At 43.9% G+C, this 564,862-nt stretch overlaps 10 protein-coding genes and 1 long non-coding RNA gene across 51 annotated transcripts in view; 7 read left to right on the forward strand and 4 right to left on the reverse strand.

Moving 5' to 3' along the window:
- The window catches only part of ATP5PO (ATP synthase peripheral stalk subunit OSCP), an 8,479-nt gene extending 1,478 nt beyond the window's left edge, over positions 1 to 7,001 (forward strand). Inside the window, exons 3-7 of the mRNA XM_082723249.1 lie at positions 858 to 968; positions 3,250 to 3,379; positions 4,139 to 4,251; positions 6,444 to 6,530; positions 6,820 to 7,001. Of these exons, the coding sequence (XP_082579375.1) occupies positions 858 to 968; positions 3,250 to 3,379; positions 4,139 to 4,251; positions 6,444 to 6,530; positions 6,820 to 6,933 (555 nt within the window). The 3' untranslated portion in view covers positions 6,934 to 7,001. The remainder of the gene's footprint in view (positions 1 to 857; positions 969 to 3,249; positions 3,380 to 4,138; positions 4,252 to 6,443; positions 6,531 to 6,819) is intronic.
- A 4,899-nt stretch (positions 7,002 to 11,900) lies between these two features.
- Positions 11,901 to 234,917, reverse strand: ITSN1 (intersectin 1). 14 transcript variants are annotated; one of them, XM_082723499.1, is made up of 40 exons: positions 234,521 to 234,917; positions 164,919 to 164,978; positions 162,371 to 162,463; positions 160,862 to 160,925; positions 149,563 to 149,723; positions 141,545 to 141,724; positions 139,672 to 139,768; positions 136,616 to 136,716; positions 131,623 to 131,686; positions 128,372 to 128,509; positions 126,961 to 127,076; positions 120,573 to 120,835; positions 118,025 to 118,174; positions 117,461 to 117,601; positions 111,861 to 111,948; positions 111,585 to 111,724; positions 98,730 to 98,857; positions 95,524 to 95,753; positions 93,503 to 93,624; positions 91,829 to 91,843; positions 84,654 to 84,901; positions 82,291 to 82,450; positions 78,856 to 79,061; positions 77,997 to 78,079; positions 74,066 to 74,232; positions 70,732 to 70,777; positions 68,321 to 68,442; positions 65,700 to 65,817; positions 63,684 to 63,875; positions 45,515 to 45,636; positions 43,988 to 44,094; positions 38,314 to 38,497; positions 36,327 to 36,425; positions 31,363 to 31,530; positions 27,509 to 27,721; positions 26,477 to 26,598; positions 25,172 to 25,254; positions 24,775 to 24,858; positions 23,837 to 24,010; positions 11,901 to 22,065 (listed from the first exon to the last, which is right to left on the reverse strand). In XM_082723499.1, the coding sequence occupies exons 2-40, from the start codon at positions 164,944 to 164,946 to the stop codon at positions 21,917 to 21,919; spliced, it is 5,166 nt and encodes a 1,721-aa protein (XP_082579625.1). In that variant the 5' UTR covers positions 164,947 to 164,978; positions 234,521 to 234,917; the 3' UTR covers positions 11,901 to 21,916. The 14 variants fall into 14 exon arrangements, 12 of the variants coding, with proteins under 12 accessions (XP_082579625.1, XP_082579629.1, XP_082579630.1 ...); XM_082723503.1 differs by lacking the exon at positions 91,829 to 91,843; XM_082723504.1 differs by lacking the exons at positions 70,732 to 70,777; positions 74,066 to 74,232; positions 91,829 to 91,843.
- Positions 234,918 to 235,053: 136 nt separating this feature from the next.
- On the forward strand, positions 235,054 to 274,463 carry CRYZL1 (crystallin zeta like 1). Of its 6 annotated transcripts, none has more exons than XM_082723924.1 (13): positions 235,054 to 235,558; positions 244,340 to 244,411; positions 246,109 to 246,186; positions 249,091 to 249,163; positions 251,956 to 252,000; positions 253,617 to 253,685; positions 264,268 to 264,401; positions 266,010 to 266,121; positions 268,696 to 268,794; positions 270,138 to 270,259; positions 271,048 to 271,153; positions 273,253 to 273,302; positions 274,008 to 274,463. In XM_082723924.1, exons 1-12 carry the CDS (start codon positions 235,460 to 235,462, stop codon positions 273,300 to 273,302), a joined length of 1,059 nt encoding a protein of 352 aa, XP_082580050.1. In that variant the 5' UTR covers positions 235,054 to 235,459; the 3' UTR covers positions 274,008 to 274,463. The 6 variants fall into 6 exon arrangements, with proteins under 6 accessions (XP_082580050.1, XP_082580048.1, XP_082580053.1 ...); XM_082723922.1 differs by having other exon boundaries at positions 273,257 to 273,302; XM_082723923.1 differs by having other exon boundaries at positions 235,531 to 235,764; positions 273,257 to 273,302.
- Positions 274,464 to 274,592: 129 nt separating this feature from the next.
- Positions 274,593 to 295,457, forward strand: DONSON (DNA replication fork stabilization factor DONSON). 4 transcript variants are annotated; one of them, XR_014309805.1, is made up of 12 exons: positions 274,593 to 275,522; positions 276,213 to 276,293; positions 277,990 to 278,193; positions 279,113 to 279,291; positions 280,098 to 280,276; positions 280,923 to 281,001; positions 281,117 to 281,221; positions 281,682 to 281,880; positions 283,489 to 283,701; positions 284,731 to 284,876; positions 291,466 to 291,562; positions 295,130 to 295,457. XR_014309805.1 is itself a non-coding variant. In XM_082723842.1 (11 exons), exons 1-10 carry the CDS (start codon positions 275,211 to 275,213, stop codon positions 284,866 to 284,868), a joined length of 1,689 nt encoding a protein of 562 aa, XP_082579968.1. In that variant the 5' UTR covers positions 274,593 to 275,210; the 3' UTR covers positions 284,869 to 284,876; positions 295,130 to 295,457. The 4 variants fall into 4 exon arrangements, 2 of the variants coding, with proteins under 2 accessions (XP_082579968.1, XP_082579967.1); XM_082723842.1 differs by lacking the exon at positions 291,466 to 291,562; XM_082723841.1 differs by lacking the exon at positions 295,130 to 295,457 and having other exon boundaries at positions 291,466 to 293,555.
- SON (SON DNA and RNA binding protein) lies at positions 285,713 to 319,097 on the reverse strand. Of its 11 annotated transcripts, none has more exons than XM_082723275.1 (14): positions 318,814 to 318,961; positions 315,579 to 315,745; positions 311,825 to 313,632; positions 307,699 to 310,554; positions 305,887 to 306,047; positions 303,841 to 303,987; positions 303,483 to 303,671; positions 295,626 to 295,736; positions 294,381 to 294,497; positions 290,892 to 290,971; positions 290,081 to 290,228; positions 287,576 to 287,647; positions 287,359 to 287,474; positions 285,713 to 286,782 (listed from the first exon to the last, which is right to left on the reverse strand). In XM_082723275.1, the coding sequence occupies exons 1-4, from the start codon at positions 318,888 to 318,890 to the stop codon at positions 310,540 to 310,542; spliced, it is 2,067 nt and encodes a 688-aa protein (XP_082579401.1). In that variant the 5' UTR covers positions 318,891 to 318,961; the 3' UTR covers positions 285,713 to 286,782; positions 287,359 to 287,474; positions 287,576 to 287,647; positions 290,081 to 290,228; positions 290,892 to 290,971; positions 294,381 to 294,497; positions 295,626 to 295,736; positions 303,483 to 303,671; positions 303,841 to 303,987; positions 305,887 to 306,047; positions 307,699 to 310,539. The 11 variants fall into 11 exon arrangements, with proteins under 11 accessions (XP_082579401.1, XP_082579393.1, XP_082579396.1 ...); XM_082723267.1 differs by having other exon boundaries at positions 285,713 to 286,835; positions 318,814 to 318,945; XM_082723270.1 differs by having other exon boundaries at positions 307,699 to 313,632; positions 318,814 to 319,097.
- Positions 315,745 to 352,471, forward strand: GART (phosphoribosylglycinamide formyltransferase, phosphoribosylglycinamide synthetase, phosphoribosylaminoimidazole synthetase). Of its 4 annotated transcripts, XM_082723795.1 has the most exons (23): positions 319,100 to 319,970; positions 322,097 to 322,171; positions 322,629 to 322,814; positions 325,271 to 325,366; positions 325,846 to 326,020; positions 327,312 to 327,423; positions 328,375 to 328,443; positions 328,938 to 329,063; positions 331,251 to 331,338; positions 331,564 to 331,649; positions 331,835 to 332,003; positions 334,948 to 335,179; positions 337,696 to 337,790; positions 338,173 to 338,282; positions 339,496 to 339,694; positions 340,853 to 341,104; positions 341,343 to 341,495; positions 345,550 to 345,756; positions 346,816 to 346,953; positions 348,642 to 348,772; positions 349,036 to 349,177; positions 350,102 to 350,217; positions 350,314 to 352,471. In XM_082723795.1, exons 3-23 carry the CDS (start codon positions 322,670 to 322,672, stop codon positions 350,500 to 350,502), a joined length of 3,030 nt encoding a protein of 1,009 aa, XP_082579921.1. In that variant the 5' UTR covers positions 319,100 to 319,970; positions 322,097 to 322,171; positions 322,629 to 322,669; the 3' UTR covers positions 350,503 to 352,471. The 4 variants fall into 4 exon arrangements, with proteins under 4 accessions (XP_082579922.1, XP_082579921.1, XP_082579920.1 ...); XM_082723796.1 differs by lacking the exons at positions 319,100 to 319,970; positions 322,097 to 322,171 and adding an exon at positions 315,745 to 318,567; XM_082723794.1 differs by lacking the exon at positions 322,097 to 322,171 and having other exon boundaries at positions 319,796 to 319,970.
- An 11,895-nt stretch (positions 352,472 to 364,366) lies between these two features.
- DNAJC28 (DnaJ heat shock protein family (Hsp40) member C28) lies at positions 364,367 to 375,056 on the forward strand. 2 transcript variants are annotated; one of them, XM_082688553.1, is made up of 4 exons: positions 364,367 to 365,506; positions 367,976 to 368,522; positions 368,756 to 370,839; positions 371,761 to 375,056. In XM_082688553.1, the coding sequence occupies exon 4, from the start codon at positions 371,779 to 371,781 to the stop codon at positions 372,937 to 372,939; it is 1,161 nt and encodes a 386-aa protein (XP_082544679.1). In that variant the 5' UTR covers positions 364,367 to 365,506; positions 367,976 to 368,522; positions 368,756 to 370,839; positions 371,761 to 371,778; the 3' UTR covers positions 372,940 to 375,056. The 2 variants fall into 2 exon arrangements, with proteins under 2 accessions (XP_082544679.1, XP_082544680.1); XM_082688554.1 differs by lacking the exons at positions 364,367 to 365,506; positions 367,976 to 368,522; positions 368,756 to 370,839 and adding an exon at positions 370,885 to 370,992.
- A 16,168-nt stretch (positions 375,057 to 391,224) lies between these two features.
- TMEM50B (transmembrane protein 50B) lies at positions 391,225 to 427,751 on the forward strand. Of its 2 annotated transcripts, none has more exons than XM_082724087.1 (7): positions 391,225 to 391,417; positions 413,874 to 414,019; positions 416,502 to 416,614; positions 418,189 to 418,256; positions 418,845 to 418,937; positions 422,508 to 422,565; positions 426,250 to 427,751. In XM_082724087.1, the coding sequence occupies exons 2-7, from the start codon at positions 413,921 to 413,923 to the stop codon at positions 426,293 to 426,295; spliced, it is 477 nt and encodes a 158-aa protein (XP_082580213.1). In that variant the 5' UTR covers positions 391,225 to 391,417; positions 413,874 to 413,920; the 3' UTR covers positions 426,296 to 427,751. The 2 variants fall into 2 exon arrangements, with proteins under 2 accessions (XP_082580213.1, XP_082580214.1); XM_082724088.1 differs by lacking the exon at positions 391,225 to 391,417 and adding an exon at positions 391,613 to 392,001.
- Positions 427,752 to 435,634: 7,883 nt separating this feature from the next.
- IFNGR2 (interferon gamma receptor 2) lies at positions 435,635 to 468,496 on the reverse strand. 3 transcript variants are annotated; one of them, XM_082723976.1, is made up of 8 exons: positions 468,414 to 468,496; positions 464,049 to 464,374; positions 453,284 to 453,402; positions 447,657 to 447,859; positions 443,853 to 443,998; positions 439,518 to 439,677; positions 438,977 to 439,134; positions 435,635 to 436,313 (listed from the first exon to the last, which is right to left on the reverse strand). In XM_082723976.1, exons 3-8 carry the CDS (start codon positions 453,307 to 453,309, stop codon positions 436,152 to 436,154), a joined length of 855 nt encoding a protein of 284 aa, XP_082580102.1. In that variant the 5' UTR covers positions 453,310 to 453,402; positions 464,049 to 464,374; positions 468,414 to 468,496; the 3' UTR covers positions 435,635 to 436,151. The 3 variants fall into 3 exon arrangements, with proteins under 3 accessions (XP_082580102.1, XP_082580100.1, XP_082580101.1); XM_082723974.1 differs by lacking the exons at positions 464,049 to 464,374; positions 468,414 to 468,496 and adding an exon at positions 463,376 to 463,622 and having other exon boundaries at positions 453,270 to 453,402; XM_082723975.1 differs by lacking the exons at positions 464,049 to 464,374; positions 468,414 to 468,496 and adding an exon at positions 463,376 to 463,608.
- On the forward strand, positions 439,684 to 441,050 carry LOC309861345. The gene is made up of 2 exons (XR_014309888.1): positions 439,684 to 440,469; positions 440,714 to 441,050. It is a non-coding gene; the product is annotated as an uncharacterized lncRNA (long non-coding RNA).
- Positions 468,497 to 507,400: 38,904 nt separating the features above from the next.
- IFNAR1 (interferon alpha and beta receptor subunit 1) lies at positions 507,401 to 531,502 on the reverse strand. Of its 3 annotated transcripts, XR_014309813.1 has the most exons (12): positions 531,279 to 531,502; positions 526,988 to 527,111; positions 522,346 to 522,524; positions 520,278 to 520,435; positions 520,021 to 520,159; positions 517,862 to 517,976; positions 515,153 to 515,352; positions 514,891 to 515,048; positions 511,929 to 512,079; positions 510,893 to 511,038; positions 508,143 to 509,941; positions 507,401 to 508,033 (listed from the first exon to the last, which is right to left on the reverse strand). XR_014309813.1 is itself a non-coding variant. In XM_082723871.1 (11 exons), exons 1-11 carry the CDS (start codon positions 531,349 to 531,351, stop codon positions 509,702 to 509,704), a joined length of 1,683 nt encoding a protein of 560 aa, XP_082579997.1. In that variant the 5' UTR covers positions 531,352 to 531,472; the 3' UTR covers positions 507,401 to 509,701. The 3 variants fall into 3 exon arrangements, 1 of the variants encoding a protein (XP_082579997.1); XR_014309814.1 differs by lacking the exon at positions 526,988 to 527,111 and having other exon boundaries at positions 531,279 to 531,427; XM_082723871.1 differs by having other exon boundaries at positions 507,401 to 509,941; positions 531,279 to 531,472.
- Positions 531,503 to 564,862: the final 33,360 nt, after the last annotated feature.

The following is a 564,862-nucleotide window of genomic DNA, read 5'->3' on the forward strand; positions in this document are numbered from 1 at the left end:
TGTGTGCATGGGGGTAGAGAATGGAATAAGTTGAATGCCTGGTGTGTGACAGGCCCGTGCATTACCTTTGTGAGAAATTTCTTAAAACCCCATTACAGTGATGGAAAGTAACCAGTCTTCCCGTTTACAAAAAAGGGAATGGACTCTGGGAAAACCTGCCTAAGGTTACTCAGCTTGGTCTTAGAGCTGGACTGGAACTAGATCTTTCTCATTCAAGGCCTGAGCTTTCCCACTACAACCATATCGCACTGCCAGGCATATGTAGTCATATATTGATGATGGTGTGTGGGGAAAAGGCTACAGTGTCTTGTGAGAAATCGTTCAAGCTTGAGGCACTCAGTAAGTTGCTAAAGAGCTCTGTGAAACTGAGCATGGGTGAGGCGGCACTGTAGGGGGAATTTATAATGTTATTATGAAATATATAAAAATACCCTGGTGTATGTTTGATAAATACCTGTTTTCTTGGCTCTAATGTGCAAAACGGGCTTCTATCAGTGTTTAAAATCTCCAGTACTTGGAAGTGACCAGTTACTGAGTTCCAAGGAAGCATAAGCTCATCTCAGAATTAACGTAACTGATTTCTATAGTTAGAGCTGAAAAGGACACCGTGTTTCCTCAGCACCTTGTTTTAAGATGAAAAATACAGAAGCTCAAAGATTGAGTGACCCGGCCAAGGAGACAGCCCTGATTTTTTGAGAATTGCCCTTCAGAATAGCTCCTTGATGATCTGTTTAAACTGTTTTGTGCTTTAAGTGATGTCATTTTTTAATATACATATTTAATGCTCCTCTTGGTAATATGATGTTGTCTTAACTGGTTTTCTTTTACTCTTCCTCCCCTACCCCATCCTTTTAAAGCCACCTGTTCAGGTATATGGTATTGAAGGTCGCTATGCCACTGCTCTTTATTCAGCTGCATCAAAACAGAATAAACTGGAACAAGTAGAGAAAGAATTGTTGAGAGTAGCAGTAAGTAGCGTTTCTGTTCATTACTTACTAAGTTTCCATCGTGTGTTTTTTGCTTTAATTATCTGACCATGTATCCCTAATGAGGTATATCCTAAAAGACAATGGAGTACCCCAAAAAGGGGAGGGGGAACAGGTTTTCTGTAACCATGTTGGTAGTGAGAGTAGTGGGTCTTACTATTCTGAACCTATTGTATAATAGGTACAGGTAGAGCATATCAAGGATATTGTTATTAGGAACCAAGATTTGGGGCTAAGAGAAAAAATAGAAGTCCCCTTTGAAAATCTGTCTTTGTATTTCAGGTATTTCCAAAATAGTCTTTAGAAAGTGTATTATAACCTTCTTTACCAGGAATTTATTTTCTTTATGAAGCCTTTCCTCAGTTTCAATTTTCATTTTATTCCCAAAATGTGAGAGGAAAATGACCAGAGCTTGCCGAGCAGCAAAATTAGGAAAGGTGTATGGGCTCCGTAATGATAATAGAGAACTGACAAAGATCATGAAGCTTACAGGGGAAAGTTTATTTTTACGTTTTTTTTAAATAAAAGGAGTAATTAGTTGAATTAACAGAAGTCTACTCTGTAAATTAAAGAGGAGAATCTCTGCTGTGATTTGAACTCCGTTTTCTAGGTAACAAGTTCTGCCCATTTTGTCGCTTCCCCTTCTCTTTTCGCTTTGTAGTTGCCACCCCCAACAGTAAGTTCTAGATGAAAGAAGAAGAGTCTAATATATACTCTTTCCAAAAAAATTTTTGCTCTTTTTTGGTTTTATGTTTTAAGAAGTTCTTATATTCTTAATCTGCTTATTTTTAAAGATTTTTTTTTTTTTAATCTTAACTGTTTGGGAGAAAAAACCCTCACAGGCTAGTCATGTAGGATAATACTTAACATATTTTGTACATTTTTCATTTTAAGCTTTTTATCGGAACTTTTGTCCTCGGCAGACAACGATTTAGCTCTCTGTTCCTTTTTTGTCCAGTTATGTCCACAGGTAACGCTTGCTGTCTTAGTTGGTGTGATTACGGTCCACCCAGAGCCAGCAGCCTTACTGTTGGAGACGCTTGGGAGGAGGGTAGCAAGAGCAGGCAGGATCACACATGGGAATTGTTGGAGGCGGTAATGACTGCCCACTGCTTGCCGTTTACGCCCATCTTAAACCTGAACGGTGGTGGTCACGTTCATGAGCCTGACCTGGGCTGTGGTCATTAGAATGGGATTTGACTAAAACCTGGAAACCAGTTAAGGTGCAGAGACATAGAAAGGAGGCAGTTAACCTTAAGATGCTGTAAAACATTAGTGTTTCAGTACTGGCAGGAAAGGGTGGTGCTACGCAGATGCCGTGAGCTGCCCGCTGGGTGATGCAGCAGAAAAAGATGAGAAACGTGAAGGACTGCATTCCCCTAACACCAGAATGCTCTTTCATTTGTGTAACTCAGCAGTTTTTAGGGGGAAATATTGTTTCTGTGGAGTCACTCAAATTGTTTTAGCCTGACAAGCAGCCTAGGTTAGAACCAGAATTCCAGCCAGGAGCCTGGGAGAAGGGGCTACTGGAGGTATTTAACTGGAAGGTGTCCAAATGGAAACAGGCCATTGGTTCATTGAACTCTGGCCTGATACTGAGGGGAGCAAGGTGCCAGAAGCTACCCTGGGTCACTGAAAACAGACATTTATGAATTAACAAAATGGAGATGCATGGCGCAGGGGCGGTGGGGGAGGTGAGTCTCTGGTAGCTGCACTCCCACTGTGTGTCCGCTCTCCCTCCCAGCCGGACTGAGGCTGCTCTGGAAACACCAGAGGTCTCACGGGCTCTATAAAAGGCTGGACGGAGTCAGAATCAGTCTGAGACGGAGAGGCCCCCGGAAAGTGCATGACAAGGAGGCCTCCTTTGCCATCAGACCTCCTTTCTAGGTCTGCACCTGAGGTATTGGCATCACTGGCCTCCTCATAGTATGTGAAAATCTAGAGTCCTACCTGCATTAAATAACATTAGCATAGGCAGTCATTGACTCTTTTGGCTGCTTAGTTTCTTTTATCTCTCTTGAAAAGCAAACACAAATTTAAGAAACTTTATATAAAGTGTTTTTAAATTTTTTTCAAGAAATACCATTATATCCTGGGCAAAATCAAGGTATGGTATTCTCAAAGGCAAAGAAAATTACTTGACTGTAAACTTTTCTTCATATGTGCTTGAGTGCTCACTTCATTAACGAAATATGTGATTCATAATAAAGTATGTTGTGACAGCTAGAATCATTAATGCTGTAATATTTTTTGGTACTTTCAGCAAATCTTGAAGGAACCCAAAATGGCTGCTTCCATTATGAATCCCTACATCAAGCGTTCCGTGAAAGTGAAAAGCCTAAATGACATGAGCGCAAAAGAGAGATTCTCTCCTCTCACATCCAACCTGATCAGTAAGTATTAGATCTTTCCCACTGAAGCCCCTGAACATCTTGCTACCAGAAATGGGGTCCATGGACCAGGAGCCGTTAACATTGCCTGCCTTTTGGAAGTGGAAAATCTCAGGACTTAGCCATCCTGCTGAATGAGAATCTGCGCCTTAACTAGCTCCCCATGTGAATTAATTGTGCGTTAAAGCTTGAGGAGCACTGTCCAAAGCATATTAAGATGTAAGAAAGTAATTGCAGTCAGTACTTTTAACTTATGGCGGAGACCAGCGGGAATCATACCAAGAAAATGGCTTGGAGCCAGTGGTTGTGACTCTGTCCTTGAAGACATTTGCATTCGTTGGTGCATTTGGCTTGTTTTTTAAAGTCCCTTGGTCAACCAGAGTATGAGCTCCAAAGAAAGTGCGTTCATGTCATCATCTTTGAATATGGATCTATGTCAATTTGAGGTTAGACTCCAACCAGAAGTAAGAGAGTCACGTGGCAAGCTGTGAAGAAGGCAGCCGTTGCAGATCTGTGAGACTCCCTCCCCCCCCCCCATACCCATGCTACTAATTTAGATGTGAGTCAGTGCTGGTTCTTTTCAACACTGAGTATACTTTTTAAATAACGAGTTGCATCCTCTTAATTCACATTCTTAAAGGACGTCGAATATGGTATTTTAAGACTACAAATCTAAGCTTGTTTTTGAGGTGAATATAATATCTCATGAGTGATCTGTTTCGAGTGAGGTTCATCTTACAGAGACAACCTTCCCTTTCCCAGATTTGCTTGCGGAGAACGGTCGCTTGGACAACACCCCTGGAGTCATTTCTGCCTTTTCGACCATGATGAGCGTCCACCGTGGGGAAGTACCGTGCACAGTGACCACCGCATCTGTAAGTGGCAGCCTGGTGCCGCTAGATTTGCTTTGACATGTCATGAGTCACATTTTGCATAATGAACAGGAAAAAACGGGCTGAAATCCAGAAATTGGTAAAGGTGACTTGTCACTTAGGAGGTTGACTTCGGTTCTTATACAGTTTTGCTCTGGAAGGGCCAGTGTGTATCTTCTTCGTGCCTCCCTAACCAGTGACCACTCAGAAGGACCAGACTGGTTAAAAATGTATTGGGAAGTAGTGGTTATTTTCCTTTACTAGTTGGAGATATTTTGTAAATATCTTATTAAGTAGACTCTTGAAACTGGGGTGTCTAATTTTCTGTGATGGTGAATGGGAGCGTTGAGCACATAGGCCCTTTGATCTTGTTGTGTTGCTGAAATGGGCCGTAATGACAACATTTTTTTGAAATCTGCTGTATGCTTGGTACTTTATAACTTATTATTTTAATAGCAGAGTTCCATGTGAGGTAGAATTATCCTTATTTTATAGATGAGGAAACACAGGAAATTAAGCGGCTTGCCCAAGGTGACTAAACATGGAATCAGGATTTGAACATGGGCCTCTCTTGCAGAAGTACATGTTCCGTAAGCTACACTGCGTCCCCAGAATTAATTTTGTTGATGTCTTAAATACCTGTTTCCTTCCTACTGCAGTTCACTTGCTACAGGAAAGCAACCTGTGGGGCTTAATTATCAGCAGAGGATGGTAGATTGGCTTGGAATACACAACACCTGACCTTGTCTGGTATTTCTGGTGTTTACAAGATACTCTGACTCTCCAAAAGAGCGCAAAAAAGAGACATTTTAGCACGTAGTAACATTTGCACACTTGTAGCTCCGTAGTTGGTGCCACGGAAGCACATAACTGGCCGAGAATCAGCACAGCTCCGGCCTTCACCCCGGCGCACTGGGACCGCAGCAGCTCTCCCCAGCGCGAGCCCGGGCGAGGCTTCACCCGGCAGGTGGTCACACCGTCCCCGTGGCTAAGCCCTGGTGCAGGTCACTCAGAGATAAAAGGACGTGATTTCTTTAAAGGTGCATATTGTTGTAAAGTTTCTTAGAACCAACTGTTGATAATGCTTTTGAAGCTTTTGAAGCTAAAACTTATTGAGTAAATAGGTTTCCAGTGTTTGAAAACAAAAGGAAAAAATCACTTCTTGATTAATAATCAAGAGCTTCTCGCTGCCCTGAATCCTCTAGATTCCAGGAGATGGTGGGTGTAAAATGCCCGGCACCTAGTATGCGTCTCAGTGGAAGGTGTGCACATACTTCGAGGTTCTCCCACCTTGGAAGCTCAGTGAATAATGTTTTGATGAAACACCGATCGACTTGGGGCACCTGTGGGCCTCAGTCAGTTAAGCGTCCGACTCCTGATTTCAGCTCAGGTCATGATCTCAGGCTTGTCCAAGCCCCTGCTTCAGGTTCTAGCTCAGTGGGGAGTCTGCTTGTCTCTCTTCCTCTCCCCACCCCCCCCCACGCATGCACGCTCTCTCCTTCCCTCTCAAATAAATCTTAAAAAACAAAACACTGATAGATTGTTACAGCACCACCCCTCACAAGAGACATTGTTAGATCTGTGCAAAGAGAGAAGACTTTTCTGCTAGTTTTTGGACTCCCAGATGTCGGGGTGGGGAGCTCAGATTTGTGACAGGTGAGAGGCCTCTCCTTCAGCCTGACTCGCCCACATCTCACCAGGAGCAAGAGTGGGGTCAGGAGGGGCTGAACTGCTAGTGTTCGCTCTGTCAGAGGAGAGGCCAGAGCTGCCCCCCACCTTCCCTGGCCCTCCCCGAGGCTCCAAGAAGGTAGGGGTGTGCCTCTAGAGCTCCTGCTAACTGGGGCTTTGGGGTTCTAGGACCAGATTAAACTGCAGCTTTCCATCCGGGGAAATAGCTGCACAGAGAAGAGGCTGTGTCCTCAGGCACGTTCATGTCCGGGTTTTCCCCTGTGCCTGGGTCTGAGCAGCACTGCTAGTTCCTAGCTCTGCTAGTTGCTAGTTCCGGGCAGCAGAGACGGGGAGGGAGCTGTGCTCACAGGGCTCCGGCCACTCCCCGATGGCTCCCCGGCCACTCCACACGGGGATTCACCAGGCCGGTCTTGTGGGTATGTGCCAGTGAGATTTTCGGCCTTTTACTGTGGAAAGTTTCTGTTGTGCTTTATTTAAATTTAAAGAGTGGTTTTGTCCCTTTCTAGCCTTTAGATGAAGCCACTCTTACTGAATTAAAAACGGTCCTCAAGAGCTTCCTGAGTAAAGGCCAAGTCTTAAAATTGGAAGTTAAGGTAGGTTTCTAATTATGTCTGGTATGTCTCCTCAGGTTGTCTGACAGTTTAATGGCTATGGAAAGTGAAAAATAAATCTGATGATATACTCAGTTGCTTGTACTAGAAATTTTATATTTTCCACTTAAATGATTGCAGATTCCAGGCACAATTTGACTTCTGCTTTTCTCTAGATGTAATTGTAACACCCTGATTTATGCAGCATGTAGACCTTTCAAAAGCACTTTTCATCTTTCTGTTTGATCAATGAAATGTCAGTGCTTTTTCATGTTTCCAACCTGTGTTCTAGACTGATCCATCAATCATGGGTGGAATGATTGTCCGTATTGGAGAGAAATACGCTGATATGTCTGCAAAAACCAAGATTCAGAAGCTGAGCAGGGCCATGCGGGAGGTTTTCTGAAAGTGCTGATTTTCTGTCGGTGAAAATTCCTAAACTTGGAGCAACAGTAAAATGCTTCCTGAATAAAACATCGTGTTTTCTGTCTTTTTTGAAGTGGAAATACGGGAGCCTTATTTTTCTATCTTTATTTCAGAATCCCCCTAGTTGAAAGGTTAAAAGGCCCATTGTCTGGAGATTTTAGTTTGTGTAGATTATTCTTAGGAATATATGGAAGCTTGTATCATTACAAGAAACAGTTAAGGGGCATCTGGGTGGCTTAGTTAAGCGCCTGCCTTCGCCTCAGGTCATAATCTTACTGGGATCAAGCCCCACATCAGGTTCCTGGCTCAGTGGGGAGCCTGCTTCTCCGTCTCCCTCTGCCTCTGCCCCCTGCTTGTGCTCTGTCTCTCTCTCTCTCAAATGGATAAGATCTTAACCCAAAAAAAAAAAAAAAAAGTTGTCATTTATTGAGGCCTTTTATGCCAGGCACTATTAAGTTCGTAATGTATCTTATCTTACCTGGGTCCTTGGCCTCTGAGCCCAGAGCCAGGGGAGGGACTGACCCTGCAGGTGGAGTTAAGACACCAGCAAACCAGGCCACTTACTGTCCTGGAGTTTCTGTTGTCTGTGCCCATGCCCAGTCAGACACTGGAAGTGGTCCTCCGGGCCGGTCAAGACACGGGCACCATGTTCTCCATGCTTCTTACAGCTTCTGCCCGTCGTGGACCAACGCCTGTTGCTGTGTCCTGCATCCGTCCACCCAGTCCGGTGGATTGGGTCTGTAGAAGGTACTTTGGAGAGGGCCAGCCTGTGCTCATCTGATGGCTCTAATAAGTTTCTAAGTCCCGTGGGTCTTGTTTTGACCCCAAAGTGATTCATTGTAAGACGTATTGTTCTATTACCTGTAAAGGCATTGATGCTTTCTGTAAAGGCTTTCAGATTCTTGCCAAAAAGATGTCTTCATTCTAGAATCTACTAGAAGAATGCCATTAATCTGCTAATAGGCATTCGTTCCCTCAATCCCACTGGGGGCAGAGTGGGGGTGAGAGCTGGTTATTCAGCAAAAGAAGCCAGCAGAAAAGCAACCCCAGCCCCTGTGCATGTCCTCAACCAAGGAATGGCCAGGACGTTTGGCCCAGAGTAGGAAATTGGGATGTTCTCTCCCGCTGGAAGCCGCCATTACAGTGATGGCAGCCCCGGTTGCTGAAAAGCTCAGCCCGCTGGTGCTGCCAATTCTCAGAGGGCTTTCTAGCCAACCAGCAAGCCAGCACCGCAAATGTTAGTACAGTCCTGTTTCCACCAGCTGGGACCCAACACAAGGTGCTAAGACATGCTTCTCTGACGATGACAGTTAACCTGACCGGGCTGCCTGAAGGGATTCCTCCGAGAATGACCAGTTTCAGGTGAAGCCATCATCACACTGCGGATTAGAAGGATGTCCTGTGGGCCTAGAACCTTTACCTCGGACGGGCCAGGCACAGACCACCAGAAAGTCCATAAATAAGGGGCTAGTACACCATCTACAGTAAAGCTCAGGATGTAGACTTTAGCTGCTCTACACCCTGGGACGGTCGCCGGGTGGCTGGGAACATGTCCCGGGATCGCCCAGGGAGTGTGCGTGCAAGCCTGCTCTGCTGCTCCAACCTCGGGGACACCCCAGCTTCTCCAAGCCTCAGTCTCCTCCCCTGTAAATGGGAGCGACAACACCCACTTCCACAGTCGCTACAAGAGGGGAGCAAGATATCAAAGAATTTAGTCGAGGTCCTCGGAAATGTCAAGATGTCAGTAAACATGAATTACTGGCTCCACCATCTCCCACTTCCCGGGATCACCTGACCCCAAAGATCAATTGATGAGACAGCACTCACCTGACAGTCACATGACAGAGTCCGTCTGGTACTGCCTGTGAACATCTCAGGTCCTCAACGGCTTGCCCAGCACTCCTGGTTCCTAATAGAGCATTAGGATGACTCCTGCTCCATCGGTCCTCCAAGGAGGCCTTTCCCTAGTAAAATACCCTTAATCTGGCATATCTCTCCCCCCTTCCCCATATAGGATGCCACATTAGAGACCACTTCACATACCTACAATTTATAACAACCTTGTGATACAGACATCACCCTACTTTCAAATGAGGAAAGAGGTTGAGGGGCCCTGGGGTGTGCTCAGCATCACGTGCTTGACCGACTGGTGGATCAAGTCCCCAAGCGCAGGTCTTTCACCCTCCATTTTGTGCTGGTCCACCATGGCCCTGACCATGTGCTGGCACACGGCCTTCCATTGCTGAAGCCAACAGGCAAAGCGAATCTTAGTTGAGTCTCTGTGTCCCTTCCCACTTTGTCCCTAAGATGCTCCCGATTCACACCTTCACCCAGGTCAGATCTTCCCTACATTTTCCCTCCTGTTGGCCTTCTAGAAAAAAAAGTTCCCCAGACACCAGCTGTCTCAAGTGCCTGTTCTTGGTCACCCTCCAAGAGGGTTTGGACAGCAAACTGATTCCCTTCCTAGAGCTACCCCAGGTGGGGGGACGACTGTAGCTCGGAAGTCCTGCAGGCATGACGAAGCCTGGGGCCATTGTGCACCCCCATTGCTGGAACCAACATGCCCTCCAGCTGGAACAACACATCCCTCCTGGCAATCATGCTGGTCTGAAACTCTGGCCAGCCAACTGCATAATCACCTGATAACTGACAAAACACCTCGTTGGGGCCTTTTGGTACCTTCCCAGAAGCCAGGAGTACCCAGACTGCTGGTTGGCCCCAACATTTGGTGACCCAACTTTTAGCTGGGCATAGGGCCACCCAGCTAGGGACTCCATTTACTAGTGTCCCTTGTAGTGCCTGATCAAGGAATGAAGTTCCAGCAAACGAGCGAGGGGAAGAAATGATGTATGGATCTTCCTGGATTAACCTCAAGAGGAACCAGCATACAATCCTCTCAGGAGGTCCCCTTTCCATCTGGTTATATGCAGACGACAAGGTGGGAGCTGGAGCAACGGCACCCCAGAGTAGAGCCGATGATTTCAAGGGCGGGGCCACCCTACCTGCCCAGAACTTGGACCTCTGGGTCGTTAACAAGAGGGCAAAATAAACCTCTCTTGTTAAAGCCATGGGATGTTGGGTCTAAGTGCCAATACCTGAGTCTGTAGCCCAACCAGTACCCCAAGTTCCCTCAAAAGCCCTGTCTTTCTACATCACAGTTTGCCTCCTGACAACAGCCAGCCCCACAGGGCACTAGGCAAAGCACAACACATGGAAGTCACTGTAAAACCAGAAGCTTCTAAGACATGTGGCAGCTGATGGACAAAATATCTTTAGGAGAATGTTTTGCTGTAGCACTGCCCAAATCCTTCAGATCAAACCCAACAACGTTCCTGTTGGTTAAGCACACAGCAACAAGGGAAATGACAAAATGCTTCAAATACTGCCCTATGTGATCATCAGATCACCGGTGGGTCACTCTACCCACAGATCCATGTACATTTGTATTCAAGCAAGGGAATGATTACAAAGCAACTTAATGTGACTATTCGGGATTGTTTAAATAAATTACGGTACACTCAGACAATGAGATACTATGCAGTCCTTAAAAATCAAGTTGTGGAAGAATATATATATTCATAATGTAATACATAAATATATGTACACACACACACATATGACTTAAAAGAAAGCAATCAATAAAATAGTAGTGAAAAGATTTATATAAATTACATAATTGGGCTTTGCCTTGCATAAGGGAAGTGCTCAATGAATATTAGCTATTAAGTAGTATAAGAGCACCTTGGGACACCCGGGTGGCTCAGCTGGTTAGGCATCCAACTCTTGATCTCAGGGTTATGAGTTTGAGCCCTGTGTTGGGCTTGACACTGGGCACGGAGCCTACTTTAAAAACAAAAACAAAAAGAGCATCTAGCACACACACACACACACACACACACACACACACAGAGCAAGAAAATACAGGAATGGTGAGCATCAAAATGTTAACATTTATTTTCATGTGGAAGAATATCTCCATGAACTGATTTTCTTTCCTTTGTACTTTTCTGTTTTTGCTGAATTTTCAGCATTAACAAATATGTCTTCTATAATTAGCAAAAAATAAATATTCTAGAATAAACTATTTCCTTGATTATGCTGGCTCCTAAACTGGGTTAAATAGGTATTTATTCCTTCTGCCCTCTGAGCTATGCAAGAGGCACCTTATCAAGCTCAAAGAGAACTAGATATAGTTTGGAAAAGAAATGCATTATTTTTTTTGTTTATGATGAGATTTAATTTATTTTTTAAAACCTCAGGAAACCAAGGGAAGGGCATAGGATTTTTAGGTTTATGAAAAATGGAGCCTCCTGGTTTAAAAAGGGTGAAGACATGCTGTTTTAGTGTGCAAATTTTTTTTAATGTGCTCTAACAATGCAACTGGCATTCAAGCCAACCAGAGAGCTTAAAGGACTGATTCATATTCAGAGAAACCAGTGATGAAGTTGGGAAGAATTACCTTAAAACCAGATCAGAAGAAAATGTTATAAATCATTCCCTAAAATTCAGATAACAACAAAATTCAGTATTGGGTTTGCTAATGGTGCCCAGAGCTAAAACTCAAGGCCCTGAACACAGAGCTGTTGGTGTAGGAAACTTCACGGAAAGCCAGAGTAATACTCTGAATGCCTTCATAAGACAATCCTAGCTTTCTGCTCCCCTGTCCGCACCCCCGGTGTTTCTTCCCCCACACCTCACCGATTTCTCAAATTCTCAGAAGTACTCAGTACTGGGAAATCGAGTTCTACTTGGCACTAACATCTGTCTGAAGAAAGCATAGGAAGGCTCGTTGGTTTAGTTTGGTTTTAAGTTTGGCTTTCTTTCCACGACTACCTTATCCGTAGGAGAAAGAAGAGCACAGGAAGAGAAGCCATTTGCAGAGCTATCTACTTCCTGTCTGCTCAGAAAGGAGGTGGGACCGAAAGAACCCAAAATAATCCACCGTGACAGGGTTGGCTTTCTCACTTTATTCATGAACCATGTGAATTTAAACCATCCAGGTCAAAATGAACACAGAGCTGTTTTGAAGAGATTGTTCTTTTTAGGTTCAAGATACACAGGAATAGCAAACTGTACCGATGTCGCTACTGGTTTAAGGGAAAAAAATCAGTTACCATAGGCTGAGTCGGCAAAATTGAACATTGCATACACAATAAGGTGCCGAAGGGACACTCAAATAGCAGAAATAACCTCATCTTCTTTTCAACAAACGAAAAAAGCGACCTCGTGTTTTGGCCCTGCTTCATCAAACCTTAGACAGATACACATAATTCTACAATTTATGATAGAGTCTAATAATGTTTAGAACTCCATAGACATTACATATCAGACAATATAGTCTCCCTTCCATGGAAAGTTAAATAGTACCATTATTTGGCAACAGAAGTATATTACAGTCAACAGGACATCCATGGCGGGGTGGGGGGGACTGGTCTCACCTCCACCCCCACCCCTACCAGGGAAGGGTTGTGAGGGGAGCGACATGCCACCAGCACTATGACCCATTTGTCACTGGAAACACAAGGGACTCATTCAGACTGATACATTCTTTTCCAAACAGGTAAAGGCTAACCAGAGCGGCTTGTAAGCACTGCTGGGCAGGACCTTCATGCTCTGGCTTCTCCTGTCCCCCAAGTTTTCAAGACAACTAGGGCCCGAGAGGTACTGACTGACTGACTCGTTCCCACTCACAGCCCTATTGCTGCCCCAGCCAAGAGGGCGTGGTGCTGAGGAGGGTCAGCCCCCGTGCTGGGCAGAATGGACCAGAGCTCATCTGGTTCTGCTGGCTGGCCTGGGATTGGGCTCCTCAGGCCGAGCTTGAACAAGATCTCTGAATGGCTCCATCTTTGGGACCAGAGTCAGTTACATCCACATAGTTCCTCAAGGTGATTTGCAGTTTCCTTCTATGACTCCACAGATTCCAGAATCAGCACCCCCTGAAGTCCAGGAAATCCCGTGGACTCCAGTGTCCCCCAGTCTTCAGGCTTATCGATAAGGGACTCCAACCGTCGGCTAGCAGCATCAAGAAGCACACAGCTAACTGCTGAAAGACCTCTTGAAAACCCAAGCTCACACCCCCCCCACACAGCCCTACACTCTCCATGGCAGGGACCCAGACACAGGGCCCCATCTTCCCAGAAACTAGCTAATGTCTCCACTGCATCACTTCCGATCAGGGAAGTCCAGCCACCTCCAGAAATGACTACCGAATATGTCTCTCGGGGGTTTAGACATTGAGTTTCATGGGACCATGTACTCCCATCTTTCCACAGGGGGCCTGCAGGGACATTCCTGGTGGCCAGTCTGTCCCCTAGAATCAGCCTGGACTTCTGACCCTTTTCTGGGAAGATAAGGAAGGCCTCTTGCCCCTGGGATCTCCGTGAGGGACACAGGCACGTACGGAGGCTGCTGTGCACACTTCATTCTCCAACCCACCCAGCTATGCAACAGGTGGAGATGGTGAAGATGCCCCAGGAAATTTCACTGAAAACACGAACACCAAAGGGATATGTGCAATCTATCCAGAAAGAGAGCTGTAAAGGGTGATCTGGAAGCCAGGGGCAGGGCACCTCCCTTCATGTTCTGAACTCTCTAGAAGGGTGTTTGGTTCAGTCTTGAATACCTGACCAAACTTCCAGAACTTCTAGAAGCCTCTGTAGTACATGGATCTGATGGGAAACAGGCTCTCAGTCCTCTTGTCACTTCCTGATACAAAACCCTCCAGAATGTTACCTGCTCAAATCAGTTTTTAATGAAACACCAAGGTCCCATCTGAGGTCGTAGCTAAAGGATGCTTGTCATTTTTTCACACCACCCCTTTCACTTCCATTAATCATATTCTCTGTCCCCAAAAATGACTTCTTTGAATATCTAACATATGCAATTCATATTTTCTTTTGAATATAAGAAATTTAGTTGGGCTGAACCCAAGTAATCTGATTAAGCATTTTCTACTCCTGGAATAGGTTTTTATTTTTTTTTTTTTCTATAGTTCTATGCACTTAAATTAGATTCCTAAAATACTCTCATATACATACAGAAAAATAATCTCTCAATGACAAATCACATTTTACAATAACAAGTTAAATATTTCGACTACAGAATCTGTGTTAGTTTATGCAACATTGACCGGCATAGCCTCTTCCATACCATATGTACATTTAGTTAAGGACATTCCCAAAAACACACAGCAGAGATTTCAAGACAAACCTTTTTAGGAGCATAACTTTTTCATGTTATGTGGTGGAATTCTGCATTTTCCTTAGCCAGAAACTACCAAATGCAGAAAACCAGATGCCAAGAGCCGATTATCATACACAGGACATTTTGTTGTTGTTGTTGTAGATTTCTCACGTATATACATGTATTTACACATACGCTGACCACCTGTAGATGTGAGGGTACAAAGCTAATGTAGCTAAGGCAATACAACATGAGTTACATGCTTGCCAACTTCCCAATCTACGCAGAGTGGGGAGGAGGGGGCCAGGAGGTTTTGGACTTCAGCTAGCTGGGTTTCAGCTGACATCACCTGAAGTTGGCTTCACAGTTCAAAGACACTTGGACTATTGGCAATGTGTGTTTTAAACGCATGTGTACAAATAAATATCATTACCAAAGATCCTGCCAGCATATCTGCCTTCTGACACGTGACTATCTAGCAATAACGTTTTAAGGACGCTGATTGGTAAAATGCCCATCAACACGTTCGTTCGAGAAAAATGATGCCAGCACAATGCTAAGTCAATGCCTCTGGGAGATATTTTCCGAGCTTTCAGGAATGTGGAAGACTGCATTACGTGGCGAAACAAAGCTAGAATCTGCTATTTCCTTCAAAGCGAGGCAGTCACTTCCACAAGGATGAATTTGCAATGTCTGTGCAACTTTCTGTCAACATTTTTACTTAGCAAGCTTTCTAATCCCAGGACAGAACTGGGAAACAGAGAAGATTATTGCTCTGTGTGTGTAGAAATGAGACTGATTTGACAAGAACCAGCAGAACCACAAAGGTTTTGGAGGGTCGGACCCAGTGCAAGACAAAGAAACGAGAAGCTGCTTTGTGAAAGAAACTCACAGCAGGTGCATGGCGGGAGGATCGAGTCCAAGATCGTCCGCCTCAAGAAGTTTCTACAACTTGAGGCTGCTCACACAGTGGGTTTTCTCCTCTTTCCTGACCTCTCCAGGCTCCAAAACTATCCATGCGACCCAGCCGGGAAGCCCTGTCTGGAAGTTGCCCGGGACCCTGCAGCTCTCTCTCCAGGAGATGGCCTTGGACCAAGCAGCGTCCAGTCCCTGGGGAAGGGACATGAGCCCTTCCCCCTGGCCTCCCTGCTTCTCCTGACTCTCCCCTGGATGGTCCTTTGAAGGCAGAGGCTCGGAAAGCCTCTCTGTCCTACTAGAAAAGGGGAGAAAAGTCCTCAGTGGCCAACTGAAGATCAAAAGGAAGGATTTCATTTCAAATCAGTGGGTTAGAGGCTCTTAGGCCTCTGGGCACCTTGTGGCAGGCCCTCGCAGACGGGCCAAGAGATGGACAGGTGACTCCCTTTCTGGCCCTGGGGCGCAGCCGTCACCGAGGGGCTCGGGTCTTGTACCCTCTGATTAGCCTAGACCATCTGTGCTTCTGTGAAATAAAAGCAGACATTTTCAAAAGCACTGGCACCCAGCTCCCCACAACCTGCCAGGAGACTTTCCAAAGAAGACAGAAGACAAAGCCGCACCCGCTCCAAGACCAACTGAAGACCCAGCGGGCCCAGGGCCAGCTTCCTGGGGGTGTGATCTATGCCATCGCGGGGGACTGTGTGCTTAGAAGGGCCCACGCTTAGTTTAATTCTCTGCTGTCACCGCCTCCAAATTCGTCATAATTTTCAATAACGGGCTTCAGATTTTCATGTTGTATTTTTCATGGGGCCTGAATGCGCCGACGGACTGTCGGACCCATCTGTTCCCTTGTTCAATCCACGTATCTTCATTTCTCCTAGTGACACACACACACCCCACCTATGTATCGCGTGCACACCACACACACAGATCACACACAGCACACACATTCACACACCGTCTCACACACCACGCGCACACACAGAGCACACCTCACACACACACCACAGTCTCACACTCATGCTATCCTCTCACGTACCACACACTCATACACCAAACACACTCATACTCTCATACACCACACACTCCTACACACACTCACAACAAACCACACACCCTCTCACATACATACCATATACATTTACACACACCACACACTCACGCTCATACTCTCCTCTCGCAGACCACACACAGCCCTCTCACACACACACACACACCACACATCGTCACACACCACACACTCACACTACCGTACTGTCACACACTCACGCTCATACTCTCCTCACACACCACACACACCCCACAGACTCACACACATACCACATATACCACAGACCACACACACACACACACATCATACACCACAGACACTGCCGGCACGTATACCACACATTCACACACACTCATGCACTCACACACACACCCCGTACACACCCCGCACAGCGAGCTTCTGTGACCCCCACCAGTGCTCTGCGTCTGAATTTCAGGAAGTCTCCTGGAGAGACTGTTCTCCAGTCCCAGTAAAGACCTGACTTCTAGAACCTTCGTGGGAGAGGACGCCTCCTTGGGGGGACGGGGGGGGCGGGGGGCCTCCAACTGCCACCCGAGACCCCCGGGGAGCCGGGTCTCAGGGACTTTCACAAACCAGATGCGAAAGCTGAAGGCCTCCCCCCACCCCACGACCAGCCCCGGCACCACGGAGCGGCAAAGGGTCACCAGGTACCCCGGGGGCGCTGAGACCCCTGCCCACGCCTGCCACCAACTCTTGCCCTCTTCTCACCACCCTCGGTCTGGCCCCGGGATTTACTCGAGAGGCCGGTCCCGGAGCCACAGCCGGTGGAGCCAGAACCCGGGAGCCCCCCCCCACCCCCCCGCGCGCGACCCGCCGGTTTCCAGGAGGGAGATCGCCCCCTGGCGGCGACAGTGGGGAGAAGGGAAGCCGCGGGCTCCTCCCCCAGACGCCGCCGAGCCTCCCCACCTTCTCCGGTTCCCCGGATGACGCTCATCCCGAGGGCCCCCCTTCTTTTTAGATAGAGAAACAGGAGGAAGCAAGCCATTTGAGCATAAGAGGCGAAATGCAGAGAAACAGAGCTTTAGAAACTCAGCCACACAGGAATGTTATTTTTTTAAAGGATGAAAGTACAAAACCAGTGTTCCTAGGAGAAAAAAATCTCTACTCCTCCCACTGAGTAAAAAGAATCCCTGGTTACTGGTTAGTTCTCAGGAAAGAGCAGAGAAACGCTCCATTTTTTTTTTTTCAAGGTTGACCAAACGAGCCCACTTCTGAACAGTCTTACTTGGTGGGCTTTGAATACTAAAATAGTCACACTATTCAAATGACAGTAACACTAGAAGCTGGTATAGAAAGTAGAACGGAATCCTATTAAAAACAAACTCACAAAACCCCTGACATACAGTAGGGGCAGATTTGCCCTGAAATACAACAACCACACATGGGGTCCCCAAAAGTCAGAGTAAGAGGGTTCCTCTACATGGACGAACTGATCTGCCTGTCACTGATGCAATTATTTAGAGGCGGAGATGAATTTTTACAAGCACTGGGTGTCATTTAAATAACATAACATCAGATCCACAACTAGACCACAGATACCACAGAGACAAACCTCTCTACTCCACCTCCCAGTCCCCTAAGACAGAGGCCTGGAACAGCATGGGGACTTCCCGAATCCGAATAGTATGCTACTAGCATTGCTACTAAGAGATCACAACCCAGAGCTAAGACCTTCCAACGTGGGGGAATCTGGGTTTCAATCCTCCCGAGAGAGACCTGTTAAACGTTTCTAGCCTTCCCTTGGAGGAAGATTTCCATGCTTATCAGGAAGATATCCTAGCTCCTGCAGACATCAGGTGATGTACCTTAATTGAGCTCCATGACCTACAAACACATCCTGGATCTGACGCCATAAAAGGAAAGTTCTACCTTTCCTCTCACTCAAATAAACAGCCATTTTCCAAGTACAATCAACAGGCCAACTTGATTTACAGGATATGAAACAGCCCGCACAAGGCATGACTCAGGGCACTGCCAGGAGAGTGTTGGCTGCTGACCCAACTTCCCCGCAGGAAGAGGCATGTCAGCACCTCAGGGCAGGAAGAGAAGGTGGTGACACCTTCCAGGTGTGACTTTGACCGAATACCTCATAGGGTAGCTCCGACCACAGCGTCTGAGGGCTTCACTTCGTCACTGGCGTCTGGTACCACCAACTATGCTCTTCCCTAGTAGGAACTCGAGTTCCTATACTGGAAACAAAGAAGGAACATCCGGGATCCTCAGTTTCCCTCACCTCACCTTCCGGCCCAGGAGGCTCTAACTTAGAGAGCAGGCCCACCTGGAGTGAGCAGACCCTCGGCCAACCTCACATTCACCTCACGCTGGGAATGACCCTGCTTCCTCTAGACTGTGCCGGCATCCATTCCACAGTGCTCCTGTCTGCAGGAACGTTCATCTCCACCCTCGGAAAGAGAAAGCAGGCAACATAAAATAAAAGGCAAGAAAGCACGTGAAATAACATAAAAAAAAAAAAAACCCACTAGCAGTTTCCAGCAGAAATTCTTCAAGTTGTTAAGCACAGAAACAAATTTTCTTCTATGAATCAAAAGGTCCCCCCAGCTCAAAGAAACTATTTGGAGAAAAGATAGAGAAGGCTTTTTCTCCTACCAAGCGGTGTGGCAAACTCTAAAATAAACTCCCAAATCTCCAACCTTTCTGATAAAACCAGAAGCACCCCATCCATTCGGCCCTTGTTCTCCAACCCCACTGATTTCTAGAATGTTCCCACACTGTATGGTCAGTGGCTTATGAATGCACCAGCCAGCTCCCAGAGAGACAGCTCCCAGAAAGACTGCCTGGTCTTGGGTGGCAGACCCGCATTCACCCTTCCCCAGGGACTCCAGCCTTGTCCCTTGGCCCCAAGGGTCATCCCTGATGACCCTCGCCTAGAAGAGTCCCCTTTCCAGAGTCAGGCGAGCCTGGGGTCTGAATGGACAACCCTCCAGGCTCTCCTGGTTACAGCAGAACCTGGTTCCAAGACATGCTGCCGCCTGTCTGTCTGCCAGGAAACACAGTATCAGCCAGAGACACCCTGCCCCAGAGGGACTGGCTATGGTCTGTCCCTTCAAGAGAGCTAGTCTATGAAAAGCCCCAGTCCTCAGGCTCCTGAGCTCAGCACATAGCCTGTGAGCAGAAAAGCCCCTTGCTGGGCTAGAGGAGGTCAGTGCAGCTCAGAGAAGAAGGGAAGCTTGCAGGGCGTCTGGAGGCCTGGGAACAGGATGCCAGGATACAGTAGCCTACAGACACCCTGCGTTTGGAAGCACAGAGCTAGCAAACAGATCGCTTCTTGGAAAGAGACATCATCTCTAGGGAACAGAGCCCAGGTGGCCAAAAAGGCAGAAGTGAGGGATAGAGGTCAAAGAGACCCTGGGCGCTGCCTACTTGTCTCTGTCCCCCCACCAGTATGACTAAGGAGTCACAGCTGGATCTGAGGACCAGGTTAACTCATCCCTAGGTAGGTCTGGTCGCCGTCCAGATTACACCAGAGAGGACAAGGACACTAATCCATAATTACTACCCTGGAGGAACATCTCAGGGATGCTTAATAGAGTCACTTGGGAAAAAGAGTCACAGACTGTGTTTTCATGCTACATGAATTCCGATCATGGGATGCTGGGAGTGGGTGACCTTGCAGACCTAAAAGGGTTACAAGATGCTTGTCACTGTTCACGTCACATCCTACCTGCCTAAACAGCAATGACCGGCATGACACACGAAGACAGCCAATGAAGGAAAGGCCTCCCCAACCAGAAGGAAAGGGATGGGAATGGTTATCCAAAACTACCCCATTTTACCCATCACGTACATTTTGTCTCTACCATAGAACATGTCCTTCATAAATACACTGAACAAATTGAATTAGTTACAGAAATAGGAAAGCGTGAGTTGTGTGTCTACTTATAGATTTAATTTCACACAGTTTCTTAACAACGGTCAGAAAATATAAACTTAAAGTGGTCTAACTGTATTTTCTTCCGGGGAGTGGTAAACAAACCCATGCCTGAAGTTAAACTTGGTCTCTAACAGGGCTCAGTTGAAAGTTGCTAACTAAAGGGTGTGTCTGTTTGTTTTTAAAAAATACTTGTCTGTTGTTCTCGATACAAAATTCTACACTATCTTCAATAAATAAATAATAAAGTGTTTCTTAAAAGTATGAAATGTAAACTTTGTTGCCCTCTCTAACACACACACTATTAAAAATTGCTTGGAATATGACAGGGCTCTTATGGGAAATTACGACACTATGCATTCCATTCCCAGCAAAGTGGAGAGTCGGCCACTATGTTGACGCTACCCTTTATAAAGCACTTCTACGACCCTAGTTAAATTCTAAAAACCTACAGTCAAAGAGAACACCATCTAACACAGGAAAGCTAGACTCCAGTACCAAGAGAACATGCAAAGAACATTTCATGACCACGACACACTGGGATTAGGAGGACATTCACATGCGAACAAAATACGACCCACACTCTTCGTTAGCAAATCAAGCTATTATCTAGTTAACCAGCCTATCTCCTGGCATTGAAGGGGGAAAAAAATCAAAGAACTCAAACCAAACAGTTTGGCACATGGTCATACACTCCCGACTCTGGCAACAAGCACATGTATTTCCATTGCTGAGAGATTGGTTGTGTGTGGGAGAGGAGGGGAGAGAGTCTTGGGTCTTCCTCCCTTGATCTGTGAGGCTTGGGTGCTCCTCCAGCTTCTCCCCACACCACATAACAAAGTTCCTTCACCTTCCTCCACCCCACTTCCGGATTGTCACTTTTCTTCTTCGCGTCTTGGGGACATCTTTCTTGGGAACATAGCAAAGACGGCTGCTGGAATTCCCCATGACAACCAGGATTCAGCACACTCCCGCAAAAACAGGCTCAGAGCTGGTCAGCGGCGATTCCTCTTCTCATGAAACACCACAGGACCTCCAAGCCAAAGAGAACTTTCCAGCTGGGCTGGCAACCAGGACCCAGTGGCATCGTAAAGAAGCCTTTCAGAGGATCTGCGGTGATCTAATCCAGCAGAGTCGAACTTTGTAGATAACACGCCTCCTTAGCCATCTTCCAAACGTGCTGGAAATCAAAATGGAATCACCTGATAGTAGCTAGTGATAGTTTTCATTGACATCTATCAATAAAAGACCTGGAGGGGACTGGAATGGCTCTAACAGTGCACCTGCTAGAATCGTCCATGGACCAGCTTTTCAAAGAGCTAGCACGCTCTCTGATCAGGAGACCATCTCCCCGAGTGATCGTATTCAGGGCAGCATTTCAAACAAGGTCCCAGCGGGGAAACGAGACTCTGGGGCAGCCACAGGACCTTCATAATAATTTCTAAATACACAAAGGACCAGGCGTTCTAGATCAACGGGCCTATTCAGGGACCGGTGGAGATAAGAAATAGGAGCGTTACATGAGTTCTCCAAAAATACAGACATTGCATTTATAAATCTATTGTACAGTAACCAGACCCACACCTCAGGCCCAGGGATGGGCCCAACTCCCAACCGTATCTAGCTGGGGGCTCTGGGATTTCAAAGCTCCTAGAAGCCACGATGAGACCAGCAGTGAGGACAAAGGAAGACATTTTGTTTTTGTTTCATAAAATGGGAAATTGTTTGGGGGGTGGGGAAAGATTGTCAAGAATTATTCCTAGAAGTTTTGAGGGGCCTGTCTTCACTGTCCCTTTGCCCTGTGGCTGAATGTCAAACGGTGGTTTTAGGGAAGCCACACCATTTCCAGATTGCACCTGCCGCCGCGGGCTGGAAGTCGGCCAAGCACCATGCTGGGCCCACTCCCTATGGCTCATCAAACAACTGTAGGTCCAAGCGGACCACAATCTCTCCTGTGGGAACTTCGTGCAGCAGGAGACACTTTGTAACTGGGCCCTTGGAACCCTGGTCCTTCTTGATGTCGGCCACACGGATCTCTGTCCGACCCAAAAAATCTGCAAGGAGAAAAAAACACCGTGCTCAAAGAGAGAATTCCTTTACGTCAAGGCACAGAAGGCATTAGGAATTTCTCAGCGAACCGACACACTCTCCCCTCTTCCAAAGGAGAAGTAGGTCCATTTACAGGAATCCATGAACTACAATGACAGAGCATAATTTTTAAGTGGAGTACAAGAAAAAGAAAGAAAAAAAGGTCACCAGGGTGGGGACAAAGTTGAGCCTAGAAGTAGGTAAAAACAGAGACTATGCCTTTCCCCACACCTGGGCACCTCCAAAGGGCTATAAGCTTCCCAGGAGGCAATGCAACATTGGACGTCCTATCAGCAGGACAAAGATTGGAAAGTAGTATCTCTGTGGGTTCAGAAGGCACATTCGTGATGTCACATCCTTTTCAAAAACGTCAAGGATGGTGAGCAAGGGCTGGTCCTTCCTGTGCCCCTGCATGAGCCAGAGAGCAAATGGGAGGTGTGGGAAAGGAGGCTGCAGGCTGGGCGCTCTCGGCATCGCTTTTCGTCAAATACGGAGCATCAGTAGGAGAGCAGATGTGAGTATGTTTGAATACATTTGAAATGCTAGGCAATTACAGGATGGTGTGAAATGGTCCTCCAGACCATAATTTATTCCTCATTTATTCATTGAGGAATTCCTTATTGGAATATACTATGTATGCCCCGTACTGGAAACAGCCTTATTTCACGGTCCCATTTAAAATGTGGGAATCCCAGACGTCTGGGTGGCTCAGCCAGTTAAGTGTCTGCCTTCGGCTCGGGTCATGATCCCAGGGTCCTGGGATAGAGCCCCACACTGGGCTTCCTTCTCAGTGGGGAACATGCTTCTCCCTTCCCCTCTGCCCCTCCCCCTCACTTGTGTTCCCCCCACCCAAATGAATACATTTTAAAAAATCTTTAAAAAATAAAATAAAATGTGGGCATTGGGGGTGCCTGGCTGGCTCAGTGGAAAGAGCGTGTGACTCTTGATCTTGGAATCATGAGTTTGAGCCCCCTGTTGGGTAGAGAGATTGCTAAAAATTAAAAAATAAGCTTTAAAAAAATTTTTTAAAAGATGTGGGATTTTTTTTCCCCTGGGGGGACAGATACAGCTTTATTTTGTCCCTATGTTCATTTCATGGAAATAATCTCCAATGTAAGAACAACACTAGGATTTTCAATTTATGCCCTAGTGGAATGAACACGGTGTCGTGATACTTCACTATTTAAAACAACCGTAACAACATCCAGTCTCAAACCTTCACTTACCAGAATAAAAACTGACAGTGAAACACAGTAGGAGCCCAGACGTGAGAAATGGCGATTCCAACCCTTTGATTAACCAGACATGTCGCCCAAAGGGCACCGGCTGATCCTTACCACACCTGTTGTGAGCTAACGTTCTTCTGGCTCGACTAACCCCTTTTATCCATTGTCACTGTGGCTTTTGGAGAAGAACTCAAGGTCTGGGCTGAGACTTTGGGGTATAACCTTTGTTGTAGTCTCTAGCTTTGGAGAAACATGGGACCATAGTCTTTCTCTAGGGTGGCTGGACCACTCTGGACCACGCACGCTTCGTCTACTTTCTCTGAGATGCCGCAGCATCCGTGAAGACCCCTTTCTAGAAGAGGCTGAGTCTTGTCTTATGCCAACCTCATATATCTGGAGGGAAGCCCCAAAAATTCTGCGCACCAAGTTCCCAGCTAGAAAGCAATTTCCCCACAAAAGCTGAGTGACAGGGAAGGAAGGCGGACACCGCAGGGGGCCATTCTCTACTCACCGTCTGGAGAGAACTGGTCCCTCTCAAACACGGTGATACACAGGACTTCCTGCTCCAGGTCTTTGATGAAGAACTGGCAGTTGGAATTCCACTTGGGATTCAGAGTGTCCTGGATGGTCTTGGTGATGTGACACTGGGAGCCCATGGTCACCTCACAGTACGGGTTACTCTTTCCTAGAGTGGACAGAGTCTGCTGGACTCACACCTGGGTGCAGGCTCTCCTGGGCGTGGCAGGGCAGCCTCCTCGCCGCAGTGGGCAGCAGCTTCCCTCCGCGCCCCTCATTTTTATCCCCTCCCATTGCCACATGTGATAAATGACATAAAACGGAGAATCTGGGGCACCTGGGGGCTCAGTCAGTAAAGCATCCACCTTCAGCTCAGGTCATGATCCCGAGGTCCTGGGATCAAGCCCCTCGTTGGGCTCCCCGCTCAGTGGGGGGTCTGCTTCTCCCTCTGCCTCCCCCGCCCCACTCACTCTCTCACTCTCTCTCTCAAATAAATAAAATAATATCTTTTTTTTAATTTTTTTAAAATTTTTTTAAAAAATTTTAAAAATCTGAGTGAAAACTGCCACCATTCAGCATCACACTTAAACCATGATACTTAAATATTTCTAACACTTAAATCATTAGATGAACGGACTTTAAATCTAGGCCTTTCCAGTCTCCTTGCTAGAAGCTTAGGTTGCGTCACACCCAAGGTGAAAGGGCAACCGCTCAGATCTCTCCGAAAAGCAAAACGGTGGGAAGGATTAAATTGAGAAAAAAAAAAAAAAAAAAAGGAAAACCACCCTAGGTTTTCAACAAGTGTTAGAAAGACCAGTTCTGGAAGGAAATTTAGGGTCATGGAAATAGCTCGTTTGACGCCACGCTGGCCCGGGGGGCTTACAGGAAAGGCTTCGGCCACCCCCCGTGCTGGAGGGACTTCGGGGTCCTTACCGTGTGACCGACAGGGCTTCAGCTCAATGCCTTCAACAACATTCACCATCAGCCTTCCGATACCTGTGGCCCTTTGGGAGCGGACTGTGACGGCAGGAAGGGGAAGGTAAGAGGCTTCAGGGAGACACGCTCCCCACCCCTGTTTGCCCCAGGTCGGTTTCACGTAGCTGCCTCCCCCCATCTTCCCCTTACAGGCTGGCTTCCTGGCTCTCGGAATGTACGCTCCGCCCTCATCCTGCACCCCACCCTCCCTCTCCCCGACTTCCACCCTTTCTCAGGCGCCCCCCCCCCCCGCCCCCTCCAGACCCATCTTTCCAGCTCCGAGGACACCCTGGGCCCAACCTTCAGTGTCCCAGCTTGGCAGGAGGCGCGGGCCCTGCCGCTGAGCGATGCCTACCCAGGTACGCCTTCTCCCGTTTCTTTTTCTCAGTCTCTATATAGAGTTCTGAAGCAGCCTTGATTTTCTGCACCCAGGCCGTCCTTGGGAAGAAAAAAGACAGAAAAGTGCCAAACAGAACTCAGGAAAAAGCTTCCGGGGCTGTTCGAACTGAATCTCCAGGATCCTATCTGCTTTGTTCCTTTGCGCTTAACGACAAAGGATGGAAAAGAAAGTCCAGTTTTGTGTCAAACGGTGCTAATAATTATTCCTCCCTTAATGAGGAAGGGATGAGTAACATTTTTATTGATGTACTCGACCTGCCTTGGCTTTAGTGCCCTGGGAAGAGAGGTGCTGTCCCAGAGATGTTGGCATACACCTCCCCCTCCCTTATTGAAAAGCATCCCGGGGGGCGCCTGGGTGGCTCAGTGGGTTAAAGCCTCTGCCTTCTGCTCAGGTGATTGTCCCAGAGTCCTGGGATCGAGCCCCGCACCTGGCTCTCTGCTCAGCAGGGAGTCTGCTTCATCCTCTCTCTCTGCCTGTCTCTCTGCCTACTTGTGATTTCTATCAAATAAATAAATAAAATCTTAAAAAAAAAAAAAAAAAAAGAAAGAAAGAAAGAAAAGAAAAGCATCCTGCATTTGCCCACCCGAAGATGGCCAGAAGGGTCTCTCACAAAACCATCCAAAGGAAGGACAAAACCGTTTCCCAGAGAGGGAAGCACTTTACATGGAAAAGCAAACACACTCTGGGAGAAGCACTTGGGCATAACGCTTTCTCCTTCATTTTTCAAAGACCCATCTGCACCATAACTTTGGCCAATTTTCTTGCTTGGGACAAATGTTCTTTGGAATGTTGTTGGCCTTGTGTCAAGTTCACCCTCCAGAAAAGATCTATTTCATTTGGCTCTAGGGCCCAGTCTTGAATACGCAATTGAAGCAAAATACCCCCGTGCTCTGGGACCCAGAACATCTGCCCAAGTGAGCCAGCTGAGGTGGGGCTGATCCCCAGATTGCCTTCCTCTTGGCTTCTGGCAGCTGGGAAACCTTGGGAAACGTGAACTCAGAGAATGATGAAAATGTCTTTCAAAGAAATTCGCAAGCAAAATTAGTTTCAATTTGTTTTATTTTTGAAAAAATCCACGCCACGTGTTAAACTTTTGAGAGGCTCTAGAGACAAGGATTAAGATCTTCCTCCTGTCCCTCCAGACAGCAGTTACTACAAGTCAAGAAATGTTGGGACCTGCTGATTCATTAAATGTCCTACGTGCATCCTGCCCCCGGTGGGGCCCTGGGCACCCAGGACCTGGGAGGTAGCAGGTCTTACCTTTCATTTATGCTTTCGGCTCGGAGGGTATAGACGCGGTCGATGTGGGAAATGTGGAAGATGGGCTCATCTCCAGAAGGGTCCGTGGGCAGTTTTACTAGAACCTCATTCAGGAAAATAGGCTGAAAAGCAATACACCAGGCATTATACAACCAGACTGGGACTCTGTTTCAGTGAACGATGAGCGTGTGTGAGCTTACGTGCACGCGTTCCAGTAAATTAAACCGTGTTGTGTGTGCACGCGTGTATGCGTGTTCCAGTCAACTCTACTGGAATGATTTTGTATTAATATCAACCTCATGTATTACAAACCATATGTAGGTATTTTTGCCTCCTCCATTTTGCAGGGGTTTTTTTTTAGGTCCTTCAGAAGAAGACTTGACCGGTCTGTTTTGGCCCTAGCAAATTCTAATCAGCAAACAGTCTCCCTAACTTCACCACCAGCCAACTCCCTCCAAAGATTTTCCTACAAAGTTGCTAGTGAAGATCCCCATAGGTACGTTGTTCTTTTCCCCACAATCAGGCTAACTGCCGCTTCAGAGAAAATTCTCCTGTAAAAACACGCCCACGCAGACAAATTTAGGAAAACGGTACCCTGTGACACAAAGACACAGAAACACAGCTGTGTACATCAGAGCAGACCTAATAAACAGCAGAGGGACTTTCTCCACACGCTGACTGTTTGGATCGGCTTTTGCTGGAAAGGGTGAGGGGCACAGATGTTCCTTCCAAGCTACACGGAGAAGTTTGGAGGCGGGGCTGGGAATGACCTTGACTTGAGACCTGCCAGCCCAAGTGCCTTCACCTAGGGACCCACCGTGGTGGCCACTTGGAAGCTAATAGATATTTCATTGGTCGAGTTGAACATCATTCCTCTTCTGCGAGTGCTTGGTCACCCTAAATCCTGGCTCACCCCTTTGCCTTCGCCTCCGAGCTGCAGCCCCCAAACCCTGCTAAGACTCTGAGGCCTTTCAGGAACTTTCTACTGCCCCAAGCGGCAGCCCCGATGTTGCAACTGTGACTCGAACTTACTGTTTTGTACATTTTATACAGCAGGTGAGATTTGGGACTGAAGACCTTGTCGGAGCCGGAAGAGCCCAGGGGTTTTATGATCTGGGTCAGCAGGAGGAAGTCGTTGAAGAGGAAGCCGTACAGCTCCTTGTTGCTCTTGGCCTTGTAGAGCTTCCCGCTGTGCAGAAACTTGCGGGGCCCCAAGCAGTTGGTCACTGAGTTGAACACAAGTTGCTGAGAAAGGAGAAACAAAACCCAAAGAAGACACGATGAAGTGAGGCCTCCTTTTTTTTTTTTTTAATTTTTGTTTTTTCTGAGTCTGAAAGCCCGGACCCTGTCAGAATCTGAGGCTGGGCTCAGCAGGCTTGTGTCTGAGGTTCAAGTCCAGGACTGACTTGAAGAGGTCAGGCAGTGCCCTTTTTTTTTTTTTCCCTTGATTTATTTATTTGACAGAGAGAGATCACAAGTAGGCAGAGAGGCAGGCAGAGAGAGAGAGAGAGGGAAGCAGGCTCCCTGCTGAGCAGAGAGCCCGATGCAGGGCTCAATCCCAGGACTCTGAGATCATGAGCTGAGCCGAAGGCAGAGGCTTTAACCCACTGAGCCACTCAGGTTCCCCAGGCAGTGCCTTTCAGAGCCAAGGAGTCAGCATCAGTCAAAGACCCAATTCTGTGGATTCCAAGGGTCCAGATGAGCCTTGAGTATAATTCCTACTGCTTTCTCCCACGGGATCCACTAGGGTCTTGGGGTGATTGGGGCCCCTCTCCCTCTTATTGATTGGGAAATGGGAAGCAGGAAGAAAGTTCTGGGGCCTCTCCCACCTCGATAAGTATGGGCTGTGTTCCAGTCGAGGGCATGAACCTGCTCCAGGGACAACCCCACACAGGCTCCCACAGTCCTTGAGCTTCTGGAAAGCAGCAACTGCTTGCATGATTCTAGAGGACACCTCCTACTTTCCCAGGTGTGGCTAGAGTCCAGGCCCCAGCACGTGGGTGACTGTAAAACTTGGGGGTGCTGAGTGACGCCTCAAAGGCAAGCAAGCGGACACAGCGTCGGCGCGCATTGAATCTCGACCAACTCCCTCGTCCTGAAAATGGGAAGGGGACTCTTCCTGCTGCTTCCCGAATCTCGATGTTGGCTCCTCCGGCTGCGGAAAGCCGGCTCTATCATCCCACTGGACTCTCCCATCTCCTGTGAGCAGTTTTGCAAGGGGCAGAGGGAGACTGAGGCAGAAAAATGAGCCCATAAAGACTCCCTTTCTTGGTAGCCAGAGGAGAGACTGAGGGAGGGAAAGGCCACAGCTGTCCCAAGCAGCAATATGATCCCAGCAAGTGTCAGACCCTAACAGGCCCCACCTGCCCACCCGCGGGTCCCCGGGGGAGGCTCCCCCAGCAGTCTTCAAGGCCCATACTCCCTGGAGCTACGAACCCTGTAGACCTTCCCAAGGAGAGTACTTGTGCAGCGGAGACAAGGTTCACACCATGTGTCCCCCAAGAGATGTTGGTGGTCCCCCATCCCCTTCCATCGTGGGGCAAAAAATCAGCAGCACCTTTGTGACTAGAGACCTATAGACATAAGGAAGAGTGGCCGCCCCACTCCACTCTTGGGCCCAAGGAGGGAGGAGGGTCTCTGGGAGAGCCCAGAAGACTGAAGGTGACACCCCCATGGGAGCCTTCAGACGGTGTCCTTGCCCCTTTGGCACTCTGAACAGGAGTCTGGAGGTCCCCTTTGCTGGCCAAAGGAGAGTTTAAGCCATGTGGGGACAGACAACGGATCCAGAGAAGGCAGCCTGGGTCACACGAAGAGGACGTCATTAGTTCATCCTACTCCAAGAGCAGGGCCGCTGCGGGGCCAGGCTCACACTGCATATACGTGAATGGGGAACGGTCTTGACGTTTCTCCATCTGAGGCCAATAATGCCCAAGATGGTGTGTATTTGAAACTTAATCACGGGGACCAGTCCGGATCTGGGCCAGGAGACAGAAGCCGCCTGATGGCACCTTTGAGACTCGGGGAAGGACCCCTTTCCAGAGAGCACATGGCCACGTCCTGCTGCCCGGTTCAGAAAGCTGTCGAGGTGTGCCGCCTGCAGATCGAGTTACACTCCTCTGTGCTTGCTTCCCTGGCTTCCACTTGCCATAACCCCTTCTCATCTATTGCCCTACAGATGCCCAGCTCGGCTCCCGATGTGCCCTCCCCTGGGAGGCCCGCCCCCTCCATCCCTTCCTGGACAGACATCATCATCCTTCAACACGTAGCCATGTGCCTCCTTCCCCCATGCTTCCCTGAATCCCCACCGTGCCCCGGTGACTGTCCCTTCCTCCCGCTTGGTTCCCACAGCACCCTCCTTCTGCCTTCCCAATCCTATTTTCTGGTGAACCCTGGGTTAGCTCCCCTCCCCCACCTCCTCCAAAACTGTAGAATGGGGGAAGGCAGAGGTCACATCTTACTGATTCTCATTGTCCTGGGTGTTTAGTACTGAGCCATGGTCCTCCAGCAGGTGTTCTAGAAAGGTCCATTGGAGGGACCAACGGAGGAAAGCACAAGTGAGCCAACCAACCAATGAATGCCCCTGGATTGCGTATCAACACAGAATTCCAAAATGCATTTCCACGAGGCTGTTCCCACAGCTCTGTTTATCGCGCACCTAACGCTGGTGGGGCAGGTGAGGAGCCCGTGGTGGAGACTTCCTCGGCGAGTGACTGCCTTCAAAGTACTGGGAGAAGGAAGAAGCCACGGGGAGAGGGGACGAGGGGGACACATTCTGCCTGGGCATTCTGGTAAACCCTGGTGAATGGCGCGTGCATGTGCGTGTGTACGTGTTTGCGCCATGCAGCGGCAGAGAGAGAAAACAGAGAGAACCAATGAAACTGAAGGAAGCGTAAGTGACGAGAAAAGAATTAAATACAAGAAGAAAAACTTCTGTTTCTGGTGGACTACGTGCTCTGACACATCCAGTGAAAACTTTCAGAACTGAGTAAAAGATAAAAATGCACTTTTTAAATGCAAGCAAATTGATAAAAAAAAAAAAAAAAAGATATAAAAAGTCAATGTGTAGAGGCGCAAAACAGAATGAAAATGTGTACCCCGGAAGATAAGCAAACCCCAACGCCAGCTTCAGCCCTGAGAATCTCTCTTGAATCTGGTGACCTTGAGCTTCCACTTCAAAGGTCAGGGGGAGTGAGGGAACCCCGCTATGTATGGAGGGCCCACGTCAGCGGAGGGCTCTAACGGAGACCGACACAAAAAAACTCACTCCCGGAGGAAGAATAACAAGTAAACTCAAGCACAGAAGGGACGGACTAGAAGACGGGCTCCTTTCTGACCTTGGACTAAGTGGAATGAAAACAAACAAACAAACATACCTGAGAATTTGCAACCACAAGGCAGCCCTCGCCCAAATCCGCTAAGACCATTCACACAGCAGTGTGACCCCCAAACCCCTCTACATTTGATTTGGGGTCGCAGCGCTGGTAGCAGCCCTCTAGGGAGGCAAGACCGCAGAGGTCCCGCGGGGACAGCTCCAAGGAACCGTCCCTCCCGCAGGGACAGAGAAGCGGGCGTGCGCAGTGACAGAGGAGCGTCTCCGGAGCTGTGGGTAATTGGAAAGACCTGATTGGGAATATGGGGGGATGTGTTTAAAGTGTGTTAGCAGATGGATGAAAAGCGGGGCCCCCTGTGCAAGAGCAAGGCGCAGGAACGGAACTTCGGAAAACGGAAATAAAGAAGTCAGTGGACAGGTGGAGGGCGGATCAGAGGCCGGGGGAGAAAGAAGGCGCACGCGGTGGCCCGGAGGGGACAGCGCACGATCCTGCCAGCCCCCTCCTCCTCCAGGCTGGCCGCCAGGGCTCGGCTGGGGTTGGGGGGCGGGGCGCTACCTCAGACAGGCCTTCACACTGCACATGCGCCTGGATCCACTCCAGCCGGTCCGAGTTCTCCTTCTCCCGCACCCCTTCGTTCACCTGCGAGCACAGCTCTTCCGCTTTCTCCAGGGCGTGCTTCAAGTGGCTGTGGTCGGGATGGTTTTCGGGGGTGTTTTCCAGGATCTACGGAGGACACAAACAGCGGCCTCAGGCAGTGCAGGGGGGCCCAGCAGAGGCAGGGCGCGGCACCCACCTTTCTGGATGGGTGCCCACGGGGGGAGCTGCCGCTCTGAGCGCCCAGCTGCAGCCAAGACAGGAGCAAGACAGCCCCCCAGTTGTTGGCAGAGTCACCGGGCGGGGAGGCGGGGAGAGGAATGCTACATTATTTAGACTCGGGGTTTGAGGACAGCAGTGGCTGCAGCCGGGGTTATAATGCGCCCTCAGGGATTTTCCCCTAGAAAATGGCTCTTTTCCTAGGTCTGCTCAAGCTGCAGGCATCTGCACACCTCCGGAACCGCGCCCTAAGGTGTGCATCTGAGCACAGGTGCGGTTTTCTGTGTAGAACATGCCCAGCCAACGACTACACCTCCTGCACTAACATCTGGGCTCTGCCAGTAACCAGCCACGCATGGGCCAGTCTCCTAAATGTTCTGAGCCTCAATTTCCTTGTATGAGAAGGGGGGATGCCCCATAGCCCTTCCTTTATAAGGTCACCTGGAGGACTAAATGATTTGACAGAGAAAGATAGATTTGACTTCGCAAAGTCCCTGGCCTTAGAAGGTGCTCAGTGAATGAGAGCCATGACCATCAGATTCTCCAAGGACTCCGAGGACATTAAAAGCAGCAATGCAGAAAGGTTGTGAGCCAGTTTGGGAATGCACCAGAGGATGTGGAAGGTGTACCTGCCTAGGCCTTGACCACACACAAATAATTCAAATGGAGCTAACCTTGAATAATATCTCACCTCAAAGGTACCCTTTGGTTTAAAGTCCTAGGGAAGCACCTAAATCGAGAAAAATGCTTGTTCTGGTCCTGCCTCCACCAATCGGCAACAAAAGCCCCCCTCTCCCCACGCTCTACCCTCCCAGCCCTGGCTGTAGCTAAGATCCCTCTGGGAAGTCCTGATGCCTCATCCCCAACCACATCCCTGGGGGTGGGACTCTGGCATAGGAATATTCTAGAGCTCTCCAGATGATTCTAATGGGCAGCCAGGTCTAAAGACTACAGCTCTAGACTAGGCGCCCACACAGCTGGCTTGTGCAAATTCATTTGTTTTGGTTTTGGTTTGGTATTGCTTTTGTTTTTTTCTTCCAATTTATTTAAACTAAGAACAACAACAACAAAAATAGTTCACCCATGTACACCACCCTCTACCCCTGCTTCTGGCAACCACTAATCGGTTGTCTGTATCTATGAGCTTGGGGGTTTTCTTTAGTTAATTGTTTTTAAGATGCCGAATATAAGAAAGATCATATGGTATTTGTATTTGTGTCTGAGTTCTATCACTTAGCATGATGCCCTCAAGGTCTATCCATGTTGGCACAAATGGTAAGATTTCACTGTTTATTTTTTATGTCTGAAACATATATATGTGTGTGTATATATATATATATATATCACATATGTTGTATGTATATAATACATTATGGAATATTGTGATTGATATATATTATATATATATAATGAAAATTGTGATATACATATATATCACATTTTTATCCATCAGTGGACAGTCAGGTTGTTTCCATGTCTTGTCTACTGTAAATAATCCTGCAATGAACATGGGGGTGCATGTATCTTTTTGAATTAGTGTTCTTATTTTCTTCAGGTTAATACCAAGAAGAGGAATAGTAGATTCTTCAAGAATCTGTTTTCCGTACTGGCTGCACCAATTTCTATACCTACCAACAGTGGACAAGGAATCCTTTTTCTACGTCCTTACCAATGCTTGTTATTTCTAGTCTTTTTTTTTTTTTTTAAGATTTCATTTATTTATTTGAGAGAGAGAGAAATATCGAGAGAGAGCACGAGCGAGGCAGGGTGCAGAGGGAGAGGGAGAAACCGGTTCCCCGCTGAACACGGAGCCTGATGCTGGGCTCCATCCCAGGACCCTGGGACCATGATCTGAGCCAAAGGCAGATGCTCCAACAACTGAGCCACCCGGCCTCCCGTCTAGTCTTTTTTTTATAATAGTTATCCTAACAAGTGTGAGGTGATACTTCATTGTGGTTTTGATTTGCATTTCCCTGGTGATTAATTACAAAGAGCATCTTTTCATGTACCTCTAAGCACTGTGTTTTTAGAAAAGTTCCCGGTCATATCCTCTGCCCATTTTTAAACCAGATTTTTGGTTTTTTGCTATTGTATGAGTTGTATGAGTTCTTTATATATTGTGGATGTTATCCCCTTGTCCGATATATGATAGATACATAGACAAAGATAGGTGATCCATGTATATTTCAGTACTGACGTACCTGCGGTCTAAAATGCGTTTACCAAGCTTACACCATCATTTGCCTTTCATTGTTGTTCAGGATATTTTGTCACATAGAAAGTTTTAAGAAAAATGTTTACGCAAATAGTATACGGTCACATTCTTGATCTGCAAGATCCAAACAATACAGAAGTACATAGAGCAAATGTGAGAGTTCCCTTTCACTATCCTCCCCAGAGGTAACCATGCCAACAGGCCAAATGGCATCCCTTGAACTCCTTTTAGATGCTTTCCGTGTATTTAATAATAAATACATAGTTTTTCCTCTGTTTTACAGAATGAACTACACTGTAAGATTGCTCGTGGAGGTTTTTGGTTCTTTTTTTTTAACTGAAATGGCATTTTCTGGATGTCATTCCATGCTAATACATAGAAATCTCTCTGTCTTTTTTTAAAGATTTTATTTATTTATTTGACAGAGAAAGAGAGGGAGGGGGAGCAGCAGAGGGAGAGGGAGAAACAGGCTCGCTGCTGAGGGGGGAGCCTGACGTGGGGCTCGATCCCAGGACCCTGGGACCATGACCTGAGCCGAAGGCAGACACTTAACCGACTGAGCCACCTGGGCACCCCTGAAATCTGTTTTTTAAAATATTTTCAGGAGCACCTGAGTGACTCAGTGGGTTGGGCCTCTGCCTTGGGCACAGGTCATAATCTCAGGGTCCTGGGATGGAGCCCCGCATCAGGCTCTCCACTCGGCAGGAGGCCTGCTTCCCCCTATCTCTGCCTACTTGTGGTCTCTCTCTCTCTGTGTCCAATAAATAAATAAAATCTTTAAAAAATATATTTTCAGAGTACAGATCTACCACAATTTATTTGCTCTACTTAATATCTAGGTTGTTTCCAGGATTAAATTTTTTTTCAAGTTGCTCCAAGTCTAATCTTTTAAGTCTCTATTCTCACTGCCATGCTAAGAATTTCTCCACCTCAACATCATAAACAATATTTCATCTTAGTACTGCTGTGGTTTTTCACATGTATCTTATAACTGGCCACCTTTTAAGAATTCTCTTCTTGGTTCCACTGTTTTTCAGTTCATTTTCAGGTCCTTTAAAGGGCAGCAATCGTGTTTCTGCAAATAATGATAATTGCTTTTTCCCTTTTTAATATTTATGACTCACAATCCTTTCCTTCTTTTTGTCCCTCACCCTATTGGCTAGATCCAGAACATTTCCAGCTCCAATGTACAATTAAATATATTGGGGGGGGGGAGTATTGAGCCAATTAAATAGTAACGGTCAGATTGGAAGAGAGGAAGTGGTAGGTTGAAAGCCTGATTCAAAATGAATTATTTAATCCAGCCAAGGTGGCCACAGTGTACTTTGTGGTGCCAAGCTGGGGTTGAACAGAGGAGATGGCTTATGTAGTGGGAGATGGGTTACTATCAAGGGTCTGAGCAAATCAGTCAAGTAAAATATTGAGGATAATGAGAGGCAGGTTTCTCAGAAAAGGAGTTGTAAGTAAAGAAAGGGAGAGTCTAGAATCACCTCCGTAGTATGAGATTAGAACAGGAAGATCAGTGTGAACTCAAGGGTTTTAATACGCATTATCTGCATGGATTGATCTAGAAATATAAATGTAGGTGCGTATACTTACACAGATGGAAGTATGTGTGTATGAATTTAATATACATACACATATTTCCAGACTCTGCCACTGAGAGACCCAAAAGGCAGTAACACCCCAGCAGCAATGAGAACACCAGTGCCCAGACCTGAGTTTCTAAAGTCTCCACTAAAGGAAACCAGATCTAAACCCTCTCTCCACTGGGACCCCTGGGTGGCTCAGTAGGTTGGGTGACTGTCTTCGGCTGAGGTCATGATCCCAGGTGCTGGGATCGAGCCCCACGTTGGAACTCAGCAGGGAGCCTGTTTCTCCCTCTCTCTCTGCCTGCTACTCTGCCTGCTTGTGCGATCTCTCACTCTCTCTCTCTCTCTCTCTCTGTCAAATAAATAAATAAATAATTCTTAAAAATATTTAAAAAAAAAAAAAAGCTTCTCTCCAGGAGCTAGCGCCCTTGTGGTTATATATTCCCAGGCTCAGACGCTGTTTGGGTCGGCTCACTCATATTACAGATAGAAACACAGAAACCCCATGTTTTTTTTAATCTTTTGGTATTGGCTCCACAATGGCTTTCTGAAGAGAGGTGGTAGGCCTGACATTTCTTTCTCCTTCTTGCTGAGGAAAGTGAGGCATGAAGGCATTAGACCTCAAAAAAAGAAAAGATCCAAAGACCCGAGCTTCCATTTTCCAGCCTAGGAGGTAAGAGCGGCTTGGTCACACAGCTGAAGACTGTATATTATTAGCTCTTTTCTCAATAAACAGCTTTTTCTTTCTGAGTTACCAAGCAGATGCTTCCACATCCCCTCGGTGTAGGATTCTACACAACAAATACCAGGAGCGTTGGCGGTGATCTTGCCCATGACCCCGGATCCCTGAAATACTGAGAGAACATTCCTCTGCTTGAAAAGCCAAGAGGGATACTTACATTTTTAATGATCAGTGGGTATCTTGTTACCCGTTGCATAGGCTTCAGTATGAAACTAGAGAGTGGCATCCCTTTACACCGAGGGTCCATTGCCAGCCTCTGAAATGAGAGAGTTGTTTAAATGTGTTTGAGAAATCTGCCAAAGCCAGTCAGGGACATCCAGTCCTGGCCCACCACATTGTCTCATTTCTGTGGATGAGAACAGAAGAACCTGGCGTTGGAAGGGCCTGAGCTCTTTTCCCAATCCAGGATGATGGAGATTGGAGACCCACGCCCTCCCCGGGACACACGGTCCCCCCCCTTCCAGAGATGATCTTCTGGCTCTACAGAGAATATTTCTTCTGGATATCTGCCAGACCTTCTTAATAATCACAAGGATAAGAAGAGACACGAGGCTGTAGAGTTAGAATAAAAACTCTTACATCCCAGTGAGGCCAGAAGGGTTGAATCTCGTCATCCCGTTCAGACGGAGCCCGCACCTGCCAGTGGGAGCCCCAGGAAGGGGGGGACAGGGCGCTGGGACAGGAGCGGGGGAAGGACTCCAACCTCAAGTCTTGCGGGTTGTCCCCATGCTAGACCATCTGTCCCTTTTGTCAACTTGACTGGAGGAAAGAGTCCTTCTGTCCCCAAAGATGATCCCATCCGTAAGGCACAGGGATTATGTGGTGTCCCAGCTCTCAAAGGCGCTGTCCAGGTTTAATGCCTTAGAAACGGGCAGCTGCCATGACCAAGGCCCCAGGTCCCAGGACATGTCAGTGCTCGAACTTGCTCCAGCATGGACAGCATCATTCCAGGGACACCTCATACATGGCAAAGGCATGTCAAATGCCCCCACCCCACCCCATAGGGATGAGGCGGGGAGAGGTGATGAGGGAGAGGAAACAAGCCCCCTGCCCTGGTTGGTGTCAGCATTTCCCTCAAGTTCAAGTGCATCCAGGGATGAATTCATCCTGCTTGTGCCTCAGGGAGCACCAGCCCTTGGCTGAAAACCCAGGTAGCCCAGCATCTGCTCTGCAGTCTCTAGACCACCCTGGGCCTACTTCTTACCAGTATTTCTCCCCTTCAAATGACTTTAGAATGCCCCCATTCCTTGGCTAGCAAATCAAAGCATTTAGTGTTGAGAAACACCAGGAGAAAAGGAAAGAACAAGCCTGTGGGATGCTGCAGTCAAGGCGAGATGTCACAATGATGATTCTAACACGTGATTATTGGGGAGGAGGGAATGGCCTGCTCCCAGATGCACGAGGTACAAAGAGAAGCCTGCCGTTAGTGCTGGTCTAGTCACCAAAATGTAGCGGATGCTGAGCAGAAATTATTTGATTCTGTTCCTGTGTCTTTTTCTCTGGGAGACACAGAGGCTGTTTGAGTGGACCAGTGGGGCCCTCACGGACTCGCCCTGGCCAAGGCCAAGTCCAAGGGCCTGGGGCCTCCAGCAGCATGGTGCCCACATCCCCAGATGCCCCTTGAGGGACACGCGGCTCTTGAGGCCGCTGTGATCCCCTCCAAGCAGAGGTCTTGGCATCGCACACTCATGCCGCACACTCCCTAGAGCTCGAGGCCAACAGCAAGAACCAACTGGGAAAGGAACAAAGGGTCCCTCGGGATTCCTGGCCATTCCCTCTGCAGCCAAGAAGGGGGGCACGCTCAGACCAAATGGAAAGGGGGCACCCGAGATCCACCAGACCCACTGGGCCTGACATATGAGATGGAAAGTTTAAACCTGCGTCCAAATAACCCCACTAACACCCGGACCACAGACCCGAGTGTCCGGGGGCAGGCTGGCCCCTCCTCTCCAAGCCCTGCCCTTTGGTCAAAGCCCCACCGGCCAGCGCGTGGCGGGCCCCTAGTGCTCGGCCACGACCTCGGTCCCGTGGGCTGTTTTTAGCAAGAATAGGCTTGCAGGCTTGGATTCGCTGGTCACACATCCAGCTGCCCTATGTCAGCCCCTGGCGGGCGGCAAGGGCGTGGCTGAGCCCGGACTCCTTACTTTGACAAACTCCTTGAAGTCCGGGGCCTCGTCCGTCTTCTGCTGGATCAGGGCAGCCCCGTTGAGCTGACAGCTGCAGAACCGGATGTAAGGCTGCATGTGCGGCAGCTGGGCCGTCAGGATGTCGCCGATCATCTTCACGGGCATCTTCTCCCCTGACATCTTCTTGCGGACCCTCAGCGCTCTGCACAGGGGACACGGGAGGTGAGCCCCCTGCCTTCACGCTAGCTGGCAGTGACGGGGCACACTTCTAGGTTGTACAGACACAGAATGTGTGTGAGGGACACAAACCCAGGGCCGCTACAGGATCTACTGGGGGAGACAAGGACCAGAAAAGAAATACATCTGGTGCTCCAGAGAGGTGTCACCGGGGGCCCTTTCCTTCAGCATGATGGCTGTTTGCGGGTCCTTGGGAATGACAACTTCTCAAACACAGGTTTGCTGAATGAAGTCAGCATGAAAAATAATTCTTTCTTTCTTATGGAGAAATAGGAATTATTTATTTATTTAAATAAATTATTTAAATATTGAAATAGGAATTATTTATTTTAGAAATAAATATCATTTATTTTGCAGCTCAGACCGGATCCCTGTATCCATGTCTCACTTTATGGATTATCTGCGGCGTGAGCCCCAGGCTCGGACAGCCCCAGCACCGAGTCTGTTGCGGGCCAACGCCGCCCAAGGGAAGCTACCGTTACCCGTGGACGTGGAGGCTCATTTTCAGACTAAACAGAACATAATTAAGATGGTAAGTCAACCGCCACAGAAAAGTAATCCCATTCTGTTCACCAAAGCCAGGTATAAATGGTTGTCTGCACTATCTGTGCCATTCGCTGCTTCCTTGCTGTGGCTAATTTGAACTTGACTGGATTACAGAGTTCTAAAGAGAGAAGCCTATTTATATGATAATGGACCAATAAACCCAGTTCATCTCCTGGAAGCTAAGAAGACACTGAAGGTACTGAGAAGAGTTTGTTCCAGGATGCAGCTGCAGTCTGAGCATGGAGGGCTGTGAGAGCCGGGACTGTGCATCTCACCCTCCCACTCCCGTATATAAACTCCTGACATTGGCCTCTAGCAGGGCACATCACTGAGCTTCTACACTGCTTGGAGAGCAATGTGGTCTGCGGGCAGGACCACAACACAGGAGGCCTCCTCCAGGGATGGTAGATGGATAGATGGATGGATGGATGGATGGATGGATGGATGGATGGATAGATAGATGGACGGGTGGGTGGATGGATGGACGGACAGGTGGGTGGACAGGAGGATGGATGGATGGGTGGGTGGATGGATGAACGGGTGGATGGATGGATGGGTGGATGGACGGACGGGTGGGTGGGTGGATAGATGGATGGATGGATGGATGGATGGATGGATGGATGGACAGACAGATGGATGGACAGGTGGATGGATGGACGGGTGGATGGACGGATGGGTGGATGGATAGATGGATGGATGGATGAATGGATGGATGGATGGATGGATGGACAGATGGATTGACGGGTGGATGGATGGATAGATGGATGGATGGATGGATGAATGGATGGACAGGTGGATGGATGGATGGAAAGATGGATGGATGGGTGGGTGGGTGGATGGATGGGTGGATGGATGGACTGGTGGTGGGATGGGCGGGTGGATGGTTGGATGGATGGATGGGTGGATGGAAGGATGGGTGGATGGATGGGTGGAGCAGAATGGTATCATATACAATTTTAACATAAGGTTGGGAGGTTGTTACTATAAATTCCTTTGGCTGCTTTCACGGCCATGTTGGAGAAGCCCTGAGGCAAGGGTATGGTTCTATAAGAATTCCAAGGAAGTTCTGCAATATTAGCATTAGGCTTTGGAAACTTCAGAACACTTTACCTTCTTTCTCCTACATTTTTGGTTAAAGGAAAAATCCCTGGGCTGGGCAAACAAGTCAAGGAGAGAAATTTGAGGGACAGTAAGTTATGTGGTCTGAACAATTAGTAATTCCACCTCAAGCAGATACCCTTGTGGGGAGAGGCGCTGGTTAGCACCGGCTGCTTGGTGTGAGGGGTGGCAGCAGGATGCCCTCAGGATGGCCAGTCACCACTCAATGGGGAGGTTGGCATGGAATATCTCCCAACATGGAGAAATTTGCTCAAGGGTGATGTCACCCCCAATTTGGGGGGAACAGAGCCCTGCATAACCGTGTTATAAACTCGCTATGGATGGAAACAAGAAGAAATTCCATCTTTCTATCATTTTTGTATGAGGAGGAACAAAACAATCTTTCTCTAAGGGAATAAAATTACCACCCACTCTACACACACACTTTTCAAAAATCATGGAGGACACAAGGAAAAGAAGAAAGATCACACACAGATGGCCATTGTCTTGAAGAGGCTAAACCAGTACCTGAGTTCTGGAAGAACTCATCCAGAACACATTCAACCAGTCCAGCCAGGGGACAGGCCTATGGTCAGGCCCCAGCTATGGACCAGGCACCTGTCAGGTTCTGTGGTGGGTCCCCTTCTGGGATGTTCTGAACAGACAGGACTTACGAGGACTGGGTCCAAATGGGTTTGAAGGAAGATGTCACCAAGCTCAGGGGTCACGTGACTCAGTCACAGCAGCTCTGGCCTTTGGTGAGTTGGTTCATAATCTCATTTGAAGGTTTACTGGGCCAAGGCCTTGGACTGCCATGGTAATCAATCAGCTAATGAACATTTCAAAGAGTGCTCAGTTGTCTACAGGATGAATGAGTGCTCCCGACCCCCTGAAGCCCACCCGGCCAGACCTGGCAGGCATTAATACATCCTATAGTGTCCAACCCTTTTCCTGCATACATTGCTTATTCTCCCTCCTGGCTGTCGGCACACCGGAGGCACGTGGAAACTGAGACACTTGCCCAAACCCACACAGCTGAAACTGACAGAGGCCGTTCTCAAACCCAGGCAGTGTGACCCAGTAGCTTGAAGTCTATAAGCCCTGAGCCTGGGACAACAGGCCCAGGCCGAGACCGGCCTCTGTGCTCGAGATGCTTCCCGCAGGCCCTGTCCTTCCTCCAGAACCCACTCCTGCCATCTCGACTTCCCTCTGTCCCACGGCCCTCGGCTCCTCTCTCTGGCACCACTCCTGGCATCTGCCCCGCCTTTGCCTCCTGCCCCTTCCCCGCACCCCTCCCCTCCCCTTCCCCCTGCCCAAAGTTCCTTCCTGTCTCCCCACCCTGTCTCTACCCCTGAGATAGGTTTGTTACTCTTTATTTTTGTTTTCTGCTCAAAATGAAATTATGTCTATCTTAATTAAGTTAAAAAGAGGTCGAATACTTTAAGAAGAACTTTTTTTTTTTTCTTTTGAGAAGCCCCTTCGTTTTCCTCCAAGTAAGGAGGCAGGAAAGGATGTTGATTAAACACGAAAAACAGTTCCAGCACCTGGATTTGCACGGCCTACGTCTCATCTGTGTCCCTTCAGCTACGCTGAGGGTCCCGCACCCACTCTTAGTGTGGAAAGGCTCTAGATCTTTCTGCCCTATTCCGCTTCTCAAAAGCAAATTTCACAGCTCTCCACTCACCAGTAAGAGCGAATCATCCGTTCTAACCCCCAACCATAGCAGGAAGTCCCCTATGTCCCGTTAGCTCGCCTTCGTTTTATTTACGTCTTCTTTTTCTGCTTCCTAAGTCCCATATTCTCCCCACTCCCACCCCAAGTACAAGGAGTCACTGGCCCTTGGATCAGGAGTAACAGACAGGCAACCGCTCACAGGTGACTTTCCTGCCGTAAGTCCTGTTTCTCCAACAGAAATTCCTCTCTCGCCCTGCAAGGCGCCCTAAAATCTCCCTGTCGTTGGGGTGATTCCTTTGCATGAGGAAGTTAAGTTTATGCAACAAAGGAGTGTAGCAAAATGTCCCCTGACTGGTCTACAATATGGGTCCTCACCCTATAACCCTTTTCATTTTTCTGTATGTTTAAAAATCTTCATAATAACATATAGAGAAGAGAAAAAAAAGAAAAAGAAATCAGGTCCCCAAGAGGCTCCTGTTAAATATTTTATCTAGAATATCCAGACATTAGACAGTTCACCCAAACGAACTGATCAGGTCATCAGAGGACGGGGCCGGAGCACAGGGACACCACGCTGGAAGGCGGCTGTCCCAGTAGGGTTGACGTGACCGACAGCACGCCAGGACCGCGGCTGGCCTCCTAGTTTCTCAGAATGACACTGCGTGCTCCAGAAGGCTAACACCAGACTGCGACTTTACAGGTCCCGAAACAAGGGGTCCGAGAGTTCATCTGCCCACGGATACCACCCAGAACAAGTTAGAAGGTGCTGGAACCCTTCAGGTTCAGCATGCAGAGGTTCGGGCCTTAACCAGACCCCTTTGCCCCAGGTGATGCGACAGCCCTTCTCCAAGGCCAGGGGGCTGAAGCCAGCACTTATAGAGGCCAGGTGCGTGTCATCTAAAGATGCCCCAATAGTCACCCTATGCAGGAGGTACAGTTATCATCCCCATTTTACAGACGAGGACACCAAGGCCTGGGGAACATAAGTCACTCGCCCAAAGACACAGCCAGCAGGGCAAAGCGCAAGGCGTGAGCCCAACCATCTGTCCCACAGTTAGGTCCAGAAGTTTTCACAGCATGGTGCTCGAGGACAAAGGATGGAAATACTTTCTCAAAGCACCCCCGGTCATCATCTCTGAGTATTTGCTTTCCAGAACCCAGAGAAAGCAGACGTCCTATTTCTACCTTGCCTCTACCTCTCTCTCCATCCCCTAGCCGTGCCCGAACACACACTCAGGAGAGTGGAAACCTGAAATGACTCTCTAACAACCAGGGCTCACACTTAGGAAATCTGCCCTTCCTCGCTACAGGAGAGTAGAGCTCAGGGAGGGACGCCAGCTCCCTGGGGCTCCCCTGCACTCTTGGCCCGGCAGAGGGGGGCCCGTCCTCCCCGCCGGACCAGCGCAGACCTAGTCCACCATCTTAGCAAGTTGTGTTTCAAAGCGTGGATGGTTGCTGGGCCCAGATCTGGGGGGCTCTTTTTAGAGCTGGAGGGGGCCTTTGTGATGACATAATCCCATCGCCTCACTTGACAGCTGGGGACACGGAGGCTCAAAGAGGCAGGGCAGGGAGCTGGGCTCTGAACCCAGGTCTCCTGCCTCCCAGCCCTACAGCCGCCTTTGGAAACAGAAATGGGAATAAAACACCAAGGGCTCCAAGCAGGCTCCTGGGAGCGTGCACCTGACGAAACGCTGACCGTGGGCAGCAAATGCTCCAACCGCTTTCCATCCACAGAGCTGAGAACGTCCCAAGAGAACAACACGCGCCCCAGGGACCTGCAGTCTGCGGGGTGCCCGTGGGGAGCTGGCCCAGACCCTGGGGAGGGAGGGAACCAGGACCCGGAGGGGGGGCCCCATGCGCTCTGGAGACTCTAGACCCGCAGCGAAAGCAGGAACGTGGCGATGGACTCTGCAATGACAGATCGGGGTGGGGGGGATCCCCAGAAAGCATCGGGGCCACAAGGAGCCACGATGCTTGTGAGCAGAAATGAGCGGAAATGAGCGGAAGAGGCAGGAAACACACAGGGCAGCATGCACGGGGCCACGCGGACGAGGCCACACGGAGGTGCTAGTGTATGAGAGCCACGGGCGGGGGTCAGGGGGGTGCAAAGCAAGGCTGGGGTTAGGGGGAGGCTTACTTCAGTAGTTTGATATTACACATAATCAGCTCCTTCCAGTTAACAAAAACCATAGCACCCTCTTTCTCTGTCAGCAGCTCAGACTCCATCAGGGGTTTCTGAAAGATCTGCGGGTGCGGAAAACGAAGCGGGTCAGAGAGCAAACGGTTAGCGGACACCTCGCACACCAGGCTCCCAGCTCTGCTCCGCAGCAGCCGCCGGGCAGCGGGGCCTCCAGCGGGAGCCTGGCTGGGGGCTTGTAGCCTGGGCTGGGCTGGGATAGGGACCGGCTTCGGGGGACAGAGGGGCCTGTCCTGGCTCCAAGCCCTGTGGGGTTGGGCGAATCGGGGTAAATCACAGCTCTTCACCCAGTACCCCCCACCCCGTCCCGTGGGGAGCCCCCACCTCCCAAGAGGTCATTATCTACCACTGGAGGCAGGGTGAGCTCCTGAAGGTTGGAGATAGGACAGCCTCTGGTTGGCATAAACGCAGCCAGTCTCAGGCCGCTCCCTGGGAGCCCTATTCTTCATGCGTCCTTCAGTTGACCTTGAACCTGGCATATGCCAGACCACTGCATGGGAGTGCCGCATTGAAGGGCGACACTCGCATCCTAGACATCCGATCTAGGATCGTGTATTTAGGATGCTCAAGGGTCTTGAGGGACAGGCGCCTTATCTGAGTGGGCACCAGCACTTCCTGGGTGTGAGCGGCCGCCTCGAAGACCTGCCTTCTGTACTCATTCAACACGGGGCCACTGGGCAGTGACTTTCCCAGGCATAAATCTCCAAGGAGATGACTGCACAGCTGGTCGGTGCTGGGGAGGGGGGAGGGCAGGAGTTTCAAACCTATCACAGCACTTTTCCAGCTGTCGAGAGTGACCCTGACATCTAGCTTGGCAAACCCCCGTTTGCCAACACGGCCGCTTCCCGTGACTATGGACGAAAGCCTTCTGGAAAAGCAGGGATTCCCAACTCTGCATCTCCCCTTCCTTCCAGACTGAGTGGCCCAGGCCTTGCGACAGCTACCAGGGAGGAGAGAGAAAACGGGGTGTCATCCGGGACGGGGAGGGGCTGGGGGAAGGGAAGCATCTTCATCCTCAGCCGCAGACTTTCCTCAGGGACAACGTGAGCCACGAGGAATACCTTGTGACACTGGCCGGACTGGCGTCCAGCTTCAGATGCCAGCCCCGAGGGCCGGGAGACCGGGAGACCGTGCGACCGTGCGACCTGCTCAGTGGCATTGACTACGCCGCTTCTCTGAGTCGAGTCTAGATTCCCAGTCCCTGCCCATGTGTCTCCTCCCTCTTGGACTCAACTAGCCCTGGGCACCAGCCACGTGTGCCCCTCTACAGGGATGACTCAGAGGACCATGGCTGAGAGTCCAACCATCTTCTCTTGGGCATGAATCTTCCTTGTGATTTACCATTCAGACGCTCCCCACACATCAGAAAATGTCTCATGTTGAGAATCAGGTCTTCCTCCTTCACAGAGCCCCCCCTCCTCTCCAACCCTCCGTGCCCGTGCCCCCCGCCTCCCCCGGCACCATTACCTCCGTGACCAGCTGCAGGTCATTGACATAGTTCTCCTCTGTGACAATGAGTTCATGGATGTATCCTTGTCTCTTTCTCTCGGTTGGAGTCAACATATCCAAGAGGTGTAGGTCTGAACACCCTGGAAAACACAACCGTGGGGACATTTCAGTCCAAGTGTGGGGAGGCGCATACAGCTTCTCAGTGAAGAGCTCCGGGCCTTCATGCCTGCCGGCCCCTGCGGTCTCAGTCTAGCTGGGCAGTGGGAGGGGTTGAACTGTGTCCCCTGAAAGTACACATGCAAGTTCTAATCCTCGGTACCTGTGAACTTGACCTTATTGGGAATAGGGTTTCTGCAGATACAATCCAATTAAAATGAAGTCATACTCAGTTAGGGTGGGCTTAATAATCCAATAGGACTGCTGTCGTTATAAGAAGTATCCAGGGCGCCTGAGTGGCTCAGTCGGTTAAGCGTCTGGCTGTTGGTTTCAGCTCAGGTCGTGATCTCAGTGTGGTGAGATTGAGCCCTGCGTGGGGCTCCGCGCTCAGTGCAGAATCTGCATAAGATTATCTCTCCTTCTCTCTCTCCCCCTGCTTGCTCTCTTTCTCTCTAAAATAAAATAAAGAGGGGTGCCTGGGTAGCTCAGTGGGTTAAGGCCTTTGCCTTTGGCTTGGGTCATGGTCCCACAGTCCTGGGATCGAGCCCCGCATGGGGCTCTCTGCTCAGCAGGGAGCCTGCTTCCCCTCCTTTCTCTCTGCCTGCCTCTCTGTCTACTTGTGATCTCTGTCTGTCAAATAAATAAATAAGATCTTTAAAAATAAAGAAAAAAAGAAAGAAAATAAAGAAATAAAATCTTAAAAAAAAAAAAAGACATACAGAGACAGACAGAAGGCCATGTGGTGACACAGGCAAGGATTGGGGTGAAGCAGCTACAAGCCAGGGAATGCCGAGGTTGCCACCAGCCATCAGAAGCTACGAGAAACGAATGGGGGGGGGGATATTGCCCCTAAATCCTCCAGAGGAACATGGCTCTGCCGACACCTTGATTTTGCACTTATCTCCAAAACCGTGAGAGAAGAAATCTCCGCTGTTGTAAGCCACCCCGTTTGTGGTCCCATGTTACAGCAGTCCCAGCAAACTCATATAGGCGCCACGCTCGTGCTTCCTCCAAACCACGAAAATAAGGTCCAGAGAAGACCAGAGCAGCCATTGGCTGGTATGTCCTCAGGGCTCACACCATGCCAGGCATGGTCCAAGGCGCTGTACGTGGACAGCTGTGCTCAAGACGCACAGGGATACTGGAGTCATCCCCATTTTGTACACAGGGACACGGAGGCTTGGACAGGTTGACTGACCCAAGATCTCTCAGCCGGGTGGTGGCCAAGAGCCGAAGCTGACACTCTGAGACCAGAAACTGGGCTCTATCTACCCCAGACCGCTGCTGTTGGGTCCAAGCCGCAGGAGGACATTAGGTTATCGTGAGGTTGGATTTTGGAGGATGAAGGGGCTGTGCTGAGGCCCCTGGTGGGCGTGGGGACAGGCAGAGAGGTGCGGAGCACATTCAGACCACAACCCATAAGCTCAGAGCCAGGCTGCCGCCTTACGCCTCTAGGAGCTGAGCATCCAGCCTGCAGACAGACAGGGAAACCCCTCCGGCGGCAGGCGACTGGAGCATCTGTGGCCCCAGGTGCCCGAGGGCAGGGGCTCCGGTGACCTGACAGGTGGCACACACAGGAAGTGGTGCCTGCCCTTGCCTCTGCTCTCCTAGCTGGTCATTTCGGGGTTTATTTGCATGGAATGGTCTCAGGTTTTCCGCAGAAGCTGCCTCATGTCACGCGTCCTCCTACAGGCATGGCCCTCCCTGTTCCAGGCCAGTGGGGCGCCTCTCCTTTTTATGAGGGGTTCTTTATTTAATCACAAAAAATAAATAAATAAACAACAGATTTGTCGAAGGGACCGACAGGTGTCCTGGATCTTGGTGTCCCATTCACTCGCTGTTCTCATACCATCTCCCCACAAGGGGGCGCGGCGGAGCACCATGCGAAAGCGCGGCCTCCGCCGGTGCTTCTCAGGGTCCCCAGACCAGCAGACTCCAGCAGCACCAGGGAACTTGGAAGAAATCAAATTACCAGGCCCCTGCGGAATAGACGACTCGGAGTTGGGGGCAAGGAATCTGATGCAACAAGCTCTCCAGGTGACTTTTTTAGGCAAACTAAAACGAGTAGCTTGCTCTGGGCGGTCAGGGATTTCTGAGTTTCCGTCTCCCCCTGAGTACTTCGTTGGGCTCATGACCTAGTGGATATGCTGGAAGCTTCTGCAAAGAGAATGATCCCTCTGGGAAGAATGATATCACTGACTTCTTGGCGAATGTTGCACTGTGCCGGAGATTAACGCCACGTCGGGGTGCTTCCGCTGCTCAGTCTTGTCCCCTCCCCGGCCAAAGGCACTTTCTAGAATGCTGTAGCTTCTCCTCCTGGCACAGGATGATTCCAGGACGGGCAGGCAGATGGATGCTGGGAAAGCAGCAGGGATGAGCCATCCCTGCCCTCCCCGCCCATCCATCCAAGACCTCACCGAAGCCACGGCGGCGGCGGAGCCAAGCTGTCATTCCACAGGGCCACGCGTGAGCATAAACCACCGGGCAGGTCTGCAAATGAACCTGGAACCCGGACCCTCTGCTCAGCCTCCAGCCTGGCCCAGCTGTTCTTCGTGGCGTGGGGCACGGGCTGTGCTTTATTAGAACAGCGAACTCTCGGGAAGGAAGATTGCTCACGCTGGTCCCTTCAGCCAGCCTCCGCCCGGCCACCGTGTGACTTTTAGCTTCTGGGAGATAGCGTGATGCCGCCAGTTTCTTCAGCTTTCAGGAGGAAAGCCACCCGGGAAACACCCTTCAGTTCGGGAAGAAACATCTCGTGCCTTCCCTGTGCTCACCCAACCTTCCAGTTAGTGAGTCAAAGGGCCAGGGGTGAGGCCATCTCTAGTCACCGGGCAGAATGACAGGGACTTGGATGAACGCTCACGGAGCAGAGTCTCCCCTAGAATTTTCCGGACATTGTTTTCTGCAGGGATACTGGAATACTGTTTAGAGCTGCAGTTCTAAGACTCATCCCACAAACACTGTGCAAGGAGATTGCAAGGGTGCAAATAGGCTCGCAGCGGACCTCGGTAGGACCAGTCTTCGGAACGTGCCCTGAGGTCACGATTTCCCTTGGAGGATATCAAGGATGCTATAAACTCTGACCACAGAAAACCCACGTGTAGGACACATGCAACAGACACATTTCGTACCCAGTTCTACATGGTTCACAGGTCCTCTCGGAGCTTGTTCGGGGAATCTCATTCATGTGTTTCACAAATATTTCCTGAGCTTCCATCACGAGCCTGGCGCCAGCAGATAGGACCTGAGGACTCACGATGATAGAGGAGAAAGGCCGGCCGGCCAGAGCACACAGCTAAGAACCTTGGGTCCTCAGCTGGGGCCCGTACTCCTCCTCACAGGGGGCGGCTGAGAGTGGTATTGATGCCCCCTACAGGCCGCAGGTGGTACTGACTCCCACCAAGTTAAGGCTCCTAATGGGTTCACCCCCAGGCTGAGAATGCATTCTTGGGGATCATAAGGACCCGAGGTGATGGCTGGCAGTGGGTGGGGCTGGTAGGTGTCCTGCGTTATACAGGACAGAGAATTGTCTGCCCCGAGGTGAAAAACTGACACCCCTCCCCACCCCACCCCCCACACACCAAGAAACACTGACATTACGGGAAACTGACAACCGGACCAGGACTATGCTTGGAGCAAGCATGGTCCAAGGGACCAGCAGTGCATTTAGAAGGATGGAGGAATCCAAAACGAGGATCCAGGAAGAAACGTAACCAGAAACGGCTTGCTCTGGGTTTCGGGAGTTCTTCTGAGTCTTCCAAGTTCTACACGGTATGGCTTTGAAGCTCAGAGCCAAAGCAACAGCAAAAGGTCTAGGGGTTATTGAGGCCATCAGTCCAAGAATCCCAGGTGCTGGCGCTGGTGTGGGGTGCATTGGAGGTATGTTGCACGTGGGAAGGTTGGGGGGCGGGAGGAGGCTGCGTGGCTTCCTACTCCGGGTAGCTCCGGCCTTCTGGTCACCACCCAGCAGCCCCGCATCAGAGCTGATGGAGCCTGGAAATGCTGTGTGACTCTTGGCTGCTGGTTCCAACGAATTCCACCCCACGCCACCCACCTAGCAGCCTGCCTGAGGACAAGAGGAGGGCTCAGGTGGCCTCTCCAGGCCCCGGCATGCAAGGAAACGCCAAGATTTTGCGGGGAGATTCGTCTCAGCGTTGTAAGCCAACAATGTTGGCTTTGAATCGTCTTTTTAGCTACTGAACCGACCCATAGGATGCTGTTTTTAAAAATTCTTGCTGGTGGCTGCCAGACCAGGAGAACCCTTACAGACCTGAGGTAGGCACTTGGAACTCAAAAATATCCTTTCTTTGAAAATTTGATATTTAGAAAAACAAACGAGTTTAAAAACTCCGTTATTCAGAGCAGGGCACATGGAAAAGACATTTCAAATAAAAGAGTTTTCTTTAAGGGTGGAGGGATGTGGTCCTCCTCTCCTTTGGGAACTAGGATAAACATCGTTCACGGGCTCCCTTTCCCGGCGACAAATGAGAGGACAAAGTACAGCAGATAACTTTGCATGGACATCTCGGGGTGATGAAGGGATTCTTACAACTTACTGTAATCCACTCACAGCTGAAATAATACGGCAACTGACTCCACGCACTGAAAAATGATCCCCAACTAGAGCCCACATGAAATCCCTAATCTTTGTGCTGTCCCTTGTAATTTTGTGTAGTTAGTCACAATTACCAAATGGAGAGAGCCGTGATACCCCTTTGGAAGGACTGGAGTCTGGGGCACTGGAGAGAATATGGGAAAATGCCACCCAAAAGGGTCACCTTGTCCCCTCAATTGGACAATGTTCCTAGGAACAGCATAGTCTAATAAGTTGCTTTATTACAAAAGTAATACATAAACACGGGCTTCGTGTAAACAGTTCAAAGGATACAGACATACTCAGGTCCCCTCTCCGCACTCCCGACCATTCTACTTCCTTTCCCAACAAGGCCCGTAATTTTACAAAACCAAACCAGCCCCCACAGCAAGCTGGCCGCCAAGCAAAGCAAAGAAACAGGACTTGGTCCTGTTATGAACGGGCCAAGATATACTATAAGATGGTCAACAAATATTTAGTAAGTTCCTGTGAAGTCCAAGAGACACAGAAATGAGCAAGATAGTGTCCTTGTCCTCAAGGAAACTCATAGAGCGGATGGAGACTCGACTTGAACATGAAACTAACAGGCAACAGACCCGGGGCCTGTAGGCTGGGGGGATGGTGGCATCTGTAGGACTCGGAGGAGTGAGGAGCGTGGACGCTCCTCACTCCTCATCCCCAGGGAGGAAGGCTCCTGGCGGGGGGGGGGGGGGGGGGGGTTGGGTTCCGAATCAGGGAGGATGGGGCCACTATGTTGGGGGTGTTGGACCAGCATGCCGGGCAAATGCAGAGACACTGTAGAGTGGAAGTTCAAAAAGGTGGGAAGTGGGAAGGGGAGGAGGAGGAAAGGGGGTGGAGACAGGTGGGGAGTGGGAAGGGGAGAAGGCGGGAAGGATGTCACATCGCCGCGATCCCAGTGCCAGAGGGGCTGCAGCAGAAATCTGGGTGCCACTCGGCAATATGGAAACTCAGGCAGAGCTTTTTCATCTTTAAAGGAAAGGCTATTCCGATGTCTCTGGGGACATCCCGTCCCCAACTCTCTGGCTAAATGGCCCTGCCCCCCAGAACACACGTTCGAGCTGGAGCTCCCATCTCTCCCGAAGGCTTCTGCAGGCTTGGCCTGAATGTAGGACGTGGAGCCTCACAGGCCGGGGGTCTCCTGCCAAGGGAGCCCACACCCCCTCTCCCCCAAGGCTACACTGCAATTTTTTTTTTTTAAGATTTCATTTATTTATTTGACAGATCACAAATAGGCAGAGAGGCAGGCAGAGAGAGAGAGGAAGAAGCAGGCTTTCTGCCAAGCAGAGAGCCCGATGTGGAGCTCGATCCCAGGACCCTGGGATCATGACCTGAGCCGAAGGCAGAGGCTTAACCCACTGAGCCACCCAGGGGCCCCTACACTGCATTTTTTTCTGGGAAAATCAATCTCATTGTGCTGCCTTCAACCTCTGGGCTAGAACGGCACACGCACGTGGCTCGTCATATAGGAAAGGCCACGGCGGCTGTGCCATAAAGGAGGTCTTTCTGGTCAGAGCTCTCCGTCCTCCACCGGCAGCTGACGTCCGACCGCCCCCCACCTCAACCCCATTCTCTCAGCTGCGAACTTGTCCGTTCCTGCCGTGCATGTGCATGGGCCTGGGACCTGGTGACGAGTGAGGCGAGCAGGGTCCTTGTCCTCGGGGAGCATCGGTCTACTCGGGGCTCGGGCATCCCGTCCAGACGCTGGTTTTTGCACGGCTTCCTTGCAGGGGCACCCCTGTAAGCCCTGGAGACTTCAGAGTTGAAGTCCCTGAGCCTGGATTTTCTTGGGGATCTAGAGAAGCTATGGGGGGCATGGAGACCTGTGGGGGGGTGGGGCATGCACCCTGAGGGCACCAAAGCCCAGGCCGCCCTGTCTGGCCTGTTTTGGGGACCCACCAGCTCCCTCTGGGGGTTTCCACTCAGCCACACTCAGTAGAACCCTGGAGCTTCAAAAATAGCAACGTGGCTTCCAGATAAAGCGTTCTCCCAAGAAGGGGGCTCCGGTCCCCATGCGTTGCCAGGCAGTTTCGTGACAACAGAAAATTTGCAGAAATCAATTAACTCTCGTGGTTCAGTTCTGTCTTAATTTGCTGTATGTAAGAATATTGGTAACTTTGTAACAAAAGGCATCACCCTCATAGCTTTATGGCCGACGCGGGAATCCCTGGCATGGGGTCAGGTGCCCTATGATATGGGCTCCTTAGCTCATTCCTGGCCCTGGTTCTGTCACCAGACCTTTGTCATCCCTCCTTCCTGAGCTCCTGCTTTCTTTTGTTTGTTTAGTTATTTTATTGTTTGTTTGTTTGTTTGTTTTAAGAAGATTTTACTTTTAGTTCATCTCCACAGCCCCATCGAGGGCTCGAACTCCCAGCCCCGAGGTCAAGAGTCACACGCTCCACCCCTCCACCGACTGAGCCACGTGCCGCCACCCCGTAGCAGCTCAGGGATCCTTAGCAGTGGCCACAAACAAATCCTTTGGGTACACAAGGCAATTGGGGGCGTCAGAAGCACAGACACACCTTTATTGGAACGCGAGGCCGTCGTCTGGGCGAGAGGGCCCGGGGAGCACATTCCAGACGAGGAGGAATTTGGCTCGATCAGGCACAGTCAGGGTGGGAAGAAGGGGTGAGGCAGCCAAGCAGAGGGAGTGGGCAGAGAAGAGCAGGGGAAGAGTGGATGCCTGGGGCCCCGGGGGAGGGGGAGGGGGAGGGAGAAGCAGATGCGGGAGGAAGGGAAGTCACGCTGAACTCCCATGAGCCACGCGCTTCCAGGCACTGGACGTCCGGGAACTCACTGAGCCCTCACCCACGATCCCGCGTGCGGCGCGCTGCTTAGTCTCCCATTGAACAGAAGAGCAACTGAGGCACAGAGAAGATAGGTAACTTGCCAAAGCCTCGGTGAATCAATGGCAGAGGGAGTTCTACCCAGGAGCCGGTGCTCTGGGCCACTCTGCCTCCTGCCTTGCTGGGAACGTGACCTATTTGTCAGCCAGAGCTGCTGTAATCAAGTTTTGGGGCCTGGGAGGCTCAGCCGAGAGAAATGGAGTCTCATAGCTCCGGAGGCGGGAAAGTCCAAGATCAAGGTGCCCGCGGGGCTGGTTTCTTCTGAGGCCTCTCTCCTGTGCGGGCAGATGGCCATCGGCTCCTCACATGGCCTTTCCTCGGTGCACAGTCGTCCCCTGGTGACTCTGTGTCCAAATCTCCTCTCCTCGTCAAGGACAGAGTCAGATTGGCGTGGGGCCCACCCTAACAGCCTCACCCGAACTCAATGACCTCATAAAGGGTCCACCTCCACATACGTCATATTCTGGGGGGCTGGGGGTAAGGGGCTTCAACATTTCCATCGTGGGGGGGGGGGCGACGCGGTCAGCCCAGGTCGGGAGGTAGGGTCAAGGAGTCTGAACAGTAGAGCGAGATGGTCGTTGGTGGCGGAGCGGGGAGAGGCCTGGGCTGTGTTCCAGAAGCATCATCGTGGCCGCTGTTTGGAGGTGGGGTGCGGGCTGAGGGCCAGAAGTCCGGCTGCACGTGGGAATCACCTGAGCGGCTTTTATAAAGCCCAACGTCCCCACTGTACCCCAGACCAGTCAAATCCGCCTGGCCGGGGTGCGGCCTGGGCATCCTTAACACGCGAGGGTTCCAGATAGCTCCGACGTGCGGCCAAGAGTGAGGACCACTGCCTCAGAGGGACAGCTGCCCAGAAGCCAGGCCAGCTGGTGGGGAGAGGGAGCGATGTTTGGGAACTCGATCTGTCCAGGCTCCCGTAGCGGGAGTGTTGTCACAAGGACTGAACTGGTTCCAGACCTAGGCGGGTCGCTCAAGCTGCTCGTCCAAAGGGAAGTGATGGCCGTGACCTGGAAAGCTCTCCTCCCTTCCAGGGCCTGGAGCCTGGACAGCCTCTGACACCATGTTCCTGAAGGCCACGCTGCTACTCCCTGGTCCCCCACGCTCGGGCCAGAGCTTAGAAGGTCACTCTGCTCAGTGCCCCCGTTGTGTTGACAGGACAGCGGAGGCTGGAGAGGCACGGTGACTTCTGCTGGCAGGAATGCAACCTGCGCTCCTGCTGTCTTGGGACATGGAGACACGCAAGGAAAGCACCAGCTTCTCGAAGAGTGGGCCTAAGGGTGACCCCTCCCCAGTCCTCGCCCTGTGCACTCCCACCACGCCCGGTTGTGGGGGTGTGCCTGTCCTTGGGGCCCAGGGCTGTCAGGGGGCAGCCAGCAGCCAGGCTGGGGTCCAGGCAGCTGTGTCTCTTCTCCAAAGGACCCTGGGCTGACCAGTCCCGGGACCCAGCTCTGGAGGTCCAGACGGACAGGCGGGCTCCTCCTCCCCACGGGACTCTCTTGTCGAGGCTCTAAGAAGAGCCCGGTCCCCTGCAGTCTCTCCTAAGTTGGCAAACCGACCCCGTGGAACACAAGAGCCCACCTGAGCCCGAGACATTTCCTGCGCACTGTCAGCAACTGCACAGAGGAGCTCGGGTCCCTGCTTTCACGGAACTTCCATTCTAGTGGGGGAGACAGAAAACCAGACACATGCATGAATAAATCATACTTAGGGCGCTTCCAAGAACGAAGAATGACAATTCTTATGACTGAGAGGCCCACAGCCCAGCCTTGGGTCTTCTCGGGGAATTTATCTCGTAAGCCACGTGGCCTTCCCAAGCCTGGCTTGGCGCAGCATTCAAGGCCACACGCAGCCCAGGGACTGAAGGCTGATGGGTCCTCTCCTCACTGCCTAGCTGAGGAGGAAGGTGCGAGCCTGCGGGGCCAGGGGCCTGTCCGCCACGGCTCCTGAGTAGCCCCCGTGGGATCGGCACCCCGGTGGGGGGGCCTATGCATGTGTGCACGGCAGACACTGCCGTCCAGTTTGGAAGCTGTCGGGGGGACAGGGTGTCCCACAAATACTGACCCTACATGGGGAGCTACCATCCCTACTTATCAGTGCTGTTCCTGTGGAGATCTTCGCGGGGCACAGCCTGGCCCCCGGCGAACTCAGGGTCCCCTGCGGGAGGAGGGGGCAGCATCCGTGTGTCTGGGCATCGACCCCCACCCACTCTGCTTCACGCGTGGTGAGTAACCAGCGGTTCAGCAAAGCGCAGAGTGGTGATGAGTCAGTGGAACTGGGCTGGGCGGTGGGGGTGGGGGCCAGAGTGGGAGGACGGAGGTGGGGAAGAGGTGGCAGGCTGGGGCCCACCCATGGCTCTACGGTGACCAACGAGCCTGCAAGGCGGTGAGGAGGCAGCGGTGATGGAGGGGAGGTGTTGGTTGGGTCAGAAGAGACAGGCAGTGTGGGGGCCCAACAAAGGGGGGGGTCCACGGACCCGAGCCCACATGCCCCCGAGCCCTGGGGGGAGGAGGGGAGATGAGGCTCTGGGAGGTGGAGACTTGTGATCTCCCAGGCAGGGACTGGGGATGAACATGGGCATTTGCATCAAGTGGTCTGGAAGTCCAAGGAGACAGTCCTCAAGAAGACCACCTGGAACCCTGCCGGATGGCTGTTGGGGGCCATCACAGTTCCTCGAAGGTGGCCGAAAGAATGACAGATCAGGATGCTTAGCAACTGGCTCTGTAAGGGGCTCAGCCCGGGGCTTCACCTCGTTGAACATCAGCGTCACCTCCAGCAAGCTGGAGGCCCACGGTCCCTGCCCCTGCCCCCCATTTAGGTGCTAGAAACCTGGAAAGTGTTTGGACAAGAGCAGCTCAGAGGAGACACTGACCAGGCGAGGCTTCTGAGAGCGAGTGATGACAGCTACGCTCAAAGTTGAGCCACGGAGAAGGGAGCGGATCAGGAAGAGACTTGCGGCCCAATAAAAAGATTTGGGGCGCGAGCAACCAAGGACTGGGAGCCCCAGGGTGACTGCGAGCAGAGCAGTTCCATTAAAAATAGCAGTTCTATTAAAAATAGCTCTCGCCTACGGGGTGGAGAAGAGTCTGGAAGACAGGGACCCCGGACCAGGGACTGGTTAGAAGGCTAGCGGGCCTGACAGGAGGGCAGGAGGAACTCTGTTGTTCTCAGGGCCTTTGCACTTGCGATTCCTCAGGCTTAAGACACTTCTCTCCCTGACCTTTGCAGACCCCCACCCCCATCTCTCACCTCCCTCGAGAGGCCTTCCTGGGCCGTCCCATATGTGATTGTCCCAGCCCTCAGACCCACTCTGGTCCATGTCAGCCAGCACTAGCCAAAGTGACTGCTTATTTGTCTGCCGCTGGGTTCCTGCAAGCTCCATGAGAGCAGGAGTCTCTCATTTGCTTGTGGTTCCCTGAGTACAGCCCTGTCCCCTGTCTCCTTGGTCCTTGGCCTTGACCGTCAAGGAGTCGCCAGGAGGTGCGGGGGTGGGGGGGCTGGGTCCCTCCTGGTCTCCCGGATGCTGTTCCTGCCCTTGAGGCAGCAGGGGGGAGGGGCGGGGCAGGGGGGAGAGGGGGAGAGGACCGGCAGAGGGAGTGGGCTGAGGGTTCCCACCATGACGGAGACCGTGACAGTGGAGGGTCGTGGCGAGGACTCAGCCGCATGGGATCTCCCCACAGTGGCCTGGGAACGAAGTGACGCCCCCCAGAGGGGAGGGGCGTCCTGGCTTCGCCTTCGCTGCTGTGGCGGATTAGAGGGTTCGAGTCGTGCTGGAGGCCTGGCACACGGAGCAGGCGTGTCCCCAACAGAAAGCTCTGGATCCCGAGAGGCACCACAGGGCGTCTGTGACGGAGCAGGAGAGAGCTAATCTCCTTGTCTTCCAATGTGCTGGGCGCTTTGGGGTGGCACCCCCTCGGGACACATGTCCCTTATCCAAGCTGTATGGCTGCTTGAAAACAAAAACAAAAAAGAAGGAACTCCTGGTGTGTTTGGGGGCTGAATGTTCCAGTCTTTGCTGGCGAGAGAACACAGGCCCCGGAAGGCAGTGGTGAGAAAGCAAGCATCCAGCGACCCAAGTCATCTGTGTCGGCTTTGTCGGGGGGTTCGGCCTGGGCCTGCCAACACAGCCCACAGAGATGACATTCAGAAGCCTCGCACATTCCGTGTGCTCCGTTGGCCTCCCGGGTGGCCGGGTGAAACTGGGGCTGTTCTTCCCATTTGCTGCTAAGGCTGCTAAGGCCGCGTGCACAGCGCATTTAGGGACCGCGAGGAAGGGGTTCATAAAGCTGTAGCGGAAAAGGGCCTTGAGTGTGCACGAGTGAATGAGATGTCTGAAGGTTTTAAGGAAGCCATCCAGTCTTTTCTCTCTGAAATCCCTAATCTGCAAAAGCACATTTTCTGTAATGTCTCAAAATGCACACAACCCTCAGTCTTAAAAAATGCACACGACCCTCTCCCATCTGGGCTTATTGTGAGGAAGCAGGAAGCCAGGAAAATGGATTCCTTCGTGCTCGGGGACCAGGTGCAAATGCCTTTTCTTTCCAGTGAGAATGAGAAGGCTGCTATCTGGGCAGTGGGCATAGGGGGGCTTACTGCCTGTTTGGTGGCATTATTGTCCCTCCATGTGTAAATGAGGAGCCTGGAGCACAGAGAGGTTAAGTAACTTGCCCACAATCACCCCAGCAGTAAGGGGCAGAGCTGGGATTTGAACCCATGCTCTGAACCACTGCTCTGGATCCCTTCCTAGCATCTCTAAAAGCCCAGGATACAGCTCTGTCGAGCCCTCCACCCTGACTATCCGCCTAAAGAAAAAGAAGATATTCCGAAGTCTCAAGGGAAATGTTAAGAAATACCACACTGAGCTTGTAGATAAGCTGTCGGTGTATCTGGCGCCACGTTTTTCCGGCAGAGGCTGGGAGTGGAAGTGGAGACCCTAGGGCCACCGCTCGTGGGGAGGCACTAAGTGTGTCTGTGGCAAGCCATGTCTTCAGAAGACCCCGCAGTGGGGGTGAGAGGACTAGAAAGGTGGACGAGGCCGTGCACTGAGCAGGTGACACAAGGTGCTGGAACCTGGCACCCGCCCCCACTCCCCGCTGCGAGCGAACCACACACGGGAAGAGGAAGCTACTCTCCATCTTTCCACAGTGGCGGCTGGCTCTGAGGGGCTGTTGTTCTCACACGGTACAAGCCGGGGAGTCTGGGAGCTACTTTAGAGAACATCACTGTAGTTCCCGGAGCCTCGGCGAGTCCCCGCCATTCTCCAAGATCTGGACTTTATGGAACAATCCATGGGGAGCATCTCTGCACGCGTGCACACACACACACACACACACCCCTGTGGACAGATGCGAACAAGAACTTGGTAGTTCCTAGGACGTAGTGTGCTTAACCCCACGTTGCCCTGATACAGTCTTACAGCTGATTCTCACTTTTTACAAACAAAACCTTTACTTTTTTTGTGTGGATCAAGTCCTGTCATTTAAAAATGCTTGGGGGAGGGGCGCCTGGGTGGCTCAGTGGGTTAAAAATGCTTGGGGGAATGTTTAAAGAATCGAACTTTCTCCTGACAGATCATGAAATAGCTACACATCAGGAAACATTCTGGAAATCTGGTTTTTCAGGAGTGGAGTTTGCTTCAAGAAAGGCCCAAGAGAACTCTGGCTGGCTGTGTGTGTAACAGTCACAGAAAGTTACCATGAATTTTGATATTGGTCCCCTATTCCACCAGATCCAAAATACCAGACGTTTTGAAGAAGATGCTTTTTTTTCCCCCTCCCCCCTGTGCATTTTAGGACTGCTGGCAGTCCATGTAGTTTCCATAAAAATTCTCTTGGGTACTTTTGGAACTAAGAAGAATGAATAGGATTAACTTATAATTTTGCTAGAAGAAAAAAAAATGAATATTCACTCTCAGAAATCATTTTCAACTGGCCAGGAAGCAGGGCCGTGATGGGGTAGGCCCGCCCGCAGCCATGATCTGGGTGGGTGCCTCCGCCCACCCCACTTCGGGGGTAGACCTGGCCTGGACGAAGGTCACCACACACTGGCATCCCCCGTTCTTAGCCTCCTTCGTAGACCAGATGAGCAAGAGCCCCCAGGAGCAGCCTCCTTGCCAGGACACCGTTGCTTCTGGGAAGCTCACAGCTAAAGGGAAGGGAACTGCAGACACACCCCGGTGTCCTCTCTGAGGGTGACGTGGTACACTGCGAACGGAACCCCGGGGCTTCCTGCTCCTTCGACCATGGCTCAACCCGCTCATTCAAACAGCATTTCTGAGAACCTAAGCTACTGTATGCCAAGGCGATCGTACAGCATATTAAGCAACAGGGATGCTGTTTTATCGGTGAGAAACTGGAATATTGGCGATTTCATGTTTCAGTCTAATTAGAGGGTTTTCTTAAGCCGGCATTACCCGTTTGGTTTTTTTTCTTCAGATGGGTTCAAAGAAGGCGTAGAGAGCCTGGTCACCATCTGCTATCGGAGTCTGGACCTCCCCGATGCCCTTCCAGAAACGGAGCAGACAACAGTGCCCACCGGAGTGTCATATTTTTTTGACTTTATAAAGGAATGAATCCTTGCTTAGATCAGCTTCTCCCGGACACCCTTCAGTGCAGAGGCGGTCTGGGCTCTGGCCCACAGGCCCCCACTCTGTTCCTAGAGCTTCCTGGGCCCTGATCTGCAGTGTGGAGAGGCCGCTGGCCTTAGGAAGGCAACTCAGAACCACGAAAGGCAGGTGATTTCATCTGTACTCTTCTGTCCATATGCCACTGTACTGAAAGTCCGTTCACATGACAAATCCATACCAATTATGAAATTAAATGATTTAATGACCAGTTATTTTTAACAACTCAAAAACAATCTGACCTCTTTCAACTCCAGGGCCAAAGGAGATAGCCAGCATGACTTCGCTCATTTAAAGATGCTTTTCCTCTCTTTTATCCAACTTTTTTGTTAGCCAAATTCTCCAAGAACAGGACTAAAGTATTTTATACCAAATTGTACGGTTTGGGGAATAGCCAAGAAGAATAAGATCAAGTCTAAAATACAGAACCAGGACTCTGGGATTTTTTTTTTTATGTTACAGATAGAGGGCATGAACTTAATAAAGGATTACGTTTACTCAACAGCAGTTATCGGCACAAACTCCGCCGCCAGCAACAAGGAACCTGTTTGGGCCTTGACCGACCAGGTGAACTCTAACCGCAGGGGCCAGTAGGTGGGACCAGGGTTTCTCAACCTAGGTACTGGGGACATCTGGGGCCAGATAATTCTCTGGTGCCGGGGGGTCGGGGCCCCGTGCATCGCAGCACAGGTAACAGCATCCCCGGGCTGCATCCGCTAGAAGCCAGTAACCTCCCCCCTGGGTGAGATGCGCTGGGTGAGACCTGGGTGAGACGGACGCCTTCCAATCAAATGCAAACCGAATGGCTTGCGAGGGGCAGGCAGCCCAGAGGATCGGCACGGAGGGTACTGAGGACAGAGTGACGTGGTGTGCAGAGTATTACCCCCCTTGACAATGTGTCACTTCTGGCCAAACTCAAGGCTGGACTCAAACTCAAGGCTGGCCAAACATTGGCTTATGTGGTGAAGGGGTCCTAGGCAAGAGATGGGGCTCGCTGCCTCGAGTGCTCCACAAGCTGGGGGCGGGGGAGGGGGCAGGTTGGAGATGGAGAGACTCCTCCACCCACCTCTTGACCTTTGCGGGTCCTGACATCTGTGCCCAGGACAGCCACTTCCCTTCCCAGCTGCATCTGGCCCGTACGGATTTGGGTCTCAGCTTAAATATCACTTCCTCCTGGAAGGGTCCTCTGCCCCCTTCTCCCTGCTGCTGCAGCGCCCCCCCCCACCCCATCTGCTCTGGGTGTCCTGCTCAGGGGTGCCTTGTACCCTCTGACACGGATCACCTGACCACACAGACACCCGCCCCCCCAATATGTCTACACGGACTGCGGCAGTTTGGTTTCTGCTTGCTCTTCTTGTTAGAACACGAATTCCAAGAAGACACGGACCCTGTCTCCATGAGAACCCAGGGGACACCTTGCCCAAAGTATTTGCTGATGAAGGAAATCACTCTTCAACTGAACGGCTGAGGAGGGTAAGCGGAGCGTGTGGTCTTTGTTGCAAAGAAGTTTCGTCAACGTGTACACTGGTTTATTTCTGCAAAGGTGACCAGACTGGCGTGTGCGAGGCAGAAACGGATGGCGACCGCGGTCTGGAGGGTGTGAAAGTTCCCACCTCCACCCACACGTTCTGTTCGATATGTTCAACTGACCCAGATTACGATCCATCTTTTGGAAAAATGTTTTGTGCCCTGAGTCCCCTCACGTGCCTGTCAATGGATCAGTGACACACGCCAGGAGCCCAAGAAGACAGTTAGCCACTCCGCTGTGTGGCCGCTCAAGTCTTCAAAACCCGTCTTGTAAGGGGCAACCCTCTACTCCCTGATCGGGGAGGGCTGGGGAGCCAGGTGAGAAGGAGGGCCGTTCGGAGAAGACTCGGGGAGCAGCGGAACGGGGTCTGTATCTCAAAGCCCGAGTGTCCTGAGGGACACGCAGGCCGCTGGCCCCCCGCTGACATCTAGTCTGCCTGGTCCCCCAACACCACGGCCAGGTTCCAACACCAAAACACAGAGACATTTCCGTCTAACTTTTATATGAAGAATTTAATTATCTATACACGTCACTAAATTCCAAAGGGTGTATTACAGTTGTTAAAGCCGCAGGTTTATATATTTCTATATCTTACATTCATATCCACGAACATCCGGACGGGCGAGGGGACGAGGAGAAGCCTCCCCTGTCCCCCGTGCCCGGGACTGGGTAGGGCCTCACAACACACCTGCCAGCACAGGCACCTGCTCCCGAGGGAGATGTAAAAACAGAAGGTAACTGCAGGTTACGAAGGCATTAGTGGAAACTGGGAGACTGTGCTCGAGGCTTCTCCCGCCCGGGCTCCTGGGCTGTCAGCAATGGGCATTTTTATTGAGAGCTTCCAACTAGTGTTTAAAAAGGACACACATGGCTTCGGCTACAACATACTGGACACGTACACAGACCAGGAGCTCCATTTCATATTAAGCTGCGGAAATCCCACGGTCTAGTTAAAAAATGTAAACATTGGAAATTAATCGCAGGGAGGCTTCTATACATTCTTTCTTGTCAAGAAAATGACTTGTTCGAAATAGGTCATTCCGTGAAAAGGAACTGGAATAAAAACTTCACGTAACAGAGACCGAGAAGAGATTGTGGGTGTTGTGAGTCGTAACCAACCCAGTGGTGTCTCGTCTACTGCTTTGATGGTCTGAAAACACGCCAAGTTAAAAACCCAAAACAGAAAACACCAGCTCAACCAGATAAATCTGAGACCGAACTAAAACACAGGTGCTTTCTCCTGGGGCTACAGGGTCACCGTGCAAAATCCAATCAATGCAGTATGATTAGAGCATCGTACAAGGTAGTGGCTTTTGCCATGGAAAAGAACGGATTTCTTATGTACAACGATGTACTGTTACATGCTCGGCAAGATACATCTGATACACACAAACAAGCACAAAACACCTTCGGTTTAATTGGGGTCGTTCTACACGTCTTTAAAAACAGATATACTGAATTCCTTTGCACGTCTACAGCGCGGGCGGGGCGGGGGGGGACCCAAACTACACAATTTAGTTGGTAACACTGGACAAAATGAAAAAAAAAATAAAATACATCAAGTCTCAGATTTATGGACATTTGGAACATTTTTTTAATAGCACATGCAGCATTCCTTGATAGTGGGTCTTTTTGCAAAACCGAAATAGCAAAGGAGTAATTGATTGATTTTTTATTAAAAGGCTAAAATAGAGTTTTTTTAAAAAACACTTTTAAAACTACTGAAAGCACCTGTGCAAAGGTGGGGGGGGACATCAATTTGAGTCACTAGGAAAGCCACAAAAGGACCCACTACCCTGTGTATTTTTTGTAAGGTTCGCTTCTAGCTCTGTAAGTAATAGCTCGACACTGTCATCACATGCAACTAAGGTAAAAATGAGGTAAACTGCTCTGCAGTGAGTTCTTCTACTCAGAAGGCAGTAGGTGATCATGCTGGAAGTCACATGATCAAGGCTGCATCTCCCATCATCCCTCTGGGCAGTGATATGGGATAGTGGGTCTCTTTGAGGACTTTCAAGCCTGAGGGGGGGATGGACAACATATGATTCCTAGAAAAAGGAGGAAAACAACACATAAGCAAAACAAAACAATGAGCAAAATTCAAGCTAGGAAAATGAGTCAGGCATGTAAACAGCATGGTGCCAAAATGATTAAAGAAAAAAAAAAAAAGGAAAAAGTGGGGAGGGGAGGGAGGGGGCATGCTACAGAAGGAATGAAAATAAAACAAAACAATAAAACAAAAACAAAAAACAACCCCACAAGGTCAAGTCTCGCATTACAGAAGGTCTTCAAAGAGACTATCGTGAATGCAGCAATGGTCTGGCTTTCCGCTCTGCAAACAAAGCTCAGCCGGATCCGAGCAGTGCCGCACGGGTGACCGTGAGAGACCAGAGGGGAGAGGCGGCGCGGCGGCCAAGGGCACTTACATTGCTGGCTTGGGTCCGTGTCCGCGGTCAGCTTCACGTAGTTGGAGGGGAAGAGCCCCACCTGGCCGCTGACCTCCCCTCTCCACCAGTCGGGGTCGTCCTTGTTGAGGACGTTGATGATCTGGCCCTTGCTGAAGGCCAGCTCGTCGTCATTCTGGGCGCTGTAGTCATACACGCCGATGACCTGGCACACTGCGGGAGACAGGGCCAGGTGAGGGCCGCGGGGCGCGCACAAGAGGCGGCAGGCGCTCCCTGCACGCTCCCGCACCGCGAGGCCGTGCTCGGGATAGGACGCAATTCAGCGAGCGGCTCTGGTGGGCTTTTGCAAAGCGGGGGCGACTGGGGGAGGCGAGGGCATAAAAACCAAGGTGACGGGGGCGCCTGGGTGGCTCAGTGGATTAAGCCGCTGCCTTCGGCTCAGGTCATGATCTCAGGGTCCTGGGATCGAGTCCCATATCGGGCTCTCTGCTCAGCAGGGAGCCTGCTTCCTCCTCTCTCTCTGCCTGCCTCTCTGCCTACTTGTGATCTCTGTCTGTCAAATAAATAAATAAAATCTTTAAAAAAAAAAAAAAAACCAAGGTGACAGCAGAATTTCACACTAAGACTGTAGCTTGTGGGATACCTTCCTCTTTCTCATGCGTTCACGTCAGCAGAAAATCTACAAGGATGCCGGAATGCTCTCGGAACCGCTTCCGAGTGAGTGGAGGAACGCACCCCTGGAAAGCTGACTGCACAAGACAGCGGTATATGGGGGACCCAGTCACCCTGCTCTGCTTCCTTCTTTCTACCCTCCCCTTTTTCCCTACCAGCCGCCCCTTGTGCAGAAATCAAAATCTTACTGAGAAGTAAAACAATGTTTTCTTCTGCTATTATCTTTGTGGCTCAAAATTTCGTCTCAAGGAGGACATTGCCACGCTCAAGAAGGTTTTTCCCCTTCTCGCTTTCCCTCAAACCTGTGGGAGGTTAAACTGCTTTCGTTCCCTGGCCTGAGCACACTTTGGGTAAGTCTGGTGGTTAGGCTGGGCCTCTCATTAATCTTCCTCAACCAGGTTATCTGTGGGTTTAGGTTCTGCAAATTAACTGAATCATTTCAGCCAATTATTTCAGTGGGTTTCAACCAACCCAATGAAGGGGGTCCCGCCCAACTACCCCAAGGGAGACGGGGTCTGGCTGGCACTGCCCCCTCCACCCGCAGGAGGCCCACAGCGCAGCCGCGAGGCCCAGCCAGGGCTGGGAACAGTCCCGCTTTGCCAATCCCTGCGCTGGCAAAGTCTGCCAAGTTGTCATCGTATTTCACTGGGGATATATGGCACAGACGCCAACGAAAGTTACGCATTTTCCAGAGATGCCACCCAAGAGCTGGTGGCTTGAAGACCCGAGGGCAGATTCCTGCTTCCCTAACCTCGCCCATCTCAAAAATGACCAAAGCATCTAATTTGGTCTCCTCAGTCAGAAAATAGCCAACGGCCTCAGCCGCGGTGCCCTCTGTTCTCTGAGTCCTTTACGGGAGCGTGCACAACATCCTGTCCATTGAGCGAAGCCCCCTCTGTTCACAGGAAATGTCACGGGGGAGCTATTTTAGTCTTTGGCGAGTGACCCATTACAAGCAACAGACCCCCGTGGCCTCCAGCTCCGTCTCCTGACCTACTGAGACCCCGGCCATTTATTTTTAGGAGTCCCTTTTTGTCCCCTCAGCCCCTAGCCCAAATCCCGATTTCAACAGCTGGAAGGAAATCAAGAGAAAAGTCTGGCTGTAAGGCCACAGCATTCACAACTCCTTCAGAAGACAGTTCCAACAAGGGCTCTGTTGTGCCCAGGACAGCCAAGCTGCTTGGACACTCGGTCCTTTTGAAAAACATATTCCATATCCCATTAGTTGGGGATCGGTCCCGGCAAGTACAAGAAGTCTTTACAGCAGCTGTGAGAGCCGCTCTAAGACACTCCAGGAGGGAACCCAGCGGGAGGATAACGGGGACCCGCGGACCATCGTCCAAGGGGAGATCGCACGCTGCCTACCTGCCGGGAGCGCTGTCGGCTTCGGGGGCTCCGTTGGAGTGATTTTGCTCGTCCCAGGGCTTAGAAGTTTTACGTAATTAGCAGGGAACCAGCCTATCTGGCGCTTCTTCCCACGTGCCTAGTAAGGTAAGGACAGCGAAAGGCTTAAAAGGGTTGTCATCATTCAGGAGCCAGTCCGCTACGCAACAGAGCACATACACAAGGTTCACACAGAGCCGCAAACCATCTGGTGTGAACAGCAGCATCTCTGATTTCTGTATTACACAGTGAAAACACTGCAGCGAGAATTCAAAACGGGGTCGTCCTTGGCCTGCGGAACCTGGAATGTGTCTGCATGGGCGGGACCATGTGGGTCCCCGCTGGGTGTCATGGGGAATATCTAGCAGAGGGCACCCACTCAGGCGGCCCTGGCTCTCACATGTGACTTTCAGGGCACGCTGGGATGATGGCGGAAGCCAACATTACGTATGGATTTGAGGCTAACGGTGACGGTGACAATAATGAGACACTACCAATAGTAGCAGGCAATACTTCTTGGGTACTTTTGATAAAGTCGAGCCCTGCGCCGAGCACCCCTCGTGCGTTCACCTGCGCAATTCCAGAGGGAGAATACTAGGACTATTCCCGGTTCCCGGATGAAGGAAGTGAGGCCCAGAAAAGCCCAGTGACAGTTACAAGCCAGGCAGCGGTGAGCCAGCAGTCACACTCGCGCCTGCGCCCTTATGCACAGGGTGAGATGACACGCAGGCACTATAGACACAACACAGGGGGTCTGAACCTGTCCTGTTTTCAAACAGGGTGAGCCAAGACCTGCGACTCTATGAGGTCAAGGTCAGCTGGGAATGACGAGGAGCGCTACGAGCACCCGACTATGCCAGTGGGAACAGAGAACTCAAGATGATGCATAAAACGTGTGCGCGCGCACACACACACACATACACACAGTAGCTCTAGAAAAACAGTTGCCTTCAAGGACAGGGCTGGGAGGGAGACCGTCCCTATCCCCCTTTGCTTACTTTTGAATTTTAAACCCTGGGAATATATTCCCTATCTGCAAAATAAGGAAAGAAAACTTCCTCTACCTTAACTCTGCCCTCCTACCTGCCAAATCATGGAGAAGGATCCAGCCGGGTTACTTTTAGAACACAGATCAAGTTTCCCTTTCCTTGTGGTCTGACAGACTGCGTGCCCTTGGCTCAAGGACTGAGGCTTACAGTGAATCCGCCCACGACTGCAGCCTCTCATTTGCAAGCCCCCACAAGCTCCTCTACCCAGTGGGCCGCCATATGGCTGGCCACGACTCCGCCATGGCCCTATCGCTGCCCTCAAACAAGGGCAGAACCCGGAGCTCACTGGCAGTTTCTTCGTTTGTGCATCCACAATGAGAGAGCTCTTGGTGAAGGCACCAGAAGCCCTCCCGGGCCTGGCAATTCACCCATTTTCTTGGGGATTGCAAGAATTGTTCAAAACTGTCTTTTCAGCAAGGTGCTAGGAGGATGAGGACAGAATAAACACAAACCAAACAGTTACCACCTTCAAAACAGTGATGCACGCAAAACATGCACGCAGACGTAAGACAGCTGGGTGAGAAGCTAACAGTATCATCAATATTTAACACCATGAGTGGTGTGGGCATCGGGACCACCACAGCTCTGGGGAAGATGTCCCTTCTGGAAGAGGTGGGAGGCGGCCAGCTCCTGTGGTTTCCCATGCCTGGGGGTGCATGTTACTCTCAGGGAGGCCCCGAGCCTAGAGGAGGGCTTGTTGTCAAGCGAGAACGAATCATCCGATGAGAAGATGCTGTAGCGGAGAGGTCACCGAGGGCTGGGCAGACTAGCAAGTGCACGGCTGGGGCGGGAAGGGGGCGTCTGTGGGCATCTCGGGGGACGCCAGCACAGGAGGCCCGCCGCCCCCCCAGGTCAGATTCCCAAGGCCAGTGGGTGAGTGTGGTCAGCCCCACTGGGCAGGTGTTACGGCTGCCCACCAGGGCACTGCCCACGACTCGCCGAGTCTCCGGCTATACTCTAGATGGTGCTGGCCATTCCCGGCACTTCATTGTGTCACTGGCTGCCCATGTGCACAGAGAGGGGCTTCCCTCTTCAGCGCACCACAACAGCCATCTTCTCCTTGACCAAGGTCTGCCTCGACAAAATGGCGGACGGAAGACACCGACACACACACACACACACACACACACACACACACACAGGCACACCCCCCACCCAACCCATGCAGGAACGAAGCCTGTTGTGACACAGAAGCAGCTCTCGTGCCACACCTTACACTTAAGGTTGGCGAATGTGGCTTCTGTAAGGCCACAACACGTGAGGACGACTCTACAGGCGCCCCTGGCCATGACTTCTCACCCTGGGGATGCAGCAGGCAGGCCGATATGGACAAACCTTTCCGGGAATCCTTAGTTCTCCCCATTCTGCTACTGACTGGGTGCCTGACGCTTAGAAAACCAACACATGGACTCTGATGACAGGGCGCCTCCCCATATCCAAGCGCGGGACCAGGTGGCGGGGGTTCCGCTGGCCTTTGCAAGGACGCCCTCGCCCTTTGACATCTTACACACTCAATTGTGGACAGAATTTTCAACAAACGGAAAAGACACTAACTTGCAGCTCTCCTTCCCACCAACCGCCTGGGTTCTTTTTCCGGATCAGAATCAGCTGACCAGGGGCCAGAGTGAGCTGCTCAGGGCCGGTGGCCGTGTAGCAGGCGATCACCTGCGCGATTTCTGGAAAACAAGATCAAACATGGCGGCGCCGTGTCAGGGTCAGGAGAAGAAATTCTAGGAAGACACAGCCACCTCCCCAGTTCCCAGGTTCATGGGCTCAAGGCCAGTGCCCTGGGCTGGTTTTCTGCTCAATGACGGGGGCCACTTTGGCCCCCATTCCACAGCCTATAGTCCAGATGCTCCTCTCACGCGCTCAGCTGGTCTTTTGTCTCTGCTCTAGGACCTCCTCATCCTCCCTCAGAACACATTTACCAAACTTCTCTCTATGAAACCCGTTCTTGCCCAATTCTGACCCCTTCTGTCCGGGCCCCCCCACCCTTGCTGCCAAGGCCCTGAGGCCCACCATAGGACCTGGTTCCTCACCCTCCACACTGCAGGGCTGGCACCCAGCACACTCACCGCTAGGGAAGTGAATAAAGGGACTCCCACCCTCCAAGTAAGTAGAAAGATGAATTCTATTTTCTCCAGAAACTTTCAGGGGCCTGGCGCTAGCTGATCTAGATGTTGTGGCTTTAGGCTCTCAACCCCACCCACGTGACCATTTTCTCTGTGGCTCCCATTCTGAGGGGGATCCTTGAATATCAGGTGGGAATCATGTCAATGCACGTTTTCTTTCATTTTAGGTTAAAAAAAAAAAAAAAAAAGAATCGGGAGTTAAGAGAATTTTATGCAAAAATAGTTCAGCAGGGGGGAAAAAATGTAAACAGTTCTGTACTTTCCCTAAATGTTAAAAATCTCATGGGAAAAATTCCAGCAGCACCACAGACCAGGCTCTGAAAAGTACATTTCTACTGGCACAGGAGGTCGAGTACGAAAAAACAAAATGCTTCTCTGACTGAATTCTGGCATACCCGCAGTGACTGCTTTCGGAGCTTCTAGAAGCAATACGGAACAAACTGTTCTGGTCCTCCACGCTCTCTCCCCACCACAACAGATCTTGAAAGAAAGAAGGAATGAGGGAAAGCAAGCAAGCAAGAGGTAAAAAGGCCCCCCTATCCTCTGACGGTACCTCCTCCTGCTCCAGAAAGCACATGCACTAGGCAATCCCTTCTGACCCCGTTCTGCCATCAGCCGGCGGCCACTGGGCTGTCGGGGGCAGGCCCGGCCCTGCCAGATGCTTCGGGGAGGGGAAATCAGGGGCAGCAAGAAAGAGGCCAGCTCACACACACCTCGGCCCTGCTGAGAGCCTCTGCTGGGAAATCTGTGCTGGGGGTAAGAATTCTCCCCTCACCCGCCCTCACCCGCCAAGGACTAGCTCTAGATTCCAAGAGTTTCTGGTCTGGAGAGAGTCCAAGTGAGTGTCCTATTTGGCCTCAGACTTTCCTGCTCCTCAAAGAACCTGGCATGCACAGCCAGCAATCTGCCCCCAGCTTTCTTCTCTGTCTTTTGTGTCCCTTAGCAGCTTGCTGGTTTCAATACAAAGTTAAGCCCATCTGGACCCTTTGGAATGACAATTCAAAATGTAAAATCCTCACAGCTAAAACCGAGATGGGGACCCAAGTGTCCCAGCCTCTGGAGTCTGACTAAAATCCTGTGACAACCCAAGAACCCACTTTTCCTTGTCAGGTAAGGCCTTCTGGAGCTAAGCACCAGACCCAGAACCACCAGACTATCCCCCCCTCACCCCTGCCCAGAAGCCTGCCAAGGACGCCCCCATATACCATCTCCTACGGACACAAGAGCAAAAAGACGTGCCATGCAAACCGTATGATTTCACATCTGCGTCCTGTCCCTCGAGTTCATGGTACTATTTGTAGAACATGTGATTTTGGTTCAATTACCTACAGCACTGAATTAGGAGGGAGGTCTGTATTTCGTACCTTCAGTGTGAACCTGAGGAGAACCACCCCGCGGCTCCTACATTAACGGGACCTCTACTGTGCTCTTTGAATCCTGGCCACTGTTTCTGTCCTGGGACTGAACTGTGCTGTCAGGAGAGGAAGTGAGCTTCCTGGACCTCCCATGAGATGAGGCGCGGGTGGCTGCGCACGAACCTTAGAGCTCCACATGTTACAACCTGTCCCCACCTTGCCTGACTCGCTTCTTTGCGACCCATGAGAACACTCTGTCTAGCGACGTCCCCACTCCCCACATGTGAAGCAACAGCTAGAGTTCCCAACCACGTACATGTAGTGAATGGATTCTGAGAAGACAATAAACTCCAACCCCTCTTACGAAAGAGTCTATTGTCTTCCCTTGCAGGCTTCCGGCCCTCCCGAACCAAGATTGGGAGCAACTAGCAATTACATTCAAAACACTGAAAAATAAGCATCAGGGTTTGTAACTTACCAGGTTTTTTTCCTAAACTCCCTGTTTTCCCAGCAGTTCCAGAGCCCTTAAAACAGAGCAAAAGGTCTCATTTGCATACTGCAGAGTTTCGTTCATGCAACTTCAAACACGATCAGTGACAACACAAGCCCGCTTGAGCCCCCGGCGCCCCCCTGCTCATTCTGGGGAAACACAGCAGCACTGTATCAGATGCCATCAGATGGGTATCAGGAAAACAGGGGACAAAATTAAGTGCTTTAAACACACAGCTTTTACCCTCTTTGGAGAAAAGTGAACAAAGGATGCGGCACTGTAGGGTCCCAGAGGGCTCAGGTGCTGCCTGTGTGTAGACCACGTGCGTGCTGTCCCCGGGGTCAACTCCAACAGGGGGTGCCAGACCTACTGGTCTAGGTCCTGAACACTGGGCTCCTGCTTGTGTTCCGATGGGACTTAAACATTTCGCACATAAGAACTACACAGACTCTGACTGACATCCATGAGCCCAACACCCATATTCACTACATAAATGTTAATAGTCTGCTACACTTGCTTTAGAGCTTTTTTTTTTCTTTTTAAATAACGGAAACAGCATCGTGGCCATTCAAACATGCCTTCCCCATCCCATTCACCTCTTTACCCCCAGAGGCAACCACCGTCCTGCGTGTCCTTTCCACCCAAATCTTAGAGTGTATAAACCCTGAAATCCCTCTATCAGTGCTGGCTGCACATTCCACAGAAGCAGACCAGACCAGAGGTTTTTGTTTTGCTTTGTTTTGTTTTGTTTTTTTGGCAACTATTAATTGTTCCAAAAGTGCTCTGGGGTTGAATTCCTTTATGGATACTCATGGAATTTTAAACCAGCTTAATAAGCCAATAGGGACCTCGAGTCAGGACAGGGGCCAGACTGCAATCTGTCATTACTGAGGGCTTTATTCTGAATTGATTTTCATTCTTGAGTCCCTGTCTGGCAGTAAATTAAGTATTCCAATCAAGACAAAACAAAAAAAAAAAGCTTAATAAAGTAAATGACAGTTACTACAAGAATAAAAACATGCCATTTATCTAACTTATCACAGTCCCTTTATTTTGGTTACTGAAATTTAATAACCATTTACCAGGGAAAGTCAAAGTTACAATTTTTACTCTGATTACGATTTCTGTATTAATGAAATATTTAATACCAATCTCCCTTGCTATTTTTAGAGGCTGTGTATCAAAATGAAGGAATACTAATGAAACAAGACTCCAAAGGACCAGTTAACTTTCTCAGTACGGACTTAGAATACACCTCCTTTAGTCCATGAAAGGATCAAGGTATTTGGCAACACCCAGTAACAGGGTCCAAACAGCTTCGGTGCGGTCCCCGCTTTTCTTTAAGTGGGCTCTATGCCCAATGTGGGGCTTAAACTCAAGACCCTGAGATCAAGAGTCACATACTTGACCGACTCAGCCAGCCAGGCGCCCCAGTGTGCTCCCTTTTTGACACCACAGCCAGCACAGAAACTAAGACACACTCAGAGGGCCGGGTTTTGTCTTGAACCCCCTCAGGAATGCGGGAAAAAAGCTGCCTCAGCGTCTGTGTCCCGGCCTTTCTCCCAGAGAGCAGGGAAGCCAGGACAGGACAACCTCTCCCATGCCTAGAAGGGGCAATTCTTGTATCTGAGGCTGGGTCTGGTTTTAGCAGAAAATTTTCCTTAGACACTGAACTCTGCATCCAAGGAGAATCAAAGAGCTGACTTTTTAGACTTTTTTCTTCCTTGTGAAATAACGTAGCTAAGTATCTGTCCAAAATCTTTAACACTTATTGATTCTTCTGTGTCTTAAATTTTAAGACCATGGTTAAAAAGCATCTTATAACTCAGCTTACCTTTAAAAAATGTCAGGGTTTTTTTTTTAACTTATTAATTTCAGGTTTTTTTGTTTTTTTTTTTTAAATAGAAAACTACAGTTTATCAAAATACAATGTAAGTAATGGTTTTGGTCTTTTAATTGTTCCAAAAGGTAGTCACTTTGAGAATCTTCATGCCTAGTGGTAGAAATTGAGTTTAGTTTTAGTTTTTCCCCTGCACTTCTGAAATATCTTCTGTATGATATTTATTGGATCCGACTGGATTCTTGGAGAGAAGCCCAATTCTCCCCTCTCTGGGTCTGCCGAGGACAAATCGCCCGCTGTCCTACCAGAGAGAAGCACTTTCTACCAGGCTTCTGCCAAATTCTCTCAGGGTAAGCAATGCAAATCCCTCCTTGGGTGTCTTAGTAAGCTGCTCTGGAGACCACAGCAAGGGAAAACAAAACAAACCCAAAAAAACAAAAAACCCCAAGCAGCTAAAATGACACTCCCTGAAAAAACAAAACCTAAGCAAAATAGAAATTGCTCCTGGGCACCACAGGGAAGGCGAGAAGAAAAGGGGAAGCATGGGGCCCGGCTCCAGGCTCCCAAAGCAGCTGCAGGTACCAGGGCCTGGGGACCAGCCCAAGGTCCACCCTCGTACTGGCATGCTGATGAGAGGGGAGCCCTGTCCCTCTGGCTTACACCTAAGCCAGTGTTAGGAAAAAAAGAAAAAGAAAAAGGAAAAAAAAAAGCCAATTTTTGTTGGTTTATTTATGTGCAATTGATCTGTTAAATGACTACATTGATTTACCCTGAAATTCTCCACTAACGTGAAATGTGCCACTAAGGAACAGGCTCCCAATACTCCGGGAGCGGGGGGGCACCCCACCATTTCGTTAAACTTGCACCACCTCAAGACCACTTGGTACACAACTGGATTTTTAGAGCCGTGTCACAACAATGGGAGCCACTTCTGATTTATAAGGATAACAGCATTTAGAATAAAATTCAGGGCCCCGATCAGTGGGCCTGAGGTACTAAGGCTAGCCCAAAGTGTTATCGAGCTCTTAAACCTTACGTCTTTCTAACGTGTAGGCAAAAATATAAATTTTAGAAACTCTCTAGTGTCCCATGTTCTGGGACCCGTATCAGCACATGGGGAAATACTGCTGTGTGCCCTTCTACAGGAATCCCAGATCAGTGACCCCAAAGGCCTAATGAAACACATTCACTCCAAATCCTCCATCAGTCACATGCGGGGACAGAGACCAATGCTGAACAGGAACCCAGTGACTCAGCCCAGCCTCCACTCGGCCCCAGGGAGTTCTTCTGCTTGTGGGAAGCCACGGCTTACCCTGCCACACCAAATGACAAGTTCAAACAATGTCGGGTCACTCTGTGTTTGCTGTCAAGTTCCTGGAACTTAGCCAAACCCATCAAAGCGTTCCACCGACAAATGTAGTGGCTTCCCACAAAGAGAATCACCGCACAGAAAGGGAGAGGAAACAGTTAATGTGGGTTTACCTCTGAGTCCTTAAGCCTCACATAGTTAGAAGGGAAGACTCCGGACTTGTCGCCCACTGTTCCTGTCCACCAGTCACCATCTTTCTTGGTAACCAAAATCACATCCCCTTGCTGAAAGGTTAAATCGCCTTGCTCAGAACTCTCGTAAGTGTACATGGCAATAAATTCTGGTGGGGAGAAACATTGAGATACGGAGAGAGCTTGATTGTTTACAGAAAAAGCCAGACAGCTTTGCAAATGCAAGTTTATGAATAAGGAGATTCGATAAGATCCATTCAAGAGAAAGGCTTGTCACAGATAAAACAGAATTGCAGAACACCCTGGGCTCTGAATTCCCCAACTGCACATAAACATTCAGTCACTGCAGACAGAGGCACAATTCCTGTGAAGGCCCAGCCTCGGGAACCAAAAAGGCCAACTGCACGTCTACCAATACTGAGTGCCAGGAGTGAGCTATACTTTAATGTCATGATTTCCTTTTAAGTGTAAATGGTGTTTACATTTACCAAGTAGTCGTGCTGAGCACTGACTTGGACGCCCGGACACACGGGCTCTTCTACCCACATCAGATACCGTAATTTCCACTTGAAGGGTACCAAGTCACAATTGTGGAGAAGTTTTAGATACAATATAACCTTTCTGTAAATTAAATAAGACACACTGTTCATTATTCAAGTGCCCGAGTGAAAACTTCTGCCCTTTTGTGCCATATACACGGATGGCGGGGAGCTGTTAAAACACAAAAACAAAGGATACACACGATTTAGTTAAAAACGGGCATCCATTTGTCTTTCAGGGGCACAGACAGGAAGCAGGGGCTGATAAAAGTAACGTCTCCTCAATCCCAGAAAATAGCAAACCTTTCTGAACAAGTTGAAAAGCAGTCTCGTTTTCTTACATTTTATTATTCACTTCTTGAAGGATGAGAACTAATGTTTTTTGTGGTCTTGCATGGGAAGGGTGTGCATTCCAGAGGAACGTTTTCTTTTTAACCGCAAAGAGCTGACTTTACTAAGGCTCGGAAAGCAAATCGTATTCTCTGGAATATCACTACACTAGGGCGGGATGAAAGATTTACAGAAAGATGAGCCTGGGTTTCTTGCTTCTACTTTTTCTCCATTTTATCCTAGGCTTTTGGGTATTTTTTTTTAAGTAGTTTAAAAAAAAAAAAAATCACCATTTACCTAGTCAGCAAGTACATTTTTCTGATGCATGATGTCTGCTACTGGCTAAAACTTCAGAGGGAGCCCTTAAATTCAGAGCCTAATGTTAATTAATGGGCAGAAATTTAGTATGGAAGAATCCTTTTGGCTCATTTTAAGAGCCTCTGCAGGGGGTACTAATGAAAGCTAAAACAAACACAAAAAACCACAAAGCCCCCTAATGCAAGCGCTAATGTGGGCAGCTCTGCATCGTGGGAGAGCCCTCCAAGGCTGCTGCGTAAGTAAGCCATGGTGGCAGTGACTGCTGGGGAGTGCGGAGCCCGCAGCAGACCCAAGGTCATCCAAGTATGCAGGGAGAACAGAAGCTTCTGAGTCTTGAGTCCTCCGCGCGGCTCAGGCTCACCTCCAGCTACAACTGGAAAACGGATTTCCCACACACGGAAATCAAAGTCTGGCGGTCTTGATAAGGGCATTTTTCTTTCATTACTATCTTCCTTTCCCCGGTTTCTCCGTCCTCTGACCCCTTCCTTCTGTGCTGCTGTCACGTGACCCTTAGCTCGAGTGCGGCCAGCTCAGACAGGGTCCTCGGTGGATTGGCAGACGGAGGCTTCTCCCAGTGATTCCTGCGCTGCAAAGTCACTTTCTCAAAAACGGATCCAAATGTTGAAGCTACTTTCAAAATGCTTCAGGAACTTCAGAGGCCTGAACTCTGGCTGAACCTAGGACTGCAGCCTGCGATACCAAGGAGACTAGAAAGACCGTGGCTTTGCTCGCCCCAGCGTGCACACAGGCATCTTGCAGGACGGGGTGGGGACTCCGTGAGAACGGGGACATGGGAGGAGGCCCCGCGGTGGCCCTCCCTCTGACCTCCCTGCGGAGACATTTACCACAGGGCACTGGCCATTCCCAAACCTACAGATCTATTCAATCTGGTGTATGGTTGACTTGAAATGTGATTGCCTTTAATGCAGTATAATAAGGGACTCATTAATATACGTCGACAGCTTTCCTCTGAACGTCAACTGCCAGGTTCTCCCACGGCCCCCTGGAAGGCCAGCCATCTCCCTCCTAGTGTTTCCTAATATTGCTGAATCACCTGGCGGTGGGTGTAATCAACGTCAGCGGGATGACAATCTCTGTTACCCGACTTTAAACGTGTGTGGTTCACCTGTGACCTCTGCGAGGCCAAAGGACAAGGCCTCCATACGTGTTTCCAAACCAATCAGCATTCATCGGAACCGTTCCTAGACGAGAGGGCCCGCTGTGCCGAGTGGCTCGCCGTCAACAATCCCGGAAACGAAGTAAGAAGGCAAGAGCGTCAGCGGACACTCACGGACCTCTCTCCTAAATGCCTGGCACAGCGGAGCTCCTAATCCTCAGCAGTAGCTCTCTACCCGAAGGGGCGTTCACTATGCCCACCTTCCAGATAAGGAGGCGAAGGCAGGCTCACGAGTATGTGGCTGGCAGGAGAGAGCCGGGTATAAGCTTCGTTGGATAAAATAAAGTGAATCTGGGCAGAACCATAAAATTTGCTTTATATAAAACTGACCACACACGGTGTGTTTAAAAAGCTTTTTGGTGCCTCGTTCTGCTAACATTAGTGGATAAAACACTCATTCAGATGACTGATGAAGCACATATAAACGGAACTCTGCTAATGTTCGTTTCAGTGGGAACGGCAAAGATCCAAAAAAATGCTGGATTTGCTTGGCAGCGATGAGGTCTCTACGGCTGTATTTATAAACTACAGACATTTCTGCTTCCAGAATCCTTTTAGAAAAGTAACTGTGTTACCGTTGAGACTGAAGGGCCACTGCACCTTAATCCTTGCTGTTTCCCCCCGGAAACAACTGTTTTCATAATTCTTTCACAACGCATGCTTTCCAAGGAATGCAACAACTTCATGATGGCGAAGAAACTAAATCAAACACACTATCTGCAGAGAATTTATCTGAGGAAGCCACGAAAACTTTGGACACAACCGGGTGGACCTCTGTCAGCGAGGAGCGCTGACCCGACATCTGGTGGAAAGCCGGGCAGCTTCAGGCAGCGGTCTTCAGTTCGATGAGAACGGCCACACCGAATGAAGAGAAGACTGGAGATTTTTACCACTGGAGCCCGGATTATGTGGGTTTTGTTCATTTTAAACCCCACACCGTGCATGGGCACGGGTGATCCTCAGAATTATTTCATGAAAACAAAGCCCAGGAAATCAAGCCATTAATTATTTGTGCCGTAAATACTCAAAATGACATTTTTAGGCCTGATGTGGTTATTTACCAGGAACCGAAAAACTAAGCTTCTCTGTTTCCTTTGAGGTCAGGGAGACGGCAGAAGTCGCCGGGACAGCTTTACTCGACTGTGTCATTACAGTTTGACAACAAAACGCTGATGTACAGATCAGAGGAGAACTGGCTCTACGAGGGGAAGCAATGGCCACGATTCGGCCACAGAGATGCTCCCCAAAATGGATCCCTAGTGACGCTGATGGGCCTCTTTTAACGGTCAAAGGGCTCGTGACCAAATATCATGACAAGATTCAGCGTTTATGGTCAATGTATCTGTTTCTGTTTTGAAAGTCTCTGTTTTGAAGTACTCTGCTTCGGGAAAGATCTAACTTCTCATTTTACCTCAGAGTGGGACACATCGGACGTCAATCAATGTAGTCAACTGTAGAATGAAATCCCATCTCATTTCAAATGTTCACTGCTCATATTCCGTGATCCCCAGGACCCTCCTAAGGAGCATAATTTGACTCGAGTTCTCACCTTCTCCAGAAACAGCTGGCTTGGCTGCTGGCGATGCTACTCTCTTCAGACTAGCGGGACTTTCTGAAGAACCAGAATCCATGCTGGAAGAGGTGGGAAAAGAAGGTACTTTAATTTTTATCTTCAAAGAAATGAATACAAATGACACTGATTTTTTTTTTTTTTTAAGCTGCTTAATGTTTAAAACTCTGCCCCACCTACAGCGGAAAGAAGCCCGCTTCGCTCGGTGAAAACACAGAATGTGCAACAGATACCAGATTCTGAGCTCGCATTCTTGCTTCTCAGTACTTGCTATGTGGGGTGAGCAGCCAATGTACTGCTCTATTTGCAAGCATGGAGGACAGGTGCTTGTCCACAATTTTTGCCATTTTTCTCTCCTTGACGCTCATAATTTGTTTTGAGCACCTACGTGATCACAATAATTGAACTACTACTTTTATGTTAAAAGAGCCATGCTCTAAGGCTCCTAACAAAAGAGAGAATTCGTTTTTTCCGTTATTTCCCCAAATGTTTTGAGCCTCTAAGTCTTCATGTGTATCTGGTGTAGTACGTGGTACTACACACGAAGAGAGGCAGTCTGCAACGAATCCACAAGAATGTTCCAGGTCTCAGAGTAGAATCCCCTCTTATAGAAGTCACTGAAAAACAAGATATGCAGCCTTCCACAACTGAAGCAAAGAAAAGATCACTTATTTGTCGGAGGCTGCCTTCTGCAGGCACAGCCCCTAACTTCCGTAGTTAGAGGATCCGGAAGACAAAATTATCCTGCAACCCCAACTGTGACGCTTAACCAGTGCAAGCAATACTTTAATGCCTAACATAGTTTTCATCTAACAGAAGCAGATAAACACAAAAATACCTTGTAGATTTCCTTATGGGCCCTGAAATGAGTTTCACGTAAGACTTGGGGAACCAACCCTTCTGACCTTGAACTTCTCCAAACCACCACATGTCTTGCTGTTCCAGGACGGTGATGACATCATTTTTGTTAAAATTTAAGTGGTTGTCTTTTTTGGCTCTCCAAGGATACAGCGCTTGGGCCTGTAGTCCCTCCACCTTCTCGCCCTTGTGTGGAAACACATAAAGGACCTCTCGTTACTCTGCGATCAGTTACCAGCTCCGGTGACATCAGCCCTGGCACCAACGCCCCTTTCCAGCCAGCGCACATGGGCGCATACACAGCCACGAAGGGCCCTGCTTCAGTGTAGCATGGGGGCCGGATACGTCCCTGTGTCATGGGAATCACTTCTTTTCAAACCAAGAGGTGAAAACCTGCCAGCCTACATTGTCTGGCCATCTCGAACACCCCCTCTAACCAAGCCAGGAGGTCATAATATGTTTTGTGGCACCTGGCCCTGTGCCTCTTCTGTCTGGTTCCACTTTAACCCCCAAGTGGCCCAGGGCACCCCTCCCGCATTTCCAAAAGCATATGGACATTTGGTGGAAGACCAATATGGGAGCAGAAACGGTATGGAATCTCAAAGGATAAGGGACTGATACTGAGTTCAGGTGGACACGGAAAAATATGCCCCATGTTGGACTGTGCTCGTTTTAGCTCCTTTTTAGAGACACGGGGCGTAAATGCCTCATGATCCCCTGTGAACGTCTACATGCCAACGTGATTTACAAAGAGGAATGAAATGCGATCTCTGGCTCCCCAAAATAATTTAGGTTAAAAGACTTTATTAACCACAAAGCACCATAAAAAAGGACAGTATGATATTCTCAGCAAAGACTTCACAATTAATGCAGGAGAAAGAGATACACACAATCACCCACAGCACTTGGCAGAATGAAATCTACCACCAATAGGCTCCAACTGTTCACTGCGGGGACACAGAGCAAAGAGGAAGGAATTCTGCCTGAGGGCAACAGGGACAATGTCCCAGAGGAGGCGGCACTGGAGTCGGGCCTCGAAGGGCGAGGAAGACTGTGCGAGCTCGGGCTTCGGAAGAAGGGCACTCCAGGCCGAGGGCACAGCACCGGCAAAGGCCTCGAGGCAGCGCACTGCAAAGGGTCCAGGAAGAGGAGCACAATCTTGGGGTGCGTGGAGCCTAGTTTCATGGAGGGGTGTAGAAGGAGATGTGGCTGGAAAGGCAGGGTGAGCCATTCATTATCTTTTTAAAAACCGTAACATAAAACCATTATAATATCTTAAGATAATACTAAAAAACAAGTCAACTTTCCATCATGTGTGAAAATGGACAGAAACAAAGGATAATGGCCAAAGACAGCTCATTCAGAACCAACATGTACTTGCCTTAGAAGTCATTTTCCTAGCGATGCTCGATGGTGAGCACTGATGCAGATCAAACACCCCAGCGGCCATGGGGCCCACGGCTCCACCCCCATCTTCCTGGGACCTCACCCTCTTAAACCTGCAATGTCCCTCCTCTCTTCCATCCCGGCTCCACACTCTTTCAAATCCCAGAGTCTCTGCCTCCCATTTTCCCTCCTTGGGTTCCCAGGAGCTTCCCGTGGCCACAGCCCGCTGGCTTGAGGCTGTTTTGCGCTGTCCAATCCTCCAGCAGCTTCCATCCGCCCCTCTGCCACGCCACTCCCGACTGGCTGAGTCCTCACCGGCGCCTCATGAATCCTTCCCCGGAGATGCCATCCCTGTGCCTGCCTTGTCCACCTTTCTGCAGGGACACAAATAACCTAGCCCAGGGCCAGCCGGACACAGCCTGGCCTCAGGGTTGGAACCCCATGTGTGTCACTTACTGATTTCGTGACTTTGCACCACTGTTTCCTCTCCCTAGGCCTTGGTTTCCACACTGTAACAGAAACACTTCCTCTAAAAGGTTAAGGAAGTGGAGTGAATCTATCCACAGCTTTGCTGGGAGTAATAATGATCACAGTAGCAGCTTTTCTTTTCCCTGCTGTTTCTAACCCCAGGCTGTCAAGTGTGGCTGCAGAGAGCAGAGACAAAGTGCAGGGACGACCGGTCACACGTTCGGGTTAAATCCAGCCCCGGAGTCCCTCACTCCTCTTGGCTGATTCTGCACACTCTGCAGCCCTCAGGGTCCGCTCCCGAAAGCGCGGCCCACGGTCCCCTCTGAACTTTTTCTCCTTTACCTTCCTCCAGTCTCTCCTCACCCTCCGTCTCCCAGAAGACGAATGCTGTCTTTCTGCGCCCCGCACACGGTTCCCACCCTCCACCATGAAGTTCTCAGTGCCTGACTCGGTGGCCCCTTCTCCCCGGTGCCCTCCCTCTGCTCTGCTCCTGTGACTTCGGGGTCACAAACCTCTCCACTCGCTCTTTGCTTCCCCAGCCCTTCGCAATCGGTTTCTCTTATCCCTTCCCAAGTCACAGGTACGCTCTTCTTGCCACACTGACTGCTCTCTGCCCTGTCACCAACCCCCTTTCTGCAAACAGCAGAGCTGGGACAGAAGCAAAGGGAAGGAACCCCTCTGGGTGGGAGCTCCTCTTCCTCTCCCAGGTCGGAGGACACACAAACACACACACACACCCCTTCTGAAGATCTCACCCATGGCCTCAGAGCTGATCCACGTTCCCACTGCCTGTCAGATGGGCCCGCGTGGTGCCCCACGTTCACCTTAAACTGAACACATCTACAACCCGGATTCTCCTTCCCACTAGAAATCATTTTCTCTTGTGCCCCCATTTCTCTGAGGTCAAATCCTTGGCTCAATCCGTGACCGCTTTCCTTTCCTTTGGCTCCAAGAGGCCAAAGGACTCCGTCCTGCTTAATGGTCGCTGCTGCCCCAAGTCCTCTGCCTGTCCCACCCCAGGAAGCTGCTCCAGGTCAGACACTGTCCCCCACTCCCAACTGCCTGCCAGATGGGCATCTGCTCTGTTTGATTACCTGCAGACATTCCCTTCCTTTAACTTTACTATAGTACGTCAACCGCTGCTTTAGTATATGGAGTAGTAATATTCAGAACAACTACTTTATCCCGCTCACCTATAGTCAACCAATCTTTTCCGATATATACTCACTGGTCTCCCCAGATCGACTGGCCCAAGCTTTTCCTGAAACCCACTGTCCTACTTACTCTCCTCACAGTATCCGCCGGCTGATAGGCCAGCCCGCTCCTCTACCGAATAAAATCAAGATGCTGTTCAAACACCCCTTCCTGTCAACCTGTGCAGGAGATTACCCCTCTTGGGAACTCTCCAGACTCCCTTAACGCTATTGAGAAAACATGAACCAAATTCACACTGCCACCTGACCCGGATACGTAGAAATAACACTGTCCAGATGCACTGGCCGAATGTGCTGGTACTGGGTCCAGCAGGCCAGGACTTCACACTTCCGCCGACTGCCCTTACCTGGCCCAAAACAGGAGACGGAGACGAGCCAGTGGCCGTGGCTGGAGTAAATGCTGATCTCTGCCTTAGCTGGCCGGCACTTGGGACAGTGAGTGAGGGCTGGGCGGCCCACGCGTCCCAGTTGTCTGTCTCTGGCTTCTCGTTCGTGCTGGTGGGCCACCTGGAAGGAAACATAGGCCACCATGAGAAGCAAGTTCTTCCTACACGCCCGGTTCTCACCCACGGCAGACAGAGACCCACTGCATTTATGGGGCTTTCTAAATTCACAAACAAGACAGGGTGGAAAGAGGTTCCGACTCGGGGTTCAAGTCCGAGCTTCACGCCCTAGTGATGAGCCTCAGGCAAATGACAGCATCTCTCTGAATCTTCAGTCCCTCGTTGATAAAATGGGAACAATATTCTGCCACTTTGTCATTTGTAAAAACAACAGTACAGCCAGCAAAAAAGAAGTTAGACAGCACCGGTGAAAACAGGCCAGCTTGGCAGCTGGCACTTAATGCTCTCTGTCCCCTCCAACTCACAGCAAAATCCAGGTCACATGTCTGGCCACCAGGGTAATGACAACTGGGATCCTTATAGCTACCAGGCATGCTGGATCTCAGGGACGGCTTTAATATTGTGATTTGTATAATGTTAAATAAATATATCTGTGCGAGCGCAAATCCAAACACAATTTACTCTTCACGTCTTTGAGACACAAACACATTGGAAAATCAAAATAATTCCGTTGAGGGGTGCCAGGATGGCTCAGTCAGTTAAGGGTCCGACTCTTGATTTCGGCTCAGGTCATGGTCTCACAGCCATGGGATGGAGCCCCATGCTGGGCTCTGGGCTGGGGATGGAGCCTGCTTATGGAGCTGGGCTAGGGATGGAGCTCTGCCCCTTTCTGTCTGTCTGTCTCTATTAAAAACTAAAAAATAATTCCTTTGTGAGACTGCAGATCCTGATTCTGGGTTTGGAAAATAAGACACCCATAATAATAGCAGGAGAAGTACACACCACTCATGTATCGCAGGAGAGAGTCACAATGACTGGACCACAGCAAAATGAAATCTTAGAAAACAAAGTATTTGTCTTCTATGTTAGTCTTCATTTTAAAAAAGGGTCAGAACTTGGGGCGCCTGGGTGGCTCAGTGGGTTAAAGCCTCTGCCTTCAGCTCAGGTCATGATCCTAGGGTCCTGGGATTGAGCCCCACATGGGGCTCTCTGCTCAGCAGGGAGCCTGCTTCCTCCTCTCTCTCTCTCTCTGCCTGCCTCTCTGCCTACTTGTGATCTCTGTCAAATAAATAAAATCTTTAAAAAAATAACAATTAAAAAGGCAGACTACTTTTCAGCAGAGGCTAGATAGGGAGGACCTTTCTTAGCATCTGCAACCTTTTGTATGAGAATAAGAGTATGAAAAACTTGCTGTTCCTTCCATCATTCCCTCCACTTTCTCTGCCCGTGGTCACCACACTTTTCTCCCGTCTGAGCCGTCTGATCTTTCTCTAGCTTTATGTCTTGACTCCTGGCCTTCCATCTGTTTCTTTTCAAAGATGATTAGACTTAGAAAAAAAAAAAATTAAGTAAGCTACTTCTTACTCAAATCAATCCTGCTTGACTGCTTGTCTAAAACACTTTTACAGGATGCCTGGGTGGCTCAGTTGGTTACGCGTCTGCTTCCAGCTCGGGTCATGATCTCAGGGTCCTTGGATGGAGCCCTGCGTCAGGCTCCCTGCTCATGAGTCTGCTGTTTCTCCCTGCTGCTCTGCCTACTTGTGCTATCTCCCTGTCAATAAATAAAATATTTTTTAAAAAGAGTAAAAAATAAATATTATTCGACAACTGCACACATAGATGACGGTCCTCTATATGTAAGCGTGGACAGCAGTTTCCTCCATCATTTCAAACCTCTGCTTACACGCAGTTTCTAAGGCCATTTCCCAATGACCCAGGGCACCGCCCGACACGTGTGTACCAGCCCGATGACAGAGAACAGAGCAAAGCTTTGGAGGAAACAGCTTTCTATCCTGTTTAAAACCATGTGACAATTCAATTTCTGTTTCTAACCAGCAAAAAAAAAGCTGGTTACAGGCAGGAAATGACTCTGTGCTGACCACCCTGGGTGTCAGATTAGGAAATGGCATTTCTCCGTTCCTTCCCCCCGAAGGAGAGCTGCAGACCAGCTCCGAGCGTGGTGAGACGAGCGGCCTGATGTCGCGTGTGCCCGGACGGCTCACTGCGGGGCGCCGACCGCATCACACCCAGTCCACGAGCAGAGGGATCGGGGAACGGGGTGACGGAATAAGCCCGCTCCTCTGCGCAGAAGTAGAGCCCCAAACCGTGACAACAATGGAAAGAAGACTGAGCGAGCCTACACGTACGTGGAGCTGAAGTCAGCCCAGTTGTTGGGGGTCGTGGAGGGCTCCGGAGCGGTCACTGCCACAGGAGCTGGGGGCTCGCGCACGGCCAGCGCGGGGGTGGGGGCGGAGGTCGGGTCAGGCCCGGGTTTGACTGGAGCGGGAACCTCGTTTTCTGGGATTTTCTCTGCATAGTTTGCAGGGAACCATCCTGTCTTTCCTTTTAGTTCTCCTCCAAGCCAGCCCGGTTCTCCAGTTTGGCTCTCATCCACCTGCAGGAAAAGTCACAAAGTTTAACCGCCCTGAAGCTCAATCAGCCCCTGAACACACCAGGCGCTCTCCCGGGACCAGGGACCAAGCCCCAAGCCTCCCACCCCAGCGGACGGACACACCGCACGGATGCCTCCTCACCCTCTTATCCTCTCTATGTCTGGGAAAACAGTCTCTAAACATTAACTCTGAACAAACAGTATGTGCTGTGATGCAAGTTCTCCTTCTTTCTGCCTTTTTCTTTCTTTTTTTTAAAATGCCCTCCCCACTTTCCTAGCAATGGCAGTTATGATAAAGTGACTCAAGCCCTCAGGCACATAGTTGAAATTCTTAGTTACCCTGAATTGGAAAGTGATGTGACCGACTTCATCACCCGGCAGGTCATGGAATTATTAAGAAATAATTTGACTTGGGCTTATGATTTAAAGCTGAAGCCAAAGGGTGCCATCAACATTAACCGGTACTCTAAAAATCTCTTAATAACTAAGTGGTATCTGTTGAGTACAACGATGAGAAAGATGAAAACACCATCTTAGAGATCTTAGATTTCTTCCACGGGAAGAAAAGATGCTGTTAACCCACCTAAAAGCTCTTTAATTTCCTCATCATATATCTAATTTATTGAATACGAGTTTATTCATGGCAACAGCCAATTTTATTAAGATCCTGTGTTTTTCTTTTATATAAGTTTAATGTCATAAAAGTGCACGTGAGAATACAGAATTCTGCTGTTTAAAACTCTGACAGATGTTATTTTATCAAGTGCTTTTAATGTTTGCATTTTAATTCTAACCTAAAAGGATCCTTCCCAATCACCAGGATGGTTCTACCTATCTTTATGAGTTACCCCCACTATTTTATGAGCAACAGGAGAATGACTTTAGAGGAAAATTAGGCTCACTGTTAGAAAACTGTTTTCATTACTGTATCAAATAAAGGTCTATCAAAGATCTTATCTTATTTTTCTCCCTTATTATATACTGTCCGAGGAGGTAAAACATTGGATACTTCAAAAGACATTAATGTTGCTTTTGAGAAATCATAGAAATGAGTAGGCAGGATCTTAACAATGATTTTGGAAAAACAGAAAAAATACCAGTCTTCTAACTCATGCAAATACACAGGAAAAATAAATAAGTAAATAAAAAAAAATAAAGCCCCAAACTACAAAACCAAACATCTACCACCTGTATTCAGTGCAGAGTCGGTGCAACGTTTATTAGCATACTTGAATTTTAAACATGCTTGGGATGGGCCAGAAAAAGTCGAATTACATAGCTTACAACTTAGCTCTACAATTTACCTATAAAACTTCCAGTGAGCAGGAGATGCTGGCACTCTGTTCCACCTTAAGGAACCCTTACTGTCTGGGGTAAAAGCAATTTTTTAAAACTGAGCACGTTCCAAGGATTTCCCCAAGATAAAGAGCAATACTGCTTCGGAGGTTCTATTTTTGGCTTTACAGTTCTGATAGTCTTGCTAACGCTTACATCAGATGTGAACACATTAGCCACTTCTCATTCAAGTCCCCCGCACTGTTTTGTGCTACGTTTCTTTTTCAGGGCAGCCCCAACTGTTTCTCTAGATGAAGATTTGAGATGACATTTTTTTTCCCCCACTTGGATTTTATGTGAAAAGCAAATGGCTAAACGCCTTTCCTTCTTCATTTATATTTATTGGTGATATTATGACATACTTAAAACATCGCCACAGCTCTGCAATGGAAACAGCTGTTTCGAGGCCAGATTGTGCTGGGGAATCCCCCAACTCCTGGGCAGGTTCAACAATAGTCAAGCTCCCAACCCCCTCCACCTCTCGTTCTAAGACCAAGGTGCTGTCAGGCAGGAGTGAGTGAGGAAGGAACGAGAGCCTGACACAGGGACTTAGCCTCAGACGGCGAAGGGTAATGGTTAAGAGAAGAGCTCTGCTGTTAGATTACCCCAATTTCAACACTGGTTCTACCATTTATTAACCAGGTGACTATGGGCAACTATCTCTTGGTGTCTCAAGTTCATCTGTCACATGGAGATAGCAGTACCTGTATCATTATGGTGCCTATGAGAATTGTGAAATATTGAAAATGCTGCTTGGCATGTGAGAAGTGTTTAATGATAGAGTTTTAAAAGCCAGAATTCTCCCTTTGTCCCGCTCTCAGCCTGTACTGAAGCTCTCCTTTGGGCTTCGGTCCCATTCTAAGAGCCTAGTCTTTACCTTCACTGTAGGGAACCATCCCTGGTTTTCTGTACGGGGCACTCTCTGCTCTAGGAACTTGCCTGGAACCCCAGGCCCTCTCGGTTTGCCTTTTTGCCAGCAGCAACCCTTTAGGGGCTGGAGTTCAATCCTGGATCATGGCCCGTCTGGAACTGCTACTCATCTGTCCAAGCAGTAGGACCTTCTCAAAGGTCTGCTGCTTTACTCAATTATATTCTGTGTGTTACTGTCATTCCCTTGACACAAAAAGTCTTATCTGCTTCACAGGACTTTTAGGACCGACATCAGGAATTGGATGTGAAGTCCCATGGGCAGGTCTAGCTTATACCCCAAGTAGCTGATCACACCCAGCCCTGTTCTGTTCTGCATACTTAGGAAGCAGACATGGTGCCACATCAGCCTTTTATCTGTGCCAACAAGAGTTCCCCCATCCTTCAGGGTAACGATGAGATCAGTTTTTCCCTTTTAACCAAGGAAATACACCGGTCAACTTTGACAGAACAATAGTTTTAATTAGCCTAATTTGTTTTTAAAGGAATCCATCAATTTTAATGTATAACTTAATTTTAAGATTCAGAGGATATAAGAAAAATTCACTCTGAACATTAAATTAACTACTCAGAAAAAGCACAATGGTTCTCATATGAAAAGGATTAGTATTTCTTCCTGGATTTGGGAAACTCAACCCAAAATGCCAACCCAATGGTGGAAAAACAGTACATACGATTAGAACAGAGCAAGAGTTAGGCATACAGATTTTGCAACAGGGCTGGTTGTAATGTGGAGTTAAATGGACATCAAGTAGATACATCTACTGGGGGCTCTAAGTCAGGGCGATCGGAAATAGTAACATGACTGGTCTTAATACACTTTCTCTTAAGCTGCCCCACTGTAACACCTCAAAGCATTTGGGGTCATTCTAGTGGAACATCATCAAAAAGGGAAACACAACCCCAGATAACTGCGAACATATCTTGAATGTTACCGATCTATTCTACAAGATGTTAATATCCACTGTTTGCAGCAGGGGTTGGATTCAACAGTCAAATGCACACAGCTATGAGGTTCAAGTACATATGGCTGAAGCCCAATACTACTGTCTCTTTTCTCAACGTTTATATGCTTCGTGGCTGCAGATTCATCAGGCAGCATATTTCTGAAATCTCTGACCTTGTTGCAAAGTAGGGAAAGAGAAAGTCCCTCTCCCTTCGCAAGCAGGACACAGAAGGACAGCAAGGAGATGTAAACTGTGCCGACTCAGAGCAGCTGGTGGGGCTGCCTGGGATGTGCCGAGCAGCACGGGGAGCAGCAAATGGTTCCTGCATTTGCCAGCCTGGAAATACACAGTCTTCCCAAAACTTTCGGGTTAGAGTATTAAAATTGGGGGTACCTGGGTGGCTCAGTGAGTTAAAGCCTCTGTCTTTGGCTCAGGTCATGATCCCAGGGTCCTGGGATGGAGCCCCACAACAGGCTCTCTGCTCAGTGGGGAGCCTGCTCCTCTCTCTCTCTGCCTGCCTCTCTGCCTACTTGTGATCTCTTGTCAAATTGAAAAAAAAAAAAAAAAAAAAAAAAAAGGAATATTAAAATTGTTTTCTGAAGCTCTAATTTAGAGGTCATCAGATCTTTCTTCTGTAGGAACTACTTAACTCTGCCCTTGCAACACAAAAGCAGCTGAGGGTAATATGCAAATGAGCGGGTCCAGCTGTGTTCCAATAAAACTTTATTATGAAACAGGCAGGGGGCCGCATTTGGCCCACTCCTGGAATCGGGAGTGGAATCATCCCTCCAAACAGTGATGATACAATGGCCAATTGTTACTAAACAAGCCAACCTCAGATGTAAAGGTTATGGAAGTCGAAGGAAGGCAGGAAAGAAAAGATACTATTATTTTTAAAAATCTCCCTCAAGAGAAAACAAGGAAAAACAGTGAGTTTAATGTTACAGAAATAAGACCAAATTAAAAGATAATCTTCAGAATGAACTCGACTGGTTGATGGCTGACAACCACTAAAGAAGTATCCTTTTTGGGGATATTTCTAAGAGGGTATGTTTCAGAAATGACTGAGAATTAGTCTTGACAGGAAAAATGCATTAGATTAGAGTGGTGGTTCCCAAAAGTGACAGTCAGCCTAACAGAACCACCTGGAGGAGATTCTGAATCCTGTATACAGAGTAAAGTTCCCAGAGTCTCTGGCGGTGAGCTCTGGAATGCTTACTTCTAAGCTTCCTTACCAGTTCTAATGTCCTCCTCAGCCCTACACCACCCAGACCTGCTGAGTTATCATCAGCCTGTGCCCTTAAGACAAAGGTCAACAAAAGGGCAGTGAGCAAAGGCCTTCTAAATTTTTTTTTTTAAAGTAGGCTCTACACCCAACATGGGGCTTGAACTCATGACCCTGAGATCGAGAGTTGCATGTTCTCCCAACTGAGCCAGCCAAGAGCCCCTCTTCTAATTTCTAATGCTATTCCAATACATCACGGATGTCAAATTTGATCTATTTGCCCTCCAAGTACCAGGACCTCCGGATCAGAAGACAGGCCATCAGTGTTCACAGTATCTAAGTTCTAGCTGTCAAACTCAAGGTCAAATTAGGAAGATTCCATTAGGAAGTTCTTCCCTGAGCACATCAGTCCATTCTGATTCCTTTCCTCTTTCCTAGCAGAGCTAGCAAGCATTCACTGAGAACTTCATCAAATACTGGCTTTTTCCCAACTTTTCTATGAAGATTTTAAACATATGAATGGTAGACATCATCTTATATTTCTTTCTATTATAAACAATATTTAGAACAGGACGACAGACAAGATACCACTTTAGTTTTTTAGTCAACTGTGGAAAAAAATATTTTTGGAGAAAACTGGACTGACAGTTAAGATTTTTTAAAACCTCCCTCCAAGATTGCCGACATTAAAAAAGGAAAGGTTAGACTTCTGAAATCTAACAGGATAGTCAACTAATTTATAGTTTGAGAAATCAAAGAATCTGATGATTATGCCCACAAAAATAAGTTAAATACTGATTAGTCAAGCAAGAGATTGATAATAATGTTCTAATACGTATTTTCATGATCATGTTTCTTAACCTCAAACTTCAGGGAATAAAAAAATTGTTACTATCACATGTCAGTTTCCATGTTTTTATTTTGTGCTGATCCTTAACCTCACGAAGACAATACAGTTGGATGCCATCTGGGGTATAATGCTGCACTGTGCAGTAGAAGACACGGCTGCTGTCCCCTCAGCAAACCAGTAAATTATGTCTAGCTGTGTAATTTCATCCTTCATGACATATTTGGGACGTCTGAGATAAAGCAAACACCATTCCCGACCTGGGTACTCCTCCTCTATTATACTTGTCAAAGCTGGATTTATTTTCAGTGTTCCATTAAAAATTACAAATTACCCACTGCAGCGTCATCCTCTAAAAATTACAAATGTTAGTATGTTTGTAAATATGAAAATAATATAAAAGTACAAAAAATTAAACAGAAAGCCCCTTCTTTACCGCCAAGCAGTAGCCAATGTTCACAGTTTCAGGCTTGTATTTCAAGAATTGAACCACACACACACAGAAACATTCACATATATACACACACACAGATTTTTATTTAACCAAAATGCAATTATACTGTTCATATTCTTTTGTTTTTGTTGTTTTATTTACTGGCGAGCTTATCTGTATATGTAGATTATGTAATTTTTTTTCACATCTTAAATCTTCCTGCTTAGCTGTATCATAATTTATCTAAACCACTCTCTTACTTATATGGACCTATTCCTTTTTTGCTTTTACCAACAACACTGCAGTGAACATTTGTCTACCCATGTATTTGTGCATGTGCCGAAAAACCGTCTAGAGGAGGGAGAATAGCAGAATTTCTGGGTGAAGGGGAATGAGAATTTTAAATCTGAACGGGTATTACCAAACTGCTTTTCAAATAGCTTAGTCAACTCATACAACCATGCTGACAGCGTGTATTTCATCTAGTTTCCTGCACTCTCGACAGAGCTGGCTATTATGAAACCTCTAAACTTGCTCAGGTGGGAAATGAAAAATGCTATCTGCTTTTTCTTTTTTAACTTGCATTTCCTGATGCAATGAGGAAATGAGATAAAGACTTTCTGTGTATTTTTAAAATCAATATACTCTTCTTCATGTGTGAATATCTCTTCATATCCTTGGACAAGTTTTGTAAGTTTTGGGTTTCTTTCGTATTAATTTTTAGTCTTTATATAATGTGGATGTATTTTGCAATATGCAAGTTTTAATTTTTTTATATTGTCAAAACTGCCCATTTTTACCATTTATGGCTTCTGGTTTTAACTCAGAGAGGTATTTTGTTGCCAGGAAATTATTCCCATATTCTCCTTAAAAAAAAAAATTTTTTTTTAAAGAAATTTAACTTTTAAATTTAAACTACCTGGAACTTATTTTTGTCTGTAGCCTGAGATGGAGACTTAACCTTATAATTTGCCAAATACACAGCCTTCAGGTTAGTCCTCAAACAGAATCTAGTGAAGAGAAATTCAGTACACAAACTTTTATACCTCCTTTTTTTTTTGTAAAGCAAAACCTACTACACAAACTTAAAACATATTTGTACCACCACGACAACACCCAAAGATATGTGTACTTACACATTACATAGAATTAAAGTGATTTAAAAGAAGAAAACATTTAATAAGATGCAGACTTCCTGACAGTTACACAGACTTACCCATTCCCCTTTAACCTCCACCAGGAAAGCAAAGGTTTGAAAGCAAGGCAAAATATGTTTAATGAAATGTTAGCACATCTAAATTCTATTCATCTAGTCAAGCTGGTGGTTAGCCAACTTGAGGAAAAATATCCGTGTAATAAGACTATGTTTCCAAAATATAGCAACATTTTCTCATTAAAGTACAAATCATCTAGAGCACTTCCTTACTGTAACATCTGTAACACTTCCTGATCTCAAGAAGTGAGCGCCCTACTTTTCTGTACCTTGTGTTGTAACAAAATCCAGTTTCAAAAACCTAAGGCTCTTTTTTTGTTTTAGTGTAAAGAAACAACTTTGTAACGAGGCCCTCTCTGATGTCACATTGTCCTTTCATAAGGTTTACAGTCTTAGTATGGTATTTTTATATATTTTAACAATTCGTAGGCTTTATTTTATTTAATTAATTTTTTCCCCCCAATTCGTAGGCTTTAAAAGCTGCACCATTTCAAAGACAAGGCAGCACGAGTAAAGCTGCTTCGGACTAAGAAAACACAGCGTGGGAAAGAGTCAGGGCTGAACAAGATGCTTGCGACGCCGTCCATGTGCTCAGAGCGCCCTGCCCACGCCACAGAACCTAGCAGTAATTTCTGTAACAAGTGAGTGATGCTGCCACTCAGGCCTTCACACAAGTCCATGATAATTTGAGAAAAAAAAACTGTCAGAAATGAAGGGGAGATAGGACTAAGATCTCTGAAGACCAAACACACTGTTCTTTCTATATATTTTGGCTCAGGAAGGATCACAGGGTCCCCACTCAGAGGTCTGATGTATACATGCAAGATGAACGTGTGAGTAACAGTGCAATGACCTGGGCGTTACCCTTCAACTTCAAAGACACCTACTACTGGCACCACAAGCCCGTCTTTCTCCATCGGCATTCTTTTGCAATCTGGAACCATCCTCATCTTTAAACAAACAAAAAATGCCAACAGTAATGCAAAGTTTGATCGCTTTTGTGGCTCTTACTTCTGAGGCTATGAACCAGATGGAAGAACTATTGTTTTCTTGCAGAAAATAATTTAGGTCAACCACGTGGCTTTACTATTTCTCAAACTGGTACTATCGTCTCAGTTACAATCACACGATTCAATTTAACTATTAGTATAATTCAAGGAAATGAACTATGACAAAGCAAAATTCTGAACTCTTTCATGTGCTTATTTATGGGGTAAGACGGCAGATTAACGGTATGTGATTCATGACTCCTCACACAATTCGAAGATCTCACAATTAAAGGGGCAAAAAGATGCACTGATCTAAAGATACAAAAGTTCTCACTGGCAATTGTGAAGGTGATGATAAAGCATTTTGCATTTAGAACTATTTCTTAAAGACTATTCATAGTATTTAAGTAGGAATCTCAACTCTGAAATTATCAGACTTTTACAGATTTAAAAACACGCTAAGGCTGTGATAAGAACCCATTTTCTTTAACACCTCTATTCAAGTGATGCTAGGATACATTTCTACACATCATCTTTCGTTCTAATAGGAAAGGAAGATGGAGCCCATACTTCAAGAACCCTGGATTTCACACTCGGCGACAACTTCACGCTGTCAAATAAAGTGCAAGAGGAGAACAGATGCTAATCATCAACAGAAAAATCACACTCTGACTGGAGTCTTTCTTACCATTACTATGTCTCCAGGCTGGATCGTGATCTCATCGTGACTTCTGGATTCGAAGGGATAGAGTGCTCGGTAATACACCACCTTTACGTTCTCCTGTGCAGAAATGGTAAGTGGGCCTTTTTCTATTTACAAAACAGTGGGGAGAAGGGAACAAAAATAAAGCATTACACGGAACACGTATGCATGACAACAAGCCAAACAGCCGACCCTGCTATTGACCTTAGCATCTGAACCCTTTCCGTCTATTCAAGGAATTTCTGAAGCACAGACTTCGTGCCAAAGGAGAGCCAAATCTGAAGTTGGCAGCTCAAATCCGTCAGAATTCACTGGCTGCCGCTCCCTGGACAGAGGCCGTCCCAGTGCTGAACGCAGTGAGGCTGTCTTGGGTCCTGGCTGAGGCTCTGGAAGGGCACATCTGGGAAGCATCAGGACCCTTCTCCCCTACCCAGGGCGCCGAGTACAATGCAGCGGTTAGAATGAGAGAAAATGAAGCAGCCAAGAAGAAAACTCCTCTGGCAGGAAGCAAAGCCCAACTTTCCACATTAGAAGACTTGGAAATGTTGATTATCTTTGGCCGCTAAAGCAATCACATAAAATGTTAAGTGCTGACTTTGCCAACAATGGTTATTATCGATCAATTCCAGGGAAGTAAGCCCTCCTCCACATCTCCCAGGGCTGGGGAAACAAGCCCAATGACAGACCTTATGTGAAAACAGTTTAGATCTTAAGTAAAATTATTAGAAAAAGGCATGCAAGCATAAGACAGTGTGACTTCTGATTCACTCAATAGTACCTAATCACAGCCCTCTGAACTGTTTTGCCCTAGAAATGGAGATGTTTAGCCACACATCTATTTTCTCTGAAAAGCAGTGAGGGGAAGGTGTTATTTTCATGCAGTCCGGAACTAGAAGAGGCGCCACATTTCCCACTGACCACGGGAAGAAGAAATCCTCATTTTATATACTAGGAGGAAACATAAGGAATTTAAACGAATTGCCTAAGATCGAGGGCAGGTGGAATTATTTCTCACGTCCAAGAAAGTATTGAAACATAAATTGTTGGCCAGTCTTTCTCCGTGGACTGCAGGCATCTGGATGTGGGGTGCAACTCTGAACCCCACTCCCATCTCTGCCCCCGTAAACAGGAACAAATAAACCCTATGAACAGTGTGCTTCCTTTTCTTTTTGTACGCCAACACAAAGCATGCCCATAATGGAACAAATAAAATCGGTATCAAGTGCCACACAAAGGAAAAGGCGGTCACTTTCTTCAGCTGAGTGCTACCGCCAGAGCCGCGCGAGAATCTCAAACATACATACTAGGTTACACGTGATGTAAGAGATACTGGGGACACCTGGGTGGCTCAGTTGGTTAAGCCACTGCCTTTGGCTTGGGTCATGATCCCAGAATCCTGGGATCGAACCCGAGATCGGGCTCCCTGCCTCTCGGGGAGCCTGCTTCTCCCTCTCGCTCTGCCTGCCACTCCTCCTGCTTGTGCTCTTTCTCTCTGTGTCAAATAAATAAATAAAATCTTTTTAAAAAAATGAGAGAGAGAGATAGTCTCTAACCACTTTAAAGGCTTTCATTTATCATGACTGAAAGAGGCAACTTTTGATCGAAGAGGAAAAAAAAGTCCTAGTTTTCAAAAGGTCAGAAGCGTGGCTGCATGCAGCATCGGCTGACGACAGGGACAGTGGAAGGAAGGGGGAAAGGGGCCACTTCCCGTGCCCGGAACAGCTCCGTAATCCCCAGAGCAGAAGAGCGAACCAGAGAAGCACCAGGTTCTTTCCGACCCGGAATACGGGTTCCGGGATGGGGCTCGGGGAGGAAACTCGGGCCGCTTTGGTCGGCAAAGGCTCTGGATGCCGGCTTCAGAGGGACCAGAGGCGGGGCGCGCCAGGAGCCCTGGGCAAGTGACCCGCGCTGCGCCCGCCTCTGTGCAAGGAGCCCGGACCCGCCTGCGGAGCCGCGGCGCTCCCTCGCGACCCCAGCAGAGGGAGCGTCTCTGCGAGAATGGCTACCTGTGGAGGACCAGGGCGCCTGGACAGTGGGCTTGGCCGGCTCTGGGTGCGGGTGGAAGAGCCGGCTCGTCTTGTCTTGCGCGTCGGGCTTGCTTTTCTCCTCCCCGTCCTTCTTCTTGACACTCTCCTCCCTGCGCGGTTTCTCCTCCTCGTGGCTCTTCCGCGGCCGCGGGTGGTCGTCGTCCGGCTGCGCATGCTCCGTCCACGGCTTGTCCCGCTCTGGCGCTCGCCTGCGAACACAGCGCGCGGTTACGCCGGAAGCTCGCGCCGCGCCTGCGCTCGCCGTGGAAGAGGCTCCCGGGAGCGAGCGAGGCTCCCCGTGGAGCGGACACGGTGCCTCAGGCGGATCGCTCGGAACCCGTGAGACAGAGGCTCTCGGGCCTCGACCTCTGAGGGAGCTGAGGAAGTCACGGGACTCGGGAAAGCACAGGAAGGAGATTCCTGATGTATCTGACCAAGTGGCTGGAGACTGACAGCGACTTCTCGACGGGAACCCTGGTATGTCCCTGCGCAAAGCCCTCTCACACACACAACAAACGAAGGCGAGAGAGCGGCCCCCCGCGAACACACACGTAGCTCCCCAGAACTGAGGGCAGATGCAACAGATTCCATCGAACCCTTCAGGCAGTAGCCATCCCGTTACTCAGTCTCCGTCTCCGGCATTTTCCCGAACCGGAAAACTGTGTGTGTGTCCACCTGCGGGCGTGAAGGGACACGTGCAATGAACAGATCGTCTAGGCCCTGAGGTCTAAGACGACCTCGACCTGAAGCCCACAGGACAGGACCAGGGATGGGTTTTTTTCTCTCTCACTGCACAATCGGCTACAAAATCAGAAAACTCACATGCAAAAGGAAGCAATATCCTCATACAGCTCCCTGTACGAGCTCCATGAGCCTTCACACCTGGGGAGCAGGTCCTATTAACGTCCCCATTTTTACACGGGAGTAAAATGAGGCAGAGATGTGGAAACGCTTGTCCAAGGTCACACGGCCACACCTGCCTGGGGCTCAACCCCAGGCAGCTCGGTTCCAGGCTCTACACCCTGAACTGCTATCCTATGGCATGGCCAAGGCACAGAGGTCATCCGCTGGAATTAGGGAACTGCTAGAGGAACATAATATAAACAAGGAAAGCTTGTATTCCCCATTTAAAAAACATATTTAGGGGCGTCTGGGTGGCTCAATGGGTTAAAACCTATGCCTTCAGCTCAGGTCATGATCCCAGGGTCCTGGGATCGAGCCCCGCATCAGGCTCTCTGCTCAGCAGGAAGCCCGTTTCCCTTCCATCTCTCTCTGCCTGCCTCTCTGCCTACTTGCGATCTCTGTCTGGCAAATAAATAAAATCTTTAAAAAAATATATACATATATTTATTTCTACTATGTATGCATGTGAAAATTTTGTGCAGTAAAATTTTTAACTTAAATCTTTAACGTTTTACTTGCTTTCAAAGCATCTTTTTTGAGAAAGAACAAAAAAGTTTTTTGGAAGGGGTCCCCTGTCTATGTTATCAATCGTAACAACAACAAAGCAAACCAGAATTTGCTTAATATTTTCTATTAATAAAAGTCATCATGTATAGTGTCTAACCATGTAATTTCTGAAATTAATTTTTAGGTACTGTTTATATGACTGAAAGCAAGAAATTTGCCATTTTTTTATTTGGATATTTTGTGTGGGGATTTCTACTCCATAGAAATGTTAAAGGTCAGTGCAGCACAGAGTGAATAATCAAAGCGTTTATCCACTTTGAAGATAAGGAAAGGATGGAGTTAGGGGTAATCAGCACATCCAGGAAGTGAATCCTTGAACCATACCCCAAGAGAACTATAAAACAGTGTTCTAATCTGGCTGGAGACTCTACCCGCCTGCCCACTGGTGAACTGTGCAGTCCCACTTACATGCAGGTGTTTGACGGCACAGGGCTCTGAGTGTAGTTTCTCTTATAAGTTTACCATTTTCTCTCTCTAGCTCACCTCATTGCAAGAACACAGTATGTAACACAGATACAAAATATGTGTTAATCAACCATTTATTATTATCTGCAGGCTTCCTTCCAGTCAACAGTAGGGTGTTAGCAGTTAAGTTTTGGGAGAGTCAGAAGTTACACTCAGATTTCCAACTGAGCAGGGGGGTCTGTGCCCCAAACCCCCTTGTTCAAGGGACAACTATACTACACACGCCCACATGCGCATCCCCTCTAGGTAATTTAACTGCGCTCAGCCCACTAAAATCAATGACTTGCCTCATGTTCTGTTTTTTTTTTTTTTTTAATATACTAGGTATTTTTTTTTTAAGATTTTATCTTTCTGATAGAGAGAGCATGAGCACAAGCTGGGGGTGCACAGGCAAAGTGAGAAACAAGGTCCCCACTGAGCAGGGAGCCCGATGTGGGGCTCGATGCCATGACCCTGAGACTGTGATCTGAGCCAAAGGCAGATGCTTAACCGACTAAGCCCACCCAGGCGCCCCTGTATCTTCATCCTTTTATTCTATCTTCAATAACCAATTTTTACAATTTATGGTATATCACTGAAATATTTGGTCATTTTTATTTCCTGAGTCAAAAATTAATTGACCTTTAGAAAGCAAATATCCAGTAACAAAATCAGACACACCGAAAAGTTAATAAATGAATTTCCCCGATTCAGGACAGAAAGTTGCCAGTAAAAGTAACAAACCACAAACACAAATATTCAAACAAAAACAAACAAAAAAATGTGTCTGGATCCTAAGCAGAAGCAAATTTTCTCCTCTTATACTCAAGTTTAATTTGCAGCTGAAGAAAAGGAGAAAGAAGTCGGAGCGGCACACTGTGAGCCCTGCTGGAGAAAGCCTGTGTGGCGAGCACTCAGGGGCTTTGATTTCAAACCCGGCGCTTGGGACAGCAACTGTTATTAAAAGGCTGTGAACTGGAAACGTATTTTGGTCATTGGCATGCAAATGAGCATACCAAGTGTCCTAATTTCCTTGTATAGTTCTATTTATCTACATAGTAGTAGCTTAGGAGAGCTCTGGAAGCTAACCAAAAACTTCAGGGGGTACTTATATATGCAAAGATTTATATACACACGTATTTGTGCTTACGTACACACACACACACAACTGAAGGCTATTTCTGGTCAGTAGGTACTCGGAGAAGTCCTGCAAAGTATAGTAAATACTCAAAGTTTCCTGCCAGATCCACAATCCACAAGAAAAGACTCACCTTTGGGCTTCTTCTTTTTGTTTTTCTAATTCTATGATTTTTCGCTCTTGTTCTTTCTGTTTCAGACGTTCAGCCTCTATGGACTTCTGTTTCTGGAGCTGTTGCTTATTATGGATTTCTCTTAGTTCCTATAAACAATCAGGGAACAATTCACTTAATGACACCAGGTGACAGGCATTTCCACTGTTTATCAGCATGCAGCATTTTCATAGTGGGGAAGTCTAGCCATTTAGAAGACAAACACACAGATTTGAAAAATGTTAACTTGGAAAGCTGAAATCAGTCTACATTTTGACATGACTGATCTCCAAGAGCTGTTCCAAATTATGTTTTAGTGAGTCATAAAACATTACACCATTTTCCATTACATTCTTTGGAAGGAACTTGCTAGTGACGGGTATTAGAGAAGCTACGTTGTTCAAGTCTTGGCAACAGACATGGACTTAACCAGTTTTAAGGTATGGTGATGATCATCAATAAAACTCTGAGGTACTGCTGATAACGAACCAACACCAGCCTTTGCTGGCTTGGAAAACACACACCACCTCCATCAAAACCTCCCTTTCTTATGCTAGGCGACCTTAGACCAAATGGACATCTCTCTGCTCCACAACCCTGACTGTCCCCACCACATCACACCCTTCCAGAGCATCTTCTCTTGCTAAATCCAAGTATGAAGCTGTCGACTTCCTCTCCAAACTAACCCATCAGACGGGCTGAAAACAAATGCGGTAACATGACTGTCACCATGTTGGATTGGACCCAACTTCCTCATTTGGTATCATTCCCCAGGAAAAATGGAGATTTCCTTAGCAAACTACTGAAACAAAATGCATTTTATGATATTAAAGTACTCAAGTCAGAAGTTTAAACACCCTAAAGTGTGAAGAATAAAGAAATGCCTGTTGAGGGGGAACCCTCGATTCCATACAGGAACCCAATGGTCACTAGCAGATTCAGTCACCAAGACTCCTCTTGCTTGTGTCAACAATAAATCAGATGAGTCAGTATCCAGTACAGCCAAGGATGCATTTCCAGTTGACTTCCTCATCTGGGTAACTAAGGCTGGTCCCCCACGCCCTGGGGTCCCTTTGGTGAGATACAAGAACTAAAGTTAAGACCACCCTGTCTTCTTCATCTTGTTCACTAGTCAAGTCCAAATGGGCAGGTTTCCTCCTGCCTTGAAAACCTCCCTTTAGGTTCATTCAGAGATGGAACAAAGGCAGAGCACTGTCTAGAGAAGATCAGTGTTTTTATAGTGTTATAATGCACTCATTCCTAGAGAAAAGCCCTAAGGGTTAGGAAAACCTTCTGCTAGCTAAACGGTTCTCAGGATAAAGATTTTTTTAAAAATTTATTTATTTGACAGAGAGAGATCACAAGTAGGCAGAGAGGTAGGCAGAAGAGAGAGAAGCAGGCTCCCCGCCGAGCAGAGAGCCCGACGTGGTGCTCAATCTCAGGACCCCGAGATCATGACCTAGCCGAAGGCAGTGGCTATCCCACTGAGCCGCCCAGGAGCCCTGTTCTCAGGATAAAGAGCGAGCACATGGATGCATATTTTATAAACCAGAAGTGAGTTTGAGAGATCCTAAAAGGAAGCAGTGAGATATAAGAAAAAGTGTCTGGAGATCAGAAAGTTAGGGGGAGATCGTACTGAGGGGGAACAGGGGAATCACTGGAGGTCAGCAGGCCCTGGAAAGGCAGGGAAGGAAGGAAGGGACTTTGGTGGGGAACCAGCAGATAAGACTGGGACTATCTAGGCAGGATGCAGCAGAAAGAAACAACTCTGTTGGGTCCACAGTGGTGGACTGTGCCCTAGGCATGTGCCCTGGGCATGTGACTTGGATTTGATATTTTAGAGACAAAAGGGAAAAAGGGGCCACATCTGATTTTTAGAGTAATCTGTACTCTTGGCTCAGTTAATATATCTATGTGAAAAGGAAAACTGCAGAGGGGTGATATTAAATCAGTCTCTACAGGGGCGTCTGGGTGGCTCAGTGGGTTAGGCCTCTGCCTTTGGCTCAGGTCATGATCTCAGGGTCCTGGGATCGGGTCCTGCATTGGGCTCCCTGCTCAGCTGGGCGCCTGTTTCCCCTCTCTCTCTGCCTGCTGCTCTGCCTACTTGTGATCTCTCTCTGTCAAATAAATAAATAAAATCTTTAAAAAATCAATCAATCTATCTATCTGCCTATCTCTACAGTCCTAAAAGAGGGACCCAAAAGGTAGGTCCTGCAGAGACAGTGATGGCCTGCCCCATCATTAGCCCAGTGGCTGAGACCTTTTAAAAGGAAGGGGGAAAAGTGACTGAAATGTTTCCTTTTCTTTTTTTTTTTTTTTTTTTTTTTTTTTTTTTTTTTTTTTAAAGATTTTATTTATTTATTTGACAGAGTGAGATCACAAGCAGGCAGAGAGGCAGGCAGAGAGAGAGGAGGAAGCAGGCTCCCTGCTGAGCAGAGAGCCCGATGCGGGGCTCGATCCCAGGACTCTGAGATCATGACCTGAGCCGAAGGCAGCGGCTTAACCCACTGAGCCACCCAGGCGCCACCGAAATGTTTCCTTTTCTTACTTTAAAATTTCACCTTAAAAAAAATAATAAAAATTTAAAAAATAGAATTTCACCTTTGGTTGCATAAAATTCTTAAACAGGTTCAGAAAGAATAATTTACGACAACAGACAACAATCGAAAGTACTGAACTGGGAAAAAAAGAAACCTGGATTCTGATCTCAAGTCCCTGACATGGGCCAACAGCTGAATCAGAGTGGACGACCCCTGGGTTTTCTTTCTGCTTTAAGATCTGTTAAATTTTTCAACACTGTTGATTACATAAAAAAATTAGTCCTTATTTATTTCAGTGTCTCTTATATTCAGGGTTTTAGTCTTCTTATAGGAATAAACCAAAAAGGCATAACTAGTAAGCAAAATAACCAAGCTGAAATTAAATACAAAGGAGTAAGAAATGGCAGGGGAAGAGGAACCTTTGAGTTTGGTGTTCAGGAGTCTGATTATGTATTAAAAGAGAAAAGCTATTACTTTACCCAGGAAAAATGTATCTCTAGGCAGAGTGATATTCAAAATATTTAACAACAGCAACTGGAGTGAACCCTGCCCGTGATGTACCAATGCACCTAAGAAAAGTGGTTTTCCACTTTACCAAACAATTACAATGCATATTTCCTTCCTATACAGGCCTCTAGTGATTGAACATTAACTTACAGATCATTAATTACCAGATACAAAGTCAAGACAGGCAGCAGTAAAGCTAGGAATGTCTTAGGAGGCACAATAAAATAAAAAGCAATAGGAAGTGAATTTAAAGAAGCTACAGGAAGAAAATCATGTTATTAATAAGACAGTTTTTAAAACCAATTTTTAAATTTATCAAATATCCAAGAAGGAAGATATTTTGCAATTTTAAAACCGCATTTATTTTGGAGGTCAGCCTCACTGACAGGCAAGGCTGAACCCAACCCTGAACCGTTCACATGTATGTTGCAGCTTCAAATGCCTCCCAGGAACTGGAGTAAGCAGGGGCATAAAGTCACAGATGTCAGATAAGGTAACAGAAGGCCCTGGCATCTCATGATCTAGAGGTGAAGACGGCGAAGTCTTTCTATCATTCCCTTCAACCAATTCAAGTACTGCTGCGCACAGCCCTGCACAATCGAGATGCGGCCAAGAGGCAGGCACCCCAGGTCTCTCTCTCCTTGGACTTGGGAGCTTAAGACAAAGCAGAAAATTCACGATTCCGAAACTTGACAACTTTTTTCTAAAAGTTGAACTTCTAGGAGGGCAATCTACAGAATGAAGGAAGATTTCTGAGCATGACATGGGCCCTGTGGGATGCAGTCCCTTCATGTGGTGGACAAAGGGCTTTGTACAGCTCCGTCCTTCCCTTTCAACACTACTATTTAAGATACTCAAGTGCAGTCAGTTATTTAAAAGTGCCCTTTTTTTTTTTTTTTTTTTTAATTTGACACAGAGAGAGATCACAAGTAGGCGGAGAGAGGTTGGGGGGAAACAGCTCCCTGCCAAGCAGAGAGTCCCATTTGGGGCTTGATCCCAGGAACCTGGGATCATGACCTGAGTCGTAAGGCAGAGGCTTTAACCCACTGAGCCACCCAGGTGCCGCTAAGAGTGTGCCCTTTTAATGCCTTCAGGGAAACATTTCTAAGGTGACAAATAAATCTGTTATCATTAAGTTATCTATTTAGGAAACGACAAAACCACTGGGAGAAGCAGCCATGAAAAACCTCACGACGTGAATTTTAACACCTTTTCCTGGTGGTCAACCTCATCGAGGTAACCCTGCGCGTCCTATTAAGTCTTATCACAGTTATTTCTCTATTCTAATGAAGATAAAGACAGAAAAATAAGAAATTACTGAGAACCAAGATTCATGACCTCCCTTGTGGCTCTTCCTAAAGTTAGTTTTTTCTAAAATCAATAACCCTACAACAATCACACTTAATTGGTTGGATATTCATTGAGCAATTTTGATTTTTCTTCTCTGAGTTCTATTCAAGGATATGAGATGATTTACATAGGCACAGTGCGTGGTAATTTGATATTACCTCTTAAGAGAGCGTAATGCCTTTCTTAATCAAGAAGAAGTAATTAAACATGCATCAAAGAAGTTTCAGCTATGTGTTATAAATATGTAAGAAAAATAAAACTACAGAATGTGTAGTGTGTGTAAATTAAAGAGATAAGACCTTTATCACCAAGACTTTCTTCAGCAGGGTCTATGAACAAGCTTTGCCTCTGGGAACACTATGAGACAGCATGAAAACTGGGGTATACAGCCATTTTTCCTGCAGAGAAGGCTCAGAGCCTTTACTGGATTCTGAAGAGGGTCTTTGATCTAATTCAGATTAGGAACCACAATAGGAAGATAGCTGGCATATAAGATTCCATCATGTATTAGCAAAGATAAATGAAAATAAGCTTGCTTTTTTTAAAAAAAAACTTTCTTCCTTCAACTCAGGGGGGAAAAAAAAATCACTCATTTCCCCTAAAGAATTAAGATATTTGTACCATAAAACATCTTTGGACATCCTATGGCGTACAGCCAAAGTATTTCAAAAGCAATATGCTGGACAAATTGAATACTCCAGAAGATTCAACTCGTTCTTTGCCCTGAAAAACATGGCTTGCGTTCAAATTTCCTAATGACAGTTGTTTTATTGCTATGCAAGGGGTGCAGAATCCCTTGACTTAAAAACTCCATTAACCCTTTATTTGGACTCAGAAACACTAAAAAATAAGTGTATTATGTGAAGTGGTGTTACTGGGAATACAGAATAGTATCCAGCAGAACAATACGTATGGGATGCCTTTTCATAAACATTACTTTATATAAATGCTTGTGAAGAGAAAAAACATTAACTAGCAATAGTGACCTGGAAAGGCTAGTAGTTCATGGACATTTATTGCTCATTTGGTCATTAAATTATTTTGAAGGATTATTCTGCTTCTTACTTTTACTTCAGGCTGTCTCTTGGAAACGTGAGACCAAATAAACACATGTTAATTACTTGAAATTCATGAGCTCAACATTTTAGATCAAAATAAAGCTGTTTAGGACACATCTCTTATGCTTATAATAATCTTCATTCTGTTAATATGAAATGGACCTACGAAACTGATCTAGATGCCGGTATCAAAAATTTCAAGTGTTTGTTTTAGCTCAACCTAATACCTACAGAAGTCAAAAGCAGAAGTGCTTTTATATAAATATATATGTCACTTTATTTCTCACCCAGGGAGATTATATAGCACACAGTATCAGAATTTTTAAAAAGCTTTTTGAGTTTAAAAATATAGTTTTAAAATATCCCAAGGAAACGGTTATGAAACAGACTAAAAGCCATTAAAAAAAAAGCCAATCAACAAACCCAGTGAGGACAGGGAAAGTTGTACCAGCATGGAAAAATCTGAAAAGTAGCTATTGCAAAACATAGAAACTGTACCCAAATCAAAGTAAACTGAGGGTCCACTCATCACAAAATTATAAAATATATTTGTTCTTGATGCATTAAAATGGGCAGATTACAAAAAAATATATACTCATCAGTTAAATTCTGAGAGGGGTATATTAATGTTTAAAAACATTCTAGGGCGCCTGGGTGGCTCAGTGGGTTAAGCCACTGCCTTCGGCTCAGGTCATGATCTCAGAGTCCTGGGATCGAGTCCCGCATCGGGCTCTCTGCTCAGCGGAGAGCCTGCTTCCCTCTCTCTCTCTCTGCCTGCCTCTCCATCTACTTGTGATTTCTCTCTGTCAAAGAAATAAATAAAATCTTAAAACAAACAAACAAACACAAAAAAACACATTCTAAATCTGAAGTCATTATTCAACCAAACAGGAATTCCAGTTCCCCACGGAACGAATGGTAGTCAGTCTATTGTAAGTGCTATGTGACAGCCAGAGATGAATGCACTGGAGTGTGTGTGTGCGTGTGTGTGCATCTGCGTGCGTGCGAAGGGTGAGAAGACAGGTGGACAGAAGAGGGAGAAGAGCTAGAAAATCCTGCCCTCTCTGTACGTAGAGCTAATTAAGAATCTTCACCCATGTCTCCCAAGAGGCTTTGGTATCTACCCTGCTGTTACCAAGAAAACGGACTCTGTTTGTCCTGAAAATCTGAGTTTTCCCAAAATGTCTCAGTTTCATCTTATAAATCAATAACCCATTATTTTAAATACAGGTTATTCTAAACCATAAAACGGTCAAAGGCTCTGGCTAAACAAGAAAATTAAAAAAAATGTTTTTTCAAAAGATTGAATTCTGCATTTTTCCCTTCCCCAAATGACCTTTTGTTAAGCATTTTTTTCAAGACCTCAAAAGGAAAACCCACACCATAAAAGAAGCCAACCAACCAACCAAGCCTGTGGGTACAGCCCAGAGTCTGGTATATATAACACCTGTTAATTCTTTTGAGGCTCGGCCATGTTCTGATTTTTTTCTTTATTCAAGGAATCTGCATAAAGTTTCCACAATCACAAGTACATTGAATGAGAGAGTTTTATTACTTTCTGTGCTGGACAGGTCTTTTCATAAGGATCATACAGGTAAAAAGAAAATTTAAGCATGAACAAAAGCAGACAGCAAAGCATGAAACAGCCAAACGTCATTCTACTAACAGAAGAAAGCAATGTTGTTTTTTTATTTGAGTTTACGCTGATTTCTCTTGCTGTCTCTGTAACTCCTCTTTCTGGATCTTTTTCTTTCCTTCATTATTTCCCTTACTTGTACTTTTTTTTCCTGATTCTCATTCTATTCTGCAGTTTGTTCTCCAGCTCTTTTGTCTTCTTCCCTGGTTGCTAAACATTTTGCCCTTCACTGCCTTCCTCATGAATGAGGCTGCCGTGAAAGCAAGTGTCTGAAACCAAGAATATAAAAGCCTCAGTTAAACCCAAACCCCTTATTTACTATAACTGGCATTCTCATTTTAACATCAACTCAGTTCTTAGGAACAATTTTTCAGACAGGTATCATATGGGCAGAAGTTCTCTCTCTTAACAGTCTCTTGTGTCTAAGAAGCCTGGATTTCCCAAGTATATTTAAAAAATACAATGCGTAATTCTGAGTTGGTCTGAAATACTCAATTTTGCTAAGAAATAAAATAGTGTCCATTTTTAGAATAGTATTACTGACTATAATACTGTCTCCCATTTGATGGAAATATGCACACAGAACCAAATCATGGGTGAGTGCTGTCTTTCAAAATTTCACGGCCAAGTGGCCAATCCAATGACCTATTAAAATACTTGCTATGAAGACAAGACCACAGTTTATAGTACCTTATCTAGCCTGTAGTTCGGGGCTTCCACCACACACACGATTTGTCAAAAGGACACGATTTATACTCCACAATTTATGGTAACTAATCATTGACTTTGACAAAGAAGGCTTCGCGCCCATGGGAAACTCTCTTAGACACAGAGCACTCGACTGCGTGGGGGAAACGAGCACAGAGCTTCGGAGATAGTTCATCTCTCTTCATCTGAGAAGGAGGTGCATTGCCTGAGAAGGGCCTGGGCACCTTCAGAAAGGAGTTTAAGGGGATGACGCAGCCCAGGAGAAGGGCCAGGCCCGGCAATATGGCCTCCTCCATTGACACTGACTGGAAGAAAGAAATGCTCTAACGTAAACGTCATTCACATTAGGACTTGTTGCCCAGCACACAGTGACTAGACGGGAATCAACACCGACTCAAGCTTTTCAACATGAAACACACCGTCTTGCCTCTCTGAGTGCAGAGTCTCTCATGTGGCACACACTTAACGCCTTGAAAACTGTAAGCCGTACAATATGTTGCCACCCTGTATCATAGTTAAGATACGAAAATATGGAATATTAGGCTGTCCGTGTCAAAGAAAACTGTTACAAGTGACTATTAACATTGCCAAGGGCAAGGAGAAGTCAAGTGCTTCTATTTGAAAAGTCCCTGTTGGTAACATTATTTGACACTTGCTAGAACCACAATTTTATTACTATAGGTAAGGCACCGTATGTAAGAAAAATAATGACAGGAATATCTCTATGTGCCTAAGGCACACAGCTTCTTCAAAAAATATTAAGAGTTTTTGATTTTCATGTAAAATTAAGTAAAAGGAGAAGTTCATAGAAAATGTTTAAATTGATGTTTCTAGAAAATGAATGCGAGAACTAGTGATTTCTTAGTATGAGAAAATATTTGTTGCATACAGAGTACATTTTAAAAGCAGAATAAGTATGGTAAACAAATAGGATCCACTAAAGTAAAAGTTTAAGTATTATTTTTCATTAGCAATAATTACAAACAAAATCCATTATTCATGATTAAATCCCTGGTCAAATATTTCATCTGATCATCAGAAAGCTGAAATTTACTGTTCATATAAAAGGCAGGAGAAATACAAAGGATGCTAATCAGGGGATTTCTAGCACAAAAGAGTCAATATCTCAGTGTGCTACCATATCTTACCCTCTGCCCTCCCCACTGCTGCCACACCCCCCCAGCCCTTTCCTATGACCTTAAAAAAGCAGAGTCTATTTGCTACACTGGGATTCCTCTGCTTCTCTTCTCAAGTAATTCTTGGTTTGGGATGATAAATTAGAAAATGAAAGACAGTTGCATCTTGGGATTATTTATCAAATACATAAATATCACATCTATTAGGTAACTGTCTATAAAAATACACGGAAAAATAGCTTTGTCTGAAAGGAAAGAAGGAGCCCTCGATTTCTATGAGATCAGGAAGATGACTCTAGAGACCTTTTGTTTCGTATATCTGAATCTAGAGCTATTTAAAATCATAACTGTAATTGTAAACACGCTGTATGTTTTCAGTATGTTGCTACCTAGATGAAACATACACTGGCTAACCTGACTGCAAAAGTAATCTTTTTCCCCCTTGAATTAATGACTTGAGCATCTCCATCATTGGTTACCTGGTCTTGGGTGAGGAACCAGGAATGTAATTCTACCTCAAGTGAAGAGAAAGCAGAGACTCCTAAAAGAAGAATGAATCTGAACTTGGTAGAAAAGACTGAATCAGTTATGTTTTAAAGTGGGGTGGGGGGATAAAACATACCTACTCTCTAAACTCTTCTGTCTTTAAGAAACTAAATACAGGGCTCCTGGGTGGCTCAGTTGCCTAACTGACTGCCTCTGGCTCAGGTCGTGATCCTGGAGTCATGAGATCGAATCCCACATTAGGGGATAAATAAAATCTTTAAAAAAAAGAAGGAAAGAAAAGAAAAGAGGGGCACCTGGGTGGCTCAGTGGGTTAAAGCCTCTGCCTTCAGCTCAGGTCATGATCTCGGGGTCCTGGGATCGAGCCCCACATTAGACTCTCTGCTCAGGAGGGAGCCTGCTTCCCTTCCTCTCTCTCTGCCTGCCTCTCCGCCTACTTGTCATCTCTGTCAAATAAATTAATAAAATCTTAAAAAAAAAAACAAAACAAAACAAGAAGAAACTAAATACATTTAAGATATCCTGATCATGGTCTTATACCTCAGAATCTGGGCAAAACAAGAGTGCTTATGTGACCTTCTAAGTTAGGGATTGCACACGACTTCAAGTTTGCATCAAAAGAAGTGAGTAACTTATTGAAAGCAGTTGTCTACCAGAGAAATATGGAAATTGATTTTTTTTCACTGGAATCCTCATTTGGGGAGTCAGTCACTGAATATAGGTTTAACGCTCCGCTCAACTAAGTTTATATTCTGCATGCCATAAGGCACTCTCCAGTGTCTCCATACCAAGCTGCTTACGACTGAATAAAACTTTCTCTAGGAGAACAAGCTATGTGACTATAAAATAAAACTGTTAAGTCCTACATTTTCTTCTCTACTCTCCAGCTGGTTTCCTTCTGGGAGGGGAGGTTTCGGAGGTAGCGAGTCCACACTATCAGATAAGATGCGTGAGATGACTGGATGATCGCCAAAGTTTCACTCCCAGCAAGGCAGAAGTAATTTTTGCATCATTAGCGTGAATGCTGTGAAGACACTGCTAGACCCGAGAGGCACTGAGGAAATCCCAGGGGTTGGAATGCTGGCTTTCCTGGTCTGTCTCATCGTACAATGATGATAGCTACTAATGAACACGTGCTCTAAAGTCAGGGGGAAAATGATTCCTATTTTCCAACATCATCCAACATCATTTTCCAACATCCTTTTCCAACAAGGAAAAGGAGACTCAGGAGACTGTATCTAAAATCAGCCTCTAGGGTTGTCTCAATCACATTGTAAATCTTTTGATGCTTCAATTTAACTGTTTCTGTTTTGGTTTCTCCAGACAGGAGAGGAATACTAAAAAAAGTAATTGTAAGGCAATAAAATGTATTTGTTAAGGCCTCCAAATGAGTTGTTAAATAAAATAATAAAGCTACACTGGCTCATCCTTTTTCACACTCTACATTAAATTTGAAGTGAATAATGGAGAACAAAACAAAATAAAAATGGAAGACAGCACTGCTCTTATTTCAGAGTGAGTATATTTGGGGAAAGGAATAGAGTGGAAGGAAAGGCTGGGGCCAGCCTTTGTGTCAGCAGCTCTAAGTCAAGACAACATCGGTCAATGACACACAGCAAGAGGGACTGAAGCCACCTCAGCAGGTGTTCTCTTCGGCAAAGGCAATGGTGTTCCAATAGGCCAAAACACACCATAAACAGGCTAGGCATTTCGGGGGGGAAAAAAAAATTACCCACTGCAGCGTCATCCTCTAATACATGAACTTTGCTTTGGGAGTCATTTTGCAAGAAAAAGGAATCTTAAGAATAAGGCAGAAATCTGGACTACTGCCTAGGTTCAGAAGAGACCCAAATGTTTAACCGTTTGTGTCCCAAGAGACTATTAAAAAGCACTGTGATCATATTCTTTTTGCCTGCAGTAGTGACAAGTCACAGTGAGAATTCATGTGGGCATTTTTACTGTGTTTATTCTCAAGACAGAGAAGCTCTACTTTCCATACTTACTTATCTCATACCATCATATATGTGTAAGTGTGGAACGTACATATACCCCCCCCCACACACACAGATTCTGTGTAAGAATGAAAGCAAAGATAAACACTAAGAAGTTGGGTCAAATAATATGTCCCCTAAGAGCACTTGCCTGGCATTGTACAATGGAGAAAATTTCATTACCTTTTACTCTGGGGGGGGGGAGGCAGGAGAAGCAAAAATACCACAAACTCAAAGGTCTGAACAATTTGGCCTAGAATTTCAATTCAAAGGCCAACTAAATATCACAAATACGCTTTCTAATTTTTTCCTATTTTTAATAATAAAATAGTTTTCCTTTTTCCAGTGCCAAACGCAAAATTACCCAGAGTTAAGTATAAAATATTTTGAGATGGAAAACAAAACTGAGTGTTTGAAAAACAGTGGGAACTCCATTTCTTTTAAGAACAGATTGATAATGGGGCGGCTGGGTGGCTCAGTGGGTTAAGCCTCTGCCTTCGGCTCAGGTCATGATCTCAGGGTCCTGGGATCGAGCCCCGCATTGGGCTCTCTGCTCAGCAGGGAGCCTGCCTCCCCCCTCTCTGCCTACTTGTGATCTCTGTCAAATAAAAATAAATAAACTCTGGGGAAAAAAAAAAAAAAGAACATGGTTGATTAAAAACTCCAGTATCTACTTAAATCTATATTATATGTACTCATTGTTGGTAGGACAGTTAAGTGCTTGCATTCTGGTTTTGTTATAAGATAAGAGTTAATGGTTGTAAGATGATAAAGTTGCAAATTAAATCAAATCCAAAGAAGGCTGTCACAACCACTTCCACGTTCCTAAAAGGTCTGGCATTTTCCGGAATTTTACCATGTAAATGTGACAAAACCACATACCACTTTTGCCACAGAGACAAAAGCAATTACTCCATTCAACAGTAACACTCTAAAATGAGAGGTTATGAAATACAGATTTACCTTCAAGGACAATCTTGAAGGTAAGAAGTGGCAGAAAAATTCTTAGTTTTAAAAAAAAAAAGGAGAGAGAAAAAACCATCCCTTTTTAGCAGTCTTCAAGAATGCTAAAGACTCTTTTGGAGCCTTGCTTTTGGACTTGAACTTGATGGAGTTGTCAACAGACGAGGGGATGGAGACGTAGAAAAACATAATCCCGGTTAAAGACAGATGTCGTGTGGGGGCTACTCAGCTGTCATTTACAGATGCCAAATTCATCTCTATATGTTTAGGAGAAAGTGCATTTTGGATTGCATAACACTCATCTTTAAGTATGCAGGTTTGCCGGAAGGCTGACAAACCAGCATCATAAATTTTTCTCTCTGGAATCGAGTACCAACTCATCACCTTGCCAGTTAGAAAAATTAAAGGGTAGAACATATACGTAGGGACACAGAGAACAGTTACCTTCAGCTGATTATTGAAAATATCAATCTCCTGTAGTTTTGATCTTGTTTCTTTCTCAACTTCATCCAGTTGGTCTCGTAGCTGCTGGCGAGCAAGTTCTTTTACTTCTAACGCCCTTTTGAGTGTCAGAAGTGAATCTCCTATTTTGGAAGAACATTGCAAGATAAGAAAAGCAAACTGGCAATGAGGAAAATGGTTTTTAATGTTCTCATTTCACCGAAGGAGCATCACACCAGTAGAAAAGGAGAAGGCTGACTTTAAAAAGCAAAGACCTACTGTGCAAACTGTTTTGCTGAACTTGCTTGAGTTGGTCATTGAGTATCTGTTTCTCTGGAATAAGTCTTCCGAGCATTTGCTGAGCCTCCTAGGAGAGAAGGAGGAAAGCAACAATGAACTGACAGGGAAAACTACGTGGACATTCCACGTCCAGGCAGACAGGACCGTTTTCTCATCCCTCAAAGACTCTTCTAAATCTCATCCCAAATCCTACGTTAGAAACTGCCTTTAATCACCAGTCAGGGCAGTTCTTGCTTTTTTGCCAAGCAATTAACTATGTGCCAAATGCTTTTCACTGAAATAAAGTTAAGACAGTTAGAGCTCTCTTGAGATTTCTTAAATTTTTATTGACTTACTGCCTATTTAGAAGCTTTCAAAAATGTACTTTAAGTACAACTCAGCAGAGAAAACTGAAAGTATCGATCTCTTCCTTGCACTGGGATCCAATGTAAATGCAGTGACTGTTTGTGAACTGACAGAGTAGTCTGAATAGGAACTACTCTACTCTGAATATTGATACTTAGTAGGGCTGAATTAAGGTTCACCCATACAGCTGAAGACGGAAATAGAAAGAAGAGCTTTCTCATGGTAGAAGCTTGGCTGCCATATGTTTTCCACCATTGAGGATGGACCTAGAATTTTAAACAGGTACATAAAAGTCCTGAACCAACCATTTTTTACCTGATATAAGAAAAAAGTTAACCCACACTGTGAAAGGCTATTTGAAGTTTTCATTGATGACCTGTCAAGCACTGTATCTGCTTAAGTTCAGCTGAGATTATCCCATACAGTTCCTACACATTTCAGTAAAATAACATGCCTTTCCAGCACAGAAGAAAGAATACTTGACTTTCATTTTTACCTTGATGAAGAAAAAACAAAGTCTCACGAAAGAGGGACCCGTGATGAGCACTGGGCATCGTAAGTAAAGAATCACTATATTCTACAGCTGAAACTTCCTAAATGTTGTACATTACTAAATGGAATTTAAATAAAAACTTTAAAAAAAAATCTCTATGCACTGGTTTTTGGTTTGAGAAAATAAAAATGCCTTAATTGAAAATTTCCATCAGAGACCAAGAAGCAGTCTTTTTTGGAACAACCATCCTTAGCTACAGACTGGCTCGTAAGCAATAAATCTTTGTGTACCACAATTCTGAGTAGGAGATAGAGATAGCTCAACAGAGAGGATCTGGAAGCATCTTCTCTTATGAATAATCCACACTCGTTTCCCCCAATCTGGACAAAACAGAATACCCAATTCACACTGTTTCCCCCAAAAGGCCCAGCCAGCTGAGCTTCTCCTATTCTCCCCTCATTCATTCACATACTTAGGAAAGATCTCTCACCCAATCCCAAAGTTTCTTTCTTATACCAAGACAATGACACATCGAGATAAAACCTTGCTCAGACCACTGAGACTATTTAACTTATATAAATATCACTTTAAAATGTCAACCCAAGTTTCTAAAAGACGTCACAGACCAACAGGAAGGGCTACCTGACTCATCCGCGAGTAACAGTAAGGAAGGGAACCAGTATCTCATAGCCCATGATATACCTGGCCTTCTTCAAACCATGTATTATTTTTCACTTCACTACTTTTTCAGGAACCCTAATTTGTATTTTATTGTCAATAAGTGAACATACAACTGTCAATCATACATAATAAAAAAAAATGTGTTTGGTCACAGGGCATTCAGTGGGATAATAAATAAATACATGGCCTTCATTCCTAAATTTTCCAAGAGAATATTTTATGAAATCTTTCATAGTTAATGAAAGACATATTAAAAAAATTATCATATAGAACAATATCCTTTTAAAATGTACACGCACTTTTTAGTATGTTTGAACAATTTCTAGCAGTGAACATCTGATACTATTTATAGCATAAGTCATTATCTTAATATCTCAAATTGATTAGGACTTCAAAGTATAGGAAGCAATAACTGACAGAATTCGAAGGAAAAAGGAAAAATTTATAATGATAGGGTCTTCAATATCCTCTGGCAGCAGCTGGAAGAGGTCACAAAATCAGTAAGGACATAGAAAATACAAAAAACACCACGAATCAATTTGCTCTGATTGACGTTTATGAGGCACTCTGCCCAACTACAACAGAGTACAAGTGCACATAAAATATTCTTTACAAGTGCACATAAAATATTCACCAACACAATCATATGCTAAGCCATAAAATACATCTCAGTAAACTTAAAAAGATTAAAAAGAATTGAAATCAGAGTATGCTCACAGCTTATCACATAATAAATCAGAAATCAGCAAGATATCTGGAAAACAAACAAAATATTTGGAAACTAACTAGCATAATTCTAGATAATCCATCAAAGAAGAAATGACCAAGAAAATGATTTTGAACTGAATGGATACGAAAACACATTAAAAAGTTGGGTAATATGGCTATGACAATGCTTAGAAGGAAATATATACCTTAATAAAATGTTTGTATCAGAAATGTAAAAAGGGGGCGCCTGGGTGGCTCAGTGGGTTGAGCCGCTGCCTTCGCTCAGGTCATGATCTCAGGGTCCTGGGATCGAGTCCCGCATCGGGCTCTCTGCTCAGCAGGGAGCCTGCTTCCTCCTCTCTCTCTCTCTCTGCCTGCCTCTCTGCCTACTTGTGATCTCTCTCTGTCAAATAAATAAATAAAATCTTTAAAAAAAAAAAAAAAGAAATGTAAAAAGGTCCATATTCAATAATCTAAGCTTCCTTTTAATGAAGCTAGGAAAAAGCAAATTAAACCCAAAATAAGTAGATGGAAGGAAATAATAAAGAGTATGAATGAAACAGAAAACAGATATACCATAGAGAAAAATCAATACAACCAAAAGCTTATTTAAAAAATAAAATCAATGAGATCAATAAACTTCTAGGTAGATTGATGGAGAAGAGGAGGAGGGGAAAGAGGAGGAAAAGTTGAAGGGTGAAAGAAGATACAATTCCCATGATCAGGAATAAAAGAAGTAACATCACTACAGACACTACAGACTTGCAAAGAATTAACAGAATATTGTAAACAACTCTATACAAATACATTTGACAATTTAGATGAAAAGAAAAAATTCACTGGAAGATACAAATCATCAGACTCAAAAAGAAAATCTGAACACCCCTGTATCTATTAACTACATTTTGCTATTAAAATCCTACCAAAAAAAAAAACCTTCAGGCCCAGATGGCTTCACTGATGAATGAAAATTTAAAGAAAAAACACCATTTCAACACAAACATTTTTAGAAAATGGAGGAGGAAGGAATACTCTCCAACTATTTTCTTGTTTATTACCCTGATACCAAAACAGGATAAGGACATTACAAGAAAACTATAAACCAGTATCTTTCAAGAATTTTTTTTTTTAAAAGATTTTATTTATTTGTCAGAGAGAGTGAGCGAGAGCGAGCACAGGCAGACAGAGTGGAAGGCAGAGTCAGACGGAGAAGCAGGCTCCTTGCAGAGCAAGGAGCCCGATATGGGACTCGATCCCAGGACGCTGGGATCATGACCTGAGCCGAAGGCAGCTGCTTAACCAACTGAGCCACCCAGGCGTCCCTCTTTCAAGAATTTAAATTAAAAGATATTTAATAATAGCATACTGAATCAAGTAATTATTTTTTTAAATAGTAATACACCACGACCAAGTATGGCTTATCTCAGGAATGGAAGGTTGGCTTAACATTCAAATTTCAATCAACGGAAATCACCATATGAACAAAACAAAGAGAAAAAACAGGTAAATATCTCAGTAGATGCAGAAAAAGAAAATAATGACCCAATTCAACACCCATTCATGGTTTAAAAAACCTTCAGCAAAAAAGGAACAGGAGGAAAATCCCTAACTGGATAAAGGGCATCTAAAAAAAAATCTACAGCTCACATCATACTTAATGGTCAGAAATTGACTGGTTCCCCCTTAAAACCAAGCCTCTTACCACTTCTATTCACACGGTACTGAAGCACTCACACACTGCTAGGGAGAGTGTAAAATGGTACGACCACCCTGAAAACAGTCCGACAGTTCCCTATAGTGTTAACCATATATTTATATGACACATTAATGGCACTCCTAAAATTAAACCAAGAGAAAGAAAATGTATTTCCACATCAAGACTTGTAATTAAATACTCACTGTAGTCTTATACACAAAAGTCCCCAACTGGAAAGAACCTAAATGTCAATCAACAGGTGAACGGCTGAATAGGGAAAATACTATGCCGTGATAAAAAGGAACAAACTACTGATTTGCTCAGAAATATGGATGAATCTCCACAACATCAGGCTGAGAAAAATCACAAACTTCAAAAATGCTCAGCCACATGCAGGAACGTACCTACATGAATCTGACGGAAGCCAGGTGATAATATGGCGACATGGTGGTCACCACTGGATATATAATAAAATGAAAGTAGAACTGCGTATGGCATTCCATTACGTTCCCCACTATTGACCATCTGTCCGTCCCTGGTACTGCCCCTAGACTACTGAACTGCACCTCCTTATACTGTCACGATCCCAATAAAGCCAGTTGCATGAGCAAAACATAGGTCCTACATAATCCATCCCGCCAGCTGCAACCACAGTGGTCTCCTTGCTATGACCACATCCTGAACACAGGGTACGAGGTCACAACGCTCACGCTACTGTCTCCCCGCCCTCAGCTTGCTGTGCCAGACAGCCGCACCACTTAGCTCTTTCTCTTTCAAGTCTTTGCTCAGATGGGACCCTCACGGAGAAGCCTGTCCTCACCACCTAATACAAAAAATACTGTGCTGGATGAGGCACCTGGAGGGCTCAGTCTGCTGAGCATCCAAAACTCATGGTTTCAGCTCAAGTCATGATCTCAGGGTCATGAGATCGAGCCCCAAGTCAGGTGCCACACTAAGTGGGGAGTCTGCTTGAGATGAAATTCTTTCCCTCTGTTCCCACCCCTGAATGAATGAATGAATGAATAAGTGAGTGAAGACATAAATAAATCCTAAAAAAACACTGTCTAAAATACTACCTAAAAAAAAATACCTAAAAATACTTACCTAAAAAAATAAAGTAAAAAATACTGCCCTCAGGCTGTATTGTCTGGCTTAGTCAGTGGAGTGTGCAACTCTTGTTCTTAGGGTTATGAGTTCAAGGCCTATGTTGGGTGTCAAGATTACTTAAAAATAAAATCTTAAAAAAAAAAACAAACCTACTACCCTCCTCCTTCCCAGGGCTCTTTTCCTATTCACTCTCTGGAGCACTTTTCATACGCTAATAGAGAACACACTTGACTTCTTTTGGTACTGTCTGTCTGCCCTGCAAATAGAAGGTAAGCTCCAGGAAGGTGAGGTCCTCAACTCTCTTGTTCACTGCCCGACCCTCAGTGCCTCCGGGAGCCCCCGGCTGGTACACAGCAGGGCTCAGCAAATACTGTGTTGAGTTTCTTTCCTCAACAACCTACTTTTTAGACTCCTGTCTACCTCCATCTTCGCTTCCCAGCACCTAGTACACGGCAGATGCTGGATGCTTGCAGGAATGAATGAGTGAAACCAGAGAGGAAAGGCAGGGCTTGTAAACCCTAAAAGCATTTAATGGGTGTATTTTCTCACCTGTAATTGTTGCTGCAGGTGTGTGATTTCAGCAATTCTCAACTCTCTGGATTTGTTTGTACTCTCAATTTCTTGCCTTTGTGTGGTCAGTCGACACCGGATGTCTTGAAGTTTTCCTTCTAGTTGATGCTTTTTATCATTCTTTAACAAATGAAAAATAGTAATTATTCTTACCACTTTTAACGGTTCAGGGTTAACAGATGACCCTTGAACAACACAAGGCTGAACTACATGGGTCCACTTCAACTCGGATTTTTTTCAATAAGTAATAGTACAGTCCTGTAAATGTATGTTTGCTTCTTTATGAATGTATTAACATTTTCTTACCTCTAACTTATTTATTGTAAGAATACAGTATATGATACATGTAACATACGAAGTACATGTCAATTAACTGCTTATGTTATCAGTAAGGCTTCTGGTCCACAGTAGGCTACTAGCAGCTAGGTTTTAGAAGATTCAAAAATTATACAAACTGTTCTGACTGCATGGAATCTATGCCCATAAGCCCCGTGTCATTCACGGCTCAACTGTATTCCCAAAACATAATCAAACTTGACTCACTAGAGCTTCTAATTCAAATTCCAGAGTCTTTTTCTTGGCTTTCAGTACAACTATGTCCTCTTGCTCTTTGTTCCTTTGATTGAGTAGTTCTTGTCTTCGATTCCGTTCCCATTCAAGCTGTCGTTGCCTTTCAAGTTCTCGCTTTGCAGCCTGTGACATGTACCAACAGACAACTTAGTAGTTTTTTAGTCCTGACATGATACAATGCCTCTTAATAAATGTAACATCCAGGAAGTCTTTTCATTTAGGGATAAAATGTTACACATTGTAAAAACTTCTATTAAAAAAGAGCAAAACCAAATTTACACAAATACAGTATTCCTTCTGTAGCAAAAGGAGAATATTTAGAAAAGCTATTATAGTTAGATAAGGACAGGCAGGATTCACGCCATCATTGGAATTCGATTATTATGCCTTTAAGAATGTCTGAAGTAATAAAAAACTGTTCTTCCTCATCACTGACTCATAAAGAGAAGAAAAATGTCTTTAGTCTAGTAAAGTCACACTAAAACCCCTAGAATAAAAAACAAAAACAAAAAATAACCCCCAAAACAAAAACTTACTTTTATCAAATGAGAAATTACTCATCTCAAGTTTTAAAATGTATTGATACCCTATCCCCATAAGCGTCCATTTTCTTTTTACCATAGAAGCTTCCATAATTTCTGCGGCAATGACCGCTCTCTTTAAAGCGGACTCTGATGGCCGCTAGGTAAACATGTCCAGAGCACCTGGTACTCTTTTCTTCTTTTTTAGTAAAGGTTTTTTTTTTTTTTTTTTTTAAAAGAGACAGTGAGCAAGAGCAGGGGGAGGAGCAGAGGACAGAAGAGCAGACTCCCAGCCTCAGGGCTCAACCTTAGGACTCTAAGATCATTACCTGAGCCTAGGACAGATGCTTAACTGACTGAGCCACCCAGGTGCCCCCACCTGTCACTGTCACTGTTCATTGTTACTGCTTCTTCTTCTTTTTAAAGATTTTATTTATTTATTTATTATTTATTTATTATGCACAGAGATCTCAAGCAGGCAGAGAGGCAGGCAGAGAGAGAAGGGGAAGCAGGCTCCCCACTGAGGAATTGAGTCCAATTCCAGGCTCAATCCCAGGACCCTGAGATCATGACCTAAGCAGAAGGCAGAGGCTTTAACCCACTGAGCCACCAGGCGCCCCATTGTTTTTTGTTGTTTTTTTTTTTTTTTAAAGATTTTATTTATTTATTTGACAGAGAGAAATCACAAGTAGGCAGAGAGGCAGGCAGAGAGAGAGAGGGAAGCAGGCTCCCCGCTGAGCAGAGAGCCCGATGCAGGACTCGATCCCAGGACCCTGAGATCATGACCCGAGCCGAAGGCAGCGGCTTAACCCACTGAGCCACCCAGGCGTCCCAGGCGCCCCATTGTTACTGCTTCTTATCTACCTGTCCTCCAACCACCCTTTGGGCCTGAGGACACTAAAGTACTTTTCTACAACTACTCTGGGGACTATCGATGCCTGGCACATGGTAAACGACCATTAAGTAATTCTGAATAAATACACTGAAGTGTCTTAAAAATACAAAACAAAGCAAAACACTGAGAAAGGAAAAGTGGTCTACTTCTGGGCTATCCATTCTGGAAATTAAAATGGTATTAGTATCTGTGTGTGTCTCCTTGAATAAGGCTTACTGCTCTAAGTTATCTGAAGCAACAACAGGAGATGAAACCAAAGTATTGTGTTTTCATAAAGAAAAATCTCTCATATGTAAGACAGATTTCATTCACACAAAAGAATCATGACAGTGCTTCTGTAGCAATATTCTAAAACTGGAAATTCAGAGGAAAGATTGGTTTAGTCCCTATCCAGGTATGGCCCCAAATTTATGAGGTCTTCCATCAAATATACTGAAGATTTCCTACACATATATTTTTAAAGTGGGAAAAAAAGGGCACAGAATAATTAGTACGATCCCATTACAGAGGTTAAAAAAAAAATTGCACCAAACCCCCAACGATTTCCACCATATAACCTTTAATATTTCTACATACACATATAAATGTAGAGAAAGAAAGTCTGAGAAATTCTTAATCAACACCAGCAGTTATGAGACTAGATTATCCGAAGCTTGACGGTGAATGTTCTCAGCAACATCATTCGTATCAGTCAACAAAGCCGAAAACAAGTCGAACAGCCATCAGCTGATGAATGGATAAATATAATGCCGTCCATCTACGTGATGGAATATTATTCGGTCTTAAGAAGGAATAACCTACCGACTCCTGCTACAGCTTGGGACCCGAAAACATGCGCGGTGGAAACAAGACACAAAAGTCACACAGTGTGTGATTCCATGTCTGCGAAATGTCCATCAGGAGCAAACCCACAGAGACAGGAAGGAATTTCGGGGCTGCCGGGGGCCAGGAGGAGAGGGGGATGGGGAGTAACTGCCATATGGGAAAGAAATTTCTTTTTGGGATAAGGCAAATGCTCTGGATGGTATTAATTGATTACGTGACTAATTAAGGAAGAAGGGAAGCAAGAACACATGCGCTCATTGTAGTCTCCGTGGCGGCTCACCTCTCGTCTCTCGATTTCTTTCCTCCTCTCCTCCTCTCTCTGACGCTCTAGTTCCCGCTGCTTCTCCAGCTGCTTCTCCAGCTCCAGCTGCCGCTTGCGCTCCTGCTCCTGGCGCTCCCGCTCTTTGCGCTCCTGCTCCGCGCGCTCCAGCTGCGCCAGGCGCTCCTGCTCCTTGCGCTGCTGCTCCAAGAGCGCCTGTCTCCGCTTCTCCAGCTCCAGATTGCCACGTTCGAAATTCTCACGTTTCTTATCTTCGAAGGTTACTTGCAAACGAGAAACACGAAAACGTCCAGAAGTCACGATTTAAAACATACTGTTTTCAAAGGAAAATTCAGGCGCATCCGAGAGGTGTAGTGCAAAGGCCAACCAGAGCCCCCTGAACCTTCCGCCCTGCCTGTGCCTCCCGGAGGAGCCCTACAACAAGCTTTTGGTTTTTGTTTTTGACACCAGGAAACTTTTAAAACAAATAATTCAGTAAAACTGCAGGATACAGAAACTGGTTGCATTTCTAGACATTCATAACGAACTACTGGAAGGAGAAATTAAGAAACCAATCCCACTTACAGTGGTGTCACAAAGAATACCTAGGAATAAATTTACAGAAGATAGGGAAAGACCTGCATAATGGAAACTGTAAGATGCTGATGAAAGAAACTGAAGACATGATTAAACGGAAAAGTTTTCCATAGTCAGAACGGGACTGGAAGAATTAATATTGTTAAAATGTCCTCACTAACCAAAGCAAGCTATAAATTCAGTGCAGTTCCTATCAGTCCAATGGCACTTTTCACAGAACTAAAATAATTCTAAAATTTATATGGAACCGCAAATTGCCAAAGCAGTCTTGAGAGAAAGAAGAACAAACCTAGAGCTACCACACTCCCTGATTTCAAACTACACTGCAAAGCTATAGTAATCAAAACAGTATTATTGGCATAAAAGCAGATACAGATCAATGGGTCGGGAAAGACAGCCCAGAAACAAACCCATGCTTAAATGGTCAATTAATTTACAGCAAACAAAGCAAGGATGAATATACAGTGTGGAAAGAAAAGTCTTTTTCAATAAAGGGTGCTGACATCTACCACATGCCAAAGGATGACACTTTCTTCTCACACCAGACACAAAAATGAGCTCAAAACAGATTATAGATGTGAACGTTAGACCTAAACCATAAAACTCCTGGGAAGAAAACATAGGCATTGAACTCACTGACAATGCTCATGGAACACTGTTTTTTGGAATGGACTCCAAAGGCAGTAACAGTGAAAGTAAAAACAAACACACAGGGTTATGTCAAACTATAAAGCTTGTGCACAGCAAAGGAAACCGTCAACAAAATGAAAAGGCAACCTTTTGAACAGGAGAAGAAATCTGCAAATCACGTATCTGCAAGCAGGCTAATATCCAAAATAAATTTTTTTTTTTTAAAGATTTTATTTATTTATTTGACAGAGAGAAATCACAAGTAGTTGGAGAGGCAGGCAGAGAGAGAGAGAGGGAAGCAGGCTCCCTGCTGAGCAGAGAGCCCGATGCGGGACTCGATCCCAGGACCCTGAGATCATGACCTGAGCCGAAGGCAGCGGCTTAACCCACTGAGCCACCCAGGCGCCCCCAAAATAAATTTTTAAAAATTTTTTAAATTTTAAATTTTTAAATTTTTAAATTTGGGACGCCTGGGTGGCTCAGTTGGTTAAGCAGCTGCCTTCGGCTCAGGTCATGATCCCAGCGTCCTGGGATCGAGTCCCACATCGGGCTCCTAGCTCAGCCGGGAGCCTGCTTCTCCCTCTGCCTCTGCCTGCCATTCTGTCTGCCTGTGCTCGCTCTCTCCCTCTGATAAATAAATAAAATTAAATAAAAAAAAAAAAAAAAAAAAAAAGAAAATCCCCTTTAAAAAAAAAAAAAAACTAAACTGGCCGCTGTAATTGGCTTAATTAAGCCAATTAAAATTAAATTTTAATTTTAATTTAATAATTTTTAAAATTTTTAAAATTTAAAACCTCATATTAAGTCAATAAAAAACAATCTGATTTAAAAATAGGCAGAGGTTGGGGTGCCCGGCTGGCTCAGAGAATCACGCCATTCTAAGTCTACGGGTCATGAGTTTGAGCCCCACACAGAATGAGAGATTACTTAAATAAATTGTAAAAACAAACAAATAAGTGGGTGAGGATCTAAAAAGACAGTTCTGTAAAGAGGCCACACAGATGGCCAAGAGGCATGCGAAAAGATGCTCTTACTCATCATCAGGCAAATGCAAATCAAAACCACAATGAGATGTCATTTCACACCTACTGGAATGACTATCACCAAAAAGATTAAGAAATAACAAGTGATGGAGCAACTATGGAGGAAAGGGTACCCTCCCACAGTTAGGAATGTGAATTGGTGTAGCCCCCACAGAAGAACAGTGTAGAAGCCCCTCAAAAAACTAAACAAACAAACAAAAACTGCCATCAGACCCACCTACCACCTATTCTACTTCTGGATATTTACCTGAAGAAAATAAACCCATTAATTCGAAAAGATAACCAATATAGCACTGTTCACAGCAGACAAGAGATGGAATCAACCTAAGTGTGACTCGATGGCTGGCTGGATAAAGCAGAAGTGGTACGTACGTACATGCCTTATTACTCAGCCATCAGAAAGGACATCTTGGCCATTTGCGACAATACGGATGGACCTTGAGGGTATTACGCTAAGTAAAGTTTAAGTCTAACAGACAAAGACATATACCCCATGATTTCACTTATGTATGGAATCTAAAAAACAAAACTCAGATACAGAAATGAGTTTGCGTACGGGTGGAGAGGGTGAAGGCGGTCAACTGTATGGTGACAGATGGTGACGCTAGACTTAATTGTAGTGATCACTTTATAGTGTGTGCAATATTGAATTATGTTGTACACCTGAAACTACTATTATATACCAATTTTAGCTCAGTTTTAAAAAAATCCTGAATTATTTGCTAACATACTCTCTCCTCCCCCACTTAGAATCTTTCTAAAACAGCCACTCCGCATCACCACCAACCTCCTTCCCTCTACGCTTTCCCTTCGCCATCACCTTGATTGAGCAACTGACCCCCCTGCCCCTCCCTCCCCTCTCCTCTTAGTCAGTAACTGTGCTGATGTGTCTACTATTTTAACAAATAAGATGATTTCTGAAAGGAGAGGTAGGAGGGTGAGTATCCCGTGTTTCATAATGAAGATCTAACTGCGTCCTCATCAGTATGGGGGTCACATTCAGTAAATTTTTTCTAAACCAGGAAACTGAATAGTTTCCTTCTTTGAGAACACCAATTATGAATTTTAGCCTTACTTCCCAGCCAATCATTTTTTTCTCTGATCCTAGCTAGCATACTGTTTATAACCATTTTATTTTCCGTCTAAAGGAGGGAAAAAAAGTCCCGGGGCCCCTGGGTGACACAGTCCATTGAGCGTCTGATTCTTGATTTCGCCTCAGGTCATGATCTCAGGGTTATGGGGTCAAGACCTGTTCTCGGGCTCCGTGCTCAGCACGAGTCTCCTTGAGATTGTCTCTCTCTGCACCACTCACTGCACCCCCCAGCTCACGCATGCACCCCCACATGCAAGCACGTTCTCTCCCTCTCAAAATAAGTAAATAAATAAATAAAATATTAAAAAAAAAAATCCCAACCCCCATGTCCCTTATGTTTTCAGCAGTGTCTATTCAATTTCATGTTTCTCTCACATGCTCCTCCTTGGAACCAACCCCAGACAAGAGAAGCTCTAATCAACCTCCTGTGCCACACGCCATTCCCACTGTTCTCTATTTCAAGAACTGTCACTTCACCCGTTGTCTTAAGATCTGTAGCTGTGAGCATCCTTTCTTGGCTTCTCCCTACATTCTCAGCTTGGCCTTGACTGCTTTAGAAAGACCTTCTTCACATGTTACCGTCATGGAATAGAGATCAAACCCAGCAAGTGAATTCTGGTTTTCTTGTGCTTTTTGCTCCTTTAGTGGCCGCGGAAGAGGCAGCATCCGTCCCACCTTAAAACTCAAAACCCTCTCAAGTACAGAAAGGAATGACGTAATGATACATGCTACAGTGTGGATGGGTATCAGAAAGAAGAAGAAAGAAACAGCTCTACTTCTCTCTCCCCATGTACACACACCAAGGAAAAGGGATAGGAGGACATAAAAGGCGGCCGCCATCTGCAAGCCGGAAAGAGAGTCTCACCAGGAACCAAACTGGATGGCCCTTGATCTCAGACTTAATGGCCTCTAGAAGTGTGAGAAATCCATGTTGGCTACTGAAGCCACCCAGACTACTGTATTTTATTATGGCAGCCTAAACTAAGGCAATGAATTGCGTACGTTTTAATGATCCTGTTATGTGAATTTTACCTCAATTAAAAAATACCTCAAAGTCCCTACACATATCCGGCCCTATTTCTGCTCCGTAAAAGGCAAATAATACAAGGCCACAGAAAGAAGGAATGAACAAATGAAAATCTCTGCTGACATCACTTCCTGTTCAGAACTCTACACGAACGTCTACCACCAAGAGGAAAAGAAAATCACAAATTCAAAGGATACCTGTCCTTATCTGCCTTTGAGACTTCATTCCCATTCATTCCCACTATTATCTTCCCAAAATGTTATTCCTTTCCACTTGTAAGGACTCCATTCATCTCCAGTCTCAAAACAACTGTGAACTCCTCCATATAGATCTACTAAGATCTATTACGATCTATTAAGTAAACTCTGCTGTGCATCTGTAAATCTGTCCTTGGGGATTTACTGCACTTATATACTGCTTTGATGATTGTTTCTATGGATGCCCTACATCCTCAATCATATTATAACCTTCCAGAGGGTATGGACCACATTCTTAATATTTAAATTCTTCACTATACTCAACACATAGCTTTTCATAAAGAACATTTTCTTTAAAGCCTGTTTTTGAGAAAGAGAGAGAAAGAATGCAAGCAGTAGGATTTTATTTATTTAAGATGGAGAGAGAGGGGGCACAAGCAGGGGCTCGATCCCAGGACTCTGAGATCATGACCTGAGCTGAAGGCGGATTCTTTTTTTTTTGTTTTTAAGATTTTATTTATTTATTTGACAGACAGAGATCACAAGTAGGCAGAGAGAGAGAGAGAGGAAGGGAAGCAGGCTCCCTGACGAGCAGAGAGCCCAATGCGGGGCTCAATCCCAAGACCCTGAGATCATGACCTGAGCAAAAGGCAGAGGCTTAACCCACTGAGCCACCCAGGTGCCCTCAAAGACATTTTCAATAAGAAGTTTATCAGGGGCGCCTGGGTGGCTCAGTGGGTTAAGCCGCTGCCTCCGGCTCAGGTCATGATCTCAGGGTCCTGGGATCGAGCCCCACATCGGGCTCTCTGCTCGGTGGGGAGCCTGCTTCCCTCTCTCTCTCTCTCTCTCTGCCTGCCTCTCTGCCTACTTGTGATCTCTCTGTCAAATAAATGAACAAAAACTTAAAAAAATAAACAAATAAATAAGAAGTTTATCAGTAAACAAAAACTTAGTTGAAAGAGGAAACTGGAAGAACTAGTGTCCTGAGTAGGTCAATTAACCACTGAGCACTTTAAATGCAGCTACATAACACTGACAAAGTATTTAATATAAAGAGACTCCCATAATAAATTTCACTTGCTTCTTAGTATCAATTATCATTTCCTTATTAATAATTCATAGCCACCTTAGCACATTTTAATAGTGAGATAGGTTTATTATTATAAATGAGGGTTTTTAAAAATAGGTTCATATTAAATTTAAAATAGCTTTCTGTCATTAACGAGTTTCCAATTCTCTTATAACAATAGGAGAAAATAACAAGAAGCAGTTTCACATGCTATTTCTATCCTGCTCGTACTGAGCAAGCGCCATAAAGGTGTACCAATTTTGAGTGTTTTATAAATAACATTTATGAAATTTTTGTTTAGTGGTAAATAATCAGATTTTAATTTAAAAGTTAGAACAAGCGAGGGCGCCTGGATGGCTCAGTCGTTAAGCGTCTGCCTTCAGCTCAGGTCATGTGATTCCACGGTCCTGGGATCGAGCCCCCCATCAGGCTCCCCGCTCAGTGGGAAACCTGCTTCTCCCTCTCCCATTCCCCCTGCTTGTGTTCCCTCTCTCACTGAGTCTCTCTGTCAAATAAATAAATAAACTCTTAAAATAAATAAATAAATAAACGAACAAGGATGCATTAGCCAAGTACATCATGTTCTTATTTTCTCTACATATATTCAAATCCAAAAGCATATCAAGAGCGGCTGCTTTCTGACTAAGGTGACCTAAAGGAACACAGCAAGAATGTCAGAAGCTAAACATATTTTTACCTCCACTGTTGCCTCAGAGGTAGCACATCTCTAATATGATATAAAGACAGCCTTACCAGGTAATTTCTTTTCTAGTTGCTGCTGTTCATCTTCTAAAACTGGTTCCTCGGGTAACCTCTGATCCGCTGCCGTTGAGCTGATGACAGATACACCGCTGCCAGATCGAACTCGTCTGCAATGGTGTAAAAACAGAGAGAAATCAGAGTCATAGAAAGCAGTCCCAGTAGAACTGAGCAAATCATGGAAAAGAACTGTTGAGGAGTATGCCACATCACGGAGTAAATTTCACTTACAGTGAGGAAAAGGTAAAGATTTGGTCCTCCTCACTTACAAAGAGTTTTTAAAAAATGGCTATGTGAGGATCATCAGACCCTAGAGCATCCAGCTCGCTCAAATGTCTAGAGCCATCAGCAAAATCAGGGCAATTCCAGAGGACTGACCTGGTGAATCACCACCATGTGGTCTAGAACAGTGCCTGGGTCACAGTCAAGTGCTCACTGTGGATATCACTACCCTTTCATGGAACATTAGATCCACCAAGGGAAGACATAGTATACTTTACAGTCCCTAAAACAAATCATCTCGTTTACTGGTTCGTTCCACCTTAAACCATTACCTTCATCTTTTAAAGAAATCTACCTTTTCATTAATGCTTTCTTATTAGCCTCCAGTCTTGAGTCTCTTGGAGTGAGTGACCCGTGCAGCTGTGAGACTCTGCGGACAAAGTGTCCAGCTACGGTGTCTTCCGACAGCCAGATTTCTCGGCTCGCGTCATGCACGCGCTGACAGCCATGGCACCGTTTCTCTTACCTTTATGGGGATCTACCCCCACCCAGCACGGCATCAGGACAGAGATTCCTATTTGTCTTTCTTTCTCTATTCTGTGTGTTCAAGATTTCATACTTGTCTTTTAAGGTTAAAGCCATGAGCCGTCGTTGTCTGGGAGGGAGGCGTGTGTGGTGCACCAAGGCAGAGGGTATGAGTCCCGGCACATTCCTCCCAACTGGACTTTGCTCTACTCTCTTGACAACTCCGCTGAAGTTGTGTTTCGGACCAGGATAGTTTTCTTTAATTATCTTCCTGATTGTAATTTTCTACACCGCCCATATTTTGTTACTTAACCGATGTGTAGAATTCATAGGCAGAATCTCCCTGCCTTACTTTCTATGTATGGGTTAATACGGTTTCACTTTAACTGCTAAAATTTTTGGTAAACATTGACTAGATAGATTGGTACAAAAATCGACAACTTTTTGATGTTTTACTAATAGACTATAGGTACTTTAAAGAACAGAACACACCCAAGATTAACACAGGACCTAGATAAGAACATCTTCTTGAATTCATGGATATTTCATTTCCTTGCCAGGAATAAAAATGACTAAAAGAGACACAGCCAGCAAAAAGCCCCATCTGAAACTCACATACCAGATACACAATTTCTTGTAAGAGCCAAGTGTTCCTTACCTAAAGGAAGGTGGAATGTACTCCGGAGGCAGGACAGGTGGCAGTGGTTGGCCAGACATTGCCACATCGATGAGGTGCATGGCCAAAATGAACTCTTCTGCTGTGAGTTTTCCATCTTGATCAATGTCAGAAAGATTCCTATTCAACCAAAAGATAACCATATTCTAGTTTCATGAAAATGCATGTGTGTTACTATTCACAAGAGACTGAAATGTTCTGTTTCCTTATTCTGACTCTAGGCCAGTTAGTTGAGTCTCACTGGGCCTTGGTTTATAAAAATAGTACCTACTTCGTAGTACTGCTGCAAAGATAAAATGAGACAATCCAAATCGTTGGGATGGTGTCCAGCACTCAGCAAATGTTAACTATGATTATAATTATCCTCTTCTCAAGCCTTGCCAGCCCATTTAAAATGTATCATACTCACATTCTATGTGTCTTTAAACACTATGCTCGACAAACTAGTGGGTCAAGAGAGTAAACATCAAAGCTTCACAAGATGTGGTCTCTATTCACACTAAATTCTGCCCCTGTGGCAGGAAGGCAGCCACAGATACATAAATAAATGGGTATAAAACTTCATTTACAAACACAAGTGCAGGCCAACTTCTACTCCTTTAGATTAGCTGGCCAATGGCTGATCTAGACCTCCAAGGGCGGATCTTCAGAGCTTTCAGCCCAGAGTCAAGATGTTTGCTGCTCCTCAGTCACAAGATTCAATGACTACCATTCTTCATAATCAGCTTGCCCTAGTAGCTCGTAAGAGTAAACAGATTTTTCCAGCGGATCTAAGAACAGGATTTTACTTTAATCACTTCTGGGCGCCAAAAGAGGATGTAAGACAACCAAGATGTCCGCCAGCATGCCAACCGTTCAGATACGACACTGGGAGCCTGGCTTTGCTGATAACCTAAATCAAGAAATTCCTCTGAATCTGAAATTTCCTTGGGTGGCATAAGCCAGTTTTTGTTATAAGGTATAACAGCCGTGCAGTGACATTTGCCCTTTCTAGAGTACAGTTCCGCAAGTTTTGACTGATTCCGTTGTGTATCCCAATATACAGAACAGTTCCATCACCAGGCAAACTTCTGCATTTCTTAGCCCTTTGCCTTGCGCACAGACCCTGGCAACCGATGATCTCCTTTCTGTCCCTCGAGCTTTGGATTTCCAGATGCCGCACTCCTGCCTGCTCTTCATCTTCTCCTCCTTCCCGGCCCGCTACAGCCACTCCCCGGCAAATACAATTAGAAGGAAGGTGGGATTCCCCCTCCCCATTCTTGCCTAAATAATGGCTGTAAACACTTCATTAAAACATCTTTTTATTGTATAGAAAGGGAATATAATAACATTCTAGTAGGAGAAGACTCAAGTATTTTTTCCAAAGAGGGCAGCTTGTAAATGAGATACTTAAGCATTCCAATATACTCTAGCGTCATGAGAATACCTAATGAACTACCAATCAGCCTCTCAAGGTTACGTTTCAGAGGGTCCTAGGATTCTGGTACATACTCAGACTTAGAGAGATCTGGATGTGTCGTATTAACTAGTATTTATAATATAAATATTATAGATAAATATAACTTTATATTTATAAATATGTAACTGGTAATAATATTAACATATTATGTTTATTACCTGGTCTATTATTATTTTCTATTTCAAAGGAAGACCCCTTAATACAGAGCGGAAGGGACCAGGATGGGTGAAGGGGCTGATTTATGGAGCATCCGTATCAATGGACCCTATGGCAAAATCATGAACCTTGAATCACTTAAAGTAATCAAAGCCGGGCGCCTGGGTGGCTCAGTGGGTTAAGCCGCTGCCTTCGGCTCAGGTCATGATCTCAGGGTCCTGGGATCGAGTCCCGCATCGGGCTCTCTGCTCGGCAGCGAGTCTGCTTCCTCCTCTCTCTCTCTGCCTGCCTCTCTGCCTACTTGTGGTCTCTCTCTGTCAAATAAATAAATAAAATCTTTAAAAAAAAAAAAGTAATCAAAGCCTATTAAAAATCCTTACAAAATAGGGGCACCTGGGTGGCTCAGTCAGTTAAGCATCTCACTACTGATTTCAGCTTAGGTCATGATCTCAGGGTTGTAAGATCGAGCTGCACACTGGGCTCTGTGCTGCGTATGGAGCCTGCTTAAAATTTCCTCTCTCCCTCTGTCCCTCCCTCACCCTCCTTTCCTCCCTCTCCCTCTGAAAGAAAAAGAAGTCATTGCGAAATAGACATTTATGTGCCTTCTGATGAAAGTACACTGTAATATCTCTGATATAGTCTTGCCAAAAAAAAAAAAAAAAAATCAAACTTGAATCTGAGGAGTGGTTCTCACGAGTGGGATGATTTTGTCCCCCAAGGGGCATTTGTCAACACATGGAGACATCCCGGATTGTCGAAATGGGGGAGGGGGTCATGTTCCAGGCATCTAACAGGTGGAGGCCAAAGATGCTACTGAAGAGCCTGCAATACACGGAACAGCCCCTCACAACAATACAAGGGACGGCCCCCAAACAACAAAAAATTATCAGGCCCAAAGGGTCCGTCATGTTGAAGAGGAGAAAATCTGCTCTAGATCTGATTACCAATCTCCAGGAAACACAGGAATAAATGATGCCAACCACCAAAAGATAGACTAGAAGAAACTACAGGATAAACAGTCTAGGTTTTTCTTTTTCAGGGGGATTAGAGAAAAAGGGGGAGTTTACAGAACACTTAAAAGATGTGTCAACCAATTGAAGGAAAATACAGATTAATTTGAACAAGAATCTGATTTGAAAAAGTCAACAACAAAAAATTAGGAGCCAGTCTAACAAATCTTGTCAGTATCTGATTAACTTAATGATAAGAATTACTATTAAAAAGTTTTGGTGGACTACTGGTATCCTAGTCTTCTTGAAGAAAATCCCTATCTCTTTTGGAAATACAAGCTAAAATATCTGCAGATGAAAATGAAATATAATTACTAAGATCTGGCTTAAAATAATCAGGAACAAAGAGGGGGGAACCAGGACTGATCACAAGTTGAGACTTACTTTAAACTGTGTTATGAGTTCTAGAGAATTCATTAATCTCTCTGCTTCTGTATCTTTCAAAATCAAAAAGGGGGAAGAGTAAAAGAGGTAATAGTCACAGATGACAGGAAAATTAAGCATAATTCCTATACCCCCCCTATAAATATGGGTATTAATCTAAAGACCCATAAAACCATACCAATTTGAGCCACTTCATACGAACCAAGGAACTTTTCATTCCTTACCATATTGAAGCCAGCTGAGCCTGTGGCAAACTTGATTGCATAAGAATAGTTCTTGCTTGGGGACCTAAACAGAAACCGGGAAAAAATATAAAGATGAATCAGCAAATCATCACTGTCCAGGAAGCCCAATGTTGTGCACGTAAAGTACTATGCAATCTCATGCAATCACAGTGCTTTAAACGATATTTGCTAGTACCCAAGGGGCTTTTTCACAAGAAAATTTAAGCCCCAATGAAAAGAGGGGGAAAAAAAACCAAAAATGCACACCGCAAAATCCAGCATCGACTTGATAAAATTTCTGTTAAATGGATGTTTAATGAAAAAAGAGTATGTAAAAGATCAAAGTTTCAAAATGGAACCTGCCCTTTGATCCATATTATCATCTCTGTTTGTATCAGGCTTTTATTTACAAAACTGAAACTTATTGTCTCTAAACTCAGCATCTTTGTCTCCACAGGACCACTATCGGAGAAGACTGAGAATCTTATGGGGGAAGGACTTAAAGAGAGGACAATTCTTATAACTGTTTTGTTATAAACTTTAAAAAAAAAAGAAAAGAAAGGGGGTCTTGCTCAAGGCTGCACAAATGGCTAATATCACAATCATTTCTTATGTTAGCAATAAGTTGGAATTCCAACTCTGCTCTTCGAATCACCTCTCGTTTCTTAAAGCACTTGTAAATATCTTCACCTCTGGCATGAAACTGGGCTTAGATATCAGATAAAGTCTGCAGTGGGAAATTTTGAGTGTTGAAATAAACCAGTGCTGGAGGGAGACAAATATGTCTTCTATCCATCACTGACTCTCAAGCTGTGGCCCCAGGATGACTGACGGACGAAGGAATGGAGAGCCGTCACCATTTTGTTGGGAAGACTGCCAAGTATAAGTTGTTGCTTTTAGCTATTTCATTTTTCAAATGGCACCTCATCAAAAGAACATAAAAGTGGATGTGTTTTTGCAAAGCAAGCAGTAGCAGTTAGGGACCTCGGTGAATCACCCCCAATGTGTCAGCACAGGAAGTGTCCAAGAACTTGCCACAAGATTTGGGCAGGCAGTTTCCTCATTCGTTGGACCTAGTTTTCTCATTTCAGATGTCCCTTCCAGATTTATGAGTCTGTGCTCCATCAAATAAGGAACTATAACATGAAGCTTAAGAGAGTGGTCACATGTAAAAAATGCTCAATTAATGGCAATTAGTATTAGAGACAAAATTTAACCTTGATTGACATATAAAATATGGCGAGAAAAGCACACATAAACATATACATGTGTATTTTTACACGTGTACAGGTATACAGCTTAATTTTCCAAACTGAAAATGGTCAAGTAAATCATACCTAGACTATGAAACAGTACCCCAGAAACCCTAACCAGCTTCCTTTCTTTTTTTAGAGAAGGGGAGGTGCAGGGTAGAAGGGGCATGGGAGAGAGACAATCTTAGGCCCAGTGCGGAGCCAGTGCAGGGCTCTCTATCTCACCAGCTACACGAGCGGAGCCATGCAGGAACCCCAGCTCCAGCTCCCTTCTAATCATCCCCCCAACCAAGTGTAGCCCAACTTCTAAGAGCACTCGTTATGTCTGGCTTATTTGATTCCACATACTGTATGTAATTGTAGGACAAGAACCCTAAGTGCTGTGTGGTGTATCATTTTGTGAACACATAACAATCTATGTATCCATTCTGTTGATGGGCATTCAGATAGTTTTCAGTTTGAGGCTATTATGAAGAGCAAACCTTCTAGGTTTTGGCATACATATGTACACATTCCTGTTGGACGAGTGTGTGTGTGTGTGTGTGTGTGTGTGTATGTGTGTGCTTGCACGTGTGTTGGCGTCTGTGTACTGGGAGACTCTGAGAAGCAATTCTCTTTAATGTGAAAGCTCTAGAAGTTCCGTGGTACACTAGAATGAGGAAAGTACACTGATCATTTTGTTTAGTCGCTAATATTATACTTGGCATACTGGAACATTAAAGTAGAATTAGCAAAACTTTGGTGAATGCTTTGATACTTGTAACAATTCTCTCCACTTCAGAACTGCATACAAGGAACAGAGTGTTTGACCTACTACCAATAAACAATAAAAAACGTAATAATAAACAAAAAGACCTTGTCCTGGGCCTGGATGGGCAGCAGGAGACTTGGATTCCAGTCCCAAGTCTTCCGGCTCCCCAATGGTATATGACACTAACAAAGGTACTTTCACTCTCTCAGAGTTAAGGTCCTACTTCTGTAAGTACAGGGAACGATCTACAGCTATCTAGTAGACAGCCACGGCCCACAGGCCGTATCTGGTCCCTCATCTGTTTTTTTTTTTTTTTTTTTAATTTGTTTATTTGACAGACAGAGATCACAAGTAGGCAGAGAGGCAGGCAGAGAGAGAGAGGAGGAAGCAGGCTCCCTGCTGAGCAGAAAACCCAATGCAGGGCTCGATCCCAGGACCCCCGGGATCATGACCTGAGCCAAAGGCAGAGGCTTTAACCCACTGAGCCACCCAGGCGCCCCACCCCCCAATCTGTTTTGGTAAATGACGTTTTCCTGCCCATTCACTGGAGCGAGACCCTGGCTCCTTTTATACGACAATGGCACAGCTGAGTAGCTGTGGCAGACAAAATGTAAGCCTGATATGCTTATGGTTTTGTTCTCTATAATAGTTTGTTAACTACCACACTAGAAGACCCCGCTGTCTTCTGCAATTCTAATACTTGACTCCGTACGTCTTTAGACAAGGCTGTGAAACAACAGAAGAGATGGCCAGCACGGCCTCCGAGCCTAACAGAACAGCATAAAACTGAACTCTTGAACGGAGAACTATCCTGTGGAAGCCCACATCCGTAAAGGGATATCAGTTGGGGATACTGGCTTCTAGGGAAACATGGGGAGAAACAGAAATCCCCAGTTCATAAGTACGGCTTGTACTGTGGGCACCCAGGTTCGTGTGGGAAAGCAAGCACAGGAAAGACAGAAATGATTAGAGTTAATGCTTTATCTCAAACACCTAACACTTCAGCCTTTGTGATTAATATGTGAATAACTAAATAGCATATTCATTGTTTCAGAATGCAAGACTAATAAAATCCCTCTCTGAGAGAGGCTCACATGGAGAGGATTGTCAGAATTCCATAGCTGCATTACATTACATTATCTTGATTAAAGAACGGGCTCTGTTTTTTAAAATTGTCTCTCTTAATAGCATGTAACAGCAAACACATCGAGTTGAGAAGGAACGAAGGGGGACCCCCCCCACAACAGGTGTTTCAGCTAAACGAACCCAAGTAATCAGTGGAGTCAAATGTGCCACTGCTAGATTAGCGTCACTTCCCACAGCGGACGAGCTCGTATCACAAGCTCAGAGAGTTAAATACGCAGATAAACATGAACAAAATCTGCTCATTCAGGTATATATCAAATTTTACCGTCTACCTCACATATTAAAAGTTCTAAATATTAAGACCCTGCATCATTATCTCTGGGAAGAAGACACTGCATTTCATTCATAAAACGAAGGATCCTACCAAGAAAGAGGACTGCTGCATCGATGTCACATCGGAATATTCTTTTAATTAATTCACAGCAAACACCAACTATGCTTAGAAGAATTGTTCTCAGATTCACTGACAACATAGTTTTGGGTCTATACCAAGCACTAGTGTGAAACAGACCATGTAGAATTATACTTAAAAATGTACTACTGGGGGCGTCCGGGTGGCTCAGTGGGTTAAGCCTCTGTCTTTGGCTCAGGTCATGATCCCAGGATCCTGGGATCGAGCCACACATCAGACTCTCTGCTTGGTGGGGAGCCTGCTTCCCCCCTGTGTCTCTGCCTGCCTGCTTGTGATCTCTCTCTCTGTCAAATAAATAAATAAAATCTTAAAAACAAAACAAAACTGTACTACTGAATATTCCTTCAGTGCCTATATAATAAGCAGGACTGGTTTCCCACAGTATGCACAAAAATGACAGCTATGTTTTAACAGAGTGAGTGTGGCATTTAGAAAATTTGTGTATAATTACAAGTTGCCCCCCCTTGGATATAAATATATACTTACTTGAAAAGACTGTTGAGATCCTTCTATTAGGGGTAAGGCTCACGATTAGATGAGACCCTCCCAAATCTCACCCAACCCTGATATTTTTTAACAGATGAACTTTTCTTTTGGAAGTAAAAATTACAATTGTAAGTGATAGCACAAAAAAAAAAAGATAGTAAGACTCAGAAATTTAAAATATCTTGCTCCACTGCAGGAAAATCCACTCTTCCTTCTTCCTTCTGTATTTGTTAAAGGGCAATTACAATTCGTCCCTTCTCAATGTTCAGATCAGAGGTGTCTATTCTCCTTATTAAAATTACACTTTTTACAATTCTGGATTGTTTAGCAGCCCTCATTAGAAACACCTCTGGATAGTATCGTAAAATCCTTTCGAGTGATATAGATAACCAACTCTTTTTTTTTTTCTTTCCTTAAATCCACAGAGTTCATATAACCTAACTCTGACCTCTTGTACAAGAAATAAGATCTAAGTAAGTAAACTGACCTCCAAGCTAGATAGTGGCAGAGGCAGATTCAAAACTCCCTGACCAATTAACTTCAGCCTGCAAACTGCCTTAAACACGGGCTCTTTGAGCAGACAGGTTTAAGTTCATGTACAAAGCAGGACTTCAGAACCTGAACCAGTTTGTGCTTACAGCAGTGTTTCTGCGCTAGCACTCTGATTTGCATGCTAGTGGTGTCCACTGTGCAGCAGGACCCTGGGTGTATGTTCCATTTACCAAGAAGCACCCAGCTCAAAGCCTGAGGCACTGGAGAAGAAATTTAACTGTGGCGTTATCAGTAGACGAGAACTCACGACAAGAAGGACAATGAAAACCCTATTTCCGAAAAAAAGCAAATAGAGAAAGGCATTTGGAGACTACCTATAGTTTAACATCTGGAAGCAATCTGCATTTGGAATCAAAATCACATTTCACTAAATTCATTCTCATTTGTAAATACCTGTTAAGTGTCCACTCATAGTTTTGTCATGACTATTGAATAACTGTCTGTATTTCAGTCTGGACGACTGCGGGACAGCCCACTCTGCCGCGGGAGGGACACTGTGCGGAAAGAGGATGAACAATGAGGAACATATTGACATTCCTTAACACCAGTGAACTAAGAACTTCTCTAGAAAACAGCTTTACCATTTTATTCACTTTCTAATCACTACTTCTGGATTTTCTGTAATGAGTATTTCTGTATTTTAAGGTTAGAAACATTTCTCTCAAAATAGATATGCTTTTTTTTTCCCCCCAAAGAATCGAGGGTAAACACAGCAGACCAAGTGACAGCTCCAAGTTATTGATACCAGTCATAATTGAAAGGTTCTACAAAATACAGAAAAATCTCCTTGTCAATGAAGTGATACACTAGTGCCCAGGCTTTTCCAAACTTCTAGAACAGTTCTCTTTTGGCTTAAAAAGCAATGCTGATAGCAAACAGATTAACTTCCTCCAAAGGTATTCATTCCAGGCACGTGGGTGGCTCAGTGTTAAGGTTAAGCTGCTGTCTTAAGCTCAGATCGTGATCTCAGGGTCCTACGATCAAGCCCCACATAGGTTTCTCTGCTCAGCAGGGAGCCTGCTTTCCCCTCTCTCTCTGCCTGCCTCTCTGCCTACTTGTGATCTCTTTCTCTCTGTTAAATAAATAAAATCTTAAAAAAAATAAAAATATTCATTCTTTAATATTTATAACTTTCTATTGAGCAAAATACATTAACTTCGTAATGAAGGGGAACCATTTCATTCTGGGGAGTTTCGATTCCCACAAAGGGAGAGTGAACAGAGCATGCCCAGGGTCATGGCAAATCAGGGGCTAGTAATGGAAGGAGCTTTGCTTTCTGGCCTGCAATCCAGGGCTGACCTTTCCCTGCTGAGCCACGGAAACAACTACCAGCAGTCGGTGGGGTCTACACCTCCTTAGTGATCAGGTCTCAGGGTAGTTCCACACAACTATCACCTACGGCTTGCCAGAGCCTGGGTCTAAGCTGGACACTTTAAACACAACGGCTAAGCTCTCAGTAAAAGATGGCATTCCATTTCCAGGGCAGATTATAACTAATGTCCCATTTGCAATTTCCTTTGATTTCAACAAAAATATCTATTTCTCATATATAAAAAGCAAAATTTTAAAAAACTAAATCTCTTAGTCATCATTTATATATGTTATCTATGCACTCATATTTGTAATACACACTCCATAAAGCATAGTAAACAACTCCCAAACACTTGAAAAGTATCTAATTATATCCACTTTTTCAATTCTTACACATTTCTTAATAAAAAACACTTACCAAGATCGATTCTGCTGTGAGTAATTCCACAACACGTCTCTCATTTTAAACTAACTAATATTTTGCTGATTCCAACGCTTGCCTACTTGTCAAAAGCTAATTATCTCTCCCCTGCACCCCAGAAATACAGGGTGTTGCACACAGAAGCTGCCCCAGATTATACTTATCAAGTCCAAGTTTTCTGCTGAGACTTTCCTGAAAATTTAAATGCACTGAACTCCTCACTAACAGGTAACCAAAAACTAGATGCCACATTCTAAAAATCTGCTGGAAATTTAAATTATTAAAAAGGTGACTACCCGAAAAATCCCCAACAGCAGTTGTCTTAATAGCATTAATGTTTGCTGATACTGATTATTTATTCATTCTTGTGTCACAAATCAATTTTAAGGCAGATCTGAAAATCTCTCGTGGAAGAGACACAGAAAACCCCAAACTTCAGCACAGTAACAGAGAGAGACTAAGAAAGAAGGAATTCAGTGTTAGATACATCTCAGCTCTGCCTTGTGGTAACATGTAAACCATCAGTGAGGATTTTAACCTCTCGGGGTTTTCTTCCTCATTCACAATTCTGAGACAGTATCTAACTGCAGGTGGTAGTGGGGCCTGAGTGGGATTAATGAGGTGTTTAGCATACAGACACTCAATGATGTTCTGGAATCTTAGGAGTACAACCTTAACTGAGTGGAACACAAATACCAGTACACCACCATTAAACCAAGCTCCCAGAGCAAACTTCCATGGTTAGGAAATCATGCCTTAACATCAGAAAGAACTCAGTTCAACTCCTGGCTCTGCCACTTCAGAGTTGGGCTATTCTGGGCAAATGATTAATGTCTCTGGGCTTCCTCCTTATCTACAACATAGAAGAATGGAGTCAGCTTTTAGGGAAGACAGTGAGCATTTCGAGAGCTATAGTGTGCATAAATCAGCATTCGGCATGATGCTTTTCAGTGTATGCATTTCCTTTAAATCATTTTATAAAGGGTTATACATTGTTCAACTACGTTCTATACACTCTTCTCGTTAAAGTGGGAGAATGACTTGGATTACTTCGGAAAGATTTCGAAGGAGGACTAAAACAAGACAAGACGGAAACATCTTCATTTACGTCCCCTTTTAACTGCAATAGTTCTCAGATGGCTTACAGAGAGACTTCAACTTTTCATCCTAGTGCAACAGTATGCAAGGGGGGAATTAAGAGGTAAAAGGAAATAAAAATAAGAAAGATCACATGAAACCAAGATCGGTCAAAATATAAGCAGTAAGGTCATACCAGCTTTCCCAAAATTGGGCCACGTATTTGATTAGTAACGACCGTCCACTAATCTGAATTAATTCATTTCACAAAAGGTGGTTTAAAATAAGGTTTCAATAACAAACCACACAGATGCCATGAGATTATCTGAGATATATTTAAAAATAAGGCAAACGGTGGCTCTAATCTTCATCTAAAAAATTTTATATATAAACTCTTAAATGATTAATACAAAATAGTTATTTTCCCTCCTACCTGGAGTTCGATTTCAATATGTTTAAACATCAGTAAAACTGGTACCTATTTGTTTTCCTTGCTAAAAAAATAACACCCAAAGCTTTTCGAAGAAATGTCATGTTCTTTATCATCTCTGTAACATGTATGTGATAAAACCTGGTAACATTATCTAGAACTAATTACTGGCATCCTACAAAATAGAAGATATTAAACAAGCACACTTACCTAGCCACATCGAATGACTGTGCCTTCTGTAATTTAGTGTTTAACTGTGACCCGGGACCAGATCTACTAAAGGAAGAGCTCTTTGGCAATGTGGCTGCTGTAAAAATAAATAAATGCTGAAAATTTTAATCCTATGAAAAAAAGAAACATTTCTCTACTAATGAAAGAAAATGAGAATACACAGTCACCAAATATGAGGCAAAAATTATTCTTCCCTTATCAGCCAGGACTCCAAAAGAGTCATTCCCCCCTCACTCCCTGCCCCTTGGCAAAAAATTTTCCACATTTGCTCATTTCTGCTAAAAATCACCTTACTAAGTAGAACTGTTTACAATCCATGGATTTAACTCTCTGTTAAAGGTTTCCTATCACATTTTATGGGATCTATCCCAACAGCTTAAGAAACAGCAGCTTAAATACATAGGATATGCCATTTTCTTTACTTGTGCTAATGGAGTGGAAGTTCCAGATGAGCAGAGCCAAAATGTCAGAGTCTTGAAGTCCTGGCCTGACACCGTGGGGATGCTAGGGAGGGCCAGCTCTCATGTCTGATTCTAATTCAGCCCGGTTAGCCATGTCCCAGGGACAAACGCTGAGCCGCAGCCTCATCCTCCTCCGCCCACTAATCCAGCAACATGTACCACCAGCCACAAAAGAAGGGAGACAGAGCGTGTGGATTCACAGATACTATTGGAAAAGCAACTGCCCACAATTTTCTCAGCTGTCATTCTACCTGCAGACATGGTCACAAATGAGAAGGGAACTACGTGGGACAAGAAAATCTTAAAAACAATAACAAAAAACGGTGGCATATTTAGATTCTTTGGCTATTAAATCAAAGACAGATCCTGACAGATGTAATAAACCCACATAGCTGGGCAGAGAAATGATGACTCAAATACAATCATCACCCATAGCTAAAACCCAGGGCATCCTCACTACCGAATTAGGCAAACACAGCCAAAGTACTTTAAAAAAAAAAAAAAAACCTTCCCCCAGGGACACCTGGATGGCTTAGTTAGTTAAGCATGCGACTCTTGGTTTGGGTTCCGGTCATGATCTCAGGGTCATGGGACGGAGCCCCAAATCGGGCTCAACAGTCAGCACGGAATCTGCTTGTGCCTCTTGCTCTGCTCCTCCCCTGCTTTCTCTCAAACAAATAAATAAAATCTTTGAAAAAAATTCTTCCCCCACCGGATATGAGTTTACTAAGATTTGTAGACCACATCTATAGTTTATGCTTTCTTTTCACTAAAGGGAAAAGCCTTCCAGTTAAGTCTCAAAATGAAACTAGTTACACCAGGAACTTTCTAATCCTTTCCTTCAATGAAGCGAGAGGGTACTACTCCATCCTTAATGCATCTAGCCATTTAATCAATGTCCTTCTCCCTTCCACCTGATTCACTGTGCCGCTTCAAAGGAAAAAAAAAAAAAAAGGAATATACAATGTTCCTTCTTCTCCCCAAACATAATCCAACTCCTAAGGGAATGGGCTGTTTATCAGCAATTCCTAGCAGCTGGAGAAAAGTAGTAACTGACACATGGAAATAAAAAATGTTCAATTACTGCTCAAATCTCACTTGCTCCTGTCAAGCCCTGGAAAGGGAATTATGCTCTTAGATTTTAGCTGTCAAGTTCACCTTTGCCCATACAGTACCAGATCCGGCATTTCACTCTCCTGCACTTCTCTTTGGCCTCGCACAGCCCGCTTAATATGTTGGAAAAAATGAGATACCAAGTTTGAAGGAAGATAGTTTCCTCCGGAACAAAATGCCGCTCAAAGAGAATCAGAAAGTGAAGACAGAAGATTCAGCAAGACGGAAGAGTAAAACACACGTAAAAATTCAGCCTGTGGACTGAGCAGGTCACATACCAGGATGAGCAAATGCGGGCAGAGGCTGTATGACAGGGGGAGCCCCGTTGGCCAGGGGAGGCACTGCTGCTGTAGGAACAGAAGATACTAGAGGTGGAGACATTCCCACAACTGGAATGGATCCCATTGGCACTGGAGCGACAGCTGTGAGTGGCGGCATGCTGGCGATACCTCCTATTCCTAGGGAGGAAAAACCCCAACAAAATTCACACAGAATCCCTTGTCCACATTCAGTGACAATTAATCCAAGAGTATTCGAAGAAGCAAATCATTTTCCAGTTGTAATATAGCTCCATTTACAACAGAAACTCAGAAAAAAAAAAACTTATATATATATACATACATATAAAGTCAGATTAATCACTTTGGAGAATACCAAAAATTACGTCAAGGATCACATAGTAAGGGCACAAGACCCAACTTGAAGAGGGACCTACGGGCCAAGGTTGAGGATCAGTAAGAATCGTAACTAATAGAACAAAAAGAGAATTAAATTTATGAATTCATAATGATACATAAAAACAAACAAAATATTCTAATTGGCCATCATGGGTAATAAATTTATGCTGAAAACTGGTATTAATAAAGGAGGAAAAGAAAAAAAATAAAAGAGGAAAACAAATCAAACCTCTATCCTGCCTTTCCTTTACACACTGAACCTCAGAGAGACAAAACACTGGACACGGAAATTACTCTTTACAGAGCATTCTAACCAGAGTGAAGAAATCATAGAATTAAATAAATGCTTCCTTCCTTTTTTGTTTCTCTGTCTGAACTTCTGGTACTGTGACATAATAAGAAATATATATCTGGTCTTTGTCCACCCCCTCTCCAACGGGGTTCCTGATTCCTGTTCCTGGCAGAGCTCCTACAACCCTTGTGATTTCCTGACTGATAGGAACATCTTTTGTTACAACATTTGGTCTTTGCCCCTGGTTCCTGACACAGGAGCTTCTACGACCCCTGGAATTTCTGGAGTGATAAGAGTGTCTTTTTGTATTCGGATAAGAAGACTGGTGGCAGGGTCCCTAAACAGATACAGGCCAAGGGCTGGTCATCGGCAAGACCACAGCATGGTCAGTGGGACACAATGTTCAATCCCATGCCACCCCTCCCTACATCCATACAGACCTCAGGCTGCGAGCGTAGAGGGGCTAGAGACTGAGCTAATCAATGGCCAAGGAAGGATGTAGCAATCACATCTGTATAAGGAAGGCTCCGTAAAAACTCCTACTACAGGGTTTGGAGAACTTCCACGCTGGAAAACACAAGCACATGCTGAGAGGGTGGCCCACCCCAACTCCACGGGGACAGTAGATCTCACACTCAGGATCCTACCGGGCTTTGACCTTCTATACCTCTTCCTGTGCCTACACATTTGTATGTATCCTTCGTCATATCCTTTATAACGAACTGACAAACCTAAGTAAATACTTCCCTGAGTTTTGTGAGTTGTTCTAGCAAATTACAGAAAGAGGAAGCAAGGTGTGTGGGAGCCTCGGACTTTGTAGTCAAGTTGGAGAGAAGTAGGGGTACCCTGGGGACCCAGCGCTTGTGACTCAAGCATGAAGTGAGGGCAGCGTTGTGGGACTGGGCCTTTCCGTCCTCAGAATGTGACGCTAACTCCAGCAGTTACTGTCAGAATTGAGTTTAATTATAAGATAGTAAATTAGTGTCCAGAGAGTTGGAAAATTGGGTGGCCTGGTTCTTCTGGACACAAAATTCTTGGCTTAGTAGTTCCTTGATAATCCTAACTATGTCACCATTTCCTTCTGAGATAAAGCACTGCTGGAGAAAAAGTCTGAAGATATTCTAATTTTCTTTCCCTTGTAAGTCATGTGCTTCCTTTTTCTACATACCCAAATAATTTTTTGTCTTATTAGAATTTATCTTAGTGTTGGTTTCTCCAGGCTGATATTCTCAAGCACGTGAAATCCTCTTTCAAACACAGTTTCAAATCCTTTATGTCCAGGAAGTTGTCTTCAACTAGTCTTTGCCATTTGTTCTCGTCCCTTGCTTCGGTCTTCTTCTTTAGGGACTCCATCTCCCTTTATTTAATTTCCTTTGCCTTCAATACGGGTCACTTTTCCTCAACTCCTTATTATCTCTTGTTCAATCTGTTTTCATTCTTGAAAATCATCCTCTTCACCTTCGGTTTCTCTTGCGATAGTGTCTCTGGAGTGGCTTCTAGTTTGGTCTCCATTTCTGAAATGACTTTTTTCCCCCCTTTCTGCTTCTTTCCTGAGTTCTGTCGCCTTATTTCCACAGCTTTAAAATTCCGATTGTGTTGGTCTTCCACGACTTGTGTCATTTTCTTAGTATTTTTTAGCTTTGGAAATTGCAGGTTACTGGGGTGCCATCACTGTTCATGGGGCGTTAGTCGGCTCTTTATTCTCCTTTTTCTAATAATAACTTTGTGTGGGATCTGACCTTGCCTGATACTGCCCGTCACTCATTTTTATGTGCGCCTTGCTTCCTGGGATTTCCAGCCTCTGTTCTCCACCCCCACGTTGGTCTGGACCTTCTCCTCCTGTGGTGTCTGCGTCGCTGCCCTGCTCAACTGATTCCACCCCCAGTCATTTCTCCACAGTGTGGGGGGTTTGTCACAGGTAGAAGCTTTATTGGGCCAGCTTTTAAAAGTAGCTGCTATGAAGATCATCATCTTCTTGCCAACTGACAACCTTTACTAAATGAGTATTTTCTAAATATTTCTGAAGAAATAAATCTGCCAGAGGCTGTGTTTTGTAACCATCTCTCTTGACTGTGCTAAATCTTAATTCCTGGGCACCTGGGTGGCTTAGTGGGTTAAGCCTCTGCCTTCGGCTCAGGTCATGATCTCAGGGTCCTGGGATCGAGTCCCGCATCAGACTCCACTCTTCCCCCCCCCCCACCTACTTGTGATTTCTCTGTGTCAAATAAATAAAATGTTTAAAATCAATCAATCAATCAATCTTAATTCCTGATATTTTCCCACCTCTCTTCAACCATTGGGTTTTCCCTCTCTCTTTTAAAAATCCAGGGGCAGGGCGCCTGAGTGGCTCAGTGGGTTAAAGCCTCTGCCTTCGACTCAGGTCATGATCCCAGAGACTGGGATGGAGCCCCGCTTCAGGCTCTCTGCTCGGCAGGGAGCCTGCCTCTCTGCCTGCTTGTGATCTCTGTCAACTAAATGAATAAAACCTTTAGGAAAAACAAAAATTAAAAATAAAAATAAAAATCCAGGGGCACTTCCCATCCGGAACACACCAGCCTTGGGAAGGCTGACAGGCTCTTCCAGCGGTCTCTCTTCACAGTCAAACTCTCCCCTCTTCCAAGCCTCCAACTAGGCTTTTGTCTGTACCACTCCAAAGAAACCGCTTTTCAAGGTCATCTTGCCAAATCCAATCACTGTTCTGTCCCATTCTTCCTCATTCTCACAGAAGCAACTCAAATAATAGAACGCTCCCTCCTTGAAAATGTTCTTGGCCACTGGGCAACCCGCCTCCTCTTGCTTCTTCCCCTTTGACTACACCTTTAAACGTCACAGCACGCCGAGGCTTGGTCCCAGGTCTTCTGCCTGCTCTAACTACACATTCTAAGATATTTCATCCAGTCCCAGGGCTTTTAATGCCACGCATATTCCAATTCTCCCAGAGCTGATGGTCTCTCTTCTGAGATCCAGACCCATGGATTCACCTGCCTCCTTGGAAATCCACTAAATCTCTCAAACCTAATGAGACCAAAGCCTGATATACTTTTCCTCCAAAATACAGGATACAATGAGCCTAACCCTATTCTATCTTCCACAGATTATCACTACCCATACTGATTATCACTATCATCACCTCTTGCCCACAGCAAAAACCTTCCCCCCCCCCCCCCCGATTTCCCTGATGCTACTTTGGTTCCCCCAGCAACCCAGTCTTCAGATAACAGAAGATTATGTTTTCTAAATGTCTATCTATCTGTTTTCTAAATGTCTACTCTCCTACCTGGAAGTTCTCTGTAGCTTTCCACTGCCCCTAGAAAACAAGTCTGATTCCTTAGTGGTTTTATTAGGCCCTAAACCATCTGGCTCTTGCCCTCCCTCCTTGCCCATAAGGCCTACCAATACCTCAGCCAGTACTGCTTTGCTCTCGTTTTTGTTTCCTGAACATACCAACTTCATTTTTGCCTTAGGACCTTTGTTAATTGCTGTTCCATTTGCCTGGAAGGTTTCTCGCCTTGGTTCTCCACACTCTCCTGTCTAGGTCAGCTCAAAGTCATCTCTCCAAGGAGAATTCTGCCTGATCACTTTCTCCCATCAGTATCTCTATCATATTACCATTTTACAGAACTGATTGCCCTTATCTTGCCCTGAAGCCGTTCATCTACTTGCTTACTTTCCCCGACGTAAAAAGAAGCTTCACAGTAGCAGGAGCCATGATGTCCTGCTTACCAACCTGTTCCCAGTAACTAGGACACACAGTTGGGGTTTAAAAATAATGGTTTAGGGGCGCCTGGGTGGCTGAGTGCATTAAAGCCTCTGCCTTCGGCTCGGGTCATGACCCCGGGGTCCTGGGATCAAGCCCCGCATAGGGCTCTCTGCTTAGCAGGGAGCCTGTTTCCTCCTCTCTCTCTGTCTACCTCTCTGCCTACCTGTGATCTCTGTCAAATAAATAAATAAAATCTTTAAAATAAGTAAATAAATAAATAAATAAATAAATATAATGGTTTAATCTGCAGTGCCTGAGTGGCTCAGTTGGTCAGGAGCCAGACTCTTTTGACTCGGATTATGATCTCAGGGTTACTCCCCGTAAGAGACTCCACACAGGGCATGGGGCCTGGTTAAGATTCTCTCTTTCTCCCTTTGCCCCTCTACACTCTAAAAATAATAATAATAATAATAAAAATAATAATGATGGTTTAATCTAATAAAACCATGGGATCTGGCCAAAAAAAAAAAAAATTAAACAAAAGACAAATTCCCCCTGAAACAGTTGTTGAATATATAGTCAAAAAGGAATTATTCTCTGTGTAATATTCCTTCCTCCACTGAAAGAAAAAGATACCCGGCACACTCACAGAATTTCCTACAATACAACTCGCTACCCTTGGGCAAGTCACAGCACCACTCACTACAACCCCTTTTTCTCTCCGTAACAGAAGAGGTGAACAAAACAGTTGCTAAACCCACAGCTAGCCTTAATTCCATGTGTTAACCGTGCCTCAGCACCCCTGCAGACCATGAAGCGTGGACAGTGCCACACCATGCCACCCCTATGGTTTGGTGAGAATGAACGTGGGAAGAGAGAAGGTGGTAAGGAAACCAAGAGCCTTTGATAAACCGTGTCTGGAGAGGCTCCACCTCCCTTTTTAGGAATGTGGTCTTAAGCCAACTGTTCACCTTCCTGTGTCCTCGGTTCTCTCATTCATGTAACAGGGCTAATAATTTCTGCAGATTTTATAGTTACTGTTGTGACCAAATAAAATACAATACCTGCAGGTATAATATGTAAAAGGGCCAGGAAATGCCTGGCCACATAATTTTTACTATTAACTAGAAAGTAATCATCCTAGTAACAAATGATTTTCTTTTCGAATAGCCACATAAGTAGTGTAAAAAAAAAAAAAAATTATCCTGGGTTAAGCTGAGAGGTAGAACTAGAAATACTAGCAAAGGTCAGGTGTTTGAGCAAAGCTAAGCAAAAACCTGGTTAGGACACACGTACTTTTAACTTCTCTCATGTTCTGCCATTCCCTGGTGATTTGGAAATTATTGGAAAATAATTATTGGAAATAATTAAATTATTAATTATTAATTAACTTATTGGAAATAATTTACTGAGGATGCTGATGTGACGAAAAGGAGGGGGAAGAAAGGCAGTGGAGGAGCCCCGGGCAGGAGCTCAGGACTGGATGGCAGAATGGGGGCTCAGAAATTCCAGGCTCCGGGGGTACATGGCTGGCTCAGTGGGTTAAAGCCTCTGCTTTCAGCTCAGGTCATGATCCCAGCGTCGTGGGATCGAGCCCTGCATCGGGCTCTCTGTTCCGCGGAGAGCCTGCTTCCTCCTCTCTCTCTGCCTGCCTCTCTGCCTACTTGTGATCTCTGTCTGTCAAATAAATAAATAAAATCTTTAAAAAAAAAAAAAAAAGAAAGAAAGAAATTCCAGGCTCCCTTGGAGGAAGGGGCAGCTTACTTAAGTGACAGTGAACCCCTTGGGCAAGCGAGGCCGCAACCTCATGGAAATAAAGCAGCAGTGACTCTAGAGTTGAAAGTCCTGCTGTAGAATGGAATAAGAGAAGACATATTAAATGTTAGAGGGAGAATCACTGACCCCTGGGTTTGAGGGAAAAAGAGGAAATGGGATGCCTCAGGTTATTCGACTCTCTGCCCCCCTGAGGTATCTTCTTGCAGCACCGGAAGGGAAGCCAAAAGAAAACCAAATACCCTTTAGCCGTTTTAACCCACAGGTCCTGACCAAAGGTTGGCTACAAGGACCTTCAGGGAATTCAGAACCATCTGTCCTTCAATAAGCTGGCCAGCTAAGGGCTGAGGGCTGCGAACACACAATGGACAAAGCCAACCAGGGCTCTAGTCACGTGGAGAGGACAAGTCGTCCTCCACCTCCGCTCTTCCTAGCTTTTGCTCCTGTGTGATTTCCTGAGTTTCTCTTTTCTTCTCTTGGATCCCCGGATCCTTGCCTGACCCCAAACCTGCACCCTTCCCTTTATGACCACAAGTCTTGTGATTAAACATCACCAAAACAAAGGCAATGCACAGTTTGTTTTTAAGAGTAAATCTATTCAGTAAAACCACAGTTATGTCTTTATCTCAGCTTATCATTAATTATATCAGAGACAACCTGCACTGCTACGGTCTGCCCCCTTCCAAACCTACTTCACCGGATCACCTGTCATCCGGATCTATTAGGAGGAAGAAAGGGAAACTCTAGCCACAACTTCTGTGTTTTGTTAAAACTGTCTAAGAACTTTCTCATGAATCAGATATTAGATCTGATTACTGTAATCTTTAAAGTCTAGGGTGAGAGCAGAAGAAATCAGAACTCTTGGTGATCTTAGTCAATTAATTCCTGATTAGTTTTTAAGAAAAACACCTGGTTAAAAGGTATCTTTTCATGGAGCTGGGTTTTTAGCTGAGATACTGTTTATTTCGTCCTGCTTCTTTTGTTCCAAGGAAGACTTTAATGGGGCCAGTTTCTCAATACTATGAATTTAAAAATATATTGCTAGATACCATTATCCAAAGGAGCTGTTTGTGTGCTGGGGAAAATGAAGCCAAAAGGAAGCATGTGGCATTGTCAAGGGTCAAAGATGTCGTGAGGGCAATGAAAAGAAAATGCAGCGGTAGACCGCAAGTGTATGTGGTTTGCCCCAACAGGCTGAACCTTTGCTTTCGTTTTGTTTACGAGCACCTGTTAAAAAGAAAACCACAGGAACCAAATGGTGTCACTCAGACCAAGTCACCAAACCTGGGACTTAATATCAAACTAATGGCAGAGTCAACCTCTTCCAGCAACACGCGGCCTTAGGCAGTCAGTCATGAATTTTCGGACCAGGATCAGGACCAGTGAGGTCAGCTGTCCTATCCGCCCTCTTCATCGCCTGATAAGAAGCACCCCCCACACACCTATCCCTCCAGGGAAAATGATCTAGCCAGGTACAGTCCTTTCTTTTCTTTTGCTAACAGCTTTCTTGCCCCACCCTCCCTCCTGTAAAACCTTCCATTTCAGACAACCTCTCTGAGCTCCCCTCTAGTGGCTCCACAGGCGGCTACCCCTTCAAGAGCCGCTTAATAAAACCAATGACAACTTCAAATCTACTCAGGTGAACTTCTGTTCTTTAACACATGCTAGGGTTCCAATGTGAATATGGTCTTCTCCTCCAGCATTATCTGCCTGCACAGGACCAGGACCATCATTTTTCGGACCCAACTACCTCCTAGAATACCACAAGGCTACAAACAGAAAAGGGGAAAAAGAAGAAAAAGTATTTTTAGGGTCTACAATGAAATATAGGAACCAAGTCCATTTCAGACTTACCAAAGGCTGGTGTGCTAGAAATAGCAACGGGTTGCTGTTTCATGACAGGGGGAAGTGAGGAAGGGAGTTGATACCCTTGCAGCTTGAGTTTGATGAGTTTCATAGCTATGGAAAACTCGACTTGATCCATTCGTCCGTCATTGTTCATATCAGCTAGCGCCCTGCAAACCAACATCAAAGGCGAAGAATGACTCTGACCATAAAAGGGCCTTTCCTAAACCACCCTTCCTACCCACACCAGTCAGCTACCTTCATCCTGGGGCAAACAAAAGAGAAGAAATCCAAGCAGACCAAATGGAACCAAAACTTGTTGACCAAGCTACAGGGAGTAACCTGGGAATACTGGCAAGGCTTTGTATAAAAGTAAAATACTTTCTACTGTGTTATGCTTGACTTAAAGGAAACAGGAGGTAATTTTCAGTCTGAATGCCAGGATATGTACTTTGGATATCAAATGGGATTCTTTTTGAGATGGGGAAAATGTTCTAGAATTAGATAGTGGCCATGATTGCACAACTCTGTGAACACAGTAAAAACCAGTGAATTACACATTTAAAAGGGTGAATTTTGTAGTGTAAATTATGTCATAATAAAGATGTTAGGGGAAGGGGCACCTGGCTGGCTCAGGGTCATGAGTTCATACCCCACGTTTCCCCTAAAAAGATGTCCGGGGGGAAAATGTCAGAAAACAGAGTTTATTTCTACAGATACTCGTCTAGACAGCACCAACTCCTCTGTGGGGTTCTACCAACCTTCCCATGGAGACTATGCTACGATATAGTTCTACAACCTTTAAAGCTGCGAATATTAAATGAGCTTACAACATTTAAAAATGGCTCAGGGGGCGCCTGGGTTGCTCAGTCATGAACCGTCTACCTTTGGCTCAGGTCATGATCCCAGGATCCTGGGATCCAGGCCCACATTGGGCTCCCTACTCAGCGGGAAGCCTGCTTCTCCCTTGCCCACTCCCCATGCTTATGTTCCCTCTGTGTGTCTTTCTCTGTCAAATAAATAAATAAATTTTTTTATAAAATGGAACTCAGAAATGGTCAAGTGTAACTTGCAATGAGTGTTTTCCTCCCCAGGATTTCTTTTTTTTTTTTTTTTAATTTAATTTTAGTAGATTTGACAATGCTATGTTCAGTTTCGGTGCAATGTGCTTTAATGCATATTCTCTCAAATAAGCTTAATAAGCAAAAAAGGTTTTTGCAAGTGGGAACGACTTTCATGCAAACCACAACTGTGCATTTTGACAATTAACCTCTTTTTAAATTTTTAAAATTAACACATAATGTATTATTTGATTCGGGGGTACAGATCTGTGATCATCAGTCTTATACAACTGTACCCAGCAGTCACCACAGCACATACCCTCCCCAGTGTCTGCCACCAGCTTCTCCATTCCCCCCACCTCCGGCTCCCTTCCAGCAGACCTCAGTTTGTTTCCTAATATTAAGTCTCTTATGGTTTGTCTCCCTCTCTGGTTTCATCTTGTTTCAGTTTTCAACTCTTCTGCCTGAAAAATGTTCATCCCTTTGGGTACCTGGGTGGCTCAGTCAGGTAAGTGCGTGCCAGCCTTTGGCTCAGGTCTTGAGCTCAAGGACACACTGGGCTCCGGGCTCACCAGGAAGCCTGCTTCTCCCTCTCCTCCCTGTTCATGCTCTCTCGCTATCTGGATCTCTCGCTCTCTCAAATAAATACATAAAATCTTAAAAAAAAAAAAATCATTCAGATTTCATTTCTTTTAGTCTAGATAGTAAAAATGTTAAGAGGGCACCTGGGTGGCTCAGTGGGTTAAGCCTCTGCCTTCAGCTGGGGTCAGGATCTCAGGGTCCTGGGATCTGTCCAGCATTGGGCTCTGTTCACCAGGGAGCCTGCTTCCCCCACCCCATCCGCCTCTCTGTCTACTTGTGATCTCTCTTGCTCTCAAATAGATGAATAAAATCTTTCAAAAGAAAAAAATAAATAAATAAAAATAAAGATGTTAAGATGATTTATTTTTTAAAAAGCGATCTACTTTATTTGAAAAAACAAATTATAAGAACAGCTACTCCCAATTAAATTGCCACCACTAGCCATCTTTTAAATGATCCACATCTACGTAAGTGTCCAAAAAAGACAATTAAGTTTCACAGAAAATTATCCTATATTGCTGGAGTTAACTCGAGGAATGAAAACATAAAACACAATGAAAAGAATGATATACAGTAAAGATTAAAAATCTCTAAAAGCTCTTAAGAGTCAACACTCTTCTTTTGGGAAGTAAGAAAAAGGGATGCCGGGGTGGCTCAGTGGGTTAAGCCTCTGCCTTCGGCTCAGGTCACGATCTCAGGGTCCTGGGATCAAGCCCCGCATGGGGCTCCCTGCTCAGTGGGAAGCCTGCTTCTCCCTCTCCCTCTGCCTCAGCCTGGGGCTCCCCCTGATTGGGCTGTCAAATAAATGAATAAAATAAAAAAAAAAAAAAAAAGAAAGAAAGAGTCATCAAAGTGGGAGATGGGCTACAGAAGCCATGTTTATACCTCAGGTGGGAGCAGACCTCCGCTCTCCTGCAGTCTGTGAGCCCCTTCGGCAAACCCCACCAGTGGAGTCCGAATTCCACTCACCTACCGAGAGCCTGAGGGTCATTGTGCACATGGATCTTGGTCACCTGAATTCGTACATGAACTGATCACTCATACCCTTTGTTAATAAGTTTTCTGAGGGACTACGTGTCTTTTTCTTGTCAGTTTATAAGAGATTGCTGTTATGTGAGGTCTTTGCTGCCAAATTTATCTCTCAATTGTTTAGTTTTTAAAATTTATCATTGGTCTGTGCATAATATCGTTACTGTAAGAAATTCTGTTTTTATACCATATGATTTCACTTACACGTGGAATCCAAAAAACAAAATGAACAAACAAAATTAAACAGTAACAGACTCATAAATGTCAGGCACGGTTACACGCTTGAAACTAACATAATACAACTTTTATGAACTAATCCAGCCTCTTCTCATGGAACTAAGAAATATTTTTGCTATATATTAAAATGTTCACATGAAGTGACCTATTTCTGGATTAACAATTCCCAGTTCAATATGACAGTCATCTGATCAAACTCGCTCCATGGTACAGTCTGGTATCTGGGAAGCCTTTTCCTTTCTTGGGGTGTCTGGGTGGCTCAGTTGGTTAAGTGTCCGACTCTGGATTTTGGCTCAGATCACGATCTCAAGGTCGTGGGATGACGCGCCACGTTGGGCTCCCCACACAGCGCGGCATCTGCTTGTCCGACTCCCTCTGGTCCTCCCTCCACTAGCTCTCTACTCTCTCACTTGGTCTCTCCCAAATAAACAAATAAATAAATAAAATCTGAAAAAAGGATTTTGTTTGGCTATTCACAGATGTTTGTTTTCTTCCCTAGGAATTTTAAGATCATTGATCTATTCTACAAACAACCCGGGCGCCTGGGTGGCTCAGTGGGTTAAGCCGCTGCCTTCGGCTCAGGTCATGATCTCAGGGTCCTGGGATGGAGTCCCACATCGGGCTCTCTGCTTAGCAGGGAGCCTGCTTCCTCCTCTCTCTCTCTCTGCCTGCCTCTCTGCCTACTTGTGATCTCTCTCTGTCAAATAAATTAAAAAAAAAAAAAAATCCTTATTCTACAAACAACCCTACGGGGAACCAAGCTGCCACTGCATTAAAGAGCCCACCAAAGACAATAGCATGTCCATCTATTCAAGTTTATAAACATTTCCTTTAATAAGATTAGATCACTTTGGGAGTACCTGGGTGGGTAAGTCACTTAACTGTCAATTAAGCACCAGACTCTTGATTTTTGGCTCAGGTCACGATCTCAGGGTCATGGAATGGAGCCCAGTGTGGGACTCCCCACTTAGCAAGGAGCCTGCTTGAGATTTTCTCTCTCAATCTCCCTCTGTCCCTGCTCCTCCACACTCTCTCTGTCTCTTTTTTAAAATAAATGAGTAATAAATCTGTTTTTAAAAAGGATTGATCAGGGGCGCCTGGGTGGCTCAGTGGGTTAAGCCTCTGCCTTCGGTTCAGGTCATGATTTCAGGGTCCTGGGATGCATCGGCTCTCTGCTCAGTTTATAAGCTTTCCCCTCTCTCTCTGCCTGCTGCTCTACCTACTTGTGATCTCTCTCTCTCTCTGTCAAATAAATAAAATAAAATAAAAAGTCTTTAAAAAAAAATTAAAAAGGATTGATCACTTTTTTATGTAAGCAATTGCTTTTTGTAATTTTTTAAAAGATTTTATTGATTGATTTACTGAATGAGAGAGAGAACGCAAACAGGGAAGGGTCAGAGACAGGAGAGAGAGAATCTCAAGCAGGCTCTACACTGAGCCTGGAGTCCCATGCAGGGCTCGTTCCCAGAACCCTGAGATCATGAACCGATCCAAAACCAAGAGTCAGGCACTTATAACTGACTGAGCCCCCTAGGCGCCCCAGTTACTTTTCTTATTAAATGTGTTCTTAGGAGTTTTACCATGCCATCACTATTTTAAATGAACACTTGCCCGTTTCTGTATTACTTTTCTTTTTTTTTTTTTAGATTTTATTTATTTATTTGACAGAGAGAGAGAGATCACAAGTAGGCAGAGAGGCAGGCAGAGAGAGAGGAGGAAGCAGGCTCCCTGCTGAGCAGAGAGCCCAATGCGGGGCTTGATCCCAGGACCCTGAGACCATGACCTGAGCCGACGGCAGAGGTTTAACCCACTGAGCCACCCAGGTGCCCCCCGTTTCTGTATTTCGGTGCTTACTTCCAACACAGAAAAATTCTGATTTCAATAATCATTTATGCTATAATCAGCTATCTTACCAAACTTCTACAAGTATTATTTTTTTAACCTACAATCACTTAGGTTATAGCTAACTATACTATTGCATAACTAGCAAAGAAGAGTTAACTTTCGTTTCCAATATTTATACACTTCCTTTTTTTTGGTTGGTCTTACTGAGTGTAAGACATCATTGAATGTGTGAACATCCCCTAAGATCTGGGTTTCAGTAGTGGGTTGTAGTGTTTCACTGTTTAAATTTTGGTAGCGATCTTTAGAACCTGACATATTTAAAAAGTTTCCTTTCTACATTTTAGGTATGGGGTGTGTGTGTGTGTGTATTTTTTTTTTTTTAACATCAAATGCCTACTCAGCATCTGCTGATCGGATCACACTTCCTTTCATCTGTTGCTATAATACTGAGAGAATGCCTTAACTCTGCACCAAACTGGCACTCATGGCATAAACTCAAGTTGGTCATAATTTTAAATATATTGTGGAATTCTATTTGCTATCATTTTGTTTTGATTTTTGCATCTATATTCATAATTGAGACGGTCTCTGGCTGCCTTATTTTTGTAACTATCTTTCAGGTTTTATAAAAGAAGTTAAATAAGTAAAATGGGAGGATCAACCTTCCTTCTTTTGTTGAGGTTTTTCTAAAAAAGATACTCAGCGATATTAGATGGGTCTCAGGGAAAAGAAAAACTTGCCAACGATCAACATCAACATGCGTGCTTAAAAAAAAAAAAAAATCAAGCAGAGAGATTCTCACTCCCTATCCCCAACACCGCAGCCCCCCAAACACATTTTTCTAAAGAGAAACAAATATCCCATGTGGGATAACGACTAGTTGGAGAAGAGACCTGTACCCTAAGAGTTGAATTAGAAGAATGTCGGGTTTCTAAAAGCCTTCCACTGAATACCTCAGTGGAGAGGAGAGGAGACATGTAATTCTCAAGGTCCTGGTGCTTGACTTTAAGCCACCCACCAAAATCCCACATTTTTTTTTGAGAATCTTGTGTGATTTTTTCTTAAAACCTTTTCTCCTCAACTAACAGAATGTAAGTGTTGGGATTCACTGGTAGTGATAACTCAAAGGGCTTTATGCAAACACAGTAGTTATTTCTACAAAGCTCAGCTTTTTCCCCAACCCCTCTTCCCCAGTGAAAAAGCTGGAACTCTGGAAGACCTGAAATTCTATTTCTGGAGGTTTCTCTGCCCCCAAAAAACACCTCTGTTCTGCCTTCCACTTTCATCTCCCATCTACAGTACACTCATTTCTAATAATCCCCCTGAAAGATAAACTAAAAGCCTAGGAATCTGAAAATTAAATTTAAAAAACCTCCAAAGTGAAAAAATACATACGCAAAAAACAAGCTTAGGTCAAACAATAGCTGTTTATGACTCTTAAAAATGAACTAATCTTGGGGCGCCTGGGTGGCTCAGTGGTTAAGCCTCTGCCTTCGGCTCAGGTCATGATCTCAGTGTCCTGGGATCAAGACCCGCATCGGGCTCTCTGCTCAGTGGGGAGCCTGCTTCCCCCCTTCTCTCTGCCTGCCTCTCTGCCTACTTGTGATCTCGGTCTGTCAAATAAATAAATAAAATCTTAAAAAAAATGAATTAATCTGAAATACGCAGCACACATACGTAGCAACAGGCAGGGCTGAGATGAGAAGGGGACCACAGGTATGCTGATATCTTAAGGGAAAAACAAACCACGTATCCCTCTATGTACTGGAGGTAGGAAAAAGTGCTCCAACTCTAAATGAAGGGAAATCTGGCAACATCTACAGAACTACCCAGGCCTTTACTCTTGGACCTAGCAAATGCACTCATAGGAATTTACTCTGAAGATACACCAGCAATATAAAAATATTTATGCTTTAGTTCATTCACTGGTACATTATTAGAAATAACTGTAACACACACACACACACAAAGAGACTGGTGGGATATACTAAAGGTGTTATCTTCTACAATGAGTACTATGTAACTGTAGGATAAAAAAACCAAAAACAGAGAAAGGCATCTCTAGGGAATGATACCAGTGATTTCCAGAATGTGTTAAGTAAGAAAAGTGAGGAACAAAAGAACATTTAAAGGCGGTAACCTTAAAAATAAGAAGGAAGAGGAAATAATTAAAATATTATTACGGTATTATGAAGTTGCTGTTTTTTCCAGAAGGATGATAAGAAACTAATTCAGGGCACAGGGACAAAGTGCTGGCACGGGAAGGGACACCTCTCTCCGTGCTCCCATTTTGGTACAGTGTTGGCTTTTGGAACCTTGTTAATGTGTGCCGTACTCAGAAATAGAATTAAGTCCACAATTCACAAAAAAGGAGATCCCTAAAGCAAATAAAAAAGGGAAGCTTGTGGTAGGAGCAGGTGGGCAGAGGGAACTACTCTGCATGAGTGGTCAGGAAGTACTTCTCTGAAACCAGAAGGGTAATCAGCCAGCAAGGGGCATTACAGATTACTGGAGGAGGAAGTACCAAGTGCGATGCCCCAGAGGCAAGGAGGAACCTGGTGCATTTCAACAGAGAGAAGGTCAGTGAAACTGGGATACAGAAATGGAGGAAGAGAGAGGTACAAAATAAGAGAAGAGGAAAATAGACGAGGGTCAGCTCAGGTTGGGACTTGGAGCCTAGATAGAACTTTCGGGTTTTCTTCTCAACGGGGAGCTTATAATGGATTTACTTTTTCCAAAGAGAGTGTGGGCACTGTACGAAGAAGGAAATCTAAAGGGGGAAGTATGAGAAAGACTCCAGTAGACAGTAGCAATGGAGACAGAAAGAAATGGCCAGAATGGGGACAAAGTATGTAAATGGAACCAGAAGATGTGTTGATGGGCTGAAGGCGTACGGTGAGGAAAAGAGAGGCACCAAGCGTGGCTCCCAGCAGCTGGACAGATGCCTGATGCCATGCGCTGAGGATGGAGGGGATGAGGGATGGCGGCGAGGGAACAAGAGTCCAGGATGCCTTTTTGGGGAGGGGGATGAATTTGGTAAACTGATCTCGTTGAGGACTGAAGGTTCTTCTGCCATATGCACAGAAGTGTCCGAAGAAACTAGATGTTGTACAGCTGGTGGCCCTCACCCACGCCCCATCCTTAAACAGATCACCGAGCTATTCTCGTCTTTGCCTTTATGTCTCTGGATCCTGCCTTCTGTCTCAGGGCCCGTGCCCCGGTGGGCCTCCCTTCCCCTCATTTCTCTCCTTAGCAGCCTCTAATCTCCATCTCTGTGGCCCCCACTGCCTCTGATGCCAAAGCCTTCTTCATTCAGCCTCTTTTTATTTCCTGGACCCACAAGGCTCCTTCCTGTCCATCCCCCTCTGCTTTCTCTCTTCCTTCTGCACATTAGGCCAAGGTTGACCAACGTTAAGTATCCGAAGTTGCCAAAAGGATACAGGATATTTGCCAGTTTCCTTTCAGTTCCTTATTAGTAAGACAATTTCTAGGAAGTTATACCATCTTTGGCCACCGTTATGCTTTGGCATGATACCCACTGACTTGACTCCATCCTCTGGAAATTCAGGTCTTCCTGTGTTACTAACTAGAAAGCAGACTGGAAAGATAAGCAGCCCCAAAGAATCAGTAGGTTACAGTTTAAAAGTTCTCAAACTAGGGGAGCCTGGGTGGTGTAGCCACCCAGGTTAAGCTTCCAACATTTGATCTCTTCTCGGGTCTTGATCTCAGGGTCATGACTTCAAGCCCTGCATAGGAGCCCACTTAAAAAAAAGGAGAGACAAATCAATGTCCCAAACTAGCTACATGGAATACAGCATCTACCTGGAACAAAAATGTCCAGGGTGTGTAACACATGTATCACTCATGGATCCACACCGAGGAAAATAATGCCCAGAGAGAGATGATGACAATCCCTAACTCTCTATCCGGTACTTTCTTCTTCCCCACATGACTGACAAAGAGACTGCCCAAACCTTCAGACTCCAACCCAACCCTCCTTCTACCAAAAGGGTCACTGGCCTTCCCTGGGACCGCACCAGAAAAACTGTAACAGAACACAAGATGAGCACAGAGACAGGGAGTGAACACTATTTCACTGGATCAGCTGTTATTATTTATACATTTAAAAGCCTAACTCTGGGGGCGCCTGCGAGGCTCAGTGGGTTAAAGCCTCTGCCTTTGGCTCAGGTCGTGATCTCAGGGTCCTGGGATCAAGCCCCGCACCGAGCTCTCTGCTCAGCAGGGAGACTGCTTCCTCCTCTCTCTGAGTGCTTCTCTGCCTACCTGTGATCTCTGTCAAATAAATTAATAAAATCTAAAAAAAAAAAAAAAAAAAAAAAATTTTTAGAGGGAAAAAAAGTGAAATGTACTAGATGATACTTTATTTTTCCATTACACTTATTATCATGTGACACTTTTTATACTGCTCTTAACTATACCCTTTCACCAGACTGTAATTGCTAGGAAAGCATGGATTTTGTCTGTTCTGTTCACTGCTGCATCCCAAGCACCTTCAACAGTCACTGCCCCACAGAAGATATTCAATAAGTATTTTTCCACTGCTGAATGAATAAATGTTAAGTGAGATTTTCCAGAAGCAGATATGCATCATAAAACTGCTTCTCGAATGAATATTCATAAATTGGGAATATGACATAAAAGCAGAATTCAAGGGAAGATGTAATGCCTGCAAAAGGAAGGTGCTAGTGAGTGACCTTGACTGCTGGTGCGAAATACAATCATATACCAGAACGCAAAGCAAAAGAAAGCTTCTTAAAAGGAAAATAGATGTCACGTGTCCCTCGAATTTAACTCAGGCACTTAACTGCCAGGTCAGTGCCCCTGTTCTCGCTCCCCTGCCCCCCACCATCCCACCTCTTTATTTTAAAAGCAATTCCAAAAACCTGGGTTATGTGCCATTCCCAGCTCAAAGTAGATCAGAAGAGCGAGCGAGAAGGGCATCATGGAAGCAGCTAACTGGAAGAGACGGTCTGGCAGCCAATATGCTGACAACCGGGAAACGGAACATAAAGCAGACACCCAAAAAAGCACAGGAGTCTGGTATCATTTAGTTTCAATTCAAATTTATCTGTATACAAATATATCTATATTTCCCATGAGAGTTTTGCTATTCAGAACACAGTGAATGATTTTCATACTGATGACACTGGTAATCAAGCTTGGACCACATTCTGCAGACTCTGCTTTGAAGGCCACAAGGGATTAGTCAATCTTTATTAATTTCCATTATACTATTAAAAAAGGTCGATCATGGGGCGCCCGGGTGACTCAGTGGGTTAAGCCTCTGCCTTTGGCTCAGGTCATGATCTCAGGGTCCTATGATGGAGCCCCGCATCGGGCTCTCTGCTCAGTGGGGAGCCTGCTTCCCCCTCTCTCTGCCTGCCTCTCTGCCTACCTGTGATCTCTCTGTCAAATGAATAAATAAAATCTTAAAAAAATAAAAATAAAAGGTTGATCATTTCAGGGGACAGGCAATTATAATTTAATTATATAATAATTATATATAATTATCATTTAATTATATAATAATTATAATATAATTATATAAATAAATATAATAAATTGGACGATTTAGTTATGGGGACTCCCCAGTCCCTGATGATGACAGTGGTACCATTATGTTTTGTTTTGAGGGTCTATTACATACTGGGCCCCACACTACATCCCTTATCTACGGTTTTTTATATAGTCCTTTATATACTGATTTTTTCAACAATCTTATATTGGGAAAATATATCTGCCCATTTTCTAGATTAAAAAACAGAGGTCAGAGAGGATGAATACATGCTCAAATGACGAAGACCGAATGTCGTGCAGCTGGGATCAAACACAGGTGAGTGACTACAAATCCTGTCGTCTTTCTACTACACAGCCAGCCAGCCCTACAACACCAATAAAGCCTGGAAATGAACTATGTGAGGACTGCACGGTGCGAGGAAACCGGGACGTCTCACAACAGACCTCAGCATGGCATGACCAAAGTCATAACCCTAAAATCCAAAATATCTGCCTCTCTTTTTTATTGTCCCTTTTTGTCCTATACGTTCAAAGGACTGAATGCTAATTGGTGATAGTTAATCAAGGAATTCAACAGTATTTATTATGCACTGACCTTGTACAACACTGTCATAAATACAAGGTAAGGCTGTTTCACTACTGGCCCTCAAATATTTTCCTCACCTTGTGGTCATGAAAGATGGAGAACCATTGCACTATAGAGCAAGAAATGTTGGACAATCAGATGAATATGGACAAGGGCGATAAAGCTAAAACAAATTCATGAGAAAATATCAAAATGTCAATTTCTCCACTGGAAATTCAGTTTTTTGACAGCGCTATCCTGCAAATGTCATCACTTTTCCTTTTATTCTTTTAATGTTCCATAGGAAAAGATACTTTTCAGAAGTATTCTCTGGTAAAAAGTCGTAGAGTATGTCAGACTAGAGATTTATGTTTCCTTCGAGATCTAAAGAAGCCATATTACTGGAATATTTTATTTTACCTCCTTCTGCTTCTGTGACGTTCCAACTTACCATATCTGTGCTAAAACAGGTTGAGGTAACCCAGACTGAAAAAAAAAGTTTCTAGCTTGATCACCTGTAAATTAAATAGAAAAAGTTTCAGAAAAAACAGCTGACAGATATCTTCTTACAAGAAAATTGCAAGAATAGGAGGCTAATAGTTCTGCAAATATTGACTTAAATTATATGCTAAAAGCCACATGGTCAATCTATAAGCAAAAGCAGAATGAATCCATCAGATTGACGAGTTCACTACTTAAAACTTTAAAAATTCATCTCAAAAAAAGGGCCTAATAAGTGTAGGCATAGACTGTCCACTTTAATCGGCTATTAAGTAAGATGGGACAGCTACACATACAACAAAGCCCATCTACAGGAATCCTCAAGAAACCGATGACCCACTCTTCTCCTTTTCAAAGTACCCTGTGACTCCTATTATCTACACGTCAAACGGTTGGTGCTTCTGGAATACATTTATGGGGAAAAAGTAAAAATGACTACAAGAGTCATATCAACAATTAAGAATTAATAGTTTAGGGCGCCTGGGTGGCGCAGTTGGTTGGACGACTGCCTTCGGCTCAGGTCATGATCCTGGAGTCCCGGGATCGAGTCCCGCATCGGGCTCCCAGCTCCACGGGGAGTCTGCTTCTCCCTCTGACCTTCTCTACGCTCATGTTCTCTCTCACTGTCTCTCTCTCAAATAAATAAATAAAATCTTAAAAAAAAAAAAAAAGAATTAATAGTTTAAAGAGAACTGTGGCACACACACACACACACACACAAAGTCCCCAGGAAATCTAGATCCCATGTTTCCTAAAGCTATCTCCGAAAGAATAACCAAACAGAAAAGATAAGAGGAAACGCAGGGGCACCTGGGGGGCTCAGTCAGTTCAGCAACTGACTCTTGGTTTCAGCTGGGGTCATGATCTCAGGGTCCTGGATCAGCCCCCACGTCAGCCTCCGGGCTCAGCACAGAGTCTGCTTTTCCCACTCTCTCCTCCTCCCCCCTCCCTCCCTCCATCATGAGCACATGAATAAAGAAATAAGTAAATATTTAGGGGAAAAAAAAGAAAGAAAGAAAGAAAAAAAGAAAGAAAGAAAGAAAGAAAGAGCGAGCAAAGTACAAAAGGAACTTTAGGGATACAGCACTAAGAGAATTCTGTTATTGTTGTTGTTGTTTTTAAATATTCAGAATCTGTCCATTTATTTACATTTCCCATACCAGTTCAAGGCCAAAATTAAACAAGCATTTTACACTGCTTTACTATTTAAGAGAATATGGTTCACTGACCTTTACCAATTCCCATCAGTGATATGCTCAAAACAAGTGGCTTGACATCCACAAAGGGGTGCAAACAGGTTTGAATGCAGTAGAGAAAAAGCAACTGAAAAAATACAGGCCCAAGACAAAGGCAGATGTCCTCTGTGTCATATGTGCCCACCTTAGCTTTGCATAACACATTTTCCACAGATAGAAGCACTAATGATAAATAAAAATGTAAAAATATGGATTCCAATTACCAGTAATAAATCCAGATATTGGCTTTAAACTATGGAACTGTTGATCATGCTTCGCTCTTTCCTCTACAGTTATGGCCCAAATATCCAGGCTGCCTGGAATCCAAAGAAATGACAAATTAGTCAATGCAAAAAGAATACCAAAGTGCTCACATGCACTATTCCCCTCGTACTTCCAGATTCTTTCCCATTATGTTATCAATAATCTCGTTAATTGGGGCACCTGGGTGGCTCAGTGGGTTAAAGCCTGTGCTTTTGGCTCAGGTCATGATCCCAGGGTCCTAGGATCGAGCATCACATTGGGCTCTCTGCTCAGCAGGGAGCCTGCTTCCTCCTCTCTCTCTGCCTGCCTCTCTGCCTACTTGTGATCTCTGTCTGTCAAATAAATAAATAAAATCTTTAAAAATAGTAATAATAATAATCTCATTAATTAACATCTCTTTATCCTTGGAAGTTATGCATACAAGTTAGAAAATTAAAACAGGCCAAAATAAGAAAGATATTGGGACAAATTCTTTTTTTTTTTTTTATAAATCTTGTATTTTCAGGTGTTTTAAATGTCATGAGAACGTTACGCACAAAGCATAGTTTCATAATTCATATCGCAAATGATTCCATGAAAATCTTTTTGGAGTGACAAAAATATTGAAATACTGGATTGTAGTGATGATTACACAACTCTGTAAAAAGTTACGAAAAGTCACTGCATTGTACAGTTAAAATGGGTGAATTTCATGCTATGTAAACTATACTTCAATAAAGACGCGTTTGAAAACAGGTATCCTGGAAAAACACAAAGGCAAACTGAAGAGAACGGGATTTGGGTTCTCCTTCAGTTTCAGCTCTAAGACTGACCAGATGCCCCTTCACTTCTGAGATCCTCCTCGCTTTCGTCCTAGGTCTCCTCAGTGTCTTAAAAATAATTGTAGCTTTATACATAGATGGAAGACCGTCCAAAGTTCAGATGCTCCCAAAAGGTGAGAACAGGCAATACAGATGTTCATACAAAATACCAATGTGACTGGCACAAAAGCAAAATGTCTTAACGTCACCCCTCCCCTCTCTATGTCGTCTGGTCGGACAGTGACAGGAAAGGTAGGAGCCAGTCAGTTGCTGGAAACATAATTACTGGCCACTTCCTATGTGCCAGGCACTGTGTCAGGATCAGAGACACTGTAGTGACTGAAACAGACATGATCCCTTCACTCAAAGGCCTGTAATCCTGCAACTCCTCCTGCCTTGTTGAAATTGTCCCTAGAACGATGAACTGAAGCAAAAGCAAAAACACAACAAAACACAAACCTGCCCCGTAACTAAGAACAGGGACAAAAAAAGAGTTTAGAGGGTTCTGTACTGGAAATCCGCAGGGACCTCAACGGATGTGATCAGAGGGGTGGTGATTCGTGCCTCGCTCTCCTTATGACTAGTCAGACAGTTGCCAAAAGGAAGCCGTAATAGCAGCAACCTCTCTTTAAACAAAACAAAACAAAATAAAAACCGAGCCAGTAAGCAAAATATTTAACACTTTCATCATAATATTGGGAATATAACTTAAAAAAAAAAAACAAAACTCAAAACTCTACTTTATGCAGATTAATATGTTTTAAGCAAATAAAGTAAAACAAACAAAAATGTCCTGCTTCCTATTCAAGTTTTGGGAAAAGTACAGAATAAATGATCCAGTTACTTTGACGAATACAATTGTGAAGAGAGAACAGTGAAAGGCAGAAGGGGCACGTGAACTGAGAGCGATGTCTGGACCCTGATAGGAACCAACAAACCATAACAAAAAAAGGTCTGAAGACTGTCAGGGATAACACTGCCTTGATAAATGAGGATATTAACGAATTATCAAGAATTTTATAGGTATGACAATGGTATCATAATTATGTCTTTGAAAGCGTTCACATCATTGAGAAACACACGCTAAAATATTTGTGGATGATATGAGATGATGCCCGGGAGTTGCTTCCAAGGAATCCAGAAGAAACAATATTAAAAATAGGGTTCAGAGGGGTACCTGGCTGGCTCAGTGGGTTAAGCATCTGCCTTGGGCTCAGGTGGTGACCCTGGGGTGCTGGGATAGAGTCCTGAGTCCTGCTCAGTGGGGAGTCTGCTTCTCTCTGCCCCTCCATCCTGCTCTGCTTTCTCTCGTTATCGCTCTCTCAAATAAATAAATAAATTTTTAAAAAATATTTTATTTATTTGACAGACAGAGATCACAAGTAGGCAGAGAAGCAAGCAGAGAGAGAGGAAAGGAAGCAGGTACCCCACCGAGCAGAGAGTCCAACGTGGGGCTGGATCCCATGACCCTGAGATCATGATCTGAGCCAAAGGCAGAGGCTTTAACCCACTGAGCCACCCAGGCGCCCCTAAATAAATAAAATCTTAAAAAAAAAAAATAGGGTCTCAGGGCGCCTGGCTGGCTCAGCATGTGACTCTTGATCTCAGGGTCACTGGGCATGGTGCCTCTTTAAAAAAAAAAAAAATAGGGAAGAAAAAAGAAAAAGGTCTTGAATACATTAAAAGAGAAAAATGTTTGAAAACTTACCTCCAAAAGGTGTTGGAAACTGAGCCATGGTTCTGTCACTTTTACCTTGCTAATCGACGCCTGTAATTGAAATACAACATTTAAGTTTCTGAAAACCTCATTTCTTATATACTTATTAAACACACTAACACGCTGGCTTTAATGATCGGAACTGGCAGCAGTGCCAGCGCTGGGGGACAGCACTGCACATCAGAGTCACAACCAAGGGGTTCATTCATTCACTCTCTGCAGCTTCTTAGCGCCAGGTCCAAGGAGGGGCCCTGGGGAACGTGGATGTGAGACTCTCCTGAAACTAGGATTTCAGTCGGGGGAGTGACACCAGCAGCTCAGGACAGCCTGTTTCATCACTACCAGTGGGTTGTTACTCTTTAAATACATGCTTTCTCCCCATCTACACAACCCGCCCATCTGCTTGGTGGCCTCAACACTGGCTTCTTTAAATGAGCACGTAGTACACGCTGCACACTCATAGGAGCTTTATAGCTCTTTATCCCTTCATTGTCACAGCCCTATGACACAGGTGAGACGCACGGGTTACTTCCATGCCCTTATTACAAAGCAAGAAAATGAGAATCAGAGAGGTGAAGTGATTCGAGCAATACCACACATTTGGCGACAGAGCTGGATTTGAACAGGGCCAGCAGACCCCAGAGCCTGCATTCTACCCCTGAGAAACACAGCCAATTTTGCGAAAGCCTGTAAACAATGTCTACTGCACTAACTCCCGTCCAGAATACCAGACACAAGCCCAAGGCTCAAAAATCCCCACCAGGCATTCTTTGTTCAAGAACAGCCAATGTGAAACCTAACCCAGCATCTTCCCCAACAAAAATAATCCACAATAAGCACCATCCTTACACTTAACAACACGGCAGATGCCTACAGTTAAAGATGAGTACTAAATATTCATACACAAAACAATTTAAACACATTTAGATTTTTAAAATGACAGTCCCCTGCCCTAATACTCTTCAATTTTACATTCCAACCTGTCCATGGATTTTTTTCCCCCAACTGTTGTATTTTTATTTGACAGAGAGATTACAGGTAGGCAAAGAGGCAGGCAGAGAGGGGTCAGTAGGCTCCCTGCTGAGTAGAGTCCTAGGCGGGGCTCCATCCCAGGACCCTGAGATCATGACCTGAGCCAAAATCAAGAGTCACATGCTCAACTGACTGCACCACCGAAGTGCCCCAATAATTTTCCAGAAAATTTTAATGTGTTTCATCTCACTTAATCTTCATAATGCTCTTTAAACGGACAGATCACACCTGTTTTTTGCTGAATTTACAAAAGCAGTAAGCTCTCATTTTTTAAAACCACAGTAAGGCAAGGGGTACCTGGGTGGCTCAGGGGGTTAAGCCGCTGTCTTCAGCTCAGGTCATTATCCCAGGGTCCTGGGATCAAGCCCTGCATGGGGCTCTCCGCTCAGCAGGGAGCCTGCTTCCCTCTCTCTCTCTCTGCCTGCCTCTCTGCCTACTTGTGATCTCTCTCTGTCAAATAAATAAATAAAATCTTAAAAAAAAAAAAAAACATAGTAAGGCAAATAAAACAAGAAAACATTCTGTTCTGTTCTACTTTCCTTCTATACTATTTACTGCTAAATAAAGAAAAGATTGATTTATCGATCTTCTTGGTACCCAGGCACTTTACTACGTTTTCTTATTGGGTCTAAGTCTCTCAGATGAGTCTTTCTGGTTTTCTAGATCTACATTCTCTGGGAATGAAGAATTTAAGCTTATATTATGTGCCCAAACCAATAAAGCTAAGCTATTTAATAGCTGGGACTGCAGGAACTTTTATATTTTCCCTGTCATGCTGATGGTTTTGGCATTTCATAACCAATGAAATACGTTCTGAATAGTTATGTTTGCTGTTGTGTTTTGGTAAATACCTTTTAAGACATTTAGGCAGTTTCCTATTATTTTTATTTGACTTGAAATTTTCATTAGAAATGGCTGCTAAATTTGTTCAGAGGCTTTGAGTATTTAGTAAGATGATCATGTATTTCATTTTTAAGTTGCAGACTATAGTGACATAGTTCCTAATACAAATTATCCTAGAATGTATGTAATAAACCCAGCTCAGATACGCCTGTTATTCTTTTACTACATAACCACATCCAATTTGCTCATATTTTCTTCAGAATTTTTGCTTAGGGAAGTGTTCTGCATAATTCTACACAACAGAGAATTGAGAGAAAAGAGCAATAATCATGCCTCGGATAAACCTCATTGGCTACAATACTGCCACTGCGCAAAGCTTAGAATCGAGAGAAAATAGATGTATTTCTATCTTACTATGAATTTCCCCAATGATCTTTTAAAAAGGTATAATACATTTAACAGATCAAGAAATACATGTAAATGTAAAGATTTAACAGTTAAAAGGGCCCAAGAAAAAATAATTTTAAGGGTGTGTTTGAACTAACCTTCAAGGAACAAATAATTCCTTTTATTAAAACCATTCCGGGCGCCTGGGTGGCTCAGTGGGTTAAGCCGCTGCCTTCGGCTCCAGGTCATGATCTCAGGGTCCTGGGATCGAGTCCCACATCGGGCTCTCTGCTCAGCAGGGAGCCTGCTTCCTCCTCTCTCTCTCTGCCTGCCTCTCTGCCTACTTGTGATCTCTCTCTGTCAAATAAATAAATAAAATCTTTAAAAAAAAAAAAACCATTCCACAGAGAAAGATCAAATATTCCTCAATTCGGGTTAAGAAATTAGCATCATCAATACTAAACCGTAACTAGGAAAGCATAAACTATGGTCACTTTTCTGTAGATACAGTAATTATATACCTCACTTTAAATGTTTTACAGCTATTCTGAGAGTCACACAGTCTGGCAAAGCAGAACAACTCCTATGGTCCAAAGCACACTAATCATCAGCAGCTCCTTGCAAAGCATTTAAGAGTATTTGCTGTTCACCGTCCTTCCTAGAATTCAGGAAATAATTCCCCACCCTCTGTGAACCTCTTCCGCAAAAGCGTTCACCTGTTACGAGCAACGTTAGACAAAATTTGTCTTCTGACCCTTCTAACCTCCCTCTCTGCTTCCCCTTCATCTGACATCCATGAGTGACCAGGGGATGCACTGTAACCCAGCGTACGCCCCACACTTGTCAACTAACGCCCTTCTCTCTCTTTCCTCCCCTGTTCCTTAATTGTCACTGGTCTCAGCTGGATATTGGTAAGGAATGGACCTCATAGAAACTAAGCCACGGAGGTATGAAGATGAGGCACCTTCCAGACTTATTAACACAAAAGCCTAAATGCTGTTTGAAGGATAAGAATATTGGAATAGTCCGCCACACACTTCTTTTCACCACAGGGGCTTCAAATACCATCCACAAATAGATTCTGCTCAGTTCCTAGGGAACCCCAGACACAAGCAGTAACACACAGAAGCAGCAAATGGGCCAAACCTTGCAATCCCTCCTTCTTTTCAGTTCTACGCTGCACAGACAAATCATAGTGATAACATATTGGTTCAAGGTATTTTGTTCCTACTTTGAATATACTGGTTATATGTTATTACTATAATTTGAAAAAATAAAAGAATTTGTAAAACAAAAAAAAAAGAAAGAAAATATCACATATGCAAGATTTCTAAATGTAAAAAAAGCCTGAGTTCTAGTTTGGGTAAAATAGTTTATGGCCACTATAGGCCCTCTGTCCCACTCAAAAGTAAAAACCGGGCAAAAACTTTAAAAAGCGATTTTCTGAGGACAGTAAGAAAAGAAAAGTAGACAGATTTCAGAAGAGAGTCAAAAGCTCCCCCCATTTTTGTTCACTTTTCAGTAGCAGCTCTGGCCCAAGGGTGGGCCCAGATGTGGAGTGAGGCAGAAGAGCAAAGAGTAAAACTCGAAATCCAGTGTTGGGGAGCCTGGGTGGCTCAGTCGTTAAGTGTCTGCCCTCGGTCCAGGTCATCATCCCAGGGTCCAATACTGAGCCCTGCGAGCCCCCATCGGGCTCCTGCTCAGCAGGAAGCCTGCTTCTCCCTCTCCCACTCCCCCTGCTTGTATTCCCTCTCTCACGGTCTCTGTCTCTGTCAAATAAATAAATAAAATCTTAAAAACAAAAACAAAATCAAACCCAGTCTTTCTGGGCAAAGGGACTAATGAAAATGGCCTCTATGGGCAGGAGAGTGTAAGGATCACGTAATTCTATAAATGAACTCCCACAAGACTCAGGCTCACACCTGAGCTGCAGGACAAAACAAAAGCAACACAGCAAAGGTCTTGAAAACTGATCTCACAAAGGAACCTCTGTGTGCACACAGCACACAGAACTTGTAGTTTGAACCTAATCAGGATGAAGACCTGCTAAAACAAACACCAGCATTGTGCAGGGGATTAACGCAGCACACAGAACCAGACGTGAAATTCCCAGTATCCAGGATGTAATCCAAAATTACGTGACATACAAAGAACTAGGAAAACCTCACCAATTCTCAAAGAAAGGAACACCTGTCATCAACAGGTCCCAAATCCTAGATGATACAAACACTGAAATTACCATAAAGACTTTTTAGAGCAGTTATCATCCATATGTTCCAGGAGGTCAAGGTAAACACAAATGAAAGGACTGAAAATACACAAGATCTCAGTGGAGAAGAAAACACTAGTTTAAAAAGAATCATACGGGAATTTAAGAGAGAAACTTAGACCATCAAGCATGAAGGAAGAAGAACAGAAATGGTAAATATCTGTGTAAATATAAAATATAAAATTATATTTTTCCTATAATTCTCCTTAAGATATGTAGACTGTTGAAAGCAAATATTGTTAACACTGTCCAGTGGGGCTTTCAATATACACAAATATAATACCTATGACAACCTTTAATATAAAGGTCTGTGCCATAAGAGCAAAGGGACTTATAAGGTGCAAGCCTTCTGCATTTTATTTGAAGTAGTATAATATAACCTGTAAGCAGACTATGAAAGTTAGGTAAATATATTTAATCCCTGGAGCAACTACTTAGAAAAATAAAAATAAAAAACGAGTATAGTGAAAAAGTGAATAGAAAAATGAAAACAGAATGTTAAAAATTACTGAAATAATTTTTAAAAGGCAGGAAAAGAGAAAAATATACAGAGAGGAACAAACAAAACAAAAAAATGGCAGGTCTAATTCTAACATACCAATAATGACATTAAATTTTAATGGTCTAAATACTGAGGAAGATAATAGCTGAGGGGGAAAAAAAAGCAATGAAACCAAAATCTGGTTCCTTGGGGGAAAAAAATTTGTAAGCCCTAAGCGCCTGGGTGGCTCAGGTCATGATTTCAGGGTCCTGATACAGAGCTACACTTTGGGCTCCCTGCTCAGTGGGGAGTCTGCTTCTCCCTCTGCCCCCCACCTGTCTGTGCTCGCACTCTCTCATAAATAAATAAATAAATAAATAAATAAATAAATAAATAATTTCAGGATTTTCTTTATTCATTTGAGAGAGAGAGAGAGAGACAGAGAGAGGACAAGCAGGTGGAGAGGCAGAGGGAGAAAGTGCCAGACTCCCTGCTGAGCAGGGAGCCCCACATGGGGCTCAATCCCAGGATGTGGAGATCATGACCTGAGCAGAAGGCAAGCAGACGGTTAGCCATCTGAACTACCGAAGTTCCCCCAAATAAATAAAACCTTTAAAAAAAAAAAAAAAAAAGACAAGCCCGCCCTTTCTGAGATTGATTAAAAGAGAGAGAACACAAATCTGATCAGAATTACCATTAATCCTAAACATAATAATACGGTAAGAAATACTAAAAACAACTTTATGCCAACAAATTTGACAATGTGGATGAACAAACTTCTTGAAAAATAAAACTTACCAAAATTGATTCAAGGAGAAATAGAATATCCATGTATTCCTATGCTTATTAAGGGAACTGATTTTTATTTTATTTTTATTTTTTTAAAGATTTTATTTATTTATTTATTTGACAGACAGAGATCACACGTAGGCAGAAAGGCAGACAGAGAGAGAGAGGAGGAAGCAGGCTCCCTGCCTGGCAGAGAGCCCGATGCGGGGCTCGATCCTAGAACCCTGGGATCATGACCTGAGCCAAAGGCAGAGGCTTTAACCCAAGGAGCCACCCAAGCGCCCCAAGGAACTGATTTTAACAGAACCCTTCCCAAAAAAGAAAAGGGCATTCTCAGATGGTTTCACTGGTGAATTCTACCAAACATTCAAGGAAAAAAAATAATACAAAAGCTATGCAAACTTTTTCAAACAACAGAGAATCAGTGCCCAACTCTTGTTTTGAAGCCAGAATAATGCTAATAACCGACAGATATTGCCCCCCCCCCCAAATTAGAAGACATCCTAGGAAATACAGATGCCAAAATCTTTCAGAAGATACTAAAACTTTGGTCTATAGATTAGTAGGAAACTTCCTCAGATATAGGGCATCTATGAAAACCCACAGCTACACCGTAGTTAATGGTTTCAAGCTGAATTTCTCCCTTTAGAGCACCTGGGTAGCTTAGTCGGTTAAGGGTCTGCCTTTGGCTCAGGTCATGATCCCAGGGTCCTGGGATGGAGCCCCACGGTGGACTCCCTGCTCAGCGGAGAACATGCTTCTCCCTCTCCCTGTGCTGCTCTCCCTACTTGTGCACTTTCTCTCTTTGTCAAGTAAATAAATAAAATTTAAAAGAACAAAACAAAAAAACCACAATTTCTCTCCAAAAGATAGGAAAAAGGGCAGGAAAATCTGCTTTTACCACTCCTATTCAACATTGTTGTGGAGGTTCTGGCCATTGAAATAAGGTAAGAAAAACAGCAAAATAATAGCTAAAAGATTGGAAAAGAACAAAATGAAACTCACCCTACTTACAGAAAACTCCAAGGAATCCACTAAATATAATAAGTAAATTTATCAAATTCTGGTTTTGCAAAGTGATGTAGCAAAATTGCAAGCTAGAAGGTTAATAACATATTAAAATCAACTGAATCCTCATATACTGGAAACAACTGGACAGTGAAATTAGATAGACAATTCCATTTATAGCAGTGCCAAAAAATGTAGAAGCCCTAGGTATAAATTTAATAAAAGACATCCAGGGGTGCCTGGCTGGCTCAGTCTGTAAAGCTTGCAACTCTTGATCTCAGGGTCCTGAGTTCAAGCCCCACACTGGGCATAGAGCTTACTGAAAAAACAAAACAAACAAAAGAAAAGACATCCAAGGCCTCTACAGTGAACACTACAAAACACTGGAGGGGGGGGGCAGAAATTAAGGAAGACCTACATAAATGGAGAGATATACTAAGTTCATGGACTAGAAAATTCAGTATCATTAAAATTGCAATTCTCTCCAAATGGATCTGTATATTCAAGGCTATTCTAATCAAAACTGCAGCAGGCTTTTTAGAAGAAACTAAATAAGCTCATATTAAATTTACATGGAAATGCAAAGGACCTAGAATAGCCAGAGCAGTTTTTAAAAAGAACAAAATTGGAGGACTTACCCTACCTGGTTTCAAGATTCACTATGAAGCAACAGTAATCAAGACCTTTGGAACCGGTGTAAAGGGAAACTACCAGATCAATGGAGCAGAAAACAAGAGTTCAGAAATAGACTTACACATGCTTAGTGAATTCATTTTTAATAAAGTAGCAAAGGCAAATCACTGGAGGGAAAAAAGGGCTTTTCTAACAAATAGAAGTGGATCAACTGGATACCCATGTGGAAAAAAAGAAAAAGAAAAACAAAATGGGTCAAATTTTGAAATTTAAATTTGAACTAATTTAAAACCTTGTAGTTTAACATTAAAATTCTAAAAGATGAGAGAATACCTTCATGACCCTGAGCAGCTAAACAATAATTTCTTAGGACTCAAATAAGTGTGACTTATTTAACAAAAAAAAAAGGGGGGGGGTGTCATCGAAATGAAAAATTAGCTCTTCAAAAGTACCATTAAAAAGAGAAAAAGGCAAACTATAAAGCAGGAAAAATACATTTGCAACATAATCATCAGACAAAGAAACTATACTCAGAGTATACAAGGAACTCTTTTTTTTTTTTTTAAGATTTTATTTATTTATTTGACAGAGAGAGATCACAAGTAGACAGAGAGGCAGGCAGAGAGAGAGGAGGAAGCAGGCTCCCTGCTCAGCAGAGAGCCCGATGCAGGACTCGATCCCAGGACCTTGAGATCAGGACCTGAGCCACAGGCAGAGGCTTATTAACCCACTGAGCCACCCAGGAGCCCCTACAAGGAACTCTTACAACTTAAAAATAATAAGACATATTTGCCTATGGTTCACCATACCTTGCTTATCCTGAATTGCAATTCTGCTATTCCCAAATAAGCATATTTAAAAAAAAAAAAAAAAGTCAAACAACTGAGAGAGGAAATGGTCAAAAGACATGAACAGACACTTCGCAAATTAACTTACAGAAATGGCCAATAAACACATGGAAAGATGCTCAACATTATGAGCCATTAAGGAAATAAAACTGCAATGGTATTTCCACTGGGATGGCAAACAGGGAAAAGACTGACCATACCAAGGGCTAGCAAGGATTCTCATGCACTGCTGACAGAAATGTAAGATGCTACAACCTGATGGAAAAATATACTTTTCTTAAAAAGTTGTACAGTGGTGTCTGGGTGACTCGGTTGGTTAAATGTCTGACTCTTGATCTCACCTGGAGACTTGGTATCAGGACCATGAATTCAAGCCCGGTGTTAGGCTCCATGCTGCATGTGGAGCCTACTAAAGAAAGAAGCAAAAAGTTGGGATAGATCTCACTAAATCTAGCCACTAATACAAATATTTCTATATGAGCATTCATATCAGCTTTATTTTGAAGAGCCAGAACTAGAAACCTGAAAGTTAATCAACTGATGAATGAATGGGCAGTGACATATCTGTTGTACTACTTAGCAATAAAAAGGAACCAACCGGTACTACAAGCCCTAACATGCATGAATGTCCAAGTATCATGCTATGCAAAAAAAAAAAAAAAAGCAGCAGCAGCCAGGGGTGTGTGTGTCTGTGTGTATAAAATATGACTCCATTTTTGTAAAAATTCTAGAAAACATAAACTAATCTATAGTGCCAGACAACCTATCAGTACTTGTCAGGAGATGGGAGTAGAGGAAGGGACAGATTATAAAAGTACAAAGAGGCACAAGGAAACTTTGGGGAAAGGTGAGGGTTTCACAGGTATTTGCACATATCAAAACTGATCAAATAGCACACTTTAAAAATATGCAGTTTGGTGCAGTTTAATTATATCTTGATAAAGTTAAAAAAAAGTCACAAGTCACATGCACAAAAAAACCCTCAGAATAAATGTCAAGAGTTCTGCAATCCTAGCAGTTCCATACAAATTAGATTATCTGTGCTGAACTATCATGTGAGAGAAGAACTTTTTCCCAAAAATTCCCAACAAGTATTTTAATCATTAAAACAACAACAAAAAAGCAACTTTAAGCTCAATTAAAAAATTTAATTGAGGGGAGTCTGGGTGGCTCAGTCCGTTAAGCATCTGCCTTTGGCTCAGGTCATGATCCCAAGGTCCTGGGATCAAGCCCCACATTGGGCTCCCTGTTCTGTGGGGGGCCTGCTTCTCCCTCTCCCTCTTCCCCCTATTGTGTTCCCTCTCTTGCTGCCTCTCTGTTGAATACATAAATAAATAATAACAGTAATAAAAAAATAAAAAGTTAATTGAAGAGACAGAACAAATGAACAGTAGGCTTTTTTTTAAAAGATTTTATTTATTTATTTGACAGACAGAAATTACATTTTAGCAGAGAGACAGAGAGAGAGAGAGGAGGAAGCAGGCTCCCTGCTGAGCAGAGAGCCCAATGTGGGGCTGGATCCCAGGATCCTGAGACAATGACCTGAGAGAAAGGCAGAGGCTTTAACCCACTGAGCCACCCAGGCACCCCAACAATAAGGCTTCTGAGCAAGAATGTTTAATATAATTAAGTGGTGTATCTAAAATTGTGATTATGAATCCTTTATAACATATTTAGTAAGGATAGCAAGAAAATTTATTTTTAAAAAGTTGTTTGTTTGTTTGTTTAGAAGTGAGTGGGGTGGGGTATAATCTATGTTGAATGAAACAAAAATGCTTTACTAGAAAACAGAAAATACTCATCTTAATTTCATTATGTCCAGTTTTTGTAAAATTATATTATAAATAATATAGAAATATATAACAAAATAACGAATGCCCTTTACTAGATACACAAAGACTAGCGGGTTTTCCAAATACCTTTATGACCAAATAATAAATACATGTAACAGCCATATTGTGATTTTCAATTTCACTGAAGTGGGGATAAAAGTCTAGAAAGTATAGAATAAAAACCAGGTACTCTAAAAAAATGCCACCAGTTAAAAGCCGATCCATCTCTGTAAACACTGATCAAATTCTGCATATATCCTAATGCAGATTAAGTGGAAAAAAAAAAAAAAGGAACATCAAAATATCCTTAAGTATATAAACAAAATTTGAATACAATGTAACAGTAGATATGAAGCCTCACAAAAACAGCATTTGGTTTGTGTAAGGAAAATATATATAACCCTAGAGGCAAATTATAAAGGCTTTTCAGAAAAAAATTAAAACTGCATTCACTGCCATTAACTATAAAAATAAAGCTGAAACACAAATTTAGAATAATGTGAGAGATGTAAACTTCAGTCCCTTCATCTTTAAGTAATATCATTTGGCTAGCTAGATATTTTAAGACCTTTTCATTCAAATTTCCAGAGTAGAAATCCTCTCTCGATGTAGCTAAATTTTCAAATGTTAAGAAAAATGGGTAAAAAAACAAAAAAAGAAGGTTTTTTTTTCTGTCATAGCTGAGCATAAGCATATTGGTATTCTCACATTCTCCTCATTTATGATCAGATAATCATTCCTATTTAGATCTTACTTGAAAATAATCCTTTATACTTTTGAAAGACTTCCTCTCTTCAAAGTCTTACTCACTAACAACATAAAAGCTATACTGACCCAACACATAAACAGGCTTGTGTCAGTAATTTTTATCTCACTGAAGCATTTCGGGATTATCTTTAAAAAGCTCATTTCTGGGACGCCTGGGTGGCTCAGTTGGTTAAGCAGCTGCCTTCGGCTCAGGTCATGATCCCAGCGTCCTGGGATGGAGTCCCACATCGGGCTCCTTGCTCCGCAGGGAGCCTGCTTCTCCCTCTGACTCTGCCTTCCACTCTGTCTGCCTGTGCTCGCTCTCACTCTCTCTCTTACAAATAAATAAATAAAATCTTAAAAAAAAAAAAAAAAAAGCTCATTTCTAAATCCTCATCTCATTCAAATGATATCATGAAGCTCTACTCCCAGAATCAGAGAAAATGGTCTACACATCATGCCAAAATTAGGGAGTTGGCTTAGGTGAGGAATTATCAGCGTGATCCTTGATATTAAGAAGTTTACAGGGGCATCTGAGTAGCTCAGTCAGTTAAGCATCTGACTCTTGGTTTGTTGCTCAGGTCATGGTCTCAAGGTCATGGATGGACCCTCACCATCTTGGATCCAAGCTCCACCAGCTTGGAGTCTGCTTTGGATTCTTTCTCCCTCTCCTTCTGCCCCTCCTCACTAGCACTCTATCTAAAATAATTATATAAAATCTAAAAAAAAAAAAAGTAGTTTATAATTGGGGCACCTGGGTACTCAGTTGGTTGACCATCTGACTCTTGCTTTCGCCTCAGGTCATGATCCCGGGGTCCTGGGATGCAGCCCAGGGTTAGGCTCTGCACTCAGTGGGGAGTCTGCTTAAGGACTCTCTCTCCCTCTGCCCCTTACCCCACTCACACACGTGTACACTCTCTAATAAATAAATCTTTTTTTAAAAAAAAGTCTACAATTAACTCGTACAACTCAATAGCAAAGACACAAATAATTTTAAAAATTAAGCAATCTACAGATTCAATGCAACCCCCATCAAAATATCAATAGCTTACTTCACAGAAGTAGTACTTCACACAAGTAATACTAAAATTTGTATGGAACCGTGAGACCTCAAATAGCCAAAACAATCCTCCGAAAGAAGAAAACTGAAGGTATCACAAGCCCCGATTTCAAGAATACTACAAACTTGTAGTAATCAAAAAAGTATGGTACTGACAAAAAAAACAACAACAACAACAACAAAAAAACCAGACACATAGATCAACAGAACAAAATAGAGAACCCAGAAATAACCTCATGCTTCTATGGTCAATTAATCTACAACAAAGAAGGCAAGACTGGGGAAAAGACAGTCTCCTTAATAAATGGTGCTGAGAAAACTGGAAGAATGAAACTGGACCACTTTCTCACCCAATACCCAAAAATATACTCAAAAGGGATTAAAGACCTACATGTTAACATCTGAAACCACAGAACTCCTAGAAAAAAACGTAGGCAGTAATCTCTGTGGTGTCAGCCTTAGCAACATTTTTCTAGATGTGTCTTCTCAGGCAAGGGAAACAAAAGCAGAAATAAACTTGAGACTACACCAAAATAAAAAGCTTTTTTTCTTTAAATTTATTTTTTTTTTAGTTTAATAAACATATAATGTATTTTTATCCCCAGGGGTACAGGTCTGTGAATCACCAGGTTTACACACTTCACAGCACTCACCATAGCACATACCCTCCCCAATGTCCATAAAAATAAAAAGCTTTTGCACAGCAAAGGAAACCAACAAAAGGAACAGGCAAGCTGATGAATGGGAAAAGATATTAGCAAATGACATATCCAATAAGGGGTTAATACCCAAAATGAATTAAAAAGCTTATAGAAACCAACACCAGAAAAAAATCTGATTAAAAAATTGGACAGAGGGCCTGAACACAGTTTCCTAAAGATATTGAGATGGCCAACAGACACATGAAAAGATGTCTGACATTATGAATCATCAGAGAAATGCAAATCAGAAAAATGAGATAGAACTTTACAGCTAATGACTGGAATCAAAAAGACAACAAGTGCTTGTGAGCATGTGGATAAAAAGAAACCCCTCTGTACTGTTGGTTAGAATATAAATTGGTTCAGCTACTACAGAAAACTGTACGGAGGTGCCACAAAAAATTAAAAACAGAAATACCACATGATCTGGTATTCACTATTCTGAATTCCACTACTGGGTACTAACCCAGAGAAAATGAAAACACTAATTTCAAAAGATACACACACCCTTGTATTTATAGCAGCATTACAGCTGCCAAGATAAGGAAGCAACTCAAATGTCCATCCACAGGTAAATGGATAAAGAAGATGTAGGGTGTACACACACACACACACACACTCTCTCTCTCTCTCTCTCTCTCTCTCTCTGAAATATTACTCAGCCATGAAAAGGAATGAGATCCTGCCATTTGTGATAACATAGATGGACAATGAGGACATTATAGGTAAAAAAAAGTCAGACAAAGGAGGACAAATTCATATGACTTCCTCTGTATGTAGAATCTAAAAAACAAATGAACAAACAAACTCTTAAATACAGAGAGTAAATTGGTGGTTGCCAGAGGGAAGGTGGCAGTGGGGGGGAGGTGAAATAGATAAAGGTGATTTAAGAGTCACAAACTTCCAGTTACAAAATAAATATGTCATGAAGATGAAAAGTATAGCATAGGAACACAGTCAATAACACTGTAATAACATCGTGTGATAACAGATGGTCACGACACTGTGGGAAGCCAAGAGTAATGTACAGAGTTGCTGAATTAATATATTGAACACCTGAGACCAATATGCCATTGTATGTTAAAAACAACCAAAAAATGGGCAAAGGACCTGAATAGGCATTTTTCCACAGAAGATACATGTATGGCAAACGAACATATGAGAAGATGTTAACCTCACTAATCATCAGAGAAATGCAAAACAGAACCACGATGAGATAGGATAGCTATTCCTGAGCAGAGAACAGAGAACAAATGCCAGCAAGGATGTGGAGAAAAGGGAACCTTTGTGCACGATTGGGAAGAATGTGAATTGGTACCCATTATGGAAAACAGTATGGAGGCTCCTCAAAAAACTGAAAATATAGGAGCACCTGGGTGTCTCAGTTGTTGGGTGTCTGCCTTCGGCTCAGGTCATGATCCAAAGGTCCTGGGATCGAGCCCCACATCAAGCTCCACCATCGGGCTCCTTTCTCAGAGGGGAACCTGCTTCTCCCTCTCCCACTTCCCTTGCTTGTGCTCCCTCTCTCACTGTCAATTAAATAAATAAAATCTTTTAAAAAATGAAAAACATAACTAGTATTGTGATCCAGCAATCCCACTGCTGAGTACATATGCAGTGGGATATGTACTCAGGAATGAAATCAGTACCTCAAAGAGATGTATGAACTGCGTGTTTACTGCAGCTTTAGTCACAATAACCAAGATAAGGGAAACGATCCAAACACTGGTCAGTGGATAATTAATGAAAATGTGGTATATGTATATATGTACGTGTGTGTAAAATACACACACACTGCAAAATTATTCAGCCATTTAAAAAAGTGAGGAAATTGTGCTAATTGAAACATGGATGAACCTGGAGGACATTTTGCTAAGTGAAATAAGCCAGACACAGAGAGACAAATACCATATAATCTCACTTAGATGTGGAATCTAAAAAAGCCAACCTCCCAGGACCAGAAAGTAAGATGGTGCTTGCAAAGAGGGAACAAGAAGATACTTGTCAAAGGATAGGAACTTTCAGTTATCAAATGAGTTAAGTTCTGGGGATCTAATATATAGTATGGTGACTATATTTATTTAATAATAATGTATTTTACATGTGAAGTTTGCTGAGAGAATGATCTTAAGTGTTCTCAACACACAACACACACACACACACAGATCTGTGAGGTGTGGATGTGTTTAATTAGCTCAACTGTGTTAATCACTACACAATGTACATGCTTACTAAATCATCACATTTATACCCAAAAGATATATTACCTCAATAAAGTTGGGGGGGGAGTTTCCAATTAAATAGAGGATGGAAAATACACATCAAAAATCTTTGTCTGTGTGTGTCTATACGCATACAGAGAGAGATACAAGCAACACGTAATAGTTAACTAAAACTTTGTGAAATGCTTACCAGTACATCTGATCTGTACTAGCCAACTGCATTTTATGAACGGCTCTATGGGTTACAGAACACTGCTCTCCCATCTTACAGATGTAGAAACAAAGGCAACAGTTTCTACAATTATTGAATGGTAGAAGAGGAAGTCACTTGATCATAACCTCATTCTTTCAGGATTATGAACTTATTGGAACAACCATGAAGTAGTTATTAGCCCAGCAACCCAAATGGGGTGGAGGTGGGAGGTGGGGTGGAGGGGATCCTGTTCCAAGCAATAAAAGCGCTAGAAAACAGAATGGAGGCAGAAAGGGAAACCAACTGTTTGTTTTTTTAAAGCATCAGAGCAGACCACGGAGGAAACTGAATGGGAGAAATACATCTGACAGAATTTGGCCATGTAAGTCCGAGGAGCTTTTATTTCTTATGTAAAAAAGCAAAGCTTCGGGGCGCCTGGGTGGCTCAGTGGGTTAAGCCACTGCCTTTGGCTCAGGTCATGATCTCGGGGTCCTGGGATCGAGTCCGGCATCGGGCTCTCTGCTCAGCAGGGAGCCTGCTTCCCTCTCTCTCTCTCTCTGCCTGCCTCTCCATCTACTTGTGATTTCTCTCTGTCAATAAATAAATTTAAAAAAAAAAATCTTAAAAAAAAAAAAAAAGCAAAGCTTCCTGAAGTGTAAATATTTCTCACACAGAATCCCCAAGTTATATACAGAAATAAAAACAGAAAGTCCAGAACAGCAGCAACACAATGAAAGAAAGAAAGAAAGACCAAAAAAAAAAAAAAAAAAAAAGGAAGGGAAAGGGAAAACAAAAAATGAGCAAAGGCAGTGATTCTATCCATAGGATAGGATTTCAGTGGAGTTCTTAAAACAGAAGAGCAGGCACCTACTTAGGCCAAAGCAGAGAAGGACGTGCTGCTGCTTCTAAGGTGTGCCTGGCCTATTGCCTGGGAAGCAACAGGCAGGACGGTTGACCTAGGAGGGCACAAAGCTCAAGGGCACAGCGCGCACTGAGGCAGGGGGTAAAGCATCTGCACTTCTTACAGGCGAGAGGGGGACCACTGCGTACACAAATATGGCCTGTACTGTCCTACATCGTTAAGGGCCTCAATTTATATTTCCTTCTAGTCCTTTCCTATAAATATACAATTGTCCCCTTCTTTTCCCACTTTACATTATAATATAAGCCTTTCCCAAGTTATTTTAAAGCCTTTCATAAACATGTTGCTGGAATTAGACAGTAATCTTCAGAGGGAGGCAAACACTCCTATATTTACATATAAAAAATAGAAAAACAGACAGACTAAACACGGAGCAATCAAGAAGTAGGCAAAATTCGTTTTTTTAAAAGTTCAGATGAATGTTAGGATGTTTAAGCCAACAGCCAGAATATGTTTGAGCAGTCTTGAACCTTTCTTCATTTCAGCTTCAGAAAAGAGAGTGAATTATTGAAAGCTAAAGGAATAAGTACTGATCCTTAATTTCAGTATTTACATTAAAATCTCAAATGTTGACATATTTAAAGTAGAAAACCTCTATAAATGTGTATTTATAAAATAGGAAGACCATTTATAAAACAGTATTTATTAAATGTCATTTCACATGGAAAAGAAAATGATATTGAAAGAGGTTATTTGATTTCCAATGTTTTATTATCATAAAGGGAGATTATTCAGAAAATATGAAACGATTACATAAAAACAACAAAAAAAAGTACCAACAAGTACTAAATTTAGCAGTTTAAAAAAGGCTACATTTAACATGAGAAATGATTTTTAGAAATAAAATTTCTAAACTCCAAATTATTGGCATAATTTAAAATGCTATTTTATATTAAATAATTGAACTATCTGAAGCATCTTTAAATACAGGTATGTTATACAAATCTTTCAGATTTCCTGAAGGTTTGAAAATATTTTAAGCATTTTTTTTTTTAATATTCTAAGGTTTTTTTAAATTAAGGAGGGGAAGGGCATGAATGAAAACATGTATGGATGAAATGAGGCAATTAAAATAGACACTCGGGGCGCCTGGGTGGCTCAGTGGGTTAAAGCCTCTGCCTTCGGCTCAGGTCATGATCTCAGGGTCCTGGGATCGAGTCCCGCATCTGCTCTGCAGGGAGCCTGCTTCCTCCTCTCTCTCTCTCTCTGCCTGCCTCTCTGCCTACTTGTGATCTCCGTCTGTCAAATAAATAAATACAATCTTAAAAAAAAAAATAAATTAAATAAAATAAAATAGACACTAGTTCACAGAAACAGCAATTTTCACAATCATGTAATTCACATAATCAGCAAATTTCTAATCTACCAAAACAGGGCTAATTTAGGATTTAATAACCTAACAGCAAAAGGAGATTATGAACATACATTATCAGTTTTTCAATTACTGACCACTACCTCGCGAAAATCTTGTAATCCTCTTACATAAATAGGGAAAGGTTATAGGAGGGGTGAGGGAGGGACCAGGGAGTGGTGAGGCATAGGTGGGGAGGGGTGTGTGTGTCACAAACACTCCACTGACCCAGGTTACTGGATTCATAACCAAAAAACACCTGGCCTCAGTATTTTAAAGTGTATTCTTGGTAGAGAAGGTATTTTACATATTGGAACATTTTTTTTTAAAGATTTTTTATTTATTCATTTGACAGAGAGAGATCAGAGGTAGGTAGAGAGGCTGGCAGAGAGAGAGAGAGAGAGAGAGAGAGAGGGAAGCAGGCTCCCGCTGAGCAGAGAGCCCCATGTGGGACTCGATCTCATGACCTGAGCCGAAGGCAGCGGCCTAACCCACTGAGCCACCCAGGCGCCCCTATATTGGAACATTTTTAAGTTGACCTTAAATTTACAATACTCCAGCAGTCCCAAATCGTGGATAGCTCCATTTGTGTTGCCAGAGAAAAAAGGCAAGCAGGCTGGAAGCTATCAGGGGCTACAGAGGTAAGGAAACAAGAGACCTATTCTTTCTCATATTTAAAATTTTTGGCTTGTATTTTAACAGGTCTATTGTCTACATTCAGTTCAAGAAGTCCTTTCCCAATATTCCGGCTAATTTACTCGAAATAGATTTTCGTGGTACTAAGGTAATGAACTTTAAATTCATTTCTTATAAAGCATATATATTTTTTTAAACTTTTGTTTGAAAGCTTCTCAAAAGGGGACACCTGGCCGGCTCAGTCAGTGGGGCATCCTACTCTTGATCTCAAGATCACGAGTTCGAGCCCCAAGGTGGGTGTAGAGATTACTTTAAAAAAAAAATCAAAATGAATAAAAATTTTAAAAAGAACTTGCTCAAAAGGTTTAGTTTTAGGTTAAAGGGCTATAGTATGGAAAGGTACATAAGAGAAATTTGACGTCAAGGAAATATTGAAAAGGAAGGAAAAAATGTCAAAATGTAAGAAAAGAATAAAAAACTAACTATTTTAAACATCCTTAAAGGGTATAAAATATCCTCAGGAACATTAAAAAAAATACGTATCTCACACTCTACTCATACTATGATACTATCTAGTATTTGAGAGTTATGACAATCTGGTTTTAGGTATTTGTCCATGCACATTTACCCCTAATCTACAATAATACTTTTAATAAAAATTAAAAGGATTCACTAAAAACTACTGTCCCCACATCTCTTCCTTCCGGAGTTTTCAAATGATATCGAAAGAGGTTTCAAAATTTAGGAAAATTTTGGTTTAGAAAACCAAATTCAAAATTTAGGAAACCTTGAAGAAAAAAAAAGAAATCAAAGGAAATCTTTCTCGTATTAAAAAAAAACAACAACAACTCTGCAATGAATGGAAATCAAAAGAGCCTACACCCATGTTCTATAGGGAATCTTATAACAAATCCCACCCCTGTGAAAAGTGTTTGAGCACAAAGCAGAAGTCTCCCTGTAAGATTACACATAAAGGCAGGAGGTACACAAAGCCCTTTTGAAACACAGAGAAAAGGTACTGAAACCCAAGCAATAAATGGACAAAGGAACTGACAAATTCCAAACATATAGCCAACCTGATCAATGCCAAATTGTCATGTCTCAAGTTATGGGCCTCAAATGCGGCTTCTACGGGTGCTGCTGTTTCAAGCAGGGCAAGACGACCCTTAAGGGATGGACAGCAGGTTCACGAGGAAGATTTTAAGACTGTGCAGGAAGGGTAAAGAACCTGATAAAAAGGAGAACCTTATTACTAAGTTCAAAGAGACATTGTCAACAACATTCGGCCTGAAAAGCTTTAGTGAATATTCAAGCTGTTCTCTAAAAAGGGAATAGGCATTCATCCCAGATTTGTGTTGCTGGGGGAGGGGGTGGTGGCTGGGAACAGAGGTGAGAAGGGGACAGGTTAGGAGCAGTGGTGAGGAATTACTGTCAGGCCCAGCTGTCAGCACATTACTTGGCAACACCACTGGCATTTCAGACTATTTGTTCATTTATTCCTGCTTACTTTCCACAAAGAGAAATGCCCCAGCAGTAGCCTACAGAGCTTCGACAAACAGATCTGAACCCCTATTCTTCTAAATTCTCCTTACGTTAATATTGGCAATGGGAGAGAATTCATCCCAGAGTAATAAAACCAAGACCTAGCTACAGAGTTAAAAAACAAAGGGCAGGAGACAAAAAGACTTGAGAAAGGAATTTAAGAGAGAAGTGGAAATTGACCGACCCCTCTTTGACGTTTATTTCCACCTTTAGACCACCAACTAACTGAGGAGCAACCTCTGAAAAGTAAGTCATTAACCACAGTTTGTTTTTTTAAAGAAATTAGATTCAAGAGCACTACAGCTGCAGATAGAATAAACATTCATAAGGCTTCAATACAGTGAGTGGGGGACTTCATTTATTCCCAAAGGTTCTACTTTCAAGAGAATCATTAAGAAAAAAAAAACTATTTCAAGGTACTGAAAGCTGAAAAAGTAATTCCTGGAAGAATCACAGGAGGTAAAACTAAACAACAAACCATAATGTTAAGATTCACATTTCAGATCAAACTTTTATTCTAAATACAAAACACGGAATGACAAGATTATCAGCCAAATAAATGGGATTACGTGAATTTAACCTATCTTGAACTCACAGACTTTTCAGTACCCTCTCACGCAGAATAAGTGACCCCCCAAGAAGGAAATTTAACAGGTAATTATAAACAAACATTTATTTTGTCACATGAAAAAAAAACCCAATAATCCAGGTTAAATGCGGAGAACAAAATGTCATCTCCGTCATGTGGATGTATACGATCACTCAAAAAGAAATCTGAAGTTTCCCTCCAAATAAAAACTTTAGCTTCCACACATTACAAGGCACATGAACCCTTAAAAGCAAACATTAAAATAATTTCTCCATTATTACATTTTTCCACACTGCAGCACACCAACTGATATCACACTTGCCTTAAGTCAACACAGTGTACAGCCTCACTATTCTCACCTTTATCTCTAGGTAATGAAGTTGTACACACCCCTGAACACAGCCAACAACCAAGCCTTGGTATTACCAGTTCTGCCGTAACAGTGGACGGCTAAGCAGAGGAAAAGTTTTAGAGAGAGCCTTCAGCTTTAGGAAAAAAGTCAAGAAACCACCCAGAAAGCGCCAATGGTGCAAAATAACATTGCAACACTGAAAAGAGCAAGAAAGCAGGAAGGCCTCCTGCCAGATTTTTAAGCCTGCTTCAACAAAAATAGTGCACCAGCTGCATCTGGATAAATTAAATATGGGTTTATAAATCATAGTAAAAGAAGAAATGAAACATATGCATGCTGTGTTTAAAAAAAAAAAAAAAACAACCAACCAGGTGCTAGTATTTATAAACTGCTCTCATCTGAATGTATTCATCTACACTGAATCGGCTACATGCAAGCTTTGGTAATGAGAACGACTGAGGAGCTAGCAAACATTTCACATCTCTGACATCTGCACAGATGTAGTGCCACAATGGATGGCAGTTATCAATTAGACCCTCCAGTCCAACGCAACTAACTCCAGATGCCAGCAAGCAGAAAACTCAATGGAGCTGTGTTTTAATCCCTTTGAGTTTTTGCTAAGGACAGTTCAAGGGTTTGCCCATTTGGGAGATAAAGGAAATCTGCATAGGTCCATGTTGCTCATCTGATCCACACAGAGATGCTAGTAGCCTCCTCCTCGAGCTGAAGCTTCTCTACCAACGCGCGTATAGGATAGGCAAAGTCCAAGGGAAAAAGTCTTACCGCAACATCAATGAAAAGTCACTGAGTGTCATGAATGAGACCAAAGGACAATGCAATCATTAATAAAACCAACTGCGCCCTGCTAGGTGACCCAGGACTTTTACGCAGGATAGGATTTATCACCACTAGGAAGTTTTAAGACTAAAAAACCATTCAATAATATTAGCATTACTAAAACACTAAATAGACGGGAACTAACAGAAAACCAGACCCCTTTAGAAGGCAACAGCTCCAAGATTCAAATCTTTTATTTCACTTCAGTGACTGAGATACACTGAAATATATTTAAGCCTGAGGAAACTGAGAAAAGCTGAAAAGAATCGTGGTCATCATTTGCTAAAGATTTCACTAATTTCTTTAAGTAGAGCCAGCTGTACCACTGAAATACAGAAAGGACGTCTGGAAGTTTCTGTTAGAAAGAATCACAAATACAATGTGATCTGGAATAAAACTGCAAAAGAAGAAAATCCCGGATTTTCTCAGTTGCATGGTCCCTTTAAAAAGGTTCAACTTCTATTTATAATATGAAAAACTTTTTTATACTCAAAATGTGGATTACAGCTCATCCAGAATTCCAATTTAGGCACGTTTGCGCACTTAAAGTTGACTGTATTTCATTTTGGTGTTGTGAAATCCAGTAGAGCTATTAAGCTTTATAATTCCAAACAACATTCACAAGATTCTGAAAAGATAACTATTGTTACTGAAGGGAAGAAAAGTTAATTCATTCAATATGTACTTCACTGCCTAACATTCATCTAGATAAGGACATTATAAAACTATCCCTTTATTCCCTCTCTGACAAAGCTTTTCTTATTTTCTTGACATCCCAACTTTTAAATGCATCTTATATAGTTTTTGTCTAAGGGAATTTGAGCCAATTTACTTAAGGTCAACTCAGCTTGGAAACTCACCACAAAGAAATGAAAAAAAGCCTCAAAATAAGTGTATTATTGCAGATTTCCAACATTATTAACCATATAGCAAAGAGAGCCCTCTCTCATACTGCTGGTGGGAGGGTGAACTCTTCCAACCCCTTTGGAAAACAATGTGACAAGGTAAGTATCAAGAGGGGGGAAAAATGTTCTTACTCCTGTACCCAGTAATTCAATTTCTGGGAATCTGCACTAAGAAAATAATCCAAAATGCAAAGATATATGTCCAAAAAGTGTTCACTGTGACTTTATTTTGAACAGTTAAAAACTGAAACAATCTTAAATGTTTGACAGTATTGGAACATTATTAATAGTACAGGTAAATTTTTAAGATTTTATTTACTTGACAGAGAGAGATCACAAGTAGGCAGAGAGACAGGCAGAGAGAGGAAAGCAGGTTCCCTCCTGAGCAGAGAGTCTAATGCAGGGCTCCATTCCAGGACCCTGAGACCTGAGCCAAAGGCAGAGGCTTAACCCACTGAGCCACCCAGGTGTCCCGGTAAATTATGATGTCATAACAAATCTATACAATGAAATATATGACCACTAAAACAATTTAAATTGTGCATCAAAAAAAAAGTTTAGAACTTTATATACATTATTATGTCTACCATGTGGTTCTTTTTCAAAATGCTCTGATAGAAGAAATTATACTAAAAAATAAAAGTTGGATTAAAATTTGTAAACAGGAGGCCTGGGTGGCTGAAGCATCTGCCTTCAGCTGGGGTCATGATCTTGGGGTCCTGGGATCAAGCACCATGGAGTGCTTCTCCTTCTCCCTCTGCCCTGGCCCCTGCTCCTGTTCTCACTGGCTCTGTCACTAATGAGTAAATTTTTTAAAAATCTTAAAAAGAAAAAAAAACTTAAGTGAAATCACACAAAAATGGTCATGTTTCACTTAATAGCATTTCGAAGGCAGCTGATTCATAAAGCTTACAGGATAACTCACCCTTTTTTTTAATGAGCTTTGCAGAGAAATACTTGACTAATTAATGTTTTTAAAATCACCTTTTACGTTCAGAACATCTAAAGTCCTAATTTTTATATATTTTTCCTTTGAGGCTATATTTCAACAGGTAAGATCCAGAGATCTAACTGAAAATGTTACTCTGCTGAACAGAATAGAAAAGAGAAATGTATATGCTCACCCCATTTAGCTGAAATTCTAATAAAGCTGCTCACTCTTAAATGTCACTCTGTATTACGAGCTGAATATGTTGCTCCAATGGAAATCATGGGCTTCACAACAGCACTGGCAGCAGCGAGACCACAAGTCATTCTGAAATAAAAGCCAACTTCTATTGATCCTCACAATAGGTTAGCAAAAATCCACTGAGCTGTCACTAGGCAGGGCAGAGAGGCCAGAAGTTGATCAACAGTTTAAAGTCATCAGACAGAAAGCATCCAGTAAGCATCCAGCTCTGGTCCTTACTGCCTCTGGGCCTTGTTTTGAGTTCCTCTGGCTACTTCTGAGTTAGATTCTTTATCTGTAAAATGTCCATAGTTATAGTAGCTAACTGAAAAGGCTCATAATGACAAAGACTCTCTCCCTGACCACATTTTAATGGGGTTGCTCTAAGCCCTCCTTCTCTTGACTAGGCCTTGGCTTTGGCTCTTGTCTTCAGTCTGTTTAGCTCAATTTTAGCAAGAGCCCTGCTAAGCCAGTTTCAATGAGAATCCTGCTCCACCAATATTGGATCACACTCGATTCACAATCCAAGTTCCTCATCAACAACTTGGATGGGTGAGTTCTTGGTCTGTCTTTAGCCAGAATCCCCCCTTGATGTTTCTTCTTAATAATTTTCCTTCCACTGACCCCCCCACTCACTGGCTATAAGCCCCTACTTGTCCCTGTGTTCAGAGATGAACCCCATCTCTCTCCTCTATACAACAGTCTTCAATAACGTTTTCCTTACAATTTTAATAAGTGTCAGAATAGGGGCGCCTGGGTGGCTCAGTGGGTTAAGCCTTTGCCTTTGGGTTAGGTCATGATCCCAGGGTCCTGGGATGGAGCCCTACATCGGGCTCTCTGCTCAGCAGGGAGTCTGCTTCCCCCTCTCTCTCTGCCTGCCTCTCTGCCTACTTGTGATCTCTGTCAAATAAAAAAATAAAATCTTTAAAAAAAAAATTAAGTGTCAGAAAAATTTTTTTCTCTAACAATAACAAAGATTAAAGGAGCTTTAATGTAAGTAAAAGGCTTAAAACTGTACAGTATGTACTTTCGTTCAGTCACAACTATTAGTAAATATAGCACAATAGGGACACCTGGGTGGTTCAGTTGGTTAAGGGGTTGCCTTCGGCTGGGGTCACTATCCCAGTGCTCAGCAGGGAGCCTGCTTCTCCCTCTGCCTCTGCCTGTGCTCACTCTCTCTGACAAATAAATAAATAAAATCTTTAAAAAAATGTAGCACAATAACTACATATTTAAAAGTTTATTTAAGCTCCGCTTAAATAAAATGACTATTTATTACATGACAGTTACTGTGAGAAACATAAAAAAATTCAAGGACAGAAAGATACAGGTCCTGCCTCAGCTCAGATTTCGAGCAGGAACAGAGAGTAAATAAATAATTCTGGCACCGTGTGCTTCCTACTACAACGGACAGCAGGTCAGGGTACAAAGGCAGCAGAGAAGAGAAAATGATGAACGGAGCATGGTAGAAAGGTCACCAGGCAGCATATACGCTCTGGAGAACGGAGATACGTTTGCAGAAGAATCACTGCCTAGGTTGAGAGTGAACACTCAGGAAGGAAGCCATCCCAGGGACAAGGGTTAGGGGTAGTCCTAGGACTAGACCATGTGAACAAGAAGCTACATGAAGATTTCACAGGAATGCGTCAGGCCCGGATTTACCTTTTCCAATTTACTTTGCCCTCCTGAGGCGACAAAACTGTTGGATCTGGGGAGCAGGCAACTGAAGCCCAAACAGGCACACATTACAGAACTGGCAAGAGAAATGTAGACACTGCCCATCAACAAGTACAAAACTGAAAAAGGAAAATAATTGAGCCTAGACAGTGTATAGAAACACATCAAGCAAAGACATCCAAAATTAATATGTCAACATTAGGCAACCAATTATTGCACAACTACTACAGACTGGTAACTATTTACTAGTGAACTATTCTTACAAAAGAATTGAATTTACCTACCATTTGCAGATCTCTGCTCATGCTCCCTCTGTCTTCCCTTGCCCTGGCCAACTCTTCTGGCCATTCTAAAGTTGGGCCCCTATCTTATTTAGACCCTAGAATGGTTTCATAGAATCTCTGCTCATGTTTTTATTTTTTCTTTTTTTTTTTAAGATTTTATTTATTTATATGACATACAGAGATCACAAGTAGGCAGGGAGAGAAGGGGAAGCAGGATCCCCGCTGATCCCAGGACCCTGAGATCATGACCTGCACAGAAGGCAGAGGCTTAACCCACTGAGCCACCCAGGGGCCCCTCTGCCCTTGTTTCTTTTGCAGGCTTTTAGCTTAGAACTAGATGCATGTAAACTGCTTGTCTACTGCCTGTTTCTTTCTTTGTTTTTTTTTTTTAATATTTTTATTTATTTATTTGACAGATCACAAGTAGGCAGAGGGAGGCAGAGAGAGAGGAAGGGAAGCAGGCTCCCTGCTGAGCAGAGAGCTCCATGTGGGGCTCCATCCCAGGACCCTGGGATCATGACCTGAGCCAAAGGCAGAGGCTTTAACCCACTGAGCCACTCAGGCGCCCTACTGTCTGTTTCTTAAGTCTGTTACATGGTCTTGGCTTATATAAAATGCATACAAAGGATGTCCAGTGAATGAATGGGACTGAGAATGAATGAATGAAGTAAACACTGAGAACCCCATGTGATCACCCTTCTATCTTCAGGGATCACCTACACAGATTGGAAACTAAACAAGGAGTCTTTTCCCGCGGAGCTTCCTGCTAGAGTCTAAGTACTCCAAATGTTCAGGAACCAATTTCAGTTCTCCAAAGTAACAGATATCAAAGCAACCCCCCCCCCCCCACAAAACGCTAATTTTAAAAGCTGACTTCGACTCCAAATAATATTTCAAGGAATTCAACAGAAATGAATCACTACTTTCCTAAACTTCACAGGCTTATATTAGTCATGTCATTTTTAAGTCAGTAATCTGGAGTTCTGACAGAAATATGTTAAAATATAGTCCAACTAATGAAGCAGATGCTTAAACACATGTCTTTTTGAGGAAAAAAAAGTATGAATTGGAACACTGATGACTTGTTTTACATTAGTATCTTAACATAGGCAAGGTGGCTTTTTTTTTTAAGATAAACTAGGTAATCATATTCTAGAAATACGTTATTTTAGAGGCAAAAATAAAAATGCTTGGGGGCACCTGGGTGGCTCAGTGGGTTAAGCCACTGCCTTCGGCTCAGGTCATGATCTCAGGGTCCTGGGATCGAGTCCCGCATCGGGCTCTCTGCTCAGCAGGGAGCCTGCTTCCCTCTCTCTCTCTCTGCCTGCCTCTCCATCTACTTGTGATTTCTCTCTGTCAAATAAATAAATAAAATAAAATAAAAAAATGCTTAAGAGTTGTTCTTTATCAGCACACACCACAGATTCTTCTTAGAAACAGTCTTCATTTTTTTGGCCTTAAAATCAAACAAGTTCAGTTTAACATCAAAGGCTCCTTGTTTATTTACTCAGTACCAAAAGTAGGTTATCACTGTTTTTAAAGAACCTTTTTAAAAGCAAGGTGCTTGACGAAAGATATGCCAATTCACGTTGTATGAGATAATGAGGGCTACTGGAGAACATTTCATAATCCACTGACAACTGTCCCTATCTCCTTATCTGGAATGCCGTCCTGAGCAAGTCCTCTCATTTGTTCTCAAAAGTTAACTCATTTCCCAGTGGAACTCATACAAACCCTTTGAGATGGTCAACATAACAATGTAACAAAGGAGACCACCCTGTGAGAAAGACTCAGTCCTGCTCCCAAGACACCCCCACCCCCACACTTCAAGTTCTACAAATTAGAAACATCAAAACCTCAACACATCATGGGTTATCTCCTATTAAAAAAGGAAGCAGTGCCTATAGCCTTCCCAGTGAAGGCGGGAAATTGTTTAATTACTAAGGTTAACATTCTTTAAACTTAATTAAGTATAAGATTGATGAGGTATTGCTAAAAGAAAGTGAATATCCTGTAAAATATACATGAAACATGTCCAAATGGTGTTGAAAAATTAACCATATTGGCCACTGACAAACAAAACCACCCAAACCATTGCTAAAGAGAACAACTTCACCCATAAACACATAACAAGAGTCTGGGAAAACTGCAGAGTCTAGTGGTTGGCTCTAGGATCAGATCTGCTCACTGACTAGTTCTAGGACTCTCTAACTCATCCCCCCACATGGAGAATCTCATTCTGATTTTATTGGACCGTACTCATCTTCCCTGCAGTAGTTAACCAGCCAGATCATCCATCCTGAAATTGAAGATACAAAACAGAAAGAGGGAAATAAAACAAAATGTGATTTCAAGGCAGTCAGGCAACAGGCAAATGGTTTCAGACTTCCCAGTCCCAGAGAGCAAAACGTCACTGTAAACAGTAACTCTACCCTGAAAGTGGAGAGGCCAGAAAGACCGGCAGGTGAGCACTTAGCACAGTTCAATTGCCTTGCCATCAACTTAGCCATCTATCCAGACTCATCACTGTGTACTAAAAATAGGACACAAGAAGGCTTTTATAGCATCGCAGCTGCTAAGAACATTAAGGGAACAAATTTCAAAACATGTATCAGAACCCGTACCCCAGAAGACAAAAAGTAGTATATCTTTCTAGCGTCAAATCAAGAAAAATGAGATGTTAACAACACCTTGCTTTTATATAGCACCTATCTGTGAAGCAGCTCAAATATTTTCGCAAATTAAAAAAAAAAATCTAATTATAGTACTTCTAACAACATTTCTGCGAAATAGGTAAAATGTAAATATAATTACTTCTGTTTAGCTACTGAAGAAAAGTAGAGGCATATTTAATCATACTGCGATTTAGATTCCTGATCGCACTCTGTCCAGCACTTCCAGCAGTCCATGTGGCCAGGTCACCAAGCACTCTATAACTGTTAACAATGTAAAATCTAAAAATGAACCCCACAGTTACCTGTGTTCAAGAACTCAACTCTCAGAATCAAGTTAGAGCAAAACTGGCTTTAGTTTTAGAAGGAAATCAATTTCTTCTATTTAAAATCTGTTGAATCTACTTTTTTTTTAAAGGGTAAATTGAGAAACTATCATTATTATTATTAAAGCCACTTGACATTTTTCAGAAGTCACAGAAAGTTAAAGTTCTATTTTCAAACTAACCACTATAAACTGCAGCTTTATGCCCCATTCAAAGGACAAAAGGAATTCAGTTTAAAGTGTAAGGTCAACATATACGAAAAACACACTGGCCCAGGGAAACTAATAGGCTTAAAAACAAAGGATGAGTCAACCAATACTTACAGATCTCAGGTACGTGGAAAAAAAAAATTATTTTGCCTCAAAAAAGGAATTAAATTGTCCCACTATTTGGCAAGGACAAAAGATCACCTTTAAGTGTTTTATTCTTACTTTTTAAGAGCCATTATTATGAAGTAACTTTAAAAGCCAGTATATGATTACAACATTAAGGGGCACTTCCTTAATATACTGAATATACCTAACTCGTCTCAAAGCCAACTCTTGATGAAATAATTCTTTCTTCTCTTCAGTACTATTTAGATAAGGCACAGCCAAAACAGTGCGGGATAACTAAACCCGAACTTGCTACAGGAATTTCCAAACAGATAAGAACTCAAGAACTTTGCAAATACACCCCTATTTGAAAGACAAGAGAAACTTGAAGAAAGTATCCAGTGAAAATATGAGCTCCTTTCTTTAAAGGTAAACTCGTCAATGCAATGTCTGTCTTATAATTCTATTCAGCCCTTGGCGTCTGTGCTAAGGCCATGAGGGAAAATGGCTTCAACTGTCCCTATCAAAAGCAACTCGCTTTAATGAAATGGATGTCTAGAATTGGCTTCAAAATAATCTGGAGTGGGGCCTGGACGAACAGATGGAAAGAGACGGGCCAAGAGTTAACAGCACCCACAGCTGGGTCATGGATACGGTTCATGGGCTTTCTACTCTCCCCACATTTGTAGGTGCTGGACTTTTTCATAATAAAAGGTTCAACAGAGAAAGAGAAACAAGCTATTTTTTTAAGAAAATGTCTCTGAACCAGCCTATTTTTATAAACCAACAGCTCAGAAATTACTTACCTGAGAATTCAAAAGGAAAAGAATGTAACTAGCATGTAAAAAATTCTTTAGACTTATAAAACAACAATCAAAATGACCCTGTGGTTTTCTGCTCACACCGGAGTAAGAAGCAGACTTAAGACATCACCTGTCTCTAGGGTTAGGGTTAGGGTTACTAACGTTTATGTCACTGCAATTAAGCCTGATTTAAAATAATGCCCAGTTATTTTTTTTAATTCCATCCTAACAGACACGCTCTCTGAAATGTAATTAAAGGGACTTATGGGATACTCTAGAGAAATTGTTTCTACCCACAAATCCAGACTTTAAATAAAGCTTTAGCCAATTTTAAGCCATGCTTTTCATTCGTTTCTAAGCGCTCACCTTAGATCAAACTAAATAAAGCTGATTTTTAACACATTACCTATAGCTTAATAAACATTCCCATAAATCATGCTATTCCGTCTTTGGAAAACTTCATTCTTTTGGATCCCGCTAAGAAATACAACACAAAAGAGACCAAAGAGACCAAAGACTGTCCTTTATTCAACAGACTCGGTACTCAGACGAGTGCCATCAAGAACGCTTTCGTCTCCATAAATGATTGGAGGCACTTGACAATCAAGATTAATGTCTGACCTGTGAGTTGACCTTTACAAGAGACGCCTTTCTTAAAGGAGATACATGTCCGATTAGATAAGTAGCCACATGGAAACTCAAAGTGATTACTGACTCCCATTTCTGTACGAAGTTATCAGCGTGCTACCAACACAGAACGATTGCAAATCCTTTATAAGAACAGAGAAAAGTACAATCTCGGCGAGGAAACTAAGAAGAACTTGAAGGGCTCCCATTCTCTCGAGCAGATACTACATGGGGGCGCCTTCTCTCTTTGATCCAGGCAGCTTTACTTAGAAGCAGCTGCTTGAACACAAAACACGCACATTATTTAAGCTGTTGTCCTGCACACACCGCTAACCTATTTGGCAGAGTGAAGGTTTCTAAAATGGAGAGCGACCAGAAAAACTAAAATAGAAAAATTCAACCAAGCTCAGAAACCGGCCACTGAGCAATCTGAGTCTACACCTGGTATTTCAAAGTATTTGGAAATTACATGAAGTACCAGGAGTTAATTCCAAAGAGTTTCATGGGCTAATCTGTATCTTCTGCAGGGTAATTTTACAGCTCCGACCCGAGCTCTTTACAGACAGACACAAAAGGTACCCCTTCAGTAACAGGGGAAGAATGCATCTGTGCCTTAGAGGAGACAAACCAGTTCTCCGATCTATACTGAGACAACAAATACCTCAGCAAGGAGGATTTCCCGGCGCTGTGAAGGGCCAAATGGCTCAAGATTCAGTCCTGTTGCCAGAGCTCAGAGGGAAGATGATTAATGATTCAAAAGAACAAGGGATGGGGAACGTGTTCAATGGCTCGCCTACAAGAGTCAGTGGCTGCCTTAAAAAAATGCTTCAACTTTAGATAAAGCAGGCACTCAAGACAGAGGTTCAAGCAGGGGCTAAATTCTTGAATGACTCACATTTAACTTCTCCAGGGTATCGGTCACAAAAAGATGATAGGACTAAAACCAATTTATTATCAAGTTCTTGACTTCCAGGACATTCAAAAGACTGTGCAAACTCCCAAACGGGAACAAGTGATCTCTGAGCAACAAAAAAAAGAAAGGGCGGGGGGGGGGGGTAAGGGGGGAGGAAAAAAGCCTGATTCTCTCTAGGAGCTGACTGTCTAGTCTGAGAATCACCTCGTCCCTTAGTTTTCAGGCCTCCATCTTTCATCCTTCTTTTGCCTGTTTCCATTCTCGCTATGGTCAGAGAGGGCACGGAAATGGGAGGTAATGCTTGTGACTGAGTGGAGTCCAGACTTGAGGAAAGAGAATGAGAACAAGGAAAGTTACAATTCATCTTCTATTACTTCCCTGTGTCATCTATGGCCCTCGGAATTGTTGATTGACAAGTGAAGTAAGAGATACTGCAAAAAGGAGAAAAATAAGTGATCATAGTAAGACTACCAACATGGCACTGTTCAAAACTATATGGAGAAAAAAGAGGAAAAGGAATTATTGGACAGCATATAATAAACATGATCAGTAGTGGGCTCCTGAGTAGCCAGACAGAAGATAATCTTTGCCTTGCTTGTACTGAGTGCACATTTTTCAAAATTTCTAGAAAATTCATTTAAAAAATTTTTACAGCAAAAATGATCGTCCAGGGACACCTGGGTGGCTCAGTGGATTAAAGCCTCTGCCTTCGGCTTGGGTCGTGATCCCAGGATCCTGGGATCGAGTCCCACATGGGGCTCTCTGCTCAGCAGGGACCCTGCTTCCACTTCTCTCTCTGCCTGCCTCTCTGCCTACTTGTGATCTTTGTCTGTCAAATAAATAAAATCTTTAAAAAAAAAATTAAAAAAAATATCGTCCAAAAAGCATTTTTTCATTCAATAATACAAGGAGTTATTCATAGGAACTGCTCTGTACAATGGTCTCAAATGAAGCTATAGAAGGCACTACAATGAAAAGAATGACTTTCTTACTATTGTCAGAAGTCTTTGCCCACTCCCTCAATAAACATTTGTTAGGAAACTATCATGTGGGGCTCCTGGGGCGCTCAGTGGGTTAAAGCCTCTGTCTTTGGCTCAGGTCATGGTCCCAGGGTCCTGGGATTGAGCCCCACATCCGGCTCTCTGCTTAGCAGGGAGCCTGCTTCCTCCTCCTTTCTCTCTCTCTCTGCCAGCCTCTCTGCCCACTTGTGATCTCTCTCTGACAAAGAAATAAATAAAATCTTTAAAAAAAAAAAAAAAGAAGAAGAAGAAGAAGCTATCATGTACTAGAACCACTATCAGCTGAGGTCCCAAACATGGTAATAAAGATATTTCCTTGTCAGTTCTCATTGTCATAGGCTGCAAACCTTCCTGCCCCCCCTTCCAACTCTGAACACCCATCAAAGCAGGGAACCTTTCTGTAATGTCACTATATCCAAAAATATACTCCAACAGACAATATTTTTGTCAAAATACTGTTGCCCTTCCCATAACACATACCTCCCTACCTGCCCATCCCAGCAAGGTATTATACCTCTTGTCCACTCAGTCCATGTTCGGCCACGTGACTTGCTTTGGCCAGTGAAGTATGAGTTGCAATGACATGCGGCATTTTTGAGCAGAAGAAACCTTAGGAACCATGGGGAGGTTCTATCGTGCCTCTTTTCACTCTTTCATACTGGGTCCTGGAATGAAGCCCACACAAAGGGCATTAACGTGAAAAGGAAAGTTTTGTTGTTGTAGTTTATGGAGATCCAGGATTGTTTATAATTTAGCAAAAGCTGAACTAATTCCTATGCTCCTGACAAAACTTCTGATATATAGAAGAACACTACAGCCCAATGGGCAGGAGGTAGAAGAAAATAATCTTCTCCCTAGCTGTGCCCACTCCACAGTATATAACTTAATCTTGTAAGAGACAGATGATAATACTTCGGCCCCTAAAGGGAGCAGTCACTTGCCCACTGCTTCTTTTGTTTTGTTTCATTTTCTTCCCCGAAGTCCGGGCAAGCCAACCAGCTGCATTTCAAGCTGGTGGAGACCACCTCTCATTCAACCCTTAGCCATATCACCATCCCTTTCTTGAAAAAACCCTCAAAAAAAATGGCACCAATGAAAATACTCCACAGGACACAAGATAACAAGAAATGTCCAGAGTCATGAAATCTACCCCTTTCATTTGAAATAAATGAACTTCAAGAATCATTATGTTGTACACCTGAACATAATACAGCATTACATGTTAATTATACGTCACTTTTTTTTTTTAAGATTTTATTTCTTTATTTTTGAGAGACAGAGCAAGCGAGCCAGCGTGCACAGGCAGGAGGTATAGCAGGCAGAGGGAGAGGGAGAAGCAGACTCCCCACTGAGCAAAGAGCCCAATGTGGGACTGGATCCCAGGATCCGGGCATCACGACCTGAGCCAAAGGCAGGTGTTTCACCGACTGGGCCACCCAGGAATCCCTATATCTCACTTTTTAAAAAATTATCTATTAAGTTATTTTTTTAATTAGAAGATATCTGCTTTAGAAACAACAAAATGCGAAAGAATATCATACCTATTAAATAAGAGGCTGCTGTAAAGAAAGCAGGTCAAGCTAGCTAGAATGCACCCGAAGTTAGAGATTCAAGAATTAGTAAAGACCCACCAACAAAAAACATAAAAAGCAAGGAAGAGTCACTAAATTAATAAAGCACCATTTCAAGGAAAAAGTGATTTTCAAGGAAAATGTGATTAAGTCACATTTTCAAGGAAAATGTGATTAAAAAATAAAGAAATTTATTTTCATAAGCTATATAACCCACAATGAAAACGGGTGAAAACTTCATACTGCCCACGCTGTAGCATGAAAACACATAGAGCAAAAACAAAAGGCAATCTCCTGGTACTTACTGGTTAAAATGCAGAAAGTAATAAAACTTAAAAACACAACCTAATTAACGCAGTAGCCAAACTAACCTACTTGCACTGACATAGGACCAGCGTCACAAAAACCAACTTGTTTAGGGAGTAGCAACCTGGCGCACATCAGAATTGGTTGGGGGGCTGGGGTGCATGGAGTTCAAAAGGAAGCACAGAAGTCATAAACTCAAGTGTTTACAATTTAATGGGGAAAAAGAAAACACATAAAAATACTATGCACCTACATCTACATCTAGGGGAACATACATTTATATGCTAATACACCTGGAACGCAAATATTTACACAATAAAGCTACATACATGCTTTGGCTGGGTATTCAGGAAGCACTCTAAAAAGAGTAAACGTAAAAGGATGTAATCTTATAAACTCCCTAATTATAGGATAAAAATAATCTAGGGTATGCAACTCCGTAGGTAAAGAAAAAGCACTCTTGGGCAAGAAATGCTTAAAATCATATGCCGTTCTCAAGTGTGCCCCTTCAGGTTAAAAAGTCAGGAAGCATACAACAATATATTTAAGAAGCAGATGGAATACTCTGACAAATGTTCAACTAAAATCTTTTTAAATTTAAATCCAATTTAATTAACATATAGGGTATCATTAGCTTCAGAGGTGGAATTCAGTGATTCATCAGTTGCAGGTAACACCCCGTGCTCATCCCATCCCTCGCCCTCCTTAATCCCCCCTAATCTCCCACCCCCCCATTTTCCCATCCCTCTCCCTCCTCCCCCAACAACCCTCTCTCTTCCCTAGAGTTAAGTAAGAGACTCTTATGGTTTGTCTCCCTCTCTGAGTTGTCTTATTTTTCCTTCCCTTCCTCTATACTCGTCTGTTTCTTTATAATCTTTTAAGATTTTATTTATTTTTTTATTTGACAGACAGAGATCACAAGTAGGCAGAGAGAGAGGAGGAAGCAGGCTCCCTGCTGAGCAGAAAGCCCCATGTGGGGCTTGATCCCAGGACCCAGGGATCATGACCTAAGCTGAAGGCAGAGTTTTTAACCCACTGTGCCACCCAGGCGCCCCTGTTCATCTGTTTTTAAATTCCATGAAATCTTTTCTTTCCCATATATCCTTAAATTCCTACCTTCTAAGGAAATTATCTTCAAACTTTTGTTAACCCACAATATGTTCTGTAAACAAAGCCTCACACAAGCTCAAGATATAAAAGCTGAGCTGCTCTGACTAAGTGTGGGCTGGGTCACAGGAAGGGAGTTCCACAAATGGTTACCCAGTACCCAGGACCAGCACCACGAGTCAGGCACAGGCCTAAGGGTAGGGAATTTGAGAAGGGAACAAAACAGAGCCCATGCTGCTAGGGAGCTTATGTTCTAGAATGAGGGGACAGCTAATAAATAAGTAAACAAATAAATATGATCGTTTCACATACAGAGAACCAATCCACAGAAAACGAGGTAGGTCATGACTGGAGGTGGTATCTGGGGTTTCTTCATGAGCCTGAGTTATCAAAGGCCTCTCTAAGAAGACACCGAGGTATTTTCTGGGTGGCTCCGGAGAAGGTTCAGCCGATGCAAAGATCCAAAGAAAGAAAGAGCAGAAGCTGTTCAAGGAACAGAAGGAGGGCAGGTTAGCTGGTCAACAGTAAGTGAGGGCAGCACAGAACGGAAATTGGAGAGGCAGGAAAGGCAAGAGAGGCTAGACCACAAGGAACTCGTAAAGTGAGGTTTGGATTTTAAGTGTGGGAAGTCTTTGAAAGGTTTTAAGCAAGAGAAGAACATAATCTGATTTATGCTGGGGAAGTTACTGTGGGGTAGAGATTCCCGGGAAACTGCAATCAAGAAAACCAGCGAGGAGGTGACGACAGATACCAGGGGTCAGATGAGGAGGGGTCAGATTCGGGATATATTTTGGACAGAAAGCCTCCAGAATCTAACAATGAAGTAGACAGAAAGTGAGTGGAAGAGAGGGACAAAGGACAGCTGTGACACTTTCGGGCTGCCCACCTGCATGGCTAATGGCACCATTTACTAAGATGAGAAAGGTCTGGGATATACAGATCACGGTAGGGATAGTATTAAGAATTCTCTTTGGGGCGCCTGGGTGGCTCAGTGGGTTAAGCTGCTGCCTTCAGCTCAGGTCATGATCCCAGGGTCCTGGGATCGAGCCCCGCATCGGGCTCTCTGCTCAGCGGGGAGCCTGCTTCCCCCTCTCTCTCTGCCTGCTTGTGATCTCTCTCTGTCAAATAAATAAATAAAATCTTAAAAAAAAAAAAAAAAAAAAAAAAAAAGAATTCTCTTTGGGGCGCCTGACAGGCTCAGTTAGTGGAGTACGCGGCTACTGATCCTGGCATTGAAGGTTTGAGCCCCACGTTGGGTGTAGAGATGACCTAAAAATAAAATCTAAAAATCTAAAAATCTAAGAAAAAAAAAAAAAAAAAGAACCGTTTTGACCATGTTAATTTTGAATGGCCTATTATTAATAGCAACACAAGATCTGCTAGCAGGTGCCCAGCTGACCATCATAGTCTGTAGTTCCTGGGAGAAGTTGGAGCTATAAACGCCCACATACTTGCCCAGGTCTTCCCTGCTTTCCTACTTCTATATTCTCTCACTGCAAACCCCTTAACAGTCTTCTCTTCTCGGAATTCCCAGTGCTCTTCAGAGCAGTGTGAAAACTGAATGCTTATCTCCAAATTGCTACCTAAATTTGCCTATTTGCATACGTGACCAGATTAATTAAGTGCTAAGAAAGTGTATTACCTTGCAAAACAGTAAAAATGAAAGAAAGGAAAAAAAGTAAATTACGTTTGCTCACACTAGAGTATATTTATTTGCTCACACCAAAATAAATTACAGATGGCTTAAAGAGTCCAATGAAAAACACGAAACCAGGAAAGTGTACCAGGAGAAAATCAGGGTTAACATTTATAAAACCGTGGAGAGAATGTTCTTGTTTAACGTCATGGGGGAAAAAATCCTTAAAAATGGAAAATAATGATGGATGAGGGGGTTTAAACACTTCTACAAGTTTTACAAGCAATTTTAAAAGAAATTGGTCAAAAGTATTGAAGCACTTGACAGAAGGAGTTCTGTCAAATTAATAAAAAAAGATTAACCCCACAAGAAAATGTGACAAGGACAAGGGCAGAAATTCAAAAGAGAAGAAATATAAATGACCAATTAGCACAGGAAAAAAAGTGCTAAGCTTCTTATCGTCAAAAGAACAGAATTAAAGCAAGAAGATACTGTATTTCACCTACCAAGCTGGCAAATATTAAAATGACACTGAGTGTAGACTTGGAGCCTGGGAAGCAATTACTAAGCCCTTTCTGAAGATACCTTGGTAAAGTGTATCCAGAACCTTACATTATACATGTTCTTGGTCCCAACAATTCCACTTCAGGGAATTCATCCTAAGGGTGCGGAGTTTCAGGGGCTATTTGAAAAGATTTAGGTATAAATCATTCTTACCGGATTGGGATTCTCTGTACCTAAAAAAGGTTGCTTCAGGATTACATCTAATGACACAAAAAGATACTGCAGAAAAAATTTAGGTAATAAAAACCTATGATCAGGATAATATGTATCCAAAGGTATCTTCATGTCAAGCGATCTCTAATGATAAAATTGTAGGCAGTTAGGGGTGGTTGTGTCTGGAAAGATTAAGCATTCTTTGTGATCTTTTTCTTTTGTTACACTGAGCATATATTGTTAGATAATCAAAACTCTGAGGGGGGGAAAACAAAATCGAAAGTCCTAGGCATAAAACAGATACTAAATGGAAATTACCAAAAAATAAACAGACAATAAATAACAGAATATCTTCACACGATAAAATAATAATTGAAGAAAATTTCTCTTCTGGAAGAGAAAATTTTCTCTATTTATACAATTTCCATTGTGAATATGCCTTACATTGCTCTTATTTTTTTCTTATTTTTTAAAAGGTAAAACAAACTTTTAAAAATGAAGTCATTCCCAATCCTCTTTCGCTATCTTAACTATAACAACCATTACTACTACCACAGGGTATTGTTAAGGATTTATCACCATGTTTTCCTTCTCTTCTGTTTCAAAACTAGTTTTTCTTTATGATTCTAAAATCGTCAGGGAACACAAACACGCTGGGACCCATCACCTTCCTCCATATTCTCACTTTTAGTTGACCTAAAACACTTCAGCCCAGTGGTTCCCAAAGTCTGCTCCCTGACCTGCCTCATCAGGGTTTACAGCAAGCTAGATGGACATGCAAATTCTTGGCCCCAGCCCAGGTCTAGTGAATAAGAAACCTGTGGGCACTGGCACCTTGTTCTACCCTGTTTTTCAGGGTAGTTCAGATGCATCCTAAAGGCTGGGAACCACACTGTTCCTGCCTCTGTGTTTTGGGCCCTTCTGAATCAAAAAAACCTCTAAGAACAGTCAAATCATTTTTCTTTTCTTTTCTTTTTTTTTTAAGATTTTATTTATTCATTTGACAGAGAGAGAGATCACAAGTACACAGAGAGGCAGGCAGAGAGGTAGGCGGGGGGGGGGGGGGGGGGGGGGGGGAAGCAGGCTCCCCGCTGAGCAGAGATCATGACCTGAGCCAAAGGCAGAGGATTTAACCCATTGAGCCACCCAGGCACCCCCAGTCAAATCATTTTTCAAATTAAATCAATTCAGAATTCCAATAGTAACACATCAAAACATTCAAGGGGACTGAACTGTTGAATCTCGTATCTTAATGGCTGAAAACAAATTTTTGGAAAAAAAGATCCACAATGGAAGAAATCATACCTGTCAAGAGGTCCTAAAGGTACCACCGAGTCCTAAAGACATGGCTTCAAGGCTTCAACAGCCTCTGAGGTAAACACACCTGGCTTAAGGAACACACCGAATGCAAACTCATTTAATTACACGTGTCAAAGGCAGGGCTGCGTAATCAAACAATTACCCAAAATACAGAGTAATCACAACATTCAAGCCGTATCTAAACCTAAACACAACAATCAGGTGTGCCTAGAACTTCAGAAACATCTTTTTAAAAGATTTTATTTATTTATTTACAGAAAGAGTTCAAGCACACAAGCAGGTGGAGAGGCAGAGAGAGAGAAATAGAGAGCTCTGCTGAGCAGGGAGCCCAAAGCACGGCTCAATCACAGGAACCCCTGAATCATGACCCAAGCCGAAGGCAGACGCTTAACAACTGAGCCACCCAGGTGCCCCTGAAAAACATCTTTATCCCGAACTAATGAATGACCCCATTTGGGGCCAGATCTATTGTGGTCTGAGACAGTAATTAATATAGTCATCTTCCTGTGAAGGAGATATAAGCATAAGCATGACAGAAAACAAAGTTTACGCACAGTCAGACGGAGTAGCAAATTTCTGCCACATCTGTTAGTTGGATGGATTGATGAGCCAAATACTGAACTAACACTAGAGACAAAAAAGGGTGTGAATAAGACACCCATCCTGCCCTCCAGAGGCCTGCGGTCCACTCGAATCAGCAGGGACCAAACACTGGACAGGGATCTCCCTCTACCCTGGGGCAAGAACTTGATCTCTAATTCCTGTTGGAGACAAGAAAACTGGGAGTTTGAGAGGTAAGTCACTTTTCTAGGCCACCCAACCCCCTATGAACCCAAGCTCTATTGGAACCCCTCCAACCTTGTCCTAATATTAGCACCACTTTCAAGGTCAAAGGAGACAAGAGAATTGTTCGCACCTTACATGAGATTATGCTAATTTCACAATTAAATCAAGAATAAACATGATGTTATGATTTTAAAAGAGAAGTATGAATTAGGTAAAATCAAGGAGCATCAGCCAAGTAAAAAAAGTAGTTTCTAAATGATCCCATTTTTGAATGGGAAAAATTATCTATAGAACAATGAAAAAAGGAAAGACAAAAATGGAACAAAATAGTAATACTGGTTATATTAGGTGGTGAGATTACAGGCACTTTTTCTTCCTCTGAAATTCTTTTTTTAATATTAAGTTATTTTTTAAATCATGATCCAACATTAAAAAAAAATTTTTTAACCCAGCCAAGATTCCATTCATCAGTGGTTCTCAATAGGTGTGCACCACTCCGCAGCAGATGTTGGGAAATGTGTAGTATTTTTGGTTGCCACATTCACCTGAAGGCACCACTGGCATTTAAGCGCTCAGGGGCGCCTGGGTGGCTCAGTCAGGTGAGTGTCTGCCTTCGGCTCAGGTCATGATCCCAGGGTCCTGGGATGCAGTCCCACATCTGGCTCCCTGCTCAGGGGGGATCTGCTTCTAGCTCTCCCTCTGCCCTTCTCCCCTGCTTGTGCTTTCTCTCTCCCTCTATCTCTCAAGTAAATATATAAATTCTTTTTTTTTTTTTAAGATATTATTTATTTATTTGACAGACAGATCACAAGTAGGCAGAGAGGCAGGCAGGGAGAGAGGGGGAAGCAGGCTCCCTGCCACCCAGCTGTCCACATAAATAAATTCTTTTAAAAAAGGGGCGCCTGGGTGGCTCAGTGGGTTGAAGCCTCTGCTTTCAGCTCAGGTCATGATCCCAGAGTCCTGGGATCGAGCCCCGAGTCGGGCTCTCTGCTCCGCAGGGAGCCTGCTTCCTCCTCTCTCTCTGCCTGCCTCTCTGCCTGCTTGTGATCTCTGTCTGTCAAATAAATAAATAAGTAAAATCTTAAAAAAGAAAAAATAAAATAAGTAACAGGCTGCTCAGAACAGTGCCATACAACGAATCGTCCCGTGCAACTTACTGTCTCTAGACATTCCAGTGGGGGGGGGGGGGTCCATTTATAATGATCTGATCCTAGAACCAAATTCCATTTTACATATGAACACACAAGACTTTGTGTAAGGTTTTACCATCCGTTCAATTTGCTGAGAGTATAATTTAAGAGAACACTGTTTTGAGTTTTGCCAAACATTGTTCCCAATTCCAGCAAAGCCAGGTCATTAACCTTAATGCTTTTCCGCAAGTCTGACTCACCTCCCTCAGCGCACATTTGTAGCAAAGGTGTCTGCTGTCAGCATCCCACCCTCTGTGCTGGGGTGTAGTCCTGCCTGAGTGGCCTGAGCATAGACACATTCAAACAGCATAAGGTACTTTGATTTCTCATTATAAAACGGTTTGGGCAGGGGTGGCTGGGTGGCTTGGTCTGTTAAGGAGATTCTTGGTTTGGGCTTAGGTCATAACCTTGGGTCCTGCCATCTAACCCTGGGGTGGGGGTGGGAGGTGTCTGCACTCAGTGGGGAGTCAGGTGTCTGCACTCAGTGGGGAGTCTGCCTGCTTCAGACTCTCTTTCCCTCTCCCTCTGCTCTCCCCTCTGCTCACGCACAACCTCTCTCTAAATTAATATATTTTTTTTAAAAGGGCAATACACTGATGTTTTTGAAACTGTGCATATTTAATTTAATTTCATGAGAATAACAGAGGCATCAGAAGAAGGGAAGTGCTGGGTCTGACCAGGCTGAGCGTTTGCTGCGATGAGCCCATAGATGGACGCAGCGGATGAGAATCTGGGGGACTTCTATCAGGCCAGGCATGAAAGAGATCTGCAAAACCGCGAAAACAATTCCACTTTTCTCACGACGAGTCTTTGTTCTGAAGAAGAAAGATATTGCCACTAAAAATTGATGGTACCTTGGGGCGCCCCGGTGGCTCAGTGGGTTAATAAGCCTCTGCCTTCAGCTCAGGTCCTGATCCCAGGGTCAGGGATCACATGGAGCTCTCTGCTCAGCAGGGAGCCTGCTTCCCCCTCTCTCTCTGCCTGCTTCTCTGCCTACTTGTGATCTGTCTGTCAAATAAATAAAAAATCTAAAAGAAAAAAATTTGATGCTACTTTACCATGAGTTTATTCATTTTAAATGAATTCATGAATGGAAACTTAAAAAAATGCGTTAATTCTCAGGTTTAATTTTAATGTGGTATATATCAGTAACAGAAGCTACCTCAACAAAAGCTCCTTGGGGTTCCTCAGGTGTATGAAGGGGTCCTAAGAAGAAACAGCTTGAAAGGTACTGGCTCTAGTCAAAAAAGCTGTGGGGAGGAGGGCAAACTGGTAGGAGAGAGCGGGGTGGGGGTGGGGTGGGGGGTGGGGGGGTGTGGAATTGGGTGGAGCAAGTACTAAGCCAGATCAGTAGTGCCTGATTACAGGGGTTTAAGGAATTCAGGAGGAGGGATAAGCTTTTGACTCCAGCAGCTGAGTAACTAGGAAGCCACTCAGATTTTAATGCCATAAACATGTTATCTTGTGTAATAAAAAAAATTAAAAGGTAGAAAATAAATCCAAGAACATGAAAGCTTAAATGAAACTACTGGCCCAAACCACCCTTTTTTGGGCAGATACAATAATCATTAAAAACACCTCTCCTGTGGCGACTGGTGGCTCAGTCCTTAAAGCGTCTGCTTTCTTCAGTTCAGGTCATGAGCCCAAGGTGCTGGGATCGAGTTCTGCATGGGGCTCCCTGCTCAGCAGGGAGCCTGCTTCTTCCTCTCCCACTCCCCCTGCTTGTGTTCCCTGTCTCTCTGTGTCTCTCTGTCAAATAAACAAAATCTTAAAAAAGAAAAGAAAAGAAAAAAACAAACAAACAAAAAAACACCTTATTCACCCCCTGCTTCTCGTCTATACTAACAACCCAGACTGTTGGGACAGCATGAACACAACTGGCTCACACTGTGGCTCACACTCCGTGGCCAACAAGGATGGAAAAGGAACCTTGACAGGGAACATGGGCTCTCCTCCCTCCAATGCCAGCCCCCCGCCCCCCAGTCAGCATCTTAGGATTCCAGGCAGTATTATTTTTTAAGGATTCAACTTCAAAAACTTTAAATCAGAAGTGTTCCAAGAAGCAGGAAGGAGGGACCACCTACTGCCCCTTCCCCCATTTCTGGCTCTCTGGGCTCCACTGGGAGGCTCAGGGCCTGCCACCTGCAGAGCTATGCTTTCCCCCACCAGGGGTTCAAGACAGAAACACAGATATGCCTATACAGAGAAAAAAAAAAAAAAAAAAAAAAATCCTTTACTGGAAGTATGACTGGAAAGGAAAAGTCCTTGTAATGCCCAATTTGTAGCACTACTGGAGCCTCCCCTTCACACAAACTGTGTGGACCAGTCCCAGGCCCCATCCCTGCACTTGACTTGATCCCAGTAAGGATCTTGGTGCTAGAAAGGGATCCTGTAGTATTAAGACTGACAATGGGAGGTAGGAGAGCAGACACATCCTCTACTCCCAAGGCAGATTCTTTTTTTTTTTTCTTTTTTTTAAAGATTTTATTTATTTGACAGAGAGAAATCACAAGTAGGTAGAAAGGCAGGCACAGAGAGAGAGAAAGAAGCAGGCTCCCTGCTGAGGGGCTCGATCCCAGAACCCTGAGATCATGACCTGAAGGCAGAGGCTTAACCCACTGAGCCACCCAGGCGCCCCCAACGCAGATTCTTGTCCACACGCTCTCCTTCCTAGCGTGTGGCTAGAGGCCTGGCTTATTTTCTCCTGGCAAAGCACCTCACCTACCCTAGCCCAAGAGGACAAGCCTGTAGGGGCCCACACCAAGGCTGTTACCAGGAGAGGTACCTTGATTATTTGAATCCCAAAGACCCCTATCAGCACCTATTTGTTCCTATTTAGTTCTAAGTTCATTTAAAAAATTAATTAATTAACAGGGCACCTGGTTGGCTCAGTCATTAAGCCTCTGCCTTCGGCTCAAGTCATGACACCAGGGTCCTGGGACCCAGCCCCCCATCAGGCTCTCTGCTCAACAGGAAGCCTGCTTCTCCCTCTCCCACTCCCGCCTGCATATGTTCCCTCTCTCGCTGTCTCTATCAAATAAATAAATAAAATCTTTTAAAAAAAATTTTTTTAAGATTAAGAGAGAGACAGCAGGCATGCAACAGCAGGGGATGGGGCAGAGGGAGAGAGAGCAACAGACTCCCCACTGAGCAGGGAACCCCATGCGGGGATCAGTCAAGCCCAGGACCCCTGGGATCATGAGCTGAGCCAAAGGCAGACACTTAACCAACTGAGCCACCCAGGCGCCCCTAAGTTATTTTTTTTTAAAGGGGATCTTTTAATACCCTCCCCACTTCAATCTTTTTGCTCATTTCTTGTTGGTAGCAAAAACCCTCAGAGGAGTTCAAATGGAATAAGTGTTTGCCTCAAAGACAGAGACTGGGAGAAAACTAAGAATCTATTTGTTCCAAAGGGCTGCAGAAAAGGGAAGAGATGCTCTAAGAGGCCCTAGGCTGAACCAACCTCTAAGAAAGGAAATGTCCAACTAGAAAACTGGGACCAGAAGCACTCTGGGCATGAATGTGGCCCCCAGAGCTCCCCATCTCTCCTCCAACTACCTCTTTGCCAGAGCCCTTGCCTTAGGCACCAGACCCAGGACCCCTCCCAATTCTACTATCGCTATCATTCAAAATACAGCCGACCTGTCAACAACGGAGTTGGAACTGCGTGGTTCCCCTTATGTCTTATGGACTTTTTTCCACACAGTGTAATACAGTACCATAAATGTATTTATGATTTTCTCAGTAACATTTTATTTTCTCCGTTTTTTGTTTTTGTTTTTTAATTTTATTTATTTGACTAAGAGAGAAAAAGAGCTAGAGAGACAGCAAGAGAGGGAACACGAGTAGGGGAGTGGGAGAGGGAGAAACAGACTCCCCGTGAGCAGGGAGCCTGATCTGGGACTGGATCCTATGACCCTGGAATCATGACCTGAGCTGAAGGCAGTCGCTTAACTGAGCCACCCAGGCACCCCTCGCCCAGCTAACTTAAGAATACAGTATATAGTATCTATAACAGACAAAATCTGTTTTACTAGTCTGTTTATGTTAGCAGTAAGACTTCCAGTCAACAATAGGCTATTTCTAGTTACATTTTCGGGGAGTCAAAAATCATACATGGATTTTTCGACTGTGCAGGGACTGGTACTCCTAACCCCCTCATTGTTCATGTTGGGTCAGCTGTACTGCCGAGAGGTACAACTGTGAGCCTTCTAAATGGGAACTCTCTAGAAATATTCCCAGAGAGCTAGTACCATACACACACGGAGGCTGAGACAGCAGACAGCACGGTGATTAACAGTGCAGGCTCTATGGTGCCTGGGTGGTTCAGCCGGTTAAGCGACTGACTTCGGCTCAGGTCATGATGCCGGAGTCCCAGGATCGAGTCCCCTATCAGGCTCCCAGCTCCATGGGGAGTCTGCTTCTCCCTCTGACCTTCTCCCTCTCGTGCTCTCTCTCACTCTCTCTCTCTCCCTTAAATGGATAAATTTAAAAACAAAACAAAACCCACAAACAAACCAACCAGTGCAGACCCTAGCCAGACTGCATGGGTCCAAATACCAGATCTGCCATGTTCAGGTTACATGGGGAAACACCTAGAATACTGCCTGCACTCAGTAAACACTAGTTGTTGTTATACTTCGAATGCATCACAGATTATAAAAGTTTGAGGGAACCGAATATGATAAAGTTAATCACCATACGGAGCATCACTCCCATTGTAAAAGGCATTCAAATAAAAAAAACCATAAACTTGGAGCGCCTGGGTGGCTCAGTTGTTAAGTGACTGCCTTCGGTTCAGGTCATGATCCCAGGGTCCTGGGATCAAGCCCTGCATTGGGCTTCCTGCTCAGCAGGGAGTCTGCAAGCCTGTTTCTCCTTCTCCCACAATGCTTTGTGTTCCCTCTCTAGCTGTGTCTTCTATCAAATAAATAAAATCTTAAGGAAAAAAAACAACAACAACATAAACTTAACCAGCCACTGAGATCCTTTCTCTAAACTGAAGACTTACAGCGTCCCAAAAAGAACACCCTGGTTCCAAATCTAATAATCTCAGAGTAATAAAGACATAAAACCACGCCATAGTCCAGAAAGAAAAAAAAAAAAGCACTTGGCTGACTGTTTATTTTCTCTCTGTTTTCAAAAATGCCTAACACAGGCACTCCACACATTAGTTTTTTGCTATTAGCACTTAACATTTTCACTAAGACACTGGTTCTCTAAATTTCTGGCCTCCAGACTCTTTCGTACTCTTTAAAACTTGAAGATCCCAAAGAGCTTACCTTAGAAACTTTTAAGAAACAGACATATACGAGCCCATAACCCATTAGCCATCAAAGGGATGATGTCATAAATACAGTGTAGCCGCTGGAAAATTATGTTGTATAGTCACAGAGGAGGAGAATAAAAAGGAGGAGTTAACACCTAACTATCACCATGAAAAACCCGAACTTTGAAAGTGTCTCAAAGAGAGCCAGGAGCTCCACACCAGACTCTGAGAACCTCTGCACTAAGGAAAGAATGAGTATCAAAAGTCTCACGGCTTTCATCTTCTACCTCTTCTATAGATCTACACAAGAACAATGATGACACATTTCACTGAACTATGTATGACCTGAAAATAGTCCCATCCTAAAATTACAGAAAAATGGTGAAGGGGAGTATTTTGACAAAACCGCCACTAAGGTAAACTAAATGTTTTATCTAATTTCTTTCCATTTTTAAAATTATAAATAGGGGCACCTGGGTGGCTCAGTGGGTTAAAGTCTCTGCCATCGGCTCCGGTCATGATCCCAGGGTCCTGGGATCCAGCCCCGCATCCGGCTCTCTGCTCAAGGGGGAGCCTGCTTCCCTTCCTCCTCTCTCTCTCTGCCTGCCTCTCTGCCTACTTGTGATCTGTCAAATAAATAAAACCTTAAAAAAATAAAATTATAAATAGAGGGGTGCTTGACTGGCATGCAATTATGCCATCTCAGGGTGGTGAGTTCAAGCCCCCTGTTGGACATGGCTCTTACTTAAAAATAAATTAAAACAGTGAATACATATAACAAAAATTAGCATCTCAACCATTTGGAAGTGTATAATTCAGTGACATTTAGCACATTCCCCATTTAATACATTAATACCATCACCAACATCTAGTTCTGGAACATCGCCATCATCCCAAAAGAAAAACACATATTCTGCCCCCAGCAACCACCAATCTGCTTTCTGTCCCTGTATTTGCCTATTCTGAGAATTTCATCTAAACAAAATCATATAGTACATGGTCTTTCGTATCTTGATTCTTTCGCTTACCATGTTTTCAAAGTTCATCCATTTTGTTGAAGGGACCATTCATTCTTTCTTATGACCCAATAATACTCTGTTGCATGCATATACCACAATTTTTCCAGTGATAAAACAAAAGTGGATAGACATTTGGGAGTGTTTCCACCTTTCGGCTATTGTGAATGACGACGAACACTCATCTCCAAGTTCTTGTTTGACAGCTCTTTTCAATTCTCTGAGGTATATACTTAAGAATGGAATTGCCAGGCCATATGATAACTCTAAATTTAGCTTTTTGAGGAACTACAAAACCGTTTTCCGCTGCAGCAGCACCATTTTACATTCCCAGCAATCACATTTAAGGCTTCCAGTTTCTCCATATTCTTGCCAACACTTGTCAATTTCCATTTTGTTTTTCTTTTTTATGACAGCCATCCTAATGTGTGTGAGGTGGCATCTTGGTTTTGATTTTTTCCCCTAATAACTAAATGCACTGTTGGACATTTGTATGTCTTCTTTGGAGAAATGCCTATTCATGTCTTTTGCCCATTTAAAAAATTGTGTTGTCTCTTTCTGTTGGATTTTAAGAATTTTACATCTAATTATGTTTTGTAAGTGCGTGAAAGCACTTTAAACTGACCACGCATCTGGTCTTGCCTTCTCTACCAAGCTTTAAGACAAACACCAACCTTCCACATGACAAAAAGAGGGACTAAGAAATTTAAAAAGGTCACAGAATCAACTATGTAACACCTTCATTTTTATCTTAAATTATAAATCCAGGACCGGATCACAGATGATGATGACATCATGATTGGAAGGGACACCTGCTGGCTCAGCTGGTTAAGTCTCTGCCTTCAGCTCAGGTCATGATCCCAGGCTCCTGAGATCAGGCCCCACATTGGCTCCTGCTGAGTAGGGAGCCTGCTTCCCCCTCTCCCTGCCACACCCCCTGCTTGCCCACACTCTGTCAGATAAATAAAATCTTTAAGAAAAAATGATGATAATGGTTTTTCTTATAAAGTGCTTACTAATTAGCAAGGCACTGTGCTACATGCTTTCACATCCTCAAAGCAACCCTACAAGACAAGAAGTATAATTCACCCCATTGCACAGATGAGGAAACAGAGGCACAGAAAAGTGAAACCGCTGGCTTATGGTCACACAGTCAACAACTAAGCACTTTTGCTTCTTAATCCGTTTGCTGAACTGCAATCATGAACTAACAATAAATCCTGCCCAATTACCTAACCCAGGACTTTAAAAAAAAATGCTAGTAGCTACATTTTGGTATGTCACTTCCAAGTTCCACCACCCACTGTCTGGCACAAAATCTTTTAAGCTAAACTCTTGGTTCTAGAACTTGCCTTTTAATCAGGTTTAGGAATGTCACAAAGAAGTAAACCCAAAACCAGATAGGGGAATGTCATCCTATCATTCCAATTTAGATCTTTTCTAACATGTTTGACTGTGACAAAAGCCCATTCATGATATTGTGGCTTTACGTCTATTTCCTAGAGTGTCCAGAATGCATCTCGACCAGAATTTTAAGAGGTTAGTTACCAGCAAAGGCAGGGCCTAAAGGCTCATCTAATTCAAACCCATAATTTATAATATAATGTGTATCAGCTAATGGTTTCGTAAACTAAATCTCAAACCTGAGAAGAGCTCCAGAAGATAATGTGTTTTATAACAAAACCAGTATGAACCCAATTACAGGTATAACTGCCTGATTTATCCAGTATGGCTACAACTGTAGAGAGTTATGGGACTTCAGAATGTGAAAGAACTTTAGGCCCTATCTCACCAATCCTTGACAACTCCTGCTCCTTCTAGAATCAAAAGGCAAGCTAAAACTCTGAAATGTGCCTACGTGATAAAAATGCTCATTTATGGGGCACCCGGGTGGCTCAGTGGGTTAAGCCTCTGCCTTCGGCTCAGGTCATGGTCTCAGGGGCCTGGGATCGAGCCCCGCATCGGGCTCTCTGCTCAGCAGGGAGCCTGCTTCATCCTCTCTCTCTGCCTACTTGTGATCTCTGTCTGTCAAATTAAAAAAAAAAAAAAATGCTCATTTATGCCAAACTTCATTTCATAATGTTATAATACTCCTATCTATTTTTGCGGTAATTCAAGAATTTCCTATAGAAGTTTAGCTACCCAGTATGTCATTTGTAATGTTTCCATTACGACAAATGACAGCAAGTGTGAGGTTCTGTTTTATCATCCGTAACATAACCTTATTTACCCTTTATCTCAGAGAATTGCAGAAAACAAATTTTAGGTAGGACATGTCAGTCTCTCGCAAAATACATGAGACATGACAGGTACTCAGTAAACATTCCTGTGTTTGTGACAAGTCATGGGTGTGAGTCAGAGAATACCAAAAGCTATCCTAAAGGAAACTTTTCCTAAGCGCAACTCGGATTCCTTATCTAAAGGTCACTTATCTGATGAACTCCACCGTGTATAGCTGAGAATCTAGACGGTACAAGGAGAGCCTCCTGATGAGGACAACAGGCATGATCTGCAGTTATAAAGGGAATCCGAGGGCAACTGGGTGGCTCAGTCAGTAAGCATCTGCCTTCGGCCCCGTTGATGATACTAGGGTCCTGGGATGGAGCCCCCCATAGGGCTCTCTGCTCAGCGGGGAGCCCGTGTTCCTTCTCCCTCTGCCTGCAGCATCCCCTGCTTGTGTTCGTGCGCTCTATCAAATAAAATTAAAAAAAAAAAAAAATAGAGGAAATCTGTTCACTCCTCAGGCTAGACCTAATATCATTTCTGACGGCAGAAGGCTCTGTCGAGGTTCTCTCTATATAACCTACCACCTATTCGCTGAAAGGTTTCATTGAACTAGGGCTAGGAGGGTTCAACATGTAAAACATGAACACGAATACACTCAAGTCACAAAGGAAATGTAAAATGCTTGCATCTTATGATGGGATTGTGAAATTAAGAATTATATACCAGAGAGACCTAAAAAAGGATGCAAAGAGATACAGCCTAAAGTCTGGGGTGGGGTGCTCAAAGGGACAAGGGAAACGGCTAAAAGCTGGGGCAGAAGCTTCTACGTCAGTGAGACCCAGTATGGCCCAGAAGGTGATAAGCCAGAGGGCACAGCAACACGCTAGGCTGGGGGAAATGAAATGTGAAGAAAGGGAAGTGCATGTAACAAAAGGACCATCCCTGCAGGTGCACTGTGGCCAAAGTCCAGCTGGAAAAGATGAGCAAGACACTAGAAAGGTTAACAAGGACAGAACGTGGAGCCCCTGGGTGGTTCAGTGGGTTAGGCTCTGCCTTCGGCTCAGGTCACAATCTCGGGGTCCTGGGATTGAGCCCCACATCAGGCTCTCTGCTCAGTGGGGAGCCTGCTTCCCCCCCCTGCCTGCCTCTCTGCCTACTTGTCATCTGTCAAATTTAAAAAAAAAAAAATCTCTAAATAAAAAATTAATTTCTTAAAAAGAAAAAAAACCTAAGGACAGAGCATGAAGCACTCATCAGACTGGGAGCAAAGGTTTAGATTTTCTCCTATTAGGGAGCAATGCTCAGCGTGGACCCTGGATCCCTGGAGTTCCCAAGACCCTTTCAAAGGGACCCAATCCAGGCGTTATTTTCTCTTTTCACGGTGTTTTTATTTGTGGTGACAAAAGACAAGGCTGGGTAAGCCGCTGCCACAATGTCCTCGTGGTCATGCAGTCCTAGCTGCCACACACGTTTAAAAAAAAAAAGGCGGGGGAGGGGGGCGCCTGGGTGGCTCAGGTCATTGTCTCAGGGTCCTGGGATCGAGCCCCGCTTCGGGCTCTCTGCTCGGCAGGGAGCCTGCTTCCCTTCCTCTCTCTCTCTGCCTGCCTCTCTGCCTACTTGTGTTCTCTGTCAAATAAATAAATAAAATCTTAAAAAAAAAAAAGAAAAGAAAAGAAAAGAAAAATCAGTTTCATTTAGAATGTCCTTAAGAAGTCTTTAGAAATTATTACTTTATTAAATCTCAGCCCTTGAATACATGTGTTTAATACTTATGAGACTAAAAGGGAAGTAATCAGAAAGCACTTCTATGGGACACAGACCATGACCAACTCTCGAGAAAACACTCTTGTGCAAACTTGTGAGCTGAACTAGCCACGTTCTTCGTGGAACACAATTTTTACTTGGCAGAACAACAGAAAAACTATACTTCCTCGGGACTTAAATGTTTGGCAGATGATTTCTCAAAAATGGAGTGAGCCTACTGCTTTGAGAAAAACTGACAGTACCTGTTGCTAATGATAAAAGCTGAGCTTCTGGGAACTGGTAATGGGTATTGTTGAGTTCGAGTGCTTGCTGACATTTAGAGAATTTTTTCTTAGGATTTTTTTTCTCTTTTAAGGTTTTTGCCTTTTTCTTTTATTAATTTTATTAATTTTATTAATTTATTCAGTGATCCAAAATTCATTGTTTATGCACCGCACCCAGCGCTCCATGCCATATGCCCCCTCCTTCATACCTACCACGGGGCTCACCCAAACCCTCCCCTCCCTCCCCTCCCAAACCCTCAGTTTGTTTCTCAGAGTCCACAGTCTCTCATGGTTTGTCTCTTTCTTAAGATTTTTTTAAAATTTACTTATTTGACAGAGAGATACAGCCCGGAAAGGGAACACAAGCAGGAGGAGTGGGAGAGGGAGAAGTAGGCTCCCAGCTAAGCAGGGAGCCCGATGCGGGGTCCTGGGATCGAGCCCAGAGCCGAAGGCAGACACACCCAACAACTGAGCCACCCAGGCGCCCAAGAACTTTCTAATAAGATGGGTGCTGATATTTTTAAAGATTTTATTTATTTATTTATTTATTTGAGAGAGAGAAAACGAGTGGTGGGGAGAGGCAGAATGAAAAGAGAGAGAGAGGGACGCCTGGGTGGCTCAGTTGGTTGGACGACTGCCTTCGGCTCAGGTCATGATCCTGGAGTCCCGGGATCGAGTCCCGCATCGGACTCCCAGCTCCATGGGGAGTCTGCTTCTCTCTCTGACCTTCTCCTCATTCATGCTCTCTCTCAAGTAAATTAATAAAATCTTTAAAAAAAAAAAAAAAAAAAAAAAAAAAAAAGAAAAGAGAGAGAGAGAGAGAGAGAAAAGGTAACTCCCTGCTGAGGAGGAAGCCCCATCAAGGAGTGGTGGGGACTTGATCCCAGGACCTAGAGATTATGACCTGAGCCAAAGGCAGATAGCTGGTTAACCGACTGAGCCACCTAGGCGCCCCAAGATGGTTGCTGATATTAACAAATGGTATGTTGTGGTACTGTTTAATGAAACATATCAACATTTGAAAGATCTACATGACTCAGTGAACTAATATTTTCCAAATGACCAATCCATGATGTTACAAAATCACGAAGGAGTAAAAAACATCCATCCAAATTGCAAAATGAACTAACAGATTTTACCATAAGGCGGTATGAAAAGCTCACTGACGGAATTTCAGATTCTGCACTGCACCAACCCTAAAGAAACTACCCGTGTCAAATTTTGGTACAGTATCAAAGAATAACCACAATTTTCTGAAAATGCCATCAAAAGGCTCCTTGCTTTTCCAACTACATATCTGTATGAGGCCAGATTTCTTTCAACTACTTCAACCAAAACATTTCGCAACCAACTGACTGTAAAACAGATATGAGAAGCCAGCTGTCTTCTATTAGCCAGACATTCAAAGAGGTTTGCAAAAAATGTAAAACGGTGCACTCTTCTCACTAAATGTTTTTGTTTTGTGAAACGGTTTTCATAAGTCTGTTATTTATGTAGGCACATAATGGGTTTATTACAGATATTTTCAATAAATTAATAAAATACTTTGTAAATGACTCAGTTTTAATTTCTAACCAGGCAAATAGCGATGGATTAAAACACACACACACACACACACACACACACACACACAAAGAAAAGCTCCTTGAGGTCCTCGATAACTTGCCAGAGTATACAAGGGTCCTCATACCAAAGTTTGAAACCTGCCACCACAAGAGATGCACACACAGGGGAAGATTTTATTTCAACGCAGCAGAGGTACACATACACTCCTCTGGCAACGATGGGACGGTAACACGGAATGGAGCAGGCCTAGACCAAGCACTAAGAGCGAAGTGGTGACATGAAAAATAAGGAGATTCAGGGCTAAGACAATAGCAACAGACACAGAAGAAAAGAGGTGAATTCAAAAGATGTTTCAGAGGGGGCTCGGTGGGTTGGACGTCTGTCTTCAGCTCAGGTCCTAGTCCAGGGGTCCTGGGATTGAACCTCTCAGCGGGGAGCCGTGTGATCCTTTCTCCCTCTGCACCATGATCCCCAGCTCGTGCTCGCTGGCTCTCTCCCTACCCCTTAAATAAATAAATAAATAAATAAATAAATAAATATCTTTGTGGGGTGGGGGAGATGTTTCTGAGGCAGGAGAATTGACAGAATCTAGCAACCAATTTCAGAATCAGAAAACGTCCAGGCAGCTTGCTTGCATGGCTGACTTGCAACACATATCTGGCTTAGAGAGAGGTACTGACTCTACTCCACAGAGATCTAGATACTCTACAGAGTGACAGTCAGTTCTAACAACAGCTCTTAGACTCTGAGTGTCCTACAATTCAACTCTGACACATCTCCCTGGAGTTAGTACAGACCCCACAAGCAAAGGGCTCAGTTCCACCTCACACACCAGGCAGAAGCCTTGAGTAGCCCCCAAAACTACCAGGCAGCCTATAAATGTGGGGATTCCCACAACCACCACTCTTCCCAGGTTCAGGAACTCGTTGGAACTCCTCACCAAGCTCACGAAAGCACTATTCTTGTAATTAGTTTAATTATAAAGGCTCCAATTCTGGAACAAGTGAATTCAGGAGACTTACAGGTAGAGCACGCAGGAGGAGAGCTGTGGGCATCCGTGTCCGCTCTTCCTCTATGAACTCTGGTGCCCACTTGGTGTCGTTCTGAAATGCTGGTGAGGTTGGGGTCCGGAGCCGATGGCCAAGAAAGAATTCTGAGAAGTCTTTGTTGCCAAAAGGTGATTTTACTAAAGCCTGGGGACAGGACCCGTGGACAGAAAGAGCTGCTGCACCAGGGCTGTAAGGCGTGATGAATTATATACTCAGGAGTCGGGGGAGGTAAGGACTAGGGGAGGTGTCCAAAGGGGCTTTCTCAAGATATTGGAGGCCTTGCCATTGTCAAGATAAGGCTGTTTCTCCCTCTAACAAAGCATTAACATTAAGCAGGTTGGGAGTTTCCAGGAGGAATGTTACACTCTGCCTGCCTCAAGTATCCGTCAATGGGCTGCAGGTTATAAAGAAACTGAATTTTATTTACATTCCCTCTGCCTTTGTTTCCCACACCACTATGGAGGGAAGGGATCCAAGAAGTTGAGACCTTGGGTTTCTGGAAGTTGGGCTATTGATTAGAATGCTTTTTCTTGTCAGTCACTAAGACATTAGTAAACTGAGGGAGACTCCTATCTTGCAGGACTGTGACCTGTATTAGCTAACGATTTGTTTTTCCTTCCCTTAGTTTTAGGAAAGCCAGGAGGGCCTGAGAAGTGTCACAGGTATCCATCTCACTTGGGGAGGGGGGCAGTTTGTGGGGTGTCAGCCTGTGCTTTGTCCTCAACTTGTCTCTGCTCCCTCATCACCCCCATCCACACATCTAAATGTTCACCAAACTGGGGGCGCTAGGGTGGCTCAGTCGGTTAAGCGTCTGCCTTCGGCTCAGGTCACGATCCCGGGGTCCTGCGATCGAGCCCCACATCGGGCTCCCTGCTCAGCTCTCTCTCCCTCTCCTACTCTCCCTGTGTTCCCTCTCTCACTGTCTCTCTCTCTCTGTCAGATAAATAAAATCTTTAAAATACATAAATGAATGAATGAATAAAATAAATGTTCACCAAACCAGAAGATGTCCAAACCTCACCCTAGGATTTTAGGGGTTTCATCAGATATCCACAATTGATTAAATCACTGCCCACATGACCAGACTTACACTCCAGCCCCCATCCTTGTTGGGTGGGTGGGAGGAGCTAAAAGCCACGTCATTAGCATAAACTCAGGTAAGGTCTAAAGGGACCCATTTATTTTTTTTTTTAAACAGTTTTTCTTTTAACATTTTATTTATTTATTTGATAGAGATCACAGGTAGGCAGAGAAGCAGGCAGAGAGAGAGGGAGAAGCAGGCTCCCTGCTGAGCAGAGAGCCAAATGCGGGGCTCCATCCCAGGACTCAGGACATTCCGGAGGTTTCAAGAACTCTGTGTCAGTGGGGCGCATGGGTGGCTCAGTGGGTTAAAGCCTCTGCCTTCGGCTCAGGTCATGATCCCAGGGTCCTGGGATCGAGCCCCGCATCGGGCTCTCTGTTCAGCAAGGAACCTGCTTCCTCCTCTCTCTCTCTCTGCCTGCTTCTCTGCCTACTTGTGATCTCTGTCTGTCAAATAAATAAATAAATCTTTAAAAAAAAAAAAAAAAAGAACTCTGTGTCAGGAATCAGGCACAAAAATCAACTACACTTTTTCTTTTAATTACACTACAGAGTACCTGACATAGTTACTGATGTTTAGTAAGTACTCAAAAAATAACTGCTGTACATAAAGGGTTGGAACTCAGAAAAAAAGACAGAACTCCAGGTATACACAGAAAACAGGATTTATTTGTGGTAGCCAGAAGTCTAAGATTAGAGATGACTGTCCTGGAAGAGGGTAGAAATAACAGCTCTAGGGACAGAAATACAGCAAGGTAAGGAGCCCTCAAAGGAGAGCAAGAAGTCCTAGATAAAAGATAGAGGAAAATACACAGAGCATAAGGCAGGGAAAACCAAAGTAGAAGAGAGTTTCTTTTTTTTTTTTTTTTTTTTTAAAGATTTTATTTATTTATTTGACAGAGAGAGATCAGAAGCAGGCAGAGAGGCAGGCAGAGAGAGAGAGAAAGAAGCAGGCTCCCGGCCGAGCAGAGAGCCCGATGCGGGGCTCGATCCCAGGACCCTGGGATCATGACCTGAGCCGAAGGCAGCGGCTTAACCCACTGAGCCACCCAGGCGCCCCTAGAAGAGAGTTTCTAAAGAAGAAATGTGTCGGGGGGCACTCAGCAGGCTCTGTCAGGAAAGCATGTGACTCTTGATCTTGGGGTTGTGAGCTGGAGCCCATGTTGGGTGTGGAGATTATGTAAATAAGTAAAAACTTTAAAAAGAAAAAAGAGGAAGAGGTGTGTCAAAAGTCAGAGGATGGTCAAGAAATGAATGGCGGAGACTTGGGCACAGGATTCAGCAATGGCGGGGCAGAGGCAGAAGCGCACTAAGATGAGTCAAGGGAACGAAGACAAGACAGCAAACAGGAAACTACTCTTCCAGGAAACATGGCTGTCGCAGGACGGCACGAGACGCCAACAGGTAGCTGGAGTCTGACAGCATCAAAGAGAGGACCCTGAGCCCCACGTGAAGGATGGGGCAGAGGAAGCAGAGAACAAGGTTAATTCTGATGCGAGGTCTTGGACTGACAGCAAACCCTGTTGTACGCGCCCTTCAGGCCTGCCCAGCCTGGCCTCACCTTCTCCACTTTCCTCCTGGCGGCCACAGTGCTCCTTCACGGCGTGGGCCCTGCTCCCATGCTGGCTCCTCTGCCTGGGAAACAACTTTTTTTCCCTCCCCTGATTAACATCTGTCCCTAACCCAGACCCCAAGTACACGTCACATCTTCTCTGGACTTTGGACTGGCTGAGGTCCTCCTGAACGCTTTTTTTATAGCCTTTACAACAGCTGGAAATCATTTATTTACGCAGGGCGGGTTTTTTTTGGTTTGGGTTTTGGGTATGGATTGAGGGCAGGGAGCTGTCACCACTGTCCTGCTTGCTCCTACCTCAGCGCCTGGCACCCAGCAGTCAAGCAGGACGTAGCTAGGAAGGGAACACGCGCTCGAGAATGGCACAAAGACTCAGAGGAAACAGAAAAGAACAGCACCTAGAACCCGGGGAAGGGAAGGAGACACCCACCTCTTCCTTCTCCCTCTTATCGCAAGAAGCAAAGAGTAAGTGTGAGTCAGACGGATTTACAAGCGCCACTTGGGAAGTGGGCAGCAGGCCCAAACAGGAGGCAGATTTACTCTGGAAAGTGAAGGTTCAGATGCCTCGGGGGAAGCCTGAGGCGAATTTGGGGAGGAAGGGAGAGAAAGCTGAGAAAGGCTCCTTAGCAGGTCACAGCTAAGTGGGGAAGAAGTCCACAAGTTTGCACGCTTCTCTGCAGCCAACCGCTGGCAGCACTAACACGGGAAATAGGGCGCAGTTGGGATGGTCTAGCGATGGGGTCCGCAGGCTAGAAATGACAGAAGGACCACAGGACAAGGGAATCGCTGACGGGACACGCTCAGAGTTCCCAGGTGCACAGAGAAGGAAATGAAACCGGGAGGAAATGAACAACTTGAGAGAAAGGGAAGAAGGACCAGGAAGTAGTTTCTGGATGGAACTGTTGTAATCGGAGCATGTGAAATGAATTAGAACACAGAATCTTAAAACTACGTGCAACATATTTTTCAAGATATCATAAGCTCTTGCCATCTACTATAATCAGTCTCTTACTACAACAACAACAAATCTCAAAAACGGGCCCATCTCTTTCTGAAAAAGGTCAAGTTGCTATCTTTCCTGAAGTCTAATTAAAAAAAAAAAAAAAAAAGAAAAAAAAAAAGCAGATGACTGAATAAAGGATATCCCTTTCCAGCTCCAACTTTTCCACAGTTGATACATGTTTATCCAGCAGTTCCAGATGAGCACAAGTTTAAAAAGCCTCCAAGCATGAGCCAAGGCAGAGTGCTAACGAACACACCTTAGGAACTGAGAGAATCTGCAATTATAGAAGCAGCCGAACCGGTGACAATAATGGCCACAGTTCCAAATTTAATGTGATCTAACCAGATTCCAGACGAGTCTCCCAAACTTCATTCTATTCAGAGAAATCACAAAATAGTAAAATATATTTCGTTCTAAAATGAATGAGAAACGACACAAATTCTGTAGGCAATATATTGACCATTTAAATTCAAGCAGCAAACTTTATTGAAAAGCATGCTCATATATACTTTTGGTTGTTTTGATGACTTTGTATCATTTTATTAAGGGCTTTTATCAAAGGCTATCTTTTTTTTTCTTTCTTTCTTTTTTTTTTTTTTTATTTGACAGAGTGAGACACGGCGAGAGAGGGAACATAAGCAGACAGAGGGAGAGGGAGAAGCAGGCTCCCGCTGAGCACAGACCCCGATGCGGGGCTCATCCCAGGACCCTGGGATCATGGCCCGACCCGAAGTCAGTCGCTTAACGACTGAACCACCCAGGCGCCCCTTAAAGGCTATCATTTAAAAGAAGAGAAAGGGTCACCAGCAGCCCCCTTCCACGTGCCAACCGTTCATGATGAGTGTGTTGGGCATGTGTCTGCTTGCTCGGCACTCTCTTCTCCCAACTGATACCCTTTTCCCTCCTGTTAATTCCAGGTTAGGTACCAATCTCACCAACTTATACAAAAAGGCCTGGGCCAACCAATGAGAGCGCCGCCCTCCACCGCGGAGAGGACGGGTTCAGGCACGTGATCAAGCCAGGCCAATAGGAACCCCTGGACTTGACAGGTATGTGAGTCAACACATTCTCCTTTTTTTCTTAAGATAGTTTGCAAATAAAGAAGTTCAGACAAATATAGTTATAAAGGATTACCGTAACACTGAATTTTGTCTTCCTTCTACTCTTATCCTTTCCTTCTCTTCCCTTCACTTTTCTGTTTTCCCTCCCCACCCAATCCTTAGGATAATGGACTATGTAAACTAAGCATTAAGTTTTTTAGACATCACCATAAGGCAGAAAGCTAATCTAAGAGAGGAAGCCTAGTCCTGGGTAAATTAAGTTCTGATTCAATTTCTTGGTATTTAGATATTAAAGCTGAGTCTTGTTTCAGTGGCTTGACCAGAACACACCTAACAGACTTCAAATGCACCCCCTACCTGGACACACTCGATACTATATGTACACTGTGAGTATCTCTAGTATCATTTTTTTGCATGAGGCCACATTGTTACATGTATGTGAAGGGAAATAACACCATGAAATTCTAGGACATTTCTAAGTACATTCCAAATCTCTTCCTTCCCATTTTCCCCCACCTCGAGATCTGAACTGGTTTAAAAGAGGTAAAAGTTTAAAAAAAAAAAAAAAAGGAAAAAAAAATGAGGTAAAAGTGGAGCCACATCTGCAAAATGGCCTTCCCAATAAAAATCACGATTCCCAGAATTAAACTGTGTACTTCAGCAATCCTTAATTTTTAAGGTGGTTATTACATGGAAAAATAATGACCAAACTCAGAACTTCCCAACTACTGTACTTTCAAATGAGTCACAGGTGTGCTCAAGGTTCTGCTGCCCTCAGGTCTGAGGGATGATGGCTATGCTAATTACCAGGACTAATGTGCTACTAATTGTATAGGATATTTTAAAAAGCTTGAGAAGCACTGAATAAATGACCAGAAGACTCCTGGAACTAAGACTTCTAGCAAGGTGGCTGGTTACCAAGGAAATTTGTATAAGGTCAAGGCGCATTCAATAAATGTTCAAACTCATTGGTAGTAGCAAACAAATTCAAGTTAAGGGGCACCTGGGTGGCTCAGTCATTAAGCATCTGCCTTCTGCTCAGGTCATGATCCCAGGGTTCCTGGGACTGAGCCCCACATTGGCCTCCCTGCTCAGTGGGAAGCCTGCTTCTCCCTCTCCCTCTGCTTGTGTTCCCTCTCTCACTGTGTCTCTCTCTGTCAAATAATAAATAAAATCTTTTAAAAATTTCAAGTCAAAATAAATAAAACGAACATTTTTCTTATCAGTTTTACCCAGTCATGGTAAGGGAACACAAAATAGGTACACACCGCCAGGGGAACACACCGGAGGGCAGCGGCAGGCTATTGAGGCTTGGAATGGATTCCAACATATTAAGTGAAAAACACAGGCTATACAACGGTATGTACTGAGATCACATAAACTGGCAAGCCAACGAAGACTGAATTCAGCCCTTGGGTATGCTCTGTTTGAAACCCACTGCATTTATAAAAATTGTGGCCCACATAAAAATTGGGAGATTTCATATTAAATTCATATTTCTAGATTTCCAGCTTCTCTTGAAGAACTAGAAGGTACAGTAACACCAACGGGAATCCTCCCCGGGGCACAAACGAGGAGGCCCCATCCAGGGACCATCTTCAGTGCCCAGGTCCCTAGCATATCCTCGTGTCTCCCAGACAGAGAAGCTCACACCCAACCTGCTGAGAAATTTGAGCAGGTTGACCCTTCCCAGTGTATGAACAGTCTTTATCAGTGGATGGTGAAATTCTAGGTCCACTTTCTTCTTCCCTTATCTGTATTTTCAAAAGTTTCCTTCAATAAACACATATACGTGCTTATTGCTTTTGGAGTGAGAAAAAAAAAAAATGTTATTTTTTAAATTACCAAATCACAACTGCAATTTCACTTCATCTAATGAAACTGAAACAACTAAAGATAACAGATAATGACTGTGGTTTAAAAGTAATTGAACTAAGGAAATAATGTAAGGTTACAATTACGGCAGTATTTCCCTCCCTTTGATACTAATTAAAACACCAGCTTGGACAGACAATAGCAGCGTTTTACAAATTACATCTTCCTCAGAGTGAAGCTTCTATAGATACTCAGGTCATAAAACACCCATTTTAAGGATTCATTCCCCTATATTCAAAGTTTCTTTCACCCAGAAACATAAACACACAATCTTTATCAGAAATCTGTTAATCAATTAACTTAATGCTTAAAAAGTTAAATAATTCCTGATCTTTGTTTTACATTGTTTGATTTGGTTTGACCACTATTAACAGCAGTTTTACGAGAACTCCAAAAAGCTTCTACCAGTCACCATACATCTTACCCCATCTCTGAAACCTCCCCCTCACAGAGTATCTTCATGCTAAAGAAAAACTACCAGGCTAGGTAGAAATGCCAATGTCTGCAGAGAAAGTAGAGGCAATTCAACATTTCTCTCTTGCTCTCCTACAAGGCTCTCCCACTCCCATGACATCCAGAATGATTTTTTTTTTTTTTAGATTTTATTTATTTATTTGACAGACAGAGATCACAAGTAGGCAGAGAGGCAGGCAGAGAGAGAGGAATGGAAGCAGGCTCCCTGCCAAGCAGAGAGCCCAATGCGGGGCTCAATCCCAGGACCCTGAGACCATGACCTGAGCCGAAGGCAGAGGCTTAACCCACTGAGCCACCGAGGCGCCCCTCAGAGTGATCTTTTTAAACAAAAGCAAATCACGGGACTCCCCTGCTTAAAAATTACTTTAGCTTCCTACTTCCACTGACTGAAGAAAATTCTAACCAGCCCGTCTCCTTTATTCCTTACCTGTCTTTCCAGTGCTCACCGAAGTAGGTGACAATCAGGTCCTCAAATACCCATTTACTCAACAGGCCAACAAGCAACCGCTCAGTGCCCGCCCTGCACCAGGAGCTGCTCTAGGTCCTGGGGATAAGCAGTGAGCGACACAGCCAGAACTCCCTGCCCTCCTGAAGCTTACCTTCTAGTAACCTCTCTACCACCTTCACTACCTCCTCAATTTCTGTAATCATTTAAAGAATTTTTTTTTAACAGGGATATTGCATTCATTTTTTTATTTTTATTTTTATTTGACAGTCCGTGAGAGAAGGAACATAAGCGGGGGAGTGGGAGACGGAGAAGCAGGGTTGTCCCTGAACAGGGAGCCTGATGTGGGGCTTGATCTCGGGCCCCTGGGATCATGACCTGAGCTGAAGGTAGGCGCTTAATGACTGAGTCACCCAGGGGCCCCTTATTTAAAGAATTTTAAAGCAATCATAATGACTGTGTTGAAGATATCTGGAAATAAGCAATACTACCCATAATAATTTCATTTTCATTTACTGACTTTGTTTAATAGTAATTATTTATTGTAAGCGAAGCAGAGATGAGAAACAGAAGAGGGGGACCTTTACTCAGTGGAACCCGGTACATACCAGGAATGGCACTGATTTGTCAGTTTTTCAAGCTTTCTCTCATACTAGCTATAAAGCTCTACTAGCTTTTAGGTCAGCGACCAAAAGTTAATATTTCAATTCTGCCAGAATGGAGCAGTCGAGTTTAAATAATTCCAGACGCTGAAAGATAACTTGTTTTCAAAATCTATTATCTTAAGTTTGCAGCAGAAATGGATTTTTATAATACCTTGAATCCCAAATGAACAGACTCTCATTAGAGATAACGTACAGGAATGGTGTGTGTGTGTTTATACAACGGCTTATAATACAAAACACTGCCCTTGTTAGAACAATGTAACTGCTCAGGAAATCGGCCTCAGAGAAAAGTAATTAGCCCTACACACACGCACGCACACTAAGACGAGACAAGTGCATCCCACAGCAACTTGATTCCAATGCTTTTATCTTAAGAATCAGTGTCCTCCTTGGGGCACCTGGGTGGCTCAACTGAGCGTCCCATTTTTGGTTTCAGCTCAGGACATGGTCTCAGCGTTCCTGAGATGGAGACCCACGTGGGGCTCCCCGCCCAGCTCGGAGTCTTCTTGGGATTCTCTCTTCCTCTCCCTCTGCCCTCCCCCGCCCCTCTCAAATAAATAAAATCGTTAAGGAATCGGAGGCTGGTCGAAGCATGGCACCCAAAGCCACTCGGTGGCATTCATTTCCATGAGCGGTGTCCGTGGCTCGCACCACCAGTCACCAGGCGGACTTACAGGCAAGACACAAGGATGAGAAAGACCATCAAAGGCAGAGAAACCAGGCAAAATGCCCAGTCAAGCAAGAGGATCAAAAGCACTGCTCTCTTGCAGTAAGGAGAGGACTTTAATTTTCACCATCAAGGTTAAACAACAACTACTGACCAACCGCTAGACCTTGTTATTTGCACAGTCCTGTTCAGCTGAATCCAAAATCCTCCATCACACCCCTCAGTTCAACTCCTGGCTCTTCCACTCAACCAAGAATGAACGATACTCCCCCACAACCTTTGTGGAGCCCCAAACTATGCCAACAGTGAGAATGGGCTTTAGCTTCAAACTGAGCTGTGCAGTCCGACCTCAGCATAAGCTAACTCGGGCCAGAGAGCTTAAGCCCAAACAATTTTACCCGTGCTCTCTCTGGGCCCTAAGCTTGTAAGATAAGCGGCCGGATTATTCATTCTACTAGAAACAGGTCAAAAGAGCACTGATGAATTCAAATAGATTAACCTGTTTTAAACTCACCTTGTTAGAGGGCAACAAAATGTTAATGATATTCTACCATTACATTTATTAATAGAAGGTGTTTTTTTTTTCTTCTAACAATCTCCCAGTGGATCTGTGACATCTCTCTCCAGTGAAGGCTTCACATTCCTGCAGCAAACTTCCACAAGCTGCTTCAAATCTCAAAACTGGCCAGTGTGGGAATGTTTGAGCAGACTTCCAGCTGTCTCCCTGATCATACATCCACATGGAGTTCTTTCCAAGGCAAGGCCACGCATTACACATTATAAGTGAACCGTCTTTTCAAATTCCACTCGTCTTCTCTGGGACTCCAACCCTGCTTTTCATCGGGGGCACTGAAGGAAAACCACCTCACTGGAAAGGCTAACGAGCTGCTCTGAGAGATGAATGTTAGACAGTAGACAAGGCCTATTTGTGAGCTAACTTACACTACTCACTTCTCAATGAGAGGGACTCAAATCTATAAATTAACATACATCAGGGAACCTCTAGGTTATGCCAAAACTAAAATCAGAAATGTAAAAATACCCTAAGGCCTATAAATTGTGTCCGGGGAATGAGTGGTCCAGTGTTGTGGCTGAAAGTTTGGCCTCTGAAGTTACACAGGGTAGCCACTTGCTGGCTCTTGGAAGTTCCTTCACCGCTGGTACCTAAGTTTCCAAGGCATATTCATCTAAAAAAGGACAATTCGGGGCGCCTGGGTGGCTCAGTCAGTTAAGCATCTGCCTTTGGCTCAGGTCACGATCCCAGAATCCTGGCATCAAGCCAGCATCAGGCGCCCGGGAAGCCTGCTTCTCCCTCTCCCACTCCCCATGCTTGCGTTCTCTCTCTCACTGCCTCTCTCTCTGTCAAATAAATTTAAAAAAAAAATCAAATGATGTAAAGGGACTCGCTAAATGTTAGCTATCACTATTACTGGTGTACGGATTTTCTGAGTTTCCAGATCACATTCCTGAACGCGTCACATTCCCATTCCTTTCTTCTTCCTAAGAATAATAGTAATTCACTAGTTTGTCACTGGTTAAGTCATTCCAAAAAAAAAAAGAAAACAGAACTCTCAACCAGGACGATAGAGATATGAACTGCTACAACCCATCTAAATGGCAGTATGTATCACAAATCTCAAACGTATCATGTACTGTACCTTGATCCTACAAATCCACTTCTAGAAACTCATCCTACAGAAAAATCATTTCACAAGCATACACGGAGGTGTATATAGGAGAACAGTCACTGCAGAGTTGTAACAGTGAGGGGGAAAAGGAAACAAACTAATGTCTGACAAAAATTTTAATGGTTAAATTATCACACACATATAAAATGGAATCTTATTCATTTATTAAACTATTATAACTGACAATATAGATATGGATTCATTGTAACATGTGAGGCCAAAACCAAAAAGTTACAAAATGATCATGTATAGCAGAGCTCATACTTGTTACCAAAAATGGTAAATAAAAAGCTATATGCACAGAAAAAAAAAAGAGAGAGAGAAGTTTGGACAGGTATGTACTGAGGTAGTGGATTTATGAGAAATGTATAGTTTTTTACTTTTCTGTATCTCCACTTTTCCACCATGAAGATGCAATTCTTTCTTTATTTTTTTAATATCTTACTTATTTGAGAGAGAGACAGAGATAGTGGGAGAGAACACAAGAAGGCAGGAGAAGGAGAAGCAGGCTCCCCACTGGGCAGGTAACCCCAGATGGGACTGGATCCCAGGACCCTGAGATCATGACCTGACCCAAGGCAGACGCTTAACTGACTGAGCCACCCAGGAGCCCCCAAATGCAATTCTTTAAAATACAACGGATATGAACTGATAAATAGTTTGGTTCTGAAATACATAATTAAGCTAAAAGTAATGACAAGATTATTTTTATTTAGGAAAAAACCTCATATTTACATAATACTTGATAGTCTATTAGATACTTTTAATTTTTTATTAACATATAATGTATTATTTGTTTTAGGGATACAGGTCTGTGAATCATCAGTCTTACACAATTCACAGCACTCACCATAGCACATACCCTCCCCGATGTCCATCACCCAGCCACACCAATGCCTCCCACCCCCCTCCACTCCAGCAACCCTTAAGTTTGTTTTTTTTTTTCTTTTTTTTCTTCAGATTTTATTTGTTCATTTGTCAGAGAGAAAGCGCACAAGCAGGAGAAGTGGCAGGCAGAGGGAGAAGCAGGCTCCCCAATGACCAAGACCCTGGGATCATGACCTGAGCCAAAGGCAGACACCCAATGGACTGAGCCACCCATTCATCCCTGTGTCCTGACTATTAGATACTTTCAATAGTTACCCAATTAAAAGTTAGACATATTAAGTATCAAGACATTAGGGTGCCTGGGTGGCTCAGTGGGTTAAGGCCTCTGCCTTCGGCTCGGGTCATGATCCCAGCATCCTGCGATGGAGCCCCGCATCAGGCTCTCTGCTCAGCAGGGAGCCTGCTTCTTCCTCTCTCTGCCTGCCTCTCTGCCTGCCTCCCTGCCTCCCTCCCTGTGATCTCTCTCTCTGTCAAATAAATTTAAAAAAAAAAAAAAAAAAAAGTATCAAGACATTAGCAAGAGACTTCAAGTGATGGATTTCTACCATCAAGTGCAGCAGTACAAGAATTAAATGGGTTAGTTTTGGAATTTTATGTATTTTTATATAACTCAATTCCTTATCATCCTAATTACCACTTATTAAATGAACATATCTCAAGAACTTATGTAAGCACTCTGAAGTATTTAAACTTAACCTACTTAGTATTATTCCCATTCAGCTGAAAAGACTGAGACCCTGAAATGTTAGACTAGATCAGTCACAGACTATGGGGTCAAACCCAGTATCCTCTAGAAATTTTACTCCCAACTATTCAGCACCCTCAACTATGTAACAGAAACTGTTATTTACGGGGCCCTTCACTGGATTCTGAAAGAAAGGAATGAAGGCCATATTTTATTAGGAGGAAAAATGAAACTGGAAAACATGACAATTTTCCACATTTTTTGTAAACCAATTTTTACAGCATTATTTGGGCTTACCATAGCTTAAAAAATGGTATTTTGAAAATAGCGATAACACAGTAATTTACCATTACACTGTGACTTAAATTTACATTTTGAGTCTCTAAGCAGTATTTTTTTTTTAAAGATGCATGTACTTTTTTTTTTTTTTTTTTTAAGATTTATTTATTTATTTGACAGAGAGAGATCACAAGCAGGCAGAGAGGCAGGCAGGCAGAGAGAGAAGGAAGCAGGCTCCCGGCTGAGCAGAGAGCCTGATGCGGGGCTCGATCCCAGGACCCTGGGATCATGACCTGAGCCAAAGGCAGCGGCTTAATCCACTGAACCACCCAGGCGCCCCTCTAAGCAGTATTTTGATAGGAGCCTTCTCTCCAGCTTAATTGCCTTGAGCAAGCTATGCTTGGGAAAGATTCTCTCTTTTCAAAGCCAACCAAACTTACAGAAATGACTGGGCATAGTGTATGCAGCTCCTAATTTATAAAATTACTGACTAAGTAATAAGATTAATTTTACAAGAAATGGTTTTAAAATGTGGCCTCATTGCCATGTTATTCACTCATAAATATTTAATGGAGTTCCTCCAGGCACTCTTCTAGCACTGGAGATAGAACGATGACTCAAAATCCCTACTCTTCTTAAACCTTTATTTTATGTGCATTATGTACCTGAAGGTTGTAGTCCGTTTTTTATTAACAGGCTAAGGTATAAAACTTAGTCTGTTATTTAAAATATCTGCCATCCACTTCAGGAGATGATCTTAGGAGATGCTTAGCAAGAGGGAAGCAGAGCATCAACTGTTCGCCAACTTTACTATCTCAGGAGAACCTGGAGAAGTTGTTTAAAAAAAACCGGTTCCAGGGTGCCTGGGTGGCTCAGCTGGTTAAGCAACTGCTTTTGGCTGAGGTCCTGGTCTGGGAGTCCTGGGGTTGAGTCCCGCATCGGGCTCCCAGCTCTGCAAGGAGTCTGCTTCTCCCTCTGACCTTTTCCCATCCATCTCATGCTCTCTCTCTCTCTCTAGTAAATAAATCAAATCTTAAAAAAAAAAAAAACACAACTATTCCAGGGCCCCACCTCCAGGAGTCTGATTCTGAGGTTAGGAATGACCAAAAAACCCTCTATTTTTAACAAGAACTTCACTTCATGCTGATCTAAGTGATCTGAGGTCCAGACTTTGAGAAACCCACCAGTAAGTGGAGCCCTTCAGAAGATAAACGATCATTCAGAAGAGAATAGCTCCAGGGCAGTGGAACTTGAACTGAGTAACATAAACCCAACCCTCATGTAATTAGTTCTGTATAATTCACAAATCCAGCAAATTAAAAAGATGAGTAAGAATGGAGCCATTTACCAGCACCTCCTTTTTAATGTCTAATGGGAGATTTGAATTTGCTTCCATCTAGGCATTTGATGAAAAGATGAACTTAAGTCCTACCAACAGAAGAAATAAACATTAAGAAAAAGGAAATTTCTAGTCAACTGCAAAAAAAAAAAAAATGCTAAGCAGGACAAACATTTCACGGAACTAACTTGCTACCACTCATTTTATGCCCTATTTCACAATGCTTAGTATCTGAACAATCCACAGGGTTCCAAAGTACATCAAAAATTTGTTCATTTCCTCTCCTACTCAGGCAGAATAATAATAATAGAGTATTGTGAAGGTGTGACGGGGCCTCAGCAATTTCAACAGATACATTCTTAGATAAAGAAATGCCATTAAAAAAAAAAAAACTATCAGAAATGTTCCTTAGTGGAACTACTTCAGTTAGTTTTAAATAGTTTTAACGTGTCCCTCATTTACAATTTAGATTACTTAAAAGATCCTGGGTTCTTTACCAACCTCCTACTGAAAAAAAATTCCCTTCCATACTACAAATATGTGCATTTTTAGTTATAATAAGCAAACACCCATCAGTACAACATAACTGTGTCACGTAAACTAGAAAAATAATTTTAAAGAAAAACACAGCATTTTGATCTGAGAGAGAGAAAAATCCTAACCTTGGGGGAGGGTTTTAAGTTTCTGCACCTTAAATCATCTAAAAATAAAGGTACCCAGACAAATACATTCCTCCCATTTTAGAGGTTAAGAGTAGCACTTCACAAGTCATCTGGTCTGCTGGGTCCTGGCTCTAGTTCCTAACCTCAGATCCTGTCCACTACCTAATCCATGAGATCTCTGATCATCCGTTCAAAGGGATTAGTAACATTGCCTCTCGTTAACGGAATGGAGGCTGTTCCCGATGCATCTGTTTGTATGGTATTCGTTTTTTTTAATCTGTTCTTTTTACTGTACTTGCTTTTATTATTTGTACGTTTGATCCCAGAAACAGCAAGAGTAGGACGCCAGGAGATAAGCACAAAGAAACGCATCTGTCCGGAGTGCGCATATATTTAAAATTTCAGGCCGGTGCTGCCTTCAGAATAGCACTGATGATGGCAAAGTTCTAAAGGAAACTTTCATATTAAGAGGCTACCAAAAATCTCCATAGCCTCCCACTCAACAGAAAAAAGACGCCAATTTATTTCTTCAAAAGCAAAGCCTTCTTTAGTCTGAATCACAACAAAAGATGCCCACAGGAAATGTTATCTGCGAAGTTGTTTTCTGATCCCACGGCCAACAGAAGTAAAGGAAGGTGCGACCCATTCCTCGTCGGTTTCCTTTTCCTGGGGATTCTGATTATTGCCATTTCCTCGTCCAGCAAGCAGAGCCCGCAATTGTGCCCTGGGTCCACACCGCAAGACCGCGTCCGTGCGTCGAGGGAAGGAGCCGCGGCGGACCCCGGGGACGCGCTCCCACCGAAAGGAGAGCCGCTTTCGGCTAAATGCCATCAGAGTCCGCCCCGGCCGGACGACTCAGGGCCGAGCGGCATTGGCTGCCCTTCACTGACAGCGATTTTGCAGGCACGCGACAGAGAGAAAGAGAAGAGCCGGGGACTCGAGGCCCGAGGGAGAGGCGGGCGGCGCGATGCCGCTCCCCGCGAGCTCCGGGTCCCCGAGAGGCTGGCGGGGAGGCGAGGCTTGGCCAGCCCGCCACGCTCAGGCGGCCGAGGGCAGCGAGGTCAGCCCTGGAAGGGCCGACCGCCCCCACGCCCCCTGGGGAGGGAGGCGACCGCGCTCGGCCGGCCGGGGCTGCGGACGCCCATTCAGCCCGACGCCCGTCCACGGCCGCCACCCCCTCGGCCCGCCGCGGCGTCCCGGCCTCCCCGCGCCGGCCAGCCGGCCGCCCCGCCGCCACCCCCGGGAGGATGGGGAAGGACGAGGCGCAGGGGCCGCGGGGGCCGCGCCTCCGGGGCGCGCGGCAAAGGCTGAAGGGCGGCCCGCGGGACTCGCGCCGGCCCGAGGGACGGGCGCCCCGGGCGGCCATCGCGCCGACCCCCGCGCCGACCCCCGCCCCCGCCGCTTCCCCGTCCAGGCCGCCGCGGTCCAGCCCGCTCCTCACCTCATCTCCAGGCGGGTCCGCGCTGCAGCCCCAGGGACAAATCAGTGCAGCTCACTCGCCGCGGGGAGGGACGCAGGAGCCGCAGCCCCGCACACCATCCCCGCCCGCCTGCCCGCCGGCCCGTGCGTCCCGGAGCCCGCTCGGGATTCTCCCTCGCGAGCCGCCGTACTACGGAGCAACCAAGCTGCGCTCCCTCCCCTCTCCTCCGCTCTTCTCTACCTCCTTCGCTCCCTCCCTCGCTCCCTCGCTCCCACCTATCTCCTCATCTCCCTCCGCAGCCTCTCCCGCCCTCCTCCACCCCTCCATCTCCGCCCACTGATGGGTGGGAACGAACAGTCGGCCAATCGGGAGAAGAGGCCCGCACCTCCTCACCGCCCCCTACCGCTATGCCCGCCCACCGCAGCAGAGAGGGAGGGGGCAATTAAAAAAGATGGAAGAGGACGGAGTGACAGCCAAAGTAGCCAATCAGCAAGCGCAAAGGGTGTGGGCGGGGAGGACGGCCTTGTCTCCCCGCCCCCTTCCCAGAAGGCGTAACCAAAAGCTTCTGGTCTGGGATTTCCCTGACGGGGCTTATGGAGATTTTGTTTCACGATTTTGGTCCATTTGCCCGTTGTCGCGCGAGGCACTGGGTAGGAGGCACTCAACTAAATTAGTCACGAAAGGTCTTAAAGGAGAGAACAAGGTAGAGGCGAAAAAAAGGCGGTCACAGTCCAGACTAGGCGGTAGGGCAAACGGTCGGAACGAGGAAGGGTGTGGTCTTTAACAGAAATTTACATAAAACGGAATCTATCCGGGAGACTACAATTTCGTCCATTTACTGGTAGCCCCTGGCTCCACCCTTCTCCACCTGGCGGAGCATTCCGGGAGATGTAGTTCCGAGTTCGGTTGCTATGGCGTTCTCCACAGCCTCCGGTCCAGGAGTGACGAGCTACCTGGCCAATGGGAGCAGCGCCTGGGCAAGCGGGGGCGGGCCCTCTGCAAAAGGACTCCAAGGTGGCGGTGGCGAAGACGCAGGCCGTTGGGGCAGCTCAGAGGCAGGTGAGCCCCGGACCCGGGTTCTGTGTCTTGGGAAGCGGGGCTTTGGGCTTTGGACGCCTCGCGGAACCGTGCAGCCCTGGGGTGCATGGTGGTTGGCGTTGCACCCCAGCGCCAGACCGCGTCGGGCCCAGGCCTAGCTTAGCTGAGGCCGCTGAGGGGCGGGAAAGACTTGACTGACGATTTCCTGATCCTTGCAGGTTTGGATGGTAGGTTTTATCTCAGTTTGCATCTCCCTCTGCATTTATAGAAGCAAAAATCGAAGCTCCCTTCCACTGAACTCCCAGGTTGGATTCCTACCCCCACCCCCACCCCAGCTTTCTTTTTGTGCTAGAATTTGAGTTTCTTTTTCTTTTTCTCGTACTCCTCTGCCACCGCTTTTTCCTCCTTCGCTTTCCTTTATCGGTGAACCATACACAAAGCAAGGGTATTCCCGTTTACGTGATTATACGGTCGGGTTTGCCCACTTAAGAGAAACGGCGAAAAACTCCGGAGATAACGGCTCAGAATCATGTTGAAGTCAGATGTTGAATTGGTAGGTCTGGGCGGGGCCCGAGACTCTGCATTTCTCACCAGCTCCCCGGAGCGGCTCGTCCTCTTTCTGAGTAACCGGGTGTTCTGTCTGCATCAGCTCTGCTCAGTGCAGGTGTAATGCGAGGCACTTTCGTTTAAGCCAGTACATCCAATATTTATCATTTCAACCCATCATCAGATACCTTAAAATTGAAATATTATAAATTCTTGTATTTATTGATATTTTTTTTTTAAGTAAGCTCTACGTCCAATGAGGAACTTGAACACACAACCCCGAGATCAAGAGCAGCCTGCTTTAGACGGCATGAGCCAACCAGGCGCCCCAATTCCTTTTTTTTTTCCTTAGCGTCTTCGAAATCGAATGTGGGTTTTACCTTGACAAAAGGCCTCAGTTCTAAATACACAGAGTTCACAGGTTCCTTAGCCACCTGTGGACTAGTGGCCCTTGTTTTTGGACGGCGCAGGTCCAGATGATTGAGGTGCCCTGTGCAAGAAACTAAAAGGTGCGAAAGCTCAGAGGGTTGGTTGCATGTGACCAAACCCTTTGCTGCTCTGTGAGATGGGCCTGGGCACTACTTTAGAGAGGTTCTCTGCCCAGTTTGCAGAAATAAGAGCAAAAATAGCCAACCAGCACTTACTGAGCGGTGATTTTTGTGCCGGGTGTTGTACCGAGTGCTTTGCTTGTGTTTCATCTTTACAACCCTTGGAGGTAACTATTATATTTTGGAGATACGGAATCGAAGGCCTACAAGGTTAAAATTGAGTAGCTTAAAGCCATACAGCAATAAGTAGGATAGCCAGGATTCAGACTTGGGTCAATTTTGACTTCTAAATCCTGTCAACCGCTATAGTGTATGATTGTTATTTTTTAATCAGTAATTTCACTTCATTGATGTCTCTGGTCCAGTTTATGGCAGATGAAACGTTGAGAGGTGAAACAGCAGGTTTCCTCATAAAAGGTAAATTTGCCTATCAGTTGGAGTGACATATTTTGGTAGTATTATAAATATTTCATGCTGTATATATTTTTAAGTAAGCTTCAGCCCTACATAGGGCGTGATCAAGAGTTGCATGCTGTAGGGGCACCTGGGGAGCTCAGTTGGTTGAGTGTCTGACTTTTCATCTTGGCTCGGGTTGTGGTCTTGGAGTGCTGGGATGGAGCCCCGCATTGGGCTCTGCTCTCAGCACAGTCTGCTTGTGCCTCTCCCCACTGCTTGTGCTCTCTGTCTAACTCTAAAATAAATAAAGTCTTCACCAAAAAAATTGCATGCTCTACCAACTGAGCCACCATCTCCATGCTGTATTATAAATCTTTCTTTAAAAAAAAAAATTCTTTTTTGGAGGTGCCTGGGTGGCTCAGCAGGTTAAAGCCTCTGCCTTAGGCTCGGGTCATGGTCTCAGGGTCCTGGGATCGAGCCCCGCATTGGGCTCTCTGCTCGGCAGGGAGCCTGCTTCCTCCTCTCTTTCTGTCTGCCTCTCTGCCTACTTGTGATCTCTGTCAAATAAATAAATAATATCTTTAAAAAATAAAAAATTTTAAAATTTTAAAAAAATTCTTTTTTTAATTTATTTGAGAGAGAGAGAGCAAGCACGTAGGGAGAAGCAGAGGGAGAGGGACAAGCAGACTTTGCACTGAGCTCGAAGCCGGACTTGGCTCCATCTCACAACCCCAAGACCATGGCATGTGCTGAAACCAAGAGTTGGAGGCTTAATTAACTGAGTCACCCAGGTGCCCCTCCATGCTGTATTATAAGTAATAAAAAAAATTACTTCCCCAGTACTATATCCAGGCCAGTAATGTATCTTGATTCATTTGTGTACCTCCCTGAAGAAAGAGGAATGAGAAAGCTTAGAAATTCTTAAAATATTTCACTGTGCAGTCATAGGGTTTTGTTTGTGGTTGCATCTTTTTTTTTTAGTTATTCTTAAAAGTACTGTTTGCTTCTCTGAACTTTACATTGAATGTTTCAAAAACGACATTATGGTTTTTCTAGACCCACCAAACAGTACTATGCTGAGCTAAGGTGAGTTTTATGATTAGAAGAGAAAAATAGACATGTCTACACATGCTAAAATATGATATTTTATGAAATATTTTTCCTGTTTTTACATATTGTAGGAAATACACATCTTCTGAATTATTTTCTCTTCATTGTGGATTTACTAGTAAATATTTAATCAAAATTAAAATTCCTTTTTTGCTTCTGAAGCAAGAAATGGTTTCTTAAAGGCCCTATAGTGGATGGGAAAATTAAATAAGCATTTACAAACTACAGTCATTTTAGTTAAAAAATGATTGTTTACATCAATTGGAGAAGGGAGAGTGTGGTAGAGATTTAGGAAGGATTCCTCAATGGCTTATTTCCCTCATCACCACCTGCATTGTCCTGGTGTCACATCATTAAGGTAGCATAAAGGAGAAAAGGTCATAATCACATCATACCATTGCCATAATCAGAAGAGGCTGTACCTGTAATATGATCATGCTATCCCCCATCTTCTTCAGCTGCTGCTTGAATCCTGTTTATGAAGCCACTGTAAATGTTTATTCAGCCTCTGTTTAAATACTTCTAGTGATAGAAAGCATGCAACTTAATGAATTTTCCAAAGATTGAAGTTAGATACTTAAAATGTGAACATAGAAAGTTCTTGGGGCACCTCGGCAGCTCAGCTGGTTAAACATCCAACTCGATCCTGGCTCAGGTCATGATCTCTGATGGTCAGATCAAGCTGGGTGTCCAGATCTGTTAGACATAAAGCCTCCCTGGGATTCACTCTCTCCCGCTCCCTCTGCCCTTCACTCACCTACCAAAAGCAAGTTCTGAAAACACACATTATTAGCTAGAAAAGCTTTTCAGGGGTTTAGCCAGGTGTGAGCCCTGTCACCGTGTTCTGTTGCCATCTTGTCAGGAGTTTTATGCAACTAGTGCAGTTGTATGCAGCAAACAGCTGTGGACTGTTGTTTATGCAAAGTGTTCTTGGAGTATACGGATTTCTAGAGACTGTTGCCTACGCAATGCAGAGATGTCCTCCAATTATTACAACCATGCATTTGCCTCTCTCTTTAAGAAGCAGAGGGAGCTGGGGCGCCTGTGACTCAATGGGCTAAGACTCTGCCTTCAGCTCAGGTCATGATCCCAGGGATCCTGGGATCAAGCCCCACATCAGGCTCTCTGCTCAGCGGGGAGCCCACTTCCTCCTCTCTCTCTGCCTCCCTCTCTGCCTACTTGTGATCTCTGTCAAATAAATAAATAAAATCCTTTAAAAAAAATGTTACTATTGAATCCTGATGACAAATGGCCACAATATTGCAAAGTTGATATTGGGCAGTAATAGAAATGTGAGCATATAAGAGTTTGGGCTTCCAGGAATTAAGTTGTCCATAGGCGGATTGGATGAGGGAAGGATATTAAGCCACTCAGCCGTGTGTGGCCATAGCTGAGGGCAGACATTGCAGTGTTAGCACATCATTTGTGCTAACGCCCATCAAACCCAAACATGAACAAGTGAGCCCGGACATCATAAAGGAAAAGGAGACTTGAGTCAATAACTTGATACAGAGGAAGGAATTATGATAGCCTCTAAATTATCCTTGATGACAGAAGATTAGTACCAAAAAAATCTTGTCTTGGGAAAAGGTGACTCCAGTTTTTTGGGTTGTTGTTTTGTTTTGTTTTGTTTTGTTTTGTTTTGTTTTAATATTTTGTTTATTTTGTACCTCGGGACTCAGTCAACAAAGCATCTGCCTTTGGCTCAGGCCCTGATTTTAGGGTCCTGGGATCGAGTTCCATGTCAGACTTTCAGCTCAGTAGGGAGCCCTCTTCTCCCTGTGCCCCTCTTCCTTGCTCATTCTCTCTCTCTCTCTTTAATAAAAATCTTCTTTAAAAAAAGGAAAAAAGGATTTTATTTATTTATAAAGGAAGAGAGAGTGTGTGGGGAGGAGCCGAGGGAGAGAGACAAGCAGACTCCGAACAGCACAGAGCCAGATGTGGGGCTCAGTCCCACGACCCTGAATAATGACCGGAGCTGAAATCAAGAGTTGGTTGCCTGAGCCACCCAGGTGCCCCAGGATGACTCCAGTTTTGTGTCTGTTGAATTTGAGCTAGATCTGATACTCTCAGAACACTTGTGGTCTGACAGTGTAGATAAGGAATAGTCTGTAGTGGTTTTATTTACAATTATTAATACATGAGCTCCTTGAGAGATTAAGTGTAGCAGAAGAGCAAATGGAGTTCACGTTGCTGTTATAACGAAAAGGAAACCATTCAAAGTTTCTTCCCATTGGTTTTTTAGAAATCGCTTTAAGGGCGCCTAGGGTGGCTCAGTGGGTTGGGGCCTCTGCCTTTGGCTCAGATCATGATCTCAGGGTCCTGGGATTGAGCCCCGTATCAGGCTCTCTGCTCAGCGGGGAGCCTGCTCAGCGGGGAGCCTGCTTCCCGCTTTCTGCCTGCCTCTCTGCCTACTTGTGATCTCTCTCTCTGTCAAATAATTAAATAAAATCTTAAAAAAAAAATCTGATGTTAAAATATAAAATCTATTCTTTTTATAGGGCATATTAGCCTACAGTTTTGGGGTCTTTTTTTTTTTTTTTAAATTTTATTTATTTATTTGACAGAGAGACATAGCGAGAGAAGGAACACAAGTAGGGGGAGTAGGAGAGAGAGAAGCAGGCTTCCCACCAACCAGGGAGCCCAATTCAGGGCTTGATCCCAGAACCCTGGGATCATGATCTGAGCCGAAGGCAGACACTTAATGATTGAGCCACCCAGGTGGCCCTAGCCTATGTTTTTAAACAGGTTTATTTTCATTTAAGAGTTTTATGTAACACTTGTCACAAAGTTTACAGTAGAACATATAATTTTGAAATTTTACATGACATTGATTTTTAGAAATGGCATGATAAGCATTATCTTATTATATTTTAATTTATATTTTTATTTTATAAAATAATAAGCTGGATGACTCAGTTAAGTGTGTTGATCTCAGGGTTGTGGGATCAAGCCTGATGTTGCTGCTAAAGAGCTCTCTCTCTGCCCCTCTCCCCCACTCTCCGACTGTGGGGAAAAAAAAAAAGATATTGTTATTTTATTTTCTGTGTGCAAATATCTTTACATTCAATAAAAGTGATATTAAATAGTGGAGTAAGTGTTCCATTTAATCTAGACCAGTGCCTGAGAAACTATACTATCCATTCTACCATTTTCTTAGTGTTAAGAACTCAGTATTCCTTTTGGTGATCTGCAAAACAAGTAAATAACATGTTCTCAGTTTTCTTCTGGCCACTTTTCTGAAAACACTTTCCTTTCTTCACTTTGTAACTTTGAGGATAGATTTGTTCCCACATGGTTTTTTATTAGACCAGCTAAACTACTTTTTTCCCTACTAAACCGGCCAATTTTTTTTGTTAAGATTTTGTTTATTTACACGACAGAGAGAGATACAGTGAGAGAGAGAACACAAGCATCAGGAGAGGGAGAGGGAGAAGCAGGCTTCCCGCTAAGCAGGGAGCCCAATGCAAGTCTTGATCCCAAGACCCCAGAATCATGACCTGAGCCGAAGGCAGAGGCTTAACCCCACTGAGCCACCCAGGCACCTTAAGCAGGCCAGTTTTAATTTAGAGGAACCATTTAGGACAATCTGACTAAAAATGTTGACATTATCATGTATATAGTATTATCATGTATTATCGTGTATATAGTATACATTCTATAGTATATAGTATAATGTATATAGTATACGTCATCATATAAATAGTATTTGCCTATGGGGACCAGGGGACCCTGGGGATACAAACAAGCACTTATCTTCGAGAGTCTTTGAAATTGGGGTATATGCAGGAAGATGCCCTTGTGACCACCGATCTGGGAAACGTGCAAAACATGCCATATGTTTTAAGATGCGTTGCTCAGGGGCACCTGGTTGGCTCAGTCAAAGGAGCCTGCAACTCTTGATCTCCAGCTTGTGAGTTCAAGCCCCACATTCAGTATAGAGGTTACTAAAATAAGTAAATAATCTTTAAAGAAAAAAAAATGAGATAGGCAGAGAAGACAGTGGCTTCCAGAATTACAACAGGAGCTGCTTGGAAATCAAGGTATTGAGTATTGATGCAATTGTTTCATCTCTCAAAAAGGAACTACTAATAGCTCCAGACTGAGTAGGAGCAGTGATTTCTTTATTGAATAGTCGTAGAAATTGACTCTTCCAAGCAGTAGCTGGGAAAACCTGCTAGTTATTAAGTGAATAAAGCAGGGTTTTGTTTGTCGATATGTAATGAAATCTGGAAGCATGGAACAGATAGGATAGATTGAGTTTCGCTGGGGGTGATTTCAGAGAAGGAGTAAGACTTGGGTTGTGTTCACTTGGCAGAATCTGTAGAGTAAGTTTGGCACAATCTCAAGAGAGAGAGCACTGCCTGTTAAGTCCTGAGACAGGGATGACCCGGTGTTGGGATGACCAGATGGCGTGAGGTCACACGGACTAGCTCAGAAAGAGAATATGTGTTAGAAAAACAGGGGGAAAAAAGAAAAAAGAAAAACAGGGGAGTAAAGTAGATCAGAGACAATGAATATTCCTTTTAGACAGCCTTGAAAGTCAGGCAGAAGAGGTTGGATTTAAGGTTGTGGGGATGGGGCCCTTAGGTGGCTCAGTCAGTTAAGTCTCTGCCTTCAGCTCAGGTCATGATCCCAGGGTCCTGGGATGGAACCTTGCCTCCGGTCTGCTTCTCCCTCTGCTCCTTACCCTGCTTGTGGCTGCTCTCAAATAAATAAAGAAAATCTCTAAAAATAAAAATAAATAAAGTTGTAGGGAGGGGTGACTGCCTGACTCAAATTGGTAGAGCTGCAACTTTTGATCTCAGTGTTTTAAGTTCAAGCCCCACATTGGCTATGGAGATTACTTAGAACTATTAAAAAAAAAAAAATCCATGTATAAGTGGCCCTGTGCAGGTCAAACTTGTATTGTTCATGAGTCAACGATATTTTCAAAATTAAACAATTGTGGAATCCTTAGAGATGCTTCAAGAAGTTCACAGAATACAGGCTTAATACTTCCATTAAATGGTTTATAAACTGATACAGAAGAATTAGGGGTATGACTTTAGTGAGTATCTTGACAGTTTACTTTTTCTTTTTAATGGTCTTTTTTAAGATTTGAAAGCCCTGGGTTGCCTGGGTGGCTCAGTCTGGTAAGCATCAGACGCTTGATACCCGTTGAGGTTCTGATCTTAGGGTCTTGATTCTCAGGGTCCTGAGGTCCAGTCATGTAGGGCTTTACTCTTAATGGAGTATCTGCTTGAGATCCTCTCCCTCTGCCACCCCCACACCGTGTGTGTGCATGTCCCTAAGTGCTTGCTCTCTCGTACTCTTTTCCATATATATATATATATATACATATGTATGTATATAGCCCCAATAAATCTTTTTTTTAAAACCACTGAATTGTTGGGGCGCCTGGGTGGCTCAGTGGGTTAAGCCTCTGCCTTCGGCTCGGGTCGTGGTCTCAGGGTCCTGGGATCGAGCCCTGCATCGGGCTCTCTGCTCAGGGGGGAGCCTGCTTCCTCCTCTCTCTCTGCCTGCCTCTCTTCCTACTTGCGATCTCTCTCTCTCTCTCTGTAAAATAAATGAATAAAATATTTTAAAAAAACACTGAATTGTTCACTTTATATATATATTTATTTATTTATTTTTAAAGATTCTACCCATTTATTTGACAGAGAGAGACAGTGAGAGAGGGAATACAAGCAGGGGAAACAACAGAGGGAGAAGCAGGCCTCCCGCAGAACAGGGAGCCTGATGTGGGGCTTGATCCTGGGATACCGGGATCATGACCTGAGCCGGAGGCAGACACCCAACCACTGAACCACCCACGCACCCCTAAAGAAATCTTTTTTAAAAAAGTGTTGGGGGGGGGGACTTGAAAGCCCTGTAAATACCACCTTTGGTAATTAAAATTGAGATCTGTGGCTCTGGTAAAAAATTTTTAAGTATATCTAATAATTTTTATTGACTAGCAAAGTGAAATTCACCTTGGTTTGAAAGGTTGAACCCATTCTTGGTAAACATGTACTCAGAGAGTGTTGCATATTCTCTTGTTTGACCACTTTCAAGACTTACCTGAATTTTTGGTTTGAAAGCTACATTTAGAAATACATTTTATCCTTTAGCAGTATTATTTTTCAATTTTTGCTTTTATTTGGTCTGGGAAAACATTTTATTTCATGTTTTTATATATATACATATGAATTTTTTTTAGGTGACTATGAAAGGCTTATATTTTCAAAAGAGTTCTACAAATGAAGAAATAACATTTGTATTTCAAGAAAGGGTAAGAAAAATTATTTAATTATTAAAAGAAAAAGGTAGTTTATTTTCTCTATGTAATAGAGCCAATTTTAAATGACCTGTTATAAGTTATTTTGAGTGGAACTGAGTAAAAATTACTTAAATGAAACTTACAAACTCCTCTAATCTTATGTGAAATTGGTGCTCCGTATTATAATATAACTATATTTTTGGAAGAGTTGCTTCAAAAGAGTTTTTAGTTCCTCAAGATGGTGGTATAAAACAAATTAGGAAAACAGAATAATTGCAGAATTAACCCAACCTATTCAGAATACCACAATAGAGTGAGTATTCAGATTGTAGCCATATTTCAGAAAATATTTCTCCCGTGTTCTGAAATGAAAGAGGTGTAAGAGCATTGTTTTCCACACCAAATTCTGAGCTTTGCAAAATTACCTCATTCACTAAACTCGTAACTGTTTCTCACTCTTGCGCACTCTCAGAACATGTAATAGAATTTGCATATACTGGTGATTGTTTGAAAGGTCTGTGGCAAGCCAAAATCATTCCACTGTCAACTTAGGGCCCAAAACTAAGTGCTGTGTTTATTTCATGATAGTAATAAGAATTTCTGGATCATGAATACAATCCAGTCTTTCTGTTATCTTTTACTAACTCCAAAATTAGTCAGTCAGGAGTCAAAATCTCAGACAGCTTGTCTTCTACCACTGAATCAGGATCAAGGTCAAAATCTCAGACAGCTTGTCTTCTGCCACTGAGTCAGGATCAAGGTCTCAGAGGTTTAATTGGCGCTCAGGAAGAATCATACACAGGTTCATACCATCATCATAAAATCCACACATTAATCAATAATATTGAATATCTTCATAATATCATCAAATACTATCAAATCTGAAACTTAAAAAGAGATACTCCCAGAGTATTGTGTTCAAGCCAAATAAAACCGTGATCTCTTTGATAGGTTGTAGGGGGGCCTACAAAAGTAACTATTCATACCCAGCTTTTGATATCATTTTTGGCCATATCAGGAGCTATGGGGAATATTTGAATGATTGGTACCAGCATAGGGGTATTTGGCAGAAGGGATACTATATTTCATAAATCATACAGGCGGGTGACTTTGAATCCCTGAGTTGTGAATGATACTTTGCCTTTGAAGATATATCTGGCTGTGGAATAGTGGGGTAATTAAGATTCATTAGGTTTCTGTTTTGACCCCAAAATCCCATGGGGCATGCTGAAATGTCTAAGACAGATGTTAAATAAGAGATACACAGCTAACACCAGACAATTTCATTTATAGCATTAAGAAAATTCCAAAATCAGTGAAGGCTATGTGTCCTGCGTGTTAGGATATCCCTGTATGTGTGAAGATTTGATGCTTTGAGATTATTTAGATTGAAATAAAGTACAGTATTTGTTGCTCTCCTTTTTACCCTAAAAATGTATTGCCTATACATAGATCCACAGTTGGTATCTATACATTTTTAAAATAACTATGGCTTTTTAAACATTTCACCGCAAAATTCCCCTTCTTTTTTTTTTTCTTTTCTTTCTTTTTTTTTTTTTTTTTTTATCATATACTATGGGATAATTACTTGTGGCTTTATCAGTTAAGTTGGCTGTAGGATTTGGGGTCTGTTTAGTTTTGTTCAGTTAGCATGACAGTTTTCACAACAGAAAGGCATGTTCTCAAAGAAATGTATTATTTGGTTCTAGGAAAATCTTCCTGTTGTAGAGGATAACTATGTGAAACTTCAAGTTAAAGCTTGTGCTCTGAGCCAGATAAATACGAAGGTATGATGCTTTTACTCTGACCAAAAGTCAAATGAAAGTTTCCTGGCATATTTGGTATACAAATATATAACGATAAATGACTTCTGAGTGCCAAAAAATTAACATCCTTAGAAGACTAAAAGAGCTAGGGAAAAAAGGTAATGTCAGCTTGTTTGTTTCTGTATTAAATTATTATCTAGGGCCCCTGGGTGGTTCAGTTGTTAAGTGTCTGCCTTTGGCTCAGGTCATGATCCCAGAGTCCTGGGATCGAGCCCCACGTGGGGCTTCCTGCTCAGCGGGAAGCCTGCTTCTCCTTTTCCCATTCCCCCTTCTTGTATTCCCTCTCTCACTCTGTCTCTGTGTGTCAAATAAAGAAAATAGTTTAAAATTTAATTAATTAATTAATTAAAAATAAGTTATTCAATGAAGTCAGACAGTTTATATTATTATATGAAAATATTTTATAAACTCCTTTACATTGTGAGAATTTACAATGACTCAGGCTTATTAAGGAAGAAGTTACTTTTTTTTTTAAAGGCTTTATTTATTTATGTGAGAGAGAGAGCACAAGCAGGGACGGGTAGAAGGAGAGGGAGCAGCAGCCTCCCTACAGAACAGGGAGCCCGACATGGAGCTCGATCCCAGGACTCTGGGATCATGACCTGAGCCAAAGGCAGACGCTTAACTTACTGAGCCACCTAGGCACCCCAAGGAAGAAATTACTTTTATAAATAGCAAAAGTAAACCTAGAAACCTAATCAATGATTTATTCACTATTCTGTAGATATTTCTAGTTAATGTGTTTAGAAAGGGTTCGTATTCCTATTCTTCTCGTCATTTCTCTTGCTCATACTTAACACATCCCCAGCCTCATACCGCCCCACAGTAATCATCCATTATTTACAGGAAGTACAGGAAGTCTTCAGATAGTAAATAAAGTGCGGTTCAATGTGCCATGATAAATAAAGCAGGTCCATTTACTCAGTTTTATAAAGATTAATACTGTGGCTCTACTGGACCCCTAACTTACTGGGTTATAATGCCATCATAATTTCTAGGAATCTAAAAGCCTTCTGTGATAGTCACATTTAGCAGAATTACTGAACAAGGTCATAGATTTCCACTGGACAACAGGAGCATGACTTGAGAAGTGAATTAGTCAGATGCCTTGAAATCCTTTCACTGGAAGTGCTAGTACTCACTACTCCTTGTCTGCCAAGTTCTACATTCAGACCATCCAAGATAGTCGATGAAAAATTCATTGAAATCCCTAGTCTCAGAAAATTCTCTCCATGTCTAACAGAAAGAAATAGTAAATTAGAGTAAAATCAATTTAATGGAATATTGCCCAACTCTGAAACACAATGTTCATAAAAACTGTGTAGTAATGTAAGAAAATGCTTGTGGTAGATGAAGGGCACAGGATGCAATGGTTTTCTTTTGTTTTTTTAAGAGTGTATTTATTTGACAGCAGGAGAGCACAAGCAGGGGGAGGGGCAGACGGAGAGGGGGAAGCAGGCTCTATCCAGGACCCTGAGATGTAACCACAGGATACAGTTGTGACATGATTAAAGCTCTGTAAAAGTCTGCATGGAAGAAATATTGTAGAACACCCCATATTTCTATAAGCATGTCATAAGAACATCTTAGGAAAAGCATAAAGTTCCACATTGAAAAAGAGACTTTTCTGGCCATCAGGTATATACAGGTGATCAGAAATTTTTAAAATAAAGGAAATATACAAAAGAATTATTTCAGTTTATTCTTTTTGTGGTTCTTACAATCTTATACCTTTAAATATGCCTAGCATCTTTAGTATCATTATAAAAGTATATGTGGCAGGAACTTAAGCTATAGGTTTATGTGCAGTCTGCCACTTTAAAAGTCAAGTACCTGATTGGTTCAGAATCCAATAAAATAATTTTTTGAAAACTAATTTTTTAAAAATTAAAAAATAGTTTATCCTTTTAAAAAATAATAAATCCTTGGGGCTCCTGGGCTGCACAATTGACAGGTGTCCGACTCTTGGTTTCAGCTCAGGTTGTGATCTCAGGGTCATGAGATCGAGCCCCGTGTTGGGCTCCACGCCGGGCAGGGAGTCTGCTTGAGATTCTCTCCCTCACTCTCTGCCCCTCTCTCTCATACTCTCTCCCTAAAAAAAGGAAATAAATAAATCTTTAAAAAATAATTATCTACCCTTTTAAAAAAGAAACTCCAGTCTGAAATTGTTTGGCAGTTTCCCTTATGTTATCTCCATCACTTTTTCCTGCCTACCCCTTACCTAAGACTTGTGAGAAAGATGTGGAAATGGAGAACCTTTTCTTCTATTTGGCTACATCCCTTTTATTCAACAGTGTCCTCTCCAGACTCCCTTCGCCCCACCAGAAAGAAGTGACTGGTAAAAGTACTTAGTCAGGGGCGCCTGGGTGGCTCAGTGGGTTAAAGCCTCTGCCTTTGGCTCAGGTCGTGATCCCAGGGTCCTGGGATCAAGCCCCCTCATTGGGCTCTCTGCTCAGCAGGGAGCTTTCTCCTCTCTCTCTGCCTGCCTCTCTGCCTATTTGTGATTTCTGTCTGTCAAATAAATAAATAAACTCTTAAAAAAAAAAAAAGTACTTCGTCAACCAAGAAGAGTTTTGACTATTACTTCCCTTCTTACCTGACAAGTAAAAATGCTAAACATAGGATGTTAATGATAATTTGAATAATAATACCCATTTGTAAATTCTACAGATCAACTAATTACTCTGCAAACTCTTGGTTTCCTACTATAGAAACTGATTTTGTGAAGTTACTTGCTTTGTCTTAACTCCAAAAATTAAATCATACTTGCGTTTTTCTATGGTCTGATTTTTGCTCTTACTTTCCTTATGTATGAGAAGGGGCCAGGAGTTATTCTAACAGTAAGCGGTCTTTGTCATGATTTAGCTTCTGGCAGAAATGAAGATGGAGAAAGATTTCTTTCCTGTTGGGAGAGAAATTGCTGGAATTGTGTTAGACGGTAAGTTTATTATAGATGTAAATATCTGTACTTGTTTTCTAAGATGAAAGAATTAAATGGGAGCTAATTGATTTACCAGTACATAAAATTATATACACGTCCTCAGATGTGAAATTTAATTATACAGAAATATTTCTCTCTTTTAATTAAGAAGAAAAGTGGAACGTAATTGGTATTTTTAAAATTTTTATTTATGTATTTTATAATTAAAAAAACTTTAATTAGAGTTTAGTAAATATTTGGGGATTATATGTTTAAATCCATGAGTAATCGTATTCAGTGAAATAACCAATGTTATTCTTTTTATAATGTTTACAAACCATAAATTACTTGTGTAGGTTGGCTTTGGGCCAAAATTTATAATAATAGTAACTACATTCATATTCAATTTTTCAAGTCTGCCTAAAATTGAGCACTTAAAAGCAGACTGCTCATGCAAAAATGGGTTCTAGAGAGAAATAAGCAGTAAGATTTTACAGTTGCCTTAAATCAAAAAAGATTTTTTAAGTTTTATTTGGTGAATAAAGATAATAAGCATAAATAGTTAAAATAATTTTGTTTCTAAATACACCTACACTTCACGTTCGTTGCTTATAAGCAGTTCGTGATCAGTCAGTATGTTCGTCTTTCTGCAAATGTGAATGAATGAGAATGTGATGTGGGTCGGACCGAGTTTTACCTATGATTTTAATCTGTAATATATTTGACTCTTCCTTATTGTTTTCTTCAGATACAGCTAAATTATAATTTCATTTCCTCTTTCTTCTGCTCAGACTGTAGGAAAATAAAAAGAATTCTGATAGCTGGAACACCATCATTGTCATATCATTTAATTCATTCATTCATTTATTTACACCACATTTTATGAGCATTTGCTAAGTGCCTAGAATATTAAATGAGACCAAGTCCCTGCCCTCAAAAGAATTTACTCTCTGGGGGAAAGACAGATACATCCACATGAGCAGATGATTATGAGAGCTCAGAAGAGAGCTGGCCAGCCCAGCCAAAAGAAACAGGAAAGGCTTCTTGGGTACAGTAACCAGACACGAAGGAGGGGAATCAGACTCAGCGCACAGGTTAACATGAACAAAGACCAAGCAAGTAAGAACGTGATGTATTACAAGAATTACAGTCTGGTGTTGCCAGAGCAAAAGCAAAATTCTGGGCAGGAGTCAAGATACTTGACAGCAGAGAAAGTTTTTTGACGAGAAAATTCTCTTCAAAAATAGCAGAATGAAAGATAAAATATTTTAATGATATAAACAGGGATTCTTTACCTCCAAAATATGAGGCAGGAGGGTAGACAAGGGCCAGAGCCATCATGAGCCTCATACATCAGATTGGGTTTTAGGAAGATCATTGGTGTGGCCATATGAAGGGTACTTTTAAGGCGGTAGGCAAGAGGACTGGTCATGTTGTAGACTAACAGTCAAGAGGTGACAAAGTCCATAACCTAGATAGGGATGGCAGAGGTGTTGGAGAAATATTGAGGAAGGAGAGTCAGCAGGACTGAATAATTAACTAAAACAGGATAATAAAAGCAGGTTAAGGTATGAATCTGGTTAAGTATGAATTGATGCCAGTAATAGAGAAGGGAAGGGGATCTGATTTGGAGGAAGATGGTGAGTTTAGATGTATACTTGTTGAGTTCAAGGTCCATGAGTGACATCTCACTGGAGAGGTCTGCTAAGCAGTTGATTGAGTTTAAGCTCAAAGGTAGAGAGTTCTTGCTAGAAATGTGTATATTTGAGAGTTGTCTGCATGTCATTTGTGTTGAAATCAGAGTTGATGAGCTCACTCAGGAAGAGAGGAGAAATGGAGGAGGCCAGTCTTTGGGGGACAGCTGAAAGGAGTGTGAAGGAAGCCAGTGGAAAAGGATCAGAGTGATCCCAGGAAGACCGGAATCAGTAACTGAAGGGAAAGGGAAGAACATAACAGATCAGAATGCAAGAGTGCCGGGGGATGATGACACAGGAGGATCCAAAGAAAGCAAACCAAAAAGAGGGTTCAAAAGCAGGAATATCAAACTTAGAGTTGCTTGTGGAGTACCAAGAGATGAACTCTGGAACCATCCTGGCCATAGCCAGCCACAGAGGCCACGTCCAGATTCCTGGCTTCCATCTTCCTTCATCCCGTTACCGTAGTTCCATTGTCTGATAACTAGGAATAATAAAACCTACATCGTGGGTTACATGTGATGGAGATCACATGTGCTACTGCAAGTAGGCAGTCAACAATGTTTGGGTTTTTTCTTCCTTCTTGTTCTTATTTGAACAAAAATATTCTAAAGAATTGGCTGTTGGTAGAGGCTCTTTCTCTATGTGTGCAGAGAAAATGTAACCAAGAAATTGCTTGACACCAGTCTGAATATATTTCTGTAATCCCCCAATCAGAGTAATTCAGTGCATGACTCTTATCAGAAACTGCCATTGTATGTCTAAGGTTCTGTACCTAAAATAATGATTGGGCTCGTCACAGGAGGGGTGGAAAGTGGTATAATCATCATAAGAGCTGCGGAGTGGATTCTTTTCCTTTATTCCTTCATCCTTAGCTAAACGGACATCCTTCTCTGTGGTGTCAGCAGCCTCATGGCCCAGATTTTGTGGAGCATTGTGTGCAGAATCCAGATTTGAGGTGCCTTTACTATTGACCCTCAGAATGTTCTAGAAGTTCTTGGCCTTTTCTCTGAGTTAGTGAATTTTTTATAAACCCATGGATTTGTTGTAATCGTTTAGGAAGGTGGTATTTAAGGACCTCACAATACAAATTGTTAATTTTCTCCCCTCTTTAAGTTGGAAGCAAGGTGTCATTCTTTCAACCAGATGATGAAGTCGTTGGTGAGTTACGATTTATAATCCTGTTGCAAGTCCTCTGTTTACTGTCCTCTCTTCTTTTTCTAAGACAGCTATTCATGTTTATTGTGTTGTGTGCTTTGTATAGAAGGATACACGTATCCTGATGTTTTAATTTGTTCACAAATACCCACTGATGAAGAAAATTGGGAGTTTAATCTCAATAACAGAATATTTAAGACTTTCTAATATCTGACTATTGAACAATACTATAGATAGAAAAATGACCGTAGGTGTTACCATGGTTGGTGCAGCCCTTTCCTGACAGGACCCTAGTCTCTGACTAGACCGCAGACTCTGGAAAACACAGTGGCAGGTCACCTGCTTGAAGACCGCTGACTGACTCGGCTGTGTGGCAGTTTCACTCTCTATATGAAGCTTGTGTATCCCAGAGCTGCTCCCCCGCTACTCTCATAAAACCATAAGTTCAGGGGCGCCTGGGTGGCTCAGTGGGTTAAAGCCTCTGCCTTTGGCTCAGGTCATGATCCCAGGGTCCTGGGATGGAGCCCCACATCAGGCTCTCTGCTCAGCGGGGAGCCTGCTCCCCCCCCCACCCCCCACCTGCTTCTCTGCCTCCTTGTGATCTCTGTCTGTCAAATAAATAAAATCTTTAAAAAAAAAAAAAAAAGTTCACTGGAAACCCTTAGTTTATTGGTTATTTTAAAAATCCACCGTGAATACTATTCTGCAAATACATGTATTTATATGATTACATCCTAAACAGTCACACAAACATAAAATATGACCTTAGTTGTTGTCTTGAAAATTACCATTTCTGCATGGAAAATATTCATAGAAAGATACTCAGACTTAAAAAATATTTAACTTGATGGTATGCTTGAAGTTGTTAAGAACAGATTTATGGTAGGTTTTTACTAGCTTTTTGTAGTATTGCCTTTGACTCATGTATTTTATTTTTGAGAGTTTATTATTTCTGTCTTTTTAAAACTTTTTTATTCATCCTAGAAGTCAGTGACACTGTGTTACTCAAGACCAAAAATAAAATCAGACTGGCATAGAGGAAAATGGGATTTTATGTGAAGCATCTTATGGAACCATACTGTGGGAGGTAGCTGTGCATCAGAGACACTTTTATTTTATTTTATTTTTAAGATTTTTATTTATTTGTCAGAGAGCACAAGCGGGGGGGGCAGCAGGCAGAGGGAGAAGCAGGCTCCCCGCTGAACAGGGAGCCCCATGTGGGACTTGATCCCAAGACCCTGGAATCATGGCTTGAGCTGAAGGCAGATGCTTAACCGACTGAGCCACCCAAGCGTCCCACATCAGGGACAATTTTAACGAGGAATCCAGGTGCCCCAAAGACTCTGACTTGGCTCTGTACATCAGACCAGCACTCAAGAGGTGACAGAAGAGGGAGAAAAAGAAAGAAAGATAGTATAGGCGATACAGCGTTCATGACATAATGAACAGTCTACTTCCATTCCATAGTTCTGAAGGCTCTCCCTTCCCCACACTAGTTATTACTAGAATCTTCCTAAAAACTCCAATGAACAAAATGTAGACTAATACTTAGTAGAATCTCATTAGGAATGAATTCATTATGGGATTGTTTCCCTTAAGTTTCTCCTGTTAATTTCCAGGAATTCTGCCCCTGGATTCTGAAGACCCTGGACTTTGTGAAGTTGTTAGAGTGCACGAGCATTACTTGGGTACGTGCCAGTCTTTGCAGCTCATGTAAGTCTTGCATCAGTGATGTCTGGGGTGTTTAGTAACGTTGCAATGTTTTTGCATCTTCCCTGGTAATAAATAACTTGGCTGGTCATGTGACTACTGCTAGCTTATATTTATTATCCATAAAATTCATATTCAGAGCAAATAGCGCATAGACCTTTAAGTTTCACTTACACTGCAGTGGTAAGAGGTTTGAAAAGTGGTTTCTTCCTTGGCTGTGAAATCATATACCTGATCAGAATTTTTTTTTTCATTGAAGGATGGTTGGCACACAATGATACATTCATTTTAGGTGGAGAATTTTTTTTCTTTTTTTTTTTACTCTTTATTCTTGGTTATCAGTTGAAACTAAAAATATATAAAATCTACATAGTATTTGTAGAGTCTGAGACAGGAAAGAATCAAGAACTCTTGTCTTTGGTTTCTTTTTTTTTTTTTCCCTAAGATTATTGCCTTTGGTTTCTATTGCTAATATATTTTGACCAGTTGTTTAGTTTAACTGAAATAGTAATCTTTCCTATAGTAATTTTCTTCTTGAATATTTAAAATAAATATAAACACACACTCTTCAGGAAACCATAGGGAAAAGTTGCTGTATCTCCTTCGTAATCAGGGAAAGGCAAATTAAAACCACTTCAGGATACTGTTAAGCATGATTAACAAATTTTATAAAGTCTAACCATTCCAAATGTTGGCAAGGATGTGAAAAGCAATGGAACGTTTTATGCACCAGGAGTGTAAATTGATACAAATACTTTAGAAAACGGGGCACCTGGTTAGCTCAGTCAGTACAGCATCTGACTCTTGATCTCAGGGTTGTAAGTTCGAGCCCCACTTTGGGTGTAGAGATTACTTAAAAATAAGTAAATTTTAGGGACGCCTGGGTGGCTCAGTCGGTTAAGCCACTGCCTTCGGCTCAGGTCATGATCCCAGAGTCCTGGGATTGAGTCCCAAATCCGGCTCCTTGCTCAGAAAAGAGCCTGCTTCTCTCTCTGCCTCTACCTGCTTGTGCGCACGCTCTCTCTCCCTGACAGATAAATAAATAAATAAATAAAATCTTAAAAAAAAAAAAAAAAGGTAAAATTTAAAAATTCTTAACAACAACGAAAAGAAGATAATTTAGCATTATCTAAATAAAGGTAATGGTGTATGTACCCTAGACCTAATAATTCTACTAGTAGTTTTGTATCTCCCAGAAACTCGATGTGGATCAGTAGATAAGCCCAAGAGTTCCTAATACCAAGGTTTAGAACAGTGGAATAAAAATGGAAACAGCCTGAATAGATGTTCTTCACCAGGAAAATAAACAACTAAAGATACTCCTAGATTGTAATTCAACTTGGCAGTGAAAATCAATAAACAACAGGCAGACATACGAATATGGATGAATCTCATAAACTGTTGAGTAAAGAGAGCAAGTTGCAGAATACAGTACGATACCGCATATTTCTGTAAAGTTCAAGAACATAGAAAATTAAGCATGTCTTATTTAAGAAATAAACAGGGATGAAAAGTCAGGTGTAGCCTTACCTATGTGGGCAGAAGAAGAGGATATGATCAGAGTGGATCCCTGGGACTGTGGTGGAGCTTCTAATAAGCTGTTTCTTATGCTGGGATTTACATTATTCATTTCTTTCTTCCCTTTTTTTTTTTTTTTTTTTTTTTGTTCTTCATTTCCTATCAATAGGTCAGCATGTGCTGTGTTGTATTCTTGAACTATTTCATTACTATTTTCCCTGAGTTATTCGTTAAGTAGTATAATCCCTAATCAGACCTTGTGGTGACAGAAATCCAAATTGGATTCTAGATTATTAAAAATAGTTAATTTATACATCTGTGTCCATACAGTAATTTGAACTAGACTAACAAATATGTGGCATTTTATTTCTAAAATTGCAGACTATAAATAGTCTATATTTAACTTAATGACTGTCTAATATTCCCAAATAATACTATATTATTTTATTAAAATTTAATTTCAGGGGCATCTAGCTGGCTCAGTCGGTAGAGCATACAACTCTTGATCTTGGGGTAATGAGTTCAAGCCCCCTACTGGGGATACAGTTTACTTAAAGTTAATTGCAGAAGGCATTTTTCTGGAAATCTGAGGCCCATTATAATAAACCTAGAAATGGAGCCAAGTATGTGTCTTCCTTTGAATAATAAACCTCACTTTCAAATATGGTGCTGTCAAAGTCTCTGATCCATAGCTGTTTTGATATTATACAGTTTGAAAATTGAGGACCACGGCTGGCTTTTTTTTATAGGTAACTATACTAATTTTGACCCAGAATTTCCCTGAGCCTTATTTCACCGATTCTTTTGAGAACCTGGTAACTATGGAATCAAATGAAACCTCTCGTTTGGATTCCCAGGCATGAGGTTTGATCAATTCCCCTAAACTAAATTGTTACAGAAAGTTAACTCTTGAAAAGACAAACCAAAAAAGGCCCACTCTTTTTTTTTTCTTTCTTTTTTTTTTCTTTCAAGATTTGGCGTGATTTATACACATTTCCATCATGTCTTTACCAGTTGTTTTTTAATAATAGCTTCATTGAGATGTAATTTACATATCACAAAATTCACCTTTGTAAACCATACAATTCCATCATTTTTAGTATATTCACAAAGTTGATCAACCTTATCACTAATTTTAGAGCATTTCGTCACTCCAAGAGGGACCTCCATTCCCACCGGCAATTATTCTCCATTTTCCCTCCATAGTTCCTCAAAACCGTGAATATACTTTCTCTTTCTATTGATTTGCTCATTCTGGACATTTCATATACATTAATCTTGCAGTATGTGGTCTTTTGTAATTGTCTTAATTCACGTAGGTCAAGTTAATGCATTGTGTAACATCTATCTGTATTTCATTCCTTTCAGTGGTTGAGTAATACTCTATCGTACAAGCATACACATTTTGTTTATCCGTTCATCTATGATTAGATATCAATGTTGTTTCCACTTTTTTTGGCCATTATGAATAATGCTGATCTGAGCATTTGTGTACAAATTTTTGTGTGGATATATATTTTTATTTCTCTTGGGTATAAACCTAGGAATAGAATTATTAAGTCATGTAATAACTCTTCTTAACATTTTAAGAAACCAACAAACTGTTTTCAAAATGGCTCCAACATTTTACAGTTCAGCTAACAATGAATGAGGGTCCCAGTTGCTCCTCATCCTCACTACCACTTGTTATTTTCTGCCTTTTTAATTTTAAGCATCCTAGAAGTAATAACCTTTTGTGGTTTTGATTTTTATTTCCCTAATGACTAATGATGTTGAAAAATTTTCATACTCACTGGACATTTGTATATCTTCTTTGGAGAAATGTCTGTTCAGATCCTATGCCCAGTTTTTAAATTGGGGTTTTTTTTTTAATTGGTGAATTATAAGAGTTCCTTATATATTCTAGATAGAAGTTGCTTGTCAGGGGTGCCTAGTTGGCTCAGGGGGTTAAAGCCTCTGCCTTCAGCTCAGGTCATGATCCCAGGGTTCTGGGATCGAGCCCCACATCGGGGCTGCTTCCCTGCCTACTTGTGTGTTTTCTCTCTCTGTCAAATAAATAAATAAAATAAATCTTTTTTTTTAAAGATTTTATTTATTTATTTGACAGAGAGAGAGATCACAAGCAGACGGGGAGGGGGCAGGCTCCCTACTAAGCAGAGAGCCCGATGTGGGCCTCCACCCCAGGACCCCGAGATCATGACCTGAGCCGAAGGCAGAGAGCCTTAACCCACTGAGCCACCCAGGCGCCCCTTATGGTGTCCTTTATTTTTTATTTTTTTAAAGATTATTTATTTATTTATTTATCAGAGAGAGGGGGGTGGAGAGAGCTCGCGAGCACAGACAGACAGAATGGCAGGCAGAGGCAGAGGGAGAAGCCGGCTCCCCGCCGAGCAAGAGCCCAACGTGGGACTCGATCCCAGGACGCTGGGATCATGACCTGAGCCGAAGGCAGCCGCTTAACCAACTGAGCCACCCAGGCGTCCCTGGTGTCCTTTAAAGCACAGTCTTTAAAATAATAGGTGGACTCCAGGTTATTCATATTTTCTTTTGCCTGTTGTGCTTTAGTATTTCTAAGAATCCATTGCCTAAGCTTAGTTTACAAATATTTACACCTATGATTTCTTCTAAGAATTTTATAGATTTAACTGTTATATTTGCTTCTGTGATCTATTTTGAGTTAATTTTTATATATGGTATGAAATAAAGGCCCAACTTTGTTCTTTTTGTTGCATGTAAATATCTAGTGTCCCAGAACCATTTGTTGAAAAGACTTTGCTTAAAAAAAGAAAAGAAAAGAAAAGAAAAGAAAAGAAAAGACTCTTGCTACATCCACTGAATTGTCTTGACACTCTTGTTCAAAATCAATTGACCATAGATACATAGATTTATTTCTGGACTCATCCTATTCAGCTGATCTATGCATCTGTTCTTATGCCAGTCAAAATTGCCTTGATTACAGTAGCTCTGGAATAAGTTTTATTTTGGTCTTTTTAAAAATTTTAAATTCAATTATTAATATATGATCCATTATTAGATTCAGAGTAAGAGTTCAGTGATTCATCTGTCTTTTTTTTTTTTTTTTAGATTTTATTTATTTATTTGACAGATCACGAGTAGGCAGAGAGGCAGGCAGAGAGGAAGATGGGGAAGCAGGCTCCCTGCTGAACAGAGAGATCGATGCGGGGCTTGATCCTAGGACCCTGAGATCATGATCTGAGCTGAAGACAAAGGCCTTAACCCACTGAGCCACCTAGGTGCCCCTCATCAGTCTTTAAAAATACCCAGTTCCCATTACATTACATGCCCTCCTTAGTGTCCATCACTAAGTTACCCTGGGCCCCTTCCACTCCCTCCGAGCGACCCTCAATTTGCTTCCTGTGATTAAGAGTCTCTTATGGTTTGTCTCCCTCTCTGATTTCATCTTGTTTTATTTTTCCCTCCCTTCTCACATGATCCTATTTTGTTTCTTAGTTCCACATATGAGTGAAATCACATGATAATGGTCTTTCTCTGATTGACTTATTCGCTCAGCATAACATCCTCTAGTTCTGTCCACATCGTTGTAATGACAAGATTTCACTTTTTGATGGCCAAGTAGTATTCTATTTTATATATATAAATAAATTTTATATATATATATATATTTTATATATATCTTCCTTATCCATTCATCTGCCGATGGACTTTTTCCATAGTTTGACTATTGGGTTAAGCCTCTGCCTTCGGCTCAGGTCATGATCCCAGGGTCCTGGGATTGAGCCCCACATTGGGCTCTCTGCTCGGTGGGGAGCCTGCTTCCTCCTCTCTCTCTCTTTGTGCCTCTCTGTGCCTACCTCTCTGTGCCTGCCTCTCTGACTACTTGTGATCTCTGTCTGTCAAATAAATAAATAAAAATCTTTAAAAAAAAAAAAAAGCACAATGAGATACCATCTCACACCGATCAGAATGGCTAAAATTAACAAGTCAGGAAACGAGATATTGGCGAGAATGTAGAGAAAGGGGAACCCTCTTACACTATTGGTGGGAATGCTAGCTGGTGCAGCCACTCTGGAAAACAATATGGAGGTTCCTCAAAATGTTGAAAATAGGGGCACCTGGGTGGCTCAGCTGGCTATGCTTCTGCCTTTAGCTCAGATCATGATCTCAGTGTCCTGGGACTGAGCCCTGTATTGAGCTCCCTGCTCAGCACGAAACCTGCTTCTCCCTCTCCCTGTTTCTCTTCCCCCTGCCATTTGTGCTCTCTTTCTCTCTCTCAAATAAATAAATAAAATCTTAAAAAAAAAAAAAATAGAGCTACCCTAAAACCCAGCAAAAAAAGACCCATTCTTTTAGGTGTTGCTGAATACCCGAGATTTATAGATGGGGCTAGAAGGAAAAAAGCAATTCGGAACATCAGTTTCCTAATTATAAAGGTTAAACTAAGTCAAACCACACAAATGATTTTTTATTTTCCTGCAAATCAGGAGGACTGTAGTCCAAAAGTCCATTTACATATATAAAGAAAATAATTCCAGATATTCCTTGAGAAAAAAAAATACAGTACAATGTTTCTTTCAAAGAGGAACATTAAGAATGGCCACTTATTGGGGTGCCCCGGTAGCTCAGTGGGTTAAGCCTCTGCCTTCAGCTCAGGTCATGATCTCAGGGTCCTGGGATTGGGTTGTCCGCTCAGCAGGGAGCCTGCTTCCCACCCCCTACACCCCCAACCCAGCCTGCCTCTCTGCCTACTTGTATACTTGTGATCTCTGTCAAATAAATAAATAAAATCTTGTTTTAAAAAAAAAAAAAGACTGGGGCGCCTGGGTGGCTCAGTGGGTTAAAGCCTCTGCCTTCGGCTCAGGTCATGATCCCAGGGTCCTGGGATCGAGCCCCCCGTCGGGCCCTCTGCTCCTCGGGAAGCCTGCTTCCTCCCCTCTCTCTCTCTGCCTGCCTCTCTGCCTACTTGTGATTCCTCTTTCTCTGTCAAATAAATAAAATCTTTAAAAAAAAAAAAAAAGAATGGCCACTTATTGTGATGATTTGCCTATTTGCCTTTGGGCAAGACACTGGGCACAGTCAAACTAGGTAGCCTCTAAGCCCTGTTGCAGCCCCAACATTTCGTAAAAGAGGAAATAATTTTAGTATGTTCCCTGAAGATTTGCAGAAGGAAATACTCAGTTTAGCACAACTATATTTTAGTTTCTGTTAATTCTTTAGTGATTTTTTCAAATGAAAGTTGGGCACTCAGTCACCTTCAGATAAGTTTGTTCTTTTACCAAACCAAAGAATTAGGCTCCAGACAACTTCCCCAAAAAGGTCTTATTAATCCTGCTACAGTATATTAAAGATAAAGTTTAGAAGTTGAATAAATTATCTAGTTCTTTTGTGCTTTCAGTTCTTAAGCCATTTAGGTCAAACATAAAAGTAACTTTTTTCATTCAAAATTTCATACATTTTCAGCATTATTTTTTTTAACTTAAGGAAGAATGAATTGAAATTATAGTTCTTGGGTTTGATATGCTGTTGTTATGATCCCTGCCTGGCTCTTTTATTTATACTTCTAGTTTTTTACAACGTAATAAACACTTGTGGTCCACCTAACACAAAAGCAGCGATCTCAGCATTAAACCACATTAAACCGGGACGCCTGGGTGGCTCAGTTGCTTAAGCAGCTGCCTTTAGCTCAGATCATGATCCCAGGGTCCTGGGATTGAGTCCCACATCAGGCTCCTTGCTCGGCAGGGAGCCTGCTTCTCCCTCTGCCTCTGCCTGTGCTCACTCATTCTCTCTCTTTCTGTGTCTGACAAATAAATAAATAAAATCTTTAAAAAAAAAAAAACAACACATGTTACCATGCAATGTTAGAGGCTTTGCTCTCTGAATGTAGTTTTATGACTGTTATCTTTTTTTAAAGGACTACATGTTCAGTTCTTTGTTTCTGGTTTTTTTTTTTTTCTTTTTTTAAGATTTATTTATTTATTTTGGGGGGTGGGGCAGAGGGAAGGAGAACATCCTGAAGCAGACTCTGCTGAGCATGGAGCCTGATGCAAGGCTTGAGCTCAGGACCCCAAGATCACCACGTGGGTCCAAAGCAAGAGCTGACCGCTTCACCGACTGCTGCCCAGGCATCCGTACACGTTTGATTTCTTAATGAATACATAGGCAGTCTCATTTCTTAAAATGGAACATGTTCCCCGCAAACTATAAGTAAACTGTAGGTACCTTGAGTGTGCACGGCTAGAATTGATGTGCTTTCGAGTCAGCATTCACATTTATTAGCTGTGTGACGCCAGCCAGATTAATTACCCTGAGCCACATTTTATAATCAAGAAAATTGGGAGAATAGGTGTCTTAAAGAGTTTGATAAAGAATAATTACCATGTGTGAGTGGTATCTCCTGGTGCTCTATCTTCATGCCTTGCTTGTGTGAACACTTTCAGCATATACGCGTGGGTGCTCTCTCCCCGCTAGATGGCACTAGTTAGTTGATGTGTGCGGTGCTGATGGTCCTGGGCTGCTGTCTCCGCTTCAGCGGGAAAATACTTGAAAGCTGGCCAGGACTACAAAAGTGTTATAAAGTTGGTTTTAGGTAAAATGAGAAAGGATGGCTTTTACTGTGAAAATAATCACATTGGGTGTACAGAATAAAAACGTAAAAATTAAAGAATTAAATGTATTTAGGAATAGCTTAGGGCGCCTGGGTGGCTCAGTGGGTTAATAACTCTACCTTCGGCTCAGGTCAGGATCCCAGGGTCTGGGGATCGAGCCCCGTATCGGGCTCTCTGCTCAGAGGGGAGCCTGCTTCCCCTCCTCTCTCTCTCTCTCTACCCGCCTCTCTGCCTGCTTGTGATCTCTGTCTGTCATAAATAAATAAAATCTTAAAAAAAAAAAAAAAGGAATAGCTTAATGGTCAGATCATATAGAGAGCTCTTAAGTTATATTAGGAGTTTACATTTTGTTTCAAGTGCAGTGGAAAGCCATGGACGAGCCAACATCAAGGGTCAGACAATCCACTGAGACACCAGGCGCCCCGCCACTGAACTTTAAACAGAGAAGGGTTAGCATGTTGTGTATGTTGTTAAAGATAATTATGGGGGCACCTGGGTGACTCAGTTGATTAAGCATGCAACTCTTTTTTTTTTTTTAAAGATTTTATTTATTTGACAGTGAGAGACAGAGAGGGAACACAAGCAGGGGGAGAGGGAGAAGCAGGCCACCCAGGCACCCCAAGCGTGTGACTCTTAATCTCAACTCAGGTCTTCACGTCAGGGTGTTAAGTTCAAGCCCTTCATTGGGCTCCATACTGACCATGGCGCCTACTCAAAAAAAAAAAAAAAAAGGTCATTTTGACTCTTCTGTTTTCCAAAAAACACCATTAGGGAGATTGAAAAGAGAAGACATAAAGTTGAAAATAATATTTATGGGGCGCCTGGGTGGCTCAGTGGTTTGGGCTGCTGCCTTTGGCTCGGGTCATGATCTCAGGGTCCTGGGATCGAGCCCCGCATCGGGCTCCCTGCTCCGCAGGAAGCCTGCTTCCCTCTCTCTCTCTCTCTGCCTGCCTCTCTGCCTACTTGTGATCTCCGTGTTTCAAATAAATAAATAAAATTAAAAAAAAAATAATATTTATAACACATAAACAAGTAGTTCATCTAGAATATATTTTTAAATTCCTATAACTCAATCAGAAAAAGACAACATAACAGAAAAATTGATAAAACAGTTGGTCATTTCACAAAAGGAATTCCAGGTGGCCAGCAAACACAGAAAGGTGCCCAGTGTTAGCTGTCGTGAGGGAAAAGCAAGTTAAAATCACAATAAGAAACCATTACACACCCAAATGATTGGTAAGAATGTGTAATCGTGCCAAGGGTTGACAAGGATGTTCAGAGTAACCGGAGCGCTGTTACACAGCTATGGGAGAATGAATTCAGACCGCCACTTCCAGAGGATGTGGTCAAGTCGAAGGTTGTATATATGCGACCTGGGATTTCCATTCACTTGTACTATCCTAGAGAAAACCCATGTGACAGCATAACATCATCGTTTATAGGAGAGCATTCTTAGCAGCACTGTTTATAGCTGACACAAACTGAAAACACACATCCTCCTTGAACGGGGGGCACGCATCACCAAATGAAAGTGTTCTCACATCGTGGAATGCCACAAAACACCAGAAAAGGGGGTGCCTGGGTGGCTCAGTTGGTTAAGCGACTGCCTTTGGCTCAGGCCATGATCCTGGAGTCTGGTTCTTCCTTTGACCCTCCCCCTTCTCATGCTCTCTCTCTCAAATAAATAAATAAAATCTTAAATAAAACACACACCAGAAAAAGGAAAGCACTATAGCCACATTTACAAAAGTGGGTGTGTCTTCAGTGTTGAGGCAAAAAAGCACGATAGAAAATAGTGCCTGTGCTATGATTCCATTTAGTTAAAGTTCCAAAACAGGTCAAACTCCGTTACTTTTTTTTTTTTTTTTTTTAAGATTTTATTTATGTACTTGAGGGAGAAAAAGAGATCACAAGTAGGCAGACAGGCAGATGGAACAGGGGTGGGGGAGCAGTGGGGAGCCCAGTGCAGGGCTGGATCCCAGGACCCTGAGATCACGACCTGAACTGAAGGCAGAGGCTTAGCCCACCCATGCGTTGGTTAGGAAGGCATCCATGGGTCCTAAAGGATGGTGGTGAACAAGGACTGAAGTCAGCGTGTTGGCGACCTCTGGTGGCAGAGATGGGGCTGTGCGCTCTCTTGACCGGGATTGGGATTACTTGTATATTTGCTTTGTGTGTATCCACCCATCTGTACTGATGTTCCCTGTACTTTTCCGCGTGTGTTTCATTTCACAGTATAATGTTTAAAAATACACACACACCGGCTCCTATGCTGAGGATGCCTTATGTGTGGGTGAGAATGGAACTAGGGAAACCAAAATGTAGGCAAAAGGTAGCAGGTGTAGTAGCTTGGACCAGGGTCACCGAGGGAGGGGAGATGGCCAGAGAGACAGATCCAGGAGGCAGGACTAAGAGCACGTGCTAATGGGGCGTTTCCTCTCGTTCTTTGCGACAGTTCACAAACCAGAAAAAGTTACATGGACAGAAGCCGCTGGAACCATTCGGGATGGAGTACGAGCCTATACAGCTCTGCATTATCTGTCTCATCTCTCTCCTGGAAAATCAGTCCTGATCATGGATGGAGCAAGTGTAGGTGCTAATAGTTCTGCTAAGAAACAGATCAGAATCCACTAAACTTAGGAAATAGGCCACCCATTTGCTAATGTAATTCTTTTTTTTTTTTTTCTTTTTTCTTTTAACTTATCAGAGAGAGAGAGGAGCGAGAGCGAGCACAGGCAGACAGAATGGCAGGTAGAGGCAGAGGGAGAAGCAGGCTCCCTGCCGAGCAAGGAGCCCGATGTGGGACTCGATCCTAGGACGCTGGGATCTGACCTGGGCTGAAGGCAGCTGCTTAACCAACTGAGCCACCCAGGCGTCCCGCTAATGTAATTCTTTACCGATAGCTTGTGCACTGCCCATTTTGTTAAAACAGGCAGCCTTTATTAACGGCAGATAAGACTTCACTGTGTTCCGTTTCTTACTACTTTGAATCTGCTACTACACTAAAGAAGCAAACAAACCATGTTTTTCTGCCTGTTCCACGAAGCCTGAAGTAGCTCATGAAACCTTTGAAGTCATACCCCAAAACTCCCAACCAGTTTTGTGTTTCCCTCACACCGACACTTAACGTTGGTTAGATGTTGCATTTATAGACAAGTCACGTAGGATAAAAAAATGTGCTACTGTCAACACATTACACATATCAGCAAAAAAATTATTCAAGACCCTAGAAATAACATAAAAATAGATGACAGTCTAAAAATGTTAGAAAACTTGCGGTCCGTTTTTGTAGTTTCATTATCTGTCTGGCTGATGATGAAATGCTTTTACCCCCTGCTTTTCTGTGCAAAAAAAGGCAGAAGCGTCTTTGGCATTGGCTCCAGCCTGATGTCCAGCATCAGGATAGTAGTGTTTTCCTGAACTTACCATCAGGTCAGCAAAAGGATGGAGCTATTGAGAGTGTTTTGACCTTTTTTTTTTTTCTTAATATTTTTATTTTTTATTTTTAGAGATTTTATTTATTTAACAGACAGAGATCACAAGTAGGCAGAAAGGCAGACAGGGGCACGGGGGGGGGGGAAGCAGGCTCCCCGCTGAGCAGAGAGCCCAATGCGGGGCTCAATCCCAGGACCCTAGGATCATGACCTGAGCTGAAGGCAGAGGCTTTAACCCACTGAGCCACCCGGGCACCCCGAGTGCTTTGACCTTTAAAGAAAGATAGCTGGGCGCCTGGGTGGCTCAGTTGGTTGGACGACTGCCTTTAGCTCAGGTCATGATCCTGGTGTCCCGGGATCGAGTCCCACATCGGGCTCCCAGCTCCATGGGGAGTCTGCTTCTCCCTCTGACCTCCTCGCTCATGTTCTCTCTCACTGTCTCTCTCTCAAATAAATAAATAAAATCTTTAAAAAAATAAAATAAAATAAAGAGAGATAGCTGAGGCCAAGTTTCTGAGCACAGCCTTTACCTCGAAACTTTGTGCAGCAGTGGGACCGAGTGAGAGCATGTGGCACACACACCTTTTCTGCCATCCTCCTGAAGAAGAAAGTCAGTCAGATGTCCAACCTTGTCCATATTTTTTTTCCTCTTCTATCAGATAATATTGTAACTATTACACTTTATTAAATAGCTTCTAAAGCAAGTTAGATACAGCCTCTGCCTTAACATCTATAAACCCATTGGGTATTTTTGTCTCCACAGGCCCTTGGTATGATAGCTATTCAGTTAGCGCACCACAGAGGAGCCAAAGTGATTTCAACAGCAGGTAGCCTCGAAGACAAGCAGTGCCTCGAAAGACTTAGGCCTTCTCTAGGTGGGTAATCCTACTCAACACAGACTTGACAAGAGAAAATTTTTATGAGGTATCACTGTAAAGACTGTCCTCGTAAAACAAAGTACTCCCAAATGAAAGTCACTGTTAAAATGCACTTAGTCTCCATGCTAAGTCCAGGTTTACCTGAGTGATAGTTTTAATTTTCATTCTTTTTAAACCTACATCTCTCAGTGTTTTTCTTCTTTTTCACCCTATTGTTACCAACTTACCCAAGTCTGAATTAGCTGAACTTGGACAAAGTTTAGCAACACCTGATCCCTTTATGGTTTTATTCGTAAATCAGGATATGTTTCCGTCACTCTGTAGGTTTCTCACCCTCTTTTACTAAAAGTTATCTGTTTTCTAAAGTTATCTGTTTTCTGTGATATGCTGGGAAGGAAGATGATCCACTTGAACAGAAAACACGGGTCAGGTATAGTTTATGGTGAGGAGGATATGGTGGAGACTAGGGAGCTCTTGAAGAGATTGAAACTAAGGACTGAAATGTGAGACCTGGAACTATAAAAATCCTAGAAAAGAGGACAGGCAGTAATTTCCCCAACATTGGACATAGCAACTTTTTCCCTAACTGTGTCTCCTGAGGCAAGGGAAATAAAAGCAAAAATAAGGAGGTTCTTCAAAAAGTTGAAAATGGAACTATCCTATGAGTAATCATACTACTAGGTATTTACCCCCAAAATATAAAACAGTAATTCAAAGGGGTACATGCACCCCTTTTTAAATTGTAGCATTAATGGGCGCCTGGATGGCTCAGTGGGTTAAGCTGCTGCCTTCGGCTCGGGTCATGATCTCAGGGTCCTAGGATCGAGTCCCGCATCGGGCTCTGCTCAGCAGGGAGCCTGCTTCCCTCTCTCTCTCTCTCTGCCTGCCTCTCAATCTACTTGTGATTTCTCTCTGTCAAATAAATAAATAAATAAATCTTAAAAAAATTAAAAAAATAAATTGTAGCATTAATATTTACAATAACCAAGTGACAGAAGGAGCGCAAATGTTCATTGACTGATGAATGGATAAAGAAGATGTGGTATCTACATATACAATGGAATATTATTCAACCATAAAAAAGAATGAAATCTTGGCCATTTGCAACAACACAAATGGAGCTAGACAGTATAAGGCTAAGCAAAATGAGCTAATCAGGGAAAGAAATACATGATTTCACTCATGTCGAATTTAAGAAACAAAAACGCACAAAGAAAAAAAAAGACAAACCAAGAAACAGACTCTTAACTGTAGAGAACAAACTGATGGTCACCAGGGGGGAGGTGGGTAGGGAGATGGGGGAAGCAGGTGGTGGGGGTTGAGAAGACACTTACCTTGATGAGCCCTGAGTGAGGTATGGAACCCCTGAGTCACTGTATCACACACTTGAAACTAACAGAAAAGTATGTTCACTATACTGGAATTTTTTTTTTTTTTTTTAATAAAAAACGGCTCAACAAAAAATAAATAGATTGTGGGACGCCTGGGTGGCTCAGTTGGTTAAGCGGCTGCCTTCGGCTCAGGTCATGATCCCAGTGGGATTTGAACCCAGGCCTGTCCCACATTAAAGCCCGGGTTACTCCATTGTTACGTTATGCTTCTGGCAGAGATAACCAAGACTTGGAAGAAAGGTTAAGGCAGAGACTGGAGAAAGAAGAAAAAAAGGAAGAGACTGGAGATGGAATGAAGTGGTGGAAGAAAGCACTGAGCAGTGTTTTTGAAGGGAGAGGTTTCTTACTGGTTAACCCTGTCCTCCCCAGGCGCTTCAGTCCCCTTTCCCTGGCGGCCTCCTCACTCCCGCCCCGCCCCGCCCCCCACATCTTAGATCCCTCTTGGGGGCGCCAGTCGGAACCCCGCTGAGAGGATTTCTTTTACATGAAGGTGCTAAAAACTCCGGAAATAAATTATAAACATGTGTCTTCATTTGCCAGTTCAAATGCTAAGATTTTCATTTCATTTTTTCATTGCATTGGCTTGTTCTATTGAGATAATACTCTTAAAAATAGTTTGGTTTTCACTAACTGCTCAAAGTAATCATGTTTTTTTTTCCTTAACCTTCAAGGTTTTTCTTCATTTTGGGGGAGCAAGTGCGAAAGGGAGCAGGGGAATTTCTATGACTGAAAAAGGTTAAAACAGCCTCTAATAGAGAGGTACCATATCACACCAATACATTTTTTACATTTTAGCTTTAAACTCTCTTAACTCTAAACATACTTGAGGAATTGCTTAATCTCTTAGTTTATGCCTTAATATGTATGTATCTCTGTGGCTTATAGATTCCCTGTTCGGACTAGATATCTTTTAGTGATAGGGAACAGTGCTCTTTTTTTCAGTAGGCCAGCCTTGGAACGCCGCATCCACAAAATGTTTAGTATTTTTATCTGATTGAATATACCAGTCCCTGCCTTTAAATTGATCCTTACCACTATTGGGTAAGAAGAGAAAAAGTAAAATTTGGATCCAGTAACTGAACCACTCCATACAGATATTTATTTGCTTTTCTTTTTCTCGGATGATTGGTGTTGGTCACATAGAGAACAGTACAATTGCCTGACTTCCTGTCCTTTGCAGCCCGAGTCATCGATGTATCTAATGGAAAAGCCCACGTTGCTGAAAGCTGTTTAGAAGAAACAGGTGGCCTGGGAGTTGATATTGTCCTAGATGCTGGAGGTGGGTACGTTACTAGATCAGTAGTCTGTGTCATTTTTGTCGTGTGATGGGTGCATTTCACAAATCAAATAAAATATATATAAATAAAACCAGATAAGGATTATTAACATATTTTGTTAAATTGATGTCATGTTTTGTTTTTAACTTTTCTAGTTAAACTAGAGCTTCTTGAATCCTCCTGTAAACACGGTCTAGAAGAGAGAGTATGCTTACTTTAAAATACAGGCACTGGAGTTTATAAGAGTTTTGACAAATATGAACAAACATCTTCTCATTGGTTGCCAGACGATATATACTACTGTAGCTCTCGGCCAGAGGCGGAGTTCTGCTGTGTCTGGCTGCCCTCTGTTGGGTGGCTGACTTCTGCAATCTCTTTTTGGAAAAAGCACAGAATTTTGTTCCATTTTTACCTCCCTGAACCTTTTGTTATTTAAACAGTATCTATTTAACACCTAATCTGTACACACCTAGGTAGTGCCATTGCTTGGAAAGCTTGCAAAGAGATTCTCTTCATGCTTTGTTAAGATTTATGTTCTGTGATGGGAGTCAGAAATGCAGCTATGACCATCTTAATGTTTTTCTTTTTAACCAGTATTTTCAGGACTTGAAATTAACTCAGAAAAGCACTTCTCGGCCTTTTGGCTAAGATCAGCTGTGAATATTAACACAGAAAACTCTTTCAGTGGAAGTGAACGTGTACTTTCATTTTTCAATTTTTGCCAGATTACTTTTCAAATATACATTTCTTTCTTTTTTTTTTTTTTTAAGATTTTTACTTATTTAATTGACAGAGATCACAAGTAGGCAGAGAGGCAGAGGCAGGCTCCCCAGTGAGCAGAGAATCCAATGCAGGGCTCCACCCAGGACCCTGGGATCATAACCTAAGCCAAAGGCAGAGGCTTTAGCCCACTGAGCCACCCAGACGCCCCTCAGATATACATTTCAATAATTATGTCAGTGTATGACTTTCTTAAATCTATGAGTTCCTTAAGCAGAAGTCAGATTTTCCCAAAAAATTAAGCTATCAATGTTACGATTAAAGCTACCAGTCTTAGTTATGTGTTGTATTACCTTGCCTGGTTTTCAAATGAAAATAAACTTTTTGTCATTTATTATTTCACTTATAATTGATTCTAGAGTAAATTTTATGACCAGTTTTAAATCAAAAAGTATGTTTTAAGGTATCTGAATACATTGTGTGTTATTTTTTTCTAAGAAAAATTCTTCCTTGTTCCTACATTAAAAAGTAAAGAGGACTAGTTTGAAGAATTAATTTTTGCCAGATTACTATAAAATATATTTCTTGTCTCTCTCTCTTTTTTTTAAAACTATTCCCTTGTAAGTGAGATTATATAGTAAAGATGATGAACCAGCTGTAAAATTACAACTACTACCACATAAACATGACATCATCACACTTCTTGGTGTTGGAGGCCATTGGGTAACAACAGAAGAAAACCTGCAGGTATTATCAGAAACAATAAAGCATTACTATTACATTGAAAGGTTATAATTAACAAAGAATAATGCCTAAGTCTCTTGAGGCAAGATGTGAAGAAATTATAAATTCTGAATTATACCTGTTTCTAAAGAAATGTAACTTTCTTTTTTACTTTAGATACATGTTGGCCAAAATATAGAAGTAGTGCCTACTAGAGGAGTTCATTCAGCTTTTATTTAGTGGTTTGGAAGAAGTGACTTCTGAATTTTTTAGTAGTATTTCCGATAAGGTTTATTTTTTTAGTAACAAACATTGTTGACACATACTTAGCAAAATATTTCTATATAAAATTATGATAATTCCCCATTCACATTGGAATTTACTACAAACGTGTGTATACACATTGTCTCCCGAAGTTACATTTCTCAACAGTATTCAGATTTTATCATGGTTGATATGCCAATACCATAATCCTCGTATATCAACCTTCACTAATTTTCTAACATCCTCATGATGACAAGTGATAAGTAGCAGTCAGCAATCTCATTCTTACACACACGCATGCACTCATGCACACACATACACACGGAGCACACAGCACATACTCCTGCACACACTTACTGTTTCATCATTTTGGACAATGAATTAGAAAAGAAAATGTTACAGTTTACATATTGTTATTAAAGTTTATATAGTATTTATTTGTGATTTGGGTATTTAATCTGCATAGAAGTTTTTCTGGCTCAACATACTTATCTCTGTCTGCTATTAAACTCACAATCGTTGATCAGTCTTTGTGCTTTCTGTCCAAGTTGGATCCTCCGGATAGCCATTGCCTTTTCCTCAAGGGAGCAACGGTGGCTTTCCTTAATGATGAAGTTTGGAATTTGTCAAATGTGCAACAGGGAAAATATCTTTATATCCTTTTTATCTACTGACTTGCGTTTCTGGCTTGAAATCTACCATAAACTCTCATTAAGTTCTTCAAAAATGGTAATTGATAGTAATAACAGCTAACTTTCATTGAGTATGCCAAACGGTGTTTCAGGTGCTTTGTAAGTATTAATATATTTAAGCATTAAAAAACAGCCCTGTGAGGTGTCAGTACTATCATTATGCCTGTGTCACAGGTAAAGAAACTGAAGCATAGGAAAGTCACTGCATGTTCCAGGATGCAGCTAAAACGTGATGGGACAGGAATCACCCAGGCAGTCTTGCTGGTTTGTGAATGGTAGATAAACTACAGGATACATGTAAAATTCTGTTTCATTTTCAACTTGGCATTTCGGAAACTACACATCCCCTTGAAAGGCTCTAATCTATGCTCTGATGGTGCTGTTATGTAAGACGTTTCAGAATGCTTATCTGCACTAAAGAGTTTGTGGGATGTTTTAAGATGAACAATGCTGGGAAATCTTCATCAAATGAAGACGGTTTTGATTTTTTTTTTAATGGATTTCATTCCGAGAAAAATCTGGCAAATGAAGCCAAACCATTCCAGTTTTGGTGAAAGTAATGAAATCTTGTCTGGAGAATGTAAAAGCATTCCAAAAGAATGGTCCAAACCTCTTTAGAATTTAAGAGAAACTCTGGGTCAAACTTATGAAGACTTTTTTTTCTAAGATAACTGTTTTAAAGGCATTTGCACCTGCTAAAAATTGTAATACATTGGATAAAACATAAATTCTTATTATTTAATAGAGTATATCTGTATGAAGAAAGAAACTTGTAAGTCTTAAGTTTGTCTCCACTGAATATCATACTTTGCTTTCGTTAAATGTATGTAGTTTATATACACGTGATACTTATTAAGGCCCACCTTCTCTAAGAGCAGCGATGGAATTAATTCAGAGCTTTCAAATAGGAGTATTTCAGCACTATCCTGCATACATTGAGTTGTAAAAAATACATTTCAGAACCAGAACATCCCCTTAATGTACTGAATCTGTGATTTGAAAGTATTTCTGAATAAATATTTTTCTTTAAATTTGGAAAATAGACTTAATTTTTAACTTCCTAGAAGAATTCGTTAGATTTCAATTCTAAGCAACTTAATTGTCCACTAACGTAATTATCAAGAATCTCATAGGAGAACAGCATGTGTTAAGAGTACCACTAGATACAGTGCATTTTGGATCTTACATGTCAGGAGCCAGGCTAGCTCCTTTGCCTGCATTATTTAATTCCCTCCGTACAAACACACTCTTAGAGTTTCTGCTGGCATTTTCACTTAACAAGAGTAGAAAGAGAATTTGCAATACGGGGAGAATTCTTTAGGTCCTCTTTAAGAAAATCTTTAAAATGGCTGATGTTCAGACTTTCTAATTATATTTTCTAAAGACTTGAATTTTCAAGTCCCAAATCAGACTCTAGTCCTCACTGGTGCTAAATGCCCCGATCAGTTCCCGTGTGAGCCAGTTGCTTCTTGTGATTTAACAGCCTTCCTTCCAACGGTGTGATAGATGCCATATGTCATTCTCCACTACCAGCAATTTCACACTCAATCCTAAAACTGTCATCGCAATTAAACAACTCAATTTTTTTTTCTTAATTTTACACTTACTTTTTGAGTCTTGTAGTGACAAACTACAGTTTGTTAACTTTTCTGCACGCAAATTTTGAGCCACTGAGCAGCCTGTTTAGTAAGTAAACGTGCATCTAAGAGATATGAGTGCTAACATTGTTTCTAACTAGAAACACCATATATAGTGCTAAAAGGAAAACCTACCCGTCTGGGTTAACACTAGTGGTTACCTAGTACAAGGCATGAGGCTCGCTGCTTCTGCCACTTGTCCTAACTTAGAACTGTAGGCTCTATTTAATGTTTCCACTTCTCTCACATCAGTTCCCCATTTCCCTGTTTTCAAGGTAAACTTCGCAGCTTACAGAATTTCTACAAATTAAATTCTCCGTTTCTGAGAGCGCTGAACTTAAAATAGGTGACCTGCGTAACATCTTATTGACTGGGTTTGTTCAATCCTCTCTCTGTTACATTGCCACCTTAACAATCTTTCCAGCTACGTATCTTAAAAGATGTGATGGAGAAGTTATCAAGCGGAGTTTTTAGGTACGTATAGTAACCAAATCATTGTTTGTTTTTTCTATGCTCCAGGTAAGGCAAGCGTTTCCACTTGTTTCAGTTTCCACAGCATACCTCTTACCTCCATATTTTATTTTGTTTGGATAAGTAGCTGCTCTTTAATTATTTCTCAGAGTGTTCCTGGGATACATCAGTAAGCATTCGCGAAGATAGAAGTGGCTCATTGGTTCTCCTTATACTTTCCGCACCACACCACACAACCTTTGCTTTTCTCATCACCGTTACCGGAGTAATGTGAAATGACCCATAGCTTGAGAAGAGGGAAAATACAGTTTTGTTTTTTTTTATTTGGATCTGGGAGTAGATAAAGGAGGCATTTTTCCACATCAGAACTTACCCAGTTTTAACAGTGGAAATACTAACGGACAAGTTTACTTAAATGGACAAGATTATTTAAAATAATAGAATTGAGGCGCCCAGGTGGCTCTGCCGGTCCGGCATCTGACTTCAGCTCAGGTCATGATCTCCAGGTCCTGGGATAGAACCCCAGGCTCGCTCTCACTCCCTTTGCCCTTCCCACTGCTCCTGCACTCTCTCTCTCACATAAATTTTTTAAAAATCTTAAAAAAATAATAATAATAGAATTGAACTACAGCAAGTGTCAACTCTCATCCTGTTGTTTTACTCATCTTTCCCTTGACCTAACTGTATAATAATTTCATTCTTTCCCAGGCCTCAGTTGGATGAACCCATTCCACTGTATGAGGCGAAAGTTACCATGGAAGTTGTTCAGAAAAATCAAGCAAGAAAAAAGCAAGTTGTTCAATTTTAATTTTGTTCTTTCTCAGACCTCAGTTGGATAAACCCCCTCCAGTACTTGAAGCCAGAGTTTCCTTGGGAATTGCTCAGAAAAGTCAAGGAAGATAAAATCAGATTGTTCAGTTTTCCTTCTGTGAGTCAAGACGCTCAAAGTTATTTAAGGTTTTTGAGAAGTGTTTGGAAAAATTATTGTACGAATGGTCAAGACAGTTCCGTTAATTAATGTCTAAAGGGAATATGCTGAAATTCTTTTGTGCTTGTTTTGATACATTTTCCTCTGTTATAAAATTCTTTCCATGAAGAAAATTGCTTTCAGGAAAAACTATGCTACTCTATTGATAAAGTTGTTAGTCTTCTGGTATGTCAAAATAACGTTATTACTGTTGTACCAACTCCGTTCTCAATACCTTCCTTCCTTAACGAGCCTTTGCTGTCGTAATTGAATCATTTGAGTTTATTTTCAAGTCTCAAAGGATCTAGTCCATAGACACTTTAAAAATTTTTCAAGCACTCATTTATTTCAGGGTTTCCTCGGGATCAAACAGGACCAGCACCGTAACTTGCCGGCGGCAGCTGCAGCGTGTGCGGGGTGGAGGCGATTGGGGGCTGCTGTGGCCATGTGTGGCAGGGGCTAGGAGGCTGCACTTGCTGATTCCTGCCGGGGTTCTCTATTTTCTTCGGCCAGGGGCAGGGAGGCGCAGGGCGCTCTCGCCAGCTCTAGACGTCGCCGCTGCCCTCTGTAAACCTAAGAAGCTGCAGCTCAAGTGTGACGTCTCCTTTTCATCCAAGCGCCATGTTCTGGGCCCATTACATCTCTGCTGCAGGTTTAAATGGCGTGTCAGTTATTTCGGTGCCAGATAGGGGAGTGCCCGTCGGTGCCCCGGACCCGGGGCCTCTCGGCACCCGCGACCCAACTGCAGCCAAGGACCCATCCGGAGCACCGGGGAGCGGAGGGGACCAGACCCGACCAAGGCATGGGGGTGGAGCCTCGCGGGCGGCCGACGTCGCTCGCGCTCTGCCGCGCCTCGGGGGCGGGGCCACGTCGGGGGCGGGGCCGGCGCGCGCGGGAAGCGCCGGCGGGGAGGCCGGCCGGCCCCTCTGCGTGAGCCGCGCGTTATGGCCCTTTCGGTGCCTGGCTACTCGCCCAATTTCAAGAAGCCCCCCGAGACTTTGCGGCTCCGACGAAAACGGGTCCGGAGCCGCGGGGCGGCCGCCTCACCCGGGGAGCAGCCCGAGCCGGCGCCGCGCCGCGCCGCTCTGGCGGCCGGGCTGCTCCTCCGCCCCTTCCCGGCGGCGGCGGCGGGCAGAGGCGGCGGCGGCCCGGCCGCGACCCGCAGGAACCCGTTCGCCCGCCTGGACAACCGGCCGCCGGCCGCCGCGGAGCCCCCCGACGGGCAGCCCCGCGGCCCGCAGGAGGCGGAGGGCCCGGTGAGTGTGCCGGGCCTGGCCGGCGAGGGGCTCTCGTAGTGCGGGGATTCGCTGTGAAATCCGGGCAAGTTGTCGCGGTCGAGGGGAAATGGGCGCGGAGGGCGGCAGGCGCCGCGGTCGAGGGGCCCTGAGCCTTGGGAGAGGCCGCTCTGGAAGCTGGGCTTTGTGTGGAGCGCGCCCCGCGAGCGCTCCGGCCGCCCGCCCTGAGGGAAGCGCAGGGCCCTGGGGCGCGCCCCCCGCGGTCCTGCCGGGCTTGGGCCCCCTGGGGGTTAGAGGTCAGTGGGAAGACGGCTCGAAAAATCCCGGAGCGACTCCTCCAGGAGGGCCGCTGCTCAGTGGGAAGGTTACCGGAGACCCTCCCTTCTCCCGCGCTCGAAAATATCCTGGAGAAAGAGGAATGCTCGGGAGTCCTGGAGTCCGAATTTCCCAGCCCTTTTCTTACCCCAGAGCCTTTTGAAACTTTTGAGGTATCTACATCAATTATTAGGCGCACGTGTCCCCGGCCTCCCCCCCACCACCACGCCATTTTGACAGTAAAGTTCAGACTGAAACCCTGAGCTAGTGATTTGCATGTGAATTCCTGCACTTGCCTTTGCGGAGGAACTCGAGTGCCCGGTGAGGCTCTGTCCGTGTTCACGCGAACTCCAGCATCACTTAGGACTGAAAAGAACCCTTGTTTTCCCCCCTCAGTTTTTAGATTCTAATCAGGAAAATGATTTGCTGTGGGAAGAGAAGTTTCCTGAAAGAACAACCGTTGCCGAATTACTCCAGGTAATAGTTTGTAAATGTTATTAGAATGTATACTCTTACAATCTAAATCCATACCTCTCAGAAACATTTACTTGCAAGATCGCTTTGCCGGGAGTGCTGAGTGATCATCTGTGTCAGGGCTGTCAAGATGGTATCGGCACCGGCGTGGAGTTTATACGATGTAAAAATGGTGATTCTCGTGGTACCGACGCCAGGGTTGGTGTAGATACAGGTTCCCCTGTTCCAGCTGTTCTGACACTGTTTCTGTGTGACCGGTGACAGCTCCAGCTCATCAGTCCACGCTCTGCTGCTGTTTGAACTTTGTCCTTAACTGAATCTTCAGACTCGATCCCCAGATGACCTCCGCAGGTTGTGGCATGTCGCGGAACCTTGCTGACACCACCACAACACACGCTCGATCTCTTGATAAAATCCGCGGATTTTCCTGTTGTGATGGTTTAACAGATAGAGTTTGACCTAATAGGAGCAGGCGACAAGAGCGAAGACCCACTTTCCCTTTCACGGAAATAGATGGGGTCTTTTAGAAATAATTCCCCCAGGGTCCTGGGCTCCCTGCTCAGCGGGGAGCCTCCTTCTCCCTCTTATGCTCCCCCTGTTTGTGTGCTAACTCGCTCGCTCGCTCTCTCGCTGTCTCAAATAAATAAATAAAATTTTAAAAAAAGAAAAAAATAGTTCCCCCTTACCTGTTATTTTTATGTGATGTCACCTCAAAGAATCATTGTAAAGTGGTGAAAATTGCCTTGAAAAGACAGCAAAACAGTCTAGAAGGAAATTTTAAAATCAGGAAATGCTTTTTACATATGGCCTCTTAAGAGCCCTGCCTGAGTTCTTACTCTTCCCTGCAGGAGCTGCTTAGCCCTGGTTCCAGAGTTTTAGAGGCTTAAAAGGTACTTTTTAAAACACTGGAGGGGCCCTCCTATGGCTCAGTCCGTTATGTGTTTGACTCCTAATTTCGGTTCAGGTCATGATCTCAGGGTTGCAAGAGCCGGAGTTAGGCTCCCTGCCCAGTCTGCTGGAGGTTCTTTCCTTCTCCCTCTGCTCCTCCCCCACTGAAATAAAGAAATAAATCTTTTAAAAAATAATGAAACACTTGGAATCCGGTTTTTGCTTTGATAGCAAAATCAATAATAGATTTTGATTTCTTTTTTAATTATGATCATGGGAATAGTACATGCCTCTTGTAACTGAACTATGTAGAACTATATATAAACTGACAGGTAAAATGTGCCCCTCCACCAATACCACCCATAACAATAAATCCCCGCTTCTCAGAGAAAACCACTGTCCGAAACCACAGTTGAGTAACTCTTTCTAGAGTGTTTCATAGTATGTAGTGTGTTTTAAGTGTTACTTAACACAGTTTATAAAATTTTGACATTTCTGTGATCGTGCTGGTTGATCAAATCTGTAGATTAAAAGGGTTTTGGGGGGCGCCTGGGTGGCTCGGTGGGTTAAACCACTGCCTTCGGCTCAGGTCATGATCTCAGGGTCTTGGGATCGAGTCCCGCATCAGGTTCTCTGCTCAGCAGGGAGCCTGCTTCCTCCTTTCTCTCTCTCTCTGCCTGCCTCTCTGCCTACTTGTGATCTCTGTCAAATAAATAAATAAATAAATAAAAGGGGTTTTGGGGTGGGTGGGTTGGTTCGTTGGTTTGGTTTTGGTACTCCACTAATTTTTGTGTTCTCTGTTTTCTAAAAGACTCCGCAAGTATCATTCTCCGAATCTGATACTCCATCCTCAGAAAGTACCGAGTTACCTGTGGACTGGAGTATTAAAACTCGACTCCTTTTCACCTCTTCTCAACCCTTTACCTGGGCAGATCATTTGAAAGCCCAGGAAGAAGCTCAGGGTGTCATCCAACATTGTAGGGCAACAGAAGTTACTTTGCCTCAAAGTATACAGGTAATTCTGAGAAAACAGATAAGTGTTAAAGGAACAAATTAATTGTAAAACGTGCTTCTCTGCAAAATGGCACAGATACTTCCTTCTATTAAGTTCTTCTGACATTTAGAGACACAAAGACTTGGGAAATTTTGTATTTCCTAAATGGTGCTTTCATGCAGTTTTTTCTGTCAGATTCAGTAACTGCCCATTAAATTTAGGAACCTGTCCTGAGAATTAGTTAATGGGTTGGGTAGGAATTGTTTGAACTAAGCCATTCTTTTTTAAGGTCTTTTGAGCAAGATAATCTACGGGAAAGAAATGGAAAGCAATTGAGTAGGATTGCAAAGGCAGATTGGTTATTCCGCTGCTTTTCTGATATGGCATGTGTTCTTTTTTTTTCTGTATACTAGTTCTTGCTTCGGGGTTGATAGTGTGTTGTAAATACTGCAGTGGAGGTCATGAGTTCTAGAATGGTTTTGGAGAAATGGAATTGCTCGCCTCCCAAGCAGCTCATCAGCTCAAACGAGATGAAAAGGGATTACCTTAAAGAGGCCTTGGTACGGCTTTGTTAATAAAGAGATCTGGAGGATTTGGGGTTCGTGTTCCCCATTTGTACTGGCTGCTGTTGGAACAGTTGTGAGGGGAGCGCGGCGGAACGGAGTACCGCCTACTGCGGCATAAATCCCCACAGTCCTCCGTGGTAGCAGGCGGCAGGCAGTGCTGAGCCCCGCTGTATTTAAGTCTTCCTTCTGATACGTTTTAACAGTCAAGAAGCACAGGCAAGAATAAACCACCTTTTAGGCGCTGTAACCGCTATTAATACTTTCCCATAAGAAACAGTAAAGATTCTGAGAATTAGTGGCATATCGATGCTTTTTAATGAAATCGTCTACTTCTCATGTGCCCAAAGCTGTCCAATATCATCTCTGGATTTTAGGATCCCAAAGTCTCCACTGAGCTCCGTTGTGCCTTCCAGCAGAGTCTTATCTATTGGCTTCACCCTGCCTTTCCTTGGCTACCGCTGTTCCCTCGCATCGGAGCTGATAGAAAAATGGCTGGAAAGATAAGCCCTTGGGCAAATGATGAAACCTTGCAACACGTTCTAATGAGTGACTGGTAAGATATTTTTTTTGTCGTTTTTCAGGCAGTTTGTTTTGTTTTGTTTTTTAAAGATTTTATTTATTTATTTGAGAAGAGAGATCATAAGTAGGCAGAGAGGCAGGCAGGGAGAGAGGGGGAAGCAGTGCTCCCCGCTGAGCAGAGAACCTGATGCGGGACTCGATCCCAGGACCCTGAGACCATGACTCAAGCCGAAGGCAGAGGCTTAACCCACTGAGCCACCCAGGCACCCCGAGAGACTGGTGAGATTAAAAACTGGTGCATCCAAAAGTGAATTTTCATTTTACCAGTGTTCTCTCCTTATTTGTGATGTGGAAATGTGTAGTAGTAAAATGATCTCTGTGTCCTTTTGAATTATTTTTTCTAAGCTGTTAACGAATGTTTAAATTATTTTTTTTTAACTCTTATTCACTCTTCATGCAGTTGTGGAAGTATGTGTAAGTGTACCATAAGCATATACAGATGTTCTTTTATGTTATTCTCAGTGGCTGCTTCCTTTCTCATCAGCAGAAGCTGCTCAGAGAAAGATCAGCAACCAATTAGCAATTGTGTTTTATTTAAAGAAAAAACATTTAGTGATTAAGCAGTAAACACTATTGGTTAAAGTATTTAGAAGTCATCAGTGAGTCCCATGACCGATCTGAGTCCTGTAAAAGCCAAGTTATATATGTAGTGGCAAAAATTCGAACCATTTTCAGTAATGTATTATGTTTTCAATCACGTATCAAACCGAATGATATAAAACTGAATTTTAGATGCTAAGCTAAATACATTTTAAAAATCTAAATTTTGCTGCTTCATAGGTCTGTGAGCTTCACTTCTCTTTATAATCTGCTGAAGACAAAACTTTGTCCATATTTCTACGTTTGTACATACCAGTTTACCATCCTGTTCCGCGCAGCAGGATTAGCAGGAAATGATGTCATCACAGCTCTCATATCTCCTACAACTAGAGGCATAAGAGAAGCTATGAAAAATGAAGGTAAAACCATTGGCTTAAAATGAGAATACCACACTGTATCTTAATTACTTTCCTTAAAAGCTAAAATGTGAATTGTCTTTTTGCCAGTTGAATGGTCTTTTATCAATCTTACCTACAGAACCATCTTTATTTCTGATTTTTTTTCCCCAGCAGTGCTTTAAGCTGTCCCCAATGCATAGCTTTAAGTTAGTGGTATTCCCTTCTCTGATCTGACCACCACGTGTTAACCTGGGAAATTCCCATCTGAATATGTTCCTCTAGAAATTCCTTGATAGTACAAATTACCCACCCTCTTTTAGTAACAGTTTTGCAACTGGGTCAACCATTAATGATCATGGAATCTATTTAGTAGGTTCAGTCAGTACTTTACGAAACAGTACCTTACCACATGCAGTGAGAGTGTGTATTGTTTCCTGAACCTTTTATTTGAAAAGAGGGTGTGTGTGTGTGTGTGTGTGTGTGTGTGTGTGTGTGTGTATGTGCGTGTGTTGGGCTAGTGTCAAGAAAGCTTGAAAGCTAGTCCCTTAATAGATCAAGGGTAAAAGCTCAGATCTTTAGATTTCATACTCTGTAAAAGTAGGGCATACCTGTTAAGTTCTTTAAGATTATATTAAAGAAAACTCAGTTATATTCTTTTCTCACGTAGGTATTGAATTTTCTCTGCCGTTAATAAAAGAAAATGGCCATGAGAAGAAGGCACCTGGGACCAGCCTGGGACAGGGAGAGTATGTGATTAAAATCATCTTTTGTGTCACCTAAGGACTTACGGACTTGGTAGAGTTGTTTTGTAGAGGGAACCGTTTTATGAACTGGAAACTCTTAACTGTAACAATTTTCTAGGGAACAAGTAATCAGTGATGAGGATGAAGATGAGAGTTTTTCCTGGCTGGAAGAGATGGGTGTGCAAGATAAAATTAAAAAACCAGACGTGCTCTCTATCAAGCTGTATCCTTTGTTATGTTAATCGCAGTTGGTTTCCATTTAATTCCGTTAGTGAGCTACTTTTGTAATAGTGACGGACAGCTTTCTTTGACTATAATCTTAAATTACCTTAAGATCATATTTAAACTAATTTTCCAGCACGACACTAAATAACAAACTCCCTCAGTACCAGTAAACCATGAACAATTACTACTATTTTTTTAAAAAATGAAATTCCATGGAGAGCATGGTTGGTTTTGGGGGGTTTTTTTTGACTAGAGAAGAAATTACTTTTTGTGAGGTGTCCACTTCTAGCAAATTCACATGGCCAAAGAGAAATCATTTTGATTTAAACCACTGAGTTATAATGGCAGCAGTTTGGTGGCGAGAGCATTTCCAGTTCGGAACCTTGATTCAGAATCAAGGTTTTTTCCCCATTGGTTATGGAATTTAAATTTGCAAGTTCCTTGATGGTCCTCTTCAGATGTAAAGAGAAACATGAAGTGCAAATGGACCACAGACCGGAGTCCGTTGTGTTGGTGAAGGGAACAAATACCCTGACGCTGCTGAATTTTTTGATCAATTCTAAGAGTTTAATTGCCAGCTCAGGTCCACAGGCAGGACTTCCACCAACCCTCTTATCACCTGTAGCTTTCCGAGGTGCCACGATGCAAATGCTTAAGGTAATGAAAAGGGGGGGATAAATCACTGATCCTCATAAATTAGCCTTTTAAGAATAAATCAAAGTCTTCATTTTTAATAACTCCTGCCATTTTGTATGGTACAGATTGTGTCTTTGCTTTCCTCCCAGTGAAAAAAATCATTCATTTATAAAGATGTATCAAAGAAATGAGATCAAAATATGGTTATTACAGAAATGTTTTATTTGAATTAGATGAAAATCATTTTTTCTGACTGAATAAATATGATTGGCAACAAAAGCATTTTGCCATATGGAAAAGTTGCTCGATCTCATTTTGTCTCATTTCTTAACCAGTAAAGATCCTAGCCGAGGTTGTTAAATTATTAATCTCAAAACTTGAATCATGGATAAGTGAAAAGAACAGCTATATATCTACAGTACTGAAAAAAATTATGCTTGTAAATACAAAAGGTATAGTGAATGTTATTAGCAGTAGAATTTTTATTTACTTTTAAAAAATAGAATTTATTCTTCTATTTGCCCAGTATTCTGCATTGAAATTATGTTACTGAACTGGAATGGGAGTGAGGGGGAGTGGGAGGAGGTACTTGCTTCCAGTTAGGGAATAGAGGAAGTCGGGAATGAAAGTCACCGCATCGGGAGCATAGTCAGCGGTGCTGTGACAGCACTGTCTAGCGACAGGTGGGAGCTACACTTGAGAGCACAGCAGAATGGATACAGTTGTAGAATCACCATTGGACCCCTGAAACCTATGTTAACATTGTGTGTCAACTATATTTCCACTAAAAAAATTTTAAGATTTTATTTATTTATTCATGAGGGACAAATTGAGAGGGAGAAGCAGGCTTCCCACTGAGCAGGGAGTCTGATGTGGGACTTCTCCCAGAACCCCGGAATCGTGGCCTGAGCCAAAGGCAGATGCTTGACCATGTGAGCCACCCGGGTGCCCTCCATTAAAAAAAAATTTTATGGGGGAACCTGGGTGGCTCAGTGGTTAAACCTCTCTTAGCTCAGGTCTTGATCTCAGGGTCATTAAGTTTAAGCCCCAAACTGGGCTCCATGCTGGGTATGAATCCTACTTTGAAAAAAATTTTTTGAGGGCACCTGGGTGGCTCAGGTTGGTTAAGCCTCTGCCTTCAGCTCAGGTCATGATCTCAGGGTCCTGGGATCGAGCCCCACATTGGGCTCTCTGCTCAGCGGGGAGCCTGCTTCTCCCTCTCTCTCCCTCTGTGCTCTCTCTCAAATAAAAATCTTCCAAAAAATTTTTTCTTAATAAGACAAGTATATTACTAAGTCAGGATACCACATGAGAAGTTATATTCTTTAGAACATGCTTACACGGAGTCATAATTTGGAGGTGCGTTACAGATGGAGAATTAACATTTTTCCTCCTATAGCATTCTTTTGATGTCTTGTGAGCTACTTTATGCTACAGTCATATGTAGTAGCTGCCGTCACCGTACAGTGCTATTACAACACCATGGACTCTTGCCTCTGCTCTACCTTCTTCAGTCCATCATTGGTTAGTAGAGAGGAAAACCCACATGAAGTTATTGAACAAGTCTTTGGCTAGGGACAAAAGCTTGAGAGATGGTGACCGTCAATTTTTCTTTAAATTTTCTTGAAGGCACGAAGTGTCAATGTGAAGACACAAGCTCTTTCTGGATACAAAGACCAGTTTAGTTTGGAGATCACAGGTCCCGTCATGCCTCACTGTCTGCATTCTGTAACCATGCTACTCCAGTCTGCACAAAAGGGGTCATTTTCTGCTGGACTGTATACACATGAGCCAACTGCTGTATTTAATGCCTGCCCGTCAGTGAAGGAAGGACCGGGTAAGGTAAGGAGACTGCTGTAGGGACGCCTGCGGGGCTTATGGGTTAAGCAGCTCAGGTCATGAGCCCAAGGCCCTGTGATCGTGCCCCACATTGGCTCCTCGCTGGCCAGGGAGCTGGCCTCTCCCTCTGCCTCCTCTGCCTGCCGTTCCCCCTGCTTAATGTGCATGCTCCCTCCCTCTCTGAGAAATAAAATCTTAAGGACAAGAACATAGTAGACAGCTGTAAGCATTTCATCGTAGCTAGTTTCCTCAGATGGAAGAAGTGAGTTACTATAAGCCAAACTTGTGTCTTAGGGTGTTAAACTGCACTAATTGTAACTTTATCAATCCTAATTACTAAGATGAAGGGGTAAGTTTGGTTTTTTTGAGGTAGATGTTAGGAATTTAGATTGTACTCAACGTGACTGGAACTTCCCCAACACAAAGAAAAGGCAAGTTATGTGTTCATGGCCATCTCAGATCTGGAACTTTATAGTACCTGATTCTTTCATTATAAACAACTACAGATATTTAGTATTTGCCTGCAATTTTCGTCATAGTTTTTATTTACAGCTTATAATTAAGACCTTTAAAATTGCCTCATGCTTTTATCATTTGCCAGACTTCTAAGAGTAACCAAAATTATTTGTGGATGCTGGAAAACTTTTAGGGTTCATGTCTATTGATAATGAACTGCCTTTATCTATGAACAAATAAGTAAGGCAGGTGTTTTTCAAAGTTCCATGGAAATGACTAAAATCGGAGTGTGCAGGGGTGCCAGGCTGACTCAGCTGGTAGAGCATGCAACCCATACCACCAGTTTATTAACCTGTACTGTTCAGCGTTATCAATCCTAATTACTGAAAAGCCCCACACTGGGCACGGAGCCTACTTTAAAATCTAAAGGGGAACTAGCTGGTTTAGCCAGAAGAGCATGCAGCACTTGCCAGGGTCGTGAATTCGACCCCCACGTCGGGTGGAGTCCCAAGAGTGAAGTCTGAGTGTCCAAAGACTGATGTGCTTTCTAACTGACCTGAGTACAAATTTCCACAGGAGACCGTTCTTGAGGAGCTCGCTAACTGTGGGTTGCATCGTAAGACTCTGGACCAACTTAGTCGAACACCAATACTGGGAAAATCATCTTTACGACATGTGGAAATGAGTGACTACGTTTATAATTGGAGATCCTGAACATCAAAGTAAGCCTAAAAGGAATCTTTGAGGAAAAAAGCCTTCTAGCAAGGAAATTCAAGATTGTTATCCCTTTGGCTCTAAAGTTCATTTTGGAAGTTAAAGGAATAGAACGATCTTTAAAATATTCAAATGTTTATAAACATTAATCTTTTACTTTATTACATGAGTTAAACAGAGGATTAAGATTTTAAATCAGCATTTTTACTATTCTGATTAGCTCGTTCAGATATGAAGATAACCCCCAACTTCTTAGAAACATCAATAACTTGAGACTTCCAGACTTTCAACCTAATTTATAAACGGAGTAGAAAACTGATGTCATGAATGTCAGTTTTTCCTTGCAAATGGGAACTGAAGCTAAATTACTGTTATCTCCTGGCATTATGACTGATGGCATCAGGGCAAAACTATATTTGATAAATCACCTGCAATTATAGGCAGGTTCTTTTTATAAAGATAGAAAACAAATGTAGACCATACCTGTTGAGCTGATGATTGTTGATGTGTCTCTTAGTTGCTGCTTTCCTTCTGATTTATAATTATTCTCTTCTCAAAGATATTAAATTTGGTTTTTTAATGCATGTTAAGTCAGATAAGGTATTTTGTATTCCCCACAGAATAGTGTTAATAATTGTAATGTATGCTCAGCTGTCATGGTAAAGTAGTATTTATTGCTCCTGTAGGGGTGTGTGCATGCGTGTGTGTGTGTATGTGTGTGTGTGTAATTCAGATTTTCTTAAAAATAAAAGTACTTAGAAATCAAAAGCATTGGGTAAAGAAATAACAGTATTCAGTGAAGAAGTATGTGTTCACTTTATGATCCAGAAAATAAAACACCACATTTATTCCAGAGAAGTTTATATTTGGGCCTTAAGCTTTTGAAAATAAAGTTTAGAGACATAGCATTATGAATACCACTGTAATACACATGAAATATTCTATCAGACCCTAAAAATTAACATAAACTTAAAACTTTCTCATAGTCAACAAAATAGTGGCTGGGTGCCGATTTTATTAGGTAAGTTGGTTACAGCATTTTAATTATCATTTAACGTCTATCTAGGTGTAGCTGAAATTCAAAATGCACATCAAAGTAAAACTATATCACAACTCAATGCCATACTAAATGTACTTGGCCTCTGCAGTAGAATTCTAATCAGACTTCATTTTGACTCCCTTCTCATGGCCCAGGTGGCTTTGATGGGAATGCAGGACTTAGTGCAGATCATCACACAACATACCACTTTCTGTGTATAACCTCTACAAAATTTTAAGGGGAGATGGTGGCATTAGCCCTGTGGAACAGATCTTGCTTAATTACCTCAATAACACTGGCCCAGTATCTGTCCAGCAGAACCCATTGTGAACTAGTACAAGGTGCACAGCCCTTCACTGATTACAGGCAAGTGTTAACAGCAGCCTAGCCATAAGGAAGGGAGGTTACATCATAGTACAAAATACAGTATAAAAGCGTTATTTAACATTCCACACTGAAGATTACGGATGCCTTCAAACAATCGTTTGGATGTTAGCCACTTAAACAAATACATCACTAAGGTAAACAATATAAACATACCAAAACCCTGTATGGTTAAATACAATTTCCATGGTACAAAAATCAAAGCCTGGAGATGTTTGTACAGATTGCTTTTTACACAATGTCTTAAATTGCCAAATATTTACAACATTAAAGAGGAAATACATTTTGATGCAGAGTAAAATTATCTGAAATGATTAATATAAAACCTCAATCTATCTACGTGAGGCACTCCTGAAGCAAGTGGCATTAGCCATGAGGTCCTTTGGTACAAGGCCCATTGCTTGAAGAACCACAGTAGCTGCTGTGGCTTTAGCATGCTTCTTATTAGGGCTGGCAAAGCTGGGCTGGTAAGCGCTTCCATTTATCAATACCTATTCAAGAAAAACATACAATTGGGCTGGTAAGGGCTTCCATTTCTCAATACCTATTCAAGAAAAACATACAATAAGAACAGCATCAAACTTTAATATCTATTAGCTTTGTATTTTTTCACTAAATGCTAGAAAAATAATTTACCAAAATATAAAACCCACACTGTGTAAGTCAAATTAATTTCAACCCAGAAAAAGCAAATCATTTGGGAAAAGGGACTGCAAATTAAAAGCAGGTCTCCAAATGGGAAGGCGGGGTTGGGGGAGAGGTAGGGAATGGAGAAAAACCCTGATAAAACTATTAAAATTAATTCTCCATGTTCCATTAGAAAATGTCAACAAATGATTCACCAGATTTGCCCATCTTTTTCCCTCCATCATTTTTGAAAAATAGGGTATTAACAGGTCATGTTAAAGTATACTTATTTTAAAATCCCAAATCCCTATCACTTCTGCCCACACATACATCTTCACTCCCAACCCACAATGTATCAATCCTGTGACCATATAATGCCTCTCCCTCACCCTCTAGGCATCAAATTAATAAGGGTACATAATGCAGAAATTCATATTTACCCTAAAGAGAAAATGTTTGCGATGATCAGGGCCACTATCATGGACCAAGAGAAATTCTGGTGGTTGCCACCTTCTCTTATTACAGATTTCCATCAAAGCAGACACAGGATGTTTGCCTACAGAGGGGAAAAAAGCCATTAATTTTCACTCTCTGTGGTAACGAATTAGGAATTCAAGGTGGGGGATGGGACAAGAGGAAATTAAAATGTGCTCTCACCTGACAGATCTTTCATTGCAGCAGAGAAGTTTCCGGACCGCTTTTGTGCTCTTTCTCCTACTGCAACGAGACCTTTAAAATAAAAAGCCAATGTTCACTGAATAAAAACTCCAAAGCATCATTTTAAACTTATACAATGGTTCTAGGAACGTCAATCACAACCTATACCTTCCAATAAAATATTCAACTCCCACTACCCTTAATTTTTATGTAATTTGACTTGTTTCCCTATGTTTCAATATATAAACATATACATCATGTTCATATACCTTGATACTAGAAATTGGAAAAAAAAATCAAATGTTCAGAGAACACAGAAACTTAGAATATGAATTGTGCCATATTTAACATCTCCAGGACTGTTTCGTTCTAAGTTTAAAAAGTAGTGGCTATTTACTACAAGTGATTTCTAAAGGCTTCCAATGCCATTAAACAAAATGCCCAATTAAAGTTCCCCAAAAGGTGAGGATTTTAGGCCACACACCCTGAACAATTAAAAAAAGAGGGTGTCTCTAGATATGGGTCTGTATTTTTCCCAGCAAACAACCACTTTCTGACTTATCAAATGATATGAACAGAAGACAGTCTCACTGCATAATCTCCCTTTCCAATGGGATTTCACTGTATTACTAGCCAAAATCCATGCTTTCCTGGGAATTTTCAATCAGTTCCTCACTAATTTTGTCACTATGCTTCTCAAAACCCAACACTGTTAACACAATTCCAAAAAGGATGTTCCCTGTAGCTACATGACGCATTCACAGCTGTTCTCTTCCAACCAGTCACCTTCTAGGACACACAAAAAATGTGTTCAACTTGTATTAAGACAATGCCAATGTGGTATCAGTACAATGTCCTTTCCTAATTTGATCCAAATTTTGAACTGATGCCACAGCAAGGATGACTCTCATGCTATTTCCAGCCTATTTTGAGAATCATGATGATATATCCTACCAATTTCAAATTTAAAAAATGGCATCACAGTATTCACAGAATATCACCGTATTCTCTGGATGACAATATAGAAATTCTGATGCAAAACATTTTATAAGACACAATTTGGTCCGAGCTGGTTGGTTTCCAAATTCACGGACAGAGTAATTTAACTACATTAACTTCAACTTTACCTTTCTGTTTGCAAAGTTAAAGAAAATTAATTCCAGTTTTGAACTTCCCAGTTCTTAAAAATCAGGATTTATACGAGCTTTAAAATCACAAAGCTGACAGCTCAGCCCCATCTATGTAAGACGTTTTTCCAAAGGAAGGTATTATTTAAAAGGTACCAACTGGCTGTCATCAATGAGCACTAAGTACATATATACATATTTTTTTTATGTGAGGGCAGAGGAGGGAGAGAATCCCAAGCAGGCACCACACCTAGTGCAAAGCCTAATGCAGGGCTCGATCTCACAAACCTGAGCATTATGACCTGAGCTGAAACCAAGAGTCAGATGTTTAATGGAGTCAGATGTTTAATGGACTGAGACACCCAGCAGCCCCCCCCACCCGAGTGTATTTTTAATACTTAGCAACTGTGTGCAGGCTATGTAGACAAGATCTCCACCTGAGTAACAAAGTACTAGTAAAGACAAAAGTCCCAAGGTGCCCCAAGCACAAGGTAATACGAACAGCTGATGCTGCGGTCAGCAACTGTCTCCAGCCCCAGCCCAAGAAAACTCAACTAGAGCTTAAGAAAGGGACATGCCAAAAGGGTTTATATAAAATGAAGACAAAACAGCACTCTAATAGGAAATAAGGAGAATATGTGGGATAAAATATCTGAGAAAGGTAAAAACTACATCCTACCTAGAAACAAAGACAAGTATATGAAGTATATGTTCCCTGTCAAGAAAAAAGAAAAGGGGATACCATTTACTAAACTAAAATCTAGTTGAAATTTCAATTACACTGATTTATGCACACTTCCGTAATATTAAGCAACTAATATAAGACCACCTTTTAGCTCCAATCAGTGACTCCATCCGTATCCATAAAAGCTGCCACAAATGGGCAGAACTTTCATGTCATAACAGCCGTAAATATGCCCCACTTAAGTATCACGGACACCAAAATATAGGAAGGTTACTTTGGGAAAAAGAAAAAAAAATTTTTTTAAAGAGGCACCTGGATGGCTCTGTCGGTAGAGTGTAGGACTCAAGATCTCAGGGTTGTGAGTTCAAGCCCACACTGGGTATAGAGCTCAATTTAAAACAGGATGGGGCACCTGGGTGGCTCAGTGGGTTAAAGCCTCTGCCTTCGGCTCAGGTCATGACCCCAGGGTCCTGGGATCAGCCCCGCATCGGGCTCTCTGCTGAGCAGGAGCCTGCTTCCCTTTCCCTCTCTCCCCCACCTCTGTGCCTGCTTGTGATCTCTGTCAAATAAATAAATAAAACCTTAAAAAAAAAAAAAAAAAAGGAAAATTTAAAAAATAAAATAAAATAGGATGGTAATGAAACTCTAAATATTAAAGGAGGCATAATCAACATTCCCGAAACAATGTGTTACCTTTTCGGTCTGTCTTAAAATCAACTAGGATAGGCTCCTTATTTCCTTCTTTGTTTTTTCCTAATCCTTCTCCTTCTCTCCATCCCATTTTTCTCATCAAAACGGCTCCCATTCCTCCAGTTACCGGGGCTGCTCTTAAGAACTGATCCTATCCAAAGAAAGAAAGGTAAAATGTCCCCATTGCACAGTTAGAATTTGGCTATAAACTCAGTGTAACTTTAAAAAAAAATCTTATTTTTCTAGATCTGATATAGCAATTAAAATTTCTATAACTTATATACATACTGTAGTGTGGATGTTCTAATTACTTCACATTAACATAAGAGTATTTTCAAAGTCAAATAAGGCAGATAAATGGCAGTTTAAAACAGTGGCCCTCATGCCCCCCTCCAAAAAAAAAAAAAAAAAATTAGAACACTCCTGTTTTCGTCCACTATTTAGGTTCACTGGTATCTCTTCTTAGCTTGCAAAATAAAAAGAAGGCAATGTTAAAACAGTCAATAATATTAATTGTCCCAGGTGTACCTAGTTAATGAATAAAGCCCAGAAATCATTTAGAAATAGTTTGGACACTGAAGAAGCATACTGTTAACATCCCAAGTTTTCTTCCCCATTCTACCATAAAGCAAGTATAAATATTTTACTAAGAAAATCCCTATGAAGCAAAAAAGATAAGTCTCTGTATTTACACAGTAAGAAACGGACAGTCACATAAAATACCCTGTCATTACTACCAAACTGAAACTGAATTCTTTTAAAACCTAGCGTGATGTTAAAAGACTTGTAAAAAACTCCTTAAGCGTTTACATACCTAGGCCTCGGTGGCAGCAGTGTTGTGAATAGTAGGGCTGGCACTGACCGGGGCAAGAAGACAGCTACAAGGATTTGGCCCTGAAACAAGTTTCCATACAGAGGGGTGAAAGTTCACAGGTTATTCTGTGAACAGTCATCTCTCTTGTATCCAACCCACTGAACCATAATTTCCATCAAAGCAGCAAACCACTTAATGTCATAAGATGCACAACTATCTACATTAGCATGGTCAACAGTCGTTTTCACACATTGAGAAATAAACAGGCAATGCCTCTATTTTAAAGGACATCAGCAAACGAATTCTACTGTTGAGGTTTATGGCCATTTTTTAAAAATTTGTAACATCTCCAAATCCTGCTTTACTTCCCCTTGTTATTAAATTTTAGATTTACATTTTCTAGCAAATCTACAGCAAAAGTCATTAACTTATCAACAGAGGGAGTCAAAACTTTTGGTAGCTCTGGAAAGAGTATGCATAAATCGTTTCCTGTATTGATAAGTTAATACTAAATTTTTTATTATCTTGTTTTTACACACAGTAGTGAAACTGTATCGTCTTATTTTTTCCCCAGCTTTGTAAATTATATGCTGGGGAGCAGGCATGCCAATGACGTGTGACTAGACATTAAGTTCAACCAGGTGCTCTGATGGAAGGAGGCAGCTGTGGAGGTAAAAACATACCCCTGGTTCAGTTCCTTATTTGGTGCAGGCCATGCAGTGTTGATGTATAAAGAGAAAAGTTAGCTGATGCTTGGGTATCGACTGCCTTGTTGCTACACACCTAGAATGACTTTTACTTACTTCCAGGTTCATCCGCCCCTCTTTTCCAGGAAACACTCCTAAAAAAAAGGGCAACTGTGCAGAGTATAATGCAAATCCCCAAAAAACCCAGGCTTCCAACTCAGTTTCCATTCTCTACTATCTTCATGTTTCTTTACCCCAGTGTGTACACAGTTCACCAAAAAGCTGCTTAATCTAATGAAACTGTAAGAGCAAACAATACCCATCGGGTCTTGTTCAAACCACTCAATTCCAAAAAAGAAAGGTTCTTTTAAGTCAGTTACCAGTTAAAAATGTTTTACTGACAAACAGTAATAATGGTAAACTTTTCATTCTTTTTCATCTAAGAATATACTGTAACAAACTAAAAAGAATATGGAGAATGTTGTCATTCTGTGGAGTTTTTAACAAAAAAGAGGGTGCTGGGCAATAGCAAGGCAAGAAAACCTGTATGATCATTGAAAAAGTTTTCTAAATGCAATAAAGAGACATTTTGTGGTATTTGACAGTGAAGATGTTAAATTTTCAGCTAATGACTTCACATTTTTATAAATGTTCCCTCCTTTGTATCAGTAGCAAATGTTCTTCTGTAAACATATAAATGGTAGTTTTTCTGAAAGTACAGCCTTCTTATTTAGAAACTTCTCTGATGAACAAATCTCCTAATTTATCAAAATGACTTACATAACATTTAACATGATGTGAATTATTTAAAACCTGTCAACTGCCTAGAAGACTGGAAGTCCAAAAAAAATTAAGGGAAAGTCTGCGGGGAACCAATTTAATCCGTAAGAGATTCATTTTTTGCAGGTTATGTTAAAGTGATTTTTAGAACTATATAAGCATTATGGATCAAGTTCATTATCCAAACGAAGTCCAAAATTTTGCAATGGAATAGCATTCAGAAGTTTCTATCTAATAACGTACAAGACTATTTAATCTGTATGTGTCTAAATGCCCATATAAGCTTCAAGTTTAACTTCGTGAAATACTGAGCACTCAGCTTCAAGATTAAATAGTATGAAAGAATTAAAAGTATTCAAATAGGTGTATAACTGTAATTCTTCCCAATGAGATGTGAGCCATTTTCAAGTACTAAACAAATCACTACTTTTAAACACTGTAATACAGTTAAGTCCAAAATGAACTCAAAATTTAAAATATTTTGCTAGATTTTCATCTTTTTTCTAATACCGATCCCTAGTAAATTATAAACAAGTTGTAAATTTTCCATAAATTTGACCATATGCCCACCATACACCTATTATAATGTGCAACTATCTCCCCCCCATGACAGACAAACTGAGGGTATATGTTTTATATTAATTTGTTAATAAGAGGGTCATTAGAGATAATGCTATCAAAATTGAAGTATTATGAGATTAAAAGCTCTGAAGCAACCAAAATCTCCTTTTGCCGAAATTCAGTTCATTCCCTAGCAATCAGCCATTCTTCAATAGGTGCTAAGTCCCGTCACGCTATTAATTACCACCCTGAGAAGCAGTAATAAGAACTTGTCTTCTTATGACACTTGGAGACTGAAATTCCAATTACTTGCCCATGATCACAAAAGCAGTCAGGAGTACAGCAGGATAAAGAAACCTTCCCAATCCTTTAGACCACGCGGCCTCCCAGTTCAGCACTGCCATGCTGCCAGTACTCCTGAAACAAATTTCCCATCACCCATCCAACCAAACCACATCCCTTCACCAGAAGGCATTTAGAAAGCCCTTCATAACCACCTAAGACTCCCCCAACAATGAGGCAGCCGTAGGTGGAGTGCACAGGTCTCCTTGCAGGAATCTGAAACCAGGAGCACCTACATCTTCACAGCACGAGGCGTCCGTCCTCTCCCTTGTATTTAGGTCTTACTCTGTTTTTTTCATGAGATCAGTGGTTCTCAAATTGAGCCTGCGGATCACCAGAGGCCACCAGGGCCTAAATGGTGGTCCACAGAGAAGTATCCTCTGTCCCCTCCCACCCGCTTCACCACCCCTTCAGCACTGCCCACCCTCCCCCACACACACTCCAGCCCTCCTCCCCAGCCATCCAGTCCCATGGCAAAATCACCACATGCAGAGCTAATCCTGGGGCCTCCCAACCAACTTGCTGTAACCGGCCGCGGACAACCACTGGGATCGGGGACTGGAGATCACCAGAGGGATGAGGAGGAAGGGCCAAGAGTGCTTACAAGAGGGCACAGGCACTACAGAAGGGGAAAGGAGGACAGAGGAACAGAGAAGTGGAAAAACTGGGATGGTAAGAGGGCTCTTGGGGGCAGTGATCCACCAAAAATAAACCTGTAATAAAGTATCCCATGATGAGAAAAAATTTGAGAACCACTGCTTTGAAATCATTAGATTAGTAGTCCAACAGGAACTGTGGAACATTCTGCACAGCACCTAAGATACACCGTTAGCATTCAAAACAGTTTTAAAAAACCACCCCCCAAAATCCCAGTGGCAGCAATACAGAAATAAAACTTGAGGATATAAACTGAGCAGCTCTTAAGCCCCATTTATCCATCTGCCATTGTCTCACAAATCAGGTCCATCTTCAGTGTCCATCTTGAGTATGCACACAGCGCAAATTTACTCATGAATTTTGGTTAAAGTCACTGGCCTCTTTGTGCATTTTTAGTAACACATTTTCTAAAAAAATCTTAACTTTGTACTTGGCCACTTTCATATATGCGGATGTCATGTACCTTTTTAATCCAGGCTTGGGCACCAGTATTGGCCAACTGCTCTTGTGTCAGAACCTGCACTCCCGTACTTCCGGTAAACTGACCGGGAATGGAGTTCAGCTGAGCCCAGGCATCGATCTGAAGGAAAAACATATGCCTCAATGAATTAAGTAAAAGTACTTACCTAGTCAAAATCCCACTGATTTATTTCACTACATGAAACGGTTTAGGTCATTCTTGAAAAGGCTGACCTGAAACTTCCAACTTTTAAAACAGTATGCTGAATTTTTATACGTATTTAAATTTTTTCTTAAATGCTCCAAAGAAGCACTTTGGTAACATTCAGTGGGTCCCATTTGTAACAAGATCTGAGATGTATTTCTAACAACTAAAAAGCGTAACTGTAATGCTCGTCCTTCAAAGTATCACATGAATACATGAACAGTTTGTACAGCAAAGGATCCCCACCCTTTGCCTATGTACACATATAAACGTCATAACCACCGGAGTTTTTTAACTACCTTTTCTGTGGTATTAGAAATCCAGAATAAATTTGAGAGACATGTTTAAGGAGTAATAAATACAGGAAATTGTACAAACACATAAAACAGCTTTCTTTAAAAACTGAGCACTACGTTAATCACCAACATTTATTGTGCAGGTTAAAGAATCAGTTGTCGGTCCTTCAAAGTAGATTTACTGTACCCTGGTATTGTCAGGCAGTATTATTTTCTTATCTGTCTGAATGTGTATTTACTGTTTCTATACAGATCTACCAAAGGAATGCAGAAGACAAATGGAAAAGCTGTCTACTGTTAAAAGTACAGACCATGGACTCAGACTGCCTCATCACTTTTTTTTTAAATTCCAATGTAGTTAACATACAGCATCATACTTGCTTCAGGCTGACTAACCACTGTCAGTTTCCTCCGCTGAAACTGCAAGTCATAATAGTACCTACATTTCAAAGGACTACTATGGGCACAGAGCTACTTTTATACACCAGATAATGAACTCTTTAGGGCAGCGAATTTTTTCTACTGTATTCTCCTAAACAGTTCCTGCCACATAGTACACAATAAATATTTACTAAATGAATGATCATGCCCCAAATCACTTTCATTTTAAATAAACTAATAATGCCAAATTATTTATTTCCTTGGATTTTTAAGATAAGGACCTAGATTTCAACAGCATGCCACAGACTTTGCTTATGACACAACTATCTAATTAAATTCTCACTTAGACATCAGAACAACTACATACCCGTTCCTGAGCTCGATTTAACATGCTCATGGCTTCAAGGTCAAATGCATTCTCACTGAGTCTTTTCTGAGCAAGTGCCCGCTCACTCATTGCTGTTGAGATGTCCACAGGCTAAGAAAGAAAACATAGATAATTATCTCAAATTATGAGAGACCCCCTAAATTCTAAAAAATGCTCTTTAGCCGCTACATATCATAGAAAATAGTCTTAAAAATTAACAATCTTGCAAAGTACAGGAAAAAAATGCCAAAAAGGAAACTTGGAAAGTAGATGAGGATTTAAGAGAAGTTATAAAGTATCAGAGGCAGCAGCTGAACTCAACCCAAAATATGATTTCATATTTTCTACTTTATCAAATTACAATCATAGAAAACTGCAAAGAACTTAAAACTCTCTGGCCTTCACTAACGAGTCATTTACCAAAAAACTGAGAAATTTTGAACTATTTTCTAACTGCTAACTTTATATGCATTAGTTTTCATTTTACCTTACTTATTAGCATAATGTTCAGAAGCAATAAGCAAGGTTCCTGAACAAGCGAGCAGAAAACCACTATTGTTATCAGTGGTCTCCCCTTCACTCATCCACACAGCTTTTCATCTTCTTACGGATGCTCAGGGGTAATTTGGTCTTAAGAACTCCATTTCTTTGAAAAATATCTCAGTTCACATACATTAATGACCCAAATTAAAGTATTTCTGTGGGGGTACTGAACATGAATGGAAAACACTTGAAATGAGGTATATCTGAATGGACTTAGGTCTTCCTTTTCAAAGCTCATACCTTACCTGTAAAAACTTTGTGCTAAGCAGATTGATTTTATAGTTTAACTTTTTTAAATGTTTCATAATGTCCAGGAAAATTCTTAAAAGGGTAATCTTTAGAGCACATTCCCAATTTACCATATTTGTGGAAGGCTCAACCGTAAAAGAAAAATTAAGTATTTGATGTTCTTTATTCTAATGTTAAGAGCTCATACTGACTTATATCAACTCACCAATTTTTAGCACCCAAGAAAATTCATTTTCAGAAAATGTTTATTTGACATGGGAAGGTTTTCCCAAATTCATTTACAAAGAATGATTAATGGGTACTGCATGGATTTGACAAACATAAGAAGTCAGTAAGATACGTTAACGGCTAAGGATTTTTCCTTAAAAGCTAAATAAAGGCTATCTGTAACTTAACTGTGTACTGCATATGAAATACTTCTTCTAAATCAAAGACCTATATAGCAGAAAAGGAATATGTGACAATGAGAGACTAGTTCTATCTCATGCATTAAGAATTACTAATCTTTTTGGGCGCCTGGGTGGCTCAGTTGGTTAAGCGACTGCCTTCAGCTCAGGTCACAATCCTGGAGTCCTGGGGTCGAGTCCCGCATTGGGCTCCCTGTTTGGCAGAGAGTCTGTTTCTCCCTCTGACCCTCCCCCTTCTCATACTCTCTCCCTCTCAAATAAATAAATAAAATCTAAAAAAAAAAAAAAAAAAAGAATTACTAATCTTCCTTTTCCTACCTTCAGAATGAACCCTTTTCTTGCATCACTCTTAGTTATCTTGCTGAATCATAATACTCTGCTAGCAAAATAAAATTTTTTCACCCAGATTCTTCTGTATTACCTTCTTAAAAATGAAAAGTAAAACGAATCTAAACTCATTCTGTAATTATACTGTTTACAGATCACAGGAAAGAAGATCTTAAATTTCTCAGTCAATATAGTAATTATCCATACTAATTATGTCTGGGGCCTATAAAAAATATGTAGGCAAAATCACAAGTAAACACTAAAAGCTTTAGTATCTTCACTCTTTACTTCTACTCTAATTCTGATTAAATGCTGGTACTTTAAATGAGAACCCAGATATTTCGGGCTGAAATTTACATTCCTTTGGACTATCTTAGATGTTTCCTAAAACTGTTTGGCAGGATTATCGATGTAATTCGAAGGCCCACCAAATACACCCCAAATACTATTCATCAACGTTGCCTGAACTACTCTGTGTAGCAGTCTATAAACTTTTGATGTTTAGATATAGATGGGTTTTTATTCAAATAAGTCTAAGCTTATAGGAAGTAATGTGGAAAATCTATCTACCCACCACCCTAAGCCCTGATTCCCAATTTCCAACTATGAATTTAGCCTTAAATAGGCAGTTAAGATGGCTTTGAAAGCTCCCAACTTTTCCAGAATAAAATTTTTCCCAACTGGAAAGCAAATGAATACACCTATCTTTGAATTCCGCCATCTGGAAACATATCTTCATACTTTTTTCTTTTTAAGCTTTACTGAATAAGCAGATAACCTAAATGTCTCGTCGTTTATCCCCAGGATGAAACTTCTTTCAAATCTCAGTAATACTTTGTTATATTCACATCTCACGCTGGAAGAAATTTTAATATGACAACCTTGATGTTTAATATAAATTTGCTTTAGATAGAATTACAACTATTTTCTTCCTGAAGTAACATAATTTACTCAACAGGCTTACCAAGTGAGCTGCAAATTCATGTCAAAACCTTATTACCCAACAGTAATCTATTAGTTTTATATTCGTATTTTTAAATGTGAAGAAATATACTCAAAATAAAATAAACCAGGATTATCTTAACCGCTCAAGGATCCTCAAGAGTTTGAATCAAAAACCATGTTTCCGGTTTTCAAGGTAATTCAAAATATGCAACAATACACAAAAAGCCAAATATAATCCCCAAAGCATGAATACTCAAGGACTAGACCAAATGTTATGTATCAGTATTAAAATTCCCATACAGTATAGAGCTATTCTTTAGAACATTCTCTACAGTATAGAGCTATTCTTTAGAACATTCTCTACAGTATAGAGCTATTCTTTAGAACATTCTCTACAGTATAGAGCTATTCTTTAGAACATTCTCTACAATGACAGCAAGTGAGCACTTGAAATGTGTCTACTAGGGCACAATGACAGCAAGTGAGCACTTGAAATGTGTCTACTAGGGCAGGGGCGCCTGGGTGGCTCAGTGGGTTAAGCCGCTGCCTTCGGCTCAGGTCATGATCTCAGGGTCCTGGGATCGAGTCCCGCATTGGGCTCTCTGCTCAGCGGGGAGCCCGCTTCCCTCTCTCTCTCTGCCTGCCTCTCCATCTACTTGTGATTTCTCTCTGTCAAATAAATAAAATCTTTAAAAAAAAAAAAAAAAAAAAAAAAAAATGTGTCTTCTAGGGCAATAAATGAACTGATCTTTCAGTGGCCAGTGACTACATTGGACTATATGTTGTGCATATATGTGTGTACATAAACAGTATACAGTGGGTTATACTATATAGTGAACTTCAGAGCCTTAACCATCTTTTTAACGTTGCTCAGAAACAGGAATATGTCAAAGGTACCAAAATGATGCTTCTTAAAAAGCCCTTCTAGGGGTGCCTGGGTGGCTCAGTGAGTTAAGCCTCTGCCTTTGGCTCAGGTCTTGATCTCAGTGTCCTGGATCAAGCCCCACATGGGGCTTTCTGCTGAGCAGGGAGCCTGCTTCCCCTCTCCCCCCCAAACCCCCCCTTCTCTGCCTACTTGTGCTCTCTGTCAAATAAATAAGATCTTAAAAAAAATTTTTTTTAAAGCCCTTCTAAAAGCAAATGGGGAAATAATCTTAAATCTCATAGAGTAGTATTGTCAAGTTGTCATCAACAAGCCTTATTTGTTTCCCTTAATATACTGCAGATTTCAAGTTTAATTATGATACCATAATAATATTCTAAGTATTGTAACAGGGGAAATGTTTAATTTCCTTTAGGCTAGAACTTATTCTAAGAAGTAAAATCTATGTAAGAGTATACTGAATTATAATTCCAGTTCTCATATTAATAAAAACCTATCCAAGTTATTTTATCTCTGTATTACAGCAACACCACCAATTACTTCTTCCATAATCCACAAGTGTCAGGAATAATAAAATCCATAGTATAACATGCATTTCATAGCCCAAATTATTGTGTGCCTTCTGTTATCTTCCTCATTTTAAAAACCCTAAATCAAAAAGAAAAAAAAAAAAATACACACACACACACACACACACCTAAGTCAATTTACTTCTCCCTTTTGTCAACCCAACTACTTACATAAATAAAACTATTACCTTAGGTATTTCTTACGAAGTCAATGAAAGGATACAAAAGGGCTAAAAAGAAGTATTAGGAGGGGGTCAGTCAGATAAAGAAAAGAAAAGAAGCCCTGTAATATGGCAATTACAATCTATAAAGATAATTGCAGGTATCTTAAAAGACAGTATAAAAGGAACCTTTTAATTTTAAGCACATGAAACTAAGAAAATGCATCTGACCTATATGTAAAACAGGATTTTAAAATACTTAGTAAAAATTAACAAGTTACAGAGAAGAAGATGACAACTACAAAAAAGCCACACAAAATAGAGTATCTCAGTTGTCATGCATTGGGTTTTTAAACCACTAATTATAAATCTTTTTATTACATTATATAGAATTTTCTAGTGTAACTCTTCTACATTTAATCTAAGTAAACTACAATAAGAAAACAAACAGATAACCTATTAAATGGTTCCAAGAAATTCGGTGTTAATCACCGAGGAGAATCCAAGGAAAGAAGAATGCATGACAAGGCTGTATTTAACCATTCTAGCGCTGCCAGGACCCATGTGTTTAATTTTCAGTTAAAACTTACATCTTATTCCAAGAATTGAGCTTTCCTAAACTATAAATTTAGAACTTCTACACTTAAGAGAACTGTAGCTCCACTGGGATGTGAATTTTCAATAAAACAAACCAGGCACACTGTCTACCTCCCTCTGAACCTCTAAATATTTATGATTAATAGTAAACCCAAGGAAATTTTATGTCAAAGATTACATTTAAATCTTCTACCCAGTAAGTCTCTATCCTAATTACCAAGAATTAGTGCCCCCAAGGACGATTTTTTATGTATTAGTTTTCCAACATTTTTGATTTCACTGCTTTTGATTCAAATTCACACAAATAGGGTCAAAGTTCTGTAGTCACTCCTTACTGAGGATGCTGCTGGCTGGCTTCAGGGTAGGAAGACGATGCTATGGCAGTAAGGCACAGTCTGATGAGCTGATAATCCGTAAGATACGGATTTATGTTGATCCATCCACATCTATCCACTCACGCTTATGTCAAAGAGCACTCATGTGCAAGACAATTGGTGGGGTTAAGGATTACAGCAAAGCTAAGATCGAATCTGTGATCTTTGCTTAAATGTTTTAAGCTCAAAACTAAAAACACCACAAACTCCATTTACATTAAAATGAAAAAGATTGGTAAGTTAAAAAAAAAAAATACTACTCATTTAAAACATGACCATTTGAAAGAACTTTCCTTTTACTCTACAAAAAGGCTTTATTTCAACCCCTGACAGGGAATCAAAAGGGTCAATGCTCCCATAAATGACACCAACAGTATTCCACAAACACTGGTGTATAGAACATAATCTTACAAATGAATTTGCAAGCTATAGCTAAGTAACTGGAACTAAACATTTTATATTGTGACCATTTCCTCGAGGTGTTTACCATTACTGTTGTATAAAAGTAGAGATCTAAAAGGCAAAACAAAACCCTACTCCTTTTCCTCTTGTAAAACTTTTGGGATTGTTTCTGCTTAAAATTAAAGTTAACCTATATATTTTTTCAGTCTCATCTTCTAAGAAACTAGCTCAAAGAGTTCTGATATCAAAAGTTGTATATAACCTCCCACAGAAGAAATCCACTTTTTTAAGCCCTCTGAACTTTTTCTGCTGCTTTCATGAAAGACCGCTTAATATTAAATTTGAACACCCAACTTTTCCCCTCGGGATTTCTTTGGAATAATTCCCCCCATTTTTAAAATGTGACAACGAATTTTGAGGAGAGACATGGCTAAGGCACCTCACTATCAGTGTCAAGACTGAAAGTGGCAGAGTATTAAACTTCAAATATATATATATATAAAACATAGTCTTAATAAAAAAAAAACATTCATCAGGATTCACTAAGCATTTTTCCCATGTTCAACTAAGGTTAAAATAGTTATGATCATGTCTCAGGATAATTCCTTGGAATTTTTCAATATTTCTAGGGCTTCACTCAGCTTAAATTTTTTCTCACATAAATAATCTTCTTGTGTTTTTCCCAACTCTGTTAAATGATTCATCTCCGAGTTACCAAAAGCCTATGTATCAGAATTTCTAAATAAGTCTGTTTGGCCCTCATATCATGATTTATATTCAGCTACTACAAGATTTAAGTCAATTGCAAATGTCAGTTAACCTTTCCCTCTTGAGATGTGCAGGTAGCCTGATTTGGGGAATTAGCAACTGAACTACTGAACTGGCTTTACTAAAACATTGTCCAAACCAACTATGCCTTCCTCACTGGTGATAGTTTATCTTGCTTCAACTGCTGAATCCCATGTAAATATAAATCATCACTGGGGACTGTAAGTTGCATTAGCTAATTATCATGTCTGGCTTAATCATATAGAACTTGCTCTCTCTCAAAATGCCACAGGTCCAAAAAACAAAAACAAAAAACAAAAAACCACACCACAGTGAAAATGTCACCTGTGAATAGCCCAGGGCAAAAAATACACTATCAAAAGATTTCTGATTTGGGTTCTGTTCACTTTCTGATTTTACAAACAGGATTTATTTGTAATAATGGAGGTGTTTAGTGGAAAATGATATGGCCAATGAAGGGAACCCGAGTTGGAGAGAACGGGTCTCTTTGACCTATGTTATCCCAGAACTGCAAGAAAAGAAGTGGGGAAGAAGTCCCACATTGTAAGGGCATCGTATCTAGTCCAGTGCTTGGACAAACATCTGGATTTTGGAACCAAGGGCAAGAGGTGATAACTAGTCTATAGTATCATTCAAAAACTCCCACCCCCCCCTAGTAAGTCTCCACCCCCCCAGATCCCCCAAGCGTGATTTTGCACAACAAGTTAAATAAAAGTAAACTGTTTATTAAAAGATACAGCAAAGGTACAGATACAGAGATACATACAAAGATACAGATATATATATATATTTACATATATATACAGTCTTGCTGTTTTCATGTGCACTGTACTTAGCAGCACATTATTTAATCAGGCAGCATTTTAATGGGGTTGTTTTGACACGTGGCATTACTACTGCGTCATTCTGACAAGATACAACTATAGCCTCATGGAAATTTCAAGGTGTGAATTCCACTTCTCCAACTTTTAATAGTAGCAAAGGGGAAGGAGAAGGGAAATAGGAGTACCAAGGCTGAGCATTAGGTTAAACACAAGAATTCCAAAGGGCCAAGGTAACACAGGGAAGGGAAAATGATTTAAATTAAAGGCTATCTGACAACAACCCAGAGAAACCATTATTTAAGGGCAATGGACTATGTATCCAAGATGCTCACACATCAGCCTACAATGACCTTTTCCAATCCAGTTCTTGTGTTGAACCTGAGGATCTGCCTCTCTCTGCTCAATCCCTCCACCCAGGAGATTTGCTACCACCAAAATCTAGAGCTATAGAGCCTTGAAGCAAAACGGGAAGCTAAATAGTTGTACCTTGGGCTACCTTCCCATAAGTGCAAGGAGGGCCCAATGTTGGGTAGGGATGTGATAACACTGTTCTCTGCAATTCGATGCTTTTCACTTTGTGGCTTGGTTCCACAAAGTGAATTGCATCGAGTTACTGTCAAATGAGAAGCTGCGGGTTGTTTCATCTGTCGTCTAACCCGGCCCTGCCGTTTAACCCGGCCCTAAGAAGAGTGAAACAGAATCCAAATCAGATATAAGGTAACAATAAAATGGGAGATTCAGGTATTAAAAAACAAAAAACAAAAAACACAATATTCCTCTTACTTACCTCAGAGGGCAAATTGCTGCTGAAAACATTATCATCATCTTTGTTTTCTTCACCATTTTTCTCTACAGGAACCCATTCTCCATACACACTATCTGCTTCTTTTTTTCGATGTTGCGATCCAGACGACACAGGAAACTCTTTCGTTAACGTTACCTGGCTTTTTGGTGGAGTTGGCTTTGCCGCAGCAATCTAAAAAATAATGTATTTCCTTAATTAAAACTGAAAAGACTTTCAACATAATCGGAAAACAGTTTCGTTCATTTTTTCTCACAGTACATAATCCAAAAATTAAAACATTAAATTCGAGTTTTATTTAGTCTCTATGCTGTTTCATCAAGCCATAAACTCTAATACTCACATTCAGATTGAAAAAAATGGGTTTGGGTTCACTGAGTTTAAAGGGATGATGATAAAAAGGAGGTTCTTCTTCCTCTTCGTCTGAAACATGAGGTTTATTCACTATCACATCATCATCTTCTTTACTCTGTGCGATCTGTTTGCATTTCTTAAAAAAATAAAAACAAAAAATAAATCTTACACTTTATATGGAATAAAATGCAATTAAAAAATCAAAACCACATAAAATCAACTTTTAGCAATAAAACAAGATTAACAACAGGTTTTAGGTAAGTAACTTAACTTATTAGCTATTATTTAAACACACTCTAGCTGGTCAGTCAGTCAACAACATTTATTGAGCACCTACTATGTGCAGAGCACTGTACTGGGCACTGTCCAGGGAATACAAAAAAAAAAAAAAAAGTAGAAGACATGGTCCCTGCTCCCAAGGAGCTTACAATCTAGTTCAAGAAAGAGAATTACATACACGTGAAATAACTGAGGAACGCTTTTACAGAGCAACACAATTAACAAGTGCAAACTGATATAATACAAACTGAGTACATAAGTGCTGAAACAACAAAAGCTTAAGAGAAAACAGAATCAGGCAGAATTTGGTAATCAAGGGCTATTCCTTGAAGAATTCTAAGCCAGATTTTCATAGTTAAGAACAAGGATTGGCAGGAAAAGAAAAAGAGTCATCCTAGTTAGATGGTGATAAAAAGGTGAGAAACTTACTGGAAGAAAAAAAGGTCTGAAAATGAGGCTTAAAAACATAAGGGAAACACTAAGCGTTCACAAGGTTTTAGATAAGGAGCTGAGATTTGATGCGCAAATAGAAGCTTTCACTAAGTTCTTAAATTAAAAAAGTTGTAATTCATATTGCAATAAATCTAAGTTTGAAAACAAATTAAGGAACTATATGAAACCCCAAATGCATGGCAAAATAAAAAATGTGAAACTTCTCCAACTGGGTTAGATGTAATTGTCTCTCCATAAATGTTCAGTAAGTTGAGTCTCTAAAGGAACAAAACTCAAGAATGAAAAATAAGGCATGATGGAGAGGGTGTTAACTGATGAGGTCTGACACATAAAGCTAAGTCCATTCCTTCCCGAGAAGCTAAGGAACAGACTCCATTACCTGGCTTTATAAAAAGGTCAGAATAAATTTGGGTGGACTTGTCTATACAAGCAGAATTTGTCACATCCATCATCAATTGAAAATGTTACAATAGGATAAAAAGCTCAACTGGCCAAAAAACACAGAGTATATACCAAGCTTGTAAAGGGGAACAGAATATATTGACAGTGGCAGGCTGGCATAAGGCTAGCCAATAACAAGTTTCAATATATGAAACAGCGTGATATTTCTGGATCCTAGCAGCAATATTTCAGCGTCCTCCCAAAAAAAAATAAAAATAATATTAACAAAACAGCCAAAAAAAAAGCCTCAGTTGAAAAGATCAAATTCTTAAAAACAAAAGTAAGTGTGTTTAAAATATGTTACTGCCAAAACCCGAACCGCAGGAAGAACTGATAATGGCCGGCCATTATCACCAATGGCTGGTACCAAACAGCCAAAACCCGAAATGTTGATGCGTAAGAAGTTCCTTTCAGGCAATGGCCAGCTATTCTCATTAATTTCCAAGCTCCGGTGGCAAAAGATCATTTCTGAAGATTGTCTGTGTCTTTGCGTATATGCAGTATACTCGTGGCGATCAGTGAACACGTCGTGAATGGAAACGAAACTGTAGGCGAGCTTCTGCGTGTTGCTCACTCAACACCTCCTCCATTCAAACGAACCGTCCCACTCCTCAGTCAGTTTGGCTTCTAAAACTGGAAAGCAAAAGTAATGGGAAGTAACTTTTAGCTAGCGGAGCTTAGCCATCCCGGATAATGGCCTGCTAAACAGAGCTTCTGCCGCTGCCACATCTGTATTTCGGGTTTTGGCCACTCGGTGCCAGCCATTATCAGTTCAGCCCACAATTCGGGTTTTGGCACGCTCCAGAGTCAACATCACTGAAATAATCCATTTAAGAATGTAAACAAATTCTGTCTAGCTTACCTCAGTTAGTTCTTCTATAGTAGCTCCTCCTGACTTTTTAGCTACTTTCTCTTCTATTGTAGGTGGAGGTGCGGGCTTTAGGTTTGGCGGTAAAGGAACACCAGCCTTAGCACACATGGCAGCTGCATTAGCTTTGGCTATTTCAAGTAACTGAGCCTTATCTGGAAGAGGAAAATATAAGCAGTTTTCCTACAGGCTAATACACTTTGTATTATCTAAAGTCTGATATGGCAACAAAATTAAAAGCATCAATTTTCTGCCCTAATATACAGCTGTGATCAAATCACTCCTTGGCTGAGTTTTTAAGTAAATGACGCTAGTAAGTTGACATTTAGCTTCCCATTCAAATACTATACAAAATAGCTAAATTATACAATGGTCACTCTAACACACACACACACACACACACACACACACACACAGCATAGCCTTCTTTATTTTCCTATGATGCCCTTGAACTTTCCTTCTAATATCTGACATTTTAAATCACTCTTTAAGCCAAATACAAGTGCCAACTCTTCTAACAGGACTTAAGTCAGAATTTAACACTTCTCCAAAGTGCCTTATCTATACCAGTACTTACAGTAATCACCACAATCTGTTTTTTTTGGCAGGTTATGATTTAGTAAAAGAGACATATATGCATTTTATCCACGTCTCCTCTACCAACCTATAATCATTTCAAAGATGTCATTCTATGAATAAAAAAAGAACTCAACTTTTGTTGAACTGGATGCATTTTCCCTCACTGTTCTGTTAGGGCCTTCTTCTTTGGACTGACCTAGAAATGTCCAATCTACTAAGGTAATGATAAATTATCCAGTACTACTGCAGGTAGTAATACACTAGCCATCAAGTTTTAATCATCCCCACACACTTATTACATCAAGAGAAACAAGTGCACTTCACTTTTTAAAGCAGATTATTAAAATACAAGTCATTTTAGTAAATTTGACTTTGTTTGCTAGTATCACCCACCCAGATAAAAACTCCACACATGCAAAATTCCCTATTCACTTCCTTTCCGTTCTTTATCCCTTATACCAATCAGAATTACCTTCACACAGATTTAACAGCCCTGTGTTGCCATTTTCAAACATGTAACTTATTAAAAAAGAGATACTGTAATTTTAGGCCTATTTGTAAGAATCTATGTTGGAACAGATATAATAAAACAATTGAGCATATAAGCCTTGTCATTAACTAGACTTGTACTTTCTATCTTTATTTATGGAAGAGAGCTGAAGCAAACTAAAACTTTCAAGTATGAAAACACTTTGGTTCTACCACAGTCCAAAACAGGCCTTTTAAAAAAATTTAAAAAACAAACAAAAAACCTTTAATTATAAGTGTACTTATCCCTACACAATTTCCAAATACAAGCAAATCTAATTACCACTGACCCTTGAGTAATGAGAAGGGTTAAAGGCACTGGCTGACTCCTGTGTAGCTGAAAACTGCATGTAAATTTGACTACCCAAAAACTTAACTACTGATAATCTACTGGTGACTGGAAGCCTTACTGACAACATAAACAGATTAACACATATTTTGTATATGTATTACATGCTATGTGCTAAAGAAAAAAAAATTTTAAATCATAAGGAAAATACAATACTACCACCTCATTTATCAAAAATATCCACATGTAAGTAGACCCATCCAGTTCAAACCCATGTTCCCAGAGTCCACTAAAGAAACTTAAAGACAGAAATACTTACTGTCAACCAATCACCCTTTTCTGACTCTAAGATCAGAAAACAATTATTTAAGACATTCTCTATTACGATGCCATTAATTAAAATGACTTACTCAAATCTGTTAGGCGTTTAGGTGATCTGCCTCTTTCAGAAGACCTGGACCGTTTACGGCGGATGGGAGATCTGCTAAACCTTCTTCTCAATGGTGTTCGTGATCTCCTTAATCTCACTGGTGAGATACTAAAGCTTCGTCTCCTTACCACAGACCTCGATCTTCTCCGGCGACTAGGGGTGCGGCTCCGGCGGCTTGGGGTGCGGCTCCGGCGGCTTGGGGTACGGCTCCGGCGGCTAGGGGTGCGGCTCCTACGGCTAGGCGTGCGGCTCCGGCGGCTTGGGGTGCGGCTCCGACGGCTTGGGGAAATACTAAAGCTCCTCCGCCCCACAGATCTAGATCTTCTTCGACGACTTGGTGTGTGACTCCGACTCCGACGACTTGGGGTGCGACTGCGAGCTCTAACTGTTTTCCGGTTATCCCTGGAACTTGATCTTTTTCTTTTTCTTTCCCTGGACTTTGACCTGTGCTTTGGAGATCTTTTGCGCTTCTCTTTTGATACAGAGCGCCTTCCTCTGGACTTTGACCTTGACCTGCTGCTCCTCCTCCTGCGTCTCGAACGGGACCTTGAACGCGTTTGAGAGCGATGAGACTTGGACTTAGATGATCTCTTCCTTGCCCTAGAACGAGATTCGCTGGTACGCTTGCGTGATTTGTGTTCAGAAGACTTGGAACGCTTACTTCGAGATCTTAATGAAGAGTCCCTTTTCTTCTCCTTCTCACCTTTGTCCCGGTTTTTGTTTTTCTTGCTTTTCTCATGTGTGTCCTTAACTTTTACAAAAATTTCATAATCATCTTTTTCCTCTGAAGACGACTCTGAAGCTCTTTCTGGTATACTGATTACAACTGGACTGGCAGCAGATTTGTCACGTTCAACCTCACTTGGAAGTAAAGGTCCCTCGATGCCAGCTCTAAGGCTTGTAAGACGTTCCATGTCCTTAGGAAGTAATGGTCTTACTAAATCTGCTTCATTAATATCATCAATAGTGGCAGAAAATCCTGAATCTGACTGTATCTCTTTAGTAGGGAGAGGTACTTCTTTATCTTCTCCACTGCTTTCTTTAGGACTGAGAGCAACTGCTAATGTCTGATCACAGTCTTTTATAGATAATGGTCCTTCTGCATCCTTATTAATAAAGTTATTAGATGGTAAATCAAGATGAATGTCTTTAGCAGGCAAAGGTCCCTCTATGTCAGCTTCGCTACCACCACTTGGGCTAGTGGAAATGATCATGTCATGTTCAGTATCTTGAGCAGTTAAAGATACTTCAGCATCATAATTACTAACTGAACCAAGAGCAGATGCTATGGCAAATTCAATACCCTTACTCGTTCCCACTGCATCAGGTTCAAGAGCAAGAGGGCCAGCAGAAGACAGAGTTCCTCCATCAGCTTCACTAACACTAGAGCAGGTATCCAATACTGTGCATTGTTTAGTCTCACTGATCGACAGAATATTCCCTTCACCAATTTCACCAACAGCACCAGTACTGGCAGCAGACGCTGTATTATGTTCCATCTCTTGAGCAACGAAATGATTGTCTGTTTTAAGGTCTGTATCTGTACCATGTTCACTTTCATATGGGTCATTCTTCAGGTGTCCTTCAGCATGTGGCTCTTCATCTGAATGCATGGGAATCTCCTGCATGCCAATCTCTGGAGCTGTATTTTGATCACTAGATAGTAAATTCACTCCTTTTACAACACTAGACTCCAGTATCATTGGTGTAGACTCTAAAACCATCTCAGTTGGTATTACTTGGGTCTGCTCTGAGACAGTGACAGCAGGCTCTGAAATTATCACAGTGGGTTCTTGGACAGGAACAGATGGTTCTGAAACAACTGTATTAGACTGAGGGACTGACACTGCTGGTTCCAGCACAGGCACAGTAGGCTCCAGGGCAGAAACAACTGGCACAGGAGTGGTAACATGCTCAGATTCAGCCAAGGCCAGGGTCTCCGGGACACCCTCAGCAGGTGTGTCTGGAACAGCCACAGCTATTGGGTCAGAGACAACCACAGCTGTTGGGTCAGGGATAGCCACGGCTGGGGGCTCTAGGACAGCTGCTGCTGCTGGGGGCTCTGGAACAGTCCCTGTTGGTGGCTCTGGGACAGCCACAGCTGGGAGCTCTGAAACAGCCATGGCTGGCAGCTCTAGAGTGCTCTGTGATGCCTCTGGATTAGCTGCAGCTGGATCCAAGAGAGACAGAGACACCTCTGAGGCATGTCCTGAAGCTTTCATGGAATCAAAGGTTTCTGCTGTCTCACACATAACTGAAGACTCTGATGCTAATACAGTTGGTTCAGCTGACATTATGGTAGTTTCAGATACCATGTAAGTCACCGCTCTCTCTGGAACAACTTGATGTTCTTCTGCTACTACAGCAGACTCTACAGGTGTTGATGTAACTGAAGACTCTGGCTCTAATGCTGGGTCAGGAACAGTCACAGCGGCCTCTGACGCTAACGCTGAAGGATCTGATGCTGACACTGAATAATTAGCAGGTAATGCTGAAGGCTCGGAAATCTCACTTTGACTCACAGAAGGTTCAGACAGCGACACAGACTCTTCAGGAGGTAATGCGGGCACCTCAGTAGGCCAAGTATTTTCAGCTGTTAATGCTGACTGCTCAGTAGGTAATGCTGGACCCTCTGGTGGTTCCTCAGGAGGCAATGGTGGTGTCATTGGTGGCTCCTCAGGTGGCAATGGTGGCATTGTTGGAGGCTCTTCAGGAGGCAAAGGTGGCACCATATATGCCTCCGTATATGTATCAGTATAAGAATCGGTGTAAGAATCAGCTGCCATAGACATCATTGAACGATCAGCAGTGTAAGATGACATCATAGATCGGTCAGCTGCAGAGTACGATGACATCATAGACCGGTCAGCAGCAGAGTAGGACGACATCATAGACCGGTCGGCACTCATGGACATCATAGATCGGTCAGCCATTGGGGACATCATGGAGCGCTCGTAAGCTGACATCATAGAGCGTTCGTAAGCTGACATCATAGAGCGCTCAGCCATAGGGGACATCATAGAGCGCTCATAGGCTGACATCATAGAGCGCTCATAGGCTGACATCATAGAGCGCTCAGCCATAGGGGACATCATAGACCGCTCATAGGACATCATAGAGCGTTCATAAGATGACATCATGGAACGTTCTGCAGCATAGGACATCATCATAGAACGTCTAGATGCTAACATCAGGGGTCTTGGTGCTAACCTATATGGCCTGGGGGCTATTCTATAGGACCTGGGTGCTATCCTATAGGGTCTAGGAGACATCCTATACGGATCAGGAGTTAGTCTGTAGGGATCATGGCCTAATCTATAAGGGTCTTGCCCTAACCTGTAGGCATCATGGCCTAACCTGTAAGGGTCATGACCTAACCTATAAGGATCCTGAGCTAACCGGTAAGGATCCTGAGCTAACCTGTAGGGATCTGGAGATTTTGAACCCAACATTGCAGAATCTTGGGTACTAGATGCTAACATCTGGGCATCCATGGAACCAGATGCCAACATCTGGGCATCCATGGTGCCGGAGGCTAACATTTGAGAGTCCATAGTGCCTGATGCTAACATCTGAGAATCCATAGAGCTAGTAGCTAACATCTGGGAGTCCATGGTGCTGGTTGCTAACATCTGGGAATCCATGGTGCTGGTTGCTAACATCTGGGAGTCCATGGAGCTGGTTGCTAACATCTGAGAGTCCATGGAGCTGGTTGCTAACATCTGAGAGTCCATGGAACTGGTTGCTAACATCTGGGAGTCCATGGAGCTGGTTGCTAACATCTGAGAGTCCATGGAGCTGGTTGCTAACATCTGGGAGTCCATGGAGCTAGTTGCTAACATCTGGGAGTCCATGGAGCTAGTTGCTAACATCTGGGAGTCCATGGTGCTAGAGGCTAACATCTGGGAGTCCATGGTGTTGGATGCTAGCATCTGGGAGTCCATGGTGTTGGACGCTAGCATCTGGGAGTCCATGGTGTTGGACGCTAACATATGGGTCTCCATGGTGTTAGAAGCTAACATATGGGATTCCTGAGCCATCAAGGGATCCACTCCTACTGTTACAGAAGTCTCCCCCACTAATGTAGTAGGCAGCTCCTGTGCTACCGTATTATAGGATTCCAGCGCTGTCGTCGAGGGCACCTCCAGGGACTGCGACACGGTCATCGTTGACAGCTCCGTTGTCACCACAGACTGAACAGAGATCTCCAGCGCCACAGTTGCCACAGGCTGCCCAGGCAACTCTGGTGCCCCAGGCTGCCCTGGCAACTCCAGCACCCCCGTTGCCAGAGGCTGCCCCAAAAGCTCCAGTGCTCCAGCTGCCCCAGACTGCCCCGAGAACTCCAGTGCCCCAGTTGCCATGAGCTGCCCAGGCAACTCCAGTGCCCCAGTTGCCACAGGCTGCCCTGACAACTCCAGTGCCCTAGTTGCCGAAGGCAGCCCTGGCAACTCTGGCACCCCAGTCACCGAAGGCTGCCCTGGCAACTCCAGCGCTGTCGTTGCCACTGGCTGTCCTGGCAACTCCAGCACCATCGCTGCCTCAGGCTGCCCCAGCAACCCTGTTGCCGTTGTCACCTCAGGCTGCCCAGGATGTTCCACCGCTGTCATCCCCACAGGCTGCTCCAACTCTGACGTCGTCACAGGTTGTTCGGTCAACTCCATTGCTACTGTTACCGCAGGCTGCCCTGGCAACTCTACTGCTGCTGTCACCGCAGGCAGCCCTGGCAACTCCTGTGCCATCACAGGTGGCTCTGGTACCTCCTGTGGTGGCTCCAACCCCACGGATGGTGCTGGAAGCCCTGGTAATTCCTGCGACAACTGTGGCACTGATGTCGCAGAGGGCCCCGGCAACTCAGGCACTGCCGTCGCAGGGGGCCCTAGCAACTCAGGCACTGGGGTAGAAAGGGGGCCTGGCAACTCTGGCAAGGGGGTAGCAGAGGGCCCAGGTAACTCCAGCACTGGAGTCACAGGGGGCCCCTGCAACTCCGGCTTGGAGGTCGCAGGTGGCCCCGGCAACTCCATCACTGAGGCCACCGACGACTCCGGCTGCTCCAACGCTGTGGTCTTGGGGAGCTCCGGCAACTCCTGTGGTCTTGTCATGGATGAATCTGCAATCTCCGATGGTACTTCGACAGGCTGCTCTGGCAATCTGACCCCTTCAGTTGCTGAGGACTCTGGAAAATCCATTGTTGTTGATGTGCTTGGCTCAGGGTGCACCTCAGTAGGTGTCTCAGACAATAACACAAGGGTTTCTGAAGGCTCTAGCCCTTTTGCTACTGGAGGTTCTAACATGACCTTTGATTGCTCTGGAGGTGTGGTCTCCAAAGATTTCAGCATAGGCTTCATCTGATACTCCATTGACATTGTTACAGCTGGCTCAGGTGACTTTAGCATTACTGTTGTAGTAGGCACCGGTGCCGTTGTAAAGGAATCCAAAATCTTTGTCATGGATGATTCCAGCGTGACTGCCACAGACTGCTCTGACTGCACTGAAATTGTTGATGTTGATGCAACGGACAGTTCTGCAGTTTTTGTAGCTGGCTTCAGAGTTTCTATGGTGTGTGCCTCTGATACCTCCATTGATACCACAGGAGGTTCTAATACAACTGCAGGAGATTCACTGGTCTCAGAAAGGCCAAAAGCTCTTACAGGATGCTCCAGTGCCACCGCTGAAGGCTCAGAATCAAACTTCAAAAAGGAATCCGATTCTAAATCTATGTTCCCATCATGATGTGATTTCGCCTTTGATTCAGATTCTTCTGGCTGTCTTTTATACTTTTTTTCCTTTTCTTTCTTCTTTTTCTTCTTTTTATTTTTGTGCTTTTTATGCTTCTTTGACTTTTTGGTGGGAATTTCATCGGTAGGATCTGTTTGTACAGACACACATTTACTTTTTCTGGAGGCCTCCTTCAGGTCTGAAATTAAAGAAAATTAATTTTGTCAAACATTTCCCAAAGTAAGCTTAGCTAACTAATAAAGCTCATAAACAAAATTTACATCCCCACATTAAAACATTATAGTGTAAAGTTTCTTGTTAAATAAAGTTGCCAAATAAACTATCTTCTAAGAACCAATTATCTAAAGACTGAAATTTTTCCAAGTATTCCTTTCTACAACTACAAAGTCTGGGTTAAAATAAGTTCTCAGTTTATCACAAAAACTTCAAAGTCACATTAAAATGTGTTTTACTAAACCTATTCACAACTATTTTTTCCACCTCTCAAATTATAGCATGCTACTTTCAAACTACACTTAGGGAAAAATTTCCTATTATCAACTGTTTAAATTCCTTTAAAAATACTTATTATATAATTTTTAATGACTATTTAATAAGCCTATTTATACAAAAAGCAACATGGCACTGGCTCTGGAACAGACAGTCTGCTTTCAGATCCTGAATCAATTACCACTCAGTAGATGAATGAACTTGGTGAAATTACGGACACTGTTGTCTCCTAGAGTTAGAGGACAAAGTAAAGTTAAAACATACAAAGTACACGGAACAATGCCTGGCACATAGAAAGCCCTCAGCAAATGCTGGTGATTACTTTTACATACACAAAGGGCTAAACAACTAACGTAAAGCATCAACACGAAACTTGAATTTTATCTCATCGCACCCATGTTACATTCTAAATAAAAACAGCTTTTCCTTCAACACTCTTCTAAAATTACTGAAGTAATCTTAACGTCTTCACTTAAAAAAAAAAAAGTCAGTGCAGGAAAGAAATTCTTACACTCCTTTACATTTAACCCAAGAACACTGCATATCTGAAAGAAAAAAAAGCTTTTCTACTTTACAACTAGACTAATTTACTCTAATGCCAGTATCAAATTAGATAAATTTTACTGATCCCAGAAAAGCTGATCAGAAACACAGGCCACTAAGACTATGAAAAAAAAAAAAAGAATACATGACAAAATCCATTCCAAAGCAAAACAATTTTCTATTTCTTATTTATTATCCACCTAATGCTAGTCAGCTAAGTTACACTTAAAGAAAAAGCTGATACAGTCATAAATCTAAGTAGAGCTGAAATCTATGCTTTTTTTTTAACCATATCCTAGATCAAAAATAATAAAAATAAAAAATAAAAACCCATAACCACCCCATTTCCAAAACGGAAGACAGACTGTTCGGGTTTTTTTTAAAGATTTTATTTTTTTGACAGAGAGAGACACAGTGAGAGAGGAACAGAGCAGGGCAAGTGGGAGAGGGAGAAGCAGGCTTCCCACTGAGCAGCGAGCCCGATGCAGGATCGATCCCAGAACTCTGGGATCATGACCTAAGCCAAAGGCAGACACTTAACGACTGAGCCGCCCAGGCACCCCCAGAAGATAGTTATTTTTACGGGTGATCATAGATCTTTCATTTCTAAGCATCAATTATTTAAATAATTCCCGAAACACTAAATACCAAAGCAATGATTCCTCTCCATTCATTGCACTTTTAAGAGGAACAGATGCAAAAACAAGGCCATCTCTGAGCTTGGGCTTTAAAAATAAAACCTCCCAGGGTTTTAAAATTATCACAAATTTGGTCCAGCTCCTGTACCTTCCCCAAAATGGACATTTACACCATTGTTCTATGAAAACCCACATTCAAAATCCTGGTAGGGAGTCACTACAAAACTGAATCGAATCAAGTTATATTCCACCAACAAAGCAATCAAGTATCAATGCTCACGTTTCAGTACAACTGTATTTTCAGATAAGACGATAAAGTCGTCAGGAAATAAACTCAAACTTACTGAAGTTTTAGAACTACTGAAGATTTTTAAATACCCTGCAGTAAAAAAAAATAGTATTAGCTACTTAAAAATCTTTAAGTTTTTGAGACAGCTGATTATCTCCAGCTTACCTGGCTTATATCGTAGTTCTGTATCTAAGACCCCAGAAAGTACTTCCTCTATCTTCTGAACTATTTCTTCATTTGGGAGGCTCCTGGCAGAGGCAGCTGCATCACCTGCCTGGTTTCCTTCATTAGGTGTATTTGTTTCACCATTGAGCTGGCCTTCACTCCTTCCACTTGACAAGAAAAGTTATCAAGATTCATTATTACTTTTACCACACCATACAATGAATATTTATAACTCAGCTCATTAAAATAATCTGACATCGTTCATACATTTTACCATTTTTGTATTTCTTTCAGATGACACTCCCCACCAACCATCCTTCCTTCACTCTATCTACTTAAAGTAGGTACATTTTCATTTTACATACTTAATTTTCAGAACTACTGAAGTTAAAGGGAAAAAAAAAACTTTAAAACAGCTTTCTAAACCTTTAAAAAAAATAATAAAATAATACCAGAAATCTAAACTGATTTAGATTTGGGTTGCTTGCATATTTATCTCAGGGCAGAAAAACTATCACAATCAAAAATCACAAATCCAAAGAAAAATATACCACCTAATATACATGGTACAATACACCATTCTAACATTATGATAGAAGCTACAACCACAATAAAACCACATCTGTGCATGGAAAACAATCACCATAAACAGTATCAAGGAACAGTTACCACAAACATATTGAGTAAAAAAGGGTAAATTGTAGCCTCTGATCAATTTTAGACTGATCAAAATTACTGAAATACTGTATCAAGTTTAAAAAGAAAAATACATTCATACAATTTTTACCCACTGATCAAGAATCCTGGTATTTTTCTGGCATTAAAAAAACTCATGGGAAACAAGTGACATTTTATTTATGCCAAGAAATTATTATAGTAAATTAATATGCATTTCAACTCACAGGGCTAGAAAAATCTTGAAATGAGAAGCATGTCACTTACCTAGTCATTTTTACTACTTTTTGTCTAAGTAAAATTGTTTTTGAAAAATAATCTCAACACATTCAATTTAATTAAAATTAGCTAAGAAATCAAACAATTATGCTCCACTACCTGATAAAAGTCTGAATGGTCAAAAACCAAAAAAATTTCAGTAATTAACTGTTATTTGAGAACACTTGGTTTTTTAACATGACTCGCATAGTAATAATTAACATTTATTATTAATTAGCCACGGGTCTACATTTCTTAACTCATTTAATCCTAACACAACTCAGTGATTAGCACTAACATTCTGATTTTACAAATGAGGAAAATGACACACAGAGAAGAACCTAACTGAAGTTCACGCAACTATTATGAGGTGAAGCTGGCATTCAAAACCAGAGCTCCTACCCTTAACCACCACAGACAAAAAGACAGCTCTTTACTACTTAAATGTCAGCCTCCTTACCCAAACTGATACATGTAAAAACAGATGGGACAGTATGGCAAATATAGCTCACAAAATGACAAGCCAAATTTTGTTTTTAGATTGATAATGTATTACATACTATTTGACAAACTAAATATTCCTCTAAATTTACCTAGTTTCTGGAGCTCTTTTACACTTTTCATAAGCACTTACACATACACAATCACATTAGTAAAGCATGGATTTGATACTCAAGAGAATTACAACTTTAAAGTCTGTAAGAAAATAATCATCTTAAACCTATCAGATATTTATCTCAGTTACTGAAAAAGGAAAAAAATTTCAAACCAACTAAACAGCTAACAATACATTCCTACAATAGAATTCTATGAAGCCATAAAAAAGGTCCCAAGACAACTGAGAATGTGAAAAAGACAAACTGGTTCACAATCAGATGGAAAAAAAAAAAAAAAAACAAGATCACCCTTCACAAAATATGTGCATCTGTACACACAAGGAAAAAAATGAAAGAACATAAAGAACATTATTATGTGTCTCGTTTATTCTAAGCTTTTTACAATGAAACACTTGTTTCCCAAATACAAAAACAGATTTTTAGAAGATATAAAAAGACATTACAGCAAGCAAACACAATCATCGCCTGAAACTATTAAAGTTTTCAGAAAAATCATACTCCCTTTACCTCCAGACTTCTCTCATCATCTAAAAATCACTAATATATACAACAAAATTTAAAACAGCAATGAAACGAGTATGATTTCCTACTTAAACAATATACCCCGCAAAAATAGTGATTTTTAGCGGCACTACATACCATTCCCCCAATAACGCTATGTTAATTTCAGCGCTTCATTTAAAAATGCGTTTTCAAGTTCACGTATTGCTCTTCCTCTCGACTTTTAAAATATAACTAGCAAAAACATCTGAACCCGGAACAAATATTTAGGCTCTATAAAGCAAAAATACTCCAAGACAACCACGAACACAACATGACCAACACCATTTTCCTTTCTGAATAAACATCAATTTCTTTGGAAATCGCTTCCTGTTCAAATTTTGTGGAACCAAAGGTAAACTACGCAAAGTCTAAGAGCAACGGCAAAAGTTGCGTGCTGGTCAAGATGTCAATTGGGGCGGGAGCAGCCCAAAAAAAAAAAAAAAAAAAAAAAAAACCTAAACACAAAGCCTACTATCCACTTGCCAAATTGAGAAATTAATACTAATTCAAAGTCCCTTTCCATCCTCACCTCGAACATTTCGTCAAAGTACCTAACATTAATTTGTTAGCTGCCTTAACTTCAATTTCTAATCCATTAGAATGCTGCCTGGTAGAAGCCACTGGACACCAGGGCCCGAATAATCTAATTAAAGGATCCCGACCCCCAAAAGATCTGAAGCGTGCAATAATAAAGCGGATTTAAGATTACTCAAGAAACGGCCGTTAGAGACCCTTTCCGGTCATAGGCACCGGCCGGCGAAATCCGCGGAGGCGGAGAGGGGGAGGGGAAACGCGGCGGCGGCGGCGGAGCTGAGGAAGGAACTAGGCCCGTCCCTGGTGGACAACCAGGCCTACAAGTAGCTTAAAGGGAGGAGATTACCGAACGGGAAAGAAAAGTAAGCATCTTAACTCGGTTCTATTAGAGGGAGTCTGGGGTTACCTCAGAAAAAGCGAAGTTCCTCGCTGGAAAGGGAGGGAGCGGATGGGGGGGGGGAGGGCCCGGAAAATGGATCCCAGGCCCAGGCGGGGCTGTAGCGGGGCCTGAGGCGAGGAACGACGGCGTCTCTGAAGAAAGGTGCCGTGGAGAGATACACGGGGCCCTAGCGGTCCCTTGGGAGCAGAAAAGTCTGGGAAGCGTTTACCTGGAAAGCTCCTGTTGAATTTCCCGGAATTTACTGACCACGAAAGACCTAAAAATCTGCTCGATGTTGGTCGCCATGGCGTCCGCTCCGTTCTCTCAACTCCTCCTCGCTAGTCCTCCAGGCTCCCAGCATGCCTCGGGAGGAGGCGCAGCGGCCAATTCCGTCTCTCGGCGTCCTGATTGGCTTCTGTGGGAGCGTCCAGACTGGCACGCTCCGCCGCTGGACCAATCAGTGAGCACGGCCCAGTTCTCCTCCGCTGTTTCTGAGCGGCTAGGGTAGAGGTGCTGACGTTTGCGCCGCGCACGACTATGTCCGCCATGTTAGTGACTGACGCAGGCGCCATTACAGGAGAAGTCTCTCTTGAGGCGACTGTGTCAGCTTAAGTTGTCGGTCTCTCAACAGTGTTTTGGGAAGCTTAAGAGGCTTACTAAATGCTCAAGACTATAGAGCATGAGAAAAGGAAAAAAGGAAGGCTACGTGGCTTGATACGGGGCCTCCGCCGTTTCTGGGTGGCGCCAAGTTGTTTTGGCAGGGAGATGCATCCGGAAAAGCATTAATCAACGCCCGCCCTCACTGTGGTGGGAAAAAGAACACGTTTTTACCCCCATTTTTTTTTCCCCATGGCATCTCATTAACGCCCCCCCCCCCGCTTTTTGTAAGCACTAGGCCAGAGGTCTTAAGCGGCCTGCCGTCCAAAGCCTGGTGCATTTCTAGTCTCGTCGGGATACCAAGCGGGTCAGCTCTGACTCGTTACCAGCACCCAATTAGCTAATCGTGGGTTTAGCATTTTGGAGCTCCTCTTCCACAGAGCTCTGAAGGCTCCTGAGGAGGAAGAGAGACGTTACGTGGCGCCTAAAACTACAGCGATAAACGCGCAAGGTCCTGGTAGCTTTACTGTGGAGTACGCGGAGGCCGCGCACAGCAGCCAAACGCAATCGCACTTGATTACCTCGCTGCGGCCACCGCCGGCCGCGCGCTGACCAATGGGGTGGTGCAGCCGGCGGCGGGGCGGGGCGGGCGGGGAGAGGCGCGCGCCGGATTGCGCGGGGCCGACTTCCGGCGCGCGACGGGAGCCCGTGCTGTGAGCGCGCCGACAAGCGTGCGAGCGCGAGCGGTCGTACCGCCGGTGGAGGTGCAGAAGCCTTCTCCGATTTTAAGTAAAGTACATTTATGCTTTGATTTGGGGGTTTAGTGTCAGGAGTGGGATGAAACTGTAGAAACGCGTTTGGCTGTCGGAATTCTGGTCTTGTTTGTAAACGCCGTGGGTGGGGGTTGGCCATGTGCTTTTCACTTCTTTTAACTGAGGTTTACGTTGGATCTTCCACTTTCCCCGCCTTGTAAGATGTCGGGCCTGGTACCTTTATGACTTTTTTAGGTCGTAAGCCTAAATTGCATATTTTCTGTTTATGCACTCGGTCTGTAGCAGACTTAGTCCGCTTTTGTCATTGGTTTCTGCTTTGTGTTACTCGCCTGTGTTACTCACCGAGCCCTTCGCAGAGGCTCTACCTGGCTCTCATTCTCGTTTTAAAGTTCCCCAGTTAGATGGCTGAGGCCCGCGAAGGTTAAGTTCTTCATCGAATCCCCGCTAGTAAGGAAGGGGCAGTCTCACACCGAACCATAGCGCTTTGGAGGCCGGGCCCCCTAACCACCCTCGAGTGGATTCCTTCAGGCTGAGGCCAACGCTATTTCGGTGATCCGCCGTAGGAACTAGGACAATTTCCCTTTAGTGCTTCTCCTATTCAAACTAAGTGTATTTTTTCTCTAGATTTCAGAAAAAGTCTGCTTATTTCAGATATTTCAACACACGTGGCAAGTCTTTTCTGCTAAAATAGCTTTTGCCTCTCTGAGACAATAGTTCAGCAAAAAATTTTTTTCTTCCAAGTTTTCCGTGATCATAATCTCAATTGTTAAAAGAGCATCTGAATCACGATTGCACACAACGGGAATCCGTAAAGTAAAGAGGCCTTACTTTCTCTTAGATAGGTGACCTACAGCGAGTTATTTAACATGATTGGACCTAGTTTCTGCTCTGTAAAATGAGGTGGTGATAGTACCTACCTCGCAAAATTCTTAGATAAGTAAAGTAGTTCGTGAAAAGTATTTAGAACAGCATCTGGCACAAAGTAAGGACTCAAAAATTGTAAGTTTTTTGTATTATCATCTTAGATTTAAGTATAATCCTGGCATCACACAAGAAGTTACTGATTGATTTTCTGTTTTCAGTTTGCCTTCTACATAATGAAATGCCTTCTAGATATTAGTAAATTAGTGTGACAGGATATTCCTTTGGCTTTTCTTTTCCATTTAGTACTTATTCCTGCCCCTAATGTATGATTTTATATAAAAGTAAAAGATAGGGGCAGCTGGCTGGCTCAGTGGGTTAAGCTTCTGCCTTTGGCTCAGCTCATGATCTCAGGGCGCTGGGATCAAGTCCTGCATTGGGCTCTCTGCTCAGTGGGGAGCCTGCTTCTCTCTCTCTCTGCCTGCCTCTCTGCCTATTTGTGATCCATGTCTGTCAAATAAATAAAATCGTTTTAAAAAAAAAAAAAGTAAAAGATAGAATATAAAAACATTTACTACTGCTGAGTGTCAGAAATTTTATTAGCTGTTTATAAATGTCATTTCCAAAAAAATGTCATTTCAGTTAGCCCTTATGTAGCCTCTCAAGGCAAGATCTCCTATTTCCATCTTTTAAGATGTAAAGAAATTGAATTAGAGATCGGAAGAGCTTAGCCAAAGTCATACTGCTCACTTGAGTTAGGTGTTGCATCCATCCTGCTAAGAATCAAATGCCCTAGTCAAAGTAAGACCTGTTTCAAGTTTGATTTTGCCTTCTCTACCAACTTCCTAACATATTACACTGACTTCTTAAATCAGGAGTCAGCAAATTATGGCCATTGTGCCAGATCCTTCTTGACACCTATTTTTATACATTTCACCAAATAATTTTTACATTGTTAAATGGTTGGAAAAAAGGAAGAATGATATTTTTATGACATGTGAAGATTGTAAGATCCTCAAATTACAGTGTCCATAAATAAACATTCTCATGCTTATTCTTTATAAGCTTCTGGTAGCTTCTTATCACTTAGAGCAGAACAGGGACAACCTATGACCTACCTCCCACTGCCTAGTTGTGTAAGGTTTTACTGGACATTGCCATGTTAGTCCATTTCTGTATTGTCTGTTGCTGCTTTTGTGCCACAGTAGCAGAGTTGACTTGTTACTATAGAGAGTGTATGACTCTCAAAGGTTAAAATATTTACTATCTGGTCCTTTACAGGTCCCAGTCTAAATATTTCTTTCAACTTAGAACTTCGAAGTCTGTTATTTGTAGCATCACAAGACTTAAAAGCAGGTACTTGAAATTTGGGGTCTAAATTTGCAATGTTAGGATTCATGTTTAACGGAGGCTTGATGATTAGAAGTCTATAAAGGTGGAAAAGTGAAGCCTAAAGAATGATTACTCATAGGTTTTTGTTTTGTTTTGTTTTGTTTTTTTAAACCAGGTTACAAGCTAAGTCACCATTTCATTCCTTAACCTAACTGTAGGCCAGTCTTCCTCATTTTTAAAATACCTCCCTTTGGGCAGTGGAACATGCAACTCTTGATCTCAGGGTGATGAGTTCAGGACCCACATTGGATGTAGAGATTACATACGTGCAGACCTCCCTAATCTTTGTGAAGTATAGTCATCCTCAAATTATGAGTTCTAATTTTTCACGAATGAATCTTTGGAATATTTAAATATTTAGAAATCACAATTTCTAATGTATGTGCATTCTAAAATAACAACTCTGGTTTTCTTTCTACAGCTTTTATTTCCCTTTTGGATTCCTGCTTTGCAGAGAGAGCAATGGCAGCCCAAGTACTTGTAATTGGCAGCGGTGGAAGGGAACACACACTGGCCTGGAAACTTGCACAGTCTAATCATGTCAAACATGTGTTGGTTGCCCCAGGAAACGCAGGCACTTCCTCCTTGGAAAAGATTTCAAATACTGGTATTCACCTTTCAATGTAGGGAGTAATAGTTAATAATAGTCAATAGCTATGCAAATTCAAATGTTTTCCTTGACTTTAAAATTTATGTGGTAATTTAAATACTTGCCTTATGTTGTAAATTTTAGGTATCTTCTTGTTCAGAGTATGGCATTTCTTTATCTTAAATTAGTTTAAACCTTACAAAATATACCCATTGAAAAAGTCACAAGTGCCTAAGGTTAAAGGCAATTTGATACGTATTTTTAGAAATGAAAAGTTGAGCAGTGCTATTAAATGTAAGTTTTGGCGATTCTAAGTCCTTACTAGACCTCAGTCTTTATCTCTTTCACTGGTAAAAGTGAAAAAATGATCAGTTCTTATGCTACATTAAACTCTTCAGTGGCTTCCTGTGGTACTTAGAATAAAACTCAGACTCCAACTCCTTAACATTCCTTCCAAAGCCCTTTACAATCTGGCTTCTGCCTGACTTTCCAGCCTGATATTTTCTATCCTCTGTTTTCTTTTCACTGTGTTCTGTCCATGCAGTCCTATGAGTTTCCCAAACAGAGATGCCTAGAATTTGGTATTTGTTTGTTTCCACCCCTAACATGACTGGCTCCTCATCATTCAGGTCTTAGTTTATCAGTTATCTCCTCAAAGAGGTCTTTCCTAAAGTTTTTAAGTAAAGCATGCCCCCCAATTCATTGTTTCCAGTCATGAACTATTATATGTATTTACTTTTCTATTGCCTATCTCCTCTCTTCATTTCCTCTCTAGAACATAAGCTCTAGAATGTAAGCAAGGAACGCTTCTGTCTTGTTTTTGCATTGTGTACACCATGCCTATTACCCTATATGGCACTTAATATTTGTGGAGAAAACATAGATCCAACAAGCCCCAAAATTGGGAGAAAATAATTGCATGCATAGTACCAAAAATAATAAAGAAAAAGATAAATAAGATAGTATCTGCTTCCCTGGGATTTTAGCTTTGTAGGTGAGGTGTATTATATGTGTTTATTGAAGAATTGATACATCCTATCTAGATCTAGCTGATGTTATAAAGGCCAGCCCGTGGAAATCTCCCAAGATTGCCATGGGCCTGCTACCACTTGGAGCAACAGGTTAGGTGTGTCCTTTCTCTCTTGCCACTCTCTGTTGTACAGAGGTGGTTGGCTTTGGTCAGCCCAGTTGTGTTTGCAGGTACTAACCCAGAGTGCATGGTACTCCACCCTTAGCCTACTCAAGCAGCTCCTGTAGCTTGAGAACTCTGCCATTTCTGCACTTTCCCCAACACATCACAAATGTCACAGAGTAGTATACAACTTCAGCCAACTTCAGAATGGTGGTACAGATACAGCAAAGCAGGAAGGCGCCTGTAGAACCAATACAGTATATGGTTGGTCCTGCTGCTAGTTACTTCAAATTCCATCGAGAAAATATTCCTGGCTTGTCAGTCGAAGTAAGCTGTGTTACTTCATTCAGGGGGCACCTGGGTGAGCATCGAACTCTTGATTTCCACCCAGGTCATGATCTTGGTCATGAGATCAAGCCCTGCTTTGGGCTCTGCCAGTAGTTGACTTCTCTCCCTCTACCCTCTGTGTGCCCCCATCCCACCGTGCTCTCCCACACACTCTGAAATAAGTGTCTAAAAATAACTAAATAAGGGTGCCTGTATGGCTCAGTTGGTTAAGCAGCTGCCTTTGGCTCAGGTCATGATTCCAAGGTTCTGGGGTCGAGCCCCGCGTTGGGCTCCCTGCTCAGCAGAGAGCCTGCCTCTCTCCCTTTGCCTGCCGCTCTGCTTACTTGTGCTCTCTCTTTTATCTGTCAAATAGATAAATAAAACCTTTAAAAAAAGGTAAATAAATAAAATTGTCATTCAATTCTTAGCTTACCCATCTTTGCACAAAGACCCTTCAGCTCAACCAGATACAGTATCTCAGTTCATCTGATATTATCAGATTTCCCTAATTTGTTCACACTTGGTTTGGGGTTTTTTTGTTGGTTTTTGTTGTTGTTTTTGCTTGCATATTTATTACCAAACATTCCCATATAAGCATCCTAAGCATAGGGACTCTGTGTTAACATCTTAACCTAGTGACTAGCTCAGTATCTAGGACATGGTGGTTCTCAGTAAATCTTGAGTAAATGACATTAAAAGGCAGTTTCTGAGTATATTCTGTGGGACATTTTTTTTGTTTTTGATCAATGTGACATGAATACCATAGTCAATACCTCTTTGGGAAGCTTCCTGGTATTTTCATCTTAACTAGCTATAGTAATCAAAGACTGAGCCTCATTGGTTAGCCTAATGCATTAGGCTCTGAATTTCTCATGGTACAACTATCATCTGTACTCATAAAAGAAAAGCAATAGTTAATAAGCCTTTCAAAGTATAGTACTTATGTTTCAGCATGACTGTTAATTTAAAGAATGTTTGTATCAAGTGAGGTGGGGTATGTTTTTTTTATTCACAGCCATCTCGATCAATGACCACACAGCCCTTGCTCAGTTCTGCAAAGATGAGAAAATTGAATTCGTAGTTGTTGGACCAGAGGCACCTCTGGCTGCTGGTAAAGTTTGTTTTCTGTTTATTATTACAGTATATGCAAGCCAACAGGAACTTAGAGATCATCTAAGCCAATTCAATTTGGGGATGAGGATTTCTGCTATCATACAACATTGGAAAAAGAGCTTTCACCTTCTTGAAATTTATGGAGTCTCCATTTTTTCCGTGACACATCAATAATGTGATGAATGAAAGAGCAAATTTGCAACTGTGGAAAATATTTTAAATGTTTCTATTCTGCTCTGTTCTGGTATCCAGTTAATAGTCATATGTTTGACTCTAACAAATAACTTTTGCTGTGTTTGAATCACATGTTAGTAGTAACGTTTTTGTTCATAAGCAGTAGGCAACTTGAGAAACTTACTCTCTGCCACTACTTATCCGCCTTATGTCAATGTAGATTTAGTCTAATCCTGATTCTTCAGAGTCAGAAGGCTCTGCAGAGACCTTGGTTCACCTAAAGCTGCTCATTTCTGTCCATAGGAATTGTTGGTAACCTGACGTCTGCAGGAGTCCGATGCTTTGGTCCCACTGCAGAAGCAGCTCAGTTAGAGTCCAGCAAGAGATTCGCCAAAGAGTTTATGGACCGACATGGAATCCCAACTGCACGGTGGAGAGCTTTCACCAAACCTGAAGAAGCCTGCAGCTTTATAATGAGGTAGCTAAAAGATTGCCTGTGGGGGGCCATTGTTTTGTTAGGATATTTATTTATTTATTTATTTAAGATTTTATTTATTTACTTGACAGACCGAGATCACAAGTAGGCAGAGAGGTAGGCAGAGATAGAGGAGGAAGCAGGCTCCTCGCTGAGCAGAGAGCCTGATGTGGGGCTCCATCCCAGTACCCTGGGATCCTGACCTGAGCCGAAGGCAGAGGCTTTAACCACTGAGTGACCCAGGCGCCCCTTGTTAGGATATTTAAACACACAGGTCACTTTTGTGTCACAGGTTTATAGAATGATAATCATGGCAAAAAAACTCATGCTGTGTAGGTTGCCTTTCCTCCAACGTCAAAGTAAAATGGGACCCTGTGCATGTGTAGCTGTACAATCTTGTGGCCTTGCAGAAAGAAGATATTTTTAACATTACTGAGGAGGTTCTAGGGTAAAAGATACATTTGGTTTAGCAGTCCTGCACTCCTTATGGTCAAACTAATAAACACAGTGGCATCTTAAAACATGAAGGATGTTGATTCTTTCATAAATAATTAACTGGATTGAAGAATCATCACTTGGCTTTCTGCCATTGCCACTTAGATCTAAATCTTAAGACCAGACATTCTTGTTCTCTGTTGTATCAAAAATGTGAAACAATGAATGGTGGTAGACACATGCTTTTGCCCCTTTTTGGTTGACACCCCTTTTATCTGTTACCTTTTCCTTTTAGTTGAGTCAGTTTCATTCTTTATTCATTCTTCATCCTACAGGGTTTCTTAGACAATGAATGTTATTATTTCCTTGTAGCCAGATGCCTTGGGTAAGTAACAATTTTGTTACTTACTTTGGGTAAGTTTCTTTCTAGATCTCCAGTCCCACCCAACAGAAGAAATTACCAAGAACAGTTTTTTCTGTGTACTTTCAAAAATGACTTGTATTTTCATGCTTATGATGGTCTTATACAGTCACATCTTCTATTGGAATGAAGTATAATTCACTACTTTGCTCTTAAGGATCCTTCCATGCTTACGCTATACAACTGCTTTTGTCTTCCAAAGATGTTGCCTGTATGATCTCATGATAAGTGATAAAAGCAAAATTGTATGTACCATATAATCACAACTATAAAGGAATACATAGGGAAAAAATCCCAGGGGGAGAAGTGTATCAAAATGGTGTTGGTATAAGTAGTTCTTTTTTCCTGCTTTTTGGTGGTTGCTATAGCACATTTCAGCACTTGAGGCTTTTGAATTTAAGGATTTGTTGGATGTTGAAGATTACTCTGTCTTCACAGTGCAGACTTCCCTGCTTTGGTTGTGAAGGCCAGTGGTCTTGCAGCTGGAAAAGGAGTGATTGTTGCCAAGAGCAAGGAAGAGGCCTGCAGAGCTGTACAGGAGATCATGCAGGTAGGTTGTTCCTCTGGAAAAGTCACACTGTGCTGGGTACTCCTTAAGTTTATGAAATGTTCCTTAAGCTAAGAAGAATCTATCTAGCAAACATACGGGTAAGTTTTTTATAATACCATGTATTATAATACATCTCTAATAAAAGGGTCTTTAAAGATCTATATTGATGGCTAAATCACCATGCTGTTCTTTGGAAGTAAGTGCTAGCATGCTTTGCTGTCTGCTGCAGAAAAGTAGAAAATCCTCAGACTACAGAACATTCAAATTCTCAGCCATCCACGGAAGCAAAAAGTATTTGTCCTTGGTGTCCCAAGTCTAAGAAGGGAAGCAATGAATTAATAATACATTTCTTTTACTATCCCTCTTGATTATTGTTCTCCCTTATGGAAGTCTGTTTTCAAAGGCATGCTCTAGTATAAGGTTAGCAAACAAACATATCATAATTATAAGCGGACATGAGTGGTAAGGATGAATATATATTTTTTTCTTACATGATTGGAAACTAGAAAGCCAGATCCCCAGAAGAGTGTTAATGATTTGTTCATTTCATCTGTACCAGTGCTGGCTCTGCATTATTGCCACGTATCAAAATAGAAAACATTCATATGGGGCGCCTGGGTAGAGATTACTAAGCAAATAAATAAACTTTTAAATGAATAAAGTTTATTTATTTAAGTAATCTCTACACCTGTGGGGTTCAGACTCATGACCCCAAGATCAAGAGTCACATGTTCTTCCCAACTGAGCCAGCCAGGCACCACAGATAAATAAACCGGGGGAGAAAAAAAGGGAAACATTCATATGTTCCTTTGAGGCTCTCAGAAATGGAAAAGGAAATTACAATACTAGTGAATTAGTTCATAATACAAATGGTGAAAAATGACGATAGCTCATTGAGTAAATATTAAGAGCCTTTTTCTTTCTTTTTTTTTTTTTTTTTTTTGGTACAAGGATAAAGCTTATGGAGCAGCTGGAGAAACAATTGTCATTGAAGAATTTCTTGAAGGAGAAGAGGTGTCTGTATGTATATCCACCTTTTTGGCTTTTCTACAGTAGGAAAAGCTGTATTACCTGCTTTGTGAGCCCCAGAAAGACATGATTTATTTTGGTTGCTTCATCTGAAGGCAGAAACCCAACAGTTACAAAGGAATTTGTGTATGTTTAATGTTTTCGATGCAAGTGAAAAAAAAATTTATCCTCTTTTAATCCTGCCCTGTATATCAGTAGAGACTTGAATTTTTATCCCATATTATTTAAGAGGGGTAAGGTTACTTCACTTTGAGAGTAGCTTGACCTTTTTTTCTAACTGGCTCAAAAATTATAGATCCCTCAGAAATTGAGTATACAAGATGTTTTGATTTTTGCTATAGATAGCTTAGGCTTATTTATGTTTCAACTTCCTTTAAAAAAAATTTTTTCCCCCGGTAAGAGTTAAGGTTCATATGGTTCCCCTCATTAATTTTTTTTTTTACTTCTTGCCATTTAATAAGTGGACTGTTTTGTTTTTTCTACAGTGTCTGTGCTTCACTGATGGAAGGACCGTGGCCCCCATGCCCCCAGCACAAGACCATAAGCGATTGCTGGAGGGAGATCATGGCCCCAACACAGGGGGAATGGGAGCCTATTGTCCAGCACCTCAGGTACTTCCCAGAGGCTCAGCTTAAGTTCAGTAGTCATTGTTTAAGTCATCTCAAAGAGCTCTTGGATCATACTTCTCTGTTTTCTATACTTAATATTACTAATCAGCAGTTTGGATGTCCAGTTAAATGAAAACTATCTCTTCTACTGTCATTCTAAAACCTTTTCTAAAATCTGAAGAATTAAGTTGTGTATAGGTTGAACAGATCCTTTTAGTTCCTGCTCTCTACATTCTATATTTAGGGCATGAGAGCCAATTAAAGTCTAAAATTATTTTTTATTCACCTTTAGATATCCAAGGTCCAGCACATAAGTGCTCAATAAATGTGTGTGTGTGAAACAGAGATGAATTGAGAACCAAGTCAAACTATAATTAGTTTTTATGGTCTCTGTAATTCATGGTGGGTACATAAAGTATGTTTCCAAACAATTTCGGGACAGTTTTTATAAGAAATCTGCATTGGGTGTCTTATAAGTAGAACTAGTACTTCAGAAACTCACCCATTCTTTGCACTGAGGATAGTCAGTGGTTATTTATGCTGATAATATAGTGCCTTATACACATTTTTCTTAATTAAAAATATTAAAAACAGAATTTACTTTAAGCTATAAGTATTAAAATAGCTATTTGGGAAATGTGATTTTAGTTTAAGAACCATCTCTAGGGGTACCTGACTGCCTTAGACAGTGGGGAATGTGACTCTTGGTTTTGCGGTTTTGAGTTCAAGCCCCATGTTGGGTATAGAGATTACTTAAAAATAAAATCTTTGAAAAATAAGATATTTTTCAAAAAAGAATTATCTCTAAGTCTAATTTTTACAATTAAATTTATAAACTCAGGTTCTTTTTCGTTTGTTTTTTTAAAAGATTTTATTTTTTTATTTATTTGTCAGAGAGAGAGCACACACAGGCAGACAGAGGCAAAGGGAGAAGCAGGCTTCCTGCCGAGCAAGGAGCCTGATGTGGGACTCGATCCCAGGACACTGGGATCATGACCCGAGCCAAAGGCAGGCGCTTAACTGACTGAGCCACCTAGGCGTCCCATAAACTCAGATTCTTTTTTTTTTTTTTTTTAAAGATTTTATTTTATTCATTTGACAGAGAGAGATCACAAGTAGGTAGAGAGGCAGAGAGAGAGAGGAGGAAGGAAGCAGGCTCCCCGCTGAGCAGAGAGCCCGATGCGGGTCTCGATCCCAGGACCCTGAGATCATGACCTGAGCCGAAGGCAGCAGCTTAACCCACTGAGCCACCTAGACGCCCCTAAACTCAGATTCTTTATCGGCTTTTGAAATAGGCATAGAATATACCAGAAGGATACAAAAGGGTCTCAATGTGGTAGAGGAACTTTTTTATCATTTTTATTATTATTATGTTTGTTTGTTTTTAAGATTTTATTTTATTTATTTGACAGAGATCCCAAGTAGGCAGAGAAGCAGGCAGAGAGAGGGGAGGAAGCAGGCTCCCCCCCCCCCCGCACTCCCCCAGCAGAGAGCCTGATGCAGGACTTGATCCCAGGACCCTGATCATGACCTGAGCCAAAGGCAGAGGCTTTAACCCACTAAGCCACCCAGGCGCCCTATTATTATGTTTTAGAAAACTGTTTTTAGTGAGTTTTAAGTGTGTACATGTTTGAGAATCTCTAGATTCAGTAGAAAAGGTGATTTAACATTTAGTGCTAAAATGGCAGGGAACACGGATCAATAAATATGTAATCTAGCTTCTGCTTCTAATTTTTCTCAAAGGTCGTCTTTCCTATTTTGTAACAATGAGATTGACTACTTACTTGATAGAATCAATGTGAGGGTTTTTGTTTGTTTTTGTTTTTGTTTTTAATATTTTATTTATTTATTTGACAGACAGAGATCACAAGTCGGCAGAGAGGCAGGCAGAGAGAGGAGGAAGCAGGCTCCCCGCTGAGCAGAGAGCCTGATGCGGGGCTTGATCCCAGGACCCTGGGATCATGACCTGAGCCAAAGGCAGAGGCTTCAACCCACTGAGCCACCCAGGCGCCCCAATGTGAGGGTTTTAAAAGCTTATGAATTTAAAGTGCTCAGCCTATCTAAGGAAGTAAAATAATAATAGTTCTCACTGTCCCCTCTATTGTCCCATACAAAACTGCTTATAAGATGGTTTTTGTTTTTGTTTTTTTAAATACCCAGTTACATTTAAATGTTCCTGTATGTTCCCAGGTTTCTAAGGATTTGTTCCTGAAAATAAAAAATACCATTCTTCAGAGGACAGTGGACGGCATGCAGCAGGAGGGTACGCCATACACAGGTGAGCACACTGACGTCATGGTGGACGTTATTCTTAGAGTGACTTTACACCTTGATAAAACTTTCCCGGTTTCTCTTTTTTCACCTCTTTTTAATTGACCACTTTTGTAACTTTTGCCATGTTAGTACAGAACCTCAAGTATTAGTACCTTAAATTCTAATTTTCAGCCGCAGTGTATTCATTTTAGTTTGTTTTTGTTTTTGTTGCTGTTCCTTTCCCATGCAGGTGTTCTCTATGCTGGTATAATGCTGACCAAGGATGGCCCAAAAGTTCTGGAGTTCAATTGCCGTTTTGGTGATCCAGAGTGCCAAGTGGGTAATAGTTAAAGATAATACAAGTGTTATTTTGTAGATGTGTGGTTTTTAATCTCAGGATTTATCGGCCTTGAAATAATTACCTTTAAGGAATATATGCAAGTTCTGCTGGTACCTCAGTGAATACATCGTCTAGAGAGAACTAAAATTTCTCAGCTGCCATGTTGATTGTGTTTTTCCAGGTGATCCTCCCACTTCTTAAAAGTGATCTTTATGAAGTGATTCAGTCTACCTTGGATGGCCTGCTCTGTACATCTCTGCCTGTTTGGTTTGAAAACTGCGCTGCAGTAACTGTCGTGATGGCAAGTAAAGGCTATCCCGGAGATTACACCAAGGGTGTGGAGATAACAGGTGAATATCCGAGAACAAAAGGTGGAATTACTGAGTGACAAGTGACCAGCGTTAGGGTAGGCCTTCCTTCCAGGCTATGCTCTGCTCCTTTTAGGGGCCTGAGGCCATCAGAAACCTTTCAGGAGTTTTTTAACCATGTCGGATGAGGGTATGCAAATATCCAAAATTACGGTATTTGAAAAACTGCCATCCATGTCCCTTCCTGCACAAGGAAGACCTATATGGGCCTAGCCAAGTTTCCAGAGTACCACTCAGTGTGCCTGTCTCTCCTGTCCTCCAAGAGCCCTGATAATAGAGGGAACTCATGAGAATCAGCACATCATTAGTAGAAACTACATCAGATAAACTTCACAGAGGCATAATCGTAACTAGACATCCCACACCCACCTCCTTTTTGCAGCGTACCCCATAGTCACAGAATTAAAACAGTTTCAAAACTCTTCCGTTTCTCTTTATGGGAAGTGAGGCATCTCTTATTAAATGATATTAAATAAAGCAGTGTCTTAAAACGCCAAATAAGTTCTAGTGCCATAAGCCCAAAGGCAGACCTCCAAGATCCCTGGCAGGCTCTCGTTTGACCTTTCTCAGACCTAAACGGTGTCCTTGGTTCAAACACTCTAGTTCCTGCTTTGCCCAGACAAGAAGTTCATTGCCTTGTGAATCCCAGTCATGGTACCTGTGCAGTCAAGAATCAATTGCCTTTTTTTTTTTTTTTTTTTTTTTTTACTTTATTTTCTTAAGATTTTATTTTTTTATTTATTTGACAGAGAGAGAGATCACAAGTAGGCAGAGAGGCAGACAGAGAGAGGGGAAAGCAGGTTCCCTGCTGAGCAGAGAACCTGATGCGGGGCTTGATCCGAGGACCCTGAGATCATGACCTGAGCCCAAGGCAGAGGCTTAACCCACTGAGCCACCCAGGCGCCCCAATTGCCTTTTATTTTTATAAGATTTTTTTTCTTTACCTGAGAGAGTAAGTACATGTGTGCACACACACTCACATGCGAAGTGAGCAGGGAAAAGGAGAGAATCTCAAGCAAACTCCACACTGATCATGGAGCTGGATGCAGGTTTTAGTTTCATGGATCCTGAGACCATGACCTTAGCGGAAATCAAGAGTGGGATGCTCAACCAACTGAGCTACCTAGGCACTCCTGATTGCCTTTTATTTATTTATTTATTTTTTTAAAGATTTTATTTATTTATTTCACAGAGAGAGATCACAAGTAGGCAGAGAGGCAAGCAGAGAGAGAAGGGAGGGAGCCTGCTGAGCAGAGAGCCCGATGCGGGACTCGATCCCAGGATCCCGAGATCACGACCTGAGCTGAAGGCAGAGGCTTAACCCACTGAGCCACCCAGGCGCCCCTCCTGATTGCCTTTTAAAGGAACAAAGAGAAGGGATAGAACCAAGATCACTTACATTGATGAAATTTCCCAAAGATTGAAGTGACAAGTGTAATAGTCCTTTCTTTGGCAGCGGTATTAGGTATTCCAATACTGGTAGGTACATGGGTACCTATGACTAGTGCCCCTGTGCTATAAAAACATGTAGGGAATATCTTCGTTTACATATTAGCAACTGGGATGCTAAAAGAGAAGTGATAACTAAAAAAGATAAACAATATATGAGTGGGGTGTTGTTGGGATTTTTTTTTTTTTAATTTAGAAGTTCTCTTTGTATAAAACTGCCATGTTGGTCACTTGAGAATATAGAAAATATGGTCTAATAATATTTTAAGTGTAAAATTATACATGAGAGCTTAAGAATTCGAAAGCAAATTAAGTTAGGGATTTTAAGTTGGGCCTAAAACCAAATTTAAATCAGATTTGTCTTAAGATTTTGTAATTGTTATACTAGGAGAAAGATTAAGAATATGTTTTGCATTACAGTTACTCTGTTGGTTATTTAAAGAAGAAAGAACGAAAGCAATTTGTATGGCCATGATAAAAAGAAATTCCTTTACTCATAAGTAAAAGGTGATTAAGTATAGGTTTTATTCATTGATGTTTAAGGATTTTTTTTTCTTTTTTCCCTTTTAAGTTTTAATTCTTAACGTCCTGTCAGGAGAGAAAAGTGGTACAGCTGACCCTTGAGCAACATGGGTTTGAACTGCATGGGTGTACTTAACATACACGGGTTTTTGTAGAGTACAGTACTATAAATGTATTTTTTTCTTATGGCTTTGTTAATAACGTTTTGTCTAGTTTACTTTATTGTAAGAATATAGTATATAACATACAGAATGTTACATATTAGATATGTTACATATTATATACAGAGTATGCATTAATCGACTTTATATTATTGGTATGGCTTCTGTTCAGCAGCAGGCTCTTAGTAGTTAAGTTTTTGAGGAGTCAAAAGTTATATGTGGGTTTTGGACTATGAAGGGGGGTCAGCACCCCAACCCCAGCATTGTTTAAGCATCAGCTCTACATTTAAGTTTTTAAACTTTTTAGACTTAGATTATTTTTTTTTTTCCCTACCCCACTGAAACAATAGTTCTTTCATGAGGTTATAATACAGGTTAATGATAATACAGTTACCACCGTAGAGCAGAACAGACTGTTCTTGAGACAGTCTGTTTGCTATCTTGTTGCTTTATTCCTTCCTGATAGGATTCTTGTGAAGATTCATTTAAGTGAAATAAAAATCTTATTGAAAAAAATCTTCAGGCATCAGGGCCGCTCAGTCAGTCAGGCATCTGTCTTCAGCTCAGGTCATGATCCCAGGGTTCTGGGATTGAGCCCCACATTGGGCTCCCTGCTCAGTGGGGAATCTATTTCTCACTCAGCCTCTGCCTCCGCTCCTCCCCAACTTGTGCTCTCTCTCTCTCCCTCAATAAAATAAAATCTTAAAATAAACTTTAAAAAGAAGACTTAAGGAAATTATAAACCACTTCAGAAGCGTTGACTATTGTTATTATGTAAATGTGCTCTCTTATAGGGTTTCCTGCGGCTCAAGCTTTAGGACTGGAGGTGTTCCACGCAGGCACTGCCCTGAAAGATGGCAGAGTGGTGACTAACGGGGGTAGAGTCCTTACGGTAACAGCGATCCGGGAAAATCTCATCTTGGCCCTTGAAGAAGCCAAAAAAGGACTAGCTGCTATAAAATTTGAGGGAGCCATTTACAGGAAGGACATAGGCTATCGCGCCATAGCTTTTCTCCAGCAGCCCAGGTAAATTTCCTACCGAGATAGATCTAGCACAGCCTCATAACTGATGTAAATGGCTATATAGAAAATTCTTTTGACCTTATACTAAGCCATTCTGTAATCTTTTCTCTCTATGGAACTGCTCTAATTTTGACTTACATTTAGTCTGAGGCAAAACTAGTTAGAACGGTATTCACATGGGGGTGCCTGGGTGGCTTCAGTCTATTAACTATCTGCCTTAGGCCCAGGTTATGATCTCCAAGTCCTGGGATCGAGCCCCGTATCAGGTTTTTCTATTCAATAGGAAGTCTGCTTTTCTCTGTCTCTCTCCCCTGTGCCCCTCCCCACCACTCATCCTCTCTTTCCCTCTAATAAAATCTTTTAATAAAAAAAATTCAATTGAAGTGGGAGAAAAGCTTCATGGTAGGTCTTTGTGTCTGAAAAGTTCAGTAAAGGGGCGCCTGGGTGACTCAGTAGATTAAGCCTCTGCCTACGGCTCAGGTCATGATCTTAGGGTCATGGGATCGAGCCCCGCATCGGGCTCTCTGCTCAGCGGGGAGCCTGCTCCCCCCTCTCTGCCTGTCTCTCTGCCTACCTGTGATCCTTGTCTGTCAAATAAATAAATAAAATCTTTGAAAAAAAAAAAGTTCAGTAAAATCACAGTGATAATAAGGACTTTTTCACATTGTATATTTGAAATACATGTAATCATTTGTCAAGTATTCATCAATAAAGATGGGAAAAGGATTTTTATTCCTTGAGTTACATATTTTAATATTTCGGTTGTATTTTCATCTTAGTTCATGATTTTGTCAAAGATTTCAAGATGAAGAGGCACCTGGGTGGCTCAGTGGGTTAAGCCTCTGCCTTGGGCTCAGGTCATGATCTTAGGGTCCTGGGATCGAGCCCCACGTCAGGCTCTCTGCTGAGCAGGGAGCCTGCTTTCCCTTTTCTCTTTCTGGCTGCCCGTCTGCTTGTGATCTCTCTCTCTGTCAAATAAATAAAATCTTTAAAAAAAAAAAAAAATGAAAATATTGGCCATCTACCTTTGCTACTTAATTTGATTATACTGTAAATTTTGGCAGTCTCATTTTGTTAGTGTGTTTATATTTATTACTAAGATGTATTTTTACATTTTAAATGTAAAATGTAAAATTTTTACATTTTAAATGTATAATTTGTTAGTACATACAATTACTCCTTTGTAAAATCAATAAACTATTAATTGCAAATGTGGGTGATTTGATTTCTTAAGTATATATCATAGTTTCTGTTCATTGGGTTTGTGAGATAAATGTCTTAGAAAAAAATGTGAAATGTTTAGCAAGTTAATTAAACTTAATCCTGTTAATTGATAGACAAATATATTTAAAGTTTAAATACTAGAAATTGTTTAGGATTAAGAACATTAAAATACCACGCTTAAAGTTTTATTTTTATTTATTTTAAAATAACTGGATTCCATTGAAATGACCAATTGCAAAATTAAATTTGTAAAATTAAAGATGAAGAAAATGAGAGGCAACAATACCAGCTGCTACCTAAGAAAGTTTTTTTTTTAAATCAGCATAACTTTGTTTCCTTTCTGAACATGATCCCCAGACTACTAATTTCATTGGTATTAATTGCCAAAGCTCTCAACTCTTATTTGTACCCTGACCCCTTGTTTCTAATAAAATTTCACATATTTCTTCATGTATCATTACATCCCAATAGGCCAAAGTACTCATTTTTGTAAGACAAGGCTACTGAATTCCCAGGGCTGTTCATGAGTTTTAGATGCACTGCTTCAACATGTTGGCCCTATTTAGAAGGGAATAATGCACTGAGTATCATTATCTGGTTTTGTTTTTTCCAATGTGTTTTTACCTTGTTTCTTGCTGTCTTCAGCTATAAGGAAACTTACACAACTCTCTACTGCAGTAAGAGTCCAGTTTCATTATTTAGGGATTATTTTGTAGAGTGTGTATAATGCCAATTTTCACTTTTTTTACTCCATTTTGACATTGCTTCCTATACCAAAATTGAATAGAAAGTGTGGCAAAATATCAGTATATCAAGCTACCTGTGGGTACCTGAAGTACTTCTAGAAGAAATAAGTAAATAGAAGTAGTTCTCCACAGTGATGATACAATGGAGTCAACTGGGGCAGTTACTTAAACACATTCAATTTTCAGGGCCTACCCCTGACCAGTTAAAATTTACGGCTGGGGGGGCACCTGGGTGGCTCAGTGGGTTAAGCCACTGCCTTCGGCTCAGGTCATGATCTCAGGGTCCTGGGATCAAGCCCTGCATCGGGCTCTCTGCTCAGCAGGGAGCCTGCTTCCTCCTCTCTCTCTCTCTCTCTGCCTGCCTCTCTGCCTGCTTGTGATCTTTCTCTGTCAAATAAATAAATAAAAGCTTTAAAAAAAAAAAGAAAAAATTTACGGCTGGGGCCTGGCACAATGAGATACATGCAAGTCATCTTCTGTTTTAAATAATACCTTAAACTAATTTTCCCTGGTATTTAGGTGATGTGTTTGTTTCATTTAATTCTTTAGGGGCCTGACTTACAAGGAATCTGGGGTAGACATTGCAGCTGGAAATATGCTGGTCAAGAAAATTAAACCTTTAGCAAAAGCTACCTCCAGACCAGGTAAGTCAGAGCCTGTCCTTTGCTAGTTCGTTAACTGTGACAGGCATTGTGAATTGATTGGGGCTTTGTAGTTTACTGAGGAAAACATTCCAAGTTAATGCCAGGTTGCTAAGTCTTTCCCTGTTTAAGCCAAACCCATAGTCTTCTGCTTTCTTGTTTCTAATATTAAGGAAAGCATTTCTTATACATAATGTTAAATTCAAAAAGATAAATCTACCCCTTTTGTATATAATTACTTTTTTGGCCAATTCTTTGAGCATGTGGTACTCTTCCGTTCTCAGAAAAGGCATCTCTTATTGTAGCCATGCTTATGAAGAAATGGTTTGTATATCCATGTTTAGTCTATTACAGTGCAGCCGGTAATTAATTTCCTCCTCATTAGGCTGTGATGTTGATCTTGGAGGTTTTGCTGGTCTTTTTGATTTGAAAGCAGCTGGTTTCAAAGATCCTCTTCTGGCAAGTGGAACAGATGGTGTTGGAACTAAACTGAAGGTAAGCAGATACCTATGTGATTGATTAAAGGCCTTTTGTGAATGATAGAGAATTTACTGTATACCAAATACATATTTTTCCCCTCTTGATATATATGCGCTGGAGAGAACCATACCAAATAACCATAAAATATGGCTAAAATACGTACATTTTTAAACAGATTTTATTTATTTATTCAACAGAGAGATCACAAGTAGGCAGAGCAGCAGGCAGAGAGAGGGGGGAAGCAGGATCCCCGCTGAGCAGAGAGCCTGATGCAGGGCTCGATCCCAGGACCCTGAGATCATGACATGAGCTGAAAGCAGAGGCTTAACCCACTGAGCCCCCCAGGCTCAACCCTTTGAGCCACCCAGGCGCCCCAAATATGTACATAATTCTTACAACACAATGTTGTTGAAACTCTATCCAGATGGAAGTGTTATTGGAGGGGATTAAATGGGACACCTTTGGGGGTAGCTGGGTGGCTTAGTCTGTTAAGTGTTGGACTCTCAGGTCATGATCTCAGAGTGGGGGGATCCAGCCCTGCATCCAGCTCCATGCTCAGCAGGGAGTCTGCTTGAGATTCCCTGTGCCCCTCCCCCATCCCCAAACTCTCTCTCTCTCTTCCTCTCTAAATAAATTTTTTTTAAAAAGATGGGGAGAGGGACACCTGGGTGCCTCAGTGGGTTAAGCCACTGCCTTCGGCTGGGGTCATGATTCCAGGGTCCTGGGATCGAGTCCCACATGGGGCTCTCTGCTCGGCGGAGGACCTGCTTCCCTTCCTCTCTCTCTGCCTGCCTCTCTGCCTGCTTGTGATTTCTCTCTGTCAAATAAATTATAAATAATAAATAAATAAATAAAAGATGGGGAGATACTTTGGGGGCACCTATGTGGCTCAGTCCTTAAGCATCTGCGTCAGCTCAGGTCGTCATTCTGGAGTTCCCAGATCTGAGCCCCACATCAGGCTCCTTGCTCAGCAGGAAGTCTGCTCCTCCCTCTCCCTCTCCTCCACACCCCTGCCATGCATGCTCTCTCTCTCAAATAATAAAAACCTTTTTAAAATAATAATTTTAAATGGGATAGTTTGGGATCAAATAGCTTATCAGAATTTAATATTTTATCCTTAGGTGTTTGGAGCAGCTGGCCAAATAGCAATATTTATTAGCCTCCATCAATAAACTGACAAGGTATAATTGGGAGCATATCTTCTGTGTTGTGTGTTGTGCTTCTTTAGATTGCCCAGCAGTGTAACAAACATGATACCATTGGTCAAGATCTGGTTGCAATGTGTGTCAATGACATTCTGGCCCAAGGGGCAGAGCCCCTTTTCTTCCTCGATTACTTTTCCTGTGGAAAACTTGACCTTAATACAACTGAAGCTGTTGTCGCTGGAATCGCCAGAGCCTGTGGAAAAGCTGGATGTGCTCTCCTTGGTATGACCATCCGTTTTAATCACCTGTCCTTTTTACTATATTTTAGCCCTATGTATAAATGTGATTACTACTTATATAGCTAAGAAGAAAAACTACAGATTACATCATAAGACAAATAAAATATAAATAACATTACCGGATGAAAACTTAAATCTTGCCCTCAAGCTCCTCCTCAAGGGTTTGTCCCCCAGATTCCTACTCCTAAACTGTAAGCCAGGCCTTACCTTTTTCCCTGATCTTTGTTTACTATTTCCATTCCTGTCTTTCTCAAAGTCCTCATGCACAGACAACGTTAAGGGTTATTTCCTCCTTACTGGCCTACACCAGAACTAGATGATTCCTAACATTCTAAGTCTTAAGCATTATTTTCCAACAGAAGTAACACTAAGAATAAAATATACCTAAGATTTACAGAAATACTGCTTAACTATATGTGGGAGCAAAATGAATTGCAGGTTGCCCAAGCAATGAAACTACCTCTTTTATATTAACCATTCCCGTGGACACATCTGTCCCCAAAGCCAAAATTACCTTTTCAACCATCTTTTAGAACAGTTTGTAATTTGGAGACTGCCTACCTAGACCCTATCTTTACATATCATCACAAAAGTGAGCTATGCTGTACTTCTTAGGCCAGGGCATTTGGATGTAAGCAGCCCTGATTAAATCACTTCTCTAATAAGCCCATACCATCATCTGGAATACAGGATGATTATAAAGATCAAATATAAATAAAAGCATTTGTAAAATTAAACTGCTATAGAAATGACATTATATTCAACCAAGCATTCATTCTTTGACGATAATGCTATTCTGGGCTATACATTTCCTTCGTGGAAATGAGTACTGTTTCCCTTGGAATCATGCTCGGTCGAAAATTCTTTTAGGCAGCTAATAGAGGACTTTTTTTTTTTTTTAATATTTGCGGAACATAGCTATGTGTTTAATTGTTCATAATAAGAGTAGGGATGCCTGGCTGGCTCAATCAGAAAACTATGCACCTCTTGATCTTGGGTTCGTGAGTTCAAAGCCCCATGTTCGGTGTAGAAATTATATACAAACTTAAAAAAGGAAAAAAGAGTACCTGGTGTCAGTACTTCCCAGGTAGGTTTATAAATACTATGTGACTACTTCATTCTTGTTTCATCGTTCTGCCAGGAGGCGAAACTGCAGAAATGCCCGACATGTATCCTCCGGGAGAATATGACCTAGCTGGTTTTGCCGTTGGTGCCATGGAGCGGGATCAGAAACTCCCTCACCTGGAAAGAATCACTGAAGGGGATATTGTTATTGGAGTAGCTTCATCTGGTCTTCACAGCAATGGATTTAGCCTTGTAAGGAAAATTGTAGCAAAATCTTCCCTCCAGTACTCATCTCCAGCACCTGAAGGCTGTGGTGATCAGACCTTAGGTAAACACTCATATTTAAATTTTCCTTAGAAATATGTGAGCACCTCTTAATGGGTTAGTCTTTCATTAGTTAATTAGAATGGAATAAATTACATTGCCCTAGGAGTTCACTGTTCGGACCTTACCATAGAACTGGCGTATCTGTAGGGTCAAATCATTCTCTATATCAGAATTGTTATTGACATATGCTTTGGTTTTATGTTCATAGGCTAAGTTTATCTCTTCTCTCCAATACACAGGGGACTTACTTCTTACTCCAACCAGAATCTACAGCCATTCACTGCTACCTGTCTTACGTTCGGGACACGTCAAGGCCTTTGCTCATATTACTGGTGGAGGATTGCTAGAAAACATCCCCCGAGTCCTTCCTCAGAAGTTTGGGGTGGATTTAGGTAAGATTGCTGAAAGGAACTTTTGTTCAGAAAACCATTTGGAAGAAAAATGCATTGTGGAAGAAAACCCATGGTAGTTAGTACACATATAATTATATATGTGGGGAAGTAAAATTTTTTTTTAAGATTTTATTTATTTGACAGAGAGTGAAAGAAGGTACACAAGCAAGGGGATGGGGAGAGGGAAAAGCAGACTTCACACTGAGCAGGGAGCCCAAAGCAGGGCTTGATCCGAGGACTCTCGGATCATGATCCAAGCCAAAGACAGACATGTAATGACTAAGCCACACACGCGTCCCTATATGGAAAATTCTTAAATTATTGAGGTTTCTCAGCAAAAATAAAACTGGCCTTTTTTTAAGTTTTTTTTTTTTCCTCAGAAAAAATAAACCAAGCCTCTTTTTGCTTTATTTTTCATTTTTAAGGTGTAAGGTCCCCTCGTGTAATCGACTTACATAGATGAAGTGCTTTGGGGGATATGAGAGGTTGGTAGTCTCAGGCTCTATCAAGATAGAACCAAAATATGCCAGGAAGGGAAATGGTAGCCTGTGCAGGGGACAAGCAGGACCCAAACCAAGGCCATAGAGAAGGGAGAAAGATTTGAGAATCACTTACGTTTAGAAAGAAAAAGAAGTCCCAAGTTTCTAGTTAAGCAAGTAAATATAGACGGTAATATCCGTGATGCAGGAGGAAAAGTAGATTTGGAGTAGGAAGTGGCGATAGTGTTTTTTCCCCAAATATTTACTTATCTATTTATTTTTAAAGATTTATTTACTTATTTGGGAAAGAGAGTGCAGGGGGAGGGACAGAGGGAGAGAATCTCAAGCAGACTCCCCGCTGAACCCACAGCCTGACGTGAGGCTCCGTCCCGGGACCCTTAGATCATGACGTGAGCCAAAATCAAGAGTCAGATGCTTAAACCAGCTGAGCCACCGAGGCGCCCCTATTTATTTTAGAAGAGTGAGGGGAGTGCAGGTGTGTGCAAGGCCAGGGGCGGGGAGCACAAAGCGGGAGAGAATCTCAAGCAGACTCCGCACTGAATGCAGAGCGCAGCATGGGGCTTGATCTCAAAACCCTGAGATCAAGATCTGAGCTGGAATCAAGTCGGACGCTCAACCAGCTGAGCCACCAGGCGCCCTGGAATAGTGTTTTAAGTCTTCAGTGTATTTATTATGAGGTGTCTGGGAGCAGAAGTTGCTATCAGGCTGAGGTTAAGTTTGGTGCTCAGATGCGGATAGTAATAGTTATAGCCAAAAGAGTACGGGGACTCCACTGTTACTCCTCAGTGCTCTGTCTACTTTGAAGGTTGACAGAGGTAGAATTACTAGAAAAGAACAGTCAGAAGCAGGGAGTGAACCAAGTAAAAGTATGAACCCCACGGATTTGAATATGACAGTGGTCAGCGGCGTCAGGTGCGGCCACGGGATGTAGGATGCGAACTGGAAATAAACCAGTATGATTCAGTCAGCTCGGAAAGCATCTCAGTGAGTGCAGAGGCCGCCCACCACGTGATCATGGGGGTAGTGGGTGGCAGGGATAAATAGGGACAGTGAGCGGAGGCTGCTGATTCAAGAAACTTACTGGTAAAAGGGAAGGGGGAGATCATTACTTATACTCATAGCAAAGTGAGCAACAGGGTTTTCCATCCCTGTTTTTGTAGGGTAACAGAGGAACTGCCCCAGCTATCACGGTCAACTAACATACATTGCTTTAACGGACTAGAAGCTAAAGAAGTTCACATAAAGTAGCCCTTTTTCCCAGTGAGGTACGAAGGGGTTAGTGAGATGAGCAGACCCAGGAGTGAGGGCATGAGAAAAAGAGTAAATAATGAGATAGTCTAGTCAGAAAAAAGAATGAGACGAGAAGCACTGAACATGAAGGCGAAGGTGGTTGTGTGATTTTTCTCCCAAAGTATGAGTATGTAGAGCCTTGAAACATGAATTAAAAAAAAAAATGAGGGGCACCTGGGTGGCTCAGTGGGTTAAGCCTTACTACCCTCGGCTCAGGTCATGGTCTCAGGGTCCTGGGATCGAGCCCCGCATCAGGCTCTGTCAGCCTGCTTCCCCCTCTCTCTCTGCCTGCCTCTCTGCCTACTTGTGATCCTTCTCTCTTTCAAATAAATAAATAAAATCTTTTTTAAAAATATTTTTTTTTGAGCGGGTTGGTCCAGTCAGGCTGGAAGCAGCTGTGGGTGCCCATGAGTGGATTTGCTGAGCCAACAGTAGAGTCAGAGTACTTGAAGCTCAGAAAGAACCCGAAGAGTCAGAACTGATCATGACATACAGTCGATTTCACCATATTCCCAATAGCCGTGGTGGTTGAGTCACACAAATGTCTGTGTCCCAGTAAAAAAGAAAGGCCCTTACATCAGCCTCTGAGGTTTCTTCTAGGAATCCTACTCCACCAACAGACTTAGGTAAGGCATTTTCAACATTAAATTTGCAACTGGTTATGTTACTGCTGACATATGATCATTTTTAGAAACCAGGCTCGTAGCCTGTCAGGGTTTATTTGTTTGTTTGCTTATAAACAGATACTTTATTAATCATTTTGCTAAAATGAGATTATAGTTTGGCAATCTGCTATTTATTCTGCCATTTACTCTACCATCAATATCCAGCTGTCAGAGTAGCATCGTTTTTGAGACAGGTATTCCATTCTTTTTTTTTTTTTTTTTTAAGATTTTAATTATTTATTTGACAGACAGATCGCAAGTAGGCAGAGAGAGGAAGGGAAGCAGGCTCCCTGCTGAGCAGAGAGCCCGACGTGGGGCTCCATCCCAGGACCCTGAGATCATAACCTGAGCCGAAGGCAGAGGCTTTAACACACTGAACCACCCAGGCGCCCTGGGTATTCCATTTTTTTACGCATATACCACTATTTGGTTTTGTGTTGCTGTTGGCTTTAGACTGTTCATAGAAGAGTGAACATCACTGTAGCTAAATCTTTGGAGCTCAGCTTTTAAGAGTGGACATTTCCCAGCTGGTAGAAATGGAATTAAATCTGATAGAGGAGAAGGTTCATGAATATGTGATGCTCCCTAAAAATTGTATCAACTCCAGAGCATTAAAGAACTGATTATCCAGTGCACCTGACCGGGTCACAGAGTAGAGCATGCGACTCTTTATCTTGGGGTCTTGAGTTCATTCAAGCCCCACACTGAGGGAAGAGTCTACTTTAAAAAATAAATAAATAAAAATAAAGAACTGATTATCCAGCAGATCCACCAAATTAATAAGGGGAACTGATGGTTAATCCTATTTTTTAATAAAAAGCTACATCCATAATGGCTTCCCTTTCTTAGGAGCATCATAAATAAATATTTAATTTAGTAGAGTTTTGGCAAGTCTGATCCCATAACTGTAGATTCTAAACAACTATCCAAATTTAAATTGTATGTATGTTGTGTTTATGCCTTTACTTAAAAATTTTTGTCAGAGATTTTTGTTGTGTTATAACAGACCTAAATCTAAATTTTAAAGTAGATATGGAAAGGAACACCTGGGTGGCTCAATCAGTTAAGCATTCAACTCTTAATTTCAGCTCAGGTTATGATCTCAGGGTTCTAGGATCAAGCCTTGTGTTGAGCTCCACACTCAGCCGGAAGTCTGCTTGTCCCTCTGTGGCACCCATTCCCCCACCCGTAACCCCCACATGCGCATGTGCCCTGTACATTTCTTCTAAATCTGTAATGTAAGCCACCTAGTTTTTCATCACACTTAGGGTGCATTTTGGTCATCACTAAGACCCAGCTTTACATTTGCAAACCTTTACTGGAACTCAGTTCGTAACACAATCTATTAAGAGACTGCTAAGAATTTAGTTAATGCACCACAAAACCTAACTTAACTGTTAATACTGGCCAAGTGTGTCAGCAAAAATATTCTGGATGAGGTACAAATGGATCCCACCCAAAAACTCTGGAAGGCCAGTTTATAGTTCTACCCTACGTAAAAGAGCAGAGCTGCTTGTATTTCCACAGCTTTGTATATATGCCCACGTTATATTTTGTGTGTGACAATAGGCTAATCAGACAACTCTTCCCTGTTTTCAGATGCCCAGACCTGGAGGGTCCCCAGGATCTTCTCATGGTTACAGCAGGAAGGACACCTCTCTGAGGAAGAAATGGCCAGAACATTTAACTGTGGGATTGGGGCTGCCCTCGTGGTGTCAAAGGATCTGGCAGAGCAGATTCTGAGAGATATTAAGCAGCACAAGGAGGAAGCCTGGGTGATTGGCAAGGTGGTGGCATGTCCTGAAGGTAATCACTCCTTGATTCGTTGTTCTTGGGTATCTAACCAGAAGTACAACTCCGCCCCGCCTCCGAAGCTGTGTCCACCTTTTAGTCCGGCCATTGCTGGGGCAACTGCATTTACACAGCTGTAACCGGACCGCGCCCGAGCTGGTACCACCGCATTTCTCCTCACTTGGGCCGAAGGGCTCTGACTCCTCTGTGCAGTAGTCCCTGTGCGCAGCTGCACCCCACAGGAGAACCCTTAGCCAGCGGAGTGAGTAAATACCCACTTTAGGGACAGAAAAGGGAACAGTTCTGAAGCAGTCTTCATAGCTCTTTTGAGGCTCACGGTGGAATCAAGCCCCAGTTGCCCATGTGGTGACCAGTTTAATGACACACTCTTCTGTTGGCCCTCCGTATCACGTTTCCCAGAGCCTCCCTCTGGTTTCTTGGGATCCTTCCCAAAGGAGTCTTTCCACAGGCGAGACCTTGTCTCGGGCTCTACCTCGTCTCGGGCTCTACCTCGTGATTCAGTTCAGTTCAGGAAACTGTGAAGCGAGCGCCCTGACAAGTGTTGTGTATACTCAGGACTCTGTTAGAAGTACTAGAAATAAGGAGAGTGGCGGAAAACCCACTCAGATTAGCTAAGAGATGCCAGGCCTTGCCAATTATATCTGTGTATGCCTTTCATTTATTATGTAGGTTTCATTTCAAGCAGGTTCTCCAAGTAGGATGTCTTGAGTCCACATCCTTGAGCTCATATTGCAATAGGAAATAGAGGTCATCTGTCGCTCAGCATCTTCTGTCAAATCTTTGAATGGCCTCACTTGTGTCACATGCCTCCCCTGAGGCCAGGAAATAGTGGTATGCTGTGGCTTTTAGTTGAAGTAGGCAATTATAAATGTTCTCTTTCAGGAAGTTTTTATGAGTGAATAACATTAAGTAATACAAGTCTAGTCTTGTTAGTGTTTTCATAATTTATTTTCAAGATGAGGTATTCTCAAGTTTTCATAAAATACTTTTCTTTCCATTATTACTGTTAGTTCACAGTTCCATTCTTATTTATTGGGTGTGTTTGACATGAAGGTTCTCCTCGTGTGAAAGTCAAGAATTTGATAGAAACCATGCAAATAAATGGATCACTATCGGAAAATGGCACCATGAAAAATCATTTCTCTGTCCAATCAAAAAAGGCAAGAGTGGCTGTCTTAATATCTGGAACAGGTAAGATATGCCTTCCTCTTTACTGTGGGGCTGTAGAAATGCTCTTTCTGGGCCTTTGGGTTGCTCAGTTGGTTAAGTATCTGCCTTCAGTTAAGCCTGCCTTTGGCCCAGGTCATGATCCCAGGGGTCCTGGGCTTGAATCCCACATCGGGCTCCTTGCTTCTCCCTCTGTCCCTCCCCCTCCATGTTCTCACACGCAGGCGCTCTCTCAATAATTAATTAATTAATTTTAAAAAGAAATGCTCACTCCCCCCACCCCAAAAATCCTTCCGATTGTGAGGAAACTGTCAGTAGAGTGGGGCAGGGGATCATTAAGGACTGTTTTGTTATTCATTAAGGACTGTTTTGTTATTCTGTGTCCTCAGTCTTTCTACTTTTCTCGGGCTTTTGAGACATCTTAAAGGAAGAATAGAGGGTATAAGGAAGATGGTTGAAGAAAGAGAAACCAGAAGAAATGGAAAATCCAACTTTCTCGTTATTGCTTTCTAGATAAAAAGTCTTAAAACAGCTGAGGTGGTTTTTTTTATGGTAATAAGAATATGAAATTTATGGTTGACTCTTACGGATAGAGGGATAAAATAAATAATAAGAGTGTTGTATTCGCTCAGATGGAGATAGCATGTTTATTTTTCCCACTGTTGTACATAACATTGCTGTGAACATTTTGGTAAATATACACCACATTTCTAGGTGCATATCTCATTATTTCTTTAAGATACATTACTAGAAGTATAGTTGCTTTCCAAGTCCATTTTAAGGTTTCAATATACTTCAAGCCCAAATTAATGGTTTAAAAAAAAAGCTATTATAAGGTTCATAGTGGTTACTTCTTTTTTTTTCTTTTTTTAGTTTATTTATTTATTTATTTATTTGACAGAGAGAGAGAGAGAGGTCACAAGTAGGCAGAGAGGCAGGAAGAGGGGAAAGGGAAGCAGACTTCCCCCTCCCCCCCCAGGAGCGAGTCCAATGCGGGGCTCGATCCCAGGACCCTGAGACCATGACCTGAGTTGAAGGCAGATGTTTTACACACTGAGCCACCCAGGTGCCCCCATAGTGGCTACTTCTTAAAAGGGGTGATTTTTCAGGGCAGCTGGCTAACTCCGTCGATAGAGCATGTGGCTTTTGATCTCAGGGTTATAAGTTTAAGCCCTATGTTAGGCACAGATAGGATTGCTTAAAAAAATAAAATCTTAAAGAGGGTTGATTTTTCTTGCCTAATTAAGCAGCTAATTCCTCACCAGTCAGGTTTTTTTTTAAGATTTTATTTATTTATTTGACAGACAGAGATCACAGGTAGGGAGGGAGGGAGAAGCAGGCTCCCTGCTGAGCAGAGAGCCTGAAGCAGGACTCTATCCCAGGACCTTGGTATCATGACCTGAGCTAAAGGCAAAGGCTTAACCCACTGAGCCACTCAGGCGCCCCACCAGTCAGTTTTTAAATCATGTTACACTGTTTCTCTTACTATGCTTGATCATATTATTTGTAGGACCAATTATATATCCTAGAACCAGGAGTGCCTACATTTTCCTAAGCTATTAATCCATCAAGAGAAGGAATTTAAAAGCCTCACATATTTTGCCAGTCTTTTCTAAGATATTTATTTGGAAATCTTGACCATCTGCTATGCAAAATGGAACATATCTTTATTAAGACACTTAAACTTACTTGTGTGTTTTTCTCTCTTTCAGGATCAAACCTGCAAGCTCTCATAGACAGCACTAGGGAGCCAAGTAGCTGTGCGCACATAGTCGTCGTTATCTCCAACAAAGCCGCAGTGGCTGGCTTAGATAAAGCGGAGAGAGCTGGAATTCCCAGCAGAGTGAGTTACTCTGACAAGTGTCTTTCCTGAAGACTGTATTTAAACTCATAACCTGCCCCCTCTACCCCTAACATGACCTCTAACTGTAAGGGTAGCTTATTCTTTGGATTTCTGGATTGGGGTGTGTGCTGGGCTGCCTTTCTACTTCATTCTCCAGGATGTCTTTATGAGAAAGAGGGCAAGCATGGTCTATGTACAGGTTGAGTTTTAAATTGTTTTTGGTAATTCATTGAAAAAGTTGTGCTGATTTTTTTCTATTACAGGTAATTAATCATAAATTATATAAAAGTCGGGTAGAATTTGACACTGCAGTTGACCAAGTCCTTGAGGAGTACTCCACAGACATAGTCTGTCTTGCAGGATTCATGAGAATTTTATCTGGCCCCTTTGTCAGGAAATGGGATGGTAAGCAAAACCTGTGTGACACCACATTGAGATATCAGCTGAACGCACACTGCAGGGCCATTAGCCTCCCAAGCAACCCAATGGTGAAGTATTTACTAGGCTCTTTTAACACAGGTTGTAATTTAATTTCCTCAGCTCAGAGAACGACCCAGTGATCATTTTATCTTGTGCCTTTATCAGTTTTCTTTGGCCTGCTGTAATCAATCACTTTCTAACACAGGTTAGGTTACTCACATTACTAGCATTTCATCTTCTGAATGGATAATTCAGTAGAGACATTTTTGCTTGTGTAGACATGAAAGAAAATGATCCCGTCTCCCAACATGGAGAGTCCATCTACACTTCGTAGACCGTTGCCACACATGGCAAGGAAGGCATTGTTTCTGGAAAACGCACCTTGTGTTCTAGCCCTTTCCACTGAAGTTGTGACTGCGTCCTGCTGTTCTTTTTTGTGCCCCTGTTTGGACAACAGATGGATTCTCCAAAGAGTTCATGGTTTCTTCAGTGACTATGGTTAGAGTCCTTGTGAAAAGTGGCAATGCCGCTTTGTGATTAGAGGTCGAGCACATAAGACACCGTGCAGGACTCTCCGCTCTCTTTCTAACAGCACGTGCCAGCAGCAGGCCGCGTTTTCTTCACGAGCTCCATGAGCGAGAGTCGCCTCACTTCGTCCCGCTTCTAGTCACTGCAGGCGCCTACTCAGAGCGCCTCGTGTGTGTTCAGTTGTGCAAGGCAGGAGGTTGCTGCGCCCACGGCTCCTAGATGAAAACCCTTATTTCCCTTTCATTTCTGTCTTCTACAAACACCCATCCCAGAGAAACCCTGCTCCTCCTGACTTCCGACTCTAGACAGAAAAACATACATTCTTTGGTAGAGGACCTAGAATTTGTAAATTCTGACCGCTGTGTTTTCATTAATTTCTAGGGAAGATGCTCAACATCCACCCATCCTTGCTCCCGTCTTTTAAGGGTTCAAATGCCCACGAGCAAGCCCTAGAAGCTGGTGTCACAGTCACCGGCTGTACCGTGCACTTTGTAGCTGTGAGTATGTCTCTTTCTACCAAAGTATTATCTGTGTCTTTATGTAAATTGTGCTAGCTAGAAAGTAATGTTCAAAACTTCTTCTTCCTCCTCCAGGAAGATGTAGATGCTGGACAGATTATTTTACAAGAATCTGTTCCAGTGAAGAGAGGTGACACTGTTGCAACTCTGTCTGAAAGAGTGAAATTAGCAGAGCACAAAATATTCCCTGCAGCCCTCCAGCTGGTAGCCAGTGGAGCTGTACGGCTTGGAGAAAATGGCAAGATTTGTTGGGTCACAGAGTGAAGTCTCCCAACCCGGGAGTAGAGCCACTTCTGAAAGAAGTCTGGCTGTGTGCATGGTGACTTTTATCACGGACTCCGTGGAGAAGAACAAATACTGAAAAAGAGGTCTTCACTCTCACCCCTGGCCGTTTTTTTTTGTTTTTTTTTGTTTTTTTTTGTTTTTTAAGGAATAGAGATTCGTTAAAAACAAGACTGGTACAGCATAGCTAAGAGCTATGTGCCACCACCAGTGGTCTTTCCAGGTTTACCTGTTCTGGACCTTCTTGTTCATAACCAAGTTGCTCATTCAGAATTCTTTCGCTTTCAGCCAGACAAGATACCAGAACTCTTGGTCTTCTCCTTCTGAATGATACCACCTCCATTTTTTGTAGTTACATGTGCTCTGGTATTTGAAGGGTTAACCCACAAAACTCCCAAGTTACTGTCTCTCCCCTATATTATGTAATCTGTACTGGTTTGAATGGAAACGTCTCTAATTACCCTGATCATGATTTAATGTCACAGAATTTGTGTGTAGCTCCCATTTCTGAGGGATAGTATACTGTGTGCTTTGAAATATTATTAAACATCCCTCTAATTATTGGCAGTTTCTGTACTACTCTGATTGTAGCTTCACAGTTATTCTGTATGTTATCAACATCCTTACTTTTATAAATACTAGAAGGTTATAGGGAGAGTTTTGGTGGCATCCAGATTCAAATATAGGACTGAGGCATGTTACTCAGCCTCTCTGTCTCTGTGTCCCCAGCTACTGACACAGGCAAATGCTGTCATGGTGGCTTTGATCATTAAGTTAATACGTATGAAATGCCAAAAACCGGGCTTGGCACAGAGTAGGCCCTCAAAGGTCAGCATTTACTTCATAGCTCTTCCCAGTTATGAAAGCGCTTGTAACTCACTACTCTTTCAACAAATACATCTGAATATAAGATTGAGAATGGTAATAAACAGAATATTGGAGGCGTGCTAGGTGCTGCTTGGGAGCAGTGAGGGCTAATGGAAGGCACTGCTCCCAGACGAGTAAAGAGTAGAATGGCGCTGCATAGGTTTTCCACTCTGGCCATTTACTCTCAGTCTGGATATACAGTTCTGGAACTGGGAGGTGTAGGTTGACCTATTAGGCACATGTACATGACCTCAAGCTTGGTACCACATTTCCCCCGTAGCAGAGTGAACAAGGAATGACCATCCAGCCCCAAAGCAGCCAGCAATCCTTCCACTACTGGGCAGCCTTCAAAGCGATGTGGCCTAAGATCTGCCTGCCCAGCAGGAGTGCGCCTTACTCGCAGGATACATGGAGGCCCTGTTCGAATCCTCCCTTGGAGTTCAAACTCAAGTTTAAAGCAGTCATTTTATACAGAAGATACAAATTCTAGCCTTACAAAAGGAAAGAGTAGGCAAGTAAGAGGAGAGGCACCTTCCCCAATAGACTTTAATCACTGCCTCTGGTGCAAGTAGGTTTCCCCAGACCCAGGCAGCTGGCCAGTGATGTCGCTCTTACTCAGACTACAGTGGGCAAAGGCCATCAAATTGGAGGTTCAGGTGCATCATTTCACATAGCCCCTTTGCTGTAAAAACAACTGATTCATTTGTTCTGGAGAGTACACGCGACATTAAATACCTGTTATGTACATGCCAAACATTGTCCTGTGAAGTTTACAGAAAGTTAAAAGATAGAAAGGAAAATGGTATTGGTGGATAAAATCACAAACTTTAATAAAAGTAGAGGGGGTCCAACTGTTCCTCAGCATCGCTGGTGGTAAGAAGTGGAAGGATTCAAGTGTGAGTTCCAGAGCAAGTAAGCCAAACGTTCTAAAGAGGAGTGTGAAATTTCTAAGAGAAACTTCATGTTTCTAAACTTCATGTCTCTAAATGTTCCTTCTCAAATTTTTTACTTAATCCTTTTTAACTGCTATACAAACATAAAGTATAATATGGTATCTAGTCATAATAAAGTTTAATAACTGGTATAGCTGCTAGAGCCTCATTTTTTTTTTCCACCACATTTCTCTCGGCTACTCTCTTGTGCTAAGGGAACAGAATTCTCTTGTGCTAAGAGAGCAGAACCATAGCCAAAGCCTTGCCCCAGAAGGAGACAGTCAAGGACACTTTTCTGCCAGGCCATGTTGGGCTCTGCTGGCCCCACTTCCAGTGGTCACTCCATCCGCCCTGTCGCCACAACTGAAGCACTCTGACTGCCTGTGTTTCAGGGTCACTCATCCAGGCTTAAAGTCCCAGGTAGGAAGATCCAATTGGCCAAGTTTAGGTCACCCCACCCCTCCCACAGCCTCCTCAGCTCTCACAGCCAGGAGCCAAGGGAGAACAGAAATACAGCCTCATGCTGCTGGACAGCGTGAAACTGCCTCGCAGGACGGTGGCTGCCCTGGGCACACTGAGGGGATTACCTTGCACAGCAGCTCCCATGTGACACGGGCCCGACCCCACCGTTCAGGTGACCAGTGCAGCTGCAAGTAGTTCAGGAAGATTAATAAAACCCTAGTTGTTTTTTTTTTTTTTTTAAGTTCATGTTCCCGTTAACACTGACAGTTCCTCTAGGCCTATCTCCCCCTGAGCTGCCTTTTTACCAGTCACCTCTGTAATACATAAGTTTCTGCCTCCTCCACTACTGTTTAAGAGATGGGCTCTCATAGCCATGCTTTCACAAGCCCTGTCAGCCTTTTCTTTACCACAACATAGGCCATTTTCCTTTTTAGCTGGAGCCATATATATATATATATATTTTTTTTTTTTTTTTTAAGTTAATCTCTACATCCAACGTGGGGCTCAAAGTCACAACCCTGAGATCAAGAGACACACACTCTTCCAACTGAACCAGATGGGCACCCCTGGGGTGAATTGTGTAATTAACATTTTAAATTAATTCAGAAGTAGAACCAATCCAAATGTTCTTCAGCTAATGAATCGATGAAGATACGTGGTCTATCCAGACAATGGAGTGTTAGAATCATTAAAGGAAATGAAGGACTGATACGTACAACATGGAATCTTGAAACATGCTAAGTAAAAGAATCCAGTCACATACCACACGTTTATAATTCCATTGGTATGGAAGGTGCAGAACAGGCAAATCCCTACAGACACAGAATAGGTAAGTAGTTGCCCAGGGCAGTGGGGATAGATGTATTTTGAGGGTGTTGACTAAAGGGTATAGCGTTTCTATTAGGTACTGAGAATGTGCTAGAACTGATGGTGGAGATGGTCCCATGACTCCATGGACATATCTAAAGCCACTCAACTGTATATTTTAAATGGACTAACTGTGTGGCGTATGAATTATATCCCCATAAAACTGCTTCCCTAAACAAAGCTACAACTCCTAATGTCACTATAAAAACATTAATTCATAGTTGTGGGGTTTTGTTTTTGTTTTTTAAGATTTTTATTTATTTATTTGACAGAGAGAGAGATCACAAGTAGGCCAAGAGGCAGGGAGAGAGATAGGAGGAAGCAGGCTCTCTGAGCAGAGAGATTCAGGGCTCGATCCCAGGACCCTGGGATCATGACCTGAGCGGAAGGCAGAGCCTTAACCCACGGAGCCACCCAGGTGCCCCTTCAGTTGTGGTTTTTTAAAGATTTAACTTATTCGAGAGAGAGTGCGCTAGAGAGGGAGCACTAGCAGGGGAGGGGCAGAGGGGGGAGGAAGAAGCAGGCTCCCCGCTGAGCAGGTGATGAGGAAGCAGGAGGCTGGCTGAGGACAAAGCAAAGGCTGGCACCTGGCTCCCTCTCTCTGGCTCCTCGCCTCTTCTCGGTAGTATGTGTGACTTTCCTCAGGCACCCCTGGCTGCCCTAAAAGAAAAACAAATAGTTAGCTCGCAGAGATCACAACCCTGCAAGACAGGAGTTTCCCTTGGTTTACAAATGTCCTAGAGAATTACAACAAAGAAGTTACCTTATCAATAGCCCAATTTCCAGAGGCAAATAACTCAGCCCTACCATCACCCTCCCCTCCATAAACAAAAATGAGGCTGAGGTAGAAGGAAATGCAAAGTTAAATTTCTTCTAAACCCAAATCTCACTAACAAGGATGCTTGATAGCAGGAATGTGACATTCCACCAGGAAACTCCCAATTGTCTTCATGCTAGTGCCTCATTAAAAGGAAAAACGGCCTTGGCTTGATAGTAACCAGGCCTTCAATATCCTGACAGTCTTCTTTACTCTGATAGCCCTTCGGAACTCCTCCTTTGTCCTCACCTACCCAACTCCTGTGTATATAACCAGCCACTCCTCACATCCCCCAGGGCAGCAGCTCTGTCTGCCCACGGCTCCTGTCCCCATGCTTTAATAAGCCACCATTTTGCACCAAAGATGTCTCAAAAATTCTTTCTTGGTCATCGACTCCGGACCTCACCCCACCGAACGGCACCTAGGTTCTAGAACTCCATCACCGGGAGCCTGACAGAAGGCTCCGTCCCAGGACCCTGGGATGGTGACCTGAGTAGAAGGCAGATGCTTAACCACTGAGCCACCCCACCCAGGCGCCCCTAATTAATAGTTTTTTTCAATACATCAAGATCACATTTAATTTGATGTTGTAAAATATATCACACATTTGATATACTTCACATTCAGGGGGTACCTGGCTGGCTCAGTCAGTGGAGCATGTGACTCTTGATCTCGGGATCATGAGTTCAAGCCCCATGTTGGGTGTGGAGCCAACTTTAAAAAAATAAGTAAGAAAGAAAATACTTCACATTCAAAATATGAAGTCACTTAAATGAATATAGATATAACTTCCATGCTTTGTGTCAGAAATCATATTAAAATCTATATTGGGGCACCTGGGTGGCTCTGATGTGGGAAACAGAAGCAGGAGGAAAATTACTAAATTTCCTGATTTACTGACAAGCCCTTAAAACAGGCAGAGTGACTCTCCTGTAGGGACTCAACTACCCTCACCTTGAGGCTTTGCTAAGGGCAAAGGACAATCTTAGCCTGACCGACCCCCCTACCCCCAACCAGGATCCTATAAGTCTACTTTAACAATTCCTTTAGAAAACTTTACTCTCGACAAGCATTCCCAAGCATATGGCCCACTGATACACATCTAAAGGGTCTCTCAGGAAGGTTTTATTACTGGTAATGAATAACCTTTTCCCCAGATAATTGCTAGCCCCTCAAGGTCTAGAAACCTTGCTTCCAAAATTCCTTAGAGACTTACATCACCCCCTAATCCCCGCCCCAATTTACAAGTATATAATGGACCACTCCTCACATCCCCAGGGCAGCAGCTCTTCTTGCCCACGAGTTCTGTCCCTGTGCTTTAATAAGCCACCATTCTGCACCAAAGAGGTCTCAAGAATTCTTTCGTTCTCATCTGCCCAGACCTCACCCCACCGAACCTCACCTATGTTCTAGAACTTCATCAGCTCAGTTGTTAAGCATCTGCCTTCCACTCAGGTCAGGCTCCCTGCTGACCTGAGAAGGGAAGCCTGTTTCTCCCTCTCCCACACTCCCTGCTTGTGTTCCTTCTCTCTCTGTGTCTCTCTCTGTGAAATAAATAAAATATATTTTTTAAATTTTCATTTATTTATTTGACAGATCACAACTAGGCAGAGAGGCAGGCAGAGAGAGAGGAGGAAGCAGGCTCCCTGCTCAGCAGGGAGCCCGATGTGGGGCTCAATCCCAGGACCCTGAGATCATGACCTGAGCCGAAGGCAGAGGCTTAACCCACTGAGCCACCCAGGCGCCCCAAATAAATAAAATCTTAAAAAATTAAAGTAAAATAAAATCAAATCTGTTTGTCTGAACGGCAATCCTAATCCTCAATCCTCCATTTTTAACCTGGTAATTCTTAACCTGGTAATTCTCGCAGGTGACTTTAGTACAGATGCTAATTCCTCAGTCCCACCTGTATCCTAAGCATTGCCATAAAAGCATGAAAATTTCAGTATTTCCAATCAATTTAATTTTAAAAAAAATTCATGCATTGAAGTGTTCATGGGCACTCACAGTCAACCTGCATTTTAAATTTTTCTGCACCACGAAACTCCACAAACTCTTACAGGGGAAAAAAAATTGTTTTGTTATCACAGTATCACTCAATCCCTTGACTGCTTCAGTTAGGTGCAGAAACAAAATAAGATCTATTGCCAAAAAATCATTTTAAATTAAATATTCAGCTGACAGATCTAATCAGTCTCCCTTCATTTTTGTTGAAAGCCAAGTATTGAAAACCTTCCAGTTTAAAGGATTTATCTTGCTTTCTTAGCATCTGCAGCAAATCAGCCTTTTCAACTGCGCATTTGTTTGGTGCCCTAGTGTTCAGAGAACCCTAGTAAGATTCGGGATGTATGCAAGGCGTGCCTTTCTTTTGCAAAATGAGGGAATTTTGTTCGAGAGAGGTGGGATTGCTTTGAACCTTCAGGGAATCGAGCCTGACTGCTTGGATCACACTCCTAGCTCATTAGCTCAGAGACAGAGTTCAGGCACTGGGACTGAGTGGGTAGGCGAGTGTAGATGATTTAGGTCATCAGAGTGCACAAGTCACAGAGCTTCAGAGCCCTAGCATGCTTAGCAATCAAGTGAGAGAAAGGTCTTCAAAGGAACCTGAAAATGCACCAACAGTGTGGTGGCGGGCCCAGGACAAAGGGCTGCCACTGAAGCTGGGAGAAGGGGGTCTCAAGGAACAGGAAATAAGTTTCTGGCTCCTTTCTCCTCTTAGAGGCCAAGGTAGAAATAGCTCCTGCCACCCCATCACGCACCTTTCAGCAAGCCAGAAAAGCCCACATCTGACATCCATCCCCCTGCGCGGGAGGCTCTGGGGCCCCAGGCAGGCTCCCCAGAAAGCCCTGGAGAAGGAGAGAAGGAGGCAGTGTCACCAGAAGACAGATCTACACGTCCAGCCAGAGGAAACAGGACAGTAAAGCCTCCCCTTCCTTTTCAAGTTTTCCATCTGGCCGGCCACAGTTTGGGGAACACAAATTCCTCAAGTCCACTGAACAAACGTGTGAGGATCACACAACCCGGATATTTGTCTGCTCAGACTCCTGGAACAGAAGACCGCAGACAGGGGCTTATCCAGAAATTCTTCTCTCACCGTTCTGGAGGTTGGACGTTCAAGATCAAGGTTTCTGAGGTCACCTCCTCACTGCGTTCTCGCCTAGCCTTTCTGTTGCGCCCAGGCATTCCCCGGTGCCCCTGTGTGTGTCCAGACTTCCTCCTCTCCTAAGAACACCAGTTAGCTTGGATTAGGGGGCACCCCAATAGCCTTATAGTAACTTAATTGCTCCTTTAATTATTTCCTACATACTAAGGTACTGGGGGGTTAGAAGTTCAACATTCAAATTTGGGGAGGGGAAAAACAATGCAGCTCTTGAGATCTATTATCTCCTCCCCAAATTAGTGCCAGTTTTCAGGTGGCCCTTCTGGGACAGAGAGCCACGACTGCAGGGGGCATCTTCTGGCCACTAGAAGAGCCAGCCTGACTGCCATCCAGGCTTGACTGTTGGCAGAGATCATGCTGAATAAGGGAGCGTAAACGCTGTGGGAGTCCTCTGCAAATATTATTTTCTTCAAAAGAATGTTGGGATTTTTTCGGATCAATATATGCTGTTAGGTGAGAAGGCTAAAGGAAGGTGTGTAGGTGTACTGCGCTCCGATTTGTATATTAAAGGGAAATGGGAGTAACATGAACTTTTTGTTTTTGAGGTTTTTTGTTGTTGGTGGTGGTTTTTTTTTTTTTTAAAAGATTTTATTTATTTATTTGACAGACAGAGATCACAAGTAGGCAGAGAGGCAGGCAGAGAGAGAGAGAGAGAGAGAGAGGGAAGCAGGCTTCCCGCGGAGCAGAGGGCCTGATGCGGGGCTCGATCCCAGGACCCTGAGATCATGACCCGAGCTGAAGGCAGCAGCCCAAACCACTGAGCCACTCAGGTGCCCCGGTGGTTTTTGTTTTTTTGAAAGAGAAGCAGGGAGAGTTAGAGAGAGGGAGGGAGGGGGTGGGACAAGGGCGGAGGGAGGCTCTCGGGCAGTCTCTCCACTGAGCACGGAGTCCCACGTGGGGCTTGATATCCCAACCCCGAGATCTCGACCTGAGCCCAAATCAATAGTCAGATGCTTGGGGAACCTGGGTGGCTCAATGGATTCAAGGTTCTGCCTTTGGCTCGGGTCATGATCTCGGGGTCCTGGGATCGAGCCCCACATGGGGCTCTCTGCTTAGCGGGGAGCCTGCTTCCCTTCCTCTCTCCCTCTGCCTGCCTCTCTGCCTTCTTGTGATCTCTGTCAAATAAACAAAATCTTTAAAAAAAAAAAAAATCAGATGCTTAACCAAATGCACCACCCAGGCGTCCCAAGGGCATTCCCTTTTTTTTCTTTTTTTAAAGATTTTATTCATTTATTTGACAGAGAGCGTGAGTGAGCACGAGTTGGGGAAGGGGGCATAGGGAGAGGGAGAAGCAGACTCTGCACTGAGCAAGAACCCCAACATGGGGCTCGGTCCCAGGACCCTGGGATCATGACCCGAGCCCTGAAGACAGACCGCTAACCGACTGAGCTCCCAGGCGCCCTCCCAAGGGCATTCTCCGGCGTTGATTATCTCCACAAGGGTGCACAGCAGCTGCTACCCCTGCCTTAGCCAAGGAGGGGGGCAGGGATGAGAGAATTTTCAGGCATTATTGCTTTTTAAAACTACTATTCAGTTTGTTAAAGTTACACATTCAAAACTCAGCTTACAGATCTTGTTTTTTTCAAAGACTTTATTTATTTGACAGAGAGACATAGCAAGAGAGGGAACAGAGTGGGGGAGTAGGAGAGGGAGAAGCAGGCTTCCGCCAAGCAGGAAGCCTGATGCAGGACTTGATCCCAGGACCCTGGTATCATAACCTGAGCCGAAGACAGACACTTAATGACTGACTTAGCCACCCAGGCACCCCTATTTTTTTTTTATTTTTTTTTTTTAAGTAATCTCTGGGGCTTGAACTCAGGACCCCAAGAGCAAGAGCCGCCTGCTCCACCCCACTGACTGAGCCTGCCAGGCAACCCTATTTCTTAGTAAACATTAACCATTGCTGTGAAGGGGACTTTGGTTGAACACACTTGAGGCTGAATTTTAAGTTTGCAATGCTTGCTTTGCCTTCGCAATACTTTTATTATCTGACTGAAGAATTCTCTGAGAATTTTTTTCAAATAATTTTTTTTAAGATTTTATTTATTTGACAGACAGAGATCACAAGTAGGCAGAGAGGCAGGCAGAGAGAGAGGCGGGGGAAGCAGGCTCCCCGCTGAGCAGGGCGCCCGATGCAGGACTCGATCCCAGGACCCTGGGATCAGGACTTGAGTCGAAAGCAGAGGCTTAACCCACTGAGCCATCCAGGTGCCCCAAGAATTACTTTTATACCTTCAAAAATTTTAAGTTGATGGCTAAAATTCTATCAGATGTGTTGATAACATATAAATTGAGGAAGATTTCAATTTTTTAAAAAGATTTTATTTTTTTTTTTTTGAGAGAGAGTGTGCACTTGCACGAGAGAAAGGGAGCACGAGTTAGGTGAGGGGCAGAGAGAGAAGCAGGCCCCCCGCTGGGCAGGGAGCCCATGGGCGAGCTCCATCCCCCAACTCCGGGATCAGGACCTGAGCCAAAGGTAAATGCTTAACCCACTGGGCCACCCAGTCACCCCAGGAAGATTTCAATTTTATTATTATTATTATTATTTTTAATTTATTTATTTGAGAGACAGATCAGAAGTAGGCAGAGAGGCAGGCAGAGAGGCAGGCAGAGAGAGAGAGGAGGAAGCAGGCTCCCCACTGAGCAGAGAGCCCGATGCGGGGCTCGATCCCAGGACCCTGGGATCATGACCTGAGCCGAAAGCAGAGGCTTTAACCCACTGAGCCACCCAGGCGCCCCAAGATTTCAATTTTAAATCAAAGTCTAAATCACTTGGGTACACATTTTCAATGATAACTTATGACTGCCATAAGATTTTATTAGGTATGAATTTCTAAATATTAAACTTTATTAAATATTAAATATAAACAAAATGCCAACTGTACTGCCACTTCCTGAAGGCGCCCGGGAGAATGAGGCACAAACAAGTCACCTGCAAGAGAGTGGAAGCAGGGGACAACAGTAGAAAAGATTGTCGCAGGGTGCCTGGGTGGCTCAGAGGGTTAAAGCCTCTGCCTTCGGCTCAGGTCATGATCTCAGGGTCCTGGGATCGAGCCCCACATCGGGCTCCCTGCTGAGCAGGGAGCCTGCTTCCCCTCTCTCCCTCTGCCTGCCTCTCTACCTACTTGTGATCTCTGTCAAATAAATAAATAAAAATCTTAAAAAAAAAAAAAAAAAGGAAAAAGGAAAGACTGTCACCCCAAACAACTCCTCAGTCCCGTATTTATTAGATATAGACAGTAACCAACAAAGGAGCCGAAGAAGGCTATACATTAATCATATGTCTTGTAGATAAACAAGAAGGAAAGCAAAATATATCTGGTCAAGCAGCATCAAGTTTATCGTTGATCAAACACATTCAAAGGGCTCGTCTAATTAGCCACGGGTGTCTCCGGGGAAGGCAAGAACGGAAAAAAGCAGCAGGCGGCGTTCTGTCCTGAGCAAGCCCGCATCCGCAGCTACAAGGACGCACATCGTCCTCTGCCCCAGAGGCCTGTTGCCAGTGTATGTTTTTCTTAAGGCTGTATCTAAACATGCTTGGTAACTAGTAGAATTTCTCATGGGTTATATTTTAAGTAATACATTGTTCTGAGGGACAGTTACACTGCACTCCCAATTTCTTAACATAAAAATACACTTTGATTTTCCATTGAGATAGAATTCATACTATCAAATTCAACTGTTGAAATACAATTCAGTGATTTCTACAATAGTGACAAGGTTGTGCAACAATAACCACTACCTACTTCCAGAACATTTTCATTACTCCAAAAGGAGACCCTGGTCTACTAGCACTCACTCACTCATCGTTACTATCTGGCTTCTTCACGTAGCATGTTTCCAGGGGCCATCCATGTTGTAATGTGTCTCAGCACTTTATATTTTTTCATGATGTTGTAATAATCTGTTGTGTGCATATGGCACATTTATCCATTCTTCGGTTGATGGGCACATGGGTTGTATCTGCTTTTTGGCCATCATAAATAATGCTGCTATGAACAGTGAAATACATGTGGAAATAGATTTCCAGTTCCTTTCAGTATACACCCAGGAGGGGGAACTGCTGAGTCACGTGACAACTCCATGTTTTAACTTTTGGGCACTCGCAAACTGTTTTTTTCTTTCCTTTAATATTTTATTAATTTATTTATTTGACAGAGAGAGAGATCACAAGTAGGCAGAGAAGCAGGTGGGGGGGGCAGGCTCCCCCCTGAGCAGAGAGCCCGATGTGGGGCTTGATCCCAGGACCCTGAGATAGTGACCTGAACCCGAGGCAGAGGCTTAACCCACTGAGCCACCCAGGCGCCCCTCGCAAGCTGTTTTCTAAAGGAGTTGTTCCATTTTACCTTCTCACCAGCAGTATGTGAGGGTTTGGGATTTCTCCTAACACCTCCCATCACCTGTTATTCTTATTACTAAGCCACTGTGTCATCAAGGATTTAGAGTAACAGGTATTCCTGGATAGGTTGGAGTGCAAATTGACTCATCCTTTTCCAAATATAATTTAGCAAAATGTATTTACTCAGAAAATACACTGGCCACCTTTCCATGACTATACCTAGAGATCGGGTTCATTCTTTTTACAGGCTGCAGAGCGAGGGATGTTTCATAATTTACATTTCTGATCGCCTGCAGTTACTTGCTCCCTCCCCCTTTTTTAATTTTTTTAATTTTGTTTGCTATTATAGTGATTCAAGTGAAAATCTTGGACTCCTTCTAAGATTTTCAGAGGTAATCAAGATCCTAAAGTTTGTGTGACACGTTCTTATGCTGAGCATGGCCTTTTAAATGGCCAATTTATTTAAGATTTTATTTATTTATTTGACAGACAGACAGAGATCACAAGCAGGCAGAGAGGCAGCAGAGAGAGGAGGAAGCAGGCTCCCTGCTGAGCAGACAGCCCGATGTGGGACTCTATCCCAGAACTCTGGGATCATCACCTGAGCCAAAGGCAGAGGCTTAACTGACTGAGCCACCCAGGCGTCCCTAAATGGCCAATTTATTAAGAACATTCTGTCATTGCCACTTTGTGTATTTTTATTATGTTAATGGTTTGGAGAAAAAGATCTTTTTTTTTTTTAAGATTTTATTTATTTATTTGACAGAGAGAGATAGATCACAAGTAGGCAGAGAGGCAGACAGAGAGGGGGAAGCAGGCTCACCGCTGAGCAGAGAGCCAGACGTGGGGCTCGATCCCAGGACCCTGAGACCATGACCTGAGCTGAAGGCAGAGGCTTAACCCACTGAGCCACCCAGGCGCCCCAAGATCTTGTTTTTCTTACTAGCAGAATTTTAGGGCCTAGAGAAGAGAAAGAAATTGATTTGTATTTTTCTTTGATAAACCACTTGGCATCAGGAATGGGACAGATCTCAGCACATAAACACATGCTTGCAAGGTACCCAGTTGAAGATAAATGATCCTTGAAAGCCTGAGTGAAGTGGCAAACTTCCGTGCTTCTGTTTTCTGCACGAAGTGCTCAAACTCGAGTGCGTTTTCGAGAAGACAAGGCCGGGAGAAAGGAGATGAGAGGTATAAGGCACCTGACTGGGCCTGGGACAGGACAGATGGCTACTCGCAACTTTTAGGAAGTTCTGCTTGGTGGCTTTGAATGGAACCCTCCCTTCTGTGTCCTCTAAAACATCTTTAATGAAATAACCATTTTTAAGAAAGATTTTATTTATTTGAGAGCAAGAGAGAGAGCATAAGCAGGGGGGAGGGGCAGAGGGCCAGGGAGAAGCAGAGACCCGCCCAGCAGGGCCTAATCCCAGGACCCTGGGATCATGACCTGAGCCAAAGGCAGCTGCTTAATTGACTGAGCCACCCACGTGCCCCTGAAATGTCCATTTTTTCACTGATTACTTTATGAAATGAAGAGGAGGGCTCAGGCCTGCCAGAGGGCCAGACAACACAGGCACAGAGCTCCCAAGAGTGTTGCTGGGAAATGATTTCTTGTTCTTGGCACTTTTGTCAGCTGATTTGGACACAAATAATACATTTCAAAATCTAGTAAATGACTTAACAAAGGTCTGGTGCTACTAACTCCATTCTGAAATAAATTCCTTCCGGAACTGAGGATGTTATTTTAGAAAGCTATATGCCAAACCAATATGCAAATACTCTTTTAACACTTTCTTTCCCTTTTGCAGCATGTCTGCCCTCTGGGTTGGGAGGGATATAGGAAAAATCTTGCACTAACTCTGCAGATCAAATCTGCAGATTTAGACCGGCAGAAAAATCTGCCACTGGGGCACCTGGGTGACTCAGTCAATTGAGTTTCTGCCTTTGGCTCAGGTCATGATCACAGGGTCTTGGGATTGAGTTTCACATCAGGGTCTTAGGATCCACCAGTCCTGCCTGCATCGGGACTGCTTCTCCCTCTACATGCTGCTCCTCCTGCCTGTGCTCCCTCTCTGACAAATGAATAAATAAAATCTGAGAGAGAGAGAGAGAGGGAGGGAGGAAGGAAGGAAGGTCTGCCACAAGCTGTGTAGCTTTGGGCAACTGTGACCATCAAAAATGTTTCCCCCGGGGCACCTGGGTGGCTCAGTAGGTTAAAGCCTCTGCTTTGGGCCCGGGTCATGATTCCAGGGTCCTGGGATCGAGCCCCGCATCGGGCTCTCTGCTCAGCGGGAGCCTGCTTCCTCCTCTCTCTGCCTGCCTCTCTGCCTACTTGTAATCTCTGTCAAATAAATAAATAAATAAAATCTTAAAAAAAAAAAAAAGTTTCTCCCATTTTATTTTCTCTTAAGGGCTCCAGCTTCTCCACATCCGCATCACTTGTTATGTTGTTTTGTTCTGTCTGATAGCTGCTGTCCTAATGCGTGTGAGGTGCTAACTCACTGTGGGTTTGATTTCCTTTCACCAGGATCAGTGGTGCTGAGCTTCTCTGCGATTACTTGTGGCCCTTCGAATGCCTTCTTTGGAGAGATGTCTAGTCAAGTCCTTTTTGCCTATCTTTCATCTACTGATTTCTTAAAACAATTTTTATAGTTTTATATAGTTAGAATCATATATAGAGCCTTTTCAGATCAGTTTCTTTCACTCAGCAATATGCATTTAAAGTTCTTCCTTTTCTTTTCTTTTTTTTTAAGGCTTTATTTATTTATTTGACACAGACAGAGATCACAAGTAGGCAGAGAGGCAGGCAGAGAGAGAGGGGGAAGTAGGCTCCCTGCTGAGCTGAGAGCCCGAAGTAGGGCTTGATCCCAGAACCCTGAGACCATGACCTGAGTCGAAGGCAGAGGCTTTAACCCACTGAGCCACCTAGGTGCCCCTCTTCCTTGTCTTTTAGAGGCCTGACAGCTCAATTACTTTTTATCACTGAATGATATTTTATTGTATGTACAAACCACAGTTTCATTTGCTGAAGGACATCTTGGTTCCTTCCAATTTCTGGCAATTATGAATAAATTCTTTTTAAAAAGTTAAAAAGTGCCTAAGCAGAATAGTTGCAATACAAAAACCTTCCAAATCATCTCCCCAGATTTTCCGAATAACATTTCACTCCATCTGGTTTATTGTGTGTTCTTTCTCCCTTGCCCTGTACATGCATTTATTTCTAAGTCACTGGAGAGTAATTTGTAGACATCATATCCCTTTCTCCATAAATATTTCAACATGTATTTCCTAAGAACAAGGACAGAAACACTCACTCACTATGGACATCTCCCAGAGTAGGTAATTAAACCGCGCTGTCAAGGAAAGAACAGAAATTATGCGATTCTTTCATTTCATTTAATCTAAGAAATGCTATTTAATCAGGAAGGGCACCTTCAAAAGAAGTATGGGTAACAAACCAGATTTACATACTCATTTCCTGCGCTCTTCCATGGAGAACAGCTCGGACCAAATGATCCAGTATGACCTCACCAAAGCCCGAGGTGTCTCTGGAAGAGCCCTAAGATGAAAAGGACGTTCAGGACGCATTTCTAGAGAGTGGGCTTTTTCTGCGGAAGCAGCCTCACATCGCAAAGCTGTTTTGGAATTAGATTTGCCTTAAAACCTGTTCTTGCTATAACGCATCTTAGATTCTTTTCTTTCTTTCTTTCTTTTTTTTAAAGATTTTATTTATTTATTTGACAGAGATCACAAGTAGGCGGAGAGGCAGGCAGAGAGAGAGAGAGGAGAAAGCAGGTTGCCTGCTAAGCAGAGAGCCCGATGCGGGGCTTGATCCCAGGACCCTGGGATCATGACCTGAGCCGATGGCAGAGGCTTTAACCCACTGAGCCACTCAGGTGCCCCCTTAGATTATTTTCAAGCAAATAGTGTTAATATGACAGTTTTAATGTGTTTAGAGTTTTGTTGCTCAAATGTTTGACAAACTGGGACAACTGTTAAGCAGTGAAAGGAGGGAGGCACACCCTCCACATACTGGTCTTTTTTTTTTTTTTTTTTTAAAGATTTTATTTATTTATTTGACAGAGAGAAACCACAAGTAGGCAGAGAGGCAGGCAGAGAGAGAGAGAGGAGGAGGAAGTAGGCTCCCTGCTGAGCAGAGAGCCCAATGCGGGACTCGATCCCAGGACCCTGAGATCATGACCTGCGCCCCCATACTGGTCTTTTTAAATTTTTTTTTTTAAGATTTTATTTATTTATTTGATAGAGATCATAAGCAGGCAGAGAGAGAGAGCAGACTCCCTGCTCTCTGCCAAGCAGAGAACCCGATGCGGGACTCGATCCCAGGACCCTGAGATCATGACCTGAGCCAAAGGCAAAGGCTTAACCCACTGAGCCACCCAGGTGCCCTGGTCTTTTTTTTAAAAGAAAAGATTGTATTCATTTGAGAAAAAGAGAGAGACAGCACGAGCGGGGTGACAGGCTGAGCAGAAAGCCCAACGTGGGGCTTGATCCAGGTCCCTGGGATCATGACCTGAGCTGACAGCAAATGCCCAACTGACCGAGCCACCCAGGAGTCCCCATATACTGTTTTTTAACTTATCATAACATCTAGACGGACTATAGTTAACAATTCTGTGTTGTTTACTTGAATTTTGCTAGGGGAGGAATAGATCTTATGTGTTTTTACCAAAAAAAAAAAAAAAAAAAAAAAAAAGAGGGGTGCCTGGGTGGCTCAGTGGGTTAAAGCTTCTGCCTTCGGCTCAGGTCATGATCCTGGAGTCCTGGGATCGAGCCCCGCATCGGGCTCTCCGCTCAGAGATCTTTAAAAAAAAGAAAGAAAAGGAAGGGTAACCATGTGAGGTGATGGATACCGTTAATTAGCTTGATATTTCCCTTGATTGTGGTGATTATTTCACAATATATACACATATCAAATTATCAAATTGGACACCTTAAATATATTGAACACCTTAAATATACACAATTTTTGTCAATTAGACCTCAATAAAGCTGGAAACAAATTCTGCAGGGTGAGAAAAGCAGAGAGCAGCTGTGCTGTAAAGCAGTTTGAAACGAACGTGGTGAGTAAATGCAATCTGGGTTAGAAACAATTCAGATCTCGGCTCCCAGACTGATAGTGTGCATTTGTTGAGCCCCCCCCCCCCAGCGGCCTGCAATTAGAGGGAGGTATATACATTATTCACCAATTTCAAGGAATAGAAAGTGCTATAGGTCAGCAGCAGCAGTCAAATGCAAAACAATTCTGGCTCAAGTGACAATTCTAAATCACCACATTAATTCCATGCTAAAAATGAAAATCAAACGTCTGGCGCAGTGGAGAGGACAGTGCACCACTGGTAAAGTCCCACAGACCCTATGTGTGGCCCATACAGGAGGGTTTGGTAACTGGTTTACCTAGCTGGGAGGAGGGGAAAAGGAGTATATATCCAAATGAATGTGAATCTTCTCTTTCCCACGCTACCTTTCCCTACCACCCCCCTAGAGTTTAGAGTATTGTCGTGCAGATTAGCCACTGCTGCCTTTTTTTTTTTAAGATTTTATTTATTTATTTATTTGACAGACAGAGATAACAAATACACAGAGAGGCAGGCACAGAGAGGGGGGGAAGCAGACTCCCCACTGTGCAGAGCGCTTGATGGGGGGCTCAATCCCAGGACCCTGAGATCATGACCTGAGCCAAAGGCAGAGGCTTAACCCACTGAGCCACCCAGGCGCCCAACCACTGACTTCTTTCTTTGAAAGCTGATACTGTAGGGACACCGGGGTGGCTCAGTCCTCAAGTGTCTGCCTTCCACTAGGGTCTTGATCCCAGGGTTCTGGGATTGAGCCCCGAACTGAGCAGGGAGCCTGCTCTCTCTGACAAATAAATTAGAGCCTTAAAAAAAGAAAAAAGCTGACACTCTACATCAAACTTTTCTTTTTTTTTTTTTTTTTTTTAAGACTTTACTTATTTACTTGGGAGAGAGAGCATGAGTCGGGGCAGAGGGCAGGCAGAAGCACAGGGAGGCAGGCAGGGAACCTGACGTGGGGATCCACCCTGGATGGCAGGATCATGACCTGAGCTGAAGGCAGACTCTTAACTGACTGAGCCACCAAGACACCCCAGCATCACACTCCTTCTTCAGCAAACAGAAATGAATGAAGATGGCACCCAGAGGGGTGCCTGGCTGGCTGTCAATACAGCATGCAACTCTTCATCTCAGGGTCTTGAGTTCAAGCCCCACCCTGGGTGTGGAGCCTACTTAAAATAAAAACAGAAAAATGAAAAATAATTTTTAAAAAGATGGCACCCAGAAAGGAAAGCACATTCATGGTGGTTCTAGGAACTGTAGCTCTAGAAGTTACCATTTGCAAGCGTCATAGGACAATATGTGGTTTTAAGATGCAGACCGAACCACAAGTCAAGCTTCAGGAAGTGTAATTTTTTTGGTTACTATGGTAACTTATGGGCAATAAATCAGTTTCTTTGCAATTATCACAGAATAAGCAAATAAAAGAGAAGGAAAAAAGACATGGATTAAAACAGAGCCTTTGGGGGCGCCTGGGTGGCTCAGTGGTTTGGGCTGCTGCCTTTGGCTCGGGTCATGATCTCAGGGTCCTGGGATCGAGCCCCGCATCGGGCTCCCTGCTCCGCAGGAAGCCTGCTTCCCTCTCTCTCTCTCTCTGCCTGCCTCTCTGCCTACTTGTGATCTCCGTCTTTCAAATAAATAAATAAATAAAAAAATCTTAAAAAAACAACAACAACAAAAAAAAAAACAGAGCCTTTGGAGGACCTGGCTGGCTCAGTCGGTGGAACTCAAGATTCCTGATCTCAGGGTTGTGAGTTCAAGCCCTACGCTGGATGTAGTGATTATCTAAAAATAAAATCTTAAAAAGAAAAAAAAGGGGGGCACCTGGGTGTCTCAGTCGGTGAAGCACTGGCCTTCTGCTCAGGTCATGATCCCATAATCCTGGGAGATCAAGATCTGCATCGGGCCCTTTGTTCAGTGGGTAGCCTGCTTCTCCGTCTCCTTCGACCTGCTGCACTGCCTACTTGTGCTGTCAAATAAATAAATCTTTAAAAAAAAAAAAAAAAGGCACATATATAGAGGGAAAGAATGGTAAAGCAAATGTGGCAACTCTTGGTAGGTGAACCAATACAATACCCAGAAGCTGGCTACCTTCATATTTCTTATACATGAGAAAAGTAATTCCCCCAATCAGTTAGCTGGTTTGCATTTTGCAGCTGCAAGTGTTCCTACTGGATTAAGCAGCCAACTCCAATTCGCTTTCTACAAGTACACAATCATGCTATAAAACTGACACTTTTTGAGAGAAACTGACTGACAGTTCTAGTAACTTACAAAAGGCACTTAACTACATAGTGCTAAAGTGCAAACATCAAAATGAGATTTGTGATGAGTGCTTTCAAAACGCAAAGTGCTATAAATATATGAGTAGTTTTTAAAGCTGTGTTTATGCATTCTTTTCCACTTTAATGCTGTGTTTAAGATGCTGGCCAGAAAAGTTAGCTCTGTAGAAACACTACTTTGCTTCACACAGAACTCTACGTTGTTTGCTTATAAGGAAATCCCTCTGCATCCGTATTTAAGTCTTTCTCTGTGCAACTACATAGGAGGTAGCAACTTCTTGTTACATTGTCTCATTCAGAAGCTTAGAAAGGCCAGTACCTATTTCTGGCTCCTTTTAGGAAATACAGTCATAATAGAATACATTGCTTAATGCGCCAGGCATTTTGCAAAGTGGCTTACATATCTTGTGCAACTCTCACAAAAATTCAGTGCGTTTTATGCAATTATTATTTCATCGTACGTAAAATGAGGAAAATACACTTACAGGGCTGTTGTAAGGATTAAAAGGGATTATACATGAAGCACTTAGCACAGCAGCTGACAAAAAGTGCTAAATATACACTTACCATTTATTGGTACCCTTATTTTACTGGTAAACAGACACAGAGAGAAAAGCAGTTTTCTGCCTTTCTCTATTTTTTCTTTTTTAAAAAATCATCTCCCCGTTCAGGAGGGGGAAACAGGAAATCCCCTTGACAGTGGCTGAGCTCAAAAGCCAGGAGACCCCTGTTTTGATCTGGATCTCGACTGTCCTCAACCCCTACCTACCAACGCCTGGCTAGGCCAGCTGCCCAGTAAGTAGTTGCTGAATTAACGAAGACCAGGTTTCTCGCCCGGGTCAGCGAGACGCTTCTGGGTGGGGCAGAACGTTCAGGTCTGTGCTCGCGCCCCATCTGCAGACCCGGAAGAGGCTGTTTAGACCTGTTCGGGCAAACGACCTTGTCGACCCTTCCCAAAAGCACGTTACCGAGGGCCGTCGCCCCCGAACCACAGCGACTTCAAGGTTGCCAACCTACACTCACCACACCCTGCAATGGAGGATGCCCACCCCGGTTCCGGCCCCCGCCACATTTCGCTTCCCCCGCCTCCTCCCGGGAAGGCATAGGCACCTGGCGAAGGCCGCCGCGTGCCTCACTTTCCCCCGAACTACATCTCCCACAATCCCCATCGGCCGGACCCCCCCCCGCCCCCGCTGCTGGTGGGAGTGGGGGCGGGGCGGAGCCTTCCGAGCCGTCCCGCCTGTGTCCCCCAGGGTAGAGTTCATTTTAGGAGAGATTCCTGGGTTCCCTCTTAAAGTAGGACCTCTGTCCCGATTAGGTCCGACTCTGTCCTCTGTACCCACTGTGGTCCCCTCACGGTAAGACGACAGATGGTCTAGTCCAGCGGAGACACTCCCCCTGCGCAGGGAGACCGGCGGAGAGCGAAGGGCAAGACCGCGCACGCATGCGCAGAGGCGCAGCTTGGGGGCGGGAGCCGCTAAGCCCCTTCCCAAGGCTGTGAAGGTGAGTAGGGGGCGGAGCGGGGCGTGTCCCTCGGGACTGAGCACTGCCGGGTCTTGGCCACCGGGGCTCAGCCTCCACCATCCAAAACTATAAAGCTGTTGACCCCCAACTGTCCAGAAACTTGGAGTCCCCAGGAGCTCGGTTCTAGCGTTTGTACGTCAAAATCCCACTTCTTTTTTTTTTTTTTCCAAAATCCCACTTCTGATTAAACCACTTCTGGCATTTAATTGCCATTATCTAGTTGTAAGTTGTTCTCTTCTGCTAGACCATGAGTTTCAAGAAATAACAGCTAACGTGTCGGGAGGGCCCAGATTTCATCTCGGTTTTCTAGCATGTAGCAAACATCTCCTTGGTAAGGTAGGGAGCTTTGGGACACTTGATTTCTATTCAGTTTACTGTCAGGCTACGTACATACTTGCTCCTGTTCTCTGTTTCATGTGTGTAAGTTTCATGAGAAGACCCCTCGAGATGATGAAGACAGTTTTACACTAAAGATGCAGTGGCCGTGATGAAGTTGATAATTTGCTGGGGATACAGAGAATTAAGCAAAACCTTATTGTGCCCTAACCCTAACCATTTTCCTTACACTTTGCTCTGTGACTGGGTTATGTTGCTTTATCTTGGGGACCGACATTTTCTCTTAAAATGGGCAGACTGGATGAGATCTCTAAAAACCTGCAGCTCTGAAATTCTGTGGTTGCTTAGTGAGGAGTAGAATCCATATTATATCACAATATGTTAATACTAAGCATCATCAACTTCAATTTCTCTGCTAACATATGTGAAATATAGCTATAAACATTTGGCAGCAGCATTAGAAAAATACCGCCCCTTATCGTACCTGTAATTTCCTTATTGCTGAAAATATGAGATTGCTGATAATACAACTTCCTTCACTCTTTATTTGTTGTCCGTTTGTAGGCCATCACTGGGAAGATTATGAACATGACGTATGTGACAATGGCTCAAATCTTAAGGTCTCATCTGATAAATGTTCCAGTGATATCTAATAGACAGAAAATGCTCCCATATCTTGGTGTCATTAGACACAGAGCAGTGTCAACTCATATATCCAAAAAGAAGATGCGAGAATATTATAGGCTGCTAAATCTGGATGAAGGTTGCTCTGCGGATGATGTCAGGGAATCTTTTCATAAGCTTGCCAAGCAATACCATCCGGACAGTGGCTCTGATACTGCGGATTCGGCAACATTTGTAAGGATCGAAGAAGCTTATCGGAAGGTGCTTTCCCACGTGCTAGAACAAACAAATGCCCGACAGAATAAAGTTGAAGAAGCAGAGGAAGAAGAAGACAAATTCAAATACAAAACACCCCAACACCGGCATTATTTAAGTTTTGAAGGTATTGGTTTTGGAACTCCGAGTCAACGAGAGAAGCAGTATAGGCAGTTTCGAGCTGACCGTGCAACTGAGCAAGTCATGGAGTATCAGAAGCAGAAGCTACAAAGCCAGTATTTCGTGGACAGTTTAATTGTTAAAGATGTGAGGCAGAGTAAAGAACAAAAGATAACTCAGGCTATAGAGCGTTTAGTAGAGGATCTCATTCAGGAGTCAATGGCCAAAGGAGACTTTGATAACCTCAGTGGGAAGGGAAAACCTCTAAAAAAATTTTCTGGCTGTTCATATATTGATCCCATGACTCACAACCTGAACAGAATACTGATAGATAATGGATATCAACCAGAATGGATCCTAATGCAAAAGGAAATAAAGGATACCATTGATCAACTCAGAGAGGCAATCTTAGCATCCAGGAAAAAACTTGGGAACCCCATGACACCAACTGAACAGAAACAGTGGACCCAAGTTTGTGAGCAGTTTCAAGAAAACATCAGAAAACTAAACAAGCGAATTAATGATTTTAATTTGATTGTTCCCCTCCTGACCTGGCAAAAAGTCCATTTTGATGCACAGAAAGAAATTGCCAGAGCCCAAGAAGTATATGAGAGCCTTGTAAGAGCAGAAGAAGTCACAGATAAAAACCCAAACAACATTGATCGGGGAGAAAGGGAGAAAACACCTGAAGTCAAGACAGGTTTTTTTAACTGGATGAATGTGTGGAAATTTATTAAAACATGACCACTTAAATATTCACAGTACTGCCTCAAGCCATTTTCGGTTGTACTGATGTCACTCTTAGAAGCTGAGATATACTGTGGTAACACAAGTGATGAGAACTCTGAATCTCTGTACTTTTTTCAAAACTAATCACATCTCCAGGGATGCGTGAGGGAGAAAGCTGTAAGAAACCGAGCCTGAGACATGTTCGACCAGCTTTGCTCTGAGGACGTTGCAGGAAAAGAAGGGAACTACTAGGAAAAACAAACCCATTCTGGAGTATAGATGTCAGTCATGGGTGAAATGAATTAGGACAAGGACTCAGAAGGGGAGTCATATAAAGGGCATTCCAGAAAGTCTTGGTGCAGTTTTCAGCTCTAATAACTCAAAAGACAGTTGGCTGTTGCCATCTTCAAACATAGTTACTGCAGCAAACAACTATAACAAGCAAACCTTAAAAAGTATTATCAGAAGTCACAAAACTAAGGAATGGACTGTAGGCAAGCAAACTTACAAATGATGAATGTTTTTTTGCAAGCTTGCTACATACATACCCCTGAGTTATTAAAGCTTACAATTGTTCTAAGACTTTCAGGACATTCTTTATGCGGGTGGAAATGTTATGATCAGGAAATTAGCCTAATGGATTTATTGCACTCTTCTTTTTTTTATAAACCGTCTTTGTGGATACTGAATCAAAACAAAAAACCACGAAATACCCGAGTTGTACTTTTTCTTGCCTAACTTCATTATGTTAGCTGTACAAATCCATCAGCCAAGCTTGTTGAGATAGGTTTTCTAGAAGTAGATTCTAGTGGCCACTTTTAAAGAGTTTGGGTATATTTTCTGCATCTTTGGAGGTAAAAGAAAAAAAAAAACTCCTTGGGCTCAGTGGAAACTTGAGGTTTCATTTCTGGCTTCATCGCTAAGTCTACCTGAAGCCTTTCTGTGTCATGTTACAGATTCCCCAGGGGCTTTTTCCGTATGAAAATCTCGGTGTAGGGATCCAATTTCTGGTCTAAGGAACTCTTTCATGAATGAAAAGGTGTCTGAATTTTGCTCCAGTTTGCACTTTTGGCAAATGACTAGAGATTGACATTCGTGAGATTGTTGTGTTCCATCCACTTTCAAAAAAATCTGACTTTTTTACGTTTGTGTAATTGCGTTAGCCACAGAGTTGGGCTACTAGAAGAACACCAAGTGTTCAAAGGGAGATCTGTTTCCTTATTGAACTCCAAGTGCGGGCTTATGGATGTGGTTCAAAAGGGGTACTTGCCACTCTGATTTTGAAAGAACAAATTATTTTGTAAAGTGCGTGATGGTTCAGTAAAACTGCATCTTCCGAGGAAATGTCAGGGCCTTCTGCTTAGGTGATGGGGTAATTAATTGGTATTACATGTGATTATTTTACTGAATGAGTTATGTGCCTTCTCCAGTGATGTTATTACTCTAAACAGAATTGTGACCAGTAGGAAATGTAGCTACATAATAAGAAGTATAGTTATAAAACATTTTAAAAGACTAGGATTCTGTGAATCTTGTTAAGAATGGGAATTAGAGGGCACCTGAGTGGCTCAGTGGGTTAAAGCCTCTGCCTTAGGCTCAGGTCATGATCCCAGGGTCCTGGGATCGAGCCCCGAATCGGGCTTTCTGCTCAGCAGGGAGCCTGCTTCCTTCTCTCTCTCTGCTTGCCTCTCTGCCTGCTTATGATCTGTCAAATAAATAAATAAAATCTTAAAAAAAAATGGGAATTAGATGCATGACGCCAAGTTGCATTGCAGCAACATAACACAAAGGAAACCATTTTGGGGCGCCTGAGTGGTTTAGTCGTTGGGCATCTGCTTTTGGCACAGGTCATGATCCCAAGTTCCTGGGATCGGGCCCCGCGTCGGGCTCTCTGCTTGGTGGGGAGCCCGCTTCTCCCTCTCCCTCTGCCTGCCGCTCCCCCTGCTTGTGCTCTCTCTCCCCCAGTAAAATAAATGTCTATTAAAAACAAAGGAAACCACTTTCAATATTGGATGACAGAAAGGTAAAGTTATCAGAAAGCACTAGTAAATCCTGAATTTCAGCACACCACGCCTTATGTTTGTAAATGTTGTCTGTATTAATAAGGTTAATAAAGTTCATTTTAATGATTATCCAATGGTCTCTTGTTATATAAATAACCACTAAGAATAATAACCGTATTTTTGACTGACCACCTGTGTCGCTCTCGGCCCGCAAGAACGACCCGCAGACGAGGTGAGTGGCAAGCTTCTTTATTGATAATCACGCCGGGACCCTGGGTCAGTCTAAGACCCCCAGTATATATCCACCGAGTACAAACTATATCCAATAAGAGTACACCACGGCTAACATAACTACCAATCAGAAGGGCTACCTATGACATTATCTGTGTGCATGCGGCGCGCTCATGAGCACCTACGTGACTCCATAGGTTTCCATGGCTCCCCAGACCATGTGCCTCTCCCAGGACTCCTGGTATCCATCAAACGTCACCCGTGAAAGCACTCACATTCCTTAAGTTAATCTATAGTCTTTACTCCTAGGCTCCGCTTGGTACCTGACTCCTTGCATTCCTAGGGTCAATCGGTTACATCCCTCACTCCTCAGGCCTCGCTTAGTACGTGACTCCTTGTTTCTGCTGCATGGCTCCCCACACACCTGAATAAATGCTTTTTATCTTTTTGATTGATGACATAAAAGCTGTAAACAGATTGTTCTTGTGAAGAAGGCAAATTCACTCAGTGAAAAAACATTCACTAATTTAAGGAACTAAGTTTCAGGCCAGAGAAAAGATTTTGGCCGGTTGGTCAGTGTTTCTTGAATTGTGATCTGATGCTTCCTTTTCCTCTGAGGCAGACTTGACCTTTTACTGTCAGTGTTTCACCTTCTAACTTGGCCACTTTTTCAGATGTAGTGGTAATGTCTGAACAACTCCTGAACAGCCTTGCATCAAACACTGCCTGATTCCTAACCTTGAATTTCAGGGCTCCTTTCTTCAGACTCTAGGACCAGGACCCTGGCCCAACATCCTGAGCATACAGCCTCAAATCCCAGTGACTTTTGGCTCCCAGCCATGTGAAATGGTTTATGCCCTTGTTTTGTGTACCTGAGGCCGGTTTGGTACCTGAGGGCTCTTAATTTTCTAGAACAGTTGCAGTACTATTCCTTTTCTTCATGGAGCCACCTGGACAGAGCTCTGCACTTGGCATTGGGTAACCTCACAGAGATGGGAGTCATCTGTGACTGTACAATCAGGGCCTGCTGCTTCCTGATGCCCTTCCCTGCTGCTAGCTGCCTGGGACCACCATCACTGGGACCCAGCGACCATTTGGGACCTTCTCGGTACTTCGCAGGCACCCCTCACGCTGGTTTGCTGTTCCTAGAAGGGTTGCGTTTCCTCTTCAACGATGTTCTGTTCATTCAGCGTATATTTGTCGAAGTCCTGAAAGGGAAGCCACCATTCCACCATCCGGATGGTCAGAAATCACTGAGGGGGGACATATGGACCCCTCAGCCCCAAATGTAACCCCCAGTTACTCCTTTTCCTCACTCTTACTGCTGCCACCACCACCCTGGTCCCCAGGCAGGGGACACTGACCTCCCTCTCCTCCCCTGGCCTTCAGGCAGACCCACAAATGTGGCATAATACTTCTTGCCCAGCTGAGACCAGACTGCCCCATCAAACTACAGCTTCCTTCAAGGCTTGGGATGACATAGACAAGGGGAAAGCAGTCCTGGGGACAGAAGAGCCTGGCCTGTGGCCCTCCCCTGTTCATCTCTGAGCCCAGTCCTCAACCTGCTGTAGGGGCAGAACCCACCGTTCTCCCACCTCTGAGAGAACCCTCAGGTGCCCTCAGCATGCCTCCACTCCCCCAAGTCTAGATTTAGGAAACTAAGAACTACGGAATTTTCTTTCCTGCCGAGACCAGTTTCAGAGGTCTGGCTTCCTCTTTGAGGACCCACACCTTCCCTAGATGACTAATGTATGTCACTGTCCCCCAGCCCCGCTACCTCTGGTCCTACCTGAGAATCTCAACAGGACAGATTTATCAAATAAGTTTAACATTGTTATAAGAGAGACCTACTCCAAATAAAATCTTTTAAGCAAAAGGGGACGCCTAGATGGTTCAGGTCATGATCTCGAGGTCCTGGGATCCAACCAACCCGTGTTGGGTTCTGGGTTCAGAGGGGAGTCTGTTTGTCCCTCTCCTTCTGCTGCTCATGCTGTCTTTCTCTCTCTCAAGTAAATAAATAAAAACCTAAAAAAAAAAAGAGAGAGAGAGAGAGACATACTCAACAGTTGTGGCGCGGGTCCTTCCTGGTGTACTCTGAGAACCTTTAGCAAGGAGTCTATGGTCCAGTGTTGACTCAGCTTTATAATTTACAGCTGGACCTCTCTGCTTTCACCTCTGTGGGTGAACCTGGGTCCATAGCATTGTCCCCTCCACCTAGCTACAGTTTACACCATGAACTGCCCAGCTGAGCCCCAAAGCTTCTCAGTGAGATTTGCTTAAAGATGAACTTGACGGCTGCTCTACTTTTGGCTGCCTCCCCTCTTCCGAGGGACCTGTATTGATGGTGGTAGATGTCATTTGTCTAGCGGGGATGTGGTTCCTAACACAGGAAGCCAGATCTTCAAAGCTGCTCTTCACAGGAAAGAAGAGCCTTCCTTTCCTTAAACATGCCCCAAAATGGTCCCTTGACCCAGGCTCTGGCAAGACCTGTCCTTGGGGGACAGGGATCAGAATGAAGCATGGAAAGAACAAGGCTGGGTCTCTGGAGAATCCTCACTCAGCTGCGGCAGGAAGGCGGTGGCTCCCAGGTGCATAAAGTGGCATTAATGTCACCTGCAGGGGTGGCCAAGTCCCTGGCTTAGCAGCAGCTTCGGTCTTCTCCTCCCTAGGTCAGTTCTTCTGTGTCCTTTCAGGCACTGCTCCTAACAACCTCGAGCCACTTTCCGCCCTCCTGCAAGGGCCCGTGTCCTTTAACAAAACACTTTTCTGCTTAATCCTGCTGGGAGGGGAGGGGCTGCCATTTGCAGCTAAGCACTGGACACCTGGCAACAATACACCAGGTTGTGGAGTGGGGGAGTGGGGGACTGGGGCGGGGGCGTGGACTCTCACTAAACTCTCAGCTCTGCCATTTGGTATGAGATCTGGGCAAAATACCAAACCTCGATGACTTACGGATTACTCAGGGGTAAACGCTCAAAATGGTGACTTAGTGTGAGGATTCATTGAGATATTCTCTGTGAAGAACCCAGCTGGTGACTGCTATGGGGTGGGCACTGCACTCTAAGAATTAAATGATGCACGTTGTTGTGCTAATAAAATAATAAAAAAAAGGTTTTTAAATTTTTTTTTTATTTTTATGGTTTGTTTAAAAATTGTCCCATAGGGTGGCTCAGTGGGTTGAACGTCTAACTCTGGATTTCGGCTCAGGTCATGATCTCATGGGTTATGGGATCGAGTCCTGCAACAGGGCTCTAAGAGAATTTGAGAATTTCTCTCTCTCCCTCTCCTTCTGCCCCTACCCCTGTGTTCTTCCTCCTCTCCTCTCTCTCTCAAATAAATCAATAAAATCTCTTAAAAAGTGTTCCATAGCTCTTCTCGAGGGAATATTGATTTCAAAGCTGATCTTGCTAGTCGATTTCCTGAACTCACTGAAATTGTTCTCTGACATGCCTTCAGCTAGCAGGAGGCATTAAATGAAAGTGTAGAAGCCAGCCAAGAAAGACCACATATCGTACTTTTCCATTTATATGAAAGGTCCAGGATAGGCAAATCTCTAGAGACAGGAAGTAGAGCAGCGGTTGGCTAGGGCTGTGGTGTTTGAGAGGAAATGGGGAGTGACTGCTAATGTTTATGGGTTTCTTTTGGATGTGATAAAAGTGTTCTAAAATTGATGGTGGTGGGGCTCCTGGATGGCTCAGTGGGTTGGGCCTCTGCTTTAGCTCAGGTCGTGATCCCAGGGTCCTGGGATTGAGCCCCACATTGGGTTTTCTGCTCAGTGGGGAGCCTGCTTCCCCCTCTCTCTCTGCCTGCCTCTCTGCCTACTTGTGATCTCTCTGTCAAATAAATTAAAAAAAAAAAAGAAATGTTTAAACTTGATGATGGTAATCGTGGCACAACTCTGTGAACGTACTAAGAACCCCCAGACTATGTATTTTATTTTTTTTTTTTTTTAAGATCTTATTTATTTATTTGACAAAGAGAAATTACAAGTAGGCAGAGAGGCAGGCAGAGAGAGAGAAGAGGAAGCAGGCTCGCTGCTGAGCAGAGAGCCCGATGCGGAACTCGATCCCAGGACCCTGAGATCATGACCTGAGCCGAAGGCAGCGGCTTAACCCACTGAGCCACCCAGGCACCTCAGACTGTGCATTTTAAATGAGTGAATTTTATAGTATGTGAAAGCTGTTTTTTTTATTTTAAGATTTTATTTATTTATTTGACAGAGATCACAAGTAGGCAGAGAGGAAGGCAGAGAGAGAGGGGGAAGCAGGTTCCCTGCTGAGCAGAGAACCCGATGCGGGGCTTGATCCCAGGACCCTGAGATCATGACCTGAGCTGAAGGCAGAGGCTTTTTAACCCACTGAGCCACCCAGGCGCCCCCCGCTGTGTTGTTCTGTTGTTCTTACAACACATAGCTACTCTTACCAAACTGAGTGATGGCCTTACATAAACAGGAATCCACAAAGTGGAGAAAATAGACAAAAGCAAACATATTTGGTAAAAAATGATTGAAAGAACATGGTATTTAATTATATATAATTTAAAAAAAGATTTTATTTATTTGACAGAGAGGCAGAGAGAGCATGAGTGGGGTGAGGGGCAGAGACAGATGGAGTGGGAGAAGCAGACTCCTTGTTGAGCATGGAGCCCCCCTGGGGGCTTGATCCCAGGACCCTGGGATAATGATTTGAACTGAAGGCAGACGCTTAATCGACTGAGCGACGCAGGTGCTACACGTACAAAAACTTTCTATTCTAAAACTCAACATGGTTAAGCCGTAGGTACCCCCAAGTTCTTTATTTTGAAAAAATCTATTTTGAAAATTCACGTGTATATAGTAAGAGATTCAATCGATGCAAAAGGATAGACCATGAACGAATGAGCTCCCCACCGCTGCGCAGACCCAGACCTCCCAACCCTACTTCCCAGATCTAACCACCATCAACAACTTCTTGCACATGTATACTAGTTTTTTTTTTTTAAATAAATGACTACAAAATTAGTGGCTTAAAGAACTCAAATTTATTGTCTTACAGTTCTGGAGGTCAGAAATCCAAAGTGGATCTTACTGGTAGAAAATCAAGGTGGTGGTGAGGCTTCACTCCTTCCAGAGACTCTAGTGGAGAATCGGATTCCTTGCCTTTGCCAGCTTCTAGAGGCTTCTTGGTTTGTGGCCCCTTCCTCTATCTTCAAAGCCAGTGACAGCAGGTGAGTCCTCCCTGCTGTCAGGAACCCTCCTGCCTCCCTCTTCCACTTATGGGTTTACCTTGGTCCCACCTAGATCATCCAGCATAATCTCCCTAGTCTTTTTTTTTTTCTAAGATTTTATTTATTTATTTGACAAAGAGCAGGAGAGAGAGCAAGAGAGGGTACAAACAGGGGAAGCAGCAGAGGGAGAAGAAGCAGGCTCCCTGCCGACCAGGGAGCCCAATGTGGGGCTTGATCTCAGGACCCAGGACTCCAGGATCATGACCTGAGCCGAAGGCAGATGCTTAACCAACTGAGCCACCCACGCACCCCATATTCTCCCTGTTTTAAGGTCAGTCAAATAGCAACCTTAATTAATTTCCTTTTGTTAAGTAACATAACATATTCAGAGTTTCTGCGAATTTAGGACATATTGGGGGGAACTATGATCACACCACCACAATAGCCTTCCAAAAGTTTAGGTATATTATTTACATGCACACACTGTCTCTCCATATCTCTCTCAAAAACACACAAATGTGAACACGCTCTGTGTTCTTATCTTTTGCTTCACTAGTCTATAAATAGATCTTCAAGGTCTTTCCAAATGAACACATCCAGCTCTATTATCTGTTAAGACTGCCTGAGACGGTTGTATGCTCTCATGGAAATAAGAACTAATTGATACTGAGCCGATGAAATAAGTAGTAGTGCAAGGTTATGCAGAGAGAGACACTGAGGCATAGAGACAGGAGACGCGAGCTGAAGCGATCATGAGTCCGGAGTGAGATAGGGCGTGATAGTGCATCACAAGCTATGAGGTACAGAGAAGCTGACAATAGCTTATTCTTGTTGGATGCTTTCCTTGCACTAATGAATCTTCACAAAAATCCTATGACATCAGTACTATTTTTAACTCTTTTTAAGAGCTGAGGAAACGAATGAGGCGCAGAGAGGTTTAGCAACTTGCCTTGGGTCACACAGCTAGAAATTGTCAAGGGTTGGGATTTGAACCTGGATTGTCTGTGGTTTCTCTGCTTCCAGATCCCTCTTTTTTTTTTTTTTTTAAAGATTTTATTTATTTATTTATTTGACAGACAGAGATCACAAACAGGCAGAGAGGCAGGCAGAAAGAGAGGAGGAATCAGGCTCCCGCCGAGCAGAGAGCCCGATGCGGGGCTTGATCCCAGGGCCCTGGGATCATGACCTGAGCTGAAGGCAGAGGCTTTAACCCACTGAGCTACCCAGGCGCCCCCAGATCCCTCTTTCTTAAAAAGATTTATTTATTTGTTTATCTGTTTGTCAGAGAGAGAGTGCACACACACAAGCAGGAGGAGGGGCAGGCAGAGGGAGAAACAGGCTGAGCAAGGAGCCTGACTTGGGACTCAATCCCAGGACCTCAATGTGGGACTCCATCCCAGGATCTCGATCATGACCTCAGCCAGAGGCAAATGCTTAACTGACTGAGCACCCAGGTGTATAGCACTCAGATCTCTATTCATACCCACACACTGTGCTCTGCTGTTGGCAGAGAGGTTGCTGGAGCAGTTCACATTAGCGACAGCTTCTACAATGAAGACTCAAGACACTGAGTTCCTGGGGCTGTCTTGAATTCAGGGCGTTTTATCGTTGGACTGTCACTCTTGTCCTTTACCTCCCTTAAGGATCCTGCCTCCCTGACTGCCCCTCATACCTTTAGCAAGGGGCAGTGGGACACAGTGGTAAGGGACTGGGGCTTGAGACTCGGGAGACCGGAAGTCAGATCCACATTTTGCCACTCACTAGCTCCGTGACCTCGAGTTTCTTGAGTTTCTGTCTCCTCATTAGTCCAACGAATATACAGTTGACCCTTGCACAGCAGGGGTTCAACTCCGTGAGACCACTTACCTGCAGGACTGTAAGTGTATTTTCTCTTCCTTATGATATTTTTATAAAAGATTTTATTTAATTATTTGACGGAGAGAGAGAGGGCACAAGCAGGGGGGCAGGGGAGAAAGAAGCAGGCTCTCCCTTGTCAGCCGCAAGGCTCCATCCCAGGACCCTGGGATCATGACCCAAGCCCAAGGCAGAAGCTTAACCGACTGAGCCACCGAGGCGCCTCTTCCTTATGATTTTCTTTATAACACTTGTTTTTCTCTAACTTACTTTATTGTGAGAATACAGTCTATAATAAGTATAACACACGATGTATGTGTTAATTGATTATGTTACCGGTAAGACTTCGAATCAACAGTAGGCTGAGCAGTGAGGTTTTTGGGGAGTCAAAAGTTTTGCAGGAATGTTTGACGGGTGAGGGGTTGGCGCTCCTAACCTCGGCTTTGTCCAAGGGTCAACTGTAATCAGACCTAACTTGTGGGGATAGCTGTAATCCTTAGCGATGATGAATATGAAATGCTGAGTGCAAGGTGAAGTCCTTACTGGGAACTCGTGGTTTTCAGTGGAGGCATTACTGCCCCCAGAGGACATTTTGGAAAGTTGCGGAGGGTTCTTCAGACAAGAAAGGAGGGACACTACTGAAGAAATACCATTTTGCCCATTTGGACCAGTACGTTTTGCTGGCTGGCACAAGTCCATGCAATCCTAATCGTGAAATATTTCAGGGGCCCCTGTCAGTTAAGTGTCTGCCTTCAGCTCAGCTCATGATCCCGGGGTCCCGGGATTGAGCCCCACGTCCGGCTCCCTGCTCAGAGGGGAGCCTGCTTCCTCCTCCCTCTGCCTCTCCCCCTGTTTGTGCTATCTCTCGTTATCTCTGTCACTATCTCTCTCTCTCTCTCTCAAGTAAATAAATAAAATATTGAGGGAGACGCCTGGGTGGCTCAGTTGGTTAAGCGGCTGCCTTCGGCTCAGGTCATGATCCCAGCATCCTGGGATCGAGTCCCACAACAGGCTCGCTAAGCAAGGAGCCTGCTTCTCCCTCTGCCTCTCCTACCACTCTGCCTGCCACTCTGTCTGCCTGTGCTCACTCTCTCTCTCTCTGGCAAATAAATAAATAAAATCTTTTAAAAAAAATAAAAATAAAAATTTTTTAAATGAAAAAAAAAAATCCAAACATCATGTCGAGCCACATTTAGGAGGGCAGAGCCAGGAACACTGAGTGTCTGCAGGGCAGGTAACCAGAAAGACACATTGTTCTGTGTCTTGGCCACCATCCAAAGATCTCACCGCTTATTCATGTGGATGAAAAAAAATCTGTTTATAGTAATCTAAACTTGGAACAGAATCATATTTTACATAGAGACACAACACACATCAGGGGCATAATGCAAAATACACTATTTTTTCCCACAAATGCAAATACTGTAAAAATTGTACTTATTTTGGGGGGAATTTTACCAAGAGTTGGACCCCATTTCAGAACATCATTAGTGATGGAACCATGGCTGATGGCATTGAATTGGCAGTACTATATGCCTATTGTTGTTTGCTTTTAGTGTTGAATGCAAATACATCCCAGAGGAGATTGGATTTTAATTAAGTGCCCATTATTACCACATTAGTGGGTCTTCTAGTCAGGATCCAAGATGACCCTCAAAGATCCCCACTTTCTTTTCTTTCCTTTTGCTTTTTAAGATTTATTTATTTATCAGAGAGCTAGCGCACAAGCCGGAAGAGTAGAAGGAGAGGGAGAGAGAGCATCCCAAGGTGTGGCTTGATCTCACAACTCTGAGATCATGACCTGAGCTGAAACCAAGAGTCAGTCACTCAATTGACTGTGCCATCTCCTTTAAGATTTCACTTTTAAATAATCTCTGCACCCAACGTGGGGCTTGAACTCACAACCCTGAGATCAAGAGTTGCATGCTCCCCCGACTAAGCCTGCCGGGCACGCCAAAGGTCTCCACTTTCTGATGTTAACATTTTTGTGTAGTGCCCTCCGGTAACATATCAGATTCCATCTATGTGACCAATAGAGTCTAAGAGAAGGGACAGCATGTCACTTCTGAGGCTGGAAGCTTCCTGACTCTCACTTTCTGCTAGATCGCTCACTCTGGGTGAAGCCAGTTGACATGACTTGATGCAGCCTCGTGGAGAGGCACGTATGTCCAGGAACTGAGGTCCCCGGCCAACAGCCAGATGAACAAGTGTTACCGGAAGCAGAGTAGATCCTCTGTCAAGACTTCAGGGATCTGGAGCCCCCACTGACGGCTGAACTCTAAGCTCATGGGGACTCCTGAGCCGGAACAACTTGGCTAAGCTACTTCCAGATTCTCGATCCTTAGACATTATGTAAAATAATAAATAAATGTTTGATTTAAGTCACTAAGTTTGAGAATAATTTGCCACGTAGCAATAGACAATAACGTAGACATACACGAAACCCTGTAGTCTCACTAATTTCATTAATAAGCATTGTTTCAAAAATAATTTCATACTACTCTTCTTGTACAAAGGAAGTCAATCTATATTGCCAAAAATTACAGGTTGAAATGACCATATGAATCTGGGGGACACCACCTGTTCTGCTTCTGCCTTATCATATTCTGTCTCTAGCAGTCTTCTTTTCTTTTCTTTTTTTTTTTTTTTTTTGAAGGTTGTATTTATTTATTTGACAGAGAGACATAGCAAGAGAGGGAACACAAGCAGGGGGAGTGGGAGAGGGAGAAGCAGGCTTCCCACTGAGGGGAGAGCCCAATACGGGCTCAATCCCAGGTCTCTGGGATCATGACCTGAGCCAAACACAGGCACTTAACGACTGAACCACCCAGGTGTCCCAGCAGTGTCTGAGGCTTCGTGCACAACTTCTCTATGGCTTCGTGTACAACCGAGTTACTGTGTCTTCTTCTGACCCATCTTCTTCCTCTTTTTTTTTCAAATTATGTTCTGTTAGTCACTGTACAGTACATCATTCATTTTTGATGTTGTGTTCCATGAATCATTGTTTGTGTATAATACCCTTTCTCCATGCCCTCGTGCCCTCCTTAATACCCACCACCAGGCTCACCCATCCCCCCTGCACAAAACTGTCAGTTTGTTTCCTGGAGTCCAGTGGTTCATCTCCCCCTCCGAATTCCCCCCTTTCATTTTTCCCTTCCTTTTCCTAATGTCTTCCATGCTATTCTTAATGTTCCACAAATAAGTGAAACCATATGATAATTGACGTTCTCTGCTTGACTTATTTCACTCAGCATCATCTCCTCCAGTCCCATCCACGTTTTTGCAAAATTTGGATATTCACCCTTCCTGGTGGCTGTGTAATATTTCATTGTATATATGGACCACATCTTTGTTATCCATTCGTCCGTTGAAGGGCATCTCAGCTCTTTCCACGGTTTGGTGACTGTGGCCATTGCTGCTCTGAACACTGGGGTGCATATGGCCCTTCTTTTCCCAACATCTGTATCTTTAGGGTAAATACCCAGTAGTGCAATTGCTGGGTCATAGGGTAGCTCTATTTTTAACTTTTTGAGGAACCTCCACACTATTTTCCAAACGGGTTGTAGCAACTTGCATTTCTAGCAACAGTGTAAGAGGGTTCCCCTTTCTCTACAACTTCCAACATTTGTTGTTTCTTGCGTTGTCTAACTGGTGTAAGGTGGCATCTCAATGTGTGTGTGTGTGTTTTTTAAAGATTTTATTTATTTATTTTACAGAGAGAGAGAGATCACAAGTAGGCAGAGAGGCAGGCAGAGAGAGAGGAGGAGGCAGGCTCCCTGCTGAGCAAAGAGCCCGATGAGGGGCTCGATCCCAGGACCCTGAGATCATGACCTGAGCCGAAGGCAGAGGCCCAACCCACTGAGCCACCCAGGCGCCCCTCAATGTGGTTTTGATTTTAATTTCTCTGAGGGGAACATTTTTTCATGTGTCTGTTTGCCGTTTGTATGTCTTCTTTGGAGAAGTGTCTGTTCCTGTCTTCTGCCCATTTTTTGACTGGATTATTTGTTTTTTGGGTATTGAGTTTGAGAAGTTCTTTATAGATCTTGGATATCAGCCTTTTGTCTATAGTCTGACCCATCTTCTGTTCCCTGTTTCCCATTTAGGAACTTATCTTTGGGAATGCATGGGAGGCTCTGTCATTAAGCATCTGCCTTGGGCTCAGGTCATGATCCCAGGGTCATGGAATTGAGCCTTGTGTTGGGCTCCCTGCTTGGTGATTCTGCTTCTCCCTCTTCCTCTGCCTGCTGCTTTCCCTGCTATGCTCTCTTTCTCTCCGTCAAATAAATAAATAAAATCTTAAAAAAAAAAGAATTTATCTTCATATCAATTTTTTAAACATTGGTGTCTGAAGAAATCCTTGACATGGAGTTCTTGCTGTATTTCACTGTCACTTTTTCCTGGATCACAACATAGGTGATTACCTTATTTTTATTTTTTCTATTCACCCTTTTTTTTTTTTTTTTTTTTTTTAAAGCTCCATAGTAGCAGTGGAGCTCAGGGCAGGCTTGAACTCACAACCCTGAGATCAAAACCTGAGCTAAGATCCAGAGTCAGACACTTAACTAGCTGCCACCCAGGCACCCCACAGGTGATTATTTTAACATGACACTTATAAAACAGCCGGACTTGTTTGTGAGAGTATCATACTTCTCATTTTTTCCATGTGTGTTTCTATTTCTACTCAGGTTATGTCTCCAATTTTGTGTGTGTGTGTGTGTGTGTTTTAAAACTAGGGTTTTGGGGCACCCGGGTGGCTCAAGCATCCAACTCTTGATTTTGGCTCAGATCATGCTGTTAGGGTCGTGGAATGGAGCCCTGTGTGGGGCTCTGTACCTCAGCAGGGGTCTGCTGGATTCCCTCTCTCCCCCTCCCTTTCCTTCTCCCCACCAGGAGCTCTCTCTCTCTCTCTCTCAGATAAATAAATCTTTTTTTTTTTTTTAAGATTTTAATTTGTTTATTTGACAGAGAGATCAAGAGAGAGCACAAGTAGACAGAGAGGAAGGTAGAAGGAGAAGGAGAAGCAGGCTCTCAGCCGAGCAGGGGGTCCCTTGCGGGGCTGGATCCCAGAGCTCTGGGATCATGACCTGAGCCAAAGGCAGCCGCTTAACTGAGTGAGCCACCCAGGTGCCCCTCAGATAAATAAATCTTAAAAAGAAAAAAAAAAAGCCCTAGAGTTTATTGGGTGACTGGGTAGCTCAGTTGGTTAAATGTCTGACTCCTGATTTCTGCTCAGGTCATAATCTTAGGGAGACCCGTGTGGGGGTCCCAGCTCAGCGAGAGATTCTATTTCCTCAGCTCCTTCCCCTGCTGGTGCTCACGCTCTCTCTCTTTCCCCCTCTCAAGTAAATAAATAAAATCTTAAAACAAAACAAAACAAAACAAACTCACATCCCAGATTTTTTAAATTAAATTACATTTTTTTTATTATTCTAAAGAGTTTTTGAAAAAATTTATTTAATATAGAGAGAGATCACAAGTAGGCAGAGAAGCAGGCAGAAAGAGAGGGGGAAGCAGGATCCCTGCTGAGCAGAGAGCCCGATGCTGGGCTCGATCCCAGGACCCGAGATCAGGACCTGAGCTGAAGACAGAGGCTTAACCCACTGAGCCACCCAAGCAGCCCAATTTTTTTATTATTCTAAAAAGCCAATTCGAATTTTATTCCTGTTACTTGCAACTGAAGGCGCCCCCTGATAAATATATTTGCTGTGACTTTCTGCTATCTAGACTGCAGAAAGAGATGTCTCCTCCTTCTCCTGTGTCATACGATCCTCCAACCTTCGGTATCATTTCTCATCTAAAGACCCAGTTTTTTTCCCAAATGAATGACACTGAATACCCATCCATCCTTTTGGGGGATCATTTCAGATCCATGGGAATGTGATCTTAGTCTCAAGATTCCTTTATCCAAATATAACAGTTCTACTGACTTCTGTGAAATCTTCTGTTACAAAACCCCCTAAGTTTATGGAGGAAGAGACTTTTTTTTTTTTTAAGATTTTATTTATTCATTTGACAGACAGCGTTCACAAGTAGGCAGAGAGGCAGGCAGAGAGAGAGGGGAAAGCAGGCTCTCTGTTGAGCAGAGAGCCTGGTGCGGGGTTCGATCCCAGGATGCTGAGATCACGACCTGAGGCTTAACCCACTGAGCCATGCAGGTCCCCCTAGGAGTACATGTTTACACCTTATGCTTTAGTCTTTCATTTCTGCATTGCACACTGGGTGGGAAGTGAATATCACTGCCTTAGAGTACGTTCGCTCCAAGCAGCCTTGAGAAAATAAGAACAAACCAGAACCCATGGGACCTAGGGTGAAGGACAGCTTGGACTCTTCCTCTCTCTTACTAGATTTGAACTGACAGTATTGAATCCTACCTGTCTAGTTTTCGGTGAAGCACGTCTTTTAGAACTGTTCTGGCCCAAGCCTGAAAAGGTCCTGAAGTCACAAAGACTCCAGATTCTAGAAGGGCCTCTCTGAGGTTCTCAGGAAATAGGAATTTAAGAAAACATATACTTAGGTAGCTACATGACAGACTACCAATTGAATCAGGGCATGTGTGAAGTTTTGTTTAAACTGATTTGTAATTTTACTAAAGACTCAAATCAGTACATTTGAAATCCCATTACATTTCAAATGCCCATATTTTTGAAAAGAATATATATAACTCTCTGTAGGGTAGAGGCTTAAAGCATAAGGGAGAAGCTAACTGCATTAATGTGAGTCTGCACTCATTTCTGGAAAAGCAACTGAAAGCATACATCCTCGGGGCAAGTTAATAGTAACACCTTCTTTCAAACAGGGAGGTAAGCATTTTCTTACAGATATTCTTCTGTTTAAAAACTTGCTTTAAAAAATCTTAGGAAATCTTAAGATACTTAATACTTTTAAAAGTGATGAGTTTGAGACTATGATAGAAACTCCTACCTGTCCCCCATATCCATTCTTTCTCGGTAGTGAAGCCTTGTTTTCCAGGCTTCCTTGACATTTCGTGTAGCTAAGTGACTGAGGTTTTTTTTTTTTTTTTTTGCCAGTAGGATAAAAGCAGAAATGATATGTATATGTAGCTTTTGGGAAAGGTTTTTAAAGAGAGGGGGTGTTTCCTTCTTCTCTTCTGCCAGCTGTCTTCTCTTCTGATGGTTGGAATGTAATCATAATGGCCGGAGCTATGGCAGCTCTCTTAAATCATGAGGTGATACTGGGAAAGGAACTGGGTATCTTCCAAATGCCTATATATTTGAAAACATAAATAAATACATGTAGGACTCTCTTGGTGGAATAATGAAGGTGAATCTGTCTCCATGGAGTGTCAGACCATCTCTACACTAACTCCAGGCTTTTTAAATGTAAGAGGGAAATATTGATTTTTGTCTAAGCCATTATTATTTTGTGTTTTTTCCCCCCATGCTATTTGCAGGCAAACCTACTCCTAACACAATAATGAAAAAATAAGCAAGATCTAAAATCTTATTTTAAAAAAATCAACTTTCATAAGTTAGTAAGTTTTATATGATTTGACTAGTTTTAAGGTTGCACATATTTCAAAAGTAAATTATTCAATAAATATTTATTGAAAACTAGATCCTAGCACAAATATCTGAATAATGGATAATGTAACTGTAAATGCATTAGTTGCCAAGTGACAAATATACAAGATAGAAAAATAGTATCCATGAATATGTGAAGTGAGGGTTAGTGGGGAAAAAAAACCACAAAGCATGGATTACTCCTCTCACATGCATAAAATCTATAGGAGTTAATAGGAAGAGAAGAGGATGGCATTTTGTTGTAAGTTGGGACACAAAACCTTTTCTATCATCCTACCACAAGTAAAAAACTTTTTAAGGTTCCCATTCTTTTTTCTTTCTTCTTTTTTTTTTTTAAAGATTTTATTTATTTATTTATTTATTTGTCAAAGAAATAGAGAGCACACACAAGCAGGCAGAGGCAGAGAGAGAAGCAGGCTCCCTGCAGAGCAAGGAGCCCCATGCAGGACTCGATTCCAGGACCCTGGGATCATGACCCCAGCCGAAGGCAGCAGGCAGCAGCTTAACGGACTGAGCCACCCAGACATCGCAAGGTTCCCTTTGTTAATAACTGTATTCACAGAGCCGTTTCCTCCAAACAATTAAATGGCTTTTTAGATTCTGTAGGAAATTTAGATGGGCCTTTCAAAAGCTGGTTAAGGTATGCTGAAAACTGAAGATGCAGTGTGTTTATTTTTATTTATTTATTTGCTTATTAAGTTCCACACCCAAGGTGGGGTTTGAACTCACGACTCCAATAGTCGCATGCTCTACGGAAAGAACTAGCCAGGCCCCACAAGATGTAGTGTCTTCAGAGGAGGCAGTTGGTGTTGGCTAATTGAATTTAAATTAAAAAAAAAAAAAAAAAAAAAAAAAAACAAAAAACAAAAGAAAAAGAAGAAGGAGGAGGAAGAGGAGGAGGAGGAGGAAGAAGAAAGAAAAAAGAAAGGAGACAGTTGCAAGAGACCTAACTATAAGGAAGCCAAAAGTCTGGGTGGGTCCCTGGAAAAGCATCAGGCAGAATTAGAAGACGGGTTGTACCGTGCTGGTTACCTCGTACTAGTTGCCAACAGTACTAGTTGGCAGCCTTGGGTGAAAAACTTCACTTTTCCAGGCTTCCATTTCTGAGTGGTGGGGATTAGGATAGGGCATCCCTACAGACCTTCACTTCCCGAGATGTCCTTTTCGGGAGCACGTGCAGCACCGCGGGGCCTATGGCAAAGTCCGTGCCCTGTGGGTCTTGGGCTCCCCGCGCTCGTGATGTCACGGATGCTGCACTCGAAGTCCGCTAGCAGAAACGCAGCGGTGGGAACCGGGCCCCCACGCCGTCTGGAAAACAGCACTACGGCTCAGGTCTACGCGGCCGCGACCCCCAAGGCGCAGAGTCAGCCCACAGCTCCCGGAGCCGCAGAGTCGCGGTACCCTCGCCTCGCCCCGCCCCCTGGCGCCCCGCCCCGCCCCTGGCGCCCCGCCCCGCCCCCTCGGCCACTTGCAGCGTGCCGATTGGTCGCTGCGGTGCGCACGGCGCCGCGCCCCGCCGGCGCCCCCAGCCTAGCGCCCGCCGTCCGCTCCCGGCTCCCCGGGACTGAGGCTGAGCGGAGGACGCCGGCCGGGACGCGGCGCAGCCGCCACCTCCTCTTCGCGCGCGCTCGGGGTCGGCGTGGGTGTCGGGGAGGCCAGGTGAGTGCGGTCGGTCGGTCTCGCGGCGCGCGGGGGGCTCGCGCCCGCCGTCCGCGCGTGGAGAGGCGCCCCCGGCCGGCCCGGCCTGCGCGGTGCGGCGGCGCCCAGCCCGGCCTCTCCCGCGCCCGGCGCCGCCCGCCGGAACGGGCCCGCGGAGCGCGGGGGCAGCCTGCGGACCCGAGACCTCCGCCGCTCGCCCCGGCCCAGCCCGCGTCGCCTCGAGCCGACGGGGGCCGTGACGCCCGGGGATCCGCTCTCGACCCGTGCGGGCCGCACCGCCGCGGTACCTGGCCGTCCTTTGCGGGTCTGGGAGGTCCGGAAGGTTCCCATCTCGAGCCTCTCGGCCGCCCAGGGCTGCGGGCAGGGGACAGAGGCGGTGGACGGCTCGCACGGGGAGTCTGGGGACGACTCGTCCTCCGTCGCCCCTCTCGTTTGCTCCGAACCATTGCTGGGAATATTGTCCGGGTCCGTGGACTTTCCCGACTCTGGCCTTGGGAGAGGCAGGTACAGAGGTGGGAGGAGGAAATGCTGGCGGCTCGGCATTCTTTCGGCAATTCATCCTGAAGTGTGGGGTGCCCTTTTAGGTAAGCGGCAGCAGAGACTTGCCACTGTGGCAGGGGTAGTTGAGCTGGGGGAAACCATTCCGGGTTCTAACCAGTGAATTGGGTTCCGAGTTAATCACTGGAAGGTGCTTCATCACAGATAGGACCTTTTTAAAGCCATAGCAGTGATGAGATCGACTGTGCTCCATCCCTTTGCTGTTAGTGCCCGGTGAACGTGTGCGTGTGTGCGTGTGTATGTGTGTGTCTGTGTGTGTGTGGGGGGGGCGGGAGTCAAGCCTCTGATTGGAGTATTTGTGTAATCGCCGTGATGCCTCTCGAAGACAATTTCTCTTCTCGGAGTGTCCCACCTCTTCCCTCAAACTCTTCGTCTACCTGTACCGTGAATCCCTTTTCTTAATTCCCGGGACTCTTACTCCTAGGCTTGTCACACTTCTTTTCTTTTCTTTTTTAAATATTTATTTATCTGACAGGCAGAGATCACAAGTAGGTAGAGAGGCAACCAGAGGCGGGGTGGGGGGAGCAGGCTCCCCGCTGAGCAAAGAGCCGGATCGGGGGCTCGATCCCAGGACCCCGGGATCATGACCTGAGCCGAAGGCAGAGGCTTTAACCCACTGAGCTACCCAGGTGGCCCTCACATTTCTTTTCCCCATCAATCTTTAGTCCCTTATCTGGCCCCTCGTGTCTCAGATCCGCTGAGGTTTCAAACGTAGAGCACACGTTACATTTTTTTTTTTTTAAACCGATAATAGTGTTGCCAGACTCTTCGCTCTTAAAATGAAAATCAAAAGTTATCTTGAGTACTGATGCTGTAGGAAAAGCAGCGGGAGGATGCTGAGAGCCGCGGGAGGATGTCGTTTTCCTCTTCCGGAGACACGCCCCCACCCCCATCCTCTGCCCACTAGCCTTACGGCAGCCTTAACTGGCCGGTCTTTAATGAATTCACTTATGGAGTCCAAGGTAGAGCATTTCTCTGATTCGTTTATCCTTATTGCTACTTTTAAGTGATAACTGACATATCTAGATTGTAAAAAAATTTTTTTTAACATTACAGAAGAATATCAAGTGAAAAGTTCAAACAGCACAAAAGTGTATCAAGGAAAAAGTGGGAATTGTTGTTCACTTTTCATTCTTTATATATTCAGTTCCATTCCCTAGGAAGAGATCGTCCTGTAACTGTAGGGCAAGTGACTTATAGTAATACCAGGACACATATCCGTATATGTATGTGTGGACCTATCTCATTTTTAAAATGCTTTGTACTATGCCATTGTTCAGATGTACTCTAACATATTTTATTGGCCTTGTACTGATGGACATTTTGGATGTTTCTGGATTTTAGCTGTTAAAAGCCTTGTTGCAAGAAATTCCTTTTGCCCTTGTAGGATAAGTTCCAGGTAGATTAAATTTAAACAGATTATTGTACTTCAGTATAATGAGTGCCCTTTCCACAAGGAATCGTTTTTATAATTTAAAAGATTTTATCATTTAAAGGTGGTAGCTAAATTTGTTGGTTTTAAGTGCATTTCTTAGAATCTGAGTGTCCTTTTATATTTAGAGACTGGATCAAGAAAATTTTGAGGACCTGGTTAAAAAATGGTGAATTTTTATTTTATTTTTTATTTTCTTTTCTTTTTATTTTTTAAAAGATTTTATTTATTTATTTGACAGACAAAGATCACAAGTAGGCAGAGAGGCAGGCAGAGAGAGAGGAGGAAGCAGGCTCCCTGCTGAGCAGAGAGCCCGATTCGGGGCTTGATCCCAGGACCCTGGGATCATGACCTGAGCCGAAGGCAGAGGCTTAACCCACTGAGCCACCCAGGTGCCCCCAAAATGGCGAATTTTTAAACCTTGTTTCCACTTAGTGGTGTTGACTTTAAGGTTATATTCATTCCTTTGATTGGCTTGGCAGGAATAAATAGAGAAGGCCTTCAGGAAGAGATTTGTGAACAGACATATTTTGCATACTTTGTCCTGTGGTAAGCACCTTAAATATCCAGTCATAAAAAATTCTTGTTCTCTTTTTAAAAAAAAATGTTTCTTTTATTGTGAAATGTATCCCAGGGCAAAAAAAAAAGTGTGTAGAACATACAAACACACACACATATATATCCGTATATATATGATAATATGTGATTTTTATATATACACATGTGATATATATGTGTTTAAAGAATGTGATTGCTGAGATCATTGTATCTATCATCAGATTAAGAAATAAAACATGTGCATCTTTCTTCCAGAGGTAGCCTCTATTCTGATCTGTTAGTCTTTTTCTTGCTTTTTAAAATAAACTTTCCACATATATACACAAACATACACATACACATATATATTGACACTTACACTACACACAGCAGACACATACACACATACCCGTCCTAAACAATATATTTGATTTTGAATGAATAGTGTTAAAATCTCACGCAAATAGATAATGAGCATGTTTCAAAGTTTTATTTAACTGTTACAGAGAGTGCCACGACAAGCTGGTTTTCAGAGAATTTAAGGAATATATGTAGTCCACAAGGAAAGGAATGTGTGAATAAAATTGCCGAGATATAATTGGTTAATGTTCCACACAGCCACAAAATCATCATGTCTTTGGGATTACTCTTTTCTACCAGGCTAGAAAAATCGTAACACCTTATTAATTTCTCCAGTTAAGCTCAACCCTTACAGGACTATAAACTATATTAACAGTGGGGTTTTCATTAAATTAATAATTAGTTATTAGTTATAGTTAATATAATTAATTAATTATTAATTATTTCCCCCAGAGTGCAGATGAATTCCAAACATGCTTATTAGAAAATACTGGAGCTTTCTAAATTTGAGGTTCAAATTTTGTTTCATAATTGTAAGCCCAGACCTGACCAGGTAAGAAAGCCCGTTATTGTCACTATTAGATGAAGGTTTCCAGGAGAAGATAAACAGAATAGAATGGCTTCAGCTTCCCTGTCTGTTTCCCTGTTCAGCCTTTCTGAGGAAGCTAGTAATAGTGTTATGAATGAGTCTTAGGAAGTGGGGTTCACCACAGTGAGGGCTTCTGGAAGGCTCTAGTATGGATCACATACAGGCACACCTTATTTTATTGTGCCTCACAGATACCGCCTTATTTATTTACTTATGTTTTAGTGTAGTGAAGGTTTGTGGCAGCCCTGTGTGGAGGAAGCCTGTTGGCACCATTTTTCCAACAGCATTTGCTCACTTCGTGTCTCTGTATCACATTTTGGTAATTCGTGCGGTATTTCAGACTTGTTTATTGCTATATTTGTTATTGTGATCTGTATGACTTGCTGAAAATTCAGATGATGCTTCCCACTTTTAGCAATGAAGTAGTTTTAAATGAAAGTATGTACAGTGTTTTCTTAGATGTAGTGCTATTGCACCCTTAACAGATCACAGTACTGTGTAAGCACGGCTTTCATAAGCACTTAGGAAACACAAAAATTCATTTGACTCATTTTGCGAGGATATTTTCCTTATTGCTACGGTCTGTAACCGAATTGATACTATCTCCTAGGTCTGTCGGTACTGGAAGGACAGCAGAAATGAGAGAGTGAGCTGCTCTTTATTTTCTGCTTTTTGAGCTCACGTGGCCTGCCCGCAGTTACCAGGGTAGGTCAAAGCAGAACCTTTCTGTGAAGGAAGTGAGTGTCCTCTGCTGGTGCAGTGGCCGGGCTTGGAAGGAGAGCAGGAACAGTAGCACCATATGATCAAGATCAAGCCAAGCCCGGCTGAGCACAGATAGGAATCTGGGCCAGGTTTCGGGGCATTCAGTCATCGGGTTAAAGAGCTGGTACAGCAGCTGGGCCGTGTCTGTCTCAAGTTACACTACTTCAATCTGGCCTGGTTATCCTCCTCGTCTGGGACACAGCTGGATTCTCTTTCGTCCTCCTATGTCAGATCTTTCCTGTATCCCCGATTCTCTCCCTTTTAAAAAATATTTTTATTATTGGAGTATGACATACAAGGTTACATTAGTTTCAGGTGCACGACGCAGTGGTCTGACAATTCTGTGTGTTACTCTGTGCTCTCTGCAGTAAGTGTAGCCACCGTCTGTCACCATCCAATATATCCTCAACTCCATTCCCTGTGCTGTACTTGTCGTTTCCCAGCTTATTTATTTTATAATTGGAAGTTCGTGTCCTGTATTCTCTTTTATTGATTTATTCTCTCTAGTGGTGCTCAAACTCTAGTAGCTTCTTGACATGAAGGGTTATATTTTTGGAGTTCTTGCCTTCCTGAATATGTTTTGATCCTGTACTCATGCTTCATGGATACTTTTTCTGGTAATAGAATTTCAGTTGAAACTAATTTGCCTTCAGAATTTTGAAGTTGTTGCTCCATTGTTATCTCCTTCCAGTATTTTTTTTTTTTTTTTTTTGAGAGTGGAGGGGAGGGGCAGAGAGAGAATGTTAAGCAGGCTCCACGCCCAGCATGGAGCCCAACTTCTTGCTTGGTCTCATAATCCTGTGACATGATCTTGAGCGGAAATCAAGAGGCAGAGGTTTAATCGCTTCACCGACTGAGTCACCCAGTTGCCCCGGGATCTCACTTTCTACTGTTTCCCCCAGGTTTTTGAGCTCTCCCTACTGCTGGCTTGGGAACTCAGCTTTCTTGGCTGTGCTTAGTCACCACTGCCCATCTGCCCTCCAGCTTTCAGAATTTCATTGCTATTGTCTCCTCTTTTATTCTCCATATCATTAGGAGTCTACGACTTAAAAAAAAAAAAAAAAACTCCCTTTATTGTAGGGGCACCTGGGTGGCTCAGTGGGTTAAAGCCTCTGCGGTCAGCTCAGGTCATGTGCCTGGGGTCCTGGGATCGAGCCCTGCATTGGGCTCTCTGCTCAGTGGGGAGCCTGCTTCCTCCTCTCCCTCTGCCTGCCTCTCTGCCTACTTGTGATCTCTGTCTGTCAAATAAATAAATAATATCTTTAAAAAAAAACAACCTCCCTTTATTGTAGCTTTAGTGAAGTGTCAGGAGGGAGAAAAGTGAGATGCTGATGTGCAATCTGCTGTCTCTGCCTAAAGCAGTGGTAGGTTTTCTGGACTGAAGAGTCGTAGCGGTGTTGCCAGGAGCAGAGTGTTTGCGACAAAGCGATCATATGTATATGAACTTTCTTTTTGGTGCGGAGTGATCACACATGCTGAACAGAGCTATTATTAATTCTCACTTTCTGGGGCACCTTGGTGGCTCAGTTGGTTAAGCGTCTGCCTTCAGCTCAGCTCAGGATCCCAGAGTCCTTGAATCAAGCTCTGAGTCGGGCTCCCTGCTGGGTGGGGAGCCTGCTTCTCTCTCTCCCTCTGCTACAGTGAGAGAGGGAACACAAGCAGGGGGAGTGGGAGAGGGAGAAGCAGGCTTCCCCCTGAGCAGGGAGCCAGATGCAGGACTTGATCCCAGGACCTTGAGGTCATGTCCTGAGCCAGAGGCAGATGCTCAATGACTGAGCCACCCAAACGCCCTAAGAATATTCTTCTCTAGATCTTTTCTGAACTCATTTCAATGCCTTTGCTTTCCCAGCAGTGCTTGCGAGGAGGGTTCGCTTTCATCTGTGTGGGTTGGGAGCTGTGACCCTGGAGCCAGTTACTCTGAACTGGGGAGGAGGGCATTTCTGAACAATCCCAGAGGATGTAAAGATGCCTCAGTAGCGCTCTGCTGGAGAGCCTGGGTAAACGTGGCCTCAGGGAGGGAGTGGAATAGTGCCATGGAGGGAGCAGCTTGTGGATTACATAGCTGTCATCTGAGTTTGGGTCACAATTCATGAAATGGGCAATTCTTATTTCTTTTTCAACTTTTTTATTACAGAAAATTTTAAGTGTATAGAGAAGTTGAACAGTGGATTCAACATTTTACCATTTTGCCCTATTTGCTTTAGTTTTTTTTTTTTTTTTGCTTAACCAGGTGATAGTATGTTGTTGACATTGACACTTAACCTTCAGCTCGGGTCATGATCCTAGGGTTCTGGGATCGAGGGGCACCTGGGTGGCTCAGTGGGTTAAAGCCTCTGCCGTCAGCTCAGGTCATGTGCCTGGGGTCCTGGGATGGAGACCCGCATTGGGCTCTTTGCTCTGCAGGGAGCCTACTTCCTCCTCTCTATCTGCCTGCCTCTCTGCCTACTTGTGATCTCTCTCTGTCAAATAACTAAATAAAATCTTAAAAAAAAATTTTTTTTTGAAACTAGAATCAGTGAAGGTTTGTACATTTCACTTGGTCTGTTAATTGTATTTTTTTTTTTTTTTTTTTTTTAAGATTTATCAGAGAGAGAGAGGGGGAGAGAGCGACCACAAGCAGACAGAATGGCAGGCAGAGGCAGAGGGAGAAGCAGGCTCCCTGCCGAGCAAGGAGCCTGATGTGGGACTCGATCCCAGGACGCTGGGATCATGACCTGAGCTGAAGGCAGAGGCTTTAACCCACTGAACCACCCAGGCCCCCCACTCCGCCCCTTATAAAACATTATTTGAATACCATTTGCTTTTTTCTTTTTAACATATATATATTTTAAATATTTCATACTTTAAATTTATACATTTATTTGTCAGAGAGAGAGAGAGAGAGAGAGCACAAGCAGGCAGAGGCAGAGAGAGAAGCAGGCTCCCCGCTGAACAAGGAGCCCAATGTGGGATTCGATGCCAGGACCCCAGGATCATGACCTGAGCCAAAGGCAGCGGCTCAACCCACTGAGCATTGGAGGCATCCCTTGAATACCATTTGTTAAGCATACACACAAAATAATTGCTCTGCAATGTGGTATACTATTTTTTTTTTAAGATTTTATTTATTTATTTGGCGGAGAGATCACAAGTAGGCAGAGAGGCAGGCAGAGAGAGAGAGAGAGAGAGAGAAGCAGGCTCCCCACTGAGCAGAGAGCCCGATGCAGGGCTCGATCCCACAACCCTAAAATCATGACCCGAACTGAAGGCAGAGGCTTAACCCACTGAGCCACCCAGGTGTCCCGTGGTGTACTATTTTTAAAGCAAAACAAAGACTCATGAAAGCATTTATGCTAATTCCGCCTAGAGAGGGAAATATTTGCTGTGTGTCCTGAAGGTTGAATTGGAAGTTTGCCTATAGACAGTAGATGGAAGGGGCATTCCAAGGGTATGTGTGTGGATATGTTTAATATTATTGGTATATGTTAAATTCATATATCTAGTATAGAAAGGTATCATTATATCAGATATTTAGTATATAGTGCCATATATTATATATAATATATAGTAATACATATCTGTATTAGGTCTGTGAAATATCTGAGTATATTTATGTCTAAATTACATATATGATTTATAAATATAAATATAGGAAGTATAAATATAGCTATATACAATTTAGCAGCTTGCCTCACAGTAGGTATTCAGCAAGTGTTGGCTGCCTTCCGCCTTCTGTTTCTTTGTGGCTTTATGTATAGTGTCAAGATGGCAGGAGATACGAAGGCTGTGTCAGGGAAAGATTTCAAGTACCCTGTATTTTCAGAATTTATCTCAGTAGCTGTTAGAATTTTATGAAAGAATGTCATGATCCAGTCTGAGTTTTAGAAAATTCTGGCAGAATATTGGACTTGGGAAGGCAAGGAAGATGATTTTAAGAAATAATATGTTTGAGTATACAGTCACAGTAGAACTTATTTCCTTCACCCAAATGATGTGTTGAATTACCAGCTTTTATAGATTATCAGTTTCCTTTTTTTTTTTTTAAGTATTTATTTACTTGACAGGGAGAGAGAGACAGTGAGAAAGAGAGGGCACAAGCAGGGGGAGTGGCAGGCAGAGGGAGAAGCTGGCTCTCCACTGAGCAGAGAGCCCAGTGCAGGGCTTAATCCCAGGAGCCAGGGCTCATGACGTGAGCCAAAGGCGGGCACTTCACTGACTGAGCCACCCAGACGTCCCCAGATTATCAGTTTCAGTAAACCTAAGTACAAAGTTGACTCTCTCATTTTATGACAGGATAATGAGACACGTATGCATTTCCCATTTTGAAAGCTGTAATAGAGTCAGTCATTCAGCAAGTATTTGAGCGCCTAGCCTAGTGTGCATCAGGCACTGTGGTAGGCTCTGGGGGAACCCCACAGTGAGTGAAAGGGACTTCAGACTGTCCTTTTTGGAGCTTACCCTCTACAGGGGAGGTAAATATTCATCAAATAATGATTAATAATGCAATACAGGGGGCTTAGAAAGTCATGAAAGTATCATCTCTCACTTGGATATTTCAGAAGCCTATGAACTGGTCTCTCTCTTTCCACTCTTAGCCCTTACAGGGTGTTCTTCCACTGAAGCCTAAGGGATCCTTTTAAGTGTGTGTCACTCTGCACAGTACTCTCTTAGGGCTCTCTTTCAATCAGTGAAAACCCGAGTTCTCACAGTGGCCGCCAGGGCTCTGTGAGTATCCTTCCCTGCCTCTGTTACTTCCCTGATCTTGTTGGCTCCTACTTTTCCGTCTCATTCACTCTGCCTCGACCACACTGGGTAATACCCAGACACCACCTTCGGGCCTTTGCCCTGCTGTTGTTCCCTCCGACACATATTCAGAGGGCCACCTCTCTCCCTACCTTCGAGTTTTCGATCAGCTGGTTCCTTCTCAGTGGAGCCTCCCTTGACCACCAGTATGACATTTCAGCCAGCCCCACTATGGCCTGTACTCCCAGTGTTCCTCACCAGCTTGTTCTTTTCCCCCCATGACACTTATTACTTTCTAATGTGGTACGTGATTCTTTAAATAATTATGTTTAGGGGCACCTGGGGGCTTAGTTGGTTAAGTGGCTGCCTTTGGTTCAGGTCATGATCCCAGGGTTCTGGGATCAAGCCCCGCGTTAGCAGGAAGCCTGCTTCTCTCTCTTCCACTTCCCCTGCTTGTGTTCCCTCTCTCTGTCAAATAGTAAATAAATAAAATCTTTAAGGGGCGCCTGGGTGGCTCAGTTGGTTAAGCAACTGCCTTCGGCTCAGATCATGATCCTGGAGTCCCGGATCGAATCCCACATCGGGCTTCCCTGCTTAGTGGGAGTCTGCTTCTCACTATGAGCTCTCCTTTCCCAGGTGCTCTCTCTCTCTCTCTCTCTCTCTCTCTCTCACATAAATAAATAAATAAATAAATCTTAAAAAAAAAATCTTTTTAAAAAATTATGTTTATCGTCCCCTCTCCCTACCAAGCTCCACACAGCCAGTGCTTTTTATCTGTTCATTGATGTGTATTACGTGTCCAGTACTGATATGTAGTAGACATTGTCAGTAAGCATTTAGTGAGGGAGGGAAAGCTGGTATCTGAGTGAAAAAGTGATAACCAAGCTGAGCACTGTAGTGTGAGTCGGCGTTAACAAGGTGAGCCGGGAGCGGAGAGGTATCAGACAGAGGTGTGCAGGTTTACTGAGGTGACTGAGCCAGTCGGCAGTACTGAAGAGAAACCAGTACGACTGGAGAGAAGACAGAGTGATGTAAGAGGAAGCTGGGGCCCACTGTTAGGACTGCGCTGCACTATAGACTTCTGTTTTTATCTTAAACAATAAATCTGGGAGGAAAATTAGAAGTTTCAAGCAGGAGGGAAAAACCAAATTTGTGACTTAAAAAAACAAAAAGGAAAGTCATTCCCGCTGCAGTATGGAAGTGATATTGATGGGGCGGGGGTGGACGTGTCTGCAGCAGTTGGAGGCGCTGGTGGAGGAGGAGTGAAGTGCGGAGGCATCCTGGGGTGGATTGGATGTGAGAGGGAAGAAGGAAGAAGCAGGGATGACGCGTGGGTTTCCGGCTCGTAAAGCTGGATGCATGATGATTCATTCGTTGTAGTGAATCCCGGAAGGAGATCAGTTTGGAGGAGGAGATCGTGACCCCGGGTCCTGATATACGTTGATTTTTGAGGTGACTTTGAGACAGCCAAGGGATATCTTGAGGGATTGGATGTATGGATCTGGGATTGGCTATTTCAGTCTGCATAGCAACGGCACAGAGAAGTAGCGGAGGGGAGGATTTGCCAAATAACCCACATTTTGAATAATTAAAAGTTGTTAGCAAGGATATTACTGGGGGAGATTATATAGTTTATAAAATTAAGGTCTCTTGAGTAATCTATGCTCCATGTCCTTTACTTTGCTTTTAGATTTAAGTCTTTTACCAAAGTTGGTGGTACTAACTACCTTTTATTCTTGTTACATGTGATTTACAGGTCAGAAGGCAAATAAGCCTTCCCTGAGATAAAGTACGTAAAACGTCTTTTCCAGAAGTACTTAGATCTCTGAATAATTCATGCTGTTGGGTTTTAAGGCCTATAAAATATTCACACTGTGAGTGGCTAGAAACTGGGTTTATAGCAAACCAAGAAGAAAAGCTCTTCTTCGGACTCCTTCGGCAAGATCTGAACGAGCAGCAGTCACCACGGTCACTGCAGACCTCGTCCGACTGCTTTCTTCTGTCTCCGGAGGATCAGAGGTTCCTCTCAGTTCAGTGTCGCCCTCGGCCATCTCGTTCTTCTTGGTCCCCTGGCCGGTAGTGGAACAGTAACTTTCTCTTTATGAAATCCGAGATGGGGGAAATCCTGTGACACTCTGATGCTGGGCGGCAGCGTAGTGTTGGAATGGTCAGAAGCACAGACTTCAGGAATAGCTCTGAAGGAACTTCAGAGGCAGTCCTGACTTTCCTCCTTGCTAGCGGGGTTAACCACTCTCTAAACCTTCTCAGTAGTAGGAGATAATTTGAGGGACTGCCGTAGAGGGTTGTGAGGATTGAAGGGAGTAGTCCCGCAAGTGGGGTCTTCCCGAGGCTGGAATGGAGTGGTCTGTAAAGAGCCAAGCACCTGCCCGCGTCCTGTAACTATGGGCTAGTAGTGCTAGTAAGAGTGGGGAAGACCGAGGTTTTATTTTTTGTTTCATTTTAGTCAACTTGTTCTGCTCTGGCTATGTAGACCTAGCATCTTTTTTTTTTATTTTTAAGATTATTTATTTATTTATTTGACAGAGATCACAAGTAGGCAGAGAGGCAGGCAGAGAGAGAGAGGCGGAAGCAGGCTTCCTGCTGAGCAGAGAGCCTGACATGGGGCTCGATCCCAGGACCTGGGATCATGACCTGAGCCAAAGGCAGAGTCTTTAACCCACTGAGCCACCCAGGCGCCCCTAGACCTAGCATCTTGAATGATGTTTTATGTTTTGTTTTTTTTATTTTGTTAATCTGATTTTTTCTAATGGATTTTTTAATGATACAAATTGTAATTTAATGTAACAAATGTTAGCTGATTGCTCTGCGAGCTTATAAATCTGATGATGAGGGCTGTTTTATTCATCTTTATTTTCCCCACCATGCCTTACTCGTAGGAGGTGTTCTGTAAATATTCAGTACATGCTCTAGGGGAGTTTTGCGCTGATTAAATGCCATCGCATCTACAAGTCTGCTATAGTGCCTGTGTACAGTAACTCGAGGAGGAAAGGACGGGAGTCAGAGATGAACACTGAATCAGTCCTCAGTCCTCTTTCACATGTCCTGGGGATACCTTAACTGCCCTGTGACTTCAGTTACCATTAAGTACTGGGACTTTCTAATCTGTATTTCTGTCTTAAACCACTCTTTCAGTGGTTTCTGTACATCTGTCTTAGGTAATTTCTACCTGGATGTCCTTTTTTTTTTTTTTTTTTAAGATTTTATTTATTTTTTTGACAGAGAGAGAGGAAGCAGGCTTCCTGCCGACCAGAGAGCCTGGTCCCTGGGATCATGACCCAAGCTGAAAGCAGAGGCTTTAACCCACTGAGCCATCCAGGTGCCCCACCTGAATGTCCTTTAGTCCTTCCAAATACGCTATGCTCAGATTCTCCCTTCCCTGTTTCTACTAATGGTCTCACCATCCACTAGGCATCCAGGCATCCAGCCATTGTCATTCTTAGCTTCCCCCTGCCTATTGATAATGCCGCTTTAGGACTCCTCAAATAAAAACCCTTTCTTTGGGCGCCTGGGTGGCTCAGTCGGTTGAGTGTATGCCTTTGGCTTAGGTCCTGATCCCAGAGTCCTTGGATCGAGTCCCTCATTGGGCTCCCTGCGAGTTTGCTTCTCCTTCTGCCCTTCACCTCACTTGTGCTCTCTCGTTCTCTCAAATAAAAAAAAATCTAAAGAAGTCACAAAACAAAACCCTTTCTTTGGCTTTACTGATGTGGCTTCCGTGTACATCCTTTTTCTCCTCTGGTCTAGAATGAGGGCAGGTTGGGGCGCCTGCATGGCTCAGACTGTTAAACGTCTGCCTTTGGCTCAGGTCATGATCTCCGAGTCCTGGGATCGGACCCTGCATCGTGCTCCCTGCTGAGTAGGGAGCCTGCTTCTCCCTCTCCCACTCCCCCTGCTTGTGCCTGTTCTCTCTCTGTCACAGAAGTAAATAAAATCTTGGGGCGCCTGGGTGGCTCAGTGGATTAAGCCGCTGCCTTCAGCTCAGGTCATGATCCCAGGGTCCTGGGATCAAGTCCTGCATCGGGCTCTCTGCTCTGCGGGGATCCTGCTTCCTCCTCTCTCTCTGCCTGCCTCTCGCCGACTTGTGATCTCTGTCAAATAAATAAATAAAATAAACCTTAAAAAAAAAATCTTAAAAAAAAGGCATGAGGGCAGGTGCCTAAAATTTCTCTTCAGTCCCTCCTCTACACCGTTGCTGCCAGCATCGTCTTCCTAAATCACAGAGATGACCTTGTCACTTCTCTACTGACAAGCCCAGAATTTTATTCCTTCTTTTTCATCTGCCAGACTCTCGAGCTTCAAAACCCAGGTGAGTTTGCTCTTCCTCTGTCAGACTGTCCTCTGCTCTTCCTAGTGAGTACTGGGATTTAACAGTTTCATATTTCTGCTGTAGTACTTTACACTGTAGCTCATAATGTATGTGTATTACAGCCCAGATTGTAATGCAATATTTGTTCTTCTGACAGTGTTCCTAACCAGACTGTTTTCTACGTTGATTGCCTTAATCATTTTTATATACTCACTGCCGAACACTGATAGCATTTATTTATTTATTTATTTTTAAAAGATTTTATTTTATTTTATTTATTTATTTGACAGAGATCACAAGTAGGCAGAGAGGCAGGCAGAGAAAGTGAGAGGGAAGCAGGCTCCCTGCCGAGCAGAGAGCCCGATGCGGGACTCGGGCCAATGGGGGACACAGGTGCCCCCACTAATAGCATTTAATAACCAGTGAGAGACGGCAGACCAGACAGATGGTAGTGTAGAAATCTGATTAATGGGAACATTTCTGAATTAGATGTTCTTTGGGACTTTGATGCGTACGGAAATTTCTCAGACTGTGTTTGTACGTTGAAGCGTATCGTTGTTTTCTTCTCTTGCTTTTGCAATTGTCCTTGGTTCTTCTAAACTGAATTTTTGGAAATGAGATTTTGATGGTTGAATCACTTAAAATGACCTCTAAAAAGGATTCCTATTTCCTTTTATAAAGAAATTGCCTCTCTTAGTAATAAGAATAATTGCTATCGGAGTGCGCCCTGGGTGGCTTAGTGGGTTAAAGCCTCTGCCTTCAGCTCAAGTCACGACCCTGGGATCAAGCCCCGCATCGGGCTCTCTGCTCAGCAGGAAGCCTGTTTCCTCCTCTCTCTCTGCCTGCCTCTCTGCCTACTTGTGACCTCTGTCTGTCAAATAAATAAATAAGAATATTTAAAAAAAAAGAATAATTGCTATCTAATATATTACAAGACTTGTGGGTCAGACCAGTAATCTGTTAGTTAGTTCACTAATTTTGTTTTTGTTTTTTTTTTTTCACTTGGTAGCAGCGTCAGTTTTGTGGGAGACCCTACCAATAATTTTCTTGACCTCAAAAAAGTCAGAAGTTTATTAAAAGCAGTTACAAACATATTACATTATACAAAGAGGTTTTTCGACAGGCAAGAAAAATCACCATTTCATTGTGTTAATTATAATAACTTTTGAAATTTTTGTATTTTGCAGCTAAGAGCTGCAAACTTTGAAATCAGACAAAAAGCAAAACAAACATGTGATCCTGTCACCCATATATATAATAATATAAAAGTATTGGGTGTTTGTTTTTCTGGTATTTTTACTTATGTGTGTGTTTTTATATGCATATTGGTAGTTCTTTTTTTGAAAAAGGAAATAATGCCATCCATACAGTTTTAATAACCAACTTTTTTCACTTAATATTAACCATCATCATTGACTCGTGCTATTAAATGTTTTTCAAAAATAGATTTTTTTAATGTTTGCATTAACTAAACCATTTTACTGAACTATTTATTCTATCGTTGAACATTTAAGTTTTCTCTTAAGTAGTCTTTGCCTTCACTGAGTCTCCCAAGACTTGTTATCTTAGATTAAGTATTGTGTGCTTGATTTCACTTCAAGCCAGGGAGCCAGTGTTAGGAGTATTGCCAGTTTATGTTAGATCAGCACTGTGTCATGATCAAATATGCTTATCTTTTAGTGAATGTCAACAGTAGAACTCACATGAAAGTCATTCCTCCTAGTTGAGAGGGTTCATTCTTAATAGACTAGCCCTTTCCCCTCACTTTCCTGTCCTAAGTGTTGTGTAGTGACTGGGCTCTTCGTAGCCTTGACTCTTTTTCTCCTTAAAGTTCTTCATCTGGTTTCCGGTTATGACGCTGTGAAACCCAAGTCCTTCATGAGGTCAAGGTTAATTTGCAGTGTGATCTGGCCTTACCTGTGACTCTCGAAACTTACTCTAAGCCAGCCTGTTCCACTAACTATGTCCTGAATCTCTGTGGTATCAGCTAATTCTTCCTTGCTGGTACCATAGGGACCTAGTGGCTTTGTGTGTGATTTTCCCTCTCCCTCCTCTTTTCCTTTTGTTTCTTCTTAATCTAATCGACTGTACTCAGCTTTTATTTTTATTTATTTATTTATTTATTTTTAAAAGATTTTATTTATTTATTTGACAGAGAGAGATCACAGTAGACAGAGAGGCAGGCAGAGAGAGAGAGAGAGGGAAGCAGGCTCCCTGCTGAGCAGAGAGCCCGAGGCGGGACTCTATCCCAGGATCATGACCTGAGCCGAAGGCAGAGGCTTAACCCACTGAGCCACCCAGGCACCCTGTACTTAGCTTTTAAATTTTAGTTTATTTTAATATTTTATCAAGTGTTACCTCTTGATAGAGGCTTTTCCCTGATCACCCTTTAAAATAGTTCTGCCCTTTATTCCCTGTTAGCATCCTGCATATTTCCTCCATAGGAATTATTTGCGTTACTCCAGTGTTTCTCTGCCTCACTCCATCCCTGACCCTCCAGTCTGAGCCCCAGAAGGGAGGAGGTCATGACATTTCAGAAATCATTGTATGCAAATAGCTATATACTTTCTGCTTCTAGAACTATTTTTAATCAGGTTAATATATGGGAAATGAATATATGGGAAATAATTGGAAATAAGACTTTTAACTTCAGACATTGTCTTAAATTCATGGTGACCTTCTTTATTAACCAGTTAATATTTAATCTTTGATGATATAAAATGTGCAGGACTTCGGTGTAGCTAAAGCATATCTGGATGATAAACTTCTAGAAACATTTTGTGGGTAAAATTTACATTCTGTAAAATACACATGTCTTAAGTGTACACTTCAGTGACTTTTGATAAATGTATGTACCTGTATAACCTTTATCCCAGTTAAGATACAGAGATTTCCATCACCGTCCCTCTCCCCCCAAAATTCCCTTGTAGTGAGTCCTTATCCCCTGTAGGGGAAGTACTATTCTGATTTCTGGGGCTGTCAACTAATTTTGCCTCTTATTTATTTATTTATTTAAATTTTAAATCTTGCTCTTTTTTTTTTTTTTTTAAGACTTTATTTATTTGACAGACAGAGATCACAAGTAGACAGAGAGGCAGGCAGAGAGAGAGGAGGCAGGCTCCCTGCTGAGCAGAGAGCCCGATGTGGGGCTCGATCCCAGGACCTTGGGACCATGACCCGAGCCAAAGGCAGAGGCTTTAACCCACTGAGCCACCCAGGTGCCCCAATTTTGCCTCTTAAGCAAACTGCATTTAAATGGAATTATACAGTATATACTCTCTTGTGTCTGCCTGCTTGCTTTCTTCTTTCTTTCTTTCCTTTTTTAAATATTTTATTATTTGACAGAGAGAGAGATCACAAGTAGGCAGAGGCAGGCAGAGAGAGAGAGGAGGAAGCAGGCTCCCCGTTGAGCAGAAAGCCCGATGGGGGGCTCGATCCCAGGACCCCGGGATCATGACCTGAGCCGAAGGCAGAGGCTTTAACCCACTGAGCCGCCCAGGCACCCCTGCCTTCTTTCACTTAAATCATCTTTGAGGGTTTACTTTTTTTTCTCTGTGTCGTTGTATCAGTTTATCCTTTTTTGTTGTGGAGGAGTATTCCATTGTATGAATCAATCATAACTTTTTTTTTTTTTAAAGATTTATTTATTTATTTGACAGAGATCACAAGTAGGCAGAGAGGCAGGCAGAGAAAGAGGAGGTGTGGTGAAGCCGGCTCCCTGCTGAGCAGAGAGCCTGATGCGGAACTCAATCCCAGGACCCAGAAATCATGACCTGAGTGGAAGGCAGAGGCTTTAACCCACTGAGCCACGCACGTGCCCCACTTTTTTTTTTTTTTTTTAAAGCTTTTACTTATTTATTTGAGAGAGAGCAGAGATAGCACAAGCGGGTGGGCGGGTGGGGTGGAGCAGAGGGAGGGGGCGAAACAGTCTCTCCGCTGAGCTTGATCCCAGGGCCACAGGATCCTGACCTCAGCTGAAGGCAGACGCCTAACCAGCTGAGCCACCCTGGTGCTCCCTCGATCATAACTTGTTTATCCATCCATCTATTGAATATTTAGATCGTTTAATTTGGGGGCTATTATGAATAAAACTGCTAAAAACTTTCTTCTCTAAGTCTTTTTTTATGTGTGGATATGTATTTTTACTTCCCTTGGGAAATACCTAGGAATGGAATTGCTGGGTTATAGGGAGGTTTATTTTTAACTTTATAAGAAACTGTTGCCAGAAATTTATGAGATTTCCACTTGCTCTACAACCTCATCCTGATTTAGAGTTGTTGGTTGAGTTGCGGTTCTAGTGCATGTGAGATGTTATTTCATTAGTTTGCACTTCTCTGTTGACTGATCATGTTGAATACCTTTTTATGTGCTTCTTGGTCATAAATTGTCTTTTTAAGTCTTTTGCCTATTTCAAGTCTGCTTAAGTCTTTTGCATTTTTTTAAAAATTTAATTTTTTATTTATTTTTAAAAGATTTTGTTTATTTATTTGACAGAGAGAGATCACAAGTATAGGCAGAGAGGCAGGCAGAGAGAGAGAAGGGGAAGCAGGCTCCCCGCTGAGCAGAGAGCTCGATGTGGGGCTTGATCCCAGGACCCTGAGATCATGACCTGAGCCGAAGGCAGAGGCCTCAACCCACTGAGCCACCCAGGCGCCCCATCTTTTGCACTTTTTATTGCCTATATTTTATCTTATTACTAATGCTTAGTTCTTTCTATATTATAGATCCAAGCCCTTTGTTTTACAAATACCATCTCCCAGCCTGTGTTTCCAATGTTTGGACCTTCTATGAAGAATATGTTAATTGTACTTATTTCAGAATATATTAAATGTACTTATAATATATTAATTAGTATGTATTAAGTGATACGTTACTTTAAATTTAGAGGTATTTCACCTGAATCCATATTTAAGCATATTATTTGAAAACATAACATACTGTTTAGAAATAAATTCGTCTTTGTGGACATGTTATACAGTTTTACAATTTTTGCTTTACATAGTTGTCTTTTAAGTAAAAGAAGAAAAGATGGTCTTTTATGTTTACCCACATAGTGATTATTTCTGGTTTTCTTCGTTTCTCCCTGCAGATCTTAGACTCATCTGGTGTCATTTCCCTTTAGCCTGAAGAATTTGCTTTAGCATTATTTTTAGTGCAGATCTAGTGATGAATTATCTCAGATTTTGTTAACCTGAAAATATTTTTATTTTATCCTCATTTTTACAAAAAAGCTTTATTGAGATATACATAAGATAACATTCACCAATTTTATGTGTACAATTCAGTGATTTTTTAGTTTATTTACAGAGTTGTGTAATCATCACCACAATCTTATTTTTAAAGTTTTTATTTGTATTCATTAATTACCATACAGCGTATTATTAGTTTCAGGTGTACAGTTTTGTGATTCAGCACTTCCGTACAATACCCAGCGCTCATTAGGACAAGTGCCCTTCTTAACCCCATCATTTATTTCACCCCCGCCCCCACCTCTCCTCTGGTGACCATCAGTCTGTTCTCTGTAGTTAAGAGTCTGTTCCTTGGTCTCTCTCTTCCCTTCCCCTGTGATGTCTGACCACAGTCTAATTTTAGAATCTTGTATCCATTAACAGTGACTCCCTATTCCACTCTCCCCCTCTGTCACTAGGCAACCACAAATTTACTTTCTGTCTCCAGATTTGCCTCATCTGGACATTTCATATAAATGGAATCACACAATATGTGGCCTCATGTCTTTCACTTAGCATAATGTTTTTGAGGTTCCTCTGTGTTGGTGAATATATCAGTACTTCGTTCCCCTTTATCACTGAATTTGTATTCTGTTGTATGATATGCCACATTTTATGTGTCCGTTCATCAGTTGATGTAGGTTGGATTGCTATACTTCTTGGCTGTTATGATTAATGCTACTATGAACATTTGTATTCAAGTTTTTGTGTACATGTATCTTTTTATTTCTCTTGGGTAGATCGATAGTAGAATGGTTGTCATGCTCCCTTTTTGAAAATATTTTGTTTTGAGAGAGAGAATGCACCAGGTGGGGGAAGAGAGAGGAGCAGAGGGAGTTAGAGATTCTTAAGCAGTTCCATGCTCAGCTCGGAGCCCAAGTCAGGGCTTGATCTCATAACCCTGAGATCATGACCTGAGTGAAAGTAAGAGTTGGATGTTTAGCTGACTGAGTCACCCAGGTGCCCCATCATGCTGTCTTCTGAAGAATATTTTCACTGGATACTGGGATTGATTACTTAAAAAACAAACAAACAAACAAACTAAAAAACACTTAAATTCTCTTCACTGTCCTGGTCTCTGTTGAGAAGTCAGTCATTATCATAAGTTGATACTTTTCCCCTTAAAACTACTGCAAGGTGTTTCTTTTATTTCTGATTTTCAGCAATTTGATTATGACGTTTCCTCTATTTAACCTGAGGTTAAAGGCTGAGCTTCCCGGATTTATAAATTAATATTTATCACCAGACTTGGGAAATTATCAGCCTTTATTTCTTCAAATATTTTTTTCCTCATTCTGTCTTTTTCTGGGAACCAGTTAAACATATATTGGATCAGTTACTAGTGATCCTTAGTTTGCAGGAGCTCTGTACATTTTTTTTTTTTTTCAGAAAAAAATATCCCTAGGGGCACCTGGGTGGCTCGGTTGGTTGAGTGCCTTGGGCTTTGGTCATGATCCTGGGGTCCTGGGACCGAGTCCCGCGTGGGGCTCCTTGCTCAGTGTGAGTCTGTCCTCCCTCTGCATGCCACTCCCCCTGCTGTGCTCTTTCTTTCTCTCTCTCTCTTTTTCAAATAAATAAATAAAATTAAATAAAATAAAAAGAAAGAGGGGCACCTGGGTGGCTCAGTGGGCTAATCCTCTGCCTTCAGCTCAGGTCATGATCTCAGGGTCCTGGGATCAAGCCCCTCTGTTGAGCTCTCTGCTCAACAGGGAGCCTACTTCCTCCTCTTTCTTTGCCTGCTGCTCTGCATACTTGTGATCTCTCTCTCTCTTTCTGTCAAATAAAATCTTTAAAAAGAAAGAAAGAAAGAAAGAAAGAAAGAAAGAAAGAAAGAAAGAAAGAACGAAAGAATCCCTTAAAAAAAAATCCTGTTCTTTAGACTGGATAATTTCTTTTGATCTTCAAGTTTACTACCCTTTTCTTCTGCTGTCTCTAATCTCCTAGTAAGCCCATTTAGTTAATTTAAAATTTCAAAAATGATAATTTTCAGTTCTAAAATTTACATTAAAAATTGTGCATTGAAGGGGTGCCTGGGTGGCTCAGTGGGTAAAGCCTCTGCCTTCAGCTCAGGTCATGGTCTCAGGGTCCTGGGATGGAGCCTTGCATTGGGCTCCCTGCTCAGCGGGGAGCCTGCTTCCCCCACCCCCCTGCCTGCCTCTCTGCCTACTTGTGATCTCTCTCTGTCTGTCAAATAAATAAATAAAATCTTAAAAAGAATTGTCCACTGAGATCCTCCATCAGTTTAGTTATTTGGACCATGTTCCTTTAAGTCTTTGAATGTGTTTATATTGGTAGCTTTAAAGTCCTTGTTGGCTAATTTCAACATCTGTGTCATTTTGGGGTCTGTTTCTATTGACTTTTTTTTTTCTTTACTCTTTGAAAATAGATCACATTGTTCCTGTTTCTGTGACTGTCTAATAATTTTTTACTACATGTTAGACATTGTGGGTGATACATTATAGACACTCAGTTCCGTTATCATCTTCTGAGGGCTGTCAGTTCTTGTTCTAATAGATGGATAAAATGCTGGCTGACCACCTTTAACTTGTAGACCCTTGGTGTTACACCTTGTTAGAGTAATGCCAAGGTGTTTACTGATCTCTGACTTGGTGGAACTCAAGCTCTAAAGTATCTTGTAGTGAGTGCAGGGGAACTCTGCTTAGTTCATTTAGCCTTCCTGCTATTTTTTTTTTTTTCTTTTTCTGCTGAGTTTCTTGCAGTTTCCTCCATGGGTGTCCTGTTTGGGGGCATTAGGTATTTAAAGAGAGTTTATATTAAAGCGTTTGGGGCTCCTTCCTGTAACTCCCCCCTTTCCAAAATTTCCTCTCTCAGTTCCCAATTGCTCCAATAATTCTGAACTCTTATACCTCAAACCAAAAAGGCTGTGGCATTTTTGGTCAAGTTTTAGCCACGGTGTACCACAGAGACTCACCTGGGCTTGGAGTGGGAGACTAGGGGTTCTTCAGAGGAAAAAGCTGTATAAGAGTGGGTCTTACTCATTGTGTTTTCTTTCAAGGGTAAATCCCCTCCAGTTTCTGTCTGCTTTTCAGCACTCTTCAATGCTTTCAAATATTTCCCTCCCCCCTTCCTTTTTGGAATTTAAGGTGTTCTTGGATCACCTCATCTGAATGTACTTTTTCTGAAAACTCCCCCAACATGTTGCACCCTTATAGTTCTTTATGCACATGATTTTTCTCCTAGTTATCAATTGCCGCATTCCTGATAACTCCAAAGCCTAGTACTTTAAAACAGCCATTTAATTATGCTTATGGTTTACTGTGGGTCGGGAGTTGGTAAAGGGCACAGCCAGGATGGCGTCTGTGCTCCATATATCTGGGGCTTCACTGGGTGAAGCCGGAAGTCTGGGTTACCAGAGGGGGCACAGTAGCTGGAACAGCAGTCTCCTAGAAGTGGCTACTCAAGCTTCTGGCAGGGGAGGCCAGCTCTTGGCTGGGAACTGTGGGCTAGAACCCCCGTACACGGTCTCCTCACAGCATTGTGACCTTGGATATTTACATGGCAACTCGGAACTCTGGTACCCGTGTTCCAGAGAACCAGCTACGAGCTGCATTGCCTTTTTCCATCTAGTCCTGGAAGTTGTATGGCAGAAGTTACGGAGCATCCGGTCTGCTGTGCTGTTGCTCAGCCGGTGTTTTACAGTGGGCCTGAATTCAAGGGGAGGGCCAGAGATCGTTTCTCAGTCAAGTGGAAGGGTCAAATAATTGGCAAACCAGCAGGCTCATTTAGTAAATAGCAGGCTCCCCCTCGTGTCCCAACAGTCCTACCTACATGTCAGTAGGTAGTCCTCGAAGTACTGGATTTCTCTTCTGAAGTCTAGGTTTGGACTGAAAGCAGATTTCTGTTTAAAATAAGAAAGGAAAAGATATTTCACTTCTTAAAAACATTTCCTCAGAGGGATTTTTTTTTTTTTTTGGTCTTTTTAGTGGTAGAATACAAAGTTTAATGAAAAATCCATGCCTACGGGGTGAAAATGGCAGGCTTCCTTGATAATTTCCGCTGGCCAGAATGCGAATGCATTGACTGGAGCGAGAGGCGAAACGCCGTGGCTTCTGTGGTGGCGGGCATATTGGTAAGTGGAAAAGCCAGCTCGTTGGCATGGCTGCCTCATGCTTTGCCCTGAAAATTAATGTCGATTCCTTTGGAGCATGAATACCCTTTTGGAACTGTTATTTCACTGTTACTTTGTATGAATAATTAGAGTTCCAGATACGACTGAACAAAACATGGTTTTGACTTTGTACTTTTTTTTTTTTTTAATTTTTAGGGTTTTTATTTATTTGACAGAGAGAGGGAGTACAAGTTGGCAGAGTGATAGGCAGAGGGAGAGGGCAAGCGGATTCCCCGCTGAGCAGGGAGCCGGAGTAGGACTCGATCCCAGGACCCTAGGATCACGACCCACACTGAAGGCAGTTGCTTAACCGACTGGGCCACCCAGGCGCCCCTGACTTTGTAAATTTGTTAAGCTTAGTATCTTTTCTTCAGCTTTAGTGATAATACAGTTATCATAAGCGGTAGCATTTTTAAGTCAGTGATACAATTTTTTTTTGTTTTAAAGATTTTATTTATTTATTTGAGAGGGAATGAGTGATAGAGAGCACGAGATGGGGGAGGGTCAGAGGGAGAAGCAGACTCCCTCCCCAGCAGGGAGCCCAATGCAGGACTGGGTCCCAGGACTCCGGAATCATGACCTGAGCCAAAGGCGGCCGCCCAACCAACCGAGCCACCCAGGTGCCCAATGATACAATATGTTTTAGTCCTGTAAGCTCCTCAGAGGCTCAGAATTTGGTAACCAATAGTGTGGTGTGACTCAGCAAGATTCAGGACGTGTGGACAGCAGCCTGGATGAGGCTGCGTTAGAACTGAAGCCCCGAGGTGCTCTAGGGAAGGATCGCCAGCGCCCCCTGGGCCCAGTGGCAGCTCTGATGGGGATGAGACGAAGTCTGTGGAGGAAACTCTTGCCTCATTTTCTTCCTTTTTTTCTTTTTCGACTTTTTATTATAAGACATGTTGAGCATATATAGTCAACAAAAAGAGAATGGTGTAGGGAACCCTGCTCACCCCATGTTCCTACAGCCCAGCTTCGAAACGACTCAAGGCCAGTCTTGCTTTAGCGGTCCTTCGCCCGCTCCCCGCCCTCACTGCATTTCCCAAGCAAATTGCAGGATCGATCACAGTTAAAAAAAAGTATCTCTTTCAGTATATAGTTCTATACCTGAAGTCCAGTAGGGGAAAATAATAGCCCAGAGCAGGAATTAAAGATAATTGTGATGCTTCCTTTTTTTTTTTTTTTTTAAGATTTTATTTATTTATTTGACAGAGAGAGGTCACAAGTAGGGAGAGAGGCAGGCAGAGAGAGAGGAGGAAACAGGCTCCCCGCTGAGCAGAGAGCCCGATGCGGGACTTGATCCCAGGACCCTGAGATCATGACCTGAGCCGAAGGCAGCAGCTTAACCCACTGAGCCACTCAGGTGCCCTTTTTTTTTTTTTGGCTTTTTGTGATCATCTCACCTGCACTTGATTTTTCAATGAAATTGTTTAGCAGCTTCTCCCAGTCTTTGCAGTTTAGTTTACATAGAAATGTGACATTTGGGGCTCCTGGGTGGCTCAGTCAGTTAAGCGTCTGCCTTCAGCTCAGATCACAATCCCAGGGTCTGGGGATTGAGCCCCACATTGGGCTCCCTGCTCGGGGGAAGCCTGCTTCTCCCTCTCCCACTCCCCCTGCTTATGTTCCCTCTCTCGCTATGTCTCTTTCTGTCAACAAAATAATAAAATCTTTAAAAAAAAGCCATTTTACAAATTCATGTTCAGTCAGTTATACCGTATTTAATCAAACTGCATAATCAATTAAAACTATGGAAGGCTTAAATAGTTTTGGAGACCTGACAGCTGACCCTTGGTAAGCACACAGCTCATTTGTGGACACAGAAGAGCTTAGGCCTATCAGAAAGGAATGTTTTCTAGAGAGAAGGAAACACATCAGGTAATTGGGAGCTGGTTAGCTGGAGGTTAGTTAAGCAGAGCTTCAGGGGCACCTGGGTGGCTCAGTCAATTAAGAATCCGACTTTTCATTTTGGTTCAGGTCATGATCTCAGGGTCCTGAGATCAGGCCCTGTGCTGGGCTCTGTGCTCAGCCAGAGTCTGCTTGAGTTTCTCTCTCCCTCTGTCCCTCCCCCTGCTCTTGCGCACGTGCCCTCTCTGTCTCTCTCAAATAAATAAAATCTTTTCAAAAAGAAAGAACTTAAGTGCCTGTAATTTATGGTGGGCCAAAGAAGCAGATAATTCATTTTAGAAAACAAATTTTTTATCCTGCATTGAGAGCAGAACTTCAGAATCTTACACAGATTTGACTAGGTTAAGTTCACGTCAAATGCTATCAAGAGTAGGTAAATTGAAGATTCTTATTTTTTATATTTCCACATCCAGAACTCAAACTAGAAATACCTTATGTTTCATTTACATGGTCTGGAGAAACACAGGAATATTGCAGAGCAGGTAACGTTATGCTGAACCAAGTGTTCGTGTTATTTTAGTGACTTGGGCTCTTGCACAAGTTTTTTACAGGTTGGTGGATAATGATCGACGCGGCCGTGGTGTACCCTAAGCCAGAGCAGCTGAACCATGCCTTTCACACGTGTGGCGTGTTCTCTACCTTGGCTTTCTTCATGTAAGTATGAAGGCGATTCTTAATTCAAGATCAAGATTTATCTCCAAAAGACATGTTTGCCGTATAGTTTAATGTTATCTGGAATAACTTTTTAATTTATCAATGGATTCTTTAACATGATAAATATCTATATTTTTCCCCATTTTGTGAAAAAAATTTTTTTTTATCAAGAATGAGTATTGAATTTAGTTACATATCTTTTTAGCATCTGTAAAGATGATCACATGATTTTTCTTCTTACACTCTTGTTAAACTGGTTACTGTATTTTATCTGTCCCAAGATTATTTTTTGTATTTGAATATTTCTGAATATGAGGGTGCTGCTTTTTTTTGGTAAGATTTTATTTATTTGACAAAGAGAGCACAAGCAGGGGGAGCAGCAGAGGGAGAAGGAGAAGCAGGCTTTCCACCAAGCAGGGAGCCCGAGACACCCAGGCGCCCCATAATTGATAAATATTTTTTTCTGGGTAAAAATATCATGCATCTTAAAAAAATCATTGGCATCTTGGATTTAATGAAATATGTTATAATTCTAGATTTCTTTGTAGTGGTGAATCATTCCTTGAGTATTGTAACACATGGAACTTTTAGCATGGAGTATAATTATTTTTTTTTTAATGTGTTGTTTGACTGTTTGCCAGTAGCTGGGGGAAGGGCAGAATTGGCCTCTAATGAGATTGGTTTGTGACTTTTCTTTTTTATTGTCATTTTTGGGTTTATCGGTTAAGTCTCATTTCATAAAAGATTTTGGAAACTTTCTGTGGGTATTTTGTATTAATATTAAAGACTATGTTAAAACATTAAGATTATATAATTTTCTTATACTGTGGATAGTTATAAAAGTTAAATTGTGCAGGTGCCTGGGTGGCTCAGTCTGTTTAGTGTCTGACTCTTTATTTTTGGCTCAGGTCATGATCTCAGGGTCTTGAACTTGAGCCCCCTTTTGGAGCCCATTGTGGAGCCTGCTTAGGATTCTCTGCCCTCCCTCCCCATCCTGCTCATGCCCTCTCTCTCTAAAAATAAAATATTTCAAAATTGTAGAGGATGGAACTACTTACCTCCATTAAGGATGCTGAGAAGAGGCTACATTTCTACTATGAATGCATCTTGCTCTAATAAAAATGGCAAAAGAGGCTGAGTAAAGTGTGCCTGCTTGTTATACAGAGATCAAATGTGTGACTTTGAGAAATGGATCAGGGAAAAGCACTTGACTTTTAACCAGAGGGGAACTTTAGTCTTGATTGTAACGAGAACCTTAAAATACGATGACTTACACTGAGTCACTTGCGTATGAATGTAAAATAGGCAAGGAAATCAGAAAATCGGCCCCTCTTTTGTAATCTTTGGAGACAAGTGAATAGTAATTTCTTCAAATTAAGGATGTTTTCTGGGTGTAGTTTAGGTACAGAGTCCTGTAACATTTCTGTCCACGAGGATACCTGTTAAATTAAAAGATATGTTCAGTTATTCAGATACTGACTCTAATTAGGGAATGTTTCTCTTTAAATATATGTAAATATCTGCGACTGGTTTAGTAGCACTCAAGCTCATGAGATGATTTTGTGTTGTTCCAGGATAAATGCTGTGTCCAATGCTCAGGTGCGGGGGGACAGCTATGAAAGCGGCTGCTTGGGAAGAACAGGTAAAGGCACTTTGAGTTTTAATGTGCGCTGGCAGAGGGAGATTTGTTAGCAGGAGAAGAAAGTCTCTTTATAGATCTAGTTAGGATTAGATAGATTTTTTTTTTATTAACTTGAAAAAATGTTTGGTGTTACTTAAATCCTTAACAAAGTTAAAGGTACTTCCAGAAGTACTATTTTAGTCAGGTTTTGCTGCTCATAGTCTATAAATAAAATGTTACCATTTAAGATCAGTGGCTCTTGGATTTCAGGTTGCTCCCCTGCAGAGCTTTAGGATTTAATTAATCAATTACTCAGTTTAGTCATGGAATTACTCAGAAGCTCCCCTAGTGCAGTTTGCTAGGATAGTAATTTCTCTAGCCAGCAGAAAGGTGATTCTCCTTTTTTCTCCCTCCAAGTGGGGCTAAACCCCTTTTAGTCGTTTGTTCGTTTTTTAAATCCTCATTCAGTTCATTGTTATAGCAGGTGTATGCAAATACGGGGCTGCCTTTGTATGCACGCCAGGTATTAGGGTCACAGTGTTTCTGGTGTTCCGCATTCTTGAGTCACTGCAGCAATGAATGGAATGATAAAGACTTTTCTTCATGCAGGTGCTCGAGTTTGGCTCTTCATTGGTTTCATGTTGATGTTCGGGTCACTTATTGCTTCCATGTGGATTCTTTTTGGTGCATATGTCACCCAAAGTAAGTATTTTTTTCCTCCTTTATTTCACAGAGACTCAGGTATGTCTTTTACCTTTAGCTTACTCCATCAACTCCACCGGGAGTAAAATTTAGTGTAACTGTTCACTTAGCTTGAAGATACGTAAGTTGGGGTCCTTGAGTGCAGTGGTATAGCCTGGTTGCAGAATTTAAGCCACCAACAAGACCAGGTAACTCTTGGCCATCTCTAGAGTGTCTGATTTCCTTCCTAACCCTGGGAAGCCAGGCTTTATACTGGAAGGCCCGTTTACTGAGGGTTGTAAGTGGTGAAGTGGGAAACCTGTACCGATCTCCGTCCCTTATCCGCGAATTCTAAAATCCACAAAGTGCTGCAAGTCAGGTGTTTCACAATCAGCTTGGCAGCGACATCTGACCCGAGTTGACAAGGGGCTCCTCGTGGTCTCTATTCCGTTGAGTAAGTGTTCACACGTTTTCTTGCTGGAATGTGGTTGTATTAGACTGTGGATGCTGGTCCAAACAGAGCTGGCGGCCTCTTTAATATTTATGGCCTTGTGTTAACCATTCTTAAATGTGAAAATTTTTGAATTCCAAAACATACTCACAAGGATTTCTGCTCAGGGGTGCGTACCCCAATACCATTCCACAGATGCCTCCTTTCTCCAGCTTAGTCTGGAATTTTTCAGGAATAGACACAGGGCAGGTTTTTAGGAGTAAGACAGTGTGTGTGTGTGTGTGTGTGTAGCCTTCATGCAGAAACTTCATGCTCACTCCGCTTAATGGCCTGAGCTCGCAGGGCGCTGTTCCGCGTGGCTGCTCCAGGCACCGTAGCTTTCCTCCAGGCCAGGGTCGAAAGGCAGGACCCAGGCCCAGAAGAACCCGATTATCTCCCTTCACTCCAAAGACAGGAGTCTGTTTCAGATAACACATAACACCACTTACTCACCTTCTGTCCCTCTCCCCCCAGAATCTCTTTGTCACCCTGCTTAACTGTCACCTCTCCTTGTCCTTACCCATAGCTGACCTTTTAATACTCCTGGTAGGACCCTTTCAGGTCCTTAGTTCGATCTTTGGAAACTTTGTCTTTCACTTGGTGCCAAGTAAGTCAGTATAAGTGGTTGAGTACTGCTTAAATAACGCTGCTCATCAAGTGTATCTAAAATGTGTTGTTTTAGGGGCGCCTGGCTCAGTTGGGAGGTTGTGCAGCTCTCGATCTCAGGGTTGTATGAAGCCCCACACTGGGTGAAAAGATTATTTAAAAATAAAGTGTTACTTTAGTTAATTAAAAATACTAATGGAGTACACAGTTCTAGTTTGAAGCGCATATGAAGGAAAGTACTTTTTTTTTTTTTTAAGATTTTATTTATTTATTTGACAGAGAGAGAGCACAAGCAGGGGAAGTGGCAGGCAGAGGGAGGGGGAGAACCAAGCTCCCCGCTGAGCAGAGAGCCTGATATGGGGCTTGATCTGAGAACCCTGGGATCATGACTTGAGCTGAAGGCAGACACTTAACCGACTGAGTCACCCAGGTGCATCACACAATCTAATTTTAGAGCATTTTATCACCCCCAAAAGAAACTCCTTACCATTAGCAGTCACTTCCCATTACCTTTCTCCACCAGCCCTTGGCAACCACTAATCTATTTCCCGTCTTTGTAGATTGGCTTATTTTGTATAAATGGAATCATACAGGGAAGTGTGTTTTAAGTTCACTCTATCTCTGACTCTAAGTGCTCTTACTGGAAGTTTGCTCAGTTACTTAAAGCAACAGGTGAAACTTTCTCGTTTCTGTTGGGAAAATGGGCATAAATTACCATTTCTGGAAGGCGTATGGGGAAGTATCACGTTTGTAAAGGTTGTGTACTCATTGGTTGTATTTTAATTTTTAGAGAACTAGTACACATTGAGAAATTTCTCAGTTATGGATTTCATCTTTATATTTCTACAGCAATGCTCAGTATTTTAGACTTTTCTGTTTATAAACTCTGAATACGCTTTTACTTCAGAGGGCATTTCTAACATATACTTCAGATCTTTTGCTGTACAGATCTTCTTGACCTACTACTAATCATAACAGCAGCTAGCATTTATATAGCACTTTATGGGCCAAGTACTGTTCTAAGCATGTACATGGTCTAACATTCCCCACACTCTGTGGGGTCGATGCTGTTATAATGCCCACTTTACAGATGAGGAAACTAAGGGCATACTGAGGTTAAACAATTTGCCCATGGTCACACATTTAGTCATTGGTGGAGGTGGGATTCACATCTATGGATCTGGGCTTAGACTTGGAGCTCTTGACCATGCTTGTTGTACTGTTTGCTATGGTATATAGAAAGCTAAAAATTGAAGGTTTTTTTTTCCATCAAGTCTAGTATTTTTTTTTAAGATTATTTTTTATTTATTCATTTGACAGATCACAAGTAGCAGAGAGGCAGGCGGCGGGGCGGGGGGAAAGCAGGTTCCCTGCTGAGCAGAGAACCCGATGTGGGGCTCGATCCCAGGACTCTGGGATCATGACCCGAGCCGAAGGCAGAGGCTTTAACCCACTGAGCCACCCAGGCACCCACGTCTAGTATTTTTAATGGACAGTTAAAACTCTATAAAAATTTTTTTTCTTTTCCTTTGAAGATAGTAACTGTTTCTTCCAGGGAGATTCAGTGAAAGAACATGATGATGAATTAAAATGATCCTTTGTGTATCTGTTATAATTGCACAATAAGATTCCTGAATTCATCAAAGAAAATAAGTTTACAGACTATTAAATCATCCAGAATTTAATGTGTACCTTTCTAACATTTTATATTTCTATATAGTAGGTCCGCCCCTTATCTGCAAGGGTTATGTACCAAGAACCCCCCCACGAATGCCTGAAACTGTGGATAGTATTGAATTTACTATGATTTCCCCATATATAAGGACCTATGATAAAGTTTAAGTTCTAAATTATGCACAATAAGAGATTAACCACAGTGACTAATAATAATACAGTGGAACAATTATAATAGTATACTGTAGTAGGTTATGTGACTGTGGTCTCCCTCTCAAAATCCCTTGTTATCATACCCACCCTTCTTGTCCTGGTGATGATGTGAGACGGTAACATGTCCGTGTGATGAGGTGAAGGTCGGTGAGCGCCTCAGGCATGGGGCACACTGTAGGCTACTGCTGACCTTCCCATGATACATCAGAAGGAGGATCGTCTGCTTCTGCAGGCGGTGGACCACGGATAAGCGAAGCCTCGGGAGGCGAAACCATGGATGAAGGGGAGGGCGCTGTATTGACTGTGGAAAGGAAAGGGAGAAGCGGCTGGTGTTTCCTCAGAGTTCTGGCTCAGCTGCAAGCGTAACAGTTACTTCAGACGAGAAAACTATGAATTTCACTGTCTTTTATCCAGAGTGAGAACAGTCCTTTGTGTTGGGGGAGAACTAGACTGACATTTTCTTCCTTCAGTTTCATGACAGATTTCTTAGCATTCATGCATAATAGCCGTAGTTTCTAACATGCAGAGCGTGTCCTTATGAGGGGCACGGATGCTTTGTCACCGCCGTTTGCCTTGTGTAATCTTCTAATGCGTGTTCCTTTGTGCAGATACCGATGTTTATCCAGGACTAGCTGTGTTTTTTCAAAATGCACTTATATTTTTTAGGTAAGTTGCCTAATCTTTCTTTCTTTCTTCCCTCCTTCCTTCCTTCCTCCCTTCCTTTTGCCGGGGGAGCAAAATGGTGGTCTTGTTAAAGCGTGGGGACAGGGCCCGTGAGCAGAAAGAGTTCCTGCCCGTTGCTTAATTTCTTCATACCTGAAACATTCACAGAAGTGTCACTTCCTTCTAAGAGCGGCATATAGAATGTATAAATCCTTTGAATTAATTACAGTATAACTTCTTTGAAGAGGTGAAAATTCTACTATTATATAAGGACAGACAAAAACCATTTAATTGGGGCCCTGCTATGAGCCAAGAGCTCAGCTGGATGCTTTATGTATGTTCCCTTTTCAATTCTTGTATAATTGTCTTAAGTACTGACTACTTACGAGGTTGGTGGTGTTCCTGTCTTATAGATGAGGAAATAAGGCTCAGAGCCTACTTAAGGGCAAGTAATTGCAGAGCTGGGGCTTGAACTCAGACTACTTCCATAGTCTGTTAAAAGACCGTATTGCGCACCTTTATTAAGAAAAAAACAGAAAAACCAGGATTAGTACATATTATGCATGTCATATACAAAACTTGGTTGGGAAATTGGATTTTTTATTATGTTTTTAAAGATTTATTTATTTATTTGACAGAGAGAGAGATCACAAGTAGGCAGAGAGGCAGGCAGAGAGAGAGAGGAGGAAGCAGTCTCCCCGCCGAGCAGAGAGCCCGATGTGGGGCTCGATCCCAGGACCCTGAGATCATGACCTGAGCTGAAGGCAGAGGCTTAACCCACTGAGCCACCCAGGCACGCTAATTATGTTTTTAAGAAAACTAAAAAGTAAATATAAAACTAAAACAATGTTAGAAGTATTTCTTAGGGGCGAGTCTTCTGAAAAAGAAGAAAAAGAAAAACCCTAAAATGAAGCCCATGGGGTGCCTGGGTAGCTCAGTTGGGTAAGCATTCGGCTCTTGATCTCAGCTCTGGTCATGATCTCAGGGTCATGAGTTTGTGCCCTACATTGGAGCCTCCTAATAAAAAAAATATGAAGCTCATATCCTATGCTTTTCAGAATGAATGTCTTTTAATGTAAAGAGAAGTATTTTAGCCATCTACTTGTAAATGTATACCCCCACAACCTCAGAAAATTATTAAGATCTAAGCCTTGAAGAACTTGGTTTCCTTCACTGTTTTTAAGCAGTCTGATTATGGTGCTCACTCACGTACTGTGATGTAGTTTTCTGCGTGTTCATTGTCTTCGGGGTTCATTGAGTTTCTTGGATCTTTGTGTTTAGTTTTCATCAAATTTGGAATCTTTTCGCCATTATTTCTTCAAAGCTCTTCTCTGTTCATCCCCCTGTCCTTGGAGTCTAAGCACATCTACACGGGGCTGCTTGAGTCATCCCATACCCCCAAGTGCTTCGTCCTTTTTTGTTTTTGTTTTCTCTCTCTGTTTCATTTGGGATACTTGCTTTGTTATATTTAAAGTCACTTGTCTCTTCTGCAATGTCCATTCTCCCGTCCAGCATACCTGTTGTCTCAGACATGTGCGTTTATCTCTGTTTGCGGGATTTTCCTTATTTCTCCTTAGCATGGTCATGCCCTCCTCTGCCTTCTTGAACATATGCTGTATGTTTATAGCCATTTCAGTGTCCCTCAAATTATGTCAGTTCTGAGTCTCTTCCTGTTGTTTCTATCTTGTCTTCATTTTGTTTGTTGTCCCCTCTCATTGTTTCTCTGCATGCAGTGGCGGGGGAGGGGGTTGTTGAATTTCTTGGCATTCCTTTAAACATTTTTGAGCTTTGTTCTGGGTGCACCTAGGTCGCTTGGAAACAGCCTGATCCTTCTGAGTCTTGCCTGGAAAGCTTGGAGGGCGGAGGCCGAGAAGCCCTAGTTTAGGACCAGTGCGCCCCCTTACTAAGGTGGTGCCCTTCCCACACTGTGGGTCCTGAGGCTTCGTCCCACTCTGCTAGGGAGACTGTGAAGTCTTCCCAGCCCTGTGACAGCTCTGGGAGTTGTTCCTTCCCTTTCCTTGGGTCGTTTCTCAGCATTCATCTGCTGATCAGTACTCAGCAGAAGACTCACGGGGAGCTCCTGGGCGTCTCCTGCGCCCCCTCTCTAGCTGTCTGTTCTCTTCCCCACAAACTCCAGCCCCTTCCCTGAACCCTCAGCTCTGTTCCTTCCGTTTAGGGGGACCACTGGGCTCTGCCCTCTCCCTGCGCCATGGCCTGGACGCGCGTGGCTTTGAAGCTATGTGACAGTGTCTGCTGTCTTGTGATCATGTTTCTTGGGATGTGACCAACAGCCTTCTGGGGATACAATGAAGTTTTCCTGAAGACGTCTTAGGCACTGTTTCTGTTTTTGTTTTTTTTTGAAGATTTTTATTTATTTATTTATTTATTTAATGGGGAGGGGTGGAGAGAGCGAGAGTACAAGTATGGGGAGTGGCAGGCAGAGCGAAAGGGAGAAGCAGACTCCCCACTGAGCAGGGAGCCCAGTGCAGGGCTCGATCCCAGGTCTCTGGGATCATAACCCGAGCCAAAGGCAGACGCTCAACCTACTGAGCCACTCAGGTGCCCCAGGAACTGTTTAGAGATTAAATTGAAACTGAGAGTCATGAGACTGGGCAAACAGAAACCTCCCGCGTAGGAAGGCCTGTGCTGCTGTGGACTGTGCTGCGTCAGCCTCGTGCTCTGCTCCGAGCCCGGCAGGTTTGTCGGCCCGCTTGGGCCTGCTCTCTGTACCAGGGTGCGGCTCCCGCATCTCTGGCCACTGTGCCTCTGCTGCTTTGCAGCTGGCCCTCCCACCAGCACTGGCCACTCACTTTTGAAGTTTCTCAAGGTTCCGGTCCCGGCCTCTTCTTCCTTCCAAGTGAGCTCCTTTCCGCTCAGGCCTTGGATTACCGCATCTGTGCCGATGAGTCACAGAGGTCTGTCTGCATCTGAACCGTGTGTCCGCTTGCCTACTTATCTTGGGTGGCTGACATTTCAAGTCCAGCACATCCATCTTGCCCACAGCCCAATTTCTGGTCCCAGCGTGCGCCACCTCTCTGCTCCCCGCCCCCTGCCCCCTACTTTGCTGAGATCATCCCCACGAGATCATCCCAGCTCTTATGTCTCAGCTTAGCCACCACTGTCTCGGGAGGACCTTCGTGACCTCTCTCACTCGGCGGAGCATTCTGTTTCACTCTCTTGGCACCAGGTGCATCGCCTTGACCGCATTTTTTTTGCATTGATTTGTTTGTTACCCTCAGGCTCTCAGCTGTGTTTGTGAGCACCTCTGGCCTTGTTTTGACTCCTGCATTCCTAGCACTTAGCTAGGAGCCTGCGGCCTGGCCAGGCCTCTGGGTCCAATAATTATATGGAAAATGTCTGTTTTCGAATTCTTCAGTTATTGTAGAAACCCAGAGTTAAAAGGGGCTCTGATGCTGTTACTAGGAGAAATCCACCTTTCCTTACAGGTTTCCTATCCAGTAACTCTCCAGGCTTTAAGAGAGCGTATGTAATCAAACTTAGCTGTCAAGGTCAACAAACTGCTGTAGGAAACCAGCACATTCAGACCAGCACCACTGCGGTCTTTATGTTTAGAAATTGACACAAAGGAATCAGGGAGCCACCTGTCAAAGCATAGTCAGAAAATGAATTCTTTGTTGCTCATTCTCAGGCATTGTTTCCTCATGATTTCTTTTCATATCTTTCTAGTACTCTGATCTACAAATTTGGAAGAACTGAAGAGCTGTGGACCTGAGAACACATCTTAGATCGCATTTCCTTCTGTTTTGTTATATTTGTAGATAAGTTTTTCTCTCTCAACATAATTTACACATTGCCAAATGGGATAGTTTGTACATTAAATGTTTCATTTCTTTACACTTTTATGCTCTGAGTTTGGAAATAGTTTTATGAGGTTTCTGTCCTTTTTTAAAATCATTGAATAGATTGTTAATATGTACATAATACAAAACCATATAGATGGCATGATGAGTGTCAGTTTTTTATTCCTGAAGATTTAAAGCTTCATCTGTTCCCTGAGCCAGGGTTGTATCTTCATGTCATTTTAGAGTTAACTGTTTTGTTTTAGTATCTTTAATTTCTGAAGATGTACAAAAAACAAACACACATACACACACAAACACAAAACCACAGCTCCATGTATCTGAAACAAGCACTGAGCCATGAACAAGGGTATTTCAGCAAGTTGTAATTTATTTTGGCTTAAAAATGAGATTTTTTTTAAAGGAAAAATGTTTGTTATGTATTAAAGAAGTGGACTTTTATATGAAGATTTTTTAAAGGACTAGTTTGAAAGCCTCTTTTAAAAACGATTTCTTTAACATGACTTTATGTGGAAGGAGAGAATTCACGATCAGATATGCTCGGTTTTTCGTGGCCGATGTGAAAAGGCTGTAGGGCAGCTCAGCAACGGGCTTCTTATGAAAGCCACGCCGCGATCTGTCCCCTGGGGTTCTCTTGGCGGGCTGCCATTAGCTGACCTTACAAAATTCAGCATCAAGCAAGTTTGAGACAACTGCAGTTTAGAAGCAAGAACCATATAAAAAAACTGGAATAATTTGTTTCAAGATAAAGCACTTCTACCCGAAGGGAATTATTAGGACCTAGTGAAAGATGAGGCATTTCCTCCTCTTCATTCCCAACTGCAGGTGTCTCTTTGTGCTAGCTCTCAGACTTTGGGTGAATTCTGCCTGCAAAATATACCTTCAACCTGAAAGTCCGTAATTCCAGTCCAAACCTCCTTTTGCTGAGCTGGAAACACTGTTTGTGCACCATGTGTATGCCTACAAGAGACAAGGCGGCAAAGGGACTGTTGGGTCCTTGTTGCTACTTTTGCTTTCCTTTGTTACACAGGCTTTGTGTTGCACTTTCTCCCTCCAGAGGGATTTTGTAGCACCTTTTGTTGTAAGACCGACTACTAGCAGTGCTATTAACATGCAGCTCCTAACACAAGCCTTGTCTTGCTCGGTCCTCTCTGCTCTCTGAGAGGATCTCCCACGCACAGAGTATGAAGCGACGGTGGAACGCTGTGCCTTTGCCTAGACACCTCCTTGTTTAATGACGTTTTCCTTTGTTGTTGTTTTTCCCTCTAAATGTCAGTAAACTTTGTCTTGCCTCCCAACAACTTGTAAGACTGATTACTGGTGGTTGTTCCTTTGTAACGTGTTGCAATAAATATTACTTATCACACATTCCAATATTGTGAAATCAGTTGGAGAAAAAGAGCCATAAAAAATCGGCTTATTCATTTTCAGTTATTCAAGTGGACCCGGTCATAGAAGCGGTTTTTCTTGGTGACATAAAGAGAAATACGTTCTACTCAGACTTGTAAAATGCTGGTATGAAGGCTAATGAAGGGTGTGCCAGAAGATCGATTGAAATAGTAGTTGTTTTATCTATTTTTTTTAAAGATTTTATTTATTTATTTGACAGAGAGAAATCACAAGTAGGCAGAGAGGCAGGCAGAGAGAGAGAGGAGGAAGCAGGCTCCCTGCTGAGCAGAGAGCCCAATGTGGGACTCGATCCCAGGACCCTGAGATCATGACCTGAGCCGAAGGCATCGGCCTAACCCATTGAACCACCCAGGCGCCCTTGACATGAATTTTTAAACTGTGAGCAAATCAGTTTTCCTCTGTTTACTCACTTAAAAGGAGGGGGGGATAATGTTTGTATCCACCCTGACAGATACTGTGAATAAGAAAAGATGGAACCCATCATAACATTTAAAAATACGTGGGGGGGAGGTCTGGGGGTGCCTGGGTGGCTCAGGCAAGCATCCGACTCTTGGGATTCCATTAATAGAAAGCTCTCCCTTTTGCACAGGTTCAGTAGCTGTAGAATCGGAGTGTCTTTTGTTTTTGTATGTGGATTGGTATTACCAGAGCATTCTATGTCATTACACTGTTTCTGAGGTCCTTGTATTTCTTGTGGTGTCGCCACTATGAGAAAACAGAGGCTAAATTTTCCCATTATGTAAATTTTGATGTGTATCAGCATAATACAGTAGCAAAGTTAGGGAAAGATTGATGTTATCACGCCATGTAACGTTCGCTACTTGGGTAGGAACCCCACTCAGGTGTTTGACATTGAACTCAGGTTCTCCACATTTTTCCACAACAGAAGGCTTTTCAATCATAACGTCAACTTCACTGTTCCATTTTAGATGTAATGACTTCATATCATATGAAATAACGTCTGCCAGCCTTACGAATTAATCCCAATTTTTCCTGCACGTTCTTGTTCTCATGCTCTCTGTTGGATTCTGTTTCATGTTCATAAGGGTTTCGGCTACTTTTAAATAATCTCGAGGAACAGCCTATTAAATCCTGAGGGAGAAACATCTGATGCTAATTTTATTCTCTAAACAATTAGTCACATTTTGTGGTTAACTCTGTGTGCGCTTAGGTTAGAACAGTCTCATGACTGTATCTGTTCAGACAGGAAAATTTGAAGTAGAAACCATACTTGAAGTAGAAATTATGGTTTGAGTTACTCTGTTGATTGCTTTTATTTCTTTGATGGAAGACAAAGGAATAGCCTGGAGTAACTGATAGGTTCAGTGTTTTTCTGAAGAGTTATGGAGGACAATCAGGCTTGATTTAATCCTGGAGTGGGTCTTCACCTTGACGGAACTGTGGCAGTTTTTGCTTTCCTAACCCATTCCTTTCTTTTTTTAATTTAAGATTTTATTTATTTGACAGAGATCACAAGTAGGCAGAGAGGCAGGCAGAGAGAGAGGAGGAAGCAGGCTCCCCGCTGAGCAGAGCCTGATGTGGGGCTCGATCCCACGACCCTGGGATCATCACCTGAACCAAAGGCAGACACTTCACTGACTGAGCCAAGCACCCCAAGATAGGGGGGTTCTGTGAAGTCTCCCCAACACTGAATTAGCAGGTGATGGCTGCTGCAGGAGATAAGGGTTAGGTTAGCCTCTGCCGAGTTTTCCTCAAGCCATCAAAATGTAACCTTGCTTCATATGTCTCTGTTGAAAACCACCTTATTTAATATCCCCCATTCGTTAACGTTGAGCTCAGAAGGCACTATCACTCATGCCTCAAGGAAGCTTCTGTGTCCCTGGTGGTCTTTCCAGGAGGCCCAGCCCAGCCTGCTCGAGCTCCCCGGGGACACAGGGCAGACCTTCCGCCCAGCACTGGCGCTGGTTCCTGCAGCGACATCAGCAGGACCCCGCAATGGGAGGAACGTGGAGGCAAATCGAGCGCGGACAGGGCCTCGGTCCCAGCATGAGCGTCGAAGCAACCAAAGGGCAGAGCTCCCGGGGCTCCGTCTCAGCTGGGATCAGTCCCAGCTGGGATCACACCGGGCAGGGGACTCCATTGTGGGCCAGTGGCCTGAGAGTGTCCCGAGGATGATGGGAGAGCGACACATCCCTCCTCCAAATCACGAACATCCACTGTAGCGACAGAGCGCCCACTGCCCTCGTGTTCCTCCCACACCGTGTTCTCTTCCTACCCTCATTCCTCTCAAGGCCCATGTCCTTCCTCGCTCTGGGCCCTGCCGCTGGCATCCCGAGTCAAGGCCCTGCTTCTTCAGGATGTGTCCCTGCTCCACGCTGAGAGCTGACACACACCTGAGAAGGTCGTCTGCGGGTAGCATCTGAAACCCGCCTCGCCCACACCGGCCCTGGACTCAGATGGCCAGGGGAGACCGAAGAAGAGGCTACTCCAGGCTGCTACGTGGCAAGGGTTTGTTAAAATTATTTTAGCGAGGGGGCGCCTGGGTGGCTCAGTGGGTTAAAGCCTCTGCCTTTGGCTCAGGTCGTGATCTTAGGGTCCTGGGATCGAGCCCCGCATCCGGCTCTCTGCTCAGCGGGGATCCTGCTTCCTCCTGTCTCTCTGCCTGCCTCTCTGCCTACCTATCAAATAATAAAATTTAAAAAATCTTTAAAAATTATTTTAGGAAGAGCTGGAGCACACGAGCATGGCAAGGGGCAGAGGGGGAGAGAGAATCTCAGGCAGGCTCCCCTCTTAGTGCAGAGCCTGACTGGGGGCTCGATCCCACCACCCTGACATCACGCCCTGAGCTGAAACCCAGAGTTGGCGGCCTAACCCGCTAAATCCCCCAGGCGCCCCAGATGGCAGGTTTAATGCGCAAAGGAACTTGTCGACGAGGCCTGAGGCTCCTCGGGGGCATCAGGGAGATGAGTGGATCCCCGCACAGGTGCAGGCACAGATGCCGCACGTGTTCTCAACGCCGCATCCCCATCTCCAGGCCATGTCCTTGGAGCAGCCTCTGGGCACAGGAAAAGCAAGGGAACCCACTTTCCAAGGACTGGGGAGGGGGTGAGGAGCTAGGGGCCAGCTCCCGAGTCAACGGGCCACCCCATCTTTTCAGTGACCTTCCCCAACAAACACTGTCCTACATGTGTTCTCATTTCGCTCTTGGTTTGGAGGTGGGCCCTTCTAGCTGGGGAAGTAAAGTAACCTGCCCTTGGACTGGGGTCAGGATTGGGGTCACGGTCATGGCTCAGGCAGTTTGCTCCCGAGGGCGGGGCCCTGCTCTTCCCTCAGCCCGCATTCCCCAAGCCACCCCACAGCACCCGTGTTCTTTTTTTTTTTTTTTTAAAGATTTTATTTATTTGACAGAGATCACAAGTAGGCAGAGAGGCAGGCAGAGAGAGAGGAGGAAGCAGGCTCCCCGCCGAGCAGAGAGCCTGACGCGGGGCTCGATCCCAGGACCCCGGGATCATGACCTGAGCCGAAGGCAGAGGCTTAACCCACTGAGCCACCCAGGTGCCCCAGCACCTGTGTTCTTGAGAAAAACAGGTGTCATGTGGGATGCCTGGGTGGCTCAGTGGGTTAAGCCACTGTCTTCGGCTTAGGTCATGATCCCAGGGTCCTGGGATCGAGCCCCAAATCAGGCTCTCTGCTCAGCAGGGAGCCTGCTTCCTCCTCTCTCTCTGCCTGCCTCTCTGCCTACTTGTGATCTTTGTCTGTCAAATAAATAAATAAAATCTTTAAAAAAAAAAAAAAAACAGGCGTCATGGCTAAAGAAGGCTTGGGAATCCTCAGGCTGAACCAGGCTAGAACATTTTTCTTCTGTGAAGTTTTTTCTTTTATTTATTCTTGAGAGAGAGAGCACGAGCCTATGCAGATGAAGAGGGGGGAGGGGCAGAGAGGGAGGGACAAGCAGACTCCACACTGAGACTGGAGCCCAAGGTGGGGCTCGATCCCACGACCCCCAGATCACAACCTGAGAGGAAACCGAGTTGAGGACAGAGAAAGGAGGAGTATTTCCAGCGACACTGTCCCTAGAGATTTCTGATTTGGAAGTTGGGGTTCCTAGGGAACCACTTATATTTAGTTGGTTTACTCCTCCCTAAATCTGGCCCCGCCCCGCCCCGTATTAGCTCTGTGACCCCAAGGCTGTTTGCAGGCCTGGAAGTGTTCTTTGCCAGAAAGAATGCTAACAGGTGCCTAACTTTGTGCCTGGAAACAGTTAAGTGCTCACCAAAAGCAGGTCCTTAACCTCTCCAGCAGGGCCTTGCCTGAAGGGAGGGACGTTTCCTTCCTCTTTTTTAGTTTCTTGGCACAAGGTGGCGTGCCACCTTCAAGAAAAACCGCCTGGACTCCTGGTTTTTGTTTCCTTTCGAGCCTGCCTGTGCTTAAGTCTTTGCAGGGTTCAGACACAGTTTCTGTCGTTTGACATAGGGGTTTCAGATAATAATTGGTGCCTCTTCAAGGTATTTTCAGTTTCTACGAGACGGTGTGGCGGGCGCCTTCCCAACCCTCAGGGATGGTGCAGAGAGCACCAGGCTTTGATTTGGGAGCACCTGTTCCAAGGGCCAAAAAGCGTTCAGGATGATGGTAAGTGTATTTCCCTCCATTCTGAAAGTCGTGAATTTATTTTTGTTTAATTTTTTTTTTAAAAAAGATGTGATTTATTATTTATTTATTTTAGAGGGTTTTATTTATTAGAGAGAGAGTGCACACAAGCAGGGGGAGCAGCAGGCTGAGGGAGAATCAGACTCCCCGCTGAGCAAGGAGCCCAATGTGGGTTTCGATCCCAGGACCCTGGGATCATGACCTGAGCCTAAGGCAGATGCTTCACCAACTGAGCCACCCAGGTGCCCCAACTTAGAGAATTTCTATACAACCTTCAGATTCTCCAAATATAAACATTTTACTGCATTTACTTTAGTCTATATTTTTTTCTGAGATGTTTGAGAATATGCTGCATGTGTGATGCCTTTTCGTCTTTGAATATTTCTGTGTACATTTCCCTAGGTCCTAACCACAGTACACACAGCACCAAGGTCAGGACAAGCACTGTATCCAAATGCTGCTAGTTGCCCTGTTTATGTGCTTCACAGTAAAGGAAGACGAGGGTTTTCCGGTTCCAGAACCCAATCCCTGAGGACGCGGTGCTCCTGCTCGTGTGTCCCCTTACAGGCCCTCAGCTTGAACAATTCTTCGGGTTGTCTTTCGTGACTGAGCACTTTTGAAGACTTCAGGCCAGTGCATCGTTTTGTAGGATGCCCGTCAGTTTAAGTTGGCGGGGTGTTCCCTCGCGAATCTAGGTTATGCGTTTTGGGCAGGAATAGGACAGAAACCACATTTGTTATGAGTCATTACCCCTATCAGCAGCCATTGAAACTGCTCGAGATGGTGTCTAGCTGCTCTTTTTCTCCTTTGTAATTAACTTAGGCAGCCTGCAGGGACCGATTAACTTAATAAATCAAGTAGAACGAACTGATTTGTTTCCCAACAGCATTATGTGGAGTCGAATGAAAGTAGGTGGCCCTGGGACAGGGCGGATGGATATACCTTTGTATGTACATTTGTATGTAGCAAATGATAAGCCTTCCCTTTCCTTACATATACACATGCTTCTCCTCACGGCCGGGCACTGTGGGGCCCCCAGGGGGCGCTATCCACAGCACAGGAACACCAGACGCTGGGGTTTACTGGAAAATCCCTGGCTCAAAATGTCTTGAAAGTCGGATGTCTAATTCACACAAATACAGGCCACAGGGGTCTGGTTCCAAGGAACCCATCATCTCTGCGCTCGCTATTCTTGGCAGAGGGCCCACTGGCCTCCACTGAGCTGCAGGCTCCCCTGAACTCGGCCTCCATCCAGCCCGCTCAAGGACAGGGTCGGTTACATGCTTTGTGGGATACAGATAAGAATTCAGTCCCTCTTCTCCCGGATACCGTGGGAGCATCAGACGGCTCCTTGCAGGGACTTTGTATACACTTAAGTAATGGGAATGGTTCTGCTTTTTCCTGTCCAGTGAACAGTTCACTGTGGAGATCAAGGGGGATCAAATACTCTTGGGGAAGGGCCACACAGTAAATATTTTAGGCTCCGCAGCCCTCCTCACTTCTGCTGAACCATGCAAAATCAGCCGGCAGTGGTCCAGCCATGATGAGCATCACCGGGCTCCAGTAAAAGTTTATTTACAGACACGGAAATTTAATTTTTTTTAATTTAAAATTTTTTTAATAAACATATAATGTATTATTAGCCCCAGGGGTACAGGTCTGTGACCACGTTTACACACTTCACAGCACTCACGATAGCACATACCCTCCCCAGTGTCCATAACCCCACCCCCTCCCTACCCCCCTTCCCCCGGCAACCCTCAGTTTGTTTTGTGACAGTAAGAGTCTCTTATGGTTTGTCTCCTTCCCAATCCCATCTTGTTTCATTTATTCTTCTCCTACCCCCCCCCAAACCCGTGTTGCATCTCCACTTCCTCATATCAGGGAGATATGATAATTGTTTTTCTCTGATTGATTTATTTCGCTAAGCATAATACCCTCTAGTTCCATTCATGTTGTTGCAAATGGCAAGATTTCTTTTGATGGCTGCATAGTATTCCATTGTATACATCTACACTACATCATCATTATCCATTCATCTGTTGATGGACATCTAGGTTCTTTCCATAGTTTGGCTACTGCAGATACTGAAATTTAAATTCCATGTACTTTTCATGTGTGATGGAATACTATTCTTTTGATTCCCCCCCCCCCCAAACTGTTTAAAGTTGTAGAAACTATTTTTAACTACAAATGCTGGGAGCAGGCTGGCTTTGCCGAATGGCTTGCAGTTTGCCCTGTTGTAGCTGACGGACAAGATTGCTTCTGACTCATTTTATGGTTAGGTACTTCGCTTGACGAGAAACTAAATCCCAAGTGAGTATAAGTATGAATCCCACTGACTAGCTCTTCACGTGACAAAGTAGAACCAGGTGTTTCTTGGGGGAAGATACATAGAAAAGGAGGCTCTCCCTCTACTAATTCCTGTCCTTCCCCCCCAGATTATAGGCCCGGCCCAAGCCTCCTCGGGGTGTTTACCGAGTTAGGATGCTGAAGCGGGTGTGGTGTCAGGGCATACTCTCCCCTCCGACACAGTAACATCGGAGAGCCCAGCCTCAGCCAGGCCTCTGGGAGCAGCGTTTGCTTAGAAGCTCAACCCCAGGGCCAATTCCTCACCAGTGGCACAGGCCCCGAATGAGAGAGAGAAGTGACCCCATCAATGAGTGCTAGAAGCTTCTCCTCCTTATAGTCACTCCCTCCCCTCCCCTCCCCAGTGAGGTTTGGCTGCCCGGAGGGGATTCTTTGGAAAGCAGACGTTACAGCAAGTGTATCACTTGGGGTGTGTGTGTGCGTGTGTGCTGGTGGCGGGGGGGGGGGGGTGGACAAGCAACTACATGTCCGCTTCCTAAATGCTAAGAGTCACAGAAATGGATTTTTAATCCAGAATCTGTTGATACTTACACGATCGGAAGACGCACACACCCGGTGGGTGTCACCGTTGACTGGTAGCAAATTCTCTTTACTGCCTACAGGCCCCTGTCTTGGTCAACGCATGAGTCATCCTGGGTGACACACACATGCGGCTTCTGAAAGTGCCCTTTATACCCTCCTAGGGCATCAGGGGACACATGGAGACAGTTCTCACTGAGTGACCATGAGGCCTTGGGACCTCTACCGGGTGTTACTTAAGAAAACAGAAATTTAGAGAGAGGAATTTTAAATGGTTGAAACTTTGCAGAAGATAAAGACCAAAATCAAGAAAGTGAAGTGGAAAGCAGAAACTTCACAATGACTTTTAAAAAGTTAATTATAGTCTTTTATTCCTAACGGGGAAAAAAAAGGCTTAATCTCTGGGAAACTATTTACAGGACTAATCATATTTCAAGCCAGGTGTTTGGATATGAAGAAGGGCCACTTAATGTCCCTTCTTGGGACAGGCTGGGACAGGTGACATGGTCTGCCCGAGGGGCTTCATCAAGGAGGGGACCTCGTGTCCTGGCTGCTGACGAGAAAGTGTCAGAGGCGTGCCGGACGCCCATTTGCTAACAAATAATTACATGTCTTTTTAGTGTTTAAGAGAAATCTTAATCTTTTGGGGACATATCTGTAGAATTATTCTGAAAACGCGTATGATTAGAAAACTCTTAGTTTGAAGAAAAAAATCAATAAGCTTGTCAGCCCCATGAGACCCGTGACATCTTCCCAGGCACTGATGGGCCTTTTGGGGACAGGAAAATGGAGGACCGGATTCCATAAAGTGCTGACATGGACATCAGCAGCTTCCTTGGCTCAGAGCCCTCACCCCACAGGCTAGCAGACCGCACCAGAATTTTGGGTCAAAGTGCTTTGGGGAACATCTTCTTGCTCCTTTGCTGGAAATGAAACAACGGACACCGAGTCCCAGGCATCATCCGTTGGTGACGTGTCCTTGTCCAGGGCCTCTAGGATAGGCTGGCTCGGGTCCTTCAGATACTTGAAAAGATTGAAAATCAACAGTGTCATTAGCTTCTCAGTTCAACATGGCGGACCTTCTACCTGGTTGAGTTGGTACCTTCCTATTCTGACCACCACCGAAGCCACTTCTCAAACAAGAACGCCCCTCACATCAACAGTCACCTCAACAGGAATCCCAGGGCCAGCCAAGCTCACACGGTGCCTTGGGAAAAGCACGTTGTGACTTCTTGCCTCTGGGGCAGGCTTGGGGCCTGTTCTCCCCGGAAGTGGCTCTAGGATTCTCACTTTCCGGTGAGGGAGGACGAGGGGCCTCTAGTTCACCCCTCATGGGGGAAAAGAGGGAAAGTTGGCCCGTGTCTTCCTCAGCCCCTCTACCCACCGGTCACTTCCACCTCACATGACACACACCAAGTAGAGAAGCAAGGAGAGACGGAGGGGGCCTCATGGCGCCCCACCTGTCCCTTCCCTCAGGCCTCAGCACCAGGCTAAGCCATCATGTCACCGCTGTGTGACCGAGAAACTCCCGTCTCGCTGCCAGACGGGCCGACAGACATCGAAACACAGCGAGCCCAGAGCTGACTGGCGACAAGAGGAGCATAAACCAATCCTGAGCGCTTCTGAAACCTCAAAAATATAAGTGAAACCTGATTCGTTATTCTCGTGCAACCTCAGTGCCCTTTGAAATCTATTTTTCACACTTTCCCAGGGAAGTGAACCGAAAGACTCTGTTTTAGACCCACAACCCAAAGAAACAGCTAGTAGTAAATTCACCTCACAGGGACCTGCTGGTGGTTTTACCGTGAGAGAGATCCGAGCAGGTAAGATGCCAACGCCCACTGAGGGCTGTTACTGTGTGAAAATATTAACCAGGGAAGGTCTTTTGTTTTTGTTTTTGTTTTCTTTCCTTTTCTTTCTTTCTTTCTTTTTTTTTTTTTTTTTGTGGTAACACTTAACGTGAGTTCTACCCTCTTAAAAAATTTCTAAACGCACAATACACTACTGACTCTAGGCACGATGACACAGAGCAGCTCTCCAGAACTTACTCATCCTGCCTAACTGGAACTTCATGGCCGCTGAACGGCATCCCCCTGGGTCCCTCTCCCCCGCCCCCGGCAACCACATTCTACTCCTGCTTCTATGAGGTGGACTATTCTAGATGCCTCACGTGAGTGGAATCGGCCTGGAGTTTTCTAGTGGGAGACTTCACGTGTAATTTGAGTTCTGTCTGGGTACTTTAAATACCTCATGACGGAGGAAGGAAGATTTAAGGGACTCCAGCTTTTTCTAGAAGCAATACTCTTTCTCTACAGACATGGACCTTATCTAACACCTATTCCTTCTAGGTGTTTCCAGTATCTTTACTCCGATTTTACTGCTAATAAACCTCCAGAGACAAATGCTTTTAAATAATCTTCCATCAGCTCCTAGAAGGCTGGGCCACCTCACAGAGCCTGGGTGGCGGTGGTGGTGGGGATGCTGAGCAGGAAAGCGACTTCCCACGAGACCCTGTCCACCTGTCTCCCTCAGGTCTTTCAGAATATTAGTGACATCCAGGGAGCTCTCGGTGTGGACGGCTCTGTACCCACAGCCCTGGGTGCGTGTCCTCTAGAATCCTTCTGAGTGCGCAGCTCCTGCCCTACAGCCCTGTCTCCACCGCCTTCTCACCCTCTGCCAGGAGTCCCGGCGGCTTTCTCCACAGGCGATCTCTTGGCCACGCCAGGCCACCTTTCCCACCAACTTCGTGCCATAAAAAAAATTGTTTTAGGGCACCTGGGTGGCTCAGATGGTTAAATGTCTGCCTTTAGCTCAGGTCATGATCCCAGGGCTCTGGGTTTGAGTCCCACATTAGGTTCCCTGCTCCATGGGGAGCCTGCTTCTCCCTCTGCCTCTCTCTCTCTGTCTCTCATGAATAAATAAATAAAATCTTCAAAAAATTGTTTTAAGTTGTGGTAAAATACATTACTAGAATTCAGAATTATCATTTTTAAGTGGTATAAAATACATTCACACGGTTGGACAAGCCCCACCATCTCTGGAACTGTTTTAATTTTGCAAAACTAGAACTCTGTCCCCATTAAACGCTAACGCCCCATTTCCCCCTCCCCACCCACACCCCAGTGCCCACCACTCTACTCTCAGTCTCTGTGAGCCTGACTCTTCTGAGTACGTCACAGAAGTGGAATCACACAGAAGTTGTCGTTTTGTGACTGGCCTTTTCACCTAGCATCGTATCTTCAGGGTTCACCCGTGTTGTTGTGTGAGTCAGAATCCTCTTCCCCTTAATGGCTGAATAACATTCCATTGTGTGGCTAGACCACACTTTGTTTATCCGTTCATCCACTGACAGAAACTTAGGTTGCTTCCAGCATTTAGGGGTTGTGCATATTGCTGCTATGAACACGGCTGTACAAATAACCCTGTACCACTTTTTTTTTTTCCCTCCAAGTAGGCTCCACACTCAGCGCGGAGCCCAGCGTGGGGCTCGAACTCACAGCTGTGAGATCAAGACATGAGCCGAGATTAGGAGTCGGACGCTCAACCGAGTCCCCCAGCGCCCCTGCCCTGAACCACTTCTAACTCCACACTCTGTGTCCATGGCTTTGTCCACTGCCAGACTCCTAGGCGTTACCACGGGGCCGCAGAGGGATGACATGTCACCCCCTAGATGTGTGCACACGTACCTCTTCGATTTGTGACGGGATGCTTGGCGGAGAGTGAAACCAGTATTTCACCAGGCCTTTGTATCTCAGCACCAGGAAGAAACAGCCCCCTGCCAGTGCCGCCAGCGAGAGAAAGACTCCCACGGTGATGAGGATGACTTGTTGAAGCTTGGTAGTGGCTTAAAAAAGACGACACAAGAGTGAACAAGAGGCCTATCCCGCACACGATACAAACACCGGGTCAGCCTTCACTGCCAACTGCTTTGGTAGTGTCCACGTCCTCCTGAGATGGACACACACTGTCCCTCCCCTGCCCAGCCTTCCGCACTTGAGTGCATAACTAGTAAAAGCAACCCTAAAACTGAGCGGTGTTAGCCGTCTGTGTGGTGTCACTGTCGCAGATCTCAGCACGAGCTGGTTAAATCTACTTGGGCGCTGGCTTCTCGCCCCTTCTCCCTGGGTCTCCCCACTGCCACTGCCTCCACCTCGTAAGCCAGCCCCGGTTACACTACTCAGGGATTCTGGTCCCAGCTCAGAAAGGATGAAGGAAGGCAGGTGTTACCATCCATCATTGTTTCGTAGCAAGTTATGTTGCTTAAGCGGCCGGGCCTAGAGGTGTTGCAGGATGTGCGAAAGAGATGCGCCTTCACTTGTAAACAGTATTCTCTTAAGGGTCTCAAGCCATCCAACACGATGGAGTTGCTCTTGAAAGGACCTTTAACCTACGTAAAAAACGCCAACAGGAACGTATGAAAATGACCCAGAGAGATGTGGTTGAGCCACTTGTAGCTTTGCCAGTGTTTCCTCAAATTCCCAGGGAACACCGTCACCAAAGAAAGAGATTCTTTCTTTTTTTTTTTTTAATTTAAATATTTTATTTATATATTTGACAGAGAGAGAGATCACAAGTAGGCAGAGAGGCAGACAGAGGCAGAGGGAGAAACAGGCTCCCCGCTGAGCAAGGAGCCCGATGTGGAACTCGATCCCAGGACGCTGGGATCATGACCTGAGCTGAAGCCAGCTGTTTTACCAAATGAACCACCCAGATTCTGTTTTGAAAGAGTCACTGGTTTGCAGTGAACATATTTTATGTGTGAAAGTGGTGAACCGTGTGGAGAAAGACGCTGAGGGCTTCAGAGCTGTCTTTCTGGCTATGAGGTCTCGGGGGCCTGCCGTGGCCACGGAGGGTCTGCCCCTGGAATTTAGCAGGCCCCCATGTCTGGGATGAAATTTTCTCCTGAAATGGGGCGCCTGGGTGGCTCAGTTAATTAAACGTCTGGCTCTTGGTTTCAACTCAGGTCATAAGCTCAGGGTGGTGAGTTCGAGCCCCGAGTCATGCTCAGGGGGGAGTCAGCTCATCCCTCTCTCTCCTTCCCACTCTCTCTCTCTCTCTCTCTAAAATACATAAATAAAATCTTAAAAAAAATAATAAAATTGCCTCAACGCCCAGCTCATCTACTTTAAAATCACTATTTCTTACTTCACGGTTAATGTATTCTAGATTCACGGTTAATGTATTCTAGATTCTTCAAGCTAGGGCGCTGGGTGGCTCAGTTGGTTGGACGACTGCCTTTGGCTCAGGTCATGATCCCGGACTTCCAGGATCGAGTCCCGCATCAGGCTCCCAGCTCCTTGGGGAGTCGGCTTCTCCCTCTGACCTTCTCCTCTCTCATGTTCTCTCTCACTAATTCTCCCTCAAGTAAATAAATAAAATCTTAAAAAAAAAAAAAGACAAAAAAAATAGATTCTTCAAGCTAGCCAATGGACAGAGGGAAAAAAAAATCACGGTGGGAAATAACATTCTTTTCGTTCCGAGCCTGGTTTTAGTTTTAACTGAAATGTGCTGATGCCTCTTACAGAGTTTTGGTCCACATGATCTTGGCGAGTTACGTAATCGGGACACAGCTGGGTCCCAGATTCTGGAGGATTCTGTCTCCTCCCCTCAGCCTATCCCTGCTGCTGCCGCCCTCCCTCTGGAAACTTCTAGTCAAAGGCTTCTTGCTCTCCTGGACAAAGTGGCCATTGTCCCACAGGGAAAAGAGGGAAAGATATATTATGGCCGTATAGGATTTCTTATAAGGGGATTGCTTTCCTATTTTTTAAAAAAGATTTTATTTATTTATTCAACAGATCAAGATCACAAGTACACAGAGAGGCAGGCAGAGAGAGGGAGGGAAGCAGGCTCCCTGCTGAGCAGAGAGCCCAATGTGGGGCTCGATCCCAGGACCCTGAGACCATGACCTGAGCCAAAGGCAGAGGCTTTAACCCACTGAGCCACCCAGGCGCCCCTGCTTTCCTATTTTGAGATGTAGCAGAAAAACGCCACAGCCGTTTGAAACGGTGGTATAACATATGCTCAGTGACACGGAGACGAAGCTGCTGTAGTGTTGGCTGAAAACCGGCAGATTACTCAAGAGTATGTAGAGAGCATCTTATTTTTAAAAATATAAAATAGTCGCATTACTTAGGAATCATAGGACCATGGATGATTTTTCTTCCTCCTGTTTAACGCTGAGGGACTGCCAAGGCAGAGGAGAAAAATTTTTGCTTGTGATGCCCCATAAAGCAATTTTTAAAAAGATTTCTTTATTTATTTGAGAAAGAGAGAGAGCACGCAAGTGTGGAGGGGCAGGGGCAGATGGAGAGAATCGCAAGCAGATTCCCCATTGAGCGTGGAGCCCTACTGGGGCTCAATCTTACAACCCAGAGATCGTGACCTGAGCCCAAACTAAGAGCCTGGCACCTAACCGACTGCGCCATCCAGGCGCCCCACCCACAAAGCCATCTTAAGTATAAACTTCCTCTGGGGTTTATTTCAGCTGCCAGTTGGCATTTCTAGAATTCAGAATCAAAGACTGCAGAGACCTGAGACCGCTGTCCTTGGAGGGTCTGTTTGCCAGGCTAACCAAAGCCGGCACCTGGGAACTTGGAATCCAGAAATGCCCCACCATTCCCTAAGTAATATTGGAAGCTAATGGTGAAAACAATGTTTTCTATGCTGAACACCTGCTCTCCTTCTAGGAGTCCGGAATTTTGATCTGTGCTAAGGAGAAGGGGCCTGCATTTCCAGTAAAAGCCCTGGGCACTGCATCTCTGATAAGTTTCCCTGGTAGACAACATTTCACACATTGTCACGGTTTGTTGTTGGAGGAATTAAGTGTGTCCTGTCTGAGTCATTCCGGAGAAGGTTCTTGGAAGCGTGTGCCTGCCTTCCTCTGGAGTTTGGCCCGTGTTCCTCTTCCCTTTGCTGATTTTGCTTAGTGTCCTTCTTCTGTAATGAATCATAGCCGTGAATACAACCATATGCCAAGTCCGTGGGTCCTTCCAGCAAATCCAGGGCTGGTTTTGGGGACACAGACTCGCAGCTGGGATGTGGATATTTTGGTGGCTCTCACACTCATTTGAGCCCTAGAATCTTTGATCCACAAGTCCAAGGTGTAGCTGCTCTGGTAGGAAGGGGGAAAGGGGAATCCCTTCTGGAGTCTTCTAGGCCTTCTCCATCCCACTTGACCAGACCTTGACTTTTTGATTCAGGGAAATGGTGAGTTCCTTCTTCCTCATATGATAAGTGTCTACTCTTCAGGGAGTTTTGCCTTCCTCAGTGTTTTAAGATTCACCATGAAGAAATGGGGAGGAAGGACAAGTGTGAGCTATGGCGCGGAAGATCCGCAGAGCAGGGGGCGCCTGGGGGGCTCAGCTGGTTAGACGTCTGCCTTTGCCTCAGGTCACAATCTCGGGGTCCTGGGATCGAGCCCCGAATCGGGCTCCCTGCTCAGTGGGGAGCCCGCTTCTCCCTCTCCCTCTGCGTGTGCTCTCTCTCTCTGCCAAATAAATAAATAAAATCTTTAAAAAAAAACAAAAGACAAAGTGCAGAACACGGACCCTGGGCTCAGATGTCCCTGCGCTGATGTGCTAGCTGTCAGCCGCTGACCCTGGGCCACTTACTCAACCAGCTGGTTTCCTTCTCTGTGACACGGCTCGGGACAAATACTAAATGTGTATCTCAAATGCCTGGTGCAGGGCCCCACGCAAAGAAAGCTCTCGATTAACATAAGCTTTTACCATTATGAAAAACTATAATCATTTCATAATACACTAAGTCCAAACCATTATGCCGTACCCCTTAAACTTGTGCAGAGGTGAATGTCAGTTATATCACAATAAAACTGACCAACAAAAAACCAAAACAATTATAATACTGTTGAGTTTAGGAAACCCGGAAGCTCACAGAGATAGTGACACGCAGCCTGGACAATCAGGCACGCGGATGACCGAAGGCCAGCACTGTCCCTCATATTACTAGGGCTGACCAGGCCCTGCTGGTCTGATGCCAGCTCTGCCAGCCTCACGGCCCGCCGCAGCCCCTCCTGCATTCCTGTGAAGACCCCGGTGCTTGCAGATCCCCAGACATCCCGAACCTTCCCACACCCTGTCCTCTTCCCTAGAAGGCGCTCTCTCCTCCCAGCAGACTTTTCACCTGTTCATATGTGCTCTCTTTGCAAATCATACAAACCACAGCAATTTACATAAATCCTGCAGACTGCAGGGGGGGATTCCTTGTTGTAGAAACAGGCTTTCTAGAACCTTCTCCACACTTTAGAGTGCCCCACGGGCTCTGTGCGCACCCCAAACAACGGGACTGGCGTGCTGTCAGGCAGAGAGGGGCCTTCGGAGCCACCTGGCAGAAGGGAAGGCTCAGCATAGGGAGCAGAAGCTCGGGTCTTGAGCAGAAGGATTAAACCCGGTTCAGGGCTCAGACCCTAAGGCAACACCGGGATGCTCTGTCCTCCTTGTCTAGTTCCAAGTTGATTTTTTTTTTTGCTGTATCAGAAAGTCCGAAGGAAAGAAAACCAAAACAAAGTAGACAAAATGTAGAAAAGCAGAAAAATGCTCTTGCCTTTTGGATTCCTGCCTTTTCCCAGTAATGGACATAGTACTGGAAATAGCCCAGGTTGGGAGGGATGTCAAAGGGAGAGGAGAACCTGATGATGAGGGAGGCTTCTCCCGGCGTCACCCAGATGCTCTTGGGAGGCCCAACGGTCACTGAAACAGAGTAACGACACAAACACAATGTATCACACACATATATATGTATACACACACACACACATACATTTTATATATAATACAACATATAATCTTATTTTTAATTTTATTTTTAAATTTGAACCCAGTTAATTAACACATAGTGCACTGCTAGTTTCAGAGGTGGAGGTAGCGACGCATCGGTGCCTACAACACGGGGTGCCATTATGTCACGTGACCTCCTTCACGCCCACCCCCCACCTACCCCATCTCCCACCCGCCCGCCCGGCCCCAGCAACCCTGGGCAACCTTATTTCCTATGGTTAAGGGGCTCTTATGGTTTGTCTCCCTCTGTGATTTCGTCTTGGTTTATTTTCTCCTCTCACACATGATTATATATGTCTATGGCGTGTTCACACACCCACACCCACCCATACACACATTTTTAAATCCAGTGAGATCGCGTTCTGGCACAGCGGACTCCCAGAGACTGGTCTGGGCACAAGCTTCACGTGGCAGGCCACGGGGCAGGAAGGCCACAGTGTGGCGCCAGGGCTTCTGGTCAGTGGCAGGAGGGCCCTTGCAGCTGTCCACGTGTTGGCCCAGAGCCAGTCTCTTCACCCCACCCCCACCCCCGCCCAGTCCCCACCCCAGCACACGGCTTCCCTGTAGACTGAGACCCACAAGAGGCTGGTACAGAAGCCTCCCAGGCTGAAAAGCCCCAATAGCCAATATCTCTTATGACTGCACCGCAGAAGTTTCCAGAGTCCCCGTGAGGGCCACACGCAGTTACAAGAATTGCTGCACTCAGCCGAAGACACGTCCCTTGGAGGCACTGGAGGGGCCCCAGGGAGGTGCAGCTTATCAGTCAGGGGTCATTTTGCCACAAGCGATGCTGCTTAGGAACGTGGCGAACAGCCACCATGACTGGGTTTCCAGAGAAACAGCCGGAAGGTTAACCACAGTCAGATTTTCAGGCAGAGGGGGAGACGGGGACAGGATCTTGCTCCCCTTACCTACAACCTGGCTCCTTTGCAGATCTATGTTTAATACACATTCGTACTTCCTTACAAATGAACAAAAGTGGTATTTATAAACAGACCATGTTTAAATATAGTACTGGAGAGATGTTGCCATTGGAAGTCTGTTTCTTGAAGCTTTTCACAGAGTTCCCGGGACCCTGAAGCGCGTTGAAGGAAAGGTTCCCTCTTGTACGAAACAATCACTCAGACGGAGAGTGTAGCTCGGGCCCCACGAGTTCCGAGAGGCCCATCCATGCGCCGTCTACACGTGCAGCCGATCGGATCACTGTGGCCAGTTGTGCGTTTGAGACTGTTCGTGCTTTCCACGCTCCCACCTGGGCTCTCCCAGCTGGGCAAGGCCCTGGCACCTGTTGGGCAAGGGGCTGGTCCCTGCAGAATTTGCAGCCATACTGCAAACTGTGAGGCTGTGGGGGAGAGACTAGGTCTAGACAGAGACCTGGCCGGCCTGGTCCCCGCCCCCACCCCCGCCCGGCCACCAGCTCAAGCCACGTTATCCTCAGACCTTTCTCCTCTGTAGGACATGTTCTCTAGACTTTTCTGTGGCTTCCATGCAGGGCTGGGCCTGGAAGCTAGGGTGCCAGCCTGAGCGGTCATTTCGTTCCCCGGAAGGTCAGGGTGGAGAGAGCTGCCCTTCGAGAATTCTGGATCCGGGATCTGGTACCAAGCGACAGGTGCCAAGAGGTAATGATACGGGTTTCCTGGGTTTGATGTAGAGTGTGAATAAATGCCTGCCGCTCTTAGCCCTCTTCATCAACGAAGCACTTTTTGAGGGGAAATGAGCCTGTCTTTTGAGGGGGAGACGATCCGCCCTCTCTCAACACACGGAAGGGAGTCTCGATTATCTGCGGGTGAGTCTCCATTCTCCACGGGTGACTGCTGACGGCAGCTTCCACGGACCAGCTCTCCTTGTAAACCAGGCAACGTGGATTTTCACGCGTCCACACAGCTCTGCGTACCCGCCACAGAAGGTCATCTTCGTTCCCACAGGGAGAAACAGAAGCCAGGAGGTCATCACAGTTGCCCAGAGACCTAGCCAGTAAGGGGCAGAGGCGGGATTTGAAGCGAGGCCGATGTGACCCCCAGCAGCTGCCGCCGCCAGCCATCTCCTCCTCCCTGCACACACGCTCATCCTCGTGTTGGTTGTGTCCCCCAAGTGCACAAGTGCTGGACCCAGCGATGGGCTCTGAGTTCACGTCTGCCTCCGACTTTGCAAGTGAGGGCAGGGGATGACTGCCCAGCCGGGAACCACCTGGGAACACTGCTGCCCAGCTCAGGCCGGGAGGACGGGGAGCTGTGGATGGCTGGCACTGGGCCAGCGACTTTCACAACAGGCCCTGCTTCCAACTCCGTTCTTCTTCCCCAGCACCAGGGCCAGGGCTCACCATTACTTTTTCTTTTTCTCTTAACTAATTCCCAGCTAGGTGATGTTTCGCAGCTCAGATATGTGCTGGTTCTCTACGCGAGGACAGGCGACTTGTCCGCGTTAACTGTCTGGCCCGCGGGGACTGCGCTGCCTTCTCCTCCTGTCCCCACACCATCTGGCGCAAGCTGTGGGTTGCTCCTCCAGCTTCCCAAGGCAGACACGCTCAGACGCGTAGGAAAGAGAGGGAAGGTCGTGGTAACAACTCCTGTCCTCATCACCCGACTTCCACCCACCTCGAGGTCGTGGTCAGTTTTGTTCCTCTCATCTCCCTTGCCCTCCGCCCTCCCACTCTCTGGATTATTTTGAAAAATCCCAAACACGACATCATTTCATGTGTAACTACTCCAGTAGGTGTCTCGAAAGCCTAGGACCTCCCGCCCCGCTCTTAAAAACATAAAATACCATTATAGGACCTAAGATAAATGAACAGTAATTGCTTACTAGCCCGTCCAATAGCTAGACCGTGGCCACACTCCCTCAGCTGTCTTCTCCCTCTGCTTAGTTTGCCTAAACCATGAGCACTGGGGCTCTGGGACACAGCTGACCCTGTGGGAAATGAATCACGGAAGGAGCGAAGCACGAACTAGAATCTGTCCGTCCTTATGCCTCCTTCCGATTTCTGGGAGCACATCTGCTCATTCAACCAAGCTCCACGGCACAAGCTCCACGGCATATCCACCATGAGCCAGGCACTGTTCGAGGCCGAATGAAAGTCTTTCTTAAACATAAAGGAAGCTGTGCCGGAAGAAAGGAGGGTGATCAGTGAAGCCAATATGTTCCATCCAGCCCAGAGGCCAACGAGCTTTTTTTGGTAAAGCGCCCTAGTAAATTGGGCTTCAAGGGCCAGGCAATCCCTGTTGCAACTGTAGCTTGAAAGCTTGAACTGCTGTAGCTTGAAAGCATCGACACACCATACATTATTAACAGACGGTGAAACTGGGTTCTAATAAAACTTTATTTACAACAGCAGGTTGGCGGGCCGGATGTGGCCGACAGGCTGTGGCTTCCCAGCCCCTGGTCTTAGCAACTCACAGTCCTCTAGCCCGAGTCTCCGTGCTCAGGACGTGGGTTCGACCACCATACCCACCTGTTCACCGGCCGTGCGGGGTGAGACACAGGACAGGGGAGCGTGGAGTCTGCACGGCTCAGCGAGGAGGAAAGTGAAGAAAGCCTGAATGATAAAGGAAGCTTTAGAGCCAAGTTCTCTTACCATTCCAGCAGGACAGGAACCAAGGCACTGTCAGCCAGGGGGAAACCAGGTCCTCCAGCTTAGCTCGGACGCGTAAAGAGATGTTGAAATGTGGTGGGAAACCCGTTGAGAGGCTGCTCGGGGTGAAGTTACACTCCGGCTTGGTGAGGTTCATACAGTTCACACCTAAGTCGTTGGCGTCATACCACCTACTGCCAGAGAAGCTGCAAAGGAAAACAGGCTGTCACTTCGTGGATTTCACTCTTCTGCCACATCCAACAGTTTCCCCAGAGCAGATTATTATTATTTTTTAAGCAGCTTTCCTGAGATCCAAGTTGCAGATCAAAGAATCCACCCCAGTGAAAGTGCACAACCAATGACTTTCAGGAGATTCACGGGGTTGTGCAAACATCACCACGACCAATTTTAGGACATTTTTTTCATCCCCCAAAGAAATCCCATAATCCCCTATCTATTAGCACTCACTCCCCACTGTGCTCCAACCCCCCAAGCCCTAGGTGACCATTAATCGTCTCCTTTCAGTTTCTCAGGGTTTGCCTCCTCCGGACACTTCCTACAAATGGGCTCATGAACCGCATGGTCTTCTCTGATTGGCTCTTCCCACGTAGTGTGTTTTTCAGACATGATGTGTGATGCTTATAGGACATTTGTTTCTCCATTGGCCTGTTTATGGTCATGTTGGTTGCTCCCACTTTTTGGCTGTTGTGGGTAACACTAAGAAATAGTCACATGCTAGTTTCTTTGCGGGCATAACTTTTCAATTCTCTGGGGGAAATACCTAGGAGGGGAACTGATGGGTGATACCAGAACTCTTATTTTTAACTGCCTTCCCAAGTGGCTGCACCATTTTACATTCCCACCTGCAACGTATGAGGGTTCCGATTTCTCTGCATCCTCACCAGTACTTGTCATTATGCCTTTTTTAATTATAGCCATCCTAGCGACTATGCTGTGGTATGTCCCTGTGATTTCAAATTTGCATTTCTCTGATGAATATTGGTGTTGGGCATCTTTTTATGTATTTATTGGCTATTTGTATATCTTCTTTGGAGAACTATCTACTCAAACCCTTTCTCTGTGTTTTTCAAAAAGATTTTATTTATTTATTTATTTGACAGAGATCACAAGCAGCAGAGAGGCAGGCAGAGAGAGAGGGGGAAGAAGACTCCCCGCTGAGCAGAGATGCGGGGCTCGACCCCAGGACCCTGAGATCATGACCAGAGCCAAAGGGGCTTTAACCCACTGACTGAGTTGTCTTTAATTGTTGAGTTGTAAGAGTTCTTTATATATTCTGGATGCAAGTCTTTTCTCAGATTTTTCCCATTCAGTTCTGCAACTGATTTTAATTCTCCAAGCTCAACCCCTGCAGCTGGCGTCTTTAGGCAAGCTATGGTGTTCCTACAAACCCCACTCACGCTTCCTGCTACTGTGGAGTTCTGTTTACTCCATAGCTACACATTTAACGTCTGCGTCACCTGTATGAAAACCCTGCTAAATACAAGGGCACATATTCTTGTAAATGACAGCTCTGACCTCTGTTCTCAGGTGGCAGACTTGAGGAAAACCAGGGAGGTGGCTGCTAGAGACCCCACTGGGGGGCAGTAGGCAGTGTGCTCTGTAGCCCAACAGCGGCTCTGGCCTAGAAAGCGAGGCGGGGAGAGACAGAAGAGAGGAGAGAGGAGGCTGGGGATCATTGCTACCGTCTTCCACATGCCACACGTGCTTCTAAGTGTGCCTCTGACCTTGACCGGGAACTCTTCTGTCGAAGTGGCAAGTGGCAAGATGAAGTCCACTTCAAGATGTGTGGCCACGGCTTCTGTGGCTTACCACCAAGACCCGGGGCCAGCCCCTGCTGGGGAGAGGGGTCCCCCAGCAGAGGCACCCCCCGGTCTTAGATTGGGGGTGCGCTTCAGAAGGGGTAAGTGATCTTTAAACAGGTAGCACAGATACTTAGAGACACTCTAACCTTCTCCCCGCAGATCCCAGCTGCTGAACTTGGGTGAAAGGCTCCCCACATTTCAAAGGTCACTTCCCCACGCAGCAGGGAATGGACCACTCCGGCTCCCCATCCTCCCCTCTCCTCCACACTTGGCCCTGCCTCAGAACTGCTGTTGAAAAACGGTTCTCCACAAAGGGGTCTGAAGAGGGACAAACCATCCGAATTGAAATGACAGCTGACACAAGACAGCAATTTCAGGGGGAAGAGAGGAAAAGGGAGCTGCATTGGGAGGCCACATTGCTTTGTCTTCGCAAACCAGAGAAACGAGGGGATGTTGGCAGCACTTCAATGAGCGCAGCCTGGAGAGCGTGGCCCCCCCCCCCCGTTTCCCCCCCACCCCGACTCTGGCCTCCTGGGGCCCGGGTGCTGGGGTGCAGGGTGGGGGTGGGGTGTGTGTCGTTTGAGTCTCACCCGAAGAGTCCCCACTGGCTCCCCCCTCACCATGTGTCCAGCATGGACTGCCTCTGTCCCTGAGTTTTCTCACCATGAAGGGAGCAGGGCACAGCGGCCACACACACGGACTCTGGAGCCAGATCACCTGGGTTCAAATCCCAGTTACTCCGCTTTTCTGTTCCTTAGTCCCCTTACCTATAAAATGGGGATAAATGATGGTATTTGCCTCCGAAGGGCCATGAGAGTCGAACCAGCTGACGTTAGGAAAGTGCCTGAGCCAGGACGGGGGACCCCGAAAGCACCACGTAAATCACTTGTTCCACACCTGGGCAGCTGTGGGCTTCACTGTCCAGTCTCTGTTGCATCACCTCCAAAAATGGCAAGTGTTCCCTCGCACCCAGCAATTCCTCCGCTCCAAATATACGAAAACAATCAGACAATTTATGTACGAGGACGCAGGCTGGTGACCATCTACACCCGCCAGTGGGGAAGCACTGACTGTATCACGTGTGATGCATCCTCTGATAAAACAAGCGGTAAAAATGTTCACACAGAGATCGCTAGGAGGATCACTAGGCTCACACACCTAACTACATTTGGTTGAAAAAAAAAAAAAAAGGAAGCAGTACCCAAAGACATAACCCCAGTTTTGTTTCATTTTTACGCACACACGGGCACATTTTCAAACCAAGTGCACGCATTTAGGAAAAAAGTCTAGAGAGAAATACGCCAGATGGAGAATAGGGATTATTCTTGGGCTATAGAGCACTAGGTTGTTTTAACTTTATTCTTTCTACTTTTCTGGGTGTGGTAGCCTTTTTGTAAAGAACACGTGTTGTTGTTAAAATCAGAAAAAAAAAGGAAATAAAAAATGTTTCAGAAGACTGGCTGGTCAGGTTAAGTTTTTTAAAAGTGAAATCTCTCGAGTTTTTAATGTCGGGACTAAATGAAAAAAAAAAAAAAAAAAAAAAAAAAAGAAACACTGTGGGTCCAACCCAGCACGAAGGTCACACTCACTACAACCCCTGATTTAAACCTGAAAATTTCCCACAGTTCTCAGTGCAATTTGGCTTTGGCTACTGTACTACCAGAAAACAGGCAGCTTCATTTCTAATTACGGTAATGCTTTGCTGTAGAGAAATAGGATGGAAAAGTTTTAAGTCCCACAAGACTCAAAATGATTATTTCATGTCACTAAACCGTCCCAAACATGTAGAAGTCTCTGAAAACAAAACAAGAGCAAAGGCCGTCCTCTCATCAGATTTGTGACTGGAAAAGAAAACAAGACCAGCCCGGGTTTCCGTTTCTCGTCACCCCTCAACTTTTCCAAAGAAGGACGTTCACATTCAACCCATCCTTTATTTCTTTTACTAGAACCATCTTCTATCCTGAGAAAACCATCTCCAAAGTGCTTTCCAAAAAGGAAACGAAGTATAATAAACATGTGAGTCTGGGAAAGGAAACCGTCAAAGGTTTTAAGGAATATTTCCACTATCTCCTGGCGCTCTGTCGACCCACAGATGTACTTCCCCCTTCAAAGCTAAGGAATGCTAGTCAGTACTTCCTGTCACCAAAAGCTTGTTTAGTTCTACGATACCATGTTTACTGAGTGCCGAGTAGGGCAAGCTCCGTGGTCACAGGACCTGTGCAGGGGCCCAAGCCCCACTCTGAGGAGTCACTCAATTTGATACGTGGCTGCCGCCATCTTGAGATTCTCAGTAATTCTGAGCAAGGGGCCTCGTACCATTTTCATTTTGTGCTAGACCCACAGATCATGTACCTGGTCCTTGTGGATCTGTCCGCTTACTGTAGATTGCTTTGTACTTACTTGAGGACCAGCTAAATGTAATTCAGACATAACCCCTAAACCCTGGTTTAGAATCTATTCTTATTTAGCAAATGTTGTTATAATGGACATCGAAGGTGAAAACGAAGTCATCTGGAAACGTGCTCCTCTTACAAACTAAGTGCCTGTAATTTTTCCAGGTTCCTTCCCTGTTCTTGACCACAGATATGGTCCAGATTTTACACAGTTGCAACCGCTACCAGATTATCCTTTTTAATAGTTCCTGAATGTTCAATGACTAGTTAACATGACACAATTTGGCATTTTTCTGCTGACGGACACGAATGTATACTTCAATGTCTATCTATCTTCATGAATATGAGTGGTTTTTTCTTCTTTTCTTTTCTTTTCTTTCTTTCTTTCTTTCTTTTTTTTTTTTTTTTTTAAAGATCTTCTTTATTTATTTGAGAGAGGGAGAGAGAATGTGAAGAAGATTCCACTCTGAGAGCCTGACGCGGGGCTTGATCCCACAACCGGGAGATCATGACCTGAGCTGAAACCAGGAGTCTGATGCTTAAACGACTGAACCACCTGGGCACCCCATTTCTTTATCTTTTTCTGATGGGAGCTTCTATCAGCTGTGTAGGGGGAAAGTAACGTGGACATTTCTGTGACTTGAGCTGTCCAGTGGCTAACGCTGCGGGAGGAGGGCTGGGCGAACGCACCCTCTCGCCCAGCACGATCTCCATCCACCACACTCTCCCAAGCACGGAGCATTACTATTTCCTTACACTTTGTGTGACTGGTAATACGAAACGACTTGGCCAATAATTTTAACTTCGTCTTCTCTTAGCCTCTGTAACCCAGTAAACATGTAACCACCGAGGACTTCGATTTTGTCTTACTTCTTCCCCTGTGTGTTTCTTTTGTACACCAAGGGATGAGAAAGTGTGAAAGCCGGTGAGAGAGAGAGGAGGGCCCAGAAGAATGTGTGAAATGGAAAACCCCTTTTAGAGATTGAGAATTAGTAGCAACTAAGTGAATACTTTCACTTAGGCCAAATCTGGCCTGTAAAGTTCAATAAACCAGATATTTCAAACTCGAGGAAGATGAAAGCTACAAGGTGCCTCCTGCCCTTTTAAGACAGGAAGCTGTCTTCTACAAACCTCTCCTGAACCCAAAGAGACGACAGTCGCCCCCCAACTAAGAAGCCCTGTAGGTAGGCGGCCCAGTCTCTGCGACACCAGTGCCGTTTAAGCCTTCGCATGGTGGGAGGTTGTGAAATCTCTGTCCTTGGAGATTTTAAAAGTACAAGAGGAATATCTGTTTCCAGCGGATTTGCTGGCCATCCTGCCAAGAGGCAAGCCGGAGCCGCCGGCCCTGGGGCTCCCCGCACCCCTTCCCGCAAGGATGCCAACAGAAGGATCCGGCTTACTATTTGTACTGCACCTGGTAGACCACCGGCCTGCTGTCATTGCTCAGGGACCCCGGCTCCCAAGTCAGAACCTGCTCGGCGTTGTACAGGTGAACCTTCGGGTTTCGAGGAGCTGGCAGCTGGGAGAGAGAGTCTTGAAAGGGGCAGGGAGTAAGAGAAGGGGTAGAGGGGAGAGAGAAAGCAGGGGAGGGTTGAGAGAGAAAAATCGGATTACAACAATATTTAAATGCACAACTCCGTTTCTGTCCAAGTGCAGAAATGGTTATTGCCTAATGCATGTCCCCTCACCCTGGCCTTGGACTAAGTATGGCACCAGTGACACAGCCCATGGGAAAGAGAGGCCTGGGGCCCGCAGGTTGCAGTTCTTAGCAACGGGGCCCGGGTGCCAGAGTCTGGCTCCACTGGAATGCATGCTCTATCCCAAATAAGCACGTGTGGCTGGGCAGGTGAACTTGACAGTCTGGGTTCACGGTCTTCTTCAGGAGCAAGGGGTAAACAACTGGATTGTCTGTAAGTGAACGCTGAGTCGGTGGCCATGTGACACGCATTGGCCCCAGACTAGCCTTAGTTGCAGATGTGCATTCGCATCAACGGAGTGTGTTAAACTCCATGCACACGCATACACACTCACACATGCAAGCCCCAAACCAGGTGTGCAAACCACAAAGGCACGTGGAGGGTAAGACATGTCCTTTGGGCTTCGTAAGGGTCACGCTGTTCCTCAAGAACCCCCAGTATCACAGTCGCCAAGGTCCTGCTTAAAGCACAGACCACCAGCCACCACCCCCAACCCCCGACCAAGAAATCCACATCTCCAACAAGCTTCCCAGCTGATTCTCAGGCACGGTGAAGGCTGAGGGCTACAAACAGCGAATAACACCCACCCTGGGGAGCCACCGCCAAGGTCAGAGCCGCCCTCCTGGGGTGACCTGGACTGGGCTGGGGACCACAACTGCTGCAGGCTCTTCTCTTGCAAGAAAATATGATCCTGACGGGCTGTTCTCCGAGATGGAAGCATGAGCGACCAACGCCCAGGAGGTGGAAAGAAGGGTTTTGAAAAATGTGCTGCTCCAGAATTCGGAGCAGGAAGTTCAGACCATATGTTTTCGGGAAACGCATCCCATCTCAAGAGTGGTGTCTGTCTGGCTCTTCCTCTGAAAGACGTGTTACTAAGAGTCCGTGGCCACTTGTTTACCTCCAGAATGCCTGATGTCTCCACAGCCCCGAGCTCAGGCGGGCCTCAGTTCCAGAATAATCCTTATTCAACCAGCGGACCAGCACTTCTACCAATTTGCATGAGGGCCAAAGGCAGGCTGGGGTTGCCTGGAAGGAGGCTCTGCTGGGCAGGCCCAGCTCGCTCCCCATGGCTGCTGTGCGGGGCCGCAGACCCCAGAGCGCAGTGAGCACTGGACAACGCCCCCGGGGGGGGGGGACTTCCTTAGGGCCCAGCGCCCAGCAGCGTCAGAGACCCGCAGTTTCCCATGGATGCTGAGACGAGGTGGCACGGATTCAGTGTCTTAAAACAACCCAGCTCGATCGCTTACGGTTCTGGAGATGAGAAGTTTGAAACTGCTCTCCCTTAGGTAGCGTCTGGGTGTTGGCAGGGCTGGGATCCTTCTGGAAGCTCTGGGGCAGAAATGGCTCCTTGCCCCCCTGCAGCTTCTAGAAGCAGCCCACATTCTTTGGCTCTGACTCCTTCCCCCGGCAACAGTGGGCTGATTCTTTTTTTCTCTCTCTCTCTCTCTTTCTTTTTAAGTGACTACCCATTTATTTATTTATTTTTCAAAAAAAAAATTTTTTTTTTGAAGATTTAGTCATTTATTTTAGAGAGCAAGGGAGAGAGCACGAGCAGGTGGGGCAGGAGGAGAGGAGAAACCCAAGCAGACTCCGCCTTGAGCCTAGAGCCTGACATGGGTTTGATCCCAAGAACCCTGAGATCACAACCTGAGCTGAAATCAAGAATCAGACACTTAACTGACTGAGCCACCCAGGTACCCCTTTTTAAATATTTAAGTTCTAGGGGCACCTGGGTGGCTCAGTGGTTTAAGCGTCTGCTTTCAGCTCAGGTCATGATCCCAGGGTCCTGGGATGGAGCCCCGCATCGGGCTCTCTGCTCAGCAGGAAGCCGGTTTCCCTTCCTTTCTCTCTGCCTGCCTGTGATCTCTGTCAAATAAATAAAATCTTAAAAAATAAATATTTAAGTGAACATACAGTGTTTACTGTATTGGTTTCAGCGGTAGAATCCAGTGATTCATCACTTACGTAATTAAAACACTCAGGGCTCATCACAACATAGGCTCTGCTGAAGGCCCATCCCCCACCCACCTCCCTCCACCAACCCTCAATTTGTTCTCCATTGTTAAGAGTCTCCAATGCTTTGGGTTTTTTTTTTCTCTCTCTTTTTCTTCCCCTGTGTTCATCTGTTTTGTCTCTTAAATGCCACATGAGTGACATCACGCGGTATTTGTCTTTCTCTGACTTCTTTCTTTTAGCATCGCACACTCCAGCTAGATCCACATTGCTGCAAAGGGCAAGATTTCATTCTTCTGGATGGCGGAGTGACATTCCACCACATACACAGACCCCGTCTTCTCCACCCATTTCTCAGTCGGTGGACATTTGGGCTCTCCGTACAGTCTGGTTATTGCTGCTCCTGCCACTAGGAACACTGTGCCCATGAGAATCTGTATTTTTGTACCCTTTGGCTAAATAGTGGTGCAATTGCTGGACCAAAGGGTAGTTCTATTTTTCACTTAAAAAATTTATTTATTTATTTATTTATTTACTTACTTACTTATTTATTTATTGGAGAGAGAGAGCAGAGGGTCAGGGAGAGAGAGAATCCCAAGCAGACTGTGCAGCTCAGAGCCCGACTTGGGGCTCGATCTCATGACCCTGAAGTCATGACCTGAGCCAAAATCAAGAGCTGGTGCTCAACCGACTGAGTCACTCAGGTGCCTCTCTATTTTTAGCTTTCTGAGGAACCTCCATGCTGTTTTCCACCATGGCTGAACCAGCTGGCCTTCCCACCAACAGTGTAGGAGGGCTCCCCTTTCTCCGCATCCTCGCCAGCATCTGTCATCTCCTGTGTTGTTAATTTTAGCCACTCTGACCGTGTGAGGGGGTAAGTCACTGTGGTTTTGATTTGTATTTCCCTCTTGCCAGGTGACGTGGAATATTTTTCATGTGTCTGTTGGCTGTTTGGATGTCTTCTTTGCAGAAATGTCTGTTCATGTCTTCTGCCCATTTCTTAACTAGATTATTTGCTTTTTGGGCATTCAGTTGGTAAGTTCTTTATAGTTCTTTTAGATACTAACCTTTTATCAGCTATGTTGTTTGCAAATACCTTTTCCCATTCTGGAGGCTGCCTTTTGGTTTTGTCGTGTGTTTCCTTTCCTGTGCAGTTTTTTATCTTGATGAAGTCCCAATAGTTCACTTTTGCTTTTGTTTCCCTCGCCTTTGAAGATGTGTCTAGCAAGAAGCTGCTGCGGCTGAGGTCACAGAGAGTGCTGTCTGTGTTCTCCTCTAGGATTCTGATGGATTCCTGTTTCACATCTAGGTCTTTCATCCATTTTGAGCTTATCTTTGCATACGGTGTGAGAAAGCTTCTGGTCCGGTTTCCTTCTTCTGCGTGTGGCTGTTTCCCCAGGACCCCGTGTTGAGGAGACCAGGCCGATTCCCTTCCATGCTGTCACCACACTGGTCTGACTCTCTTGCCTCCCTCTTCCATCTTTTGAGGACCCTTGTGACGACACTGGGACCATGGAGTCCATTTCCCACATGAGGTCACGCAGCCACAAGCTCTGGGGCTTAGGACGTGGATATCTTTGGGGGCCATTATCTCGCCTGCCGCGGTGCCCTTCACCATGCCCCCGTCTCTGGGGAGGACTGTCTCCTGGTGCCCGGATCTCCAAGATCCAGACATCAGCTAAGGAAGGAAGCACCAAGGGCCCGAGCAGGAAGGGCGGGTCCACCCCAAGTGACAGGTGGGCCAGAAGAAAGGCTTCCCCGGAAACGTGGAGTCTCCAGATGGGCCCTCTACGTTCTTCAGCTTTCATTTTCCCGACGTGTGGGGAGCTGCCCCGCAGTGTTACTCTGACATTTGACTTTCCTGGAATCCCCTGCCCTACCACATTCAGAGATGATAACAAGTCTTAAAACCGAGGGTTTCACAATGAAGCACCGGAGACTGCCCACTCCGTAGCAACTGCCTCACCGCCCTGCCCTCTGCACCTCTCAGAAGGCCCGTCCTTGAACTGCCTCGCCTCTGCACCACAGCCCTCACGGGCCCTCCTTGTTCCTGGGAAACTCAGAGCCTGCCCCTGCAGCTCCTTCTCTGGAACCTTCTTTCCCCTTAGGCCACAGCTCTCTCCCCTACTCCCTTCCGGTCTCTGCTCTCACTAGAGTGGTTTCCTGTGTAAAACGCGCAGGGCGTGGGGGTCCCTGTCTCTGCTTGACTTACCCGCGTGGTGCTAAGTCACCACCTGGGTCCTCTGTTTACACCACGGTGCTTAGGAGCATGGATTCCAGAACTAGACAGCCCGAGTTCAAAGCTGCATGCTCCTTAGGACCTTGGGCAAGTTGTTTAACTTCTTTGTGCCTCAGTTGTATCATCTGTAAAATGGGTACAGTACAGACTTTGCAGTGTCGTTATGAGGAGAGAACGACCTAGTTTTATGCATGGGGCTGAGGACAGGGCGAGCACCTTGTGGCCCGTGCCTCTCCACATTGCTAACGGTTTATCGACGGTACCTCTGAACACGAGAGTGGGGAGCTCCGGGAAGGCTGGGTGTTGTTGAATTGGGGACTGTTTTATCCCCCCTGCCTGGAAGAGCAGGCACTCCAGATCTGGGGAGTGACTGGCCTGCAGCCCAGCGGTGGGCTTGCCTTCAGAGAGTATATAACCGATTTCTGGTCCTCAGCGGTTCATTCTTCCACTCGTAAACCAGGCAGAGCTTAGGTTCCCTTTTTCCTTCCTTGCTTTATGCCCAAGTTCCTCCCTTTTGTTTGGTCTCTGCTGCAGCAGGGCATGGGTGGACAGCTCCGGGCTGTGACCTATCTGCTTGGCTCCAAAGAGTCAGTGTATCTAGGGTCATGGTGCCTGCTGTCCAACGTGTCCGCAAGGGCTCAGTGGAAGGAGAACAGAACTTACGGACAAAGGGCTTAGGCTGAAATCCTGATCCTGTGACCTACAGCCACAGGTTCGGCTGACACAGCTGAGCCTCGGTTTTCTCCTGAATCGTGGAACCATGCCCTCTCTCCTGGAGCTGGAGCGAGGGGCACGCGCAAGATAGCAGATAAAGGGCAAATCAGACACTGCTGTTTGAGTAAATGTCTAAGACGTGACTATTTCAGGGTGTCCCGATTCCTCATGGCACGGCTGCCTGTGCAGGTGGCGGGCAGCATCCGGTCACCCAGACGCTGTCTTCAGGGACCCGCGACGGGGCGCCGAGCCCCGCGCTGAGCATGTAATTGATGGTCTGCCCTTGATGTAGGCAGAATAGCAACCCTTCCCCAAAGATATCTGTGTTCAGTGAATATATTAGGTTTCATGGCAAAGGGGAACAGAGGGTGTAGATGGAATTTAGGTTCCTCATCAGACCTTAAAATAGGGAGCTTATCCAGAAATTGCTGGGTGGACCCAATGTCATCACAGCGGCATTTCTCCGAAGCTGGAGGAGCCAAGGCAACGATTCTCCCTCTAGAACCTCCAGAAAAGAATGCATCCCCATGGACACCTTCAGTTTAGCCCAGTGGAACCAGCATCTGACTTCTGACCTCCGGAGCTGTAAGACAATACATTCTCTCGTTGTGTAAAGGCACTGCTTACGTGTTGTTTGAAGGCGCTCAACTGGGGGTGATTTGTTACAACACCAGGAAGTAAGACGGTCCCTGGAGGTGGACACCAGGGCTTTAATGACACCCCAGCTCTTATGAGACAGAAGCTCGTAGTAACGGTAGGGTGTACACAGTTCCAGTCCCTTCCCTCTCCGCAGTCTATGCGGGCAGTCACCCACAAGCTACTCATGGTAAGAGATGACGTAGTGATCACCCGTGTGAAGAGTATTCTCTGCCACTCACAGCTAGAGCTCCTCCTGCGCCCCCTTCCTGCCCTGCCCTTGACCTCGGATGCAGCCTGGACCCAGGCATTTGAGACTTTATGCGTATTTAAGAAAAGGCTAGCCTGGGTCTCAGAAAGACAGTTTGGTTAACATACATCACACACAGAGCAGCGCCTGGGCGGCTCAGTTGGTTAAGCGTCTGCCTTCGGCTCGGGTCATGAACTCAGGGTCCTGGGATCGAGTCCCACATGGAGCTCCCCACTCAGCTCTGTCCCTCGCGCACCCCCACTCATGATCTCTCCCTCTGTCTCAAATACAATAAATAAAATCTTCCAAAAAACTCCCACACATCACACACAGAGAATAAAATAAAGTGCATTAAAATAAATTCACACTAAAATTAATCATTTAATCTTGACATCCAAAGACCCTTCAGATTCCTCCCATGGATGGGGTGTTATGATGAACGTCCATGACTTTGCAGGTGAGGAGATATCAAAAAGCATTCCCCGAACGCTCAGCTGTAACCAGCAAGTTGCTCTGGTCAGTAAGTCCTAGACATCTGCTTACTTGCCCAGACCATTTGTCCCCACCTAAAAAGGTCAGTTTTGTCTCCTTGAGAACAGATGGGGCTATCTCCTACTTGAAGAGAATGGTGGGGAAAAGAAAGACAGTGCATGTTTACAAAACCTTGTCTGACCTAGAAAAGGAGCCTAATAAACGCTATTACTATCATTTTCAGTTTGCCCCAAAACATGACAGTTGCTTAGTAGTTTCAACTGCTGAGTGGATGGGCAGACAAGAGTTACTTGCTGCGGGACCTTCTGGGTGGCTCAGTCAGTTAAGCACCCAACTTTTGATCTAAGCTCTGGTCACCATCTCAGGGTTGTGAGATCGAGTCCTGTGTTGGATTCTGTGCTCAGCGGGAGTTTGCTTCTCTCTTTCTCTCTTTCCCTCTGCCCCTCCCCCTGCACGCTCTCTCTCAAATAAATAAATCTTAAAAGAAAAGAGTTGCTTAATGCACCTTCATTTGCAATGGTTCCTGTTTTGGGGCATTTACTGTCTTTTTCAGCAGCCTCTCTGTGCATCAGCAGCTTTGGATGGTCAAGCCAGCAAATCATGGTAACAAAATTCTATGGCACAAGTGTCTTTCCAACCTACTACTAAACTAAGAGCAGGTACGAATACAAATAAAAGCCTCAATTCTTCAACGTTCAGGTCGATGGTCAGAAAGACGGTTGATTTACTGCACTGTAGTGGGGCTGATTAATTTTTGATCTAAAGCAAACGGCCACTGCTTAAAGCATTACTACTGAAGGGACCAAAATATGCCACCCCAATATATGTCACTTCGGCATGTTGTTTTTTTTCTTTTTACACGTTCATTATTTGGAATTACAGTTACTCAAAAAACAGTCAGTGCAAAAAGGACATTCTTTCTGACTTTTCTTTTTCCCCCTGAAAGCAGGAACTGAATCTCTCTTGTGATGGTATTCTCCCTATAGCCAGAGGGCAAAGGGCATCTTGACTCAGAGATGGAACTGGAGGCTGAGAAGGTTGCATAAACAAACTTGGTTACTTCCTCATTAATTTGCGACCCCAAACTCAAACCCCCTTGTTTGGTTAAATCTCTGCAAATCACTATTTCTATATCTAAAAGGTAGGAAAGGTGAAAACTTTGGTCGCTTCTTCGACCCTCATATTTTTATAAGCTCCCATAGGAACAAAATTAAATATTTTTCTCCTGTCACTCTGTCTCATGTCAACTTAATTATTAGATTAGTCGAAGAACCCAGAAGGCAAGAAAGGAAAAGTTTTCCTCCCCTACGCTACAATTTAGATCAGGTCCAATATTTTACATATGTTATCCCTGAAACACCTCTAAGGGGTAGATATTATAAGTTTTCCTTTTTAAAAATTTGTTTCCAATATTTATTTATTTATTTTTCTGACGGTAAAAGCCATTTCATGATTACTGCAGGACACTTGTGAATTATGAAAAAGCATGGAAATTTTTCTATTGTTAGTTGTTAATAGTTCCACTCTGTGCTTTGATTAACATAGTGTCTCCTTAAAATATCCCAGTTAGTTTTTCTAATAGTTTATTATGAAAAAAATTTCAAGTAGTCACAAAACAGATTAGTATAGCATAGTGCTATTTTTCAAAGGATCTATGATGAAGGATATTTTATTTCCTTTGTGGGGGGAGCAACAGAGGGAGAGTAGAATCTTTTTTTTTTTTTCTCCTAAAGATTTTATTTATTTATTTGACAGAGAGACAGCGAGAGAGGGAACACAAGCAGGGGAAGTGGGAGAGGGAGAAGCAGGCCTCCTGCCAAGCAGGGAGGCCCATGCAGAGCTCCATACCAGGACCCTGGAATCACTACCTGAGCCAAAGGTGGATGCTTAATGACTGAGCCACCCAGGCACTCGGGGAGGGAGGCACTCGGAGACAGAGACAGAGAGAGAGAGAGAGAGAGAGAGAGAGAGAGAGAAAATGAATCTTAAGCTGGCTCCATGCCCAGGGGAGCTGACGTGGGGCTTGATCTCATGACTTGAGCTGAAATCAGGAGTCTGATGCTTAACCAAATGAGCCACCCAGGTGCCCCCACACCAGTTTATTTCTCATTCATCACACAAACCCAAACTTTGGTAGAAGACTAAAAGATAAATTACTAGAAAGAGGGGCATGGCCTTAGGTGTTGGGCAATGTCAAACAGCAAAGTTTTTAAATATTTCTCTCCCAGTGGGACTCACAGCAGTGAGGTCATGTATGCTGCATAGACCCCCACTAGTGAGCCGTAGCACTAGTTGAAAGTAACCAGCACTAAGCCCATCACTCTGCTCCGGCAGTTACCAACATTTTGCCAAAGCCCAGATTCCAACTGAAGGAGGCCGGGGGAGGGCAGAACAGAGATTGCTCAAGACCTGAAGCTGGGGAGGGGTGAAGTCAGGATTCAAATCCATCTGTCTCAACAGAAACCCACCATTTGGCCCAGAGCACACAGCCTCACATGCAAGGCTCCCCTTATCAAGGAGCTGTGGAATGTAAGAGCCTTTCTAAGTGATGCTGGCAGAAGAAAGAGACCTAACCCACACCCCGAGTTTCACATGGGCGAAAACTTCTACCTTCTAGAGACTATTTAAGAGCTCCCCAACCTGGGACAGTCTGTCCTGGGGAAAGAACCAGCAAAACACTTTCCTCACCGCGGTCTTGTCTTTTCTCGGAGTTTTTAGATTCGGCTGTTGAGTACTAAATACGGGCAGTTAGTGTCAGAGGGACGAGACTGACCTAGGAAAGGGCTGTCTGGACGGGAGCTGAGCCGGGATTCAAAGTCTGGTTCCCTGGACCCCCCGCCGCCAACACCAACACGACCGGGGTTCGGGGCACTTCTGAGTGCTGCCCACCCCCTCACCTGTCCGATCCTGGGAAAAGAAGCATCTGGACTCTCAAACACATCCCCAGCCCCGGTGGGACTGAGTCACATTTCCAGCCTGCGGCTGACTTGGGCCGCACGCAGCTGCGAGGAAGGAAGCGAGCCTGGGCCCCGCTTCTAACTCAGGCCCCCGGGGCAGCAGGGGCCGCGGTCAGGCTGGCCAGGATGCGGAGCCTGCGGCCCGCACAGGCGGCCTCGCCGGAGCCCCGCACTCTCTCTTCCTTTGTTCACGCCCAGCGGCGCGCGGACCTCGGCCGCACTCGGCCGCGGGGAGCGGCGGCGCGGGGGCGGGAGAAGAGGGGCCGCCGTGGGGCCCGAGTCCCGCAGCAGCAGGGGCAGCGTCTCCGGCGTCGGAGGGTGACCCGCGCCCGGGTGGCCGGGAGGGGCGGCGGCGGTCCCGGGGCCGCTCCGGTGCCCGCGGGCTCCCCGCCGGGGGACTGCGCGCAATTCCCGGGGCTCCAGCCCACGCCCCGCACCCGCGGCGGGCCTCGCGCCAGCTCCCGCTCCACTCGGGGCTCCCCGCGGACCCCTGCCCCGCGCGCGGCACCCCTCGGGGAGCCCCCCCCCCCTCCCCGCTGCGGACGACGCCTCCCCGGGCCCGGCTTACCTGCCGGGGGCGCCGCGGTGCCGTGGCCGCCGAGCAGCAGCAGCGGCGGCAGCAGCAGCGACAGGAGCGACAGCGGCGGCGGCGGCGGCCGCATGGCCCGGGGCTCCGGCGCCGCAGGCTCCGCGGCGGCTCTCAGGGCGGCCCGGCCCCGGCGCGGGGTCGGCCGAGCGGCTCACGTAGCTGCCCCGGCGGCCATGGCGAGCGCAGGGCGCGCGGGGCCCGCCCCTTCCCGAGCTGCGGCGACGCGGTCCCGGGGCGGCGGGACAGCCCAGCCCGGCCCGCCGCGCCCCGCCCCGCCCCGCCGGCCGCGGGACTTTCCCGGCGCCCCGACCCGCGCGGGCCCCCACCCAGCTCCCCGCGGCCTGCGGCGCCCGGCTCGGCCCAGGGCCCGGGGCTCTGCCTCCCCGAGCGCGGAGCCGGCTGCCCGGGCCCGGCGCAGACCAGGGGCCGAGCGGGAACCCCGCCGGACGTCCACCTTCTGGGGCTTGCGGCCCTTCCGGGAAGACCCCCGACGCCCCCGGCCCCGGGGTCCCCCGTGGCGAGCCGAGCCCCCCTGACCCGCGCCCTCCCGACCCGCGCCCCATCATCCGCTCTTCTGCTGCTGCTCCGAGATGCGTGGGGGTCCCCGATTCCTCCCTCCGTTTAAACTTAGCTTCCTTAGCCTCTAACGTACCCTTGACGCTTTTAATCCATTTTTGAAAACAGGTTTAAGGGCACAGTGGTTAGACAGGGCCTGGGCGAAGGAAGGTGCGGGGCTTTGGGGAACAGGGCGCACAGGGTACCGAGGAGGGCGAGAGAAAGGCCCCCCATTTCAGGACGGAGTGTGGGTGTGTGGGTTCGGCCCTTCTCGGCGCAGGGAAGTGAATGAGGAAGTAACCGCCGCGCTGGGGTGCGGCGCCGTGGGGGGCGGGAGGCCTACTCGCCCAGCCTGAGCCGCTCTCCAGTTTGAGGCCAGGATCTGGGTCTTCTGGCTTCTCCCAAGATGAGCCGTAAACCCAGCTGACATGGAAGAAAACGGGCAAAGAACAGAATGAATGGGGGACATCCAGAATTAAAGAATAGGTCACCGAGTTCTGGTGAAGACCTTGGCAGCATAGCGTTTGGCAACATAGGGCTTTACGTTTGGACTTCCTACATTTTATTTACTTATTTATTTATTTGGTTTAATTTTGAAGTACACCCAATGTGGGACTAGAACTTAACCCAGAACTCAAAAGTCTCCTCCCACTGTACTGACTGAGCCGGATCGGAGTCCCCAACTTCTTTTTATTATTATTATTATTATTATTAGTATAATATTTTGTAGAACTCTTGAAATTGGCCACTGTTGTAAAAAAATGTGATGAAACAAACAAAAAATGTGATGAAACACCTAGCGATGATCTGAATGATGCTTCGAGGTTTTCCAGATACAGAGACATGTTTATACGTTAAGTGAAAAAAGGCAGTATGTGAGTCAGACTCCTTGCACATTGAAAATGATTGGAGGGAACACACCAAAACACACGCAGTAGGTAATGGGATTATGAATGGTAATGGTCTTCTTTTTTTATTACCGCCACCACCACCAAGGGCATATTTTAGTTTCATAATCAAGAAAAAAATATCATCTTAAAGGAAAGGACAGACGCATCCATCTCAGCCAAGGTCAGGGAGCGCTTGTGATCTCCCCCATGTAGAGTTCTCAGAGGAAAAGACAAGGGTTTTTTTGGAAGGGGAGATGGTAACCACGCCCCCCTCCTGCACCACCCCGGAGGAGAGTACTTGTTCTTTTTCCAGCTGAACCATCTCCTTCCGGAGATCTTCCCTACTAAAACTGAGAATAATTGCCAAGCATGCTTGATCACCGCAGAAAGGTAAATTTTCAGGGCTTGGCTTTTGCCTATTCCTGCTCCTCCTGGCTGAAGACTTTGGCTTTTTGAGCTAATAGCTAGATGGCTCTGACTCCCAGCCGGCTCCTCCACCTAAAGAGAACAAGAAGGCGGTCCTGGTGCATTTCTGGGAAAGATGTCTAAGCATCCACTGCCCTTTGTCTGGTTCCACATATGGCCCCCAGGCTGTCATGCAATTCCTGGGTTATTGCATATAACACGCGCATGGGTTCCCTTCTGCAGCTTCTTTAGGAGGCAGATTTACTGTGAAACTACGGAAAGCTTAAGCCCAGCTCCCCCCACCCCCACCACCTTGCACAACCTTTTCCTCTGTCATGGCAGGGGCATGGTCATAGGCTTCTCTGAAATCTGCAAAGTAAGAGATTTTAGCCACAATTGTTAGGACCTCTGTCTCTTCTCTTTCTGACTTCTCCTTTAACATGCTTCTCTTACAGGGTGGTGGTTTTTTGTTTGTTTGTTTGTTTTTGAGATGTGTCTTGATACCACGTATCACCAACAAACTGGTCAGGTCAAAAGAAACTTCTACACTGTCAGTAATGAACACTTTGAAAAACCATTCTAGAAGAAAGACTGAATTAACTTTCTGTTCTTCATACAGAACATATTACCGAAGGTTTTCATGGGTAGAGGCAAAGATCACACAAAGACGTGCATTAAAATGTATTAGAGAGTCAGACATTTAATTAATACAGGTATTTTATTTTTCTGAATGTTACAATGTTAGTGGTATTTGGCAGCTTTAAAAAAATTGTGACTTGTGATTTATTTTCTCATAGAAAGTCAATACTTTTGTACCTAATTTTATATTCTTAGTTGTATATCTTTTTTTTAAAGATTTTTATTTATTTATTTGAGAGAGAGAGCGAGAATATGGGGGATGGGTAGAGGGAGGGGAGAAGCAGGCTCTGTGCTGAGCAGGGAGCCTGATGCGGGGCTCCATCCCAGGTCCCTGAGATCACGACCTGAGCCAAAGGCGGAGGCTTAACCCACTGAGCCACCCAGGCGCTCCAGTTGTGTATTCTTTAATAATATTATGTAATGAACACAATAATTAATAGAAATAATATATAATAATATATTATGTATATAATATATAGAAATAATATAATAGAAATAGTTACACAAATAAGTTAAAAATATGTAAATATAAATAATATAATAATTAATAAACTTATATAAACCTCCGCCTTACAAAACCCAAATTCTTCCTTCTTTCTCCATTTATTTGCTACCTTCTAACCAGTTCGTCTTCCCGGAATATTTTCTTTATGCTAATAACCTGGAGGTGCTCCCCTCATCTCTCGCTCAGGAGTGTAGCCGAAGGATGGCAGAAAGAAGCCAGTATTGGCTGATGGCCCAGTGGGGGGCTGCTCCACTGGTCGGATCACTCAGTCCTCACAGTTAAGGGGTTACAACTCCCATTTCACAGATGAGGAGACTGAGGCCCAGAGAAATAAATAACTTGTCCTGCGGGGATTCGTCCTGGGTCAGTTTGGCAAAGCTGTAACTGTATTTCCTGGAATTCCCCTCTTGAGCAGTTTCAAGTTAGCACAGGCAGGGAAGGATATTTTTGTACAAGACTGAGAAAGTGCAGCCAGATTCCTTCATTCCCAGGAGGCTGGGGCAGGGCACGGGGCGTTGTTGCAATTCCTAGCACTGGGGCGTATCCGCTGTCACCTGCGTGGCAGGGACCCGAGCCTCCCCCAACTCCTGCTGGATCTTCTGCATCACTTCCCTGTCTCCTGGGCCAGGAGCGCGTGAGCTCCACGACAAAGGGCACCAGTGTTTCCTGCAGGACACCTGCGCTGTCATCAGGTTGGAGGCTTGGAGATGGGGAGAGACTGACTGGCCGGCGGTTCTGGTTTTGCTCTGGTGCCCAGCTTGTCCTGGTGATCTCCAACCTTCCCTTCCCCACCACCTGCCCTGAGAGCTGCGTGCTCCAGCTCCAGACACAGGAAAAACAGACCTTTACACACTGGATCGCCAGCCCTCACATGACTGCCCAGGGTCAAACTCCTATCACACTCACACACACCCCACATGGTGCTTCTGCTTCTCTGACCCAAACCTGCCTGAACACACCCCCAAATTTCACAGCCAACAAGCGGTGGGGGAAGCTCTCGGCTAGTCCCATTAGCTACAGAATCGCTTGCCTCTCACCCCAAACTTCTCACCCCCCCCATGCTTCTCCCCTTCTCGAGGCCTGGCTTTGCCGGCCAGATCATCCTTTCTGCGACTCCCTGACAAGACCTGCTAGTCCATCTGTCTGTCCTCTGGTGACGACCTTCCTGAGGGAAGATAGTGCTCCCCCCTTCCGTGCTCTCTGCCCTGCTTCCTTCACTTCTTACCTCTCCCCCTGGGAACACCTGAAGTTCAAAACTCCAGTGGAGCTTCCACTCCCTGAGGACTTGGTTGCCCTCCCTGACCACTACCTTCTTCTGTTCTATACCAGCCTGGGTTGCCGCCACAGAGCAGGTGGGTGAATGTCCGAGCACTCAGGCCCCCAAAGCAGGCCCTAAGCACGGCTAAGTGGAGCCTTGATTGGTCACTTGAGTCCTCTGTTTTGACAAAAGCCAACAGCAAGGGCAGAGCGCTTGGCATACAAGTACAAGGAAAAATTCAGCTCAGGGCTCCAGGGCCTGGGGCTTGTCTTCTCATGGAGTCTGTCATGGGACTCCCTGGCATCTTCCAGCAAATTTGCATTTCCGGTTTCCCCCTTCCGGTGGGACTCCATAAAACCTCATTACAGAAATACAGACTCTCTTGTCCTTCACCCCTTCTTTGAGGGACCTTTGCAAGACTATCACAGAAGGCGATGTTATGCATTCCATACTTCTGTGAAGCAGGGGATGGGTAGTATCTAGAGATTTGGCAGAGACAAGAGGAAATTTTATGAGTCCTTTTAACTTTTTTATTATTTATTTAAAGATTTCAATTATTCATGTGACACACAGAGAGAGAGATCACAAGTAGGCAGAGAGGCAGGCAGACAGGGAGAGAGAAGCAGGCTCCCTGCTAAGCAGAGAGCCTGATGCGGGGCTCGATTCCAGGACCCTGAGATCATGACCTGAGCCAAAGGCAGAGGCTTAACCCACTGAGCCACCCAGGCACCCCGCTTTTAACCTTTTTAAAAAGTGAAGACACACCTGTATTTAGGTGCATGCCAACGCTTTCTTATTCCTGATCCTGGTGAGTCTCTTGGGAAATCCTCAGCAACTCGAGGGGCAGGGCCCAGGGCTTTGGGAAGTTGCCAGTGTAGACTGGAAGAGGTGGGGTTCAGATTTCTTCATGGGTTCTCAGGGCAGGTTTGTGTAATGAGGCCTCGCTTGTTTCGTAATTTAAAGAAACTCAATCTGATCCCTGTTTCCTGGAAGGATTAAGATTATATCGCTGTCTTGGGGCACCTGGGTGGCTCAGTGGGTTAAGCCTCTGCCTTCTGCTCAGGTCATGATCCCAGGGTCCTGGGATCGAGCCTCACATCGGGCTCTCTGCTCAGTAGGGAGCCTGCTTCCTCCTCTCTCTCTGCCTGCCTGTCTGCCCACTTGTGATCTCTTTCTGTCAAATAAATAAATAAAATCTTAAAAAGGAAAAAAAAGATTGTATCACTATCTTTTGGTGTTTACATTTGCCATTGAGGTCCTGTAGGCTTCTGGGGAAAACATGGCAGGTGGGACATAAGAGCCAAAAAAGGTTCAGGCGGGAGGCAGTTGCTGTAAATAAGGTGGGTGCAGCCGGGAGGTGTTGAGGGAGGCATCAGATGAATCACCAGCAGTAAACTGGGAGTGTTGCCCACACCCTCCGAGAAGACTAGCCACCATTTACTGAGACCCTACCCTATGTTGTCCCTCCATCCTCATAACCAGCATATGCTTATCCTGTTTTCTGAATGTACCTTTTGAACACCCTTAGTATAGCTGGGTCATTTTCAGCTTTATGAATACGCCTCCTTCCAGAAGATGCAAATTCCCAGCCTCCCTTAGAGCCATGTTACTCAGGCCAAGCCAAGCCTCCTTCCACTATCCACCTTCTCTGGGTCAGAAACCACAGAAGGGTTCACTCATAAGAACCACCGGGAGCGTCCCTCAGACCCCAATTCTTCAATTTTTCAGGAAGGAAATCATATAATCAAGATCATTTTATGTTACATATCCTGAAAGTTAAAAGCATTTGTTCTCTTCTCCTGGGCAAACACATCTATATGACTATCCTTTCAGATATATTCTTTACTTCATGCATTATTATTCCCCTTGTTTTCAAAGCCTATATTTGAAGCTTCATGAAGTCCTGGAGAAATCACTCATTTGCCCCCCGGAAGGCTTCTCAAGTGAATTAGAACATCCAGTTTCTTTCGCTGTGGCTGGAACCGTACCCTGCAGTAGAGCATTGTGGTTCAGCCATCAGAAATGTGGACGGGGGACTTCTGAGTGATGGGAAGCAGGAACTGCACTACCCGGGATTTCATTTCTGCAGGGGGATTCGGTTGCCGTAATCTAAGCACAGACTTTTTGAAATGTAACGACTGCTCTTTCCTAAACAATCTCCATGAAATGAGAGGAGTGTCCATCAGATGGAAGCTCTGGGACTCTTCACTTCCATTTTTAAAGCCTTTGTTTTATGAGCTCTGTTTTACACATGGACGTAGCCAGAGATCAGGACCCCGAGAACAGTATTTATGTTCTCACGGTTCTGGGGCTGGAAGTCCGAGATCAGGGTGCTGGCATGGTCCAGGTCTGGTGCAAGTCCTCTTCCTGGCTTGAAGGAAGGCCACCAATGCTATCATAAAGGCCCCATCCCTATGACCAAATCTCCAAATCTGACCTAATCACCTTCCAAAGAACCTACCTCCAAACACTGTCACAATGGAGGTTAGGGCTTTGACAAATGAATTATAACATCCCCTCCAACACACACACACACAGATAAAAGGAAAGCCATTATTTTCCCAGGTAAATGAATCTAGGGTATACATTTGACAAGAGGTTCAAACACATGTTTTGCAAACACAAAGAATAACAATAATCAAATGAAAATACATGTTTGAAAAAAAAGATTCAGGGGTGCCTGGGTGGGTCGGTGGGTTAAAGCCTCTGCCTTCAGCTCAGGTCGTGATCCCAGGGTCCTGGGATTGAACCCCGCATCGGGCTCTCTGCTTGGTGGGGAGCCTGCTTCCCCCCCCACCTCTGCCTGCCTCTCTGCCTACTTGTGATCTCTGTCTGTCACATAAATAAATAAAAGCTTTTTAAAAAAAGATTGAAATATAGGTTTTGAAAACAAATTCTCGCTTTCTCTCCCCAATCTCTGCTTCCACATCTCCTTTTCTTCATTTTTTAAAAAACTGAGATTTAATTAACATGTAACATACATTAGTTTCAGGTGTAAAACATGATGATTTGATCTCTCTATATAAAGAGAAATGACTGGAGCACCTGGGTGGCTTAGTTGGTTAAGCCTCTGCCTTCAGCTCAGGTCCTGGGATCTGCTCAGTGGGGAGTCTGCTTGTCCCTCTTCCTCTCCCTCCACCTGGCTTGTGCTCTTTCTTGCTCTCTCTCTCTTGAATAAATAAAATCCTCAAAAAAAAAAAAAAAGAGAAATCATCTCCACAATTAATCTAATAACATGTCATCATGCAAAGTTATACATTTATTTTTCTTGTGATGAGAACATTTAAGATCTACTCTCTTAGCAACTTGCAAGCAAATATACAGTACTGTCTTGTTCACTATAGTCAGCACACTGTGCATTACGTTCCGGAAGGCTTATTTACTTTATAACTGGTAGTTTGACCCTTTATCACCTTCACCTCTCTTGACCCACACCCACACCTCTGGCAACCACCAATCTGTCGTCTGTATCTATGAATCTAGTTTTTATGTCTTAGATCCCACATATAAATGAGATCATACAGTATTCATCCTTCCCTCTGATTCATTTCACTTGGCATAAGGCCCTCAAGGTCCATCCATGGTTTATGGAGGCTTCCTCACGTAGGCGTGATCAATCATTAACTTCTTTTTCAACCCTTCACCCTTCTTAAGAGAAAATTATGAGCTTCTAATCATGGCTTATTCTATCTGGTGGTCAGCTCTCATCCAGGGGCTACCCAAGAACCCACACAGAGTTACCTCATCGGAACAAAAAGACACTCCCATCACCCGGGAAATTACAAGGGCTTCAGGAACTGCATGCCAGGAACCAGGGGCAGAGACCAACAGAGACCAACAGAGACTCACAACAGTGAAGAGGAGGAATGATCAGCAATCGGCAGCTTTCTTCATTTAATTCCTTCCTCTCCACAGACAATTCTTTCTGGCTACACATTCCCTTTGAAAAGACTTCTGCCAAATTCAGACTTCCAGAAGAAGCTGGTTTGTGGTGTCTTTTATGCCAGTTACCTGGATCAACATACCCGCTTAGCAGGAGGAGTACCTATGAAACGGCAGCTCAATCCTACTTCTCAATAATAATAAAAAATTAAGGCTGCGTCTCATTCTCTAGAATTCTAACGCAGCTTAGAATCACAAATATACTGTATGGCTGTTTGTTCCATATGTGTTGTTTTTTTAATGGAAAGGTTCATAAATAAGAAAGAATACATGGTCCAAAATTTTAGCTGCAGAATTATAGGCTAGGGCAAAAATACGAGTCTAGGAAATTAAGACAGAGTGTGTTGTGGTGGAGAGTCTGTCTGTCCACATGTAGTCCAAAAAGTCCTACTCATGTTCTAAAATCAACTTTCTCGCAACCAAAATACAAACGAGGCTACTTTATGTCCATAGGTGCACTAGCATCTGAGGGAAGAGAAAGGCAGTTAAAAGCACATGTTCCTTGGGGGGCCTGGGTAGCTTGGTCGGTTAAGCATCTGCCTTTAGCTCAGGTCATAAGCCTGGGGTCCTGGGAGCGAGCCCTGCATTGGACTCCCTTCTCAGGAGTCTGCTTCTCCCAGTCCCTCTGTCCTCCCCGCCCCCTTGTGCGTGTGCACTCTCTCTCATATAACTAAATAAAATCTTAAAAAGAAAAAAAAACCCCACATGCGTTTTGCTTCCAATCTGACTTCTGCTCTAGACAATGGCTACTTTTGCCTTGCTTGGCCCTTAGCATGTGGGCTAACTTACCATGGAACTGAAATTCTTGCAAGCCTTCACTACTGTGTTTGTTTTTGCTGTAACAGCAGTATCTGCTCATTGTGGTGAATCTAGAATACAGGAAAATAATAAAGAAGAGACAAGGGCGCCTGGGTGGCTCAGTTGGTTGGGCGACTGCCTCCGGCTTAGGTCATGATCCCAGAGTCCCGGGATTGAGTTCCTGCATTGGGCTCCCTGCTCAGTGGGCAGTCTTCCTCTCCCTCTGACCCTCCCCCCTCATGCTCTCTCTCTCTCTCTAAAATAAATAAAATACTAAAAAAAAAAAAAAAAAGAAGAGAAAAAATGCCCCCGTAATCTTATAACCCCCAGACAACCAAAGCTTGCATCTTGAACCGCCTAAATTCTTGAGCAGCAGTAAATTGGCAAGGAGGCCACATGACTCACTCCCCCCTTTGTGGGAAGGTTGTAGAAACCACATTGAGGATGAGCTAGGAGGGAATCCTGCTTTTCACATGCTGGTGTTTTATGACGATATAAAAATCAGGCTGTCAATAGTTCCAGGCCTTTCTGCAGACACAGTCTTGACTTTGCAAAGCTCCATGACTTGGACCCAGGAAAGAAGATGCCGGACGCCTCAGGTTCACTGTTGAGCAGCACTCCAGCTGAAGCCTTGGGTCGGCCCATCCTTTCTGTTTATGGTCATGCAAAGTCACGGGCATCTTGCAGCAGACCATTACACGGAGCTCCTCTTCTGTTTCGTGGGTGTTCAATGCCTTGTGAAGGCACTTCTTTCCTTCTCTTGCCGTCTTAAACTATTGTCAACATGAACTTCCATTTTTTTCTTTGAAACCTCAAACATCATCATTATGTGACTTACTGGGGAGCCACAGAAAACAAAACAAAACAAAACAAACAACAACCAAATTCATTTATGTACATTTGTTGGTGAAGACAAGATCAGAAAGAGTCCAGGGAGAGTAAAGCATGTTCAGAAAGCGCAAAGTTGGTTTATGTCCACACTTCTTCCCCTCCCTCCCTTTCCTCGGTCCCTCCTTCCTTGTTTCTTCCTTCCTTCTTCCTTCTTCCTTCCTTCCTTCCTTCCTTCCTTCCTTGTTTCTTCCTTTCTTCCTTTCTTCCATCTCTGGCTCATTCAACATCCACAAGAGCATCACACACTGGGCCCTGTTCTGAACCCAGGAAACAGAGACTCTGAGCTTATGGAGCTGACGTTTTTAGTGACAGTGACAGAGGACACCCAGGCCAATCAGCAAACACAGCCCCTCACGTCTCAGACCACGCTGGCCATGCTATTGAGACGGACTGGCTTCTGTCCCAGGAGGTTCTCCTCGTGTGTGTAGTTGGGGATTCTGTAGGAACCCTTATCTCTCTTCTGTCCCAGGGCTAGTGGTAGGTTCTGAGGTGACTGGACCCTCCGTGTGGAGAGCAGGGAAGAAGCCCTGGCAGGAGCTGAGGTGGCGTTAAGCGGTCAGAGCTTTTCAAAGTCCCCAACTATAGCTCGAGGGGGACCCTTGCTGGAGGAACTTGGGGGGTGTTCATGAAGTGGCAGTTTCTTCTCACCTACCTAAGGATCTCACCCCCAGTTCACAATCCCACCAGCCTCTCTGACTTGGGGGAGACTCCTGACCTGCCTTGACCTTCCCCAGACATGCAGTTGCCTCTGGTATTGTCCCCAATCCCTGGGAACCCGGGGAAAACAGCGAATACCCCCTCACTCCTTCCCCCAAATGTACGGGGGTGTCTATTCAAATGAAGCCCCAGAACCTACCTGGTCGATCTCAGACCCAGAAACACCATTTACTTCCCAAACAAACGGACATCACTCATCGCTTCAGGAAGTGAATTAGTCTTTACGCACTTCCATTTGAATGAAGGCAATTCTAGGAAATGTACTACGCTCACACCAAAGTCTGGCCTTATCCCAGTAGTCAAAGACGTGGATCTATTTACTTTTTCAATTCTTGGACAAAATTTTTTCGAACAAATATTAACTGACTCTTCACTCAACATGCCAGACATCGTCCTAGACACTTCAGCTACAGTGCGGACCAAAGCATTATAACTACATGTAAATGTCAACATACCCTCAGCCTTCAGGAATAAATAAATATATAAATAAATAAAAATGAAAAGCCATTTAAACAGGAAGCCAGACAGCCTAAGAGACAAAAATTACTGAAAAAATTCTGCACTTCCTGACCTAGATAGAGCTTTTCATCAAAGTGTATCTTTTAAAAATATGGGCACCGCTGTGTGTTGGCTTTGCAACCCTCAGAAACAAGAACTGTCGAATCACTTTTGCTGGTCAAGGAGATCAGATCCGGCTCCCTGCCCAACTCTCCAGGGCTCTCCAGCGTTGGGACAAAACCCAGGAAATGGAGGAAGGACTCGCAGGTGCTGAACCTGCAGTGAGCACAGCTGAGACGCTCAACAGTCCAGTCAAAGGGGATAGATCAACCTGGGCTCCAAGTCCCTATCGGGTCCACGTGCAACCCGAGTCTACCTCCTGCCCCTCAAGGATCTGGATCTCCACCTGCAGCTTCCTGGGGCAGGGTGGCAGAGGGGAGGGGCAGGCGGCTTGTTTTCCCACAGGCTCTTCTTCTGCAAACGCCCCGCCTCCCACTCCTCCCCCAACCACCACAAGGTTAACGTGGCAAAACAGAAGGGACTGTTTTCTATTCCGTGAATTAAATTCCTGTTTGGCGCCTTCACTTGAAAGCAGATTAATCTCATTTCCAAGAACCAAAATACCAATCTTCAGCTCAAGCCAGCTTTTGGAAATGGTTTGTCACTGGTAGGTAAAGGACCCCGCAGGTGACAATGGAAAAGAATAAGGAAAGAGGGTAAAACCAATTAGGAGGGGAAAGCAGGACCAGAAAGTGAAATGTGTTTTGCTGTTACTTAAAAAACAAATGGTGACATAAGAGCTTTTGCAGGGCGCCTGGGTGGCTCAGTCGGCTGGGCAACAAACTCTTGATATCCATTCTGATCATGATCTCAGGATCTGGGGATCGAGCCCCATTTTGGCTCTGTGTTCATCGGGAGTCACCTCGGGGATTTTTCTCTCCCTCTGCCCCTCCCCCTCTCTAAAATAAACTAATACTTTTTTTGAGATTTTATTTATTTGACACAGAGAGAGAGAGAGAGCGAGAGAGAGCAAGTGCACAAGCAAGGGGAGCTACAGGCAGAGGGAGTTGGAGAAGCAGGTTCCCCGCTGAGCAGGGAGTCCGATGTGGGACTTGGTCCCAGGAGCCTGGGATCATGACCTGAGCAGAAGACAGATGCTTAACCGACTGAGCCACTTAGGCGCCCCAAGGAATACAACTTAAAAAAAGGAAAAGAGCTATTGTTTGTGCAGTATTTAGGGGTATAATAAAATCTTTTGTTTAAAACCTAGCACCTGTGATAAAACATGTTCTCCTTTAGTAACTAATTGCCATTGGAATCTTTTTTTCTGTAAAGTTCATATTTTGGATCATTTTTGATTGACAGAAAAGGCACAAAGATGGTACAGAAGGTTCAGTGTGTCCACCCCCCCCCCCCACCACCTCCGCCGCCGCTTCAGTTTCCCTGATGCTCTTGCATTATTAAGGGACACTTGTCAAAATCCAGAAACCAACAGTGGTCCCTTGATATTAACTAAACCCGAAATGTTGTTTGGATTTGGATTTCTCCAGTTTCCATATTAGTGCCCTTTCCCTGTTCCAGGATCCAATCCAGGATACCACATTACCTTGCACTGGATTATTTTTGAAGTAGCAGATCCAAGATTCCCAAAAAGGGTAGAATTACTTGTGTGTTATCCCGTTGGTACTGTTGAAATCTAGACCTTCTTTTGAGTGTTTTTGACTTTTTAAAAAAAAAAGATTCTATTTATTTATTTGATAGAAGACACAGTGAGAGAGGGAACACAGCAGGGGGAGTGGGAGAGGGAGAAGCAGGCTTCCTGCTGAGCAGGGAGCCCGATGCAGGGGCTTGATCCCAGGACCCTGGGATCATGACCTGAGCTGAAGGCAGGCGCTTAATGACTGAGCCACCCAGGCGCCCCTGGCTTTTTAAAAAGAAATCAAATCAAAAGGACAAACCACTGAATCTGTCTGTTACAAGCAAGAGCTTGCAAGGGGAGGACTCAAATATGCATAGCATGAATGTATGCCAGTTACACCTCAGTCAAGCCACACACACACAAATTGTATGTCACCTTTAAACGTAGGGTTGCAAAATGCTTTGTCAATGATTGTCAAGACAGCAGATCCGGGGTGCCTGGGTGACTCAGTGGGTTAAAGCCTCTGCCTTCGGCTCAGGTCATGATCTCAGGGTCCTGGGATCGAGCCCCACATCGGGCTCTCTGCTCAGTGGGGATCCTGCTTCCTCCTCTCTCTCTGCCTGCCTCTCTGCTTACTTGTGATCTCTGTCTGTCAAATAAATAAATCTTAAAAAAAAAAAGAGAGAGAGTAGATCCATCTATATATTCGTGAGTCAGAGGGCACCTTTTCAAGAACCTCAATGGTGGGGAATTTTTACTCTACAGCTATTTTACCCTTAATCTGAGTTGGAAATCAGACAAGGACCCACCTGTAGATAAAATGATTCCAAATTAGCTCTGGAAGGTCTGACCCTCTCAGGTAGCTCCAAGGCCTGGAGGAAACTCCCGTGTCACTGCCAACACCCCAGTGATAATGTCATAAACAAACTGGAGCTTGGCCTGCTTGCGTGTCAGATGTCCCTGGAGCTGATAAGGAAAGCCACCAAGAGGCCAGACCTGTCTCTACTGAGGAACGAGTATGCCCATACTTCAGGCTGCGTTTGAAGAAGCTGGTGTCACAGAATGAAATAACTAGGGCATGTAATACGTATAATACAGGTCCACAATTCTTTTTTTAAAAGATTTTATTTATTTGCTTTTTAAAAGATTTTATTTATTTGCTTGAGAGAGCGAGCATGAGCAGAGGCAGAGGGAGAAGCAGGCTCCCCGCTGAGCAGGGAGCCTAGCGTGGGACCCAACCCCAGGACCTGGCCTGGGATCATGACCTGAGCCAAAGGCAGGTGCTTAACTGACTGAGCCAGTCAGGCACCCCTTAGATTTTATTTTATTTATTTAATTAATTAAAACTTAAAAAAAAAAAAGATTTTATTTATTTATTTGACAGAGATCACAAGTAGGCAGAGAGGCAGGCAGAGAGAGAGAGGTGGGGAAGCAGGTTCCCTGCCGAGCAGAGAGCCCGATGTGGGACTTGATTCCAGGACTCTGAGATCATGACTTGAGCTGAAGGCAGAGGCTTAACCCACTGAGCCACCCAGGCGGCCTAGATTTTATTTTAAAGTAATCTTTATACCCAACATGGGGCTCGAACTCATGACCCTGAGATCAAGAGTCTCGAGCTTTACAGACTGAGCCAGCTGGGCGCCCCCAGGTCCACAATTCTGACAGTTCCAAAATCCGAAGAGCTCTGGAAATCACAAATTCTTTCATAACTCAAGATCTGGATTAACATGAAGCTCTATAGAGTCTTCATTTATCCCATTAAATGTGAAATAGTTACGAGCGTCCCCTTGGGAACAGTCAATGGTTTGGTTAACAGACTGCTGGCCGCGGCATGCTGGACACGCTACCTTATCACCTGTCTAAACCCTGAAGGGCTAAAACATTCCTGGTCTAAGGTTTCCAGGTAAGGTGCTGCATTGCCTGTGCTGATAACCGCTTCCATCTATTGAACCATAACCCTGGGTATGCAGCTCGCCTCCCCTTCGCTCCCTAGTGGCAACTCCAGAGTGTGGTGGACCCTGAGCAAGTGCCCAGGAGGTATAGGGCTAGCATGGGGGGCTTCATGGGACAGATGTCAACCATGTAACTCTGAGGTTAGCTTATCCATCAACAACATCAGAGAAAGGCCTGGAAATCCTATCCAGGATTTCAACAATTCCCCCACAAGGGAAGCAAAGTCAAATGAGAGGTATTCCAAAAGAGAGACTCGTGGGTCTCAGCAGGTGGCTGAGAACACGGGGGTTCCTTTAGGGGAGTCATTCCCAGCTGCTAAGGACACCCTCGGACCCAGAGTTAGCTTAGCGGGGTGGTGAAGTCGCCTGGGCTGATGGGTCATTTTGGGGGAAAGTAGATGCTTAAGACTGGGAGGGTCTGGGGCCCTCTTTGGAGTGGAAATTGAGAGCCAAGGCCTTGATGAGCCCCGGGACACTTAATTTGGGTGACCTGTCCTTGTCCCAGGTACTTCCTGAACAGGACCAGCCCTCCTGGGCCACATGGCAGAGGAAGGCATGACGCAGCCTGGGATGACCCCAGGGACGCTTCGGTTAACACAGCGTGGGCTTCCTCACCCTGTCAGCCAGACCGTGGAAGCTGCAGTCAGCCACAAGGTTGGCTTAGAAGTCACAGGAAAGGGGGCGATAGAGTGGGATTCGCTTCTCAGAATAAAGTCTTTGGCTAATTTACCCTCGCTGAGCTCAGGCAACTTTGTAATCTGCGTATAATTTGTACTCAACCCATTTAGTAAAATAGCCATCTGGTTCACATAATATTTGATGCTATGTGGTTGATGTGAGAAGACACTTTTACCAGTGGTTAAAGCCCTTCGAATTCTTCACCCCTGACAGAGAAGACAAAGAGGCATGTGGTTATTATGTTATAACCACACAGTATCAAAGGTTACTTAGCTAAGTGTGAAAGTAACAGTAAGCGCTGCGAACATCAAGAAACTCAGGAAACTATTCCTCGAAACCCTCTGATCACATCCCGTACTGCTTAAAAATCAGTTAGGTCAAGGTCCCATGCTTTTTCACATGCTTAAAAAACCCTCTGGGGGGCACCTGGGTGGCTCAGTGGGTTGAGCCTCTGCCTTCGGCTCAGGTCATGGTCTCGGGGTCCTGGGATCGAGCCCCGCATTGGGGGGGTCTCTGCTCAGCGGGGAGCCTGCCTCCCCCCACCAGCCCTGCCAGCCTCTCTGCCTACTTGTGATCTCTCTGTGCGTCAAATAAATAAATAAAATCTTAAAACAAAACAAAACAAAACAAAACAAAAAAAAACGCTCTGAGGGCGGCAAGAAATCAGTCCCGGTCTCATTCTGGAAACAAACACACACAGACAGCTCCAATAACTTCACATCAGCAAAGATTTACTGAGAAACAATAAGGCATGTGACATTCTAAAGGGTCTAAAATGATAACCCAGAGTCTGCCTGTGGGGTCTTGTAGCCCACAGGAGCGTAAGACAGGAAGACCAGTGATGCCCAGACCAGGCAGAGGAGGAGGAAGGCAAAAACAGTTCTTAGAAGGAGGTGGCGGGTCAGCAGGGTCAGTGGCTGCGGGGGGGAAGGGGTGGGGAAGGTCGGGAGAGGCTGGACCAAAGCGCCGGGGGTCTGGTGGCTGGGGACAGCAGTGGCTTTGAGAGAGCCCGGTTGGTGAAGCCAAATCAAGAGGGATTAACCAGTGAGTGGGTGTGAGGAAGCCGAGAGGAGTGTGGTGTGAAGACGGCGGTGCACCGAGGAAGTGGTAGGGCCCAAGGAAATGTTCCGTTGATCGTTTTCAGTTAGGGAGCCGGGAGCCTGTGTACAGGTGCGGGGAAGGTGTCCGCAGAGGACATGCCCGAGGAGGAGAGGTGATTGCCTCCATCGCTCTGCACCTGTGTGCAGGGCGAGCCCAGCTCAACTCTCCTGTCTTGATGACTACTGTTTGGTTTGTTCTATAATGAGAATTTTTCTTTTTCTCTTCCTCTTCCTCTTCCTCGTCCTCCTCCTCCTCTTCCTCCTCCCTCTCCTCCTCCTCCTCCTCTTCCCCTCCCCCTCCTCCTCCTTCTCTTCCTTTTTCTCCTCCCCCTCCCCCTTCTCCTTCTTCTTTTTCTCTTCCTCTTCCAATTAGGGAAACTATGCCCAGTGTTGGGCTCAAACTCACAACCCCAAGACCAAGAGTCTCAAGCTCTACTGCCTGAGCCAGCCGCCCCCCCCCCCTTAATGAGAACATTTTGATATTTTACTCATGAAGTTAAAAACAACAGCCAGGGGAGCCAGAGTGGCTCAGTCGGTCGAGCCCCCAACTTTTGGTTTCGGCTCAGGTTGGGATCTCGGGGTCGTAAGATCAAGCCCCAAGTCGGGTTCTGTGCTCTGCGGGGAGTCTCTGGATCCCCACATCCTCTCTTCCCTCTTGCCTTTCTCTCTCTCTGGAAAAAAAAAAAATAAAGTTAAACTCTTAAGAAATTAAACAACAACAACAACAACAACAAACAACAGCCAGAACAAGCATTTGCTGAGGTCTATCTGGTTTCCTGGATGGGTTTGGGGCAAGTCTGAGCTCCGCTCAAACCTTCAGTGAAGGGGTGCTTGGGTAGCTCAGTGGGTTAAAGCCTCTGCCTTCGGCTCAGGTCATGATCTCAGGGTCCAGGGATCGAGCCCCGCATCAGGCTCTCTGCTCAGCAGGGAGCCTGCTTCCCTTCCTCTCTCTGTCTGCCTCTCTGCCTACTTGTGATCTCTCTCTCTGTCAAATAAATAAATAAAATATTAAAAAAAAATAAAACCTTCAGTGAACATAACAACTGTGCTGTGGATTATTATTATTCAGCCACAGAAAGAATGAAGCCATGACCCAGGCTACGACATGAATGAACCTTGAAAACATGCTGAGTGAAAGCAGCCAGGCACAAACAGTCGCATGTTGTGTGATTCCATTTACGTGGAATGTCCAGAACAAGCTGGACATACGGAGACAGAAAGCAGGCTGGCTGGTGGCCGCCGGAGCCTAGGAGGAGGGCTGTGGGGAGTGACTTACTCCTCACAGGGTAAGGGTCTCCATTTGGGGGTGCTAAAAATATTTTGGAACTAGATGCAGAGATATTAGATGCTGTTAGTGTACTAAATGCCACGAACTATCTGCTTCAGCATGGCTAGCTTTTTCTCAAACATAATAATGAAGCCGAAAATGATGCCAGGAGCTGTCCCTTGTTGAATTCTGTTCCTCTCTGCAGGGATTTTTACTCCATATCCTTGCACCTGTGGATGAGTCCTTAATACTTACTGGACGGGTCCCCCACCTGGGACAACTCCAAGACTGACTTTCTGTGGCCCTCCTCCGTCATAAGCTAATGTTGTGGCTCAAATATACCTTGCTCTGGGTGTTATGTAAGACTGATGAATCACTACTCTACCTCTGAAACTCATAATACACTGAATATTAATTCATGAGATTTAAATTTAACAAAATGAGACATTAAATAAAATACATTGTACCCTCAGGGTCTGGGTATGCCAGGGACCAAAGGTATTTCCTCAGAAAGGGGACTTTCCTTGCTGGAACTGGGGGACTCCCTGATAAACTGGGATGGGTCGGTTGCCCTCTCTTGTGCTCTGATTAAAGAAGGCACGTGGAAGTCAAGGCCTGCCCGGTCCTGGGGGAAAATCTCAGGCTCTCTCAGACATGCAGCACATTACAGAGACGTGTGACACGGCTCCTGGGTGACAGGGATGGAGGCTGGATCTTAAGACTGGTGAAGCTGGCACAGCCTTAGATCAGGGGCTGTCAGCAGCTTCTCCTTTAGAAGTAGAAATTGGAGTTTCCTTTGAGGTCCCTTTGGAGGTCAAGGGCTAACATTGACATTTTAGGTATAAGAGAGCTCCCGAAGGATTATGCCAATGGTGGTGGGGGAAGCTTGGCAAGACCTTTTAGTCTGGTGCAGTCAGTGAATGAAATTCAGAGATGCCTCCAGCTGGTCGTGCAGACTGATTAATTTACAGAGATGCCAAGGAGGCTTCTAGAAAGAGTGACTGGGACTCTTTACTCCTTTGCTTTGAAGTTCAGTGTCACCGGATGAGGGATGGATGGGGGGAGGGGAAGTTCGACTGAGGCTGGTGGAAGAAGGAACATCGGGGTTCTGATTCACCCTCAGGGCTGGGCATCTGGAGGGGGCAGGACCAAGGCAGTCTGAGCCTAAGTCATTTGGGAGGAGTATTAGCCTGTGAGGGACCTGGTCATCAGTGAATTATGGGTCACCTTCACAAGTGAGCTTCCAAAACACTCTTCATAACAACCCAACGTGGAGATAAGCCAACGTCCAACAACTTAGGAATGGGTCAACAAGCCATGGTACATCCACTTCACAGAAATTATTCAGCAGTAAAAAATTAAAAAGAAAGAAGTGCTAATATGTCTACCACAGGGATGAGCCTCGAAAACTCTGTGCTAAATGAAAGAAATCAGTCTCAGAAGGTCAACGCGTTTTATGATTCTCTTTCTGCGAAACATCCAGAACAGGGAAATCCACAGACAGAAAACAGATGAATAGATCCCCGGAGCCAGAAGGCAGCAAGTGGGGAGTGACTACAAATGGGTACATAAGATCACATTTGGGATCCCACCAGGGTATCCCCAAGGGTTGTGCTGCTTAATCCCTGTGCACTCCCCATCCAATGGCTTCGTGGATGCTTCCAGACCAGCAATTTGGGAAGCAGTCTCTGAGGCCCGAGCGGGGATCAAGGCAGAAGCAACCAGAGGAGGATCACGTGGTCTAGGTGTTCTCAGAACTTTTAGTCCCCTTTGCCCAAATGTGGGTATTTCGGGTCACGGGGTTGGTTGTTGCCCCGGGGTTTTCGTTTCCTGTCTCTTGGCAAGCTTCTGTTTGCCGTCCTGTTGTGTGAGGTGGAGAGAGTCATAGCTGGGGGCGTAGGAAGCCTAGACCCGGCCTAGCCCAGTGCTTGTGGTTCTCACTGCACTTTGGAAACAGCCTGCATGTGTGTAAAGGCTAGCAATGCTCAGGGCCTGTGCCCTGAGCCTCTGGGTCCGCTGGGGAGGAAGGTGTGGTAGGATGCTCCCTCCTTGACCATGCAGCCAGAGTAAGAGCCCCTCTTTTGCAGAAAATAATATTACATAATTGATCATAGAGCATCCAGACACAAATGGAGGGCAAGAGTGTTAGAGAGACGTGGCAGGCAGTAACTGGTGTCAACATTATGTTAATTTCCCAGATTTTGTGATATCCAGGATTTTTAAAAAAGATTTTATTTATTTATTTGACAGCAGCAGACGGAGAGGGATGAGCAGACTCCCTGCTGAACAGGGAGCCTTACATGGGGCTCAATCCCAGGACCCTGGGATCATGATCTGAGCTCAAGGCAGAGGCTTAGGCAACTGAGCCACCCAGGTGCCTCAATATCAGGATATTTGACCCTTTTTGAGATTTGTGGCTTGTGATTTTATTTTCTCATGTCACATACTCACTTTCGTACCTAATTTTGTATTCTTTTTCTTAAATAGGGACTTCCAGTGTTGTTTACGGTTTATGCCCTGCAAGATTTGGATCTGCCTCTTGGCTAAAGGCTCACTTAGGTTCAGGTAAGCATTTTGGTTAAGAGTTCTTCTAGTTTTACATCACACCCCTGCTTCTACAATGCTGGGTGTCTTACATTTAGTGACAAATCATATAGGGTAGTGATGGCAGGACCTGTCCAGTGTAAAGATCTAGTTTCCCCATTGCAGTTAGTAAGTAAGTATGTTGTCTCCATGCAATTATTCTGTCCCCCGGCTTTTCAGGGAATGGCTTCATCACCCACTGATGAACGTTTCCTGAATCCGTTCTTCCTCTGAGAATTGCCATAAAATGCTAATCTTACGATTGTCTCATCAATTTTGCTTTTTTAAAAAAAAATCAGTACTTAAAAAAATTAACATACAATGTATTATTTGCTTCAGAGGTACAGTTCTGTGATTCATCAGTCTGCTGTGAGTGCAACTCACAGCACTCACCATAGCACATACCCTCCCCAAGGTCCATCACCCAGCCACCTGAATTTTGCTTTTATTGGCTGGAATTCTTCTATGAAGAAAGGTTTCCCTCATCAATTTCACAGGTGATTTGAATGTCAACTAACTGGTTTAGAAGCATTGACCCAGTCTAACAGACCCATTTATAGGTGAGAAATACTGAGGTTCAGGGAGGTAAAAATATTTGCTTAAAATCACAGTCACTAGCAGTAAAAGGCTACTTTTTTTTTAAGTACCAAAAAAGAAAAAAAAAAGTCTTTACTTTGAAACACCTCTGCAACAACAGAGCAGGGCATCACAAAACTCTCACTGTTTTAGAACACCTGTCAACATTTCCTAGAACAAGATGCACATGAGAAAATAGGACCAGGCTCTGGGAAACATTTGAAAGCTTTCCATTTCAGCCAGGAACTAAATTAGTCCCCTGTTCTCTCACTGGAATTATTTAGCATGGCTCTGGAAGTTCTGGCTAATAAAGAAGAAAAGTGAGAAAGAGATGTTATCAAAAATAAGAACACAAAATCTCCACCATCTGTATATAGCATATTCGTTTTTCTAGAAGAACTGTTCTCAAACCTTTTGGTGTCAGGACTCTTTATCAAACTCTTAAAATTTGCTGAGGAGGGGTGCCTGGGTGGCTCAGTGGGTTAAAGCCTCTGCCTTCGGCTCAGGTCATGATCTCAGGGTCCTGGGATTGAGCCCCACATCGGGCTCTCTGCTTGGTGGGGAGCCTGCTTCCTCCTCTCTCTCTGCCTGCCTCTCTGCTGCTTGTGATCTCTGTCTGTCAAATAAATGAATAAAATCTTTAAAAAAAATTTGCTGAGGACCTCAAACAACTTTTGTCTATGTGGGTTATATATATAAATTAAGAGTGAGAAAAAAATTTTTAAAAATGTTTACTTATTAATTAACTCGAAAGTAGCAAGTTACACAAAAATGAAAAATACTACATTTTTCTCAAACAAAAGAGCATTTGGTGAGAAAGGTGTTTTTCTTTTGCAGCTTTATAAATCTCTTTAACCTCTGGTCTACTGGCAGACTCTGCACTCAGCAGATGCAGTGTCACACAATGCAGTTGCTAGAAAATTCCACTGTACGCTTGTGAGTGAATGAGAGTGAAAAAAAGCAAATAACTTTCTGGTATTACTGTGAAAATAAATAATTTCGATCTTGTAGACTCTCGCACCTCTCACACTTCGAGAACTGCTGTTTCTGGAACACTCGAGAGACTCAGCTGAAAGTTTTACTAATATCAGTTACCTTGGTAAAGTGGCTGGATAAATGATAAATATAGGAAATGAGTCATTTTCCCATATACCAGCATCTTTGCAGTGTTCTACTTCCTCTGTGTGTGTATATGTGTCCATTGTGTGTGTGTCCTACTTCCTGTGTGTGTGTGTATGCATGTCCATTGTGTTACCTTTACAACAAATCTGAAATCTCAACAATCCAGTGTTCTTTTGGCTTATGTTGTTGGGAGGCCAGGCTTTTCAAGGGTTTCTTTCTCCTCGGCATTCCTTCAAGAGCTTCTGGATGGGGAAAGAAGGGCAGACAGGATGGGAAAAACAGAAAACAAGGGTCTATACATATCATCAGAGCTACGCCTGCCATGTGCAGCCCTACTATGTGACGGTCCCTCTTCCTTCAAGTCGTCTCCCCCAAATGAGCTGCTCGCACTGCTGCTGACATCCCAGACCTCCTGGCCAGACCTTTCAGAGAGTTTCCCCACAGCCCCTCTGTGCTGCTTAATTCTCCCATGCTCCCTGGCCACTGAGTGAAGCGGGTTGGGCCAACAGAGGTTGGCCCAGCTGAAGTTCAGGAGGGACATATCCTTAGTTTTCAAAATCTGTCACCCTCTTGGTCACCCTGGCCCATGGTCAGACCTCTGTGTTCGTGGAGAGCTTCATGGAGAAAGTGGTACCTTCTCTTCCTCCAGTTTGACTCCCTTCTAGGAGCTGCCGTCTGAGGGGCTAATCTACACAGTTGGGTCTCTGGGCCTCAAGTGAATTGGTTGTTATGGCCACTTATCCTGAAAACAATAAGAAACACTGACAAGATTGGAGAAGTAGAGAAGTCAGCAGTGCCAGGAAGACAGGAGGAGAACAAGTAAGGAGAGGGCAGGTCGATGCGAGGCTGTTCTTCAGAGCATGAAGGGAGGCTCAGTCCCCTTCCAGGGAACTGGTGACTTTGTGGCTAGATCTAAAAACAGTGTCTTTTTAGCCCCTTCCTCCTCAAAGCTGTGGGCATTTTTAGGGTCATTCAAATTTTTTTTTTAATGATTTTATTTATTTATTTGACAGAGAGAGATCACAAGTAGGCAGAGAGGCAGGCAGAGAGAGAGAGAGAGGAAAGCAGGCTCTCCACTCAGCAGGGAGCCCGATGTAGGACTCGATCCCAGGACCCTGAGATCATGACCTGAGCGGAAGGCAGCGACTTAACCCACTGAGCCACCCAGGCGCCCCAGGGTCATCCAAATTTATAGGAAAATTCTTGTGGGCTGCCTGGCTGGCTCAGTCAGAAGAGTGTGCTGCCCTTGATCTCGGGGTTGTGAGTTTGAGCCCCACATTGGGTGGAGAGATGACTAAAAATAAACAAATAAATAAACTTTAAACAAAAGTAAGAAAAAACTTGTCACCTTTGTAAGCAGAAACAAAGCTGTTTTTTTTTTTTTTTTTTTTTTTTAAAGATTGTCTTCCGTGCCTGTCAAGATCTTGTCTGTGGTCCTCTTTCCCAACTGTCTCCAGTTGTCCTACTTATGTTGAGATACTGTTGAGTCTGGTTTTTGTCTCTGCGCTGTAATTCTCTCTAGTTTGGTTGTATTTCATGAAATGGAAATGTTCGTACATATTAACAAGCAGGGGTTGTGGCAGGCAGAGGGAGAAGCAGGCTCTCTGCTGAGCAAGGAACCCAAGCGGGACTCGATCCCAGGACTCTGGGATCATTACCTGAGCTGAAGGCAGACGCTTAACCCACTGAGCCACCCAGGTGTCCCTCCCCAATTTATTTTTAAAACATAACCACATTAGGTATAATTTATATACCACAAAACATCCATCTTAAGAGTACAACTCAATAATTCTTAGTAATTTTATAGAATTGTGCAGCCATTATAACAATCCAGAACATCTGCCAGTTTTTGTTTAACTCTTAAAAGCACCTTAATAATAATTAACATTAGACAAAATATGGATGTCTATTTTTTTTAAAACCTGAAATTGGAAAGTATTTTTGCAGTATGTTCTTTTTCTTTCAGTGGCAATAGGTCAGTCTAGGCAACTGAACTCTTATTTTAATGAATCAATCAATTGTTCACTAATTTATCAACCACATGATGGCTAATTTCATGTACCAGCTTGGTGAGAGAGGTTACATCGTTTGCCCAAGTTCACTCAGCCAGTAGGTGGTAGCGCTGGGATTTGAAGCCGCTGTCCCTTTGAGACACTATTTAGTGCCTAACTGTAAAACTCAGCATTGTACGACTAACTGTAAAACTCAGCATTGTACCACTTGATGATAATGCTAAATTATTTCCTCCCATGCTTTAAGACGATTAACTCAATAATTTCATTTTTCTTATGGTAGTTAAATTTTTGCTTTTCAAGTTCCACACTTGAAAAAAATAAGCATCCCGGCATTAGAGGAAGCGTAACTAGATACTGCATGCTTAGTCAAGGGGAAATTTTTGAAATAACAGACATACATTTGAGGAAGAAGGTTAACAGGCTTAAGGGCCAACTATCAACCAATGAAGATAAAGAGAAATTTGCATCTCTCCATAATAGTTGTTTAAAGCGAAAGGAACAACGTGACAGCGTTACACAACCTACATTTGCAGTTAGTCTTGGTCAGTGATGCTTGAACTTGGAAATGAAGAGATCTGTACAGCGTGGGACACACAATACACATGTCAGGGGTTGGTAGGATGAATGAATGCACTCAGCCTTCTTTTTTTTTCAACTTCCTTTCCCTGAAATGACAAACCGCAACAGAACTGGGAAGACCCAGGCTTCAGTTCACGTATTTATTCTTGATGAGTATCATCATTAAAAAGTGTGTTACAGGAAGTGGATATCAGTCACAGCTGGTGCAGGGCCAGTTACAGAAGGAAGGTTTAGGGCACAACCCCCGTCTAGTTTTAGAAGAAAACAAATACGCAAGACACTTCATTTCCAATTCTTCTCTTGAAAACAAAGCAAAACAAAACAAAACAAAACAAACTTCTTTTATGGTTTCCAATCCAGTTATAATTTTAATGAAATCAAATGAACCCTTCCTGGTTAGGATAAACGTGTACTTGAACCATATAAGTAATTGGTCATTTAAGACGAATTCTCCCAACTTCTAAACCTATAGAGTTGTTGACAACACCATGTAGACATGGCTAGGTTCTTTGCTCAGCATATGATGACATTGAAATCAAAGGGTTAGGGGCACCTGGGTGGCTCAGATGGTTAAGCATCTGCCTTCCGTTTGGGTCATGATCTCAGAGTCCTGGGATTGAGCCCAGTGTTGGGCTCTCTGCTTGCCAGGGAGCCTGGTTCTCCATCTCCTTCTACTGCTCCCCCTGCTTGTGCTCTCTCACTCTCTCTGTCAAATAAATAAATAAAATCTAAAAAAAAAAATAATAAAAAAATTAAAGGGTTGGCTGGACTGAGTTCTCCTCTGTAGGCTCCTGGGAAGGAAGATCCTCTGTGATGCTTTTTCTCATTGACAGAATTCAGTCCTTCGGGACCAAGAACCTGAACCTTATTTACATGCTGACATCAGCCAGTGACTACCAGTCACCCAAATTCCTTGCCTTTGGCTCCCTTCATCTTCATGCCAGCAAAGAGTGTGTTGACTCCTCACGCTTCAAATTTCTGACTTCCTCTTCTGAGATGAGCCAGAAAAAACTCTAAGCTTTAAAAGGCTCATGTGATTAGGTCAGGCCCACCAGGGTAATGTCCTTATCTTAGGGTCAGTGGTGCTATCTAATCTAATCTAATCTAATCTAATCTAATTAATCATGGGAGCAAAATCCATTATAATCACAAATCTGGGGATTATACAGGCTGTTTATCATCAGGCATGGGGTATTGGACACCATCTCTGAGTTCTGCCAACCACACCTGGCTTCAAGAATGATCAGCCCATGACCAGTCTTGTTTCATCTTGCTGCAGAATGGGTTCCCTGGGAAGCAGGCTTGGAGACAAGGTTAGCTTGCAGGAGGTTTAGTGGGAGTGCTGGCAGGATCAGCTCTGTGCAAGGGAGGGGAAGGAAGAGAGGGCTCTGAAGCTAGGCTCGTCTTTCAGAGGTATTCTGAGGTGGGGCAGCCCCGGGGCATGGCCAAGACCATGGATGGGGACTGCCCCAGACAGGGGTTCACTGGGGGATGTCCCTGAAGATACAATAGGGGCAACACTTGAGCAGGTGAGGGAAGGGACTTTTCATTTCCAGCCGGCACATCACTCTGATTGCGTTGCACTATGGTTCTGAGCGTCTCTGGTGCATCCAGTATTATTTTGAAATAGAGCCCAGATGTCCTGTTATTTCATCTACAAAGAGTTCCGTATTGCTTCCTCTGTAGACACTTCACTATGCGTCATTGTAAGCCAACAGTGAGGGGCCCCCAGAGAAAAGATGAGATACAGCGTTAGTCACAACAGAGAAGCCATTTTAGGGCCCCACCTGTTCCCCTTCCTTTCTTCCTCCCCACGTGATCTGGTCCCAGCCCCTCCCTGCAGAACTTCTTAGGACGTGTCAGAATTATAGTGAAATGCACACATCTCAGTAGTTAAGGATATCCACCCCGGAGGGAAGGGAACATAAAACCGACCAGCTGTACCGGGTCAGGAAACAGCCTAACCAGATGGGAGCTGAGAGCAGTGATAAGAACTCCCAGGGTTAGAGGAAAAGTGAGCAAACCCTGGGATCCTTGCCCAGGATAACGAGCCCAAGACCCGGTTGGTCTTGGGTTCCATTCAGACGGCTCTCGGAGAGGCCCAGAGACCCTTCTGCGTGTCCCATTGTGACTGCTGCTTCATTACCATGTTAAAATCTCCACTCGAGGAGGAGCACAGACCTTACTATCAGAATGTAATGTAGGTATAGGTGTGTTTCCTTAAGATGCATGCGTGACCGTACGCCCCCCTCTATACAGGGTGACAAAACTCCCCTAGCCCTAAATAAAAGGAACTCACCCCTGTTCCAGGAGTCTCGGCTTCGGAAGTTATTCTCCGTGAGGCCAGATGAAGTGCCTGTGAGGCAGATAAAGTGTCCTTTGTGTGATGACCCCACCCGACGTGGCCTCTACCTGTGACTCACCAAGGAGCGAACTCATGTGAGTTCCGTGAGTTCCGTCAAGTCTTCAACATCCAAGGAACCCTGATAGCATGATCTCACCTGAAAAGAAATTAGTATTTCATATGATAAAAATGCAGTTAGTGCTAAAACTTCTTATTGTCTCATAGCTGTCCCACCTGTCCCTCAAACTCTGCATTTCTCCTTCTCTGAAGTTTGCATGTTTAAATCAAAATGGAAAATCAACGGACTCTCTCTTTCTCCTTGCACTTGACTTGTTAGTGGGAGCAGATCCTTTGCTCACTGGCTAGAGTTTGCTAGTTGTACCCATATGCTATTCTATTGCATGTTTCTTTGCTCCTCGTGTTTCCTGTAAATTGGTCATTGGACCTAAGGTTTGATCAGTTCAGGACTGATTTTTTTGGCAAGATTTCTCCAAAGATGGTGATGTGTTCCTATTGTGAGGTGCAGAAGGTTGGGGAGTGATGTTCTGGAACGTTGGTGAGGTCCGGAGCCAATGGCCAAGAAAGAATTCGTGAGACATCTTTGGTGCAAGAAGGTGATTTTATTAAAGCCCAGGGACAGGACCCGTGGGCAGAAAGAGCTGCTGTGCGGGGGTTGACTGAGGGGAGACTGATCATATACTTGGGAGGTGAGGTAGGTAAGGAAAAAAGGAGGTGTCCCAAAGGACTTTCATCAGCTAAAGAAGACTTTCAGGGTATGGGAGACTGGCTTTTGTCACCTTAAGGTTGTTTTGTCTTTAGTAAGGCCCCAACATTGAGACATTGAAATCTGGGAGCTTTCTGGAGGCACGTCACACTCTGCCTATCTCAGGTCCTTGTCAATGGGCTGAAGGTCATAAAAAAACTAATTTTGTTTCCTTTCCCTTCTGCCTCTGTTTCCCACATCATCATGGAGGGGAGGGTGATGTGGGGGCTCCAGAAAATTGAGTTATGTGTCTCTGGAAGCTAGGCTATTGATAAAAATGCTTTTTCCTTGTCAATCACTAAGACATTGGTAATGGAATGGAGACTCACTTCTTGCAGGACTGTGTTCTAAACAGAAATAAGTTTTGATGAAGATTCACTCGGTAGCTTCTGACCTGTAACTCAGAATTCACTGAAGTGCCAGTGACTCAGCAAAGCGTCACCCCATCGTATGGAAAGCAAGATCAGCAACTGTGTTGGACTCTGTCTGCATCAGGCAAGAAGTACCTGCACTAATGGAAGGAAGAAGCTCCAACCATTTCCTCAAGAGATTCAGTTTTTAAATGATTTTTAAAAAATTTTTGGACACAAAGAGAGACAGCAAGAGAGGGAACATAAGTAGGAGAAGCAGGTTCCCCACTGAGCAGGGATCCTGATGCGGGGCTCGATCCCAGGACCCTGGGATCATGACCTGAGCTGAAGCAGATGCTTAACGACTAAGCCACCAAGGCGCCCCAAGAGATGTGTTTCTAATGAAATTTTACTTCTTCTTTTTTTAAAAAAATGTTTTCCTGGGTCTTTAATAGGGCTTACTAATGTTATGAGTGAATCCTATCCCTCAATTGGTGCATGTTTTATCCACTTATTTTTAGAGTAATCTCCATACCCAATGTGGGGCTTGAACCCATGACCCCTGACATCAAGCACCACAAGCTCCAGCAAGCCAGGTGCCCCTGAAACTTTGCTTCTTACAGTTAAAAATGATGCATCAAATGTTGTGAGCAAGTGTCTGTTACTGATCATGTTCATGACAATTCAGTCCAGAAGAAAGGTGTGTTGTTAATTTGTAAAATTTGTTTGTTTATGAATTATTAGCTTATTTGAAAGAGAGAGAGAGAGAGCGCATGCCCTTCCCCTCACTGTCTCTCTCTCTCTTAAATAAATAAATAAATAACATCTTTTAAAAAAATGTGTAAGGGAGTATATGGACTTAAAAAATTCTTTTAGGGGACACATACACAAAATGTCTTCCTACATCCAACTTACTTACCCATCCTTTTTCTCAGCCTGAACATTGGCATTTCTGTTTCTTCACTGTTTAAGAAAAATGGGAAGTACTTGCTTTGCTTTTGCATCAGCAAAAGCCCGTGTGACTAACTGCATGCTTGCTTTCAAAAAAGATTTGTATGCAATGAATCTTAAAATATGTCTATACTTGTATTCTGGACAGCTCAAATAATGGCAGAGAAGAAAATAGATCCCCTTTAGAGAAAGGAGGAAAGAATGTATAGGAACAGAGATGGAACGGTCAGTGACTGTAAGCCTGCCCTAAATTTCTTTTTTATTAAAGTCATGACAAGTCACCTGGGTGGCTCAGTCGGTTAAGCCTCTGCCTTCCGTTCAGGTCATGATCTCAGGGTCCTGGCATCAAGCCGTGTGTTGGGCCCCCTGTTCTGCAGGGAGCCTGCCTCTCCCTCTCCCTCTGCTCCTCCCCTTGCTCATTCTCTCTCTCTCAAACAACAACAAAAAAAATCGTGACACTTTTTTTTCATTGATTAGCCTTTAATCTTGAGATAGCTTAGGTTTGTTTCTTCTCAATCTATTTCAACTCACTCTGTGTACAATTCAGATGATTTTTTTTGCCCAAACCTGACTTTTTAAACTCACTGTCAAAAAGAAATAAAATACATAGAATCTCACATTAAAACAAACGTGGAGGTTTGCTCTTCAATAAAAGCCAAAATGTGGACATCCTGACTTGCAAATTTGCTCCACTGTGACTAAAATCTTCTAAATAAAAAATATACACACAAAAATTCTTAATCCTCATTTCTAAAACACAGATAATTCTTTTTTTTTTTGAACTGTGGTAAAAACACATAGCATAACATGTACCATCGTTATCTTTATTTTTTTTATTTTTTTAAAGATTTTATTTATTTATTTGTCAGAGAGAGAGCGAGCGAGAGCGAGCATAGGCAGACAGAATGGAAGGCAGAGTCAGAGGGAGAAGCAGGCTCCCTGCGGAGCAAGGAGCCCAATGTGGGACTCGATCCCAAGACACTGGGATCATGACCTGAGCCGAAGGCAGCTGCTTAACCAACTGAGCCACTCAGGCATCCCCATCTTTATCTTTAAATGTACAACTCAGGGGTGTTAACTATGTTCACATTGTTCTACCACAGAGCCCCAGAACTTCATCTTGCAAAACTGAAACTCTGTACCTACTGAAGAACAACTCCTCAGTTCCCCCTCCGGATGGTCTCGGGCAACCACGATTCTTTGTTTCTTTCTTTCTTTTTCAGTAATCTCCATACCCAGTGTGGAGCTCGAAATCACAGCCCCGAGATCAAGAGTCAGACCATCTAGGGACTGAGCCAACCAGGCCCTCCTTCCATTCTTTGTTTCTATTATTTTGCCATTTTTAGAGATGTCATATGAAGGGAATCCTAGAGTATTTTGTCTTTTTGTCACTGGCCTATTTCACTTAGTGTAATGTCCTCAAGACGCATGCATGCTGTAGTATGTGAGGGGATTTCCTTTTTAAAGGCTGAATAATATTCCATTGCATGTATATATGTTTTCTCCAGCTGTTCACCCATCAATGGACATTTCGATTGCTTTTATCTCTTGGCTATTGTGAATAATGCTGCAATGAACATGGGTGTCTTCTCTGTCTTCAAGATCCTGTTTTCAATTCTATGAATATAGACATGGAAGTGAGATGACTAGATTAGACAGTAGTTCTATTTTTAATTTTTTGAGGCATCGCCATACTACTTTCCATAGCAGCTGCACCATTTTATATCCTGCTTAGAAGAAAACCACAGGCCCTAGTGATGTCACTTGGATTAAGTCCCCAAGTCAGTAAAACCAAGACTTAATACCTAACCAGACTGTAAGTTGCAACCCCCTAGAGATGTAACACTTAGCTTGTCAACATGGGAATTTTCTGGTCAGTGCTAGGAAATTTATTGATAGACCCATTCTAGTCCCCATTGGTGGGTGACCTTGCCTAAAGCCACAGATTCTTTGCTAATCATTTCCTTATCTCCACTCCTTCTCTGCCTTTAAAAACTTTTCCTTTTCTGTAGCCCTTTGGAGATCCCCTCTACTTGCTAGATGGGATGCTGCCCAATCCATGAATCAATTAAGAAAGCCAACTAGATCTTTAAAGTGTACTTGATTGAGTTTTTGCTATTTAACAATCCCCACCAAGAGAGCACACAGTTCCAATTTCCTGTATACCCATCAGCACTTGCTGTCTTCTGTGGTTTTTATCATGGCTATCCCAATGCATGTTAGGTGATATGTCATCGAGGTTTTGATTTATGTTTATCTAATGGTTAGTGATATCATGCATCTTCTGTTATGCTTGTTCATTATTTGTACATCTTCGGAGAAATATCAATCCAAGTCCTTTGTCCATTTTTTAATCAGATTACTTTTGTTGTTGTTGAGTTGTAGGAGTTCTTTTTTTTTTTTTTTTAAGATTTTTTTGTATTTATTCATCAGAGACAGAAAGAGGGAGAGAGTGAGCATTAGCAAGGGGAGTGGCAGGCAGAGGGAGAAGCAGACTCCCTGCTGAGTAGGGAGCCTGATGTGGGACTCGATCCCAGGACCCTGGGAATCATGATCTGAGCTGAAGGCAGACGCTTAACCGACTGAGCCACCCAGGTGTCCTGAGTTGTAGGAGTTCTTTATATATTCTGGATATTAACCTCTTAAAAGATACACGATTTGCAAATGTTTTCTTCCTTCTGTTGGTTGCCTTTTCATTTTGTTGATTGTTTCCTTTGATGTGCAGACATTTTTTAAGTTTGATGTAGTTCAAGGAGTCAATCTTTGTTTTTGTTACCTGTGCTTTTGGTGTCATATACCAAAAAACCACTGCCAAATCTAATGTTATGAAGCTTTTCTCCTACGTTTTCTTCTAAAATTTATATAGTTTTAGATTTTGTGTTTAGGTCTTTAATCCATCATGAGTTGGCATATGGTGTAAGGTAAGGGTCCAACTTCATTTCCTTGTGTGTGGATATCCAATTTTTCCAGTACAATTTATTGAAGACAGTATTCTTTCGCTCTTTTGTGGTCTTGGCAGCTTTGCTGAAGATCATCTGATGATGGAAGGGATTATTTCTGGGATCTCTATTCCGTTCCATTGGTCTCTGTATCTGTTTTTAAGCCCAAATGCATTTTTTTAATTAACATAGTTTTATAACATGTTTTGAAGTTGGGAAGTATGAGGCCTCTAACTTTATTCTTTTTTGAGGATTATTTTGCTGTTTGGGTCCCTTGAGATTCTGAATAGATTTTTGGATTTTTTTCTATTTCTACAAAAAGAACCTTGGGATTTGATAGGGACTGCATCAGTTTCGTAGATCACTTTAGGTGGTATGGGACGTATTAACCACATATGAAGTCTTCCAGGATGTCTTTCCATTTATTTATGTCTTCTTTAATTTCTTTCAGTAATGTTTTAGAATTTTTGGTATATAAATCTTTCACTTCCTTGGTTAAGTTTATTCCTATATTTTATTCTTTTTGATAATATCATAAATTGAATTGTTTTCTTGAATTCTTTTCAGATCATTCATTGTTCATGTATAGAAATGTGACTAATTTTTGTGTATTGATTTTGTATACTATAGCTTTGCTGAATTTGTTAGTCTGCCTTAAATTCCACACTCTGGAAATATAAACAATTTTACAGGGAATTTTATTTCATTTAATCTTTGCTGGATCATTATTTGGAAATATAATAGACGACATACTCAGCTATTACTCTATAGAAAATAAAGATACTTTTTTGTAGTCCTGTCTTTTTTTACTCTTTCATTGCAGATAGGAATTGAGTGTGTACATATTCCAGGCACCATGCTAGGATCTGGGTATATATTGGACTCTCTGGGGAGCTCTTAAACTATAGATGGGCTGTGTGATTGAGCAGAAAGAGATGCCAGGTGGTGGAAATGAAGGACCCAACTCATGTTCCTCCTCTATTAGAAAGCTCTCCCATGTGCCATGCAGTTGGAAAGTACAGCGAACGTTGCAAAAGTCTTAACATAGACTGAACAGAATGTCAGTGAAAGGCAAGTAGAATACTTTTCAGTAACATAAAAATTGGGCCTAAAATGAATCTTCCAAGGAAAATACATGAAGATACCAGTTTCTTGGTTTGTTGAGAAGAAATTTGGAAGAGAGTTTGAGTATATCTAACAAGCTAGTTTGCCTACTGTTCTGGGAAAAGTCATTTTTGTTCTCTTTCATTTTCTAAAAGGAGCTAAGCATTGCTCCATATGGCCCCTGAGTTAACTAGTTGAATTAAGATAAAAGGAAACCATCATATTCAAGTTCTTTCAAAACTTTCTTACATGAGCCAATTGAACTAAATACATTAGAGCATGTTCTGTAGGAAGAGAACTCACAGGTCATTTATGGAGGCTACTTATTGGGTTCAGTGGCCAAAGAAGGAAGAGGTGGTACCAAACATTGTCCCCATACTGCACTCTATCCATAACTGCAAGGTGCTACCTTGTATGGTCTGGCATCTCCCTGCGGGGTGGATGGGCCCGGAGATACTACTAGTCACTTTCCCTGGGTCATGATATTTGATTGTTCTGTACCCTCATCTTCAGGTGCTTGCTCAACAGGTGAGTGTAGGGGCCTGAGTCACATCTTAATGAGTCATCTCAATTAACAGGGTGTGCACTGGGGTGATCATACTCTGGGACTAGTGCTATTTCCTTTATGGTCCAACTCAGTTCCTTAGCATGGCTTCCTTCCCGTCTTCTCCAAAGCTGTTACTACAGATGTGGGGCATCCTTCTCAATGACTCATTTACTACAAAGTTCTGCTCATTAAGAGGCAAAGGTGCTTCTAGTTAGAGGAGATGGTGACAAAGCATTTGCTCAACTGCTTTGTCTTGCTTTCTTTTGCTTAGTGAACCCAACAACCAAACAATTTCTGGGTCAGATCATGGTGACCAGCATGAGATTCTTTTGCTTTCTTTTTCTCATTGTTCGAGATGATATAGTCACAAATAGCACTTTAAGAAACTCCTTGTGTAACCATACTTTGAAAAGTATCCTCTGGGGCCCCCGGGTGGCTCAGTGGGTTAAACCTCTGCCTTCAGCTCAGGTCATGATCCCGGGGTCCATGTTGGGCTCTCTGCTCAGCAGGGAGTCTGCTTCTCCCTCTCTCTCTCTCTGCCTGCCTTTCTGCCTACTTGTGCTCTGTGTCAAATAAATAAATAAAACCTTAAAAAAAAAAAAAAAAAAAAAAGGTATCCTCTGAAGGATTCATGTGAAGCCCTCTGGAAAGGATTAGGCGCACCATTAAAGACAAGTTTCGAGGTGCCTGGGTGTCTCGGTCGGTTAAGCAGCCCATTCTTGATTTTGGCTCAGGTCATGATCTCAGCATTATGAGATCAGTCCCTGAGTTGGGCTCTGAGCTGGGCATGGAGCCTGCTTAAGATTATCTCTCTCTCTCTCTGCTCCTCCCTCACATGTGCACACATGCTGTCTCTCTTTCTTTCTCTCCCTCTCTCTCTTGAAAAAAGAAAGAAAGATGGGGCACCTGGGTGGCTCAGTGGGTTGGGCCGCTGCCTTCGGCTCAGGTCATGATCTCAGGGTCCTGGGGTCGAGTCCCACATTGGGCTCTCTGCTCAGCAGGGAGCCTGCTTCCTCCTCTCCTCTCTCTCTGTCTGCCTCTCTGCCTACTTGTGATCTCTCTCTGTCAAATAAATAAATAAAAAATCTTTGAAAATAAAAAAGAAAAAAGAAAGAAAGAAAGAAAAGTTCCAAGCCCGTGTTTCCAGATGGCAGATTTATTTCTGGGGTCCACGAGCTTTCTTCCAGAAATTAAACAATTTGCTTTGGGGCACCTGGGTGGCTCAGTCAATAAGCATCTACTTTTGGCCCCGGGGTGGCTCAGTAGGTTAGGCTTCTGCCTTCGGCTCGGGTCATGATCCCAGGGTGCTGGGATTGAGCCCCGCATCGGGCTTTCTGCTGGGCAGGGAGCCTGCTTCTTCCTCTCTCTCTGCCTGCCTCTCTGCCTACTTGTGATCTCTGTCAAATAAATAAATAAAATCTTTAAAAAAAAGTATAATACAGGCATATTCTGGAATCATCAGAATGTACTGTTTTATGTTTGTGTTTAGGATCTTCTTGGGGCACGGTAGTACTATTTTGACTATTTTTAGGTAATGGGACATAAACAAAGATCAACTTAGTATGATCTATTTCAGCCAAGTGGCAGTCAAATAATATTAATCATATATTGTATGATCGCACATTCATCATAGTTTGATTAAAAAATGTAATGGCTGAATTGATTCATTGCAGGGTGTGTGGTAGATAAGCTATGCTGAACTCAAATATTAAATTAATGTTTTTTGCTTTAGTTTTATTGTTTTACATTTTTGATTATAATTCATTTACAAATTGGATTTGATTTGATTTTTTAAAAAGATTTTATTTATTTATTTGTCAGAGAGAGAGCAAGTGAGCGAGCACAGGCAAGCAGAGTGGCAGGCAGAGGCAGAGGGAGAAGCAGGCTCCCTGCCAAGCAAGGAGCCTGACGTGGGACTCAATCCCAGGACGCTGGGATTATGACCTGAGCTGAAGGCAGCCACTTAACCAACTGAACCACCCAGGCGTCCCTGGATTTGATTTTATTATATGAGAGCTACAAATTGCAACTTATACTTAGTTTTAAATTCCCACATACTTAGGGAATATTATAATAAAAAATTGTCAACATTGGGAGATGCCAAAGAAGCTTTTTTTACCCCCTTTAAAGGTGCCCAAACATTTCTCAAGTTTAAGGAACATCCTGCTAAATAAACAGATCTGATGATAAAACATGGGCCCTCTTGCTCTCCTATCTTATAATTATTGTCCTGGTGGTTCTCAACCCTGACCACACCTCAGAGTCAACAGAGGAGCTTTAAAAAAATACTGTACTGTATCAGCTATGCTAACATCAGATATAGCTGTACAAATATAATAAAAAAATAGAGTTTTAAGGAGTGCCTGTGTGGCTCAGTGGGTTAAGCATCTGCCTTTGGCTCAGGTCATGACCTCAGGGGCCTGGGATCAAGGCCTGCATCAGGCTCCCTGCTCAGTAGGGAGTCTACTTCTCCATCTCCCTCTTCCCCTTCCCTGTTTCTGCTCTTTCTCTCATTCTCTCTCTCTCAAATAAATAAATAAAATCTTAAAAAAAGACTTTTAAGACACAAATTGTTACCAGAGGTAAAGAATGACATTTTATAATGACAAAAAAGTTAATCCATCAAGCAAAATAGAAACTCTAAATATATATACATGTACCAACAGAACCCCATTACATGAGGCAACACAGACAGAATTGAAGGGAGAAACAAAACGATAGTTGAAGACTTCAATATCCCACTTTCAATGATATATAGAACAACTATGCAGAAAATGAGCAAGGAAATAGAAGATTCAAACAATACTATAAACCGACTAGACCTAATAGGCATCTGTGGAACATTAACAACAGAACACATATTTTTCTCAATTGCTTATGGAACATTCTCCAGTATGGATCATATGTAAGGCCGTACAAAAAGTCTCAATAAATTTAAAAGGATTGAAATAATAAGAAAACATGTTCTCTGACCATAATGGAATGAATCAGAAATCAGTAACAGAAAGAAATTTGGGACATTCACAAATATGTAGAAATTAAACAACATACTCATAAACAATCAATGGGTCAAAGAAGTAATCACAAGGAAAATTAGAAAACACTTAGAGATAAACAAACAGGAAAACACAACATGCCAAAACTTATGGGATGCAGCTAAGGCTTCAAGGGGAAATTACAGCTGTAAATACCTATATTGAGAAAGAAGAGGGGCCTGTGGGTGATGCAGTCAGTTAAGCATCCAACCCTTGGTGTCGGCTCAGGTCATGATCTCAGGAACTTGGGATCCAGCCCCAAGTTGGGCTCCATGATCAGCGTGGAGTCTGCTTGAGACTCTCTCCCTCTCCCTTTGCATCTCCTTCTCTCTCTTTCTTTATGAAATAAATAAATCTTAAAAAGAAAAAAGGAAGAAGGACCTAAAATCAATAACCCAACATTTCACCTTAAGAAACTAGAAGACAAAGAGCAAACTAAACCCAAAGAAACAGAAGGGAATAAAAGAACGGATGATAGAGCGAGAAGGGAGTTGGGGGAAACTGGAGGGGGAGATGAACCATGAGAGACTGTGGACTCTGAGAAACAATATGAGGGTTTTGAGGGGAGGGTGGGAGGTTGGGTGAGCCTGGTGGTGGGTATTAAGGAGGGCACGTATTGCATGGAGCACTGGGTGTGGTGCATAAACAATGAATTCTGTTACACTGAAAAGAAATTAAAAAAAAACAAAAAAAAAAAACAAAGGCTACCTGAGGGGAGGGAATAGAGTGAAAAATAAAAGAAATAGAGAATAAAAAAAGAGTAGAGAAAATCAACGAAACCAAAAGTTGATTATTTGAGAAGATCAATAAAACTGACAAACTGTTAGCTGAAAAAAGGAGACCAGAAGTGCTGAGATCAGGAACGAAAGAGGAGACACTAGTATCAACCATTCAGACATAAAAGGACTATAAAGGAATATGATAAACAATTGTATGCCAAAAAGATTAGATAACTTATATGAAATGGATAAATTCTACGAAGATGAAAACTACAAAAACTAATTCAAGAAGAAACAGAAAATCTGAATAGATTTATAGCAAGTAAAGAAATTGAGTTAGCAATCCAATCCTATAACAATCCAATTTCCCACAAAGAAAAACCTCACACCAGCATGGTATCACTGATGGATTTTACCAAACATTTAAAGAAAAATTAACACCAATTCTTCACAAACACTTCCAAAAACAGAGAAGGAAACCTTTCCCAAAGCATCCTATAAGGGCAACATTACCCTGAGACTGAAAGCAGACAATGCGTCCAAAAATGACAGACCAATATCTTTTATGAAAATGAATGTGGAAGTCCTCAACAACACACTAGCAAACTGTATCCAGTCTGCTAAAAAGGAGTATACACCATAATTGAGTGAGATTTATTCTGGCAATGCAGGTCCATTTAACATGCAAAAAAAAAAAAAAAAAAAAAAAAAGAAGGACCAAAACAAAACAATAGATCATGTTAGTAGACACAGAAAAAGCAACTGATAAGCATATGACATACAACACCCTTTCATGATTAAAAATACCTAACAGACTGGAAATAGGAGGAAACTTCTTCACCTTGATAAAGGGTATCTACAAAAAACCCCACAGCTAACATCATAGTTAATGGTACAAGACCATAAGCTTTCTCTCTAAGGTCAGGAACAAGACATTATTCACTTTTATTAGACATTGTATTAGAAGTTCTATCTGGGGCAATTAGGTAAGAAAAACAAACAAAAGATATCTGTACTAGAAAAGAAGAAGTAAAAATATCTCTATTTATAGATGATATAGTCCTGTATATAGAAAATCCTAGGGGAACCTGGGTAGCTCGGTTAAGTGTCTGCCTTCAGCTCAGGTCATGATATCAGGGTCCTCGGATACACCCCATGTCGGGCTCCCTGCTCAGCAGGGAGTCTGCTTCTCCCTCTCCCTCTCCTTCGTGCTTCTGTTTTCTCTCTTGCTCACTTTCCCTTTCAAATAAATAAAATCTTTAAAAAATATAGAAAATCCTAAGGAATCCACCAAAGCCACCATAAAAACTAGTAAATAAGCTCAGTAAGGTGGCAGGGTAAATATATAAAAATTTTGCTTTTAGCTTTGGCCACTGTGAGGCTGGGGAGATTCCAGCCCTGCTGAGGAAGTTGAATCTCATTGTACTCTTACCCTTCAACTTTTCCGCAAAGCCCTTCAATAAAATGGTTTGGTTCCCCTCACCTCACAGTGTATTTTTTTTTTTTTTTTTTGCTTCTATACACTAGCAAAAAACAATTTGATAATTAATTTAAGAAAAACAATTCCATTTCCAATATCATCAAGTAGAATAAAATACTTAGGAATACATTTAATCAAAGAAGTACAAGGATTAGACATTGAAAACGAAAAAATATTATTGACATGCGATTAGAGCATGCGATCCTCAATCTCAGGGTCATAAGTTCAAATCCCACATAGCCTACTTTAAATAAGTAAGTAAGTAAGTAAATAAATAAATAAATAAAGTTATTGAAAGAAATTAAAGAAGATTTAAAAAAATGGAAAGATATACTATATTCATGGATTGGAAGATCCAATATGACTAATTTGGCACTATTTTCCCAAGTCAGCCTAGAGATTCAGTGCAGTCCTTACCAAATACCAGCTGGCTTCCCTCCTCCCCGCCAAAACTGAAAAGTTGATTCAAAAATTCATCTTTTGTTGTCCTGTGCATTGTAGGATATTTAGTAAAATCTCTGGCCTCTACCTGCAAGATGTCAGCTCTCATCAATCCTTGGGTAAAGGGGTTTTGGAAGACAGAGGTTTGGAAGTTCCCTCATGCACAAAAGCACTGAATGGCGTGAAAATATGGGGAGGCAGCAGGAACCAGCAAGAATCTTCTACAGTCAACACCTGTACCACTCAGAACCACTTATGGTTCTGGTATAGCTGATTCTTTTGGGTGATGACTGATCACAATTAAAAAAAAAAAAAAAAGTCTTGGGGCACCTGGGTGGCTCATTGGGTTAAAGCCTCTGCCTTCGGCTCAGGTCATGATCCCAGGGTCCTGGGATCAAGCCCCACATCGGGCTCTCTGCTCAGCAGGGGGCCTGCTTCCTCCTCTCTCTCTGCCTGCCTCTCTGCCTGCTTGTGATCCGTGTCTGTTAAATAAATAAATAAAATCTTAAAAAAAAAAAAAAAAGTCTTGTAATAGGGAAGTTAGTGGGACAGCTATAGTCCATAATAAACCCTCATTTTCTTCCTCCTCTCTCATCCCAGGAGATTCTCCTCACTCTCAGTCAGCACCTCTTCTGGTCTAAGCTGCTTGCCTGCTGGGATAAACTAGAGCTTTATCCCTGAGAGGTTCGTGCCCACTTGCTTGGCTGCTGTCAGCTTCTGTTCCTGGAATTGCTTGTTCCCAGTCATTCCTTGACATGGAAGCCCCAAAACGTGCCCCAAGGGAATTCGCAGCATTCCAGACCCACTCTTCCTTGCCCTCTTGTGTAATTGTAACTTAACTTTCTCCTAAGAACTGGGGTGCTTTGTGGGGCCAGTGACCGAGGGACAGTGACCTGGAGGACAGGAAGAAGCGGAGCTAGAGAGGAGTCTGGTGTGTGGTAGCCCAGATGAGAGTGTAGACTAGCAATGGGGCAGTAGGGTTGGAAATGAGAGGACTCAAGAGCTATTCGGGAGGTAGAATGATCAGGACTTGGTGAAGGGTTGGGTAAGGAGCAAGAAGGAAGAGTCAGAGACACCTCGCAGAGCTCTGGTCTCAGCTGAAGGGTGCACCCGGGGGTCTGTTGCGGAGTGGCACACAGCAGAGTTGGTTGGAGGTGGGGGGAGGAGGAGGTTTGAAAGTTCATCTATTTGTCTCTTGAGTATTGATTTCTTAGTAAGTGGTGCTAAGGAAAGGATGGAGTCGAAGACTGTCCTTGCCCCGGGGAAGGGCTCAGTCTAGCGGGCAAAGAAGGAACGTCCACAAATAAAAGTAATCCAGCAGAATCGCGTGTCAAAGCATTTCTGCTTTTCGACCCACCAGTCCTACTCCTGGACAGTGACGCGAGGAAACAGCCCTAAAGAAAACGGTGAATCCATTTAAATTCAGCATGTCTCCCAAAAGGCCACCCTTCGCACCCTTTGCCTGAGGAACTGAAGACAAATGAGCACACCTGACCTCAAGTTGCTCACAGTCCACTGGAAAAAATAAAACAAGCGTGAGAGTAACTGTGATATGAAACATGTGGGTCAGAGCCAGAGGAGAAATGCTGGCAGAGGGGTGGGCAGCCGGGCAGACCCCTCAGACGGACCTGCGTCCCCCACAGGATTCAGATGCCCCCCCCTCAACACCTTCTCCTAGGGGCAGAATTAGATGGGAGGTTTTTTTCTGGCTAGAAAATGTTTGCAATATTAATTCTCTTAATTGTGGTTAATGTTAAGGTAATTTCTCTAGGAAACATTACTTACATTGGTTGAGGGGTCTGGGAGAGCCCAATAGTGTTTTTGAAACTTCGCATAAGCAGGGTTGACAGATTAAAAATACAGGACATGCATGGGGCTCCTGGGTGGCTCAGTTGCTTAAGCATCTGCTTTTGGCTCAGGTCACGATCCCAGAGTCCTTGGGTGGAGTCCCACGTCGGGGGGGGGGGGGGGTCTCAGCTCAGCGGGGAGCCTGCTTCTCCCTCTACCCCTCACCCCGCCCCACTCATGCACACCCGTGCTGTCTCAAATAAATAACATCTTAAAAAGAAAAATACAGAACATCCAGTTACATGCGAATTTCAGGTTAAAAATAAAAGGAATGTTTTAGTATAGGGATGCCCCAAATATTGCATGGGACACAGACTATAAAGGTATTTGTTGTTTATCTGAAATGACATATGTGGCACAAAGATGACCTCTACATTTTTAGGTGGTAGGAGTCATTTAGAAAATCTCAGAGAGGGAATGATACATTTTTATACTTAAAAAACTCGTATTAATCTTTCTATAGGTTCAGATGCCGGAGTATTCAAAGGATTATGCAACAAGATTTTTAAATTTTCTCCCTCCTCCTCCCCCTCCGCCTCCCTCTCCTTCTCCTTCTTCTTCTTCTTCTTTTTTAGTATAAGTAGGTCCCGTGACATGTTTGGGAAAAGGACCTGTTCATTGTTCATCTGAAATTCAACTGGAATTCAGACTTGATGCTGTATTTTTATTTGCTAAATCTAGGGACTGACACCACACGCAGCCGTTAGCTGCGCGCTGCTCTCTTCCTGCTTCCCCACGCGCCGGCCGGGAAGACTCTGTCATACCAGCGAGTTGTGAGCCCGAACAGGGTGATTTGTCCTCATCTAGTGGCGGCCCTGGTCTACGTTATGTGCGTCCAATGCCTCACTTCATCACTTCTGCAGTATTTAACGGAGTGTCAGCTACAGAGTTAAAAAAAATAATTTAAAAAAAAAAAAAAGATTCCCGGGGCGCCTGGGTGGCTCAGGTGTTGGGTGTCTGCCTTCGGCTCGGTTGAGGATCTCAGGGTCCTGGGCTCCAGCCCCGCATGGGGCTTCCTGCTCGGTGGGGAGCCTGGGTCTCCCTCTCTCACTCCCTCTCTCACTGTGTCTCTCTCTGCCAAATGAATAAATAACATCTTAAAAAAAAGAGTCCTTGTTTTGGGAAGCTTGCCTTTTAGCAGAATGGGCTATACTGAGGCAGATCGCTCTAAAATCTCTCCTGGGTAGCACCTGGATGAATGAGTGGGTACAGAGTCACCACGATGGCTTCTGTGTGTTTAAGAGGTGGAGGTCTTTTTAGGAAGATTTCAGACTGGACAATGTACCTTTTTATCCTATAAAAGTCATAATCATCTCTTTTTCGAACTCAGATTCCAGACTCTTAAAAAAATTGATGAGATTTGGGACTATGCTCTTCGTTGTTTACTTAAGGACTAACTCCAATCCCTTGGAAAAACGGACTTTCCACTTGACAGAGGAGAGGCGAATGTTTTTCTTGTTCAATTCATTCTTCCCTCAGTTCCTTCCTCTCCGATGGAGCTAGGAAATTTTGGGGGAGGATCGGGGGTGGGGGCAGTGAGATTTACCCTGAGGACACTTTAATTTTTTAAACTATTTATTATTTAAGGGGGGAAGTGGCCGAGGGGGAGAGACTCTGAAGCAGACCCTCCCCCGCCCCCCGCCTCCGCCCCCGCCCTGCAATTCATGACCTGAGCCGAAATCAAGAGTCCCATGCTAAATGGACTGAGCCACCAGGTGTCCCAAGGACAGTTTAATTTAAACGGGGGACTGAAAACAACAATCTATTTTTTCCCTCTTCCCCAAACCTCTTTTTTCTAAGCCAGACTATCTACTCCGCCAACTTTTTCTTTCTCCCTCACCACTTTTACTTCATCCACAAGATAGCTTCTGCTAGAATGTGAGTCCCACATGGGACGGGCTTCATGAAAGGTAGGAAACTGGTGTTATTTTTTGCATGAAAACCATCAAATTCTCTCTTCTTGACGTTTTCCTCTTGGGTGACAGAAAAAAAATAGTCCTAGTTTTCCTCCATCAATATAAGTATCGCATGACAAATACCCACATGTATTTATGTGGTCCCCATACCTTGAATCTGTGGTCACCTACACCTAAGAAAAAAATGCAGTGACAAGAAACTGGGTGTTATTGGGACTGGTTAAGTGACAGGGCAGTCTGTGGGTGTCAGAGATGTATTTATTAGCATTCACTTCCTTGTTCCTTTTGAGAAAGAAAATTTGAGGAAGCTTATTAAAAACAGATCATTGAAGGGTCCCCAGCCTGAGTATCAATTGTGTTCAACATCAGAGTACACGTGTCCAGATAGGGGTGCCTGGGTAGCTCAGGGGGGTGAGGGGTCCGACTTGGTTTCAGCTCAGGTCATGATCTCATGGGTCATGAGATCGAGCCCTGCCCTGGGCTCCGTGCTCCCCCATTCTCCGTTCTCTACCGCAGCCCCTCCCCTTGCTCTCTCGCTCTGAAGTAAATAAATCTTTAAAGAACAAAAAACCAAAAATAAACCTGTCCAGATGGCAGGAGGAATCAGTTTACATGTGGGATTGGGGAGTATCCTTAGAAGTTTGAGTGTATTCTGAGAAGAGGGATTTGAAAAAAGCACGCAGTTCAGTTCAGGAAAGCAGAGTTGGCAATGCCAGTACAAACTCACTTAATCAGGGCTGTGCTCCCTCCAAGTCTTAAGTTGAGGTTGTGAAAAGGCGAAAAGCAAGTGAATGACCTCCTTGTCCGGGAGCTGTGGTTACCCAGCGCTGGACATTGCAACGTTGGGCCCGGGCATCCGGCCCGTCTGCCGCGAGTATCTCGTGAAGGTGTGGGTTGTAGTGGCATTTCTCCATGAAAATTTATCAGGTCTAAGCGCGACAACAACAAAATCAAAGACTTCTGGCTGCAGTGTTTATTACAGAAAATTGTTCATGGCAATAGGGTTTAAAACAAAAATGTAAGTACAAGTTTACTGCGAAGAAACACTGGACACATAGTTTTGTCCTTCTGTAACTCAACCAACATGTAGACAACAGTCAGAAGCACTCATTTGGTTCAAATTGTGGATTCCACACATTCGATAATAACTTTCCACACACCGTCCATGAGCAGGGCCCTGCACTGCTGCGGATACTGGGGATACGGCGATGAATAAAAGAAAGTCGTTGTGCTGAGAGACCTTCTGATCTCTGAGGGGGACAGACAGATACCAGACAAAAACCAAACATAACATGTTGAGGAGTCACAGGAAGGGCACAGAAGGAAGGTTTTTGTACATAGAATTCGTTAAGAGCAAACCAGGGCTGCTTCTTAAGGTCACATGTGGGGGAAAAGATACAAACTATTTATTGTTAAGATTTTTACTTATTTGACAGACAGATCACAAGTAGGCAGAGAGGCAGGCAGAGAGAGAGGAGGAAGGAGGCTCCCTGCTGAGAAGAGAGCCTGATGTAGGGCTCGATCTCAGGACTCTGGGATCATGACCTGAGCCGAAGGCAGAGGCTTTAACCCACTGAGCCACCCAGGCGCCCTACAAACTCTTTATTTAAAAAATAACTTTATAGGTTGTAAATTTCTGGTCAGATTCTAAAGTTCATAGCTCTGAGCAGCGTTTCTAATTTTCAAATTAGAATCTCTACTGGCAAGTACTTTATGGCTATCCTAATGGGATGTGACCCACATCTGGGTTCACTCCCAAATCCCCGCTACGCTCTGCCAGAAGCCGGGGCTGCGGGTCCAGCAAAGCATGCGGTGTGCTCCATGGAGCTGTGGCGATGCCGAGGGGGGAGCTGTCCCAGAGCAGTGCCTTCCATCTCTTCTCCCCCACAGCTGAACGTGGGGCATCAGCAGGGACGACGACAGAAATAATACTGGCCTTTGGTGGCGTACGTCCCAGCGTGCTGTGTGGCTCTCTCCCTTCCCTTGGGAGGCCGCCCAAATCCCTAGACTGATTTCTACAAAGGATCTCCATGAATAATTTAAGAGTCCACCCCAGATGGCCTTGGAAAAACATGATGTCATTCTTAAACTTAGGTTTTCCTTCCAGTTACATTTTCTTCCTTACTGTGACAGTGAACCTTCCCTTTCCTTAGTGCATGGAAGCAAAGGAGAAGGGACACCCACAGAGAAGGGCCGGGTTCAAAACAGGACACAGAGGAGTTACATGTCAATTACATCTCAATAAAACTGAGAAAGGAAAGAAACCCCAAAACAACCATGAGCGACCCCATAGCATGTTAATAATTAAAAGCTGATTAGACCCATTTCTCTTGTTTTTCATGAATGTCACCTGCTTTCCTCCTACTGAATGATTCTGCTTCTTACTCTGTTCTGTCAGGAGCATTTTCTGGTCCCAAGGCTTCCTGCAGACACTGTGACCAACTTCTACATACTTCCTTACCTTAAAATATCCTAACAGCTTCTCTAATTAGACAGTTGTCCCTTTCTCTGTCACTTCATTGACTGCAGATTCACATCAGAAGCTGCTACTGTTCCACTAGGTTGGGAATTAGGTTGTGAGCCGGGAAGGATTAGTGTTCAGGAAAGGATGACCTGGTGTGAATCCTAAACCAAAGAAGGGAGAGGTGACTGTGATGTAGGAGCCAAGGTTTTGGGGACACATGGACAGGGTTCCCCTGAAAATTGTACGGGTCACATTTCCAGCACCTGCAGATGTTTTCCAGAGGAAGCTATTTTACAGAATGCCAGTGGTTATGATATCCAGCTTTGCGAAAGAAATTTCCCGAGGGCCTAGGCTTCAGTGTCAAAAGTATCTAAAATACTTCCGGAAAAATCCTGAACGGTGTGTAACACAGAACAGAGGATGAGTGGGCGACACAGGCAGCCACAGGCACATGGTGACAGTGTCACCGACAGGGACACAGTGACCGTGTGTGCTTTGCCACAAGCTGTTAGCGCAACGGAACTTGAGATGCCATTTGAGAACGTTTTCTGGATTTCACTCATTTCGTCAGATACACCCAGCGGCAGGTCTTTCAAGGCTCTACCCATGGGAAGCAATAGAGAAAACTTCTGTCCAAGAGGTAAGTGCTTGCCTGTAGTTTTTGGCCCGTGACCTAAAGACGTCCTCCTTCTCGAATGAGCAGGTACCCACTGCACAGTTACTGAGGGGAGCAGGAGCCCAGGCTTTGCGCACGGCTCCCCCAGAACTCCCAAGCATTCTAGAACTTGCTTCTGGTCACTCGGTTTCCTGATGCAGGAACTCTTCACTGAATTTGCTTCCAGTGCTTTCATCTTCATTAGAATAGTTCCCCGAGTCCTGACTGGTTTGGGAACTGTATTTTTTGTGCTCTCCATCGGTTTGGTTAGTCTCTTCTACTGCCGTGATAGTGTTCGTGTTTTCAATTATAAAACATCTTTCTGTCAGTTCTTCGGAAGTGAAAAGGAGGAGATTCCGGAGCGGTTGCTCAGAGAAATACTAATTGAAAAAGAAGGGGAAAAACAGGAACAAATTGTTTAAAATATAACAGTTTTTAGTTCCAGTGGCGTCAGCTTCTTAAATCTGCTACCGAGAAAACCAGTGGTACTGGTTTAATATGCATAAACATTAAAAACCAGTTCAGAGCCTAGAAACTGCTAACTGACGTTTAGAATAAACCCCTCACTAGTGAGGTCCCGCGCCTCTTGGCACTGTCTTGGGGCAGGTACATGAACAGGACCCAAGAGGGGGCCCAGGGTGCCGGGGATCATGGGAAGGAAGGAAAGGGGGTGCACTGGGACCGTGGACAGTTTCTTTTGAAACTTAACAGCATAAAAGCACTTGCTCAAGTTCTCTTAATGGATCTGCTTAAGTCTACAGAGTTAACAGCTGCAAACATACAATAGCTGATCAACAATTCCCCTTTGGGTTTCGCCAGCTCCAAAGCTGGGGCTCTAAGAGATACTCTCAAGGCAGAAAGCCTGAACCCCCGCCCCAGGTGGCCACGCCATCCCCAGGCTCGGTCCTGGGTTCAGGTCTTTGTCCTTTAGTGCTTTCATTAGATATGCCAACCTCGCGGTGGGGTCGAACAGGAGCCTGTGAGGTGTCCTGAAAGGAGGCTACATTCTGTTATTTCATTTTCTGTGATGTCACCCACAGGGCGTACTGATGACGGTGCAGTAGGCTTTGGGTGGGTACCTAGCTTTTCCATGATAAAACAAATGCCAACATAGCCAAACTGAAGAAAACTAAGAGATTAAGGACAAACCTTACTAGTCCATGTTATTTGATACTAAATGACTGTTTCTACGGCCAATTTACCCAAAGTGAAGAAAACATCCTAGTCTGTATTGTCTTCTGGATATCGAGAAAATGCATGTGTTGCATGGAAATAAAATATATTTCCCATTCATTTTAAGAAAAATTCACCCATTGACAAAAGTCACATACCTCATCTATAGTGGATGGAGGTTTACTTGATGGAAAGAACACATAACTGATACATCGAAAGAGAAGTTTCATGACATAGATGACAACTGGGATGGAAAATAGCGCAGCACAAACTCCAGCTATGAGCCAGGTTTTGGAAGTATTTCCTAAAAATCAGTAAGTGATATTTAGCAACAACATAGATCTCGACACACAAATATGTTAACAATGCTGACGGTTTACATGGATGAAATGTAGCTATGTGGGAAGGAAAGAGAAAACTCTATGAAATGATATACCCTTAGAGATATTTCTGGTAACATGGAGCATACAACAGGCATAGGCAATGCTTTCCCTTTATGTCTCTCTCTATTTATAAGTGGGCTCCATGCCCAAACACAGGACTCAAACTCGTGACCCTAAGATCAAGAGTCCCATGTTTATCATCTGAGCCAGCCACATGAAAGCCTTCCACCCCCTTTTTTAGGCAATGCATTTCCATTTAAAGAGTGGTCTGGCAAGGTAAAGGATGCAATGTTGACATTTAGCTCCCAACGTGCAAAGTGTTCTGGAGCCCTTCTGTAATACAGAGCTAGCATAATTAATACCATTCTGTGACTAATCAGCATCTACACGCCAACACCAGAAACTGTAAAATACAAGATAGGACTTGATCATTCCCAGGACCAAAACTCACAACTGAACTAATGAAGCAATTCTCCCATGATAATTACATTAAGAACTATGCAAAACACCTAAAAATAGTCTTTTTAAATGTTAAGGAGTAATTTTAAAAGGCAATTGGTTACATGCATATTGGATGAACTATAAAGCATTCAAAAACATTGAACTGCGCATTAAAATATTTTCTAAAACTGCAAGGCTTAGCCCGAAGGTCTACTTTTGATTCATGTAGCTCATGAAGAAAGTATTCTCTTTATACTTGTGTAGTAATAAGGAAATACTTTACAATTTTCAGTGAATTGAATTATTTTTTAAAAGTCCACTTACATTGAAAAAAAAAACGAGAGAGAGAGAGATAATGAAAGATTCTGACCTGGTTTTGTTTTCTCGCACACAATATCACTAAAAACACTGGTTTTATTCCACCTTTCATCCTGAATGAGTGCTCGGGCTTTGACACAATATACAGTCAGCGGTTTCAATTGAGGAAAAGTAAAATCAGTTCTTTTCTCTAAAATTTTTCTCTATAAGAAAATAAGTAGATCATTGATAACATTTAGTCACCTTATGAAATCAGATAGGGAATGTTGATTTCCTAAATTCTCTAGAGATTCAGTCTAAGATTGGCCTCTCCCAACCACTTAGCTGGTGTATGTTTAAGAAATATACATTTGGTGGGGGGGGCGCCTGGGTGGCTCAGTGGGTTAAAGCCTCTGCCTTTGGCTCAGGTCATGATCCCAGGGTCCTGGGATCGAGCCCCATATCAGGCTCTCTGTTCAGCGGGGAGCCTGCTTCCTCCTGTCTCTCTGCCTACTTGTAATCTGTCAAATAAATAAATAAAATCTTAAAAAAAAAAAAAAAGAAATATACATTCATTTTGGAGCACATGTTACAACCTAAGTCAAACTTAAAAATGCTGCTTCCAAAAAGGAATATGACATATTCTTAAGACAACTCTAAATTTACAATACCTGCTGGTTTGGTTTAAATGTCATTGTATTTCCCCTGCTCGGGGGCAGGGGTAGTTAGGAGGGGGGGCTCGGACCTTAAATTGCCTGTATTATGGTATCGCTTATAGTTATGTGGCCTCAGGCAAGTTGTTTCATTTTTTTTTCTTGGCCCTATTTTCAGATCCGTAAAATGAGGACAATTACTGCCGCTCCCTGCAGTAGTCAGCTATGGCCACAACAATACTGTATAACAACAACAAAAATAATGCAACAAAATAACGTCACGTGATGTCATGTACTATAACAAAACATCCTGTGGCTCAAAACCCATTGATTTTTTTTTTCCCACTCACGCGTGTCCTGACTGACTGTGGAGCCCGTACTGAGGCTGTGGGCCCTCCCCACGTCCCTCGTCCTCCTCGGACCAGAAACCACATGCAGCACGCAGAGAAGCCCCAGAGCCACGCCGAACCGTCCTGGCATCACAACCGCGCCCACGTTGTACCGCTGGCAGCCCGGTGTCAGGGAAGCGCTAAGAGATTCTCTGCCCCAAGGGTCTGCTGACCGACTAGTTCGATCAGGCAGTCTGGCGGGATTGTTCTGAAGAATGACCGAGACAATTCTTGTAAATTACCACAGTACCTGGTACGTAATAAGCTTTTAGTAAAAGTGAGCTGCTATTATGGTTGTGATTACAGTCAGGATAAGCCAGCAACTGAAATTATTTTATCTCTATCTATTCGCTAATTGATGTGCTAAGTGTTTTCTTACATTATATTTTAAGACTTTAAAGAAAAAATTTAAGTAATCTCTACATACAATGTGGGGCTTGAACCCACAGCCCTGATATCAAGAGTTGCTCACTCTACCGACTGAGCCATCCAGGTGCTCCTCACATTTTATTTATTTTATTTTATTATTCTATTTATTTATTTTTGCTTTACTTTATTTTATGGTTGAATTTTATTTATTAATTAAATAATTAATTAATCTTATAGGCAGGGAGGGAACATAAGCAGGAGGAGAAGGAGAAGCAGAGAGCCCAGTGCGGGACTCGATCCCAGGACCTTGGGACCATGACCTGAGCCGAAGGCAGATGCCTAACAACTGAGCCGCCCAGGCACCCGTTACCTCATTTTAAACCTCATAAACATCCTTAAAAAAAAAAATGGAGTTACTATGACTACTGCCACTTTAGAGAAGAGGAAACAAAATCTCAGAGAGGAAAAGCATCCTGCCTAAGGTTACACAATTTGATGGCTTGAGACACAAACAGAGGTTTCCCTGATGTAGGGACAACTGAGAACTGACTGTAATTCTCAGTGGGCTAAACTATGCTTCGGTTACAGTGTGTTCACACAGTTAAAAGGGAAGTGGCCAAGTCATTATAATTTTCTTAGATTTCCAACAGAAAATAAAGTCAGTCTGATGTTGTGTACTGCCTTTGTCTGTGGTTTTTGAGTATTAGTGTTTTATTATTTATTTATTTAGTTAGTTAATATTTTATTTATTTATTTGACAAAGAGAGAAAGATCACAAGTAGGCAGAGAGGCAGGCAGAGAGAGAGAGGAGGAAGCAGGCTCCCTGCTGGACAGAGAGCCCGATGCGGGACTCGATCCCAGGACCCTGAGATCATGACCTGAGCCAAAGGCAGAGGCTTAACCCACTGAGCCACCCAGGCACCCCTTGATTATTAGTGTTTAAAAACCTGTGTTTCTTGACTCTTTCTTCCATGACTGCCCCTGCTGAGGAGCCTTTTTAGAGGACTGTTTTCAAATCCTTTCCCTGCCATGAAACTGAACTGTTAGCAACAGGATTTTGTGCAGCAAAGCTGAACTCTGGAGGCATGCTTTCCTCTCCGAGGGCCACAAACCACTGGACCATCCGAGATTCTTTTGCCCCCTCGGAGGTACCCTGTCCCCAGGGGATATCTGGCAAAGTCTAGAAGTGTGGTTGTCACCATGGGGAGGCAGTGCTATTGGCCACCAGCAGGGCAAGCATCCTACGATGCACAAGAAAGCTCCCACAACGAAGACTTATCCAGTCTGAATGTTGCCAGTGCCGAGAAACTCTGGTTTAGATGAATGCCCAGGAATCATGTTAAAAACACAGATTCCCGAGTTCCACCCAAGAGATTTTGATTTGAGTAGTAACAGGTGCAGGGATCTGAATGTTAACAACATACCGGGATGCCCAGAGGCAGGTGATCTATAACTAAGTCGTAAACAGGGAAAGATGCTAATACCCTTCTCGTTGTAATCACAGTCCCAAGTTTAAAAATCTCCCTAAAATTTCAATCTCCAGCTTTGCTTCCCCAAATCCTAGTTACAACACTACATTATAGACTTACATCACATAGTTTCTTTTTCTTTTTCTTTTTCTTACCTCAGCATTTGAAGTGTTTTCCCAAAATACAATTTCATAAATTAGTGGGTAAAGATGGTTCACAGGCTTATTTTCCGACTCTCCCGGAGCGCTGATATAGACCCGCAGGGAAGCATTGTTAGTGGGTTTCATGGTAATGACCGGAGGAAACAGGGTAACTGGGAAAAAAGTTTACAGACACAACGTTCAACTTGGAAAAACAATGTTAAGACTCTGTACCAAATCAGAGAAGCACAATCCGAAGTAAAAACTGCTGGCTTACTTTGTAATTGAGTATCAAATTTTTCTTCGTGAGACCAAACCGATGTGGTATTTCCATCCGATGCTCGAACACGGATAAGGTAAATTCCTTTATGGAAAGTATTTTTGGGAAAGACACACTGCGTAGTTCGGACATTTTTGCAGTTTGGTATTTGTTTCCATTTACCTGAATTGTCCCCAGGAATCTTTTTTAAATAGGCGCTTTTAAGACAAAAAAAATATTACAAACATAGTAATTCAATGAATATTTAAGAAATACCTAGAACATGCTAGATACTGTTCGGGGTTAAGGTCACAGAGGAGAACAGTCGCCACCTTCAGGAAACTCACACTACAGTGTAAGAGACCAGCACACACCACCACAAAGAGAACCAAAGTCCTTACTCTGGGGCGTGACCAGAAGGCGGCGCTGTTTCACCAAAGTCGACCCAAGCCAGCCCACAAGAACCACCCCTGAATTTTCCCAAAGGGTGCGAGCCAGTTATTAAAAGCCATTATTACAAAATAAAGTACATCGACTTACAGATAAACAGGTTGCATTAAAAATAAAAATACTCAAAACTTTTTTTTTTTTTTTTAAATTTATAGCTGGCAGGTCAGCAGCACAGGGGACAAAATGGACAGAAACTCATTTTGTCCTGGTTATTTCACTCCACTTTATTATCTGTGCTCAAAGCTATTTACATCTAATGTATCTCTATGGTGGCAATGCTCTGTAACGGGGTCCTCCTGTACATTTCTTCCCAATGCCAGGGTCAGTGATATCATGCTGAAAGGGACCACGGTAGGTGTATTTATGGTATGAAAACTGGCAAGCGCTACAAGTAAGGCTTTTTTTTTTTTTCCTTCTGGAAAGCCAGCTGTAAAACATATCACCCATACACCAATGGGTGAGTGTTAAAATGGAGATTCCGCCACAGTGTGGTAAGAGCAAGTCTACTCAGAACATGGACATTAACGGGGCCTGGAGAGGTCAAGTAAATTACTCCGAAACCAGCAGCTCAAAGCAGCCCAGTTCAAGTCTGCGACTCCAACAGCCTCCCAACTGGTTCTCCCGCCTTTGGCATCTCTGTGGTCCACATACAACGCGGCGGTCTTCCCCTCCTCGAACACACACTTCATGTCACCTGCCCCTCGATGTGAAATTCTGAATGGCACCCAAAGGCCTCCAGGATGGTCTGAGGCTAAGCCTCATCTCACCCCACCCTGCGTATTCCGTTTTCTCTCTCATTGCTCTCCCCCGCCCGAACAGTCAACTGTTCTCAGGCAGGGTTTCTCCCACGTGGTAGGCCACATTCTGGATGGGCTCCAAGAGTCCTTGTGACACCCTGAGCAGAGGGCCCAGCCAAGCCAGGCCTGGTTCCCTGACCAGAAGTCACTGGCGGGTAAGAGCACTCTTGAAGCTGTTACGGAGCAGGAACACCCCCTACCTCTAACCTTAACCTGATTTTCAATCTGTTTGTAGCCGGCGCTTCCCTCGCGCTGTAGCTCTGCCTAACGTGCCCTCGTGTGTCCAATTTTAAAATACACGATTCACGAATGAAGAAGGCCTTGTTCACATCTCGTCTCTCTCCACATGGCTCCTTGGGTCTCTCCGGCCACAGCCACCTTTACATTTTTGATTTCTGTCACCCTCATCATTTGCAGACCACTCCTCGGCCCAAACCACCGTCACTACGATGCCTCAGCTATCTGCTTTGGATTCCAGGAACCACGTGCTGCACTGCCGCGCCTCTGTCATCCCCTCGGTGGTCCCTACAGCGTGCCCGAGTGCTCCCAAGAGACTTTGAGACGGGCCACCGGAAACCCAGCCCTCTCAAGGCTGGCGCAGGCAAGATGACCGCCCAGTTTCCGGGTCAGGCAGGATCAAAGGGCCTGCAGGCGCAGGGACGCGCTCCCACTGCATGACCAACACGGAAGGACGGAAGGACGGAGAGTGACCAGAGCGGGGTCCTCCCTTCCCTTCACCCTCAGTTCACTTCCTGCTTCTCTCCCTCCTCACACTCTCCCTGTCCTGCCCTTCCCACACTTGCCCCTGGTCTCTCCACACCCCTGCTCTCAAGAGAGCTTGCTTACCTGTCCCCTTCCTCCCCACAACCTACTCCTCCTTCTGCGGGTTTTACCTCTTCATCCCCTACAACTTTCCAGCCAACATGGAACTAAATGCGCTTCTCAGACCTGACCCGCTGTCGGCTGGAACACAGCGCTGTCCTGCTTTCTTCATTTCCCGCTGACGTGATCCCTAAAAAAATCTGTCAAAACCACTAACACTGTCAAGAAAATGGGAAGGCTGATTCGAAATGAGTAAGACAGATTGGACTGAGGTCATTCCTAGGACTCGGGGAACAAGTGAGCTCTGAGGAAAAGGTCAGGGTCACGTGGCAAGGATTCCAGATTCGGGAATTAAGACATGCAGCGAGAAGCACATTTAAAAAAAAAAAAAAGAAAAAAGCACCAGTAAGTACACGAGATGTTATTAAATATGCCAATATTGCAACAAATGAAGAAACCAAGGCCGGAAGAGATGAAGGGATTAGCTCGGGGTCATCTAGTTAACGGCAGAGCAGGGACCAGAATTAAATATCCCATTTCCAAAACGGTAGAATCCTCCCAAGCAGTCTGCCCCTCTGCCTGGAGCTGCAGGGGCTGAAGCGGCAGGAAAGGAATCATCATAAATTGAGCAAAAGGAAACTCATGGAAGAGAACTTACTGGAGCCACTGAGCGTAAAAAGTCACATTTTCCTGCGCGTAATCCCATTTAAGGATATAGGTTTGATTTTTAGCTTCAACTTGAATATTTTCTGGTGGAGGCAGTTTATTTTCAACTAAAAGACAAAGAATACAGAGAGAAGCAAACATTGTTACTTTAGTGAGATAAGACGTGGTAGGAAGGGTACCATGAGTACCAAATTAAGTAATTTTTAAAAAATTATTTACTTATTTATTCTTTGAGAAAGTGTGAGCACGAGCAGGGTGATGGGGCAGAGGGAAAAGGAGGAGCAGGCCTCCCCCTGAGTGGGGAGCTTGATGCGGGGCTCAATCCCGGGACCCAGGGATCACGACCTGAGCCAAAGGCAGATGCTAACAGAACTGAGCCACCCAGATGCCCCCCGCTCCCCTGCTTTTTAAAAGGATTTATCTATTTGAGAGAGAGAGAGATACATGGTAAGAATTTTCTTTTTAAGATTTTATTTATTTTTTTTGTGAGAGGGAGAGAGCGAGCGCACAAGCAGGGGGAGCCGCAGAGGGAGAGGAAGAAGTGTAGGCTCCTCACTGAGCAAGGAGCCTGATGCAGGACTTGATCCCAGGACCCTGAGATTATGACCTAAGGCCAAGGCAGTCGATTAAGTGACTGAGCCACCCAGGTGTCCCCATGGTAAGAATTCTTAACAGCTTAACAGCATGGGAAAGAAAAAAAAAGGCTTACATGTTATCAGGAGGTAACAGCTAAGGGAGTTACAACTGGTGTCTGCTCACACAAGGTGATAGTACGCAGCTGTTTAGAAGAACGTGATGGGGCACCCGGGTGGCTCAGTCGGTTAAGCGTCTGCCTTTAGCTCAGGTCATCATCTCAGGGTCCTGGGATGGAGCCCCACATCGGGCTCCCCACTCAGTGGGGAGTCTGCCTCCCCCATCCCCCTGCCCCTTGTGTCCCCCTGCCCTGTGTTCTCTCTTTAATAAATAAAACCTTAAAAAAAAAAGAATATGATAGATCTGTAGGTGCCAACATACAAAAGAATCCTCAATGTAGTAGGTTAAATAAGTGAGTTGTAAGATTGATCTAGTAGGATCCTATTTTTTCATTTTATTTTATTTTTTTAAAGATTGTTTATTTATTTAATAGACAGAGATCACAAGTAGGCAGAAAGGCAGGCAGAGAGAGAGAGGAAGAAAAGCAGGCTTCCTGCTGAGCAGAGAGCCGAATGTGGGGCTCGATCCCAGGACCTTGGGATCACGACCTGAGCCGAAGGCAGAAGCTTTAACCCACTGAGCCACCCAGGCGCCCCCTATTTTTTCATTTTAAAAACCAAAACCAAGAAACCGTTTACATGTCTGTGTGTATATGCTTTTAGGTCCCAAGAGAAGCAGGAAAGAATACACCAAACCACCAGCAGGGCTAAATGCTCATGAATGGAACTGGGGTAAAGAGGCGGGAGAAGAAAACTTGACTTTCAATTCTCCTGTATGTTTGATTTTAAAAACGAAGCATACTAAAATCATGACTCAAATAACAAACAGATCTAAGCTCCTAACCTTTGACCTTAATTATAGGCAGGAGGTCACAGACAAAATATATCAGGAAGCTTTCACATCTTAAAGTTTCACTTATAAAGGTATACTTTTTGGAAGTCTAACTGCTCCTTGAGCAACTACTTTCTCCCTTTTGTGGATTCTGAAGAAAAAAATAGTTGTTTTTAAAATTTTTTTATTTTTTAAAGATATTTATTTATTTATTTGACAGAAAGAGATCACAAGTAGGCAGAGAGGCAGGCAGAGAGAGAGGGGGAAGCAGGCTCCCCACTGAGCAGAAAGCCCGATTCGGGGCTATATCCCAGGAACCTGGGATCATGACCCGAGCCAAAGGCAGAGGCTTTAACCCACTGAGCCACCCAGGCGCCCACAAAAAATAGTTCTGGTCATGAGGAAAATATTTAGACTTTTCGACAGAACTTTCATTACTGTTTACTTAAGACAAAAAAATCCCAGTTACTGTGACATTTTTTTTTTTGCTTATGTAAATGCTGTAATATTTTTGTTTTGGTATCTATTATCATATACACTTAGCAACCAGGAGGAAAACTGCCAGGATGAATAGGGTGCCCCTCTGTATATACGTTTACTGAATCTAAAATAGAACTTCCTCCTTACCTGCGGTCTTTATACAATACACGGGACTATAGGCACCAGTTTTTCTTGGCAAAAGTCTTGCTCTAACTTTTAAACAGTAGGTGGTCTCTGGTGAGAGTTCATAAATTTTGTCTCTGGAGTAAACAGTTTTAGTCTTTCTCTATAATAAAAAAAAAAAAAAGAAGTCTGCTCTTTAAAATTAAAGTCTAAGGTCAGTATTTTGAACACATTCAGGTCTTTTTTCTCTCACACTGAACAAAGGTAAAAAGAATGCTCACTTCTCCACTTGAAGAGTTCTTCCAGATGTCTAAGCTGTAGATGAAGCCTGAGCTATCGGAAGCCCACATGCCACCATCTTTTGTTCCAGGCGGGGAGATGTTGACGATTATTGCCTTATCTTCGGCTTCTAAGTGTACTTTTGGGGGACCGATTTGAGCTGTAGAAAAAAGAACACGTTTACTATATAACTTCATTAATACAGGATCGAAATGTTCATTTAGCAAATAATTCTCAGCATGTCCTATGTACCCGGCATTAGTCACACTTAAGTCCCTCACGGAGCTTATACCCGAGCGGGGGAATATGGCCGAAATCCCCAAATAGACAAATGCATATAATGTCGTGTGTGCTGTAAGGAAAGATGAAGTAACACGGAGGAAGAGAAGACGGTGGCGAGACCTGGTTCAGATAAGTCAGTCAGGAAAATCTCTCTGTGACACTTGAGCTAAGGCCCAGATAATGTTGAGGGAGTCAGTCAGGCAACTTATCTAGGGAAGGAATATTCCAGACTGAGCTTCCAAGGTGGGAACGGGCTTCACATTTTCAAGAGGCAACAAGGAGGCTCGTGTAGCTGAGTGGCTGAAAATGAGATCAGAGAAGCAGCTAGAAGCCAGATGACAAAGGAAGAGCTCGGCCGTTAGCTTCGGGAGGTTGCTGGAGGCCTGAGATTGGTGGAGTGCCAGGCTGGGATTTACATTTTGGAAAGATCATCTTAGTTGAGGCATGAGGAAGCAGGAAGGCTGGGAAGAAGCTTCTGCAGTAGCTCGAGAGAGAGCAGCTTGATGAAGGCCGGTCGCAGCGGTGGATGCGACGAGAGATCTGCTTCGGGATGAAGCTCAATCCTTCAGAATGTTCTGACAGACCGGATGCAGGGTGTGAGGAAAAGTGATGCCAAGATGGCTCCAAGGCTCTTGCCCTGAGCAACTAAAACAGATGCTGTCCATAGCGGGAGAAAACTCCCAGAAGAGCATATTTTGAGGAGGAAATCAAGAGCTTTGGTTGACCAGATGACTGGATGCCCAAGCAGAGATGTTTGTGGAAAGAGAGTTGGTGATACAGGGTAAAGGCAAGGGGAAGGATGGGGCTAGAGATGTAAGTCTGGGCTTTTCTCAAGAGCACACAGATGGGATTCAAAGCCGTAAGATTCCCAGCAGACCGAGTGTGGCAAGAGAAGATGGAGGACAACCCAGTCCCGCAGCAGTCCAGCACTGAAAGATCTGGGAGGCAGGAGAAAGGGGCACAGGAGAGGTGGATGGCAGGAGGAGAGCGGGCAGGAAGCAGGGCCCTGGAGATCCAGAAGTGGAAGAGTTTCAAGTGATCTCCGTGGTGGTTCAAAGGAACCAAGCCAGAAGAGACTGGGAACTCACTGGGCACTGAGGAAGTCACCAGGGTCCTTGACAAGAGTGCTTTCTGGGCAGCGAGGAGGGAAGAGTTTGAGGGCACAGGGCTGCAGAGACAGTGGTGGGCAGAGAAGCGCAGAGAGGCCAGACATCATTCTTCTTGGGAGTTCTGACAGAGGGCTGGGGTTCCCAGCTGTTTCGGTCTCGGGAGTCCTTCACACTCAAAGAAACTGAGAGTCCAAGAGAGTTTTTGTTTATAGAGATTATGTCTTTCATTATTTAGCATATTAAACCTGAAAACTGGTATTTTCAAATATTAATTCATGAAGAGTTAATAGTGGTAAACCCATTGCTCTGTGACAGATATTTGTTCTAAAAAAAGAACATTTCCCAAAACAGACATGGCGAGAAGAGTAGAGCTATGTCACATCTTGTTCCAGTTTCATTAATGTCTGGCTTCACCAAGAAGACAGATGTATCTCCTGCTTACTTCTGCAAGTCAGTCAGTCAGTCTCTCTGTCACCCATCAGCCTCTGGAAAATTCCAGTGTACACCCAAGACAAAATGGAAAGGAAGGGGCGGATAAGTCTTAGAATTATCATGAAAACAGTTTGGCCTTTTTTTTTTTTTTTAACAGGAGATGTCACACCAGAACGGGCTTGGGAAGTGAGTTGTGACAAGAGTAGCTCAGGAGGAACAGCCTGTAGTTCGGCGGGCAACTTCTTACCTTTTTCAAACAGTGTGAATGAGTCAACATAACGCCACGGAGAAGTGTTGTTGCCCTCCTCTGCTCTTATTCTCAGTTTAATTTCTTCATAAACATTGAGCTTGACTGAAGAAAAGTTGCATTCGGTACTGGCCACAGACTGACAGCCAGGCAATTGGAGCCAAGCGCCATTTTCAAGTCTTTGAGATTAAAAAAAAGGAGATGAATGAAGAAGCAAATATATGAATACAAAAGAGTCAAACACAGTTTCTGTTCACTAAAACTCTTAACTATTCTAACTACTGGTATAACCACTATTATGACTACTGTTTACTAAAACTAGAAACTACGAGGCTCAGCAGTTACTCTGTTTGAGTTAATGACCTGTGAACATTTTAGTGGCAACGTGGCACCCTTGCCCAGTGCGTATGTACCAAGTTATTGTTTAGAAAGTGGAATCATTCTGACGGTTAATTTTTTCACACAGTTCTGTAATTCTGTAACGGGCTGCATGAGGATTTCAAAGAAGCAGAGAAAGAAATAACCTAGAAGGTACCAAGAGTGGACTTAAGTGTCCCCTTTGTTAAAAACAGCTGTGTGACTTCAGGCCAACTCCTCTGTATTTCTGGATCTTTTCCTCACTGAAAACTTGGTGACTGGATCTGAGGATTCCCTCTGGAACTTTCCTGACTGGGTTTACCAGACCAAAGAAAGGCCTCAGAAATGAGCAGGGTTGGAGAATTTCCTCTGTCCTCGTCAAAACCAAACCCTCCCTTCTGTTTGCCGTCTGCCGTAATTCTTCCTACTCCATCACTAGAAATGAAGAGCTTAAAGTGTTTATATACACTGACGAGTTCCTTGTTTAGTCCATTAAAAAGCAGAACTTACTCAGATTCTTCCAACACATGAAGAAATCAAGAAAGGGCATGTGGCCACATGTCACTCTGCACTCCCCCTCCCCAGGAGGTTGATGGGAAGGTGAGACCGAAAACAAACTTAGTTGGGTTCTGGAATTTTTGCCCATGTGAAGCCCTGTCGACCTTAAACCAGGCAGAGAAACTCTCCTCTGACAAGGCATTTCTGTCAAGACTGATTTATAGTTTCTAGCACAAGCTTTATGGAGGGGAAGGGGGCAGAGGAGGGAGGGATACATTTTCATTTTCTTTATTTTTTTTTGAAAGATTTTATTTGTTTGAGAGAGAGGGAACACAAGCAGGGGGGCCAGGAGAGGGAGAAGCAGGCTTCCTGCTGAGCAGGGAGCCGGACGCGGGGCTCGATCCCAGGACCCTGGGATCATGACCTGAGCCAAAGGTAGATGCTTAGCGACTGAGCCCCCTAGGCATCCCTATAGACTTTTTAAAAATGATTTAAGATAAAAGACTTTAGGAATGATATAGCCACATCATTTCTGTGCTGCCCAAATAGAAGTCCATCTCATTTTTCAAAAAGGAAACATTTAAAAAAAAATCACTGAAAATATACACTGGTATGTGGGAAACTTTATTCCTGACCAGTTTCCTTCTCTACTTCTCTGAGCTGTGAGGCCAGAGTTGGCATTTAATGATACCATTCCTGAGAAACCCCTTCACATCAGAACCTGTGTTAAAAAGCCAGAATCCCTTATTAGACACAGAAAACTTTAGGGACACCTGGGTGTCTCAGTCGTTAAGCGTCTGCCTTTGGCTCAGGTCATGATCCCAGGGTCCTGGGATGGAGCCCCGCATCGGGCTCCCTGCTCAGCAGGAAGCCTGCTTCTCCCTCTCCCGGGCCCCCTGCTTGTGCTCCCTCTCTAGCTGTGTCTCTCTGTCAAATAAATAAAAAATAAAATCTTAAAAACAAACAAACAAACAGAAAACTTTATAAAAATTGTAGACCGAAGCCCTGACAAGGTTCCAACCCACTCGCCCCTCCATCTTTCCTGTTCCAGGAGGTGCAGAAGCATGCTTGACTCCAGGGTTTTGTATTACGAGGGAGCTACTGCAATGGCAATTGCTTTTATATTAGCCTTTAAAAAAACCCAAAAAACCAAAAAAACAACCAAACACAGCTTTATCATATAAAGTATTTAGATCAGAACACAACATGATTTGAAGACAATGAGGTAACTCATAGAAAATTCATTTCGTAAAACCCGTGTCATAATACAATCACATGCCATCTTTGCCTTTCCTATTCGCCCAAATATTCTAAGTACCCAGGAGCGTGTTTAGCATATTGGATGGAAGACTGAATACTAACACTACACACATCGTAACAAAATTTTGGATATAGGTCACTAACACCGATGTCTTACCATGTGTTCTACAGTCACTGGAATCCTAACAGCTTATTTATGTGTCTCTGTATCATTTATCACCTGTGGCATCTGTCCTATGTTTGGAGAAGCGCTACAGCAAGGGGCGCCTGGGTGGCTCAGTCGGTTAAGCGTTCTCCCCTTGATTTTGGCTCAGGTCATGATCTCAGGGTCCTGAGATGGAGGCCCATGCCCAGCTCCACTCTAGGCATGGAGCCTGCTTGAGATTCTCTCTCTCTCTCTCTCTCCTTCCCTCTGCCCCACCCCCACTCACATTTTCTGTCTCAAAAAAAATTTTTTTTTAATTAAAAAGATAGTTGTTTACTGCTATTAACTATACTTCCATTGATCCCTTACTCCATGCCACTGTTCTGGCACTTTTCATACTTTACATGCTTCAGGGCGGCTGGGTGGCTCAGTGGGTTAAGTGTCTGCCTTTGGCTTGGGTCATGGTCTCAGGGTCGTGGGATCCAGCCCAATGTAGGGCTCCCTGCCCAGCGAGGAGTCTGTTTCTCTCTCTCCTCTGTGCTCTCCCTCTCTCTTTCAAATCAATAAATAAAATCATAAACAAACCAACAATTGTTCTACACTTCTACAGCCTTCTAAGTTAGACACCTTAATACGGTGGGGGGAGGGGCAGGGCGGTGTCCCATCCCAGTGTGCCCGGGGTGGCCCCGGTTTCAGCTTGTTGGTCCAGCTTATCTAAAATTAACTGGCCCTTTTAACTCAAAAAGGTATTGGTTTGGGCAATAAGTTCCACATGGTCACGTTAGTTTTTATCACGACTTAACAGACAAGGAAACAGGGAAAGCCTACACAGCATGGGACGGCTTTGCCTCCAAGCAGCCTGGCCCAAGTCCCCAGCGCACCACACTATCGCTCTACTGTCTCCCTAAACTTGTAGTCTGGCATATCTTTATAGGGCAATTATTTATAAAGCTGGTAGAAGAGAAGAGAATGAGAACATACTGAAATAACGCATGTGATGCTGAAGTCAGAACGAAAGGATGAAGGCAGGCTATCACGGGCTGGAGAATTTAGTATCGACAACAGAATGTGTGGAGGAACAATACGAGGGCACGGTTTATGCTCTTGACTAAAAGGGTGCCTTCATTTATTTTTTTAAAAAGATTTCATCTATTTATTTATTTGAGAGAGAGAGAGACATCAAGAGCTGTGGTGGGGGGTAGGCACAGATGAAGAGGGAGAAGCCAACTCCCCACTGAACAGGGAGCCCCACACGAGGCTCGATCCCGGAACTCCAGGATCAGGACCTGAGCCAAAGGCAGACACCCAACCGACTGAGCCACCCAGGCGCCCCTAAAAGGGCAACTTTAAAAAGAGTATCTGAAACAACCTGTTATACCTAAAATAGTTGTTTAATAGAAAATTCTGAACTAAAGCAAAGAATGAAATGGGCAAAACTTGAAGTTCAATTTAAAGAAAATATCTCAAGATAAAAATTCTTAAACGATTAATTCTGAGGAAAACCACTGATGTATGTATCCATGTTTGTGTATGTGTACACACATTTACATACACACACACATGCACACACACGCGTGCGTGCAAATGACTAAAGCTGTGAGAGGAAATTAATCTCACAGTTCTGTTAACCATCCGCTGGAGAGCTGAGTGCTGGGGCCGTGGCTGAAGTGGGGATCCTGGTTCTGGGGTTCCCACACCCTGTTTCTTTGTTGTCCCATTACCGGCCGCTCTTCCTTGGGCGGAGATCAGAGTTAGCACACAGAGCTCTGACACCCAAAGCAAGGTACTGTACTTCGTGAGCTTCGTTCCTTCTGGAATCCTTTCTTCAGCAACTTCCCGCCTGCCCAACCTCTTGGCAGCTACGAGGTAGAATGTGAGCGCTGGGGAGAAGGCAGAAACTCCAGAAACGGAGTCTGTGGAAAGGCAGGATCCTATATACGGATGTTAATAAGTTTTATCTAAATTAAAACAATATAGATGATGGGGATAATAAAAAAGCTTGACCCCAAGAGAACTATGGGGCCTATCTCAAGTCCCTGGATAGAGTTTTTGGGGTACTCTTCCATATCCTCAAGACATGTTCTAGTTTAGAGCCTGATTTATACTCAAAGAAGGTGGTGTATCTCAAAGAGAAGGTAGGGCTGTGGTCTGTGGAAACTGTCTGCCATCCCCATCCCTCAAATCTCTCTTGGGCACCACCCAAAGATGAACGGGACTAAGTCTCTGTTTGTAGAAAGGAAGTTATAAACATAACGTAGACATAAAATTTCTCTCAAAGATGGAAAAAACAACTGGTTCCCAAATCTGAGAAATAAATGATGGTGTTACGATTTTCAAAATGATTCCAGCGATTCTTGCAAAGCAATCATTACAGTCACGTACATTTGATAGTCTGCTGAAAAAGTCACATTCCTGACAGAGGGACTGCTCCTGTTCCACCTCAGGATAAAGGTATCATCAATGATGTGGACTTCAACATTTTGAGGAGATTTTAGATTTGTTCCTCCTAGAAATCAAGGCAACAAGGAAGAAGACAGTTACATATACACTGTAGATATTCTTAAAAATATTACTCTCCCTTTCATTTCAAATACAAAGCATTTTTAAAAAATCCAAAAAAACCCCAACAGTTGTTCTCAGCACAGGGAGGCTGCTAATTATGTATTTAATCTCCACATTTGAGAGAGCCAGAAAAAGGTTGAAGTGTTTTAATCTATAAAAAGGAAGCTTTATATATCATATATATCTCAATAAAGCTGGAAAAAATAAAGAAAATCAGTGTTGATCTTTTAATTGGAAGTCTCTTTACCTGAAAAAATACAAAAACACTAATTCAAAGGGATACATGCACCCCTACATTTACAGCAGCATTATTTACAACAGCCAAGTTATTGAAGCAGCCCAAATGTCCACTGACTGATGAATGGATAAAGAAAATATGTCATATACATATATATGATATATATGATATGTATGATATATATATCATATATATATCATACACATATGCACACACACATATATAATGGAATATTATTCAGCCATAAAAAGAATGAAATCTTGCCATTTGCGACAAAATGGATGTAACTACAGAGTATTATGCTAAGTCAAGTAAGTCAGAGAAAGACAAACACCATATGATCTCACTTATATGTTGAATTTAAGAAACAAAACAAATAAGCAAAGGCAAAAAAAAAAAAGAGAGAGGCAAACCAAGAAAGAGACTCCTAACTCTAGAGAACAAACTGAAGGTCACCAGAGGGAAGGGGTGGGGCAATGGGGAAATGGGTGAAGGGTGAAGGGGACTAAAGACTACACTCATCATGCTGGAAAGAAAAAAAAAAAAAAGATCTTCCACTAGCAAAAGGATTACAACTTGCTGAAAGCTCAGATGACAGCTGGCATTTTTTAGCAACTAAGGTTAAAAAAAAAAAAAGAGAAAAAGTCGTCTCTGCATAAAACTTGTCTTTGATCTTAGAAGTGATGTAAAGGATACCAGGTTCAACTGTTAATGGCCTCAGTTTGGTTTCACATCCTGTATATATGCTTCATATATTCTGATACAGAATGGAGCAGCTGTGATTTCAAAGGTAACAGCTAGTCACAGAAACCAAATATTCACATGACAGAATTGAGAGACAGAGGCATGAATGTTTATCACGTCAGCCAAGCCCTACAGGAACTTGGAAAGGTGTTCATATCGAGCCTGAACCCTTCCCTTTACTTTTAAGGACTTCCGTCTAGAGATCTATTACTTCTTACACTTCCAGGAGGAATCTTCCCTGAGTTGGATGTCCTCTCTTCTTCTTATTTTCCCCTTTTGGCCCCTCCAACTTGTTTTCTTCCTCTCTGATTACCCAAATACTCCAAGACCCAGCTCAAGTCTGACTCCTTACAGAAAAACTTCCTTTAACACTGCAGCTCACGCTAACTTGGCTCTTTCATTATATGCTAGACTACGGATCTTTAGTGTCAATTTCACACTAAAGCAGATGTACTCAGCACAGTACCTGACATCAGGTAGGATCTCAAAACTTGCTGAATGAAGATATTTCGAAAGAAAGCCAGTTGCTTCTTGCATTAGACACAGATCCCTATTCAGATGCCAAGTTCCTTAAGGGCAGGATCTCTACAGTGGTTTACTCCATCTGCATTTTTCAAGGACTCAGCATAGTGCTGGGTTCACAGAAGTTTCTTCAACAGCACCAAGTGCTGATCTCTCACTGGGAGGAGCTAAAATTTTTAAAAGATCAGCTTTCAAATTTATTTCTGGTTCCTATAATATTTCTAGCCTTTACTTCTGCCTCGGGGCAAGCAAGGTAACTTCTGGCAGACTTTCTACCATAGGAGTCCTTACGTAGAACTTTCTTTATTGGGACTGTCTCATCTGGTCTCCAGCTAGAGATATGGTATGAAGTCCAAAGGGGAAGAGCTGAGGAAACATCTTCCAATTTTTTTTCTTTTTTTAAATCAGGGGAGCTCCTCGTTGAGTCTCCCCACCCTCAATTTTCTTTTTTGCACTTATTTTCTCTGAGACTTCATCACAAAGGACAATACCTTTCCTTATTTCACTCCTCCCTCTAAACTTAATTTTCATCCCATTTATTGGGATTTTGTAGATTGTATGCAGCCAAAGGGGGGTTGACTGGGTTTATAGGAACCAACAGAAGATCTGATGGCATTTGTAGTCTCTGGTCTAGACTAGTCTAATCTCACTAACTGTGGCCCTTGAGACAGGGAGAAGAAATTTGATGGGATTGAAACAAGGATTTCCTCTGGGCTGCACCCTTCCTCTGCTAAAGGATGGAGACACAGCAGCTGGGGACATCTTAGCATTTGGAAGACCAAGCAATATTCTTTTGAAAACCGTCTATTTCACATTTGTAGTGTGAAAGATCAATAGATGGGCACTTAATCCAGTTGCTTCCAGCCTATCACATTTTTTTTTTAAAAGATTTTATTTATTTGACAAAGATCACAAGTAGGCAGAGAGGCAGGCAGAGAGAGGAGGAAGCAGGCTCCCCACTGAGCAGAGAGCCCAATGCGGAGCCGGATCGCCTCGATCCCAGGACCCTGAGATCATGACCTGAGCTGAAGGCTTTAACCCATTGAGCCACCCAGGCGCCCCCAGCCTTTCACATTCTTAATGGATGATCAGAAACGATTTACTCGTTTTAAGTCTGACATAAATCCAAACACATATGTCCATACAAATAATAAACTTCCTCCCATATTTTCAGTAATTTTCTTAGGCTAGGGTCCCAGAACTGAACTGACTAGGTTTAAAAGTACGAATATTTTAATGACTTGTGAAAGAGAGCAACATTAGCATAATTTTATTGAGTTTTGACCATTTTACTGTTCCATAGAGGAAAAAAGTACGTTGTTTAACTGAAAGGTAACTAGGCGCTTAACAAATATTGATGGAGAATTGAGAATTTAAATTGCTTAACCTTTAGGAAAACAGACTACTCTTAAGCCCAGGGCTCTGCAGCCTGGTTCCCAGGGTTTAATTTCCCATTCAGCCACTGGCTAGCTGCATGGCCAAAGCTATTCAGTGTCTCAGTTTGCTCTACAATAAAATGAGCATAATAGTGTGTAGATTTGTACTAAAATCTAAATGAGTTTATACCATTAAAATACCTAGATAATTGCCTGACACTTAGTTGAGTCCAATAAATGCTAGCTGTGTATAAAGTTTAATTTAGCAGCTCTCCCCTAATTTAGATTAGAATACGGATCTTAATGGACATCCTCTTGGAATGCTACTTTTATGTGAAAATTCTGGGGAAGTTCTTTTTATATCACTGCATGATGAGCTGAATACAAGAATTTCAAGAAAAGATTTCAAAGAAATTACCGCGGATTATACCAGGACCATAGTACTCACATACTATATATATTTATGGGTGGGTTTGAGAAATAGGACACCATTGTACCGTATGGGGGTACGGTTTTCTGAGCACACAGTTAAGGACTTTGGACCTACTAGGTGGCCTCAGTGACCCCTTGGATTCCTGCCCTTCGGTGCTAGTCCCTCTTTCTCTTTGGGTACCCCTCCTCACTATGAAGTCAACCTTGTAATAGTTGCTATTCCCCCGATGCCTCCCCGTTAAGTACTAATAAAGGCAGCAAACTAGCCTGGTGGTCCTGGCCTCCCTATTTTGGTTGCGTATTTTTCTTTTATTATGACTTTTTATGATACTGTACGAATCCCGAGGGCAGCGAAATTCTTGCAATCTTTATCCCCCTCCCACGTGGGGCTGAATAACTGTTTCCCTAAATTGAGACAATGTTTCAGGAACAGCAGCACGATTCGCCGCTGTCGCCTTGTTTATTACTTAAGGGTCCAGCCCGGCGACCGGCTTCATCGAAGAGAAACAAAGCCGGCAGGAGGGCTCTGGCTCACCCAGCACCCCGCGGTGGAAGCGCACAGAGCAGGCGGGGAGGGCGGGCCCCGCCCGGGGATGGGTCTACCCGTGTCCAAGCAAGCGGCGTGGAGGGATCCTCTGGAACACCGCTGCTTCCAGAGTTTCGATCTGAGCGCCGTGACCCCGCACTAACGGAGGTGCCCCGGACCGCACGCCAGCCTCCCGGGGCCGAGGCTTCCAACACCCTCGCCGCCCAGACTCTCGCCCCGCCCCGGCCTGCGCCTGGACCTCTCGTCGCTCACCTGCGGCTGCCGGCAGCATCCACGGCACCCCGGCGACCAACACCAGGGTCGTCGCGCTCAGGAGGCCGAGCATCGTCCGCGGGCCACCGCCGGCCAAGGAAGTCACATCCTCGGTTACTTCGCGCAGCACCGAAGTACGGGACGCAAGCCTAAGCGCGAGGGGGACGCCCCTGCCTCCGCCCCGCCCCTCTCTTCCCCCGCCCCCTCCGTGCTCGCCCCGCCCTTCCGCACTCGCCCCGCCTCTCCACGCACGCGCGTCCCCTCCACGCTAGCTTCTCCCCTTCGCGTGCGCGCGCCGCCCTCTGGGTTTAGCGCGCCCGTGCGCTCCTGGTGGGAGGGCGGTAGTCTGCGCATGCGCACTTGGAATTGGGGTGTCTGTCCCGCTGTCTTCTCGGTCCTCCTTTTTACCGCCAGTGACCGCTCACGGCGGTCCGCCCTCCCTTTCCGGGAAGGCTACGCCCTACAGGAGGCCTTGACCCAAACAGGAACGCGGCGTGTGTTGGCTCAGGCCTGGCGGCGGTGGGGTTACCCCACGCCTGCCCTCCGATCGCGGCGGAGATCGGGCGCTGCCGGCTCTCGCTGTCCCCGTCCCGGTCGCGGAGGCCGTGGGACGCGCTGTCGGGGCTGCCTGGTTGGGGGAGGCAGGAAGGAGGAAGCCGCCGAGCGGACCAGGCCGTTTTCTGTGCGCAGAGCGCTGTGAGCGAGGGGCGAAGTCGGGGCTTGGGAAGGCCTCCGGGACCCCGGTCTCTAAGCAGTTTGGATCGCTCACCCTTATCAGTAAACAATTTGGGTCCACCATTCAACTCGTTATTTAAACGCTTCGATAATAGATGGTCTGTTCTTAAAAGGTGCAAAACGGAAAATATAAAGGATGAGAGATGAAATAATCATGCTTAGCTCTGAATTACAACTAAACCATATTATCAATCATGTGATGAAATGAATATTTGTAGAGAACAATGCCCTTAGATTTTGCCTTATAAACAACTTTGAGGTTTAATTTATATACCATGAAATTCACCCAATATTTCAAAGGAAATATTTACTAAAATGATTTTTAGTAAATAATCAGTGTTAGGAATCATTATTTTTATTTATTTATTTATATTTTTAGAAAGCCAGAGCCAGGTGTTAAGGGTTGGGGTGGGGGTGTGTGGAGGAAGGGGCAGGCAGACAGGAAGAGAGCATCTAAAGCGGGCTCAACAGCGCAGAGCCCAGTGGAGGGGTTCTATCTCAGGACTCGACATCATGACCTGAGCCAAACTCGGCAGTAAACTCTTACCGGACTGGGCCACTAACACCCAGGCCTCGTATTTTCTTAAGCCTTGGCTTATTACTTTGTCAGTCAAGAATTTTGGGTTTGATTTTGGGTTTGCCAGTGTTTTAGCAATGTCATTGATGGAAAATATCCCATGAGAATATGTGGGTCCAAATGGAAAAAGGAAATTCCTTGTTGCACTTACTAAATCATACTTATTTTTAAAAGCCTTTCCAACAACTTTTTGACTTAAGGTTTTTTTTTTTTTTTAACGATTTTATTTATTTGACAGACGGAGATCACAAGTAGGCAGAGAGGGAGGCAGAGAGAGAGGAGGAAGCAGGCTCCCCACTGAGCAGAAAGCGGATTGGGGGCTGGATGCAGGGCTGGATTCCAGGATCCTGGGATAATGACCTGAGCCAAAGCTTTAACCCACTGAGCCACCCAGGCCCCCCTTGACTTAAGGTTTTAATTAAAATTTCCATTTCCTACTGTCCAAAGTTGTTCTTGCAAACTAGTTGAAATAGGTTGTAATTTTGCATTTAGAGCAATGGGCCTAAAATAGTTCATGGACTGAAACTTTCCATTTGAAATATTTAAAAATATGTTGGCAGCCCCCCCCCCCCCCCAGGAAGCAAGAGTTTTTTTTTTAATTATTATTTTTTTATTTTTAACAGATGCACACAGCATTTTTGGCAACAAAAATTACATCCATACGGAAATAATCCAAATGTATTTTAAAATGCAAGAGTTATGTATAGTATAGGTCTATATATATTTTTATCTTCATTTGTTCATTAAAGCAGCTTTAAAGGATTTTATGGTACATTTTTTTTTTTTCAATGCTGCCACATGACATGCTAGTGTTACCCAGTTGCTACAGAGGTTAGTAAATAGCTTGTAAAAAAAAATTCATCTTTAAGTTGATAGCATTTGTACGGCACAGAAGATTTTCATGGTCTTTCCCCATCTTAATAAAATACATTGTAAGTAAAAGTTTCAATTTCTTTGCTGTAATGGTTTGTGGATAAAACATGAGTTAATTTCCCCTGTGGTACTGCCTTTGTAATCTTAACTCAGAACCTGCCCCCCACTCCCTTTATTCATGTCAAAATGATTAATCAAAGGTTATGGAGTTTTCCATAAAATATGTTCTTTTTAACTTTTTGTTTTGAAATACTTTCAAATTTACCAAAAAGTTGCAAAAATAATAGAACTCCTTACCCTTTGTTCAGATTCCCCAAACTGTTAATATTTTGCCACATGTGTACTCTCCAGTTCAAATGAAATATTTCTGTCCACATTTAGAGTTTCCCCGAACTTCTTTAGCTTTTTTTGATTTGGAGCACCTGCCTTTGGTCTTTCACAACACTGCCCCCCCCTTTTAAAAAAATACAGTCCAATTATTTTATGGAATGCTACTTAATTTGGGCTTGTCTGATGCTGGTCATGATTAGATTCAGATTACATTACATTTTCCTGGCTAGAATACTGCATAAATTATGTGGTGTTCCCAGATATCTCACCTGTAGTCACCCTATGTTCCTTAGCCCCTGGTTGGTAATGCTAATTTTGATCGGATGGTCAAGGTGTTATCCAATTTCTCCATTGTAGAGCTGCCATTTTTTCCCCTTGCAGCTAATCTGTGGAGAGATACCCTGAGATCTTGCAAATTACCCTGCTCTTTATCAAACTTTCACATCTAGAATTAGCATCCGTAAGTGATCCCTGTCTGAAACAATCTACTTTGGTGGCTGTGAAATGGTAATTTTACAATCCTGCTTCTCCAAATACAACTATTGGTCGACATAGGATATGGAAGAGATTTCTCTTCTTTCCATTTATTACTACTAAGGACTCATAGATTCTTACTATGTTCAGTTGGTTATGGTTCATTGCTATCCTTATTAAATTTTTTTTAATTAATGGATTTTACTTATTAGGGCAGTTTTACATTTACAGCTAGACTGAACAGAAAGTATACATAGTTCTCAGATACTCCCTTTCGGTCCTACCCCCACAATCTCTCCAATTTCCCTGTTGTTAACATCTTGTATTTGTATGGTATACTTGTTACAATCGATGATTCCATACTGGTACATTATTATTACCTAAAGTCCACAGGTTACATTAGGGTTCACTTTTTTGGTAGTCTGGGTCTATGGTTTTTTCTAAATGATGATGTCCCTTATTCACCACTACAATATCCTACAGTTTTGCTGCTTTCAAAATCCCCCTTAATGCACAAATCATTCTAGTTTTGGCCAGTGAGAGTTATTTCAAGCTGGTTCTTGTTCCTTCTGATATAGCCTATCTTTTTTTTTTTTTTTTTTTTTTTTTTAGCATTTCTAGCATAAGATGTTCTAGGGTCATCTTAGACTTTTCTTGCCTCAGCCTTGAAATCAGCCATTTCTCCAAGGGGCCTTGGCTTCTTTTAGTGGGAAATAGTATTTAGTAACAAACATCTGGGCACTAAAACTTTTTGTTTTAATTAAAGCAGTAAGTTAGTGTTGCATGTGTATCTTTGTCTCTCTCTTGGTTGGCTAACAAAGTCATTCCTTGTGTATTTCATATTAGAAAAGTGCTTGTTAGGAACAGCTGCCTTTGTATCTCGTTGCCTTGGAGTTTTATGGCAAACTCCCCCCATCAGGAAAGTTAACTCATTTCTTCAAATCTACAACCACATTTTCTATAACCTAATAGCATTTGCTGACAAAGGAATATGATTAGTTTATCATCACACAGGGGCAAGCAGAACAAATATTTCCCTACGACATGTGGCGTCAGAACCCCTCCTGCTTCTGTAAGCAACTCCTCTCCAGAGATGGCTTTCCACTGATGATCCTTCCCTTCCCCCACGACTTCATCTTCTCTCTTTGGTTCCTTTTCATCAACAATGAAATACCCTCAAGTCTCTCCTGTCTTAAAAAGGCATAGCCATTACTCAGTCCAGAAGTGGTCCTTTGTCCTATCACTCACAACCAGATTTAACTACATTCATCCATACCTATCTGTATTTCTTCACTGCCCATGTTTTTCTCAGCCCACTGAGTCTGGCTCCTCAGTCCTTCCTGTTGATTGGGCTTACCCCATTCTCACCAAGATCACCAGCTAATTTCTAGGATTCAGACCCATTAGATTCTGTAGCCTTTGTCATACTTGACTTCTCAGAATCATTTAGTATATTTCATTCCCTGTTCCTACCCCCTTAAAAAAAGGGGTTTATTTATTTATTTTCGAGAGGAGAGAGAGTGAGACCGTGACCTGGGCATAGAGAGGGACTGAGAATATGAAGCAGACTCCTTGGTGAGGGCAGAGTGGGACATGGGGCTAGATCCCATGACTGCGAGATCACCACCTGGGGCAAAACAAAGAGTCAGTTGCTTAACCAACCGAGCCACCCAGCACTGCCCACCCTCATTCTCTTCTTCTTGGGGTCTCATGATTTCTGTCATTTCTCTTTCCTTCTTCCCCTCTGGCCGTTCTTCTCAACCTCCATTCCAAACCCACGCCACTGCTTGCCACTGAAATATTGGTGTCACTTCCCACTTTGTCCTACCCCCTTTCTTCTCACTTTAAGTGATATCCTCTCATGGTCTCCTCCCCTGTATGAGTTCATTAGCTATCATTTTGTCTTTGACCTAGATCTGACATCTGACATCCAGACTTTACATCCACCAATGTGCTGGAAATATTCCCCAATTATTTTGCTCCCCACACGAGGAGTCCAGTTCCAGGGCAAAATACTATGTGTGATCTGTCAGCCCTGACCACAAGCAGTTCCAAAGCTTTGCCTGGCAGGTGTCACCGGGGAAACTGCCCTCCCCACCCCAGACTTGGTGCACAGCTGCTGATTCACAGCCCTCCCTGGAGCTTTCCAGGTCTAATGGGAACTTGGATCTCGGTACACGAAAGGTGGGGAGAGATCCACGAAAGAGACAGACCACCCCTGGGACGCCTGGGTGGCTCAGTGGGTTAAGCAGCTGCCTTCGGCTCGGGTCATGATCCCAGCGTCCTGGGATTGAGTCCCACATCGGGCTCCTTGCTCAGCGGGGAGCCTGCTTCTGCCTCTGCTGCTTCTCTGCCTGCCTGTGCTCGCTCTCTCCCTCTCTCTGATAAATAAATTTAAAAAAAAATTTAAAAAAAAAAAGAGAGAGAGACAGACCACCCCTGATTGGTAGGTAGCAGTTTTAATAACCAAAGGGAATTTATACACGAGGCTTTTCTCAGGAGGAAGCAGGACGAATGGATACCTGCACCCACCCTAACATAAAATCTTAAAAGTGGATATAGAAGCCCTAATCGGGTCCAGCCACGTACACCATGCAGGTGTTCTCAACATCGCATCCCCATCTCAAGGCTGTGTCCTTGGAGCAGCCTCTGGGCGTGGGAAAGGCAAGCAAAACCCACATTCCAAGGACAGGGAAGGAGCAAGGAGCCTCTGAGTGCCCAGGGGCAGCTCTCAGGACAGTTTTCTACAGGGAGCTGTAGACAAAAAGCTTAGGCTGCCCCAGGCCAGCCACGCTCATCAGCATCTCTGTGTTCCCCACACCTCCGGGCTGACACCCTTTTCTCTACCTTGACTCCCTGCCTTTCCACTCCTAGTCCTTCTCCCTCGCCACACCCTGCTTTTGTTCAGGAGCCTTTGTTTGGGGATCCCTGTCGGTGAGACAGTTCTCCCCATCTGCTTCACCTATCGGACTTCTCTGAGCAGTTCCAGTTGGAGTGGGGGGCCCCTGGGGAGCCCGTTCCTCTCTTGCTTGGCCCCGGGGGCCATAAATGAATCAAGGCTTTGCGTTTTCTTTTCAGTTGGGCTTGTGTCCTAGTGGGCTACCTGGACACTCAGAGGGCCCTTCCCATTGGGAAGCCCGTGGTCTCTCTTTGGCTGAAGGAAATGGAGTTTGTGAGTATTTTGGATCTGTGGGTTTATGGTTTTCATCAAATTCAGAACATTTTTTACCATGACTTCTTCAAATATTTTTTTCTTCTGTGCCCTCTCTTTGTTCTCTTTCCAACATAACACATAGGTTATGTTGGCACTCTGGTGTGGCTCACTGGTATCTTTTTTGTTTCTTTTCAGTCTTTTTTCTCTCGAATCTTCATTTTGCACAATTTCAATTTTTATGTTGTCAAGTCCACTGACATTTTCCTCTGCCATGTCTAATCTCTGTTAACCCTATTTCAGTATATTTTCCATCTCAGACATTGTGTTTTTCATGTTTGATTTGGGTTGTCTTTTTTTTTTTTTTTTAAGATTTTATTTATTTATTTATTTGACAGACAGAGACCACAAGTAGGCAGAGAGGCAGGCAGAGAGAGAGAGAAAGGGAAGCAGGCTCCCTGTGGAGCAGAGAGCCCGATGCGGGGCTCCATCCCAGGACGCTGAGATCATGACCTGAGCTGAAGGCAGCAGCCCAACCCACTGAGCCACCCAGGCGCCCCTGTTTTTGTTTTAATATACCTTTCGTGTCTCTCCTTAACATACTAATGCTTTCTTTTACCTTCTGGAACATACAAAATATGGTTTTAATAACTGTTTTAATGTTCTGGTTTGCTAATTCTATTTACTGTTTGTATTGATCTATTTTCCTTCTCTTTACAGGTTCTGTTTTCCTGCCTCTCTGAGTGCCTGGTGATTTTTGATTGGATGACAGACACTAAATTTTACGTTATTGGATGCTAGGAATTTCTGTATTCCTATAAATATGCTTGAGTTTTGTTCTGGGATGTAGTTAGGTCACTTAGAAAGAGTTTTGTCCTTTGGAGGCTTGTTCTGTTAGGTGATCCCAGAGAGGGGCTTAACATGGGGCTAAATTTGCCCCACTGATATACTCCTGAGTACTCTTCCCGATGCTTCATGAATGATGAGGTTTTCCACTCTGGCTGGTAAACTATTCCCTTCTTTGTATGAGCCCTAGGGGTTGGTCCTTTGTTTTTTGGGGAGTAGCTCTTTCTCTAGCTTCAAGTTTCTTCACAACACATGCTCGAATCAGTACTTAGCGAAATACTTCAGAGAGACCTTTTGTAGACTTCCAGAGTTTTCTCTGGAACAGCATTCTCCTCTTCCTGTCAGATCCAACTGCCTCAGCTGTCTTGGGCTCCTGGTGACATATCCTCAGTTCACAGGGCTCTGGGTTCCTCCTCTCTGTGCTGAGGGCTGGAAATTATCTCCAGGAAGTCAGCTTGGGTATTTACAGGGCTTACTTGTTTATTTTTCTTCTCTCAGGAAGTACTGTCCTGAACTATCTATTGTCTAACATCTATGTATCTAAAATATATTTTGTCTTTTGTTTATTAGTTGTTTAAGGCAGGAAAGTCAATCTGGTCTGTGTTATTCCATGACAGCCAGAAACGGAAGCCCCAATATCGTGCTGTTTTTTAGATACTTTCTCCTCTCCATTTTTTGTGCTTTTTCCTTATTAGCAAAAAGTTGTACTTCCAGGATTTACCCTTGATGTCTCTTCATTTGTTCTCTCTAGTTTTTATCTCTTTGTATATTTTACTCTTGGTTCTGAGGGATTTACTTGACCTCTAGGGAAATTTTTATTTCTGCAAGTACATGCTTAATTTTCAAAAGCACTTTCTTATTCTTACCCTGCCAGGGTATTGGGGTGGCTCAGTGGGTTGGGCCTCTGCCTTCAGGTCAGGTCATGATTTCGGGGTCTTGGGATCAAGTCCCTCATTGGGCTCTCTGCCTGTCAGGGAGCCTGCTTCCTCTCTCTCTCTGCCTACTTGTGATCTCTCTCTCTCTCTCTCTCTCTCTCTCTGTCATATAAAAATCTTAAAAAAAAAAAAAGATAGCACCCTGTCTTTGTTTTATGGATGCTCTAATATGTCAAATCTTTAAGTCTTTGGGTTTTTGTGACATTCTCATCTTTCCAACATTTTATTTCTTCAAGAGACAATTTGCTCTGTTTGCTTGTTTTTGTCTTTCTCCCTTATGTTGCTTGTTTCTCTCATTGTCTGGTAATCTTTAGGTGTCCATTTATATTTAAAAGGTCAAAGCTATTTTTCTTTCCCTTCAAGAGGCATAAAAAATGATTCATGGGCACCATAACTAATGTCTTACTAGTAGGACAAGTTGTTGTGCACTAGAGGCAATACAAGTTTGTGAACCCACAATAGTGGGCTCTTCTCAGTACAAAGGCTGAGGCCACAGAACTGTGAGCTTGAGGCAAAAGGGAAACAGTGGTGAGCCACAGGCACCCATCTGTTTCTTACCTCATTTTGATCACTTTCAAGGGTTATTTGTTGCTTTGGGAATGAACCCAAATAAAACTCCATCCTAAGCAGGGACCAAGTCCTCATTGTCCACTTTTGGGACCTGGAGCAGACTTGCATATAGTAATGCTTGGGTGGCCGGTCCATGACACCTGGCATCCTCTTTACTTATTTGGGTCCAGCAGCCTGCATTTTCAGTGGCAAGCACCTGCACCTCTTTTGGGGCCAGAAGTTCTTAGAAATGATGGGTAGGTGTATAAATATCCTAGCTCCCTGCCCCTTGGCCAGTATATTTCTTCTTTTATTTTTAAAAATATTTTATTTATTTACTTATTTATTTATTTAGCTTGTGTGTATACAAATGGGGGAAGGAGGGAGAGAAGATCTCAAGCAGACTCCGTGCTGAGTGTGAAGCCCAATGCCGGGCTCGATCTCACGACTCTGAGATCATGACCTGAGCCAAAATGAGGAGTCAGACACTTAACTGACTGAGCCATCCAGGTGCCCCTGGCCAGTATATTTCTGGGGAATGTGCTCTACACCATTTCCTTGAGCTTTTCCATGGGATTAAGGTTTACTCTCCCACTTTGATACTGACTTGTTGGAAGTTTTCCTTTCCATGTATCACTTCCCTGTGCTTTGGCGCTGTCCTGCACCTCCCAGAAAAACTACATGCCCTCAGTGGTCGTCTCAGGATCTTCTTGGGGGGAGATCCAATGAAGATCAGTGATAGTACGGGCCAAAGGTCGACACCCTTCCCCTATCTCCTTACACCAAAAGCCCAACTCTTTTCTCTCTAGAAGTTCAATAGAGAGATTAATAAAGAGGAGCAAATTCCCACTTCTGTGCTTCTCAGAATGTGTTCCATCCTGTTATGGCAGGAAAGAGTCAGACCCCCAGAATGCGGCAGAGTTGTCTCTTACTTAGACTGTTAAACCACAGTGAATGCAAATCTGCAAGACTAGTTGAAATGTAGGCTCCAGCTGTCACAAAGAATCTTTTCTGCTGATGTTGGGGTTTTGTATCTGTTCATCTCTACCAAAATAAGGTAATTTTTTTTTTTTTTGCTCCTGCAAAAATCAAAAGCACAATAACCCAGAAATCTGCAGATTTTATACTCAATGAACAACTTGGGTATCGTTTCAGGCAGTGATTCTGACATTGGTGTGCATCAAGATCACCTGAGGGCTTGTTAGATTAAACCCCAGTCCTCACCCGTAGCGTCCCTGATCCACTTGGTCTAAGTGGCACCAGAGTTTGCATTTCTAGTAAGTTTCTGGGCAACTGCTATTGTCCAGGGAGCACACTTTAAGAACACCTGCTTCAAGGGGCTGATGTTCTTCTCCCTCTAGCTTAGATGATTATATCTTACAGTCTGTTCCTTTTGTAGACTCTTCTAATACGATCTAGGTAGTTTTCCATGTAATCGTATTGCTGCTAGTTGAGTCAAGGTCTTTTATTCGTGATGATAGGATATTTAGAATTTCCTACTTATACAGGCATCCTTGGGCTGGCATATTCTACATTAGTAGTTCTTTTAACCTTGGAAAACATTAGCCTGATTCATCTAATTTTTAATTTTTATTTTTGCTGTGGAGCCATTTTCATATCTGCTCTGGGTTTCAGCAGTGGCCTTACTCTTGTCTTAGCGAAAGGATCCCATCTTCTTGTCATCTGTAAGACTCCTGGCCCTGGTTTGGGAGGGAGGGAAGGGGTAAGGTAGGAGGTGGGCTGAGGTGAGGAGGAAGAGAAAGAAAGGGGTAGGGAGGGCAGCCAGGGTTCCCATATTCCTGGACAAATGCACACCCCTGTTTCCAGCAGAGAGGCACGGAGGGCTGGGGGAGAAGAGGAGCCCTAGCTCTCCGCATCCCCAGACCACATCCCCAGACCCCATGAAGGATCCAGTGCTGGAAGCTGGCTCCAGGTAAACAGAGGAATCCTGGGAATCCAGACAAAACCCCAAAGCCAAGACCTTTTTTTTTTTTTTTTAAAGGAAAATTCTTCTTTGCTGTTCACAAGGAGCAATAAAACCCTTTGGTTTTATTCCTTATAGAAGAACAAACTGTCCCTCTCACCCTCCCTTGTCTGTATTCACAGTGATGTAAACAGCCAGACAGCTTCCCCCATAGCGGGATTGGTGGTCCCACGCGTCCTGGCCCCAGGTGCCTGTCAGCCGTTGTCTTCCCGCTCTCATTCTTCTGCCCCCTCGGTCGCGCTGCCAGGCAAGCCTTCTCCCATCTATCTGCGGAAACCTTCTGGACTGTGCATCCCACGTCTATTTGATGATTACCTTGAATTCAGCCATCTTACACCCAAAAAGCTTCAGCACGTGGGGCTGCTCTGGGCACAGCACGTCGCCCCCCTTGCATATCTCCTGGTCAGACAGCAGGGTCACCAGGCCTCTCTTGAGGACAGTGGGCAGCCCGGGCTGTCTCTGCTGTGACTCCGTGGTGAGGGAAGGCGTGCTGCCCCAGAAGCCCCGGGGGGCCAGGCTTATGGTGAAAGTTGCTTGGTTTTCTGCACCAGTGAAGTCCATTTCCATGTGTATGGTGAACCACCCGTTCACTTCCTCCTTGGTGCGTTCGGTGGACAGGAGACTGAACCTCCCCTTTCCACTTCTCGCGGACCTGACACAGGTTGTCTTTGTACTCGTCAGATGGGCTTCCACCCGAGGCCACTGTCATCGAGCTGTGTTCACCAAAGAACACCCAGCTGTGCTTCTAGGCAATCCAGATGTCTTCCCGCGTGGGAGCCATCGAGAAGACGAAAAGGTACCTGGACGTGTCCCCACATCCCCCAAGCGCTTCTGTCAGGCTCTGTTTCAGTTCTAAGCCTTTCTTGGGAGTTCTGGTTAAGGACACATTCTTGTCACACTTGGATTAGGGCATTGCCCTGCAGGCAGATGTGGCAGAAGGTGTCTACCTCACTTAATTTAATTTAATTTAAACATTTTTAAAGATTTTAAGTAATCTCTACACCCAATGTGGGGCTTGAACTTACAACCCCAAGATTAAGAGTCGTGTGCTCTACCGACTGAGCCAGGCAAGTGCCCCTTAATTTAATTTAATTTAAAGTTTTGTGTTGCTTCCCTCCCCCATTTAATTTTAACATGGACAAGCAATCTCATTCTTTTTAGTTAGCATATCCAAATGTATTGCAAATACAGTGCAGATTCTGTGGAAATTTATCAGGTTTCTAGTCTTTCAGGACACTTTTAAAATACATAAAGTGACAGGCTTTGAAGGAAAATTTCTGCTCTCTTCCTTAATTATATTTGCATCCTATTTCCCAGAACAAGGAAGGAGGTTCCCTGAGGAGTTTCTGGGAAGTTCTGTGGGTACTGATGCCAGGCAGGGGCAGAGAGAAGAAAAGATGTCAGCTGGGGGACCAGCTGTGGAGAGCAAGGGGGGCCACCAGCAAAACTCAACTGCATGGTAGAGACCTGCAGGGTCCAGGACCTGGGCACATCAGAGAGGAGGAGCAGGGAAGCAGGAGCAAGGCAGCTTGGGGGGCAGAGGCCTGGAGAGAAAAGGGGCAAGGGGAGGCAAAAAGCATATCCTAAGTTGGAAGGAACAAAGCAAAAGTTGTCTCCTAATCATGAAATATGCCCCAGTTTTATGAAATAGGAAACACTGGGGCATCCAGTTGTTGTGTTGAAGAGTGAGATATAAAAAAAGAAGTTTAGAGCTTAATTTATATAAAATATCGTTAGGCAGGTGGGGTAAGTTCATTATAGCTTATACCACAGGGGCCATTTTCCATGTATCTCCTGTTATCAATCTCCTTAGGTTCATCATAGGGAAGAAGGAGGAGGAGGAGGAGGAGAAACATAGGGCTTTGTGAAATGTTATTTATTTATATATTTACATATTTGTTTTAGAGAGAGAGAGAGCACACTGAAGAGAACGTGCATGAGCAGGGCAGGGGGGTGCGTGGGGCAGAGGGAGAGGGAGAGCGAGAATCCTAAACAAGTTCCACACTCAGCATGGGGAAAGGGAGAAGCAGATTCCCTGCTGAGTGGGGAGCCTGATGAGGCTCGGGTCCATGACCCTGAGATCATGACCTGAGCCAAAATCAAGAACCAGATGCTTAACTGACTGAGCCACCCAGGTGCCCAGAGGTATAGTTTATTTGATGACAAATACACAACAAGTTATGTTTGTCCTTGGAGTTGCTCAACACACTGTAAATGAACACACTTGTGATACCTCCCCGATCTAGGCAATCCATGCCACAACCACACCAGTGTGTATTTCAAATTGCTATTACTATGGGGATCTTTTGCGAGTCAGAAAGCACTAGCTTCTAGCCCCAGCTTTATCTTTACAAACCTGCTCGAAAGGACATTGCCTGGAATCACCCAAATGTCCCTTGGTGGATGAATGGATGCACAGAATGCGATGTGTGTGTGTGTGTTATTTAGCCACAAATAGGCATGAAGTTCCGAAGTACGCTACAATGTAGATGAACCTCTGAAACTTTAGGTGAAGTCAAAGAAGCCAGACGTAAAAGGTCACAGATACGATTCCATTCATATGAACTACGGAGAATAAGTCAATCCATAGAGACGGAAGGTAGATAGTGGTCTCTAGGGACCGGGGTGGGGGATGGGAGTGATTACATAATGCGTTCTGGTTTTCTTTTGGGGTGATGAAAATGGTGGTACTTGAAATAGGTTGTACAACATGGCAAATGTACTAAATGCCACTGAACTGTGCACTTTAAAACGGTTAATTTTATGTCATGTGAATTTCACCTCAGTTAAAAAAAAAAAAGAGAGAGAGAGAGAGACTATTGCCTACAGCCCATCAACCTCCCTCTCCCAGAGCACCTGGGGATGAATTTTGCAGATGCTTCTTCCAACATCTCCAACCTCAGAGCAGAGGAGGGAAGCCTGACTCATGTAATTAGAGCCCTAATAGGGCAGACAGTCTCTGGTTTGCTGTCGCTCCTGCTGTTCCCTTGCAGTGTGTTCAAAAACTCTCTCCTTTTTCAACATTTCCTTTGCGATTCGGGGTCTCTTCTGGTTCCATACAAATTTCTGAATTATTTGCTCCAGCTCTTTGAAAAATACCGGTGGAATTTTGATCAGAATGGCATTAAAAGTATAGATTGCTCTAGGCAGTATAGACATTTTAACAATGTTTATTCTTCCGATCCAAGAGCATGGAATGGTCTTCCATCTTTTTGTGTCTTCTTCAATTTCTTTCATGAGTGTTCTGTAGTTCCTCGAGTACAGATCCTTTACCTCTTTGGTTAGGTTTATTCCCAGGTATTTTATGATTCTTGGTGTTATAGTAAATGGAATCGATTCTCTAATTTCCCTTTCTGTATTTTCATTGTTAGTGTATAAGAAAGCCACTGATTTCTATACATTGACTTTGTATCCTGCCATGTTACTGAATTGCTATATGAGTTCTAGTAGTTTGGGGGTGGAGTCTTTTGGGTTTTCCATATAAAGAATCATGTCATCTGCGAATAGAGAGAGTTTGACTTCTTCATTGCCAATTTGGATACCTTTTATTTCTCTTTGTTGTCTGATTGCTGTTGCTAGGACTTCTAATACTATGTTGAACAAGAATGGTGAGAGTGGGCATCCTTGTCGTGTTCCTGATCTCAACGGGAAGGCTGCAAGCTTTTTCCATTGAGGATGGTATTTGCTGTGGGTCTTTCATAGATAGATTTTATGAAGTTCAGAAATGTTCCCTCTATCCCTATACTTTGAAGTGTTTTAATCAGGAACAGATGCTGGATTTTGTCAAATGCTTTTTCTGCATCAATTGAGAGGACCATGTGGTTCTTCTCTCTTCTATTAATTTATTCTATCACATTGATTGATTTGCTGGGGGCATCTCGTTACCTGATTTCAAGCTTTACTACAAAGCTGTGATCACCAAGACAGCATGGTACTGGCATAAAAATAGACACTTAGACCAGTGGAACAGAGTAGAGAGCCCAAATAAGGACCCTCAACTCTATGGTCAAATAATCTTCGACAAAACAGGAAAAAATATACAGTGGAAAAAAGACAGTCTCTTCAATAAATGGTGCTGGGAAAACTGGACAGCTATATGTAGAAGAATGAAACTCGACCATTCTCTTACACCGTACACAAAGATAAACTCGAAATGGATAAAAGACCTCAACGTGAGACAGGAATCCATCAGAATCCTAGAGGAGAACATAGGTAGTAATCTCTTCGATATCAGCCACAGCAACTTTTTTCAAGATATGTCTCCAAAGGCAAAGGAAACAAAAGTGAAAATAAACTTTTGGGACTTCATCAAAATCAAAACCTTCTGCACAGCAAAGGAAACAGTCAAGAAAACAAAAAGGCAACCCACAGAATGGGAGAAGATATTTGCAAATGACGATACAGACGAAAGGTTGGTATCCAGGATCTCTAAAGAACTCCTCAAACTCAACACACACAAAACAGATAATCATATCAAAAAATGGGCAGAAGATATGAACAGATACTTCTCCAATGAAGACATACAAATAGCTATCAGACACATGAAAAAATGTTCATCATCACTAGCCATCAGGGAGATTCAAATTAAAACCACATTGAGATATCACCTTACACCAGTTAGAATGGCCAAAATTAGCAAGACAGGAAACAACATGTGTTGGAGGGGATGTGGAGAAAGGGGAACCCTCTTACACTGTTGGTGGGAATGCAAGTTGGTGCAGCCACTTTGGAGAACAGTGTGGAGATTCCTAAAGAAATTAAAAATAGAGCTTCCCTATGGCCCTGCAATTGCACTACTGGGTATTTACCCCAAAGATACAGATGTAGTGAAAAGAAGGGCCATCTGTACCCCAATGTTTATAGCAGCAATGGCTACAGTCGCCAAACTGTGGAAAGAACCAAGATGCCCTTCAACAGATGAATGGATAAGGAAGATGTGGTCCATAAACACTATGGAGTATTATGCCTTCATCAGAAAGGATGAATACCCAACTTTTGTAGCAACATGGACGGGACTGGAAGAGATTATGCTGAGTGAAATAAGTCAAGCAGAGAGAGTCAGTTATCATATGGTTTCACTTATTTGTGGAGCATAACAAATAGCATGGAAGGCAAGGGGAGTTAGAGAGGAGAAGGGAGTTGGAGGAAATTGGAAGGGGAGGTGAACCACGAGAGACTATGGACTCTGAAAAACAATCTGAGGGGTTTGAAGGGGCGGGGGGTGGGAGGTTGGGGGAACCAGGTGGTGGGTATTAGAGAGGGCACGGATTGCATGGAGCACTGGGTGTGGTGCAAAAAACAAAGAATACTGTTATGCTGAAACAACAACAACAACAAAACTCTCTCCTTTGTTCTGCCTTGTGTGAATTCTTTGCCCGCATCTGTAGGCTTCCACCCAACTGAGTTGCCCCACATTTGGTGGTCCCTATCCAACTGGGGGATCCCACATTCGGTGGACAATGCATGGAGAGCCTTTTCTGGCCCTGGGATCTCCCTGTATTCTCTGGCAATTTCTCCTGACTTTTCCTTGGAGGACCAACTCTAGGGCTCCTGGGGGAACTGACGACCTCCAGCTAAGGTGACTCCTTGGTGAGGATCCAAAGCCCCAGAAGAACCAGCTGCACTGCCCCTGCTGGAAAGTGTAAGGGATGTCCAATTTAGCCCTCAGGAGAGACACTTTTCTCCCTCTCCTTTCTCTCTGTGGCCCTTCAGCAGTCTAACCCTAGTACCTCAAGACAACTGAAGGTCTCTGGCTAGTTCGGTCTGAAGGTCTGAGGGTGAACAGGTTGGACCGTCTGCACCTGTGAGGACAAAAGACCCCTTTCCCTCTGCCTTCTCACTCCATCCCCCAGGTCTGTCCCCAATGTGCACTGCAGCTGGGCAGTGAATCTGTGCACCTTAGGGACCTGATTGGGACACTTTCCTGATGCTGGCTGACTCTCAGCCACCTTACCTCCCTAAAGAAAGAAAGAAGGAAAGAAAGAAAGAGCCCTAATGCATGAAGCCTCCTGTGATAAAGACAGAAGCAAAGGGACAAGGGCAGAAGAGAGAAAGAAATGAGTGGGGTAGGATCTCAGCCACAAATTCTGCATTTTAGAAGGAATGGAAGAGAATCAATAGGAAAGTGCTTGCATTTCCACTCAGAAGAGAAGAAACCAATGCTGTCAAAGTCCTAGCTATGGGTACAGATATAATTTAACCACAAATTGAACAATGTGAGAAAGGTTATATGTGTGCTGATTCCAAATCAGGTACATACAGTGTCTAAGAATCTGAAAATGGGGAGTCCTAGGATGTAATACACGGACCAGGAAAAGGGACACAGAAGTCTTTCTTTGGATCTGAATTTGCCGTGATTTACTTCATTCATTCATGTGTTCAATGAGTAGATCTTAAGCACTTATTAAGTGCTAGCGGTAAACAAGACACATGCCGTGGTGGGGGGCACTCATCTCATCTGTTGAAGGCCCGAATAGAACAAAAGAAAAGAAATTATTGTGAAAGGCAACATAGGTCTTCCTCTGTACTTGGTCTGAAACCTATACCACCAGCTTTCCCGGGCCTCCAGCTTACAGAGAGCAGACCATGGGGCTTCTCAGCCTCCACGATCACGTGAAGTAATTCCTACAACAAATCTGATTGGTTCGTTTCTCAGAGAACTCTGACTAATACAGTAGACAATGAGCATAAGTAAATATGTCACATGACAGAGAGCGGTAAGTCTCTGGGGTTTTGAAAAAGTCATTGCAAAATGTCTTATGTTGGTTGCATCACAAACACTCAGGCTCTACTTTGAAGATAAGACCTTCAAACAGCATTATTTTTTCAAAGAATTATAAGACAAAGGGCACACAAAAAAAATCAAAAAGCAAAACTGATTGGTTAGAGCCAATCACTTGGGTGGTCCTCAGGTAATGGACAAAAGTTGTCCTCAAAAAGATAAAGAGTCGGGGCGCTTGGGTGGCTCAGTGGGTTAAGCCTCTGCCTTAGGCTCAGGTCATGATCTCAGGGTCCTGGGATCGAGCCCCATATCAGGCTCTCTGCTCAGCGGGGAGCCTGCCTCCCCCCACCCGCCCTGCCTGCCTTTCTGCCTACTTGTGACCTCTATCAAATGAATAAATAAAATCTTAAAAAAAAAAAAAAAGATAAAGAGTCTATTCCACTTGGACAGAATCCTCTAGGTGGCAGATCCAAGTCTTCTGTCCCTGGTTCTTAATCTTCAATCTTAATCTGTATTGGTCACCTAACTGGTCAGCAAAGATCACTCTGACTCTCCAAGTCAAGCAAATAAAATTGTAATCCAGTCTATAAGTCACAGACCTAGAAGGAAAGAGATAGCACGCTCCAATGGAGTGACTGGGGACGGTGGCGTGAAGGTACTCTCCCGTAGAGGGATGGTCAGGGTTAAGGGAAACCGAAAAGGAAAAATACAGGAGCAAGAGGTTAGCATGGGGAGCTTATCAGTTCCATGCCTGGAGGAGAAAGCGAGGCACTCTCACACCACAGGGAGCTGGGGTCAGTGACAGGGTATATGACGTTCTGTTGAGAGACACAGCCGACTCATACAGACTCCTCTGGAAAGGAGCCCAACACCTCTCTGTTCCTTTACCCTCAAATCTCGAGCTGATGCCTCCCGCTGATAAAACCCAAGCAAAGACTGGGGTAAAGGATTCTGTTGATGCGTTTTCTACAGTGAGTCTCCCAGAGCATGGAGCAGGGCAGATGAAGGGAGAATGGACCCAGGGAGGCAGAGGGAAGGTCTCCAGCGCCCCAGGGAAGCAATATGAAAAAGAGAGAATAGAGGAAAAGCAAAGACAATGAAGAAGTAAATTTAGATCCGGAGACTGACATTTTTGCAAACATATTTTTTAGGGTTCCTCCTGAAAATTTGGTAATCATTGTATTCGTGTGTATCAGATTTTTAAGATATTGAAAGAATTTAAAAGGATCTCATGATTTGGCTCATCATTTTCATCAAGCTTTCATTTCGAAGAGCTTAATTGCTTAAGTTTTTATCACTGCCAAGAAGACAATAAAAAGAGTCTGCTAGTAAAATGGAAATTACCATCCCCCAGAACTTAAATATGGAAGCGGTATCCCATCAGCTTTCTCATATTCTGTTGAGTGACAGGAACCATCTTTACTCAAGGGGAGGGGGTTACTCAAAGTTGTGACTACCAGGAGATGGGGGCATGGGTGCTCTTCTTAGTCTGCCTGTCACAGGTGGATAGGAGCACAGACTCTGAAGCAATGCACTTAGGTTCCAACCGTGGCTTGACTCTGTCACTTCTTCCCTGTGTGATCTTAGGTGAGTTACTTACTCTCTCTGTACTTCAGTTTCAACTTTTGAAAAATGGCGCAAATAATAGGACCTGCTTCAGAGGATTGTTGTGGAAATTAAATAAAAATCGGCAAATGCATAAACAGGGCCTGCACATAGCTATTGCTTCACAGGGATTGGCTATTCTCCTGCCTCGTTGGGGCAGGTGTGCAGCGCGGCCCCCAAAGGAAGGGGAGTCACAGCTATGCTGGGTTTCCTATTCTTGTGGAATTGTTCAATCTAGCCTTGAGTCTGTCCTTGCCATGATTTTTCCTGCTCAGAGGCTTTACTCCCATTGCTAAGTCTTTTGGGTATATTTTTAGTCCTGAACCAAGGCAATTAATCTGGGCTCAGAAAGTGCTAGCCCACTAGTGAGTGACTGTTTCATGAAGAGTTCTAATGGGTGTGGCCACAAAGGCATTGTTGGGAGTCTGCTTGGTCTAGACAGGAGCCAGGAGAAAGCAGCCAGGAGACACGTGAACTTGACTCAGGAAGAAAATCCCATGGAGTCTCCATCACTTGAGATGGACTGTTTTTTTTTTTTTTTTCTTTTTTCCTTTTCTTTTTCAGGGAAGTGGCTTGGCTCGAGCTTTGTCTGAACCACTGTGTCCAGGATACAAGACAGCTCACAGAAGTCCATTGCAGAGGAGAGGGCACGAGTTCCTGACATCCTGCTCTCCCTCCCCATTTTAAGCACTAAAAGGAGGTTATATCTGGTCAGGATAAAACAGTGGAGGCATGGGGTGCTTGGGTGCCTCAATCAATCCAGCGCCTGCCTTTTGCTCAGGTCGTGATCCCGGGATCCTGTGATCGAGTCCCGCATTGGGCTCCCTGCTCAGGGTGGAGTTGGCTTGGGGTTCTCTCCCTCTCCCTCTGTCACTTTTGATCATTCTCTGTCTCTCAAATAAATACACAGAATCTTTAAAAAACTACACAGACAAAAAAGGGATGGAGGCTTTCACTGAAGTGTCATTTTCCTATGGCTGCCTTAGGAAATTACAGCACATTGTGTGCTTTAAAATGATGACATTTATTTTCCCACTCTCCTAGAGAGTGGAAGTCTGAAGTCAGGATGTGGCAGGGTCATGCTCCTTCCAAAGGTTCTGGAGAAGGTTCTTCCTTGCTTCCGCCTAGTTTCTTTTTTCTCTTTTTCTGATATTAAGTAGGCTCCACACCCAACATACGGCTTGAACTCAAGAGTCACATGCTCTATCGGTTGAGCCAGACGGGCATGCCCCCTCTCTTCCAAGTTTCCAATGGTGGCTCGCATTTCTTGGCATTTCTTGGCTCAGAGACATGTTACTCTAATCTCTGCTTCCAGAGTCATGTGACCTTCTCCCTGTGTGTATCTGTGTGTCTTGTCTTAAAAGACACCAGGCAGTGTACGAGGGTCTATGCCCATCTAGTATGACCTCATCTTAAATTAATTAATTGTGTCTGCCAAGACACTATTTTCCAATAAGGCCACATTTTCAGGTTTTGGGTGGTTGTGAATTTTGGAGGGACTTTATTCAACTCAGTACAACTTCCCATCGTTTGTATATATTCATCTTCACTAGTTGCAAATTATTTCACATCATGGCTCTGAGGTCCTCTGAAATCTAGAGCAATGGACAATTTATTGTATTCTAATTCTAGGATTTATTGTTTTTCTCCCTAATGATTATCAGTGTTTTTAAACTGAAGTGTGGTTGACATACCACATGATATTAGTTTCAGGTGTTCAACAGTTCTATACATTACTCTGTGCTCAGCACGACAACTGTGGTTACCATCTGTCAACATGCAATGTTATTACAATGTTCTTGACTATATTCCCGGTCCTGTACTTTTCATCCCTATGACTTATGTATTTGATAACTGGAAGCTTGTACCTCTTAATCCCCTTTACTTGTTTTGCCCATTCGCTCAATCCCCTCCCCTCTGGCAACCACTGGTTTGTTCTCTGTATTTATGATTCTGTTTCTATATTTTGTTTATTTGTTTTACTTTTCAGATTCCACATATGAGTGAAATCATATTGTATTTGTCTTTCTCTATCTGACTTACTTCACTTAACAGAATATCATCTAGGTCCATCCATGTAGTCCCAAATGACAAGATCTCATTCTTTTTTATGGCTGAGTAATATTCCTCTGTGTGTGTGTGTGTGTGTGTGTGTGTGTGTTTGTGTGTGTTTGTGTGTGTGTACCTTACAACTTCTTTATCCATTCAGCTGTTGATGGACACTTTGGTTGATTCCATAACTTGGTTATTATAAATAGTCTTTCAATAAGCATTGGCATACATATATCTTTGAGAATTAGGGCTTTCATGTTCTTTGGATAAATATCCAGTAGTTGCTGGATCATAGGGTAGCTCTATTTTTAATTTTTTGAGGAACCTCCTCACTGTTTCCCACAGTGGCTGCACCAATTTACTTTCCCATTAACAGCACACAAAGGTTCCTTTTCTCGGTGTTCTCGTTATTTCTTACCTTTTGGATAGTAGCCATTCTGACAGGTGAGGTGGTATCTCATCATGGCTTTGATTTGATTCTCCCTGGTGGTCAGTGATGTTGAGCATCATTTTGTGTGTCTGTTGGCGATCTGTATGTCTTTTCCAGAAATATGCTTGTTGAGGTCCTCTGCCCAATCTTAATCGGATTATTTGTTTTGCCATTCTTGAGTTGTGTAAATTATTCAGCTATTTTGGGTATTAGCTCTCTAAGATTTATTCTTGAATAGGACAAAACTATGAGATAAAGTGAGCCTGTCTTGAGCAAACAACCAATCACAGTGAGTCTTGAGATGTACCATCTATATAATTCTGCCTCCCTGGGCATCTAAAGTAGCTTTTTAAAAAATTATTTTATTTATTTATGTATTTATAGCATGAGCAGGGAGGAAGGGGCAAAGGAAGAGGGAGAAAGAATCTCAAGCAGGCTCCACACCCAGAGTGGAGCCCAATGCAGGTCTTGAATTCATGAGTGACCCTGAGATCATGGCATGAGCCAAAACCAAAAGTCCAATGCTTAACTGACTGAGCTACCCAGACGTTCTTAAAATAGCCTTATAGATACCCACCAAGTTAGGGTGGGAAGTCTCCTTAATACCATTGATCCAGCTCAGATGGCAATCTAATTGAACCCTGACTGATCACTTTAATACTGGAATAAAACCATCACCTCTTGAGACAGCTTCTTTCCTCTTAGACCAAAGGGACGGATGGAAATGCCTGCCTTCAAGGAGCGAGCTCTTTCTTCTCAAGCCCAGCCGCACTGTTCTGTCTTCTCACTAGTCCTCCAGGAGACAGCCACACAAAGGTTGGCCCCATCGTATCTCGACTTCCTTTAAAAGCATCCCTATCCTGCTACCTTTTCCATAATGTGTGGCAGGTTCTCATGGTGGTACCAGGACCAAAATGTAGTTTTCTATGTATGATCTGACACAGGTCCTGGATCCTTAAGTTTTCCTCTTCCTTTTTTTTTCCCCCTAAATTTTTATTTTGAAGTAATTGAAAGCCTATAGAGAAGTTGTGAGAATCATACAAAGAACTCCTTTATGTCTTTAACCCGGGTGCTCCACTTGGCACTTGATGTTTCTCTAGAAAACAGGGTGGGTCAAGGGCAAGCCCTTGGAGGGCTCCAGAGATGGTTCTCATGGTCTGTGTGCTGGGATTTGGAGAATGCAGGCGGAAGTTACCTAGCTTTCTAGGACACAGCTCAGCACACCATCACCACAGGCCCAGTCTGACGTCAAATACACTCTCCAGCTCATTTTCAATTCCTGCCTTCTTCTCTGTGGCACTCAGCCGCGAGAAACCCCGATTCAATGAATAGCTCCTGCTGAGGATATCTTGTTAGTGTTAGCCCACCACCGCTTGCCAAAAGTCTTATTGAGTGTCTCATTTAATATGCTCATCACTTATCTCAGCTTTGTCTTATCTACAGATTTGAAAGGAATGGCTTCCAGAACTTAATTGTATTTGTTAATTCCTTATGCTTTGTGACATCATTAACTATTTGCTATTCTTAAAAAAAAAAAAAAGAAAAGAAAAGAAAAGGTTTTCTGGAGAGCCTGGGTGGCTCAGTGGGTTAGGGCCTCTGCCTTCAGCTCAGGTCATGATCTCAGGGTTCTGGGATTGAGCCCTGCATCCGGCTCTCTGCTTGGCGGGGAGCCTGCTCCCCCCCCCCCAACCCGCCTGCTTCCCTGCCTACTTGTGATCTCTGTCTGTCAAATAAATAAAATCTTAAAAAAAAAAAAGATTTTTATTTATCTCTGAGAGAGAGAGAGAGCAAGAGGGGGGAGGGAGAGGGACAAACAGACTCCCTGCTGAGCATGGAGCCTGATTTGGGGGGGTTGGGTTGTGGTGGTGGGAGGGCTCTATCCCATTACACTGAGGTCATGACCTGAGCTGGAATCAAAAGAGTCAGATGCTTAACTGACTGAGTCACCCAGGTGCCCCAGCCACAGTTGCTTCTAACTATATTATTGCCTAGGCTAGTTCCTCTTCTTTTCCACATAGCTATCACTAAATCAATATTACATTCCTTGACTGGCATCTGTATTCATGGGTCTTTTTCCAAACAAGGACCTTATCATCAAATGTTGAAAAATGGTCTGTGCTGTATTCCCCCTCTGGGAATATATAGACATAATATGCTTTGAAAAGTCCTGCAGTAACAATATGTGGTCAAACTAATTTTGTATAACTGACTGCTTCCCCAGTTCCTCGATCATCCATCTTCTTTTTTTTGGTCACCATTTTGAGGAAGCCTACTGTTATGGGAAACACCGTTAAGGAGAAGCTAGTCTGCAAGATTTCACTCATTCACTATAAGGGCATTTAGGGCCCACGACAGTACTCCAGGATAATGTCTTTATCTCAAGACCCTAAACGTAATCCCATCTTCAAAGACCTCCCCCACCCCACCCCAAATAAAGCCACTTTCACAGGTTCCAAGGATTAGGACCTGGATATCTTTGATGGGGGGGGTGGGGAGTGCGGAGATGGGGGGGAGGTGGAGGAAGCATTTTTCAGGCTACCACACTATTTCCATCCTACTGCCTGATTAATTCCATGATGTAATTAATACATGATGCTTTTGTGGTCTAAGAGGAGAAACACAGCCTCCATGATGGTCCAGTCATGGAAAGGCTGAGAGGTACAGAAATCATAGACTGTAAGAAAGCCAGTTGTAATGTTTTAGTCTAAATTAAGGCTGCCACTGAGGCATGGTGGTCAGGAAGAGGTGCTAAGAATTGAAATTCTGACTATATAGTAACATGTAAAGGAGAAGGAGGAATGTCATAAATAAATGTTTACCCACTAAGGTTTTTTGAGCCCAGACTCAAAGAGGATCCATTCTAAAGATTCTAAGTGGGCACACAGCCAAAGGCAATTGTTTTAGAGCAGCTAGAACCTTCTAACAAGAGTGTTGAGGGAGACTGCAGCATCAGAATGAGCCAAGAGTCTTTTATGAGCTCTTGAGAAACAAGAAGAACAAAGAGGGGCAAGCCCATTGTTCTGGATAGAAGGTGTATTGTAAGTGGAGACCCAACAGGAAGCAGAACTATTCACCTGCTATTTCTATTTCTGGCTCACCATCACAGAGAGTGGGTCAGACAGGAAAGGACAGATGGGACTACGTGCTTCCAGGCAAGTCCAAAGCCAGAGATGGGTGTAGCGAAGGGGCCATTGGAATGAGCCCCCTCTGAGACTAGAAGACTTTGCAAACCCACCTACAGTGCCAGCTCCTGTGATTCATCTGAGAAATGTGGGGATGTGGGGCTCCTGGAGAAGGGCTGGTGTGGAGGCTGGGGTGGAAAAGGAAACTGCAGATCAGGGTCCTCATATCATTAAATTCTCTGGTTTGATGCATAATGCAGAGAATCCATTAACCATGGCCCAGAGAATAAGTATGAGTTTAAAGAGACTTGCTGGAGATGGAGACTTTGAGTTGAGAAAGCACTCATGAGATTTATCCAATACTGATATATTGAGCCAGCTGGACAGCCAGCCACACTTGTCTTTCGGTGTTTATCCTCTGCCCTTTCCTCTCCCTGGTCCATCTGTGCAGGTGTGAGCCAGTGGTTGAGTTCAACAGGGTGGGCCATTTGAGCTCTTCTTGTTTGCTTCTCAAAGATGAAGTTACCATTCCCGTGAAGAAGGACAGGGTGGTCAGTGGGGTCTTGCTGGTAATAGGTTTAACCTCATTAACCTTATGAGGCACAGTTCAGAGAGACTTAGAAAGTATGAAACTGCTTTAGAAAACAAGCTGGCAGTTCATCAAACAGCCAAACAGAAAATTATCATATGACCCAGCAATTCCGCTCTTCTGTATCTGCCCGAGAGCACAGAAAACACATGTTCACACAAAAATCTATACACAAAGGTTCACAATGGCTTTATTCATGGGGGTCAAAAAGTGGAAGTGACTCCCATGTTCACCAGCTGGTGAATGGATAAGCACCATGTGGTCTATCCATATAATAAATGGTGACCAAGCAATAAATGGCAATAAAGACAAATGAAGCTTGCCTACACACTGTATGGCATGGGTGACTCTTGGGAACATTCTTTTAAGTGAAAGAAGCCAGTCATGGGGTGCCTGCATGGTTCAGTCGGTTAAGCGCCTGACTTCTGCCCAGGTCATGATCTCGGGGTCCTGGGATTGAGCCCCACATAAAGGCTCTGTGCTCAGTGTGAAGTCTGCTGGTCCCTCTCCCTCTGTCCTTTGCCCCACTCATGCTGTCTCTGTCTTTGTCTCAAATAAATACATAAAATATATTTTTTTAAAAAGCCAGTCACAAAGGCTTACAGACTGTATGGATTCCACATATGTTACATGCCCAGGACAAGCAAATCCACTGACATCTAAAGCAGATTAGTAGTTCTCAAGGGCTGAAAGGGGAAGGAGGAATGGGAGGGACTGCTGAATGGGTAGAGAACCTCTTTTTGGGGAGATGAAAATGTTCCTCAAGTGGATGGTGGTGACAGCTGCCTGACTTTGTGAATACACTGAAAACGTTTGCCTAGTCTGCTTCAAATGGGCCCATTGTGTGGTAGCTGAATTACATCTCAGGAAAGATGCTATTATTATTAGTTTTTAAAGTACTGAAGTTGCACTTTACACAGGATGCTGGGCAGGATGGAAGAGGGCCATGAACTCCCTTGAGGTTAAAAGGAGCACTTCCTGTGTTTTTTGCACTGATATTAGTACTGCATGTCTCTGTGGCTTCTTGGAGGCCCTCCTGGGCTGTGATCAGCCACAAAACCATCCTCCAGTTTCAGATTGGAAGCATTCAAATATGAGCATTCCCTGATTTTATTTGGCAAATGCAATCTGTTGTCACTTTTTAAGACTGTGTTAATTTCTGGAAGGTTAGAAAAAGAAAGGCAAAACAGCGATTTTTGTTTAACTTAAGTTTTCTTCCACAGTTATTTGATCTACCCTTATTCTATCTCTGCATTTGTTTCTTCCTCACCTTTTGGTGAGAAAGAGAATCTGAGAAATTAGATGTGATTTCCTATGACGGAAGCTGCAAGCAGACACCTAGTGATGGAGGTAGCCTCAGGAGCCCATCTTGACAGGAACAGGCAAAGCCAGTCTTTGAGGGAAAAAACAAACCCGGGGGCACAGGAACCCTTTAACTCTCACATCTGCCTCTAAGGATGATCAGAGAATTCAATGAGCACTGAGAACATTGGACCAAACTCTGGATCTAGAAACACCTTGATGCTGGGCTTCTCTAAATAGCTAGCCAGCTATTTCAAAAGCTCATTCCAAAAAATACTCCATGATTGGTCCTTGGGCTCCAAGATGGCTTTTAACATGAAAACGGAGTTTGCCATTAAGGGGCTGATTCCCAATGGGCTCTTCCACTGCCAGCTAAAGTAGAGGCTACCTTTTAGTGATGAGAAACCAAAATATTAAGAATGGGGAATGGATGGAGATGCAGTAACATTCTGAGTAATTCCTGATGTATGGTTGGGTCTGAAAAGCAACGTCAGCTCAATTAAGGAGTAGTCAGGATTGCCTTACAGAATAGAACCCTTTTTTCTTTTAGCTGGGAATTTTTCACTGGATTTGTTGCTCTCTTTCCTGTGTTTTAGTGGTGTTTTGTGAACTTACTGAATCTGAGCAGAATCTGCTCTGTTTGATCTACACATGTTAATGACTCTTGTTACCATCCACATGTGCCATTGTTGCATGTTCTAGAAGGCTGCAGTCTACCAATTTGTGTTAGCTATTGATTCAATAGACATTTCTTACACTAGGCTCTGTGACAGGTGTTGGCCCAGGGAAAGGGGTAGCAGCACCCACAACTGCTTCCCAGATGGCCTGTGGTGAGCATGTCAGAAGCCTGAAGCAGTGCTGGGGGAAGGGGAAGATGTCGGCCACAAAAATACTTCCCAGAGATGCTTACAACCCCGGGTGACCTCTGACTTTCCTAGAAAAGCACAGGATGGTGGGTGGACCGTGTTAGCTGGGCATTAAAAGCAAGAGTGCCTCCTTTGAAGGCTGGAGAACAGGAAGACCCAGGGAGTGCCATTAGCAGGTACTCACAAGCTACTGTTAAGTAACAAAAACCCAACCAAGTAAATTTGAAGATCTCACTAGCTTTATTCGATGATTCGTGAATGTTGCCGCATCCCATCTAGAAAGTAGAAGAGTGCTCTGAGATGTACCAAATGGAAGGATTTTTTGGAAAGAGGGTAGGGCACAAAAATTATTAGCAGAAGCAAAGAACTGTTCCATGCAAAGCTTTCCCTTGAGGGAAGAGCAAGGGGTCTTATCAAGCAGATGACCGCATCTTCCCTTGGGGGATGGAAGGGGAGCCCTGTGGCAGACTCCTTGGCACTCAGGGAAACACCTGTGACTGACCAGTTAAGACTGCATTTCTAGGGGCAGTCGAAACTGCAATTAGATTATGTATCAAGCACCAGTTTGGCGACTTGGTCTCAGAGGCGCCATTTTGGGCCCGCTCATGGTTGTCTTCTGGACGGCAGCATAAACACTCAAAGAGAGCCATGGTTCTCCATTTTGGTTGCCCACTAGAATCACGTGGGGGAGCTTTACAAAAGAGTGATGCCTGAATCCCTCCCCCGGAGAGCCGGAATTAATGGGTCAGGGCAAGGCCAGGACACTGGCTTTTCTAATGTTCCCCAGGTGGCTACAATGGGCACCCACAGATGTGAGAAGGGAACCAGAATGCCTTGGTAGCTAAGGGCATCAGGACAGGGGCCCCATGAGGATGTGTGGTGAGTTCCTTTCCCATCAGGCTAGACTCCCACGAAGAGTCTCCAAGAGGAAGGACCTGGAAGAGGGGAAGTTGGCTCAGCTGACTGCCCTTGGAGGGACCCTTCATGTTTCTGCCACAGAGTCTTAGCGGTGACCCCCAAGATGATCTGCTGAATCCACTCTTGTCTCAGAAGTCTTGGACATTTTCCACATAAGTGGGGTCCTTGCCTTTCTTCATAGCTGCCAAATTTGTAGGCTCTGCAGGCAGTTGCCCACATCCTCTCAGTATGGCAGGCCTCCAGACATTCCACGAGGCAGCAGGATCTACCCTATCACTCTTCACAAATCCGGGATGAGCTCCTTTTGTTACAAGGTTTCAGAGGTTCCTGCTGAAGGTTTAACCACAAAGAATAGGTGAGATAATGAATCACAAAGCTCGGTACCCAGCACAAAGTTAATAGATGATAATGCTGTCAATGTTGTTACTTAATGGAAAAAAAAAAAAAAAGGCGACCCGCCCCCAGGGGCGGGGGGCGTGGTTGTGAAGTGTCTGCCTTCCGACTCCGGTCATGATCTTGGGATCAAGTCCTGAGTGGGGCGGGGGTGGGGGGGATGGGGGTGGTTAGGTCCCTGCTCAGCGGGGAGTCTGCTTCTCCCTCTCCCTCTGTCCCTTCCCACCACCGCTCGTGTTCTCTCTCTCTCTCAAATAAATAAATAAAATTTAAAAAAAAAAAGAGAGAAGTTTTCAGCACATTTGAAAGGAAGATACCTCAAACGGTTCCAAAATGTAGAGAAAGGGCTTTAGACGGCTCTGGGGAGAAACACCTCTGAGTGCCGAAGCAGACAAAGCAAGAAGGCAAATGAGAAGGAATCAACTTGACAGTTAGCTGAGACAAGGGTTGGTGGCCTCATGTCCTTGCCAGTGTCCCTGCATGTGGTGTGGATGCCATTAGCCCTCCTGTTTTCGTGTGGCTCTGTGACTCAGCCCCGAAGCCTCCGCAGGGACACAGGCTCAGCCTGTTCCATTCACCACCAGTGTGGACACTACATACCAGGGTGTGGTGTTCTCGATCTTTCTCCTGTTTGGGGGCTACCTCTCAGCCCAGGCAGCATCCCCTCAAAGAAGTCCCCCAACAGCATCCCCCTGCCAAGGGGCAGTGGAAATGTCACCTAATAGGAAGATACCAGGACCGAGCCATTTATAACATTAGAGCAGCAAAACAAATATGAAAACCCCTGCACAGTTTTTTTTTTTTTTTCCCGAGACAAAAATCCATTACCAACTCATTTTGAGAAAAATCCTATGTATTTTGAATGCATATGGGAATTGAAAAGTGTTGGAATGAGGACTATTTGTAAGCATCTGTATATTTATTACAATTTTCCCCAACTAGTTATTGTGAGAAGTTTTTTCAAAGATTTATTTATTTGTAAGAGAGAGAGAGAGAGAGAGAATCCTGGAGCTCCCAGGAGCTCTGAGTGCAGAGCCCGAAGCAGGGCTCCATTCCACCACCCTGAGATCAGGACCTGAGCTGAAGTCAAGAGTTGGAGGCTTAGCCGACTGAGATATCCAGATGCCCCTATCTTGAAAACGTTTTAAGCTATAGAGAAGTTGAATGTCTAGATACCCTGCATTTAGAATCATTATTAACACTTTGTCACAGGTACTTCCTCTCTGTCTTTCTTTCTCTACACACACACCCACACACACACACACGCGCGTGCACGCGCGCGCGCACACACACACACACATTTTTAACATCCCCGACATTTAGATTTTGTCTGACAATCAATACTGAGGCAACTTCCATCCTAATATTTATTTCCTTCCTTCCTTCCTTCCTTCCTTCCTCCCTCTCTTACTTTATTCCTCTCTCTCTTTCTTCCTTTCTTTGCTAACTTTTTTTAAAGTAGGATCCACACTGGGTGTGGCTTGAACTCTCCACCTGAGATCAAGACCAGAGCCGAGATCAAGAGATAGATGCTTAACCAACTGAGCCCCCCCAGGAGACCCTCTTTCCCTCTTTCTCTTTTCTCTGTTCAAATATTAATGGTTCCTCTTACAACTGATGGCATTTTAGAGTCAGCAGACAACAGAATTGGTGATGTGCTCAGCACAGCGTCTGGCTCATTGTCGGTGCCATACAAGTGGTGGCCATTATTACTGTCTTAATAGGACAGTGGATTTGGCAGGCTCTCCTTGTGGTTGTACCCATTTTGATCTATTTTGAAGCTGTGCCACAAAGTGTGTGCTTGGTTAGAACTGTTTTACCTTCCTGATGAATCGAAACTTCTACACAGATGCTCTGTGCCTTAACGTCTTCTTTCTTTGATGTTAATGTAATGAAATCCGCTTTCTTCATGAGAATTTGCCTGGCATATACTTTGCCCTCTTTTAAAAAAATTTCCAGTTTTTCTAGATCTGTATGTTTTCTCTGGGTCTCTTAGAAACAGTTAGAATTTTACCATCATTTAAAAAAATATATTCTGACAATTTTATCTTTTACTGGATCGCTTAGTCCATTGACTTGTTGATCTATTTCTATTATATTACTTATGTTTCCCATTTGTTCTGCCTTTTATTTTTTAAGGTCCCTTCTTTTTGGTCAGAGTAATCTCTTGAATGAGTCATTTTCCTTATTCTGCTTTTTCCTTTTGGTACAGAGTTTCCCAACCTCTCCCCTATTGATATTTTGGGCTGAGTAATTCTCTGTTGCATGTTGGCTTTCTTGTGCATCATTGATTGGCTGCTTTGCAGCCTCACAGCTTCTTTACCCCAGAGACCAGTAACACCCCTCCAGTTCTGATAACCACAAATGTTTCCAGACATTGTCTCATGTCCCCTGGGTTCAAAACTGTTTCCCTTCCTTGACCCAGATGGAAACCACTTCTCTAGTGATGAGGTGACTCTAGGAATCTGTATATGCTTAACTTATCCATGTCTCAAATGAATCAGTGTCTTTATTCTTCTCTGAAACACAGCAGGAACATGAAGTCACTTTCCCTACAGTTCTTCCCCTATGTGTTTCAGTTGTTGCATTGATAATCCAGAATAGATTATTACTGTCGTATATAGTCAATATTTGTTTATATTAACTCACGTATTTACCAGGTTCTCTCCTCTTTTCTTCTTAGTTATCGTAACTTCCACATGGGAAGGGTATCCTTCAGCCTAAAACACACCCTTTAGATCTTTATCTGATCAAGACCTTTTGATGTCAAATGCTCTCAACTTTTGTTTGTCTAAGTCTTTTTGTCCCTTTTCCTGTCCCTAGGATACACATTTTGTAGGATATACAGGTCTAAGTTGACTGAGAATTTTTAAAAGATTTTATTTATTTATTTGGCAAAGAGAGAGAGGGAGAGAGAGAGAGCGAGAGAGCGCACAAGCAGGGGGAATGACAGGCAGAGGAAGAGGAGGAAGCAAGCTCCCCACTGAGGAGGGAGCCTGACACAGGACTCGATCCCAGGACCCCAGGAGCATGACTTGAGCCAAAGGCAGATGCTTAGCCAACTGAGCCACCCAGGTGCCCCTGACTGAGATTTTTGATGCACTTAGAACTTATTTTATCCACTTTGGGTTTCTGTTACTGCTGAGAAATCATCCATAAATTTAATTGTTCTTCCTTCGAAGGTAATCTATCTTCTCTGTTTTTGATGTCTGGTAGTTTTACCATGATGTGGTTTCTCCTTATTTGTCCAGCTTGGGATTTGCTGGGATTCCTGAGTTGGTAGACTGGTGTCTTAAACAACTGTTGTCTTTTCAAATATTCAAAGTGGCTTCCTCATTTCTCACCTGTTTTCTGAGATTGTGATCAGACATGTAATAGATTGTCTCACTCTATACATCATATGTCTTATATATTAACCTCTCACATTTTCTTATCCTATGTTTCTCTATATTGCCTCCTTTATGTTCACTTCAGATCTACCCTTCCAGTGGTTAATTTTATACGTTAACTTGGCTGGGCCATAGTACTCAGGTATTTGATCAGATGCATCTGAATATTGCTGTGGAAATATTTTTCAGATGAAATTTACATTTCAATCGTAGACTTTGAGTAAAGTAGATTATCCTCCATAATGTGGATGGGCCTTATCCAATCAGTTGAAGGCCTTAAAAGCAAAAAGACAGAGGTATTCATGGAAGAGGTAATCCTTTCTCAAGGCTGCTTTTGGACTCAACTAAATGTCAGCTCTTCCCTGGGTCTCTAGCCTATCAGTCTGCCTTATGTATTTTGGACTCACAAACCTCCATAATCTTATGAGCTGATTTGTTAAAACCAATCTCTCTCTACATATAAGTCCACACATCCTATTGGTTTTGTTTCTCTGAACCCAGACAAATACACTCTCCCTCCTGCCCAATTTTCTTATTCTCTCTTCAGCTGTGTCTAATTGGTGGTTCAACCCATCTTTTGACTTGTACATTTCAGTGATTAGAGTTTTCATTTCTACAGGTCTATTTGCACCCCACCCCCCAAATCTATTTGGCAATTTCTCAGTCTGTAGCAGATTGTAATGATTGCTCCCAGTGATTCTCTCTCTTCCTTGTAAGAGAATTCTACATTCCTCCATTTGTCACTACATGACTTGCAGTTCCTCCCCAGGGGAGGAGTACTTCCTCATTCATTGACATTGGCCTTGACCATATCTTTGACCAAAGGAATATGGCCAGAAATGGCAGGTCCACGCCTAAGCAGAAGCTCTAAAAACTATTGTGGGGGCTGACATTTCTCTCACCATTTAGCATGCCCTTCAGCCTTGATCCTAGAATGAGGAGGTCACTGGGATTAGAACAGACTGACAGTTGACCTTCAGCCACACGCAAAATGAGTGAGAAACAAATCTTTGCTCTTAGTCACTGAGATTTGGGATTCATGTGCTGCCACAATAAAGTGGAATGATCCAGCCTCTTGTGCCTTCCTGACATTATCAGTGCCCCTTACATGCATTTAACTCTGTTAAGCATGCTGTATATTCTGTGCACAGCAGGGTCCCAAGTCTTGGTGGGTCTGACTTAGTTGCTTGTTGTTTCTGCTGGCTCTTGCTCTTGAGGCTTTCCCTTTGGGTTTTGTGATTTCTAACAGTGAACTCTGAAGTTTTCGTTGACCACTCAGACAGTGTGATTTTGGGCTGCACACCTTTCATTTGAGACAATAACTTCTCAGGGAGGATATATTTTGCCATCTCACTCTGAAAACACAACCAAAACCAAAAAGGTGCCCTTGTAGTCCCAGCTAGGGATGTGTGGTAGGCTGAATAATAACCCTACAAGATTCCAGGTCCTAATCCCTGACACCTGTGAACATGTTTATTTGGAAATAAGGTCTTTGCAGATGTGCTTAAACTGAGGGTCTCAAGATGGCGAAAATTTTCTGGATTATCTTGGTGGGGCTTACATGCAACCACAAATGTCCTCAGAGGAGCGAGGCAGAGGGAGACACACACAGAGGGTCGAGAAGGTCTTGTGAACACAGAAGCAGAGACTAGTGTGAGGTTGCCACCCACCAAGGGACAGTCAGCGTTTGGAAGAAGAAGGAACACATTGTCTCCAAAAAACTCTGAAGACTTTTCAAACACC

Source organism: Mustela nivalis (genome assembly GCF_964662115.1).
Source record: "Mustela nivalis genome assembly, chromosome: 1".
NCBI lineage: Eukaryota > Metazoa > Chordata > Mammalia > Carnivora > Mustelidae > Mustela > Mustela nivalis.

Coding starts and splice junctions, on each gene's coding strand:
- ITSN1 (XM_082723499.1), bottom strand. CDS start 164,946: ATGGCTCAGTTTCCAACACCTTTTGGAG. Junction 149,724..160,861: donor CCTGTTTTAGCACAGATATG/GTAAGTTGGAAC, acceptor GTTGGTTTGCAG/GGCGCTAGCTGATATGAACA. Junction 127,077..128,371: donor TACATTCCACCTTCCTTTAG/GTAAGGAACACT, acceptor ACACCATTGCAG/ACGAGTTCGATCTGGCAGCG.
- CRYZL1 (XM_082723922.1), top strand. CDS start 235,460: ATGGGAGCAGCGCCTGGGCAAGCGGGGGCGGGCCCTCTGCAAAAGGAC. Junction 252,001..253,616: donor ACCAGATGATGAAGTCGTTG/GTGAGTTACGAT, acceptor GTTAATTTCCAG/GAATTCTGCCCCTGGATTCT. Junction 268,795..270,137: donor TATTGTCCTAGATGCTGGAG/GTGGGTACGTTA, acceptor TTCCCTTGTAAG/TGAGATTATATAGTAAAGAT.
- DONSON (XM_082723842.1), top strand. CDS start 275,211: ATGGCCCTTTCGGTGCCTGGCTACTCGCCCAATTTCAAGAAGCCCCCC. Junction 281,002..281,116: donor ACCAGCCTGGGACAGGGAGA/GTATGTGATTAA, acceptor ACAATTTTCTAG/GGAACAAGTAATCAGTGATG. Junction 283,702..284,730: donor TGAAGGAAGGACCGGGTAAG/GTAAGGAGACTG, acceptor AAATTTCCACAG/GAGACCGTTCTTGAGGAGCT.
- SON (XM_082723265.1), bottom strand. CDS start 318,890: ATGGCGACCAACATCGAGCAGATTTTTAGGTCTTTCGTGGTCAGTAAA. Junction 313,633..315,578: donor AGAACTACGATATAAGCCAG/GTAAGCTGGAGA, acceptor CTTTAATTTCAG/ACCTGAAGGAGGCCTCCAGA. Junction 306,048..307,698: donor TAAACGCCTAACAGATTTGA/GTAAGTCATTTT, acceptor TTCCTCTTCCAG/ATAAGGCTCAGTTACTTGAA.
- GART (XM_082723796.1), top strand. CDS start 322,670: ATGGCAGCCCAAGTACTTGTAATTGGCAGCGGTGGAAGGGAACACACA. Junction 325,367..325,845: donor AGAGGCACCTCTGGCTGCTG/GTAAAGTTTGTT, acceptor TTCTGTCCATAG/GAATTGTTGGTAACCTGACG. Junction 341,105..341,342: donor CTGTGGTGATCAGACCTTAG/GTAAACACTCAT, acceptor TCCAATACACAG/GGGACTTACTTCTTACTCCA.
- DNAJC28 (XM_082688553.1), top strand. CDS start 371,779: ATGAACATGACGTATGTGACAATGGCTCAAATCTTAAGGTCTCATCTG.
- TMEM50B (XM_082724087.1), top strand. CDS start 413,921: ATGGCAGGCTTCCTTGATAATTTCCGCTGGCCAGAATGCGAATGCATT. Junction 416,615..418,188: donor TCTACCTTGGCTTTCTTCAT/GTAAGTATGAAG, acceptor GTGTTGTTCCAG/GATAAATGCTGTGTCCAATG. Junction 418,938..422,507: donor TGGTGCATATGTCACCCAAA/GTAAGTATTTTT, acceptor TCCTTTGTGCAG/ATACCGATGTTTATCCAGGA.
- IFNGR2 (XM_082723974.1), bottom strand. CDS start 463,469: ATGCGGCCGCCGCCGCCGCCGCTGTCGCTCCTGTCGCTGCTGCTGCCG. Junction 447,860..453,269: donor TACCAGGTGCAGTACAAATA/GTAAGCCGGATC, acceptor TTTCCTTTGCAG/CTTCTCTGGCAGTAGGTGGT. Junction 443,999..447,656: donor GTTCCTGTCCTGCTGGAATG/GTAAGAGAACTT, acceptor ACTCTGTTTCAG/TGACCGTTGGGCCTCCCAAG.
- IFNAR1 (XM_082723871.1), bottom strand. CDS start 531,351: ATGCTCGGCCTCCTGAGCGCGACGACCCTGGTGTTGGTCGCCGGGGTG. Junction 520,160..520,277: donor AGAACTCTTCAAGTGGAGAA/GTGAGCATTCTT, acceptor TTTTTATTATAG/AGAAAGACTAAAACTGTTTA. Junction 515,353..517,861: donor TTTTACGCTCAGTGGCTCCA/GTAAGTTCTCTT, acceptor TTGTCTTAAAAG/CGCCTATTTAAAAAAGATTC.